This window comes from Chaetodon trifascialis, chromosome 2 (assembly GCF_039877785.1).
Source record: "Chaetodon trifascialis isolate fChaTrf1 chromosome 2, fChaTrf1.hap1, whole genome shotgun sequence".
In the NCBI taxonomy this organism is placed as follows: domain Eukaryota; kingdom Metazoa; phylum Chordata; class Actinopteri; order Chaetodontiformes; family Chaetodontidae; genus Chaetodon; species Chaetodon trifascialis.
In genome coordinates, this window is record NC_092057.1 from 2,690,829 (window position 1) to 3,267,544 (window position 576,716).

The window sequence follows — 576,716 nt, forward strand, 5'->3', positions numbered from 1 at the left end:
ATCATTTCAGTCATTTTTCATGCAGAAACAATTCATGGTTCCAGCTACACAAATGTGAGTACTTACTGACTTTCCTTTTAGTAATTTTAACATGTTTTTAATATGTTTGGAGCATCGGTTGGACAAAACAAGCATTTCACTTTGGGCTCTGGTTAATTGTGAAATATTTCTCAGCATTTTCTGAATTTTTACAAACAATCAAACAGTGGATGTACTGCATCGGTATATGGAGGGAAAAAAGTAACTAGATAAATCCGTAATGAAAATACTCATAAATTGCAGTCTTACACAAAATAGTTAAAAATTAGCTCCACTTCAAACAACTAAAACAGTAAAATCCCGCTTTAATATTAAGGCGTAAGACGAACAATCTAATGAGATATAATAGTATAATGGGCAACTTTTCTGAATTGAGTGCTTTTACTTTTAACATTTAAATTCAGAATTTCTGTTAGTAATACAATATTTTCGCAGTGTGATATTAATACTTTTACCTTGACTTTTTATGTCAGTCACAGTTTACACACAGTGTGGAAAGAAGCACATGATCACCTGTGAAATCTAATGAAAGTCTGCGCGATCAGTCTGCAACAATTAGCAGAACCTCCTTCAGTAAAGCTTTTGTTGTCAGAAAAGTGTTGATTTAACTGTGAGCTGAAACACTGAGACAGTAGAGGGTGGTGTTGTTCAGAAATCAGAAAAGGTTTATTGCCAAGTAAAATTTTGCTTTGGCGAGGTTGGTGCATGACACATCTATTAAAAAGAAGCATTAAAAAAGTAAAAATATAACAATAAGTAAAAAATATAACAATAGTAAAAAATATAACAATAAGTAAGAAATGGACCGCAGCCTCCTGCCAGAGGGGAGTGTCTCAAAGAGTTTGTGTCCGGGGTGGGAGTGGTCAGCCACAATCTTACCTGCGCGCCTCAAGGTCCTGAAGAGACGGGAGATTGCAGCCGATCACCTTCTCTGACTGCAGACCTAATGACACGCTGCAGTCTGCCCTTGTCCTTGGCGGTGGCAGCAGCGTACCAGATGGTGATGGAGGAGCTGAGGGTGGACTCAATGATGGCTGTGTAGAAGTGCACCATCATTGTATTTGGCAGATTTAATTTCTTCGTGCTTGTGTCGGTGACATCATTCCGACGTGTGGGCGGAGCTTGAGTTCAGTTTTCTGAAGCTAGCGTAGCTCATTAGCTGTGTGGTATTAAAGTATATTGTAAATGTAAATGTGCTTTATTTATACAGCCCTTTATAACAACCTTTCGGTGAACCAAAGTGCTTTACAATAAAATGAGTAAAAACAATGAGAGACAATAAAACAATAAAACCAAACAGAATAAAATACAATAAATAACATACAATAAAACGGATAAATAAGGTGGTGCGAGGCCATTAAGAGCTTTAAAAACAAACATTAAAAGTTTGAAATCAATTCTGTATTGGACAGGAAACCAATGAAGGGAGTTAAGAACAGGAGTGATATGCTCTCGTCTGTTTGCGTTGGTTAAAAGATGGGCCTTAGCGTTTTGCACAAGTTGAAGGCGACTGAGAGAAGATTAGGAGACGCTGACATAAAGTGCATTGCAGTTGTCTAATCTTGAACTGATTAGTGCATGGATGGCTTTCTCTAGGTCGTGACGGCTTAAAAACATTTTAACTTTGGCCAGTAGACGTAGCTGGAAGAAACTAGTCCTGACAACATTGTCAATTTGTTTGTCAAACTTCAGATGACTGTCGAAAACCACTCCCAGATTTCTGACGGTTGGACTGAGTTTTGAAGACAAGGTGCCAAAGCCAGCTGTCACGGTATCCCCAAACACAATGCATTCTGTCTTATCATCATTTAAGTGAAGAAAGTTTTGGGCTAGCCAGTGCTTAATATCAGCAACACAAGCAAACAAAGAATTCTTTGCAATGTGACTGTTAGGCTTCATGGGCAGATAGATTTGTAGATCATCTGCATAACAATGAAAAGAAAGGTTGTGCCTTGCAATAATTGACCCAAGTGGTAACATGTATAGGGAAAAGAGAATAGGGCCAAGAATAGAGCCTTGTGGGACCCCACAGGAGAGAGAAGCACTGGAGGAGGACAAGTCACCAACCATAACAGAATAGGTTCTACTGGATAGATATGACATGAACCACTGCAGAGCAGTGCCGTGGATGCCAACATAATTGCTCAGGCGTGACAGGAGGACTGAGTGGTCCACCGTGTCGAAGGCTGCCGTAAGGTCAAGCAGTACTAGGACAACAGGGCATTTGGCATCCACGGACAGCGCAATATCGTTGTGCACTTTTAACAGTGCAGATTCAGTGCTGTGTTGAGACCTGAACCCAGATTGAAACTTTTCAAGCACAGCACTGTTTTCCAGAAAGTACTGTAATTGTTTAAAAACAACCTTTTCTAGAACCTTAGAAAGGAAGGGCAGATGAGAAACAGGTCTAAAGTTTGATAAAACTGAGGGGTCAAGATTGGGCTTTTTAAGAAGGAGCCTGACCACAGCATGTTTAAAATTACCTGGGAAGGTTCCTAACCTAAGGCATGTGTTCATAAGAACGAGAAGACTTGGCCCCACAGTATTAAATACAGATTTTAGCACTTTGGGAGGGACAATATCCAATGGGCAATTTGTAGGTTTTAAGGATTTCACTACGTCACCTAAAGAAGGAAGAGAAACCAACTCAAACTGGTCGAGTACAGCAGAGTGAGTTGGGGCAACAAGCAAATCCTTATTACACTCATGTTAAAACTTACTAGTGTCTTGTCTGACAGAGTCCACTTTGTCAACAAAATAACGCAGAAACATCTCACAAGTGGCAGTTGAGACATCAGTCACAGCAGAAATGGATGGGTCAACAACAGCATTAGTATTGAATAAAACCCTGGGACAATGATTGCTGCTAGAAATAATATTAGAGAGGTACTGAGATTTTGCTTCCTGTACAGCCCTCTGATAGTCAGTAAGGGAATTCCTTAACATTTCCAGTGACACATGCAGTTTGTCCTTCTTCCATCTACGTTCAGCCTGCCTGCAGTGTTGCCTAATAGTGCAGGTGGTGTCGTTCAACCAGGGATCCGTTCTTAGCTTGGCAGATTTTTCCCTGAAAGGGGCAATGGAGTCCCGAATCCCAGTGCAAGTGGAGTGGAAGAAGGAAAGAAAATTATCAGGACAGAGAGTGGAAGCCAAGCCATTCAAGGCAAATAACTGTGAGTCCTTGAAAGCAGCAGTAAACTCATCAGCCGTGGAGGAAGTGATGATGCGTCGCTGACAAGATGGAACAAGAGGTTTGCTAACTGATTGGGGGGCTGACAGTTCAAAAATAACTGGGAAATGATCTGAGATTGCAGTCTCAGCAATGTCTTTGATGGAAACTGAAAGCCCAAGCGAAATAACAAGGTCCAAGGTGTGCCCAAGATGGTGCGTTGGTTTATCCACTGATTGTGTCAGGTTAAAAGTTTCCAACAGGCATTTGAAGTCAGTGGCGAGTTGGTCAGATGGACAGCAAACATGAACATTAAAATCACCGCAAATCAGGAGCTTATCACATTTTGGGAGAATATCTGCCAAAAACTCAGAAAACTCATGAATGAAGTCCTTGTTATATTTCGGAGGGCGATAAACAACAGCGCACAACACAGGACTTGTGAACTCCACCACAAACAGCTGCAGTTCAAAAGAGGAGTATGCATCTGAGGGAAGAAGCCGGCATTTAAAACTGTCATTGAACACAGCAGCAAGCCCACCCCCTCGACCAGAGAGTCGCGATGAGTTGAAGACAGAACAGCTGGGTCGGAGGAGCTCAGAGAAGGCGCTGTTTTCGTGTGGCTTCAACCAGGTTTCAGTCAAAAGAAGAAAATCCAAAGAAGGCGAAGTAAAAAAAGTCATTTAGAATGAAAGTCTTATTTACAACAGACCTAGTGTTGATTAGCGCCATGCGAACCAGACACTTATCGGTCTGTTGGGAGGCCCGGCTAACTGGGCGGAGATTCTCCGATATGCAGCCCCGTCTTCGGATCCTCACGAGCCGGCGACAGGGGAGTGGGTACCCGGCCTCTGGCACAGCCGGCAGCAGCCATCGGTAAGAGTAATCCGTGGAGCCTCGGATGTCATAGACGGAGCAACCCCTGGAGAGATCAATCGACGGACGACGAGGGCTGTACATAGAGGATGAAGCCAGGTGAGCTCTCAACCAGCATATTACTCCACCTCTCTTTCCTCGTCTTTTGCGGCGGCTTTTGCGTAACGACGCGGCAGGTAGACACCATAGGTAAGAGGGTAAAGACGCCAGTACAGGTGGCGGTGGCTGTCCATTAAAGTCCTGGATCGGTAGTTTTTCCACAGAATCGCGGATTTTCAAAAGGCTCAGGTGATCATACGCCAGCAGTGATGACACTTCATGATAGCAAAGCGATAGAAACGGGACAATATACAGCAGAGGTAACAGAGGCAGACAGCCGACCACACTCAACGGCGCCATCATGCTTAAGCGGGCTGTTCATGCTCCAGACATTGACAGACATTTTTTCATTTGTCCACCGGACCTCTAAATGTTGACTTGGGGAAGAAATGTCCATCAAATTTTTAGAACTTCGTTGTAAGAATCAAAATCATGCTGCTATTGTACAGCCATGTCATGTTATAACAGAGATCAGATCACTTATAAAGATGACAGTGTGCATGAGGAAGATCCAAACTATCCTTTATTGTTAACACAGGCTTTATAAATGATCTGTTTGTCACTCAGCTCAGGATGAATATTGATAGCTGCGTGCACAGGAACAATTAAGAGAAGTAACCCATACAGATGTAAACACAACCGTACTATTACCATGATAACAATGATGAAAAATGGACATGGTGTCTATACATAATAGATCTACAGCATAGTGATTATTACTGATTATCCTTTGTCTTTTTAAAAAAAAAATATTTATTTGATTATTATTATTATTATTTTGCCAGCTCAGACCGTGGCACCAGCTTGAGTTTGATTGGTTGTTTAGGGTAGACCATGCCAGGGGACTGCAGCTCTAAGGGGACCTGGATAGAAATTACATGTGAAGAGAAAATAAGAGTGAACAAAGTCAACATGTTTTTTCAAATCTGCAAACAAATGGCAATATCACAGAAGGTAGAAAACTCACTCATTGAGCTGATGGCTTATCGAGTGTGCTATTTTAGCACACGTGGTATTAATTTTATTCTTGTTCAGTGTCTTGGATAGTGGCTTTTGTTCTGAACAGACAGATTCTTATAATACAGATGACTGGCTACAGTTGGCATTTTAAAATCCACACTATAACCATCAACAGGATTACACATCAACCAAAAACAGGCAGTTTAAAGATGAACATCTGTGCTCTCACCTGAGTCTCCTTACACACAGAGAAGCTGTACCTCCGCAGGACCTCCACCAGTACGAGTTTCATGGACACCAGAGCAAATCGCATCCCTATGCAGTTCCTGGGCCCTGCCCCGAAAGGCATGTACGTGTTCATATCAATGGTCCCCTTGTTTTCCTTGCTGAACCTGAGGGCAAATGTATTAATAAGAGAAATCAGGAAATAGGTCCTTTCTGTGGCTGTTCTGTAAAAACACAAACATATAAATCCTTTCCATACCTCTCAGGTTTGAACTTGTCTGGCTCAGGCCACAGATTAGGGTCTCGGTGCAGGGGCCACGTGGGTACCATGACAATCATACCTTTTGGAATCACAATGCCATTTATCTCCACAGTTGCCTTGGCCACACGCTCCAGACGTGAAGCGATGGGGTACATACGGAGAGACTCGTTGATGACGCTGTCTAAATACTCCATCTGCATCAGAGCGTCATACTCAACTGGAGCCTACACAAACACAGAGACACACATACACACACGCTGTGTGTTCTTACTCATGCCACTCAGGTTACCTGCTGGATGTGTCAGTCAGCATGTTAATCACGACAACAGCTTTAATCATTTTGACAACCTCGAGCTATCTCAAATATTTTCCTCTCCCCACTCCCAGCGTACCTTGTTGGGGAAGGTGGAGTCGATCTCCTCCTGCAGCTGTTTCATGACATGAGGGTTTGTTGCCAGATTGTGAGCCAAGAAAGAGAGAGTGTTGCTGGTGGTCTCATAACCAGCAAAGATGAAAAGCATTGATTGAGAAAGGATCTCGTGATCGCTTAAACCTGGGGAGATAGCAAGGAGATGTGATTTTAGAAAAGCTGTAAGTTGTGCTTTGATGTGTGTGTAGATAGTGTATTTGTATGCGTGTCACCTTTATCCTGTCCCACTCCACTGGAGTGACCGTTTTTCTGGGAGTCCATCATCAGCTGAAGGAAGTCCACTCGACTCTAACAGAAGACATGTATGAGAACAGCTTTGATTATAATTCTGAATCTCCTGATAAACATGTATCTATATGCATACACACATTGATAGACAGCCATACCCTTTGCTTGCTGGTCTCTCGTTCAGACTTGATCTTCTGCACTGCAGCGTAAAAGAACTTCATGACCGATGCAGGGAAAAGGGATAACTCAAACTTCTCAAAAAGAGGACCCATAAAGGGAAAGACAGCTGGAATTAAGCAGAAAGCAACACATTTATTAAGGAAATAGAAAAGAGAGTCACTATATCGACTGTAAACATTCAAACTCAGTTAGCTAGCACAGATATTTTTGGTTTACCAGCCAGGTGAAAGACACAATTACAAACAGCTGGATTTTACAGAAATGAAATGATATTTGTACCAGCAATGATGAGGAGAGGGTTGAGAAGACTAAACTTCAGCATCTTCTTGATGTTAGTAACGAAGGGGTCTGAGGGGTTGTTGAGTGAGTCAATGTCTACACCGAAGGCTGAGCTGGCTACAACATCCATACTGTAGGATCCAAAGAGTCTAAAGAGCACACAAACACATCAGTGATGTCCTTTCATGCTTATAACGAGTTGACTTCATGCATTTTCTAGAATAGCTTCAAATGAATGGAGTACAAAGTGTTCTCACTCCTTCAGCTCTAAGGGCTCATCCTTGTCTGCCTTCTTCTTCATGTTGGCGATCAGGCTAACAGAGCGCTGCTTCATTATGGCCAACATCTGAGGCACAGACAGAGACAGGTAAGAGTTACACACAGGCTTACTAAAATACTGCAAAACAGAATACAGAGTACAATTCCTGCTGTTTCTGTTTGTGCTTCCTCTAGATCAATGATTCCAAACCCAACAATGAGTTCAAAGGTAAGTCTGAGGGTCACAAGTTAATACAAGTGATCAAGAAAGAGCCAAACAGGTTGGGAACCACTGCTCCAGAGAGAAATATTCTGTTCTACATGCGATAAAGGGCAGAGAAGGGACAGAGGAGGAGGGGGTGCTACCTCTTTCAGTTTTCCTGAGGTGAAGGAGGGAGAAAGGGTACTGCGGATCCTCTTCCACTCTTCATTCTCAGCGTTGAACAGGGCGTCATACAATGGCCCATTCAGATGGTTGTTCTGGAACAGAGTTAGCAAACGTGAGGAGAGTTCAGCTGAGACATAGCAACCATAATCAGTGACTGAATGTCTTACGATGTTGAGAGTACATACTCTGCGGTTAGTGAAGAAAGAGTAACACTCCTTTATCAGTATAGTTTTTATCATGGCAGGATCTGTGATACACAGCACAGGCTGACGCCCATCAAAGATGCTGAATGTGAAAAGAATAGAATGGAATATGAGAGTAAAAATAATAAAAGCCCAGGTGAGATGTTTGTGTAGTCACATGCAAATCTACCATTGTAAAACAAGTATAAATGACACCATAGAGCTACTTTATATTGACAGACAAGCAGCTCCAAGGACAACGATCGGAGGTACATATGCATGCATAAACACACACACACACACACACACACACACACACACACACACACACACACACACACACACACACACACACACACACACACACACACACACTGTACGACACACAAACTTACCCCCATGTTTTCCCATATTTCTTGTAGCAGTCATTGTCAAAGTTAATGAAGCCCTACAAGAAAAACAACATAGAGAGCATGAATTGAACACCCCTTTTCAGTCCACTTTAACATGGTGGGGATATTTGTGACAAGCACAATTGCTTCTGAAAAAATACATTTACCAACCAACCTTTCTATATGCCAGCATAGTGCCGAAAAAGGGGATTGGTTTGGGACCAGGGATGCCCATTTTCTTAAATGTTCCATATGGCCACCATGCGTACCTGTGCAACAAGAAAGAAAGAGAAAAATACAGAGGTAGAAGAAAGGGGATTATTATACACACAGGCAAACACACACACAACACAGTACAAATACCTGTGATGCATATTCTTAAACACTCACACATAGAACAGTGTGATGAAAGCAATCAGGAGGGTCCATGTCTCAGCAGAGAAATAGAGGAGGTAGTCCATCTCTGCAAGACTTCTCTCTTCCGTCAAGCACAGAACAAGTTCCACAAAAGCCTCAAATCACGACCAAAGGCTTTTATCTCCTGCTACAGAGGCCAGCTGCTGAGGTGTGTGAGAGTTCAACCAATGGCAGTGAGGCGATGTCAAGCAAATCATTGACCAAGCAGCATTTCTGATTATCAAGCTTTATAACCTCTTTGATCTGTGACGTTGCACTTGTCTTTTTTTCCCTTTACTGTGTCCTTACACAGAAAAAGAAAATTTCCAAAAGTTCCAAAGTTCTTATGTAATGCATGCTGCCTAGACATGCATTCAGAGATCAGTACACTACCTTCCTTTCTTCTCTCTAGAAACATGGATTCTACTGATCATATTTATTTGCATATTTGTCATGTAAGAGATTGACTTTATTTAAAGAATTTGTACTTCAGGGAATGCATGAATGAATACACCAAAGTTTAGCCTTTTCCTTTCCAGTTAACAGTAAACAGTGTTTGACTGACACTATGTAAGGAGGAGTTTTAATGTTCTGCACAGGTACGGCACCTCCACTTATGGATATTTGAGAAGTTGGGGATCCTTGGTCCTAAGCCCTGCATGTACTTTGGCACGGTTGGCAGACAACACAATGTAGGTAAATCTGTAATTGTATGTCTTATTTTCATATCTTTTGGTATTTGAATTTAAAAATATCAAGGACCAAAAATTGTGTGGAAGAATGAGGGTGGATCAGTAATATGATAGCAATCACTTCAGGGTGTCGGGTCGGGACACTATTTGGTGTTCAGGTGACAGTGAAAAAGAAGACACAGAATCCAGTTATTTCTTTAAGAGTGTTACTAAGTCCCAAACTAATTATACAGAGTTACACTGAAGGAGTCCAACGTCACGTTTCTTTCTCACAGAGGTGCGACTTCTTTCACGTTCAATCATCCATCACTCAACTGGTAAAAGCCGACTTCGAAGACCTGCACCTGTGCTTCACAATCGCTGACTTTACAAAATCATGGCAGCGTGTAGAAATGGGCATTATGGCAGGCTGTACAATCTCACCCCTGGCCTTCACAATGGCCATGGAGATCATCATCAGGGCCTCAAGATGGGTGGTGGGGGGTGAGCGAACTAAGAATGGGATCCGCCTTCCACCTATCCGAGTACTCTGACCACTACTGCAGCATGCACCAGACGGCTACTTGGAAAACTGCAGGAGAACATCAAGTGGGCCTGGATGAAAATCAATCTGAACAAGTCACGAAGCATCTCATTAGTCAAGGAAAGCAAATAAGGCAGGACATCACCAACAGTCTGGACAACATCAATAAGACCCTACTGCCAGGGAAGCTCAAGCTCTGGTGCCTGCAATTTGGACTTCTCCCTCGGCTGATGTGGCCACTCACTATCTATGAGGTCCCAATAACAACTGTGGAGAAGATGGAGCGAACCATGACTTCATGCGTGAAGAAATGGCTCGGGGTCCCATGCAATCTAACTAACATCTGCCTCTATGGCAAAGGGGTCCTTGAACTGCCCATCACGAGCCACACCAAAGAGTACAAGTGCTCTAAGGTGAGACTCAAGATGACTTTGAAGGACTCTAGTGACCGGACCATCAGCAAAGCTGCACCACCCCTGTTAACTGGATGAAAAAGGACATCATCTGATGCGGTGCAGCAAGTTACGTCAGCCCTGAGGCACAATGACATCATGGGGCATGTCCACCCGGGAAGAGGAGGCTTTGGTCTTGCAGTAAGTAAACTAACTTGGTGTAAGGCCTCAACATCAGAGAGGAGGAAAATGGTGGTAGAGGAGGTGCACCGTCAGAAGGAGGCTGAAAGAAGCGCAAAGGCTGTCTCTCTTGCCAAGCAGCGACAATGGAAAGCTCAGCTGGAGGGAGCTCTGGGAAATGGAGGCAAGCAACATCAGCTTCATCATAAGAGCTACTTATGATGTGCTCCCATCTCCAAAAAAAACCTCCACCAGTGGTATGGAGAAGACCCAACCTGTGCCCTCTGCCTTCCTGGACTTCTTCAGCTCCAAAATCAACACCATTCACCAACAACTGGCCTCATCTTGCACCTCCTCAAATGATCCACCCTGGATGATCACCACTGGCCAACCTTACATCAGCTCCCTCTCCGACTTCACCCCAGTATGAGAACACACTATCTCTGAACTTATACATAAAGCCAAAATCACCACCTGTCAGCTTGATCTTCTTCCCAACTCCCTCGTCAAAGTCTGCCATCCATTTCTCCCATGGTTGCCAACATAATTAACTCCTCCCTCACCACTGGTACTGTACCCCCCACTCTCAAACTGGCTGCTATCACACCCATCCTGAAAAAACCTGGTGCTGACCCTGCTGACCTTTATCTTTACTGGCCCATCTCCAACCTCCCCTTCATCTCCAAAATACTTGAAAGGGTGGTTGCCGCACAGTCCCACCTCGAATCAAACAACCTCCATGAACCCTGCCAATCTGGTTTCTGTCCAAAACACAGCACTGAAACAGCCCTGGTCAAAATCACCAACGACCTCCTTCGTACAGCTGACTCTGGACTACTTACCATTCGCATCCTCCTTGACCTCAGCGTAGCATTCAACACCATCTCCCACCTACTGCTCCTGGACCACGTGGCTGGCATTGGGATCACTGGTAGTGCACTCTCCTGGTTCACATCATACCTCACTGACCACCAACAATTCCTGCAATTAAGGAATCACAAGTCTGGGTGTTCGAGTGTTTCACTGGGTGTCCCCCAGGGGTCAGTCTTGAGTCCACTTCTTTTTATCATTTACCCCCTCCCTCTGGGCACGCTCCTCCGTCACCATGGGATCCATTTTCACTGCTAGGCCAATGACACACAGGTCTACGTCTCTTCCAAACCCACCGCTGCCATCCCTCCCTTGTCCCTCATCACCTGCCTTGAAGACATCCGGAGCTGGATTAACAGGAACTTCCTGAAGCTAAATGGCAATAAAACTGTGGCCCTGCTCATCGGCTCCAAATCCACCCTCACTAAATTACAACACACCCCAGCTCCATCCATCACTGTTGATGGATTCACGGTACCCTTCTCCCCCCAAGTCAAGAGCCTTGGTGTTATTCCCGACAGCACCCTCTCATTTGCACCCCATATTCAGAACATCACCCGGACTGCATTCTTCTACCTCCACAACATCTCCAGACTCTGCCCATTACTGTCCCAGTCCAGCACCAAAATCCTGGTTCACTCATTTGTCACATCCCGCATTGACTACTGCAATGCCCTCCTCACTGGACTCCCCACCAAACTCATCAACAGACTACAAATTATTCAGAACTCAGCTGCCTGGATCATCACCCGCACCAAATCATCTGACCACATCACCCCTGTTCTCATACAACTTCACTGGCTCCCTGTACAATACCACATCCACTACAAAAACTTTGTCCTCACCTATAAAGCTCTCCACAACCTAGCCCCCACTTACCTCTGTGACCTCCTTCATGAATACACCCCCTCCTGCACCCTCCACTCAACCTCTACTCAACTGCTAGCCATCCCCACGTCAAGTCTCAGTACCATGGGTGTTTGAGCCTTCAGCTGCTCAGCATCCAGACTCTGGAACTCCCTAGCCCCACACATAAGACAGTCAGACTCCATCACATCTTTCAAAGCCCAACTCGAAACTCGCCTGTTCAAACTGGCATGTCCCTCTTTTTATGTTGCTGTTTTGTTTTAATGATGTTTGTTCTCACATCCTGACCAGTTGTAAGACCAGCCTTACACAAGGCTGTTACACCTGGAGGCACAACCAGATCCTCAAGAGTATGGCAGCAGCTCTTGAGAGCAAGAGGAGTACCACCAACTCCTTGCCCCTGAGAGCAACCAATTCCATCATGGCACCAGCATTCATCCGAGAAGGACAGAAAAAGCCCAACCATCCCCCTACAAAACCAGAAGCTGGACAGCTAGTCATGGCCCGGGATTGGAAGATGCAAGTTGATATTGGCCAGGAACAAATCTTTCTGCCTGAGATTGCAGCCACCACCCTTAGGCCAGACTTGGTACTCTGGTCCCATTCGCTGAAGTCTGTTTACATCATAGAGCTCACAGTCCCATGGGAGAGTTCAACCGAAGAGGCCTATGAGCGCAAGAAACTGCGCTACACAGAACTGCCAGCAGACACTCAGCAACGAGGATGGAATGCAAAAGTCTACTGTATCTGGTTGAAGTGGGATGCAGAGGTTTTGTGGTTTCTTCCACCATCAGGCTGCTGAAACACCTTGGCATCCATGGACAGGCTCTGTGACAGACAATCAGATCAGTCTCTGAAGCGGCCGAAAGAAGTAGCCAGTAGATATGGATCAAGTGGAAGGACTCTTGCTTGGCTCAAAGAACAGCAACATAACCTGCACAATAATCCAACCACCCCCACCCCACATCCCACTTGAGAACCCAGGTCAGAACCCTTCAGAAGGAGGGCGAACAAGGTATGCGGTTTGACTCAGGGTAGACGACACCCTTGCCTTGCATGGATTCATGAGTTGCGCCATTTGAAGAACCAGGCAATTTTCATGATTGGGCTTGGGACACAAGCTCAGGCTTGATCACCCTGTAGCTGGCCGCCTTTGATGAGGGTGTCCAGTGTTGAAAGGTTGAAACACCCCCTGATTCAAAGGTACACTATTGATGATGTGTCCCGAAATTTACATCCTTCCCATGTCTGAGAAACAGCTCCCACGCCACTCTCAATATCAAGGCAAACCTCATGTGACTACCATCCATTGGCACAATGTACAGGTTTCCATCACGTCCTGTGTTTTATGATTCTGTTTGAGGTTACTCACGGTGTAGGAAATCTGAGTTACATGCGCTGACTGAGTCCTGGCCTTTTTCAAGATGTTGGTAAGGATACAATGTATTTTGTAATTAGTGATGAAAATATACCATCTGTTCAAAGGTTTACTACCTCAATGACAAAGAGGCTGCTAAAAAGTACTGGAGAGTCTGGGGGTGAGTCCAAAAAGCTTTTTGAAAAAGTATAAATACACTGTAAGAACTATATTATTTTATGTTTTGTGAAACATTGGCAGTTTTTGACCTCTGAATTTCTCATGTTTGCTCGCATTAGCACAAGTGTTGAAAGTGAAATGTAAATGCATGTTTATGTAAATGTACAGCACGTATGAACTGAAGAAGCCCATGCTGGCTGTGATGGACCCTGACATGTTGAAAACCATCCTGGTGAAGGAATGCTTCACCTACTTTACCAACTGACGGGTGAGAACACACACGATTATCACTGACTGGGACAAACAACAGGAGAGTGTAGAAGTTGTTTATCAGTTGAAGCAGACTAATGCTGTCTTCAAATGGAACTTGTATGAACGTGTTTTTGAGACATTAAGTCAAGTAGGGCTACTGAAAGGTCATTGCTTTCAATGTGAAAAAAAAGGAGACTGGCAGTAAAAATAAATGTCATCGTTTTCCATTTTCACAACTGGACAACAAGAAATCAACAGACACCAATTATAGCAAGAATAAAAAGAAGACATAGAAAAGAGACAAATGGACAATAAAAAGACAAAGTAAAATCTACTCTGTGTGTGTGTGTGTGTGTGTGTGTGTGTGTGTGTGTGTGTGTGTGTGTGTAGAGAGAGAGAGTATAAAAAATATTTAGTTTTGATTTGTGCTATTGCACAGGAAAAATACACAACACAGTAAACATGACCACATATCAAGCCAAAATAAAAGGTTATGGCCACACTAGGGGTCCTGTGAGGCTGTAATGCTCAGATAACACATAGATTATTCATTGGAGGTTTTGGTCGTTTGATGGAATTTGTTGAGAAAAAAACCCAGGAGAGATAAAAAGCAATGTCGTTGACACACCACATGATCTTTACCTGCAAACATCAGGCAGCACATGTTTGTGTACTGTTCAATGTCAGTAAAAGTGCAACAAGCTTTTTGTCCATGATATTACTAACAGCTGTTCCTCCTATACTACACTATGTCCCTTTAGAACTTCCATCTGAATGGGAAGCCATTATTGAGGATGACGAATGGAAACATATTCATAACATCCTCACTCTTTCCTTCACCTCTGGCCATTTAAAGGAGGTGAATTGTAAATTTTAGTACTTTTTTCAACTCCTGTTGATTAGATTGAAGATATAGATGCGTTTATCTTTATATACAGGATTTTTACACAATGTGGAAAGAAGCACATGATTACCTGTATCCTTTGTCATGATTTATTTATTTATTTATTTATTTATTTATTTATTTATTTATTTATTTTGCCAGTTCAGACCGTGGCACCAGCTTGAGTTTGATTGGTTGTTTAGGGTAGATCAGGCCAGGGGAGTCCAGCTCTAAGGGGACCTGGATAGAAATTACATGTGAAGAGAAAATAAGAGTGAACAAAGTCAACAGTGCATAAAACTCAGACATGTTTTTTCAAATCTGCAAAAAAATGGCAATATCACAGAGGGTAGAAAACTCACTCAAAGAGCTGATGGCTTATCGAGTGTGCTATTTTAGCACACATGGTATTAATTTTATTCTTGTTCAGTGTCTTGATAGTGGCTTTTGTTCTTTGAACAGACAGATTCTTATAATACAGATGACTGGCTACAGTTGGCATTTTAAAATCCACACTATAACCATCAACAGGATTACACATAAACCAAAAACAGGTAGTTTAAAGATGAACATCTGTGCTCTCACCTGAGTCTCCTTACACACAGAGAAGCTGTACCTCCGCAGGACCTCCACCAGTACGAGTTTCATGGACACCAGAGCAAATCGCATCCCTATGCAGTTCCTGGGCCCTGCCCCGAAAGGCATGTACGTGTTCAGATCAATGGTCCCCTTGTTTTCCTTGCTGAACCTGAGGGCAAATGTATTAATAAGAGAAATCAGGAAATAGGTCCTTTCTGTGGCTGTTCTGTAAAAATACAAACACATAAATCCTTTCCATACCTCTCAGGTTTGAACTTGTCTGGCTCAGGCCACAGATTCGGGTCTCGGTACAGGGGCCACGTGGGTACCATGACAATCATACCTTTTGGAATCACAATGCCATTTATCTCCACAGTTGCCTTGGCCACACGCTCCAGACGTGGAGCGATGGGGTACATTCGGAGAGACTCGTTGATGACGCTGTCTAAATACTCCATCTGCATCAGAGCGTCATACTCAACTGGAGCCTACACAAACACAGAGACACACATACACACACGCTGTGTGTTCTTACTCATGCCACTCAGGTTACCTGCTGGATGTGTCAATCAGCATGTTAATCACAACAACAGCTTTAATCATTTTGACATCCTCGAGCTATCTCAAATATTTTCTTCTCCCCACTCCCAGCGTACCTTGTTGGGGAAGGTGGAGTCGATCTCCTCCTGCAGCTGTTTCATGACATGAGGGTTTGTTGCCAGATTGTGAGCCAAGAAAGAGAGAGTGCTGCTGGTGGTCTCATAGCCAGCAAAGATGAAAATCATTGATTGAGAAAGGATCTCGTGATTGCTTAAACCTGGGGAGATAGCAAGGAGATGTGATTTTAGAAAAGCTGTAAGTTGTGCTTTGATGTGTGTGTAGATGACACCTGTTTACCTCACACACCCCCTTCCAGACCTCTTCCTCTCCACCTTCTGTGGCAGCTCCTAGTCTTGCCTCACTCAACACCGCCCCCCATGGACCCACTATCCCCCACCGCGACCATATCCCCACTGTTCACTACCCCATCCGAGTAAAATTCAGTTCACGCCATTCCCATCCACATAGGCCCACCTTTGCTGGTCCGCAACCCAGGGTGGCTTTACGGAGCTGCTTGGTGCCGCGGACCTGTGGAGGCGGCGAGGTGCGACTATGAGACTTTTATCAAAAATGATCTGATTTTAGATAATAAGCTTGATATTTTATTGCTCACAGAAACATGGCTTGGTTCTGAGGCAGGAGTTTCCCTCACTGAGGCCTGTCCACCTGATTTTAACTTTTTATTTTCTACCGGGGGGGATAGGGGAGGTGGGACTGCATCTTTTATTCTGAAATCTCTTAACTCTCACAAATTTTTTTTTAAGTTACACATCCTTTGAACACCATGCATTTGTTTTTAGCAGTCCCCCTATCCTCTGTATAACGGTCTATAGGCCACCCCGCTATTCCAAAGCTTTTATCAGTGAGTTCTCAGATTTACTCTCAATCGTGCACTCAACTTATAACAGGATTTTAATAACTGGTGATTTTGATTTACACATTGATAACGGATCAGACGCAACGTACAGAGAATTCTTAAACATTTTAAACTGCATGGATTTTAACCAGCACGTCACACAGCCAACTCACAACAGAGGACACACCCTGGACCTGGTCATAAGCGACGGCCTGTCCACTGGTGTGTCCTCTGTTGTTGACCTGGCTGTGTCTGACCACTATTGTGTGTCTTTTAACATCACCAGCTTTAGCCATCAGGAGGCCCCAGTGAGAACAGTGAGGAAACGCTGTCTTACTTCTGAAGTGGCTGCTAATTTTATTGAGATTTTACAGAGCACTCCTGCCGAGGTTTAAGCTGCACCTTGTGATTTTATTGTTGATGATTTTAATAACAAGTTAAAGACATCACTAGATGCAGTGGCTACACTTTTAACTAAAACAATAAGAACAAAGAAAACACAACCATGGAGAGATGACAACATCAAAAAACTGAAAAGGAAATGCAGGAGTGCAGAAAGAAGGTGGAGAAAAACCAAATTAACAGTTCACTATGAAATATACCGGGATCAACTCAAAACCTACAATAACTCAATCAAATTGGAAAGAAGGGCTCATTTCTCAAAACTCATCGCAGACAATAAAAACAATCCAAGGTTTCTTTTCTCCACCTTCGATCTTTTAACCAGAACTGATATTAATAAATCCTCCATGATACCAACTGCGACCCTCTGTGAGGAGTTTGCAGACCACTTTAGAAGTAAGATTGATAACATCAGATCCAGTCTTTTATCCTATCAGAATGCTGTTCGTAATACACCTGGATCACTGCTTTTACCCGAGGAAACACTGGAGAACTTTAACTTGGTTGATGCAAGGGCCCTTGGTCGAGTTTTCTCCCAAGTAAACCCAACAAGCCTCTTAGACCCAATTCCCACATCACTTTTAAAGACATTTTATGAATTCTTTGAGGAACAGATTTTAAACATAGTCAATTGCTCTCATCAGACGGGTGTCTTCCCCACTGCCTATAAAACGGCAGTGGTGAAGCCCCTTCTGAAGAAGAGCAATCTAGACTACAACATTTTGAACAACTACAGACCTGTATCCAACTTACCATTTTTAAGTAAAATTTTAGAAAAAGCTGTTTTTAACCAAATGAATTATTTTTTAATGAGAAACAATATTTTTGAGAAATTTCAATCTGGTTTTAGGATGAACCACAGTACTGAGACAGCACTTTTGAAGATTTTAAATGACACCAGGTGCAATTTAGATAACCAAAAACTGACAGTATTGGTCTTACTGGATCTTAGCGCTGCCTTTGATACAGTAGACCATCACATTTTATTAAACAGACTGAAGCACCTGGTTGGCCTCTCTGGTACTGTCTGGTACTGGATCGATCTTTCTTTTTTAAGTATGGATACATGTTCCTCCAGAACACATGAAATTAAATCTGGGGTCCCCCAAGGGTCAATTTTAGGCCCACTTCTTTTTAATCTTTACATGCTTCCCTTGGGGGATGTCATCAGGAGACACGGCATCAGTTTCCACAGTTACGCTGATGATACGCAGCTGTACATTGCCGTATCTCCTGATGACACAAGGCCACTTGATGCCCTTCTTAACTGCATTTTAGATATAAAGTCATGGATAGCAGATAATTCCTCCAGCTCAACCAGGATAAAACAGAGGTTTTAGTCATTGGTCCTGAAGGCCAGACAGAGAAACTTTTACCAAAACGACAAGATTTTAAACCCTCACAATGGATAAAGACTGGGTATTATTTTTGACTCTGAGCTCACTTTTATTCCCCACATAAAGAATATTACGAAGATAGGTTTTTACCATCTTAAGAATATAGCCAGAGTCCGCCCGTTTCTCTCTCAGGCCAGTACGGAGGTGCTAATGCATGCTTTTATCTCAAGTGGCTTAGATTATTGTAATGCCCTGCTCTCTGGTCTTCCTAAAAAGAACATCAATAGGCTACAATTATTACAGAACTCAGCCGCTCGCGTGCTGACGAGGACCAGAGGGCGGGAGCATATTACACCAGTTTTAGAATCACTGCATTGGCTCCCCGTCCACTTCAGGATCGATTTTAAGACTCCTTTATTGGTTTTTAAATGTCTTAACGGTCTTGGGCCATCTTATTTATCTGACCTGCTTTTATCATATCAGCCCTCGCAGACCCTGAGGTCCTCTGGTACTGGCCTTTTAACCATTCCATGAAGTAAGACAAAAACCCACGGTGAGGCTGCATTCAGCCATTCAGCCATCCACCCTTATCGGTGGAACAGCCTGCCAGAGATCCTCAGGGCCGCAGAGACCGTTGATATTTTTAAGCGGAGGCTCAAGACATACCTTTTTAGTCTGGCGTTTAATTGATTTTATTTGTTCATTTCTCTATTTATTTGTTTTTAATTGATTTCCATCCATTTAGGGTTAGCCCTAACCCTTAACCCTTTGGTGCCTGCTGCTCGAGGAAAAAGGGGCCTTTCTGTGTGGAGTTTGCATGTTCTCCCCCGTGTTCACCCGGGGTTTCCTCCGTAATAACCCCTACTAAAAACATGCAAGAAGATCACCACCCGACCAATGGTGCTTCCACTCTTCATTCTCAGCGTTGAACAGGGCGTCATACATTGGCCCATTCAGATGGTTGTTCTGGAACAGAGTTAGCAAACGTGAGGAGAGTTCAGCTGAGACATAGCAACCATAATCAGTGACTGAATGTCTTAAGATGTTGAGAGGACATACTCTGTGGTTAGTGAAGAAAGAGTAACACTCCTTTATCAGAATAGTTTTTATCATGGCAGGATCTGTGATACACAGCACAGGCTGACACCCATCAAAGATGCTGAATGTGAAAAGAATAAAATGGATTATGAGAGTAAGAATAATAAAAGCCCAGGTGAGATGTTTTTGTACTCACATGCAAATCTACCATTGTAAAACAAGTATAAATGACACTATAGAGCTACTTTATATTGACAGACAAGCAGCTCCAAGGACAACAATCAGATGTACATATGCATGCATAAACACACACACACACACACACACACACACACACACGCACACACACAGTACGACACACGAACTTACCCCCATGTTTTCCCATATTTCTTGTAGCAGTCATTGTCAAAGTTACAAGAAAAACAATGTAGAGATCATGAATTGAACACCCCTTTTCAGTCCACTTTAACATGGTGGGGTTATTTGTAACAAGCACAATTACATGTAAAGGTGGTGTAAATCTATGGTGTATTGCTTCTGAAAAAATATATTTACCAACCAACCTTTCTATATGCCAGCATAGTGCCGAAAAAGGGGATTGGTTTGGGACCAGGGATGCCCATTTTCTTAAATGTTCCAGTGCAATGTTCTTCGTTGCCTCTGACACCAAAACAATGTCAGGTCTGAGGGTGGTCTCAACGACATGCTGGGGGAACTTAAGTTGGCTGCCCAAATCCACTGAGAGCTGCCAGTCCTGTGCAGTGTGGAGCATCCCTGGTGTTGCCCTGGAAGTTGTTTTTGGCTCCTCCCCAGCTCTGATGAAGTTGATGGTTTTCTTCATGGGCTTAAACCTCTGACAGCTAGCAATGGCACTCACGATGCTCTCTGCAATGGTCTTGAGCACCTGATCGTGCTGCCATCTGTATTGGCCTTCCCCGAGAGCTTTTGGGCAGCAACTCATTTTGTGCTCCAGGGTGCCCTCTCCCTGGCACAGGGGGCATGCTGGTGTTTCGACCAAACCCCAGCAGTGCTGGTTGGATGGGCTGGGAAGGACATCATAGATTGCCTGGACCAAGAACTTAATGAGGTGTGGCTCTGCCCGCCAAAGGTCAGTCCACGAGATCTTCCTCTCCACACCTTGTTCCCATTTGGTCCAGGTGCCTTGCTGCCTCATTCCCACTGCTCTGCTGGATCTCTCCTCTTCCACGGCTGCTTTCACCTCGTTCTGGACGAATTTCCTTCACTCCTTCCCTGAGCCTTGGCAAAACGAGGGGGTGTGGCGGTTCCAAGCCCAGCCCTGCCTCTGGCCACTGTTCCCACCAGGACTCCATTGCGTAGTCATGATTCTGCCTCTTCCACTGCAGCCTCTGCTCTCCATTTCCTGCCTGTCCTAACTGCTACTCCTGTCCCGGAGACTTTTGGGTTCGCCGACTCACAGAACTGCAGCACCTCCCTTGCAAGCAAGACCTTGAACTCCTCCTCAATGGATTTCAATGGGAGTGTCAGTTTGCAGGTGTTTCCATGAAGGGCGATGTTGCTCAAGCTCCTTGGCAGCCCTAACCATCTCCTTCAGTAGCGGTCTTTCCAGATCTGAGATGGTGATGATAGGGAACTCATAGAGAAGCATTGGCTACAGTATCCTTGGCAGAATCCCGTGCTGATAAACCCACGCCTTGAATTTTCCTGGGAGGCCGGTCTTGTCGACCCTCCTCAGCCATCCCTCAAGCCCCTCACAGGTGTTCTTGATGGAAGCTGTATCCCTGAGGTTGCTGTTGAAGAACTTCCCCAAGCTCTTTATTGGCTTTTCTGAGATGGTTGGGATTGGTGTTCCTGCAATTGGTGCATGGGTGACAGAAACTTGTCTTTTTTACCTTTATTGTGTCCTTACACAGGGAGGAGGGGTCCAAAGTTCTTACGGCACCTCCACTTATGGGATATTTGAGAAGTTGGGGATCCCTAGTCCCAGGCAAAACAATGTATGTAAATCTGTAATTTTATGTTTTCACATTTTTTGGCATTTGAATTCAAAAATATCAACTGTAGGACCAAAAATTGTGTGGAAGAATATGGGTGGATTGGGAATGTGATAGCAATCACTTCAGGGTGTCGGGTCAGGACACTATTTGGTGTTCAGGTGAGAGTTCAGTGAGAGGGGACACAGTCCAAAAAGCTTTTTGAAAATGTATAAATACTCTGTAAGAACTATATTATTTTATGTTTTGTGAGAAATTGGCAGTTTTTGACCCCCCCAGTTGAAAATCATCCTGGTGAAGGAATGCTTCACCTACTTTACCAGTGTTGATTTAACTGTGTGCTGAAACACTGAGACAGTAGAGGGTGCTGTTGTTGTGTGGTATTAAAGTATATTGACAGACATTTTTTGTTTTTTGTCCACCGCACCTCTAAATGCTTGACTTGGGGAAGAAATGTTCATCATGTTTTCAGAACTTCTTTGTAAGAATCGAAATCATGCTGCTATTGTACAGCCATGTCATGTTATAACAGAGATCAGATCACTTATAAGGATGACAGTGTGCATGAGGAAGATCCAAACTATCCTTTATTGTTAACACAGGCTTTACAAATGATCTGTTTGTCACTCAGTTCAGGATGAATATTGATAGCTGCGTGCACAGGAACAATTAAGAGAAGTAACCCATACAGATGTAAACACAACCGTACTATTACCATGATAACAATGATGAAAAATGGACATGGTGTCTATACATAATAGATCTACAGCATAGTGATTATTACTGATTATCCATTGTCTTTTTTTAAATTTATTTTATTTTGCCAGATCAGACCGTGGCACCAGCTTGAGTTTAATTGGTTGTTTAGGGATGATCAGGCCAGGGGAGTCCAGCTCTAAGGGGACCTGGATAGAAATTACATGTGAAGAAAAAATAAGAGTGAACAAAGTCAACAGTCCATAAAACTCAGACATGTTTTTTCAAATCTGCAAACAAATGGCAATATCACAAAGGGTAGAAAACTCACTCATTGAGCTGATGGCTTATTGAGTGTGCTATTTTAGCACACATGGTATTAATTTTATTCTTGTTCAGTGTCTTGGATAGTGGCTTTTGTTCTTTGAACAGACAGATTCTTATAATACAGATGACTGGCTACAGTTGGCATTTTAAAATCCACACTATAACCATCAACAGGATTACACATAAACCAAAAACAGGCAGTTTAAAGATGAACATCTGTGCTCTCACCTGAGTCTCCTTACACACAGAGAAGCTGTACCTCCGCAGGATCTCCACCAGTACGAGTTTCATGGACACCAGAGCAAATCGCATCCCTATGCAGTTCCTGGGCCCTGCCCCGAAAGGCATGTACGTGTTCAGATCAATGGTCCCCTTGTTTTCCTTGCTGAACCTGAGGGCAAATGTATTAATAAGAGAAATCAGGAAATAGGTCCTTTCTGTGGCTGTTCTGTAAAAACACAAACATATAAATCCTTTCCATACCTCTCAGGTTTGAACTTGTCTGGCTCAGGCCACAGATTAGGGTCTCGGTGCAGGGGCCATGTGGGTACCATGACAATCATACCTTTTGGAATCACAATGCCATTTATCTCCACGGTTGCCTTGGCCACACGCTCCAGACGTGAAGCGATGGGGTACATTCGGAGAGACTCGTTGATGACGCTGTCTAAATACTCCATCTGCATCAGAGCGTCATACTCAACTGGAGCCTACACAAACACAGAGACACACATACACACACGCTGTGTGTTCTTACTCATGCCACTCAGGTTACCTGCTGGATGTGTCAATCAGCATGTTAATCACGACAACAGCTTTAATCATTTTGACATCCTCGAGCTATCTCAAATATTTTCCTCTCCCCACTCCCAGCGTACCTTGTTGGGGAAGGTGGAGTCGATCTCCTCCTGCAGCTGTTTCATGACATGAGGGTTTGTTGCCAGATTGTGAGCCAAGAAAGAGAGAGTGCTGCTGGTGGTCTCATAGCCAGCAAAGATGAAAAACATTGATTGAGAAAGGATCTCGTGATCGCTTAAACCTGGGGAGATAGCAAGGAGATGTGATTTTCAATTCATCCATCTTCTCCTGTTTCATCCGGGGCCGGATCGCGGGGGCAGCAGTCTGAGCAGGGACGCCCAAACTTCCCTCTCCCCGGACACTTCCTCTAGCTCTTCCGGGGGGATCCCGAGGCATTCCCAGGCCAGCTGAGTGACATAGTCACTCCAACGTGTCCTAGGTCTTCTGCGGGCCCTCCTCCCGGTGGGGCATGCCTGGAACACCTCCCTAGGGAGGCGTCCAGGGGGCATCTGATAAAGATGCCCGAGCCAGCTCAGCTGACTCCTCTCAATGTGGAGGAGCAGCAACTCTACCCCGAGCTCCTCCTGGGTGACAGAGCTCCTCAACCTATCTCTAAGGGAGTACCCTGCCACCCTGCGAAGGAAACTCATTTCAGCCACTTGTATCCGGGACCTCATTCTTTTGGTCATGACGCAAAGTTCATTGACCATAGGTGAGGGTAGGAACGTAGATTGACCGGTAAATCAAGAGCTTCTCCTATCGGCTCAGCTCCTTCTTCATCATGACAAACTGATACAGCGACCGCATTACTGTTGCCGCTGCACCGATCCGCCTGTCAATCTCACGTTCCATCCTTCCCTCACTCGTGAAGAGGATCCCAAGATACTTAAACTCCTCCACTTGAGGCAGGAAGTCTCCCCCAACCTGGAGGGAGCAAGCCACCTTTTTCTGGTCGAGACCCATGGCCTCAGACTTGGAGGTGCTGACTCTCATCCCAGCTGCTTCACACTCGGCTGCGAACCGCCCCAGCGCATGCTGAAGGTCCTGGCTCGAGGTAGCCAACAAGACAACATCATCCGCAAAAAGCAGAAACGAAATATGCTGGCTCCCAAACCGAACCCCTCCGGCCCCTGGCTGCGCCTAGAAATTCTGTCCATAAAAATAATGAACCGGTGACAAAGGGCAGCCCTGCTGGAGTCCAACATGCACCGGGAACAGGTCCGACTTACTGCCAGCAATGCGGACCAAGCTTCTGCTCTGGTTGTACAGGGACTGTACAGCCCTCAATAGGGGGCCTCCAACCCCATAGTCCCGGAGCACCTCCCACAGAATGACGCGAGGGACACGGTCGAATGCCTTCTCCAAATCCACAAAACACATGTGGACTGGTTGGGCAAACTCCCATGAACCCTCAGCACCCTATGGAGGGTATAGAGCTGGAGATGTGATTTTAGAAAAAGTTGTGCTTTGATATGTGTGTGTAGTGTATTTGTATGCGTGTCACCTTTATCCTGTCCCACTCCACTGGAGTGACCGTTTTTCTGGGAGTCTATCATCAGCTGAAGGAAGTCCACTCGACTCTAACAGAAGACATGTATGAGAACAGCTTTGATTATAATTCTGAATCTCCTGATAAACATGTATCTATATGCATACACACATTGACAGACAGCCATACCCTTTGCTTGCTGGTCTCTCGTTCAGACTTGATCTTCTGCACTGCAGCGTAAAAGAACTTCATGACCGACGTAGGGAGAAGGGATAACTCAAACTTCTCAAAAATAGGACCCATAAAAGGAAAGACAGCTGGAATTAAGCAGAAAGCAACACATTTATTAGGAAATAGGAAAGAGAGTCACTATATCGTCTGTAAACATTCAAACTCAGTTAGCTAGCACATATATTTTGGGTTTACCCGCCAGGTGAAAGACACAATTACAAACAGCTGGATTTTACAGAAATGAAATGATATTTGTACCAACAATGATGAGGAGAGGGTTGAGAAGACTAAACTTCAGCATCTTCTTGATGTTAGTAACGAAGGGGTCTGAGGGGTTGTTGAGTGAGTCAATGTCTACACCGAAGGCTGAGCTGGCTACAACATCCATACTGTACGATCCAAAGAGTCTAAAGAGCACACAAACACATCAGTGATGTCCTTTCATGCTTATAACGAGTTGACTTTAAGCATTTTCTGGAATAGCTTCAAATGAATGGAGTACAAAGTGTTCTCACTCCTTCAGCTCTAAGGGCTCATCCTTGTCTGCCTTCTTCTTCATGTTGGCGATCAGGCTAACAGAGCACTGCTTCATTATGGCCAACATCTGAGGCACAGACAGAGACAGGTAAGAGTTACACACAGGCTTACTAAAATACTGCAAAACAGAATACAGAGTACAATTCCTGCTGTTTCTGTTTGTGCTTCCTCTAGATCAATGATTCCAAACCCAAAAGGGAGTTCAAAGATAAGTCTGAGGGTCACAAGTTAATACAAGTGATCAAGAAAGAGCCAAACAGGTTGGGAACCACTGCTCCAGAGAGAAATATTCTGTTCTACATGCGATAAAGGGCAGAGAAGGGACAGAGGAGGAGGAGGGGGTGCTACCTCTTTCAGTTTTCCTGAGGTGAAGGAGGGAGAAAGGGTACTGCGGATCCTCTTCCACTCTTCATTCTCAATGCTGAACACGGAATCGTACATTGGCCCATTCAGATGGGTGTTCTGGAACAGAGTTAGCAAACGTGAGGAGAGTTCAGCTGAGACATAGCAACCATAATCAGTGACTGAATGTCTTACGATGTTGAGAGTACATACTCTGCGGTTAGTGAAGAAAGAGTAACACTCCTTTATCAGAATAGTTTTTATCATGGCAGGATCTGTGATACACAGCACAGGCTGACGCCCATCAAAGATGCTGAATGTGAAAAGAATAGAATGGAATATGAGAGTAAAAATAACAAAAGCCCAGGTGAGATGTTTGTGTAGTCACATGCAAATCTACCATTGTAAAACAAGTATAAATGACACTATAGAGCTACTTTACATTGACAGACAAGCAGCTCCAAGGACAACGATCGGAGGTACATATGCATGCATAAACACACACACACACACACACACACACACACACACACACACACACACACGTTGTGTTTTTATCACTTGTGGGGACATTACATAGACTGACATTCATTTCCTGGAGCCTTACCCTAACCGTAACCCTAACCACTATCTGCCTATTCCTAACCCTGTACTGAACCTAACCTTACCTAACCCGTAAACCTATCCTCTGTCTTCACCCTAAAATTTAATGAATTACATTAAGGGGACCTGCATTTTGTCCCCATAAGGCAGGTGAGTCCCTACGATGTGACTGTGTAAACAGATCTTTGTCCTCACAATGTGATAAATACCTGGTCACACACAAACACACGCACACACGCACACACACACACGCACGCACGCACGCACGCACGCACGCACACACACACACACACACACACACACACAGTACAACACGCAAACTTACCCCCATGTTTTCCCATATTTCTTGTAGCAGTCATTGTCAAAGTTAATGAAGCCCTACAAGAAAAACAATATAGAGATCATGAACTGAACACCCCTTTTCAGTCCACTTTAACATGGTGGGGATATTTGTGACAAGCACAATTACATGTAAAGGTGGTGTAAATCTATGGTGTATTGCTTCTGAAAAAATATATTTACCAACCAACCTTTCTATATGCCAGCATAGTGCCGAAAAAGGGGATTGGTTTGGGACCAGGGATGCCCATTTTCTTAAATGTTCCATATGGCCACCATGCGTACCTGTGCAACAAGAAAAGAAAGAGAAAAATACAGAGGTAGAAGAAAGGGGATTATTATACACACAGGCAAACACACACACAACACAGTACAAATACCTGTGATGCATATTCTTAAACACTCACACATAGAACAGTGTGATGAAAGCAATCAGGAGGGTCCATGTCTCAGCGGAGAAATAGAGGAGGTAGTCCATCTCTGCAAGACTTCTCTCTTCCGTCAAGCACAGAACAAGTTCCACAAAAGCCTCAAATCACGACCAAAGGCTTTTATCTCCTGCTACAGAGGCCAGCTGCTGAGGTGTGTGAGCATTCAACCAATGGCAGTGAGGCGATGTCAAGCAAATCATTGACCAAGCAGCATTTGTGATTATCAAGCTTTATTAGCTCTTTGATCTGTGATGCTGCATTTGTGGCCTAAATTATTATACTGCTTATGGTAAAAAAGGACACATGCAAAAGTAATGGAAACAGCTTTACCTGGTTAAAGGTGGCACACGGTGGAACAGTGATAACACTGTCACCTCACGGCTAGAAAGTCCTGGGTTCGATTCCCACCTGGGGCACTGTGGGTGGTGGGGGGCGTGTCCTCCACCATGCCCTCGGGGGCGTGTCCTCCACCATGCCCTCGGTGCCTGCTTGAGGAAAGGGTGTTCCTTTCTGTGTGGAATTTGCATGTTCTCCCCTTGTTCCCCTGGGACATCCTCAAAACAACAAACAACAACAAAACATAAAAACCCACCCACCCCATGCAAGAAGATCACCACCTGACCAATGGTGACAAAAAGGAACTGGGTCCCCGGGCGCTGTTGTCGGCTGGCAGCCCACCGCTCCTGGTCTGCCGCGGAGGAAGGATGGGATGGATGGGTGAGGAACAATTTCACAAAGCATGGCATTGTACATGTTGTGTTGTGATTAATAAAGTATGTATTCTGTCTTCTTCTTAAGAAATATTTCCTCACATATACTATTTATTTATTTTTAGAATATTATTCTGTTAGTGTCTCCTATTTGTAGTTCAAATCATACAGGAATGTCTATAGAGACACGCACTCAGGTGTGTACTTAGACATATGTATTTGCAATCTGTGCTCACTCAAAGACATTTCCAGATATATGCGTGGATGCATGGGTGACAGAAACTTGTCTTTTTCCCCTTTATTGTGTCCTTAAACAGGGAGGGGTCCAAAGTTCTTATGTAATGCATGCTTCCTTGTTTGCATTCAGAGATCAGTCCACAGTACAGCAAGCTTCCATTGAGCAAGAGAAACATGGGCTACCTTCCTTTTTTCTCTTTGGAAACATGGATTCTACTGATCATATTTATCTGCATATTTGTCATGTAAGAGATTGACTTTATTCTTTATTTAATGTATTTGTACTTCAGGGAATGCATGAACGAATACACCAAAGTTTAGCCTTTTCCTTTCCAGTTAATAGTAAACAGTGTTTGACTGACATTATTTAAAGAGGTGTTTTAATGTTCTGCACAGGTACGGCACCTCCACTTTTGGGATATTTGAGAAGTTGGGGATCCCTGGTCCTAAGCCCTTCATGTACTTTGGCACAGTTGGCAGGCAAAACAGTGTATGTAAATATGTAATTCTATGTCTTATTTTCATATTTTTTTGGCATATGAATTTAAAAATATCAACTGTAGGACCAAAAATTGTGTGGACGAATGAGGGTGGATCGGTAATGTGATAGCAATCACTTCAGGGTGTCGGGTCGGGACACTTCTTGGTGTTCAGGTGAGAGTGAAAAAGAAGACACAGAATCCAGGTATTTCTTTAAGAGTGTTACTAAGTCCCAAACTAATCATACAGAGTCACACTGAAGGAGTCCGACAAATGTTGTGTAGATGTGTGTGCTCATTATTATTGTGGACGCACACATAAAGAGAAATCGTCGGACGTAATGTTCCCAGAGTGGTGAGATCTGCGTCACGTTTCCTTCTCACCGAGGTGCGTTCGCGGTTTCCCACGGTGTAGGAAATCTGAGTTACATACGCTGACTGAGCTCTGGCCTTTGTTGGTAAGGATACAATGTATTTTGTAATTAGTGATGAAAATGTATCGTCTGTTCAAAGGTTTACTACCTCGATGACAAAGAGACTGCTAAAAAGTACGGGAGAGTCTGGGGGTGAGTCCAAAAAGCTTTTTGAAAAAGTATAAATCCACTGAAAGAACTACATTATTTTATGTTTTGTGAAACATTGGCAGTTTTTGACCTCTGAACTTCTCATGTTTGCTCACATTAGCACGAGTGTTGACAGTGAAACGTAAATGTGTGTTTATGTAAATGTACAGCACGTATGAACTGAAGAAGCCCATGCTGGCTGTGATGGACCCTGACATGTTGAAAACCATCCTGGTGAAGGAATGCTTCACCTACTTTACCAACCGACGGGTGAGAACACACACGATTATCACTGACTGGGACAAACAACAGGAGAGTGTAGAAGTTGTTTATCAGTTGAAGCAGACTAATGCTGTCTTCAAATGGAACTTGTAAGAGCGTGTTTTTGAGACATCAAGTCAAGCAGGGCTACTGAAAGGTCATTGCTTTCAATGTGAAAAAAAGGGTCACCTTTTTCCATTTTCACAACTAGTGAATAAAAATACAAGAAATTGACAGACACCAATTATAGCAAGAATAAAAAGATGTCGAAAAAGGACAAATGGACAATAAAAAGACAAAATAAAATCAACTATATTTAAGGGCATAATACACAAAAAGAGTATAAAATAATATTTCCTTTTGCTTTGTACTATTGCACAGTAGAAAAATACACAACGCAGTCAATATGACCACATCTGAAGCCAAAATAAAAGGTTATGGCCACACTAGGGGTCCTGTGAGGCTGTAATGCTCAGATTACATATAGATTATTCATTTACATGTTACATCTCTTCTGTCTTTTCTATTCCTGTAAGGAGCACCTGTAACAAAACCTCTTACCCTCGGGAATCAACAAAGTGTTTCTGATTCTGATTCATTGGAGGTTTTGGTCGTTTGATGGAATTTGTTGAGAAAAAAACCCAGGAGAGATAAAAAGCAATGTTGTTGACACACCACACGATCTTTACCTGCAAACATCAGGCAGCACATGTTTGTGTACTGTTCAATGTCAGTAAAAGTGCAACAAGCTTTTTGTCCATGGTATTACTATTAACAGCTGTTCCTCTTATACTACACTATGTCCCTTTAGAACTTCCGTCTGAATGGGGAACTCTATGACTCAGTGTCCATTGTTGAGGATGACGAATGGAGGCGTATTCGTAACATCCTCACTCCTTCCTTCACCTCTGGCCGTTTAAAAGAGGTAAATTGTAAATTTCCATCGTTTCTTCAACTCCTGTTGGTTAGATTGAAGATATACATGTGTTCATCTTTATGTACCACCTCTGTTCATTTACCACTTTTTCCCTTGTCGAAGATGTTTAGCATCATGAAACATCACTCCCACAAACTGACAACCAGCCTGCAGTCCAAAGCCCACAATGGTGAAGTTTTCAATACCAGAGAGTGAGTAGCCTAGTACCATGCTGTAAATGGTTAGTCCGTGTTCCATGCATCATATATTCCTTTTTCTACACCCAAGGATCTGTGCTTTTAAATGACAGCATCACTCAAGATGGCCACACGAGAACTAAACATGTTCAACTGTAAGCGTGAGAGGTGTTGGTAGGTGGATTTTATTACCTTAGGATGAAGTCAGGCTAGTCGATTCCCTCTGTTTCCAGTCTTTGTGCTAAGCTAAAAGACTGCTGGCTGCCGCTTCCTATTAACTGCGGAGTGGTACCAACCGTGTCGGCAAGAAAGTATATTTTAGCATATGTATGCTATTTATATGCTTTTTATTAGAGACAGTCTAACAATTAGATGAGTAACAAAACTTCACTGGATTAGTTGCAGTCCTTCATTGCCCATAAAACGGACTGCATTGTAACGCCTCTGGGCGTACACGTACCATTAATGTATGTCTACTAAAAGTGTTTGATTCTGCCACTGACAGGCTGATTGTTATCAGTGTCTGACAGCATTACGGAAAGGATCCCTGCAGAGACACCTTTTTTTTGTAAATAGCCTTTTTGTAAAATCAGTTTTATTTAGACAGAAACAGCTGCTGTATCACTCTCTCCAAAACAAACCAAACTCCATTCACAGAAACTGTCATTGTATTATTGTAAAACACACTTCATTCCAACATGACAGAAACAAAGAAAGACTCACCAAACCTTCTTGGTTCATCACCAGAAATTTTTAACAGAGAGACTTAAATATGTTGGACGGCGACAGATTTTCCCCGTTAACTCCTCCTGTCTACCTTCAGTGCAGCTGCGACAGTCGTGATGCCTTTTCCACTATATTAATATCATAGTATAATACTAATCTTCACAATCAAATGTATGGATTATCTTTTATTACAATTCAAATTTAGAATATTTGTTGATAGCCCTACTTAGAGGTAAACTATTCTGAACAGATCCTGATCATCTAGTCGCCACTAGCAAGGCAAATATGCCCCCAAATCCTGTATTTATTTCAATATCATATACAGAATATTATTAAATTATACGCATGGCATAATCCATAAGGCCATAAGAACACCATCACAATACATATAGATTCTGAGACCTGCAAGGTTGAAATTACAATGTATTAGTGCTGTCAATCGATTAAAATATTTAATCGCAATTAATCTCATGAATGTCATAGTTAACTCACGATTAACCGCAAATTAATCGCACATTTTTATCTATTCTAAATGTCCCTTGAATTATCATTTTAATACTGTTATCAACATGGAAAAAGTGGAGAGGCTTGCTTTGTGCAAATGTTTTTTTATTGAAAACAACAATGTGTAGTGTTTTATTTCACACTAACTTCTCACTTTGAGCAGTCGTTCACATTTGAATGAATCAAATCTCACACAATTTAACACTGTCTATAAACAGATGACAAAAAAATAAATACTTGTTTACAAAAAAGCCCCTTCAACAGCCCTTTCTGAGGGATCCAAACAGGGAGATACAAGATAAAGTTAAAGTGCACATCATTGTAAACTAGGACTCAGCCTATAGTGCAGTTAAACCATGGCTGAAACTTTCCTTTCTTAAGTTTCCGTTGAACATAACAGCATCCACATGCCTCTGTGGAAAGCCATCCAATGTCGCCTGGTTTTGATGAGCAGGCGGCGGAGAATTCACATTCGCCGTGTGATTGGCCATCAAGTGGTGTTTCAGACTGGATGTGCTGCGGTGATAACTCAGTTCACACCGACAATACACACAGATAACTTTGGTCTTGTCAGTCGACCCATCTGGAAACTTTTTGAAACTAAACTTTCCATTCAGAATCTTGTTCGCATCCATTTCGGTGTTTCGCGCTTGACATCCACACAAACCAGTAGCCTACTCTTTCACAGCTAGCGAGCAGGCGAGACCAAACACGTGCGTGGGGCGTGCCTATTGTTTTGTTTCAGGTTTACAACCAGATCCTGTAGTTTTTCTAACGTTACTAGCAGTGACCACAGCCTATAGAAAACTACAAGATCACTAGGTCACAAAGAACGTTAATCTCACGATTAAAAAATGACGCCATTGAAATTGATTTGCGTTAACGCGTTAATAATGCGATATTTTTGACAGCACTACAATATATACAAAGATTAATCTGTATTTTAAATTTGAGCTTTATACATATTTGTAAATCTGCTTGAAAGCTGCTCCATGCTGGGTGCAATATTACCATTTTCTCTTCTTTGATTTAGAATGTATCTTGTAAACACGAATGTATGCACTCAGTAACGTCACCATTAAAGTATTTCTAAACTCAACTAGGGATCCTTTAGAGCAGGCATGTCAAACTCATTCCACAAAGGGCCGAGTGGCTGAAGGTTTTCTTTCCAACCAAGCAGCAGCACACCAGACTTGACTCATTTCATTAGCTGATCTCAGTCTTCAGACAGCCGATTGGTCAGACTGTGTGCTCTTGATTGGTTGGAGGAAAAACCTGCAGCCACACGGCCCTTTGTGGAATGAGTTTGACATGCCTGCTTTAGAGTGTCCCTGGGAAGGACTGTGGAGTGAACGTGATGAAATGTGCCGCTGGTTTCATCCACTGATCAGTGATTTGTGTGATGTGTGTGGATTCCAGTTTCTTTGGATGCTATAGTCTTGATGTGATGGCAAGCTGCGCGCTCAGTGTGGACATGAACTCAATCAGCAACCCCTCAAGTCCCCTCATGCGCCATGCCTCGAAGCTCTTCAGATTCTCCACATCTCTTTACGTGTTCCAAGGTACTTTTCCATGACACCTTTTTTTTCCTTATATGGATGTAAGCAGCTACTATGTTCTCAGACGAAAATTATAACCTCCTTTGCCTTCTCAGGGATGTTCCCCATAGTTCTTCCTCTCTTGGAGCTGCTGGGTGTCTCCTTGTTCCCTAGGGAGTCTGTTGGTTTCTTAAGATCGGTTGTGGAGAAGATCAAAGCACAACACGATGAGCGGTCACACAAGGTCTGGACAAAACACAACCAGGGCTGAACAATATCACAGCACGTCCAATCTTACATCACGATACAAAGGCGATTAAAAAAAAAGTTGAGACGCTGTGTACAAGGCGAATGAAAACAGAATGCAATCATTTCCAAACTAACTGTTTAGTATTCCTGACCCCATGTAGTAATATCCTTTATACCAAGGATTCTCAAACTTATAACTCAAAGGTCCACATCTGATTATTATTGAGGTACCGAACAAATGGCGATAACAAAATAATATTTAATCAATTAATTAACGTCACATCTCTTGTGACTGAGACAGCATTAAACTGTATTACTGAATTGTGTCCTAAAGAAAAGGAGACACATTCTGCGTCTGTGATTCAGGATCTGATGGCAAATTCTCTGGTGTAACGTTAATGTGTGAATTCAGCAGCAATAACACACAAGTCACAGTCACACAGTCCTCCGGCTCCGGCCTCTTAACCATACCAAAAGTAAGAACTAAAACACACGGGGAGGCAGCTTTTAATTATTATGGCCCCCGATTGTGGAACAGCCTGCCGGAGAACCTCGGGGCCACAGAGACCCTTGATGTTTTTAAAAAGAGGCTCAAGACCCACCTTTTTAATCAGGCTTTCAATTGATTTGTTTGATTTATCTCATTCCTTTAATCAGGCTTCTTATCATATTTAATCTTCATTTGTATCTTATCCTAGTTGCATGTTTTAAAGACATGTTTATTTACTATTTATTTCATTTACTCATTTTATTTCATTCAATGTTTATGTCTTAGGGCCCCTGGTTTTCAGCTGCAGCGTTTCCTCATGGGGGCCCCCCACACTGGGAGTTGCTCTTGGTCTACTGATGGGGGCGTTGCCGACGGGACGGCTCTGGCCTGGATAGCTGGAGGCCTCGCCACCTCGGTGTGGGGCCTCCCTGCCTGGGTCGGGGTGGTCTCGGGTGGCGCTCCCTAGTCATGGGCCGGGGGCCCTCTCAGTGTGGATGGGCCCCTAGGGTGGCTTATTCCTTGCCTTGTCCATATGGGTGCGTGGGTGTGTGTGTGTGTGTGTGTGTGTGTGCGTACGTGCATGTCTGTTAGTCTCTATATGTCTCTATATGTCTCTATGTATTTATGGGGGTGGGAAGGCTGGGTTTTCTTTTTTGCTGTTTTTAGCCTCTGTGAGGTATTTTGTGTTGCTTTTAAGTATGAAAAGGGCCACATGCAAGGACAAACAACCATTCACACTCACACTCACACCTACGGACAATTTTAGAGTCATCAATTAACCTAATGAGCATGTTTTTGGTCTGTGGGAGGAAGCCGGAGTACCCGGAGAGAACCCACGCATGCACGGGAAGAACATGCAAACTTCACACAGAAAGGCCCCGCCTGACCCGGGGATCGAACCGGCAACCTTCTTGCTGTGAGGCACGCGCACTACCTGCTGCACCACCGTGCAGCCCGAATATACACTCATTTTCTGTTTTCAGAATCCTGGAGATCTGCTTCAAAACATGATGGACTCTCGGGATACCAATGAAGCCAAGAAGAAAAAGCAGAATAAAGGTGATTGCACAGTGACATCACATTCATACAAAGGGCCAAATTCACACTCACATGCTTTCATGCCAAAGGTTTTGACGCCTCCCTCCATCTTCCTCCCTGTTCATGCATCACATCCGTCCTAACAGGTCTTACTGATCATGAAATTGTTACTCAAGCGACAATGATTCTGTTTGCTGGTCATGAGACAAGCACCATCACTCTCAGTTTCTTGGCCTACAATTTGGCAAGAAATCCTGAAATCATGACATGCCTGCAGGAGGAGATAGACGCCACTTTCCCTAATAAGGTAGCTCAGCATGTTCTGGTACAGTTTTGAAACTACAGTTGTCAAAATCTGACTTGTGTTGAATCAAACTGTGATTTGTAACAACTCTACAGGGTCCAGTCCAGTATGAAGCTCTGATGCAGATGGAGTACCTTGACAGTGTTGTCAATGAGTGTTTGAGGTAATGGGCATTTGTTTTGTGCTAGCAGATGTCTGAACGGACTGGTGATGTGTTCATGCTTTCATTGTATAAAGTTTAAGAAGAAAAACCCTTTTCAAACATTTTTTGTGATGTTAACGGTGAATCTGACAAAGTAATTTGCAGTAACAAACATTTTGTGTAGCTGATCCTCACCAGTTTCATCTAGGTTTGCCAACCGTCCCGTGAAAAACGGAATCGTCCTGTATCTAGAAACAAAATTACACGTCCCGTATTGAGCTGAAACGGGACGCACTTTGTCCCATATTACCGTGAGAGCCAAAAATAGTCCTTAAAATGTCAGTGGAATCATGAATAACAGGGCGCTTTTTGTGAAAATCTACGGTCATCTTATTGCCAGTCCTCTCCTGCTCTGTGACCAATGAGCAGACGGCACACTCACACGACTCCTTACTGCAGCAAGAGCTCTAAAGAAATACAAATGGAAAAAATAGGCTGTCTCCACATGATGAAGCATTGGCCTTTTGAGTTCATGAATTCAATCTTTTTTACTACAACTGTACAGTCATGGCCTCTGAGGCACAAAGTGTTTATGTTTACAACTTTTCCGCAGACTTTCTGTTTGCACTTTTCTTACTGCACTAAATGTACACTGTTACAGAAGTTACAGAACTTTCTATTGTTTTCTATTATTTTATTCTGTTTTCAGTTTTCTATTATTTTATTCTGTTTTCAGTTAAGCAGGACAGAGTTCTGTTAAAGAGAGTTATTTTATTTTGTCAAGTTAAGCAGGAGAGAATTGTTACAGAGATTTGTTATATTGCACTGAAAAATAAATTGTTGAATAATAATTTGTTTTCCATGTATTCGTATCACTCAAAAACATGCATCTAATTAAACTCAGGTTCGAGTCAAAAAGGTTAAAAATCGTTTCACACACACACAAAAAAGGCAAAAAAAAAATTCACCATGCCGGGAGGGGTGAAGGCAATCGGGTCGGCTGGCCCTGCCAATGAGGTGTCCCTTATTTATTTTTCAGGGAGTAGGCAACCCTAGTTTCATTAACCCCCCCATAGAAAACTGTAGGCAGCTGCTGAATCTCCAGTCACTGCCAACAAGCCAAGTGTAAGCTAACTGCTGAGCACAATTTTCTAACCAAGTACAGTAAGTAAACACGTGGTCTGTGGACTATGAAAACACCACAGTATGACAGAGCTGTATTTTGATGACTTTATGACTTTTAGCCTCTGTGTTAACAAATTCTTGAAAATTGCTTAATGCAGTGTTAATGGCAAAGGTGAAGCTAGACACCAAGAGTATTAGAATTAAAGTGCGATAACATCTTTCTTTACAGGTCTGGCCTGAGCAAAATGCTAACATTAGCAACAAACCTGGTAAAAATGAAAATGTTAACATGATAATGTTTAGCAGGTAATGTTCTTCATGGTTGCTGAAATCTGACCAAATCATAGTTTCTTCAGAAAAGTCAGAGGATCATCAAAGCTATTACATTTAATTCAGACGGGGACATGAATGTCTGTACCAAATTTCATGACATTTCATCAGGTATTTGGCAAAGATATTTTAGTTGATACTAAAACACTGCCATCTTGGAGCCATATTGCTAAGTGCTGCTGAAACAGAGAATAGTACATCTCTCCTCAATAGTTTTTTTTCTTTTTAGACTTTTTAAATTTTTAAACAGTATCTTACAGCAAGGGTTTAAAGCCCACAGAGCCAACAATACCAAAAACCACAAATTCTAGGGCAAACCACTGTGTTTCAAGAATACACAAGTTTGGGGTAGTTTGCATTGAATGTTAAGTCTGATTAAGACAGCCAGTATTTAAAATATTCTTGTTTTGTCAATAGGCTCACCCCTCCAGCTGCACGCCTGGAACGAGTAGCCAAAGAAACGGTCAAGATCAAAGGAATCACAATCCCAAAGGGCATGCTCGTTATGGTTCCAGTCTACGCTCTGCACCATGACCCTGAGCTATGGCCAGAGCCAGAGGAGTTCAAACCTGAAAGGTAGGGTGTGTGTGTCCTGTAAACCATCATTCCAGGATTAGGTTGTAATAATTCCCTAAAGCAACTTTTAAAGAGTTTCATAGTACAAATTCTGTGTTGGCCATCCAAACACCTAACTAACTAAATTCTATTCACTCTGTCTGTATGGTTGTTGTTCAAGGTTTAATAAGCAGAACAAGCAGAGCATCAATCCATACACTTACCTGCCGTTTGGGATCGGGCCGAGGAACTGTTTGGGGATGCGATTTGCTGTGGTCATGATCAAACTGGCCATGGTAGAAATTTTGCAGAACTACAGATTCACAGTCTGTGAGGAGACAGAGGTGATTATATTAAAATTGCATACTGCGGCCAACATGGTCAACGTTGCTTTTCTAAAATCTGCATTGAGAGAGTTTTCTTATTTAGTGAATTTCTGCATTTCCCAGATCCCTTTGAAGATGGACCCTGCAGGCCTTGTTGGACCCCTGAAACCAATCAAACTAAAGCTGGTGACACGTTGAGTCAAGTGCAACCAGGAAGTACTCTGAGAAATGGATCTGTCACGTTTGAACTATGCTGCAAATTAGTAATTAAAAATGGCAGTTTAAAATTACTACTTGAACCTTTTGGTCTGTATCATAAGATCATCACTATGACTGTTCAGATCAGATTACTGTCAATCATGTTTATTAGAGAACAAGACTGGAATTTATATGTGCATCATGTTCATGAATTATGGTGATTTGAATGCCAAATGGGCCATGCCTACAAGAATTTGGTTAACAGGAAAATGGTTTGGAATACAATAAAAATCGTATGAGAATCAAAACACTCATGAATACAACTTTGGGTAATGATCAGATGATCATCATATGTTATCTTTCAAATTTGGTGACAATTAGATGAAACTGAAAAAGCAAACAAATCACTCAAAATGGTGTAAAATTGCAGATATCCAGAAGACAAAAGAACACTGTTAAAATGAACAAGTATTTCTTCTGTAATATCTGGATCGTCCAGATGATTACAATTATAGCTGCATGTGGGCATAATAGTTGCACATTTGGGCAGACCTCTAGAGTTATGGTGCATCATGGAAGATAACACTTTGTGAAGTCCATTATTTGACAGTTTATTTGAAGTGCAATCACCGGCCCATTACAACTCCTGTTCACTTTCACACAGTTGTCCTGATTGGCATGTCCATACAATTTAGGAGGAGACAGGGGCATTTGTAGGACATCATAACAAGTACAATCAAACACACTGAACACAGGAAAAACAATGCAATCTGTGAATTTTCATAAGTTAGATGTATGGTATGCTTTGAGCCTGTACTTCGTTGTGTTGTATTGCACTGCATTACAATAAAAGCATTTACTCATATTTTCATATGTTTATTTATCTGTAGAGGAGCAAATCCACATTTCTACAGAACAATGAAAACCTTTTACAAACACTTTTTACTGCAACACTGTTGGATTCAACTGCAATGTACAGGCTTTTTTATTTTCCTGATATAAAAAGCTATGAGTCTTAATTTAAAGGTCTGGTGTGTCGAATGGCATCTGCAACTAGACAATTTCCCCCGGGGAAATTTTGAAAGGGCCACGGGGGCTACTGCCAGAGTGTATACATTATGATGAGATTCTTCAGAGATTTCAAACAATTAATACTAGTAACATTATGATTTTATATACAAGGAGCACACCTACAACAAACAACAATATCAGTTTGTGCTGACATTGAGGGCATGTGTATATTACCTGTAACCAGGTATTTATCACATTGTGGGGTCAAAAATCTGTTTACACAGTCACATTGTAGGGACTCACCTGCCTTATGGGGACAAAATGCAGGTCCCCCTTAATGTAAATCATTAAATTTTAGGGTGAAGACTGAGGATAGGGTTACGGGTTAGGTAAGGTTAGGTTAGGTACAGGGTTAGGAATAAGCAAATAGTGGTTAGGGTTAGGGTAAGGCTCCAGGAAATGAATGTAAGTCTATGTAATGTCCCCATAAGTGATAAAAACACAACGTGTGTGTGTGTGTGTGTGTGTGTGTGTGTGTGTGTGTGTGTGTGTGTGTGTGTGTGTCTGTAACTGATTAAGTTACCTGTGTGTTGGTGTTTGTGTGTGTCTCTCTGTGTGTATCTGTAATCACATGAAGCTATGTGTGTTTCTCAGAGGTTGCCACGGTAACTTGAGGTGTTTGCCATTGACCATAGGGCCCCCCCCAGGTAGACAGACAGAGGCAGACAGAAACGTGGAGAAAAAGAGCCATTTTCTGCCTCTGCACTGCCCTCACATTTGGGCTTATGCTGACAAAACCGTAGCTCCTATCACAAAAAAATACAGAACATCATCACTGTCAGGACTTCCTGAACGATTTGGGGTGATTTCGGTGTTTCTACAGAAAATATTTTGTAGACACTTGCGAGTTTAAAACAGGGGTCCGTTCTGCTTCTCTCAGAAAATCTTTGTATTGGAGTCAATGAGGAGCAGAGACAGACGTGGGCGCACTTAGAGGCTGCTAATTCAAATTCTGTAAGTCTCTCTGATTTTTTGAGCACATCATGAGAGACAGAACAAATTTGTCTACAAATTTGGAAAAAAAAACATGCATGTCGAGTGTAAATTGCGGCTGGGAGGAGTGTGGAAAGAGAAAAAATCTGGAGTTTTTTCAGCTCTCTCCCACTCTGACCAATGACATCACACACTCTGACACGAACATTCCATGCAATACACACCCATTACAATCTCAAAATTTCTCCAAAAATGATCATGGTCATTGAACAGTGATTGATCAAAAACTATATGACCTATCAAAATGTGGAATAATACACCAATACACAAGACTTGTGTCTACAGTTTAAAGTTTAAATGGAGTTTCTAGGTGAAAGTATGCCAAAGCAGTAGACAGTAGGAAAAGTCCAATGATTTGTTAGTTTTTTGACCTCCTCCAATTCATTCTTTATGAGAAATTTTTGGCAGTTTTTCGCGACAAGTAATAGTATGCTGATCCCGATCAAGACGCGCATTTTGATATATAATTTGACTGGGTCCTCTCAAAGCTGTAGGACAAGTAGTGAATCGAAATTTGGCACAGAAGAGGAAAATAATAAAAAGAAAAAACACACAGTGTAACAGTAGCATTTGGTGGGATTACAATTAGTCAATTGGCAGACCCTTTATATCCAAAGCAATGTACACAAATCACACAAATGGCACGGCATCAGGGGCATTTTTTGGAGGTTCAGTATCTTGCCCACAGATACTTCAGCATGTAGACTGCCGAGGCTAGGGATCGAACCACCGACCTCTTGATTGGTGGACGATCGCTCTACTTCATGAGCCACAGCCGCCCTAGTGGCAAAAAAAACAAGAAAGGCACTCTTCAAAGTCAGTGTTTGCTTTGTCAGTTCTGGGCTACTGTAGAAACATGACAGAGCAAATTGTGGACTTCCTGAGAGGACCTAAGGTAACAAAAACACTTATTTTCAGGTGACCATACACTAATGAAAAAATAACCATGAACCGCCCTCAATCCTAAACAGTAAACAGGACCTTTAAAAGGTGACACTGACTGAATTGCCTGAAAGTCTTGGAACTCTGATAACCACAGCTGAGACTTAAGAATAAAAACAAGGACCCTGCCTGAGGACCTGAGGCCACATGTTGTGTCACACATAACCAGAGAAAAGGGTTTATGACTTTGTAACTTGCTGATGTGGCAGAAAGGCACAAACATGTGATTCACCACTCATGTGTTGTTCACTGTTGGTTTGTTGGTTGGAGTTGCATAATGCCGTGTTCAGACAACACAATATCAAGGACAGACTTTAGCACCAGTACAGAAGTCGCTTGGGAGAAATTACTTTATACAATATTCCAATAATGTTTTACACTTTATTGCAATATAAACCGTAACAGCATGTCTCTGACACTAAAACCATTTCAATAAGAGGAAGAACATGTAAATGAAGTAAAGATAATTGTTTATTGTGACAGATGGCATGTAATAATTTGGTCTTATCAGTAAGTCTTTGGCATTCAGACCCTTGAGCAGCATCGCCCTGAGCAGCCGCGAGGTAAATCCGCCCATGGAGCCCAGACACTGGTGGTGGTGGTGCCTGATGACTAATGCTGACTAAGGCTGATGAGGATGATGAAATGATGAGGCTGAAGAATCTGCAAAGACTGGGCAGTGATAGGGAGGTGGATGGGTGCGCACAACAGCAGCATGATAGAAGTAAGGCAAAGAAAGAATCTATTTAAAAAGACAGCAGCCAGACGGCAGGGGAGCGGTGAAGGTGTGTCGCTCTGCGACTGGATAGATGTGACCAGCTGATGAGAACAGTTGATGTCTTAAGTAACAGCCCGAAACAATGGCAGCAAAGAAATCATTAATGAGCATGCATGAGAGGAGTGAATTCAGGATGGTATGAGAAATAAGCTACAGGTCTAGCATGCATCCTTTTTCATAAAATGATGAAATCCCAGGCTTGTAAGTGAAAAAAAGTAAGTTAAAAAAAAGAAAACAAAATACACGTATGCTACCCTTTGATACAGCAGGAGTGGGTCAACAGTAAACACACTCACTATATTTAGTCACACAGTCACAGAAGAGATGAGATCAATCAGTGCCAGAGTTGGTCTTTGCACAACCTGTTGGCAGTGCCACAGCTGCTTGCATTAATGGGCACAGTGTCAAAGTGGAGGTAGGGAAAAGGTACAGTATATTATGCACCATGGAAAAACATCTCCCAGCAGCTTTACAAACACCTGTAACTTTAGTCAGGAGTTATGAGATAAACTTCATCACATCTTCATCTAAAATATTTAAACTAAAAGCTGATACTCGTCCTGGCACTGCTTTTTTCAGTGTTCCCAAGATTTAGACACAGTTTAATTTGAAACAACTGTGCAACAGCTTTTACCTCACTAAACACCAAATTCTCCCACACCAACATCTACTGTGGCTCACTGACACTCTGTCCTTTACTGGCACTGTGCAACAACACAGACCAATACTGAACTCTGCCTTTGTAACAGATGCAGGTACCTTCTCACGTAATGCGGCACATGTTGGCAGTATCAGCAAAACAAACTGATAAATAAGATGTTTATTTTGCAAAGTAATCTATTGGCACAGCACAGTCTCGCTTTATCATGTCAACTCAGTTGACCCTCTCTTCTCACATGTTCATCCAGTCACAGCTTTGCAGTATTGTTTGATTATGACTGATAATAGTTGATTTTTGCCACAGTTTAATTTGATACAATCAACAGTATGTCCATTATCAGAACCATGACAGTTCATATGGTGATAAAGAAAAAAAAATATTGAGGCACAACTGATTTGTGAGAAAATAGCTTGACTATTTTGTTTCGATTAATTCCCCTTGAGTGATGTAGTATAATTTTTCCTATGCAGACGTGATGACTTGAGTAACAGATGTACAATTCTTTTCCTACGTGGACGTGATGATTTGAGAAACAGATGTATAAATCCTTTCCTATACAGACATGTAATAACTTGTGAAACAGATGTGTCAGCTATCCTGTTGTGATGTAAGCAGAGCATTGATGACCTGAGAAACGGCTGTGGCAACAATTGTGTAGTGCTGCTGTTGAGCATTGAGCAGAGATATGATGGTATTCATGTGCATGCTTCCTGGGACTTGCCTATGATTCGTATGCAAGGGTCTTGGCAACTGCTTCTTCTTTGTGTGGTGAACAGTATAAAAGACAGAACACAGACCACTGTAGGTCAGAATCCTTCGGGTTTGTACCTTGTGCATATCTGAACTATTCTCCCTTTATGCCGGCAATAAAGTATTTTGCTCTTCGGACTTCTGACTCCTGCAGATCTTTATTTGGACATCTTCAAGAAGATTTTTTTTCTGAAACAATTGGACAGCTGAGTTTGAGTGTTTTGGCCTTCTGTGGTTTGTGCATTTGGCCTTCACATTCCACGACAGTGACAGCAGAAAAAGTGTGTTCTTGCTACTGTGTAGTCTGAACACAGCATTATGCAACTACACAAACCAACGGTGAACTCTCCCTTTGTAGCAACTCCAGGTACCTTCTCACCTTATTTAATAAACAGGACAAATACATTTGCAATGTCAGCAGGTCACCATGTCCCTTATCAAACTCTCCTCCAGAAAAGGAAACCCCTGCAATTTTTAATAAGATGGCAATCCAGGCACTTCTGGTCTGTCTTTCCAGCCACAAGAAACCATCAAGGCCTCAGTTGCTTCCATTCCCGGCCATGTTGCCCCATCTTACTGTCCCATTTCTCTTCTGCCTCCTCAGTGTCAATTCGGTGTTTAGACACCTGAGTCTTTTGTTGATATTCTGAATTCCTACTAGGCAACATGGAGTTGAGGAAACTATAAAAAAAGAAGGGTTGTTACTCACAGTTTCATGCGTGAATGCATGTTGGTGTCCTGCTTGAAAGCTCTGGGCTCCGTTAACGTCGTGCTGAACGGGCAGACCAGGCCTCCATCACTCTCCTCTCACTTCCACAGGTTGTCACTGTGGGTGATGGAGGCACCAGTGTTGAGGTGTGCTGTTACAGGGAATGGCAGCCGCAGAGCAAGCTGCACCGCCATTTTTGGAAGAGCTTACTCACTCCCATCATGGGCTGATGTCTCCGGTATGAAGCGCACAAAAAAGACAAACACCCACATAAAGAGAAGGTCTTGACAGAAGCAAAGGAGCGATATAAAGCTGAAGTTAATTAATGGTAGGGTTAGCATTAGCTAATGTTATGCTGCCTGAATGCTAACAAAACATTGGCTACTCATGCATAATTAATCTACCGGTACCTAGCAAAATGAAACAAGGACAGCTTACGTTTGTCTCTGACTGTATTCCATGACAGGTCACGTTTTGAACCTTATTCAATGTGTAGTGCATTTTGTGTTAGTTCAGCAGCTTTTATTTGACGCGAAGAGTAAACAGTCAGCAACTCCTAGCATAAACTTAGCCCTGTAGCTAACATCAGCCACAGTTCTGCTCAGATCCTGAGCAGCTATGATCCTACTTTGCTTCTCACTGCGTAACGCGTATCATGTATTAGTCTGAATAACGACTAAAATGTCTTATTTTAACTACCCACTTAAAATACCTCCCCCATGAGGTCTGCACCAAGTGTCAGCTCATTTAAATCAGAGTTGAAAACATTATTATTTGCTACAGCTTTTACTTAAAGTAAATTTATTTGCTCAATGGTTTTAATCATTTTAAATGCTAAATTATTGTCTTTTACTGGTGTCTGTTTTTAATTTTCCTTTAATTGTATTTTATTTTTATTTTTTTGTTCTCTACTAATCAAAATGTTTAATTTTTATGCTTCTGTAAAGCACTTTGAATTGCCTAGTGTATGAATTGTACTATACAAATAAATTTGCCTTGCCTTGCCTTGCCATCTACCCAAACATGAAGTTCACCTGAGGTAAACTGAGTTGAATGGGTTGACGGTGTGGACGGTGCACAGGTGACGGTTGGTACCCTCCAAAAATTTCCGATTTGCTGTTGATGAGGTCACAGTAAACGTTTAACTAATGATTAATGTTTTTCAAGGTACATTTCATCTGATTTGTATGTCAATTTGATAATTCATTGGTGTGCAAGGATACAGGTTTTGTCAACAGTAGGCTATTTATTTTTTCTAAACTTCATATTTTAATAAGATACTTCACTCGCATTTTTTCTTCATTTGCCGTGGTGAGCATTTTAACTGGACTCGTCAGGAGCCCTTGAAGTATACCTACGATCATCTTTGGATATTATTTGAAGACCAGTGGCTAATAAACAAATGTGCATTTGGAAAAATCAGTCAGTAGCTATTCTTTGACGTGAGTTCTTTCATTTGGTCTTTCTTCATCAGAGGCCATAACATGTTCATAAGATGTTCATATGTTGGGTTTTAGTGAGATTCTCCATGCATCTCCAATGCAGGCCCATAGAACTGGCACAAAGCAGAGCATTAGGGCATTGGCATCATGGTGAACTGACCCTTCCTTCATTTGTGGTTTGCCTGTATCAAGTGAAACACTGCATCATAAAGACACTGCGTCATGAAAGCAATCAATGCCACTTTGGGCCACTGCATAACCTGTTGGCAGTGCCACACCTGCTTCCACAATAGAGCACAGTATCAGCTTTGAGGTACGGTAAAGGTATTTAATTATGTTCCTTGGGAAAACACCTCCCAGCAGCTTTACAAACACCTTGATATTTGCCCTGGCAATGCTTTTATTTGATGAGATTTGGACAGTTTAATTGAAGCACTTGGACAAAATAGCCTTTACCTTGCTAATTTCTCTTGGGCAACAGCAGTAATGGTGCAAACGTTTGTTGTCAATATTGTGTAGTTTGTACACAGCATTATGTAACTACACAGTGAACTCTCCCTGTGTAACAATTCCAGGTACTGTCTCACCTACTAGTACACACATCTGCCATATCAGCCATCCGTGACATGTCCCTTATCAAACTGGAAGAAATCCAGCACTCCAGATAAGGAAATCCCTGCAATTTGTTTAATTAGATGGCAATGTTTTATTGATGACTGCAATCCTTTGGAAACACTGCCCCCAGGCGACACTGCCCCTCTGTCCTCTCTCTGCTCATTTCTTTCGGTTTCTCCCCTTCCTTTCTTTTGTTTTGAGCTGTTTTATTCGTTTATTTTATCATAATTTTTTTTTTATTTGTCTGTTCACCCTGTGTGAATAAAAAGAGAAATAAAGAAGAGATGTTAGACGTAACATTGTCTGTAATATTATGTATTGCTCTCAATAAAGAAAAAAAGAGGCAAACAACAGGTACAGCTTGTCTTTGTGCTACATCCGGTTAATGTTTAAGAGGTGCACGATATGAGGGAGGGTGTGAGGAAAAGTCACTGTGAGCAGAAGTCAAAGATAAAAAGAGGCCCGAAAATCTCTTTCCCAGTTCTTATCTCTTTGCTCTTTTCTCCTTCTTTCTTCCTTCCCCTGTCCTTTCCCACCTCTATCGTCTTTCTCCTTGGATGGTGGTTTCACTGCGTCATGATCCCTTGCTTGGAAGTGAGTTACTTTGGCTCTTTTCATCTGTCCATACCCCAGGCCCTTCTGGTCTCTCTTCAGGACAGTTGACACCGGTTGTTTCGGCCCCTCACCCTCTGGCCCCAGCCCGGCCCCTGGTTTCCAACCGCACCGAACCATCATCTTGTAGCTGTTGCTGGACGGGGGGAGGCAGTAGTAAGGGGTGGGCGGAGGATGCTGCAAACTGAACTGATGTAGAGTGGAGGAGAGATGCGATGACAGGCTGCTGCTGTACTTGTTACAACACACATCGCACCACCGAGGCTGAGCAGCACTGAGGACAAATTGAAAATGAGACAATCTTGGTGAGAAGAGGAATTTTAAAGAAGCAGATTCACAATTTTCAAGTAAGGTCACACGTACAGTAACATAAAAAATGACTTCCTCATGTTATTCCTGATGGGAGGCTAAATCTACAGTCGCCACAGTTTATCTGAAGTCAATACAGTTTGAGATCAATCAAGCGTGGCTATTCCAAACATACTGTGTTTTCAGCCACAGGTGACAGCATCACAATTGGGGATGAAAGGGGCATCCTCGAAATGCTGTTGTTCACAAGCGAGGATGGAGCGAGGTTCACCACTTTGTGAACACATGATTGTACAAAGGATATTAGTACATGGACTAGGAGACGTTGTAAAACCGGGTTCGTTTGCAAATGATTGCATTACGTTTTTATTTGCCTTAGCATTAGGAAGCGATATCTCAATGGCCAGTATGAACAGGAGGATCGCTTACAGCAAGAAAAAACAGTTTCATTTTCAGTGGACTCATACGAGCATGTGATTATTGTTAACACGACAGATGTTGACATTAGGGCAAATGCGCTTGAGACTGCACCATTATGTGTCATACATTAGTAAATGTGTATATGGAGCTCCTCAAGTATATCAGTTACTTATCTATGCAAAAATGAATTTGTGTATATTTGCAGGAAATGAAATCATGAAATATCCCACTGAGTTGAGATAAATCATTTTAATATGCCTTTCATTTGATTTGATGTTGACTGTTAGGGTGCAAATATTTAGTCTGGCCAGATCCAATATGCTGTCAAGGTGGATATTAATTAACTTTAGTTTATCCCATGTGTATTTGCGTGCCAGCGACAGTTGGTTACAGTTGCGCAGCCTGTTGCTCGTTGCAGCCACTATGGCACAGCTCCATTACAGTTTCACTGACATTGTTACATCAAGCATTTTGTCAGACCTATGGAGTCAGGTGACCTCATGTTATTGTCATCATAGCGCCACCCACTGTCAGACTGAGCAGAGGTGTAATCAGAAAGAATAAGTAAAAAACACCTAGATGTTCATATAAGCCTTTAATTTTTCTCTTTCACCAGCGATTCATATAGACCTTTGGCCTAACTGTTGTTTGTGGTAACTCATCTTTTTTTGATTTGTAATGCCCATCACTGAATTTGTCCTGCTTTGTCCAATACTGTTTCAGTGTCACTGTTGCTCCAAAGGCCAACTCCTGTCTTTTCCTATGTTTACACGTAGCACGGTATTTTGGAGAACGGATATTTTAGCCCCTCCGTTTATAAAAATAACATCGTGCACACAACATTGTTTTCAAAAATGTTGTTTTGATGAACCCGGATAAACACGCCGTCGAGCGCATCATAACTATACCAAACCTATGGGCGTGAGTGTAAACATAGTTTACATGACGTTAAGTATTTTCAGTCACATGTCGTGACATTTCTAAAACGCCGTTTAACCCTGTTTAGACGGCAACACATAACCGCCGTTTTCAGGAATCTCCACTTCGGCCGGAGTTTTTAAAAATGATCGTTTTCCGTGAAAAAACTCTGTTTGCGTGTAAATGAGAGGCCAAACTGCATGAAAACGTGTGTTTTCCCTGAGTGTAAATGTAACCTTCAACTTGGCATCAGCATGTATGTCAGCTGACTGTTAACAAGAAATTGCAGCAATGCCAGTTGCATAGTTTTGATGTCAGAAAGCACTGACAAACACATTTTTGAACTGTAAAAGGTCCCACTCATGCATATCGAATCAAATTTTGACAGACAGTTTGTGAAATGTCATATTCCAATTGAAAATGGCACCTAGCGAATTCCAATTTTTTAGTTGTAAGAAGGATCCATATTTATGTTTCTGATATTTCAAATGAATAAGTTTGATTAAATTTCGTTTAAACTGTATGAATTTTAAGAGTGTGCTAACCTGCTTTCAGACTGTGTGTTTCTCTGTGTACTTCTCCCATAGCTCTCCAACTCCTCCAACACCTCACTGTGGCCAGCTGGGGGAAAAACAGATATGAATGAGTTCAACTGTGCACACAAACACAGAATTTAGTTACTAATAAGAGAGGCAGCTGATACCTTCCAGGGCCAGATCTTTGGCATCCCTGCCCTGTGTATCAACCACTCCAACCCAGGCTGCTCCATGTTGCAGCAGCAGCCTCACCGCCGCTCTTTGTCCAGACCAGCTTGCACACATTATTGCTGTCCAGAAGTAAGTGTCCTAGACGAGAGATCATCAATACTGAAACAAATACAAATAAAATATTCCCTGACATGAAAACACTCAGAGCTGTACGTGTTGTACCTGAAAGTTGATGTCGACCCCCTTTGAGAGCAGGTCTTTGAGGCTGGAAATGTCCCCCTCGTGGGCACAGCGAAGCAACCTCAGCCCCATGAGCTCCATGGACCTTTCTGAGTTACTTGTCTCGCTTCTTCGGTTGTCTTCACTTTCACCACTCATCCCTCTTTGCACCACAGAGTCGGCTTGCGCCGGCTGCATCCCTGCAGCCCTGACTCTCCTCCTCATTCGTCTGCTGGACTCTCTGTTCCTCTGTGTATTCTGCTGCCCTCTTGCCCTGCCCTCTTGACTTCTTGACACATCTTGTCCTTTCACATCTTCCACTAAATTTTCGTAGAACTGCCTGGCCTCCCTACCACTGAGCGCACTGCTGGATGTTGAGCTGGATTGTTGAGTTGTTTCAATGCTGAAAACATCCTGGCCGCTGGCTGGAGTAAAGCCTAAAGCAGCCATAAGGAGTGAGGCGTTGTGGTAGGTTGAAAAGGTTGGAAGTTTAACCGGTTACTGTTATGACAAAGTCTGAATAATAACTACACCTAACCCTAGCCCTCTGTTTGAAAAGAGCAGCAGTGCTCTTGCTATGGCAACTTACTAAAAACTAAACACTGTTTTTATTTGACTGTTAGCTTCACACTGAGTCTGGCATTAAAGTGAATTATTAAGCTAGCAAGCTAACGCTGCTTGCTTGTTTTGATATGTTGTAGGGAGAGTGTTATTCTGTTTGGTTAATTCTGAAACACCGTTTCCCACATTACACCAAATACAATTTAAAGGGTGTCAATTTAACTATCCGTATAAGACAACAGCTGACAACCAGCCCTTGTAGCATTAGAAAAGAAGTTAGCTAAGCTAAGAATGAGCTATCACAACAAAGCTATCGAGCTTTAGCCTCGCGTAGCGTCAGCATTAACGTTTAGACACACGAAAGCTTGTTAATTTAATATCACCAAAGGCAATAAATTTGGCAACATTACCCACGTCACCTCAAAAAATTGTCCAGATGACTACTTTCTTCATTAATTCGAAGCTGCTTGAAGCTAACTGCATCTCATTTCTTCCTGTTTGTAAAGTTTCGTACGCAACGTTAGCTGCAGGTGAGTGCTACCACCTGTCGGACTGGATGTTCCCTTAAAGTGTGTTACAAGACAATGCTCTGCATATAAAATATTACTCCAATAAAGACTATAAGTATTATCTGCTAAATATACTTATACTGCAGAACAGTGCCTGTTGGTGATGACTTATTAGATTTTATGTTTGTGGAATATTATTACTGATGCATAAACATGGAAGCAGAATTTTAACGTTCAATCAGGTCAACATGATTCTCGATTTCAGATAGCAACCATCAAATGTTATTTTGTTTCTTGGATACTGTTTATTTTGCATAAATATATTTGATAAAATTCGGAATTATTTATATTATTTGGACTGTTGTGGTGCTGTATGGTGTGTGTGTAAGAGCAGGATCATCTTTGTCCACATAGCACCCTCATGTGGACGGCATGATTTCAATTACTTTTACTGCCTAAGCTCCTGCTCATTTATCAATTCAATTACCTTTTCCTGTTCACACACAACACATTCTCACAAATAACCTTCTGTTTTTGTTTTTTCCCCCCCAAGCATATTAGTTTGGATTTTTTTTTCTTCATCTAGTTCTTCAACAACAAAAACTTTGGCTTATATTCACCAAATGACTAAAACAGATCTCGGGGCTGCAGCATATTTATCTGTATGCCAGGACTGAAGGAAGAACCTTTGCTATCTTTGTTCCATTGTTTTCTTGCTGTGAACATGTCTACAGGGAAAATATACAAGTTTGTTGTATTCAGTAGCGTGTAATTTAGGCAACCATTTAACCTTAAGACTGACGCCAGTGAAGCTTATTGATTGAATTTAATGAAATGGCCCCCTGAGGGACAACACACATTTATAAAAGACCATTTAGCATCAAGGCACTCAATCATAGACACAGCTTTGAGTATCTAACACTGATAAAATACTTAATAGATATGATTACGGGTTTACACCTGGTTGATGGTCACTTTCACTGAAGGTGAATAAAATGATGTGGTTTACATGTTTACCTTTAACACACGTGTTCATAAACCTCCTTACATGTGTTAGCTGTGAATAATAGTTTTATTTTTATGGCACTTTTCTAAACACAGTTACGAAATGCTTGGTTACAGAGATGCCAACAGAAAAATGTTTCAGAAACTGAAACAGAGCAAACATAATACGCTGACAAACATAGTGCGGAGAGGAGGACAACAAAAGCATGACATGATCTCTGAAATGTTTAGGGTCATTCGAGTGGCCATGGTTATATCCTGTTTTTGACCAACTTACAAGGCAAACTATGGAACATAAAAGCTCTGATGTCAAAGAACCATGTGCATGTTTTTACATGTCACTCGTGTAAAAGTACAATCCATACTCCAAAAATAATGATCGCATTAATGGTTTGCTTATACGTCATTTTTGCGAGAAGCAGTAGCACAAACCTAAACACTGAATCATCATCGGTTCAGAAACAGACAGAACGACAATTTCCAATCTGTAACACGTTATCATTTAGACAGTGACCAGAACAATAGAAATCCCAGAATAATCCAATAACATGGCCCTAATACTTATTTGGTACCAAATGAAATGTGTTTAGCACCAAGTATCGAAAACTGTCAACTACAGGAAGCTTGCACAGATTCTTCTTTACTTACTCTTTGATAATTTGTTAATCTTAGGTCTGTTTTATTTCTGCTCAATTCTTTTAAGACTGCCTGTGTTTAGACATTTAACATTTGAAAAGCATGGCTCGTTAAACAAGGCCCGCGCTGGTTAATAAGTGATGTCCAGCCCCAGCATTACATAGTCCTTGTAAAACTTGTAATGCCATAATATTTGCTGATACTGTGTCAGAGAGGTGGTGACTGAACTCTGGTTGACTTTGAAGAACTTACATTATGTTGTTTTGGATTTTAGTTCTTTCTACAAGTATCTTTATTCTTCAAATACAATCACATTACCTCCTGATTTACGACAATTTAGCGTTCGTGGCAACTGAAATCTGTTAGCTTTCAGCATATCTTGGTTTCTTTTACTTTCTCAAACAGTAAATCAACAGGAATCTGAATCGATTGTTAATGCTACCTAACCGTACAAACATGCAAAACCACCAGCACGATCATTCAAAAGCAACAACCAAAGCCTCACATGAGTTGAGTACAACGGTATCTAACTAGTGGTATTTACTGATGTGTCTGTTTCTGTCCCCGGTCTGTGTAAATGTCTGTCCACAGTGTGGGCAGGAGTACGGTCTCTCCCCTGTGTGCACCCTCATGTGAACGTTCAGTTTGTCTTTGCTAATGAAGCGTTTGTTGCAGCAGGTGCACGCATACGGTTTATCCCCCGTGTGATAGCGCTGGTGCATCTTCAGCTCCGTCATGCGGCCGTAAGTTCTGCCGCACTCGGGACACACGTAGCTGGGCCGCACCTCCATGTGCTGCCTGCCGTGCAGCCGCAGGCCGCTGGATGACCTGAAGCTCTTGCTGCACTGCGTACACTGGAAGGGTTTCTCTCCGGTGTGGATGTGGACGTGTAACTTGAGGCTGGCGGCTGAGGGGAAGCCGTTGCCGCAGATGGAGCAGAGGTGAGGTCTCTCCCCTGTGTGGATGCTCAGGTGCTTCTCCAGCTTGTTCTTGTTCAGGAAAGTCTTGCCGCAGACGGGGCAGTTCAACGGCTGCTCACCCTCGTGCGAGCTCATGTGTTCCGTCAGCTCAATCAGCGTGGAGAAAGCGTAATCACACCGAGTGCATGAGTACGGCCTCTCCCTCTTGAATTTCCTGTGTTTGAGGCAGTGCTGCTCGAGATCTTCCTTCTCCTCAAAGGTCTCAATGCAACAGGTGCACTGGTACGGCCTTTCTTCTGTGTGAGTCCGCAGGTGATACTTCAAAGCTGTTAACCGCAGAAAGACGCTGTCACAGTGTGGACATCTGGATTCCCGTCTGTTGTGGACCATTATGTGCCTTTTGTAGTGACACAGCTTGATGAAGCGTTTGCGGCACAATGAACAATAATACTGTTCATTCTGGTGGCCTTGCTCGTGCTTCTTCAGCGCATACTCGACCTTGAACTTCTTCCCACAGGTGTTGCAGGCGTAAGACTTGTCATGAACCCCCATGTGCGAGTCCAGTTCTTCTGGACTACTGAAGGTCTCGTTGCATTTAGGGCAAGTCCCATTGTTTTCTTTCACGTGAATCTCCAGGTGCTTGTTGAGGTCTTCTGGAAAGGCAAAATTCTTCTGACAATCAGGGCATGTGTAATGCTCGCCGTTCGATCCTTTGCGATGAGTCACAATGTGCCTTTTCAAATGATACATTCGACCAAATACTTTGCCGCAATCGTCGCAAATGAGGCTTCGAGGGCTAGACTGGACCTTTTTGTGTAATTTAAGGTGACTCACAAGTGCGGCCTTCTCCTTGAACTGTTTGTCACACGTGAGGCACGTCAGGCCTTCCACTGCATGAGTCTTCTTGTGTGCTTTCAGTTCCAGCCAGCTACCTGAACTCTTCCCACATTTGGGGCAGATGTACTGGCCTAAGTCGTGCTGGTTCCTCAGGTGTCGGGTCATGTGGTAGGACTGGCTGAAGGTCATAGCGCAGACTGGGCAGCTGAATGGTTTCTCCTTTGTGTGTGTCCTCATGTGCCTGGCGAGCTTGTTTGGCCCTCTGAAGCGCCGGTTGACACAAATAGGACAGAAATGGCCTTTCCTTTTTTTTTCCTGACTGCCTCCATCCTGAGATTTGGCTTCATCGCTGTCCTTATCTTCGGCCTTAACACTAACTTCAGACCCTTTATCCTGAGAATCACTATGACCAGAGTCAGCGCCATTGTCAGCAGCATTATTGTTGCAATCGTCACTCCTGTGATTATCCTTGTTACGTGTTTGGCTTATTTCTTGTTTTTTCACCTCATCACTTTGCTGGGGATTCTGTACCTCTGTCTGGGCAGGCCGGTCTTTGCCGTGTGAGAAGATATGACCAAAAAACGCACCACTGTTTGTGAATTTTTCATGACAGACGGGACATGACAGAACTTGTGACGTGTGCGCCCTCTTGTGACTCTGCAGCTCTGCAAAGCTCCCTAAACTTTCTCCACAGGTGGAGCAGACGTGCGGGCCTGCGCCGTGCTGGTTCCTCAGGTGTCGCGTTGTGTGATAGGACTGACTGAAAGTCACTGCACAGATGGGGCAGCGGAACGGTTTCTCCTTGGTGTGCGTCCTCATGTGTCTGGCGAGCTTGTTGGCATCTCTGAAGCGCCTGCCAGTACATATGGGACAGTACGGGCCTTTTAGTTTAGATGAAGAAATTACATACTCTTCACTTTCATCATCATCATCATCATCGACACCATCACTTCCTTTGTCGCAGCCTTCGTCTTCCATCCACTGTGCCCCATTATCAGCCAGATTGATCTCACCATCTTCATCATTATCACTGTAATACAGCTTGTCATTGACGTAATAGTAATTATCTTTGTATCTAGATGATCTTGTTGGAGTTTTAGTCGAGCGTGGTTTTGTGTTGTTTTTCGCCCTCCTCTCCCCACGCCGAGGCCGTCCTCTTTTGGCCTTTCTTTGAACAGGAGGGTCTGAATCATCTCCAATATCCACACTGACCTCATGAATACCAAACAGTTCAGATTCGTTTAAAGCAGATTCAACCTCTTTACTGATAACTAACGCCTTGTCCAAGGTCAGAGTTTCCCTTTCCAGCAGCAGCCTCTCTTTGAGTTGTGGCCAGTTTGTTTTCTCAATGAGCTGATCCAGAATAAGTTTGTCTTGTATGTCTCCATAGCTGCAAGGCCTCAGCAGTTCTTCTAACGCAGACACAAACTGCTCGACAGTCTCTCCGGGCATCTGAGCCCTCTGATGAAATTTAAGGCGGTACATCTGAGAGGTGCGATCAGAGCTGAAGAAAACCGTCAGCACTGAGATGGCTGCTGCATACGTGGTTTCACTCTGGAGCAGTGTTGTGTAGATACGCTGGCCCTCTGGACCAAGGCAGTTCTGTAAGAGCACACACTTGCTGGAGTCCACGAGCTCGTTTTCACCGAGCGCTTCAACGTAGTGTTCAAATGCTTTGAGCCACTTACGCCAAAACATGGTCGGTTCACCAGGGACAGGTAAGAAAGGTGGAGGTGGGGACAGGATTATCAGCAGTGGCTCTGGGAGGGGTTCAAAGGATAAGTCCTGTTTCGTCACTTCCTCCTCGACTTCGACAGTCACTTCACCCATTGTTTATTTTTGGTGGGTTTTTTCCGCCCTGAGGCTGATTTTATTTCCTCTTTGACTCAATAAGAGTCACTGAATTAAGAAGAAACCCTCTTTGGTCCGTGTTCAGGATCATGATGTTTCACCCCACTCAGGTCAGCCTAGGAGAAGTGTGAAAGAAACAAACACAAGTTAGTTTTCAGGCTCAGTTCCTTTGTATGTAATGCTTTTCTGTTGTACTACAATATACACTCATAGTATATTAGGTGCAACTAGCTAAAACAAATGCTAAATAACTAAATCCTACATTCCTGAAGGTTCGGTTGCACCGTGTCGTTGTCATGTGTTTGTTGCTCTGCGAGGAGTGAGATGAGAAATAGAAAGTGAGCGCTGCAGCGAGCGAAGAAATTGTTGATAAAACAGTGAAAGACAGCTTGCCAGTACGGAGTTTTTTGGATTTTATAAGTCGGACTGTAGTCAGACCGATGTGGTCTGTAACTTATGCAAGACTTTTGTCCCCACCAAGACCGGTAAATACCACAAACTTGTTTAACCACCTTAGCCGCGCTCACTCTTTGGAGCGCAGCCGTATTCGCCAACGTCCGCCAACCGCAGCACCACCGCACAAGCAGCTGACCGCCATGCAGAGGTATCTGCTTCAGTGCCTGATTGCAACACACTTGCAATAAAAATATAATTGAATAATTCATGTATGTTTAGAGTAAGAAGAGTGACTAAAGTTGTTCATGTGTCTAGGCTGGTTTTATAGTTCAGTCAGTGTTACTGTGCTGTTTATCTTGTTTGTTTGTTTGTTTGTATGTTACAGATGTCAAGTCCACCTCAGTTTCTGCTATGTTTACAAAACACTGTACATATCTGAAAACATTTTATTCAGGAGAAGGTGAATCAGCTTGTGAACTTTCTGCACTAAACCTGCAGAAAAAAAGTTCTCAGGTTTCTCTGTTTACATTTTTACACTTTTTTTTACATTTATTATTTGAGTGTTTTCCATGGTTGTGTTGACATTTCCTTTCCTTTCTGCCTTGATAGCTGAGGGGATTAAAATCAGAGGAAGGTTAAATTTAAAATAAAAATGTTTAAATTGAATGTATTTTTCTCCTTGTCCTTATTTTAAATAGGTCATAAAAAATATCAATAATTATCGATATCGACCGATATAAAACACTTATATCGCAATAGAGTTTTCAGCCATATCGCCCAGCCCTATGCTGCTGCAAAGCTACAAATGAGAAATGTGGTCACAATCTGAGGTATGGTGTTGAATAATGGTGAGAAGATTTTAACAGAACCTCATCGTGTCACAATGAAGTTGGCCTTTGACCTTTGGGATATGAATTGCCATCACTTCCATCATTATGAGACACTTATCTGAAATTTTGTGATGAGAAATTCTTGAGTTATGGCCCGTGTTTTATGACGTTACAGTGACGTTAATCTTTGACTTTTCAGTCCAAATGAATGTTTTGCCAAATGTGGACAACTTCCCTCCAGGCCTTCCTGAGATATCATGCTCATGAGGATTGGACCTGAAAACATAATGGCTCCATCAATGGCTGTCGCAGAAACAACTTTTGGAAGAAACCAGTATCATGTTGAAAAATGGACGAGGACAGACAAGTTGGCGAGGTTGAAAAGCATCCGAAGCCAAGTCTAGTGGAAGATGAATTGGGATGATATCTGGCATTTTGAGATAATCACCATCGGCCGATGCCTGCGCTTACAAGGCCGATTTAACAAAACAAAAAATGTCTGCAGACACTGCGGGGATGATGCGCATCTGTTATTTTTGCATATTTTTCTGCATTTAGTGTGAAATAGATGCTCATTGAGGCCAAAAACAAAGAGAAGCTGCTGGGCGTTACTGTGAGTACCAACATAGTTTATTTTCTTAGTTAGCCACCCTTCATCTCTTTAATAACGGTTTTCACTTCCTGAGTTTAACATCACGTGACTGCAATCAACCAACTGCTACGAGGGGCGGCACCTGCGGCAGCATCTTTGGCAGATAACGTTGTTCTTGAGGCCCTGTCAGGGGATCGGGGGCCCTAAAGGGGCCCCTAGACTGGTCTGGGATTGCAGATGTTTGTTGTTTCACAGCGGAAGTCCAGCTGCTGTCGGGGGGCTTGTGTTTCTAGCACGGATCCTGTCATCTGAGAGAAAATAGCATAGACTGAGTCGCTGTTTTGTCGATACTGTGACTACCAGAAGCTAATTGCACAGAAAGCGGCGCAGTCACGTTTAACCGTTTTCACCTCGTATTTCACTGCATGAACGAACCGGACTGACATCTGTCGCCACCGTCACACTGACGGCTGACGGGATCTGCGTGCGCGCGGACACAACACACCGCGACCGAGGAGAGACGGAGCTCTGAGAGGAGTATGGAGCAGTAATCAAGGAGGAGGAGACGCAAACTCACCAAACCAAACTGGGTCACAAGTCACGACGCAGACAGACGGACGGCGGCGTTAACGGCTGCTCCAGGTCCGAGCCGTGCGGGGTCAGATATCTGAAGAGACTCACTGCGGCGCGACGAGTCAGAGCCGTCAAAGTTAATCTTCCGTTCTCAAAAACGCTAAATAGCAAAGGATGGAGTGAAAAATACATCCGCCATGCTGCCAGTCCTTCTTTGTCCTTCTTCCGGGCATCACAACAGTCCCCCTGGGTTTGGTTCGCCGCCCCACAGCGCCCCCTGCTGGCGGGGAGACAGATGGCCCATGACAGCGGTCATCAAACGTTTCAAGTCCTAGAAGTAGTATCACAGTTTGAACGTACTAAATTTGAAGTGGAAGTACTGCATGCAATTCTACTCAAGTAAAAATACATCAGTATTAACATCAAAATATACTTAAAAGTTCAAAAGAACGAGTACCCCCTATGTGTAATTGCATATAAATCTTAACTACTTTTCATTAATATTGGGTACTTTATTAGTAATGTTTTCTAATAATTAATAATAATATTTTCATAGTAAAAAAAGCCCTGCAAAGTAATAAGCTGTCAAATAAATGCATAAGTGACATACAGCACTTCATCATTGTCCTCAAGTACAGTGCTTGAGTAAATGTACTGTTATATTCCACTATATTAGCCTACTTCACATTAGTTGTTGTTAACCGCCAAGTATTTAGATCTTTTACTTCAATAAAAGCTATAATACTATGATAAAATACTTGATTACAAGTAAGTTGTATCAGCAAAATGAAAGTTTCAAAACTAAATTACTGATGCGTTGAATTGTAGTATTATTTCCACATTGCTCCTGCTTGAGGTAGAGCTACTGTAATTTGAATCATATACAGTGCTGGGTAGTTTAATGGACTGTGATAAATGCATTGGATTTTATAGGCTCGTTATGGCAAACTAACGAGTCAAATGTTTCCCTCATCATCAGGGTCTGAGGAGGAGAAATCTTGTGTTCTCACTAACACTCGTGTATGGTGGTATCACAGGTTTTCTATAGGCAGAATGAAAATAAGGAAATGTGGTTTATATAATCAGATTGCATACCATTAATTACAGATTACAAAAATATTTACTAGGATTTGGGGGTGAAACGAAAAGGCCTGTGTATGAACATTTAATAACACATGAACACAGTGTCAGTTTCTTCGACTGTGAGCTGCTCAGACCACATTTACAGTCTTCACCAGCGAGAGCAGTGTGTCTTTGATCATCCAGTTCATATCCATAATGAATATTTTATAGGGTCAAATGACCCAAATGACATAGAAGAATCTAAATTCTAAATAATCTGATTTAAAATTTCATTTCGTTCATAATTTAACAGATTTTTACACTGTTTTCACTCGAGTACTCTGCTTTTTTTGTTCAACGCATTTCTCTTTTGAATTCATATGATGTATTTCTGTGCTTCGTGTGTTTCACTGCTGCACAGTCAACTGTCCTCTGAGGACAATTCAAGTGAATTGATTCTGGAAACACACACACATACTGCTGAATTGTTTAAGCAAAATGTTTGAATACTTTGAGAATCAGAAACAAAATTTCATTTACCTCCATTGTGTTCGAGTGGAGGTAGAAATCTCAGAGACAATATCTCAAAATCTGGACAAATAAAACCAAAACTACTCTGTTTCCAAAAAGCTGGGACGCTGTGCAGAACATAAATAAAATCGTTTGCAAACAAAGCAAAGCTTTCCACCACTGTCCCACTCTTCTGCTGCTCCTGTCCCAACCTGTTTGAAACATGTTGCTGCGTCAGATTCAGAATAAGCAGATATTTACAGAATCATCTCATCAATGAAGCTGAAGAGGTCAAACATTAAATATATTGTCTTTTTCGCTGTTTTCAGTTGAGTTTATGTCAGACAGGATTAGCACATGACAGTGGTGGATGCAGAACGTGATAGTGTAGTATAATTTTTTCTAACAGACGTGAAGAATTAAGTATAACACTGTAACTAATGGTAGACAATAGTAGCAGCTCCGTGGAGCTTGATATGATGGTAGAAATTGATCACTTGATTACTTGAGTAAAGAAGGAGCACATAAAAGGTCAAGACGACATGGTGCAAACATAAGCAGAGAGGCTGCTGTGCAGTGATGATGCTGTGCAACAATGACACCGTGCAGCTGAGATTAAGATAAGATAAGATATGGGCAGGGCACCTGTATCATGAATCTTTGGGGCTTTCCATGGCCTTGCAGGTGTCTCTGCAGCTGTTTTAGCCGGTCCTGACCAGTTTCAGACCAGGGTTGTTGTGACCTAATATAACCCTACGTGTCCTTACATAACCTTACTGTATTTAATCCATGTTTGAATATTTGTTATGATCATAAAAGAACTGAACGGTCTTATAATCACAACTATGATTCACTGTGCTTTAACGAATGATGGTTTGGGATGATTCAATATACTTTGCTATGTTTTTAATACACTCTCTCTGTGATATGTCCTTAATTTGATGTTATTTTTAAAAATGGAGCCCATGAAAAAGTCAAAACTAATGGTGTAAATTTAGAGGAATAGAGAGGAGAAGAGAGGAGACAGCAGCTGAAAAGTACCTAATGGTGTAAAAAAATAGAAGAGCCTAGAAAAAAGAAAAGCTGCCCCAGGGACGGGAATACCTTCAGCAGAACTGTATAAAAGACGGAGCACTGACCATTGTGAGCAGAGACGTCTTCAGATTTACACCCTGTGTGTTTCTGGATAGCTCACCCTTTGTTGTCATGGCAATAAAGTGTTTGCTTCTCGGACCCTGACTCCTGCAGATCCTTTTTGAGCACTTTTTCCTCAGACAGCTGAGTTTGACTGTTTCTGGCCTGTTGTGGATTGTACATTCGGCCTTCACCTTCCACGACAATAGATGGGCGGGCGTGGATTAAGTCTGGGCGGGCCTGATCACCACTTCGCCAAAATTGATAGGGTGTGTGTGCACACACACTGAAGCCACCACACATCAAGTATTTGACCAATCACGTGCGGCTTGAACAGAAAAAAGTCGAGAAAAAATGAAAACAAAACAAAACAAAAAAAAGCCCAAAGCGGCTCGCTCTCTGGCTCCAATCGTTCACTTCAAACCAACACACGACCGACACATCACTACTGTGTTACGGTAGAAAGTGTTCAGCACCTACCTAATAGGGGGTTTGGGGAATAATCCCCGATTATTATTATTATTATTATTATTAAACTGGGCTGTTAAACATGCAGTTTAAATGGAGTTTGAAGGAAGGAAGAGAAATCGTCTTGTCTGACACGAACGAAATGGATGGCTGGAGTGGAGGAAACATGTGAACGCAGTTTATGCACCTTTACTATTCATGAATATCTATATTTTAAACTCCAAAAAGAGTTCATGGCATGCACCTCCATGCCTTGAAAAATGAATTCAATCCTCGGTGCTCTTCTGTCGGCTGGGAGCCGATGGAGCGATTTGTGCTCCTCTTTACAGCCAATAACAGAACAACCTGGACATGATTCATAGCACAGTGCTTTCGATAACCTAACAGCGGATCTGTGGGAAGGTGGCGCTGGGTGGAGAGACACCGAGCGCCGAATTCAAACGGCCTGTGTGGGAGCTGGTGTGGGAGCTGGTGTGGGAGCTGCAGGCAGGGTGCTTACAGAGATCCGTATCTCACTCAAAAAAGCGCGGACGGTCTTGTTTCACACTTTGTATGTGTGTGGCAGCACCAGAGACCCAAAGAAGTGAGTTTTTCATAATATGGGACATAACTATGAAAATCATTTATTTATTTATTTTTTTTTGATTGGGCGGGCAAGCTGTCAATCTGGGCGGGCGTACGCCCCTGGCACATGATCACATCCTGTTTTTGTTTTTATTGCACAGCATCCAAACTTTTTTGGACTGGAGGGTGTGTCTGCGTGGCTGCATAACTTCATGAGAAAATATTTCTTGTGTTTTGGCTGAACCAACCATTTCATTAACAACATGTGACACCACCATCACATTCAGCTGAACTGTCTCTTTCATAATTGTTGAAGAATTCAGCTACCAGCTGCCATCAGTTTGGCATCGCAGGCCCTTCAACACTGAGCAGAACACTGAAGCACTGATAGATACAAGATATAATGACATAATGAATAGAAATCAGCTGATGAAGCTCTGATCCTACTACTCTTTTACGACTTGAATAAAATGTACAAACAATGCTCACAGGCCCGGTTAAGAAAGTTCAGTGAGACAGTTCAGTTCAGCGTCACTGAGGCAGTTTCAAAATGTTAAGGCGCATCTTTAATTCAGTTAATGTTGTGGGGGCTGATCCAAAGAGACATGTTCACTGTCCCAGCACTAAAACAGAACAAAAAGACACATGGTTAAACAATGACCATTTATTCACACACTGTATGGGACTCAAAACAAGCGTGACAGAGTGAGGGAGGCTGCTGGGAGGAGAATCTTTAAATTATACATGAGCAGAAACTTACAGATGATCTTTGTTTGCAATTAAAGAGAGGTACAAAGTACGTGTGTGTGTGTGTGTGCCCGCCTGGCTGCTGGAGATAAGGCCAGGGTCCAGACAGAGGGCCCGATGACTCAAAGTTCAATCACAAGACTGATTCTCTAAGATATCCTGTGATCTTGTTCCACACTCACTGAAAACGTATTTTTTAAGAATCTGCTTCTTTTCCCTCTCGCGGTCAGTGGAGCTGAAGACTTGCTCCAGCGCTGTTTCACTATTTGCTCTGAATAACACAAACATGGCCAAACTACATACAACTGCACACAAGTAAAAAGGGCTTCCCTGTACAAAATCCATCTTAAAAATACAAACGTACATACAATGGCACACTTTGCTTAGCAATGAACAACACAGACTGATGATCAGGCTTCTGAACTGCGCGTAGAGCCATTTACCTATACACACATGCTTGTGTGTCACACTCAAACACACACACTCAAACTTGTAGAAAATAAAATTTCAAACAGAACCGAGATGAAATGCGTGGGGTTCGGCTCAGTGCAAGCATTATGGCTTGGGAGGCTGCGGTAAGGAGCGCTGACAACAGGCAGTAGACAGTAAAAAACATGGTTTTCATTTAGTCCAACCCAACCCCCAAATATCACATATCACTTCCTGAAACCACACACTGCTCTCAGTTCAGAAGAACCCCACCCACGCTCGCTCTCCGTCCTTTATCAAGTTGAAAAACTGTGATTATTGTCATTTTTTTCTTCTCTGTGTGGTGGTATTTTAAAGCTGACAGCTCCATGTTTGTGTACACGAACCAGTCTGTCAACAAAAGCTGCTCCCTTCTGTGCCGTCTTTTAGTAATTCTCCTCAACCTTGACGGTCCTCTCTCCCAGTGGGAGATGCTGAAATGGCGCGTCAGCGAGTGCATGTGTGTGTATTTGTGCACTTATGTGTAATTACAGAAAACAGAGAAGCGTTGTGCAGAAATTCCAGCTTCCACCACTTCGAGGCTGCCTTCTCTCCTCCACATTTACACAGACTGACTCATGTAGTCATCCCTCTTAGCTCTCATTAGAGAGTCTCTGGAATAGGCATGAATATCTGGTGGTATACGCCGGTGTGTGTGCGTGTGTGTGTGTGTTTGTTTGTGTGTGTAAGCACAGTGACAGAGTAGGAGAGCAACATACACACTCGTCGACACAGTGAGGATCTTTGTGAACGAGGGGAGAAGGCGAGTGAGAAGTGGAGGTTTAGTTCTTTGGGGCATGAAGGGCTGTTTCATCACCAGTCCGTCCCACGTCTCCTCATCTCGCCCCCCCCTCTCCTCCGAAGCTGCCGGCTCTGTCTCCTCGAGTGCAAACACACACTGGCCCCCCTCCTTCATTGTGTGTACGTGTGTGTATCACTTTGTGCAGGTTTTGTCTCTAGAGTCAAACAAATGAGGAGAATCCCGTCACGGGGGTGCGCGACCCCGGCGGGTTGGTGTTGGGGTTGACGTGCGTGTGTGCAGGCTGTCCTGTGGGTGTGTACGCGCCGCCTGTGCTGTGCTGGGTGACCACGGTCTGGTAGTAGGGCTCCGTGTCTGCAGTGGCACACTCCTCGTAGGCAAAAGGAGTGCTAATCCCTTTCAGGCCTTTGGGCTGCCGTTTCCAGGAGTTGTAGTAGGTGGGATCGCTCATATAGTGGTTGACGAAGGAGTGCTTGGGCTGCTCGTCCTCATAGTCGCTGTCTGTTAACTGGATGAAAACACAGTTTATCAGAGAGAGACACAGACACATAATGGAGAGAGAGTATTAGCGTCAGCATGAAAGGTCGAAAGCATCTGTGCATCTGTGGCTGGCTGACCATTACCTGGCCATTAGTTTTTGTCACATTTGCCATCATCTGACAGCAGAGGCAGATGGGGAAAGGCTGAAATTGAACTGAAGATGCTGAAATCACACGGTATATTTCTTAAATGGCCACTTCAGTCTAGTGAATCCACAGTGGAGGCAGAAGGTTGGAGAGGGCTCAGTGATTTAGAGCATTTTCTCTTTATTTTTCACCCCCACCTTTTCTTTTTTTTTCTTCACCACAGGCTGACGACACAAAATTTTGTGCTGTTTTCGTGACACAAGTTTCTTTTTAATGTCAGGTTTCTTTCCTCTCAGGCCAATCGAGCCTTTGGATTGGAGAGAGAGGCAGAGAAACAGATGGATGGAGGGAGAGAGAGAGAGAGAGAGAGAGAGAGAGAGAGAGAGAGAGAGAGAGAGAGAGAGATACCTCTGACTCAGAGACTTCAGTGGGTTTCTCTGTGAGTGTGGTGCTCTCAGTGAGCACAGCTCCATTGTAGTTGTTACAGATGTCCTCGTCAGAGTAGTGAAGACCACCTGGACTGGGCCTGGGAGGAGACCTGGACACGCACACACATTAACAATATATTTAACATCTATAAGCACTGAATACTGTATGTCCTTACATAAAAATAGTAGTCAAATAAAAGCCAGGTCTCAAATAATGGCCTGGTCATAGTCGACACCAACGAATAAAAAGTCTCAACTAGAGGCCAGGGGGAAAAATAAGGGGGGTCATATTATTTGGATGCCAACTAAGCATAGTGTATATTTCCACCCTTTTAATTGAATAAGTTCAACAATCATGCTATTTTAAACACCTTGTAGTTCTGGATTACTCACATTAAGTATTATTGTCTGATTTCAGTCATTAGAGGAGAAAGTGTGTTAATGTCAACCAAACTGTATTTTGTAGTAACGTACAAGCACCACCGGGGGTTATATTTCAAGTGCCATGGGAATGTTGCATCCCAAACAGTTTTCCTGAACACATTCCTACAAATATTTCACTATAAAAGCCTTATAAAGAAATTTCTGTCCACTGAAATGTAGAGGGCTTTTAATCTGAAATGGATACAGGAAGTGTTGAGTTTGTATTAACACTGTAACGCTGTAACTTTAACAGGGTAAATGGGAGCGGCTCAAAATGAGGCTTTGAACGAACATAAGACCAATTAAAATTCTATCAAAAATAGAGGGAATGAGAAATAAAGGCCTGCCTTTAATAAAAGCCTGCTTCAAATAAGGCCTGGTACCTTCGGCAGTTGAGGTAAATAAAGGCCCCTGTCACTATTTGAGGAAATATGGTAACAAATCCAGCGAGAGAGAGAGTGTGTGTGTGTGTGTGTGTGTGTGTGTGTGTGTGTGTGTGTGCATACCTGGTCCCATTCTTCTTCAAGAAGGAGTTCTTGGTGTTGAGAGTTCTGCTGTTGAGCTCCAGAGCAGTAAAACCTCCGTTGTCCAGAGTTACCGACTCCTCCGCCGTGGACACATGTTTCCCTGGAGGAAAACGAGACAAATCAGATGAAATCAGTCCGGATAAATTCTAAAATTCAAAGCAGATCAGTCAAACGTATGGGGCAGCAGCTGAAAACTCTGCACTCTGAGTTTATGCTCAATCCCCTGCTTTATTCACTGTGTATTCAGCGACCTCTCGGGCCCGAGGAGAAGGAGCAAATTGAATTGGGATGCCCGATTTGGCATTCAGGGAGTAACCACACAACATCTTGTAATGTATCCATCAATAACCATAAAAATTGGACCAATAAAGAAAACAATGTCATCGTGCCAGTCCTGTCCATCCTTCCCTCTTGTTTTTGTGTGCGCTCATCCCGCCTGCAGCCTCCTCCTACGGCACCTCCCTCACTGTTTGATCGCTCCACTGCCCAGAGGTTGTGCCAAGGTTTCCCTGGCAACTCAGATTAACAGCTGTCCTGATGTAACCTGCGCTTGTCAGGGCTAACTTTGCATTACAGCTGTTGGCATGCATGCTTGCACACACATACACACACATATGCAAATGACTGTAACAGCACTGCTGCGCTGAGAACATCACAGGAAGCCTGAGAGGAGAAGAAACTCGCATAAAAACAGGAAGAAAAGCCTCGACGTTAAGAGCCAGAGCTTTGGAAGAGTAACTGGGCAACACATCAGACAAACTAACACTTTTTTGTTGTCACACTGAGGAGGGAGTTTGTCCTTCAATCCATGTTAGTGAGCATCCTTGAGTAAGACTCCAGGCTGCTCAGCTCCCTGACTGACCTTGTGGAGGTGGTGCGAGCTGAGATATGATGGAGCAGTCTAGGTCTGAGTATGAAAACTGGTTACCATATTTTTACTGTGGGTGGAGGACTGAATCTGATCTGAGTGGGGCTTTAGCTAAAATAGCAGAAATGGGAACCGTTTCATGCAAACTTTGAAGCTTTTATACAGCAGATACCTGACGTACAGTGAGATGCTGATAAACAGATAATATGTGTGTGTAAGTGTTAGAAGTCCTCTTACATGTTACAGCCTGTAAACAGTCACTCTCATTCCAGTTAAATGACATCTCACTGTGGATTAGACGCTCTAGTTTCACTTAAGTTATAGCTGCAAGTTGTGAATTTTTTAATTAGCTTGCATAACCTAAATTAATACCAAAAGCTTGTGTTAATTAAGAAACTTATTTTCAGCACTGACCTAAAGCAACATCCAAAAACCTACAGAAACTACAGCGAGGCTTCAGGGAGATCATTTCGGTTGAGATGCTTCAGGGAGCTGTTTGTCCCGAATCATCCTGTTGAAGGAACAAGGCTGACCTTGTTTTCCTCTCTCATACAGCCTCACAGGTGGTCCTGTAGGAACAAGACTGCTACAGGCAATTCTGCTCTACAAAGTGAACTGATGCATGTCTCAACTTTTTACAATCACAAAAAGTGCAGTACTTTATAAATCACATGCACCCTACATGTGCTGAGCCTGTTGACGGCGACCGGGCCGAACGTGAGAGTGACCGAGGAGAGAAAACTGCATCCAAAAACCACACTCAAAAAAAGACACACATTTCCACCCAGCTGGATCAATGTCAGCCTGGAGCATCACGTTAGAGTGACCATCGCATCGCAGACCTGTGCCGCAGGCCTTGTACTTGGTGCTGTGTCCGTGCAGCAGCAGCGTGAAGACCAGGACCAGAATGAGAATGAGCCCCACCAGGGCCATGACCAGCAGGAACCACCACTCCTCGTAGAAAGGACGGTCTGACAGCGCTGCAGGAAGAGACGGGGGGAGAGGGAGGGACACATGAGGGAGATGCAAACTTCTCTTTTCCTTTTGTTCAAATCGGAGCTTTGGTTTGTCCCACAGGACCAGAGAACACTCTTCAAAGTGTGAAAATCATATATTTGGAGGACCAATCTTCAACTGCGTTTTCTTACATAAAACTCAGCCTGCTGATGACTCAAACTGTCTGACGCAAACACTTAAGATGATTGGAAGTCTCTCTTTCAGATCAGTTTATAAGGTCAGACAAAGGAAGACGGATAAATGTCTGGATTTAATTCTTTTCAATTAATATTTAATCTATTGAGAAATATCTGAATTTGGCGTCAACAAAAATGCAGAGAGACTTTCAGGCTGTCTTCAGTTTGCAGATATGAGTGCAGCTGTAGTTGTGTGACTCTGCCTCTAGATGGCAGCAGACACACACCGATCACTGTAACTTCCCACAGCGTTTCCATCCGACTAGAAATGCAGTCAAACTCCAATCACGCAAGTTGGATCACCCTGGATTTGCTCATTAGCCTGACCTCCATCAGTGTGTGTGTGTGTGTGTGTATGTGTGTGTGTGTGTGTGTGTATGTGTGTATGTGTGTGTGTGTGTGTGTGTGTGTGTGTGTTTACCAGCGAGCGCAGCAGAGGGTGTGCTCGGCTGTCCGTAACCATAACGATTTACAGCGATGACTCTGAACTCGTAGCTGATCCCCGACCTCAGGCGCTCCAGCGGCACTGAGACAGACCTGCTGCTGGGAGGGAGGAGTCTGATGAAGGAATCCCACACTCCCTCATCTGCAGGGGGGGGGGGAGGAGAGAGAGAGAGAGAGAGAGAGAGGAGGAGGAGGAGGAGTTGTGTCTCAGTCTGATGGACGGGCAGGCGAAGATGGTGCTTCATGTGTGAATTATTCTCTTTCAATTGTCACAATGTGATGAAAGAAAATGAAAAATTGTCAAATTACATTTGAAATAATAATGATGTCAATGTGGTAAGGACGATGATTACTGTTATTACTATTAATAAAATGGCTAGCACCTTTATTATCAGTGGTGGATGAATACCAGAGACAGCTTCCCTCAGCCATTTGCTTTCGGTATTACACCTCTGTTGATCTTTATTAGAAAATTGCAGCTGACTTGATTTGCACAGCAGGTCTTAATGAATCTGATGAAAGCTGCACTCAGTGAGGTTTTGTGCAAGGCAGTATTAAAAGGGAAATTCCTCCGCGTTTTATGAAGATGTCCAATCAGTGCTGATGGAAAATGCAGTCAGTTTAAGCACTAATTTCCTCGGTGTGTGCGATATTGACAGAGAAAGCAAAGAAAACTGAGAAAGCTGCAACATCTGTCTGACACCGTCATTTGATGTGTACAGTGACGTAGTTGGGGCCGAGGATGAACTACAGCCTACTTCATCTTGGATTTGTAGTCTCCGCCTCTGGGCAGCTCGATGCTGCTCAAACAACAAAACGTTGGTCCCTTTGCTTGTAAAGCCAGCTATGTTTCCCACAGTGAAAATGGCCTCTTAAACCTTTCAGACGAGGATACGTTTTACAGTATTCAGGCTGACTCAGCTGTATTTATCCAAGCAGCAGTACAGCGAAAGAAATGCAGCTGAGAGAGGCCGAGGCTGTGAGGCCGGGGGGGACCGTCTAGAACCCGAGAGCAAAGCAAGGACTGGTGGTGCCTTTGCTGGAACTGCCCTCCGATGCCAGCAGAAACTAAATCATTTTGCTGCAATGAATATCAGCGTAGGCACTTTTTGTGGATGCTGTCACCGACACCAACCCTGACGGAGCCCGAGTGTGTGTTACTAAGCATAAAAGTTTTTCTCCTCACTTGGACAGAGGTGTGCTGGAGACCTTCTTCAGGATCGTGAAGATAAAGTGGGAAATACAAGACCAGCAGGGCCAAGGTGACCACTGAGTAAGTATTTCTGTCACCCGACACTATGTTTTGGCCAACAAAGTAATCAGGCTGGTGATACAAGGCAACACGGGTGTGACCCCTGGTCAGCTTTGTCCATCAATACAGCAGGTACTGAGGAATTCAAAGTGTCAACCAATTACATTTACCATCGACGCTGATTGGACATTTGCATAAAATGTGGTGAAAATTCCCTTTAACTTCCTTGATGGATGAAAAGAAGGAAAGGTGCAGATCAGGCAGGTGTCGCTCTTGTGTTTGAGCTTACCTGAAGGACGAGCCTCAATGACATATCCAGTGACAGGTGCTGCACCGATATCTCCCTCTGACCAGTGGATGGTGAGCGCAGAGGACGTCTTGGTGATGGACATTTCCATAGGCGTCCCAGGGGAGCCTGCAGTGTCAGAGAGAGGCACACACACACTTGTTTTTGTCACTGGGGAAGAGACTGTGTGGATGTGCGTTCATTTCCTGTTCTAACCTTCACCACAATGGCTGGTTAGTTTCTTAGTTTATTGACTTCAGTGCAACAAGCATGAAATAACTAAAGATGATCAAATGAAAACACTGAAGGACAGGATATCCTAGCTGAATCCCTATAAACAGACCATAATCACATATTTGTCCCCTAAACATGGTCCTTTGAAGTAGAGACGCTCACACAGCACACAGAGTTACGGCCACGCCTACCTTGCACAGGCTGAGCAGTGATGTTTGCTGCTATTGGCGGTCCATAGCTGACCGTGAGGGCCTGCAGACTGAACATATACGTCACTCCTTTGATCAGGTCCCGGACCTTCAGCCATCGCTGCCAGCTGCCTCTCACATCCACTGTCACCACTTTGCTCACTCCTGCCCTCACACAGACAGTCGAAAACGAACGTCAGCGTCCTCCTCAACGTGTATTTGTGTGTTTGTGCGTTAAGCACGTGTGTGCGTACCTTGCACAGGAGCGGTGGGCTGGTAGATGAGCCTGTAGCCCTCCACCTGTCCGTTAGGAGTGAGCGGAGCTCCCCAGGACACATTGACGCTTCCCTCCGTCACCTCTGAGAAGGACAGGTAGCTGGGCTGGCTGGGAGCTGTGGGACACACAGAGGAGGACAAATGAAGTAAGAGGAATGAAATAAAATAAAAAGACTTGAATATGATGCTTCACTCCCTACCAGACTGCAGGGTGCGGGCCCCGCGGGGGTCACTGGGTGGGCCGTCTCCCGCCGTGTTGAAGGCAGTCAGAGTGACCAGGTAAGGCGTGTAGCTGGTCAGGTTGGTGAGATGCACGCGGGTGTCGGGGACAAAGACCATCTTGACCTTCTCGCTCTGGTTCTGCTTGTCCCTCTCCCAGTAGTGGATCTGCAACAAAGGAGAAGACGTCACCGACGCTGCCTCAGTTTTACTCCAAACTACCAGCACTGCTCCTACATTCTCCTCTCCCTCACTCCATCTCTTCCAATTATATAATATGTTATTTACTTTCTGTCCTTTCCTCCCAATCAATTCTTATAATCCAGAGCGCTCAGGTGCCGTTTTACGAGGAGGACAAGTTGGTTAAGGAAGGATTCGTTTTGCCGTCGACAGTTTAACAGAAGGGTAAAGGAGATCTAATTCTTAAATCCCGTAACCACTAAGCTCAGAGTAAATACATCATTTCATCATATGCTGAGTGACATTAAAAGGCAGTTACAGGCAGAACGCTGTGCTGATGTCTCATCAGAGCTGTTTCAGTGTTGTAAGTAGCGTAAATGTCATTTGCTCATGTGAACGAATAAAGTAATCAGACAATAAAAAAGTAGCAGACTTTCATGCTGCCATGCTTATGTGGAACCAGTAATCACAGACATGACCATTAACTTTCATGACATCAGCCAGTAATGAAGACACACGGGACGCCCTGCTCAATACTTGCAAGCTTAAAGCGAATAAAGGTCAGCTGATTACTGCACTCAGTACCATGAGATCAATATCAGCTTTGTAGTTTGTGAACATCACGATTTAATGATGCCAAAAATGTCCTTTTTCAGAGAAACATATTCAAAGCTGTGATGAAGCAGGCTTAAAGTTCAGACTCTGTTAGTTTTCTTTGAGGGATAATGCTTCTGTGGCTTTCTGGCATCTCAGACAGACCAATTTATCATTCTTGCTAAAGTTTCACATGTGACTGTGGTGACTTGCGAAAAAGTATTGTAGAAATGTGGAATGCGTGACTTTATATCGTAGCCTAGGTCACACACTTTTAATGAGACAGGCTGTACGTAATGAGAGAAAAAAGAAAAAGCTATATACTTAATATGGCACTGCCAGTAATCAGCCTATATAAATGCATATCCAGTAACATGTGTTTGATGCATTCGAGCAGCTTGCCTCCTGCTCTGCACGGAGCTGGACAGGTGCACATTCACTGGGATATTCTTTAAACCTCCAGCTACTTACTTTAATTCTATGTTTTTGCAAATCACTGCATCTCATTTAATTTCATATTTTCATCTAGTAATGTGTCACAAACAGCTGAGACCTGCCTTGGCTTTCCCCACACATCAGCCACATCAGATAGCTCTAACAGAGGTTACGGAGGTGGTTGAGCCTCATGCATTAGAAATGAATCAGAAAAAGTATCCTGTAGACACAACAGCCTTTACAGTGAGAAAACAGGCACAGCGGTACTGACGCACTTATTCTCATGATGGCGAATTTATCTTCAGCTTAATTGTTTTAGCTTTAAGAGTAAATTCGCTGAAAAGCAAACATGGAGGAGAGCAGCGTGTGCTCTCGCTCTGAAGGCGTTCGTCCGCAGCATGAGGACGTTTTAACTGACAGGCATCCGGCTGGCTCCTCAGCTCATTCAAACTGTAATCAAATCATGAAACCGTCGCTTTTCTAAGCACAGATGGACTGAGCATCATGTCAGATTCCTGTGTGCCGACCAGGAATACAAAGTGAGAAACTGCCAGATATTGATTTAATATGGCTGATTTGATGTGTTTGGTATCCCTGTCATGAAAGCCAACAGCAACACGTGGTTTTCTTGCTATGACTTAATGCCGCCCTCCACGGCTTATCAGAATAAATGTGGGTTCAGTGAGTTTCAGTATTCAGATCTGTGGCGGCAAATGATGGAAAAAGCGAATTATCATTTTATTTGGCAATTCAAGCAAACAGCATTCAATGTTGTGTTTTTTGTTAAGTTTTATGTGGTATGTGCATTCAATGCAGCTGTTTTCTCCAACATGAACTGTCCCTGAGCAGTCTGGCTTTTAAAGTAAAACAACAGCCAAGAGCTGCTTTTTGTAAATGGGTTCATTTTGTTATTATTCCAAACAGGAAGCTCAACAAAGCTCCATAAGCTATATTTACACTTTCCAAACTTGGAAGTCGCAGCGTGAGTAGCACTTGAGGGCAGCATTATACCATCTCTGTCCTTCCACATGCTCTTAAAATAATGAGATATCATACATCCATACACTCAATCTAAAATAAAAATGTCTGACTCTCTGCTTAAAAGGGATAATTCCATTTAGCTGTTAATAAACTTGCTTTCGTAAAAAATCCAGGCCATTGTGTAATCCGTTCTACTGGATCTATTTTGGTATTTGGTGAGAGTGAGACCATCAGGATTAGTCCAAAAAACAATCTGAAGCTGTCATGAACATGATTATGATATGATTTGATAAGATCTAGAACCTTAAATGGATTTTCCAACAATCTCTTTTGTTTAAGATTTAGGATCTTGAGGCTTGATGAAAAACAGCAGCTGGATGTTTGATTGCAAAGGAGGCACCGGCTTATCAATTCCAGCTTTTTGTTGGTGTCTGCAGCTTCTCCTGTTAGAAACGACTGACCCAATTTGGTGCAAACAGCACGATGGATGTCGCTACTGTCCTTAAGTTGAAAACGATCTTATATAATGAATTCTTACAAGTCGAAACGACAAAGAAACTCTGGACTGCGTCACTCAAAATATGGTTTGTGCAAAATCGGCCCAGATTAAGATTTGCTAACCTTTTACATCAGGTGTGTGTGGGAAACTCCACTGGACAGCACTAGCATTGTTTGGTATCATCTGCTCCTCCTCGCCCATCACCTTCAGTGAGTTTAACAAGCCCTCTGGAGCATTCAGTGAACTTCCCAGTGCTGAAGACATACTTGCAGTGAAGCCTACCTCCGGTGCTACCTGGCGTCTGTGCTGCTCAGCTCAAAGAGTCGGGGTGTTAACAGGAGCCAGAACCTATAAATTCATTAAACATTCTTTCTTTGCTCTATTACCCTCGTCTTAATCTCATTAACCCCCTCAGCCTCACGCCCCCCCCCCCGCGTCTGTCCGTCTCTGGTAGTTTAAACGTATTCCCTCGATCCTCTGCTCTAATCAGGATTCTACAGGGATCACTTGCTCATCTCATTCCTTCACTCTGCAAATATTACACTCCCTTCTTTCTTCTCTATTCCCCCACTACTCCAGCAGAAATCAATGTGTCTAAAGCAGGACAGATAACCTTGTGTTTGAAGTGCTAAGAGCGAGGGGGTGGGACAGGGGAGTTGAGGGGGAAGACAGGCAGAGGAGTGATACCGAAACCATTAAGGGATATTCAGATTCTTCCTCTAACTTAATTCTCTCTCTTTCTCTCGTCTCTATAGGACACTTGAAGGTGCAGCAGAGCAAAACCCCTCCAAGACGAGAACGGAGGCGTTTTAAGTGCAGCCGTGTGCTTTTCCTCGCATGGACGCTCGCGGCCTGAGCACTCCAACGTCAGGGTTGTCTTCTGTCCTGCCAACGTGTCTGTCGCGAGTGTGTGTGTTCGCGTTGGTGTGTTTGTTTTCTGCGTGTCACCTTGTATCCCTGGATGAGTCCATTCTGAGTCTCGAGGGGGGGTGTGTCCCAGGTCACTTCCAGGATGGAGGGGGACATAGCTGACACTCTGATAGACTGAGGGGCCACCGACGGGGCTGCAGAGAGTGAGGCGTTTCGTTAGACTGCTGCTGGGTGTGTGTGTGTGTGTGTGTGTGTGTGTGTGTTCGAATGGGAAGTGGGGAAGATATGCTCTACCTTTCCAATTAGAACAGGCCTAAGGCAGTACCTTGTTACTCCACTATACCACACATATGCATGAAACTCAGCAGTGTGCACTTGAGGCTAGAGAAAAGGCCATATCACCCCATTTCATCATCCCACTTCAGCCTTTTTCTGCCTCCCCCTCCCGCTCCCCCTGCTTATCCTCACCTCTCACTCGTCTGCATGTGATATGTATGGCCTACACGCACACACGTGCAACACACAACCGTTGAATATGAATGCAATGTGGGTTTGATGGAGGGAGTGTGAGATGGTGAGAGAAAATGCAAATTTTACGTGTTGGTGGTGCAAATCTGTTCACCTGCGCTCTGCTTTGGTGTGTATGTCTGCTTTGTAGTAGTAGTAGTAGTAGTAGAGTGTGTGTGTGTGTGTGTGTGTGTGTGTGTGTGTGTGTGTGTGTGTGTGTGTGTGTGAGTGAGTGTATGCATGAGAGTTATATTTGCTCTCCCGTCTGTCTAATGGATCCATGGTTTGACTTTCCGGTGAAATTTAAACAGGGGTTGGGACATTACTGCAAAACTGATGACCTTGTGCAGCTTTTGACGACCTTCAGATGTGTCCACACACACACACACACACACACACACACACACACACACACACACACACACACACACACACACACACACACACACACACACACACACACACACACACCATGAGGGAACACCAGTGAGCCTCAGGAGACAAAGAAAGGAAAGAGTGACAGAGAGCAGACAGAACAATCCCAACTCAAGCTCCTCTTACTGGCTTCTTCCAGAGGTTTCACTCATATCACACAGTCTTCAAACACAGATGAGCGGCGACAGATGAAACCGTGATGGCTGCTGAGCTTGTGTGTGAGCAGATTCATCTCCATAACATCTGAGCAAACCCATCTGCTGATGAAAACCATGATAGGGTTGAACGCTCCAGAAGAAGCAAGTAAGTGGAACTTGAGATGGGACTGGTCAGTTAAACTACTATTTCCAAGGTCAAGGATGTGCTTTCATGCTCAAAGAGTGATATATTGAGAAGTAAGGATAGATTAAAAGAAGAAGAAGGATCTTTATAGCCCACAGTAACTCATGTCAGACAATGTAAAGGCTCAGCTCTATCTAAATGCCCCTTTATATACCCACAATGCAACAACGAGCTAAGTGTGTCACACAGGGGAGAGAAGACAAACATTCAACAATGAAACTGCTTTTCTGGCCTCATCCAACAAGAGAAAACGCTGGTGAAAGGAAGTGACCACACACTGACCAGCGGCTTCCTCGACGTTCCACCTACCTGCCTCTCCGACAGACACCTCGACGGGAGCGGAGGGTGGGCTCTCCCCGATAATATTGTAGCTTGTCATGACAATCTGGTAGCGTTTGAACTTCTTTAGTTCTACAAAGACATAAAAATACTTAGATTTGCATTTGTACAACATGCATGTAAATCACATAGCTGTCGTCGCCACTTGTTCTTTTTGTCCTACAAACTGGTCACTTATGATGTTTACTCAAACACAATGTTAAACATTAAGATCCAGGAGCTTCACTTCCCAGCGCTGTCTGAAATTACTCACGTGTCAACTCAAACTCCGTTAGCGAGGCACTGCTGACTGTCTTGAAGGTGCTCTTGGCTTGGGAAGAGAGACGGACAGAGCGTAAATCAATGCATGTTTCAAGTGTAATTATAATGCCATTCAAAAAAATGCCTTGAAGAGGAAATTGTTCAGTGTCAGACTCAGCAAATCGTAAAGAGAATCGTCGAGCAGATGCTCAGTCTGTACATGTATGAAGCACTTCAGGCTGTGCACTAAATAAGCATATTTTAATACAGGCGAGCTGCAGCGCACCATGGGCGGCCTCATAAGAAAACAGTGGTCCGCTGAGGGCTCTCTGCTCATCTCTCATCATGGCTGCACAGTTCATCCCTGGTTTCATGTAACGAGGATACACTTGAAAACATCTTTTTCTTCAAGGACCTCTGAATAACAATCTTTTCACACACTGTGCGCTGGCTTGAGAATGCTGGTTTTGCACTGCAGAATAACACGTTAAAAAGATCTTTAGTAAACACAAAGTGAAGCTGTAAACCTGTAAACATTGTTAATGCACTTTGTTTCTCCTCTCCACATCCAGAAAGCATTTTCTCTTGAAATGTTCACAGTAAAACATGAAAAAGTGAAAATAAGTCTGTGCAGGGAGCACATAACACTTCAGTAAGGTACTCAGGTGAGTACCAGGAGGTGATGTTTGGATCCCATACATACATATCTTCAAAGGACAATATCCGTGTTCCCAATCCACATGAATGACATGCAACTCTTAAAGCTAAATCCTCAGCACAGGAACACTGTGTTTATCAAGCAATGGATTCTTGAACTTCTCTGAGCCTGTAAAACTCTGTTTCTTCTGCTGGATGTCAATACAAACGACGCATCTTGCACCACATTTTGGTGATCTCATCGTTAGCTTCCAAGCCACAGGACACAGGACTTTTCTTTCGTTCGTGTTTGGCTGGACGTTTGTTTGTAGGTGGTGTACGTAATCATCTAAAGCATTTTCCTTATAAAATAAGTCAGCTGGAGACAAGTCAAGTCAACCGGAGAATGTGTCTTTAACCAACTCACAGAGCTAATGCTAATTCAGTTAGCTATCTGGCCACAGTTGATAAACTATCCAAGCGACAGTACCCCCTGTTTGCAATCAAGTTTAAAAAATTACCAAGCATTTCAAATGACAAGACTGACCCTTAAATCACTGTAAACTGCATATCTGCTGAGCAGCGTCACAGGCTAACAGGCACAGCAACAGTAAGTAAGGGGGGCAGAGCTTAGCGAACAGTTGACATTAGCATCGGTACTCACTCGTAATGAGGGCACTTGTGGTGTTGTTTTTGGTTGCCTGGACTTCTGCTTCAGTGACACTGGAGGCGTTTACTGGGAGCTCTCTGTAATACAGCCGGTATCCAGTCAGCATCCCGTTGACACTGTCATCACTGGGAGGCTGAAACACACACAGGCGCATATGAAGAGGTATTAGTACTCCGGCTCTCACAGAAAGAAGAAACTTCTGCGAACTCTGCACTGAGCTCATTTTCATTTTCGTGGCGTAGCGAGGTGACTGACGGGACACTGGCAGGCTGGCGGAGCAGTATTTTATCAGCAGAGTCCAGTTTAAAGGGCTGCTGGATTGGTCTGGCTGTAACCCGCACAGACCCAGTGATGCTTCAGTGGGTTTGGCACTCCTGTAAAGGATGATGAAATTGCTGGTGACTTTGTTTTTCATTGCCTCCTTGTGTTTTGACGTAGGGCTAGAAGGAATGAGAGAAGACGCTTCCAAACAGAAGAGGAAGAGTGACAAGCCGTGAAGTAGCCATGCTTTGTTTACCGTCTCTTCACATGTCACTGCTGCTGCAATCCCGCCTTGATTTTGTCCCTTCTCTCTTTTCCTCTGTTGTTGTACATTGCTGATGTTTGCTTCCCTTGCCCTCTAAAATCTCTCCTGCTGGTATATCCTCATTAAGATTTTGATCATTTCTCTCCCCCAGCCAGGACTGTCTGTCCCTCCGTCTGTCCGTCCCTCCCTCTCGCCATCCCTCCAATCTGTCGGTGTTGCCCTCTGACCCTTCCTGGTTCAATAAATAATGATAATTGCATCCACAGACACAAACACGTACAAATACTGAGCGCAGTGAGTCTGCGGGGGTCTCATTCTCCAAGCAGGTGATTAACCTGCACTCAAAGTTTTGCTGTGTAGCTGTGTGCGTACATAATGCATGCGTATCTTAGGGATCACTGTTGTGTTAGGAGCCTGAAATACCTTCCACTGCACCAGGACTGAGGTAGTGGTTGTTGGTTTCACTGCGAGGATCACTGGAGGCTCATCAGGCACTGGACAGGAAACAGAGAAAAGAGTGAGGACGAAAGAGACAGTTACAGTCCTTCTCTATCATCTTTCCAAATCCACACATCTTCCTCTGTCCATCAGCGTTCCCAGTCTCTCACCATCCTGCAGGGTTGTAACAGCCTCTGTCTCTTTGCTGAGGACGCTGTCTCCCACGTCGTTGGTGGCCAGCATCCGAAACTTGTACGATGTGAAGGGCTTCAGCCTGTAAGCGCAAACACGCATACACATGGACAGATGGGCGAGAAGTGCAATTAATATAACTTTCATTCACAGGCTATTTCTTCATTTTGATCTGTGAACCCCACATAGCTCTGTGTGTGAATGGGTGAATGTGTCATGTGTTGTAAACACTCTGAGTGGCTGCAGTCCACCTGTCCACCTTCTGTGTGCAAAGAAAATCTCATTGCCTACGGACAGTTTTCCTTTCATATTTGCATTCATTCATCATGAAAAATGATATTTCCATTTCATTTCCAATAGATGTTTGGACATAATTCAGCCCATGATTCATAACATTTTGATGTGGTTTCATTATGCATTCATTGCATTTGTATTCAGCCGGAAAACAGGTAAACCACTTCCTCACCAAACAGCACTGTGAGCGTCTGTAGCAGCCCACAAACAAAAGACATTTGTGAAGCGTTCTTTTTAATGTTTTGACTGTGCATCGTCTACATCAGCTTGTGGTCTTTCTCTCCTCTTACTCTACCACAAAAACACACAAAAGAGGCGCATGCAAACAATAAAATGACTCGCTCATTGAATTGTTTGCACACAAGTGGTCAAAAAGTGGTCAGAAACTCAGACGGCTGTCTGTAACACTTCGGGAATAACTTCCTCCCGAAACCACCTCCTCCCCCTCTCAGTGGCCTCTGCAGAGCAGACAAGGTCTCCAGTAATAATCATCTCACACCTTTCTTAATTGTCTCCACTGTCAAAGTATTTTTGCTGCCATACTACTGCAACATCTTATCTGCATTTCTCCTCTGAGCAAGGTGAGTGCATTACTAAGCACAGAATATCAATGTACATCAGTCATTTTGAAAACACTTTACTCTAGAGTCACTTAACAATCAGCCTGGTGAGCATGCACCCATTGTTAGGGAGCAGTCGAACAACTGTGTGCTATGGTGCCTTTCAGCATGCTAATAGCTTAAATGTACAAGCTGCTACACACTTAAGGAAATTGATTAAAATTTCAAAAGGACACGCGGTGGCAAAGCAGTCATTTCTCCTCATTTTTTATTGAGTTAAACTATTATTAAGTTAAGAGGAACAATTGAATAATTTGGAACAAGAAGTCATTCCACCCCACCTTCTATCACTTACAAGGTCCATCTCTAGAATGTATTTACCTCAAAGACTAGAGGAGACCAGTTAGATATTCAGCAGGCAACAGGAGACCTGCTCAAGTGTCTCCTGTATAATAATGAGATGGACCCAATGAGGGACAAGAAACCCTGTGGGGTTGTGGGTATCGTAGGAATAGAACATCAAAGACATTGAGCTCAAAGAGGGCCAGTACCAACAGCACTGGGAGGATGTTAAGGACAGTGTCTGAGAGTGTGTGTTTTCTGTGTGTGTGTGTGTGTTTATGTGTGCATCAGCCTGGGGACCTCGATGTTTTGGTTCCAAAGACGTCTCAGCGGAGAACAACAATTAAGGATAGATGACGAGTAAGTATGAGCGCGAGCATGTGGAGATGTACGCTAATTCCTCCATCCGGCGCTGTAATGAGAGCACTCAGTGATAGAACGAGCTGGAAAACTGCATCAAAACAACAACAGCAGCACCACCATCATGGCAGAGAGACTCTCCCCGAGGCAGGCTGAAACAGGCTGGCGCAGACACTCTTCAGCATCTCAAATAGCCTTGTGATAGAATTCGCGACCGAGTGCTCGTCAGCGGTCACGAAGCAGAAGACAACGCGGGGAGTGCACGCTATACACAAGCGAAGCCTCATCACAGATCTGCTTCTCAGGCCGTCAGGGAAGTGGCATCCATTCTGACCATTATCACCTGCTGCCGTGACGACAGTCTCACCAGGACGAAGAGGAGGAGGGACGCAGAGATGGATGGATAAAGAAGACATGCAATAGGAATGACACCCTCATCCAGGGATGAGCTGATGTGATACTCGAGGATGAACGAGGAAAAAAATGTCGGCCGTATGGTTTCTGACAGCGCTGGCTGTTGATGGATGGACTGAAGGAGGGAAGGAGGTGGTGAACACAAGAGGAATGACAGACGAAAAGGTAAGAACGCTGTGGGGAGAGGCAACAGACAAACGGCGCACACAAACTTGAAAGCACGAAGGCAGAGTGAGAAAAGAAGCGCTAAGAGAAGAAGGCAGAGCGGTTCCTGCTGTGCCTGTGTGATTAGGTGACTGAGATCCTCCACGCTTCTGCAGTGATTATGATTACGCTGCTCTCCCTGCTGCTGCTTTTCTGCTCTTTTTTTGTCCACAAACCTTTTCGGTACGTCATGTGCTAAATAAATAAAACTTTTCCGTTTCCTGTTCTAATTCTCTGTTGTTCGCTGTGACAATTCACAGCACAATACCCCCCCACCCCCCACCATCCACTCCTCTCCCCAAGGATGCATAAACATAACAAGAATTTTTTACCGACTGCTTTAACTAATTCAAGTCCAGCATGTCATGCTAACCAAAGCTGCCATGTTGGGACTAAGAGAATGCAAAAAACCCCCAAAAGCAATGCTGAATTTTCATTGCTGTTTTCTTCAAGGATACTTGAGACAGCCAACTGACTGCTAAGTAACCCCCCGCCTCGCCTTCAGCGCTGCTGCTAAACCTGTCAAGCTTCCCGTTCTTGCAGAGCACATATGAGGTTTACAATAACCACAGCGGCAGAAACAATGGGTCCTTGATGTCAGCTCAACGTTTTATCAGCTTGAACTAGCAAGCTATTTAAGCTAATGTTAGCTCAACAAGTTATTTGAACACCTTTTCTGCTGCCTACCTTTTGATATTTCAAGAATCTTGTAAAAGGGTCTTAAATATGTACCTGGCTTCATACATGATAGCATGCTAAAGCTAACAGGTCCAGGCAAAAAGGCTTGTATTGTAATGTAGATATGATAAATATGATGTCTAAAATCTAATGTTTGTAAATATGATGGAACAATGTGAAATCAGTTATTTCATTGAAACATAATTCTGAGCTGCTTAGCTAACATATTTGGGCAAGCAGCCAACATCACAACAGGCTTTTAGGATAAGGAACACCTGATCGGTCTGTTAAATATAATACATCATGGGTAACCTTGCTGGAAGGTTAACCTCCCAAAAATCCAACAAAGAGCAGGACAGAGATGCTAATGTTAGCCTACACGCTGATCCATGACAGGCTTCCACACAGTGGGGAAATACAACACAGTGGATGTAGTGAACGGAGCTTTTTATACTGTAACCTGCAACCCATAAAGTATGAAAGGCATGAAAGCCATGCTAACATCTGCATGTTATGCAAGAGCAAGCATGCCCATCATAGATTTTTGCTCTTGTGTTTTTGGTTTTTCTGGACACTTAAAAAAGCTTGACAGGGATGCCAAACGCAGCTATAGTTGCTAAGCTGTGAACAGAAAATCATCTGGGGGAGGGGTTTAGCTTGCAGTCAGTTGCCTTTCATGTGCGTGTGTATGAATGTACATATGTGCACGTGTGTACCTGTCAATGGTCCAGGTGGTCACGTTGTACAAGATGTCAGCCGTGTGTGTGATCCAGTCCCCACTGGGCAGCTCTTTGACCTGCAGAGTGAAGTACCTCAGCGGGGAGGAGCCGGAGCCACCCGTCACCCAGTGAAGGCGGAGACGGCGAGATTCCACCTCGTCCTGAGGGACAGACAACTTCCTGGGCGGCTGGGGACGCTCTGTGGATGTGGTGAGGTGGCCAGTGTTGATGAGGAGGGAGGGGGTGGAAGTGGGAGCAGGAGAGGGAAGAAAGAGCAACAAATGACTTGATTGGTAGAGTAATTTCAATTTGATGAAAAAACATTTTGCTTGATATTCTGATAGCTGAAACATTCATTCGTGTGCAAAATGACATCATTTAGTAGTTTAACGTTGTGTGATTGGGTAACCACACACCACCACATGCATCAACGTGTGCGTATTTCGATTCATCAGAGACGTTAAGAGATTAAGACACAGTGACAAATTACAGGACAGAGACACACTTATCTCCACAGCAAACACATTTTGCATTGGAGATAAGTACAAGCACACGCCTCCTGAATAACTTCAGCGCTCTTATTATCATACGTGTGTGTGTGTGTGTGTGTGTGTGCGTGCGTGTGCGTGCGTTGGGGGACTGACACCACAGTGAGGGGGCGAGCTCGAGACAGCATAGCTTCTCTTCACACACAGTGGGATGTGTCGTGGTGGAAACATATTTAGACACGTTCAGACTCCTGGAGGGTACACTGAGTTCAGTTTTAGTCGCACTTTGGAGGGAATCATTATGAAATACGCTTCCTTCTCGTACCTGTAATAATCTTTCCTCTTCAGGGGTGCAGTTATGCTTTCTCTGTCTGAAGTCATACACATGCATGTGTGTAAAAAGCCGATGGGAGGACCGGCTGCTCGTATAGCTGACATGTGAGAAGCCAGTTTACTGCAGAGAGCTGAGAGTAGCCCGGACACATAAATGCATATAAACAAGCCGAGTTCCCTGTATACAAACATCTGCATTCAATATGTTTCTTCACTCATTAATTCTGGCCTATCCTGTAGCGATGCATGCTGAAACGAATCCTCACCTGGACAAATGGAGACTATTAAAAACCGTATGCTGCAAACACCTTTTAAGACGGGACATGCAGCCTACACCTACATCACAAATGCACCAGCGTGACTGCTGCACTGCATATGTATGTTTAAATGAAACAAGACATTAAACCACTGCAGCATCAAAGGAACAATTTAACAATTTCTCAACAGACTCTGTGTGTGTGTGTGTGTGTGCGTGCGTGTGTGCGTGTGTGTGCACTTGTCTTCGCTATTCAATTAGAAGATGAGAGATGGCTCTGGGAGTCAGTATCATTGTACAACTGTGTTGGCAGTAGCTGTGTGATTAGTGGACGTGCATGCAAACATGCACGCACACACACACACAAACAAAAACAAGGTGTGTGGGGGGGCTTTACTGTTTAATTTCAGGGGCGTCACCTTATCGATTAAGTCCAGAAATAAAAGCATTATCGATTCTCTCTGAAGTCTAATTAATCTGCACTTATGTTCTCAAACACGTGCACAATAACGGCCGCATGCACGCAGCCTGACATCCACACATGCGCCTGCCTCCCTCCATTCATCCTTATCACAAGTAATTTAAGTCAAATCTGTTTGCCTCCCCTCTCCCATCACATCCTTCTTCTTCAGTCCCCTCAAGATTCGACTATTATCTCCCTCTTTCGTTTCCCTGATAGCATCTACGTCTCCTGTCTGTTCTCCTCTTGTTCTGCTCCGCGGTTAAGATCATGTTCTGATAATGAACTCATAATTGTCAGAACAAGCGCTGCCCTTTGAGCACTCACATGACTGTTTACTGCTACGCAAGGGAGAGGAGAGGAGTGCGTTGGACGTGTGGAAGAAAGAAGAAACGGGGTGAGAGGAGGGAAAAATACTGTTGTTGGGGGATGAATTCTGCTAAATATGCTCCTGTATGTTGTCCATTACCTTATCAGTTATCACCCTCTTGGAGAGCAAAACAAGCAGAGATAAATCTCTCTCGAGGGAGTTGTGGTTTTCTCTAATTCATTCATGCACACGCGCACTACCTCACACACATGCACAACCACACTCAAAAAGCCAATTTTCTTTTTCTAGGGATTAAGTTGGGCTCTTCAGCATCATCAGAAAGAGATCTCTATTAGGCTATTCTGTCTATCTCGCAGTGAGAATAGGCCATTATGTTGCTGAAGTGGAACAGAGAACCACTAAATTCTACTCCAAAGAAATCCTGATAATGATGCTGCTGATGTTATGATTTCTGATCCAATTAAAACGCACTACACAAGCTGATAGCTCCAAATAGAATATGTGACATCGTGATTCCAGGTTTTCATAGAAATCCACTTCACTGTTACAGTTGAATACGGGGACTTTTGTAGCATTTCAATGCTTTACTAGACATACACAGAGCCGGCTGACAGAAAACTGGAGAGAGAGATCAGGGCTGACATATATCACAGGCTGTGCGCCTCGTTCACACCAAAGTTATTCATGCGATAGCCTACTGAGACACCACTGTAAATTTATTTTTAAAGTGATATTTCACTCGGGTGGGAAGCTCTGCAGGTATCTTTATCAACGGGTTACATCACCCTGCTCACAGAATGTTATACAAACGCCAATCTTGGAGCCCATCGACTCTCATCTGGGGGAGATTTAGCCTCTGGGAGCAACAACCTTTATTTCAGGCCCCTCGATGAGCCAGCATATATATCGAGTAACAGATAACAGATATCTTGGCTGGCTTCCTTTTCTATATGCAGGTTATTGTGAGCAGTCCAAGTAGCAGCTTGACTTTCAACCTCAACATTTTGGCTAATCTCTATGAACAGACATTTGAATGAAGGTAAACTTAAGAAAGCTAATAAGAAGCTAAACCGGTTCAGAGATGCATTCTGCCGCTTTTGCTCGCCACACCAAAGCCTGCTCAAATGCGGTTGGTCGGTACTACTCGGACTACAAATGGACTATAAACAGGATCCTTGTCCTTTGTTTTGGGGGTTGTGGCTGATGGCGGTGACCGTGTAGTTGTGACAGGGCTCGTGTAAAGGCACAGTTCCTGAATCTGGGCTGTGTGCACGTCTCAGCGGATTGAGCGTTTTGATACTTCCACAGTATTTACAGAGCACCCAGACCTGCTTTATAATCCAAAAAGTTATGAAAATCTCACTTTCTACTAAATAACACCTGAAATGAGATGAATATCATTAAAAGTTAGAAGGGCATACTGGCAAAAGAAGACAAAAATATCAGGATGGCAAATCTACATATCTGTAATCAGTATTTTAAAATGAACACTGGATCAACCAGAGCATTTTAGCATCTTTCAGCTCACTGTTTGGGTTTAACGGCCTGCAACTTTACTGCTTTGGTTGACTGTCACCGCTCTAATCAGCATATCTAAACAGTCAGGTATTTCTCTCAAGAGTTGATGGAGACGGACGCAGTGCTGAAGGAGTGTAATTACTGGACTTTCATTCATCGGGTGGACACAAACACCACCTCTAATGAATGTTGCTCCATAACTGCTGGATGTGTAAACATGCTACTGTGCTCATCTGCCAACAGGTTTTCAATATCAACAGTTTAAGGTGATAATATATAAGTGCTGTGTTTACAGCTCATATCTGCTGCTCCCCAAGTGGCCATAAAAAAGTGTTGTTTGGAAGCAGCATCTGAGGGTGAAAACGTAATTATCTTCAGTTCTGAGTCCACGCTGGAAACAGTCGGGCTCCTCGGGCCACGCTCTGGCTCAGAGAACAAACACTGCGTTCAGGTCGTCACGTAACATCACTGACAGCCTGTAACTAACGCTCGTGTGGACTGACGTACTTTATATGGATGATGGATCTGCTGTCTGGAATGTTCTGGTCACAAAACTCCTTTTAAAAATCTGTAATGTGGCCTTGCTTTGGCTAAACATTGCATAACACTGTCTTCAACTCTTTGTTAGCAGTTAAGCCACAGACAGACCTGCTTTCGACTGCGGGTTCACGTGTGCGTCTCGTATCCTGTGTCTGTTTGGAGTGTTGCTTTTCCACGACCTCACAAATGAATGCTACGCGTCCTCAAGATGAGCAGTAGAGGCAGTGTAGGGGCAGCGTGGAGATGTGACAGGGTCAGAGGTCAGTAGGCTCATCAGCAGCAACAACAATGATGAAAAGCACTCAAGACTCATAGAGCAAGTCTGCAACGGCTAATGTGACACATCTGCAGTGATAAACGTGCTCATCAGAACAGCTGGCTGTCGCTTTTCCTGCCTAGAGCTCAGAATTAAGAGAACAGCATCCTCCTCGAATGTTGCCTGTCATCGTTGAATCTTTCATGAACTGTAACCAAAAACGGCACCTATACAACCTCGTCCACACATACACACACAGCAGCAGCCTGCCTCGAAGGCAGATCAGCCTCTGAGACACAAAAGTGGGATTTTAGTGACCATCCTGATCATGAGCAGTAAAGTCTTCCTTCTAATGACGTGTCACTGTGTGAACTGTAACCACGGCGGAGATACTAAACTTCATACTGAGGTACTAAGCTTCATTCTGAACGAGCTGAAGACACGACAGCAGTTGGCTGAAGCAGGACGAGAGAATGGAGCATAAGTCTCGACCACATAAAAAGTTTTTATAGTATATAGTATAGTTTTTTTGTTTCTAAATTGAAGGAAAAAAGCTGCCCTGCTCACAAGTCAAGTCACTGTAAAAATCTGCTCTCATTTCTGGCCGCTGACTGCGTGTTGGAGGACGTTCTTCTTCTGTTACAGGTTTTCAGAGACAAAACTGTCTTCGGAGAGTAACTGTCGCTGCTCAGCCTCCTACATCTCGCCATCGGCACGGGCTGTCATACTTAACGTTTGAGTGTGCTTCTGTTTTAAAATTCCTGCGATTTCACAGTTTATACCCCATGATGAGGCCAGTGACTGCTAAAATTAGATGAAACGTTAAGGAGAAATGAGCAACATTTAAGCTGCCCTAAAAGAGAAGATTACCATGACTGCAGAGCGCAGACAGAACTATTGATCAGCGGTAACGACTTTGTTGTAGAATGTAAGATTTATGGCTTCAGAGCTTGCTTTCTACTCTCTTCTCTGGCAAAAAAAAGACTTCTACTGCAACACGTTGCCACTCTCGTTCTCTTTCTCACCTACTAAATGTGCATTTCTCACCCGCCCACCACAGAGCATGGTGCTGGGAGAAAGCAGCCAGTGTCGAGACAGTCGAGTGAGAGAGGCTAATAATTCTTGTTGTTTCACTCAACAAGTCAATTAAGTTTGGCATGTTCTCCAGATCCTACCAACACACTGAATGCTACAAAGGTCTTTGGTCTAGTAATGTACAATTTTTCATGGTAATTTCACAAAGCTGGCCAGACGCCCCTTCTTGATGGACTACTGTCTCATGGACACGGACAGTTTCTGGAGTCTCATTATGTCCCTGCAGGAGGGTTAATACCTGGTGAATTCAGTATCTATATTTACTGCCAAGCAGCTCTTCATCAGTGATGTAATTCAGTTTCTAAATGTCATTTGGTCTTGTTCTGCATGTAAAATGTCACCCACATGGAAAAGGTCATACTTTTTATCTTGTGCTAATATTTGGTGCACAGAAACAATAGATCCTGCATGTCCCATGTTGATGTGCTGATAATCTGTCCGAACTCTGCGTCTGAAGCTCCTCTGCGAGGACTTCACATCAGCTACAACTCATTACACCTCTGAGTAGGGCTTCAAGTTTTCCATTTGAGAGTTAATATGAAACGAGCTACAGAATAGCTGGAGTTGTCTCCTTCAATAGACTTCCAATGGCAAACATTTTGAAAATCACAGGTACAACTATTAACGTTAATCGAGGCAGTCCTGCTTAAAATTGTCTCATTTACAGAGCTTCAAGCATTCTGTGGTTTATTCAGCACGTTTAATTCGCTTATGTATTACAATACTTGAATGTGAATTTGATTACAGTTTCTCAGTGCTTTGGTGCAAATGCCACATGAGACACATGACCCTTATATATTGGGAGTGCATAAAAAAAGCACATTTTACTCTTCATTAGTTCAAGCTAACACCCAATTACTTTTGTAGAATTATCCAGCGACGGAGAGAATTTATTTTTACAGGAATAAAATGAAAACATTTGTTACATTGTTTCATTAGTGTGGATTTCAATACCGGTTCAGGATTAAAACAGTTACAGTTTCGACCTCTTTCAATGTAACGAGAGAAAAGCCTGGGAATGTTTGGAGCCTCAGAGGCTCTTGAGATGGAAGCTTTCTTTAAAGTTTCGTCATCATCCCCAAACGCCCCCATCAGTGACCATCAACCACATACTGTTTACTTCTACAGGTCTTTTTCACAGTTTGACTGAGCGGGACAATCACCAGTGCAACAAACAACACTATTGATGACTCTGCTCCATTTAGACCTTCAGACATTTATACCTGCTGCTGTTATTGCCTGTCAAAATGTTATTGGCCTATTAAAAGTCTTAAAGCTCCAGAAAAATTGGTTTCAACTTTTAAGTATTTCTCTATAACATTAAATAGTCATGACTTAATAAGCAACAATAAACATTGAAGAAAACATCTCCAGGTTTTATTTAATAAAGCTGTGGGAGGCAGTTTATTTTAGAAGTCACTGGGGAAAACTCCTTAATAACCTTTCAGCATATTGTAATTCAAGCAGGCGAACCGACGAGACTTCTGCACCTCCTCTTTACTGTTTTCAGGCTTTAGGAAATCTAACCTGCGACGGGAAACTTTGGCCAATCACAGGTCATTTCAGAGAGAGGACATTCGTGCTGGCTGTTGTACGAATGCAGATGCACGTGCAGGTCCCTTCAGAGGGTGCAAACCGACTCTTGCATACCCAGATCTATCGCCACACCTCATCTGATTGTTGTGCCAGTGCTGGAGAAAGTGAACGTCTGATTCAATGGTGGAATATCCTGAAGAAATTCCTGCAACATCTGATAAATTTCCTCTACCTCTTTTCCCTACAACGTCGTATAGTACAAAACACTTCTGTCAACACGTTCCGGCTCCACATGGAGCTTCAGACTCATTATGTTCGATGCCGTGGCGCTCGTATCGACGAGCGGCAAAGAGGCATGATGATAAACAGAGGGAAAAAACTTTTGAGGGGGAACAGTGCTGTTAGACGGCGTCACAGCTTCCTCTGAAGCCTGGGGGACTCGGAGCTGTGGAGAGCTGGTGGGGCGTCTTTGCGAAGACGCGTCACGGCGAGAGGAACCTGATGTTGCCTCGCTCTGCGGAGAGCTCAGTGAATCTGCTCCATCAGGACTGCGTGGGTTTGATTCGATCAACGACCCCACACAGATGCCAGATTTTGGTTCAAATATTGGTACACTGTGTTTGGTGCATGGACGTATGTGACATCACCATTTTCCAATGTTCAACCATTTCAAACCAGTAAGATGTGTGTGTGTATGTATGTTTTCTAGGGCTTTAAATGTAATGAACGAAACATCTGAAAGAGGTATTTGACCTTTATCCCATGCTGGCCCTGTTTCTCTCTGCATTTTGTCTTCATGGCCAGAGATACATATGATAGCTAATCAAACAGCATGTAAAGCTGAAGTGTAGGTGCGTGTCCTTCACCTCTACGTTCAGTGGTAACAACCAGGGCTTCCTGCTCTTCGCCCCAGCCCACGGCAGTGCGAGCAGTCAGTCGGAACACGTAGGTCTGCTCAGGGGAGAGTCCTGTGACGGTGAACTGTCGAGCGTTGGAGCCCACCTCCACTGTGGTCCAGCGCTGAGGGTCCCTGCTGTCCAGGCGGTAGGAGATCTGGTAACCTTGAGAGGGACAGAAGGAAAGACAGACAGACGAGGAAGACGGTTGAAAGTCTGTGTGAAAGTCTTGTGTGTTTCTCTGAGTTTTTGTGGCCTACTTTAGATCACAGAGCCCACAGGAATCAAAGACGGCACAATACGAGACTGGAAAAGCCTGAAAACAATGCCGCGCACCACACACTCTCATTTCCGCACCAAGACATACAAACACTTCTCTGCAGTTCCTGAAACTGTCCTCGTCTTTTCTGCAGGGATCTGATTTATGAAGCTGCTTTGCCATAAGTACCTGTCTGTGTATTGAGCCCTGAGACTCTGCGTTTACGAAAAAAACATTTTAAAAAAAGCTGGAAAGAAAGTCATAATTCTGTCATCGAACACCGCGCACACACACACACACACACACACACACACACACACACACACACACACACACACACACACGCACACACGTCCCAGCTCACATACTGACATTCCCTGACACACACATTATATAAACATACACCCTCTCTTCCGTCCCCTTGGCTATGACCCACGGTGCACACGGCTCGTGTCTGTCCCTCTGTCTCATGTGCAGTAGGCCATGTAATAACACTAACACCCCTCAACACACACACACACACACACACACACACACACACGCACACACACACACACACACACACTTAAACCACTGATCCCCGACCATGCCTTCCACACGCCGCTGGACTCACAAAGGCTCGCAATATGAAGATTGCATGGTGCACCAAATCCACACAAGTGTGCGGAGGTGAGTGGTTCGCAGTCAAACCGAGGGCGGTAATCTGCTCAGAGGCACCTAATCTGGTTGCGCGGGTGATAATCTCATCAGATATTCTGATTGTATATTAATGTGAACACGGTGTGTGGAAGATTAATGGATAACAGCAAGATAACAAATCCTCTTGCATCCAAACAATTGGGTCAGAGCACGGCATTATCTTCTGCACTGAATATCATCAGGACGTCGCTGCCCTCAGCTGCAGGAGGCTAAATCTCCATTACAAAGTGACTGTGTCATGTTATTGAAAGCCCATCTCCGCTTTCCATGTGCGGTCATAGCTTCCTACTTGGCGTTCAAACTGCGCATGTGTACGCACGTCTTTGCCTTCGGCTGCTCGGCGCTCCCTGGCCTTGTCTGCTGCTAACAGAAAGAACACGCTCTTCCTGTGTCCGTTTCTCGTCTCGTCACGCCTCCAGGCTTAGCCTCATCATCATCACCATATCTAAGATCTATGGACGGTTTTCTTCTGTCCAAACTGTGACTGAATGCTGTGGCTTTTCTGTGCCTGCGTGGGTTTTCTCCCACCATCAAAGCATGCGTCTCAGGTCAGTCCTCTTCTAAGTGTCCTTGAACGAGATGCTGGCTCAGAGCAGGAGCTGGTCCCCGGGCGCCGCACACTGGCTGCCCACTGCTCCTCCTTATAATGAAGAGAACGAATTTCACTGTTTTTACTGAGAATGTCTGTATGTGACGAGAGAGGAATCTTCTTCTTCTTAAAGTGTTTTGTATTGCATTTCTGCTGTAAGGCCCAAAGAAGCGGTAGACGCTAAGATTATGAATGCATTAATCAAAGTAAGTGGGGATGACTCATTTATCCTGTGTTTACTGCTACTGTCTTTTAATTTTTGATATTTTCCTTCTCATATATAGAATGGTCCCTGATTAAAGTGCCACACTCATAAACCGTTGGAAGGGATTCCTGTGATCACACGTGGACACCACCATCACTGTTGCTGTTCCTTACAGTATGTACGACTAATGAAGCAGTTGCTGTGGTACTTTTTTTGCAGAGAGCATGAGTGGTACGCAGTTGTGTGCTAACAGGCAGTGATGCAATACGTGAGGCAACTGGCATCAAAGTGCAACTGCAATCAAACTGTCAATTAAACTTCAGAAAGAGACGAATGTCTGATGTTGCACGGCTGAGCAGCTCCTCCATTTTCTTCGAGCGCTGCATTGTGGAACAGCAGTGTTCATCAACAGCACACTTAAGAAATCACACATTTTTAGTACGATCTGCCTCAGAGAGTGTCACCGAGCTCAGATAATGAAAAATAATTCATGATTAGGAGTCGTACATTTTTAAAAGTACAGTTCAACCCAAGACAAGCCAAACAATCTCGATGAATAAACAGCACAACAGGTAAGTGTGGAAAAAGGAATTTCTGATTATGGGGTGAAAAAAAAGAGCATTTTTACTTCATAAGAAGTGAGAAGCACAAAGAACGACATGGTGCAGAATTGGGCCCCCTTCAGCTGCCCTGCTTTGGTGTATGGACACAACCCCCACTCGAGCCTTCACTGGGATGCAGCTTGTATTTGCCACCGGGATGTTCGTGTGGCTGTGTAACATTCAAAGACAGGTCACGTGATAACACAAATGCCTCACTTTGCCACATGAGACTGTGCAGCTTCTGTGGTCTTGTTTCTCCTCTGTCCACCTTCTGCGTCCGTCCCCGATGGGCTGAGAACCCAAGGAGAAACGAGGCAGTGCTAGAGAAACCGGGGGACTACAGTTATTTGTATCTGCATAAACACACACAGGTACACGCATACGGTCTCCACACACGCACACACACACACACACACACACACACACACACACGCGCGCGCGCGCCTCGTACTTAGCAAGGACACAGCAGGACTGTGTGTTTGTGCGATCCACAGAGAGAGATTTGCCCTCCCACTCATCCTTCTGTCACATAGTGGTGTCGCACTAAATGTCCTCCCCCTTACAATACAGTCACACATCACTCACACTGTCCTGCTCGACCCCCCCCTCCCGACTGAGAGGACAAGCTCCACTCCCTCCCCTCTGCGAAACGTACACACACACACAAATGCTTGTGCTTCTATCCTTGTGAGGACACTGGTTGACGTAATGGATGCTGTAGCCCAGGGCTTCTCAGCGCTGTCATTCAAAGGTCAGAGGTCTGGAACAATTGCCCCTAACAAAATATTATTTAACCAATGCATTTATAATCTCTTCTGATTGGACCAGCGAGAGACTGAGGCAGACAAGGCTTTGTCCAAGGGCCAGAGATCTTCTGAGCAGACACTGTGGAGGGTTCCTCTAACTTAAAGTTATATTTCTGAGTCTATATTAGTGTCAACAGACTCCTAAATACACTGAAAATCCATCATGATACTGAGCTAGTTAAGACCTCCACTAAGGAGGCAGCCAGCGCTCTGTACAAAACCCCCAGTTCAGCTACAGATGACTGAGCCCTTGTTGACGATCCGTACGGCGGGTGAGCTATAAATTACGGACCTTTTGGCTCGTTGTCGGGTTGGCAAGCTAAGGGACAGTCACTCTCAGGAGGAGGGGGCCTCTTCCACGGGTGTGTTACATCAGACGGACACATTTTCTGAATTCAGTTATATTCAGGTATATATGGGCTGGATTTGACCTATAGGCCACCAGTTGATGATACGGGCTGGCCTACCACCTTAACCATCACGACCTAATTCTAACCTTCAAACAGCCCTTTGCTGCTCTGTCAGACAGTGAGGACGGGCCAAAATGTCCTCACCTTCCAAATCTGTCCTCACTCCGTTGGTTAAACTTGTTCCAGTCCTCTATGTAGTATCAGTGCATACACACACACACACACACACACACACACACACACACACACACACACACACACACACACACACACACACACACACACACACACACACCTGTCCCTCCCCTCACCTCCATACATCTCCTCTCTGCTGTCGCCTGGTGTTCTCTCTGTTTCCGGCTCAGCAGCTCTCACATCCCTCTCGCCTCTCTTGTTCTTCATTAATCTGTTCTTTCTGATTCGCTCTGCATGCTGGACTTCGCACTTTCAGAAACAACTGATATGTGTTTATATGTGAGGCTATGTATGCATTTGGGAAGGTGTCTCGCTTCAGCAGCTATAATAGTCCCTTTCCCAGGTACAAGCTTGATCACTGACACACACGCAGTCACGCGCGCACACACACACACACACACACAGACGTACACAAGCACACAAACCTTGGCAGTGAAGTGGGGAGTGGTGAGGAGCGAGCTGACCCTTGTTTGAAAGCTAAAAACAGAATCAGCTCTTTTCCATTTTACGGCTTTTACTTCCTTCCTTCCCTGAAAGATCACAGCGGTGTGCGTGAGAGTGAGTGTGTGTGTGTGTGTGTGTGTGTGTGTGTGTGTGTGTGCACCAGTTTAAAACAGCTAACTCACTCTCTCTATTAGCCAATCTCTGTCCTTCAGCAACTGAAAGCACATCTATTGTTATCACAAGCGTAAAACACAGGATTACGATTTCAATGTTGCTCTCAAATATCTCATTTCTTGCACATGTGTGTGTTGATTTTTGTACCTAGCATGATGCCGTTAGGGTTTGTGGGTGGCTGCCAAACCACCCGAACTGATGACAGTCGAACTTCTGGAAACACCATCCTGACAGGGGGGCCTGGGACTGGAGAGAGAAGCACAGACGAGCGTTGGCAGCAGAATGAAACTGTAATAATATACACAAAGAGCAGCAGAAAGACGCTCAAAGAGACTCCTTCAGTAGTGTGATGGGAAAGAGCATTTCTGGTATGATGGTCCCAAGGTTCACAGATGTATGTGCATATGCCCCCCCCCCCCCCCCCCCCCCCCACGCTCACACACGCAGAGTGAGCATCTTATACATTTTTAAGAGGCACTTCTAAAGACACAAAATAGAAAATGTAATTTTATTTATTAAATGTCTTTTTTCCTGATAAAAATACACGTTCCACATGACTGAATACATGTCAAAATGTGTACGTGTGTGTGTGCGTGTGTGTGTGTGTGTGTGTGTGTACAGTATGTGTATGTGTCTGACTGACAGACAGGAGGGAGGTTCATTATACATTGCCGGGAATTGACTTTCCCGTTCTTGTTTCATCCTGAAATGAGAAAAACTTTTCAAACGTGACACTGTTTGATAGAGGATGAGTACGAGCGTGCACGTGTAAGTCTTGCTGTGTGTGCGCTTTTGAGCGTGCTTGTGTGTGTGCGTGCCCGTGTGCTTGTGTTTTATTATTCAGACAGACCGGAGCAGGTTGCCGCCATCCTGGAAAGTCTGCTGTGATTGCATCTGAACAGATCTGCACACGTTACACACTAACACACACACACACAATGTGTACTCCATGTCTGGGCTGTGGTGGGGGTCTGAGGGGTGCGCTGAGTGCAGTGGACTGAGGGAAAGAGGCTGCTGGCTGCGCTGACAGCAGACGTGTAAAGAGGTGAAAAACAGCGACTGAGGTGAGAAGAAGGCAAACTGCTGCACAGAAAGGTCAGAGCGGGATCCTACCATCTTCTTTGGTTCGGAGCAGTAGGGGGTTGCTGGGGGGGCCGTCACCCATCTGCGTGTACGCCAGCACCTGCAGCATGTACACCGTGTATTTCTGGAGAGCCCCGAGGAGCAGCGACACGCTCCCCTCTCCTGCTGCCACCTGAACACTGGGGGGACCTTCTGAGTCCTTCTCGCTGTACAGCACCTGGACACAGGTGAACAGAAGCAGGCATGCATGGCACACAGGTGATCACAATCAGACACACAGACAAGAAGTGAACATATACCACGAGTTAGATCCTGCAGGTTACACTCTGGTTACAGCAGCTTTGGCAGCTTTAAAGGATAGAAGGTTTGTAATGGCAATTTCAGTGTCATGGTCTCAGGTTTTGTTCAGGCACTTTAATTTATATTTACTCTTTTTTCCCTTTGCTTCAGCTGGCTCGGTGCGGAGAGGCGGGGCCGTCGGCTCGGGGGCGAGGCACACGAGACGCACCTGCAGCTCATCGGCAATTAGCCGGCTTCTTATGCTCCACTCACACTCATTCCTGTGCCAGACTATTCCTGAGTCCAGCCGTGTACTCTCGTGTCTCTCGTTCTCGAGCTTTTCTCTAGCCTATCGTATCGGTAGTGTGTAATTTGAAGGTATCTGTGCCATCCGCCAGTTTTTGCATAGGGCGTGTTTTTTTGTTACAAGCTTTCGTAAGTCTTGTCTCTCCCTTTTGGAGTTTTTCTGTTTGTTTGTATTCTTTGAGTTTTTCCCCTCGTGGTGATTTTTGGTTGTACTTTGTTTTCTAATAAATCCCTGATTTGTGACTCTGCGTTTTTGGGTTCTGGCCTTGATTTAACACACGTAACATTCAGTTCCTTGTACTTCATCTACTTGAGACACCCCACCTCCCATTTCCTCACCAGGATATCAGGTCCATCCATCCATCCATTTTCCATGCCGCTTATCCCTTTCGGGGTCGCGGGGGGGCCGGAGCCTATCTCGGCTGTCAATGGGCGAGAGGCGGGTACACCCTGGACCGGTCGCCAGCCGATCGCAGGATATCAGGTCCTTTTGTGTTTTAAATTCTGATGTCTAGACCTCTTAATGTCTACATACAAAGTCCTGCAGGATGCCTCCAGTGTGAGCCACCCCCTAGGTAGTCGGCTCCGATACCTACAGCAGACCAAAAGGTACGAATACACACCTTTGGGTAGGGGGGTGTTCCTAAGGTATAAATGTTTAGCTCTCCCCATGCTTGGGGTCTTTCTTCATTCGACCGCTCGTGTGATGATTGACCTTTTCTTTGCAAAGAACATAAAAACCTTGTCGGCTGGCAGAAGTCTCTATTTCATTCTTCACCAGCAGCACAGAATTTCCACAACAGGTCGGCGATGTACAAACGCTCAGCACTCGTAGACTCGTCTGCAGCACTTTCTAACGTGATGGTTCATCATGTTGTTTGCAGAACTTCTTTCTGCTGCCCCCAAGCGGTGCAAACATCAGTTATTGCGGGGTCACAAATACAAACTTTCATCTTTGAAAGAAGCAGAGTAATTTCCTGTAACAGCTGGACACTGTAGTGTTTAGTGAGTCTTACTCAAACATTCAGTGTGAGAAGTGTTTTCGGTGACGACTGCTGCTGAGAGCGGCATATGTGGAACTGACTCAAAAGATAGCGCCCATGTCCATCATCGTCAAGTCGAGTCGGTTTGTTTCATACAGCACAAAATCACAAATCACACATCGGTATCGTTACAGAGGACCACATCAGATACGGTGTGGCTCCATGGTGAGTCCTGACCACAGAGGAGGTCTGTGGCTCAGAGGCTTCACCTGTTGGCTTCATGGGATCTGTTGACAAGGAGAAAACTGAAACAGCTACCAAAACTGATCCTGAAATTAAAATTACACCATTTAAAAAAACTGCACTGCATTCGCGACGGGAACGTGTGTCAATACCTGCTTTTTCTTCCTCTCAGTTTTTTTATCATATTCATGAACTCCACGTCACACTTAAAGCCATTTTGAAGGAAAATGTCAGATTCTAAAAACAGAAATAGATTTAGCAGTGCGTGGAAGGAGGCAGAGGAGCCGTTCGACATCTACTTGGGGATGGAAGGTGTTGAAGAGCTGCTGCTGGCAGCCGCTTCTCATCTATTAACATGGTAGGCACACCGCTCAGTGTGATCCTCAGGAGGGCACAAAAAAACAGACAGATGGGGAGTGTGATGTGCTTTGGGCACGGCGGATGATATGACCTGAATTTTACATTTTTAAACACTGGATGCTACTGGTTTACATCACACCGTCACAGGCTGTTTTCTTCTCTACATGTATGTATTTATAACACAGCCATGTCTGCGAGATTGAGGATATTTATCCTCCCTTTAAAGCTTTGTTCTGCTATATTTTGTTTGGGTGGTGATTAAACTCAATGCCACTTTTATATTGGCAAACATAATTTGTACGTGCTTTCTCTTTGTTCAGTTTTCTTTTCTAAGGATGCTGCCAGGCGCTACTTATGTGCCTCTGAGAAAGCAACACAGCAAAAATAAAGACAACTGCTGTGTGCCTTCTCTTTATTTTAAAAGCACACGAGAAGTGGAGTACATGGTAATAAAGCCCTGGAGGATGTGCGTAGGAGCCCACAAAAAGCAGGTGGAACCACGTCGGCTGTAAAAGGAGGAATGTGGCTGCCAGTAAGCGGTGCACGCAGGAAGAAGAAGTGCACCTTGCACTTCGCCATCAATAGTATTTATTCAGTTTTCTAAGGAACCCGCACGCCAGAGCATGTCAGCTGCTTCCATTCGGAGGCAGCAGCAACACAGACTTCTCCAACTCAGTTTGGAGGAACAAGACAGGGACGAGCTGTAATTTGGTGGATGTGGACAGACTGTAGGCGATGCTGTTGAAGTGGGTTGCAAGTCTGGACTTAAATACTAATGCACAATCTCCAAAGCACAATCACGTAACGCATGCATGCTCAACAAATCACCTTCTCCTACAGGAGCTGCAGTTTATGCTTTAAATTTCGAATAAACAAAACACTTTTCAAAACCAACAGGCTTTATGGATTATTGTCCATTTTTCATTCATGAATAATCCAGCCATTGTTTCTACGACAACATGATATAAACTGTTGTATTATGAAAGGGTATTAAACATTAAAGCCTCTCTCATATGAATGCACACACACACACACACACACACGCCCAAACGTACTCATTGTCGTCGGGTGTTTTTAAAAGCAGTAATGTGGGAAGAACAAACTGGAGCACTTACACGCTATTACGTCATATTCGTCTTACATTAGATTTTTGTGTGCATATCTGTGTGTGTGAGGGTGCTGGAGGAGGGGATAACGGGCAAAGGGGGGCAAGTGAGAATGCCAGGGTTGATTGTGTGTGTGTGTGTGTGTGTGTGTGTGTGTGTTTGAGTGTTTTATACACCTTATATCCAAGTATGGCTCCATTCTTGTGTGCCAGAGGGAGGGGAGACCATGTGAGCAGGATCCTGGTGGAACTCAAAGCCTCAGCAGTCACGTTCACCGGAGATCCAGATGGAACTAGAGAACACACACACGCACGCACGCACGCACGCACGCACGCACGCACACGCACACGCACACACACACACACACACACACACACACACACACACACACACACACACACACACTCCGTCATTACCGACAGTGAACTATAATTCAACACTGACCAAGTACTGAACACACCTTCCAGTCCTTTTGAAGTGAAAACTGTACTGATGTCTTCAAAAAATGGATAATTTAACTGTATTGTTTTGAACATCTTACTGTGACATTCTGAAAATAATCACAGTCACTTCATTTTAGCATGAATTAAATGAAAATTTTGTGACAACAGCAGACTGAAATTACTCTCGTTATGTCAGGCTCTGCGTTCTGTCTTGGTCAGGCCAAACTCTGCTGTTTTCTTTTCTTAGGATTCACATTTCTGTGCTCTCAATCACAATCTTAAAACCAACAAAGCATTTTCTATTGAACCTAATTCAATGAGGAGCACATGAGTTTGTCAGGTTCACTCGTAATCACACAATAAATGAGTTTTTGGTGTAGCGTTTGTCCTGTTCCATTAAGAAACTCACACTCATTTATTCCTTTTAAAAAACCTGCAAGTTTGAACCATTCAAATATCTATTTTTGCACATTATGTCCATAACAGGGAAAACCAGCACAAGGACAGACATACGACTTGTCTAATATTTCAACATAACGCATTAAAACAGACTCGCAGCATTAATAAACTCTTCAGGTCGCAGTGAGACGCGGCTGAAATGCACAAATTTAAATGAGAGCGAATCTGATGAGACGAAAGAAGGAAAAACATGTCTGATCAAGCTCGTCAGCAAAATGTCTGTCCAAACCGATCATAAGGTGAGCTAATGTTGCCTTAGGGACCAGTGTGTGCTGCGGATGTAGCAGCAGTAACGTTACTATCACAGACCATAATATCTGGGCAGTTACAGCACTAATCGTACTTCTGCGCTCATTTTGGTGAAAGTCACATAAAAATAGTGTAACCTGTGATGCATTACTCTACTCTACTCTAGATCTAAGCTTCATGAGTGCCAAATTGTAGGAGGATGCTCCGTAATAGACCTTGACCTTCATCGCTCATCAGATTATCTCAGAAAGGGACAAACCACAACACAGAGCGTAAATTCAGTTAAGGCCGACTAACGGAGGCAGAAGTCGGACCTGTAGCTGACAGCAAAGCAGCCCGTTAGAGAGAACGAAATATTAGTTTTCCTTCAGCATCTGGGTTCTAAATTCTGACTGAATGTTAGTGTTAAAGGGAGCAAAATGTTTCCTGCTTCTTTGTCACACAGGCGTCAGACTGAATGCCGAGGCACGGCCGACATCCTTAAAGTTTCCACAAAGTTCTTTAACTGGGTTTTGTTGATTTAAAGGCATCGTGACAGACTGTCATTGTGTCTGCACACTACCCTTCTCTATTCAAAAACACAACAACAACGCTAACTGAGCTGGGTTATCCAGAGAAAGGAACTGCAGTTCAGAGAAAAGGTGAGACAAACAGCAAAACAACCATTCAATCAACAAAATCTCATTATTGTGTCTGTAAAAAATTATGCAAAAACAAAAGCCCTTCTCATTCAAGACAGCGAGAAGAGAAAACAAGCGTCACGCCTGCAGTCATTCAGCACTGATAAACAACACTGATGACCACACATCACACCAACTGTCACCTTCTCCTTCAGACAACTCGGATCAATAAATTCTGTGTAACAAATCCAACCTCAGCAAGACGTCATCAAAGGTCAAGTCCACGAGGCTCAGGTCGATCAAACGAAACCACTTTGTTTAGGTTAGAGAAGCTTAAAATGGGACAATATAACAAAATAACAAAGCGTATGTCGAACACACACACCTGCAGGTCCCCTCTCGACTAAAATGAGAGTAAATTCAGCAGAGCTTTTGAGACATGATTTAAAGTGATGGTGGACCTGTGGACCAAACTGTCCCCTCGCTGGTCTGCTGCTGGTGAACGCATAACGAAGCCGAGGTTCATTGTTAGATGGGAAGTGAACACACAGAGCTCAGCGCCGCTTCACTCCCTGAAACTATCTTCGATTTTATCTCAATCATTTCCCCCTCCCTCTCCCTCTCCGTCAATCTTCCCCTGACTGAAACAGAAGGAGAGCGCAGAGGGCAGAGAGGCGGCAGGATGAGAGGAGGTTCAGGGAGGTAATTGGAGCACTTGGTTCCTCCTCCATCTGCCTTCTTGTACCTGACAGCTCTGCTGGACGCTTGCAAACAGGCGTGAATGACTTCTGTGTACGTACCAGATTCTGCGGTGCGGGCGGCGACAGTGTTGCTCCACGGTCCAGGTCCTATGGAGTTGTAGGCCTGTATCTGCACCTGGTACTGAGTCCAGGGACTCAGACCCTCCACTGTGGCCTTACTGGTCCCCCCTGTTCCCTCCACATCCTCGACTCTGTCCTCCCCCCGGCCATCTGTCCTCCACACACGCAGCCGGTATCCCACCGTCTCTGGACTGCTGTTGTATTCAGACTCTGGAAGAGGCTGAGAGCAGGGAGGAAGGTCAGGGCTCCACGTTAAGGCTGTCCACCTGGAGGGTGGGTGTTATGCAGGCCAAACTCACTCGCCCACCAGACAAGTAAAAAGTCGCGTTATGTGCCGCTCATTACTCGTCTGTTTGGTCAAATGAACGCGTTCAGAGTCCCCATTTGAAATCATTTCATTTTGTCTCCCCTCAATACATCCATCCCAGATTGCCTTGATTGACCAATCAGGAGTTAGGAACCGTTCGCAGTTCAAACTAATTTGACCTCAGAGTAACAGTCGGGTGATGTTCCTCCTGGGAAAGCATCGCGAGGAACAACAGCGCCGTACGAATCAGAAAGAGAAGGAGAATTTGTCAACAGCTGCAGAGATTAATTTGACTGGGTGCGCTGTGACAAAGAGGAGTCTGCCGGGGGCGTCCCACCTGGTCTGACAAGAGCTAGCCAATGTTAGCAGCTGCGTAATTCACTTGATCGTATTAGCTAAGCACCTGGAGAATTGTGACCTGCTCTCACTGAATCAGATGTGAGTAAATACGGCCTCTTTATTTGGGTCTGACAGCTCGAAGACTCAAAAGCAGAAAGAATCTACGGTCTGAGCTAAACGCCTGTGGCAGAGAGAGAGAAACAGAAAGCAGAAGACAAAAACGTGCCGCTAATTCATCCTGGTGAGGCTGATGATGTCATGGCAGAACAGATAGGAGGGTACTCTTTGTGCTGCTGACTGTGCAGTGAAACACCAACAACCCCTGCGGTGCTCAGAAACGCAGCGGTGCGATCTCTTTGTGATCTTTGCGATCTCTCTCTGCTTTCATGCGAGTTTGCTGGCTGTGGCTGCAGTGGAGTTTATGGGGATCGGCGATGTTTCATTCTGCTGTTAAAGTGGCAGGTGGCTTCATTTCTGTAATAGCGCTTATTGCACCTGCTGCAGCGTCCGTCGCTGTTTTATTTACTGCTGCTCATTTCTGTGCAATTATCTGAGTTTTGTCCTGTTTTGGTTGAGACTTCACTGAGAAAGAAACGCGTCTGTTTATCTAATAGTGCTACTATGTAACATGTTATATATTATTATCATAAAAAAGTGCTACAGTAACATTTACATTGACCTACTTCTTATATTAATCTGAGTGCAGTTTCACACTGGGAAGTTTACTTGAGTGAATTATCTTACATGTGTGTTACAGCTCATATAGTGTGTTATAGAAACTCTAAATGAGCATGAAATTGATCTGCAGAAAAGTGAATTGACTTGTTTGAAGGACAAGTAAGTTAATGTGAGCTCTGGGTGTTTTCCAGTTATTATTCTTGTGTGCTTCTTGTAGTGAGTCTGCAGTTTACTGTCGCTGTGGCCATACTTACAGTAACAGCATCAATCCAAATGATTGTTTGTTAAGTTATACACGTTTTAACAAATCTAACCTTGTTTATCAAGGACTGAAGTCAGCTCAGGTCTGATTAGCAGGTGTTGGTGTGATTTTTTGTCCATACTGTGCACGTTGTTCCACAGCGGCTTAATAAATGAGTGCCAGGGTGCCCGTGCTGGAGTGTGCAAGTATCTTTGAATGTGTCAGCACTTGGCCTCCCGATGCTGTCACTGCACTGAAATTAATTAATTTTGACTCTGATTGATGGAAGAAGAACTGTCCATGCAGAGAAAGGCCTGAAAGCACGATTGAACGAGAAACCAATTTTGGTAAAACTGTGATTAATAAAATGATAAGTTGGTTAACACACAGAATATTGCTGGTCTATGAAACAGTTTGACACAGTTCCTCACAGCCAACATGCGGGGACACCCTCAGTGTATTTATGAGAAACATTTTAGGTCCTCAGAGGAGCCTGCAAAAACACAATCCACACAACATCAGAGACACATCGCACAGCACATTATCTATATAAAAAAACAGTACTTCTCTGGAACTTTAGTTATTCACAGCCAAACCAGCAACATTTGCTGTTTAATATTCAGAACTGAGTGGCTGTGGTTTGATCAGATTGGGTAGAAAGCTGCCAAAATGGCCGACCAACTGCCGTCACATGCTGATTTAAGCATTGTTAAACTTTCACTGGTTCACAGAAACATGTGACACCAACATTTACCGGCAAAACAAAAAAAATAATGTGAAATAATCAACAACATAGGCAGAAAACGGTGACATCATGTGGGACCGTATCAGTCACAGGAACGAGCTGATTGAGAAAAGAGGTTTTTCTGGGCCTTTAAACCCTGAAACAAATCTGATATATAACATCATTTTCACAGGATATAATGCAGAACATTTTCAGTGGCCTCCTGTGGTTACAGAATATGATATAAAGAGACACAGCACACAACAAACAACAAGACACACACACAGAACACACACTCAAGTGGAAAAGCATTTTGTAGCTCTGAGGAATACGCTTATTTATGTGACGGTGTCAACCTCTAAAGTACATCCTAAAAACCTTTTACTGTCTTCTCCCCTTTGACATCCCATCTCCTGATCTTTCTCTCTCGATCACTCTCTTCTCTCTGTTTTATTCATCCTCTTTTGCTTGCTTCCACTCTCATTTCCTGCCGCCCTCCCTCCTTTTCCTGTCTATACATCTTCTCTGTCAGCTCACCCTCTCTACTCTGCCGTGAAGCAAACTGCAGCCACGGCCGCCTATTATTCAGAGCCCTAAAACCATGTTAGTCAGAAGTTCAGTTTGCTTACAGTACATAATTCCACAGAAGGTTTTTACCAGCACTGAACAGTGGCTGCTCTGCACCACGCTGCAGATAAAGTAGTGTGACACCCAGCCATTTTAAATACCCCAGTGATTTAGCTCAGCTTAGCATTTAGGAGCCGTAATACAGAATGTCACATTAGCTTTATTACCCTTAATATGCAGCTTAGAATAATAACCTTAGCTAAAACCATTGTGATGGTTCCATTACATCAGAAAAACTAGCATAGCTCAGGCTGGGCGCTAACATGCAGGTAAAATCCCATTAGCATGCTGCACAGGTAGCCCATAGCGCCTCAGTGTCTGTGTCTGATTTGACAGGCTCTTTTTCTCATTCCAACTCTTAAATGGAAAATACTCTGTTCTCCGTTTATGTTATAATAGAAGAAGGGAGGGGGGAGTAAAAGAGAGAGGGAGGGATGAGGAGCAGGAACAAGAGCAAAAAAGAAAAGACAGTAAAGAGAAAATTACATTGCAGTGTGTGCTGCTAGCGGCCTGCACAGTCAATGGGAAATGTGACAGATTAGTGTTAGCGGTGATAACAAGGAGAGACACTGATTACAGGCTGTCAGCCACTTAACCTGTACAGGCTGCTGCTGGGGAGTGCACGCATGCAAAAATATACACTGTTAGAAAAATAAGAGAAAACACACAGATACAAGAGCAAATAAAGACATCAGTCAAATCAGCACCGTCTGAAAGACTGCAAGAAGGCAAAGCACGGCGAAAACGTGTGACAGAGTTAAGTGTGTGTCTGCTTCAGTACCTTCCATCTGAAGCACAGGCTGGTCTGTGTGGCGGACAGCAGGGTGAGGTTAGCGGGGTGTGTGTCAGGGGCGGCCTGTAGGGTCTGAATCAGCCTGGAGGGGGCGCTCATGGGACTCGAGCCGACAATGTTCACCTGCTGCATCCTGAACCTGGTGAGAACAGAGAGCACAGCTTACCGGGACGCTCCACTCATTCCACACAAGTTTCTCAGTTTCAGGAGTATTCCTGAGTATTACTGCGTGTATAATGTGTACAATGTGTACTGTGGGTCTGCAGGGTTTGAAAAATCACCCCAGTGATGTCATAGTGACATCATCAGGGTTAATCTGCACGGTCTTGGAGACAGCAGAGACGTGACCATTAACTGAAAAAAAAAAGATGATATTGAATTGCATTATGGGAAATGTAGGACGCAGTGTGTTTGGCTCTCGGCCCATACTCGGGACTTTAAGTCAGGCTAGCTAGAAGAAAAACTGCTTTGGCTGCTGTGTTCACTGCCAGTAAAGGCATTTGTGAAAAAATGGCATCCTTCAGCTGCAACTCTCCATCACGGGATGTCTGAAAAGGCCACTGACGCCGTGTGAAGAACATATAGTCGGAAAAAGAGACATATCTATGCAGACCTGTTGACGCACACAGCCACGGGGGAGCGTTTGGTACTTTTGTTACTTCTAAATGCAACCGTGCGTCATTGTGAGTGTGAGCGATAAAATGCGTGAGCGTGTCAGAGACTACATCTATGAGTCCTCGTCCCTGTATGGGGACACGGAGAGCAGGGTGTAAAGAGGGACTTAAAGCGGGGGATAAGAAACACAGACAAGTGCATCACTTCATCTAACGTCCCAACGGTGTCGCCTGTGACAGCATAATCCCCGAGTGTGCCACGTACACACACGCGCTCACACTCACACTCACACACTGCAATCCCATTACAGATAAAGGCGGAGATACAGAGAGCAAGAAGCGGAGACAGACAGACGGACAGATAAACACAGCAGATAGATGGAGAGATTGATAAAGAGAGAGAGGTGGAGGAAGAGGACGAAGAGTTGCTGCTGCTCGGAGTGACAATAGATCACATTTATAAAGTGTGGGTTCCCCACAGCCCTTGAGCAGGGATTACAGACACTGCTCTCTCCTGCTTCATTTCCTATTCTCCTTGTCTCTTATCCCTTTGTCTCGTCTCCTCTTTAATGCTCTCTGCTGCCCTTCCCGCCTTCTCATCACCTTTCTTCTCCCCTGCCCTCACCCCCCCGTGCCCCCCCCCTTCCCTCTAGCTAGTTGCAGGAGGGTAATAAGGATCTGCATGCAGCAGCTGTGAAGGTGCTGACAAACAGAAAAGTCTCAGATGGAACTGTCTCTCTGTGTGTCTGTGTGATTTATCTAACTTCACTCGAGTCTTGCTGTACTGCAGAAACTGGTGGAGAGTGAGATCAGCGTGAGTGAGTTGGTGTGTGTGTGCATGCGGTTGCACTGGGCTGTATGCTCGTGCAGGCTGCGTGCGCTGCTCACCTGTACTGGGTGAACGGAGTGAGGTCGGGGATGTCCAGTGTGTCTGCATCTGGCTGGTTGTCTTTCTGGTAGACCACTCTCCACGCCTCTTCCTTTCCATCCTCCTTCACGACCTGATGTGTTGCGTTACATGATTTCACAATTAGCAGTGACCATAAAAGTAAACATGCACACACTAAAACACAAACACACACACACCTGGCCTTCGACTATCCATCGGGATATGGCGGTCTTGCCGTCAGGGCCGGGACGGAACCGAAGTGCTGCAGTCCGCGGGCTGATGTTGGAGATGACTAAGTTAGATGGTGCACCAGGAAGTTCTGCAGATAGAGAACAGATAGAACAAGACTTTGCTCAAACCCACAAAGAACTACAAAGACTTTTCCAGTCATCCAGCTGACACTGGAAGGTCACAGTCAACACTGCAATTTATGTATTCGTACAAAACATTTATTGGAGAAAACCTGCAGGATTGTTGTGCTCATAATAATGTTATTTGTGAAAAGAAAAGTAGTCTGTGCACTGCAATGCAAATTCTTTGAAATAAAACCACCTCTGCCTACTGGTGCTGCAGTAACCAGGTGCAATAAGCACTTAATGAAAAAGCAGAGGAGGACTGCAGCATCGCAGCGTGGCCAGTTATTTCAAAGGGACGGATCAAAAGAAATGAACAGCAGACAAATAATGTTTTAGAAAGACTTCTGCACAAAGGGATAAAAATATGCATAATGCCAAAATTGGATAAAAAAAGTTGTCAGAACTGTAACGAGGCTTATCTATAATACAACTGCAATAACATTGATAACGGAAAAAGAAGGAAATCACATGACCAATGACAGCTTCAGTGAAAGGCTGAATGCAGGCGTGAGAGAAGAAACTTCCTCCAGCTTCTTTTGGGTCCATGTGTCCATGTTTGGCCATGAAAGGAGACTGGATTAGAAATGATCCACTCGGTCCATTTCAAGTTGCATCTGATTGTCTGACTGATCATTTATTATGCTTCTGATCACTTTGTCCAACGTTCAATACACCTAAAGCGTGACTTAACTGCAGAGTGGCAGCTTTCAAAAAGCTATTCTGTCAAGATAACTTCATAATTTGGCAGTAACTGCCTTTACCAGCTGGCAAATGGGACAGTGTCAATAACTGGAAGAAAGAACAAAAGGAAATCAGATAATTCAGCTTCCAGCACAAAGAAAAGTCTCCAAGTTTGTTCCTTTGCATTTGCTGCAAACGCTTTTGACTAAAAGTCTGAATAGATGCTTCTGTCACATTCATGCTGAGAGCTGCACTGAATTCGGTCAACAACAAGCAGGCGGAGGACTATTATTATTTCCTCCTGGTGGAGAGGTTTTTTTTAAAGATGTAATAAATCAAAGAAGAATAATAATCCGTTTTGTATGCACACTTCAAGCAGAACTAAATATTCCAATGAAAGGTTTACAACTCCACCTTTCAAATGCCACACACAATTTATAGCTGGCTGTGAATAGACTTCTTCACTGACAGCTGTTGAATTGAATTTGCATCGGTCAGGCAGGCAGTCCGTCTGACAGCTGCTCTGCACACTCAGATAAAGGGAGAATGTGGAGGATTTTCCTAAAGAACAATGTAAAGACTCAGAAGAAGTCTGTGGCGGCGTATCAGGCGCACCCTGTATTTGGGATGTTTCTGTACCTTTGAGGAGGGGGTGTGAAGCCACCAGCCAATAACAGGGTGCAGGGTGTGGGGGCGGGACTAGAAACCTGGAAAAATGTAGCCACCAGGTGCCGGCTCATAAGTGACCGTGAAGCTCATGAACAATGCGAAAGTTACTCTCTAGCTCAGTGTTTTGAGCCTTTTTGAACCACGGCACACATTTTACATTAGAGAAATCACACGGCACACCACCAAACAAAAATGTCACAAAGAGTAGATTTATTGAAATATAATGAACATCTAGTCTCAGTTTACTTCCTCAGTGTGAAACCTGAACGCGACGCTGATATTCTTGCAGGAATTGAAGAAAGACACACAGGAAGATTTCACCTGATTGGTGCTTTAAGCCTTACAGCACCAGTCAGGTGAAACTGAATAATCTTCCACGGCACACTCATGTGCCGCGACACAGTGGCTGAAAAACACTGCTCTAGAACTAGTGTTTGGTTTGTCCGTTCTGGGCTACTGTAGAAACATGGCGGTGAACATGGTGGACCCTGTGGAGGACAACCTGCTCCCTCACGGCTCATTTTCAGGTGATTATACACTAATGAAAACATGCTTATGGGACACTGTTTTCTGTCTCTGCCATATTCTGAAAATAGATCCCCTAAATCTTACACACTCGTCCTTTCAATCATGTTAAATCAAAGGAAACGTACAGCAGCTTGTTTCCATCACTGACTGACAGAATCAAAAAGCATCACAATCCACTCTGCTCTAAATCCTCGCACTCCATCACAAACAGGCCGAGCACTTCATACGCACTTTTCACCACTTCTCTTCACTCTGTTTGGTTAATACTTGCTATCCTTGGATGGTGTAAGCGCTCTGCTGTGATCTGTTGTAATCCATCTAATTCTGCTGCAGCATCACAGGCACCATATTTGCTGAACATGGCAGAATACAGATCTGTAAAACCGACGTGTTAAATCAAACGGCCTGTGTTGTAACACATCAGTACCCTGGGACACCTCAGACTGATTTTGTAGAATATTTGAGGGGATTTTTATTGTAAAGGACCATATAGCATGACCGGGTCCAGTTATTATAGGAGCAAGGCAATACTTTTTCGGGATACAGCACGGGTACATGCGTGCAACACAAACAAATGACAGCTATCAGCTACCATTGCTCTGTAAGTGCACGCAGCAAACTTGTAAGGGTTATAATGTGGAAATGTTGATATCAGCTGCCTTGCTCAGATGAATGACAAAATTCTCTCAACTCCATGAATACATGAATAAATAAACAAGACAAGAATCTATGCTCGGTGGATCTCTCTTTCTCTCTCTCTCTCTCTGCACATTCTTAAGCTCTTTTTCCTAATCTTCAGTCCTCCGTCTTTCCTTCAGTCTTTTGCTTTCATGAATTAATGAATAACCTCTGAATCTAAGAACTGTCTGTATCCATCTTGCTTTCACTTTCTCTGCTTTTATTCATAAATTAGTCATCAGAAAATGTTAGGACAAAAATTCTGCTGTGTGAGCCGGCTTTCCTTCCATTCTCCTCCACTTTCTCTCTGCCAATCTGCCCATTTCTTCCACACTTTGGTCTTCTGTTCTTTGGAGATTGCATTTTCGTGTGTTCTCTGTTCTACCCTCATTATGTTTCTCTATCTGCTCTCCCTTCTTCAGTCCCGTTCTTTGATTGTCTCTTGCCCTCTCTCATCACTGCATTCCCTCCACTTTGCCATTTGCAGTTAATCAGCATTAATAACGATTGCAACTTGGCCCGAGTCCAATCAAACTAACTCTGCAAGTGTGGGGTGCGCATTGTATACACACAAATAAACCACACACTACAGCGCTCACTAAGATGCTGTAAATGACTAACTCTTGTGTGTGACCGTGCATGTGAATGTGTGTGTTGGGTGTGTGGGTGATGATTCATGGACGCACAGTAACAGCCACTTATCAGCCTGAGGAAAGACAATGGCATCGTAAGAGCTCATCAGTCATATTTACTCTGCTCCACACACGCACACACACACACACACACACACACAAACTCGAGCCAAAATCTTTTTTTAACGTCCTGTGTGTGTGAGAGTGTGTATTCACGGTACCTGGTGGGACTCCAGTGGAGATGGAGGAGGACGTGACCACACCCCGTCCTGCCGCGGTGAGCGCTGCCACCTGTAGGGTGTAGAGCGTGGTGGAGGTGAGGCCGGTCAGCTGGTGCTGCAGGGTGGAGTTGGACAGTGAACGTTCCTCACGGCTCGAGTCTACGCCAGACACTTCCCACCACAGCACGTAGCCTGCGGGGTGCAGAGCACGCGCTGGGTTCATAAAGGTGCATGAAGACTTGAGCACACAAGTATGCACATAAACACACAAACATGCAAAAGCACACACACTTGAACATCATGAGAGGTACAGAGCCATAAAGGAGGAGGAGGGTGTGGGAGGGGTAACCACAGTCAAAATCTCTGTCTGTCCCTTTGCATCTCCACAGTCATGCATCACCCTCCACCACCTTCAAACGTGTGTGCGTGCGTCTGCGTGAGGCCACGAGTGTGTAAAACCCTGGAGAGAGTGAATGGTCCCTCATCCGTCTCCCCGCTTGCCAGGTGCTGCTTGAAAAGCAGGTTGAGGAGAAGGTGACCTTGATTGAATAACCGTTTTCCCACTCCTGTGAGTGTGAACGCCGACTGTAGAGCCACTGCAGCCTTGTGCCGTTCGAGCATGGCCTTGCTCCGTCGCTGCCTGACCGTTGTCGGGCATGGTGCGGCCATGTCAACACACACACACAGATGTGCAGACACACGCAATGTAGTGTGATCGCTAAATCCACAGCAGCTTGTCGTGTTCGCCGGCACTGCTGTCTAACAGAGCCACGCAGGAGCCGAGGCAAAATGAATTGGGAGGAAAAGCGCCTTGAGCTCTGTGATGCACCACACAAACAACACCCAGGGTGTTGGGAGGCGTGGGATGAGGGCATGTTGGAGATAATGTGAGAAGACAAGCTGCAGAGAGGAAGGATTAGCTGATGATGAATCAGTTGTACACACACAGTGTCAGAGACAGGGGGATGTCTGTGCAAGCCAGACAGAAAATAAAAGACTGAGTGGAGAATACTGAAGAAACTGTGGAAGTTTCAGAGCTCCTCCCTCACTGCTGCTTGCCTTACGGGGATACTTTTCACTTTTTTACTTATATTAGTCATCCAAACACCGTATTTGTCCACCTGAGGAGAATAACTGGAATAATTGGACGCTGGGCGTGTCTATTCATTGTGGGTTTTACTTTCTGGAAAGGTGGAGGTGGTGGAGGAGATCTTGACTGACTGTTTGGAGATTATACACTCTGATGTTTCAATGCTCTGACCGGTGATGATGCCGTTCTTGTCTTCAGGCTCGGCCCAGCAGACTCGGAGCGATGTGTCCAAGATTTCCGTGAAGCTCAGGTGTCGAACAGGTCCAGGTGCTGAGAAAAAAGCCCACATCCATCAGACGGCATCAAAAAACATTTTAACTTCTTCAACAGCAACCTCATCTCAGAAAATCCTCGATTTTCATACCTCCACATGAAGACACAGATCTGTCTACGCGGACTATTACCTGCTGCTGTTCAGCCTCACACACCGCCTCCTAATCACATCTGCATTGACCACCACACACACACACACACACACACACACACACACAGGTGCACGCATGCCTGTCGTCTCTCATTTCATGTATGGCTTTCTAACCCTTCTCCCTGCAGAGCGATTAAGCTATTCATCTGAGACATTCAATAACATCTCACACACAATCACATGCACACGCGCAGGCAGGCAGACACACACACACACTCACACACACAAAGCTATCATCAAGCAAGAATTACACCCACCGTTAACCCTGCAACACGCCCAGCACCCAATCAATACCTGTGTGTATGTGTGGGAGTGTGTGTGTGTCTGCGCGCGTGTGTACAAATGGCTTCTAATATCCCTTTCCCACTCGATAATTGCTGGTTGGTAATAATTGCTTGTCTGCCTGCCTATAGGCCATTGTGTTTATTTGACGCTGCGACTGTGTGCATGTGTACTTGCAGCTGGGAGTGGCAGCTATTATGTTCATCCATGGAACAGTAGGCTATAAATACCAGTGTGCCTGAAAACATATGAATCAATTGGCTTTAAAAAGACACAGCGGAGGAAACATGAAAGAGGGAAGCGGAGGGGAAACTAAAATTAAAAAGGAGAGACGAGATAGACGGAGCCTGTGTGGAAGCAGGAGGTGTTGGTATGTCGACACAGCTGTGTGTCAGTCTGACAGAAACAGCTGGACTGAACGCAGAGCAAGTCGATAAGCTTCCGTTGTCCTTCACAATAGAGACTGATAGAGTCTTGTTTGTGCGCTGGCTTTATTCGCGCTGAAGTGTGTGCGTGTACTCACTGTCCTCGTGCGTCTGCAGCAGGGTGGGCGGGCTGCGGGGGCCGTCGCCCGGCGTTGTGAAGCAGAGGGTGGAGCCGAAGTACCAGGTGAACTTCTTGAGCCCGCTGACTAATCCTGTGTGGCGCGCGCCGGGGTAGTCCGGGGTGATGGTTACCACAGTAACGTCCTCTGGAGACTGCTCAGGCCACACCAGCAGCTGCGTTAAGTGACAAAGACGGTTACCGGCGACATCTAGGTTCCCAGAAATATTTATCTATCCGGCACGTCGTCGCAGCACCTGAAATATCCATCATTGTTATTTGTTTGTTGTATATTTACATTATTTTTTTGTTTAGTCATTATTTCAGCTCAGCAGCATTAGCTTCAGGCTACCAAATCTAAATTGTATTATTCAGAGTGCATTTATGAGACAAGCCTCATCTGCAGCACAGTTTGGGCTGCGGTGAGTCTTTCTTGAATTAGGCTGACACCTCAGGGCTTTGCGTCATTAAAGTTTAAAACTGCCAAATGCTATTTAAAAATTTGTCAGAATGGCAAAACAATATTCATGTTTCATTCCCTGGAAAAGTCATTTGCATTCCAAACACATTAAAATTTAAGCAGTTATTTACGTATGAATGTACCACTTCACATAAATTCCTGCCAGCCGTCCATTATCAGTCACAACACCATCTGAGGACAGACACCAAGTCTGATTATCAGTCCGACTAAACGCCTAATGAAAGGTTCATCCGTCTCTATCGTGAGACTTCATATTCACAAGCACAGCAGTTTGGTTTGTGTTATTGCTTTCGCCACAAAAACAACAAACGGTGAAAACATACATATTCATCATGAGAGGTGGTACCCATATTTATAGTTCCAGGTAAATCAACTCAGAAAAGGTGAAAATGTAAACAGCATGTACCAAGTTTTCTTCAGAATGAAGCAGCGGTGGGTTAGTGTTTAGAAAAAAAAAAATCTGCATTTGATTACAGAATTCAAAATGTCTCCTTGATGAGACACGTACATACATCTGCTTTCTCTGGCCAGACGGGGTCCAAGGTAAAGCTTCTATTTGCATCTGCATTGATTTCAAAGACATTTTAAAAAGCTCCTCCTATGATGATACCTCTGTCTCAAAGCTTCAAAGGATTTCCTCTTTCTTCTGGTTTATTCTCTGCAAAGTTAACATTAACAGCAGCTGAAACGTTTGACTGATGCAGTTTAAATCCCTGTAATTACATGGTCAGCCTACATCTTTATAAGAAGGCCTAATGGTAGCCTACGCTCTACTATTGTTGCCACATGCACAGAGCGACCAGGAACCCAGCTGAGACTCTGTGAATGTCTCTTTCAATACGGCTTCACAGGTCTGAGCACGAGTTTCTCCACAGCGGTAATTTCAGCTGAGCTCACATCACTTTCAGGCCACTTTGTGCGTCTCCGCTGGTCCATGTTCTCCAGTGTTCTTTTACATAAAGGGTTTCTTTCAAGGATCCGTATGAAAAGGTGAAATATAAGACTGACGCACTCTGTCCATACTCTAAATTGAGAGCGTATCTGAGACTGTAGCTGTAAGATTTGAATATGCAATGATTAGCTTGTTAGCATTCGCAAAATGATGCTTAATAAGTGTCAAAAATCTCAGCTGATTCTCATTAGGACACTGCAGGCGACTCTTTAACTTCTCCAGGTGCACAACTGAGAGTATCCTAAGTGGCTGTTCTCCAGCAAAAGGTACCGCAGCGTCTGGTCCCGCACCACCAGGCACCACCAGGCACCACCAGGCACCACCAGGCACCACCAGGCACCACCAGGGGAAGCTTCATCGTGCTGGTCATCAGACTGCTGAGCTGCTGAAGCTCTCATGCTAATTACTATGTGACTTTACTCACACTGCATGGTACACTTTACCTTTCTGCTACTTTATTTATCTTATCTCTACTGTACGCCAGCCAACTACAAGATTACATTTTATATATATTTAATCTATGTATTTTATCTTTCTGTTCATACATTTTGTATGAGCGATGTTGGAAAGGAGCCTGGGAACAAGAGTTTTACTGCTTCACTATAATCAGCGTGCAGATGACAAATAATACAGAACCAGAACTAGAACAGTGGCGTCGCGAACGAGCAAATAAGGTGATTTCAGACACAGCCAAAGATATACAGGAGATGTAGTTTCTATTCATTTACTGTTCACTATTCAGTCAACATGCTTCATGCTAGCTAAGCGTGCTGGGTTTTGTGGGTGTAGCTGCACAGCACCCTGACATTCATAACTACATATTTCACTCTGAATACATCTGTGGTTACAAAAAAACAAACAAACCAAAAAAAACTGCACAGCATGGTTTATCTGTTCAGGACTGCAGCTGCACTGTACACACTGCTTCATATCGCTTCTCCACTCTGCAAAAGAAGCCCAATCAGAAACACAGGATCTGTGATGAGGGAAAAGTCGGTGATACCCGCAGACGGTTGAGTGGCTGCTTTCTCTCTGCCTAAAGGGTGCTGCACTGCGCCCAGTCTGTCATGGTAAAATAAAGTTTCCATTGTAATTTATTATCAGCACAGTGCAGTTTTGGTGCAGTGAAAGAGTGCTGATCTGGCACCCTCAAGCATCTGATGCTCGTCCACTTTTAAAGGGGCGCTGGGATGACTGGGTCCACTGTTGCTATAGTAACATGTGCATACTGAACCAGGTTGCAATGGAACCCAAAGTGAGCTGAAGTGCAGGACTGTCCCCAGGTAGACCTGGGACCAGAGAGGGGACATGACAGCGCTAAAGGCACAGTTTGAGTTTTCAGTCACCTCAGGTAGAATACTTCACAAAGGTTTCTTTATACTGAGAAAATAAGTGCTTTTCTTCTTCCTGCATTCGATTTATCTGCATCATAATCAATAAGTCTTCTATGCAACCTCTTTTGTTTAGAAGAGAAGTTTTGAAATTCAGGCAAAATGCAACTTTTTAATGAAAACTACTGTTCTGTTGGTAGTTTTTGTGAGTATATTCGATGGATACAGTACATACGTAGACGGACAGATAGACAGATAGATAGAGGACATTACCTGAAGTCACACTGTCTAAAATTCATACCACTCCAACTAGAAAGAAGTCCTGAAACAGTTTCAAGGTCGCGTAAACAGGAAACATGACACTCGCTTGCTCTGCTCGTCCCTCCAGCCGTCAGTTTGCAGCTATATTATTAAGGCTATTGTATACAGTCAGTGATCTGTGGGGGATGAGATGAGATGAGGCTGTGCTTCATATCCTCTTTTAATTAATATCATTATCTACTGTCCTCTAAGCAGCACAACACACCCAGAGACGCACGCCCACATGTGCAGAGCAGCACTGCGGGGCTCCGGTGATCTGAAGTGCTAAAACCTTGTATACAGACACAGCAAGAGAGTTACATCAAACAGATGGAGAGCCATATAGTATTAATCAAGCAACAAAGAAACCAACACTCACACTCTCTGAAACACACACACACACTCACACACATTTTCCATCACTTTGGGGACCTTACATAGACTTACATTCACTTCCTGGAGACGTACCCTAACCGTGACCATGACCACGACTTGCCTAAGCCAGGTCTTCACCCTAAAATCAAGTCATTTACATTATGGGGACTTGCGTTTCGTCCCCATAAGGAAAGCAAGCCCCCACAATGCGAGTGTGTAAACACACACAGAAACACACACGCGGACCCAGTGACGCACAGCAAGAATGTGATGTGTTTTCTTTGTCATGTAAATCAGCTCCTCCAGGGTTGGTTGCCAGAACGAAGTGAAGAATAAATCACATACCAGAACTAGTACATATGGATCACTCACTCTGTTCAATCTGTAGCTCTGCTCTCCATTATTCTGCTTCTTTATTATTACGTCTTATTTCTCTCCGCTCCCTCGCTCCTTATTTTCACAAAACCTCCTTCTCTGTCCCCATTTAATCCTCTCCTTTTCCTGCTCCTCCATCGGTCCTTTACATTTCTCTGTGGAGCCGAGCGTATGGGTGAACAAGAGCGAGCCGGCGCATCCTGACGTGACCTTTGAGGTGGAAGTCCTGTGAGAGATTCACAGGTTTTTCCACAACGTTTACGCACACACCCACACAGAGAGAAACAGCGATTTTTATTTAAATATTTAAATTGATTTATGAGACTTGTAGAAAAGTCTGGATGAATTGATTTTTTTTGAGATCTCAGTATTATTAAAACAGTGTCTATTCTCTTGTCTGCAGTATTTCATATTTAACCGCACTCTCAATTTAATGTGTGGACAGAAGATGCTTTTATAAAAATTGTATTTTTCTGTACATCAACTAACTTAAAATCGAAAGAATCTTATTTGTCATGCAAAGTACAGGTGTGATCCTGCACATATGGAAAAAAAAACCTTTATTAACGTAGACAAAAGTCTTTTATTTCATTGAACTTTTTACTTGGTGCTGTAGCATCCAGAGGCTTACCTTGTATCCCTGGTTGATGCCATTAATAAACTGCTGAGGCGGAGGGTTCCAGGTGAAGCGGATGGTAGTTGAGTTGATAGCTAAAACTTCCACTTCCTGAGGCGGTGCTGTGGGAACTAAGCACAAAGACACACACAACATTTAGCTGCAGCGGGCTCACTGAGAGGAAGAGGATGAGTGTTTTGATGAAAACATACACAGGAACAAACTTGCAGCCCTAAGCTGGAGGGATAAAGAGTTTTAGCACTGCGCCGTCGTGTGTTCAACAAGTAGTGCTTTTAAATATCTCCTGCAGCACCATAATTCAATACTTACTGTTGAGATTCAGTTCATTTTGTAATTGAAAATATCTGCTAAGCTTGCAAAAGTTAAATGCCAAACCTACATTGCTATTCCCTTTTGCAAAATGACCTAATTTCTCAATATAATTAATCTCTGCTATTGTATTCTGCTTTCACGTGTTCTGCATTTTACCATCTTTGGGCTGATTCAATGAGATTAGGGTGCTGGCCCTTCAGGGACTGGTTCTGAACAATGAGGACTCATAAAGAGCTAAAATGAAGAATAAAATCTATTAAAGGTCCCATATTATGCTCATTTCCACATACATACTTTTATTTTCAGTGTCTACTAGAACATGTTTACCTGCTTTAATGTTCTCATTCTGTCCACCGCCGCAGCACCTCTATTCACCCTCTACCTGCAATGCCACATTTTAGTGCCTGTCTCTTTAACGCCCCCTCCCAATAAGCCCAGTCTGCTCTGATTGGTCACCTTTCTCAGGCCAGAGCAGGTGCCGCACTGCTTCCACATCAGCTCTGCTGTGTCTTTGCTTTTACTGAGCCTTTCAGTCAGTGACCTCAGGAGCCCAGACAGACGGGTCAGAAAGTTCCATGACTCAGCTGATTTCTGTGGTCACATCACCCTCCCTTTACGGACCAAGACGCCTTGTCAGCCTTTATTACTCACATGGTGCAACTGCAGAGTACAGTATGATGCGTTAAAAAAAATGATTAAAAAACACACACCATGTATTGAACATAAAAATCTTGACACTTGACCTGTATTAATAACGCACAACAGACACTCCCACCAAGTTAGAGGAAGTCAACTCAAGATCAAAGCAGCAGAGCCTGAAATACATCTGTTTTTTTGTTCTCAGTATGGGTCAAACACCAGATACTACATTTCCCAAGATGCAACTGGACAGCATCTTTCATTAGAGAACTGATGCTTACTGAATGCTCACTTTCTTTTTTTTAACTCCACACCTCCACTTTGCACATTTCTGTTAAAGACTTTAAGACCTATGGTGGCACGGTGGAGCAGTGGCAACACTGTCGCCTCACAGCTAGAAGGTCCTGGGTTCGATTCCTGCTGTGGGTGTGTCCTCCACCACCTTCATCTCGAGGAAAGGGGCCTTTCTGTGTGGAGTTTGCATGTTCACCTGGAGTATCCTCCATAAAAAAGAAACCCTGACCCAGAAAAAGAAAAATGAAGATCAACACGAAGGAGGAGCTGGGTCCCCGGGCGCCGATCCCCTGGCAGCCCACCGCTCCTGGACTGCCGCGGAGGAAGGACTTTCCAGGATGGGAAGAAGAATTTCACTAAGCATGGCCTGTATGTGCATGTTGTGTGACAAATGAAGGATGTCTTTCTTTCTTTCTTTCTTAAAAATCCAAAATAACCCTGGTGACATCACCATGACATCATCTGGGTTATTTTTTCCAGACTTTGGAAATGCACATAAGACACTACACAGCTTGCACAGTCGTCCTCGTGATTGTAAACCAAACTTCAAGTGTCAAATCAAACACTTTCGTGCTAATTTATCTTCTAATTGTGGTGCACCACCATTACTGATATGTATGATGCTCAAAAACCATCCAAACACTCTTTTTTGTGTTTAAATTTAAATCTCAGCTCCAAAGCGAGAATTTGGAGTTAAACTACAGCAGAACAGTAATAATTTATACAGTGAAAACAGTAGCAGAATAGCAATAAGTCTGTTTGAAATGTGCGTAAACTCGGCCGAGGCATTCATCATCCACCAGAGAGTGAGACAGAGAAGACAGACTGCTACCAGAGATAAGACGTCTGACAGGAGAAGTCGTGGAATGTGCTCCAAACTACAGCAGTTTGCTATGAAATGTAGATTATTTGTTTAGTCCTAAAAAAAGAAAAGAAAACTGGGCTGAACATGTCGTATTTGGTTCACATGAGCTAAACACTCTTTTACTTCTCCATTCTAAAACTGGTCCACTGATTCTTCTGTGTATTTTTCCTTCATGTCAGTGTGGGAGTGTGTCTCTACCTTTGTGTGTTATATAGAATCTACATATGAGGATCCATTAAGGCCAAGAGGAGAAGAGTGTGGCTGTGAAATGTGTGCGCACATGTGTGTTTACAGATCCGTGTGTGTTTGTGGGCACATGTTACGGTGATTACACTGTAAGGGGTTTATGCTGATGTTAGAAATCCACAGTGATAATGCACTGTTGCATGATGGGAATGCCCTTTGCATCTTATATCTGAGCCAATGAGGCCAGGCGACACGCAGACGCGCAGCGAGAGGAGAGCGTGCAGAGTGGAAAGCGTGGAGACCGGAACAAAAAGTGGTGCAATTGGACGGGAAGAGATAGTGAGAGAAAGAGAGCCGAAGGATGAGAAGACAGGGAGGGAGACGGAAGATTAATTGATGTTAAAGATGCTCTCTCCCCCCCTGCCATGCTGACTGCACTCAGGGGGAGCAGCTTCTAACCCGCAGCTCACAGCTACAGATAAAACACTAAACTCCGTCCTCTGGGGGAATCTTAGTATGCGCGTTTGCCTGTATGCGAGGGAGCGGGAGAAGAGCAGTGTTATCAGAGTCAAACACTGAGTTCAAGCACAGCGTCTGAGAGATAGCGAGGGAGCCAAAGTGTCCAATCCACTGCAGCCACTCCCATTAAAGCACATTAGAATAATTAATGAGCCTAACTCCCTCTCCTGAGTCTATAAACCTGTCCTGAACTCTTGTAATAATGACTGTGAGTTTTATGCGCACGTGTGTGTGTGTGTGTGTGTGTGTGTGTGTGTGTGTGTGTGTGTGTGTAGCTCGGTCCGTCTTTAATAATGATAATATACTGTTGGAATAAAAGTCAGGAAGAGAAGAGCACGTGTTTAAAGAAGATTTACCGCCATGGCTACTTCCTCTTGTCTTCCTTTGCGTTCTTCCTTCTTTCGCCACCTCTGCATGGATTAGACGGATTTGAAAGTGTCTTCCTCTGTGCAGCCACGTTTATTACAATCAACGCTCTGTCACTTATCACATCATTTATTTATAGAGCCGCACAGACGCTCGTTCCTTCCTCCAGGTCATCCTGGGAGATGTAGTCCCTCCAGTGTGTCCTGGTTCACCCCGAGGACACACTGGAGGGACACGCTGGGTCTCCCGGGTGGTCCCGGAGGTGACGCCTCAGGGCAACTTTAACACGTCTGAGCTGCATCAGCTGGCTCCTCTCAAAGCCGAGAACCTCATCCTACCGCAGAGTGAAGCCGACCAGCCTGCCGAGGAACCTGCTCAGTCGTTTGATCACTCCCCCCAAAAAAAGTCAAAATACACCCTCTGTGTGCGGTCGTGTGAATGTCTGCAGAGATGCATGCGTCCATACAGCTGCATCAAAATGTATGTTTCTTCTTCTTGTGAAATCATTCATTTGAGGAGAATAATGTTCATGTCTTGGCCAGAGAAGACCGATGGTTTGAAAGAGGAGGGACAGAAGCCATCAATGTCAAACTGGAAAGACCATGACTGAACAGAGGGTCTGACCCCACTTATCAGCCACTTACAATGCAGCCCTCAGATCTCTCCCCAGGCAGCTTAACAGCGGTTCAAAGAGGACTCACATGAGCCTGAGTCACATGATGGGCAGGAGGGTCACCGACCCACCCATTCTCACCCCTCAACACCTATCGAGCCATCAACACCATGACTGATGTGACCCTAACGACTCGCGTGATGCTGGGCGGAGCTACGATCCTGCAGGAGGACAGATGCCTGGGACTCCTCGCCAGTCACTTTCTTTTTGGTAGCTAATTAGTGTTCATTAACAATAATGCTGCTAGTCTGTTTATGCAAGAATGCTTTCAGTTCAGTAACATGTTTGTGCGCATGGACTGATGACTGACACGTCTCTAAAGCTCTTTAGAGCGACGTTTGCTTCGCTCTCCCAGAATGGGAAATAAAACCTTGTCTCCGCTCACCTCCCTGCAAAGTGTACTCTGTAACAGGGCTGCTGTAGACGCCCAGGCCGGCTCCAGTGTACGCAGCCACCTGGATCTGGTACTGTGTCCAGATGATCAGATCTTTCAGCAGGCAGTAGTTGGTCTCTGGGCTGCTGATGTTTTTCTCCTGGTAGTCCCCCGGCAGCCCTGCCAGACGGTACCTAAACACACACACACACACACACACACACACACACACACACACACACACACACACACACAGAAACTCTAACTAAACTGATTCAAGATAAGTCAAAATACAGACAAAAGAATGCAGTTAAAACAGAGTGTGATAATTTATCCTTCTTGACATAATCTCAACTGAAAACAGCACAAAGAAAATATATTTAATATTTCCCCTCATCAATTTCTTTTTTTTGTTGTAAATATCTGTTTATTCTGAATCTGATGCTGTTTCAAACATTCCACAGGTAAACAGGCTGATTGGTAACAGGTGAGAGGATCATGATTGGGTATGAATCCTGGAAAGGCTCAGTCGTTCACGAGCGAGGATGGAGCGAGGTTCACCACTTTGTGAACACATGACTGGATGAAGGATGTTACTGCACGGGCTCAGGAACACTTTGTAAACTGCTGTCAGTGAACGCAGCTCGTTTGACTGCGTTCTGTTTCCATTTACGCTTCACACGACGTTGTGACCTTTGTGCAATCAGAGTTGTATGAGTGATATTACAGCTGCAGCTCAGGTGCTGGAGGAGGTCGACCATGAACAGGAAGTGTTGACGGCTGAATCCCTGCTTCTTCCTACCCACATTTAAAGCCTCCTTGAAATAAGAAGCCCAGCGTTGCTCCAGACATACATAAGCCTGAGCAAAAGACAGTAATGAACAAAAGTAATACAATCAGATGTGCTCACAGGAATATGTCCCCAGCCTGGCAGAACTCTGCACACAGCTTAATAATACAAAATCATACCCGTGTGCACACTGCATTCGCTTGAATATTTCACTCTCACACTGTATTAATTATGTTGACCGAGAGGCAGAGAAACTATACCAAAGGGTTTCCATTGCTTAAATCGAGTCAGAATCCCTTACGAATAAAAACCATCAGTGCCTGGTAGATGTCTCAGAATAGTGCACCTTCAAGGCCTTTGCTTTAGTACATGTAATATAAATGTCCACTTAAAAGGATATATGACCCGACGAGACAGGGAGGTGCAATACCACTTAGGTATTGTACATATCTGATGGAGCCGAATGGAGTAATAATCCACATTGTCAGCGTTTTAATATGGAGTCTATTCAGTATAACAGGATACTCCAACGTTTCACCGGCTGAGTCAGCCCTCGATCACACATGCATACTGTGTACACACACACACACACACACACACACACACACACACAAACACACTCATACACACAAACACAGGTGCACAAAGTGAGGGGGTGCCGGAGGCTGACAGGGGATCTCCGTAGTGGAGAGGAGATAACCCCTTTTTCCGCTCTCACCACCTGACACACTGACACTCATACTGGGGGAGGAGGAGGGGGAGGGACGGAGGAGAAGAAGTGGAGACGATGGGAGAGAGACGGGGAGGAACCGCTCGCCGATACTAGAAGAAAGGAGGAGGGCAGGCGGAGGCAGAAGCTCCGTCCTGTAAAGCTGAAATGATAGAGCGGCGATGAATGAGCGCGCCTTTCTATTTCCAACTGATTTCTGAAGTGGAGGCAGATAACGCGCTGAACGAGCGTAAAGACCTGATAACTTCTACTGCAATTATATGCAAATTTGTGCGATGACAGTTTGATTACACCCAGGATGTCACACTTAAGGCAGACATCAAACTGAAGGGGTGAGGACAGACCAAGGGCAGCAGGAGCCTCCGTAAAGAGCACTCGTGCCGGCGTGTGGACGAGTGTGTGCTTATGTTTCTGATAAGGGAGGGAGAAAAATCAGGGAATATTTCTTTTCAATATTCATTGTGACTGGTTTTCTCAATACTAGGGCCGAAAATGACAATTTTTTGCATGAGTGAGTAATCAGAGAGTTATTCTTGTTCTATTTTCAGCCAGAAAATGGTGAAAACAGCCATCATAATACTCCAGATTCCAAAGTGACCACGAGAAATTGGTTGTTTTGTCAATCTTACAGGCCAATTAATGCACATACGTATATATACAACAGTAAACAAAGAAAGTCCTCAAACTTGAGAAGCTGGTACCATGTTTTTCCTTGAGAAAGTATTTGGTTGACAATTTTTTTTCTGGCATCCAACTAATCAATCCAATGAGTAAATATTTCTAGAAACCAGAATAATTTAAATTTGGGAAGTCCTGAAGTCCTGAGCGGGGAGGATTTTTGCTCTCATGCACGAGATATTAGATCTATTACAAAACAATCTGTGTGCACAAGATTATGAATTATGTGTCATCAACATTAACAGCTACAGTATCTGAATTCACTCCATATATAAATATATATGAAGCCCATCAGCCAATCACGGCTTTTCAACTGTAATGTTATAAAGCCAAACATGCAGGTATGACTCTGTGCTCATACCTGAGTACATATCCCCGGAGGACTCCGTTGAGCTGGGGCTCTGGTGGAGGCTGCCACTGGACCATGATGGACTGGTTTGTCCGCCCGCTGGCTACGATATTTTTCGGAGGAGCGCTGGGCGCCTCCTCCCTCAGCATCAACCTAACACACAGACACGAGAAAGAAAGAGAATAAGAGAGACAAATTATTTGGATTTGTTTCATTAGGCATCCTGTAATGAGAATATCAGCACTGCTGAGGAAGCGCAGACGCAGCATTTGTCCTTTTCATCTGGTGTCCCACATCTCACCGGCGTGGACGGTCTGCACAGGAGCAGTGTGTGAGGGACGGAGGATGAAAAGGGACTTCACAGCAATTCTCTTCCACAAATATCTTCATATTTTCTGCTCTGGGGGTCAGACTGTCTACAAAGAAATGATCATGTTTGTCACTGGAGATGTTCAGGACAGAGCTGCGACTTATTATGGAGCATCATCTCGCAGCTTAAGCAGCTCTGATGAATTCTTATTGAATTCTGGGCTCATCTCTCTCTTCCCTCGTTCTCCTGGTGTATCCTGCAATCTCATTTAATACATTTGCTTTTCGTCTCTGGCTATATTGTTCATTTATTTCAAACAAACCGCTGCTGCTGCTGATGGAAACGTTTAACGCATCGCTTCCAGTGCGCCGGAGGATTTCTCCTGGGAATGATTGAGCGGACACCGGGTGTTTAAAACAACAAATGCAAAGGCGTCTGTGAACTCGGTTTAAGTTGAATTGCTATTGTGTTTTATTCAGTGGCAGCTGGGAACAACAAACAAACATTAAATGTCTGCTTGCTGCAGATTACTGTTCGTATGCTGTTTTATATCTCTGTCTTTAACGTGAGGTTTTCCTCCTTCTGTTCCATTTATACACCTTCAGTCTTTGTCTTTTAACCCAGTAGACCGGCTAAACAGGGTGATAGCAACAAACGGTTAAATCACTGTTAGTTGAGAATGAGCAGAGCTTGTCTTTTAATTTGCAGTGAGACACTGTGATCCTTCTGCCCTCTTCACCTCTCTTCTGTCTCTCCAAACCTTTTTTCCATCTTTCCTTTGACATTTTGATCCCTTTATCCATTTTTTCTCTCCCGGCTGCACACTTTCACCTTTCATCCATCATGTCCTCTGGCCTCAATTATTTCATCCTTCTATCTTTTACTCATCTTCTTCTCTCCTTTCTTCTGCTCTGTAACACCCCCCCACCGCCCACCCACCTCCCCCCCTCGCTGCCCCACCCATGATTAAAGCTCCCAGCCCTCTCATGGTTGGTAAAGCACACAGGCTGAGCTGGTCAGCTTCTGGCTTTACTGTAAGCAGCTCAGCTAACGTAATCAGAGCCATATGTGCTCACACACACACACACACACACACACACACACACACACACACACACACACACGAACACACTAAACAAATTTCTCCCAGCTTAAGACAGACTGCTACATCCGATGGTCTTTTCCCTTCCATGGATTATGTCTGGAGATTTACATCCCTACACCCCCCGCCTCGCTCCCCCTCTGTGCCCCATGCCTCCCTGAATGATTCCCTATGAGCTATTGAGCCATTAGCCACGCTATGGCTCTCTGTATATGTGTGTCCGAATCTGTATGTGCCCATAAATGTGTGTGCACATCTATAGGTGTGTGTTTGTGTGAAGGCAGGGGTGTGAAAGTTGTTAGCTAGAGACTTACGCAGGCGGATATAAGGCACAGGCCAGTGGTTTTACAGCTGTGCTTTACTTCCATTAGGTTAGGCACTGTCAGACAGCACCAGGTGCTGGACGCATACACATGTACACACATACTCACACATAGGCTAATGGGCCTTGTGTAAATGAGATGGGCATTAGTGTAGCCGTCTGGAAATGGGGTATATATAATCCTCGACTGTGCCACAGCTTTTGACTGAAATTGATGATGCACATTAATGCACATACACAAACTCACGGCACACAAACACCCACACAGCCGTACAGTACTGAACAGATGCGGTCATTCACTGTTTGACTGCAAATAAAACACACGCGCAAACGCACACGGACACACTCGTACTCCACAGCAGAGACTCCTGGTGAATTGCCTTAATTCCCTCCCAACTATATTACAAGTAAATATTTCACACAGTGGGTTCAACGTGAGGACATCAACTTTACACTAGAGATTAAACACACACACTCCAAGCCACCCACTCACGCGCCACCTCACAACCACCCAAACGGCTGCAACCGCTCACGCCCACAGCCGTGCACGCACTGCGACGAGCAGATCCAACACAGCCTGGAACTTTGTGTGAACACTGTGTGACACACTTTCTCTGTCCCTTGTTATTAAGGAAAAGAGGACATTTTCTGCAGGAGATGTACATTTTTCCAGTGTGTGAATGAAAAGGGGGGAGTTGGGGGGTGCACGCATTTTGTGAGTCCGTACGCTGTGGGAATTAGGAAAAGTTTCTATCTGTGTCATTCTCCACAGTTTAATGCCCACTGGCTTTCTCCCTAAGTCCACACACACACACACACACAGACTCCTCGATTTAATGGTGTTACCGGGATGTTAAGTCTGCCTCTATTCGAACAGGATGGTAAAATTTAGGTCCTGTGCAAGTCGGAAAGAAAGGGAAGTGAGCAGAGGGCAAGAGGAATCAAACGGAAGAGCGGGAAACCAGGTGTGACATGACTGAGTGGAACAGCTGAACAGATGAGCTTTGGCTCTTCCTGTATGGCGCTTTAAGTCTGGTCTGCTTTAAATGCTGCTGTTTGGTCTGCACGAACGGAGGAGGCTGACACACTGAAGAGAGTCCGTCAGGGAAACAGAGAGACTGTGAATATTCTCACTATGAATCCAGCTGAGGCACACGTTTGCTTTACTGTATGACACGAGACGCTCTGTCATTATCGCTGCAGTTTGGTGTGCAGAACATAGAAAATCATCACGTAGAAGAGTGTTAGAACCAACCAGCTGACAGCGATTTACACACACCGTATTTGTTTTTTAAGGAAGTTCATTAGTTGATCTGCTTGTCTAATTTAAGGCCGATTAGAGCTTTCACACACAGTGAGTCTGGATGTAAGTGCCAGTTACAGCTGATTACCCTCCATGTTGCTGAAAATAAACAGCCATATTCCTGCAGAAGCTGGACCTCTGCGTTGTCCTGGTGGTCTTTTCTAATTGGGGCTTAACATGGACGCGTTGCCTGGAAACCGTCAGCGGAGGGAGACTGTCGCCACAAACATTTTGTGACATCACACGACGGTGAGACGTTTAAAATATATTTTTAACATTGAAGATTTCTGCTGAAGTCAATTGAACATTAATCAACACATTTCTTTGATGACAAACATAATGCAACACACTTCATGTTTGTTTTTAGCCACGCTAGCATCATAGCTGGCCACCTCTTATGTCAAGACTGAAATATCAACTATCACATGGACAGAAAACTAACGGCAGTCCCATCAGCCTCTGCTGCTCCGTGTTCATCACTAACTGACAAACGTTCACCTGCTTAGCATCAGCATGGTCGCATTGTCACTTTTAGCATGTTAGCATGCTGACATTAGCATTTAGCTAAAAGCACAACTGTACCTCCGTGCGGCCTCACAGAGCCGACAGCTTGGCTGCAGAGTCAGCCGCTGTGCTTTCATGCAAATAAGAACAAAAGGCTTCAAGGATGAACATGTTAAACAAGGCTGAAGGTTGACTTTGATCAAGACGTGCACGCTGAGTGCATAAAACACCACCAACATCTTTAATAGCTGCTAAGTGATCCTTAACCAATTTGAGCACAATTCATAAGAAATCTAGGAGCACAGTAGGTGCTGGTCTATTCACTGGTGTACAGTAATTATATAAATACATCTTAAAAGTCTGCACTGATATTCAGAAAATCATATAATTCTACTTGAACTGAATAAACTGGTCTGAAATGTTCCACTGTGTAAAATCCCAGCTGATTATGGTAAAAATGTTAGTGGTTTAAAAACTGGATCTGTCGTGGGTTTAAGAAATCCTGCAGAATAATAATAAGCAGACATGTTCTGCCACGAGGGCGCAGAAACGAGACTGTTCTCTATTTAGTTCTGATTTATCTTTGCTCTGCTTGAATTCCACTGTAGGTTAATTAAAATAACACAAATGAATAGTGAAAGAAATCCAACTAACATTGCTATTATAGAATGCATTAAATCTGTTTTAAAAGTGACTTGCATTGAAACGAGTGAGGTTCAAGGTAGAGGTCTGAGGCCAGATCTTTCAAAACTGTGCCTCAGATAAATACATTTTCCAATTCATTCAGTACTAGATGGCTCATAATTGCACCGACCTTGTATGACAAGTTAAGTTATAAAAACATCATCTCTTTGTGTGTTGTAACCCCGTCATATTCATCTAAATAACTTCAATCAGCAGAAATGGAATCTCAAGAGACTCCACCATCATGAAAAGTGAAAGGAAGAGAAGTCGAAATACAAGCACAGTAGACATTGTCCCATTTGTCCCATTCTTGTGTTACTTTGACTAAAATCTGCCCTCTTCGGTCCCTCTGGTATGACGCACACATGTGGATGTACTGTAGCTTAAAGCTAAAATGCACAGTAAGATTTTATATCTTGGAAACTTGCTTGTTCTTTCTCTACAGATTAGATTAAACACAAGTATTTCATCAAAAGCATGTATTAATAAGTCAAGTCTGATTTATATTTGTGCGTCAAGTGTATCAATCTAAACACATCATCAGCATCTGCTCAGGTACACGCAGGGCTAAGCTGTGGCTCGTTCCCTCCTCCATGTAGCACGTGCACACAGCAAGACACGTGACGGCAAGAAACGACTGAGCCGTTATTGTATTTCCTGCTACGTTATCTGTGTGTGGATGGGGAAGAAAACACTGAGCAAGTTGAAGAAAGGCCTGTAATCGTCGCAATTTGCTGGACAAACAATGAGCTCTTCCTCATCCGGCACAGCCTCTCTCAGCGCAGGCCTTCTCTCTGAATCGCCCTGATGTTTCTGCTGCACTGTATAAAATAAAGACATCACTCTTCATGCTATGGGCACCATCAGCAGAGCTGCAGCTCAACACAAATACATCATTCAAGATTTACATGTTGGAAAACACAGGAGGACAAATCTCCCTATAAAGCTCTTAAAGCATTAATCTGTTACACTGTGCCTATTAGTGTGTGCGCGTGTGTGTGTGTGTGTGTGTGTGTGTGTGTGCGCGTGTGTGTGTGACAGAAACACACCCAGTGTTTAAGTCTGATGTGTTCTCCTTCTGACTGAACAGCTGGAATAAAAACTAAGAGCAAAGGCAAAGAAAATTGAGACAGACGCTTTTAAGTTCAGATGATCCCCAGAGTTCAAGGAATTCTGTCGTTCCTCTGTTAATGCTTCCGCTTTAAAGACGGTAATGGTGTGAGTGCAGGTCATGCATGAATAAGTCTGTGTGTGTGTGTGTGTGTGTGTGTGTGTTTGTGAGAGAGTGTGTGAGACACTCCAGATGGTATAGCTGGAGTCTTTCTGCATTTAGAGGTAATGTTTTTCAGCTCTGATCACATTCATTCATATAGTCTGTGTGGATGTCCGTCTCCCGGGACAGTTTTTCCTCCTGCCGCAGGTGCCCTGTACAATAACAGGAAGTAAGAAAAAAATACATAAATAAAGAGGGTAATGGTGAAAGAGAAAAAGAAAAAAATGTGCGGATTAATGCTGTTATGATAAAGATCCTAATCAGGACAAGAACAAAATGGGAGAGTGCAGAAGCAGCTGGAAGCTCAAACTTTAATAAGGGCTTTTAGTCATCAATATTACAAGCCTCGTCTTCTGCACTCTCAGTCCCGATCCCTCGCTCTGTCCACATTTCTGCATTTTGTCATCCTTCTCATTTGGAGCGCCGAGCTCTGCAGGACGCTCTCCTCTGCCTCGCTCTCCCTGTGTGTCGAGTGCAGCACGCGCCTTGGCATCTGCCTCATCCAGGCAAACATCCAGCAGATGAAAAGCAAAATGCGGATGGTTACGTATGAGACAGACACTGAGGAAGAGACGCATCCATCTGCTCTGATACACTGACCAGTGATGACTTGTCTGTCTGCCAGTCCTTAATTTAGTAAGGATCAATGCAATCTATTCTTCGGCGCCTCTAACAGCCAACTTTGGACTGTGGACGAGGTTGGATGCAAACAACACAGCGGTGCATGCAGAGGGAGAGGAGCAGCAAGGAGAGAGGAAGAGGAGCAGAAGACTGAGAGGGAACCTGACAGGAGGCGGTAATGTGAGGTGTGTGAATGCGATGGCAGCGCTCACAGCTGCTGCCGTTGTTGCTGAGAGTCTGCTTGGCAGGACCACAACTGGCGTCTGCCGATGGTCACCCGCTACAGCCAGACAAAACCATGTTTGCGTGTTTGTGTGTGTCCAACTTATAATGCACGGCCACATCTGTTGTGTTATTTTTGGGTGTCGGAGATTTGGTGTATGTGTGCATTCAGGGGGCCTGCCGCACCTCCTCCAACCTTCTTTCACTCTATCCAGTTCCATCAGCGCTAAGGCATCATAATTACCCCCATTAGCGTTTTCCCTTGGGATAAACATGCAAACACACGCGCGCGTACACAAACATAAAACATCTGCAGAGCAATCTATTCACTTCTCAGGTCAAATTCCACTCTCTATCGTCTCCACATGCAGACACGCAGAGTTCATTTCATCATCTTTTCTGTTCAGCTCACTATGTGCAATGGGAGGAGGCTGACAGGGAAGTACACACGCGTATGCAGGCTGTCGCATGGACATCTACAACATGGATGTGATGAATATAAATTGCTCATTGCGAAGGAAATAGATTCTAAACAAAAAGAGCCGCTCCCTTCGCCCTTGCCCTTGTTAGAATCCATCAATGTTTTATCCTCATTCTGAATATTGTCTCTACTCATGACGACATACACTCTACACACACACACACACACACACACACACGCGCACTTAGATACAGATATTAGTGTGTGTGGGTGTGCATACACTATTCCTTTTGACCGCAAAAAGGTTCCGGTTTATTCCTTCCCACTTTGAGTAAAGCAGTGTGACCAAGTCTATTACACAGAGATGGAGCGAGCTAAAAAAACTATATATATGTACACATCGCAGCACGTTCTACACAGAAAATGGTTTCGTGCTTTTAAAAAACATCAGTGAAACAGGAGTGAAGGCTTCGCATGAAGCATCGTGAAGTGCCTGCAGCGCTGAGCGTGTGTCGACGGCTGAGTGCGTCTTTGAATGTCCTTATCATAATCTTACCTCTGCGTTTCTGCGCTGTACTGACCCCTGCCCACTTGATTGACAGCACAAAGTCTGAACTGATAGGTCCTGGCAGGCGTGAGCCCGCCCACCGATACCTCAGTCACTGCAGGATCGACCTCTGATAGGTAGACCTTCCACGGTGAGTCTAGACAGAAGACACAAAGATTAGAGGCTGATAATATCTGGCTGAGGCAGGACAAACAGAGACAGGGGGACACTCAGGGCCCATAAATCAAAAGGAAAGAAGGGAGGAATAGATAAAAGAAGCAAGGAGGGAAGGTAGAAAGGAAGCTGGAGAGAGATATAAAGGAAACAAGTACCACAGGATGCAGCAAAGAAGAAAGTTCGGAGGGAAGAGAGGGATTAATAAAGAAGCACAGATGCTTCTGTGCACTGCTGCCAGCTTGCTGCCAGCTTATCTTTCAGTCTTTCTCCTGAAGACACAACAGACAGATGCACTATTATCACTGCACCAGCCGCATGCGCGTATGTGTAAAGTGGAAAGGATAGTGTGCATGTGTGCCATTTAAAGCGAGCCTGGCGAGTGTATTAGCGCCATTGTCTGACATGGAAATACACTGGATTTCATAATGGCCCATTCTCTGCACAATACAATCCAAAACATCTAATATAGAACAAGCGCACACACACACACACACACACACACACACACACACACACAGTCTGTATTCAGTCTTAACTGAAGTCGACCAGATGTTTTTTTACTGGGGCGGGTCTTTGTAGATGCTACCAAACAGCTGCTGAGAGGGTGACAAACCTGAAGTCCCGCTGTGTTTCGACAAGCTATCAGACGGATCATTACTTAAAATGTCAAACTACATTAACGTTGGACATTTGTCCATCAGTCCGGCTCTCGCGGTCATGTGCCGAGTGCTTGGCTCTACATGTGTCGCTCTCATATTCTTCCCCTTCGCTTACAGCAGGAGTAAGAGCTGCTCTATGGCCGTCTCCCTCCAATCTGTTCCTCCCGTCATTCTTTAGCTCAATCCCTCTCTCCTCTCTCTCTCTCTTCCTCTACTTCTCATTTGACAAAGAGCCAGCCTGCTGTTAAAACATCTGTGGCATAGAGAGGGTGAGAGAGAAAGAGTGCGAGAGAGGGTGAGGGAGGGAGGAAAATAAGAGTTTATTTATAGAGAACCTGGATGTACTTTTACTGAGCAACACCATTCTCCATATGTCTGCCTCTTGTAAATGAGTGTGTGTCAGCGCCTGGTAGACAGCGAGTGAACAGCTGTTTGCCGCTCAGGGACTGTAAAGTATGCCCAGACACACACACACACACACACACACACACACACACACACACACACGTACTGTTCTCAGAGAGCTCCAGCAGGTAGTACAGTAGTGGAGAGTTCCCATCAAAAGGGCGTAGCCAGGACAGGAGGACGGAGCGGGAGTCGGAGTCATTGAGACGGGCGGTCAGGGAGCGAGGAGAGTGCGGCAGCTCACTGAATACAAAAAAAGAAAAGAGAAAAGGCCAAAAACATCAGATCTAACACTGACATTTGATGGTCCGCTTCATCAAAACCACCCTTATGAGACGACTTCCATATCTATATGTTAAATATGTTGCTACAGCCAGCTTAAAGACCGGAAAACCAAAGCCACACACCAGCACCTGAAGGGGCTAATTGACTGTGTCTCTGTCATGAGTCAAGAGTTATCATGTAACCCTGTGAAAACCACAAGTTAATGTTTATTTTCACCCCTTCTTGCACTGTTTTTCTATGGATTAACCAAATAATACACATAACGTGATCATTGCTGAGCTTCAGAGGTCCAGTCTCTCTGCTACCGGCTGCTTGTGGTGGCTCCACATCAACATGAAACTACTGTCATGTCTGGACAGTAAACACAAACACATTCATCTGTTGGCATTGAACTATTTCCTGAAATGTCAAACTATTCCTATGGCTTCCACATCTAGACAAAAAAGTGAGTCTGAATATGCAAATGCACATTTCCACATTTGTGTTTCATTAACAAGTCTGTGACAAAGAGCTGCGACTTTTCATTACACAGATATTTGTTTCCTGCGTTTTGTTTTTCCATTAGAAATAATGTTGGCTCTGACACGCAGGTTGGTTCCTGGGTCTGGTCCAGGATCAGCTCCAGTGGGAGATATCTTCTAAATATGGCTGTGGTTTGCATATTTTTATTGTGATATTTCATTCTGTACACGATCTGGACCACAGCAAATATATTTCACCGCAACTATTAAAAAGAAACTCTCAAGACATTTAGCCATCCCCCGTGGATATTTGCGCATCCCTGCCATGATAATAACAAAGAAAGCAGCACAAATATATTCATGAAAGCAATAAAGAGTGTCCAGACATTTGATTATACCCACTTTAGTGCATCACAGAAAACACTTGGCTTAAAGGAGGAGAAGGAATGGAAAGCAGATTTCAGCCTTGCTCGATGTGAAGGCTGCAGGTGCGAGCAGAGATAACAGCAGCGAGGACAGAGAGCACATAAAACAACAAAATAAATCATTGCACTTCATATTCCCCATTAGCTAGCTGCTTATTAGCATTCACATTAGCACCACACTGGCTCTATTTAGTCATTACGAAGCACTTATTAATGTCTTATTCTGTGGGTTATTAAGGTCGGATTAATAAGAATGTAATTAATGTACAACAGCATACTACAAATAGGCAGTAATTAGGAGCTTATGGAGGGAAACACAGTAGTTGTAGAATATGGACATACAGAATAAGCCATTAATAAGTCATGTATTATGATTAATAAAGAACTAATGTGAATATGTGTACCTAAATATTAAGTGATAGCAAATAAATATATTTACATTGAAATTATGAGCAAAGGCTCGTTCCCTCGTGGATAAACTAGCTGCATTCCACGTTCTGCTCATTAGTGGTTTCTAAACAGTCAAGACTGCGAATATCCTGTCCAATAAGGCGTCCCCTGACAGGTCGTGGCCTCTTGTTAATTCATCAGCATATAGCAGAGTTAAAAAAATGCTCCAGTTTATGTTTTTGTGGCTCGTGTGTGCTGTTATGTTTTCATATTTAGGTAGATATCAAGTCAGAGAGTGTGGGGAAGACACAGAGAGAGGGGGGGGTGAGAGGACGAGAGACACATGAAGAATATGACGTAATGTCCAAGCGGGAGGGAGAGCACACTACCAAGACGAGGCAAGGGCAGTGGTGAATGAGACAGAGAGGGAGCGAGGGGAAATGAGAATGATGTTTTCTTTTCTGAGCTGACATGATCATATTAATTAATGGATGAGCTTAGAGAACGTTAGAGCAACTACCTTCACACGGCCCACGCAAAGCACACACACACACACGCACAGGCGCACACTCACCAACACATGGATGGGTCTTGCGGGAGTTGAACCAATAACCTGCTGGTAATTAGTCTGTCTCCTCAGCCGCCAGCGTCTGTTAGCCTCTGTGACCCGTTGATACCGAGCTAACGAGAATGTCATTCACACGCGGGGACGCACGCGCCCCCACACACACACACACGCTCGCACACACACGCTCGCACACACACGCTCGCACACACAGCTGAACAGAAATCCCTTCGTTCCCGACATGTTTTTCCACAGCCATAAACAAAGACCCACTTCCTCCCTCTGAGTTTGACATGTGTGACCTCTCGCCGCTGTATAATTCAGAAGGATGTGGACTCATGTTTGATCCCTCTCCTTCCCTGCAATTGCATTAATATACCATAAGTGCCTTTTATAAATGCATTATACAAGTGCTTATAATGACATAAAGCCCACTACCTGATGGTGTCCTCTCACCATCTGTAACGAGGCTGTGCGGGTCAGGAGAAACGAGTGAAATATAAATGCTCATACGATGCGTTCACCCAAACCACACTGTGCCAATGCATTTCACACTGGAAAACTAACTAATATGGCTGCAGGTTGACAGAGCAGGGGGTGTACTGCACATGCAGACATGCAGTCCAGGATACCTGATAGCAGATATGACCGCACACTACAATGACTACTGTCTAATAATAACTCACACTAACAAGCCACATTCTCACACCTTACAGTGTTTATGATGTTGACATGTATGTGGTTTAGAGGGTGTCTGACCCCTTACAAAACACGGCTATAATTGGAAACAGGCAATTATTTCATGAAGACAACCACTGAAACAATCTGATACTAATGCTTTCTGTATGCTTGCCAATGTATTAAATTATCTATTTGCTGCTCCTCTTGAATCTCACGATCTACTGACTCTGGTCGCTGTGTAATCCCTGTGCTCTTAGATTTAACTGCGGCATTTGATACAGTGGACCATGACATCCTGATTGCTCCTTTGGAGCGGTGGGTGGGCATCAGGGGCTCGGCGCTGGAATGGTTCAGGTCCTACCTGTCTCATCGGACATTCTGCGTCAGCCTGGGCGACTCTGTGTCCTCCACTGCTCCTCTCTCATGTGGGGTCCCACAGGGCTCAGTGCTGGGCCCTCTTTTATTTTCTTTATATCTTCTCCCACTTGGTTCCATTCTCAGGAAGCACAGCATTTTATTCCACTGTCATGCTGATGACAGCCAGATCTATGTCCCTCTTAAAAAGGCTGATTCATTCTCCCTTAAGCCACAATTAAACTGTTTAGATGATGTCAAGTCCTGGATGGCTAAACTTTTTAAATTTTAAGGAAAACAAGACTGAAGTGATGGTCTTTGGTGGCACCTCGGTGACCCCCTCCATTTCAGAATTCATTTCAAAATTCTTTTATTTGCTTTTAAATCTCTAAATGGTCTCGTCCCATCGTACCTCTCTGAGCTTCTGCACCCCTGCACACCCAGCCGATCTCTCAGGTCAGGAGACCGGCTGCTCCTGACGCCGAAGCTCAGAGGGGATCGAGCGTTTTCTGTTGCAAAACTGCGGAACGAACCGCCGCTGCACATTAGACAGGCCTCTTCACTGTCTAATTTTAAAACTCTTCTTTTTCTTTGGCTCGGGATTGGATTGGATTCTGTCCTTTTTTTCTGTCCTTTCCTTTTTTTCCTCGATCCAGAGGCATCCTCCCTGCCAGTCATATCTGCAATCTGAATCAGGCGGACTGCTTTCTATGGATTGGATGTTTGCTTGATTGCACTTGACAGCAGAACAAAAAGTCAAAGTCATTGTGTCTAATCACCCCTGTTCTGTATTTCGCATTATTCACATATAAATATCGTATAAATACTGTAAAGCAATATTTCACCGAGATAAAATGAGCATACCATGTACAGCAGAACAAACTCTGCAGTGTGCTTACCTTTCAATAAGAAACAGATGAATTCACTTTCTTAAACATCAAGCTGGCATGTTCAGAACAAGTTTGCATGATTCTCTGAACTTACATGACTTCGAGGCGCGCAGAGTGAGAATCGTTGCCAGCCTGTGACGTCACAGTGCAGGTGTAATCTCCAATGTCACCTGACCACGTCTGGCCAATCGTGAGGGAGCCCTGACGCACAGAAACACGGCCTCCACTGGTTGAAAGGACGGGCACTCCACCTCGATCCCACTTGAAGCTGCAACAGAGGAGGAATGCAGGTACTCTATAGTGTATGTATGTATAGACAGACAGAGAAGCAGAGTAAGTGGTGCATGCATGTACATAAACACACAGCTACCTTATATTGACTCTGGGGTCATGTGTAGCATTACAGTCCAGGATAGCAGTGGTTCCTTTGATAACTCGCTGGTCTGTTGGAGGCACAGAAATGACTGTGCGACCTGCAAAGTGTCCAGAGTGAAATCCAGAGAGAGAGAGAGAGAGAGAGAGAGAGAGAGGGAGAGAGAGAGAGAGAGAGAGAGAGAGAGAGAGAGAGCAGTGAAAGGGATGGGATGCATTTAGAGGCTGAAATGAAATTTGCTTCGTATTCTCTTATATTAACATGACACACAGTCTCCAGAGGAATGAGACATTAGTCTGCAGCTTAGCCCAGAACTGCTGGAGCTAAACAGCACACAAGCACGCTTCCTCTCCCACACACACACACACACACACACACACACACATAACACTGCTTAGTTTATCATATTATTAATGCTTTGTTCCATCCACATTTTAGCCAAATCACATGTTTTAGAGAGATAAAGAGTGCTGGTGAAGAATAAACGTGGATGCAGAATCGAGGCTATCTGTTATGTCCCTGACTCGGTCTCGGTATATTTAGAGTGTGATCAGGCCTCAAATAGATGAGTATGGCGTTCATATATCACAGTGCTCAACGGATGACCGTGGGTTAATCTAACTCAACAGCACTTAATCTGAAGCTACCAAGATATACATTAAAAAATCAGCCAATCAATACGTTTACCAGCTAATCAATCATCCTCTTGCCCGGGCCAATCAGATGATTATTTCACAACTGCATCAGCCCGCTGCATCGATAACCAATCACACTGCTGCTCATTAGCCTAAGCTAATGCCATTGGACAGCTACGGCCAAATTAGAGTTCCATGTCTGTTTTACTATGTCTGTTTAGCAAATGTCTATCGAGCCCTTTAAGTGTATATAGTGTGTGTGTGTTCGCGTCTTACTCCAGACGGTGAGGGTGGCGGTGGCGTTGATGCTTCCCTGCGAGTTTGAGGCGATGCAGGTGTATTCTCCTGAATCTTGGAAGCTGATTGGCCGAATCTCCAAACCGCCTGACTGCAACAGTGTGAACCTGGGGACCTGGACAGAGCCGCTGGCTAAGATCTGCGATCCTACAGACAGAAAAAGATCAGGTGTCCTCCAGGTGAGAGAGTCATTAACTCATTAAGCTCATTTCTAACTGCGAACACACCGTGTCAGTGTGTCTTTGTGAGCATGCTCACTGCGTACCTTTCCTCCAGGTGATGGCGGGTTTTGGAGCTCCGCTCGTCTGGCAGTCAAAGAGGGCTGTGTTCCCATCAGTCACTGTTTGGTCAGACGGAGGGAGGGTAAATGTGGGGGCCACACCTGAAACACGGGGAGACAACATGAGAGGAAAGAAGATAAACGGCCACTGAGGGGAGATTAGCAGAAAAAGCTAGAGTGAAGCGCAATGGTAGAGAGAAAAGGCAGAAGAATGGAAAAAAACAGCATGGAAGTGTTGATCTAAACACAAACGCTTCCTCCTCAATCGATGGAGGCTTTATCCATCACCTGGTGCTGCGTGTGCATGCATAAATGTGGGGAGTGGTGGTGTGGAGGCTCCAGGAAAACTTTTAATTATAACTCTCGCTAAACAGAACGCAACTCTACTGAGACAAACATACCCACATATATTACACGCAGACCTCTGCAGGCGACACACACTGTAAACCATCACGTGTTTGACTGACTGAGGGAGACGTGAGGACACGGATCAGCCCAAACACGATGCAAGGCACGTCATCTTCACATGAAAGGGTGCAAAATGTGTAGCATAAAGCAAACGTCTGTTCTGGTCATCAATTAGTCATTTAGGTTGTTTATCAAGCAAACACTGAACCGAGGATCTCCTGTTCTTCTTTGTCTTGTTCAATGGTAAACCAGATATTATATATACACACACACACACACACACACACACACACACACACACACATATACACACACACACACACACACACACACACACACACACACACACACACACACACACACACACACACATACATATATATATAAAATATTTTTTTTACTATTTTTGGACATTTTAGACGCTCTAATGGATTCACTGAGAAAAGAAGAGTAGTAATTAATGAAAATCATCATTAGTTGCAGGCTTAAAAAACAATTACAGGAGACATGAGGTGATACTGACAAAGAGATAAATAACGGCGATTAAGCAGGACAGCAGAGGAGGAAATTCAAATACATGAGAGAGAAAGTTAAAGGGCAGGTATGGGCATCGAGGTGAGGGGGATCAGCCTAAAAAAGCAGAGACTTGGGAGCAGAAGCATTGCTGCTGTGGGTGTGAATGTAAAGGTCTGTGTTTTAATGTGTGTTTGTGTGTGTGCCAGACAAACTCACTGGAGACAAGGAGCTGTGTGTGCGCCTGGCTTTCTCCGGCAGTGTTGCGAGCGATGCACTGGAATATTCCTCCGTCGCCCGGCTGCACCCTGCGCACCGTCAGCCCGGCTGCTGCGGTGACCTTGTAGCGAGGGTTGGCGAGTTTGGAAAGGGGCACGGAGTCCTTAAACCACTCCACCCTGGGCTGGGGCACGCCTACACGTGTGCATGAACAAGAGAAAATATTCAGTTTCCTTAATAAGACGCCGGCTGACCTCTCTGCAGAGCAGTGCTCCAGCTCCGCCTGAAACACACTCTGTCCACCAATCTCTCTTCTCTGTTATCCACTCTCTCTCTATAAATATGCATGCGGACATAATGACTGCTAATAATATATTGATTAGAGGGTGTGGGTGGTGGGGTAAGGGTGGCAGAAAGGGCCAAAAAACATTGTGAATAAAAGATGTAGGCTGGTACAGCACACCGAACATCTCCAGTATCAGCTCCCACCTGTCTGACGGACATGCCAGATATGACAGGCAGGGGGCTCGAGCAATTACTCTGTCTCAACCATCCACACCGGTGTGTGTGTGTGTGTGTGTGTGTGTGTGTGTGTGTGTGTGTGTGTGTGTGTGTGTGCGTGTGTGTGTTTGAGGGAGATGAATTCCACACTTTTCCTCAATCTGTTGGTGTCGAGCTTTCACAGACATGCGTGAAGTATTTTTCACCCCCTCCTCGTCTCGCTCACTCTGTCACTCTCCACTCTATCTGTCTTCTCCTCCTTTCCTCGTTCCTCCTCCCGGCCTCCATCCTTCTCTCCGTACCCTCAGGCCACTGCTATTTAATTACACTGCCACTGTATCAGATTACTGAGGAGGAACATAAACTCGCTCAGTGTGTGACGGAGAGAGAGAGGGGAGAGAGAGGGAAGGAGGAGTGTGTTGCAGATTTTAGAGCTGTGTCCACTCCTGCTCATATAAATGTTTCCATGTAATCCATTTAAAAACAAGAGTCAAGAACAAGTGCAATTTTCAGGCTTGAGAAGTACACTGTCGCCGCTCAAGAAGCCTCCGAACTGACGTCCGCACACACTGAACGACACTGAAAGCCGATGGAGTCACCTTGTCGCAGCCTGAGCAGCGGGCAATTTAAATAACACGACGCGGTGTCTATGAAAGGTACAAAGATCAGATCCCTCCACAGACTGACCAACACTTGCTGCACAGACACACATACAGCATGACGATATTCAGTTTTCGTGTAAGGATTCATCACAATCGGCCCCTTCTTGAAGAATTAGAGCCCCAGCGTGCTTCAAAGTGCTTGTCAGATGGTTTAAAACCTCGTCCCCCGACACCAGAATAGAGGGAGCCGCGTCCGATAATTCCCACGACTTTGTGAAAAACAATCAAACCTTCACACTCATTTCACACGCTGATTGGCGAAGGTGTGCAGAGACGAGGCAGTCGGCAGGATCTGAACCTCGTTCTCAAGCTCTCTGTTTTAATTCTTCACACAGCCGCTGTCAACGCCGTGAATGCCTCTGAGGACAGACTGTCAGGAAGTCTCCCCGTTATCCTCATTTCTGCAAACCGCTGCGTCTGTCCGACTGCAGGCTTTCTGAGTGAGGTCATCCCCTACGGGCACGAGCACTTCTGTCTTTAGATGTGATCAGACCACAGGATGTACACACCAGCTTCAGGCTCGGTTTAAGCTTTAAAGCTGGCTTGTTTTGAGCGTACTGACTTAACGTATACCTTAAAACGACACTCACATCCTCACAGCAAAACACTGAAAGAGCTGTCACTGTTGTGATCATCGGTCCTCTCAATGCTGTCAGTGAGGAGACTCACGAAGCTCGCAGTCCTCGTCATGTGCTAGAACGCATTTCAATAGACTGACTGAGTCAAATCAAGCAGGTGTCTTTAAAAACTGCCGTCCATCCTCAGCGCTCTCCTCTCCAAGGAAACAAAAATGGAGTCGATTTAGAAACAGGTTTCTTCACAGCCAGTAAGAACAGGAGAAATTATTACCACAACCAGTAACTTTGGGAATGTGAGCATAGCTCTAAGACATATTGGAAGATATCTAAACCAAGTATGTAAATACAACCGCAATTCCAAAAATGTTGGGACCCTGTCAAACAAAATAAAGCAGAGTGACAACTTGATAATCCATGTTGACATATATTCAACTGAAAACAGCACAAAGTCAGAATATCTAATGATTTCCCTCATCAGCTTCATAGATTTTTGTGAGTATGTGTTTACTTGGAATATGAGGCAGGAGCATGTTTCAGTAATGTGAGAAATACATGGGCACACATTACACACACACACACACACACACACACACACACACACACACACGCATAAGCGCCTAGCATACCTGTAGCCAGACAAGGGACGTCTACATTCCTGTCGAGCTCAGCGGAGATCTTCCTCTTAGGCTGAGCAGTCAGTGACGGCGGCTCTGCAGAGGAAAGCGTAAAACATGTCAATATGCAGCTCATTCCGTGTCAGTACACAGACAACGTGACGTCTCAAACGTAACAACGCTACAACGTCCCCGCTGTGTGCAACACGCCTGAAGTGCTCGTAAGTCCTCGAAAAGGCTCGAAACACTGATCAATCATTAAAGAGCTCTAAAAAAAAGAAGACTTGGGAGTTTGCCCTCTTCTCAAATTTATTCTTTAATAGAGAAGAAACTCAGGGTGAAAAAGTCAGAGAATAAAAATGGGTGCCCCTCATGGCCCTGAGTGTCTTTAGTGTCATTGAGGGGCAGGATTTCTGTCTGTCTGCTCTGTGAAACGACTTCCACACAGACGCAGAAAAACACATTCTCTGAGTTTCCCAAGGGAAACAATCCCCTTTTTAAACGACTCCATTTCCCTGCCAATAACCGCTCCCTCTAAACATCTTCACCAGCGTCGCTCTAAACGCTGACAGCAGCTCCCTGACAAAGCTCCCCTTCATTTGAAAGTTTGCGTATTACTGTAACGCTGCGTGTCATGAAAGAATTACCTCCTCCTGCACACGCTCCATTTCTTTCCAAAACATTTGTTAATATTTAGGCGGCGATATTGACACAGCGAGCCCGGAGAGGGGGAGAGGGAGACAGGCGGCTAATTCATTTTCAGTCTAGCATCTCTGGAAAAGTGGCAACCTGTTCACAGAAAAATGACTTTGAGGAAAATTAAATGTCCAGCGTATGAATATGTACAGACATAATTTGCAGCGAACGAGGAGAAAGCATTTTAATAGGAGTTTCACTTCTTGACGTTTTTCCAGGACCACATTTGTTTAATCAGAAAAAAGAGGAGTACGGTGTCACTTTAATGTTGTTGCACTTCTAAGAAATGAGGAGAAATCATTTCTCTCCATTCCCCCTTCTAACGTGCAAACTTGGTGGCAATAACAAAGAAGATAAACTGCAAAAGCTTGATCAAGCTGTGAGTGTGTGTGTGTGTGTGTGTGTGTGTGCATCGAGTCGACTCTGCTGCATTTATTTTACACTGACTTTGAAGTGCTTTAATACTTCGTGGTAACTTTTAAACCAACACGTCCTCTCTTTAATGTGCACGGGAGAGTTTAGAGTTGGGCGGTATCCAGGTTCTGATATGTGTTGTGCTGTTTTGTGGTCAAAAGTTAGGGTTGCTAATGTCTTCGTTTGAGATCAATCACGAAGGTCCTGGTTGTTCACATAAAGAGGAGGGGGTTTCTAGAGTGGAGGGAGCGCTCTTCATGCAATAACCTATCTCTGGGCTTACTTCCTTCTGGATCGTCATTGGTGTTCTATGGTGAATGTGGGCGGGTCGCGGAGCGATTGACCGGCGTAACCACGCAGTTAGTTTCAGCGCTCCGTCTCGTGAAGGAGCAGAGCGTAATGTGTTATTTTACAGTTTTATTTGCATTTCGTCCTTTTATGAGAGCTAAGAACAATAGCAAGCAGAAAAAAGGCTGAAAAAGCGTTTTCAACAGAGGAGTTTCTCTGTATATTGGACGAGATAACGGCTCTCTGCTCAGATGAGCGCCTGGACACACCTGTGTTAAAACACCTGTAAAACTGCTCAGGTTCATTTTTTTAGCATCACCTTTTCCTCAAGTAAAAATTCAACCAGATACACTGAACGGAGTGGACTTCATTTTTGTTATGACGATGCTACAGTTACGTTAGCCCCCCATAGACCTCTATGCGCAGCTTTTTTTTAATGACGGTAATGAAACTGATACCGCTGCTTTGCCTTATTACCGGATTACCGCCCGACCCTCGGAGAATTCGCTACGATTTTAGACAAGCAAGCGTGAGAGGTGTGCAGAGAGGGGAGAAAAGGAAAACGAGAGCTGAATAACAGCCATGTGGCGTTACACCGATAACACAGGTGCATTAATCGCCTTCAGTCGGGTGAGTGCGAGGACCTCGACGCACAACAGAACACATTTCGGAGTGTTTGGGTGGTTGGGTTTAGAGTTTTGAGCTTCTGTGGATTCCCTGCTGTCTGCCTGCAAAACAAAGATGGAGAACAACAACAGATATACTGTTGTCGGCAGCGGCAGCCCTCTGCACGGTATACAACATGGGCACGCCGTGTCATACATATTCCGATTAGTGGATCCAGGCAGAGAAGAAATGAAATTGAATAATGAATACTTTTGAGGCTGTCTCCTAGTTTCACACAGACACATGCACTATTCTGTTTAGGAATCCCTTTCATTGCATCAAGGTCTGTTGAGCCCATAGCAGAAAAAGAGGATCAGTATCAATGTATTCATCAGCCTCTGCTCCTCTGATACATGTGAATGCATGCAGGCTTTGTCCCTGCCTGGCAGGCCTTAACAGTCCTGTTGCCTAATGAAGGGAGATAACGCAGAGAGGGAGATACAGGGAGAAGAAAGACCGACAGAGAGCGGCAGGCAGAGGGTACAAAAGTCGGTGGTAGATAGGGTGGAGGGGCGGCACGGAAAGGGAACGACTGCGCTATAAATATTCAAGCAAGTCCTTTCTGACTAGTGAGTATTCTGTAGGCGTGGGTAGTTTGCTCTCTCGTGTTAGGTGCTCCCTCGCTGCGACACAGATCAAAAAAGACGCTTGTCGAAGTGGGGGGAGAAAAGTTTGGCTTCATCAATCACGCGCTCGCCGCCTGAGTGTACGCTGTTTTCTATTTACGCACACATATCGAGGACACGGGCGGATCGTGACGAGAGCGCCGCTGCTGGAGTGCTTTCAGTGTTCTCTCATTGATTGGAGACTCCAGGGAACAAAACTAATTCAGCTGCCGGGCAAACAGGCGTGTGCGTCTGTGGTGCCATTTTGTTGTACTGCGTGTGTGTGCACGCATGTCAGTGTGTGGGTGAATTTGTGTGTACGTAACAGCTGTTTGTGACTACCACGGACAGTTTATTGGTGAGCGTGGACAACCGATTCAGCTGGAGGGGTGCTGCGGTTGACAGTCGCTGCCCGGGGTGTTCGCAGCCGTGCTCCCAGAAGGAAAGCAGGAATAAATGAAGGAATAAGCAGAATGAAACGGCGCCCGGAGCAAGAAATGTACGAGGAGAGGCGACAGCGACGCTCAAACTAAAACCAACGGCACATGTTGAAGGCATTAAGCTTGATGGGTCAGGCCAACCCGGGATGATCGTGGATAATCATGTTAGGCGCTGTGTGTGTGTGTGTGTGTGTGTGTGTGTGTGTGTGTGTGTGTGTGTGTGTGTGTGAGAGTGACTGCATTTCTTTCTTACCCACTACACTGAGGTGTGCCCTTGCCTCCACATGTTTGGCAGTGCTGTTGCTAAGCGATGCTTCACAAACATATAAGCCCGTGTCAGTGGAGGCAGGGGCAGGAATAATGAGCTGACGCCCACCGGTCAGCCGACGCCCATCACGCTTCCACGACACCACGAGAGTGTCGATTGGTCTGAGAGAAGAGAAGAGAAGAGAAGAGAAGAGAAGAGAAGAGAAGAGAAGAGAAGAGAAGAGAAGAGAAGAGAAGAGAAGAGAAGAATGGATGAACAGCAGTAGGGTGGATTGGAGAAAAGGGAAAAGAGTGACAGAAGGCAATTACAACATGTTAAATCCATCAGTTTCTGTGTCAATGAGGCAGGAAATGAATGATGACAGTCTGTATATCAGAGCAGTCGCCTCCACTCAGCATGAAGGAGCTTCTGTCAGTTAGCCTGGATGGTGGAGAAAGCCAACGGGTTTTCATGTAAAGTGACATTTTGCTTCAGTTAAACTGCGTTAAAACACCATTTCTGCATGTGTAAATAGTGTGTGTGTGTGTGTGTGTGTGTGTGTGTGTGTGTGTGTGTAAGACAACATTACTGCAGCATTACATCCATGAAAGTTCGGCTCATTTTTTGGTGCATTTTCAATTCTTACAAGCAATCTGTAAAAATTCACGACTCTTTTAGTCGCAGCAGTTAATCCTGTAATCAGCAGCAGGAACTGCCCTCTACATGTGAACCCTCATCGATAAAATAACATAACAAACAAATTAAAACAATACTTAGGCTGCAAGTAAACCACGCAAAAATGATTTAGGTGTTGATTAGTGACAGATTTGTAAAAACAGCGCATTAGAGTCATTAAACAAACAGGAATCAGATGATGAATAAAGCTTAAAAATCATTGTTTCTGATTTATTATTATTGCATTCTTATTATTTCTAAGACGTTCTCTGGTTTTTATCCCAACACCAATCACTTTGTTGATGACGTTAAATGGCGCTAAACATCGTCTTGTTAAGCGATGAAGACAAGCCGGTAATTAAGCATCGCAACTCATATGTACTGTAAAAGCAGGACAAATGGCACGTTTGGACAATTCTCGAGTCTTTTCTGTCCTAAAATGTGCTGCTTTGGATGTAAATCAGGTCAGTTTGGTGAAAATGTTTGAAGACACTAAAAACCATTATGTGCAATTTGTCACATCGTACTGAAGTTGTTAAAGTGGGTAACTGGGCAACGACTCAACATGCAGGCCAACTGCAAACAGCATCATGTCAGATGTAAAACGTATTTAGCCTTTTCTTAGCATACAGCTGAGAGTAAGCTGTTTTCTCTCTCAACCTGAGGACCAGACAAAGCTGGATGGAAAAACACACTGAGTGCTGTTTGGTACTTCCACAACAAAAGAGCAGATTTTACAGCCTTCAGTACGTTTCTCACTGGAACTGCTTGTTTTCAATCAAACTCCTAATTACCTCAGCACTCTACCAGGACTGTATTAGAGCAGATAACTGATTAATGGATAATGAATGTGGATAGCAGATGCATTTACACTTCAGAGCTGCACTTGATCATACTCGTCTTTCTTCAAACTTCAATGGAATAGTTTCTTTCTTTCAATCGTTCCCTGAGTGCAGAATTATCTCTGGATTTAAAATCATTCAGTGGGTGCTTCTCTGATGTAAGAGATAGTCCTTGTGGAGTGATTCTTTCTGGCAAAGAAATGCAGGAGACTGAGCAGCTGTAGCGCTTTAGAGCAGGTTGTGAAGACCACAGTACTTTTTGTTCAATAGAAAAAAAATGCCATGTTCCCATCTTCTATTATGTGTAATGCAGTTTGTCCATTTGTTTTTTTACACTGTACCTTGAGCATTGCTCCGTGGTCAAGTGCTGGTTAAGTGCTACTGAGACACATTTAATAAGGCTCCCACAGAGCAGACCAGTCCGGTCCATGAATTAATGACACAATCTGACAAAAACCCTGTACAAATAATAATAACTCAATACACGATGAGCAAGCAGAGGCCAGAATATCACCTGCTGGCTCCTGAAGATTCAGGGTAGCAGAGCTTTTGTGTGGTCAGAGCAGCCTTAACCTCACTTTTCAATCAGCGTTGGACTCAGAGAGGAAAGTGAGTCTGAGAGCATTACAAAATGTTCCATACTCTTACTGTTGTGCTTGAGTTTATGCTAGAATATAGTCTCAAAATGTCCACTGGAAGAAAAGCCAGTTTTCCAGCAGGGCAGTTGGCTGAGCTGTAGTGCTCTCCCAGAAGGAGCTTTCTCCATCCTCTGGTGTCAGAAACAGTGACTTCAGTGTGTGCTGCACGAGTATATTTAGATGCACTGTTCTCATGCCGCCTGTGACTAATCCATAGAAATAAGGTTGAAAATTGGGGCTAAGTGCTCCTTCACTCTTAACAGAAGAGTCTATGCGAAACAGTTGCTCAGAGGAAATAAAAGGACACACAGCAGGCTACGTTCAAAGCAAACACTGCGCTCAGTCGCTTTTTTGCTTCAGCTGAGATTTTGGAAACTCTTGAAGCGAAGTAGAATTTGTCGTTGCTTTGAAAAACATCGTTAAGTCAGACTGGAGTGTGTGTGTGTGTGTGTGTGTGGGGGGGGGGGACCTCGGGAGTGAGGACATTTTTGGAAAGTGAGGACGTTTTGGCAGGTCCTCACTGTCAGACAGACACTGCTGAAGGTTAGCGCTTCGTTGAAACGGTCAGGTTAGAATTAGGTTAGAGCACAGACAATGCATTATGTCAATGAGTGTCCTCACAGGGATAGAAGTCCAAGCAGATCTGCGTGTGTGAGTGCATATAATACTTGGCATGGGCCAGTGTGTGATCTGTGGGTGTGTTTAGCTTCTGTGCTGATGTCAGATGGGGCTTTGATCCAACTTCTGTTTAATTTAACTTGGTACTGATGTGTGTGTGTCCCTGCGCGCGCGTGTGTGTGTGTGTGTGTGTGTGTGTGTGTGAGGACATGCATTACTCATGTTGTGGGGACATCAGTCACAGTCACATCGTGTGGATTCGCTGGTCCCCCCGTGTTTGAGGGTCGAGATTTGGGTTGAGGTTCAGGTAAAGCTTAGGTTTAGGCAAGCTGTGGTTATAGTTAGGGCTTCAGGAAATAAATTGTGTGTGTGTGTGTGTGTGTGTGTGTGTGTGTGTGTGTGTGTGTGTGTGTGCGTGTCTAATATGAGGGAGAGAGACTTGCTGAGCTGCGACTTTATGTGGTGTCCTCTAATTGCCCTGCAAGAAAACAATGCTGTATAGAAAGAAATGAATTGTTCGCACGTGTGTGTGTGTGTGTGTGTGTGTGTGTGTGTGTGTGTGTGTGTGTGTGTGTGTGTGTGTGAATGCACATAAAAGAAATTTACCTGGCATTAGCAATGCACTCCAGTATAGCCTCGCTGCCAGCCACCACTGTTGTGTCTTTGGGTCCAATCACAATCACCGGAGCCACAATTTCTAATTCAGGATCTGTGAAAAGGAGAGAAAACATGAGTCAGTTTGGACCATAAATCACACACTGCAGCATAATCTCAAACACAGACCACAACAGCCTCCCTCTCGCACTAACACACACTTTTACAAATGCACAATCACGCTCTCTTGTACTCCCCACGATGCTTTTCACTGTGCACATTTAGCCGTATTTTAACTCAAATCTCTTCAGAGATTAATTTCATCATCCACCTGAATTTGCAGCTCAGTGTTTCCCAACCTTTTTGAGCCACGGCACATATTTTACATTCGAGAAATCACAACACACACCACCAAACAATAATGTCTCAAAAAGTATATTTAGTGAAATATAATGAAAATCTGGCCTAAATTTACTCAATTGAGTTACTCAGTGTGAAAGCTGGGCCTGTTTAGTTGAACACAAAGCTGATATTCTTGCAGGAATTGAAGAAAGATAATAATTTGCAATAATTTGCCGGACCTGCATAGAAACAAATAAAAACAAATTATCAAAAACTCAATATTACCCTGAATGTAGTTGTAATCAGTGGCAGCCCTGTGCTTGTTTCTCTTCAACGAGAAGGCTTTGTTGTCACCACATGTTACGCAGAGCGGGCTCGGTGCGTGAGAATCACCTGAAGCGATAAACCCATATTTTAAGTAGGACTGCTGATGCTGTCTCTTAAATGCAGCTTTCTTTTTCTTGTATGCTCTTCTTCTTCTGTCTCATCATTTGGCCTTTTCCCCTTCGTTTTTCACTTATCTTTGCTTGTGGACTTACTTTTTTACTACCGCATCACGTAACCGAGACGAGCGGTTTGACATGTGTACAGAGGCACGAGTGGACGCACCTGATTTTCAAAATAAAACTTCTTTCAGACTCTGATGACCAATAAAATATTTTTTGTTCAGTCTCTCTGTGCGGCCCGGCACCAAATGGCCCACAGACTGGTATTGGTCCGTGTCCCGGTGTTTGGGGACCGCTGCTCTAACCCTTAGAGCACCAATCAGGTGAAACTGGATAATCTTTCACAGCACACCTGATGATTTCTCATGGCACACTTATGTGGTTAGGAAACACTGATCGAGCTGATGGACGATCAGAAACATTTCTGAAATGTTAGCAATGCTGGTCGGTTGTCTTGCAGTTTGAGCAGTTCCAGGATCCAATTTCCAAAACAGGCGCCGTCAAAAGGTCCATAAATAAGTGTGATGAAAACATCATTTACATATCACTGGAGAAGCATTTCACATGGTTACATGTAGACTTGACTGAGTCTGTGCTGTTATATGGCTGAAACTGACCTCGGCTGCGAAACAGATCGTCTGCATCTTCTCCTTCAGACCGCATTCTTCATCTTATATAAAACTTTATTTGTCAACAAAAAAACCTACTGAATCCGTGTTCAGCGTGAGGACCACGTGACCGGTCGATCGCACCACACAGTGTGAGAAGGGAAGCTACACACTGCGGCCGTGCAGACAGTCATTAAATCGTACCCAGCATGCAAGATCAGTAACATCTGCAGTGTCTCACCAGCAGAGCACACACACACATATGCTCAAAGAAAACATACATTGGAGAGATTGATAGCATACTGAATGAAAGGAGAATGGAAGAAGTGGAGGAGACTTATACAATATGAGATTAATGATGGAGGATAATAGTGAGAGACTGACAGTGCATCAGAGAGGATGATGGGATATGTGATGGAGGACAGATGTGTGTGTCTGACTGAAACCAAAGAGAGTTCGAGTGAAACAATAATTCTTTATGTTACTCCTAAACTGCTATCGTCTCTTATCCCAGGCATATTTTCAGTCTGACACACACACACACACGCACACACACACGCACACACACACAGAATAATTCTCTCTTACAAACAATATGACTCTCTGTCAAGCACACTGCTGTTCTGTCTGAAGCACAATAATGATGTATTGGAGAGCGTACGACGGTGTGTGTGAGTTAAAGTGATAGTGTTTAGAAGTGAGTACAGTGATGTGAGTTTGTGAAGAATGATTTATGGCCTCAGAGGTGTGTAGGAGAGTATGGCGGTGTGTGTGTGTGTGTGTGTGTGTGTGTGTGTGTGTGTGTGTGTGTGTGCGAGATCACGGTTGTGTGTGTGAGTGTGATTTATGGCGGGAATGGATACTTATAAGAAGAGGACGCACGGGGGTCGTTATCAGCTTGAAGCGTCTAACATCTCAGCAAAATAGTACCAAAAGAGCAGAAAAAATATTTAGCGCGTGAAGCCGACGTGCAGCACGACCGTTACGTGTGTTCTTGTGTACGAACACCGCTTTTCCCACGAATGCACCATATAACTGATGAATATGTAGATTTTCAATAAGGGAGGAGCAGGGAGTACAAATTAACAGCCTGGGTCTGATAAGGGCTGGTGAGGGGTGTGAGGAAGGGGGGGGTGTGGAGGGAAGGCAAGGGGAAGCAAGGAGCAGCTTTGATCTCCCCTTTTGAAGGGAGGAAGGAGGAAAAGGTGGTAATTAACTCCATGCTCTTGATTCCTCCTTCTCATTCTCTCTCTCTCTCTCTTTTCAGAGAGAAAGAGCTGAAGAGCTGGAAAGTCATATCCCACTGTCACAAGGAATAAGATATGCGGGTGCAGGAAGACAGGCAAATGATAGCACACACGCACACACACCTACACACACACACACACACACACACACACACACACACACACTCTACTGTCTTGACACCAACACTCACTGACGCTCCAACTCATGGCAGAGGTTGAGTCATTAATGAGGAGAGATAAGTGAAGTGACATAAGAGAGAGAGTGGAGGTCTCTATTACTCTCTCCCAATTTCTCTATAACACACACACACACACACACACACACACACACACACACACACACACACACATGCTGCATATACACACAGAACCGTTTCGTCTTTAATTTCATTGTGCAGTGAGCAACACCTTGTATAATGCACTCCAATTTGAAAGGCTTGCTGTCGAAGAGATAAAGGTGGGCAGGAGTGGGTGGGAGACAGAGAGGGACAGAGGGTGGAGAGGCAGTCGTGGATGGAGAGAGAGTAAGTGGAGAGTGTCCATTAGCTGTCCACTGTGGGTAGCACAGGTCAGGAAGGGACTAGTAGCCATCAGTGGAGCCTTAATGGCAACAGCGACCGCTGATAATGAGCAGAGGGGGGATGTGAACCCTACTTGTTAACTTGGGCCGTGTGTCTGAGGGAAGCAGACAGAGAAATGAGGGCAGCGGGAACACCTGTGTGACGAGGGAGAACACGGAGGAAAAGGCTCGGAGGAGAGAGATTATACAGAGCATCTATGTAGATGAGAAAAGTGAAGCGGGGCTGTGCAGATGGTCGTCTCCGTCCTGGACCGACAGACACGACGGTAGAAGTGGAAGGGAAAGCAAAATGCCATATGGTCGTGTGATCTGCGCTCTTCTTTTCCCTCTGCTGGCGTGTCTGACGTCCTCTTCCTCTGGGGAAATCCTTATCACTTCATCTCATCTGTATCGTTCCTCGTCGCACATCCCTATCATCCTCTTATCTCCTCCTTTTTGTTGGTTAAACAGGGATTATCAAATTAATCTTCCTCGACTTAAACAAAGAGAAATATTCAAACTGGCAGACAGTGTTATTACGATGTGTGTGTGTGTGTGTGTGTGTGTGTGTGTGAGCTGTGGCAGCTAAAAGGCTCCCTGTAAAGATTCTACAAAGAGAGTCCAGAAGTTTAATCTAACTCTATTGGATTCCTCATTTAGCAAATGAGAAACACCATGTGGCAGAGAGATGGAGAGTGGGAGTGATGGAGGGAAGGAGGGCAGAGCTGTGGTATAATGAAGCAATATCAGAACAACAACTCGGGGCAGAAAAGCTTCATTAAAGAAGGAGGGATGATGAAAAGAAGAACTGTTTAAGCAGGTGAGAAAATAAATAGATACGGAAAAAAAAGGCATCGTTTGAGTGCGTGCACGTGGATGTGGGTGTGATTTAGCAGCAGGCAGGCGGTGACGCACTGCAACGTTGCAGCGCTCTCGTCAGCGCAATCATTGCTGATTGACAGTTAAGTGCTACTGAGGTGACACAGCTGTGTGAGGGTGTGTGTGTGTGTGTGTGTGTGTGTGTGTGTGGTATTCAGAGGGAAGCGGAAAAATCCCAAATTAAATCAAGGATAGGAATGATAGAAAACAGGGCAAAGTAAAAGGATTGATGCGGCTTTAGGGCAGGAAAGAGATAGAGATGGATAAATAGAGGGCGAGAGACATAGATGGAGAGCCAGAGAGAGAGAGCGAGGGAGAGATGAAAGGCTATTCCATCCACAGATTAGAGCGTAATCCCTCCTCCAATGGATTCTCTCAGATTACAGCTTGTTCTCCTATTAAATCTGCCAGTCACTTCAACCTTCCTATTGTGTCAGTGAGTCAGCCCGTGTGTGTGTGTGTGTGTGTGTGTGTGTGTGTGTGTGTGTGTGTGTGTGTGTGAGTGTGTGTGTGTGTGTGTGTGTGTGTGTGAGTGATCTATCCATGACTGGAGATCTGTTCGTTTTAAGCCTTTCAGACAAATCTCTGCAGAGACCTCGAGAGCAGAGGGATTGGGTAAGGGCTGAAAACACACACATCTATCTGCATGCACACACGCACAAACACGCACACAAAAGCACACACAGGAGGAGGCTGGTGTTAGCTGACTGTGTATTAATAGAGCTGTCAGATAGGTGTCTGCAGGGTTCACAGCTAACTAACGCATATCACACTGAGACTGCATTCACAACAGAGAGAGAGGGAAGAGAGAGGGTGAATTCAGAGACAGAGCACAAAAAACGGATGGAGATGAGGAGGAGGGCCGCGGAAGATGAGAGGTTAAAGGAAATGAGTAGCGTTTATGAATATTTTAGGAGGTTTTTTTGGAGGGTATACAAAAGCAAATGGAGAGGAGAAGGTGATCATTGGCTGATCTCTCCGGAGACTCGTGCATGTGTGTGAGAGCGGGGTGAGTGTTTGTGCGTGTCACTGCGCTCATTAATGCTGCATGCTGACAGCTAAGTGTCATCGTCTGACTACGCTTGCCTTAGAATGCCAATATAACACCACAAGGCAAGACGTGCCACACACACACGCACACACACACTTAAAGCCACGCCACACAAGAGTCGAGGATCCAAGCCCCAAGGGGAGACAGACAAAGACAATGGGAAGCAGTAAGGACTGAGAAAGATGCCCGATTTTAAATATTCATCTCTTCCTTCAGCTGCCAACCCCTCTATCTATCTCTGTCATCACAGCGAGCGAGCGATGGAAGGAGGAGATGGAGAGTCAGGAAAGAAAGAGAGGAAGAGGAAGAAACAAGAAGCACGCAGCAGTAATGGAGAGGCAGAGCAGGAGTTAAGCTCTCGGGAGTGCTCAATGATTATTTGATTAATTTTGAGTATTCTATTAGTTGCGGTTTTTTGGCTGCTTGACAAAACCCACAATGACATAATGAGGTAACATTTCATCATCACTGTGCTGGAATAAGGGCGTGTGCGATGGCTTCAAGCCTGCAAACTTTTCTTGGCACAGAGAGAAAAACAGATAAAATACATTTTCCCCCATTAATTCTGAAAATCATCAACCCGTGACAGCGACACGTGACGTTTACGCGCAGTTAGTAAAGAAAATATTTCAATATTGCACAGCAGTAATTAGTGCAGCATGTACTCATAAAGGAGCTTTATGGCACGCGCACACACACACACACACTCACACACTCACACACTCCATGCTCTCTGTGACTCAGCAGATACCAAATGCCGCTCCTGTGTCATTTGGACTCAGGTGACGCTGTGGGAAGACGCGTCAGCGTGTCTGATGTGGCAGACAAAATGGCCAAATGAAGGGAAGCCTGCGAGTTAGTTCAGGCAGTCGGCTTGTGTTTGCTGCCGCGCTGACGAGACACACTCTTCTCACCGCAATATCCTACACACCCTTTTCATTACAGCAGTGAACCAACGCCGCCGGCGTTCTGCTCGCTCTTTTGCTGCTCACCTGAAAGCTGTGCTGGCACCGGAGCTGCTGCAGCAGCTGTTCATATAACATCTCCCACCTCCACCCCAGCATCCACCTGTAGGCTCTAAGTTCACGCTCTGTTGGTAAGTTACTGTTGTTGCTCCTCGCTTCCTGCTGAGCTTTGTGCTCCCTTGTGGGGAGTGACGAGGTTAGAGCCAAGACTCAAAACATCAGCCTGACTTCATAATCCATTCCAAACTGGATTAGACGACGCAGAGCCTCAGGTTTTGTCTGGTGCAGTCCTGGTCCAGTGTATAATTTACAGAGGAATCAGAATAATTCAAACTGGGACTAAAAGGGCATCACAGGCTCTTCCAGCTCTTGCCATACTGATGATGGCAGATAGCTAAAGACAGCTGAATCACAGCCAAAGCAACGCTCTGCATACTGAACCAAATGTTGTGTTTACTGTGGACCATCAGATTATTTTACGTTACTCCTCAATATATACAGGCCTACAGCAGGCTGACCTCGAGGGCAGGGGTGCTGAACTGTAGGTGAGGCAGAAACAGTGAAACGGCACTGGTGGAACGTCTTTTCCAGCACGTGTCCACCACCGCTGCCAATGTGACCTTCAGCAAAGCATTTAGCTGCGCAGCCCTTAGCTCCAACTCTGCGGTAGGAGCAAAGGTCACAGCAATATTTGCCTCAGTTTAGACAGAGAGCGAGAGAGAAGGAGCCAGAGAGAAAAGCAGGGAAGATAATGTAAATGTAAATGCATTCTTTACCTGTTGACCCACGGTTCTTCTTGCCAACTGTCCATCAGCCAAAGAGAATGAAATGAGAAGAAGAGGGACAAAAGGGGAGATAGGGAGTCGGGGAGAGGGGAGAACAGGAGAGATATAATTTAGATTTCAAGCGTTTCCTCTGGGTGCAGCAGAAAGACACATTTAGCAAAAACACATTAAGAGAGCAAAAGAAAATACAGGCTTTCACAAATCAGCAGCTCTAAGGCATCTCAGAGTTGAGGAGGCATGCAGGAAAAGGAGAATCGTTCCCTCAGAAGGAGGAAAAAACAAGTAGAGACAGAGAAATGGATGAGAGGGAGGAAGAGACAGAGAGGAGAGAATGGCATGTTATCATGGAGTCCAGAGGAAGACGAGCTGTTTGCAACACATCCATCAAATGCCAGCCACCAAATTTCGTCTCTCTCATTCACTCTTTTCTCCCCCCTCTGCCTTTCTGCCTGTATTTGTCATAAGTCTGGAGGTAGCACGACTGTAGGCTGCGAGGAAATGATGGCATTGACATTCTACGAGCAGAAAATCTACACTCACCATTCATCTATCAATACAATACCCCTTCATGCTCCTATTCAGCCCCTCAGTCACTCGCTCAGCACCTCAATCCTGCGTGTGTGTGCACGTTTGTTTTGATCAGAGAGCGTGTGTGTGTGTGTGTGTGTGTGTGTGTGTGTGTGTGTGTGTGTGTGGTGAAAACGTGCGTCAGGACCTTAATTTAGATTCTGACGTATCACATCAGCATCAGCACAAAGTTCATTCGGCCTGTGTGGTGAGCACACGCACGATGCATGAGAGCAAGTGATGAAGAGCGAGGAAAAACAAAGGCTAGCAGCTAGGCAGGCTAAAAAAAGGTGAGAGAAAGCCTTCAGAAACAAACAGTTTTCATCACTTCGGCTGAAAATAAAGATTAAATGTGCAGTGAAGGGCTCTTACTGAACCTCAGTGCTTCTGAAATGCGTTCACAGAGTCCTGGAAGCTGATCAGTGCTCAACGTAGGCACTGAATGTCAGGCCAGATTCAGTCTTTTTCACTTCATTTTCCATCATTTAAGACTTTATTTCATTCAGACAATGTTCTTCTGTAAGAATCAGACTAACATGGTGCACGGCTGCCTGCCTGAACACAAACAGCTGACGCACTATTGATAAAAAGTGTTGACACCTGTCAGTGTACAACCTCCGACTCATGAGAGCCGGACTCGACTGGAAAGTCTGAAAAGACTGAGTGATTGTGAAAAATGATTTGGGGGCAGTGGAGGACAAAATGCACAGATTTGCTGAGCAGCTCCTCATTTCTAGCCCGTCTTGTGGCCCCCAGCCCACTGGGGTTAAGGCGTGGGTTAGGTTATGGTGAGGTGCAGCAGAGGTAACTGGGTGGGGTCAGGGTGAGCGTCTCAGAAGAGGAGAGGCTGGGGTTATGCTTTGCTTCACATTCAGTTATGGGAAACACACATGAAAAAGGACACAGCAGCGGCGCTGACCATTGCTCCTCCTGGTTAAAATGACAAACAGCAGCAGGTCAGAACAGCTGCTGCCAATTAAAGTCAATTCTGTGAGTAACTCGACGAGAGGACAAAAGAAAACAGCGCTGTCGTCGGGTTTGTCTGCTGTCTGTGAGCCGCTGTCTGCTTTACAAATGTACAAGGCTGCACCTGTTACGTGTCAGATACATCTTTCATCAACATGTAGAGAAATCCAAGTATTGGACTGGATGTGGAACAGGCAGATATTCAAAACTAAAGGACTTGGATCAGGATGGGGGCCAAAAAAACTTTCAGAGAAATCTCTGATATATGCATATTTGTAGTGAATTTGAATAAAAAACAAAAACAAGGGAGAAAGCACTAAGTGGCCTGAGTGATGCTGATGCACAGGCAGTAATACTGCTCAAGACACGCTGCTGCATTCAGGTGCAGAAATTCAACAACCATCAGCACATATCGACCAAACACTTATATTACTCTACGTTTTTTTAAGGTATCTAAAAAAAAAGTCTCATTTTAATATTGGGAGCAAACCTCAGGGGTCTCATTGGTAACACTGTCAAAAAACAATGGCTGATGCCTCGTAAACACACCGAAACACGACCATTTAACTAGAGCAGTCAGTGCTGTGAAGCAGCAGTATTGGGAAGTCTATTATTTTGGAGAATCTAAAAGGGGGTCAGCACACACACACACACAGAAATGCCCACCGACACACATGAAGAAAGGCGCAGGCTTTGGTCTGGGGGGCATACAACTCTGCATGCGTATTCAAATGAAGTGTCATACTGAGTCATCCTCACTTTCAAACAGGAACAGAGAAACAATGGGGACACGAGGGAACAACAGAGAGCACGAGCTACAGAGTGTGTGTGTGTGTGTGTGTGTGTGTGTGTGTGTGTGTGTGTGTGTGTGTGCGTGCACGCTCGTAACACAACAAAGCAGCTGACATTCACAGAGCTGAATCCTCTGAACATATTTTCCAGTAACTTTGGCTTCGTCACTCTTATGCGAGCCTTCTGAAATACCTCGGATCATCTGCTGTTAATCGACGTGTGTGCTGGAGAAACGAGTGTTTCCCTCACGTTCAAACGGACGTTTAAGCTTAAAGCGGTCCAAAACGCTAATAATAACTTCAACTGGTGCCCTTCTGCTTCTCACACTGAAGGTGACCTTTGACCTTTCGGATATAAAATGCCATCGTCGTCATCATCTTTCATCCTATGAGAGATCTGTGTGAAATTTTGTCGTCATGAATTCTTGAGTTACGGGCATAAATGTTTCGTGTGGTCAGTAACCTTTGACCTCAATAAGTTCATCCATCCAGTCAAATCTGAAAGAAACTCTCCCTCAAGGCGTCCCCAGGACGGACGGACCTACGGACAGCCCAAAAACACAGAGCTCCCGGCGCGCTGTCGGCGGCGTGGAGGCGTGAAAACGGGCCACCGCTCAGCATTTTGATTGATGCTAATGTGACGTGTTTAAAATACAGTTTGAGGTGATGTGAAAATGTTGGTGCGTGCCTAAGTGTGTCTCAGCCCTGAGTATGATCTGTATTCATGAATTCACTATTGTGTATTCAGCTGCCTGAAGGACCTACAAACAAGCAGGTCACCATGTCCTCTGTGTGTGCTTGCCTCGGTGTGTGTGTGTGTGTGTGTGTGTGTGTGCGCGTGCGCACTGCTGGATGAATCCATGAGGGATTAAGTACAGTATTTGCGTGTTGTGTCCAATCCTGTGAGCTGCACCTGTCCTTTTGTGTGTGTGAAGGCTCTCGCTGTGTTACCTGCTGACCTGGGCAGGTGCTGACCTTTCAGTCCCCAGATGTGGGTCACCTATTTGCCGCAGCACCCCCAAACCCTACATGATTCAGCCCTCCTCCCCGCTCGCGACGTGCAAACAGCCCCGCCGGGCTATTTTTCCTTCCCTCCATCTACATACAACCTGACACCCCCTCGCCCTTAGTGACAGTCTATTCTCCTGCTCCGCCTCGCTGCGCTCTCCCATCCACCCACATCTGCATCCGCTGCCACATTTCCCCGAGCCAGAGGACACTTTTTTAGCAACGCGTTCGGGTCTTTTCTTTCTCTTCCTCGGCTAAAGCCTGAGTTCAACCTCAAAACCCTTACCATTCCAATTTACCCTGTCAATCTCACTCTCCCTTCACTCTCTTCCTGTCTGTAACACACACGCGCGCACACACACAAGCCGACACACACCTATTTGAAATTCATATCAATAGCTATAGAAATGTAACACTCCAATTTCCAATCCTGACACATTCACAGAGAGAAACACAGGGACCCATGGACCCTTATCTACACACACACACACACACACACACACACACACACACACACACACACACACACACAGTTGCGTCCAGTAAAATAATAAGCTGGCTGGAGTGTTGACCTCACACCTCGGGGCACTTCCTGACGGGCCCAGGTGGTAAAATTTGGTAGTCGGGAAGCTTCCTCTCGTTATACCCAGTAGTCTGTCTCTTTTGTAAATCTGACCAGAGTTGAGGGGCGCTATCATTTACACACAGCATATAAAGAGCCGTATACATATTAAATGTCGCTTTTCACACTTTCCTTCCCTCTGTGAGCCCAATCCCGTCTTTTGCTCAGATTCTGCTTCCCTGCAGAAATGTGGACTCTGGGAAGGTTACATCCTCCTGCTGCCTGTCTGTCTGTCTGTACCAAACACTAGCACCAGTTGACCTTTCCAATTTACCATGTCAATCACTCCCACACTTACACACACACACACACACAGCCAGCATGCACAGCCCAGTCTGCCATACACACATAGGTAGAAGTTGGTGTCAATCATCCTCGTATGGAATCCCAAATGTCACCTGGTTTAGACGTTCTCTTTGCTCACCGTCTGAGAGACAAAAAGCTAGCATGTCTCTCCCTCCTCTTCCTTTTTCTTCAGCACTTACAGAATTTGTCCTCTCCTCTCGTCTCATCCCATCTCTTCACACTTTAATATTTTATTTGCGCTCAAACAGATACCTACACACTTGAGATAAAAACCCACAAATCTGTTGTTAAACACCTCCTCTTGTCACCTGAAGAGTGGAACAAGGAGCACGGAAACGAGACGACAAATAAAAAAAATGTGGCATTGAAATTGATAAACATCCGGGCTTAAAGGGAGACAACAGAAGCACAAAGGAAATGCAAAAGAATCAAATAAATAACATGAGAGTGCCATGTAATGAAAATGAGAAATAGATGTAGATGTTCAGCTCAAACTGTGAGCCTAATGATGGCATGAAAAGAGTGAAGTCATTTCCAATTCAAAAGAGGAGTGCTGCTTCCGCAAGTTTGCGCCTCTCATAAGACACAGAGGGAAAAAATAAGAAGCCTCTGATCTCGCAGGAGGAACATTACAAGGCAAGAGCGGAGAAGTGAGGGATGAAAGACACGAGGAAGACGGGGGAAGGAAGCCAAAAGGTGGGGCTTTAAAAGGCTCGCCACCACAGGGTGAAGCACCAGAGGGTGAACGGACACGAGAGACAAAGAAGAGGAAGTGCATCGTTACTAAATCAGGTTGTCTGCCCCTTTTTTCTCTTCTTTACCCAGAATGCTGCAGGGTAATCCCTTATCTCACACTCCTTAATGCCACCCCTCCTTTATTTCTCCACACCTCAACTATCACTCCACAAACTGAGGCTCTCAGAGACCCTCAGCATAAGCAAATGAAGCTCATTTATAGGAGGACACTGAGTTTTGAGAGTCTCCGTTAGGTGCGCCCTGTGCAGCTGTAGTCACAGTCCATTCATTGACTGCACGCCGGCGTGTGAAGGGACGAGGCCTGGAGGAACGTGACAGATCAGCGGAGGGCGACATGTCCTGGCATTTCCTCGGGCACTTCCTTGAAGGCTGAGACACTCGCACACAAACTCACAGTCTTTGGAGCAGAGTGAAAATGTGAATACTGTACTCAGATTTATTGATCCCCTTTGGCAAACTGTCACAGTCTCCAGGGCTGTACGTTAGCATATTTTTAGCATCAATTCATTTATCTGCTATTTCTCACTTAAGGCCCCGTTACACTGTAATTTGAGTTGTCCCAGACCAAAAGTGACATACATTATCAAAATACATGCTCTGGTGACCAAAAATGTCAGAAATTCAAGGCAGAACTCCAAAAAGAAGCAGATGATCAGAAAAGCATCTTGAAATGATGCAGAATACTGTGAGGAGCTAGCCGAGTGCGACTGGTGGAAATATATTTACCTCACAAAATTCACATTTCATGTTGGCCACGATCTGATTCCCATTCGCCGAGGCCAAAGCAACATCTTCAAAACATGAGAGCGCGCTTCTCTGCGATCAACCAGCCATTCACTGCACCATCTGGCATGCCTAAAACTGATATACTGACAGTGACCAAGACTTCATTACAACCATCTTGCACGTTGTGGCATGAAATGAACCTGTAAGGTTGTTGTTATCACACTGTCTTTAGGTGAAACATTGAGACTGGGAACAGACATTCAGATTATTTAAACCTTCAAAGAGCACATACTTCACACGATTGACCGTTGATCAGTTAACCTCTGAGAATAGTTATGACCAGTTTGTCCATTGCACTGCACTGCAGTCGTCGGCCATCACTCAGGATCCTACTGACCTGTCCTCTCCTAGTTTGTCTCCTTGCCCTTTTTCCTAGTGTTTGTCGTCTGTCTGTTCTCCCCTGTCTGTACAGCTGGGCGTCTCCCTGCACCCAGTCAGCTCCGCCCCCTCCGGGGCTCACCTGAGAGGCATGTTCCTGATTAGTCACAGTACTTAAGGAGAGCGCCCTCTCCTACCTGTGCTGGATTATTCCTCCTCTGTCCATGGTGGTGTCTGGTTGTTCCCAGCGTGAGTACTGTGTTTCATTTCCTCCTCTCCTCCAGAGGTTAGCTAATGTTCTCTGTCCTTAATTGCCACTTATTCGTGTGCTCCTGTGTTGCAGTGCCTACCTGCCGCTTCAGCGTGCCTCGCCTCATGCCCGCCTCGTCAGAGCTCCGTGTTCATTCCCACTCCTTTTGAGTGCGCCTTTATTTATTTATTCTGCACTCCGTACGAGCGCGCTTTTGTTGTTCTTTATTGTTAATAAATTTTCGTTTACTTGATCTCTGTGTCCGGGCTGCATCTTTGGGTCCAAACAAATCCTTTAAGCAAAAGCTTAACACAAGTGTTCTGCCTCTGAGAGCAGCTGTGATTAAACGCACTGGAGAGAAGGATTAGCTAAAAGTCAAGCTAGCCAGGGCAAACAAGCTAGCTCTGCCCACTGACTGCTCTCACTGTCACTCCATCGATGCTGACAGGAAGCAGGGTTTCTGTTCTCTGCTAATTACTGTTTTCTACCAGGAAAATATACCAAATTCTGACATATTTAAGTTATACAGTCATAATGTGAAAAAGTCCCGGCTCCACACGCTGTTTTCCCCCGCTGCCTCTGTGATGTCCTCCCTTACTCCCTCTGCTCGCACCATTTGGCAAATTAAAGGTTTATTCAGACCAAACCAGACTGGGTGGTGATTGGTGGAAAGGTGAAAACGAACCACGGTTTGGGTGAGTCTTATTTTGTGTGTTTTACGATGATAAGTGTTGAGTGTTTTAGTCTCTGACGCTCGGAGGAAAAAAGGTCCTTTTAGTGGACGTTGGACGTACTTTGACTGCACAAACCCCCCGAGGGTTTACTTTGCAGCCTGTTTCACAGCTGCCGGCTGCAGCTCTCTCACCCAGTATTGGACCAGTTTAAAAACTGTTGTTCCCATTAGCCACTTAGATACAAAAACACAGGGTCCATAAACACAGTTTGCCTGAGACACTGAAATCTTCCAGGACATTATGGACGGCGAGATGCAGTCCAGTGTGCAGTTAATGGCTGTTGGCTATTGAAGGAAAAATGATGTGAAACTGACATCCTTCCTTCACACATTTCTTCAGCCTCTGCAGCCAGAAATGAGCACATGAGCACGGAGGCCAACACGCCTGACTATGATTTCAGCCCCATCATGGGGCCACCGACTAACGTGAACATGGCTTCTTGAGTTTGGGGAAAGAAATTCGAACTGAGATGACACTGAAACAGATTCATCAGCCTGGTTCGAGCAGTCATCGTGATGAAATCATTTTTAAAATCAGACCAACAGCGGCAAAGCCATTAGCCTGCAAAATGCCTGAAAATGAAATGTCAGATCATTTCCCGGATCTCAAGGTGACGCCTTCAAAGTGCTTATTTTTTGTCAGAGCAAGAGTCCAAAAACCCCAAAGAAGTCAATTTACAAGGACGTTAACCACAAAAAACAGCAAATCCTCAAACCTGACGAGCTAATATTCTCACACGATCTGAAACAAAAAACAGAGCAGAGCAAATCATTTGGTGTTCATCACTCAAAGCCTCCTGCAGGACCTCACCTGCAAAGGTGTTTATCTCAATGCCCGGTTCATCTCACTCAGCTCTGTTTATTGTGAAAGTACACAAACTGCCTGAGCCACATGTAATCAGATCAGTTGTTGCTCGTTGCAACACAGACGCACGTCTCGCTCTTACAGTCGCTTCCACACCAACTGACGATACAGACGCGTGTGTTTGTGCCTGTGTCTTTACGTCTGTGCATATGGAAAATGATCACTCATGTGGGCAAAGAGCAGTTAGGGTCTGGGTCTGATTAATGGCTTAATTGATTAAGTGGTTCAGAGATTGATCGGTCGAGCCTGGCTAGAACAGATTCATTAGAGCAGTGATAGATCAGTGAGATCTGGCTGCAGCTGTTCCGCCTGCCTCTGGACAGCACGGCCTGGTAATGGACATCATCTGTCTGTCTGCGGATGACAATATGTCCACATGCGCACGCACCGCTGTGTATGAGTGCGTGTGCGCAATATAGACGACACACATCTCGCTTCTTCAATCGCTCCAAACAACCCGACAGGGGAGGAGGGAGTGGCAGGGAGGTAAGGAGGGACGAGGAGGAAGGAGGAGAAGGGCGGAAACTATTTTTGGATTAAAGGCCCTGTTGATCTATTCCTGTTTTCAGCATCCCCTCTCAATCTTCAACTTTTACACTCTGCCTCTTTCTTCCTTCCGATCCATCTCTATCGTCCTCAAAGCTTTCCCAATTCCGCACTTGCTCGCTGCTCGGCTCTTTTTTCTTTGACTTTCTCTGGTACGCGATCCTTCTCTGTCCTCATCTCCTCTGCGCTCGGCCTCATCCCCCTTCTCATTTTTTATCTCCTCTCCCCTCAGTAATTCTTTGTCAGTACTTTGCCCTGAAACCCTGGTAAAACTTTGGCTATCGAACGCGCTGATAGCAAAGGGGACCAGAGGACGAGCGCACACTTACGTCGGCCGTGCGTGAGGGTTTGTAAACAGGCGTGAAAAGCGGCTGTATTTTAGCGAGGCAGTGAGACAGACAGCGAAGGAAAAAGCACCACCCACGCAGTATTTCAGACCATGGTGTCAATTCAGCAGCTAATGAACGAATGGGATGTGTGCTTGCACATGACTGTCAATTCAAGTGTTTGCATATATGAATGTGTGTGTTTATTGGTGCGACAATGTGGAGCATTACTGCCTCTATAAATCTCAATATATGCACATGACTTGAATAACAGTTGACAAAATATCTCTGAGCACACTCTGCTGATGAAGACCACGAGACAAAAGCAAGTAAAGGAGGACTCATACTGACAGTATACTGGACATTTTTGCGTGGAAAGTCTGTATTTTGCATCTCCCCTTGTATTGATTTTGTGCTGATAACGATGATGTGTGATGTCTCCTCATAGTGCACTGATGTCTTAGAGCTTCCTGCTGGATAAAAGTACATCAGCACTGGAGAGAAGGACTGTCTTTATTTAGCTTTGCTGCATCCACACAGGCTGTAGAGCTGGACAATAAATCAATATAATGTCAATGCTGTGCTAGAAGATTCAATATCCTCTCAAATCTGGTAATTAGAAGATTAATCATATCTTAAAAATGATCTTTTCCAGCTCTTCTAGAATGCTTTACAGCCAGTTTCATGAGCTCATTTGTTTGAAGTTTGAACAAAGGAGAACTAACAAGTAATCACATGTAGCCTGAACGTATTCATGTTGCACATTCATTCGTTCATTAGTGGAGCCTCCATTACTTCCCTGAGAGCCAAACGAACAGGTGACTTCAGATTTGTTGTTACTGTCACGTAATGTTGCTGCGGACAGCACACAGCATCATCTTCATCCACAACTGTTTCCAAAGCGCTTCCACAGATTGTTTCTCATGGGTTCGATATGACGAGCCGGCCTCCTCCTGCATGAACTGAGAGGCAACGACTGGCTTGTTTACTGCGGGCCAGAGGGCACGAGTACCAACAGCAACAGATCAGAGTGGAATTTATGAGTGCTGAGAAGAAGAAGGAGGCACAGCCTGTTGCACTCAACACACATTTACAGTCTTTGGAATAAAAAGCGACGGTCCTGTGAGGAAGCTGTTTTGAAACACCGAGAAATTTCAGTGTCAAATGTTTGAGTTTAGTTATTAGAGTAAATTGACTCTATAACGTGTTTTATATTCAAAGCGCTTTACAGTTCGATTCTCACTCACACTGACACAACAACTGCCTCACAGTCGGGGCTGAGGGTCAAGGACACCTGGTCATGTGGACGGGAGGAGCCAACCCTGTGATTAGTGGACAAAGCGTTACCTCACAGTCCATAAAACAGACAATTTTATACCATGACAGAACAGCGTCTCCACACTGCTCACCCCCCCACACACATAAACACAACATATGCTAAATCAAGCAATCTCCCATCTCTCTTTGCCCCCTTCCCTCTGTCACTGAACACATTTCCACCTCCTCAGCACTTCATCATCTCTGTGGTTTATCCATCCTTTATCTTTCCTCTCTTCCTTGAACCCAATCTTTCCTGTGCCGCCCTGACCCATCAGTCACCGGCTCTGTTTCCCCTTACTCTCTTTTTCTCTTCCACTTCTTCTACTTCAGATTAACATTTGCTGACTGGCCTGCTGCTCCAATAACCTGTTACATCCAAAAGAAAGCACTGACACACAGGGACAATCAATGCGTTAGCATGCACAATAATATTTCATTTATATTCAGGATACTTCTGAAAACTGTGTATGAAAAGCCTGAAGATAGCCAGTATGTGCTGATACAAGCTGGCATGTGAACAGCGTCTCCCATCGGGTTGCTCAGTTTGGAGTCGTGGAGTTTCACACAGTGATGAGCAACAAAATAAAGCAGCACTACTGAACACAGTGGGAAAACTGCAAAGCGTCTCCATGTACGCTGCGTCCGACATGAGGCCTCAGCTGGAATGAAGCTCCAATTCAGAATATTAATCTTCATGCGCACTCACTGACTGACACACTCACAGTCTTTGCTTGCAGGGTGTGAGAGGCGGCGACAGGGGATAGCCGTGTGACTGACAGGATCATTAAAACCACGAGCACCACGCCACTTATCTGCGCACTTGACACCTCATTCAGCATCCGCTCTTTGTGTTTCATGTGTGCTCGTGCATTTCATCTCTTTAAGGCAGCTTAGATGCTATCCAACAAAGTATTTGGGATACAGTCATGTTTCCACCTACATCCTCCACAGTAACAATGCACTCCTCCATCCAAATCCCCCCCTCCGCTTGTTCAACTAGATGTTGCTGCACTCAATTGAACAAAGGCACCAATGTAGGAAGCTGTTCCGTCTGCAATGTTCTCTTATTTCTGCAAGACACACTTGATGCACACACAAACAAACACCCCCAATACAGTTTGAACCAGAGCACACGATTTCAACAATGGCCTGATGTTTGTCAGAACAGCCTCCCCGAGCCGGTGCTGTTAGCAGGCATCTCGTTTTGAGATTTTAGACGCAGTATCAACCTTCATTTGTCAAATAGCCAAACCACCAACTGCACTGTTACCTAGCGAACCAGTGTCTTAAAAACGTTTGTGTCCTTTTGGTGTTCGAGAGCAGAACGATGGTCTGTTGGTTAATAACTGGGAAGCACCGATTCACTCTGTCGAGACCCGACTCTGATACCTGAATTTGGACATCTGCCAGGACAGAGTACTGGTCCGATACCAGATTTTAATGAATAAACTGTGTGCCTCCCTGCGTGGAGGACGCCGGGATCATTCTTTTATGCCTAAGGCAACATAAACTTTGCTTTCCTAACATTATAAAACAAAATGTAGCAAACAAAGAAAAGATCACAAGACAGAAATTTACTGAATCACAGTTAAGTCACAAACGATGTCTGATCCAGCTGTTTGCTGTGACATCAGACATGTCAGTATTGGACATGCTCAGCAGTCCTGCGTGAGCTGATAACACATCGTAATCCAGCCCGGTACGTTGGAGTGGCTCTACAGCAGTCGAATAACCAGCAAACAGTTGGAATCCCTCACTTATTTAAGCAAGAGCACATCAATATTCAGCGTTAGCTCATCAGCAACAGTGTCGACTTGGAGCTGTCATGACATCTGATATCTTCAGCTTTAACTGTCAGACATGACGTGCCGGATTACTGTAAGTGAACACCTACGTAGCATTCACCTCTAAACATGAAGCCGCTTTGGAGTGCAACGATGAGCCTCACATGAACGCCGCTATTATCACCAAATGTAAAATCTAAATTGGTCAGATATGATGAGTCCTTTTGAGGCTAACTTAGAGGTAAACCCTGGTAAAATATGATTTTATGATAAAGATTGTCTTTTGTTAGACTAATGAACATCAGTTTTCATGTCGCTTTCATGCGACTCTCAGTGACTGCACGGTTTTCACAGCAGTGGTTTGATGGAGCAGTGACGCCTGGAAAGTCCTCCTGGGCTCATTTCATCCCCTTTGTTGCGATCCTGGCTCACACAGGTGAAGATGTGGACCTCACAGTGATCTGAAGACAACTGGTGCCTCGCGGTAAACAATGCTGGCAACATAAAACCCTCAGAGCGTCTTTCTGCTGCTGTCCTCTGTCCTCTTCACCTCCACAGCTTCAGCTTGTTCATCGATTCTTAGAAACTTGTTACAACCAGCGTCTGTGACTTTTTGTCCATTTCCTCTCCCACTGGACACCTCCGCCTGCCTTTTTGTTTCCTCCTTTTTATCTTATTTGTGAATGGAAGAGAATTTGAGGACGGTTTGAGTGGGCGTACGTCTGTTAGACCCTCAGTCAAAGCCGTGTGCATGGCCGTCCGTCTTAATCTGTTTCATGCTGCTGTACAACACGCTTGCAATTACAGCTGCAACTAGGTGGGACAAGCAGAGCGCGTGCACACAGCCGGCTTGTCATACTGACACAGTCCATGAGTCAGTTTCCTGTCCGTCCTTCCATCACTCCTGTCTGTACACAGGGGTTTTCATTATAGAACCACAGAGGAGCCTCATTACACTGAGAGAGGCAGAGAGACGGGACCGAGAGAGAGACAGAAATGAAAGAGACAGAGGAAACAGACAGACACAGAGGGGAGACGGGGATCAACAGAGACAAGTCTGATCCCTTTGCAGCTGAAATATTGAATATAATAATTCCAGACACAACCAGTTGTAGCAGGAATTAATCAAAGCAGCGATTCATTAGCCAAGCCGCTTTATCAAAACCACTGAGTATTAGTGCCTATTTGTATGATCGGCTGTGTGTGTGTGTGTGTGTGTGTGTGTGTGTGTGTGTGTGTTCCACATCTGTAGACTTCAAATAACCAGACTCTCAGTACAAAAGGGATCATTGTGGTCCTAATGTGCCCTCGCACAAGGTTAGATCTGTCAAATTAACCTTGCAGGCACAAGGTAATAGATATAAGCATGTCAGAAAAATAGTGCCAAGCTGACAAAACACGGATACTCATTCTTCAAGGTTTACATGCAATTAAATGGATCAGTGGTTTTGTTACGTGACCTTCAGAATGGTTATCTGCATAACTAGCCGTTGGACAGCTTGAACACCGGCTTCCTACGCAATGTCTACTTCAAAAGGATCGGCGTGGGCTGGATCATAGTTTCTTCACAGCATATAAATAATTATGTAACTAATTCAGAATTTCTTGGCATGTGCATCCTTTAGCCCACTTAACTATACACCAGGGGTTTTCAAATTCATTGCTCAAAGGTCTGCATCTGATTTCTATTCAAGGTCAGAGGTCCGGATCGATTTGTGATGACAAAATAATATTTAATCTCTGAATTAACATCACGTCTCTCGTGATTGGGCCGGCATCAGACCAAGGAAGACGAGGCTTAGACAAGTAGTCCATATTTATTTCTGTCTCAGACATATTCTTACAACTGCGCTGACATTGTGTACGAGAGAAGAGGAGACACGTTCTGCATCTGTGGTTTAGCAGCTGATCTCTGCAGCAACAATGACAACAACAAGGAAATCAGCCACATTAAAACCGCCTTCATCTGGACAGCAGAGGGGTCGCTGTGAACGGCCTCCTGCTATCAACGTCACTAAATTTATTGCTGTCCGCAGCAATTTATTGAAATTTATTCAACGGGAAACTTATTTCACAACAGGAAAGGTTACACTTCATGACGTGCTGTAGCCTGTTCATGACACGAGGTGGCGGGGTCCGCCGCTGCGTGGTCCAGGGGCAGCAGACACTGTGATTGTTTAATATTTCCACTTTATTCCAACAATGTATTCTTATTTTTATGAGTGCAGTCAGTTTGAACAGACTCCTAAAAACATGGAAAATCCATAATGATAAGTAGATACTTAAGTAGAAAATGCTCTCAGATCAGTGTCGAGGAGGCAGCCGTGCTGAATACAAAACCCACAGTTCAACTACAAACTAATGAGTCCTTATCTCAACAGAAACTCCTCTTCTGGATCCTGGGAAGCCAACAAAAACACTGCGTTTGGCGCTAAGTACGACCAATGACAATAAACAAGCTTAGTGACTCTGGAGTCACCTTTTGTTTCCGGCCAGCGGCGGCTCTCAGCTGAAGGGAGCGGCCGGCCCGGGAGCCCAGCGGTCTGATGGTGGGTTCACAAGTCGAGAGGACTGAGTGGGACGATAATCCGATTCTGTAGAGCGGGTGAACTATGAATTACAGGCTTTTTGGCTCCTTGCCAGGGGCTGGCAAGTTAATCAACAGTCACTGTCAGGACCAACTGGGTCTCTCCCACTGATGAGTCACGTCAGATGAGCCCATTTTCTGAATTCATTAATATATGCAGGAGGGATGCGGCTGCGAGCCTCCAGTCAGCGCTGGCTGAGTCGTGGGCTGGTCCGGACTCTGAGAAGCCCTGCAACATCCTGAACACTCTCCATGTGTCATCACCAGCATTTGAGACCATAGCTGTGATACAGACCTGGTAACACATGCAAACAGAGTACTGTGCGAGGTTATATGAAGCACCACATGTTTCCATGAGCGCATCGCACACTGAGGACAAATAATCCATTTTACTCCAGCTAACACAAAGGTTGGTTTCTTTATGGCACCAGAGCAGCAAAAGTGAATCTTGCTTTGCGCATGTAGCCATGTGATATTTGAGAGCAATCACAGATGGTCACAAAATGAGATCTGGTGTGCAAAAATGTGGAGTTATTCTAAGTAAGCTTGAACACACGGCAGCACATCTGAGCCCCATGTGGTGTTTTCCTTTGTCTCCAAACTATTTTCAAAAGAACCTGTTCAAATTGGTTTCTGCAGTTTGACTGTGTCTGTTGTGTTGTGTCTGGACGCCATAAGCAAAAGGCATGTGCAAATAACAGGATCAAAGCCAGTTTCAGTGTTTCACTGCTCAGTGCTTCACTGAAAGTCTTCCTCACAGTCAGAGTGTAGACATGACACCTGGAGTAATGATCAGAGAGCAACATCGATCAACTCAAACACATAATGGCTCAGAATCCATCTGACGATTGTTTTTAATCTTAGCTTTGTACAAAAAATGTGAATCACAGTTGTTGAATATTCTGATTCTTGTTTTATTCTGTTCGACGAAAAGCAGCAAATCCTGTGAATCTTTGTTTTCAGGCACTCATACAGTAATTATCAAAAAACTTGCAGATTATTTTTCTGCTGATCATCGATTCACTGACATAAAAAAGCGAACTTAATGCAGGCCTCAGTTTTCACTTTTGCTCTGGGGAATAAAATGCACACACGCTCTCTCCAGCGTTTCAACAGTCAGCTTCAAGGTTGCATCTCTCACAACGAGTGCCAATGATTTCATCACCAACAGGTGCACCGAGTGGCTTTATTGTACTTCTGGGACCACAGCTCTCTCTTCTTTTTGTGTTGAGTGCAGCGCTTTTTTGCTTTTTTAGCACTAAACATGGGAAAATGGTTGAAAATGTCATTGCTATAAATAATATTAACTTTTAACACCATCTTTCACAAAATCAATTTAACATGTGCTACTCTGATCTGAGACCAGCAGCTGCTGCTGCTGCTGCCAATTATGGTTTAGCACCAAGCATAGAAAAAGGAACCGTATGCAGGATGGCCCTTGTTAGCTAATAGGAGAAAAGTCTAACAACATCTGACCGTAGCCGTGAAATCTTTGAGCCATTCTTATCTCGCTGTTAAATAAAGAATATTGGCAGCTGCTTCTGAACACGGCCGCAGATTCTGCTGGTAATTAATTAAGAGCAGCCATTTGAGAGGGAGAAAAAGATTCAGTGTCACTGTTCAGTGCATACACCTGTGCTTGCATCAGGGGGTGGTGAGTTGTTACACAGCATCCAATTTGGCATTTGTTTAGTTTTTCGGGGTCACCGGCCAGAAAACTCCACGGGAGAGTCGCCACTGCACATGCCTGTCGGTATTCTCCTCTCACTGGTTTGACTACAATCTCCTGAGACATATTCCCTAACCAACACAAGGAGCTGCAGACCGTCTATCCACAAAGAGCGGAGGCAGACTGTGGCGCACATCATTACGCTGCCATGTTGGTTCGGAAGGTTTCTATGGTGTTCCTTGAAGCTCATCAAGGCATGAGGCGGCAAAATCAAAAACACCTCGAGCACACGATGAGAGCTGCACACAGGAAGAGAGGGGATCCTCTTATCCAGCGTTTAAGCTCCTAAATGAGGGCTGGCAGGTGTTGGGGTCTGCACCAGCGCAACGCACTGACATGTGAACACACACAAACCCCACAAAAACACACCGTCACTCTCTCCGGGGACACTGAAATACCTCCAATTAGATGTGCCACAGAACAACTGGGATGGGACCTGGAGCAAAAAAACACACACGCACACACGCAGACACACACGCATGTTTAGAAACGAGCCGCGCACGTGCACAGAAGGATCCACGGCAGGCTCTCATTTAAGAGTCAGTGATGTGGAGAGGAAACATCTGGAAGGGAGGGAAGACGATTAGAAAGAGAAACAAATGACAGAGAGACGCACACACGCGTCGGAACAACGACGCCGACGTCAGCGCCGTGCACGCACACACGCTCCTGCAGGCAGGTTTCAGCGCCGAGCCATGTATTCATGAAAGCTTTTCAAAGAAACTGACGTCCCATATGCTGTTCAAACACTCCAAGCAAACTCATCTTTCAGAGCTACTTTTCCCAGCCAATACTGTGTGTGTGTGTGTGTGTGTGTGTGTGTGTGTGTGTGTGTGTGTGTGTGTGTGTGTGTGTGCACGCCTGGGTTATCCGGAGGTCAGCTGAGTCAGACGCTACACGAGTCTATTCTTCAGCTGCTGACAAAGGCCACTCTGTCACTTCTCATGGCCGCGGGGCGACGGAGGCGGGGGGAAGGAGGCTAAACCGGACAAATGGAGTGACGTTAAATGGCAGACACCAGGGGAGTCTCCTCCAGGAGGCGTAATCAAACTCAGACAGACTCTCCCCCAATCACTGAGGCAAGGTAATCAAACCCAGACTCCCACACCCTCCCCGGCACACACGTGCGGTGATTAAGGTTATGAAAGGATATAAGGTCATTTACGATGCGGTTATGCACTGGGAGCCGATCCATCCCTTCGTTCTCTTCGGTGTTGCTCGTGCGTCACTGCCTTTTCTGATTGTCTCTGCCTTGCGATTGCTCTTATCTATATTTGTGCTCTGTTCGGCTACCTCACCGTATACAGTGCTTGTAAAAGCGCCGCTGATTGCCTCCGCTCTTCATTCAGCAGAATCACATTTATAACTCAATTCATTACTGTGCACACTGTGAAGCTTCAGAGGCGAGCTGGAAATTTTCAAACAACTTCTTCCAACTCTGCTGCGTTCAAGAGAACTTCTTTCAAGGAACTTTGTTGCTAGGAGTTTGCATTGACTGTAATTACGGAGGTACAATATGTGGAGCATTTTAAAGGGGAACTCCATTTATTCATCAAGATCAGTTCAGCAAGTCTTCTCTGATCCTAATCTAGAGGGAGCTTTGTCAGGTCTGATATATAACCTGCACGCTGTCATCAAGGTCAGCTTGAGTGTAGGCGACAAATTCATAAGAGGAAGTCTGTGTTACGAGCCGGTTTTGTGGAATCTGAGAGCATTCACGAGGCAGCGAGGGTCTAACCAAATGATGCTTAAACTCGGGGCATCTCCTCCACCGGATCAGTCTTTTCATTCTAAGTCCACCATCTCTCAGCGAAACGCTGAACAGCTGGAGTGCTCTATTCAAAAGGAAGCACTTCTATGTGTGCACACAATATTCCAAGCTTTTTTTTTTTTTTGCAGTTCAGCAATCATTAACGAGCGTGACATTACTGTCTTCTCTACAGAGAAGATAAAGGCAGCTGATCAACTATTGAGCCCAGAGCTGAGATAGCATTTAAAGCGCTACAGTAATTATATCAGCATGTGTGCCTCTGCCACAGTCCCTACCCTCCTTCTGTTCTTTGCTCCTGTCTACACCCTCTCCTCTCTCCCGTTGTTACATATATATATGAGATGTGTGCGTATAGGATCAAGCCTGTTCATGTCGGGTCGTGGAGATCTCAAACCGTTTTGTCTCGTTTCTTTACTCTGCAAAGCGCTGCTCTTTGATGATGTCCACATACGCTGAGCGTTTCTGGGCGTGGATCTTTGGCATGTGTGTGTTTGCATGCCTCTGTGCTTTCGTGTGTGTGTGTGTGTGTGTGTGTGTGTGTGTGTGTCTCCCTCCAGTGAGTGCTCTCTTTGGGGATATTTTGCTGCTCTAATGGTCTGATGTACAAATCTACAAAGACCTCCACCGCTGTGAACTGAAGAGAAGCACACAGACGTGCACACAGTCTTCTGGGCAATGGGGAGCCTGACTGCTGTTTTGATTGACAGGCGGAGGTGTGTGTGTGTGTGTGTGTATTGAAGAGAAACAGGGAAAAGAGATGATAGTAGGTATGGATGGAGCTTAATTAGACGGCGTAGAGATCCTCATCTAATGCCATTAACAGAATTATGAACAGAACCCTGAGGCCAGTAGAGCTCTCTAACGCAGACACACACACATACACACTCTCACTGAATCAAACACATGTATGCTGTAGCTAATTGACCCGACTTGCACCTTGAATGTGACCCTTCCTTCCTGGGGTGGCTGTGTTTGGGAGATTTGCTTTGCTGGCTTGGTATTTCGGCACTTTGAACAGCACATGTTCTGCTTTGAATATTTAAAATTCTGTCAATCTGTCATGTTCATTCTGCGGCGATAACTGCCTCAAAACGTCTTCTTTAACACCATATGTTGTCGACTGTGATGAAAAATTCTGCTTATTTAAGGGGCGGGCTGCGCTTCCTGTGATTGCAGTGGGTGACCTCTCACCAAGCTGCCGCGCTGCTATCAGCTGTGGCTGTTCCAGCACGACCACGGATGACAGTTAGTGCTTCTTGTTTCCAGGAGTCTGGGCCACACTTACAGAACAGTGGTCAGGGACATGCAGATAATGGATCTGTCAGGCAGGCAGGTCCAGCAGCTGGTTGTGCAGCACTTTTCTTCCAGGTTTCATTGCTTAGCTAAAAGTTTTTGGCTGTCAATCCCGACGCGGCGCGAATGTGCCGGTAACTGTTATTCCTGCACTTGTGTGTGTGCGTGCGGTCGTGTGCAGGAGACACACAGGAGCTGTCTCCAGCAGCCGTCCTGACGTTAACAGGTTGTTGGTCATATCCTCAGTCTTCACCCGTGACTCACTTCATTAGTGAGTCTCTTTCTCTGCAAATCCTCTCTCTCCTCCTCTCGGCTGAGCGTAACGCTCGATCAAAGTAAGAAAGGGGAGAATGGAAAATAGGTATCTCATTTATTCTGGTGAATTTCTGAAAAGAAAGACAACATTTTTAGAAATAAAAAATTTGACTGACAGCTATGAACTTCTGTCTTCAGATCCTGTGCAGACAGCTTAATGGGATGTAAAAGAGAGAGAGAGAGAGAGAGAGAGAGAGAGAGAGGGAGAGAGAGGGGGGGAGAGAGAGAGAGAGAGAGAGAGAGAGAGAGAGAGAGAGAGAGAGAGGGGGAGAGAGAGAGAGAGAGAGAGAGAGAGGACAGGAAATGTAAAAAAAAAAAAGAGGAACGGATGAACACAAATTTGCATGAGTTCATTCAAACATATTCTGTCAGCTAATCTGCTGAACTGCCCATCACTTCAACACACACATTTGATCTCATTTGCACAGAATTGATTCTTTTTTTCAGACTTCCTGCTCGCACACCTGGCTGATCTCTACAATAAACAGGCCCTGTCTGTGTGCACACAGTATTATGGATGCTGCCTAACTGTTAGCATAACAGAGACTGCTCTGATTCATAAAACCAATTTTCAATCCAAATTCATAATCTACACATGTAATATGATGAAACGCATTCAAACAGCTTCTCCATTTCCCAAACCCACCAACCGACCAAAGGTGTGATACACAGGATTGACTTGGAAAGCAAAGCATGAAGAAACACCTGATGTTTCCACGTCTCATGGACTGTTCGCTTTGGCCTTTCCCATTTTTCTCTCTTTACCGTTCTGATTCTTTCATTTGTCCTTCAGATTTTATTGAAATCCTCTTTCCTCTGCGATCTCAGTAACAAACAACTGAATCAAACATGCTGCTTTATAGGAAAAGATATTTACCCAAGACATGTTTATAGTGGAGAGCACACACTGATAAACACACGCGCATGCAGACGTTTACGGCCGAAGACTGATCAGTGAAGCCTAACTACGCCCGTCTGATTCCTAAAAAAGGCCCGTGGGAGCACTCCGCTCTGACAGCTGTAACAAGGTACTGTGCGGATATTTATGTGATTGCGTGTGTGTCAGTGTGTGTGCACTTGTGACAAAGGATGCCAAAGGATACAACCCTGTAAAGAGAATCTAATTAAAACTCTATACAGCCACAAGGGACAGAGCGCTCCCTCCCTCCCCCCTCCCCCCCTCCTTCCCTCCCCCCCTCCCTCATTTAACCATATGAACACTTCAGCTGAAGGACTGTGAAGACAGTCCTCTGGCCTCCGAGGAGAAGCTACAGAGGAAGTGATTCAGCTGTAAAGACCGTGACAGAGGCGGGAAGACGGAGAGAGGCGTAAATTAAGCAAACTTTGCAGCTCCTGAGAGCGCAGCCTGCTCCTTCATTCCACCACGAACACTCACCAAACAGAAACAATGACAGCCTGCTGCACAGCGGCCATGCAGAGGTAATCCAATGCAAACTGAGTCTGAACACAACATTCGGCTTTCTAATCAAAACGGAACTTGCATGACTTGACTCTTTCCTTTAATGGATGTATATCAATGAAAAACCAAAATTTTAACGTCTTTAAAATACCAAGAGTCCGTAAACACCAATAGATAAACACTGTTTTAGAGTCAGAATCAGGCAAAGAAAACTAAGGTTTGGCTCTGGATCAGGTTCGGGATCAAAGACTTAACAGTAACGACTCGTTTATTGAACGTTTTGTCTCTTCTCGCCCTTTATTAACCACAGTGAGCAAAACATTCACGGAAGAAGGCCTCTCACTTTTAAACAGAGGATTTGCAGGTTTACGTAACAAATATCAAGCCACAGACGTCAGTCACTCATATTTTTGCTGTTAATTACTTTCCAAATGGCCAAAACCAAACTTGGCTCTCTGGCCTGGTGTGTGAAGTTCATTGTGGGGTAAAAAAGACTAATGACACCACTTCCTGTCGCTCTCTGATCAGATTGGACGGTGTTATTTCGCAGATCAACGGGACGTCTGACAGGTGAGTCGTCTGCTGAAGCGAGCTCGCTGTGCTTTGATATCAATAACTTCAGCTTCTCGGTGTAATAGTCAGAGTCAGAACCTCCACTATTTGGTTTAAGTAGCTTAACAAAAAATAATGAGAGCAAAATAAAGCTGGCTACATCTGCTTTTCTAATGCGTCGGGTACGTATTTAATCAACATTTCATATCCTCTGCTGCTCGTCTCATTTTCAGGTTTTATCTACGGTTTGTCAACAGTAATTAGGCTGCCACTCAAACTGCCTTCTGCCTTCTCAGCTGAACAAATAGCCCAGATTTCAATTGAATCTCTGGGTTTTAGTGATGTTTTCAGTAAACTGGATTCATTCAGCGCAGAGAGCCCAGTCGAGCTCCCCAGAAGCCGAAAAAAGGTGAAATAAAATCAAATAATGAGAAGAATTTATCAGGGAGTCGGAAAATCTTATAATCCGCAATCAATCACAGTTGATTATGGAATAAACTCTGCTTCTTGGTGAGATTTAAACATGCAGACTGGACTGATGCTGAGTGAGCGCCATGTAAACGAGCAGTCCTGTCCGCCGTCACGCCCTCACGTCCAATCAGGCGGCACGTTTCTTACCTGAGACGCTCAGGTAGACAGCAGGGCTCGTCACGTTCTCCCCTGTCATCTCGTTCACCGCCTCCACGTGGTAACGTCCTGCATCCGCTGCAGTGGTTGCCAAGACGACCAGCTGATTGTCCAAAGTGATTGCTCTGTGGGGCACAAACAAGACACACAACAAAGGATTAGAAGACACAGCGAGGACGACGAGCCGGAGCAACACAGTCCTCCGTCTGACGAGACCACAGCTCCAACTAAGACTCTGACAAGAGCGCAGTATTTGGTACATGGATCATTTAGCATTCAGAGGGGGGGGGGGGACACATTGAATACAATCATCAGCAAGGAAAGAGGATTCAGAGAGCTTAAATAAATCTCTCCTCCTGTCTCAGATTGATATGTGGCTCATTTTGCGTCTCTTTCATTCTTTTGCCCGTTCTCGTTGTTTGTGCCTTGTCTTCTGCTCTTCCTCCTTTCCACTGATCCATCCTCATTTCCCCACGTACCAGCAGCAATCAATACAGCACAAACATAGAGAATACACAAGCACACAGAGCCGCGAGCACGCAACATCTGACGGCGCTCTCACATGAGTACACAGGGATGAGAAACAATCACTTACAAACAGACTGTGTTGCTGTTGCTTTTCAGGGGAGAGGAATAGGAGGAGCTGATTTTGGAGGGAGACAGTGTGGGAGGGGATAGCGGGGGGGGAGGAAAAAATATATTGGTAGCACTCAGATTTTCATGTGTTTGAACTTGTGTGTCTGGGAACAGATGCCGCCAGGCAGGAAGCCCAGGTTGATGTTTTCAGTGATGCTGCTCGTGTTTTCACCATGTCAGTGATTGGAAATCTCCCAATATTCTAACCCGAGACGCCACACTGAGACACAGTCAATACGACCAAAGGGAGAATGAAGTATTAAAGTAAGGTGACAGCCGCTTGTTCTTACAGACTCCGTCTTTTCCCTGTGGCCCCACAGCACAGTCACGCTCACACTGTAGGCTGTGTTCAAATGAAGCCATGAAAGACCAACCAGTGACTTTAGGCTCCATAAATAAACATGTGCATCATCCTGATACTGCAGATTTAAACACATTCTTATTTGGAAAAGAAGCGCACGTTATTTGCAGCAATGGGTTAGAACCAGAACCAGACTGGAACGACGCCTCAGCCCTGTGCCATATTCAGGTACAGATCACTCCACATCCAGAGGTGTTGGATCTAGTGTTGTTTTGTGGGGATTGAGGAAGTGACGTCGCTGCGACTGGGCAGTGCGACCCGATGCAGCCCCTGAAGTGAGACACAGGAAACAGAAGTACTGCAAAATAATAAAGAACAAGGCGACTAAACGAGACGAATTAAAGTTGGAACATTTCGTCTCATCTTGTTTTAGTCAACGAAAATGAAGAGACATTTTAGCAGAGCTTTTATTTTGTGAAACACATTTACTGTAGTCTTGTTTTTATTCGTCAACGATATTGCATCATATATTTAATTATAGTCATCGTCACATGACCAGCATTTGCGTTGCGTCTCCTCCCGTTTTCGTCATAATTTTGGTTGACGAAAGCAACACTAGTTTTAAACTTTTCAACAACAAAGGCGGATTGTGCTCCTTTGAAAATGTCAGTGGTGACTTTGTATGTATATATCTTAAATAGTGGGCTCCGTTTGGAACATTTTGTGGGGCTTCAGCTACTGTTTCATGCTCATTGGTAGCCTAAATAAAGAATGTGAGCTGCTGCTGGTGTGTTCTGACTCTGACACTGTTCTGGTCTGGGTGGACTAACGTGGGCTTTGCCTTTGCCCACCCTGGTTGTTAAGTCGTACTGGTCTCATCACCTGCTGCATCTGCTCTATATTCACTGGAATCCACCTGTTGTTCTGATAACTAGCTCTCTCCCCCCACCCCACCCTCTGTGTGTGTGTGTGTGTGTGTTTGTCCACGTCCAGCCCGTCCTTTCTCTTGTCCTGGCTGAGTCCTTCTCCTGTTCCGTATTACCCCGTTCTGTGTCACGTTCACTCGCCTTCATGCTTGTTTGTGTTGCCTTCATGCTAATTTCCTGCCCTCATCCATACGGGGGAATGCAGGGCGTCATCCAAATGACAAAAAACATTGCCATGAAGAGTGGGATTTACAACACAACAGAATAACCGGCAGACCATAATATGAGACGATGAAGAGTCCGACAGCTGCTTCACGTTATTCAGGTGGATGTCTCACCCTCAGCGCTAGCTGCAGCGCTAACCCTAACCCTAACCTAAGCACATGGAGCTGTTTACGTTATATGTGACACAAATTAAGACAGGAACTACTGATTGAACTCCAGACTGATGGGGGAGAGAAGAGAGGAGAATGTGGCGCCGTCTGACACACACACACACCCACCCACCCACCTACCCACACACACACACACACACACACACACACACACAGAGTTCCTCAGGTCTAATTTTATTCAGTGTGATTTCCCAGGAGAACATCCACAAGAGCCACAGCCTCAACCCCAACACTGACACTCCATTTGTGTGTATATCTCTGCATGCATGTGTGTTGCCGTGTGTGTATGTGTGTGTGTCTCTGTGTGTGCATCCAACCGCATCTCACTGCCTGAAATAGAGGCTTAACCAAACCTCTCTCCTGTTCCCCTTTACTTATTCCACAGGATAGATGCTGCATCCTCATTGAGGTCTATAATGCAATTTATAGCTGTTAAGCTCATTAACTGTGCTGACCAGCCCATTTTATCACATCTGTTTTACCCTGCACATGCTGATTAATAGACAATGAAGGCATGCTTCCACTTGCCTACAGCGTCTGAGGGAGGAGAGAGCCTGCGAGGTTCGAGGTTATTAACACTCAAAGTCAAAGGATCTCTGTGGGCGGGCGGGTGCGAGAATGCAGTACGACCAATTAAGATAGCATATTAACATCTGAACATTCGTCAAGTTAAAAGTATTTGTTCATGTAGTAGTTTTCCTCATTTACATATCCAATTAACGTGGACTGTTTACATGTGAAATGAATAACTGGTGATGACAGAGGCTGATGGCTACAGCAGTACGCTTCACGCACTCACTCGGTCCAAACTGGGAGGTCTGGGGCTCGATCTCCCATAAAATCTTCACGTGGAACTTTCACAGAGGGAAAGAAATTAAATTTGCCAATAAGAACACAGGCAACGGAGATTAGAGGCCCTCGATTCATGTGAAACTCCCTTAAAAAATAATAAAATGTCCCTATTTGTTCTGAGTGGCTGGAGGGCGGTTACACAATCTCATCCTGCAGTCAGACACACACGCAGCCATACGAAGAGGCGTGCACAGGAGCTGCTTATGTGTGTCTTTTCGCTCTGACTGAATAGCATTATAGTTGAGATTTAATATGGCGTGAATTCAACATGCTACTTTCTGCTCTCTTTTAGTTCTACATTTAATTAAACTGGACAAAATTGTTCTGGCTTTTAATTAAAGAACAAACTCAATTGTAAAACCGAACATGACTCTGCATGCTTATGTGTGTGCATGTGTGTGTGTGTGTGTGTCTCACAGTTTATCCTCAGGCATAAGAGGGAAATTAAAATACAGTAATCAACTTCATCCTATTCTCTCCTCCTGCTGCATTCCTCCCCGTGTCCCTCGCCCCCTCAAATAATAAAAAACAGCCTCTCTGACTTTCTCTCATATCCCATTTTCCGTTCTCGCTAAGATTACAATCTGCACATTTCTTTCTTGGTTTCATCCAATTTTCTTTGCATTTTGCTTCCTCTAGCTGTCTTTCTATCACACTATCCTTTGCCCTCACGACTGTCCTGTCTCACCCCCCCCTCCTCCCCGCTGACTCTTTTGGACCAACGCACCGAGCCAGATTGGTCTTTCATTAAGTATCTGGCCCCAAGACTCATTTAATAAACACTCACGGGTGTCCGCACTGCAAGACTGACTGCTAAACACGCACACACACACACACACACACACACACACACACACACACACACACACACACACACACACACACATATATACACACATACAAATGTGCCAAGAGCTAATTAGCACACACGTGTCGCAGGCCAGTGGATGAGTGAGCGAGTCGGTGCATGAGTGAGTGTGTTCTTCTATATCTTAGTGTGCGTGTGAGTTAGCATGTGCGTGTTAGGTCTGACTGGGTCTCCTGCCAACAGGGCCCACCTCAGCCCAGTCTGCCCCCCGTCTCCATCTCCGATAGGCAACGAGCCACCTTCTTAAACCACGCTGGCCTGACGCACCGAGGCTCGGGGTGCAGGAGTGCGGCGGCAGGGCAGAGGGGGGGGATACTCCACTGTAAAGCGAGTCCAGGCAGCAGGCTGTTTGGCAGCTTCACCCCCAAAGCGAGCGCCTGCCAGCCATTCACACATGACGCTGCATACACACAAACAAACACACACACACACACACACACACACACACACACACACACACACACACACACACACACACACACACACACACCTTCTCTCACAGTTGGGAGCATTCGCTGTTCCTTTCAGCCGTTTAAAAGCAGATGTTTGCGTCGCTGTGTGAGTCAGTGGACACATGAATTGCTCCTCTGTTGGACAGTTAGCGTCTGCTGGACGCTTTATTACGTGTGTGTCTGGGATTTTGTTATTGCAAACTTTACACAGGGTTGAGGTATTCAAATTTTTTAAGCATTCCTGCTCTCAAAATTGCCTGTCAGCTTGAGTTGTGGTGTGGTGTCCTCCATCCTAAAGTAATTGGTAACTATAAAACTCAGCTGCAGAGGCTGCATTGTTGTGAACGCGGAGGGGAGGGCCGAGGCTTCGGTGCCATTTTCATCAATATACACTATGATAGCTTTGTCTTTATCCGCACAACTGCAAACAAAGGCCGACATAAATACGCTCCGTGAAGCCGCTGCATCAGCACTGTCATACGAGTCATCCTTAAAAAGTATTTTCTGGATTTCTTTCTTGTTTTTTTTTTTAATTGTATTGATTTACAGACCCTTAATGTGGAGGCAAATTCATTCTTGGCTTGTTTTCAACCCCACCATTCAGAAACAGACAATGCAGACTTTTTCTTGCAACCTCATTGGACTCAATGAGGATAAATGTGCAGGTCATTCATCAAGAATTGTGATAGAATTTCTGCGATAGCTGAATCTGGTTGCTTAAATTGGCCTGAGTGCAGTGACTCAGTGCAAACACAAAGCTGGTGGTGGAGAATTTGTCATGGATTTAAAAAGGACACACTCCCTTAGTGGATGATGTTAATGCCTCACAGACGCTCCCTGTTGTGATGCTTTGGGGTAAATTGGGCTCAAGCAGGAGCTGGAAGTCTTCGATGATATAAGGGTCTGCTCACTTCTGTTATAGTGAACGGACAGAGTGAGGAAGAAGAGGAAATAAACTTGGTGGTGAACAGAGAAGAAAGACAATGAAGAGAACTTAACTTTGCCAATTTCTGACAACTGTTTCATGTAGTTTTGGAAAATGTGATAGATCTGTTTTTGTAATGGGATTAAACAGTTTAACTGAGTCGAGGCTGAGAGCTGGACCGCTGCCAGCAGCTCTTGACATTCTGCTGCCAGTGCTGTGACAGTGACTGCTTTAGTGATTTTCATGCATAGTTTGAATTAAGCTATTGTTAACACAGCCTGGGGTTGAAGATTTGTTTTACAGTATATTTGCTGAACATTCTTTAATCCTCTTGCTCAGTCAAAAAGCGACGTCTGAAATATTATCTTTAAGCAGACATTTGTTTAAGTTTCTGATGGCCACAAATGTGAGGAGAATGCCTACGAGCTGAATTAAGATTTAAAGTTGGGTCAAATTATTATGTCATCCTCGCAGATTTAAGTGTGAGTTTGTTCTGTGTGCGACTCGAGGGAAAAGTTTTCAAAAGAAGCATGGAGGGCGACGCTGTGAGGCAATAATGCCAACAACTGACAACTCAACTGCCATCCGCCTGATGCCAGAGTAAAGCGAAGGCTAGTCCCACCACCAAGTTCACATCAGATGATTGACTCCTGATGTTATTTTGAAATTGATTGGCAGAACTTGATCGTTTCATGGTAGACAACTCCTAAGTCATCAATGTTTTCTGCTGCTGTCAAGGTCTGTTTACATCAGATAGTGTTTGTGCACACAGCAGTTAAACCGGCCTTCGCTTTCAAGTCTCCCAATTTGCGAAACAGAAAAAATGCTAATCATCTCTAATTTCAAGAACGCACCGGCTGTTGACGCGCCTCAAATGTACATCAGTCCAAGAAGTAAAAACTGCAACTTATCGCACTTACTGTAGATGGCGCTCAGCAGGGTGGTGCAGCAGCTATGGGACACTGCTAGCAGCAGGGCGGTTTGCTGGACTGTCGTTGGCATTCCTGCTGCACGAGCCATTGAGTGCGCTAAAGCACTTGTTCCGAACTCGTTCTAAATAAATCCCTCAAACACTTAGAACATAAAAAAGTCTGCAGCACTTTTATCTTGTAATCAACAAGAGGGAGAAAACAAAACATCCACAAAACAACTCCACATCTCTATAATAAGCCGGCTGGCGCTGAACCAAATGAGAGGAAATAATGGAAGCAGGCTGCTGATGCATTAAAAATGTGCATCAACTATTTAGAAGGTCTGGATTGTGTCTATCTCAATCTAAGTCAAGGCCAGAACATTTTGGACTCCATTAAAATGATAAGAGGGAAACTTTCATGTTAATAAAGAGCCGTCGGGCGCATCCAGAGCCGTACGATCAGGCCACACGCTGCATGGCCAAAGTTACGTGGAGAGCATCCGGACGCTTTCACTGCATCCATGTGCAATCACAATGAAGTCAATTCATGGATTTGTCAATTAACAGAAAACTAATGGGCAACTACATGATAATCAAATCATTTCAGTCTCTCTGCGTCCAGCTTCCCCGTAATGAGGATGTGCTGGTTGTTCTGGTTCAAGTGATGTAAACTGAAGCCTTCTGCACTGTGGCTGAAGCATCAGTTCACACTCACACATTGCATTTTTGTCAATAGTCGTGGGTTACTTTTCTATTTTCTGATATTGATAAACAATCTGTAGATTACTCAATAATGAAAATAACCATTAGGTGCAGCCATAGATTACTGAGCATCTCATCCCAAATCAATGGGCATTAATGAGCTGCTAAAAAAGCCTCCACCACCTTTCCAGGAGGCGTTTTTTGGAGGCGGGCTGCAGGGATTTGCTCCCGCTCAGCGACAGAGCAGGTGAGGCGCAGGACTGACTTCGATACCGACGGGTTTGCAGTTCCCACTTCATCTCAAAAGCGTTTGATGGGGTTAATGATTTCAGTGAGAGACTCATCCCACCAAAACTCAAGACTGAACGCTACAGGAAATCATTCCTGCCTGTGGCCATCAAACTGTACAACTCCTCCCTCTGAATGGCCCCTGGACTTCTTCTTATCACTCCTTATACCATGGTCTGGGTGAATACTCGATTTGGATTGGCTGCAGGGTGTCAGTTAAAAAGTGTTGTAGGACACCTATAAAAAAGTTCCGATCAAATAGCCTGATTGTTCTAAATTATTGCGCTGGCTCAAAGGCTAGTTGGTAACCGTGGCAACAGAAACTCAGAACATACGTTATTTCACAGTTTATTTACAACAACAGCAAGACAGCAGAAAACATAAACATCAAATCAATTATTAATATGTTAATGTTGTTTTCTACCGCTAAAATCGTACATTTTTCACAAGAAATGATACTTTGTATCACGTAACATGACGTTAAGCAATCTCACTTCCCTCCACTGATTAGGTCTAATATAACAGCTGCGGCTGACCGAGCTGCAGGTTCTGTGGCCAGAGCCGGTTACCTTGGCAACGCGTCACAACGGGAGATATTAAATAGTCCACTCAGTCGCTTCTTGTGAAAAACTTACGATTTTAACAGTAAAAAACAGCATTAACGTATTAATAATTGATTTAATATTTATTTCTTTCGTAAGTGACCATGGTACTGTATAAGCGGGATAATGCACTTCGAGGTGTCCATTATCAGAAATGAATGGACTTCACGGAAGCTTCTGATAATGGACACCTCGTCGGGAATTATCCCTTACATATCAGTGTATATATTTTGTTTTTTATATATAGATTTTTTTTCTTTTTCTCTTCTAATTTTATTCTTGTAAGGAGCACCTGCAACAAAAACAAATTCCCCTCGGGGATCAATAAAGGAATTCTGATTCTGATGAGCTATTTAGCACAGAAAACAAGCAGAGGCACTAGTTCACATAGCAGAAGCTTCGTATTTCAGGAGTGAGACTGTTAAAACCATCATCTGATAACCAAACTGAGCACGCAATGAGAAGCATACAACATGACTCATCGACTGCACTGTACGTTCCCTTCATCGCTCATCAGAGCTGCACGTTCCACATTTGGGAAAAAAGTCAAACCTGCATCCAGAAACTCTGTTAGCATGCAGAAGTGCACCGCGCTGCACTCAATGACTGTCTCAGTTAAGTGGGGACTGAGGGCCGCATGCACCTGTGGTTGCTTGAGTGAAGCCAAATGTTACCTGCTTTCAAAATAACCTTAAATGCATCTCGCTGGAGCCACTTTTCCACTCAAGTACATGTTTATCCAACACAAAAAACAAACAGGTTTGAGGGTATGTTTTGAAAAGTAACCCTTTTCTTGGGGGGAACCCTGCGAAGGACTACGTACTTTCGACCTTATAGCGTTCACCAACTCCTCTCCGTGTCAAAACTGTATTTCAATTTCTGTCCACAGCTCATTAATAACCCATAACCCAATCTAAGGTTATTATGTGTTAATGTCTTAGATCTGCATGGTGAATCCTGATGATTTTTCCACTCAGAGAAATACAGCCTGCATATGTGACTGCACATGAGACCAATAAAGAGAGGGAGAGAGAGAGAAAAAAGAGAGATGGTAGAGGTTACAGCAGTAATGAACACTAATGTGTTTGTGAGAGATTTTAACAGCCCCGTCACTGACTCAGAAAACATTTCCCTACCTTCTGCCCTACACACTCTGCAACTCTGCGACTTGTAATTAACGCAGTGCCTAAATCACAGGCTTGCTTCCTCAATCACCTTTACAGTTCCTTCAAACGGTCAAACGGACACAGAAAGGGAGACTTTTCTGCGGTCGCTCGCCGGCTTGGCCAGTTGCCATTGCCAATAAGTCCTCCATAAAACACGCACTCGCGTGACGTGCATGCCCGCACACACACAGGCAAGTGTCCCCGTGCGCACACACAGCCTCAGGCCTGCAGTCCGAGAGTAATTGGCGTGTGTGTGTGTGTGTATATGCGAGAGAGAGAGAGAGAGAGAGAAAGAGCGAGAGAGTAAGAGTTAGAGAGGGCAGCTAGACAGACTGTGTTTGTTTAATGTCCCCTGGCATGGCCTGAGGGACAGGCAGAGAGAAGTGGAAAGGCAAACGGTACAGGAAAGGAAAGGAAAGCAGAGCAGGCCAAGGGTGAGGTGGAGGCAGGAAGACAGGAGAGGAGAGAGGGATGAGGCGAGATGCTGAGCAAACAGAAGAGGGAGACTTTTCTCTCCACTCACTGTTTGTTCAGCTACAGGAGCTCCATGAGTCACTTCCTCTCTGGCTCTGCTTCACATCTGTCTGTCTGTCTGTCATCTGCTTTACGCCTGTCTGTCTGTCTGTCTGTCTGTCTGTCTGTCTGTCTGTCATCTGCTTTACGCCTGTCTGTCTGTCTGTCTGTCTGTCATCTGCTTTACGTCTGTCTGTCTGTCTGTCTGTCTGTCTTCTGTCTGTCTGTCTGTCTGTCTGTCTGTCTGTCTGTCTGTCTGTCATCTGCTTTACGCCTGTCTGTCTGTCTGTCTGTCATCTGCTTTACGTCTGTCTGTCTGTCTGTCTGTCTGTCTGTCTGTCTGTCTGTCTGTCTTCTTTTTGTCTGTCTGTCTGTCTGTCTGTCTGTCTGTCTGTCTGTCTGTCTGTCACCTGCTTTACGTCTGTCTGTCTGTCTGTCTGTCTGTCTGTCTGTCTGTCTGTCTGTCTGTCTGTCACCTGCTTTACGTCTGTCTGTCTGTCTGTCTGTCTGTCTGTCTGTCTTCTTTTTGTCTGTCTGTCTGTCTGTCTGTCTGTCTGTCTGTCTGTCTGTCTGTCTGTCTGTCTGTCTGTCTGTCTGTCTGTCTGTCATCTGCTTTACGTCTGTCTGTCTGTCTGTCTGTCTGTCTGTCTGTCTGTCTGTCTGTCTGTCTGTCTGTCTGTCTGCCTGCCTGCCTGTCTGTCTGTCTGTGTGTCTCTCTGTCGTCCGTGTTCACATACAGGCAGTCACTCAAGTGAATGCACACAACAACATTTGCTCTTCATGGTACAAACATCTTTCATAACAGGTCATACATTAAAGCTACAGTACGAGACCACGTTCGTCTAACAAGGAGGCTGGATGGATGCTAACAACTGCTTTTGTGTGTGTGTGTGTGTGTGTGTGTGTGTGTGTGTGTGTGTGTGTGTGTGTGTGTGTGTGTGTGTGTGTGTGTGTGTGTGTGTGTGCAGCTGAGTGACTGCTGTAGTCCCATTAGGTGGATGGATCTCCAGACGAATGGCTATTATCCTAATTAGCACTAATTACGTCTGCTTCCAATTAACCACACAACTGGCGGTGACTTCTCTCGCTGTCTTTCCATCTCACACTCTCTCTCTCTCTTTCTCTGAGCCAGAAAAACACACCTTACCCTCAAACACAGCGTCTCCCAGCTGCTCAGAGCAGCTGAACACAGAGCCGCTAATCCTCGCACTTGAAAATAAACCGTCATTTTCTAATTCTGTTTAAAATTACTGTTTGGACCTGAAATAAAGAGTGACCCTGTGATCTATGTTCTGCTTTTACAACTCTGAAACTCACCCTGTCAATCAGATAGGAGTGAGAGAATATCGTGTATTTCTGTTGAGGGTTACACTGTCAGGTAAACGCAGTGAGAAGAGTGAGCTATGTCACGCTGGCTTCAAGGTGACTGCATGAATGCAGGCTTTGCTTCATATATTGTGATGCTGTATGTTTTCTGGAAATTCAATTAAGAAATCAATTTCTAGACAAAATAGCCAGCTGGGAACGGCTGTTTCTTTGCTACTCTGCTGAATTAAATGCAGGAAAATAGAAATCAAGGTACTTAATCACAATAATGCTGTAAATCCTGCATTTTCATAAAGCACTCAGGTCACTAATTTGTAACACTGCCGATGGTTGCTTAATGCAACCACAGATATTACAGGGATGTGAGGCTCTGTATGAATGGAATAGCAGCAGCAATGCTGGAATCTGGAAATAGGTCAAATTCTGCTCACTGTTCATTTAACGCACAAAATGAAATAACTATTAGATTGTGTGTATGTGTGTGTGTGTGTTTGTGTGTGTGTGAATATGTACACACAGGGTCGCACTGCTAATTTATAAAAACACTGTCACACATCGCTATTTAAATGCAGACAAATTGCATTCCAGTAGTTTTAAAGGTCAGTAGTAAGAGTACGGTGTAAACAAGCGCAATGTCCCTGATTTATTATCAGCGCCGACACAGCCGCACACTCACAGCATCTCCTGTAAAACAAGGCTTTTTTACTGATACACTTGTCACCAGGGTGATGGGAAATCAATACAATACAAAAAAAATTATTCCACCTCCAGGCAAAAACATTTTAATCTACATTATTCTGTAACAAACACAACCACACGCGCGCATGCTCTCATAGATCTGATGTGCACAAAGCCTGCAGCTACAGTGTCAGTGAATGCATCGCACTGACCCCCTCCTGCTGCAAAGCCACGCAGTGTGGCAGAGACTGCAGGGTCGGTCTTTAAAAGTGGGCAAACATTCAGGAGAACAAACTCAGGGCACAAGATTCACCGAAATACAAGGCTGAGTAAACATCAGCCAGCGTGTGTGTGTTTGTGTGTGTGTGTGTGTGTGTGTGTGTGTGTGTGTGTGTGTGTGTGTTTTGGTGAGACTCAAACATAATTATAAACCAGCATGGACACGTGCCTAAATATGTGCATATATATACAACTGCACTAAATAAAAAATCTTCATCAAAACCAAAAAGACAAAACAAAAACAGACATGAGAGGGTCTTCTAGTGATTCTAGAGGTCCACGTATGAGCCACCGCAAAGCGAGGCTTCAAAACGTGCTCTTGTTTTTCTCGTAACGGGCAGAAATGTAAGCTCAATTTCATGCTAAGAGGGAACCAGAACTGCAGCGCGCCACCTGCTCGGCATAAACACAACCTCAGCTGCAGCTCCACCCTCTCCAGCGAGAGCAGGTTTGTTCAGAACCAGAAGATTTCCCAAGAGCTTCGAGTGCGAAATGGACAGCGATGTAAATATCATGGCGTGGCAACACAAAATTAGAGGCCAGCGTGAGTGTGAACGTTGTGTATGAATCTGTGAATCTGTGCGTGTGCTGAAGTATGGGTGTTGATGTATTTATTTGTGTGTGTGTGTGTGTGTGTGTGAATGCGTACGCTGTAATTATCTGGTGGGTCAACGTGATAATGGAAACCCGCAGCACGAGCGAGCAGGGGAAGAGAAAAGAGCGAGTTTTCCTCATAAAGGACGGATAGCTGTCCGTTTGAGTTGGAGTATTTAGGGTCACAGACTCAAACGCTTTGACTGCATTTATTTCTCGACACAAGTCATAAACACAAAACTCCCATGTGAGCGCAGCAGCAGAGAGGTCAGAGCGCAGGAGGTGTGAGCGTAATTTCCCGAGAGCTGGAAGAGCTCCAATTTCACCTTTATTTGTCTGAGAGAGAAAAGAAACTTGTGACCTTCTGCTCATCGATCCAGCTCTCTGGATCTGGAGGATGGCATCTTATGGCTCTGATATTAACCAGTTAATCAGCATCTTTTTTGTCGGTAGTCTGGAACCTTCCACCTGATGAAAGGGGGATAAACAGGTGGTGACTCAGGTATGCCGGGTCACTGCTGAGGCCGTACGCTCGACGCCGGCGTCTCCTGTAGAAGACATCCTTTATTGGTGGCAGGTGTGAGTGTGAGTGTGTGCACGGGGGAAGAGTGTGTGTGTGTGTGTGTGTCTGTGCTTTCTGGTCAGTGACGGATGTGTGTGTGGCAGGTAATTAAAAGTGTGATTAGTGGATAATTAAAAGAGGTCTCTGTCTTTAGAATATTTAACGACTTCAGACAGAGGACACGCTCACACGCACGCATGCATGCAGACACACAAGGTGGCAGGTGGGAGTGTGTTGGTTCAGACTTTAATGGGGGAATAATGATTCCTGAGATGATACAGGATACAGGCAGGGAGACACAAGGCGAGAGAAAAAGACGATAAAGATCGGTGGAGAGAGATAGAGAGAGAGAGAGAGAGAGAAGCAGGGAGACAAAAGACACCATACCTCTCAAAGACACACATGCATGGAATTAATCATCATCAGCATGAACTACACAGGCTGGACACACACACACACACACACACACACACAGAGAGTCACAGTCACAGTCACACACTCTCTCTCTGCTTTCTGTCTTTGAGTGATCAGTTAAGACAGAAGCAGCTGCTCTCTGGCAGACAGAAATAGATGAGCAGAGAATCGCTAAACCCAGAACCCGTAGGCTTACACACACACACACACACACACACACACACACACACACACACACACACACACACACACACACACACACACACACACACACACGAGAACACACAAACACTTGAGAATTAAAGCTCAGCTCTCAGATATTCAGATAACAGCACATGCCATGCGTATTAACAGGTGAACTATTGGTTTGCCTTCCTGCTAACCTTTGCGTTGAGGTAATTCCTAACATAGGCAATGCTAACATGTTAATGTTTAGCAGGTATAGTGTTTCCCATGGTCACCATGTTATGTATTTTATGATATTAGCATGTAAACATTTGCTAATTAGCAGTAATCACAAGGTGCAGCTGAGGCTCATGGGAATGTCACTGCAGGTATGTGATCATAAACTAATGTAGCGCTGTGTGACATGATCTCATTTCCCCATAGAGGTCATTTCATATCCAAATAATACACATATCACGTTTTACAATTCTCTGGTCCATGTCAGACTTTTCATACCCAGACCACGTTCACCAGCAGAAGCAGCCCATCGTTTAGGACTCCTTGTTTTGTCTCCTGTTTGGAAAGTTTGTTTGTGTTGTCTTTTCCTGCCTGCAGCCGTGCCATGTGGAAGAATGCAGAGCATCATCCAAGTGACGAGAAATATCGCTGCAAAGAGCGTGATTTGTGACACGGCGTGAAACAAGTGAGCATAACATGAAACGCTATCATCACATGATGCATATCGTCATATCGCACAGCCCTGAACCAAAGCAGTGATCGTGATGCTGAAAGCTAAGAGATCACCAAGGTTATTGTGATTCACCAACTCGAGGAAAAAGTCAGAGCATCCCCAAAATCAGCAGAATTCATCTTTTTGGGACCATGAATGTTTATACAGAATTTCATGGCCATCCATCAAACGGACATTGGCATCTTAATCACAAATGTCACCCTGCTGATGGTGCAGGATGGACGGGCAGGGAATCATCCAAGTCATTATGCCTCATCATCTGGGAAATCATCCATGTCGTGCCATCAAAACAGAATACGCCAATCCACAAAGTAGAAGCTGAGATATCTCACAGGTCAAGTAAAAATCAGAAAGCTTCACCCTGCTGAAACCATGAATGTCCGGTCAACGCTGCCATCCTGAAGCCATGCCACGAGCACGGCTGAAAGCCAGCGGGGAGAAATTCAACGTGACGTACGACAGCCTGCGCCTCCTCTTCACTGAGACGGAGCAGGTCGTCTCATGCAGGAGGCAAAAGAAATGACAGACAGGCAGAAAAGGGGGTTTGCTGTTGCTGCTGCTGTACCCTGATCGTGCCAGAGCGCGTCTACGAAACCGAGCGCCAACATCAGAGCGAGTCGTGATGGCTCCACGCTCTGAGTGCGACTTCTTCCCAAATCTGAAGCGACTGTGTGAAGCCACATCTACTGTAGATGACTGACATCCAAATGTGAGCTGTTGTAAATTCAGTCACACTGCTATGGTAATGTCTGCGCGTGTGTTTACTCCTTGTACTGGCATATGTTTTGGCTTGTCTCGATACCCAGATACAGATGGCGTTTTAATTCCGGGGCCGGGGGTCTCAGTAAATGTAAACGATGACCTAATAGGACTTGTTACACTACATAAAGTATTAAGTGCTGCAGCGACAACTGTGATGATTAGCTGAGGATAATTTAAACATGATAAAGGGAAATATTATCACGGCGGTTAATAGTGACATCTTTTGCAACTGCGATCTAATCGTGTATGTCGCACTCCTGCAGCTGAGGGAGCTTTTTGTTCCTGCCCCCTCCCCCTCCGTCTCCTGCTGCTCGCCTCCCTCCCTTGAGTGTGTGAGGCAGAGTAAGCCTCTGTCATTTGGGAGAGTCATTAAGTACAGCCTCAGAGCTAATGTCTTTTCCACTTTGAAAAAACTTTTCTTTTTACCTGAGCTGTTTGAGAACTGTGGCTGGAAGAAGGCAGCGAATTAGGAATGGAGCTTCGAGTGACGGACACAAGTCAGGACGCACGAGAAGAGTCTCAACTTCACCCGATGCATCCGCCAGACGCTGAGGCTGTACGGCGAATACGTCTGACTGCGAGCTCGGCTCTAAAAATAATGGTGTTATCAACGCTAAAATATCCGACCGATTCTGCGTCAAGATAGGACAGAAAGTGTGATTCATCAAAAACATAATGTTTTTACCTTGTGGCATACATGCGGGTCTACTTACAGCCTGCAGACTTGGAAAACACATCAACAGTTTTAAACAAAGCTACAACAAATTGCTTTTGGCAGAATAAGCAATGAATATTCATAGTCAGACAGCAGGCCCTAAAGTGCTGTCTTCATAATGCAATTCTATCCCACTCCACCTTGACAATGAATAATATTACCAGAAAATGCAATGCAATTAAAGCAACCCCTTGTTCCCTGTCTCCCTTTGCCACATGTGTCGCTCCCCCACTCCCCATGCAGTACAGTGATAACATTAAAAATTAAACAAGTCATCTGATTTCTTTACTGCAAAATTCATGTATAATAGTGTGGTAGAATAAGTCGCCTCCGGCCAAGCAGAAGAGATATATGAGTAAAGACACTGAAACTAAACTAGACATAAAGAAAAGGAGACAGAAATTGTAAAGAGGCAACGGACGAGCCGGAAATCAAAGGTTAGAAAAACCTTTCTGCGATTGTTTACACTGTTGATTACAAATGTACATAGATTAGCAGTCTCAACTGAATACATTACACAAATATGCACAGATCCGCTGTATGCAAACACACACACGCTGACTAACAACCATCTTACTGAGACAATCAGGGGTTTTCAGATTACTCCTTGGTCACTAAAAAAGACCAGCCTCCACACGCATCATGTTGGACTGGTGAAACTCTGCTGTGAGGTGGAGGGAAACTGCTCGTGACTCCAGCTGTATACATTGTCCAGACACACGCCAAGCCAGCAGCTAGCTCTGCAACATGGCTATCAACGAGTGACAACATTAGACAGACGTGCAGAAAAGAAAGCTGCAGTAAAAGGGGCTGGTTGATGGCTCGTTTCTTCAGATATCACAGTGAAGGCTTATCAGACATACAGCGTACCCACCACAGAGCGCGTCATTGGCTAATGGAGCCCCTTGTCACATGTTGTCACGTTGCTTTGCGGTAAAAGTCAAAGCAGATTGAATTCTTCTGTGTTTCTGTCAGGGCGCCCTGCGGTGGCACAGCCGCTGCATCGGGAGCGGTCCCACTCTGATGACGACTGGAGGCCGTGGGCTTCTTCTCCACGCAGCGTGGCTGTCTGTCTGAAGCTGACCTAACTCCTCTGTGACTTTAAACTCACAGAGCACAGCATTAGCTGAGGCAGAGCACTTACGTCGCGTTTGCATTAGCTGACTGACATCAGCTGCTTCATTCACGCTTCACAATCATCAGCTGTTTGGCTACCACTTGACTACTAAGGTTGAATTCATGCAAGTGTGCAGTGCAGCCGTTATAAGACGGCTGATACCTTAATGCCAATGCCAGCTCCACCACTCCACCCTCCCCCTTCTTTGCTCAGTTTTTGGTATTGTTGATGTGACTAAGAGTTAATATTCACGTAGGTATTCATTAAGTGGGATCGAGTCCTCGCTGCTGTTCATTATTTGAGAGCAGAAACTTTCCACATGCTGTAAATGTGTCACTGACTTGTGTGTAAGCTTCAGACTCTGCAGCACTCATGGACCAATTACTGCCACTGGTTAATCATTATTTTTCACAGCACCTGGCTTAACAATCGAAAAACTCATCAGCGTTGAAACAACACCAAGCCAAATCATTTTCCACAGCTTTGCTACAACGTTAAAAAATCTATTCATCATTTTCCTTTAAAGACCTACAGCAGGCTGAAGGTCAGGAGCGGAGAAAAACCAGGATTAGCATTTTCCCTTTGAACAATAACCCCTAAGACTACCTGACAAGACAGCAGGACAAGGTGAGCTCCAGAGACGCTGTGAACAAGAAGCAAACAAGACAGAGACAGAGACGCAGACGCATGTCCTTTGAAAGGAAGACAGAGGTAAGATATCGAAGTGGAAAAGGGAGAGTTTACAGGAGAGGATTTTCATTCTGTTATTTGCCGCCACATTAGACGACCAAAGGAGCAATTCAATTATGGAAAAGGATGGAAGGAGGGAAGGAGAAAAAGAGGAGAGCAAGAGGGCAAGGGGAGGAGAGGTAAATTGGAAAATATCAAGTTCAGGCAGGCGTCAGAAATGAATTCCTGTTGCTTTATGTGCTGTCTTTTATTTTCTTCTCTAAAATTAATCAATGTGGAAATCCACTGTGAAACGCTAAATGCTAATTTTCATATCACATCACAGTGGTGTATCTTTTAGCCAATGTCCTCTGCCGCCATTAGTGACAAAAAGGCAATTAGCTCGAGCGTCTTGGTCAGGTAGATTCTTTGGCTTATGTACAGCAGATTTCCGATTGTGCCATTTTAAAAACAATAAAGTGCAATGACTGCAATTATTCATGACAAGATGTATTTGAGCTGTCAATTAAAACATCAGGGCTGTTAGAGTTCTTAAAAGAGGAGAGCAGCATGGGTCCCAAAAGGAAAAACTCTTTTTATGAATCGAATATTTTCTGGCAAGTTGTCAGGAAGCTGCTAATACACGGCATTAATACACAAGCATCAACTACAGGCAAACACTAAACAGCAAATGAAGAGCGTTTTCTTGCCAAAGGAGTCAGATTGGTAAGTTTGGGCTGTTTATCCAGTAGAGTGCCTCACAAGAGCGACGCCGTCTGGTTTGCTATTGTAGGAAAGATGACAATAATTTAACCAGTGCAAGACGACACCTGTCAACACGCTCAGACCTCTCCACCAGTCTCCACCTCCCATTTCATTTGATTAGTTTAGACTTCTACGACCGCTCGCCTCGTCCACAGTGTTTGAAAAATGTAAGTACTGTTTCCCACGAGGTGGCCGCTCCGTATCCTCGTGGACAGTCCCACATGCTACGACTTTTCAGTGTTTTTACATAAACTCAGTTTGCCACACGTGCTGTAAATATCTGGAGAAATGCTGATTTGGCTTTGATCTGATTTGGAGGAACTTTCCTCACACACTAACGATGAACAGGCGTGCTACGGGGGACGGCATCGGTTCCCCCGAGGCCAAAGCCCTCTGCAGACTGCAGTCATCATGAAGCTTTTTGTTTCCAACCACAACTCAACTGTTTTCAGAGCACGACTAAGGTCGTCCCATAACGTCAACAACATGTTTATTATCGACGAAGAAGGTCCACTAATTTTAGGAGAGTAGTTATTTTAACCCCACCGCGACATTACCAAGTGGTTTTTGTGTGTAAACCAAATATTAACCTGAGCGTTGTCATATCATTAAACAGAGTTATTGTTCAACAGCGATTTGGAACGGCTTTGATTTTTGTCATTTCCTTTGGAGTGCGTTTACATGCACACTAATATCCCAGTTCTGACCAGGTTTCAGCAGCACGCAGGTTAAAAACCTTGACCCAAGTTACGTAGCAGTCAGTAAAATAAAAACTATGATAAGCAAGGTGAAATTATTGCTATGCTTTTTACTGTCTCCATCAATACTGGTTAGATGAGATGCTAAATCAGGCACATAACTGGTAAACGCAGACCAACCAGTTAGAAACTCGTTCCTCAACCGTTGAGGAAACTGTTGGTACAAAAACGACATGTTTGCTGGAACCCTGGATACTGTTCATGTCATGCAAACAGGTAAATAACCAAGTTTCTCAGGGCTCCATATAAACACTGAACAATGAAACCGTACTGGGTGAGTAAGTCAGTTTATGCAACTAAGACAGATAAAGACATGACTGCAGGACACAATACACGAGTAAGTAGAGAAAACTTTGGCACATGGTTCTTCTTAGTGCGGCCATATGTCTAAAAACCCTACATGTCTGGGATGTTTTTGTAATCCGGAAAGTAACTAAATCATATAATTGAGAGGAAAGTCACATACAGTATCTAAGCTTCTGGTGGCTCCAGAGATTAAGTTCCAGACACAATGGATTGAGATGAGCTTAAACTCTTTACTCCATATTCATTTCCTGTAACTTTTCTTTTTTTTTGTCCTCTTCTACCTCTCTCTTCCTCGCTTTGATCCTCCCCTTTGGCTGCCGTGAGAAACTGAGTCATTATGAAGCGCAGCAGCAGCTCTGGAGATGGAAGACCTTTCAAATGGCCGGTTGTATTTTCAACATGTGGTGGGATCTAAGCCTACACATCCTTTGAGTCTCCCTCCAAATGCTGCTCTTTTTCTCTTGATCTTGCAGTCTGTCTAATACACATGCATGCACACGTACACACACTTGCAGGCACAAACACACACAACATCTGCTTACATAGTTCAGACAGCGAGAAAGTTCCTTCTGTTCAGACCTCTGCTGTCTGTGTGTGTGTGTGTGTGCGTGTGTGTGTGTGTGTGTGTGAGAGAGAGAGAAAGCAGCAAAATAATGAATTGCTGCCTCTGTTAAAGTGGTGTTTGACAAATTAAAATGAATGAATGTCGAAACACACGCACACAGATACACACATGCACCTACACAGCATATGGCTGCTTAGGCAGGTCTATGAGGAGAAATATTTCCTGTAAGGCTCAGGCCTGACGTTGGCCACCTGTGACATCAGCGCTGTCCACCAATCACCTCCACTGCCACAGGAAACTGAAATATTCTGCCCCGCCACGCTTGTGCATAGATCACTGCTTTTATTTGATCAATCTGGGCTCCCTGCAGCCCTGTTGGAGGAAGAAAGGAGAGCTCTAATTCTCCTCTTGAAGGTGTCGGCGATGAGAATCATTTCACGTCCATCTGCCACAGGTCTCAGAGCTAATTAAAGGCAGCAGCTCGCTCTTCTTGACCTGAGTTGCGGGTCACAGCTAAAACAGATATTCGCTTCAGCCGCTGAGGTGGCAGCACTGTCCTGGAGTTGTTTTGACTGCTGATGGACAGCGGAGAAGAAAACAGACTCGATATGTCTGAAGTTCACAGCCCATGTGAAAATGGGAGGAGGGGGTGGGCGGCAAATCACAGTGATGGCAGACCGGGACGGGGACGGAGGGGGCAGGGAGTGAGGGCTCCATTCGATTAGAGCAGAGTGTGTGGGAAGTGACAGCTTGGAAGTTCTTTTCTGGCCGGCATTTTGAGGGCTGGGGATTGTGGGAATATTCATACACATACAGGATGTGTACGTGTGTGGAAATGAGGGGCTGGGGGGGGGGGCACAGACACACAGGCACAGTGAGACTGGATATGCAGAGTGGGGTTAGGGGCAGGCACGTGGACATAAACTGAGTGCGGTGGGAGAGGCGGTAAGACAGACAGCGAGATGGGGCTGGGGAGTCTGGGAGCGATGCATATCGGATCAATAAACTTCATAAACAACATCATCAGCTCGGTCACCACGAAGACAGCCGACCGCCAGGCACCATCTGGCCCGTCTCACCGGACCGCCGGATCAGCCAGCGTAACCTCACGCACAGACACAAGCGTGCGCACACACCGCTACACACGCAGGGCCGCGCAAATATCCAGCGCTCCCGCTCCGACACGCGTGAGCGCACACGGCGACGGTCGAGCCGGGCGGACGCACAGATTGGCCAGGAGAGACGGACTGTGCGTGTTTGTGTGCGTGCACCGCAGCAGTTAAGCAGTTTATTCAGGAACAGAAGGTTATGGTTCTGGACCCGTATATCCTGTAGCATGATAATTACAGTAAAACACAGAGAGCGAGGGAAGGAGAGCAAGAAGAGCGAGGGAAGCAGGCAATACAAAGAATAATTTAGTGGCAGAAAAGTAGGAGTGAGAGTCAGAGCGGGGGGGGAAGACATGTCTTGTAGAGACAAGAGGGGAGCTGTGAAAAAAGGTGCAAATTAGTCTTTTCTATGAGGGTTCAAAGGAGGTGTTATGCATGAATCTTCATCACAGTGCGTATGCAGGGTGCAAGCAAATCAGACTATTCCACCTCACAGTGCAGGGAGAAAAGTTTGGTCCAGATTACATTAATATTGAACATGATGTCGTGAGATTCAGTGTGAATCCAGCCCCAAAATACAAATAAAGAAATCATATGTGACCAGTCAGTGGGGACAAACGGTCTCTCAGACACTCCTGAGACACACTTAGTCTCTGTCAACCATGATTTGTGTGTCCTGCACAGACACTACAAAAATAATCAGGTAGTTAAATCAAGTAACGTGAAATGGCTCAAATGTTTATCACCGGCTGACTTAAAACATTAAAACTGCTGTATCGTTTGTGTTTAGCACTTCTCTGCTAAGGATTATGTCAGCAATCACTACTGAACTACTCATTAAGGTGTGGGCTCATCAGCCCCAAAGAGTCTAATTTAACTAAAAGATCATTAAAAACAAAAACACTACACCACAAAAATACAATCCTCTGAAGTACGATCACAAGGATGACTAAAAACTTCCTGGTTGATTTAAGCAGTGAGCATAATCAGTGTGAAGTGAAGAAACTAGTTTCATTGGAATCTGATGAAATGCTGATGTTTAAAATTAGATATAATTCACACTTAAGACAAATGAAGGTTTCATATTTGGCTAATTAATGAACTCAACTGCAAGTAGCTGGACAACCTGAGCGAACTCTTCTGATCTGATGTGCTGCTGTTTGTCAGAGGTGTGAAGAAAAGGACCACGTGAGACACTGCCTGCTGAGTCCACGTCTGTCTCTGCCTGCGTCCCTCATCCTTTGAGGATGGACAGATTGTACTGGACGCTCCATACAACTTAATCAAGATGGACGAATGATTTCTAGCAAATGATTGGAGGCAACCTGTCTCCTTCTTCCTGCATAAAATTGGTATATGGTCTAAATAAAAGGCCTGTGACGTGAAGTGTGAGGCAGCACCTCCGCTCTCTATTCCCAGAATGTCACTAAAATTGTATTTCATAAAAATGTGTTAATTTCTTGGGCCTTTAGTGGAGGCAGTCAGGTACCAGCAGAAACTGTATCTGCAGTAAAGCTGAATTTAATGAATTATCTTGATAATAAAATCCATGAGGCATGACTGTGCAGGATGTTTATCAGGTTTTTCTCGACTTAATCAAGATGAAGGCCAAAGAGAAATGGAGGCAATGTAGCACCGTTAGCAGCACACACCGGCTCCAGCGCGGGCCACGGGGCCATCTGAGCTGTGATCCAGAGGCCAAACCTCTCTGCTGAGCGCCCGGCTGAGTACACCTGCCAAACACTGACAGCCAATTGCTCAGTGTCAACTCGTATTGTGCTTCAAATGCTCTGCTAACCTACCGCTGCAACAGTTACATCAGCGCTCGCTCTTCAATATCTGCAGCCACCTCAGCTTCAACTCAGCGCACATTATCCTCACTTTACGCTTTCAATATTAATTCTAAATGTTTATAGATGAGAGTAAAAGATTAATAATACACATTGACTAATATGAATAATCATGAACCACAGGTCCATGTCAGCACTAAAACAAGCCTAAAGGTGCCAGTGTGCTCCAAGATAAGTGCCTGTCACACGGTCGAATGCCATCTGCCTTCCAGGAAAGACAGTCTGACGTGCACCAGTATCCCCATATTTCAATGATAATGACATCTCGCACCCCTATATGACGGCTGGCTTTTCAGCCCACCTCTGAGTGTGACCACGATGAACACTTTTGCCAGTTGGGCTTGTTAGTGCTCCACAAAAGGAAAAAGAGTGGTGGGCTGCTCTTCATGCACTGCTATCAGTGCTACCCTGATATGGATAAAGTGCTCATTTGTAGCATCAGGGCCCTTTATTTAAATATATCTTCAGTCAGATACTTATTTATTAAAGTTTTGTTTTTAATTGCAAGTGCAAAAAGTAGTGCTCTTTATGTTGACGGGTGACATTAAGGGGGGGTGAGGGCGCTGACAGGAAACGCTGTCCACGCCGGAAGTGTCCAGAGCAGCAAAACGACTGCAGTCCACCGTCATCAAAGCACACTGGGAGAAGCCACGTTAAGTGAGAAGGAAAGCTATTTTCAATGTTCATTGAAATTAAAAAGCAAAGTAACACTTGATGTGAACCCACGACAAAAATAATAATAATAAAAGTGCTTATGTAACCTCGCTCCGCAAAGCTTTCTCAGAAGCACTTGTGAGGTGGCAACTGTCATTAAAGGAGTGTAAAAGTTGCTGCCTGGCCATTTACTTCTACAGCAAGTCCACTGATGATTTCACTCGATAACACACCAGGGAGCAGTTGGTGTTCTTAATGGGGAGTTTGTTATCGCAGAGTGTGAGAGCAGCCTCATAAAAATCACTGAAGGTCTGCCTCTCAACGCCAGCTTTCACCGATGAGCAGATTCAAACAGGTATACATCCCAAAAAACTCTGAGACCACCTCAGCCTGTAGTGCGCTGTTCTGAAACAACTTTCACAACCAACCTGCACTTCCCTGCTTTGTCTAATAATTACATTATAAATACACCGTGAGAACATTTTTCAAAGTAATGGCGCTGACAGGATAGCTGTAGCAGCTACGCAAAAATATGCAAATTACAGGCATTTCAAAGGGAGCCACACAACCGCTTTAAATAAACGAGAGAAATACGGCTTACACAACGCACCCAGGGACCCTCATATCTCTGCTGCACAATTAAAATAAAAGAACATCTCCGTGCACCTAAAATTACTTAATAACCTTGTAGATTAGACAAGTGAAAAACATTGCATTCATTGAAAAATCCATTTTATCTTTTCTTGATTATGTCCTAGGTCTATTGTACAGATGTCTAATGAAAAGGGTCAGTTATCTAAATGGCTTATTATTCATAACAATTGGTGTACAAGGATTAAAAAGAACATTTGCGCTTCTACAGAAGGCTGATTAACATACCACTGTGGGATAAGAACTGTAAAATTAAAATTTTATCTAAAATGGTATTTTGATACAGGCACTGCGAACCAGTGTGGGTACATAGATCACTTAGTAAACGTGTAAGAGAGAGAGACGGAGGATCAGAGACACCTACATTCGGTTGTTGGGGATTATCTTGTGTCCGTCTTTGTACCAGGTGACGACGGGTCGCGGGAAAGAAGGAAGGGCAGGCTGGCTGATGATGGCCGCTCGGCCCTGAGTCGCCGTCTTTCTCTGCTCCTCAGCCGAGAAGTTTCCCAAAACTGAACGAGGCGAGAGGCACGAAGAGTTACGACAGCACAGCATCACATGACATTTAGCCACAGAGAACATCAGTTTTACAGCCTGGTCACACCACGAAGCGGCACAGCAAATTCATCCGTGTGGCACCACAAATATTACCGAATAATACACCGACAGTAAAGCCTGCTGGGACAGAAATATTATTTCATGTTTACCTGTTGGCTCGGTGTGTGCTCAGCATTTCAGTGTTGCACATATTACATTAAGATATTACAGCCCAACCCAAACTCAAAAAGCAGGATTTCTGATATAAGACCTTTTGTTCACCCCTTCTTTTCAGCACTCTTAAAATATTAAAAATAAATCTACTTTGCCTGCAAAAAGGGATGACTAACTGTAAGGCTGCTTGTTGGTGTGGACGAAGCTGCCGCTGGTTCCGTTTTCGTCAAAAGCAACAGCGTTATCCATTAAAAAGCCTCGTGTATTGGTGTTTTATGATGCTGTGAACGCTTGTGTACTCACAGGCCACCTGCACCTCTGTCCTCCTGCTGATGACGGCGCCCATCCGGTTCCTCACGATGCACTGATAGAGGCCAGCATCGGTCCTCCTCACAGATGGGACAGACAACCTGAAGGCGGACAGACGCAGAGACAGCATCCTGGTTAGGCTAACTCACACTTCTCTGTAATAAGACTGCTATTCAATACTCTTTGCACAGTTATCCTGACCGACAGGCAGCTCAGCACAACAGTTAATCTGACATCCATAATGTGCCAATGCGACAGAAACACGTTACACAATTCACAGGATTCAGCAGCAACACTGTGACTCATTATATAATGACCATACAAATCACGAACAGGAAGCATTATGTATCAGCATTGTCTCTGACATATTATTTATTTATCTGTTTGATTCCATTCAACAACGAGAAGGTCACTCCTTCACCGTGTGTGCCACAGAAATGCTGCTGTTACGTTCAACAGGCTTTATTAGTTTGCATAGAGAAAGGCAGCAGTTATTTATATTTCTTTATTTTTATGACATAAATGAGCAGAAAGGAACAAACTGGAGTCAACTTCAGTCATTCTGAGTTCAGAGTTTACTCATAGTTTTGGTGGTGGTTGAGTTCGAGTGATAAAAGGGTTCAGGAGTTTTTAAAGATGTGGTCACTGAATGCATTTTGTGTTTGGTCCACACTGTCTTGTGCTAACTGTGTGAAGCGCTGTGAAAACAGTGAGCTAGCATTTGGAAAGGACGCAGCGATGGGAGTGATATTTGGAGACCAGCGAGACAGAAGGGACAGAAGGTGGAGGTCTGTCCGTATGGACGCACTCATGTGATTCTCTTCAGATGACCTTCATCTGAGAATGGATTCCGCCTGAGGTCGTCAAAGTTCCCCAATAACAGGAGGTGAGGCGGAGTGGTGCATAGGTACAGTGTGTGTGTGTGTGTGTGTGTGTGTGTGTGTGTGTGTGTGTGTGTGTGTGTGTGTGTGTGTGTGTGTGTGTGTGTGTGTGTGTGTGCTGTGAGCAGGAATCTTTCTGACTGCGTGCATGTTGTTTTTTTCAGAGGTGGGTTGTTAATGGGGTTTTAATGGACTGTGCTTCACTAATGGGAAGCTTGGCATAGGATCTAGGTTGGTGCCACGCTGGACAAACACATGAATGCACACACACACACATGCGCAGATATATACACACATTTTACACACGAACCGGATAGACGCTGTAAAACTGGACACCGCTTTGGGGCTCATTATGAACACCGGGACAGCCAAGTATTTAACTCCCAGGCTGTCAGTGTATGCTGCCAACACACACAAACCCACACACACTGATACACACATGCGTAGATCAAAGACTCACACACACAATTCCATTTGAATTAGGAATGACACATTACACAGCAGCTCTCATCCTGAAACAGATTCTGATATTGGACGCTTCCTGACGCTGCGTCTCTCTCTGTCTGTGTTCCATTTCGCTTTAACAGGCCGTGCTGTGGGGCCGTCAATGCGCTTTTTTTTAATCCCAACCAGTTTTCCTTCATATTTCTCACTAAACACAAAGTACAATGCTGACAGCTCCCAATCAGGACAATCATTTCTCAGTAAATTTCTCTGACACAGTCTCAGCCCTGCTTGTGAAATTCCCAGTGATTCAAGACAAGAACAATTTCAATCAGGTTACACAGTGAGACAGCCTCAGAGCAAATTGACCAAACCCTCCCTGTAGCATCAATCTGAGCACTGAAGAGATGGAAAAGAAGTGTTTCTCCAGGGTGTGGTGTTGTGATGCGTGAGGTCAGTGTATAAGAGTGTGAGTATGGAGGAATACAACAAAACCTGCGAGTGCTTAATATACGATTCAATGAACAAGAGTTGGCTTGAAAAAGCAGAATTTCTGAATAATGAGACCGTCAGCCACAAATGTGATGAAGCTGTGAGGACGATACAGTAGCCTTGTCAACAGCGTTCCTAAAAACAATGCAAATGCAAATGCGCTTTTTTTTTTTTTTTTTGGGAAAGTCCAATTTGTCTAGTGATGGTTTTATTATAACTCACGATGTGTAAAAAGCATCAGGCTGCTGCAGCTGAAGTGATGCTGAAGAAGGAAATGTAAGTGAAGTTTCTATTAGCGTAAATCATTGTCACTTCCAGCGCTGAAGTCCTCGCTGTCCAGTACATTAAACAGCGAATACGAGATAAATAGAATGAATCAGACTGTATTCTGAAGAGATGGCATGGAGTCTGATCCTGTACACGCCAGGATTACTCTGAATATGTGGAAAAGGAAGGACTGCATTTAAATAGATGTCTTCACAATAAGTCTGACACGCCAACGCCAGCAGGCTGCCACGCAAGGCAGCACCTTAACTACCCAGACCAACGGCAGCTGACGCGCTCAGGAACACTCGGACGTGGACGGGGGGAGGTGGGGATCGGACCCCCGACCCTTCGATTAGTGGACGACCCCCTCAATCTGCCTGCATTAAACTAACAGTAAAAAAAACAAAAACAATTCCAGATGGTCCTACATTAGCGCACACACACACACACACACACACACACACACACACACACACACACACACACGCACACACACACTCTCAAGTCAAGCCAGCACAGCCCTGGCCTCACCAAGCTAAACTAGCCAGAACGCTGAGAGCGGTCCAGAGCTGCACAACGCCGCCTGGCTCGAACAATGACTGCCTACAAAATGCTGGCTCAACCTCTCCCTCCCTCAGTGCGTATGAGTTCCCAAGATTCCCTCTATTTCTGAATGATGTGAAAAACAATTTTGTTTCACAGCTGCAGTTTTGCCGAGAGGGATCGCTAAGCTCTTACCAACCAGCACACAGAGGGGCAGAGGAGGAGAGGGAGAGAGGAGAGAGAGAGGCTCAGACATATTGATTGGTTCTCCTCTTCTTTCCCCAGACCATATACATATTTATGGTGCTAATGTAATTATTAATCTCAATTTGGCTGCACTGTCCAACTGTTCTGACTTTCTCTAAACACACTACATCACTTACAGACAGCTGTTTTTCCACGCTACAGGCCTGACTCAACCAACAGAAGAAAAGATGGATAAAAGAAGACAAACAGGCCGACGTGCGCTCAGACAACAGAGAGGTTCATGGGAAAATGTCAGGCGCATAACCAGTCAGTGACGACTGACCTGTACTGCGGCGTCCAGTCGGTGATGTTGCTGTTGTTGAGAGTCCAGCGGTACTGCAGAGGCCAGCTGCCTCCAGCCAGGCAGGTCAGCACCAGTCTGTTTCCCTCCAACACCACCTGCTGCCGCGCTCCACCCCCTCGCAGGTAGGGAGCCACCTCTGACAGACAGACAGACAGACGGGCAGAGACAGAGGAAGGAAAACATGTTTTTATTAATTACTTAATCTTATTCATCTTTGGATAATAGTGCAGATCTGATGTGCATTCATCCACCGCAAGACATGATTCAAAGACTTTCACTCGTTCTTTGTCCTTTGCACAAAGACCGAGTGGAACAAAACACTGACACATCAATGTACCTTGATTTTATTGAAAACAGTTTCAAATTTCAGATTTACAAATCTGGCATGAAAGCAACAATAAGAAGAAATGTTGATGCATCTGCGACTGTACTTATTCCTTCCTGCTCCTGCAGCCAAAAACTCTGACCTTCTCACCTTTCTCACCTCTCATTTATCCCATCATTAGTGAAGAGTACCTGAGACAGGATGTGTGTGTGCGGAAGAGACAGAGAGGGAGGGGGGTGGATTCATCTAACAGGATTTATCAGCACTTCCTCTGGAGATCCCCCACGCCATTAGTGACGTCTATCAAAGCATTCCTCCGCCTGCGGAGCGAGGTGATAAAACCTGCACACACATACTGACATGTACAAGTTTCCTCTCTAAAAACCAGTCAAAGAAAAAACATCCACCTCTTTAAAACAAAGAACATAAATGTGTTTGTGCTATATATTTCAAAAGCTCAGTCTAAGATGCATTAAAAAGAGATTCTGACGTTAATATCAGCACAAATTATAGCTGCATGTCCCTGGTGCTGCGTTAGATGTTCAACAACAGCGTAAATTATGACATTACTTTTCAATTATACCTGGTAATTAAGGTGTACCCTTGGGGACAACACATGTTCATGTGCATATGACGCATGTCAAAACGGTTGTGCCTTTTGTTTCCTTTGTAAGCCCGTACAGGAGCGCCATGTGCATGGCGATATGCATCACTGTGTCGCCACGTCCTCCTTCCCAGCATGGATGCGCTTCAGTGGTCCAGAAAAGCAGCGGTTCTATCACATTTACTCCCTGGAAGGACACACCATTACTTGACTACTTCTTCTCAGAGCATCTACTGAGCCATCGATTGAATTATCCCAAATGCTGGTCTCTATTGTACTTTTGGCTTTCAGTGAAGACAAAGGTCAAACTCCAAATGTTGTTTGACTTCCTATTTTCCAGATGTGTGGAACTGACCACTGCAAAATGCACATTCATGCTCACCCAAGCTGTGGCATGTTAAGAACCTGGACCCACCCAGCTGACACACAACCCTTTACCTCATCTGTACACTCCAATATCCAGACAAGTTGTATTATCACTTGCAGTACATACAGTGTACCGCTCAGCCACTCAGAGTACCAATACTGCATCTTATGATAAGGCTGTTGAATGCACTTCACTGCCTTGTGAGGCAGCGTTACTGAATAGCTCGGCTGCAGCTGCTGTCTAAACAATGGCATCCAGTGTTTAACTCTTGGCTCAGGTGGTCCGACCTGCCTCAGCATAGAGGCATCGAGACTAAAGGGTCTGTCCACAGCAACTAGTGCTGAGGCTGGATCCACTAAACAAAAATCAGCATCTGGGTGTGGGGTGTGCTGTGGGAGTATGGTCGGGGGTGGTTGTGGGGGTTGTAGAAAATGAGATTTATTATACCCATCAACTACTTACACACACATACACACACAAAGTGGGTTAGAGGGGGCAGGCTTATCTGCTTGCTACAGTATGTATGGACAGGTCCATAACTCTGAGGCAGAGTTTTACACTCTCTCTTTCTCTCTCTCCTTTTCCTGTCAACTCAATCTTCTCTCCTCCCTGCCTTTCCAACTTTCTCAGTTCTGTCTTTCCTGCAGCCCTCTCACTTCATCTCTGTTTCCTTCCTTATTCCTTATTCTCAGTGGATGTCTCAGGGCCACCCCTCTCTCCCCTTCTTTCTCTACTCTCCAGTGTTTCACCCTCTCCCTCTCACATCTAGATTGATAGCTGCCTGCTCTGTGCAAAAAGAGGGAAGTGTTCCATCTAAGATAGATTTATATGAGAGTGTGTGTGTGTGTGTGTGTTTGGGTGTGTGCGGGGGTGACAGAAACGGTGTGTGAGTGTGCATGTGTGAGCATAAGGATTTATTTGGAATATTCCATTTCTACAGACGATGGCTGGCAATGCAGACTCCAATGTCAAACTGCTGACCAGCGCTATAACTCACCGCGGCCGGCCGGCCCCTGTGTGTGTGTGTGTGTGCGTGTGTGTGTGTGTGTGTGTGTGTGTGTGTGTGAGTGAGAGAGAGAGAGCAGCAGAGATGCAGCCTTAACAGCAAAAAGCATGACCCTCGTTTCGAAAGGCTGCTGCTCAGACATTCTGTGCAAACAGAAACATGCAGAGATGTGTCTTTGCACCTGCTTCCATCCTTTCCACTTAGCTACCACTTCCTTCGTACTTCACATTCTGTACAGCTGCATGTTGCATCCGCCCCCCCACTCCACTTGTCATTGCCCTGTGCTCCCCCCGTCTACTTTAAAGGGAGTCCATTAGGAGCAACAGATAGAAATATAGAACTGCAAATCTGAGAGGAACAAGGTCACATCATGCTTTGCTCACTGACGTCGTCTCTCTCTCTCTCTCTCTCTCTCTCTCTCTCTCTCTCTCTCTCTCTCTCTCTCTTACCCAGCGTCGGTCTCTCTGTCACTCAATGTCAACCCGTCACTCTCTCTCCCTCATAGCCTTCCCCTTTCCTAACCTGTCTTTCTTTCTCACAAGCCGTGTCATCCAAGCACCTGTCTGTCTATCAGGACCACCTCCCCTGTCTTTGTTCCTCCCTCCTTCGCTTGTTGCCCCTCGGTCCATCTATGTCAGAGTGTGCGGCAGCTCAAGGTTTCTGCTTTTCGTCTCGTCGGGAAAATGTTGCCTAACGGAGAGACCGGCCTCCAAATGCGACAGGAGAATCAAAAGGCAGACGCGCATGCGAGCACATGCAAACACACACGCTTTCCTCCTGACGCGACACCCGCCCGTCTCTGCTCTCGGGCCGGTGGAGCTGCTTAGGCAGATTCTGGGGAGGAATTCAATTTGCCGGGGAGATGAGCTCTGTGATAGAGTGGAGAGGGAGGAGAGGAGGATGAAAGGGCAGGAGCAGAAGAGGAGCAGGGTCGCTGCTCCAGGGCTGACGGTCCGTTACGATCCCGCCCTCTCCTCCCCCTTTCTCTGCACTTTTACAGTGAGCGTATGTGTGGTAGAAATTAGGCCCTGGATGACTTGTCCTTTACAAATGGGCCGGCAATGATCATTATTCTTACATGGTGCTGCATTAAACATCCCGAAAGTAATCCTGAATTTTACTGCAACAGCTGTGGTGAGATGTGAGATTTTCTCCGGCTCGACATAAGGTCAAGGTCCTGCCTGGCTGCTAGCAGCGCGGCCAAAGGTGTTCGTTTGTTGGTGTTGGAAGTCTGAAATTTGCCCACTTTAGCCGAGGTGGTCAGAGAACCCATAGGTGGTCCTGTCAGCATTCAGCAATGCAGAGGAAACCCTGCGGAGTAAATGCATTGCAGAGCACTGACATAAGAGTGAGAGTGCAGGCGTAAACCTAAAGTTGAGCTGATCTCATTGTAGCAGGGCCTGCTTAATTATGTGTGTGTGTGCGTGTGCACTGTGTGGGTGCATGTGTGTGTGTCAGGTCAAAATTAGGGTCACTCACTCCAGAAAAATCACTTTATCTTCATAGAGCTGAACCCCTACTGTGAGACAGGGCTGGCAGAGCTGGCTATAGTCTATGAATACTGATGCTCCGATAGCAAGTCTCTTCCTTCCTCTCTCTCTCTCTCTCTCTCTGTCTCACACACACTCACACACACACACACACACACACACACACACACACACACACACACACTCGCCGTTCACCACGCCTTTTTGACGCATGAGGTTGAAGGGGAGAAAATAACTAAATCAGACTCTTTTATTACAAGTAATTTTTCTATGAATAACTGGCTAAAAGTTGCATGTCTAAGCAGTTTTCTTCTTCATGGTTAAAGCGGTCTATTTGATTATGGGGTGCAAATGAGTTCTATTCCATTTTAATCTAATAAGTCTGCCAGCGCTTGTTTCAACAGGCATTTAAAAACACTTAATTGGACTGACAGTGTGTGAGGCTAGAGGAAGAATTATGAGTTGAGTTTTTTTGGTGCGTTGTTAGCGGTCGGAAAAAGAGGGTCGAAACAGGCTAATTAATGGAACAATATAAAGCAGAGGGGATGAGAAATGAGATTTTATTTCCCCCATGGAAGAGTGGAGACAAGGCAGGTGAAAACGTGTTACAAACGTATCTGAATTATGCACCTAAAACTGTTTAAAACTGCCACTGAAGGAGTTCGTGAAAACTCAACGTATAAATCTGAGATCTTACTGCAACTCACCCGACATACATCAACCATTATCTCCAATACACAGATGTATTTACTCCTGAGAACATGATCAACATCACCGAGTCACATCGTGAGGCAACCCCGATATTCAATGGGAACGCCAACTCTCACAGAAACAGACACCCATCAATAACAGTTTGTGTTGAAAATAAAATAAAATTCCTAACTTGGATGAAGAGCTCTGAGGAGCTGATGAACTGGATTATAATATAAACCTCTCTTATGACACACTGCACTGATTAATTTTTATTTTTTTCAAATCATTTCCCCTGCTAAGTGATGCTGACGGCCCTGATTTCAGCTGTAATAGACAAAAATGTTTAAAAAATAACTGTAATGAGGAAGACTGGCAGCGACGGGATCAGCAGGCGAACAGTTTGACTGTAACGGTTTGATTTTCTCTCCTGAACGTCACTCTGCTGTCTGCGGTGGTCCGATCAGACCCTGCTGACTGTTTGTGTTTCTCCTCGTCCTGTGTTATATGACGAAGGACAGAAGTTATTACCAGTTATTCCTTGAGTTTATTGGGTTTTCCCCTCCCCTTATGAGTGCATGGCGTACCTCTCCCTGCTACAAATGGGATGCGTCCGAAATCTCCTCCAATGAAGAGGATGATGAAGAATGAGCTGGCGCAACTGTTGCAGCTCTTGCAAACTTGCATCACTGTCAGTATGAAGTAATTAGATTTAGTATTTTGCATTTTCATGTGGTTTATTCATCACATCCCTGATATGTAGAGACTGAAGCAACGTAATGATCGAAGACAGTGACAGTTGGGCATAAAACACCTGCTGCCTTTGATGAGGACGCTTAGCTCTGACGCTAACCCTCTAAGCTGCAGCCGACCCACTGATCCCAACAGGCCACAGCTGAGCTGGCCTGGACAGAAAACAACAGAAAAGCCTGCATGTTTCCTGTGCATCATCCATTGTTAGACGGCAGGTGTGGCGGACAGGATGTGATGCAGAGTTTAACTCCCGGCTTTCCAAGTTGGCAGCTGCTTTAATTGACGACTGAATGCCAGACTACATACAAGAGGAAAGCATCTCTCAGTGAAGGCTGGATAACATCCCGCTAACCTCTCTTCCTGCTCAGACAGCCAATCACAGCTTCCTCCTTCAAGCTCCTTCCGTGCCTGCTCCAATCATGGTTTCCGCGAGCCTTGACTGACAGCTGTCTGTGAGGAAGTGACAGATGACTGACTGATCCTGACGTGCTGATTGGCAGATGTTAGACCGGGAGACATGTTGCCTACAAAGTCATATGCACACACACACTCAAAGGCACAAGAGTACATACAAGCTGAGGCAAACAGTCCATCCTTGAATAGCTCAAAGTCAACGTGTTTGACTTTGCTTGAGTGTGTTTGTTTGTACGTGTCGCAGACAGTAACAGTATAATGTACTGAGGGTTGTAGTAGATTCTTAAAGACCTTTGAACAACAAAAGCTTGTCAAGGAGAAAGGCATTCGGAAAGCTGGCTGAGCGCAAACGGCAGCTCTTTCAGGCTGGATTCACATTAACATTCTGCTGTGGTCGATGCAGGTACAGTAGCAGGTGAAAGGAAACAAATGTGCACCATTAATACTTAATTATATTGACTTTGGCCGTTTGCCAGTTTGGCCAGTGACTGGCCAGTGTGTAATTGTCTTTAGAGATTAGCATAAGCAAGATGTTAACCAAAACTGTTAATGAGCAGTTGTTTTAAAATGTCAATTTATTGCTTTCTCTGGCACTAAATAATGTCAGTGTAGCTGTGTGTGTGTGTGTGTGTGTTTGTATACGTGTGTGTGTACTGGATCCTGTTAAAAGGTCAGTTAATATGTTGAATGGGAATAATGCTGAAATTGAACAAGACTTTTTATGCGCTGTAACCTGCATTATGTCATTGCAAGTGTGTGTGTGTGTGTGTGCTCTCTCTCAACCTTGCATGTCTTAGGGAGTTATGTTGTGGATGCATGGGGTCATGGGAGTGCAGGTGGGGGTAGTAAAGGTAAAGGGGGCAGTAATAAACAGAAAGAAGGATTGCAACAGAGAAGTGGGAGATGAAAGGGTGATGTGGGGGTGGTGTAGGGAGATCCGGTGAGATGGGGGGGGGGGTAATCAGGTGGAAGAGACTGTGATCAGTGACATTTAAGAGGTAGGCCACACTGCAGGGCACATCTGTTAGGACACACACACTGAAACACACACACAGACAACTGTCAGCTCCTATCTCCTGATGAGCAGACAGGCAGACAGGAGGAGGGAGGGGTGAATGGGAGAGTGGGGAGGGAGTGAAATGAATACCTCCCGCTGAGGCAGCAGCGTCGTCTCTCTGAAGAAAGTTGTGTACACAGGCGGCTGTGAAAACACCTCCATACTTTTGAATGACACACACAAACACGCAGGCGATAATTATTCCTCTGTTTTACTCTGTGCATGTCTTTTTATCCCCCAGACCCCCCCCCTCTCTATTTTACATCCCCTAATTAAAACAGAAGTCTTTCCACAGCAGAAATCAAACTTTTTCAGCGTTGAGTCTGAAAATGGACAATAGAAAAGTAGAGGGAAGAGCGGCGCCACTTGTACCGCCATGTAACGGTGGGTGGGGGCATTAGCACCTTGTTCCTGAACCTGTCGTATACAATTGGTGCACCACCTTCACATCACAGCCGCTGGGCTGGCACCACCTTCACACACACACACACACACACACACACACACACACACACACACACACACACACACACACACACACACACACACAACTGCACTTGACCCAGATCCACACTGATGGAGAGAGGCTGCATTCAGATGTGATAATCTGACAACATGACTCCAGGCTCACACATACAGATGTGCCCATAATGCAGAAGACTGGGAGAGCAACGTGTGCTCATCCAAAGTATATATGGAGAGAGAGAAAGTGAACTACAGTGCTACTTCATCTCTGCCAGCCCATCTCCTCTCTGGCGCTCACACGTTCTCCCAGCCAGCGATCTTAATTGTCCCACTGTCTTATTATCAGGACCTCAGATCTGCAGGGGCTGTTTTTCTGTCCCCTCTCCTGTTTTGCTCAGTTTTTGCCTGAGCGTCCTGACCAAAGGGCAGGTGCTCTGCTCTGTGTGTACGTGTGGTGCATGTGCACGGAAACTCTCCACACACCTGTCTGCGCCAGCCATCATCCCCTCTGACAGCTGCCACTGTCCTGACCTTGGGCATTGTGGGCTACGTGGTTTTGAAGTGATTGACGAATCGTATCCTTTCATTCATTATTGAAGGCTGAGATCAAAACCGCGGCACCCGGGATATCGCCTTAACAGCCCGGCAGACCAGACAGAGGTAAAGAGGGGAGGGAGCAGGAGGAGGACGTGGGAGAGGGAGAAGGTCATCTGAGTAAAGAGGAGCAGGTGAGGAGTAAGGGTGAGGGAAGGGAAGCAGGAGGGGGAGCGTCCCAAACAGCAGCTTCATTTCATTTTTCTTTTTCTAGCATTACATCGTGACGCTCAGCCCTTTGCTCAAAAAGGCTTACGAGATCTAAAAATAATATTTAAGACAGACTAACAGGCGGAAAAGGTGCACATAGTTTTCTCCACTTAATGATCCTGCACGATCTGCAGCCATAGTTAAAATAAGGCTTTGTTCAGACTGCGGCCACATCAGACTTGTTTCTCTGATCAGATCTTTGAGACAGATTTCGGATTTCTGTCTCCACACATCAACCCATCTGCAGTAACTACTTATGCTGGAGACGTGACTCTCCAACGCAGAGGCATGAGAAAGGACCATCCACCATCTCGCCCTCCAACAGTCACGCAGAGCTCCTCCATCACAGCACACAGCTCTGCAAGTCATTCAAAGCAAGACGTGATGAGCGTCCCTGAGGTCACATATGAGCCGTCGGGTTCACGTCACTTGAGGAAAACACGGCATATTCAGAATCTGTCTCACCTTTGGGGCATTTTGAACAGCTACTCTAAATATTTTAGGCCGTCAGCTACTTGCAATGCATCCTGACTACAGGGCGGCCTCACACCTCCTCCTTTAGCAGATCATGTGACTGTGACGACACACATCATGTGACCTCAACGATTCTCCTGAGACGCCATGGTGTGAATAAAACTGCAGACTGTTAAATGTGAAAGAGCAGAGGAGTTTAAAATAGACAACCAGGATGAAGGAGATCGTTGTGCACAGACATGACTAATCATTACAACACATCATTACAGAGAGAGAACAGAGGATACTTTTACACCTGAAAAGGCGTTCGGGTTGACGTCACCCCGCGCAGGGAACGTATCTGAAGACTGTGGAGTCGACCCTGCGGGGAAACACTGACGTCAGCGTGGGTGATGAGTAATTTAAACTCTGCTCATTTGTACCGGCGCCCAGAGAAACGCAGGCAGAAACCAGGAGCACGTCTCCAGCGTGCATCCTCGCCGTACACTTTGAACCGTGTCCCGAAACTTCACCGTTTCATCTGCCTCTCCAGTCTTTTCTCACATGGGCCTTCATCAGTTCCCACCATCCTCGCCCTGTGCTCACCTCCATCCTCCTCTCATGTGTATCCTGTAGCAGTGATTCTGAGCTGGACTGAAGCGTGGCTCTCTATTCAAACGGAGTGCATGTTGTGTCCTCTGGCAACGCCTTGTACTTGTTACCTGTGTGGGCGCTTTAAGTTTCACTTCTCCGACCTGCTTCTCTGACTAACTCATTCACTGTCTTTGTCTCTCTGGCCTTTTCTTCACACATTGCAACTAATTTGTTATTGTCGGGTATGTAGGAAGTGTTTCAGGCTGTCTGTGTGTGTGTGTGTGTGTGTGTGTGTGTGTGTGTGTGTGTGTGTGTGTGTGTGTGTGCATTGTGCTTATGCATGAGTCCATATGCTCTGTGGATGCAAGCATGTGTGTGCAAATGTCGATGTTTACTTCCTCTACTTCCTCCTCTCCACGGTGGCAACATCTGCCACTAACGGCAACACACACCATGTCTCCCTCGTCTCCCTCGTCTCCCTCGTCTCCCTCATTCTCCCTCCTCAGACAAGGGCAGCTCAGTGACACGCCGTTTGAAGGGCAGACTGCGCCTCGGTGAGCGTTCCTCTTACAAACTCAAATTCAATAACACAGACAAATGTCCTTGCCAAGACACACCATGGCTTTCTTTTGAGGCTCTTTACTTACTTCCACATTTACACACATGCGCGAGAGCTTATGTGCAAACACAGACACACAGAAGGTCAGACACGACCCTGTTCCAGCGCAGATGTTTCCACTAATAGCTAACAAGTCAACTGATAATGACTAAGAAAGCACAGACAGAAGCGTTTGAGGCATACGTGCTCACTGTTTGCAGAATAATTCATTGTTTAGCTCTTCGATTTCTCAGAGCGTCGGTGAGCTGATGGAGAGGATATTTTTAGACTTCTCTGGGTGAACATTTAAGAGACGCTCGCAAGGGTGGTTTAAAGTGATGGTTGTTCAGAATATTTTTAATTATCTTGCTGTCACAAATACACTTTGAGACAAACTTGAGTTGCTTGTTTGCAGGTATACTTTTCTCATTCTCACCAAAATGTCATTAATAGCAGTAGTTGTCCCGATTTAACAAGCGAGGTGGTGGGCGAGCGAGTCATTACTTTCATGACTGAAGCTCCCCCAGCAGCAGGAATACCACATGCTTCCAGCTTCCTGCAGTTTTCCAGCAGATACCAGCAGAAGATTGCACTAACTCAGACTAAACCACACAGACCTGCAAAAGTAAATTCCAGTGGGAACCATGAACCTTTTCAGGGGCAGCCAAACAGATTCCTGGCCTGGGCTCCAGAGAAAAGCAAAAACAACATTTCCAAAGTATCCACGCACAGACGGACAAGAAAACAGTCATCAGCACATGATGCAAAGAGACAGGACAAGTCATTCAAACTCTGCTTAACCTGAGATCATGTCAGGGCAGATACGCAAACACGCTGTCAATCTGTGCGTGTGCATGTGAGTCAGTGAATCACTGCACTAAAATAAGACAGGCCGAACGAGCCGGCAGAATGACTTCTTTATTGTCTATTTCCACTCTTGATAAAGGGCTCATCAGCTTTATGACAATGGATAACAATTCCATACTTGTCGGAAATTACATGCAAAAGGCTGAGATTGCTGTTTCTTTCCAAAAGGGAAATTAAGTAAACTAATATGCTTCTTCTTGTATCTGAAGAGGTTCCAGTGTAAAATAATGCACATTATAAGTGTGTCAGGAAATTGTTAAGCAGCATGACCACGGGCCGAAGTTTCTCCCTCAAACTCAATAAGGTTACGACTCTGGAGGCCGTAGTAACGAGTTAGAGCCCTGCCAATACACCTACACATATTCAGGTGTCTCACGCGGGGAAGGGGTCACCTATGGTAATGCTCCTGTAGTTGGGAGCAATTCAAACACCCCCACTCCCGCCAGCCCCACGCACACACACACACACACACACACATTACAGGTGAGGGACAACAGAGGGTGAAAGAGAGAGATGTTTGAAAACTTCAAAGCTAGTCAGGATTCAGAAACTCGCAGTTCAGAGTTTCATCTCCTGCACTCTTCTTGCAATTTGTAAGTCAATGTGGGAAAATGTATGCGTGTAAGTGTGCACATATTTAGGTGTGCGTGTGTGTGTGTGTGTGTGTGTGTGTGTGTGTGTGTGTGTGTGTGTGTGTGTGTGTGTGTGTGTGTGTGTGTGTGTGTGTGCAGGTATCTTGCAGTCATGTGGACTTAAAATATTCTATCAATATACGATAGAAGAAGAGACACAGAGGAGACAGAGCGAGCAGTCATTGGTATTCCACGTCCTCTGGACCAGCTCAGTTGAACTGCAGATAAAAAGGACAAGCGATTGGAGGAGAGTGCATGCAGCACCTCACTCCTCTCTCACTCTCTTTCCCTCTCGCTTCCCTTCGATGCCTCTTCCTCTTCTCCTCGCCGTCCCCGTCCCACCCTGTGCCTCTCCTCTGTCCCGCTCCGTCCCTCTCATGCGGTCGTTTGGCGTTGCGGCCGATGATGAAGCGTTCCATCGAGCAGTCGGCACTTTTATTCATTCACTCCCTCATTTCAGTCCCTCCGTCTCTCTTGATTTCTTTCATTTTATTATTTATATCTGCTTTTATGATTACGATGACGAAGGGTGAGCGCGGAGAAATGGCGTACGTGCGCAGCACAGGTGTTAAAACACCAACAAGTGTAACATAGCTCTTGCTTGAAGATGTTAAACAGCGACATACATCCAGACATGGCTAATCTATCTTCTGTTTCAGCCGTACAAAACAAATTGGCGCGGGTCAAGACCTGCCTTTCCTCTCGTCTGCTGATGAGATAAACAAGTATTCAATCTCCCTCTCCCTCTCTCTCTCCCGGTGACATCACATGCCCATATTAAACGTGACACTCTCGTTAATCCACATTCAGTCAGCCACTGCATCTCCTGAACGCACCCCGCGCTGAAGCAGGTATACAAACCTGAGCCAGGAGAGCTCATGAATAGCTAATGGGAAAGACACAACAACGCTCTGATTCACACAAAATGGCCTTTACACCATCAGCTCCACTATTGGCTGACAGTGGGGAGAGACGGGGGGAGATTGATCGAACATAAAGGGTGAGAGAGTAAAGCGATATGTGTCTGGGAGAAAGAGTAATTGAGTGTGTGTCTGCGCCCGTGTGTGTGTATGTGTCTGTGCCCGTGCCCGTGTGTGTGTGTGTGTGTGTGTGTGTGTGTGTGTGTGTGTGTGTGTGTGTGTGTAAATGAAAGACAAGCAATGTGTAAGGGAAAGAGCAGAAGAGAAATGGAAGATATTATATGAAGTTATTGGAAAGCGAAAGAAAAAGTAATTTCACACGCAGCCCATCTGCCAGTCTGTCTGAAGGGCTTATCGGCACACATGATAAACAAACTTGATAAACGAACACATACAACATTATTTTCTTTCCTCCCACAGACACACGCTCACCGCATGTGTTCTGCGGTGAACGTTTTTGGTGAAGGCGGCTTGGCGGGGCCTCAGCTACTGTGGCTACAATAAAGAGGGAACCGGGAAATGTGAGCTGGGCCAAACCTGGATGGTGTTAATACGATCCAGCCCATCGTCACCTTCGCCTGCCTCTGCCAGCCTCAGTCATCGATGAGGTTCACCACATGAGACGTGATTGGATGAAGATATTACTACATGGGCTCAGGAACACTTCACAAAACTGATGTCAGCAAGCACAGTTTGTTTGCAAATGGCTGCATTCTGTTTTTATTTACGTTTCAGACAGCGTCCCGGCTTTGTTGGAATCAGCGCTGTGGCCAAAAACTCTGATCTATAAAGAAAACAACAACAAACTCCAAGCTGTGCGACTGAGAGCGACGCTCATTTAGTTCAACAGAGACGCTGACAAATCATAAACAGAAAGTACAATTTTTTAAAGGGGCTGCAGCATCGTAAGGGTTATGAGAGTGAGATGGGAACGAACTGGATGTTTATTCAAGACAGAGAGCAAAGCAAACAGGCACAACGACAGCACAAACACTGCACCAACTGCTATCCTTACTGGGGGCCTTTGCATACAAACTCTAAATATCACTTTGATAAAGTCTAGGTCTAATTAATCAGGCTAATCAGCAGGGGACCTGGCAGCTAGTGCTCCCCCCTCTGCAGTCTCTCTGCCTGGCTCGGGCTCTGCAGCAGATTCCTCTATATGTGAGCACTGACTACTGGCTCAGGAGGTTTTCCTGTGTATTAAAAGTGCTCTACCACACCTAAAGCAAAACATGTGAGCATGGTAAATGTTAAGAAAAATGCTTTTCCCCATTAATCATGAGTTAACTACTTTAAACGTCCCGTGACTGATTATGCAGAGATTGTAAGTGAGGGTCCAGCTTTTGAGGAGAACTCATACGAGAGGGAAAGAAAGACTGGCCTGGTAAAAAAAACTATTTGCTACTTGAGCAAAATCATATCAGGTAAGAAAATACCACTTCAGCACTAATCCAGTCTCTTGTAGTTTCTTCGTATATATTTTTTGCCTGTTTTACTGATAGAGGCAGCTGAGCAGAGGGGGGTGACAGCAAAGGGCCTGAGCTGCAGTCTGTGGTAAGGATTCAGCCTCAGTACACGCTCGACCAGGTACGCTTCAAGTTCCTTAATATAACAATTATGATCACCAAGAAAGTCTAAACAAGGTGAATCCTGGAAATGCATGAAGGCTGATTCCTTCACCAGTACAGCTCTGTGTGCTGATGAATGTGTCAGATTAAGACATTTTACTGATGTAAAACCAACAAGCATTGTCTCAATGTTCACAGCTTGTTTTTAGAGATTGTCTTATAGTATACAAGCAGAAAATGCATTGTAACGTCGTAGCTGATCATGGTGCAATGAAATAATCTATGCAGCACAGCCAGCTGTCACATCTGCGTTAGCTGATGTGAAATGCATGCTGCTGCATTACAACCTTAACCTGTTAGAAATCAGGAGGTCTGAAAGTTCTCTTAAACTGATGCCGGGTGATGGATCATCAAACACAGAGCATCAGCTCAAAAGGCTGTCTGACTTCCTCCGGTAGATAAGCTGGTCATAACGTCTTATGAATACTGACAATTAAACGTGCGTGACCCTGTGCTGTTTCAAGCTCCTGTGGTTTTCATAATGACTGTAACTTTGGGTTGTGATGGACAGTGGAGTTTCACTTCTGATTTGCTGGAGGGTGTAAAAGTGAAGGAGCAGATAAGTCAAAAAGTAATAAAAGACCTCTGATGTTAAGAAAAAGGAACAAATCCTGATATAACCCTGGATTGTGTCCTCTCTTTTTTACCTGGTGAAAGCATATCTAACGTTTCGAACTGCTCGTGGCGGCAGCTTTCTGTCAGAGAGGCCGAACATGGTCTGAGAGAGCAGATCATCACACGTGATGCCATCTGAGATGTGACACAATGAGGTGAGAAGCAGACATCCACGGAGAGTCTCTCTACCTCTGCACTGCTGAAACTTTTAGCGAGACCTTCACCTCTCCTGGGATCTTTTCAGCAGGCGGTGGCACATACAGCACGAATGTCACAATCACTCTTGCGCTGTGTGGGTGCTAAAGGCATAGCTCTGGTGACAGCGACAACATTTTCAGTTTGCACAAAAAGCAGATGAATCCAGCGCCTCCTAAAATGATTCACAAAAATGTCAGCCAACGATTCCTTCACACACAGAGGGCTGCGAGAGGAGAGACAGAGGTTATGGCTGTTTCTTCAATAGGCTGGAAAAAGTCTAACTTATCATTTGTCAAGTACGATTAGTGGAACAGGTAGGTAGCCAGTTAATGCCCAATAAGCATCTCAAACACTAGAGTCCATCCACACCTGGTATTAACATGCAGTCTGCTACTGGATGGCTTATCTGGATGAGGAAAAGGGCACGATGATGCAAGGTGTAAACGCACACAGAGTGCAATGTCATCAGATTACTAGTGGCCCACATCTGAGGATGGTCTGGCTCATACTGTGAACAGCTAGTTAGTTAATGGTCATTTATAATTTTATGCAAATGTAGTTAAGAATGTGTTTCAGTCAGAGATAAATATGGACTCACTGTCGGTTTCATGCTGGTCCAGTCACAAGAGATGTGACGTTAATTAATTGATTAAATATTATTTTGTTATCTGCAACTGTTCAAGGCCTCTGACCTTGAATAAAAATCAGATGTGGACCTTTGAGCTTGAGAACCCCCCAGACTCACTCCAGTGTGAATATATTGTAAAAGTACCAAATACGCAATAGGAACAACTCTGGCCATCGCTCAGCTGTAGGTAGCAGTCCTGTGGCCGCCGCAGCACGAGAAGGCCGGCGCCGCTCTGACCTGCAGACAGCAGCTCCCTGAGCAGCAATATCCCATGGCCGCCCCTCGGGACGGCACAGCAGAGACAGGTAATAAGCTGCAATCTTACTGTGAATGCTGGAGTGCAGGCAAGACAGAGATAGATGGTACAGTAGAAATACATCTCACAAACACACTTAACCACTCACAAACACACACACATACCTGCACTCACACAAACGCACGCACACACGAGCACACCTGGCTGTAAAAGCTGCACTGTGAGGATGTATTGCTGAGTGCAGCCTAATTGGAACATTCATTATTGTTACACTGAATTACAGCATTGTCCCTGATTCTATTGATCCCTAAAATGTGTGTGTGAGTGTGTTTATGCCCCTATATATGTGTGTGTGTGTGTGTGCGTGTCCTGGCACATCTTCGTGGCCAAACCTCAATCACTTAACAGATACTTCTCAGCTCTTTGATCTGACTCTTGACTTTGACCTTTTAGACTGCTTTCAATCAGGTCCTCACAGTCCTGACTGCCTGACAGACGCAGGCACTTATCACAGTCTCTGTCTCTCACTCACACACACACAAACACACACACACACACACAAACACACACACACGCAGTGACAGGCCCTGTCTCCAGTTGACAGGGTTTTATATCAGCAAAGACATCAAGCCGCCCACACCCACCCCCCCTCCCCCCTGACCCTACGACCATGCCATGATGAGAGATGGGACAATCTGCTCTGTGACAGCTCCACTCATACAATGACACACACACACACACACACACACACACACACACACACACACACACACACACACACATCCCAAAGGCAGCATACTCATTGTCTGAGCACACACTGATAGAGGGTGAGGCTGCATTTAATGTATGCCTGCATGCTGTGCACATGTGTGAGTATCGAAGGAAAACATTCATGTGTGTGCGTGTGTGTGTGTGTGCGTGCGCGCGCGTGTGTGTGCAGGCGTGTGTTTTTGGCAGCCTCTTAAGTGAAGGCTTTGTAAAACTCTTGTTCATCATAACTGTGATGTTCTGGCCCGAGGGCTTAGCGGCATAAAGCAATTTCCCTCTCGTTACACCAGGCGTATATTAACCTCCAGAAAGCGTCAAACACACAAGCACTAACTCAGACACAACACACACACACACACACACACACACACACACACACACACACACACACACACACACACACACACACACACACACACACACACACACACACACACACTCACCGTTCTCTTGCCATTTATCTGTGGTGTCAAGTGTAGTAGGGACTATTCTCTTGAGCAGGTTATTTATAATGCAGCTGTGTACTTCCTTATCAGCTTGCTAGTCGACTGAGTAAGTTCTGTGTCTCGCTGAAGGCTTAGTGAAGGCTGTTTCGAAGCAGTTAGTGGATGCAAAGTCAGACAGGGACAGAGACAGTTCTAGACAGTGTTAACCCACCTGTCCTGCCACTGGCTCTACAACTGCCGTGTCCACCTTTCTGGGGTAGGAACTACATCCTACTGAATTACATTATAGCTGAAACCAACACGTGTGTAACGTACGGCACTGATTCAACACTCACTGATCTGTCGTCCTGGGTTTCTCGTTCTTGAGACTGACGGTTCATTTTTGACTGTGGAAAAAGTAGTCATAGACACTGACCACTAAGCTTGACTTTTGGCCAGAAGACCCATTTTGTGACTCACTGTGAGTCTTGTAGCGACTCAAAGTGGCCTAATGCAGCTTAGCTTGAGATTGGTTCAACTCAGTTCACCGCAGCTGTATTAGCAGTTCAGCTCTGCGAACTCATTCCAGCCACAGCTTTACAAAAACTAGCTCTCACTTACACACTCCCCCCCCCCCCCCTTTTATATATCAGTCCCCATACTCGTTGCATTTATCCATCCCCAAGGAACTATGAAGGAGTGATTATGTACTCCCAGCTAAAGTAGACAGTTTAGCTTTCCACAATGGCCGCTTCCTCTTCCTCTCGCTGTGTCTTTCTCACACTCCCTCTCGCGTCACATTTATTGGTCTTTTATGCTTGTTTTCCTCTTTCTATTGTCTGTATTTATCCCCATCCTCCCCCAACCCTCAAACCCTTTGCCATTTTCTCTTTCACCAGCTTCCTCCTGTCCATCATCTGGCCTTTCGTTTACTGTAGGTGACTATAAAAGCCACGTCCACCATATCTAATGAGCAGCGGATTACAAACAAGCATGATGGATTGGAGGAGTCAGGATGAGGAATGCAACATGAAGAGGGAAAGGGTAGGAGGACTGGAGGGGACGCAGAATCAGTAAGAAGCAATTATGGAGCAACTCTTAAGTTGGATTTATACTTAATGTTTCCTAGAAAGGATAATGTGAAGTTAATGCACAGTTTTGTATGTTTTACAGGACATGAGGAAAATGTAGGCATTGTGAGAATGCTTGTCTTTCACGCCTTGTCAAATTAGTCAGTTTGCCTGACTGCTTCAGGGCGCCGTGCAGCAGTAGGTGGTAGTGATTGTGAGTGGTTGTAATCTTCACGTTTTTTCTGGTACTTCACATTGCATTTCAACACTTTTCATCATGGTAAATTACTGTGTTTTTTGCAGGTTGCGCTTGCTAACAGGAAGAGGAATGTCGCTGTGGCTTTGTGCACGGCTTCCCGCTGCTGCATCTACAACAAATAAATGCAGTGGCTCATTTTAGACATTAGGTTGTAGTGAGTGCATAAAAGTGTGGACTCAGCAGCAGCAGAGCCAGTGGCAGGACAGCCTCACCCCAGCCATCAGCCTCACGTTCCCTCAGCGCACACACAGCTTCTGGTACCGCTGCCGGCAGCACTGATCACGGGTCACAGATCACATTCAGAGATTTGGTTTGATGGAAACGTGAACTTAAGTCTTGTTTTCGAACATTTGCTCCAAATTAATCAGTACAACGATTTCATGAAGGAGAAGCCACAGTATGTTAGCGTGAGTCGTCGTAGCGTGTCTTTTCTTGTGGAGTGCAGTCGTGTGTTACAAAGTTTGGGGAAATACTGGAAAAAATGGAGGGACAGATGCACCAACAGTCAACGCAGGGCTGTGCAGTGCGACAATTTCCGTCACATTTGCTACTAAAAGTCATTCTGTGCAAAGAGAAACATGCATCCACGAGCACAAGTGCGACGGTGTTGCACTGGTATCATGAACAGAAAAAAACAGTGGGGAAAACTAGGCTATATTACTGTCTCTTGTCCTATTGGTCAGTTGTTGGAACAATGCTTCATGGGAGTTGTAGTTCTAAGTGTGTACTGTCCTTCTCAATCCGAATACAAAAGAACTACATTTCCGCCCTCGCTGATCTGTGGCGGGAAACCAATAGCAACAACTAAGAATAACAAGAAGACTCAAACAAAATGAAGAGGTGTTTTTCTGTAGCTTCTACCTCAGTAGGTCACGACAACCAGGATAAAAAACCCCGTTTGGAGGAAAATAATACTACTACAGCTTTTACTGAGTCTAATGCTAAATCTTCGTCACTCGTCGCTTCTTCATCGGACCGGCCTGTCTCCTCAGATACAAACATGAATCGATTCAACCCTCAGTGGTTAAAAGTTTTCACCTGGCTTGTATACGAGCAGACCAAAAAGCAATGTTTCGCAAGTATTGTATGGCGGCAGGTGAACGGACAGCCAGCACAGACAGCTCGCTGACGCGCATTGCAAATATAACACTGCTGATTTTTCATGTTTAAAAATGTTTAAATTCATCCTGTTGTGTTCAGGTGGAAGAAAAATGAAGGTTAAAGAGTTTAATTGTCCAACATTGTTAGAATTTCTTATCAGTATCAAATTAATTTAGCCAATAAACACGTTCACTAACTGTCCAACTGTGTGTGCTGCTAAATTTTTCTTTGTGCTACTAAAATTCTTAACGTGCTAGCACCAGTGCTACCACCTAAAAAAGTAAGCGTACAGCCCTGACATGCTGTAGTGCTTGTGGACCCAGAACACACCCTCACACCACAACTCCAGACCCAACAAGCTGGCAGTCATTTCTTCTAATCCTTGTCTGTTCCTGCTCTCTGATGGCTAGCAGCATCAGTGGTTTGTCTTATGAATATGAATACATATTTTCAATCTCCTCAGTGTGAAAATTAGCACCTAACGAGAACTATCTTAGCTAATTTATGTGATGTCCTGTCAAATTTGTCTATTTTCAGGTTGAAGCTAAGTAAAACTATATTACAAGAACTCCAGATGTTACTGTAGTGCGTGTGTGTGTGTGTGTGTATGTATCCTTTTTTTCAAAAATCTATTTTCTACGCAATTCTTGTAGGATTTTGCAACCTGCAAATTGCTCTTTAAGATAAAACCTACAGTCAGAGTACGTAAACAGCGCTTTATAAGGAAGCATTGCTTGGAAAAAGTGAGAAAAGTGTGGTGAGCAGCAAGGAGAGAAGAAAACATATAGAGCGCCAGATGCAAAGGACAACTTGACCACAGCCGGACAGCCACTCAGCAGGTTTCCACAATAATGCAACCACATCCCGTAAATAAGGCACTGTGGGAGGAAAACAGTTTTAATTAGAGGCCATCTCCATGTGCATGCGTGTGCGTACATCTCCCATGCTACATTAAAGAATGTGTGTGATTATGCAGACGATGCTCCACCTCTATCATCAGCATAGATCTGAGCAGTCTGCACGAAGAAAATGAAAGAGAGATGAAGCAGAGGAGAAAGATGAAGACAAAGACGACCACAGACATGCATGTCGGATGAAAAAATGAGTGATTATGTTTGTTTGTATGGTTGCCATTTCAGTAATTCATGTTTGCGAGCCGGGCTGAAACGATGACCATTTTGATAATAGAGCAATCATCTAAGCCATTTATCAAGTGAAAAAACTATTTTCTGCTGGCTTAAGCCTCTCAAGTGCAATGATTTACTGCTCTTCTCTGCGTTTTATATTCAGTGAAACAGCTTTGTCTTTGGCCTTTGGACCGACGGTTGGAATATTACCTTTGAGTACGGGAAATTATGACAGACACTTTTCAGTATTTTTAAGACTGAACTATTAATTGATACAGCGTCGGCCATGCTAGCAGCTCTGTGAGGCAAAGCGGTGATTTGAGGTAAACGCTAACGTCAATATGATGATATGCTGATGCTTCACAGGTTACAATTCATCCTGACGGGTACAGAATTTCACAGGACTCATGTGGTGGCACTTAAGGACAAGTGCTGGCGTCCCCAAAGAATTTATCCTCCGAGGACCACGAATGTCAAAATGTCATGGCAATCCATCCAGTGAGATGTTGAGATATTTTTCACACTGCAAGCACGGCTAATAGCTGCAGCCCAGAGTTGGGAGAGATACAAAGGAAAAGAAAAAGTACGATGAAATAACATATTATCTGTTTGAAGTTATGGGAGTGTGACTGCTTTAATCAGTCAAAAAACACATTATTGTTGTTGATCATTTGCTCAGGCAGGAGACAAGTTGAGATAAATTGAGCAAGGAAAAAAAGACAGACAAGGAGAAAGAGACAAAGAACGCATTATGTTTACTGTGTGAATAAGGCAGGATGTTAGCTCAGGCTACCAGTTCTTCTACCTTTGGCTCTCTGCCTCTTACAAGCAGGAAACAGGAAATGGCCTCATAATTGTCTCCCTTAGCTCACATAACACCTGGTGTGACCTCCTCCTCCTGTCCCAAACACTGACTCCCCACCATGTTCATTCAGCTGGCCGACCATGTGATGCCAGCGACAAGGCACACCTCAAAGATCAACAGCAGCACTCTGCGTGGTCAAACACTGGAGGTTTTGATTCAGGGAACACTGTGACCTTTTCCTCCTCTACCTCCCCATCCACTCCTCCTTTCTCTCGTCCGCTGATCCATTCATCACACAGACAGGCAATGTGTTTTAACTTGTGCTCTGTGTCACTAGAGCAGCCTATTTGAGTGGAGGGGGGAGGAAGATAAAGGAAGGCAGAGGAGAAGGTGAGAAAGAGGAAAAAGAGACAGAAAGCGAAGGCAGGTGAGGTGAGCAGTCAGACGGCGTAGGCGCAGCAGAGATAAACCTCCGTGGACAAATGTTAGCTAACACAATAACACGTCGGGAGCGCTATCCTTCTTTCTTATCCTTTCGTACGTCTGGTGTCAACGTGACACAACTGCCTGTTTCATTACTCTGAATGTGTCCTTAATTCCTTCTATAACAAGATGTTAAACGTCCTGATACTGTGCGCTTGCTTTTATCATGCTATCAAGGCAGACTTTTGAGAAAATTATCTTCTCAGCTCAGCCAGAAGATGAAGTCTGAAATAAATGATGAAAACACTGATGGCAGTTTCTTTACTGTGCTGATAAAATGGATCCGGCAGAAGATCACATAAATCAGTGATCTCTTTCCTTTATTGGTGATGCTGATCTTGGATTCTATGACTGTGCGGCTCTAGCCTACCCACAAACTGCTCCTCAGGGACAAATCAAGTTTAAAGTTGAAGGTGAAAGGTCAAGTTGTTCTTCTGTACAACTGAATGTGGGAGATTGCAAACTGGGTTTATGCTTTTGTGTGTCTGTTACCTGTTGAGCAAACTCTCATTCAAGAAAAAGTCTATTTCCACCAAGTCCTACGTGACTCATTCAGCCCCACACCAACACCTTACTCTGCCACTATGTGTGTGTGTGTGTGTGTGTGAGAGGATTACAATCTGCTGTGATATCTGACAGCACCTCTCTAATTCCCACACAAGACCAAGTGGAGGGTAGAAGGGAATTACTACTGTTACATACCCCCCACGCTGATTACCTATCGACTGGTTTAAACACCTTGGCAACGCCACACTGTTGCCGTGTGTGTATCCCTGAGTGTGTGTGTGTTGTGTACGTATGGGCACGTCTGCATGAGACAGTTACCTGTGACAATCTAATTCTCCCTGTCTTACTATCCTTATCTCTCCGTTAGACATAAACAAAGAAATGCACAAACACACACACACACACACACAGGCGCGCACACACGCACACACACACGCACAGATATTTACCTTGTGGTTTTATTAGGACTGATTGGCCAGGCAGCACCACAGCCGCAGCGATCAATACAGTGACGAGAGGATGACATCACTGCGTGAGATGAACCCAGGTTAAACACTTATCGGCCCAATCAGCTGCTCAGCTGACACTGATGACCTCATCGCTAATAGCCAATGCAGCTGTGTATTAGTCCCAGCCCAAAAACTGAGAAACTAGATACACAACAAAAAATAACTGGCGAATCACTTTTTATCGAATTATTTTTACCGTTCTAAAACAGATGATCGCTTCAAATTTGCTTCAATTCAGCTGCTCTCTCCACATGAATGTCTGACTGTCAGCTCGCAAAATATGAATATGCCAGAGGTACACTATGGGTACGAAAGAGATGATAGGTTTTATCTGAGGATAAAATGGATTTCAGATTCAATTTGTGAGGTGAGTCACAATAACAATGACAAAAACAAGTATTGTGAAGGTACATGCAGTATTTTATGGGTTCGGTTATTCGAGCATTGCACATCTCTTCAGTGTGCAATGCTTATGCACCATAAAGTGCACTTAGAAAGTCACACAGTGCAGTGGAAAACCAGTGTCTGCTTTCTGTTAACAATCCCACTGACCCACAGTCTATACATGTGAAAATCACACAGGGGGTTGACTCAACACCCGGCAGTGATGACACTAAATGACGACTATTGTACTCGAAATCTGACTTTACTGCTCACTATAGAGTGAATTAAAGAGAGTCTATCACAGAGCGAATTAGGGAGTGATTTCAGAACACGACTATCGTGTTCCAGAAAGTTGACCTAACAAGTGAACATTACGTTCCACTGAGGTTTCTTTCAGAGAACTACGAGATAAACGCCCATGAAAATATGAACCAGAGTGTAAATAAGACAGAGACATTTGGGAATTTCTATAATTCACAACTAGCTGATAATAACAGGGAGCCACCATGAAACTGTATCCCTTAATGTTAAACCTTGACTCTCACACTGCGACAAGCATGAAGAGCCTGAAGGCAGCGTTTTCAGTCAATACCACTGTATTTACACATTCTCGAGGTGAATACAATCTTCTGTTTTTAATTAGGGTTTTAACTCAAGGCTGCAACCAAGATGTCAATTGCTAATTTTGTTGGGAGACTATGGTTTTAAATAGGCAGTTCACCCTGTGTAAAACTAACTGCAGATGAGGGACAAACACTGGCACCAATTTCTTCAAGGTAATTAGAAAATGTGGGCTCAGATATCAGGAATATAGTAGGAGGGTGGTAAATATAAACAATATGTGTGGGCGGGTGTGTAAATGAAAAATGTTGCTAATGCAGCAGAGAACTGGCAGCACAGCCACCAAGATGAACGTTTTTCACTGATAGATTGTGATAAATGTTCAATAACAATTACTTGGAGAAGATGTTTTAAAGGTATACTATGAAGGATTTTCCAAAAAGTCCTTCTCAATCATCACTTATGACCCACTAGAAGTGCCTTGTGGTACCTGTAGAGACCCTGCCCTCTGCCTGTGCTTCTTATTTTCCTCTTCTTTTGCAGTGGTGGGGATGTTCCTGGGCTGCCACCTTTGGGCAGTGGGTGTGTGGCCCCCAGCCGACACTGTACTCTATGTCGTCTGTGTCTGAAGCTCTGCTCAAATCTCCAGTCTGGACACAAAAACAATTAGCTAATGTTGCTGTTGACTTGTCGACTGCTGTCCGTAACCCAGCTGATTATCAGGCATTGTAATTACGTTAATATCACGACATGTAATTACTGTTTATTACTGTACCTATTAGCAAGCTAATGGTGACACTGAGCCAAGGAGGAGGGGCCTAGTTTGAATTCTGTGAGATTTTTATTGGTTTTCACTACAAACGAGTTCTACACTTTGTCATCATACATATCAAAAACATACAGATAGAAATGAGGAAGATAAAATAAGAAATAATCAAAGCAGAATAGAGCCATCTATCAATTCCCACCAGATAAACCTCGCAGTTGATCACCCCCTCCCTCAAAAATTACACACAAACGCTCTCCGTCACACTGTCCTGCACACATTAATGATAATAATACAATGTGATGCATAAAGCAAAATTGAAATAGCAGTATTAACTATATCTAAGCAATATGACAGAAAGGGAAAACACTTTTAAGTTTAGTCTGAACGTGAGTGGCTATTCTAGGGAATACTGGTCCCTCAGCGCTAACCAAAGTCCCCAGGTAAGTAAACAAGGCCAGGAGACGACATTTCAGTAAAGAACCTCTCATTAGTGTTCAGACATGCACTGACTGTCTCATAAGCGTTGCAGTGGGCGGCTTATCCTTGGTCCAGTTAATCAAAATACACTTTCTGGCCAGAAATAGTATTTAGTCACATAGTTTGAACTGTAAGTGGGGTCGAGTCACCTCCTTTGAGGGAAGGCCAAGAATAAAAAGGCCTGAGTCTTTCCTGACCCATAACTGAAAGATGCCACTCAGTTACTCAGTTTACACTGACAACAGTATTGATGACAGTTCCCAATCTCTCTTATTAGACAGAGAAGAGGCCAAGAGCCAAGGTCTCTGTCCCATTTCTGTGCAATGCTTGTTACATGACCTGGGCTGAGAGAGTACAGCAATGCATAGAAAGTGGAAATAAACTGGGTGACATCCTTTCAGCCAATAAGGAACCTCTCTTCGTCATTGTGAATGAATTGGTCTGGAGGAGTTTTACTCTTAGATCTAAGAAAATTGCAGATGTGGAGACGCTGAACTGTGACTGTAGTTACTGAAAAGTCATTAGTGCACTATCATGGTACAAGCCCCAATCATTGGGAGGGAGGCCTGGAGGACATCTCTGGCTCCTTAGACGAGGGGTCAAAAATAAGGTGTAACTCTCTCTACCCAAATGTTTGCAGACTTCCTACCACACTCTGATTGTGTTGGATACAAATGGATTATTCTTTATTGCTAGGTAACGTCTTTTCTGTCACTCAACCACACAACCAAGCTCTTTGATTCAAGATGAGCGTTCCCACACAAAGCCAGCGAGGTGAATTATGTACTGTAGTGTTTTTGTTTTCTGCCTAGGTGCCCCCACCCACCCACCCACCACCACCACCACCACCACCACCCACTTCTCCAATATATCAAATAAGTATTACAACCATGTCAAAAAGGTGTTCAATACAGCAAATGCTCTGTAATTTGTCTGACTTGAAAACTGCATCATCGTCTAATATTTGTGAGAGAACCGGTTTTGTATAAATCCAGCTTGGTCTGGGTTTATGAGAAATGGCAGCAGCTTCTCCAGTCTGGAGAGCAGTTTACTCTCCACTTTGATAAGGCTAATGGGGCTATATGAGTCACAGATATGTGACTTATCTCTCTTCAGGAAGAGTGTGGTGTTTGTGAGGTTAAGCACTGGGGAAGGTGTCCCTCCTGAAGAAGTCAAAAAACATGTCATTGAGTGGTCTGACTACAAAGTGGCTCAACAAACCTCCTGGTCCTGGTCCTGGTGCCCTCCCACCCTTAACAGAGGCTATGTCCACGGTCCTCCTCCTCCTCAGACACTGGCACATTTAACTTTCCCTTCGTTCCTTGGACTGGGATGGGGGAGGCACCCTACTGAGAAAAACCCCCTCCCATCCCTTCCCATCCCATCCCATCCCATCCCATCCCATCCCATCCCATCCCATCCCATCCCATTCCATCCCATCCCATTCTGCTCCCATCAGAGGAGTCACATTCAGGTGAGTCCAGCTTCTGATGAAACTGCCTCATGATCCTCTTCATGTCCTGACCTGGTTGTCATCCAGCAAGGACAGTACAATATTTGCCTCCGTTCTGCCTCTCGCCAACCTCGCCCAGAGTTGGCCAGGTTTGTTTTCTGACTCACAGAGCCTGTGCTTTCCAAAGAAGGTGGCTGACTCTGCCTTCCTTGTTAACAACTGTCTTAGGCTGAGTGGGCTGCCTGCAGTTTTTTAGATAGGGTTATAGAAGCTCTACTTAGAAATTGTACCTACAGCTGTTGTATTGTGTTCTCTCGCTTGAGTTACTCTTGAAGAGCTGTGGTGTATGATATAATACTTCCCCTAAGACAAGCTTTAGCAGTTTTCCATGGCAGGAGTCTCATTAGCAGCCATAAAAACACTCTTCAATATCATCGTCAATGAACGGAGGACTACGGAGCAGAGAGGGGTTCCTCTTTCAGCGGTAAGACGAAGGTGACTGTTCAAATCTACATGAGTGCTCAGAGAGTGAGCAGTTTTTGAAAATGTCTGGTGCGGGTTTAGGAGAAGAAAGTGTAGTCTCTCCCCCTCGGACTGTTTACTCTCCAGGTGTCAAACAGGTAAAAGTCATGGCGAAACTCTTTCAGCCTGAGACTCTTCCAAGAGGCTGGGCCAGACTTAAGTGGGAACTGGAGCAGCTGGATCAGGCACAGAATTTAAGTCACCTCCCGACACAACACATGGGATGGACACTGGTCAGACATCAGATCAAAGCTAAGCCCCGTAAAGATATCCTGAGACGAATATGAACATAGTGGTCATCACTGTCCCTGATGGTACTCTAAGGTAAATGGGAACACCTGGCCCATCCAGCTCCTTCTCAATTTCAAATGCTCAAAGTCATTTGAGTTGGATTCAGAAAATGACATTACTTGTATTTCCTCCGTTTTTTTGCCTTTCAAATCCCTTAACTTAAAGGGAGATTATTCAGAGATCACTCATAACGGTGAAAAATCTACCAGGGAAAGATTTGCGGCACAGCAGTACGCAGATGGATAAATAGATTACACTGTGAGGTACAATATATAAGACTTCAAAGGTATGATGGCATGAATATAAACAACTGACAGAATGTCACGAACAGCAAACATCCATCCCCAAACGATGGACTCCTGCACAACCGCACAGAGCAGAGTGGATAGCCAGCTCTCCAAAAAATGTGTCTGACCTCTGCAGTTTCTTTGATGTCATCAATTAAGATATTGTCTCATGGCTACATACCTCTTTATCAATGCTACTCTCTCTTCAGCCTGGACTCCAAGGCCGTTACATTGTCCTCTGCTGCTGATACAAGCTTCTCAGCGTCCATGGTGCGCTTTGTGTTACTGCTCAGTGTGGTTGACAGTTCTTCTGCAGGTGCTGTCAAGACTTTTGTTACTTGAAACATTTTATTATTATTTGTGGGTCTGGGTAATTTACTTAAGGGTTTTGTACTTCTTGGTTTTATTTTGAAAAGCTATTTGTCAGTCTGTGCGACTTCCGGTTTTGTTTTGATCACGGTGGTAGTGTGTATCCAAGTCGTAGACCGAAGCGCACAGCCCATCGGTAAGTAGCAGCAGCTAACTGGATGAGAGCCTGCTAGCGATGTGTGGTTTATACATGTGTTCTGTTTATGTTTACCGTGCTGTAAGCTGTCACTCTCTAATAAGAGTGTTATTTAGCGTTCGCGGTTAGCGAACTGTTAGCGCCGCTAACTCGCACTAGCACTTCCGCTAGCCCGCGTTAGCGACTTCCGCTAACCCGCGTTAGCAATGTCCACTAGCTTTTGTTAGTATTTACGGCTAACCTCGTTAGTATTTTCGGTTATTAATGTTGGCCAAGACACGATAGGATTTAATCACTTGGCTCTGCTGTGTTTAATGTAGTTCAACATTACGTTTATTGTTGAAAAGGACTTTTGATTGCTTGCACGTTTAAAGGAATCTATATTTTGTTCATTGGGAAAATGAAAGCAGCTATTTAGTAGTTACAGCCTCGTTGGTATTATTATATGTAACTTTTTATATTTGATTTGATTGTTTCAGGTTTATGACCTGTGGTCTCTGTGGTCATCTTAATGTAAAATAAAAGAAGACAAAGGACAAACACGAGTTATAGCATTTATGTGCTTCCTGTCAAGCCTTTTCAGAGGGCTAAATCTGAAATGTCCAAACAGGTGCCTCATGCTGAACCTAGCTGACACATTCTGTCACTCGTTGCTCTTCAAGAGGCTTGTTAAGATTCAGATTCTCTTTATTGATCCGGAGAGGGAAATTGTTTGTTTGTTGTCACAGGTTTAGCAGCTTCAGGATTAGACATGTCACCAGGACATTGTTAATCAAACGTTTGGACGGTCATGACTTTTAAAAATTAAGTAAATCAAATACAGCAGTACAGCTACTACCGGGAGCTCAGCAACAGTCAACTGCTCAGGGTGACAACATCACATGTAGGGATCCACTTTTTTCACCTCCAATACCGATACCAATATCTAAGGTTTAGCAATCAGCCGATACCGATCAAGAAAGACAGCGCTGAATTACCTAACAAATGGTATGTTTCATTGTATGGAAAAGACTGGGATCATTCTTTTGTGCATCAGACTTGACTTAAACATTTCTTTCCTGTTTTTTATTAAAAAAAAAAACAGATATAAATGTACTGAGTTATTTATTTAATAACTATGCACCAGTACAACAATCTTAAACCAATAGCTTCTCTAGCTTGGTCAAACAACATGTAAAAAAAATTAAACAGGTGTAACTGGATCCGTCTCGGCAAGTCCTTTGTTGACAACCAGCTGCATTGTATGTTCAACGCAGCCTAAACTACGCACTCTCATGCTGTCCATCGCCTTTCGCATGTTGCTGGCGTTGTCCCTCAGAATCACGTGGACTTTACTCAACGTACGTCAAACATTTCCTTGCTGTCATCCAGCCACCACGCAGTTAAACTTAATGATGAAGTCAGCGTGCTCCCTGGCGTGAAATCTCTGTAGGTGCTTGATTAAGTTGGTCGTGTTATAACGACGTTTTACCTGCAAGTAGCCGTCGAGTTTGTAGGCTGAGGTACTTTGAAAAAGTTTCAGATCCTTTCACTCGCCCTATTTTGAAAACAATGTGGTCCACATCATGTGCGCTTCAGCACTGCGTGTTGCTTGTGCATGACGCCCCTCACAGCGCCTATAGCATAGCATTAGACTGAATATATAAGAGGGTCAATTGTCACCAATACCCAATCTAGAATTTTCTTCAATATCGGGACTGATACCGATACCAGTATCGGATCGGTGCATCCCTAATCACGTGACCCCTAAATGTTCCTGTATCATATACCTTCAATCACTTCCTTAGAAATGAGTTTAGAACAATGAGCTTTCTCTGCTTACAATGACACAACCATAACAAATTACATACAGTATACACCATAGACATTGGCTGGTTAAAAATGTGACAAGACAAGAAAGAGCCCAATTACACTCAATCCTCATTGAACGCAGGGACATCAATCTGACAATTTAACCCCAATCAAAGTTTCATGTCTGTGCAGGTACGAGACTGCCACAGAGAAAACACAAAGGGAGAAACAAAGAAAGAAGAAGCAGAGAGGACTGGCAGACCAATAACATTACTGAAATTGGAGGAATGAAGAAATTATACTTAAGGAGCTGAACATTGGGGAAAAAAAGAAAAAAGGAGACAGAGACAGAGAAGGGAACAGGACAGCATGAGAGTTGAACAGGGAGAATGATGTGCATTAGCAAGCAGTGAATTAACAGGGAGCAAAAGCCCTTCCATTTCTCTGATTGTATTACCCATTATGAGCGTTCCCCTAACACAAAAACACCCAATTTATTGCAGCATTAGCATTTAGTACTAAATGGACTGATAAACTGCAAAAAAGAAAGGAAAACAAGGGAGGGAGGGTCAAGCAAACACCACTCCAGAGAGTGAAGAGCGTGGGTGATATGGCCAGAGATGGAAGGAGAGCGAACGAGAGGAGAGAATGAGCACGTTGTCGAGGTGGAGGGCAGACAAACACGGTGCTTTTAAAAGGTTAGAAAAAATCAACCTTTCATTCAGAAGTCATCTCTCACGCACACACAGCTGTGTCCAAGCAGAGACACAAACGCACGCGCCCCCTCGATTCAATCAAAGCAGCTGCCATTACGATGGCAATGCGCAATGAATCATGGGATTGATGATGCGCCCTTGCAAGGGGACAAGTAATTTCTACTGCCCGGGAGATGAAGGGAGGAAAGAATGGATATAGAGAGCGAGGGAAAGACAGAAAAGAGGTAGAAGAGAGGAAGAAGGGAGTTAGCAGAATGAGCAGTATCATCTGAGAGCGTGCAGTCAACCCTCCTCCTCCTCCTCCTGCCCCTGCCCTCATCGACCCGCTAACAAGAGCACAGAACCCTCCGATGGTGGAAAAGACCAGTAATAGGAAGGAGTGGTGGATGAGGCTTATCACAGACGAGAGCTCCATACATCATTCACACTCTTTCTCCAACAGGCTGTGTATTTGTTGCTGTGTGTTTGGGAGGAGTGCAACGTGCAGCTCTGAACAAAAAGACAAACTTTCCCTGTCTTCGTCTGGCCGCCTTGTCCTCTTTCTGCAGTGAGAGAAATGAAAATTCAACGCCGCACCGTTGAATCCTCTTATATATTCAGACCAGTATCTCCCTATTTCACACAAGCAAAGGGGTGTGCACGCATGCATGCACAAAGCTGCTCACGTAGATGCACACGTCCACGCACGCACATACACTCAGGTAAAGTATTAAACCCTCTTTGCTTCAATCCCAGAGAGCAGACCTGTAACGTCTTCTGTGGATTAGTGTGAGAGATGGAGGGAGAAGAAAGGTGAGAATAACAAGAGAGGAAAGAAGAGAAGAGGAAGGGTGATACAAGAGAGGGTGGAAAGAGGAGGAGGGGTGAAAGGAGGATCGAGGGGAGGCAAATCAGAGATGAACAGAAAAAAAGGAAAAACTAAGAAGTTCGATTGAAAACAGGCTGCAGAGAGAGTGCACCAGCTGGGACATGGTGCGTGTCTTGGACTGCAACAAACAATTATTTTCATTGCAGATTAATCCATTAATTATTTATTCCATTAACTGATTTTATCTATAAAATGTCAAAAGCATGATAAATATTCATTCAAGTTCCCAGAACCAAAAGTGAAGTCTTTGAACTGCTAAATTTGTCTGACCAGCACCCAAAAGTATTCAGTAAGTTATGTTAAAGGTGTGAGAGCTGGCTACCTGTTGAAGGAGGCTTCAAACAAACATGGAGCAGAATATAACCAGAGCGACCACTAACTGCTGCTCACTATACCCTCTGTTGTAACTACCTTCAGCTGTTGCTACTAGCTGCCATGCATTAGCTCCTTAGCTCATTTAGCCTTCAGCTAGTGGCCCTTTTAGCTGACTGGACTGTACCCCGACCAGGAGCTCCGGGGGATTGTTGGTGTTCACGCTCAGCAGACTCCCAGTGTACACTGCTGGAATAGGCCCAAAAACAGCCTCCAAGACTGACGGAAGCCAGTGCGACAACAGGGAAAAGAGTGCAGAGGTTATCGGCGGCTCCGGCCAGGACTCTGACTCAGAAGTGAAGTGGGAGAGGAGCGAGTGGTCATCACCATGGTGGAAAAGCAGCCTCTACAGCTGGGATGTTTCCAGATCTAACTTGGAGTTGGTGAGTTGGTGAGACAAGACAGTTTTTTGTAGTTTTATTTGAATTGTTTGAATTATGATGAGTTAACATGACCATCTTAGTTTGGTAAGGAGAGTAGGTGTAAGAATATTTCAGGATGAAAGAGGTCAAGCTGAGAGAGAGAATCATCTTTACAAAGAAGGCAGCAAGATGTCTCATCTGACAGCCCCTGACAAAGAAATTATGAGTGAGCATGCATTAGAGGGGTGACTCCAGGAAGGCAAACTGCAGGCCTAAGCATCCAACAGAACAGTCTTCCTGACTGACCTTTTGCTCGAGCTTCATTTGTGAGCTAATATTCTTTATTTATTAGAACTTGAACTGGTGAAATGCAGCAAACTCATCACTCACATACATCTCCAGGCTAAAGCTGCAGTGGGATATACTATTGGACCATCGCCTCTTGAATTACAGAGTGGTATTACGAGATAGGATGGGCCGCGGCTAGCTGGTTAGCATGCTAACTTCACCAGATACATGTGCAACACGATACGTGGACGTTTTGACATAACATCAGAACTGTTACTTCTTCACATTCTGTGGATAATTGGATTTTATTTTCTGAATGTTATCAAGTAAAATTCTTACCATCTCCTCCACATCGCACCTTACACGATTAATGCTTACGTGATTAATAAAAATCAACTAACTGATCAGTTTCTCAATAATAATTTCAGCATTATTTGTGTCTGACCACATACCAAATATCTCCTTCTACGGATGTTCAAAAGAAAAAAAGTGTTCATAATATTCCAGAGAGGTGATGTATCATGCCAACACCTTTCCATCCACACACCCACACACAACAACACACAGTGAATAATGTGGGTAACAGATGATAAGAGCTGTCTCTCCCCGTTCACTGTCCAGTAATGCACCCTTCATAAAACCCACACACACTCTCGTCTGCCAAAGTGGTGCGCGATGCACTTCAAACTGCACATCAGCACATCCAGTCACACACAGACATATACAGGTGTCGGCTGTGTCGATGAACGAACGCGCGCTGTGTGGTCAGAATAAAGATTACGTCAGCATAAATACTGCTCTCACTGATGGCTGCTATAATTTCCTGCAAACATTTGGCGCACTCACCAGCAAGCAGCAAAAGTCAATACTAATTGCCATTAACATAATGACTGCAAATGAACATTTGGGTCTTTGGGCTTTATGATGCCAGTAAAGCAAAATGCTTAAGAAGCCGTCCCATGATCTCTTATAAATTTTCCATGAAAATATATCCAATTAGCGAGCGAACAGCACTGCAAATGCTCTGAGAATCATTCAAAAACTCTTCTGGCCCCAATTTTGTGCAGATGCCGATGAAGCCCAGTGACCTTACGCCAGTAAAGTGACAATTCTGTTGGCACTCTGGGCTCGAGTGCTCCAGTTCACATTTTGTCATGCAATGTCAGAGTGAGCCATGACACTATAATCAGTACAAATTGGGTGCCATGGAGCAGTTTCAGCGGCAGAAATTACACTTGTGCCTCTGCCTACAGAGTTCATTTCAGTGCTGGCATTTAGAGCTATTTTCATGGCTGTTTTTTCATGAGCATGCATGTGCATAGACCTTCTAAAATCACACAAGTCATTGGTACATTATGTAGGGCTGGACTGTGTTTTACTATACTACACTATTATAAAAAGTAATGGTTTACAATTATGAAGTCTTAGTGGGTAATTCAGTCGTAAATGAATTTTGTTTATTACTCAGGTTCAATCTGAAATGATTTAAAAAAGGACAGAGTGACTTTATCTGTGGAGTATTGTCCTTGGTCATGCATGCACTGTATACCAGGCTGAGTGTAGCTCGTAAGGTTTATTCCACAAACCTGAAACTGAACAAAGGTAATGACAAGGTGACGCGTTTCCTGCTACAGGCAGACACAGATCACTGCAGTTTACAGTAAACATGGTCCCCATGCAATAAGCACAGCTCATTAAATGCTTCAGGTAATAGAAATTGAAGAGAAATTGAGGAGAAAATGCAAAAAAGCTGCTGAACTTGTGCCAGAGTCTCTCAAAGTAATTTTAAAGTAGGATTATGTCCTCACTGTTCTATGCCTCCGTCAACCAGTCAATTTGCAGTTTACATCCACGCCTGTCCGGACTTGTAAAATATATGAAGAGACGTCTACGAAGGAATATAATAAAGGGTATGTAGTGTATTTTTTGGCAAAATGGAAGTTATCACTAAACTGACATGTATGATTCCACTGCACAGAGGACTGATCGAGAGCTTCATCACATGGTGCAACGACAGCGACCTGAGGTGTGTCAGCAGAACTAATGAGCTTGTGGTGGACTATGATGCTTCAAATATGGATGCTGCCGCAAAGAAGGAGCGAATTGTAAAATGTGATAGCTTCACTTACACATCTTCAACCCGACAGCACTTAAGATCTATACAATCAGCACAGTTTCACCATGGACAGCCAAGATTACTGTCACCACTGCAGCATCTGACCAAATGTGAAATATGGTCACAATCTGCCCTTCAGCTTCTGAGTCATGCTGTTTAATTATGGCCAGAAAAGTCTTTTTGCAGATCGTTATGATATCACAGTGAAGTTGACCTTTGACCTTTTAAACCAAATGTCATCACTTCTTCATTTCATCCTATGAGACATTTGTGTGAAATTTTGTCATCGTTAGCGTGTTAATTCTTGAGTTACGGCCCAGAACGGCAAAAACGTTGCACAGTCACTGAGCGGAGGCATGAAAGTCAACACACGGGTAAACTGCACAGTGTTTGTAGATGCTGCTTTATCCTTATCTGTCATCCCCAACACCTGCAGAATATACTACACCAGCGTTCACTTCATTACCAGACAGTCCACCACAGTCTAGGTAATGAATTTCTAGTCATTTGTAATCATTTTTCCAGCCACAGTTACATAATAAAGTAAATAATTTTACAGTAAATAAAGATCTCTAACGCTGTGTGTTGTGTCACTGCACACACACACTGAAACATTCCTGGCTGACACCAAAGCATTATGAGGACAACATTTTAACCACTAGTTCAAACAAACTGTCATCTTCATCCACTGAAAACAGATCCCTGCCCTGTCACGGCCCGTCACTGCTGCTGATTGGACTGAAATAACCACTTTTGCTTCATTTCTTTGATGGCTCAAATGCATGTTCTAGTGTATTTTGTTTTTTGACCATTTGTGTCACAGTTTTACAGTATTACACAATTATTATTATCATTATCAGTTAAAATGACCCTTTATTCATCACAAGCTGAGCTTATGTCCTGACAGACATGAAACTTTAAATAAATTTTAAATATTCTGTTTTAATAATGCTAATATGGCAAAATAAGTAAATATTCATGGCATGATGACCATTACTTTTCATACCACCATACACCCTGTAACCCCATTGTGAACTGCATCAAACTCAGTCTGCCGTCCCTTTTTGATGAGACTTTTGTTGCCGTGTCATCTCCATTCCATCTGTCCAACCAATGTGTCTATGATTAAATTGTTGACTCGAGCACAACATTGTTTACAAGAGCAAAATGCTCAACGTGCACCAGATGCATTCAATTTTAAGATGTACAAACCTTTCTTCCAGGGGAGTCCACACACCATGGTCTCATAAATGCAGTGGGAAAGACTGTATATGAAGGCCTTTCATGTTCTTTAAAAACACCTTTGTCTATTTACTGTGTGTCTTCAGATGTGGGAGTCTTGACTGAGCCTCTAAGTGCTTCTGTGCACCAAATTGGCCTTCCACAGGACTTTCCCAGTTTATGCAATGCAACTGCTAATCTAATCACGAAGGTGACAGGGATATGAATAATACCCTCATGGAAACATAATGGCTGCAGTAGTTCGCATAGATCCATTCTCAAGATCTCTCCTCACATAAAACCACTGAGCTATGTCAAGAACACCCGCTGCTATCAATCCTCATATCCTCATCAAAGAAACACACTGATTGTGCTGTAGGAAGTGCATCAGTAGCATCTCCGTCTTCTAAACAGTTCTGTTTTCAGCATTAAGAGTGGAAGACGAGAGGCTGACTGAACATGACCACGGCTAGTCCCCCCCTCCGCATAATATACTCTTGTTCAACCACATTCAAGAAATGCAGCTTCAGTGCTGGCACTGCTGGTAACTAAATTGCTGCTCATTTGCACCCACACCGTTACAATCTTTTTTCAAAAATTAGACCTTAAGTGTCCTGCAGATATGGACGTGTGTATTGGGAAAAAAAGATAAACAAAACCACAATGAATGCTGTTTCTGGTGGTCTGCCAAGTTATTTTCATGAGGCAAACACAGTGTGAAAAGACTATGCATTTAAGTACATAACCTCTGAGAACACTTCGAGTGTCAGGATTGCTATTTCTTGGCAATTTGGTTTCACACAATTCTCCCAGGACAACAAAGATGATCATGACATGATGAGAGGAAAGCTGTGAAAGAGGACAGAAATCTGCGTTTCCGTCGACTGGACATAAACTGGAAAGAGCCTGCATTGCTGATTGCTGCATTAACTCCAACTTCTACTTTGTGCAACAGGGCTGCAGAATTATGGCTGAAGTCATAATCAAAATTACCATGCTGATGTTGTGATCGCAATTATAAATCATGATTATGACTCTTTGGTGAACTGGGGGATGTGGGTAGTTCAGAAAATCGGGATGCAGAAAGAGAGACAGACTGGAAAGTATTTGATCACAGGGCAGCAAGGACACATGTTACTTAATGGTCTTAACTACTCAGCAGTGTGAGCGCACCGCCATAACTGCTTTAATTTACAACTGGTGCTCAGAACTAAGTTGGATGTTTCCTAATTGATGATGCGTCAGGATTTTATGGTGACTAATTTAAAGAAAAACCATGATATACAGTTTATAGGCAGCGTATAAACTCAGGCACAAAACTTGTGTACACAAGTCCTTGAAATTCAGGGTGTCTCCTTAGTTTAGCAGTGAACTGCACTCTAAGAAAAATTCAACTCACCTAGGGGAGCAGATGTGTCCAAACAGCACCAGCACAAAGCAGCGGAGCAAGGGAGGAAAGCAGGGCAGGAGAGGGGGGAGAAGAGACAGAATTAGCCTTATTGCAGTCATACATTCTGTGCACAGTTTTAACATGTTTTCCTCAGGAGGGGCTGTGGAAAGAACTGGAAGAGCAGGAAAGAGAGACGGCTCGAAATATATGACACAAGAAACAGAAATACAAGCAAAGTAAACAAACACTCTGAATTTGTGGGCTACAGTGCAGGGTTGTATATAAATGCAGCACTGTGACTGAGTCTGTCCTCCACCCAGCCACACACATAAACAAAGAAAAAAGCTGTAAAATGTTGGTAGCAAATTGTTTTTTATAGGCAGAAAAAGGCTGAGGGTTGAATTCATAGCTCATCAGGAGGAGGAGAGGAGAGGAGAGGAGAGGAGAGGAGAGGAGAGGAGAGGAGAGGAGAGGAGAGGAAAAGGGAGGAGAGGAGAGGAGAGGAGAGGAGAGGAGAGGAGAGGAGAGGAGAGGAGGGGAGGGGAGGGGAGAGGAGAGGAGAGGAGAGGAGAGGAGAGGAGAGGAGAGGAGAGGAGAGGAGAGGAAAAGGGAGGAGAGGAGAGGAGAGGAGAGGAGAGGAGAGGAGAGGAGAGGAGAGGAGAGGAGAGGAGAGGAGAGGAAAAGGGAGGAGAGGAGAGGAGAGGAGAGGAGAGGAGAGGAGAGGAGAGGAGAGGAGAGGAGAGGAGAGGAAAAGGGAGGAGAGGAGAGGAGAGGAGAGGAGAGGAGAGGAGAGGAGAGGAGAGGAGAGGAGAGGAGAGGAGAGGAGGAGATGAATTCACACTAAATCTCTAACATTTTGACAAAGCTCCTCCTGTTGTGCTGCAGCAGGAGTGTGTGTCAGTGTGTTTTGAGTTTCTCAGTCAGTCCGAAGAGGAGAGATCAAAGTCCGGCTTCCTCACTTATCAGCGCTGCCTATCACACACTATCCTCCAGCTACAAACACACTCCGCCGCCTCTCTTTCACTGGCTTTTTTTATATACACAAGAAAGAAATGAGACATGAACTGGAATACAGACAGTAGGTAGAGACAGAAATAAGGAGGGAAAATTGTGTGTGTGTGTGTGTGTGTGTGTGTGTGTGTGTGTGTGTGTGTGTGTGTGTGTGTGTGTGTGTGTGTGTGTGTGTGTGTGTGTGTGTGCTTGAGCTGAAAGTGTATGGGCTGTGAGCCACAGCATCTGGGGTTGCCATTTGAGACCACGTCTACTGGGTGTAGAGCCTGAGCTTGGCAATCTGCCAACACATGCCTCACACACTAACTGAGCTGGAAAATAACACACGCACACTCAGGCGCACACACACACACACACAGGGTGGCATACACACACACAGACACACTGAGTAACATACAAAATGGCAAAGACCTTTAAATCAACTGAAAAAAAGCACAATTGGACAAAAGTCAAACACACATCCGTAAAAATATATGCCTGCACACACACCTTGCACAAAGCTAAAGATATTCCTGCTCAGCCTCCCACGAAGCCACAGGAAAAAGGTGCCAATCACTGGGCACAGGTCCTCCCACCGATTCAAAGAAATCAGGACCATTATCCTGCCCTCGCACTGCATTTACATGTGCAGCTTTATGTGTGCATGCAGGTGCTCATTCATGCATGGCTGAGATCAATGAGAGAACATGAGTCAGTCTGTGCTATGCAGAGCCTACCTCCACCCATCATGGAGGCCAGCGGCATTTCAACCCTCCTATCTAGCTGCCCTGTCAAGCAAGAAAACAAGAGAAAGCGAAGGGTCAAATGCATCACTGTGGAGTATGAGTCTGTGCTGCGGCCCAGCACACTCTGGCCTCTCATTTACCTTCTGTTTACCTCATGTTCCTCCGTTTTGTCAAGCTGCTGTTTGCTGTAAAGTTCTCCAGTTGAAATGGATGAAAAAAGTGGATGATTTGGGGAGATTTAACACAGATTGTCTGGAAAAGAAATGATTCTATCAGCTCTAACGTTACCTCATAAGTTACTGCAACTTTCAGCTTCTTTTGCAGTTCAGAATTTTGTTTTGTTTTCTGTTTGTTCACCTTTGTAGCACACTGATTAAAGTTTGATAGGATATAGTAATCACCATTGGAAAAAAAAACATTCCTCTATCTGTCTCAAAGATTTGTTATTTTGCAGGGAATATAAATGACAGAAACGTTTTTGTGTGACTGTTGGTTCGCTCGCTCTTATCAGTAACAGAGCAATCAGTCAGAGTATATAAGAGATTTTCATTATACACACAACTCCTCATGAGATGGGAAAAATATGGCAAGCAGAAACATGCTCGTTGCTGCGAAGAATGCAGCTGCTAGCTAAGTTTAAAAAGAGAGCATGTAGACATCATGTAGCTTCACAGGTCTCATTTGAGTGGCAGGAGACGTTAACATTAGCATGAACAGCTGACGTTGTTTCTAAAGTTAGCTGCTGAACCCTTCACTGCCGCCACTTTGTGGAAGGTTTAAACGAATCAAACCTTGGATGCCGCCCAGTCCTAAATCCTTCTTCCTCCCCTTTGTTCTTTGTTTACACATAGAGGACTTTGCTCTCAGTCTTCCTCACTTCCTGTCCGACACTGTTATCCCCTCTGCAGATCCATCAGGGCTGACACATTCAGTTTTGCTGCATCTCTCTGTGTGATCGAGGAAAGCACACCTGATCAGACAAGGCCGGCCCTCTTTCTCACCAGCTGAATTTTTCATGCTTTTCAGTCTGTTTTTTTTTTTTTTTAAGGATCCAGACATATACAAGTTACACATCCTAACTTAGAAACACGCGCACGCAGAAACAAAAGCCCATTTTTAAATTTCCCTGATGCACTGCCTCCTCACCTATCCTAACCTCCTGCCTCCACCTATTTTCCTCTCTCAGTTTTTAAATGACTGTCTGTCTCACCCCTCTGCACCTCCTCTCTCCTCCTGCAGTCTAAGCACACCAAAGTGATGTGTTGAAAGCAAAAACCCTACCGTTGTTGTCGTCTCAGAGCTGTTTGGAACGGGGAGGTTGTCACGAGGTCTCCACCACAATGCTCTTTGTAGTTGTCAGAGAGATTTAAATACTGTCTTTAGAGCTGTCACACAAAGACACACACACAGGCGCACACAATCACTATAATTGACGTGCAGCTCTGGAGTCCTTCAATTCACATCTGTATACCGCGTGTCTGTATGTGTGTGTGTGTGTGTGTGTGAGGGTGTGTGAGGGTGCATTAATATCCTATTCTTCTGAGGATAAGTCAGGACAACGGTGCTAAAATAGCTCATTTTGTGCCTGTGCAGCCTTTAAGATGTGTTATAATGAGACATGACGAGCTGTGGCAGCTCATTCTCTATGCTCCTCCATACCACGTGGACAGGGTCACACTGTCCCTGGCTCACACAACCATGTGCACGCGCACACACACACACACACACACGCTCACAAACACGTACGCATTTTAGTGGCCAATGTTAAGGTTATCATCGAGTGAAAGCACTGTATTCCAAGTCAGTGAGAGAGGAGACGTATTTGCCCTGGATTGCTGTCTGTACCATCACTAATCTCTCATGCTGAATGAAAGCCCGCAAGCAACACACATGGGGCACACACACACACACACACACACTCACACACAGACACACACCTGTCAGGGACCACAATGGTAACCCCCATAGGGAAACCCCATAATACCATGCACCAGGTCAGCTGGCCAGAATTGTAGAAAGAAACAGATGGAGTGGGAAGGAGAGATGATGGAGGGAGGGGGCTGCTCAGAGCAGAGGAAGGGTTAGGGAGCAACAGGTATGGGAGGGGGGGAGTCAGGGAGAGCAGCTGGAGTTAAAGGAAGTGAAAGAAGGACAGAGATAGATTCTTAAGAGGAGGGACAATGAGAAAATGAAGGGTTGAGAGACAGGTGGAGGTGCAGTAGGGACAGCGGAGAAAGCGAGGAGGTGACAGAAAACGAGTGAAGGGGTAAGAGGAGGGCAAGAGGTGAGGAAGGGGAGAGGTCTGGGAGAGTGGTACGAGAAGATGAGGTCGTAGCCTCTGAGGCGGCTAATGAAGACGGTGATGTCAGCGCAGCGATGGGGGAGGCAGTGAGGGTAGCAGAATGGTCCATCTGCTGCTCAGCCCACTGGGATATCACAATCACCTCCCAGGCTCCCACTTCTCACTTATAAAACCATTAACAAGGGCAGGGAGATAGGGGGAGACAGAGAAGGTGAGAGAGAGAGAGAGAGAGAGAGAGAGAGAGAGAGAGGACCTTATGTGTTGCTGCCTTTAAGCCAGCCGAATGAAATGCACACGCTCTAAAAATCAAAATTCTCAAAAAAGACAAAAAAAGCAGTTATATGATACATTAATACCTCTGAATCATCCCAAATCCTCCAAACACCATGTCCCATAACTACATTCAAACAGGGGGATAAAACCACCTTCTTGTTTAGCTTTTTGACGACGAAGACAAAGTGGAAACACGCTGGGCTGTCATCGCTCTCTGCTCGCTGTCCTGTTCCTTTTTTGTGTACAGAGCATTATCTGCTGCAATACTTGTTAGAATACAGAATGTACAGTAAGCACAGCGGTACACTTGAACTTTGAGCCTATACTGATCATTAAATTTGGTTGAATAGACTGTACGAGATGAACTGTGGATTTACCATAAATGTGAGCGAGCACAGTAACATTTAAGCAGTATATGTCTTCTTTTCCTCTGACATAACAATGAAAGCAGCTGGATTGTTGTGGGTGTGTTACAGACTCAAGTTTTAAAGCTTGTCAGACACAAAGTTTACTATAGTCTACTTACTTGAGGCAGGACTGTACAACTCTGTGAAGTTATTACAGCAACAATTATTTTCTCCTCTGTCTCTTTGCTTGACTTTTATGCTGCAAGGTGTTCTACCCTGTTTGGACAAATGCATGTTTTTAATTGGCCAGCGGAGCACGTTGGCAGATGACACTGCACTGTGCTGCGGCAAAACTTGATCCTTCAGGGTAAACTTCTTGCTGGTCTATCTGGAGTCTTTAGCTGCAGCAGAGCCTTCAGTTGTGCTTAGTACTGAGGTCTCATTGAAATGAATAAGGAGTTTGAGTTTCTGATGTTTTTGCTGTGTTGTTTCTTCTTCCTGTTCCTTTTTGATCTTGTAAGATAGTGTCATTTGGAGACATTATAGAAGAAGTTTACTGTTTGAATCACTGAAATGCTGGAGGCGTATCAATGCACAGGCTACTTCTGGACCGGCACAAGACGTGCAGCATGCAGCTCATGTTGAGCTCCAGATGACGAGCATGGAAGCAAAGCGTTTTCATTTTGTTGAGAGAGAGCAGCACTTAGATTTCACCCTCTACACTCTCTCTTCTTCTACTCCGTTTTTCAGGAGGCAAAGAACACAATCGTGCATTAAAGCAAGGAGTGGGGTCGAGAAGACAGACAGGAGACTTGAACAGTCACTCCATTTGGTCGTAGCGAGTCCAGGCCGACTGCAGCTGCCCTCCTCTGAACAGGAGCAAATTAAAAGCTTTTCAGGGTCACTGTTCAGACCTCTGGCCGCTTAGTGTTCAATACTCAAAACATACTTTTGATTCCTAATACTGTATACTGTAGACATTTCTCAAAGATCTAAGAGCAGGAAACGCCTGGTCTACAAAACTCATATCTACTCTGTTTAATGACCACTGACATGAAAACGTAGCTCGACATATATAATTCACTGAGTATCACATCTTTGCATACGGGTCCTTGGAAGGTTAAGGTGCTCTCATACTGTCATTCACCCCCTCCATACGTGTGAAGCCAACATCTAAGCTTTGCAAGACAAAAGGGCAAGACAAAAAAACACATCACACAACATTTCGTCCAGAAAAACCTGCTCTGAGCTCTCTGTCCTCAGAGAGTTCCTCTAAGGAGAGAATATAAATCAGGAGTGTGACCACTGGTGAGACACATGTTTTCAGAGGAACTGAGAGCTTTGATAAAAGCTTTGCAGTAATACTGTCCACCGCCTCAATAGTGTGTTTAAGTGGTGCTGCTTTTATCTTCTGTTTACATTGATGGATTCTGAAAGGCTTAACTGATTGCTTTAAGTGTAGGAACCCCATAATAATTATGGCACAAACATTCATGTTGCTGCACGGTGGCGCAGCAGGTAGTGCGGGTGCCTCACAGCAAGAAGGTTGCCGGTTCGATCCCCGGGTCAGGCGGGGCCTTTCTGTGTGAAGTTTGCATGTTCTTCCCGTGCATGCGTGGGTTCTCTCCGGGTACTCCGGCTTCCTCCCACAGACCAAAAACATGCTCATTAGGTTAATTGGTGACTCTAAATTGTCCGTAGGTGTGAGTGTGAGTGTGAATGTTTGTCTGTCTTTGCATGTGGCCCTGCAATCGGCTGGGGACCGGTTCAGGGTGTACCCCGCCTCTCGCCCATTGTAGCTGGGATAGGCTCCAGCCCCCCGCAACCCCGAAAGGGATAGGCGGTATAGATAATGGATGGATGGACATTCATGTTGAATTTTAAAGTTGTTGTTTTTATTTTTTCAATGTTCAATGAGTAGTTTAGAGGGGTTTGTCCTCTCAGTCCTGTCCTCTGCTGATGTCACAGGAGTTCTTTGAATGGAACAAATTAGAAATAAAACAACTGGTATTGGACGTTTAAAGAGATGACAAAACAGAGCTCACATTCAGGATGTCCAAATCCAGAGAACAGCTCCATCTTATGATAGATGCCTGATGTGCATAGTAAAGAAATGAATTAATACACAGCTGAGAAAATGTATTCTGTAACGGATTGTTTTCATGGCCCCTGTGCCTTTATTGGACAGCCACAGTTATCACAGATATACTGTATTAGTTAGAGGGGTTGCAGTACAGAAAAACTGAAGATATGTGTGGTAATCTAGAAACGGTATCACCATACAATCGTTCACTTCATTCGTCAGTTGGACATGATTCTTTAATAACCAAATTCAAGGGGTCAAATCAATATCATATTTAGGTCAAAAAACAAAGATTGTGTAACAGCAATCAGATTTTTTAAAGTTGCTCTCAGGGCTTTGATTTAACCCCTGAAAACATATTGCATCATGCTTTACGGGGCTGACATGTAACTCCTTTGCCTTCATGTAGTATGCATGATGTAAGCAGTCCCCGCCTCTATCCCCACCCACCCCTCCACCACTCACCTGCAGCTTTAACTCTGCTCATAAACCACCCAAACCTCATCAGCACGCTGTATCTGATAAACTGTTTGGAGCAGTGTTTGCCCTAATTTTCTCCGTCAACGCCCCCAAGCCATATAAAATGTCCTGAATGAATCCGGCAGGCTAACATGGGCGAACATTATCTAACACACTACAGTCAACTGGCAAAACACAAGAACGATGAACTCAGCTGATCAAACAGCTCATACTCGCTGCGTCCTCAGGATAAATTCTTAGCACAGCATTGGGCCTCAATGTACATTTTGTGGAAAAGGCTACTGCAGGCTACAGCTGGGCTTTCAGATCTGCAGATAATTAGGTAACATGTGAAGGCTCACCATTTCTCCTTCTGCAACCTTGAAAGCAAAAGCAGAACACGAAAATAGCGTAATTTAGCTTGGAAAGTATCAGTACGTAACTACACCTGGCTTCTCCTCTGATGGGCCTCGTTTCTCCATAGCAACACGCTATAGGCTGATTTTTTCGGCTTTAATAATCCAGCACAATGTGTACACAGAATAAGAGTTGCCCTTAAAATTCTGAAGAAGAGAAATTCAATAAACTTACACCCTGTCTTCTTTCTCAAGCATTTCATCATACATTTTCAGCTTACTCATGCACAAGCAAGACATCTGTAGAGCAATGAACCCAAGAGGTGCGCCTCCAGTGTTACATGTTTGTTGACTGGAGGCAGCAAGAAGATGGCAAATACACATTTATCCCAGCGAGTAGCACAGAATGCTTTTTTTGGACAGCAGCGACAGAAAAATAGTTGCTACTACTGTACATACACTGGTTACTTCATATGTTTACCATAAAACGTGTGCTCATACTTGCAGGTATATATTTCCTACGCTCTGTGGAAGCTACAGCTACAGCTGAAACCCTCAACACTGACCGGCTACAGCAGCCTCAAAGGCTCAAAACTCAAACTCAACACCACAAGGTTGAGATGTTGTGTGCCAGAAGAGGACGACACCTTTAGTGTGTGTGTGTGTGAGTGTGTATGTACAGTATATATCTCATGTGAAGGATTTTAATTTAAAGGCTCACATTTGTGCTGTGTGCAGTTTTCAGGGGCTCTATGCATTTAGGTATAACATCATATTCTATTTATTTCAGCTAAATAACAGGAACAGCTAAATGTGGCTGTTTACTACAAAAAGTGTTCTGTAACCACAGGATGCTACAGAAATAAAATTCAGAAAGCTCCACTGACATGATGTGCATTGTTTTTGGAAATATGACTCATGATACAGAGTCTATAAATGTGTATTATTCACCTTTTTCCCATGGTCTAGAGTTAAATAGTACCACAATACTTGTAGAATCACAATGCTTAAGAATCACGATACATATCAAATCGGCACTCGAATCGTGACAGAAGTTTATCATCCGAGCTCTATCAGCACATGCTGTCATGCTCTAAGAAACCTGTCGTTTAAGAGACTGCACGGTACTCTGTGCGAGCGGTGGAGTCCTTTTACAGACAATCATGTCAAAATGAAAACAGTAGAAAAGCTGCAGATGGGCCAAGTGAAAGCACAGCATTATTTACTCAAAGTGAGGAGCCAGTGGCACTTGGACGTGAACAATGCAAGGTATTTCCCAACAGATTATTATGCACACATAGATCAAGGGGATATCATCTTGTGTAAACAGGCAAAAACCACACAAACCTTTCATATCCTACTGTGGCCTCACAACTCACACCTTCCACAAACATGCTCCCCCAATGGCAGAGTTCATCTCGCATCACAACCTCTTTCTCTTTCTGTGTCTGCAAACACACACATCCCAGATCCTCCTTCCCAGCAATAGAAGCTGAAATATAATGAAGACAGTTGTCTTTAAAAGGCTGTTTATCAGCTGAGTAAACGAGCTGGTGCTGGACACAAACATACACGAACACACATCTCTTCATGCTCACTACATCTCTCAGTTTTTCCCCATCTTTGCTCTCTCTCTCTCTCTCTCTCTCTCTCTCTCTCTCTCTCTCTCTCTCTCTCTCTCTCTCTCTCTCTCTCTAATGAGGCATAAAGTGAAAAACTCTCTGTACCCATCACACAAGTAAACACATATTTTCAACTTTTTGCACTCTAGCACAGCATGGAAAAATCTTGCAGCTGCACACCATCTTGTCGTCATCTTGTGCTTTTTCTTTTTCTTTTCTCCTTCTTTTGTCTCACAGTCTGCATCTGTCTGCAACAGCTCAGCGAGATGGAAGGAGTGTCAGTCTCATTAGACAGAGTCAGCATCATGGTATCTTTTTCATGCCACATTTTCTCATGCCATGCACACACACACACTCACACACACACACAGACAAGCAGAAAGTCACACATACAGCATATCAAATTGCCAAAAACCACAATTTTCCTGGAGCCCAAAAAAGCATGAGGTCGTCAAGCACAGAGCAGAATTTCCCTAAAGGAATGTTACCAGCCTGTCTGCTGTGTGTGTGTGTCTGTGTGTGTGTGTGTGTGCGTGTGCGTGCGTGCGTGCGTGCGTGCGTGCGTGCGTGCGTGCGTGCGTGCGTGCGTGCGTGCGTGCGTGTGTGTAAGGGTTACAGCTCCAGCATAGTGTAGAGAGTGACAAAACACCAGTGAGCAAACACACTGACACACACACACCAGTGCCTGAGAAAAAGACCAGTCTAGGTAGTGCTCTGGACAACATGAAAAGCATTTGACATTATTTCAGCCATGAGCTCTGCCAGTATACACACACACACACACACACACACACACACACACACACACACAAAGCAGTCACAGAAAGAGCTCTGGCGCTGTGCAAAAATGCTGCTATTGAAACGCAGGAGAGACGTAAAAAGAAATATATGAGACAGCGCGTGATGGGCGGAGGACGTGGGGGTGGGGAGGGCGGTGGATGGAGGCATGAAGGTATGAAATAAGGGAGCGAAGTGGAGAAAGTGCTTTGCTGTCACTGAAGCAAAGGTAAATACCCTGCACACCACTCATGCTGTACTGCTCAGAGAGAAACAACACACAGAACAAATACCCCTGTGTATGAGTGTGTATGTGCATGCAGGATACAGCAGTGTGTCTGTGCATTGCTAGAACGCAGCACTTATCTCAGTGGATTATGCTGACTTGCAGCTATTAAGAACTTAAACACATTCAAACCAGCAGGGAGACATTTCTACAACTCAATATACCGTCTATCACCCTATTCTTCATTCCTCTGCATGTGTGCGAGAATATATGTGTGTGCAAAGATATCAAATGAGAGCGAGGGAGCAAAAAAGGAGTAGATAGTGGAATATAATGGACGACAGATGTAGAGGATGTGGGCAACGATAAGGAAGGGTGGCGGGGACAAAGAAAATGATGGGGATGGATGATAGGGAGAAATGAGTCGACCACAAAGGGTGAGTCTGTCACAGGGGTGCTGTTGACGACAGCCCTCTATCAGAGGAGACGTAATGAGATTTGATGTAATTTGATGTGATGGGGAAGCATACTAGAAATGTTACCCGGCATTGAAACAGACAGGATCTGGCTCAGCATTACACTGATCACAACCGCACGTCAACACCCCCGACACGGACACATGGCGTGCACGCGTCTATTTGTCAGCGTGTATTTGTGTGCGCATGATTTGATGGTCTCCCCCGAAAGGAATTATCAAAGGTACTTCAAATACCAGAAGATTCATCTCCCCTTTACAACAAGAAGGAACAGCGCTGGTGGAGCTGGCCTTGGAGAGTGTCAAGCCTCCAGCAATGTTTACCCTACTCACAAAGATCCAGTGTCCTCGTTGGTACAGCCTTCAGCAACACACATACATTTCATCCAGCTACAGATTTATGATCCCACACACACACACACGCACGCTCACACACACACTCGCACACACACACACACACACACACACACACACACACACACACACACACACGTCATCGCTCATGCTGCATTGTAGAACTGCGTCAAGATGAAATGTGTGCAGGCATAATTAATTCATATATGCATGTGCATTGAATATAAGTCTGTGTATGTTTTTCTGTATACTGTTGTGGGAGCTATGTATGTATGTGTATATGAGATATTGCGCACGAGTGCAGGAAGTTAAAGACAGTTTAAGACAGAGAGAAAGGGCCAACCATGCACTTCATGGAAAGGTCTCATATGCATATGCATACAAGTGTAAAGGTAGTGAAAGCAGTCCAGGGTGTGATAGATGACAGAGGCAACACCATCAGTTGTGCAGGCGACCAGGAGATGAAGCCTGTAGACTTAGATCTGCAACAACCACCAGTTAGAGCGCCTCACACACACACACACACACACACACACACACACACACACACACACACACAGCACGTATGCACACACGCCTCTAAAGAGCACATTTAGGAGACTGAAAACAGAAGTTAAAGAATGTCTCCTACTTGTCAGAGGCTACTTCACGGCTACTTGATGTAATAATAGGTTAGAGAAAGTAAAGTGTGAGATGGCGGTTCTGAAGGAGAGAAGTGCCAGTGAAAGTATAGGGAGGGGCTTGTTGGTGCATTAGTCTTTTCTCAGGTAAAAGCACTCCGGAGAGCTGGGAGCCTGATGGAGTGAGTTTGTGTGCAGGTGAATTTGTCTGTGTGCCTTTGCAGTTGTGTGGCTGTGTGTTGCCCCTGCCAAAGCTACGAAACACTGAGGTTAGACGTCATTACTAAGAGATGGAGCAGGAAGTGCTAAAATGACCACTCCGTCCTCCTGCTCCTCCTCAGTCTCTGCCCATCTAAAGGGACAGCTGTTGAATCATTAAGGCTAAAGAGAGGGATAGCCACAATGTGCTAAAATGACCATTGTCCGCTGACTGCCTTCTCCCCTTTCACTTTTAATCTACATTTTCTGTGAGTTTCTATAAAAACCCATATGCATCCTCTCTGTGACAGGTGTGAACCACCTTTCTCAAGCATCTATTTTGGTTTGACAGAAGCACTTAAGCTCTCAGTTCAGCAGAGCAGGAAAACAAGCAGAAAAATAGATGAATAGATTTACAGGGTAAAGAAACAGTCAAAGGATAAAAGGAATCAGTTCAGTCAGTTCAGTTAAATTTGTGAAAATGAGCACATCTTTCTTTTCTTAGAAACGCAAGCGAGCTTCGAACTGCTGGCTGTGATATCATCAAAAGGCAACGCCCGGAGATGCTTCATTGAGAGCAAATAAAGGGGCAGACATTTTGGATGATGGGAAAGCACTGAGGGTGATCCTCCGCAGACGTGGGCACGTTCACTGGTTAACAACTCCTGAGAAGCAGAAATAAACATTCAAAAAAGTCACAAAGTCCCTCCATGATCTGTTTCATTTACTGGAGAAAGGAAAGGAAAGGAAAGGAAAGGAAAGGTAAGGTTTGTGCCTCTTAACGACAGCGATGCTTTGAACATTTTACTGCTTCTGTAGACCTCAGCTTCAGCACTGAAGTAATTTCATTCACAGATATCAGTGTACTGCTGTCCACACGTAGGCGGGGCTTGGGAGACCTGCCCAATCACAGCATATTAATGGCCACTGAGGTACCGTACATTGTAGGGCTGTCAACAAGTATTCGATTTGAATGAACTATAAAAAATCCAAAGGGTTTACCAGGAAACACCGTTTAAGTCGAACATATTCAAATCTCTCTGCTCATAACATCTGGTGAAAATCATTCGTGAGATGATGTTCTGGCTCTTTGATGTCCGCCCTCTGTCTCACTCCTTTCCTAGTTCAGTAAATTAAGCATTTACTTCAACCAAACCACAGTTGGTGACGAAACAGTGAAGGACGAACCAAGGTTTTGGTTTTGGTTTGTTTCTCACTGGTGTCTGGTGGGTTTGGCAGGAGCGACATATTGGCTGTTTTTGGTTAAACAAAAACGGATCTTACACTAAAAAAAAGTCTATCTCTGAAGGGATATTCCCATAATATCATAAAACACTTATTATAATAATTTGAGTATGTCTGTGGCGAAATCAAACACTTTCAGTGGACATACACTGACGATGCACCAACGGCCACACAGATTACACTGCAGCCGTTCTGTGGCGGCCAACTTTGACAGGCTTAGTGTATTATAATGCATTTTAACAAAGGTCAGAGGGTCACTTCACCTTGCTTATGTATATGAAACTGAACTCTTGCTAATTCAAACAAACAGAAATATGGCATCGTCTGTTGAGAAATGACAAATTCTGAACATAAAAACCTGCATTAATGTCACATTTGTGTGTCAAATTTATACACTACCAGAAAATTCATGAATTTGACAGGTTTTACGCATTCTTCAAAAGAGACGAACTGAATTTAATGACATATTTTAGCAGCAGGAGAGATGTGAGCATTTCCTGAAAAGATGACGCTTCCCTGAGGCCACGTGTGTGCTTATGTGCGTCTGTGCCTTCCATACTGCCAGGTGCTGTTCGCCATCCATAGGATTGTGGTAATTGGGCTGGTTTTGTTGTGTGCTTTCAGCATTTTATCAGACTGGGCTGCTGACATCTTAAAGTATATCTCGGAGCGATTCCTCAGCTCCTGTAACAGCAGCTTTGTGAAATTCTCCCAGTTCTTGACACGTTCTTTTTTTCCTCACAAGTGGGAGAATTATCACTGCTTCAGGGCTGCTTTGTTTTAGAATGAAACTTTTCATAAAGAAGCTTAAAAAGTGCACCTAACTCAGACTACGACCACGTGACCAAGTTAAGAAATGCACAAGAAAATTTCTGACTTGGTGTGAACACAAATAAATGAGGCTGCGTGACCGTATGCCAGCGTGATCTGCAGACAGCTGTGAAATTAAAGAGATGGTTGATTGTTCAAAGGTCAAAACGGAACTGTGCCGCCCAAACAGCGTCGCTAATGACGAGTATATTGTCATTCAGTACCAAATGAAATACTTACAAAGAAGGGGTGGGCAGTGCACCAGTTTCTTCATGGCCAACGGTGTCATGTTTGGCCACGACATTGATTTCTCAGTGCCATGATCACAGTTCCACTCCAGTAACATCAAAGATGTGGACAGTGACATTATAAACAACACACACCAGTTTGTCTGTTGTTGGCTGCAAGGACCAACACCAAAGTCTTCATCTACTGCCCCCATCCAAAGAAGCGAGTGAACTCTTAGGCTACAATGTCCACTAATCAGTTTTCATATTACTTTTCTGTAGCGTCACAAAGTCAGACCAAACGTTATCTCCACGCTTCGTGTTGCACAGTAAAGCTCAGCTGGTTTGGTTGGTACAGGAAAGCTCCCTCTGCCACGTGCCGCCTCAGTATGTGTGGCTGTTGCTGCCGTATATAAATGTACTTCATAGACTTAAATAATATACTGTGGGCATTCTGCCAAACACATGCTGTTGAGATGCCTGATCCTACCCTTTGTCTAACTCTGACAACCAATCACATTACAGTGAATACATAGCCTACATCACGGGGCAGGTTACTCCTTCAAAAACACATTTTCATTCCTTTTTTAAATATGTTTTTCTTTCCCCAGATGCGTTGAATTACGTTGTTAATAGAGTCATATTGCCCACCCCTATTAAGAAGTCAGTCTCATTCACATCAGTGAGCCTATAAGCATGCAATATGCTTGTATCAAGATATATCATTAATAACGCTGCTCATTGGCTCAGGAACTGGTATCAAACATCTTTGAACAGGAGCCACCATCCAGAAATCAACCAGCTAATGTTAAAGTCACTTTTTATTTGACCCTGCTCTCTCCTGAATCTCTTCTGTTTGATTCAAAGGCCTGATCTCTGTTTCTGATCAAAGCTAATCGCTAACTCGGCAGCGTGTTGGCAGAAGACGGCGTGCTGAAACACTGTAATAATATGACACCATTATCGTCATCATTAGCGACATCCAGCTCCTCCGTACGAGCAGCGAAGGTATCCTCCTTCTTTTCAGCAGGTGTGAGGCAGGCTACAGGGTGCGTTACAGCGCAGGTTTGTCGACAGTAAGCCAGCAGCAGTCAGCACGGCTGTGTGATGTGGAGACACTGTGGGAGCACTGACTGTCGGATGGGCTTGGAAGACTCACAGCTAAGTGGATGACATCCAGCTGCTTTATGTACCACTGCTGCTGTTCGCACTTTATTTGTCATTCTGAGAAAACAAAACCAGTTATTCATTTGTTCAAGAAACAAATGTTCCCTGTTTTAAATTCCCATGAAATTCAGAAAATTGTCTCCAACTTATTTTGCATTCAAGTAATCATATTTGATAACACATCCAACAGATATATGGTATAGACCCCCCTGAGAGTAATTTTGACCTGAAAGACACCAAAATGTACTGTAAAATCATAAGAAATCCTGTTTTAAGATTTGGGATTTCCCTTTGACGAATGAGAGAATTTGAGATAAGATACAGGCAGAGGAAGGAGAAAGAGCAAGTGAGAGGAACAGAGGAAGTAATCCAGTCCCTCCCTCAGATATGGTAATTCATGCTAATCTCCATTCACACACTTAATCTCTTAATTGCTTTAATTGACATGAAAGAAGGTTGAAGCCTGACTGATATGGCAAATGTCAAGAGCCTGCCTTGCATCCTGCCTGCAGCAGACATGCATATATATGATCGTATACATACAATACACCCAAGACAGAACACACAAGGTTTGGAAAATATCTAAAAAAAAACAAGTCAACATGTGTACATTAACATATGCACATGTAAAGGTGATTACGCTGTCAGGTCTATGATGAACAAAAGACATAAATACTGTACACTCACTGATGTGCTACAGAATTCAAATAAACACGCACAAAAACAAGCAGCGACATGCAGCCCCACAGCAAGCAAATCCCTCCATTGTTCCACGGTCTTTAATTAGAAAAATAAAGAACAAAACAGTCGCAAACAGTCATACATCCACACTGTTAACAAAAAAAGCTTTTCCTTTTCACTTCCTCCCAATCCGTAACTTCTTATCCTTTGCTTTTTGGGTCAGGTTGTGTGTGTGTGTGTGTGTGTGTGTGTGTGTGTGTGTGTGTGTGTGTGTGTGTGTGTGTGTGTGTGTGCGTGTGTGTGTGTGTGTGTATAAAAAGAGTGCAAGAGTGAGAGGAGAAAGCAGTAAACAAATGCAGATTGAGGGTTTTTCCATATAATTTGTTGAGACAAAGACTGTTATTGTATTCCACTATCATTTTGACTTAAGGCCTAGATCTCTTAGTTGAAACACTTTAACGTTTAACACACACACACACACACACACACACACACACACACACACACACAACAAAAGCCAAAACATATTTCTCAAGGTTTCAGCTCTGAAAAATAGGATTGGATGCAGTGAGATAAAAACATTAGCATATACTTAAAACACAATACATACACAGGCTACAAAAAGATACATACACAGTGTGTGTGCGCTCTGAACTACCCAGCGAGCGACATCAGTCGTGAGAGAAAGCACAAACACACACACACACAAACGCACACTGAACAACCTTTCACAAAAGGAAGACGACAAACAAGGCTACCCATGACCCCGTTAACTCCTTTGTTTTCTGCTTCTTCATAGTTCCACAATCACATCGTACTCCCTGAAGAGACGGGAGTCCTCCCACATCTAGGAACACAGAGAGACCGAGATAAAGCAGCAGCTTAAAACTGCGCCGCGACGGGGAAACCGTAGAAGTGTGTGAATTTGTTGTTCCGACCGTACTGATGTGAAACGACAGAGGACTATCAGAGAGACGGAGAAGGTAGGAGGTAGAGGTGCCCACACCGAGCTTGAGGTCAGCGCCACAGCTCTGCCACCTGACCAACCATTTAACCTCACATAAATTACCTGCTCCGTGTGTGTGTGTGTGTGTGTGTGTGTGTGTGTGTGTGTGTGTGTGTGTGTGTGTGTGTGTGTGACAGTGATCTATCTCTCCTGTGATGAATCCATCCTTTGCACGTGACCTACAGATTAAATCACCTCTACAAGGAAACTGATTACCCTTTCACAGTGAAGATGGCTGCAAATACACCAAAACAGACGCACATGCAGAACACACACACACACACACACACACACACACACACACACACACACACGCACGCATGCACAAACACACGCAGACACACGTCATCTGTGGTATCAAGTAAGGTCAGGTATTGGTCATTGACCTCTGATCTCAACCATCAGTTACACAGACAAGGTGATGATTTACCCTTGTGTGTGTGTGTGTGTGTGCGTGTGTGTGTGTGTGTGTGTGTGTGTGTGTGTGTGTGTGTGTGTGTGTGTGTGTGTGTGTGTGTGTGTGCTGACGCCAGGTCTGTGTCAGAGTAGCCCCCTCCTTTCCCTCTCATAAATTACCTGTCAACTGCAGAACAGATCGAAGTGGAGAGAAGGAAGGTGGCAGAGAGAGAAAGAAGCTTTTATACCTCTTTTTAAACAGTCGGAAAGGCTCAACTGTGACAACAGCTTCTGAGCGTGGGCTTAATTAAAAACACAAGCTGCATTATGAATGATTAATTAGCACACCACAGGTAAACATCAAATAATGTGCCTGTCATTCGGACACACCCAGTTTCACAGTAAAACAAGCACACAGCTCGACTAATAAACGCACAACCAGACGACAAAAAGACACAACAGCCATTGTTTTTTCAGTCACTTCAGAAGGATAAACTGAGCAGTAGAGGAGAAATGAGCGCCGCAGCAGCCGTTGATTTCGCCAAACATTATATGAGTCACTGAAATGAATAGCAGAATAGTGGTTGTTCGAGAGACAAAGGTGGGAATCGTACGGCCAGCGTCCCAGGAGCGTGGTCATTCTGCAGAAAAGCACCAGAGAGCAGGAGAAGAGTGCATGAGAGGGAAAGAGGATTAGTGTGTCTGACAGTCATAAGAGGAGAGTCCCAGTGTAACACCCTCAGTAACACCACATGTCATCACCAACACACTGCAGGACAGCACAGCAGCACACAAACACACACAGACGCTCAGGTTTAAGACAGCCACATAAAGGACTATATCTGCTCTCTGATATGAAGTAGGTACAAGGCAATAAGGCTTAACACCGTTGTTGATAAGTATCAATTTACAATCTGGCAACAAAGTTGAGCAGGCAAAGGCACTCAGCTGTTTAACGTACAAGGTACTGTGGGTAATTGTAAGGCCGTGATATGTGAGTTACGTTCAGAGGCAATGGAGTTGGTAAAACAGTCTGCAGCAGCACGAGGAGTTAGAAACTAGAGGTAATAAACACCAAGGAATTCATCTCTCAGCAACAATGCCACGATCACCCATCTGACGTTAACAGCACTGGACTGTCCAGTAAACTGGCCCCCAGTGTTACCTGTGGAAGGCCCATAATGCTAGTAAGAACTATGTGCTGGAACAGTATGATTTATGGAGCTGTTATTACTGCCCAGTTGAGCTGCTAATGTTTCCTAATGAGGCGTAGCCCTCAACTCAGCACAAAGGACTAAGTAATATAGAAGATTGGAGACAGCGAATGTTGTATCACTGGAGACACAGAGAGGAGTGACGACCGACATCCAGCGGCTGGGGCACAGGACACAGGATGGTTATCAAAATAAACATACATGAAACGGCTAATGAATAAGATGAAATACCAGTCTAACTAACCTTTAACACTAAGCATAAAGTGCAGGCATGCCGGTGCGTTTGTGTTCCTTTGAGCAACCAAATTCACCATGATTTTAATTGACAGCATCTCCTATGACCCCATGAGCTCCATGAGTCAGAGGATGTTAACATTTAATCAGTTTTGTTTTCACTGCGCTGTTAATCATAAATAATGATTCATGTCTGGGTTGAACCTGTCTGAACGAAGTGGGATTTTCAGGAAATATGTAAATGCTGGTGGATGTGGAAAACAATTACACCAGTGTAGGTTTATGCGCCAAACAGCAGTAGCACACTAGCGATGCTGCCAACCCTGACAAGCAAAACAGCTGCTAATGACTAACTCCCATACAACACCTTAACAACCAACTGTAAAAACTAAGTCATCGAGCTGATAATAATGATGCAGTAGTCAGGATGGCTGACTGATGGACAGATACAAGGTAGACACAAGTGGAGAGAGAAGGAGAAGCAGGAGGACTGAAGCATTAGTAGGAGAAACAGGGAGACTAGAATCACTCAGGCATCAAATGGTCTGTCTGAATTAATCCTGACCATCACGCTTTCCCTGTCACACACATACACACACGCATACACACCTCCCTGTCTCTACCCTGCAGCAACAGATGCTGGCAGACAGAGAGGCTTCCTCCATCTCTTCGTCTTTGAACCTCTCTCTCTGCTTCTATTTTTCTGTCTTCTCTATCTTTGTTGCTCCTCTTGTCTGCGAGATAAAATGCCAGTCACCCTTCGCTCTACTTGTAAACAACAAATGAGGGCGCAATAGAGTAAGAAGAGACCAATGGGCAACAGGGTTACACGAGGGAGACGGGAGAGGGGGAGAGAGAGAGAGAGAGAGAGAGAGAGAGAGAGAGAGAGAGAGAAAGGCAGCCGCTATTTGATAGTGTCAGCTGTATAGAGGAGATACAGACAGGCCATTCATCTCAATGGATCAGATAGCAGTCCCCCTGGAGTGCACACACACACACAGAAACAGAAACACAGAGGCAGACTCAATGAAGCACACACACAAACTCTCTTACACACAAACCAGTCCAGGTTTTAAGCTATAAAAAGCACCCTGGGGCTGCAAGCCCTGGACTTAGTCTACTAAAGAGTTGCCTGAGAGAGATTGAAAAATGGCAGAAGCGAAGTTCACAGTTCTCTGTGTGAGTAGAGCGTGAGTGTATGTGTATTCTTTTCCATCCTCCAAGCAAGCCTTGTGCCAGGGTGAGCCAGAGAGAAGGACAGACAGAGAGACAGAGACACAGAGAGACAGACAGAGAGAAAACAGGAGACAGCAGAATCACAGTTTTCAATTTCACATCACAGGGCAGTCGGGGTGGGCACGTAACTGACCGAGCTCTTTCAAACTCTCTAACATTTAGACGTTATCTCTGAACCTCGACACACAAAGAACAACTGTCAGCCATCACAGCTGGTCTTTCTTGGTGAGTTCAGAATGACGATGAAGGATGCTGAGGCAGACTAAAATCAGACCTGTCCACGCGACCTTCAGCAAATATCTAATAAGGCCTGCCTCCCTCTCATGCTGCCACAGATCCACGGTGTTTCCAGCACTCATATTTTTTCAGTTGTACTTCCCTTTGCACATAGTCCACTACAGGAGGTGACAGCTGAACACAAAGGTAACTACAGCCCGATAATTATCTGAAAGTCGAATAGCGAGAGAATAGAAATTATCGCATTACGTTCTCAATTTGACATTGACAAAAGCTACATTTTTCATATTTTTCTGGATCCCACTTCCTCCCTTCAGGGAGAACATTAAAGACACCACTGCTTATCAGTGAACGAGTGAATAAATGAATGAAACATGCAGACATAGAGGCAAATGTATGGAGACAAAGGCAGACAGTTGGATGAGCAGAAAATAATCACTTTGTTAACTTCAGAATCTCTGCAGAGAGACACAGAGAGGAAATGTGGGGTGAGAGGCGGCGATGACACACGACAAAGGTCAACCCGTGGACTGTGCCGTTGTAAGTGGTGTGTCCTTTAATCATCTGGCTAGCAGGATACCTATGAAAAAATCACTTCGTAGGCTACAAACTCATTTGCAGTCTCTCCTGCTGACTGAGAGATGAATTCATGCTTGTTCGGGCTACAACCAGCAATTCATTTTTCAATTCAAGGTCCAGCGTGCTGGGTTTACTTGCATCTAGCGGTGAACTGAATACCAACCTTGTCTCATTCTGCGCGATGGCGGCCACTAAAAACTAGGGTCAGAGTTTGGCTCCCATAGAAATATGGTGGTACAACAAGGCGGACTCCATCAAAGAGGACCCGATCTCTCTGCAGATACAAAGAGCTCATTCCAAGGTAACAACGATTCTTATTTTCACATTATACTACGGAACGAAAACATATGCTGTTACATACAACTTCTGCCATACTAAGCCAATAAATCCAGCTAAATCTTGCATACTGGACCTTAAATAGTTTAGTGTCAGTAAAGAGTAAAAACAGCTCATCACAAATATCCTGAGCCCGATGAGACATTCAAATTCCTTGTTTTGTCCAACTAACAGTCCTAAAACAATATTTTAAAAAAAGCTTCACATCAGAGAAGCTGAAACAAACACATTTGCCATAGTTGCTTGCTTAAACAATCTCCAAGGCAACTGTCTCTTCCAAGATAAGTGAAGGTAACTGAGCATGTTTACCTGAGCTAATATGCATAACATAATTTCATTTAAATCCCTAATATGGCTGTATGCAATATTGCTTATGTTTACTGACTTCAGGATAGGATTTGTCGTCAGCAGACATGAGTCTGACATCATCCCCCAAAAAACGTGGCGGACTGAATATGGCAGAATGATATTCTGGTTTCATCAGTCATACATAAGTCTACACCATCAGTCTGTTTTTCACTCATGGGCCAAAAACCCCAACCACTGAAATGAGCAGGAAGAGAGACATCACAGATAGAAAGTGGGATACTGATTGCCCACATTAAGCAAGCGATTGTGCAATTTTCTGTGTTCAAACAGAAACTTGCTCACACAACTGTACCAGAGTGGAGTGATGAAAAAAGGGTAAGCTGAACTGAAAAGGAGGACAGCAAAAATATAACATGCAGGCTACAGGATGGTGTTTGCGGTTTGATGAAAAGGGTAAAGGCTGAGAGCAGATGTCCACATGCTGTCTAGACAGTGCTTTCTACAGCACTTTCTACACACTCAAAACACACACACTTCAATGTGTCCGTTCTGCAATGAAAAGATATTGATGGTTGAACTCACGCACACAGAAATCTTTACATCTGATATGAAGCCAGAAGGTCTATCTGATTTAAGGTGGCATGTAGTGGCAGAGCCAAACCTGCCTCCTCTGGAGAAGACTCTCCCTGGAGTGTAGAGGTGTGAGGTTAACACACAACACGTGAAGTCTGGTGGTTACAAATCATTAAGCATGTCCAAGTGATAGAATATTTAAGTATTTCCAGGACTTCTGTCCACAGTGCATGGGTTTGTGTTTCTGTTTTGAGCTAGCTAGATGAGCAACCAGGCTTAGCTGCCCTCATTCCTTCATCCGCCCAAATCTCTTCTTCTTCTCTCTCCCCATCTCAACTCATCTTTTAGTCTCATCTTCCAACCTGACTTATTTACCCTAAATCCTTGCCCGAGCTTCTTAAATAAAAGCCTCAGCTGCCACCACACCACAGCTGCTCTTTTTGTGTTTCCACGTTTCTTTACGTTTCACTTCCCTCTCTCTGTGCCTCTACAACAGGGGTTCGAGAGTTTGCCGACTGAAAACAAAAAATGAAGCGTAGTGAAAACAAAAGCCCAACTAATATCACACATAGCCTGCTCATACCGTGTGTGTGTTTGGCTTTGTGCATAAGAGAGCACATGTGCAGACAAATAAACACAAAAAAGTACAAAGAAGAAAGATGATCAGAAAAAATCCAATCTGACTAGCCAACACTGCTATAGCTTTTCTGTTTTTATCCACCCATGGTATTTTTGGGTTGTGTATATGTGTGTGTGTGTGTGTGTGTGTGTGTGTGTGTGTGTGTGTGTGTGTGTGTGTGTGTGTGTGTGTGTGTGTGTAGAGCCTCAGTGATCAGGTCTAAAGCTGTGTGTAGGAGATAAAGGAAGTCATTAGTGAATTCTGCCTCTTAAGACCCCCTAATACCTTGGATGGGACCCTGGCCAGAGGTTAGGCTGCATGTGGGCGTGTACGTGTGTGTGTGTGTGTGTGTGTGTGTGTGTGTGTGTGTGTGTGTGTGTGTGTGTGTGTGTGTGTGTGTGTGTGTGTGTGTGTGTGTGTGTGTGTGCACATGGCATTGTAATCCCGTTCCATTGCCAGGAAGAACACCAAAAACTGTACACATCAGTAGTTGCTGTAACTCAAACTAACTTGAGGAACTTTTGAGTCAACGCTGCAACAAGCCCTGTCTAAAATAAATTGAAATGAATGCCCCGTATCACTAGATCATTGGAAAACCAATTGTTCTGATATAATATTTCACCTTCCTGCAGTAATATCATAAAAGCTATGTTAGAGGGTTTGAGATTCACATTCAGCCCAGTTCAGAGCAATAGTAAGAAGAATGATGGAAACAGTAAAAGGATCGGGGATGGGGCGGTTATGGGCTTGTAATGTATCAGGGGACTTTTTGATCAGCATTTAGTAGGCTTAACAGAGCTCTAGATCAATATAACTGCTAATAGATGCATTGATCTGCATCTGCTACTGCCTGGCCCACGTTCTGACTGGCATAAATACATTCTCGCAGACACACAGCTCCACATACTTCCAAAAACGCCCCCACAAGCCCTCAATATGGACACATACACTAACAAAACACACAACGAGCTTTAACAATATTCACTGGTAACTATGGCAATGGGAATGTGAAAATGATCACTTACATGGGGTAATACAGTTAAACTCCATGACTTGAAAACACACATGGACACACATACACACCATTATCTATACTGCCAATTAGTCGTCCAATAAAACCGTCCACAACCCGAGAGCAAACCATAAAGTACGGAGTTATAGCTAATGAACTCTACAACTCAGATATGCAGACTAATGCACACTTGCACAAAACCGCACACGTAGATATAACAAACACACAAAGACAAGTGAGCTAGAAATATGCTTAGGATGTGCAGCTTGAGATGTAAATAGACATATCCACTAAACAGCCATAGATAAATACACACAGAGACACACACACACACACACACAAAAAAAAAAAATCTAATGCAGCAGAAATGTTCAGGACTCCTTAGTAAAGAACAAACAAATGCTGGCCAGTTTGAATAAACAAATTAAAATGATTGCAGGTTGAACAGGGAATAAATACAACTCTTAACTAATTACTCCCTCTCTGTCTGGCTTCAGCTAGACCGTCACTAACAAAAACACAAACGCATGCACACAGACGGATAGACTTTTATTCATTTAAACAACAAAGACAGTGTCCCTCAAAGGCATGAGAATTAGGTAAAACTAAACCAATTGATACAAGGAGATGTACAATTTCCAATATTACAGACCTCACTTACATCTGGTGTTAAAATGCGATATGTCTCTGGACACACATCCACGTGTAAACGTGCTGGCATCAGCACACAACATACAGATATTTGATCTTAAAAATTTAAAGACTGAGCAACTAAGAAGACTGAAAGAGATGCCTCTAATTACTGATCATACGTCTATTCCATGCCATGAAAGCACAGAAGGTTCATTATTCAATAGAACTGCATGAAAAATGAAAGGAAGACAAGTGGGAAGTGAATAACATACAGTCAGGAATAACTGTGTGTGTGTGGCAGTGTGCGCTGCACTCATCTGTGCAGCTAATGTGCTGTTAACAAGGCAAGTCATTTATCTAGTCACAGAGTAGCCGACACTCAGGTACAGCAATGCGGGACAAAGAGAAAACAATATATTTTATACAATGAAAACAATAACTTAATGTATTACATTTGCAAAAGTTACAAGAGGTGACTCCACATTTGTCAGACAGCATCACAAAACTGTATTTTTAAAATTACTCAAGGGCAGGTTTTGCTCTGGAGGACAGAGATCCAACCTCAATGAGGATAACGAGGATGCATTTAAAAAAAATGTTGTAAACGCAAAAGATCCGACTGGTTATTGTCTGTATAATGTATCCAGATACAGATCCATTTTAATAGCAGGTGTAAATGGGGTGACAGAGACGATGAGAGAGAGAGAGAGAGAGAGAGAGAGAGAGAGAGAGAGAGACTTTGTACTTTGCCTTTTCCAGGAAAGCTTTATATACACCTCACTTCCTTCTGAAGCTGATTTTTTTTTTCTAGGAATTAAAAGCAGACTGAATACAATTCAATTCAATTCGGCCCCTGAAGGAAACAACACACACACACAGACATGCATGCACACCTCACACACAGTCAAGAAATAGATCCCAATCAAATATCTCCCCACTGATTTATGCAGGGAAAAAGCAATTTATTAAGCTGCCTCTTAGGAGCTGGACTCAAACTAAACTCCTACACCAGCCTACTTAGACAGACAAGGCATACACACACACAGGTGCGCGCACACACAAGCACACACACACAGAATACGAGAGAGTCCCTTATTTCTTACCAATAAGCTCACTTCATATTCACACTTTCATACAAATGCAGATCCCAATAATGCTTAAAAAGCTCTCAGAAGAGCATCAGCAGTAATCTGGTGAAAATAGCAACTAATGGAACTTGCAGACACTTATAATTTGATGTGATTCAAACTGACAGTAACAACCAATCCCTGTCCTTACACACACACACCAGCTGGTCCAAGGGTGGGTCTGCTGCTATACCTATCAGGACAAGCAGCCACCTCGTCGTGACCAAAACCTCTCTTCTGACCCCATGTTTAATTTTTCAACCATGCAACAGTCCCAAAACTCCTCCCACAGGCTTCAGGATGAGAGAGGAGAACTCAAACAAGCAGAGTTGGAAATTAGCCTGGTTCTAATGAAGGCAAGGTGTGCACCTCCGCTATGCACCAGAATGTTAATGCCAGGGATTAAATTGAGAGCTGGAGAAAGTGTGTGTGTGAATGTAGGTGTAGGTGTAAATGTGAGAGATGGATTGCAATGAAAGCAGTCAAGCGGAGACAAAAACCCAAATCTGGCCTGATCCTCCTATATTAGCCCGAAATACTGAAGCATTGCACACACAGATGCACACAGAAATAACTGGAATAACAGACACATTTTATAAACACTCCTGTTGACAGGGTGCACTAATATCATGTTGGATTCATTAGTTCAGTCATGCAACCCGCACAAAGTCCTGTAGCAATTAACATCTGACACACACACAACACACCAAAAAATGCGTACGTGCACACATGCATACATACATTTTTACATCAATACACACACACACACACACACACACACACACACACACACACACACACACACTAACACACACAGAGCAGCTCCTAATTTCATTCCACTAATACAGTCTCAGTATTTACAACCTGCTTGAGAAAACATGTTCTTGCTTAATTAGATTAAACAAGAGTGTGTGTGTGTGTGTGTGTGTGTGTGTGTGTGTGTGTGTGTGTGTGTGTGTGTGTGTGTGTGTGCGCTCCTTTACATGCATGAAACAACAGGTGAGGCAGGGATACAGCGTTAGACAGCATAAGGAGAGAGGGGGACAGACGGAGACAGACGGAGAGAGGGAGAGGAGGAAAGAGGGAGAGACTAGACCTTCATTCTCTATTCAGGGAGGTGGTGTAGATCGTTAGCTAAATAAATTAGAGCCTTGCGGCTGTGGATATCACACTGCCATATGTCAGAGAGAGAGGAGGAGGAGGAAGAGAGGGAAAAGAGTGGTGGAGAGGAAGAGAAAAAAAATCTGTTTGCTGCAGTAAGTGTGAATAAATACATACGAATGGCAACAGAAACAGATGTGGCCTCAGCTAAGAGAAAATGTTGGGATGGTGTAAAAAGAGGGAAAAGGGTGATGAGGGAAGAGGACAGGAGCTAATCCAGTAGAGTTGAACTGAGACCAGAGTTAAGCACATATAAGCTTGTACTCTGCCCTGGGCCTTTACAGCACACATAAACACAAACACACACTCCCACACACACATACAGATAGGGAGTAAGAGGGAGATTAATAAATCAGTATGAAGTATTGGGATTAGCATAAGGAGAGAAAGTGGTGTCTGGGGCATTGGACAACCTTGTCATTGATTTGGCTAAACAGCCTACAAACCAAGCAATCAGAACTACCGGACCCCTCAACCTGAAACACCCAACCAGCCTTTGGCCAACTGCTGTCACACACTTCACACAGACTTCATCTGTAATGGTGGATATTTCATTCATTTCAGCAGTGATCCTGCCTCCCTTGTTGGAAGCATATATAGGTGTTTAACTTTTGGTGAATTTATTATTGTGCTTGAGCATTTGCCCTCCAAGCCAGTAGGTGGCAATGAAAGTATTACAGTGGTGCCCCCTACAATAACCAAGGTAGCTGTGCACTTTGTTTTTAGGGCAGGACTCTATCGTCAGTCAGTCTTTAAGTCCACGGCACTGAAGGTCCATCGCAATGTACGAGAGATCTTCACATAAGGAACAAACCTAAGCAATGGTTAGCTTAGCTGCTAAACTCTTAAAAGATAATGTTGCATATTGAAAAAACAGTGATACAAAACTATAGCCAGATCTTTGAGGCTGATACCAACAATGATTTTAAGTATCAGAAAATTATATAATGGCCAATCTGAATTACAAACATCAAATCACACATAACTTTGGCATTTCTCTACTCACATTTTTTACTACTAATGAGCTAGCCAAGACACCAGCACCAATATATCTGTAACAAGCGATTTATCTGTCTAGTTTTATACTTAATTGCAGACCCAGAGAGATTCTCTCTCTCTAGATAGCTACATTCTCCCATCATTTACCTACTTCAAGCTTTCCAGTTCCTGCAAAACATCAGTGGAAAGCATTGACAGTCACGCCAACGCAACTCCGTCTAAAGCTGCCTGAAATCTTTACATCGCAATAGTGTCATAAAATCTGCCATGTTGATGGTGTAGTTACCTGCAGCAGCAGCAGTCAGTGTGAGAAATGGTAGCAACTAGTGCTACTCCCAAAGCACACTGGCCCTGAACTCCTTTCCATTGAAGGCAATATTTATGGCCATAAACTGTTTTATTAACCATGAAATGCACTCATATAACACTGCTGGAAATACCCAATTTAGATGGATGACACTGACCCAGAATGGAACGCAAGTAAACAGCACTCAGTTGGCCAAATCTTCGTGAAAATCCTGTGCTGACTGGCCAAAAAGTTACCCAGTGTAGCTATTGTTGATTTGGCAGCAGACACTTTTTTTTGGAGCTTTTCTGATTCAGTGCTTGACATAAAACTTGAGGAAATGCGATAGCTCGATTTGAAAATGTAGTTACTCAAAACGAATACGTTCTGATTCATAAAGAAGAAAATTCTTAGATGAATTAACATTAAATTTTACCAAACTGATTCTGAATTGTGGTGACAACAGGGATACCTGCACATTCCCACCGAAACATTTCTGTGTTTTCACTTACTGGACACTTACTGGCTAATTAATTAGCACGCACCTAAAATCATCCACAGCGGCTCTTTGTTGAGGTTGCTGCAGCTCTACCCTCTGCCTTTCTTACCGTAACTTGCCTCATTTTCATTCTGTGTCTGTATTAAATACAAGGGCACCACAATCAGGCAGACACGCATGCACAGGCGCTCGCAGACACACACACGACAGCACAGCATCTAGAGGGGATTAAACAGCTTAAACATTGATTAGACACACCTGAACCCAAGAGGGAAGGAGGGATCGACAGCAGGAAGGCGGAGGAAGTGGGAAGCAGGGGGTGGTGTGCGAGGTGGGAGGGTGTGGGTGTCTAAAAGCATGTTGGGAGAAGAGAGAACACAAGAATGGGTGGAGAGAACAGGCGCCAAGGGTGGGAGTGGGGGGAGAAAATATCACACGGACAGAACCAGGGTGTAAATGTCTCAGAACATGTCCTCCACCATGGGGTGAGTGGCAGAGGGAGATAGATGGAGGGAAAGGAGTGAAAATGCTTTCTGCACACACTGACAGAGACGTTTTAACACTCCTGTTTGTGGCCAGGGTGTGAGGACACGCACTCACATAGACAGTCCCCTCTCCCCTACCATGCACACACACACACACACACACACACACACACACACACACACTCAACAGGCATACACAAGCAAAAGCTCAGAATAGACCTTTTCTACAACAATCAAAATTCTATCCACAACCATGCATACATGAAAAGAGCAGAATAATGCCCGGAGTCAATGATGCATATCCGTGTCTATTTATAAGTCCTGCAGCCTACACTGGATTGCAACACAAAGAAGCATTCCCCCTGTGCTTTTAGCTCTCTTGACTCTTCTATCACCCTCTCGCTCATCCATGAAAAGACGGAAAGTTTTTCTTTAAACGACAGACGCTTTCTTCTTCTTTTTCTTTCCATAATACATGTTATGGAAGTACAACTTCCCATATGGGCAGAGGGAGGTTGTTGGGAAAGTCAAAGACAGCGACAGAAACTGCAGAGTTTCAATTTGTGTGTATGAGTAACTGGCAACACTTTAATTTGCAGGTTCATTTCATGCTTCTTTCTAGCAAATTTGGAGTAAAAATCCCCAGAAATGATTGCCTTCCTATTAGGGAATTACTGGCCTGGAAAGGAATATTATTCCTTTTCTACCCAGACTAACACCAGAAAGTTTTATGTGAGTTTCTTTGCTTGTTTTCTGCTTACTTTCTCCTTTTCCTCACATTTTCCTACGGGACTTGTTTGAAAAGAGGAGCGATGAAATTATCCACAGTTTCCCTTCTCTTGTAAACACTTGATGTATCACAGTTTATGCAGACGCAAACACACACACACAAGTACACGTCAACACACATAGCAGTATAATGTTAAGGTTAGATAGCCAGACATACATGGGCCTAAATGAATGAATTCATGAGTTATTTGTTTATCTATGTATGCTCCAACTGTGAGCAGCTGGTAAACACTGCTACGTCTTTGAGAAGACTTACTTAAGAGACAAGCATAAACATTTATTCACTTGAAGCATAGTCACATACAAAAACACATAGATACTACCATGACCCAATTTGTTTATGCGTATCAATGGTTGGTCGTCCGCAAGGCATCCGTTCGCTCCTTCGTGCTTTTACCTCTTTATCACAGAGGGAAATGATGGCTAATGTACTTATAATCTGATTATATGATTGCATAACTACTAACAGTCTCGCTCTCTCTCTCTCGCTGCCTTTCTCTAGGATGATCAGTGATTTATGTCTTTAAAAGGAAGTATAAAACCAAAAGCAACGGGTGAAACGAACTGTGAGATTAAACTAACCCTCCTCCACGACTTTCTCTTGCTCCCTCCTGAGCTTTCTCTCCCCTCCTCTCTAAATTATCTGAAAGCTGTAATTAAAAAGTGCACTTTGGTTCTTGTATGGTGCTAACAAGCAGGCCAAAACACACACATGGATACACACACACGCACACTAAATTAGAGATAGTTGAAGCTCGACTAATCATCTGACTTCATGCCATAGTGAGTATAAAAAACAAACCTCAACATTGTACTGTAAGTCAAAAAAAGGACTGTAATTTACTGAAGTGTATGTGTCTCAATATTCTCAATGTTTACAAAATCCTGTCACTGTGTAAGAGCCAATGAACCCACACATGCACAACTGAAAGACAACAAAGATTCAAGATGTGAACTTCACAATGGTGTTGCTAAAGCACTGAAAACGTGTCGTGGTACCTCATTTCAGACACAGCTCTGAGCTGATTCTGGAGTCATGAAGTCAGGTTTACGGTCATTTCCATGCATAAAACTCACACTTCAACAGAAATCCTTATGAAAGCTCTTTATTCACCACCAGATAATAATGCCCTTGATCGGTTAAGATTATCAAGCGACTAATTACCCAGCAGCATAATCAGAAAACCAGGTCTTGGAGTTAGGAATGTGCCTGACATCGAGGAAAACGTTCATCCCTGTGAGATAACAAGCTAACCAAACGCAGCTTCATCCTCCTTGGCTGCAACCAAATTACTTATCGGCAGTCGGAAAACCACGCCGTGCTGATCCATCCAAATAAACAAGCCAGGTTCAAACAACAGCAAGAGCTCCAAAGACAAAGACACTGAGGCGTATATGCCTGTCATATTGCATGTCTTGTTACTCTCAACTGTTAGCCACAGTCTGGAACACCTGCATGGATGTGCCAGTATAATCCCATCATTACCACTGAGGGAAAAGTCCTGCGTCAGTCTCAGGGGTATTCATTGTAAAGCAGAAAGTACATTCTACTTGTCTCTTCTCCAGCTCCCCAGGAGACACATAAAAAGCTGCATTTTGTCAGCACCATCATTCAGCCCCATTCATATTTGTTATCGAATGCTTCAAGGCCATACCGTGCAGTCTCCTTTGAAAGTTTTACAATGGCTTTGCTACACTGGCTTGATAGATACCAGACAATCCAAATCCCAGGTCCAATTATAAGCATCAAGAACAACCAGTGTGTTCTTATGATGTATTCATCATTTTGGTGGAGAACAGACACATAAAACTGCATTGCTCACAACTCAAATTATTTCCTTTTGCACTGCTCAGTCTTCAGCTCTCTAAAACTGACTGCTGCCTTCACAAACACATTTTATCACCTCCAGCTTGCTTTGCTCAACAAGACAGACATGCTGAAGTTGAAATGTCCAATCTATAATTTTAGAAAATAAGGAGCTCTTAGCAAATACTCCCCACTGATCCTGCAGGCCTACTTTGTGTTTTTGTCTTGCAGATGAGTGGGCAAAGTGGAGGGTTGATAAGAGTGGCAACGGCACTCTCATGAAAGAGTCCTCTCTGTCTTACCATTGTCTCTTCCCAATCCATTTGGAGATGGCGCAGCTCTTTTCTCATTTTTGACATACCGTGGCTTCTCCTGTACTCGTCAATAAGGGTGGGTGGGTAAGGTAAGGAAGCTGCATCAAAAAACAATTAAGGTCCAGTGTGTAGATTTACTGACCTATAGTAGTGAGGCTGCCAATCGCAACCAACTGAATACTCCTCACCTCACCCTCCCCTTCCAAGCATGTACAACCTATGGTTGGTGTAGGGCTGGGCGATAAAACGATAACGATATGTCTCAGACACATAATCAATATCAATAAAAAATGCTTTTGATAAAACATTCGATAATTTTTTTTTCTTTATCGGAAGAAACCAGAAGTTGCGAAGCGAGGTTGGTTGCATGAACAAAGGCACTCGCTCTCAGGTAACCGAGCAACGTAGGGAGTAATCGCTAGTCAGTGAGAGAGACATGCTAACAAGCCAATCATGTAGCAGTAACACCATCTTGTTGTCTCGTGTTTGATGCTTCACGAGGAGTGAGATGAGAAATAGAAAGTGAGCGCTGCAGCGAGCGAAGAAATTGTCGATAAAACAGGGAAAGTCAGCTTGCCAGTATGGAGTTTTTTGCAACCGCAGCACCACCGCACAAGCAGCAGACCGCCATGCAGAGGTATCTGCTTCAGTGCCTGATGACAAATCATCTAAAAGGCACGAAGACATAACGGAGGCAGCGGCATATCATAGAGCTAAAGACACGCTTCTTTTACACTTTTATTTACATTTATTATTTGAGTGTTTTCCATAGTTGTGTTGACATTTCCTTTCCTCTCTGCCTTGATAGCTGAGGGGATTATAATCAGAGGAAGGTTAAATTTAAAATAAAAGTGTTTAAATTTAACATATTTTTCTCCTGGTCCTTATTTTAAATAGGTCATAAAAAATATCAATAATTATTGATATCGACCAATATAAAACACTTATATCGTGATACAGTTTTCAGCCATGTCGCCCAGCCCTAAGTTGGTGGCAGCTAAAACACGCAAAAGGCACTCTCTGGAGTCAGTGTTTGGTCTGTTTTGGGCAACTGTAGAAACATGGCGGTACAACACTGGGGGCCTCTGTAGAGGAGGACCCGCTCCCTCTGTAGATAAGAAACAAGTTCCACATAAGAGTGTAATCCCAAGGTATTGGGGTTACACAACGATTAATATTTTCAGGTGATTACACATTGATGAAAACACAATTCTGACTATTATATTCTATTTCTGTCAATAGATTCCCCCAAATCCTACACACTGGACCTTTAAGTTTAAATTAACTTCTGTGCCACCTGGATCAGAGTATTTAACGGTCAAATATTATAAAGACAGACAAAACAATCCACACCATGTCAACTGAAATTATGTTAAATATATCCATACTTGAAGTATTACTAAGGAAAGAGGGACTTAATTCTCCAGTCTCGCAGCTTAGACATTCAAATTACCATATAATATTATGTATGATGTGTGTCTGTGTGCTTGGATGAAGAGTCGTTAAAATATATTGGTTGTAGGCCACCAGCAGAATTAAAGAGCCAGAGTGTGAAAAGTTGGGCTTTGCTTCTGTGTGTGTGTGTGTGTGTGTGTGTGTGTGTGTGTGTGTGTGTGTGTGTGTGTGTGTGTGTGTGTGTGGGTGTGCGTGTGTGTGTGTTTTGTCTGCAGAGGATGAAATACATTTATGGATGCAGCATATTCTGCACAAATGTGTTGCACATCAAGAAAAGGTAAACCCACCCACATGTAAAAACACTGACACACAGGAGAGCATTATAGCTTCAAGACATTTATACCTCAGAGACACAAACACCTCACACACACACAGACACACACACCCACACGCACACAAATCACATGTGAATGAACCTGAGAACAAGTTTCGCATCAAAGCACTGGCAATAAGCGTATTGACTACGGAAATAACAGACAAACGTTCTAACACAGGCTTCAGTACTTCAGTAATTGCGCTCATAAAGTGGCATTATGGCAACATGGTGTGACCAGTAAGGTGCCATCCTTCTATCTTAGTGGAACCTGAGATTGCAACCCAGTATGACAGGCCCGCAGGCTTTGATTGGCTGATTGAAGTAGACTAATGAATGACTGTGTGAAGAAGCCGGAGACTTATTCTGGACTGATTAATGTGTTTTCCTCAATGCCAATTAAACACTGATTACACAAATTAACAACTCTGGGCCACCGTAATCACTAAGTGCTCACACAGGGACTGGCGTTGATGGAATAGGCTACAAACATACGCACACACATAAACACACACACACAAAAACACACATACACAGCTGTAAGGCACCACACCCCATTTGTCCTTCTATCCTTGCCCAAAGCCCTGTCAAATGCTGCCAGGCCTGGCAGTTGTTATAGCTAATGCTTTTAGCTGCATGTCGTCCAAGATAGAGTTACCGACCACACTCACCAAACACCCTCTCCTCTGACTCACTCGCTCTCTCAAACACACATGCAAGCACACATACACACGGACACACACGAGGAAAAACGTGTCACCCAGAGCCATGCAAGACAACACATATACTGGGCCTCAGACAGACAGCTGGTGCCAAAGGGTGCAGTTAGTGAATCCCCCCTCTGGGATGGGTTACAACCCCCTTCCCCTTGTATGGAGCCAGAGGGAAAGACGGACAACGAGATGTGAGATTAAAGGGAAGGAAATATGGACAGGAGAGGGGAAGGAGGGAGGAAAGTGAGCCAGCGAGGACTGGGAGAAATGGAAATGGAAAGTTTTCGCAGACTGAATGTAATGTGACACCATGTGATGGGGGGGGGGGTGACAGCATGGAAAGACACAGTCAGTCCACGAGAGGAGAGAGAGCATAAGAAAGAAGGAAGGAGAAATGAAAGAGGATTTGCACAAGTGAAATTTGAAATTTGGAAAGCACTGGAACTGTAAACTGCATACGCTCAGATGAACAGAGCCTTTGCCTCTCTCTCGTAATGCTTCTCACCACATTTCTGAGAGTGAACGTAGTCGTGTGTTCTGTCTGTTCTGACAGAAAAATTAAAAATTAACACTGCTGCGATTCTGCTAACATGAGAAAAACCACTGACTACATAAACTGGTGTCTTGATGGTCAGTCGGCAGACAAACCTTTATGTATGTTGTGTTCAGTTAACTTGTCTGTGTCTGTGTGTGTGTGTGTGTGCGTGTGTGTGTGTGTGTGCGTATGTGTGTGTGCGTGTTACCTTGTGTATGTGCAACATAATGCAGTTTCCTGTTTCAGCAGAATTGTACAGCAGAAAATTGAAACTGAAGAATAAAAGTGTTTTTCTCCATCCGAGCGGATCCATATGCAGTCCTTTCAGACCCTTACGTGTGCACACTGTGCTCAATGAGTGTGTGTGTGTGAGTGTGTGTTTGTCGTTTTGTGTCCCCATCTACATAAGTTTGATAGCTGCTGCACTCTGCTTTTGCTCACAGTTGGCTTATTCATAAATTATTGTAATTTTGCCGATACATCTGCTCAATATGTTCTTCATTGTGTTGGAGAGTCATTGCTGTGGGGAAATATGAGGATAGGACCAAATAAATTGACGTTGCATTGCATACAGTATTGTTCCCTCCCAAACACACAGATAAACAAAACACACTTCTCCCATCCTCCGTCTCACTCGCTCTATTCATTCATGACAATAAAGGTGAGCTTGTGTGAGTGAGAATGTGTGTTTGGGTGAAAAGAAAAAAAGGGCCAGCTGTGTCATTATACAAGCCTAATACATCCATCATACAAGCTAATGTGATTTATGCTTGCAATGGCCAGGAAGACCATGAGGTGAGAATAGAGAGGGGGAAGGAAAGCAACAGAGATAGAGAGGGAGAGAGAGAATCGAGATGGGGAGGCGCTGAAGATTGAGAAATACTTTCAGCGGTGATTGTGTTGAGCGTGGTGAAAGCAGGTGGTTTAAAAGCCCATTCGCGCACAAGTACACAGTCCTGCTGCAATTATCCACACACCTGATGCACACATATGCTCAGATACACAAGGTGCACACAAACAGCCTATGTGCACACACCTTGATGAGCAAGTGACATCCTAATAAGCTACTATGTCAGATAAAGTGACTCTGAAAGCACATAATGAAGCAGATTTTGACAACTATACTGAACAGTAAATTCCAATTCCAAACACACACACACACGCCACACAAAGGCCATTCAAGGTGTGTTTGCCAGGCATGAGGAGCTGTTTAGAAATGATGGTTGCAGTAATTAGCATAATGTTTGCCTAGAGCCGTGGACTGACATTTAGAACAGTGGATTATTGGAGCAAAACCCGCACACTGCCTTTCAGAGAACACTATCGTATTATTAAAAACAACTATTACAAATTACTGTTATGATATCAATGTTACACTGGCCGCATGAGAATTTGTGGTTTCACCGTGCAAGTCAGGCCTTGTTTTGTCCATGTGTGACATATTCACCATAGGTATGTACAAATTGGCTCTCAAAAGCAGAGCAGGTGGGTGGTTGTCCGTGAATGCAGGACAGAGATCAGAGCTGGGCGCTGTGCTGTCGTGGCTGTAAACAGTGCTCACGGATTCACTTAAAAAAATCATGCCAGGAGCCTGGAGTACCGGCAGTTTCATTGACAACTCAAGGGCTGAGGGCAAAATACAGCCAACTTTGAACACATCAATCAGGTTTTCTCAAGGAAAATATTAATTACTTTAGCCAGTAATCTCTCTTTTCTGTTATTTCTTGAGCAATGAATCAATGTTTTACTGTGTGGCCAATCAGGTGTGTGGAGGGGCACAGTGTTACTTAAATGTCACCTTGTCTTAAATATAGTCCAAAATCCAATAAAGGGAAAGTGTCTCACTGTGGGTAATCCTGCTCATGTTGTCTTTATGAAAAATCAAACTGTAGACTCTAAGTGAATAGAATTCAGCAGAGACAGCACGCTATCATGATTCATTACTAAACTTTAAACCTGATTAAATGTACACCTTCATCTGTTGGAGGGCCTAAGGGAAGGTGAACAGAGCTGCTTAACACACTTCATCAGTTCATATATCAGACGCCTCTCATCAACTCCATTCACTCCTATGATAAAACAACAACAGTGACATACTGGCCTCTAATTTCCTGGAACTGAGCACAAACTTCCTCGAGTCACAGAGTATTTCTTACAAAGACGTTGAACCAGGATGAGTATATTATTAGTAGGAGGACTGCAGTATCAGCAGGTGGAGTTGATGTGAGCCTCAATAAGAGCCAATCACATCCTCTAAACCTCTTTATAAGGAACAGACGGTTTAATGGGCCAAAAGGAGTGTTGAGGCCAGCTTCTGTCACAAAGCAGACAATCCCAAATATTCCTGTATAGCAGTCCAAATATTGACATACAGAAACTCAAATATGCTTACAAGGGTAGGCACCACTCATTTAAGTTGAATTTGCATTTCAAAATCTCAGTTCATGTGAATAATAAATAAAAATTACGTCAGTGCACTTTGGCAACAACCACAATAACTTGACAGACATTAAAAGTCTGTTGTCTATAATTTCATGAGATGATTTAAAGGGATGCATTGAGATTCACTTACACACTGACAATATAAAGATATCTCAGCAAATACAAAAGAAAAGAAAAAATAAAATAGCTGGAGCAGCAAATAGCTTTTCAGTAGCTTTGCTCTTTTATTGACCAAGTAGTGCGGTAGCTTTCACACAAGCTACATTTTCCTGAGCATTTCTGAAGCTCAAACAAAACAGCTGCAATGGATCAGCCAGTGATGCCGCCGCCACACACGGATGTGTTCCTGTAGCCAACAGAAGCGCCTCCATGACAGTGACATCACATCAGTACCAAACCTTGGGCTCACGCCTACAACGCCTCTGCTGCAGGGGAATGCAGACACACAAGCTTGAGTTTACTTGATGGAGATATGGCCGAGGGTGATCCATGCAAGCTCAGGGATATGCTCATATTCTGCCTATAGCTGCAATATATACATTTAGCTCATTATTTGTGTTGACATGTTGCTGTAGCTTAGCTTGCTACATTTCTCTGGGGGTAGCTTTGGTGTAGTGAGGCTTCATCTAATGTAGAGTAACTGGTAGTTAAGCTCACTACACTTTCCAATTAGCTTGCCCAACACTGATGTCTGCTGCTGCTCCCGAGGCAAACTAACGATGGTCATTATATACACTTTGGGGTTTCTGTAATCCTCATGGAAACACTGGATTTCATCATTTAGAAAATCCTTCTGTCACATCAATTAGCTCATTTACAGTCCTTTATTCATAAAGCAATCAATTTGATCAATTTAAAGTCGTTTCCATAAGAGAAGATAGTCAAATGTAAAATTCATTAAGGATCGTTATGTGAAAGTAGCAGAAGATGCATAGTGTAAAAAATGTCATTTTACTTACCACCGTCACATTAAAGTCTATTCTTGCAATATCAAACCACAGAATCAATGTACTGATTTTTTCAAGAGACAAAATCTACATGTTATAATTTTTTTCTGTCTAATTGAAAACTTCATGCTTTTCTAATAAATACATTCTCTAATTTATAACAATGTTCAAGTTTTTTCTGTCACTGGTTTGTGTTGCAGACGCAGAATAAACACACCAGCATGTCAGGGACATGTCATGCGCAGTGGAGTGATGTGGTGAAAGCGAGTGGCATTGTTGACCGTCATGAGTCAAACACAACCACCGTGCTAAACGTGCTGGTTGGAGTACAGCTCGAGATGATGAGGGTGTAAAAGAGTGTCTGTGTCTTTGTGTCGTGTGTCCTCATACGTGAACTTCTGTCTGCAAACTCTGCAGCAGCTCAGCTCAGGGTACTATTGCAGGGTTTGCATCAACAGGCAAACAGGATAATTAATTTCTCCCTTTCGCTTGAATGCTTTCATTTTATTTTCATTTGCTTGCCTTTCTCTCTTTCTACTCCCACATTCGTCAGATAGTGAATCCTGTGAGGGATGACTTCAATCCGCACACACGCACATTCATTTTACTACAGGAAAACAAAACGTCTGTGAGGATGCTGTGTGTTTGTGTGCAGTGTGTGCACTTAATGAGATGAATGCCTGTGCACCGCCCCTTCCCAATTACAAAGAGTGGAGGAGAGAAATAAGTGGTGGAAAAGCAAAGAAAGGATGCAACACAGGCAGGGATAGGAGAAGAGAGTGATGTGCAATGATTAGAGAAAAAAATCAAAGAAGTAAGAGGAAAAGTGGAAGAATGGAAAAAATAAATAAATAAATCCATCCAGTCCATTAGCCAACAAACTATTTTCTCTCTTCTCTGTCTTTCTCTTTGAGGAACTCACTTCATCTTTCTTTATGTCTGCTCATGTCTATGTCATCTTCTCTCATTCATCCGTCCACTCCAATGACCCCATAACTGACGATCTCTTTCCATCTACTTTCTCTTTGAATTACTTATTTTCTCTCTTTGATTACTTTTCTTCATACCAGTATATATTCTCATCCATCTGTGCCCATTAATTTCCTCATCGATCAATCAACACCACCTTTCCTCTCTCTCTTTAATGGAAGAGTTCATCCTGATCATCTACTCAACCACATGTCAGTCAGAACATCGATCTCAGCACACAGGAAAAACACATGCATATTGGGGTGGTAAACTTCTCAAATCGTGCCATTTAATCATCATCGCAAACACTGAGACATTGCATTAAACTAAAATTGATGGATAATTTACATTTTTCTTTAAAAAAGTAACATTTCAAATGAATCTTTCAAATTAGTAAAAATCCACTTGAGTTGCAGAAAAGTGAGCCCACTGATGTAAAAGTGAGGAAAAGCTCTCCAGTTTCGAGTAGCACCTCTTACTGTAAAATACACAGGCCTGAGTGAACATGATGAAGCAAAATACGCTGAACATGAGACCATAAATATCAAAACAAATTGCAAGTATATATTGAGTCTTTCCCACCTTTCCCTGAAGCGTCGCTGGACACCTGTTAAATCTCTGCACAGCAGATCAGCAAGCGGTGCCAGGCGGCAACACCAGGTCTCACTCACAATGAACAGCAGCTGTTACACTGAGCAGAACGCATAAGCACAGTGATATCTGTGCACTGCCAACAATGGCACAGACAGTCAAACAGACTGCGGCTGTGAGGGGATAAATCCAGCAGGTAGAAGTAGACGGCATAATCACCAGACTCAACATTCAGTAATGAACCAAAACTGACTGAAAGCACGTCAAGATTTCCTCACTGGGCTGGTTGTGGCTCAGGAGGTAGAACGGGTTGTCCGTTAATCTCTGGGTTAGTGGTTCGATGCCTGGCTATCCCTGTCCACTTGTCTTTGGGCAAGACACCAAACCCGACACTGCTCCCAAAGAACAGGCCACCTCGGCCCCCGATGGCCATCGATGTATGAATGAGTGATGAGTGATCCATTATGGTACAAAGGCCTGAAGTCCATTTAACATTTACCATTGACTGATGGTTTGTTCAAATATGATTACTGATTATAAGTCAGGTCATATAGCTGACGGTGTGCACAACTTCAGTCCTCTGCCAGCACTAAAGCCATATTTCATTTTAGCAGCAGAAAGCCTCTCATATCTGCATGGACCTCCAGCAAATGAACGCAGTGGGTTACTACATTTACAGCTACAACCGCAGCACCACCAGGCAAAAACTGACCGGATCTGACTGGGGTGGTGATCAAATAAGACTGAAAGGAGTCAATTCTCAATCAATGTGCCCCTATATAAATAAGCTATATGCCGTTTTACACTACAGTCTGTGTGTGTGTGTGTGTGTGTGTGTGTGTGTGTGTGTGTGTGTGTGTGTGTGTGTGTGTGTGTGTGTGTGTGTGTGTGTGTGTGTGTGTGTGTGTGTGTGTGACAGGGAGACATTATCACATAGTGTATTTACAGAAAATGGAAAGAAAAGTGATTTGGCGCTGTTTAAGTGGCTACTTCTAGAAGCCATCATTTCAGTGAATTTTTCTTTTTTCCTTTATACGTTGATCACTTAACCATTCAAAACACTCATTATGTTCCTCAAGCCATTTTAGATAACAAGCACTGTAAAAGGCAGAGCCAGAAAGTGTCCATCAGTCTGGAAACTCAGGAGAGTTAGTATATCGTATTACTGATGAGACAGACACGAACGTGGCAGACAGCAGGTCCTTAGCCGTGTGCTGCACACTCATGCACATATACATGCATTACAAACACAAGCCACCAATTTTTGATTCTGGCCATAAACTCCTGCCATATGCACTCACTCTGTCTCTGTCTCTGTCTGTCTGTGACACACACACACACACACACACACACACACACACCCTTGTATAACACAAGCCAAGCCTCCATACTGCTGGCTGGCTCCTCATAGAGGTATGCCCACCTCTAGCTCGGATCAAAGGACTAAACTAAAAACCTCTGGCCAGACACTCAAACACTCTCTCTCTCTCTGTCTCTCACACACACACACACACACACACACACACACACACACACACACACACACACACACACACGGTACAGTCCTTCCTGCCTATTCCTGGATGAGATCAAAAAGGGTCTCTTTTGCTCTAAGCCTATAGCATAAACCAAACATAAGCAGTTAAGTGTGCAAAAACACACACGTGCGTGCTCACACACCCACAAACACACACAAAAACAGACCCTCTCAAACACCTGTGGCAGATCAAACGCATCAAGCTGAGAACACACCTGCAGCAGGGTAAAGCCCTTGTACTGTTCAAGTAAATCATGCTGCTGCAATACGCACACAATGATGTGTGCTCCCGCCTGACCTCGGTAATATTCCGTGACTGGCGATTCACTATGCAAAGATCCCATTCAAATAGCTTGATGGCCTCGCCACAATGAGAACATAGACAAACAAATAAAGAGCCTCAGCCAGGTGCGTTTGGCACAGGGAGCGTGCGGGGGGGGGCACATTTCATGTTCCTCCACTGAATAATCTTCATATCACGCCACACTCTGCAGTAAAAATGACTACAGCCACACTGAAGGTGAGCAGAAACAGGAAGCAGAGACACAATGAGGGACAGCTTGGGGTATGATCCACTTAAAGGTTGTCAGTCTGAATCCAAATACTGACTGAAACAGTCTAAATGAAATGAAAGGGAGTCACTTTCTTCACCCCGCTGTGAGACTGCTCCTGAGCCTTCTACTAATCTAGTGCTGCCACTAAATGACTGGCAGTACAAGACCAGGGTTTTAAAGGCATCTCCCAGGTGTTAGCAGAGAGAGTGTGTGAGTGCATCTCTCTGATGTATCTCCAGCCACCGACCTGCAATTTTGTTTCCATCAGTTGTTGCTGTAAATAGGAATCTGTTCCTAGATTGGCTTGTGTATGTCACAGAAACCTGACATTTGTGACTGCCAGTGTCGAAAATGCTGCTACCTCTTGGGACTCCATAAATCCTAATTTTAAAACATCTTAATCTGAATCAGTACTCCTGTGCTGGACTGTGATGTGTAGGTAAAATGTTACAACATATTCACAGAAACTGTCAAAATATCTGTGCATGTGAAATGCATGCAAATAAATAAATTAATAAGAAATTATTTTTTCTTAGGGGTGTAACAATATTAAAAACTCATGGTAATAATATCGATAATACCTCGATATCACGATAGGAAATGTGTTGCATGAATTAATGTTTGAACCATGTACAAATTTAAAGCAAACACCATGCAGCAGTCCTTTTATAAAACTATTTAAAGTTAATTTAAAGTTTAAAGTCTGTCCTTGGGGTGACCACATCCAGGATCAATTATGTACTGGCCAGTTTAGCAGTCTCTGTTTGGTGGTCAGCACAGCTGCTGCAGCTTAACTGTGATGTGAAACACTGCTACACGCCTCACTCGACCACGCGGCCTATGTTCAAACCCACGTGTGAAGCAAGATTTAACATGAGTGTAAAACACTACGTGCAGGTCCATTTAAATCTGCTACGTCCAAATTTTGTGCGTTGTCTGTAACGACAGCAACATCGTGATGATTGCTGTTATTCTTCATCTCAAGCTCCTTCTCCATCACAGCAGATTTCAAAACCTCTATGTAGCTATCTTAAGTCCAGTGTGTGATTGGAAAAGAGGCCGCGTCTGTCGGATAAAACCCTTCATTTCCCATTGGCTGGTCATAACATGAGCTGTGACTGTAATACAGCTGTGAGTAGCTCGTGAAGTCCACTCATCTGTGGTTATTGAGATGCACTCTGCTTCTTTGAGGCTCTGTGTCACTTAAGCTTTTGTCTCTTGGCACAGAGCTGGTATCACTGTGCAACTTAAGTGCGGCCTTGATGTAATTGTATATTTAGGCTCCAGCGTGTTTACATGAACATGAAATCCATCGCTGTCAACCACTCATAGTATCCCAGTATGTTGTGATTTGAGCTTTTCTGGGTGGCGATGTGCCAAATGGCTGCTCATGTTGTTATGTCATGTCGTCCATCTATTTGAAAGTTGTTTTGCATTTGTTTCCTTTTCACCATTGTCAGTTCCTGAAACGGGAAAGCTGAAATACTGCCACAGATCAGCCCTAAAGGTCAATGAGGCATCCTCAGTCTCTTTTTCATTATCGCCACGTTCATGCATCATTTTCTCGTTGGGTTTACTTTTAGCAGTGCTTGGCTTGCACGCAAAGGACGACAGACTGTTCCTGGCTACTAGGATTGCAAACAAAAACAATACAATATTCAACAAGTCGACAGTAAATAAAGATGTGTCATCACAGTAGATAGCAGTCACAGCCCCAAGACGGCATCGAGCCATATTTTTATCACAATATCGCGAGATACAATAAATCCTTACATCCCTATTATATCTTCATACAAACAGCAGGGCAGGAATTAAACCATGACCAAATGGCCAGTGCCATGCATGCCCCAGGGTGTAGCCATAACACCCTTCTACCATATGGCCAATTTGGGATGAACTGGCTTGAACTGGCTATTGTGCCTTTAAAGAAAGCAGTACGGTGTGAGTATCAATAAGTTTACAAGCATAATCCTGCACAGTGTTCGCTAACTACAAAAGGAAACAGTTATGTTTCGGATTTGACCAGGCACAGTGTGCACGACTATCATGACTGCAATATCACCGGCTGTCACTGGCTGCAGAAATGCTAATTACATAACAAAATCCTTTTCTTATTTGTACCCTCCAGTGTGTGGAATCTGAATTACAATATGTGCTCCCAATAAATGAATAATGTACAAGACTTACTGACGATAAGTGTATATATTCAGTTTCATTTAAGGATTTGGTGTTGATTCCTGATGTTGAAGACGTTTCTTGAAAACTGTTCACAGTATCAGATCCACCCAGCAGCTCATCAGCAGCAAAACCACTACATGATCACAACAGCTTGGCGTTGCTTGTTCTTAACCGGATTTTCCTGTTTCAGGCGGTTGTGGCAAGCAGTTTATGCAAAAAAGAAAAGACACTGTGAAAGCCTTTCCCTGAAGTCTTTTGAAAATGATTTTTGTTCAAAAGCAGCACACTTTCATATGAGGCTATAGCACAAGCACAGTTAGAGGGTGAGGGATCGGAGGAGCAAGAGTTCGACTGCAGAACGAGGACAGCACTAAATTAAAGATTTTCTTAACATAAAAACTCAAAGATGTACAATACCTGTACACAAACACATTTACTAAGTAATTATCTGAAAGTGTGCGAGAGGTATTTCTGTTACAATCTGCTCGTTCTATCTTACTATACTAAGCAGTCCTTGAAAGCATGACCTTGGGGAGGAAGGAAAGAATGGCTTGGAGGTTGTTTTTTTTTGGGGGGGGGGGGGGGGGTTGAGAAACACAGTGATAAATGTGTCACAGGATCATATTTAATATAACCAAGGAATATATTGTAAAGTACACAACCTGCAGTATTTAGGGCAAAGTAAGTTTCACAAATAAACATCTATGTGACTATTGCTTTAGAGATTAATCCTCATGCAGTTGACTGTGGTCCTTTTCAGAGCTGTATACAACTTTGCACTACTTACTGCTATCACTGAGTTCAAAGTTCTTAATACCATTAAGCCCAATGAAATGTACTGCATATGATGTAACTGTCACAGTGGCTCTTGGTTTCATTTATTAGTTCTTGTCTCATCTTCCTCTGGCTGCAGATTATTTGAAAACACTGAAAATACTCAGGAACAGACATTACTATTCATCACAAAAACAGAGAACGAAGCAGTGATACGAGATAAAAAATATTTTCATGAACAAGTATCTGTTATGTCACTGAGTGAGGGGTTGGTTTTTTTTTGACATTTTTAAATATACATACCCGACACCCCCTTCATATCTGACAAGGTGTTTTGTGATTGTGGTTTATTTTTTGTCTTGTGCTTTACATTTCCTTCTTTTTCTTGTCTTTTTATCAGATGCTGGAAGAAGAAAATACCTTTAAGTGTCAGCCATAATGAAATTCCACACGAGATTACAGGCAGCCAATTCAGAAAATGAAGAAAGGATTACTGGTCAAGGTTGTGGACGCCTCTCTTTCCATAGAATTTGCACATTATATTAATGTAGGGATTAACTTTTGAATATACACATGCATATTTGTGTATGCATGATACATATTAGGTACGACAGCCATGCTATAAATGCCATCTTTGTTAAGTTGATAATGTTCAGTGTTTGTTGGTTGAGCTAATATTACAGTCCACAGTTTGCAAAGGTGTATGACAGTATATAGTATATAAAGTAATATGTCCTATATTTCTTTAATGCAACATTATTCAGTTGCCAGCCGTATGTTTTAGAGCCTGGACTTGTTTTACCTATTTTAATATAGGTGTAAAGCAGTGGTTCTCAAACTGGGGGATGGGTCCCCCAGTATATATAAGGAGTATAACTAAGTTGAATGAAAATGATTCATGTAGGGAAAATAAACAAGCTAGAGTTTACTGATGCTGTCAGGAATTTCACTAAAATTCAACTAGGATCCTTTTTTATTAGCCACTTCCCCGTCATTGTTAATGACTGATAAACACTGTGAGGTTGGGGATGTGAACTTTTTTTCAGCTGAAGGGGCCTTGACATAAAAAGTCTGAGGACCACTGGTGTAAAGTAACCCAATTGTGCAGAGCAGTTGTATTACTTAGAAAAAAAAACAATCTGTTTGACTCAGTATCAGGGGAAATATTTGTGATAAAGCATGACAAGGTGACCTGACAACATACAGACAAGCTGCACTGACATTATAGCCATTTCCCAAAGGAAAAGAGAGAGGCTGAATTTAATTCATAATACACTTTTTGAAGTTTGTTTATCTTAAACTAATGAATCTGTTAATTTCACCAGTGAGTTAACTGGGAATGTGTTTTGAAGCTTAAACCTGTAACTACTGAGCTTTCTGGCCACTTGGGGGCAGTGGAAACAAGTTATGAACACAGCATTGATACATCATCACATTTTAAGTTGATAAGGCAAACTTGTTGCTCGAAACAGCAGCTTACTTACACATGACCCAGCAGTCAGAAAGCAACACTGTCATTCATTTAGAGTTGTGTTTCTAGCAACCTGGGGAACAGCTCTGTTTTCTACCAACCCCAGAGGGAAATGTCTGGCCCTTTAGCTGCGAAATGCTTCACTTTGTTCACCAGCTAGTCACTAATGTGTCTGTCTACTGTTTGATGCTGAGCAGGTTGGTTCAGTGAGCTCTTAGAGCTTTTCCACTGAAAACAGCTGCCTACTGCTGCAGAAAACACCACTACGAAACTGGTGGCAAACTTAAGTTGCAGGTGGAAAGCGAAACAATAAGCTGAAACACTATGAAGCTCTGCAAAGCCAAGGGGCTGCAGAGTCGAAGGAAAGTTCATCACTACATCTGATTCCTTTTACACTGTCACATTGTTTTCAGATACATACATTGTGATGACAAAAATATTGATTATAGCCACTTTAAGTATTACTGTTGTTACCAATTTACTAGCAATTTAACGTAGCATTTGCTCATTTAGATCAGTGGATTATGTTTGAAAAATTTGCCAGAATATTGAAATATTCAATAATTTCTTTAGTAATTCCCTTGAAGGTGTAAATGTAGCAGATCACTAATTACCTGCAGTATGTGGGAGCACACGGTCACTCGTTGACAGTGAAAATAACTTTTTTTTTCAACTCCCTGTGGCCATTATGCTTTCACAATAGCTAGAGGTCTTATTATTAAATTTGGGTCTGACCAGCAATAATTTGTACAGCAACAGCTAGAAAGTCTTGTTTTGCCTCTTCAGGACTGAGTAAGATCCTTATTTAGCTAATTCAAACAACAAATGGAAGTCACCATTTGTTTGATTCAACAAATCAAGGTGTGTGTAAGTATTTTACTTGAAACCAAATGTCAGATATTCCACATGACAAAATAAAAGATTATTTTCAGGTAGGTTCAGAACAGGACAGGGATATTTCTTTCTTACAATGAATGTATTGATTTGCTTCTTCTTTATACTTCACTGAATCTGTTCAGTGCCGCCTGTTCCTCCATTTGCACTCTGTTTTTGGTCAGATGGGTGAATGTTGCGTACACAAGTGTGTGACTGCTCAGGCATAATACAAGGGCTTAGTAGACTTCAGACTTTTTGGGGGAACTGATATAACAAAAGCATCGCTGGTAGATTATGTTATTGTGCACTGTGAGAAAATAAAGCTAATACAAAATTAAGAACAATTGTAATTGTAACAACTGTATAGAGTTACCTGTATCTTTAAACAATGAAGAATAAATAGAGCTGTAACTATTATTTTTTTCATTATTGCCAATTCATATCTGCCAGTCATTTTCTTGGTTAAGTGCTTAAATGTTCAGTCCATGTCAGAAAAAACAGCCATACAATGTACATGTATATTACAGAGAGAAGAGCTTCATATTTAAGAAGCTAGAATGAGAGAATGTTTGGGCTTTTGTTTGAGAAATGACTCAAACAATTATCAAAATAGTTGCTGATTAACTTTTTGTTAAAAGTGTTTCAGATCTAAATACAAATAACACCATGAATATTAGGCATGCATGTCTAAGAGGATTGTACACAAGACTGAACCTAATAATAGGTGGCTACCAAATTCTGTCTCACACACTATTTTAATAAGCCACTATGAGCCAAGATCATGAATTGAAACTTTTCCAACCCTTTAGTCAACAAACAAAAGTTGTGAGGGTGTGTGTGTGTGTGTGTGTGTGTGTGTGTGTGTGTGTGTGTGTGTGTGTGTGTGTGTGTGTGCACATTCACCTATCTTTCTATTTGTCTGCCAGTTTCAATATCTGTCAGTCTTTCTGCTTTGTGGTGTCTTGCAGTTCAATCAATCAATAGAGTTCATGTTTTGCAAGCGTTTTGCTTTATTTGGATGTCTCGCTGCAGAACCATCTTGAAAAGTACAAGATAAGCTTTTGTACTATACCCCACCCTCGCTGCTCACGCACGTACACACAGCGGATCAATAGCAACCTCGTCCCCCTATCTTACATAATAAATACCAAGGCCTAAACAGCAAAGCAGCCTCCATTCCACCTGTGTGGCCTGCAGCAATGGCTTCTTTAGTCCCTTATGGGCAGACAACGAGGGAACAAAGACAGAGAAACCAAAAAGAAGAGGAGCAATACTGATAGAACAAACACAAAAAACTGAAGAGCAAAAAGAAGCAAGACAGAGGGGGAGGCAGAGAGAGCCCAGAATGTATCCCACTTGGCTCATATTTCAAAGCTCTGAAGGATGTTTTTGAGGAAAACCCTATAAAATGCATCTTTTCACAAAGATAGCAAACCATTCTGACTGGACAGGAGCACACACATGCATACACACTTCATACACACACAAAGCTTTTGGCAAATGTACCTATGCTTTAATATGATACTTAACATGCCTTGAACTGACCACAGCCATAATAACACTGCTGGAGAGGGAAACATGACTCAGCTGACCTCTTAATGATCTCACCGACACAACGTACAAGCTCACGGAGGAAGTCGTATGAGCTCCTGCAATGTGTTGGTGAGCATAAGACGATAGGATAGATGCACCTGCTGGTTTCTTCTTTGTACACACACACACACACACACACACACACACACACACACACACACACACACACACACACAGATGATTACTTTCCATTAGGAGACTCTGGCTGCTTCTCTATATCTGCCACTTCTACTATGAGAAGAAAACACTTAGGACTGATGGAGGGTTAGCATCAATCTGACACACACACACACACACACACACACACACACACACACACACACACACAGTATGTAGTCTGCAGTCCTGTCAGACTAAAATCTCTGACACGTATCAGGTGTGCACACGTAGACAGGTAGACACACACAAAGTCTGTCCCTCTCAAACACACACAGCCGCCGTAAACTGTCAGGCAGCTGTGGAAATGTGGTGATTTGTTCCTCCTGACAGACAGGAAATAAGGGAGTCGACCAAGGACCTCACTTCCTCTTAGACCTGACTAACCTGACGTCTATCGCACACTCCAACACACACATACATACACAGTGTCTTCTCCTCCATTCTCTAATACATATGCACACGCACACAATCCATCAGACACCCGAGTCTGTGCTGAGGCCTCCAAAATTCCAACTACTTGAATGTGTTATTAAATTTGATGTCTGTGGGCAAAGAAAGAACATATAAACAGTAACTTTACAGTTTAAAATAGCTCAAAATCCAAAAGGTTGCATGATGAAGTAACAGAGAGAGCTATAACTTCTCTGGTCACCACCAGAGACTTCTCTAGCACAAACTGCCTCTTAAAATATTATTATTCTAAGCTGCAACTACCAGTGGAAGATAATAAAAGCTTAAAACTGACGTAAGATTCGTAAGAGTGTCAGAGAAAGGTGGAAAATCCATGGTGAGGTTGTGCAGTGTGGACGATGATAATTAGTTAGATGAGGCTCCTAATTTACCCTCTCCTCATTACAACATGGTTAAGCAAATTTCCACATCCGCTTTAACTGTTTGACACTGATGAGAGAGAAGGACTTTGTGTGTATGCATGTGTGTGGGTGTGTGCACATTTGTAAAACTGCATGCTAGTCTATTTGATTTGGGTTTTGACATCACACTCAGAACTCTCCCAGCCCACAGCCCACCATCCGAATGTCCTATCTGTGACCTCAATTCACTTCAGCATGCCCAGTGGTCCAATCAGGATCAAGCTCTGGCTCAGTTGAGCCAATGACATGTGTCATATCAAACCTAATCACACTGATGGACCCACTAAGTGGGTCAGTGTGATGATGCAAGTCTTTGATTGGCCTAGTTGAGGCAGAAGAAAACTTGCAAATTTATGGTAAGAAGCTAAACTTTAGCAGGAGCTCTAAAATTTGTGACCTACTATTTATTTTTTAGACTAGAAACAAGTGCGACGGTTTAGCAGCTGGGATGCTTGAGCCACATTTTAATGCAATTACCTTGGGCAAGGTTAGCAATAATGACGACCAGCAGTATTTTTTTCATTGCACTTTGGCTACTTGTGGACCATTATCATTATCCACAATAGCAACTGGGAAAAAATCAATCTCCAAATATTATAAACCTAATGGTGCATATAGCTGTTGTTGTGTGAACCCCTTCTGACTTTGAACATTTTCATGTTTTACATTACATAGTCCTCTCTGATTTGAAAATCATGTTGAAGATCTCCAAAATGCACGGCTGCAAAAAGGCTGTTTTCAGCAGTCTCGACGCTGTCTGTTAGCAATATAGAATATGATTTACATTTTGAAACACACTGAACGTGACCCATCCTTGACTTCAGTCAGAATATAAAGTCTAGGATCCAGGCTCTGTCTGTATCCATGCTGGAAATGCGAATCAGTCAAACAGCTGTGGAGCAGAACCCACTCAGTGACAGGCAGGCAGTTGGGGGCTGAGGGATAACTTATGAATAAAGAAGGGAGGGTGGAGAGGTGAGCAGATGAGAGGTGGAGGAAAGCGTTGGGGGGGTGGAGGGGGGGACAGTAAAATGCTGCCGTCACTTAAACTCTAAAATGAAAGATCGATGAGCTTATTTAAATGTGCTCCCACAGACGAGAGTTGGCTCATATAAAGCCTCACATTTATGGGGAGGGGTGTGGGCATCGATTGACTGAGAGAAAGAGAGCGACGGAGGGAGAGGGACAGAGGGGGAGGAGGGAGGAGGGAGGAGGGAGGAGGGAGGAGGGAGGGAGAGGTTGGGAGAGATCAGGAGGATCAACCTTGGCTCATGAATTTCATCCTTTTCCTCCTAAAATAAAACGTCCTGATAAATGCTGGGGATAGAGGGATCGCAACCTGGAAAATCTACAGCCTTCGATTGACCGTCTGGCACAGCTTATCAAATCAATAGCCCCACTCCCCGCCACCACCCCCATCCCATATCTGTTTCACTGATTTCCAATTCACCCCCTATCCCCGACACACATACATGCAAACACAAGTGCCAGCCACCCTGAGGTACAGACATTTTGCAGCAGCATACCCCGCCCCCTCGAGCCAAGACAGCTGGAAGGGGTTGGTGGGTGTGAGGGTGGGGAATGGGGTGTATGCTAACTTGGGCGCTTGAGACCTTGACATTACAGGGAGAACGGAAGGAGCTGACTCTGCAGCCAGCACCATCCCTCCGTCTCCCACCTCCTCCTCAACACCCTGGAGGGAGGGAGGAAGAGGGAGAGTGTGACAACTGGGGGGGGTGGGGGGTGGGGGGGGGGAGCGAGTGGAGAGCAACTTTTGACACACACAGAGGTGTTGTCATACCATCATCATCGATTGAACTGCAGGCTCAGCTTCCTGAGTGACAAGCACGGTGCGCCGCATTCCCTCTACCCCTCCACTCCATCTTTTATTTTCGCCCCCTTTCCCTGCCACTCCCCTCTCCCCGCTCTGCTCCTTCTCTCACCACCTCCTTCTCCTCTTCACCACACTGCCTCCCTCCTCCTGACTCTTTCTCCCTCCTCACTCCTCCTCTACCTGTGCTCTCTTTCACACTCACGCAGGCACTTTCCTGCACTTGAACAGCCTGCATGTTCTGCGCATTCACAAATAGCTCACCCCCCACCTCTAACACACACACACACACACACACACACGCACAGGCATTCCTAAGACCCCCTCCTCCACATAACCCCAAGTCTCAGCCTTACATCCAGCCCACCGCACCATCTGTGACCCAGAGAGAACTGTGAGCCGACACCAGCCTGACCTTTAGTGTGCTTTTGTTTTGCCACTCTGACATGATCTTGTGAGGTACATGCACACATCCATAGACACACACACACACACACACACACAGAGGAACACACAAATATCCAGTTTCTCTCCATTATCATCTCTGTAACTACGAAAGGGGGAAAAAAAAGCCCATAAATGCATGTAACATGGCAACACACAATTTTCCCAGCAGTTCTGGTCATGAATCGATATCTCATCATATCTGTCTTCTTTCCGGTTGCTGTATTCAACAATTACTCCACACAGCAGCCTTCTGCAACCACAAGTCACACACAAATCTGGACCCATGCGACCACAACAGGGTCAACACTGGACTGATAGGATGCAACTTAAATTAATACACTACAGGCGGTTGCATGTGTCTATGTGTGCGTGCATTTGTGCCAAATCAAGAGCTGTAGTTAAGCAGGTCATTGACTAAGAGGGGGATTATTGATGCTTGGAAACTGTAACATCCCCCTGAAACACATCCTCAATACCTTAATCCTACAATCTATGCATCATCATAACAATAACAATAATTTACACATCCCCCTTATCTGTCTCTCTCACGCAGAGAGACAGTGTGACTTCATTTACAAAAAAAACATTACTACTGGCCTAATGAAAAACACCCCCCCCCCATTCCCCTCCCACAGGAACACAGACACATCCCAACTAATAAGCAAATGCCACACTTGGTCTAATAAATCACACCCTTGTTTCCAGTTTAGGAGTCGTTGTCTCACTTTTCCCTCGTTCACCATTGTTTTAGTGACAAATGAGTCAATATTAAGTATTTTCACATGATGCACTTACCCACACACAGCCTTTAAACACCTGATGTAGGCTATGAATTGATCTAACGTTACATGCTGTACTTATAACATATAGAAAAATAAAACAATATTGTTCAGTCCATCCTGACATTTGAACCCAGTGCTCCCGGGAGTAAAGCTCTTACCTTGGCCGTGCAACATGTGGCAGCTGCTGCTGAGAAGGAGCAGAAGAAAAAGCGGCAGACACCGGCTCCCACTCCGGGTCGCCCCCGTCCCCTTCATCTTCAGCTGGCTCCCTGCTGATGCAGATCCCTCCACGCGCTCCGGGGACCCCTCAGAGCAGCAAATTCCCGGTTTCATCATGCGGGAGAGAGAGGACCGACGGTGCCCGTGTCCGCTTGTGCTTTACTGCTGCAACTCTGCTCTGCGCACGAATGGGAAGAAGTCCGAGCAGAGAGGAGCGGGAATCGGCGATGGCACCTCCGCGCTTTCCCGCTGAGGCGAAGATCCGAGCTCCGGGAGTTCGCCGCTGTCCCCGTCGACAGGGTCCCCCGCTCTGACTTCCCGACTCCGATGTCCAAAACTCGGCAGGAGAACGAGGAGGGGGGTCGGCTCACCACCAGAGACTTTCCCTCACTAGTCTGGCTTCACGGCGTAACAGCAAGGTTGTCTCTGTCTGCTGTGACGGACTCCGCGTGTCTCTGCGTCCTGCGATACCTCATTTTCATTTGGATTGATCCGAGCAAGGAATTAATACATTTGAGTGTGTTTTAGACTGATCGGCTTATTCTCCGCTATCGACCTCAAATCCGCGCTTGTTTTGATGTCTTCATCGGGGATTTGTCCCGCGGATCATTTAGTTGTTTAGGCAGTGGTCGTATTAATGAAGAGGCAGTAAAAGGCGTAAATTATCAATCCATGCTTTGCCGTTGTGTGTGTGTATGTGTGTGTGTGTGTGCGCGCGCGCGCTCTAAAAATCAATTCAGTAATTGATTCCGTGAACACTCCTGCTTTCTGACTTCAAACAAACCGGACGGACCGCTTCGAGTGCGGTGATGGAGAAGCTGCAGTCCGTTATCTGAAGTTAAACAGCCTAATTAACTGTTAACCCGAGTGGTCGCGGGTCGAAATTCTCCCCCGCTCACCCAGAGCAGGACTCTCTCCTCGGATACCAGATAGGCTAACCTGCCGTAATGCGCCGCGTCTCGGATTACACGGAAAAAGGACACAACAGGTTAGCAAAAACCTAAAGCCGTTACAAGTTTCGCGGCTACACTTGCGAGTTTTTCTGCCGTCTTTTCCGTTAGTTAGCTAGCAGCAGGCAAAAAGTAACGGTCGCTTTGAACTGAGGAACGGCCGTTACAGAGACGGTAACGTTATGTTACTCTCACCGCTGCTACTGCGACACTGGAGCCTTTCGCTTTTTAACCGGTCCTCAACGGTCCTCCGAAACAGTCGGGAAAGAGGCGGTTAGTTCACAAAAACGTCTCATCGTCGTCCGTTCATACTCACGGGAGATTCGGCCCCCGGTTAGCGGCGTTTTTTGCCGTTTTGCTCCGTCTTGGCACCTTGTTGTGGCTTGGGGGAGCCGACTGAGGCGATGCGTCTCCCTCAACTGAACACCTGCCACCCTCCTCGACACGGAGTTGGGGGAGAGAGAGGGCTCTTGTTCAGCCTGATTCAAGCAGCTACTGAGTTTTTAGTCCTTTGAGAAAGCGAAAAGTCGACGGTTACGAGTCTGAATGCAGCCGACTTTTCCCACTAATACCCGCTTTTCTTGCCCACACTCTCCGTTAATCTCTCCCTCGATATCCCAAACTCACAAACTAAACTTCTATTCACTATCATCCGTTGTCGCTGATTGGTGGAGCCGAGTGCTCCCGCTGTTCCTATTGGGCAGTCCGAACCGGGGGGCGGGAAGCAATGCCAGCACTGAGAGTGTGGTGGACGGCGCCCCCAAACCCCCCACACAGAGAAACGTGTGTGGAAGAAGTTACTCAAGAAAGAAGATAGCCAGTCGACCATTTAAAGTATTTAGGGACTCACATTATTGGGCTTTTCTATTATATATTGCTTAATAGATAATTTGTGTGTGAAACAATTCAGGGAGGCAGAAGAAGGCACAGTGAGGAGACTATAGCCTGGGGATTTTTTCACCTTGCTTACTTCAAATAAATTTGATTATATTATTTAACTGAGGAAGAACTGTGGAGCACCACTCCTGGTCCAGCTACACACACACAAGCACTTTCTTCATGGCAAAATAACTGCTTGGAGCTATATCTTAGCACTAGTGATAACCTAGTTTCTTCCATGGTGAGGGTCATTAAATGGCACATTAATATTAAAGCCTACAACACAGTGACCTTATCTTTTATTGCCTCAATAAATCCTCAGAGGCAGACTTTCCATCCCCTGAGTGGCCAAATAGTCTCCCCATCTAGCTGTCCCCAACAAATTCTCCTCAAGCACCTTCACCTCGGCTCATCCATTTACGTATCTTTCCATCCAGGCTCTTTTGGCATTTGGCTTCCGACTGTCTGTTTCCAGCGAAGTGACTGTGATGCTGCTTGGAGTTTCCATGACAAGCTTCTGCTGCTCAGACAGCAGTGCCAAACCTCAGCAGTTGCTCTGGATTCCACATTAAAACACCAAAATACCCATCGTCCGCTTCAAAATGGCTGTAAGAATTATATCATAATTTATAGTGAAGGTTGACAAATTACTGGGTAAAGCCTCAACAAAAGAGTGGATAAACACAAGGAATGCAGATGCTTCATTTGAATTATAAGCTATGGTTGCCAGGACCCAAGTTTATCCAACTTCTAAAAGTGAAACTTTGGATTTCAGTGAAAGATGAAAGTGAAAATCTTTCACTCCTGTTCACAAACTGAAGAAGATCCTATGATGCAGAACATGTCCTGCACTGCATGTACAAAATATCACTGGGCATGACAAATAATGCATTTTTTGAAGCAATATGGGTAATTTAAATGTTATTTTGTGCTACCATTCGCATTTGATTTGAACATTGCAGTTAGTTTCCTATTTGTATATGTTCATTTCTGGGGAAATTATTAGGGATTTCACATAGATGGAAAAAAAAAACAATAAAACTAACAAACACACTGCTCCAAAAGATACCATTTACACTTTGCTATAAGAGAAGCTGCTTGATAACAGTGTCTTCTTACTCCTACTCTCATGACTGATCGTTCACGGCCATCTTCTCGACCCTGCTGACCATCTATGAGAGTTTGAGCTGACATTGTTCTTCACCACCATCATCCAAACTGTAAATGAACGAATAGCTTTAGGAAGAATGGTGCTCGTCATCCATCCAGTAAAGTTCCAGAGACAGCTTGAGGCGACCTAACCTGCTGTAGTGCCACCAGCAAGGGCTTTAATTGCTTTCTGTATGTCAGCCATCTTGCTGCCGGGGTCTTCACTATAATTTGCTTGACTGCACACCACAAAAAGTGCAACAACTCGCCTGTCAAACGTTGTATTTTCTCTGAGATTCTTTTACTCACCTGCAAGGTGCTTAAAATTCAACAGCCACACACCTGGCTGACCTGTCCCCCCCCCCCCCCCTGCCCACCCAGTGGTCTTTGCACCTTTGGACCTTGGCCTCCTTACCCCTGCCCTGTCACCCACCTCCTCCCATCTCCACACCAGGCAGGCAGCAACGTGTTTGGAAACGGTGTGAAGAAACTCTGGACATCTGCCAGTTGCTATGATACCATTACCAGTTTTACAACCTTAGTTTGCTGAGACACAACTATGCTTTTTGTCATTTTTGACTGTGTGTTTTTTGTTTTTTGTTTTTTGTTTTTTGTTTTTGGACCAGCTTTTTGTCCCACTTTGGCTGCTGCTCTTGCCCTTAACAAGGTATTTTGAAATGGAATACATTATCATGCTCTAAATACAATGATTACCCTTGTCACCTCTAACCTCCATTTTTGCTTTCATCAAAATGTTTCCGACTTGTTTCAGATTCCTGGTGCTACTCCTCTTCCTAACAGTTCAAATTTTTAATACAGCTGTTTCTCCTACTTTCCTCCAGTGTCTGTCCTGTTCCAGTGGAGGCAGGTCATGGATATTGCAGTAATGTTATGTGAATGAATGTAAGCAGCATTTTAACACACTTAGCTGCAGGGGAAAATATTCTGCAGAACTGGCCTGCATCATAAATTGAAGGAAGGCTGGAAATTCATAAAGGAAAATGTTCAAGGTAATAAGTATCTGTATTTCACCCCCTGGTGTAATGGGCTAGATTTCATTTGATAAAAACCCTGTAAAAAGAAATGCTGTGGATGGAAAGTTCTAAAATTTTGTTCAGTTATTCATAGGAGATACGTATCCCCAAACTGCCCAGTAACTATTTATAAAAAGGAACAACTCAACCAAAGCTAAAAACTGCAGAACCAAGGCTTAGTGATGTACTGCCTGTGTTAACTCTCACGATAATGAATGAGAAGCTGAAATTTTAGGGCGATCGCTTCGCCCGCCCAGTATCATAGATGGCATTAAGACTCATATTTTCTCTCAGACTGAAGATGTGTTTTCACTGAAGATTCACTGTGTTCATTGTTTTTAATCCAGAAATATACTTACTTAATTAATTCATTGATTTGATGTTTTACAGACAAATGTCACATGCTACAATACCTATCACTTGGCCATTATACAAATACACAACTAAACAGGAAAACTTACGCAGAACAATACAAAATACAAGCAACGTTCCCTTTAAAACAAGTCTACTATGTGCAAAATGTTTTAACTTTACATATTTCTTATGAACATGATAGTGGTGAGATCTTATTGAGTCCTTTTCTGCAATTTTAACTTGGCTGATAACTCATCTCATCTCATGAGATACTATTAAAAGCTCTGGAAAAACTGAGTGAGTGAACCTCGGATTTAAAATACAGTATTACAGATCTGTACGTGCTCTCAAGGTCAAATCTGAACCTCTGCGCTCCAACAAAATCCTTGATGTCCATACCCTTCGTCCTTAACAAGAACTCACAAGGGCATACACAGGTGATGGTGAAATAAATCCCAATAAATGTCAGTTTTAATAACACAAAATGTTTGGAAATGAAACCCACAGAAGCTTGGAACCATTTCTTCAAGCATGAATTTTTCCATAAGATTACTGAGTTCTTTTTGTAACATGTCCAGTACTTATTAGTCATTCAAGTCTATATAGTTCCCCTTTCGTCTCTCTACAGAAATGTGCCCACACACACACACACACACACACACGCAGTGGGTTATCTGGTTCCAATACATAAACTGAGAGCTCACCGGTTCTCAATCTGAAGCCAATTTAGCTTCCAATTACCTGTGTATCCAGTACAATTACCACTGCATTTTCTGCCCTCAATCCATCTATTGCTCGCTATCACCAAAGCATCCTGTTATGGCTTCGTACCCAGAGAAGGACACATATAATTACAAGCACACATCTCACACACACACACACACACACACACACACACACACACGCACACACACACATGCACACACATTTGTGCATACAATATGGATATCTAACCTGACATGTGCATGGACACCTATCTGAACTCATCTAGCTACATCTGCTCAGCAAATCTCTCTATCTCTATACTCTCACCCACCCGCCCACTGGTCCCACACACACACACACACACACACACACACACACACACACACACGCTCACAGTGGAGCGATTGAGATGACCTCCGCAGAGGGCCCTATGATCGGGCTGAACGATGACACCAATCTCTGTTATTCTCTCACAGGCAAACATTGGGACTGTCCCCTGTCTCTTTAACACCTGTTTGATTAGGCTAATGCCTTCTGTCCTGGCAATCAACACGGTCGTGCACGCACACACACACACCCAGACAGGCGCGCACACACATACAAGCGCATGCAGAGCTAATGAGCGGCTTCCTGCAGCTTGAGCTGTCATCGTGGTGGAGGGAGATAATGTCAATATTAACTGACCTGTCATAGCAGTGGAGTGCTGGGAGGATGCACACAATGGAAAAGTGGTTGCAGACAGAGAGAGCGAGCGAGAGAGATTTTAAAGCTGAGCAGTGGGACGCTGACTAACAGCATCAATTGTTTATTCTTGTTGCTTTAAGAACTCCTGTTCACATCAGCATGATGGCTGTTTTTTTTAAACCTGTTCTTTCACCATCATGTAATTGCTGCAGGCTGCTGGATGTGAATCAAGATTCAACACAGCATGGTACATGCTACACCTATTCAGAGCAGACTGCATAGATTCCATCAATATCACATACATCCTCTATTGTTCATAGGGACATAAAGGGACAATGTGATGGCCTTTGAGTTGAGGCTTTGGTTGTTGCCATAATGTGATGCTGTAGCTGTGCTGAATCTAAAGATGGTCATGCTGTGAAATGAGCTCTGTGTGAGTGTGTGTGTGTGTGTGTGTGTGTGTGTGTGTGTGTGTGTGTGTGTGTGTGTGTTTATATGTCTACTTATGCCTGTGTGTTTGTATGTATTTGTGAGTTATTTAGTCTCTTTCTTTCTTTTGCTTCCTTTCTTGTTCGTGAGAAAAATAATTACAGAAAGGACACAATATTCTAAGCCAATAAACTGAAGGATAGAAGTCAGCTTTGCTAATTGAAAACACTTACGGTGGCTTCGCTGAATGGTCTGCGAATCTCTCTTTTATGTGTGTGTGTGCATGCAACTGTGAGGTTTATTGTTTGGTTTCGTTACAGCCTCGAGTGATGCTGCATTCTTGCATTACAGGAAGATGGAAACTTGATCCCCTAAACCAGTGGCTCCACCTGTTATCCAAGCTATCTCCTGGGGCTAAAAGAGAGGTTGAGGGCGCACCGAGAAGAAAGCGCAGGAATGAGGGTGAGCTGAGGGTAGCAGGAAGCCTTTCATGTGAAAAAACCGAGCGAGTGAGGAAATGAAGAGGGAATTGTGAGGAGTTAGGTCACACCTGTAGCGGACTCAAAGAGACTGGGAGGGATATGGGGATAAGTGTAACACCGGTGGGAGAAAGGCAGGATCGCCGTGGAGAGGGATCACTTTTTAGTGAGCCGAGCAGATAGAAAGGAGTGTGAAATCACAGTCTGGGCTTTCAAGGCTCTTTTATGGAAGGAGAATGAAGAAAAGTAAGTGAGACAGCAGAGAGAGTGATGCTATTGAAGCAAGAAAAGGGAAAATATAACCAATGATTTCAGGGTCGTTGTACGGAATGGGCAGAGAGGGTGCAGAGAGAAATACAAAAAGATCGGTTCAAGCTGTGCGCTTGTGGAGGAGTCTGTGGGCCTATGATTTTTTTGTTTGTTTCACTTTCTTTGTGTATGTGTATGCTTGATCTCTCAGCTCCTGCCATGTGTCATCCCTGCAGCAACAAAGCGGCCAGTTAAACTGGAGCTCCGCCTCGTCTCACGCTGGTCGGCTCCTCATGCGTCCGGCTCGACTGCAGGGCCTCGCAACTGGTCTCAGAGAGCTGCAGTGCGGACTTGTGGGATGGCACTCTGAAGCTCTTCCCCGTGCACCTGTAATCACATACACTTGTCCGGCATCACACTGTGGAGGAGGAGCAGAGTTGACACAGTCATGAACCACACATGAAAGCAAAGCAAACATGAGAGGAACACAACACAAACGAGCTCAAACTGCTCAAATGTAACTGGAGATGCTGCATAAACATAAACAAGCATTTCATTAGTATTTGTGTGCATGCCTGTGCTTGCATGCATAGACCTGTGAGAGCATGTGTTCCCGCACTTGCACGAGGGGACGCCCAAAGGCACCCACTCCCGGCCCTTCCAGTCTGCAGGGCGTGGACGGTGTTGCACAGCTCTCACAGAAAAGTGATACCGTCCCCTCAGGGAGACACACCATGAGCTTTAATTTTCCTCTTTTCCATCCCGCCTCTGTCTACCTCGCTGCCCTTTACTCGTCCTCCTCAAAACTCAGTCCTATTCTTACATTCATTCATTTCATTTCCATCTTTCTTCCATGTATAAAATTTCTCCTCCCTGTGGGGATGACTAACAGAGAAGCTCATTTTTTCGCCTCATATGCTCTCTCTTCCTTTTGTTGCTCCGTCCCTCTGCCTCAGATACATCTGGCTCGTGTGAGGATTCAGTCGTGTACATTATGATATTCTCTGTAAACAGTGTGTGTACTATGCCATGTAGCTAACGTCACAGGAGCTGCCATGTAATGAGCCGGCAACAGGAGATTTACCTTCAGTTTTTTATCTGTTGTGTCTGATACCAGGAGGCAGCAGAGAGAGCTTTTTCCTCTCCTGTTTCTGCCATTCATCTGTACTACCTTTGTTTATTGCTGTGTGCTCGTAGGTGAGAGTACTGATATTAATATTTGCACACCAGATATTACTGCCATTATTTGGTGTGGTAACTCTGATAACAATGACTGAAGTAAGACAAAATATATCCTCGTGTCTGGAATTAATTCTTCCTGTGGCTCAATACTGGTGAGGATAACTCAGGGAAACTTTTCTAAGGTCAGATCAGCACAGTTAGGTTGTCTTTGTTTCACACACATAAAACGGATTTTAAATTCAGAACAGAGACAGGTTCCTCAGTGTACTGACCTTTAACAGCTGATCCAGGCCCATCAGTTTCACAGCAATTAATTTGCTTAGTGTTAATTACTGGGCAAGGCCTGCCCTCATTAGACTGGATCATTATATTGCGTCATTTTTGTTTGGCTTCGGTCAATACGTTGCTGCACAAACTGCAGCTCCGAAACACGTTTTGCAACTGATCAATATGAATATCTGAATGCTAACAGAAGCTGATGGTGTTATTGCCAAGAGTGATACAGCTAGAAAATACCAACCAAAACCTATTATTGCAAACTTTATCACCAGAATACGATTTTACAAAGTGGGCACAATCGAAAGAGTAATTTCTGTTAGCACATATAGCCTGAGACAGAAAATAGTCAATAAACACAGAAGGGTGAAAAAGTGGCAAACATAATGAAGCTGTGAAAGAAAACATTTTCCTGATGATAAAAGTATCCCAGCAAAACCATTGTAATGGATTTTAATACTGTGTCAGCTAACGTCTGGAGCCAAACAGCGTTGGAGGTATAGACAATGTGTATTTGTTACGCACTTAAAAAAACAGACATTTTGGGAAATAGGCTTCATTCTCTGACAGAGTTAAAGGAGAAGATTAATACTGAGGGTAAGAATGGAGCTAATGTCAGCAGCTGGTTAGTTTAGCTTAGCACAGAGTGGAAGCAGAAGGAAACAGCTAGCCCAATTCTATATGGTCAGCACCTCTAAAGCTCACTAATTAACCTGCTATGTCTTGTTTGTTTACTCCATACAAAAACGGGGGGGGGGGGGGGGGGGGTTATATGTCGGACTCTTACTTGGCTTTGAGCAGTTGCCAGGAAACCAGCAGTAGAGACTCCAGAAAGTTTGTGGTCCCAAGAAATCGTCCAGCATAAACACAAACAAACAAGATGTAACATGTTAATTAGTGAGTTTTAGAGGTGCTGTTAGGTGTGTTTCATAACCTCTGGACTGAGCCAGGCTGGCCGTTTCCACTTTTCCAGGGTTTGAGCTGAGTTCATCTCACACAGTACTTGTATGTGTGTGTTTGTGCGAGTGCAGAGAGAGAAATGTATGCATTTTTTCACTGTCATGCGTGAAGGCATGACTTCGGCTTTGCGCCGCACACACCAGCTGACACACACGTACTTACACTGAACATGCATGCACCTGGCTGAGCTGGTCAGCGGTGCATGTACAACCCTGACACGCTTTGTACATGCACATCTGTCACATACGCATATCACAGTACCTTGTCACCCCTCCCCCCTCCTACGACACACACACACATACACACACACACACACACACACACACACACACACACACACACACACACACACACACACACTCTCTCCTCCTCTTTCCCTCATGCTCACATGCTGCCTTCATGCAGTTGCCAGAAAAAATCTACCAGGAGTCGAGCACATGTCAAAGACCCAACAAAGTGAACAATACAGATCAACAAGGGGAGAAACAGTTTCCTGTTATATCCAAGCTGCTGATTTGTGACATATGCAATGTATTTTATTATTTATTCATTCAGTTTTTGAAACATGATCCACACAAACTTTATTATTTTGTATTCTTGACCGAAAGTCTTTGAATGCACAGCAAGTTATTTTTAAGGCCTATCTCTCTTCGCTGCACCCTGAGACAAGAGCTGGAGCGACCTTGATGGCAGCAACAACAAAAGGAATGAGACAAGAGGCGAGTGACACGTGCTTCCTATTATGAAGATGTGCACATGTACGAGGCAAAGCTTTGTGAGACTGTAAGTAAAAGGGTGAAAGTTACAAGGTGAGATTCTTTCAATCGCTTAACTCCTCTGCCGCTTGTCTTCCAGTGGACCACAGAGCCACACTGCCCCCCTCAGGACAGCCAATCCTCTATCCATCTCAGAAGAATTGTAGGTCTGAAATGTCCCCTCATACAAAAGTGTCTGGGGCACCGAGGTATCTAAGGTGCCCCAGACACTTTTGTATGAGGGCTTGGTGCTTCATGTAGCAGCACGAGTTTGACTCCAAACGGTGGCCCTTTGTTGCATGTTGCTTCAGCTCTGTCTCTCCTTTCAACTCTGCATCTGCACTGTTCAATCAAGGCAAAAAAGCCAATAGAAATTGAGTTTTAAAAAAGAGCCTGGAGTTATAAAATTCTGGGCGCAGAGAGAGAGAAAAAACATGTGTGTGCCAACTTGTAATAATCAGAATTTTGAGACAAAACTGTAAGCAGCATCACAATGTAGAGAATGTCAACAAGTGTGTGTGTGTGTGTGTGTGTGTGTGTGTGTGTGTGTGTGTGTGTGTGTGTGTGTGTGTGTGTGTAGGGTTACCATCGCACAGCCAGGTCACATGAACCAATCAGAGCCCCTTACTCAGTGAATGACCTGACTGGAAGATCACCATGTGTGGGATGGCTGGCTGACAGCTGAAGTGGAATTCACACACTACCTCACACTTTATTACTCACACATACAAACACACACACACACATTTGTGCACACACATATGCAGAAATACACACATCCAAATTAGCTGCCAACCGCAGCTGAACACCTGCCCTCTCACCCAGGAGGAGATTTGATTGGTTTTGGTTTTCACTAGCATTTAGGTTTAACGTGCAGCTGGAGAGTGGCGTGTGTGCAAGCCTCCCTGTGTGTGTGTGTGTGTGTGTGTGTGTGTGTGTGTGTGTGTGTGTGTGTGTGTGTGTGTGTGTGTGTGTGTGTGTGTGTGTGTGCGTGAGCGGTCTCAGCTGCACTGGTTGAGAATCAATTCAATTGAAAACACTTTATCTCACTATACATCATTCTCTCCCTTTTACCCATCGCATGCTTGCTTTCGCATTCAGCGTCTCTCTCTCAGGTTACAGGCTAATCTTCAAATGTCGAGGAACAAAGACGCAGGTGGTTTTCGTTCTGGCTGTCCAATCAGGGACTCATTTTCACCTAAGATGTACTTAAATTGTTAGTAGAAGAGGAAACAAAGAGGGATGTGGAACTAAAGGACCAGCAGTTACTTAAGCCTCGATGTGTTCGCTCCTCTCAATAGAATCCATGCAATCAATGCTGTTCCATCACACTTCTTGACATGTCACAGTAGGAAAATCACAGGTATAAATAATACAGTTAATAGTCACATTCTATTGAGCTGCTTCAGTTTCTGTTTTAAATACACAAAGTCAAAGAGTCTGCAGTGACAAAGGCCTATTACTCTCTCTCAACATGTCTTCTTGTGCATGCCTCTGTGTGTCCTCATTGTGATTTTATGGGTGTAACTGAAGGCAAAAACAAGGGTATGCATGAAAGCAGAGGAGATAAAGATCTCAAAAATTGGCAATCAAGTATACATGCTGACTTGATGATTGGAGCTGTGCAGAAAATGCACAGCTGTGTTGACACTGATTGCGCTCACGACATCCATCCATCCAACAAACAAGACAAATCACCTGTGGGCTTACCTTCATGAGAACACTGCCCACTCCAGGACAACGTGACCATAACTTTCCATCTCTATGTAAAACTGAAATAGGAATCGCCTCCAATACTGACCTTATCAAGTAAACCCGGTATCGTCTGTGATGTGAACGATGCACATCAAACACGGTTGCTTTGTCAATGTCATTATAAAATTCAATTTCAGTCAGTCACAATGGGCCACCGACTCAGTTTTTAATACCACAGCAATCCCCGGGCTCGTGTTATCTCAAATGAGAACAATTCCAATGAGCTGTGCTGTGAGGTTTGAGTTTGGGAACAAGAGAGCACTGTTATTGGATCAGAACGAGGTACGGACACATTCACAGTCACTACTGGAAGTTTGATCCATCAATTCAGTTTCAATTCAATTAGCGAGCTAAAGCCAGAACTGCTTAGAACTGGCGTCTGTAAAAGCCATCAAATATGATTTACATCATTTTCAAACTCAGCAAATTAAGTGTTCCTTTGTGTCCAGCGGCAGCCCCGTCGCCAGAATAAAACGTTGACATTTTGCATTTCTGTAAACCTCAGTTTAAATTGCTCTACAATACTTATCAAAATGACCGTTCATATGAACAGCAGCAGACCACCGTTTCAGCCGAGTTTCTCATGACTAAACCAGTTTTTAATGAGGCGCTGGAATATTTTCACAGCCTTGTTTGTGGCGACAAACCTGGGTTCTTTCAGCCAAAACGTGATCTTTTCCAAACAATAACTGAGTAGTTTTTGTGCCCAAACCTAAGAAGATACAGGTTTACATAAACATAAAACTGTAAATTTGAAACACAAAGAAAGATAAAGTTGAACGTGAAGTAAAGTTAAGTTTCAACATATGTGCGGTTTGTAAAATCGTACAATGCCAACATTTATTCTGACACTCAGGTTGCCTGTGGAGGGGGGATCTGCCATCCTTGAAGCATTTCATTATAAAAATGATCTCCCAAAATAATCTCATATTGATTTGGAGTGACAGGGCTCAACTGTGCCAGTACTATGCCCCCCCCCTCCATTTATTTCATTTACTTATTCAGACTTTTCTTTTAATTTGTCAGTCAGTAGATCACAATGCAGTGTTGTTCTTTACTATTCTGTTCATCATGGCAGAAATTTAAAGGTCATTTAAGCAACAAAGAATATTTTAAGCATTTAGTCTTTCAGCCTCTTCCCAATCGTTACATTACTCACTCATTTCGAATTTATTATCACTGATCATTAGGCCTGCTTCAGGCCAACTGGATTCTGTTTCACTCTTTCGCCTCTGCCTTTGTACCCACCTGTCTGCCTCGCATCTCGTTGTGATGCAGAAACTGCCGAGGGGAAGTGATGGAGGTTGTGTTTGGATGATTAATGGAACGGGGCTCAGGATTTAGAGCCACTGACAATAAAGGCAGGGAGAGGACATGTGATTTAACCTGAGTTTATGCAACACTGTGAGGCTGCAGGGTGCAGCTGTGAGCATGGAAATACTCTGCATTTGATCTGATAGGATAAAGTAAAATAACACTTTATTAACACTTGCTTACTCACTGCAGATGCTTCCAACATATAATATGTCTCAACATATTAAATGGAAACAAATGAAATATTGTCCGTGAACATTTTAAAGGTCTGTTCACTCTCAACATTATGCATTTAAAACATTTCCTCCCATATTTTTATCGGGATGAACCAAAGCAATGAACCAAGGCTGCCCTTAAGTCCTGCAAAACATTTCCTCTCTCAGAAGAAGCGCGCAATAATGCTGAAATGGCTGGCATGCAATGAAAAGCTTGAGCCCTCTGGTCAGGGCACGTAAAGGTATAACAGCGTTTTGTCGTGTAACAACTGATAATGGCTTAGAGCCTTTGAAACACCTTTCAAATACATATAACCTTGAAGTGAAAGATTTCTCAGGATATCTCCTGGTCAGAGACAGCAGAGGATAGTGAACCTAACTTGGTCAATATATTCATTGATCCATATAAGATTAAAGATAACAGACATGTAATATTATAATTTATAATATGCAGTAGATTATAAAACTTTAAAAACTACTTGACTGTCAATCAGAAATGGGAGAAAGAATAATGTCTGGAGATCTGAAGATGGTTAGAATGACACATGGAAAAGGCTGTGACGCCCAGCTGAAGGTCCACAGGATGTGATATTTTGTGACTCCAAAATTTGAATTTATCTAAGAGGTTATCAGGGAAAAGATGGAGGCTGGAGGCAGTGTGGTAAAAAGACAGAGTGGATGACCATTTTCAGATTTTCAAGGCTCATCCTTTCATTTTTTCCATCGTGACGAGAGACTGCTTAAGAAATAATGAAAATCTTTGGAATACAAATTGATTGCTCTTTTGTCACATTTTATCAGGGCTAAAATCCCAGAGAAAGACATGACTCGGGATGAATGTGTCTTTAAAACACTCACATGGAAACGCCCGCAGCCAAACGCTCCATCACAAGATGACTGCAACTGAACTGAAATCAGCTGTGCTGTATGGAGAAACTGACCTTTACCATAAGACAGCGATATGATCAATAGGCAAAAGATGGACTCCATACATGTGTCTATAGGATGGAAAGCATCACATATGCCATTGAAAGATTCTCTACAAAGACAATGTTGGCCATGAAATTAAAGTTTGCTCATTATGATGATGAAGATGTGTCATTACGTTTCTTTATGTATCTGTTGTATATAATCACATTTTTAACAGGTTGCCACAAAATAAATGCCATGATTAAAGGAAAACATAGCTCTGCTGCTCAAAATGATATTTTGTTTTATGACTTTATTCTTTGTTTTTTAATTTGACAGTGTTGCATCCTCTGGCTTATAAAAAATGCTTAAATGTAACAATCTGAAAATCAGTGTTTGTGAGGGCAATTCGAAACCTAACTTACTCCGTCCGTAAAGGTCCAGTGTGGAGGATTTAGAGGGATTTATTAGCAGAAATTCAATATAATATTCATAGTTATATTTTCATTAGTGTGTAATGACAAGAAAATAAGATTGTGTTGTCGTTGCCTTTGAATGTCTTCACCCTAAAATGTAATGTTTATGTTATGGGGACTTGTGAAGACGGGTCCTCGCAATGAGACAAACAGGTTTATGTCCCCGCAACATGAGTAATAGACGTCCACACACACACACACACACACACACAATGTGTCTCTATCTTTGTTTTCTGTTTTTTTTTTCATTTAGCTATTAAGGATATCTTCTGTTTGAAGTAATGAAAAGCTTTTTGTGTTTCACTGTGTGTGTGTGTGTGTGTGTGTGTGTGTTCAGTCTGAGTATGTGTGAAATGAACTTCTTGCCTCCAGGCAGAGGTAGCCTGCTAACAGAGATTAGTTTACATCATCCCGTTTTCAATCTTCTCTCTGTTTCTGTGGTATTGTACTCTCTGTTGTAACATGCACACAGGCACACACACACACACACACACACACACACACACACACGGATAAATACACACTTGGAGTGCAGAGAGTGAGAGAGAGGCGAGACAGATAGAGTTGGATTTAGTCTACATCTTTCCATTCATACTTTTGTGTCATCTTATGCTCTTGTTAGAGCGTAAAAAGATGAAATCCCCCAGTTAAGGATTTTGGGCCTCTGGAGGAGAAAATCTGCCGGAGGAGCAAATCACAAGTGAACGGATAGAGTGAGAGATAGATGGATGAGAGAGAGGAGAGGAGAGGAGAGGAGAGGAGGGGTTGTGAGGGAGACAGAGATTTCAAGGCGACCAAGAGAAACCTTGCAAGCTTTTCTTAATTATACATTAAATGTGTGTGTGTAGATATATATAAATATTTCATCAGTGGATATTATTTAGAGATGGTTTATTTCAGATGCTTATGTTAGTCTGTGTGCGTGTGCATGCGTGGGCACAGCAGATCACAACACACATTTAACCTCACTGTCAGTGTGTGTGCTGTGTACGTGCACGTGTGTGTATGTCACCTTAGCAACCTGCTTTTCACCTTCACTGGAGGCGCCATGTTATACCTTGTATATGGATTACTGCTGAAACATTAACAAGTTCTGCTAATACAAAAACAGATGGAGCACATGGAGTTCCCATTTGGTTTGTAAAGTAGCTGTCAAGAGCCATTGATCACTGATTAGCTGATTCATCACTGAATACCGATCCACTGCCGTGTAGCGTTTTGCAGCACTGCAGAAGCGCGTTCCCAAAGTCCAAACATTTCCACACATCAACATGGAACAAATTAGAAAAATGAACACGTGCATTTCTATGACATTTTGCAGGGAGTCAGCTATTGAACTAGAACAAAAAGCACTGGTCCAACTTAGTTTGACCCATTATTCTGACCCTCTCTGGCAAAGCTGCAGTACTCACGACCTCTCTTCACTGGTTGCATACTGATCTGTGTCTGAGCACTCTAACCAAATAATGGTGTTCCTTTTACTGATTGTTTCATTAGTTTGTACTCTTCTGAAGAGGCCAAACTCCTCAGGGTGCCACAAGAGGAAAGCAAAGATTTGAGAAAAATAAGGCAAAAAGACATTATTTAGTCAAGCAGAAATATTTTTCCTCTCTTTTCCCATCTTGTTAATCAACTTGACCCCTTGGATTTATCTTGTGACCCCTTGAGGGGTCCTGACCTCCAGTTCGGGAAGCACTGCTCTGAGCCAACAGCTTGTACAGCATGTACATGCAACACCTCGAGACACAAAACATGGACGAGAATCAGTAACTCATTCTAAAGAAAAAAACTAACATTTAAATTCTGACCCGAGGACGGACGGATGGACGGCTAGATGAAACTTCAAGGGTTCACCAACATTCCCAAAAACCATGAATGTTCACAGCAAAGTGTTTAGTAAGGCACTCCACAGTCAGTGGATCATCAACAGGAGACATCCTCTGAGCAACATGAATGTCTGTACACAATTTAATGGCAATCCATTCAATAGTTGTAGAGTCTGGATAAAAAGTGCTGGACTGACTGATCAACAGTCCAACATCGTATGAAGCCTCGATACCTGCCAGACCTGTGCAAACCATTTAAGAATAGATGATTTTGGAGGCGCCAGCAGACATCTGAGCTCTTATCCAGCAGCTGTCTAAATGAACCAGACCACATACAGTAATGTACCACACAGAGCTGCACAGCTTGTTTGAACAGGAAATGGGCCTAATATACCAAAACACTTAGATAATCATGTATCCCTACGCTCAGATGTTAAAACATATTAGGGAAGCAGCTGTGTGCTGCTCTTATTGGAGATAGGAAAGTTAATCAGGAGTGCACTTGAAAAGCCAAGCAGTTAGTTCTCATCCTTGAAGTGTTTCTGATAAACCGGTTTGAACACACTGCCAATAACGCAATAAAACAAAGCTGCAAATCAATCTAACCTTTCAGTTGCTTGTACAAGTTTGTGGCAAAGCGTGCACTGGGCTCATTGCTGGCAGCCGATGTGGGAAAAAAATGCCAGCGACTGTGGTTCCCACCAACCATCGTCACACTGGTTTCTGGTCACATGCGGCAGAAATGAACCCGTTACAGCACAGAGCTGAAAAATGAGGCAACAACTTTAAAAAGCTTTCTTGATTAGTGCATACAAAGATGGGAGTTATGCTTCATGTGAAGTCAGAAGTTTAGAAAGCTCCAAAAATGAGGACTAACTCCTTATTTTGACAAATCTGACACATCTGGTTATCTTTCCTACTGTACCTGCAGTAACAAGCACTGACCACTTTCTTCAGCTTTTCTATGGGATTTTTCCAGGACTGTGTCCCCTGCAGTGGATGAGACAGTCCCAAACAGGGCTAAGGTACACGCAGCTAAGATCAATGCAGTCTAATACAACAACAGCACTGCACTAAATCCTGTATAATGTTCTTTTTTGGGGGGACTGTGTTCATTCAACTTCATGGTCATTTTGGAAAGTGAAATTTGTGGTGCTGTTGAGCTGTTAAGCATCATACTGAGAGGTCCTCCTCACAGAGCCTCATTGATATGAATGGAGAGTTAGTTTGAGTTTAAGTTGTTCATATGTGTTAAAAATCTGACTGACAAACATATTAATTTAGCTAGCTGCTGTTTGGGTGATGTGTCACAAACAAATAGAGCATCTGAACAGATGATCATTTGTCTGGGCCAAAGAGACAGTTTGACGTGCAGCTGGGAGACAAGCGGAGGAAAACAAATTGCAGGAAACCTGAGAAATATGGACGGGGGATGTGTATGTTATCGATCTCTGGTGATACACATGCTGCTCTGTAAAATTATAACTTCAACCTGTCACAAACTTTTCTGCAGTGGAGGAGGTTAAAATATCGCAGTCCAAAACTGCTAAATGACGTGAATGTCATGAATTCAATTTTCCTTCTAAATGTGAGATGTGAAGACACAACGCACTCTGCAGATGCTTTTTAATGATCTGAAAGAGGAGATAATCAATTGAGTCCACTTCACCACTAATGCTCATTCACCTTCATCATCCCCGGACTATCAGCACCTCAAACCCGCTCCACTAAAAAGCCTGAACTCACCTGTGGACTCGCCCCGATGCCTGTCTTTGAACCAAAGTGGACTGAGCATGTGCGTGCACCACTAGGCCACTCAGCATGTGACAAAGCCCCGTGTACACTGAACTTCCACTTTCACAGCAGCAGGGTGGTAATGGACCAGAGGTGACTGTATTCCATCTCTCCCTGCTGATCAAAGGCTCTTTCACCTCTCTCTCTCTTTTAAATCCCTAATTCAGCTCCTCCTGCATGTCTGTTTCCTGTCCTTCTCTGTCTCGCTTCCATCTCTTTCACATAAAGCAGTTGCATACATATTTATTATCTTGCTGCAGAACCGCAGTGGAGCTGACATTTACTCATAATTGCACCTTGGATGAAAAGTTAGATATATTTCATTCTTCATTCTCACAGTATTGCATGTGTCACAAAGTTGTCATCTTTGTGTTTATAGTGGCTCATCTGAAAACATCAGCTGAAAATACTCTTGCATTGGAAGTGAATAGTTAATATAATATTATTAAATCCAGAATGTGTCTACAATGAAAACTGTGCTATGAGGTGTGGACTCGGGTCACATGACTTGGACTTGAGTCGACAAAACCAAAACAGATTTGCAACTTGGACCTGAACATCAGCGTGACCTCACTTGGAGACTGAAAACCGTGCCACTGATCAATTCATCTCCTGAATCCGCGTTAACACTGTTCCTTCCCAGCAAGTCGAAACCTGTTTCCCAAGATCCCCTTTGTTTCAACAGCGCCCAATCAAATTGCAGAGGACAGCCATGAAGCGCTAACGTTTCACGACTGAGCTCCAGCTGGAAAAAATGATGCCAAAGATAATGTGTTTGCATATGAAAACCTCGTGGCAGTCAACACAAAACGAACTGCAGTATGCAAAACACACAGCGCAGCGTACAGAGACAAGAACTTCATCTGAAGTTGGACAAAGAGCGGTAAGTCAGGGAGTGGCATTTGGTGAAGACCGCAATATGACTTCTGTACGACTCAGAAGTGGAGGATTTGCCTGTTTTTGACTGGGACTTGAGTGCAAAGACTTGCAAAACAATGACTTGATCCCACCTCTGCAACAACTAAAGCCGCGTTCCCATCCTGACCTTTGTCTCACCTCACAATTCCCTTTTGAGAATGAATGAAAGCGAAAATATGAGTAAGGACACCAGGATTTTGTCACTCAGCCTGTGGTGCTGTATTGTCGGCACACTTGTTGGCGCTCACATAGATCCACATGAACGGCGTCACGGTGCCAGCGCTCAGTTTCTTGGAAACACTCTTGCTGAGCTGTCAACACAACAGTTTGTCAAACCCTCTGTCCACCAACATCCAGCATGGTGGAAAGGCACATCCTGAAGCTCTGTCCATATGCACAGGAGTAACAAGTCGTCCAAATTATGCAACAAAATATGTCGTCTGTCCACGTCCCCTAACCGACACATTTTTATCTGATGCCTCTTTCAGCAGAATGACTTTGTGTGTCTACGCCTTCTAAAACTGTTTCAAATCCCTGCTGACAAGCAAATCAGTGTTAGTTTTGGTTGGTTTTAGGCACAAAAATGAGATGGTTCCTCTTGGGAGGGGGGGTCTTTTATGAGTCAGAGATACTCATCTGTCATGCAGCGCTGAGTCTTTCGCAGACTGAGAAACACATCCAAAAATGCACAAACACTGATAAAGCACATCTCTCTTTACTGCCACTGTCCATATAAACAGAGCTTGAAGGATAAGGCTGAGAATAGTTAATATTTTTCTTATCATCAACAAATCTGATGAAAGGACTAACACCAACAGTCCTCTGAGGCGCCTCTCGATGCTCTCTGACAACCCGATCCTGTCTGAGGCGCTCTTTAAAACCCGCCGATCAATACATACTTTCAACAAACAGCTGGGTACTGTGGTTTTTGCATGTTACTCAAACAGGAGCAAACAGAGCACCAGTGGGGGATTATTTAGCCGTGGATTTGGTGCCCGAGTAAGTGTTGACGACAGCTGGAGTGTGTGTGAGTCTCAAAATAAACTGAAGAACTCTTGTTCATCCTAATGAAGGGACATATCGTCCATGTCACGGTGTGACTCATCGACGTGTTCGTAACGGCTTTTGGACAATCGAAAGCTCTATGGCATACTATGCAGATACTATACCACCCCCTCTTACACCTCATGGCCCCCCTCCAACCCCCACCATCCTCCCATTGACACTGACACCCCCTCTTCCTTGGGGCCCTCACTCAGGACAACAAAGATGAGCATTACTCTCAATGATATATAAGAAACACAACTACAGAGTCCTCAAATTATAAAAGATTAGCATGGATAGAGGGAGACAGCTTGTTACCAAGCACAAACAGTATCTATCAATAGCAGATTTGAACTGATTCAATATAACTGGCTTATGAGAACCTATATAACTGGAACAGAGAAAGGTACCTTGTACCATTGTATCTGCAAATGTGACCGTATACAAGAATTTTGGAGAGGGACAATGAACACAATCTCCAATTTTATAGACAAAGAAGTCCTGATGCGCCCTGAGATCTGTATTCTGGGGCTTATTCCAGAAACGATGGCCCTGAGAACTCATGAAAGTAAGATGTTGAACCTCTGTCTTATACATACGAAGTGTCTTATTGCGAGACATTGGAAAAGTGTCCATTGTCCATCATTGAGTCTATGGTTGGCTGAACTCTCCTCCTGCGAGCTGCTGAAAGGCGTACATACACAAATAAAAGAAAGAGTCATATCTTCTATAAAACATGGGATTCATTCCTCAGATTTTTGGAATCAAGACCTGATATCCCATCAAATTAAGCTGTAGCTTTTAGAAAGTGAGACCATACCCAACTCCCCCCCCCCCCCCCTTTTCTTTTCTTTCCAATGTATTGGATGTAATGTGTTAAAAGTTAAAAATCAGCATACTGCACGTATCACCGTATATTTTATACATCAGTATCAGCAACAGTTTAACCGACATGGTTATATCTGCCATTTTGTCAGATCTGAGACCATCCATGCTCACCAGTGCCAGCTGACCCCCTGGCATTTCCAATGATGCCTTAACTAGCAGTTATCCCAATATAAAAATAAATAAATACAAAATTGTTCTTTTTCAGTGGTCTGCCGTTACTTCCAGTAAAAACAAACTCCATCTCTTGAGCCTTTATTGGAAGTGTATTTATTTAGTTAGTAAGAGTAACCGTGGTTTAAGGCCTGTGCAGTATGAAGTATCATTCACTGATAACGAGTTATGCAAAACAACATTTGCTCATACCGCTCAATGATGGCACCGGGATAAATTTTCTTTCACAATTCTAATTCTGACAATAGCTCAGGGTAAGTCTTCCATAACTGCTGCCAGGCCACTTTCATCAGGGCGCAAGCTGTCTTTTCATTAGACGGAGCAGAGCTGGAGGGTGCAAAGTAGGATTTTGTAATGTATGAGTCTCCTTTTTGCAAGAGCCAAAGACCGTATTACTACAAGGCCAACGGAGGAGTGTGGCGCCCTTCCCAAGATCGGAGTAAACACTCCAAATCTGAGGCAATAGCCCTCTTTCTCACACACACACACACACACACACACACACACACACACACACACACACACAGTTAAACACACAGTGTGAAGCAGGTCATCGCTATCAAAACACGGATTATGTTTCAGAGGTATTGTTTCCATTTCATTGGCTGAATCTTCTGTCTGATCTTCACTGTAAGATGGCTGATGAAATCCCAAAAGAAGCCGCCAGCATGAAAAGTACACAATGTGTGCGTGCATGTGTGAGTGTGTGTGCGTGCGTGCGTTACGCTCGTTGTGAGGACATAAATCTGTTTACACAGTCACATTGTGGAGACTCGAATTTCTTTTGGTGCCAAAATGAAAGTCCACACCACGTAAATCAGAAAATGTTAGCGTGATGACTTGGGTTAAGGTTAGGGTAAGTCTCCGGGAAATGAATGTTAGTCAATGTGATGTCCTCTGAAGTGATGGAAACATGAGTGTGTGTGTGTGTGTGTGTGTGTGTGTGTCTGTGTGTGCGTGTGTGCATGTGTGTGAGGGAGACAGAGACGGTCATATGTGTGTGGAAGAGGATGTAGAATTTCATTTCATAGCTGAAGGACAATGATCGCACCAGACTAATAATTAAAATTTTAAATTGTCACCCTGATCACACACACGCAGACACACACACACACACACACACACACACACACACACACACACACACACAGGCACAAACACACATGTCCGCGCCCACCATTTATATTCCGCTTCTCTCTTAAACAAAACTGCTCTTCATTAAAGAACTCCTAACCTCTCTAAGAAGAGATAAAGGGTAATTACGTAGCTATCGTCAATTCAAACGGGTCTCTTTTTCTCTGAGCGCAGGGACCATAGATAAGGCTGCTTAATTAACTTAAGTGCTTCTGTTCCATCACCTCTCATGCAGGGACCCTCTAACTGCTGAAGAAGTGCAGAAAAGGCTCCATTATACTGACATATTAAATCATTTCTATTGTCACATCTGGTCAATTTCACAGTTAAAGGTTGAAGTTCATCTCACTCACTGAAGACTTTTCTCTGCTGTACGGCGGAGACCGAGGCCAAGGAGTATCTGAAAATTATGTTTAGAGTTTAAGTGCAGTTGGTGAGGGAAAAGGAAATGCTTGAAAGTCAATGAGCCTCCGTCAGATTTCTGGATGCCAGTGACCACATCAGTGTTACATATTCATTATTGATCACCCAAGAGAAGATCTGTGTGTGCATCCACAGGTAGGACGGGTCAGCTTTGAGGCAGTGACCTCTGGTAGACTGTGTGTCTTGTTGTGTGACTGTGCTCAAGGCCATTTCTGCCCACGGGCTAGTTCAGCTTGATGTGCCATCCGGATGCTGTCTGGAACATTCAGCAGGTAGAAAAGATTCTAATATCCGCGGCGGTGGCCTGCCTGCTAAAAACCTTCTCATGCTCTGCCTCTGCAACAGGGCTCAGCTTCTTGCCTCAGCCTTGCTTGAAGCAGTCCAAAAGCTACCGTCACAGATCCAGATGCTCCATTTCAGATGTTTTTCACATTTAAGCAACAAATAGAGCAACATTCCCTCTGCAGCGGGTGATCATCGCCATCATCCATTAACCGCAGTGAATATCTATCAAATTACTATTAATTTCTAAGTAAAAAATATTGAATATTGTGTTTTGTTTGCAACTAACACAAAATGATTCTAATCATTTATAAGTCTAAAACATTCATTTTCATACCAAGCTGATACTATTCGTACTGCAGCTTGATGCAGCGCTGCTGTATGCTGCTGCTGTGTATTGTCAAGTTTTTATTATTATAATTATTATCATATTTTTCAGTGTCATTACTTGATGTAATTTCCATCAGTACATGCCTTCATCGTCATTTTAAGTTATTTTTCCCACACTGCAAATCAGATTCTCCTTGTGGATAGTAAATTTAAGAGGTATAGTTTAATTTTATACTTTGTCACTGCTTAAATGTTCCTTTCCAGGAAATGTGTGTCAATCAATCAATATCACCCTCAAGTCTGTTCATTAAGCGTCGACGTGCAACCCTGACATAGTTTGCTAAGCTAAGCATAAAGGCAGGAAGCAGAGGGAAACAGCTATCCTAGCTTGGTCCAAAGCAAAAAAAAAACAAAAAAAAAACATGCCTGCAAGCACCTCGAAAGCTCACTAATTAACTCATTACATCTTATTCATTTAATCTATTCACAAGATGAAAAGACAAACCATTTTAGGGGATTTATTAGAGGTCTAGGTAGAATTCTGTGTACAGATTAAACAAATGAGATGCAACGTGTTAACTGGTGACTTTAGAGGAGCTGCTAGGTGTAGTTCTTCACTCTGGAGAGGACCAGGCTCGGTGTCTTTATGCTAAGCTAGGCTAACGAGAACCTGGCTCCAGCTTCACACTTCACACACAGACATGAGATTGATATCGATCTTCTCATCTGACCTCAGAAAGACGTGACTAAGCACAAAATGTTGAGCTGCTGCTTTAAACAAGCATTAGAAAACATTATTCCAGGAGGATGTGGTTATATGAGGCGCTGTAGGTACGGCCAATCAGCTGATGCAGTGGTGACGAAGAGGAAGTTTGCATTTGGGTTCTGGTAACAAAACAAGAGGAAAGAAAGCAGAAGTGACAGCTGTATTTGCATTTGATAACACTCCTGGCCTAATCAAATTTCTTTCTGGTGTCAAGCTGCTCTGCTTTTCTTTGGTCAATCTAATTTGAGTGCTTTCTAAGAAACCTCTCTCGTGTTAACCCCCCCTTTGTATTATCTAAGCCTGTATCTTTTTCCTGTCGACACTCTTAAGAAACAAGTAGGATGATAGATGGCCTCACTCTGTTTTATTAATTCTGACTCAACCTGTCTTTCTCCACCTCCCTCGTGTCATCCCTTTCTCTTAGCATCTCAATTCCTCATGCACCTTTTGTCCTTCCATTATTCATCATGCATATCACCAGTACCACTCGAGGCTATTTCGACTGTCTTTCTTATTTCCTCCTCCCTCCTTCACTTGTTACTTTCCAGTTCAGATTAATTAATTGAAGAAGCTCTCGTCCCTCCTTTGCCATTCTTCCAACCATTACGTTGCTTCCCTGCCCTCCCACTTAAATTCTCTCACTCCTTTAATCCCCCTTTCATCTTTTCTTCAACACGCCACGTACCTCCCTCCGCCCTTACGCCTTTCTACCACTGTTTTCCACCCCCTTACTTCCCTCTCATCCTTAATCTTCCCTCAGCCTTTCCCCTGTCTCTACATCCGACCCTCTATCTCTTTCCTACCAGCATTCTTCTTCTCATCCACCCACACTCAACCTTCCATTAGTCAGTGTGTGTGTGTGTGTGTGTGTGTGTGTGTGTGTGTGTGTGTGTGTCTGTGTGTGTGTTCATCTTTGTTTGCACATGTGCCATTGTGTGTGCATGTGTGTTTTCTCTCCAGGGCGAGATGTTCATTATGGCGGAGGTTAGAATGATGACGATGGTAATAAAGATAAAAAGTCTTCGGAAAGATACTGATCAAACCTCTCCCAGTGGCAGTATGCGTGCATGTGTGTTGTTAATAGTGTGCTTACGTGCGTGTGTGTGTGTGTGTGTGTGTGTGTGTGTGTGTGTGTGTGTGTGTGTGTTCTGTACCACGTTGCCTTAGGCAAATATTCCCCCGAAAGGACAGAATTTATGGCGGCCTCCTTTTAAAGTCCCTCAAAATTTACAGAACAGAGGAGTTTGCGATTTTTGTTTAGTGAGTGCTGCTGTTAATTGGAGTTGCTCCAGGCTCTCCTCGGGCTATTGGGAAGTGTGCATGAATGTGTAACTGTGTGCTCGCCTCTATGTGTGTGTATGTCACGCTAGTTGATGCTGAGACACGAGACATAAGGTTTAAGCTTCCGCAGAGAGGACAAAGAGGGAAATTAGCAGAGCCTTTGCCACCAATGCTCACACACAAAGTGACAGAAGCGTTAGGAAGCTTTCAGCGATGGAAATTAAATTAGGTTGCAGGAATCAAACACATAATGGCAAAAAAACAGAACAACATTAGCAGCACAGAGCAATAGCAGCAGACAGAGTGCAGGGAGGGGGGCGAGATTGCAGATGAGATGCAGTCATACCAGGTAATTAATTATTTGCATGCGCTGTTGTTTGCCGGTGAAGGACGACATATTTTATTCGTCCGCAGTTTTGCGTCAACAGTTATGCTATTAAGAACTTCAAAGTCCCCTGTGTAACACTCTTTATTGGCAGCAGGTCTCACATCCCTTTTACTGCCTCGGGGATGAAAACAAAATGTGTGGGTGATGAGAAAGGGATGTCAACTGAGTGTCCACTTACTGTAACACAGCCAAACAGGGTTGATGAAATGCTGATGCCACAGGTCACCGAGCGGATGAAGTATCTGAGGATGAATGTTCGTGCTCGCTGTGTGTTTACATGGAGATGAGATCATTTTCCATATCATCATCATTCTTACACACACGCTGTCTGGAGCCCTCACGAGCTTCTTCATTGGTACATTGTTCATCATTTAGCCCATTTTAAGTTTTGCTTCCCTTTTGTTTGTTTAGTACCCAGTAAAATCACTGTACAACACTGCAGGAACTTTTCATTATCTGCCTCCAAGGTCTGACACACACAAAAAAAATGATATCATGTACTCATTGCCTTTTCAGTTCCAGTTTGCTGCATTCATTAATTGGTATCAATGTATCATCAACGTTTCCTTTATATTAAGATTTTATTTTATTTTGGGATTTATCACTTTGCAATACTGCGTCTCATGGAGAGAAAAACTGTGTGTCGGTTATGCTCATCTGAGAGAAGTACACATTGACAGAGGAAATGAAGACAGGTGAGACCAGATCTCTACAGCTATACCTTCCCTATAAAGTGCACAAACTTTCTTTCTAGTATCTGCTCACACTGCATGCACAGGCAGTACTGCAGTAATGCCTGAAACTACAACACTAAAGACAAACGGAGAGAAATGGATTAGTCAACCTTAGAGAGCAACATGTTGCAGACAAACTGTCACGAGCTCGTCGTGGTAATGTGTAGTGATAAAACGTGAAGAATAACACAGTATGAATAAACATATGGATTAGCCAAATGGTTGCTACAGACACACACACAACGGACAGTTTTACTATTAATTGATGATACTGCTAAGTTCAAATGTGTAAATTGTAGTGGACAGATATGGATTAGACTGGTTAGACTATAACTTAAAAACACCCATTTATCCATTTCAGTAGTTATTTCAGTAGTGTAGTAGTGTTTCGTTGTCAGACTTTTGCTTTTCTAAACTTCCCAAAATGCATTTTGACACCTATGAGAGTCTCCACTCAGCAGTTCATATTCCACCTCCCTGTGCCATTTTCAGCCTTCTGTCCAAAATAAAACTGACTTTTGCCCATTTTAAAGATCAGAATGAGAATTTTTGAGGGAACCGGGGCCAGTCCACAACTGACTGCCGCTCGTTCAGATGTTGTGCAGATAAATTTGTGAGTCAGAATTTCTTGCAAGCACCTGTACGGGTCACATTTACAGCAAATGTGTCAAAACTCATGAAAATTTGATGCAACAGGGCCCGGACTCTGGGCAAATGAGACATTTCTTTTCACCAGGGTGCAGGTCGTAGTTGTACTTAAAATTGTTGCAGAGTACAAAGTTTCCCTGTCAAATCAAAAGCAGAGAGCGCGACAATTGAATAGGCATAATTCATAATAGCATAATAGCCCTTCTGATTGTATGATTGGCAATCACATAAACAAGCCTTGCTCCCCCCCTGCAGGTGTACTGTAAGTCGACTAATCAAAACAGATGTAATCAGCGTAAAGTGAGGCTGCGTGAGGAACTACAACTGCTGAAATCAGTTGCTGAGCCACAGTATCGTGTGATTAGACAGGTCTATTGATTACACATGCAGGAACAGAGCACAATAGCAAAGAGCCACACTGAGAGCAAGTTTTCTGGTTGAGAATCAAAGAGAATTACCAGTTTTACTCTAAATGCGTTTCTCTGTCTGCATGTATGTTGCGTCAAGCTGTCGTCCGGCTCCACAGTGGATTTCTTCCCGTGCGAACGGGAAAATTATTATGATTGCCATTTGTGAGAAAATAGCGAGCCTTGAAAGAAACTCTTGCTTTTTGATTCTGAAGGACTAAGATCAAAGCCTGATGTTAATGCGGATGTTTTTAGATTATTGAAATATTTCTCCTGTCGCTGCATCACAGATATCTTTGTCTGCAAAAATGTACAGCATTTCTTCATTTATCCATTATTTCAATCACGATAACAACAAACCAGAAAAATAAAATGAGCCCAGAAATGCGAGGTATCCACTTACTGCTCTTCAAAGTTGGGTTTTTCACTTAAAAGCAGCAGATGAAGAGGAAAAGCAGCCAAAAATGAAAACAGAAAAATCTAGACACACTCTGCTGAAGATATTCTTATTGTATTTTCTTGTGTGCAATAAGAAAACAGAAAATTACAGAAACATCAGTTTCTTTATCTGTGGCATGTGATAATTCTCTGTGGGTTCACCGTAGCAACACCATTCATATTACACACACTCATTTGATCCATTAATAACGTAATAATATTGACTAGTGCAGCTTTAACTAAATATTAAGTGCAGTAAGTGTCAGGCCAAGCGTAAACCTGTTTAAGACCGTGTGCCAGTAACTGCTATGCTAGTAAGCCCTCAAGTGTGTATCTTCATGCATCTTGTGTTTTATGTGACTGTGTTCAAACATCTGTGCAGACACACAGACACACACATACAGACCATTTATCATCCTCCCCATCAGCACTATCCATTATTAGGAGATTTATATGTTTTCATGTGTCCAAGCGATGTCAGTTTTCTAATGAGGGATATTATAAAAACAACATGCTGTGAAATCAATAAGATAAATATCTGCAGACACAGAGTCTGTCTGCACCGGTGACAAACAGATAAATCACACTTGTAACAGATTACAGTGAATTAACCTTGGTTATGTTTCATCACTGAGGTCCACTGTGTGTCTCTGGAACCACGAATAGAAACCAGAAGTAAAACCAAGGCTTGATTTATTTCTTCTTTTAAAACAGCTATTCCAAAAAAACATGGGACACTGTGTAAAACATAAATAAAACAGCACAAAGACAACTCCTCTTCAGCTTCAATGATTTTTGTAAATTTCTGCTTATTCTGAATTAGATGCAGCAACACGCTTGAGACACGTTGGGACAGGAGCATCTAAAGACTGGGAAAGATGTGGAACTCTCCAAAAACACCTGTTTGGATCGTTCCACAGGTAAACAGGTCCACTGGTAACAGGTGATGAACACACAGCAACATCAAGCATGTCTGAAAGTGAAGGATAACTCTGCTCCACGGTGGAGGATTTCCAAAAAGGGCAGTAACTGCAGACGCGTGGAAGTGGTTTGGTTGCAAAATATCCGATGTACAACAACACAAACTCATTTCACCGGCTCAAGCAGAAGCACCAGGTAGAGTACGAGGAAAGCCAAACACACCGGGAGGAGTGCTCAGCACAGCATCTCTGGGATGTTGTACTCCATCTTTTCTCATAACGTCAAAAACATCATTATCAAAGAAATGCACTGATATAATTTTAGGTCCGTGTCGCCGACCGCTATTTCTTACTGTGTCTGCTGTTGTTACCCTAACCCAGCACAGACAGACTCTGCAGATATCTTTATAAACATAGTGTGCTATTAAAGCGACATCTAAATACCCACAGCACCTCTGCCGCAGGCTGTGGGGATGATCCAAGTGTTCATATTGTGAAAAAAACAGTCTATTTAGTCTCCTTTTCATATTAAAGGCTCCCTCAAATTCAGACGGCGCAGTATAAATCTCACAAGCCACTGACACTTTACTCGCCCATACGACTTGCTCTCTGAGGCAAATAGCGTATTTCTTTCCACTACAGGTTGAAAAATGTCATGTACCAGTTCACTGGAAAGCAATTTAGAGCTGTAGCGGCAAGCCTGACCTGAAACCTTCCATATCCTCACAAATAAAAGCATGCGAGGCTCACTGGGGTTCTGTTTGAACTGTACAGCCAGTATTCCTGTTTTACTGCTGCTATTATAATCCACTATCAACTGATTTTGGAGTGATATATCTACGAGGAGAGCCCATAAAATCTTTAATACTGCTTTCTGATCACTGTTTCAATCACTGTGTGATACTGGCCCATGCACACACACTCACACTCACACACACGCACAGTCACGTTTCCATCACTTCTGGGGACACATTCATTTCCTGGAGGCTCTCACGAACCATAACCACTACTTGCCTAACCCTAACCTTTACCCTACTGCTAACTTAAACCCAACCCTTGCCCTAACGTTAACCTAATCCTAACTCTAAGCCTAACCTTAAACCAAAGCCCCACACTGAAACTGAATGACTTATGTTATGGGGACTTACGTTTTGTCCCCATACAGAAGCAGGAACAATGTGACTATGTAAACAGATTTATGTCCCCACAACAGGAGTAATGCCCGTAAACACACACACACACACACACACACACACACACACACACACACACACACACACACACTTAGCCCAGCCCAGAGAAGATTACTTTTCCTTTACTGTGGAAATCAATGAGAGCACTCCATCGCTCAATTTAATGCCCGAACCTTCCCAACAAACTCAGATGCTCACACACACACACACACACACACACACACACACACACACACACACACACACACACACACACACACACACACACACACACACACACCTGTAGATGATAGTGCAGGGCAGGTTGGGTTGCTTGTGACTCTGCAAGAAAGTGGATTGGAAATATTGTATTGCCCCCCTCTGGTAACAGCATACACTCGAGGAAACTTCTTTCACTCTCTCTCACACCGTCTTTTCTTTCCTTTTTTTACCTATTTAAAACAATCTCTCTCCACCTCCACATTTCCCTCACTACCTCTCCTGACTCTCCATCTCACCTTTCAGTGATTCCACGCCACCACTTTCATTTTCTGGCCTTTTCCCACAGAGTGTATACTGTTGCAGGTCATGTGGTATTCTGAAGTCACTGAGGGTCACTGTCGAGTCTCGAGTGTGTGTATGCGTGTGTTTGTGTGTGTGCATGTGTGTGTGTGTGTCAGAAGCACTGAGCCAGAGTAATGGGTTTGTTCAGCCGTCCGTTGCAGTTGTTTTGCCGTTGAATGATCCAGCAAACTGGTCAGAATCACCAATTACACACAGTCTCTCTCTCTCTCTCTCTCTCTCTCTCTCTCACACACACACACACACACACACACACACACACAAACATGTATTTATTCATACATATAAGCCAAACGTGAATGCACACTTTACACTTAATGTGGTAACTTCATGCATTTTGTGCAGATCAGACAACGAACTGATATTGAAGAACACAGGAGGAATATCAAAGAACAATGCAGCTGATTCACATTCTGTCCAGATGTTGAGAAAGTTTCAAGGCTTCCATCTTCAAGCTGCACACAGAATCCTTACCACTTTAGGAAGTGGGGTGTACAGCAGCCACTCAGGGTCACATCTCTGCCATATTGTCAGGCCAAAATAAACTCTGACCTTTCGACAGGCAGAGTGGCTTCAGCCATTTGAAAGGTAGAAGCGACTACACCCCAGATGGGCTTGAACAATCAGTCCCAGATCGCCCATCCGTCATCTACAGCTTATATATTCCACCATGCGTTGGTTGATTAGGTTAATATACAACTAATTAAATGAGGAATTGTGGTTAGTTAACGAATCTGGCAAGTCGCAAAAAGAGTGATTCACCAACATTGTACAACCATGATTCCAAAGAGCTGGACTCTGGTTTTACAAAGTGTTCCTGAGCTCACGTGGTAATCTCCTTTATCCAATCATGTGCTCACAAAGTGGTGAACCTCGCTCCATCCTCGCTTTTGAACAATGCTATCTGTTACCAATGAACCTGTTTACCTGTGGAATGATCTAAACAGGTGTTTTTCTTTGTTGACTTTGTTCAGCGGTGTGATAACTGACATGCTCATTCCAGAGGAAAGTCCTACACTCTCATTCAGACAGTCACAGCCATTAAAGGTCAGATCATTGAAAATCTCTGCTGCCACCCACTCAACCCTGACAAACTGCCTCACTGAAATAAAATCCTGGCTTCAAGCCAATTTCCTCAAACTCAACTCTGACAAATCAGAAATCATCAACATTGGACCAAAATCACTCTCCAGATCCACCCACACCATCACCTAAATATCGACGGCTCCTCAGCATCCACCTCCCCTCACATCCGAAATCTTGTTATCATCTTTGACCAAACTCTCTCCTTCGACCAGCACGTTAAACATCACCCGCCTCCGGCCATCCCTCTCTTCCACAGCTGCAGAAACCCTGATCCACACCTTCATCACCTCCCGTCTGGACCACCGCAACAGTCTCCTCTATGGTCCACCTTAAAAATGCTCAATAAGCTGCAATACATCCAGAACTCGGCCGCCCGCTTGCTCACCCACTCTTGGACCCATGACTGCATCACCCCCGTCCTCTACAAGCTCCACTGGCTCCCCGTCCTCCAGAGAATCCATTTTAAAATCCTTCTCATGACCTACAAAGCCCTTAATAACCTGGCCCCACCCAGCCTGACCGAGCTCCTCCACCGATACACTCCCACCTGCACACCCCACTCTGACCCTGACCTCCTGCCTCCTTAAGACTCACCTGTTCAACACTGCTTTCTGTCTTTGACAGCCTCTTCTCCTCATGCTCTATTTGTTCTTATTTCCCTTTAAATTTATTATTTGTATTTATTTTTGCTCTCTTTGTGAAGCATCTTTGTGTCTTCAGTGTCCTGAAAAGCACTATGTAAGTATTATTATTATTATTATTATTATTATTATTATTATTATTATTATTATTATTATTATTCAGCGCTACAAACCTCTGGGTACTATGATTGTTTATAGGGTAAAATTCTATGACAACACAGTGGCAATCTCTAAAAGAAGCCCAGCAATGACTGCACTTCCCGAGGAAGCGAAATTGGTCTGGGGTGTGTGGAAACCTCATGACATCCCTGTAATTCCATGGTAGAGTCAGTCATCAACTTCTCTATTAATACCAGCTTTGGCAATCTGTTGACGGGTAACAAGAACAGACTGCACCAGATAGCTAAAGTGGCCTTTACGGTCGTTAATGTCACACTGCCTTCTGCCGTCCTCCAAAACGAGAGCTATTTCAGAAGCCCGAGCGTCGTCCTCGTGTCGTCTCCGTCGTCTGTACAGAGACGCCTCGGCTGATCATCAGTTCTCCATGTTACACTGCTGAGTGATGACCGTAATCTTGTATCAAGCACAGACGATTAGGTGCGGTGATGAATGGCACTGTCGCTGATGAACATTGTTTTACATGAGTTTGTGTGGGGTTTTTTTGGGGGGGGGGGCATTTGTATTATGTGGTATGGATTTAGTTGTATTTTACGTTCCATGTTCTGTGTTTCACCTGGCTGTGAGAAAAATGTTCCCTTGTGTAAAAGTAAGTTGATTTAAGCTGAGCACTTGTTCTGCTTTTACCCTAGTGCGTCTTAGTAGACAATAGTTTGACTATTTAGCCATTTAGTAGCCACCCCATCAGCTCGAGACACGTGAACCAGCTCAGTGCATCTAAAGCATTCACAGATCTCCAGTGGGAAAAGACAGAGAGGTGCCCAGCAGGACGCCTTCTCTATAACCTGTGTCATCTCATTGACTCGCTGCTGATAAGTGTCTCCATTCACTGTGCACAACAGCTCATTTGACCCAGAATGCCGCTCTGCAGTTACAGCACTGCTGCAGTAATGATCCCCAGCCATTGGAGAGTAGCCTCGCAAGTACAATGCAAAGTAGTCTATAATCAGATTGTCAGAGGTGCTAAATAACATTTGACTTTCTGTTTGCGGCAGTAAGTTCAGAGAGAAACTACAAAGCCGTTGTTTAACGCCGTTTGTATTTGTCATGTCAAAGTGATGGGTAGGATGTTGTGCCTTTATGTTCTGCAGAGATTAGCAGTCCACCAGATTTATGTTCTCCTCCGCAGGTGGTATGTTATTAATTCCCAGTGCAGGGAAGGTTACATGGCGTTTTATTCAAAAGCGATTATGTGTCTGAATATCCTCCATGTCTGTTCTTGATGAATATTTGCCACCAGAGTATGAGAACATGACTAAACGTGGAGTGTTTTCCTTTGCGAACGCATGCTTTTCTTTCTTTCGTCCTTTCTTTCTGTGTGTGTGCGTGTGTGTGTGTGTACTCGTGTGCGTGAGGTGGTGTGAGTCAGTGTGCGAGTCTGTCTGAAGAGGTGTTGTCTTTGACTTGTTTGTTTCTGATGTAGATGAGTAGGTGTTACATTAAAGACATTCCCCGCTTCACTCACTCTGTCTCTGAGCTCCACTCAAACATGTCACTACATATTACATCTCCAGCATCTGTGTGTGTGTGTGTGTGTGTGCGTGTGTGTGCGTGTGTGTGTGGAAAAACAGAGTGAGCAGAAGCCTTTTTGCAGCCAAGCTGTTATCTAGAGGAAAAATATGAGAGAGCAAGACACATGCGCACAAAGAGAAAGACATCCACGTCTGACAAATTTCTGTCTGATCACGTTCACGTTAATCTGACAGACATAAAGTTGCGAAGATGTTTCCCTCAAAACAACAACGAGGTACAGTGTGTAAAATCCACAAAGAAGAGGCAGCCAAAGCGAAGCCTATTTCACATTTTGAGCCTTCGTGAGTGACTCGTAGCACCTTCCTCTCACTGTGAGACACAGGTGGTCTTCTTCAGTGCTTCACCCAGCAGGATTTTTTACTTGCCCTCAAGTGGCCAATCCAGTAAGTGCGCAGGCAAAGATGTAGGTCACGAGAGTACACCGGAAGACTTTTAACACCTTATCTGAATCATCACACTTTCATTTGACTGGCTTTGGCAGGTTGCCGTCTGCAGTCAGATTCTGGCTGTTTAACTCTTAAAATTACAGGATTACCTTCAAATTTGCACCGATCTCATTCCCAAAAACAACATGTTTTAAAATCATCTCGACTGCCTTCAGAGCAGGTTTGAGGTTCAGCTGGAGGGCCAGGATCAGAATATAAAAGCCCCAAACACTCTGAAGATAACGTGTGTTGACTGTCCAAGGTGACCTGTCGTATTTTCTGCAGACCGCTGCAGACCTTCTGCGGCGCTGAAAACCCGTCATCACGGTCCAAACGGGGTTATAACTGGGCTTTAAATCGTGTGATGTGGTCCAAGCTTCAAACAGAAAAACATGTTCTTGAACAAATCTTAGTGACACATTTCCCCTTCTCTGGCGGGACTCGCAGGGCACAGCTGAGCGGCGGTGACAGATAAACACTGACAGACCTCGCATGTAGCAGAAATAAACATAAATACAAAATAGATGCTTATATTTGGTTTTCCAATCATGTACTCTGAGGAAAACGGCTACCTTTTGTGTGTTTGTTAGCAGGATATAAAAAAAACTTGTAAACAGATTTCAGTGGCATTTGGTGGAAAGTTAGGCCAAGAAACAGCTGATTAGTTTTTGGTGCGTCTCCAGATCCACAAAATGTCCAGTTACAAAGCACTTTAAGCGCTGGCACATAACTCCTGAACTCAGAGGTGTCGAAGCAAAGTTGCACTTTTTCCTGCTTTAAAAGCAAATTTATCAGCTTAATTTGTGACTAAACAGACTTTTTGCCATTTTGAATTTTTTGGAAACCACTTTTCTCACTAATGCTTCCACAAATTTTGTCCAGAAATCATTTCATCGACATTTGGCGCAGCACACGTTTCAAAGACGCCCCGAAGAAAGTTACTCATTCGATATTTTCAAAAGCCACGTTCCTGTTTATCTGTGAGCGAGTCTGTATTTTTCCAGTGAAATAATCTGCCATAACCAAATTCACATCACCGATATCAACAGCAAGATCTGCTGACATCTGGATGTGACACCACAGCAGCACAAGATTCAAATGTCCATGCAGTGTGACAATGACTCTGAATCACCTGAAACTGTAAATTCACTCCAATGCCAAATGAACTATTGTAATTGTACTTGTAATTTTAATAAAAGCCCAAAGATTCCTGAACAGATGAGGCTTTCTCACACGCTCATAGCCTTGATCTAATCTACATCTGCTATCCTAAATTGTCACTATGTGTGTTCGTTGGTGCAGCTCCGGATTTGTCTCCAGTGAAGGAAGTTCTGCGTCTTCGTGCCACACATAAGCTGTAATGTGGATGTTGGGGGGGATCCCGGCTGTACAAAGCTCAGGACTTAAACTCTGGGGTTTACATCCTGCTTCCTATGTGTGCTTAGGTTTAAGCAACATAAGCAGCCCAGCTGTTAAGTTAAAGAGAGATTGTGGTTGGATGCTTCAGGTCCCTGTAAACTTTGTCAACATTTAACCAGGATCCCAGTGAAGTGCTCTGAGCATGAACATGAAAAAACCTTAACTGTGCTTTAGCTGCTACGAGCACATATTGTATTTATGTTCATTAAAGCTGTTTCTGAATCAGGCTGATAAAAAATGTAGTAGCAGCATTATTTCCCTAAACATTTTTACTGTTGTGTGTCAGTATCAGATAGCAGTTAGCGAACAGGGCTGGATCGTTCTTTTTGGTCGAACACCAGGGAAACATCAAACCACAGCTGCTCTGTTACTCCACCCTCCAAAGAGAAGTACCCATCCTCAAAATTCATCTCAGAACTGCTGGGCACTTTGCCAAATATCCTCCCTGATGCAGACTGTGCGGTCATCCTCCCTGCACTCAGCCGCTCTTCTGTATTATGTTATCGACCGCTGTCTTCAGTGTTCTTGATTGAACTGCAACTGCACCCCCCATCATTCATCCGGTCAACTTTTCTGCTCGGCGTTCCACGTTGACACAGCAGACATGATCTGAGACTGATACCATTCATCCCGATACCGGTCCACTGGTGTGTAGAGAGGTGGTGGTCGGTCCGGCGTCTGCCTGTCCGGGGACAGTGGAAGTCTTTGGTGATGGATGGCAGCTGTAAATTCAGCAGAGGAAACATTTACATGCAAATAATAGCATCTGTCTGCTGGCTACTCACGCATGAGATGCACAAACAAGCCAACCCGTGCACGCTCGCAAACACAGAGGAGAAAACAGAGCGGGAGAAATATGAAAACACACACACACGCACACAGCAGAGGTAATGAGATGATGTATGAGAGCTCTTAAGCCCCTATCCAGAGCCTCCTCCACTTCACTCTCCACTGGTCTTTCTGCCCAAATGTGTGTCTGTGTGTGTGTTTCTCTGTTTTCCTGTCCGTCTCTCTTCTCTCAGTGCTGTTAAGATATGATTGGAGCACTCAAAGCTGCTGCGTTTGGTCGTACCAGATCAAACAAGGCAAGAAGGAAGGAAGGAAGCTGCTTGTGACAGTTCTGAGCTTTGTTTGAAATCAGAGGATTACGCCTGAAAGAAATCTGACTTTGTTTTCCATGTTTTAATCTAGCTTCTTTTTCCACACCAGGATGTTGAATCTATTGAGAAAAATGATTTTAGGATTTAGGAGACAGTTGGAAACATTGCTTGTATGCTTCAAGATGTAAAGTTTACAGCTGCTGTGGGGAGTGAAGATGCTGTACAGGTTACACGAGTGGTTCTCAAGTCACTAACCAAATATAGGAGTCGTGAGATGCTTAACGGGACCGGGAAGAACATTTTGTGCTTCTCTAAATTTGACCCCTTTAACAGTCATTCAGAAGAGACAATCTGAAAGTTTTAAAGGTGAAAATCACTCTTCAGGCAAAGTGTTCACCACTCAGACACATTCAACACGTGATGAGACGTTACAAGTAGACCCTGCTTCATTTCACGGGGTCAAAAAGAAGCTGGGGATCAGTTTAGCCAGTCGTCTCGGGTTGGACTTTGCAGTTTAAGAGTGCTGCTGAAGCATGAAGCTGGTGCTTTCACTAACTTTTTAACATGATGAAATTGCATTACTTGAACAGGCAATCTGAACTGCCTCCCAATACGATGCCTCAACCAAACTGTGAAAACCACGGGAATGTTTGTCTTTCTGGTCTGGATGAGGTTTGCATACTGCAGGATGTGATCTTTAGATGAGCTGTTACCCTGATAATCAGACCTTCATTATTCAGCCTGACACTGTGCTCTGGTTAGAACTGAAGCTAATTGCCCTCATCAATCAGCAGTGACTGACATTTGTCCCACGGACATCGTTTTCGGTCACTGCAGCAGTGGATGCGAAGAACAATTAACGTGTTGTTTAACCTTGATAACACATATCTGTGATGAAATATTCGAAGCCCAAGGTTCATTGAGGTTTGTCCTATCAATCAAAGACATAAGAGTTGTAATTATTATTCTGGATTCTTGTTAAGGAGCAACAGGATGAGATCCAAATTATTAATTCCAGCTTCAGCCAGCCAATCAGGGTCTTGGGTCATAAATAATGATGTGCTAAGCTAATGAACCCCAAACAGAACGTTTCAGTCGAGGCCGGCGTGGAGCTCTAAAACCCAAATGACTTTTGGCAAAACTGAATCAACTTCTGGTGAGTAAAATGTTAATGTGACCAAACCACTTCATCACAAAAACAGGAAAACATCAGCTTTTAAAATAATGGTGTCCTGCAAAATTAAAGTTCAGTCATTATGGTCTCAGCCCCAGGTTATCACAAAACACACACTGTTGCACTTAATGGGCCCAACTTTTACACAGCAGTAGCAGAGGGGGAGGAGAAAGCCGACGGAGAGAGCCAATGAGGACAGGCATACATACTTCCTGTGAGTCGGATACTTCCAGGATATTGCTTATGATATACTTGTGGGAGGATGCTGAGATGGGACTGTTGGGCGAGCTCGATGTTTGCGCCGTGATCCTCTGAACCTAAGAAAAAAACTTTGACATTTGCTAAATAATGACTGCATTTTCCTTCTGGGGTGAGCGGGTTCTTGAGGTTAACAGACAGCTGTGTTTGTTTTGTGTGGAGGGAAAATATTCAGATAAGCAAGCAGAAACAAATTAAGTGAATGGTTTTATGGAAATTGTTATGATGGCATGACCTTGTCGCTGAGTGTACACCAACCCATGCATTTGCACATACCTGCAATCTCCGCCGGTGTCACACAGACACGTCAACACGCACGCTAATGGATGCAAAACACACTCAGAATACAAAACATTAATGTTCTTACAATTCCTGCACATGCAGCTACACACAAACTTGCAGTGACAGAACACCACGCACTCTCTTTGGTTTCTGTATTAAACCTCCTCCTCGCCACCTCCACTCTGAACAGCCTGCAGGGGAAGTCAGGAGAATGGCTGAGCCCCCGCTCACGTCTGACGAATAGACTTCTCTGAGCATCGGCTCTACCTTCGACCTCTGCTGAAGAGCTCACACAGGGTCTCTTGTCTTTGTCTAGGTGTTTAAATCGTGCGTGTACGTGCACGTCTCCTTTTTCCTCTTCGCGAAGCAATCTTGCACATCGACAGCCAGCAGCCTTCTGTCCAATTAGATCTCTCCCTGTGAACTGTGCATCATTCCAGCTGATGTTTTTCTCCTTTTCTCTCTGCTTTGCATATAAATAGCTAAACATGGTTTCATGATGTCTGTCAAAGCGCAGTACTCGAACGCTGGAAACAGACACTGACGACGGAGCGGCAGAGCATATAAAGACTACAACAAGACAGGGAGCAAACACACACATGCCATTGTATGCGTGTGATGCCGCAGAGTGTGTTCCTTACACGCCTCTAACAAATCTCTCAGTGGCACATGAACAACCTGTGATCAACAGTCCACTGCGTGTGTGTCAATACAGCAATCAAGTGCAACAATTCACCATTTCGCTGATTTGTTTGGGATGATAAAGGTCTCCTTTACAGAAATCTAACAATCCTTTCAACAAAAGCAGCAACAATAGGAGCCTAATAATGTTTGAGAAGGCGGTCTTTACTGTGATTACAAGTGAGAGGGTGACATGATCAGTGTTTACATCAGCGAAATACCAGCTTGTTGGAGAAAAGGTCACCATCTGTGTTTTGGTACAGTGTCTGCCTTCCAGTGTAGAGTGCATACATAAAGAGAAGTGTTAAGCTTGTGTTGTCTGAGGCTTTTTTAGGCTGACTGCAGTGATGGATGCTCCCCCGTTCAACCACAAGAGCAACGGACCTTTAAAAACACATAGCACCGCTTAATTTTCCGCCTACATTTACAGTAGAAAATCAATTTATAATGACATTATCACCTCGATCACCTGTCAAAAATGAAGGACGTTAAACATCATCCTTACTACATCACAGGTGCATTTACACAGAGATGATCAAGCTGATTGAGCTCTGTGATAGTTTGTGTTGTCATGTTCTAGACTGTGTTTCTATTATTTTGCTCTGAAAATGTGAACAAAACACTAGAAAGACTTTATGGCTATGTGCATTCTATAGAAAGAGTATGGAGTAAGAGTAAGATAAGAGTAATTATTACTAAAATATGGTGTGCAGGGAAACAGGGAGGCAGCCAGCAGCAAATTATTTCTCTCACTGCACTGATTTAACAATCAAGATATAATGTGTTTATTAGTGAGCAGTTGATTGTGTTAGCTGTAGACAGAGCTGCCTCCGTCAAACTGCTCCACAAAGGCAGTATTTATTGAAAGGCCCTGAAATACATCGCCGGGTGTTTCTATTTTTCTGGTCCCTCTTGAGTACGTGTCGTGCACCTTGAGCTTCATTTTCAAGGCTGAATTTAACTTTCATCATTTCATTACACAGTCTAACTTCTTTGTTGGTCTTTTTCTGGTGTTTAAACCTGCCGTTAATGCTCGTCTGGCGCAATTCACCCATTCATCGCAAACAAGCCGCTGCCTTAATCTCATATTTAATAAGCAATGATAGTCAGTTCTTAACAGTTTAAAGCTGCTTTCACAAATCAAATTGCAGACCATTTCATAACAAAACATAAGTGGAGAACGCTCACACACACACACACACACACACACGATTAAGAGTAAAAGCAGAGCAGTTTACTCCAAGAAGACAACATTTTAAGTGCTTCTCCAGCGACAAAAAGACAACACACAGACACACGCACAAACTTACAGCTTCAATAATTAAGTGGCTGATCACAGAAAATTGAAAGAATAATCTCTCTGCTATTTACTGTTGACATAGTTGTGAACATGAAAGCCAGGGCTGACACACACACAGGGTGAGAGAGAATGGTGTTTTCTTGTTTTTCTGCGCTCACCCTCTCATTTTCTTGCTGTTTTATTCTCACTCATCAAGAATTCTGTCAGAAGTCGTCTTTGAAGGCTCTGGCTCAGTACCACGCTCTCTTGTCCTGGTTTTGTTGATATTTTTCTTTCTAAATGTTAATTTGATGCTTATGTGTCTGAATGTGCATCTGAATGTGTGCGTGTGTGCGTGTGTGTTTGCGGTCTGTGGAGTCCTCGGGGTGGTGTTTGCAAATGAAGCCTGAAGCTGCCTGACAACAGTCGTCCTGATGTTCCAGCACTAATTAACTGATTAAAACATAAACCGAGAAAAAACAGAAGCGTGCAGAGTGGACGTATCGACAGGCAGCCGGCTGAACGGATGCACAGTAAACTGCAGAGCAGACTGACGTGGGCCTGCCTCCCTCTCAGCTCCATATCATCACACCAGCCCACTCGACTCTCTCCTGAGTCAGAACAAAGGGAGTTGTGCTTACAGAATCTGATGGAGGACAGACAGCAGGACGGTGCTGTCACGCTGCTGGGTGGAAAAATGACAGTTCACCACTGGAAATGTTAAATGGCTAAACTACCTGTTACTGGGCACTGCGGTTGAAGACACAGAGAAATAACAAATCTCATCTCATCTTGTGTCCCGTGTTACTCTTACCACATGATAAATACAAAGAAAAAAGTATAACAACCTCTAACATGTTTCTAATCAAATGTGGCCAACCGCCATCTTCAACTGGCAGCTAGTGGAGCCGAGAGCGGACCTTAAATCCTCCTGGCCTAATCAGCCTGATGCGCAACAGGTGTGCAGATGATTAGGTGGAGCCAGGTGAGTGTAGGAGACCACACCCAGCCTCAGACAGACGGGAAAGACGGACAGACGGACAAATAACACCAAGGGAGAAAGGAAAACACTGGGGACAGACAGGTACTTTGGGTTTCTCTTGGATAGGACTCATTATAGTGGACTGGTAAGGGGGCCAGAGTATGTGACTTTTTAAAGAAGGGATACGTTTAATTTACTTTAAATCTATATCAGCTATAAGAGACATCACTGAGTCCTTTACTGACTTCATGACTTATGTTTTTAAGCATTCACTGTTACCCTTTAAATCCCATCTTTGGCCACAGTAGGCGCTGTTCAGTAAGTTGCATGGTTTCTCTTTGCAGCAGGGCTTCTCAAAGTCCGGATCTCGGTCCACATCTAGACCAAACAGCTAGCCAGTCCAGAGCCAGCCCATAGCTCAGTGACTGTTAACTGGCAGGCCTCCATCCTACAGAATATTAATGAATTCAGAAAATGTTACTCACCAGTGGAAGATGCTCAGTCCATCCTGACAGCGATCGTCGATTAACTTGCCAACTCCTGGCAACAAACCACAAAGTCTGTCATTCGTAGTTCACAGCGTAACTCATCCGCTCGACAGAATCGGATTATTGTCAAATTCCATCCTCTCTGCTCCGCGGGCTCGCCATCAAACTGCTCCGACCAGTTGTCAGAGAAACACTGAATTTGTCTATTAGACACGAGAGGCGTCACTTGGGTTTAGATTTGTTGGCCAATTGTTGCACTGAGTCTGAAACTGAGTATTTTTGTTTGCCTCCTGAAGAGTTTCTGCTGAGATGACTCATTCATTGGTAGCTGAGCTGTGGGTTAGTGACGCTGAATATTCAGCGTAGCTGGAGACCATTCACAGCGATCCTGTCCCCATTTCTGACACAGTGAGAATTTGTCAAGGATACAGAACATGTCTCCTTTTCTATTGCACACAGTTTCTACAACTGGTGTAAATGTAGTTGTAAGAATAAGAGATAAATAGATAAATATGGACAAACTGTCTGAGCCTTGTCTGCCTCGGTCTCACGCTGGCCCGATCTCAAGAGATGTGACCTTAATTAATTGATTAAATGTTATTTTGTTATCGCCAGTTGCTCCAGACGTCGGACCTTGAATGAAAATCAGACGCAGACCTTTGAGCAGTTTGAGAGCGCCTGAAAATATAAAGTTGACCTCATTGAAAAAGACAGACACAAAATAAATGGCAATGACTAAGTCGTCCTCGTTGTGATGCGAGGACACGCCGACTCCACCAGTCACGACCAACAGCAATGATGTAAACTGCGTTTAGGATCACCTCCTGAGCAAATTAAGTTCCAGGAGCTCATCCCCAAAGTGAGAGCAATGGAAACAAAAGCGGAACTTTAATTAAATTCCTGCAGAAAAAGAAGTTTTGTTTCAGACACACACACACACACACACACACACACACACACACACACACACACACACACACACACACACACACACACACACACACGCTCAGGAAGTGAATACAAAGGCACACAGGTGGATAACAGAGGCAGGTGCAGTTTGTATGGTAAAGTAACTTTTACAGTCCGACAGACATGAGAGGAATTTTCAACCCAGTTGTGTCTTTTAGAATTTTCTAACTTCCAGTTTTCCTCAACTCCCCTCAGCAAACTATTGAGCCGCAGGAGTCCTTCTTTTGATTTAATATCTGAGTTCTTTCATTTGTTTGTGTGACTCTGATGATAAAAACTGAAAGAATACCACTCTTTCCCCACATTCAAGTCTTTTGCCTGTTAAAACCTGTCAGTAATCTGCACCTCAGGGCTTTAAATTGTACTCCTAGAGCTTAAAACATGTGGAGGTGGTTGTGCAGTGTTCATCATCCATTCATGTAGCGTACAAAGGAAATATAGCAAAATGAGCAGGCAGGGTCAGCTTCAGGGTGATAATAAGAATGGATTTATCAGAAACCCAGCAATATGTACTGTATAAAGGAAGTAGTTAGGTAAGCTGCTGGATTGAATACAGTCCTATATCAGCTGTATCGACACGTTATTCCTGCTGTCACACTGCGGCAGACTTTGTGAATCATGACTTGAATGAAGTGAGGGACACCACACATCCCGGCCTCATTGCTAAATTCAGCTTAAAAGGTGATGATACGTCACTTCCCCCAGGTGGCCAAGAAAACAAACAAACAAACAAACAAAAAACACAGTTATTGCAGGTTGAAGCACATTTGATGTGATATTTACTTAGATTAAATCTATAGGTCACCTACAGTAGATGGTGGTCTGCATGCCCCCAGTTTGAAGAAGCAGCAGGAGCACTGGTGTAAAAAACTAAACAATGTACTACTGTGGACACGGTGAGCAGCAAAAAGTATTTTAGCACCCTAAAAGAAGGCCCACCTCAAAAAATCAATATCGGTCTAAGTGTACGCTTTATTAGAAGCATATGACAGAATATGTTCAGTGCTTTACTCTCCATTTTCAGCTGTGGAGCTTTCTCATTCCTACAGGTCAACAGAGCAAACCCTTTAATGCAGCGATCAGAATACAGGAATCTCAGCCGAGTCTGACATGATTTTGTTGTGGCTGATGAATTATCAGCGGCATGGCTGATGATGAATGACCATCAGGTGTTGTGGTATAATCTTTCTTCCTTCAGGCTGATTCCACTTTACAAACTTCCAGTAGTTAGATCTCCACCACCACCAAACTAAGAAACCCACAATGTTAAAAAAGTTACTAACAAAATCAAAGCTTGCAGGAAGAGGTTGCCTTATCAATTAGACCTTCCTTTCTCAAATAAAATAAAAGCCACTCTTGGCGGTGGGACTTGAGCAGCATTGTATGATGGTTTCCAGTGTTCATGTTCATTCAAATGAGTGCAAAGCACACGTTGATGAGCACGTCCCTTTGAGACACACCATCAGTCTTTCACACCTCACATCAAGAACAGACTGCATGTGAGACAGCTGGTGTTATTCTCACTGTGCACGGTTTCAAATTGTAAAGATTTTGCATTTTAATAGGTACAATTGGAATTGTGGGTGGTAATGACTGGCCTGCATGCACGTCTGGAGAGGTCAGATTATCTGAGACGATAATCATTTAAGACCGGCCTGAAATTGGGTCGCTTTTGTGATTATCAGGAGGCAAATTGTGTTTGAGATCAACCTGATGATTGTCAGACAATAAGAAGCCCTTTGTTTGGATTTCCAAGAGAAGAAGCTTCAGTCACTTGATGCAGAACACATCAACTTAAAGTTAAGGGTCAGAAGTGTCTGCTGCATCGTGTAATAGCTAATAACTGTTATTAGAAATGTCCATTGTTATCTTATGCTTATGTGGACTGTCTTATGATATACTCTGTGCAGTGTGATACTTTGTTTTCTCTGCTTCTCATATGGAAATGTTCTACCATCGGCTCCCAAAAGGTGTGAAATATTATCAGAGGCTGTTTGAGACTCGTCGTTTGGCTCTTTCTTAGCAGACAGAGGCAGAGGAAACGGCTCCCACAGGACGAAGGATGCGGTTATGAATGAACAAAGAGCAACTGTGAATTCATTAAAGAATATTTGTCAGTCTCCGGGGCGACGGGATGCTCTTTGATCATATGTGATCACTAAAGTTTTATTGGATCTCGCAGTCCAACGAGCTCCGAGGTCCGTTTACAAATGACAAGCAACAAGCTCGAGAAACATTTTGGGTGTTCAGTTAAAAAACACGATTCTGTCTCTCAGCGCTCATTGGCCCGGTGTCTTAGGTGTGTTCATGTATGGATGTGACTTTGTGGGTCTGTGCCCACAGTCTGGTTGGCGACAGACATCAATAACAGACATGTGGGTCAGGAACGCGCGTGTTTTGGTTGTTGCGGGTTACTTGGACAGCTGCATTGTGTGTGTTCAATCATGCAGGAAAGCTGAAGCCTTTGCAGAGTAGACAGGGGAAGGAGGTCATATATGTGTTTATATGTACCCCGCAGTTACACACACACACACACACACACACACAGAGTGAACGCCTCAACAATGCACACAAAGAACGTTCTTAAAAGTGTTATTAAAGTGGAGCATTATTCTGTCAGAAATGAGAAGTTTGCGGGAGAAAAGAGAAAACTGATTTGTTCGGCTTTCCCAAAAATGAAAATGTCAGAGCTGTTCATGAAAACAAACACCATCACATCGCATCCATACAAATATACTGGCACATTTACATACAGTATTTAGGGAGTAAAACACACATGCGTATGCACACAGACGGGCTTCCAGTCAGCCCATTAATTCGTCATTGTTCTCTCTGTGCTAATGCTCGTGTGAGAACGACTTTCATGACTGACTGTGGAGGCTACATTAAAATTTGCATAAATTCTATTATTTATGCAAAATGTCGTACAGAATAACACACCACAACTCCTTAAAAACACAAAACAGCATGCAAGCTGCACGAATGTGGAACTTAATATCAAAAATAGATGTTTCATCAAAAAGTCACTGAAACAAAAAGGGATGCACATTTAACATTTTATCATTATTTCAACTGACAAAAACAGCAATAAAATGCAAAAAAATCTCAACAGCTTAAGATCTTAAGGTTTAATGTTTGACTTTATAATTGGTTGCTGCAGCCTGCGGCTTCCTATCCAGATGTTATACAACATTTTGTGTGCAGCTGCCTCACAAATGTCTAATACAGAAACTTTACATTCAAAATAAACTTGTTGCTGACAATTTATGAGAATTCAAGTTTCTCCTCCGCAGGCGAGGAAGAGCTAAGTCCATAACAATATTTAGCATGTGTGGTAAACATTGAAGGTGGTCTATGGATTAAGAAAAGTTAGGTTTACATTCAGTGTTACTCATCAAAAACACAAAACGACTTCTTAAGGTCTAACTAATGTGCACTTCCTTCCTCAGAAAGCATCTGCAAAGACAACTTTTTAAAAGTATTTTAAATCCAGGATTGTTTACATCCAGATTTACCTGCTTGCAGTCTTCTTCTTTCCTGCCTTTGCTAACTCATTGGTGCACATCTTGGTGTCCTGCTGTCACCTATTGATCGATGGAATAGTGTGAAACACTGGCAGCAGTTGAGCTTGTGCACCTGTGACTCATTTGGTTGAATTTCAGGAACAATAGCATCTTGGTTAATGTTAGGGAAAGATGGTAGTTACTGACTGGGAGGACACAACATGCAGGCTGAGCTCTCTAACTATGTACAAACCATCCAAACTGTAATCCTCTCTAAATCAGGCCTGATTCGTGCTGTCTGATCCCAGCATAAGTTACCACGTGTCATGTGTTTTTCTGCCTTTTCTTGTTCCATTGATGCAGTTTGATTTTAAATTTTCATTCATGTATACCTTCACCATGCGATGACCCCCGCCCGAGGAATACTCACTACTTAGTGGAAGCTGATGAGGATCTGAATAAAGAGCAAAAAGAGAGATTTATGTGTGAACTGCAAAAAGATCCACACACTCATTCACTCAAATATCAGACAACCTCACACACACACACACACACTCAGCATCTGACGGCAGAGTTGTAATCCAGGATTAGTCCGATTAAGATCTATACCTTTGCCTATGTGTGTTAAACGATTAAATTCAGACCTATTTACAGAGAAGAGAAGATCAAATCAGCAGGCTCGTCCTGGAGTGACAGCTGCAAGAGATAGACTGCGGAGACGAGCAAATTATTTGTTCACACGTTAAAGTCTCTTGTTCTGTGATGCAAAAAAAAGGTGTTTGCTCTTCTGATGAGAGGGAGGAGGAAGAGGAGGAGGAGGAGGAGGAGGAGGAGGAGACAAACGTAATGGAAATGAAGAAAACGATGGCAGAGAAGAGGAAGGAGCGCTCTGTGTGGCGACTGATAGAACCTGGATGAATGACAAAGAGCTGCAATTAATAAGCTCAAAGCATAATCAGGAGCAGGCATGCACACATACTTGGACATGGAGGCTTTGCTGGCTCTGTCATTCACACACACGCACGCACACACGCACACACACAATGAGGTGGAGTCTATCACTCCACGCAGAAGAGGACCAGAGGCTGCCGTGGCGTGATGGAGGAGCTGAGAACAAACATAAAATGAGGGAGCGCCTAATGAAGATTTTAAATGAGGAAATTCCTGTGAAAATATGATAACCCTCCCTCCTCACCCTCTGTGTCCCTCTCCTCTTCCTCCCTGCTCTCATGCCAGTACGTCTTCATCCCCTCCTCTCTCTGTGTGTCCTGCACACCATAAACATTGCGTTATTTTAATTAGGATTTGTTCACTCCAGCACTTTAATTTTCTCTTCCTTATTTTCCCTAGAAATCTCGCTTTTATTAGTTATCAAACCATTCCAGGCCAAACTCATAATTACAGTCAGTCCCAGAGGAAATGTGTGCATGTGGTGGAGTTTATCTAAACTTGTGAGGACTTCAGTGGACAGTGCACAATCTTTGCTGATCCTAATGGAGAAAACAGCGGATTTTAGAGAAAAAGACATCAGGCCTGAGGCTCATTTTAGAGGGTAAAATTTAAGATTGTGGCAATGAATGAATGTGAGTCAATGGCATGTTCTCAAAAGTATACTGAAACCAGCGTGTGTGTGTGTGTGTGTGTGTGTGTGTGTGTGTGTGTGTGTGTGTGTGTGTGTGTGTGCTTGCAGCAGTGTGTAAGAGGAGGTTTTCCCATCCTTATAAATTCATTGTTTGGCTAAATCTTAGACCGAAGGGTTATGTTATTTACCTGTGGTAATTGGTTTTCCCAAACGGCAGTTTTCCTCATTACACACACACACAAAACACACACAGATATACACGTTGATGCACACACACATGAACACAGTAATTAAGGGTTAGACAACGAAGATGCCATTTCAGATAGCGGAGGCACAAAGTCAACACACTTACCAAGCACACGCATTCAGAAACACAGCCACACAGACAAGGATGTGCCTGTGTGTGTGTGTGTGTGTGTGTGTGTGTGTGTGTGTGTGTGTGTGTGTGTGTGTGGAGCAGTGTTTCAGTGACATTGCGATGATCTCGGGGTAGAAAAGCGTAGTGAGAGAACTAATCAAACACCAGCTCACCCACAGTGTCACAAATACATCCATTATGCAAAAATCCTGATCTCTTTGCTTTGTGCTCAACGTGATCTCAACTGAATGTTAATTGATGGAAAGACTGAAGAAAATGTTTGCGTGCGTGCGTGCGTGCGTGTGTGTGTGTGTGTGTGTGTGTGTGAGGTGCCAGCTGTTCCTTCACTCCCTCTCTGCAGAAGTGACAATATTCATTTGCCCCTCTCACCTTTCGTCTCTCACTCATGTGTCTTTCCACCTGTTCATCATCAGCCCGTGCAGCAGTGACCTGAAGGTCAGCACAATCAGAGCCATAAAAGATTTACTGCCCGTCGTGAAGCCATGGAAATGTGTATTTGATGGCGCCCACACACACAGACAGACAGACAGACAGCCAGTGTAAAAAGATTCATGAAACTTAACGGGGGGTGAGCCGTTCAGCCAACAATCAGAGAATAATACAAAATTTAAGGGCATTTTAAAAAAACTAATGAACTCCAGCAGAAAGCTCTTAGTTTTAGACATTCAGCCTTGTGTCCTCTGTCCAGCTCCTTTTCTCTGGATGTCAGCAGAGGCAGCAGAAAGTTCCTCCAAAGAATTTATATCATCCATTTAGGATACATACTGTACGTATTACAGTATTTGAGGTTGTTTGCTGATTTTATTTAAAAAAACAAGCAAACAAAAGGTCATAGTTGATGTCTCACTGAGGTCTCAGAGCTGCTCTGCAACCGCAATCCAAATCCTCAGTTTTCTCATCATATCTGTCTTAAACATTTTCATGTCTTGAGGTGATAATGTACGGAGTCCCTAAAGTGCCAGAAAAAAAACTATATCGCAGCATATCAAGCGCGCGATATACTGAAACGAGCACACGAGATACTAAAACGTGCGCACGAATTGAGACACTCGCTCGCGCTCAATTTAGTATCTTGTGCGCATGATATCCTTTTTTTGCTTTTGTTTTTTTACTTTGTGGCACTTTTGGGGCTCCGTAAAAATGAGATAAGAAATAGACGTTTGGTTTGGCGGCAGAACTGCATAAAACACCTTCATGGAGATGCAGCTACTGATGTTTCGTCATGGAAGGAAAAGCAAAACTGGGACAGCTGAACAGAACAATGTCATTGATAATATTATAGCAACACCTGTACTTTTCCTGCCAGGACAAGTCAAAATATCTGTTGTGAAAAGGGCTTCTTTCAAAACTCGCCGTCACTTTGATGGGACTAGAGGTTTGACACTAAATGATGCAATAACCCGACAGATTGTATCAATATGAATTTAATTTTGTGTTAGCAAAAAAACCCTTTAATCTTGACGTTATTCACACCGCCATTCAACTGAGCAAACGTGACTTGACAGGCCTGCTGTGTGTAAACTCAATAATGTGAATCCAAGACTGAAAAGTGAAACTGAAGCTCTGTTTTTACTCCTGAACGCCTTTAAAATGCCATCATGTAAGGCTGAAAAGATTCTGGCTGCTGCTCCGTTGAGTCATCAAAACTATGCATTTTGACAAATTTTCTGCTCGTTCAGTGTGAAAAAGTATAAAAGTGGTCTAGAAATTTTCATTGCAGGTGCAAGTTGCACCACCTTAGCAGGTGCCACAACACTAACAAGACACTAAGCAATGAACAGATAGCTGGTATTTGGAGATGGTCTTTGCAGTCCTCTTTGTCTTTGTTTATGCGCCCACATGCATTGTTTCCTTATTTTCAGCTTGCTATAAAGTACGTCAGGCTTATCACTTTATCAATTTAACAAAGTGTGAAGCTGCCAGGAACCCCAAACACAACAAAAATGACACTGGCGTCTATAAAAATGTTGAGTCATTAGTGATAATCACTCAGAATATTCTATAAAATACTCATACACACAAACAGAGAAGGAAAAGACAACAAATAAAATTATAATATAGTCTATTTGCATCTAAAGTGATTTCATTCCAGAATAAGAAAACAGAAAAGAGGAAAATTACCCCAAAATCCAATCTGTTTCTTCAAAACACCATCATGTAAGAGGCCAATCATTACGGCCCATTTAATGCTGAAGACCCTGCACACCGACACAGGTGTTTCCAAATCATTTCTCTGATTGTGCCGCCGATCGGGTTGAAGTTTGGTGGAGCTATGCTGGGGAATACCTGATGTCAAAAAACTCTACTCTCTGCCTCTTTATTCTGGTGTCTGATGTCTGAGATGCTGCGTGGCGCCTTAAACGTTCCCACAGTGGAACAAAAGAGTGGGCAGTCCATCAGAGTCAGGATCAGCTTTGTACGTGTTCACATACGAGGAATATGACCCCGGTTTGTTGTTGCTCTCGCTGTTACACACAGTTCTGACATACAGCTAAAAATAAAGATGAGAACAAAGCTGAATATTGATAGTTCTGCATTTATATTTACCTAATATATACAAGAGTGGGTGAAGCAGACTGTATATATATATTTATATTGTTATATTTTTTACTCATTGTTATATTTTTTACTTATTGTTATATTTTTACTTTTTTAATAGCTTCTTTTTAATAGATGTGTCATGCACCAACCTCACCAAAGCAAATTCCTCATATGTGTAAAATCGTACCTGGCAGTGAAGCTTTTCTGATTCTGATCCTGATTCTGAAACGTCAAAATGAACAAAGGGACGTGCATCCCGTTCTGCTCATAACGTACAATGTGACACATTTATAGTTGCGAAAATCACAGTCGTAGAACTCTACGTCCGTCAACATTGACACGAATTGACGATCAAAATGTCGATTTACTGCCCCCTATTGTACTGACTGTGAATTACATGAAGAGTAGTGATTGCGTGAATGAGGAAGTGATTTACGACAGCTCGTATTCTATAGTACAAGTTGACCCATCTTAACAAGGTGAAGCGCTAATGAGATATTTAGGGCGATGTCAGTCAAGCAGAGTCCTAATCAGTGAAAGTAAGTGACTCTTGTGTGGATGGAGCATTTAAATGTGATTCATGTGAGTATGTTGATCTTCGGAGAATCTTCACGCTGCACAGAGACGCTGATTTTGCTTGATTTCATTTCTTTGATTGTGAAGTACTTTGTGACTGCTGCCTGTGAAAGGCGCCGCGTGAATGAGCGTTGCTTGCTTGCAGAGAGACATGATACAGCTGAGACTGCTTCACACTAAGAGTAAAATTCCCTTCAGATATTCCTTGAAAATACCGTAATGTGAGCTTGAAATGTGGATGATGGAGAATCAATAGTGATGGAAATAACACAGTTTAGTCTACTTGATTTTCACTTGACAGATTTATAATTAATTCTGTGCTTCACAACGTCCTGCATTCCCACGGTAAGAAACATACCTTTGAGAGCGATTTGATCGTAAATGCTTCTGCACACCCACGCAGGTGTTCTCGCTTTTTCTGGCTGATTAGGCCTTTGCACAGGATGGCGTTTGGTGGAGCTAAGCTTGGTGTTGTTTAACGTCACCAAAGTCCTACCAGACATTTTTCACAGCATGTTTTGACCTCTCATAGCAGGAAGAGGACAGGTGGAAGTAATATCTGTGATTACTCCGCTCGTTCTCTTTGACTGTTCTGCTCCGCCAGGCTTTGTGAACGCAGCCCGAGGTTGGTTTACTACCACTACCAAGTGAGCGTACCAATCGGCTCACTTTTGTTTCACCTTTAAACCCCATCACCCTCACTTAACCACAAAAACACGGCCGTAAAACAATGCACTTCAGCCACATGTTAACATTTCAACTAAAGTTAATCCAAATGATAAAATAAAATAAGTATTTTTAAAGGCAAATTCTAAGTTGAAAAATGTCTAGTGTACCAATTCAACCTACAGCAGAATCTTGCTGCGCAAACAGAAGGTGGGCAGCTTTAAAAGTGAGTCAATCCTCACTGACGCTATATTAAAACTTCATAGCTGTACAGGTTATATAGCTCACTCACTGAAACTCTGCATGACTGCGGGCATGGCTGCCTTGAGTGACAGTTAGGTTTCAGTAGCCAGGCCTCATTTGGCTCAGCTCAGCTCCATCCACACTCCACCCCATTTTTGGATTAGCTGGGAGTTTAGTGGAGTCATGTGCTGCGAAGATGGCGACAGCCGGAGCCACTGACACTGACCCTACGTTTACACGTAGCAGGGTATTTTGGAAAATGGATATTTTGGCCCCTCTGTTTTCAAAAATAACATCGTGCACACAACATTGTTTTCAAAAATGTTGACGTTTACATGAACCAGGGTAAATACGCCGTCGAGCGCCATCATAACTATGCCAAGCCTATGGGCGCGAGTGTTAACAAGGTCGCTCGTATGATGTTAAGTATTTTCAGTCACATGTTGTGACGTTTCGGAACCTAAAACGCTGTTTAACCCTGTTTACACGCCAACAAATCTCCACTTTGGCCAGAACTTTTAAAAATGATTGTTTTCTGTGAAAAAGAAACTCCATTTGCGGGTAAACAAGAGGCCAAACCACATGAAAACATGTGTGTTCTCCCTGAGTGTAAACGCAGCCCCAGCTTCACAATGACTCTTCAGGAACCTGTGGGTGACTTCATGGAAACTGCATCCATGGTTTATACAGTCTATGACCCCTGACCCTAACCAAGCAACAAACACAAGCCAGTCAGAGGGACACTGGGTCATTTCGGACATTTTTTAGTCTGTTGGGAACAATGGGCTGTGGCCTTTCTAACAGTATCTGAAACCTTTTTTCAGTTGTGGGGTTTGCATCTAGCAATTTATATTTGGATTTTTATTTTTCACTCTAAGATGTCCTAATCATTTAGCTTACAAGAAAAGGTCCTTGAAGTTACGAATATTACTGCGTGGGATGATCTGAAATACCACGCTGCATAAATGTTACATTTCTGTACAGATCTGCACAGCGTGGATGTGAAGCGAGCCAGGGTTTGAACTTCTCCTTCATGTCTTCACACAGGTTTCTCCTGTCACTTAGCGTCTGTACAACTGAGACCAACACCATGAATGTCTCTGAGAGAGAGGGGGACTGTCCAAAAAATGTCATTATCGCCATCTGTATCTGATTGGTCACATCGATGCTACAAAACTAACTACAGAGAGGTCAATGAGGGAGTGAGATTCTACCGGAAAGAGTGTATTCACCCTATTTTTCACCAAACCTTCGAGTGTGGCCGCGCAGAATAGCTGTAATTACTTTTCTCTTCAAACATGGGCAACACGTTGCGGTTTATGTGGATTATAATTAGGCCTTAACAATGATAAAGGTGGACATTGTCTCATCATAACAGGTGCAACCAAGCTAACAAGAGAGTGATGGAGATTTCCAATAAGCGCAGCATGTATGCACAAAGTCCTGAAAAGGAGTCTAATATGTCAAATGGAGTGGAAACACCTGTGTGAGTGCACCACGGGTGTATAGGCGATTTAAATCTAGCTCTATTAGAGTCTTTGCTTTCACTGTTTTTGTCCTCTGTCTCTCAAAGGGTTTTTCTCTGCTTTATTAAGCAGCTTTTCCGAGTTCCAGCCTGTTAATCAATCCACTCCACCTGGCATTTTCTTTTATTGACTCCCTAATGGTGGAGGAGCTATCTTCTCTCACCATCCAGATCTGCAAAGTGACTCTCCATTTTCACAAAGAATAAGTTCCTATGAGGCAACAGACATTCCTCATCTCCCAAACCAAATCACATTTTCTTTGTTCTCCTTTTCATTTACTTTCTTTGACAAGTCCTTTGTGTTTGGTTTCCGAACACCTTACCCATCACACGGCGCTTAGAAAACTGCATGGTAACAGTGCAAGGCTCTGACCTTGCAGTCCTTTTTTTTTTCTTGCTTATTATTTCAGTCATACAGGATCTGGAGCTCACTCTACTGTTCCATCCAAGCTAATTCACTCTGAATAAGAGTGCCAGCTAAATGCCTCAAGAGCAGAATGGAAAATGCTGGCCTGCAGACAGGGAAAAGCTGGTGGGTGGCGAGGTGTTGAAATACAGCGTTCACATGTATTAATGCAAGAAGCCAGCCAGAGCCTCGGCTCCACTGCAAGCAAATGAATGGACCCGCACCTAGAACACCATTCTAGGTATAGCTTGGATGTTTGGATCATTAGTTATGGTATGAACAAATACATCATTATCAGTGCAGAGATCAACAAAAGGCATGAATGAGTGGCATCCTGCAGGCACTGCTTTAAGTAAAACCACATATGAATCAAAGCATATCTGCAGCTGATGATTATTTTCGTTCTAGCTAACAAAGAATCACAGCGTCACAGAGCCCAAGGTGACATCTTCCCATTGCTTGATTTGTCCAATAAACAGCCCAAAACCTGAAGATATTCAGTGTACTGTGAAAAAAAAGGAAGCAGATTCAATTTGAGAAGCTGCATGTTTGGTATTTTTCCTTGATAAACAACTTAAATATTGAAAAGATTGTCAAATGTGATTCATTATCTGTCGAGTGACTAACCAATTAATAGTGGAATAATTTCAGCACTAAATCAAAGCTCTCCTCCTCAGACGTGATTTTCGAAGTTTTCTCAGATGCAATTAAAGGATAAGTCAATATTTCTTATTTTTGCAGTTTTGCCATCTGTTTGGGGACTTAAAGCAGCCGTAATCTCTCCTCTTATAATAACAATGTCGATGTGAAAGCGGCTGCTTGTTGTGATGAACCTGAATCTGCAGCGCTCCTCGGCTTTATGGAGCTTTATAGCCGGTTTCCGATCATTGTCGTCAGGCCTGCAGCTTTACAGTTTTGGTTCACCCTCACCGCTCTCGTAGCAGCAGGCAGCTGTTTCTGCAGAAAAGCTCCAAGAAACCAAAGTATACGATGCAGCAGACACAGTTACAGCTGGTGAATATCGCGGTGCATTTAATCAATAAAGAACCAGATCTTTCCCTCAGGTGGCAACCCTGCAAACCACAGATATGTTAAAACTCTTCAGTCAAACGTTGTGACTGTGGTCAAGGTCTGGTTAGGTTTAGGCCACAGACGGTGTGACGTCACCCATTGGTATTCTTAAGCCATTGTGAAGCTCAGTGGCTCAGGCTGTCGCCATCTTGGCAGTGTCTGACGCCTCCAGACTCCTGGCTAATCCAAAAATGGGCAAAGAGGTGGAGCGTGGGTGGACCTGAGGGACGCCAAAAGAAGCCTGGTTGCTGAAACCTAGCGGCTAGCTGTCGCTCAAAGCAGCCATTCCTATAAATATTCCCATAAATGTGTAAATAAATATGTAACGTTAAGCTTTAATCTAATTTTTAAAAGTGTATAAAAATTCACCAGCCTGTACAGTCGTCATGAACGGGGAAGTTGACATGTTTTTGTCTGCTTTAAAGTTGGGCATTTTAACATGGCAGCCTGTGGGGACTGACCCACTTTTGGTGGCAGCCTCAAGTGGCCATTCAGGGAACTGCAGTTTTTAGCACTATTGTATTAGCTTCATGAGCCCCAGAGGCCCCAGGCACGCTAGCAAAACACTCACATGATTAGGGTTTGGAAAGATCCTGTGTGTGGCCACAAACACAACTGGAAAATGCTTCTGGTGTTGTATCTGAAACTGTTCAGCAGCTCCCAGTAAAGACTGGGACAGACAGTCTGGGAAATAATGTTTTTTGAGGGGTTTGTTTAAAATCTGTCTGGTCATCTGATTGCTTGTTTCTTGCCCTGCTGAACCTCTTGTTTGTGATGTATCCATGCTGCAGCAGATCACTGTAATTAAACCTACAGTGAGGAACAAACACTGACGTATCACCACATTTTAAATGGTAACTGTTATGCAAACAGTTATCTATTCAGAGATCCAGCAAATACGGAGCAACGTTAGTGTTCAGTTGAAGTTATGTTGCTGACCACCCAGCTAATGAAAGGCCAGTATTTACTCTGCTTTTGGCTGTGGATTTGGTCTCCATGGACTACATTATGTCTATTGTTTCAGTAAAAATGTTGATTATAGCCACTTTAACTTAGTGTGTACAGTATCATTATAGCTGATGGGTGACTATGGAAATCAGACCCAGGTGGTCTGAGGTGCATCCAGGCCTGTGCTGAACTTTGCATGAGCTTTATGAGCCATGTGACATGAATTATCCATTACAGGTGTGCAGAATTAGCAGACCTGCAGTCATTATTTTTAGTGTTTAATTTTTAATGCTGCGGTTATGTATGGCTATTCTCTTTTTCCCTTGCAGTTTAAGGTCAGACCGTTTCTTTTTAATATCAGTCACAGTTTTGTCTTCCTGCTGCAGCTCTGCAGCGGCGACACACTGCCAAGCTGCACGTTGGGCTTTGTTTGTCAACCCACGATTTAGCCCACTGAATAACACGTGTTGCTGAGCTTCAGTCTCCTCTGTCAACATCTTCCAGAAAGTTTGCTTTTCTATATTGGGCCATGATTATTTGTGACTAAACCCTCAATTGTGCTGGTTTTATATAAGGTTTTTGCAAGGCAGGTGCTGCCAGTTTAAGGTGATTTGATATTTATAGATCACAGGTGTGTAAGTTACAAATGGGACTCTTAGAACCTGCTTAAGCAAGGCTTGTTAGGCTCAGCGTCCTTTATGAATCAAGCATAAGCACACCGTGGCAAATGATCTTAAGACTAAGCATAAATCTAAGAACATTTTTATAAATGAGGCCCCAAAATCTTGCTTTCGCGCTGCAGGAGCCGTCAGATTCAAACACAAAGAAAAGTTGCAAATGCTCCATACTGACTGCCACTCAGCCCACTGGGTCTCATCTTCCTGACATGGAGCACTGAGAGCAGCTCTGCCATTAGAGACGGAAGAAGAGAAGCATGTTGCGCTGACTGGAGTGTGGGCCTGTCAATCACCGCTAACAGCTGCATTTGGCATTTCAGTCAGGTACAAAAAGTGTGTTTGGTGCCAAAGTATCTCAAGTCAGACAGGCATTCAGACAGTGTGCATGAATAACAAAAAATTCATCAGAGTAAAGTGGGAATAACAGGAGGAGGATGAGGGGGGTAAACATAGTTCAGGATGGAGCCACAGTCGTGTTGTTATGACTTCAGAAAAAGATCATACTTACGTCTTCAAGGTTCCCCTCCACCATCTGTTCTCCGGCTGCAGTGACTCCTGGCTTCTTCTCCCACACACACACACACACACACACACACACACACACACACACACACACACACACACCACTCAACATGCTCTTCCAAATTCATTAGCATATAAATAACTCATACAAACACAAAAACACACACCAAGGCAGTGGTGCCATTACACAGATGCCTTTTCCAGTAGTGTTAAGAGGTGAATGTAGAATATTAGTGGGTATAAGCAGACTGCGGTGGTGTCCATTAGTGCGTGTGTGTGAGTGTGTGTTAGGTGTTGTTCTAAACCTGATGAAAAGGCTTTTAGGCTAATTACATGAGAAGAGTGTGTTGCTACCTGGATGAATTTTAATCTTGTCTCTCCCTTCCTCATACAGGCGAATATTATGTGCAGACACACACTGCACAGGTTCAGTACGCTGCCGCTGCAGCTGGACACTTAAGTCATGGAAGCATTTTAACAGAACAACTTGTTCTTATGTGCTTATGTGTGTGTGCCGTCACGTCCTCACAACACTGAAGTCCCTGATTGAGTCAGTAAAGAACACAATGTCTGAGCGGGATTCGGTTCATTGCTAATACCGCAGCTTGCTGACCGTGCATTTCATTCACCACCTCTCGCTTCCTTTTCTGTTTTCAATGACGGTTAAAAAGACATTTCTTTCAGGAGAGGGACCTTTTTTTTCCTTCTTAAAATCTGGTCTAACAGCGCCCTCTGTCCAGAGAAAGGTGCAACTGCAACATTTTTGATCTGACATTTAAAAACAGTTTTTACTGTTGAGCTCTAATTTCAAACTTACAAAATCAAATCAGGTCAGTTTTATTTATTGAGCCTAAAGTTATGAACTTGCCTTAAAGGGCTTTTCTGTCTGTATAACATAGAGTCTTCATCTGGATGAGCAAAAACTCACAAAACATGCGCACAAACAAAACCTTTAGCAGGAAAAAGGAACAAGAAGAAGAGCCACAGTGGAGGGATTCCTCTTCAGGAATCAAATAAAACAGTACAGGCTCAGAGGCAGAGGGGTCGTCCACTGATCACAGGGTTGGCAGGTTGAATCCCACCTCCTCTTGTCCACATGTAGAAGAGTCTTTGGACTCGAGACTGAAACCCAAATTGCTTCTGATGGGTAGGCGGCTGTGTGCGTGAATGGTGTATAAATTTAGCCATTCACTATTTCTAACTTGGAATATTAAGTGTAAAAGTGTTTTGAATGAAGACTGTGGACCAGAGAAGTTGAACATCTTCCAGCTGCTGCCAAGAAAAACCGGGACGTCACTCATAAAACCTCATTTCAACCACGAACATCTGCAGTAAAATGCAGCCAAAACACTAAGCACTTTATTTTGAGTGACACGCCTGTTAAATCGAGAAAATCCTTTTGATGATGCAATTTTGCATTTCTGTGTAGAGTTAAGTGGCCTCATTTAGACACACTTAATATGGGGAAATGAGTTCGCAAATTAATTTCACATTCAGTTTACTCATTTTGTGCTTCAGGTTTGTTTGAACTGTGCATTCAACAAACTCTTGCATTCCAACTTCTCCTCATGCATCCAGTCAAAGCTCAAATGCATGGCCCCTTTTTTTGTTATCCTAATATTTCAGTTGTATTAAAGATATTTTTCTCCCCGTGCCCTCAGAGAGCGCTCTGCATTCGAGGTTTCAAGGCAAAGTACAACCTGAAGAAGTTTATCTTGATAAAATCCGACTAAAATCAGTTGACTTAAGACTGAAAGGAGCTGTGAAGTCAGACACGTAACAGATCTTTTGAAGACCCGGAGCTGCTCCAGTGGGACGTGGTGTTCAACCACAAGCGCATTCAAATCCTCAATCCTCTCGTCGTGTCTGTCTCAATCATTTTTATGTCTCAAGGTGATATTGAGACTGGAAATGAGGGCTTGGTTTGGAATTACAGCAGCAGTTTAAGGCTGCAGACAGAAGCACAAAGGCCTTTTCATACTGTGTTTATCACAAAGTGGTGCTTTAATGGACCGTTTTTCACTGACATTTTGACATGTCAGAGGGGAAGCACAGGTGTAAATAACATGATTCGTACTGAATTCAGTCGCAGCAGCTGCTTCATTGTCAGGGTGCTGGTATTGTGTGTGCTGCTTCAGTGTCTTCGCTGACTGGGACGTTTGAATGGAGCAGAACCATCATTAATGTCATTAGTGATTTGTTTCTTCCTACTATGACAATTCAGACTGTCAGCTGTGAACACAATAACAGCTGTATTCTTGGTCAGGCTCACATCAGTCTGCACTCGTAAGTTTTGGCCGTTGGGGCTTAATTCAGAGTTATTGGCTGTTTTTCATTAAGTCTAATGGAAGGAGCCATCAAGGTTATACAGGATGTGAACTGATATGAGGGCATCATTTCCTATTTGTTTTATGAAAACGTTCATTTTCTGAAGAACAAAATGTTTTACGCCTGCAGTTTATCCGTCCCCCGAAGTGAAATCTGATAACAGAGACAGCTTTTACAGAAAAGTGTCCTCCAATTTGATTCTGTCATCTTTAATTACAACAGGCGTGATAAGAAAATGCCTAAGACCTATTAAACTACCATTAGTTTGGGGAATTTAAAACATTTTTAGACTTTGTCATCAATTTACTGCATTAATCATACATTTGTTTTGTTTTTTTCATTCAGTTGTGATGAATTAAGGAAAAACAGTGGAATATCCAAAATATTCAGTGCAATATTACACCAAAAACCCATCTGGAGTTATTTTTAATGGCCGAATAATTGATATTCAGGGAATGTGTTCTCTGCTTTGATGACATCTGCTTCCTGGCTTTATCAACTACTGACATCTTTTTTTTTTGATGTAATCTTTTTCTTTACATCTCTGCAAAAGAATAAAGGATCGCATGCGAACAGACAAAAGTCAGATGACGCTTTGCACAAGAAAAAGAGTCTTATGGTGCTGGTGACTAAATAATGTTTAGGCGAGGCCATGCCAGTTCAGTCGTACCCAAATGGATTCTGTCTGATGGACCTCACTCCTCCTCACAACTGCCCACCTCCATTTCTGCTGCTTCATCCAGCTGGCTGCTTCTGCCGGGTCCACTTCCCTTGGCTCACAGTCCCCGTAAACAGCAGACATTTGGTGGGCAGAAAGGAGTCTGCTGGAGTGCTCGAGGTCTGCGGACCCAACTGGCGCGTGAGTGAGGCAGATTATTCTTGTCATGAAACTGGCCCTGGAACAGCCTGGATCGCGTGGCTGATTAGTTTCTCTGGCAGGGAGGCTGTCAAGCAGAGGGTCTCCTGTTTCCTTTGCTGAGTGAGAAGCTCAAGTTCTCCGGAGAGTTGGACGGGTTTGTAGAGGCATGGATGATTTGGCCTGTTTGGCTGTTTGACGGAGGAGATGAGAGTAAGTGTGGAGACATTGTGATGATGGAAAGAGACACTGGTTGAGGAATCAGCTTGGAGGAAAAGTTTTACTGAGCTCACACGTACTCAAACACACTCACACCTGAAAACTGCCAAGTTCAGCCTGAATAAACAGATATTTACAAAAATCAATGAAGTCGATGAGGGCAAACCATAAATAAATTGTCTTTTTACGGTTTTCAATTGAGTATATGTCAAAAAGGATTAGCAAGTTGTTCCAGTCTGTTTTTTCATGTTTCATACAGCAGGGTTGTAAATTACAGACTTTATAGAGAGGCTTGAAGCACGTTACATTCGGTCTGCACTATGTTAATCTGTATAAATGAACATGTGGGGGAATAGCTGCATGCAGTTTTTGGTTGAACGCTTTGAGATCGTTGCATTTTTAATGTGCATTAATATTTGTGCTGCTGATTGAAGGAAAAGACGCTCTCAGGTTGGTGAGTTGGAGCATTTCAACATGAAATTGGATTTTCGTTGTTGTTTAACCCACACCAACACAATCCAAGTGAATGTTGAAACAGTGCATTTGTGCAGTAATTAAGATAACAGTCTTCGCTCAAATCACTTGACTCTGCTGTCAGACCTCCTCTCCAAAGCCCCCAGGTCCTCCACCTCAACTCAAAGGATCCAGGAGATACCGAGCCAAGCAAAAGCACGTCACCTTCATCCATCCAATCAGGAAAGGATTAGATAAACTCCACGTCACTTTGCTGTTGAACCCTGCTCAGGCGCGCGCAGACAGCGGGGTGTCGGCCCTCTCTGCTGCGCCCTCTGGCGTCCCCCGGCGGTGATCTCCGGTAGAGCACCGGCGCCCTCCTCCTCAGCTCGGCCGTCCCACCGCCGCCCGGAGGAGCCGCTCTCACTCCGCTGCCCAAGTTCACAGACCCGCCGGCTGAGTGGAGAGTTTGGATAGGCTGTCCCGGTGCGTGCGTGTGTGTCTGCTTTACTGTTGTTACGCGTTGGATGGACAGACCGACTTCTGCTTAACTTCAGATCTTATTCTGCGGCCTGGACGGTCTCATTTAAACTTTTTTTTATTAACTCTGTGAACATCTGCCGGCTTTGTTTCCTCTCTATCCAGACTGATTTATGTTCATGGCGCGGTCTAACCAAGATGGACACGGGCTGTCTGCCGGCTGGAGACTAGATAACGGCTTCACCCATTACATCTAAATGTAGACTTTACTTAAAAATCCGCTGAACGTTTTCTTAATCAGCTGGATGTAACCGGACTGGGCCATTTCCACCCCAGAGGTCGCATCCTATAATGAACATTTTCCCTCTGAAGTTTCGCTGAACTTTTCCCACGACATGTCGGGAGTGGTCCGCACCCTGAGCCGCTGCCTCCTCCCGGCCGAGGCCAGCCGGGACCCGGGCAGCAGTAAGGAGAGGAGCCGGGAGAGGGACGCGGCGCAGGAGCGGGAGGCGCGGCGCAGGAGCCGGGAGATAGACGCGATGCTCGCCCGGGAGAGGAGAGCCGTCCGCCGGCTGGTGAAGATCCTGCTGCTCGGGGCCGGGGAGAGCGGAAAGTCGACATTCCTCAAACAGATGCGCATCATTAACGGGCAAGAGTTTGATAAAAAAGCGCTTCTGGATTTCCGGGACACCATCTATGAGAATATACTGAAGGTAAGAACAAGCTCGATGGGAAATAAAGAGCTCGAGGCCTAAAGAGGAAACTTTACAGCCCTGAGTCCAAAGTTTCGAACAGCCAGGTTTATATTCCCTGCTGTCAACTCCTGTTCTTACCTTTGTGTTTTTATTGCAAATTTACCTTTTGTTAGCTGAGAACTCATAAAAGCTTTCAAACCATGTTAAATGATTAAAGCATGTGCGGGACACTGACATTTAGAGACTTATCGACCACATCTGAAAGATTAACCGATTAATCAATGAATCTTTGGAGCTAGATTCACTAGAGCTGAAACAATTCGTCAGTTAATCAACTGGAAAGCTAATCAGTAACAAATGCCACAATCAATCATTTCTTTAAGTTATTTTGCAAGAAAATATTGCCAATTATCACGAGCCGCAGCTTCCCTGATGTGAAAATTTGGTGCTTTTATGACGGGAACTGAATATTTGGAGTTCTGGACTGTTTCTTCACAAGGAAGCAGATGTCCAGTTATTCTGCACTATTTCTCACATTTTATGAACCAAACGACTGTTAATTAATCGACATAGTAATCAGCAGATTAAGCAGTGGTAGAAATAATCATTATTTGCAGACCTAATATTGACGTTTTCATCCCACCGCAGAGGAACTGAAACAAACAGAGAGGTTTTGTTGACATAGTGCATATTTTTATCCTGAAGTGTGTGTGTGTGTGTGTGTGTGTGTGTGTGTGTGTGTGTGTGTGTGTGTGTGTGTGTGTGCGTGCTGTCCCTTTGTTTGCTGTCATGGCTGGGCCTCCTTCACCAGCTAACAATACCAGTCTATTCCTGAGGGATGAGCACATCCGCCCTGAGTGCCACACAGCACAGACAAGGATGATAAGAGCCTGCACTTCTGCACAGACAAGGCAGCAGTTCACAATGCCCCCCCCCCCCCCCCCCCAACAGCAGCATACAGCGGCGGAGCTGTCTCAGGCCACAGCATGAGAACAGGACACCCCCGCCCGTACATGCATTTCACCACCTCCTATCCCCCTGAAGAACACAATGCATGATGTGTACAAGGACACAGGAGAGGCAAAATTTCAAGAAATCACATGACTGATGTGCAGGATTTGAGCCTGCCCACAGTCAGAGTACATGCATCTGAACCAACATAGAAACATGATCCGCAATCCCGTCATCCACCAGCCTGAGAGCTCTCTATAGTGTGAAACACCATAGGACACCATATTGCTGTCAGGGCTGCAATTAATCCAATAAACAATACAAAATATCAGAAAATAGAGAAAGATGCACAAAGTGATGTCGCCTGATTAATTGTTTTCTTCCAGCCAGCAGTCCAACGCCCACAAGCATTCAGTCTGCATTCAATAAAAAACAGCATCAAACTGCAGTAAGTCGATAACTTCCATTAATGATTGGTTATTTATTTCCTTGACTAATTGTTTCTGTGAAATATCTGAAAATACTGCAAAGGATCGGTCATCATTTCCCAGAGTGCAAGTTAATATCTTAGTTGATTGTCTGAAAAATAGTGAAAAACCCCAAAATGTTCAGTTTATTGTAAAAAAAGAACTGAAAAAACAGCTAATCTTCACTTTTAACAAGCTGACACCAGCGACCTGATAAATGATGAAGATGAGTAGGTTGTGGGAATAGTTGCTGACTCATTTTATTGTTAGCTGACTAATCGCTCAACGCCTTAATACTCCGTTTTACCCTTTTGTTTCCCCATAAGCTGTTAAAAGCATCTTTTCTCAATTAATCGATTAATCTTTAGGTGACGTCATCAGATTACTAATCATTCATCCAACCGACGGCACCAAACCCGAAGATGTGCACTGTCAAAGAAAAGCAGCGAATCCTCAAGACGTTTTTGTGCTTTTGTGCTTGAAAAATCACCAAAAACACAATCAGTTATCAGCCTTCAGCCTCATCCTTTACATTCTGCACACCGACACTCCAGCTGCACCGCCCCATCGAATCTGAACATCCAGATGTTTTTTGCACCATTTTATGGACATTTCCCCAAAATTCAGAGATATTTTGTTATTTGTGGACACACTGGATCTCCAGTAGAGACAATATTTGGCTGCACGGCAGAGATGTTGACATAGCTTCAGCACTAATGACTGAAAAGTGAAATTATTTTAAATATATCTTGAAATAAAAACAGTGTATTGGCCTCGAGGAGAAGATATGGGAATCAGTCGTAAACGACACATCCTGCTCCGCATAGACATTCAATTATAACGGAAGCACAAATGGCTAAGAGACACTGAATTCACCATTTGTGCAGAATTAGCGGAAACATTAACCAAATGTTAAAATGTGTGCCATGATTCTGTGAGGAAAGCCGGGATCCGTTGGCGTATTAAGCGGGATATGACCTGAACAGAAGCGTCTGTGGTTTGGGGCGTTGGTGGAGGATCAGCCTCACCTGCCGGGCGCAGAGGATTCCCTCCATCCCCCCTTTCATGGGAACCTCGTGATGGAGAAGGAGAACAAAGCTTGAAGGAAGGAGGGATAAACGGAACACACAGGTGTGCAGTATAATCAGGCTTATAAGAATGAATCGCAGAGGTGGAGTTCAGGTGTGGTCCCCCTGCTTGAATGTCCGTAATTACACCTCCAGCAGTGAGGGATAAATCTCTGCAATAATCCCCACCAGAGTGGATTTATTCGTGTGCCTCGAATGAAAGTGAAACGAAATGTGAAACCGATCTAAAGGCCTCATGCATCAAATGCAGGTTAACCTCGCTCACCTGCGCTCGTGACGCTTTTGAGCTCTGCTTATCTCCACTTCTCCGACCGCCGTCGTTTGTCAGCCATCACTGTTTAACCAAGTGCTCTCCCCAGTGCACATCAATCGAGGGGGAAAACCCAAGCGCACAGTTTGAACAGCTTGTTTGTCTAATGCAGACTTTTCTTATCTCCCAGCTTCCTTTAATTATCCCTTTAAGTAGCTTTGAGGTTGGAAAAATCATCTTATTCCGCAGAGCACGGCTCGTTCTTTATTAGCTCGGTCCAGCTCCTCGTTTAAGCTGCCGAAGCCTCAAAACAAAGCGCTCTCGGCGTCTTCAGAAAGATTTTAAAATAAAGCTCAACACCGCGTGCACTGGTTGAAGTTTGTTGTCGTTTGTTAGCATACAGAGGAAGGCCACCGCTGACCTACCTATGCTGCATTTTAGCAGTTTTTGATCTGTACTGTACTCTAACTGCACAGCGGGGATGTTTTCTGCCTCCCCATGTGTTGAGTGTTAGAGGAGGACAGCAGTGACTTTATACTACTTTATAATTACAAATGAAACAGCTTTTTTCAGTCCCAGCTGGCGGCTAACTGCTTTTATTCTGAAGCCATTGACCATGTCATGACTGTGACGAGTCTTCAGTTCAGACCTCAGATTTTCATGTTTTTCTAGCCCCATGCGGTCAAATACTACTGAGGGCCACTGACACATAAGACAAACACCAAGAGCCGACCTGTCTCCCCTTTGAAGAGCGTTTCCCTCCCTTTCAAGTGCTGTTTCCCATAGCCTTGCCCTCCATGGTCGGCCTTAAAGAGCCAGTACAGAACACGATCATCTGCAAACAGACAGTTTTCCAAACTGTTCCTGTAGTCCATGTGTTCATCTCCTTCATCCAGTCATGTGTTCACAAAGTGGTGAACTCGCTCCATCCTCGCTCGTGAACAACTGAGCCTTTCCAGGATGTTCCTTTCACACCCGATCATGATCCTCTCACCTGTTACCAATCAGCCTGTTTACCTGTGGAATGATCCAAGCAGGTGTTTTTGGAGCGTTCCACATCTCTCAGTCTTTAGCTGCTCCTGACCCAACGTGTTTGAAACATGTTGCTGCATTAAATTCAGAATAAGCAGATATTTGCAAAAATCAACGAAGTTTATGAGGTGAAACATTGAATATATTGTATTTGTACTGGTTTCAATTGAGTGTATGTGAAAGAGGATTTTTATCTCTATAACTTTTTTAGAATCAGTAGGATTAAGGTGAACTGTATTTCGCTTCATTACATGAAGGTCACCTGAGTGCTGCACCTGAATAAAGGTTAAGGCATCGACATAATGCTTCTGTGAAGCAGCTTATCCAGAATGCAAGATAAGAAAATGCACAGTTGATACTTTTTTTCATCGATCGAGTAGCTCAAGTGATATATTCAAAGCAAACACGACACGGCTTTATCATATTTCCCAGCTGATGAGGATCACAACAATAAAAAAGTGACCAGCTCACATCAGATTCAGGGACTCTGATGTTGTTCTCCAGATTTGGGCAAAAAAAGAGCTTCATTTCTTGGCAGCTAGTTTGAGGAGCCTCTGAAACAGGTCAGACCCGGTCAGCTTGGCTGTGGTTTGGTGTATTCAGCGTAGACATGTAGACACACTTACTGACTTATTACAGACCAACAAGGAGGACAAACGGGCTGGCTGACCAGCGGGAAAACAGACGGGATACAGGAAGAGAGGCAGACAAGACCACAGAGGAGGATTATGCAACAAATACACAGATTAGCAAGCTGATAATGTACAGGTTGGCTCAGATGCACACGTAGATGATAATCCTGAGTGTGACTCAAAGCTCACTCACTGTGACTCTCTCTGAAACTTCACAGCTGGCACGCCGGTGTTCGATCCGCATGTGTGTCAGATCATGGATACGAGTGTGTCTTTGTGTTAAACACTGCTTTGTTTTTGCCAGTCTTACTCATTCCTACGGCAAAAAACACAAACATCAGTTCTGGCAAAAAAATGTCGTAAATGAGGGATCAGACTTAAAAACACTCCGAACCACTTAGTCACAAAGCAGCATCTCAGTCAGACTACGCACACACACAAGGCCACACACACACACACACACACACACACACACACACACACACACACACACAGTCGCTGCATTAGTGAGAAACTGTCAGGTCTTATTTTCATTTTATTGTAATTGCCTTGTGCATCTATTTTAAGAGGGGAATCTCTCTTTGTGTTCCCTCGCCAGAGATTTCTTCCAGATTCTTTCCTTGCTCAGGGGTTTCTAGAGGATTTTCCTGCTCTTTGTAGAGACAAAGTTGAGCCGGGTTGGCAGCTGTTCATGTTGTGGGCCCGTAAGCCCGCTGAATACGATATTAAGCTGTGCAAATAAACCTGACCAGGCTTGACTGTTGCGCAAACGTTAGCTGGTCGTGATGACTCACCGCACACGTGTACTCATAACCCTTAACCTGCTGTGACCCTCGAAACGCTTCGAAGTTCGCGGATATTGTTTGCTGTGGAGCTCTCCGTCATTCCGATCAATAAATCAAACAAACCGGCTTTAACAATACAGCAGCGGCATTAGAGTAAACCATTAAGACGGGTCATGACATGTGGAAGTGGAGCAATGAAAAGGATTTTAAAAAGTTTAATGAAAACAGAAGAGGAGACAGTGTGTGTGCGTGCGTGTGTGTGTGTGTGTGCGTGCGTGCGTGCGTGTGTGCGTGTGTGTGTGTGTGTGTGTTGGTTAGTTTGATCAGTCAGCAGGAGACCTCCCACACAGAAGATCAGTCCACATGGTTCTCTTCAGAAAACCACCAGCAGCCACACATGTACATGTTTAAGTGTGTGTGTGTGTGTGTGTGTGTGTGTGTGTGTGTGTGTGTGTGTGTGACTATATATTGCTCACTCACATTGTGGGGACTCACCATACTTGTGGGGACAAACTGCAGGTCCCCAAAATGTAAATCATAACATTTGGATAAGGTTAGGTGAAGGTTCAGGTTAGAGTAAGACTCCAGGAAATGAATGTACGTTTATGTACTGTCCCCAGAAGTAATGAAAACCTTTGAGTGTGTGTGTGTGTGTGTGTGTGTGTGTGTGTGTGTGTGTGTGTGTGTGTGTGTGTGGACCTGTATTACTCATGCAGTGGGGACATCTGTTTACACAGTCACATTGTGGAGACTCGCCTTCCTCATGGGGACAAAACTCAAAGCCCCATTACGTCGATCCTTAAATTTTAGCGCGAAGAATTGGGTTAAAGATCTAGCGTTTAGGATCAATGGCATCTAGTGGTGAGGTTGCAGATTGCAGCCACCCTCCTCACCCTCTTCTATGGTGCTCCCTGTCCTCTCTGGGCCACTGTAGAAACACGGAAGTGCAATATGGTGGGCTCTGTGGAAGAGGACCTGCTCCCTCTGTAGATAAAAAGAGCTCATTTTAAGGCCACAAAAACACAACAGATCTTATTTTCAGGTGATTACAGACGAATGAAAGTCGTGGCTGTAGTTATGGTTTGGGTAAGCCTCCGGGAAATGACTGTAAGTCTGTGTAATGTCCTTAAAGTGATGGAAATGCAGCGTTGATGTTTTCCCCAGGGTGACAGCACGTGCTGTCTGAGGTTTCTTTTACTCCGTGTGGTCAGGAAATATTTGTACACATAGTGCAGACATTAGAAAGAGCCTCTGTTACAGCACCTCCCTGCACTGACTGTGTGATTCTGCAGGGCATGCGTGTGCTGGTGGACGCCCGGGACAAGCTGGGCATCAGCTGGCAGAGCTGCGAGAACGAGAAGCAGGGCATGCTGGTGATGTCGTGGGAGGGACGCGTGGGCGGCTCGGGGGTCGAGCCGAGCGAGTTTCAGCTGTACGTGATGGCGCTGAGCGCGCTGTGGGCGGACACCGGCATACAGGAGGCCTACGCACGGCGCTCTGAGTTCCAGCTGGTGAGTAGATTAACACACAGTTTCCCCCTTTATTTCCCCTTAAGTAGCTTCAAGGCTGTTAAAATAATCTTTCTTCATTTCATTGATATATAAAGATATTCTGTATCTGTTTGGTCCAAGTCTTTATTGATGTCATATGATGAAAATGATGAATGTAGTGCAAATGATGTGTTATGTTGTTTTGATGTCTTATGCATCAGTTTTACACATTTCTCCAAATTCAGATCGACATGTTTGCTATCTTTGGAGATCGTAGCGTCTGCAGTAGATTTTAGAATAAAGCTCTGAGGGTTTGAACAATGTTTGTACTGATGGCTGCTGTTAAGGATGATGTGGATGGATGGACGACTGTCCCCCGTAACAGTTTAAAGATGTAGTTCCATCAACAATGGTATTTCTTTTACAGTTTAACAAGAAAGACTTTAACAACATCAAACCATCCTTAAAACGTCTTAAACTACTAATGCAGCAGTCTCGTGGGTTAGGGACAGTCATGTATTTATGGTGAAATATTTCAAAATAAAGCTCTTATGGCTGCATTAAAAACCAGAACAGATGTCAGCACAGGTTAAAACTGAACTTTGACCAAATATTTAGGTGCTTTGTTTAATAGAGCAGCATCAATGTTTTTGCGTCTGTTCCTGAAATAGTCGCACATCACCTCAGTGATGCGAGCAGTCGAGAGCAGCACATATCTGCATACTGTATAACTGATCTTCCACAGCCAGGAGTCACAAAGCTAATAATAACTGACAAGCTCACGACTTCAGAGGAATTAACAGGATAATGCCACAGATGTTTTTACCCTTCAGCTAAAGAAAGCCGTGAAGGAGAGCGAAGCCTGTGGAAGAATTTTATTGTGTTTCTGAGCAACTTAAGTTTTCTTTTTTGGAGACTTTCCAAAGACGTAATTATTTTTCTCTTGACTGGAAATGGAGCCGCTGAAGTGGAGCCCAGTGGACTTTCATCTGCCACGCTACACTGCACTGTTTTCATTGCGTAACTTCACAAAGATAGATCAATAGATAGAAAATAAGGCAGTATTTTATTGAAAAATTCACAAAGTGTCTTTAAAGCAGGATTTGATAAAATGGTGCCTTTACTCATCCAAATATCAGAGTGAGGTTCGGTAAATTGATTGAGTTTTGATGACTTGAAGGCCTCGAAATCACCATTAAAAAGGTATCATGAGGTGACTTTGTTAGCTGCGCGCTCTTGTTTTCTTATCAGTGAGTCGAGGGGATGGAGGAAGTGAACGGTAACAGGATGAATCCAGAGCTTCATGAACCGCTCCTTGAGCATGACTTGAGTTACAATTCATTACCTCCTCTGCAGAGGTGATTTTCAATTTATTTTTGCAGGACAAAATTTAGGGGCATTTGATATTTGACAGGACAAATTTGATTATGTATGGATGGGAGCTTCTCTCTGCCTACAGTAAATCTTAGCGATAAAGCTGCTCTAATCAATATTTTTATATGAGGAATGATCAAATGACCGTCTGAGCACTAGCTGCCCATGCCAAACAGCAGACAGACAGCGTTAGCAAACTAGCTGGTGGACATAGTGGACAGTTAGCAGCGAGAGTCAGATATTTGTCTCAGGAGTTGGTGGAAACCAAAACAGAGCAAAAAGAAGAGTGAATAATTGATTTACATTCATCTGCTGGCCAGAAATGAGTGACAGTGATGCTGCTTCTGCTCAACGTATACAACACATTCCCCATATCAACTTCACGGTGAGAATATGTTTAGCTTACAGCTTTTTATAATTCCTCCAATGAATGCAAGGTTAAAAACATATTGAAACGCTTATTTATTCCATATAGAGGTGTGAACAGCCCTGTATGGAGTCCTCTCTAGGTTCGATTCCAGCCCGGACCCTTTGCTGCATCCCTGCTCTCCCCCCCATTTCCTGCCTCTCCACAGCTGTCACTTTCCAATAAATACAAAAACCCCGGAAAAAAGCGTCCACGTCTAGAAAGAGTAACATCGGATACCTGGCAGCTCTTGTGCTGATGTTTTTTTTTCCAGATGTCTGAGTTCATCTCTGTCTCTGCTGCCTGAGGAGAACCAAACAAACTGAGACGCGTTCAAAGCACCACTTATTGTAGTTTAAAGGACAGAGCAGCTGGAGAACCACTTGGTATCACAAGTAACTCTTAAAGTGTCTACAAATATGCTGTGAAGGGCCAGACAGACTGTTAATGACACTTAATAGTTCAACAGACTGTCATGAATGATCACTAGGCGTATTGTCAACACGGTGGATGTCTCACAGCATCGGCGTCGGCAGCTGGTCCTGTTGTCTGGCCAGTTTGCGTTGGCTGGAGCAGCTTGTTTATTTGGACTTTACTGGACGTGATGCCACAGCTCTACTTTCTGTGACCTTTTACCTTGTTAAACATTTATCAGTGACGAAACAATCTGCAGTCAGACAGAAGCCACTTCCGTCCCCCTCTCACTTAACATGCTGTAGGTGTGTGTGAGACAGTGCCCAGCTTAGAGTCACACTGCCTTGTCTTATCTGGAGGTGTTGTATGATAAAGCTTGTATGGCACAGCTGTGCAGGCTTGTAGACTTCATTGTGGCTTAAAGGATAAAACCGGTGTTTTTCTTAATGTCAACAAATTCCATGAAAAGACTGAAACCAACAATGAACTGAGCAAGTACTGTCTTTGTGTCCTGATATAGCTTAATCCTCATAAACCTCCACTGTTGTCAGAAAACTATTAAAAACACATATGAGCCACGCACTATTTCGAGTCGATCACACATACGCATCCTGTTTCTGTAAAAACTCAGTAGTGTGTGTATTAATGTTTAGACAAAGTGATTTAGGCTGTTTAGTACTTTGTTATGCAGTTAGCTAGCACTATAGCCGCAATTGTTCAGCTCATGTTTAGTTTTACAGGCTGTGATTTTCCCATTTGGCCACCAGGCTCCAAAAACCCACCGTAGACCACCTGCTCAGCACCAAACACCAATCAGCTGAACAGAGGGAGCATTTAGCTGCTGAAGCGCTAGGAGGTCAGGAGGTGGAGGAAACCAAAACAGAGCTAAAAGAGAGCAGTTACGCAGTTAGCGAGCGTAACAGCTAACCCTCGGCTGTATCATTAGAACTGGATACAACACTGGAGGCGGGGCTCCATTCATTGCTGTGAACTCTGCTCAGTGGCGCATGAAGCCATAAAAGCCACATCATGCTATGAAAAGATTACCTGGATAAATGTGCACTGGCCCCAGAGCCTTCCACCAGCCCAGCTGGCTGACTTTTGAACCAAATGGATCAATTTCAAATCAACAATGAGTCATTTTGCAGGGTTTTAATCACTCAAAACAAACACCTTCACCCACTTCTTTCACAATAGAAGTCTAAGGGAAAAGGTCTTGTGTGTCACGTGACGTCAAACTGGCTTCAAAGCCTAGCGCGCTTACTGGGGCTTCAGCTAATCCGTTTGCTACTTGGGATTATTTGTTTGGATTTATGTAAAATTTTACTGAATTTGGAAAACATCATGCGGCTCGCGCTGTTTGCCCTGATATACATTGTTTTTCCAGAGTCGTGTTTCCTGAATCTCCACACCAGAGGTGGTGAGAACAAAGCTAGCGTGAGTCAGAATTGCCACAATTATGAGACTAATGTTAAAAACTACAGGATTTCCTTTGTGGCTCTGAGGCTGAAAATAGTTCCCAAAAATGCACGATTTGCTCCTGTTAGGCTGCCGTATGCTGAAAACTCCAGCGCCCAGCTGTCGAAGGAAATCACTTCACCTTTGCATAAAAATGAAAGTATATATTTGTAACCCTTTTTGAAGATTTAAGGCTTCAGTAGGAACAAATGGCTTTGTTGGTTGAGTGTCACAGACGGGAACTGAAAAGTTTTGAGATGTAGACGAACACAGCGGTTCTCAAACTGGGGGGCCTCTGCAGGGGGGTGAGGATGACTGGGGGGAAATGAGTGAAACTAAGTTGAATGAATATGATTTGTGTGGATGAAAATTCAGCTTGGATCTCTTTTTATTAGCTGCCTCTCTTCATCGGTGATGATTGATAAAAATTGTAGGGTGCGGGCGTGAACTGTTTTTGGCTTCTGAAGGAGGAAAAAGTTTGAGAAGCGCTGGGCTAACACATTGTTGGTTTTGTTGACAGTAAAAAAAATAGAGAATAACGCCAGCTTCGTCCTCTCAAAGTAAGAAAAACCAAAATGTCTACTGTGGAGTAAATGTGCTGAGTTAGACGCTCTCCGCCTCCCCCTTCGCTCCGCTCTCCGAGAGGTTTTCCGGGGATACCGCAGTCAGCTTTTCCCAGGCACAGCTGGAGCCGGGCCACAGGCTGAAAGGGAGGGAGGAAGGAGAGAGAGAGTCCGGTGGGAGGAAGAAAGAAGAGGAGTGGAAAGTAAAGAAGAGCAGGGGATGAGAGAGAGAGAGAGAGAGAGAGAGAGAGAGAGAGAGAGAGAGAGAGAGAGAGGAAAAAACAGTGAAGAAGAGGAGAGATAGTGAGGGAAAAACAAACCAAAAGCGAGCACATGCAAGGATTTTGTTTACTCGCAGGGCTCTCTGTGTTCCCACCACACCCAGATAACAGGCAGTTTGATATAGGATGCAAACACCAAAACCTCTTGTGCTTGACAAAAACAAGGCTGTATATCATGCTGTGACCGTAAACCGTTGCTGTTGTGTGCAGCAGCACAGACGTCCTGAATGAAGGAGGTCTGAGTTAACTGTATGGGGAACTTTGAAGCCACACACACATGTGAAGAGGCTATAAATGCTGACACACATGTACAGGCGCACACACACACACACACACACACACTTCAGCCTGGAAGTCTGTGCAGCCGCAACACTTCGCGGGTTCATGTATGAACAGTTTGTAACTTTATCTAAAGCCATTTACAGAGCGGGAAAATCTTTTTCTATGAATCCCCGTGTCAGCGCGATGGCCCGAAAAACAGCCAAAAAGTAAGATCATATCTACTGATGAACTCTCTCTCTTTCGGTGTGAGAATTAAAGGATAATTCTGGTTTATCACCACTCATTTTTAGTTTTGACAACACATGACCTGGGAACATCTGCGCAAGAAACACAGGCTTTTCCCAGATTATCTCGACCTGTTTATTTGGAGGAGAAACAGAAAGTGAGCACGCCCAAAATGCTGCTAATGATCTCACAGAAGCCGTGTGCATGCATAAGTACAGTGAGCTGAACCAGGAAGTCGGAGCTCGAACCGATGGATGTTTGCAGCGGACAGTTTGGGTCATAACTGCGCCGTTTGTCTTCGTTTTCTCTTCCAAATAAGTCCGACTAACCTGGAGGTTTGTTTGAAACTTGTCTTGTGTGTAGTGCTGATGTAGTGTGTTTGGATTTTAACATATTTTATGAGGTTTTAACGCAGTATAGGATTCAAACATTGGCTGCAGAAACATGATAATTTGCTGCTTTTATATATTTGAATGAGTGTTGGTTTGGCAAAACAAGCAAATTCAACACGTCACCTCAGACAGTTTTTGCATTTTCTGACATTTTATCAAATAGGTGACTAATAATCAAAGTATAATCAACAGATTAATTGATAATGAAAAGTTGTGAGTTACTGCCCGAGATGTTTATTCACTGTATTCACAAGGTGAGCTAATACCGCAGTTTGTAGTGAAAGGACTGCAGTTGTCAAACAAAGTGGCACACATATACCTGTGGCCACACACACACACACACACACACATAGACAGGCGCGCGCACACACACGCACGAATGTGAGCTTATTCAGGTCTCTGCTGTAATAAAGCCCCTAATCTGCCCATACACGCCATGAATGGAGACATTCCTCCAGCCTTACTCAACCGCACACACTCGCACACAAATCCAGACACACACACAAGCACACACACACACACACACACACACACACACACACACACAGCGCTGTATTTTACAGTTTTACAAGGTATAGATCTGCATTACAAGGGGCTCAGCCTCATCCTTTGCATAATAAAATGAATTCACTTTGATTTACTTTGAAGCCTGCAGTGCATCATTGATCAGGCTGTCTCATTTCTGCTGATGGCAGTTTGCGTCTGTGCAAGTGATCTTTTGTGTGTGTGTGTGTGTGTGTGCGCGTGTGTGTGGGTGTCTGTCTGTCTGTCTGTCTGTGTTTGCGTATCCCTTCATCTGTGGGAATTCCCCTCTCCCTGCTTTTCCCTCCGACCAGCCCCTCCTGCTCGTGTCCAGCTGAACCAATCAGAGTCCCTGGCTTTGTGTTTCCTATTGCTGTGACACTGCAGGTCAGCGGCGGGGTCACAGGGTCACATCTCACCCGCACAGGGGTCACGTTTCCTGGTTATTACGGGCCATGTTGGGGCAGACGGAGATTTATTTAACAGCGGCGTGAAGAGTTTTCATTAATTACATTTGATCAGCGTGACAGAAAAAGTTGTCTTCAGCTTGTTTTTAAAGGGGAATAACGAGATACTGCAGTTAGGCCCAGATGTGTGTTTGCGTGTGTGTGTGTGTGATGGCTGTGCTAAAATGACTTTGTATCTGGGTTCTGTCTGACTCGCTAATCCCTCCCTCCCCCATGTCTCCCCACTGTTTTCACACACACAGCTGTTTCCTGTTCAGTGTGTGTGTGTTTAAGAGAGAGAGAGGGAGGAAGAGAGAGATTCACTTTTAAACTCCTGTCAGGAATCATAAACGCAAAGAAGAACGGTGAAGCTAAGTGTCAACAGCTAGCAGCTTGGAACTTGTGCTTTTTACGGTCTGTGTGCAGCGAGTGTTGTCGTACAGGCTGAAAGTTCCCGCTCATTTACTGCAAATCCCATATACTTACTGTAACACCCCAGCACACCATTTTACAAATCCTGCTGCTGTCCCAGGCACCCACTGCTTTCCATTCATTTCTGAACAGTATGAAAATCAATAAGCAGCCTCTTAAAACTTCCTTGAGCGTTGTAATCCATTACAGCGAGGATCAGCCCGCGCTCAGATCACATTACTGCTCAGTGACGGCGCAGCACTGACGAAAATGAATGCAGACTTGATGTTCGCTGTGATGGATTACACAACTCAAGTTCCAAGAGGCAGCTAATTGATTTTCATAAGGTATGGAAATGAAAAGAAGTCACCTGCTGCCTGAGATGGCAGGAGAAATAGATCCAAGCTGTGCGGCGCATTTTCAGAAATAATCAGCAAAAACTAAAGTGTGTGTTCCAGCAAACCTGGCGTGACACCCAGTCTAATTGCCGGGCTGATCGGTTCTGATTTGGGCGTCAGAAGGCATCAGAGCAAACCAGACCAGCTCTGTTCCTGCATGAGGCTGCAGGATGCTTGAGGGTCAGCTGGACAGGAAGGCCTGGTGTTGTTTTGTTGTGTCTGGTTTGTCAGTGGAGGTTTTTCTCTTTGGCTCTCCACTGAGCTTCGTCCTGGAAAAGGTGGAGGAGTTGCTTCTCTTGCGTGGCGGTTGTCGCTTGGTGATGGCTGTCCTCCAGAGAGGCTGACCTGTAATAGTAATGCCAGGAGAAACGAGGTCCTGGTCCTGCGTTCCCTCTGCCTCCCTTCGTCTGGGGCCTCCTTCAGGGCCGGGAACGATGCCATGAGGTCAGCTGTGACGTTGGCGATGATGCACCAGCTGGTCTGAGAGGCCGAGGACCTTGAATCTATCTCACATTCACCCTCCACGGACCCTCAGCGAGCGACTCCTGCAGCAGACTTTGATTCTGGATGTAGTCTGTGACTTTCAAGGCGAGGCTGGAGGAATCCAGTGTTTCTGTGAGCCTGCTGACTTACGTTTCAGGTCCTGTAACATGTGGAGTGTCTCGTCTTTACGTTTTCCCCAGTCTTAAAGCTGCACGTGCAGTTTTTTTGGCTACTTAGCAGGTGTAGCAGAACAAGCCGCAAACAAAACACAGATTGATTATCACCTTGTGAAGTTGTCACAGCAAATGTGTTAGCAAACAGTTACACATCCATCAGGCACGGAGCATTCGTTTGTTTTCCTGCTCTCTCAGTGAATTCACATCGAATATTCATTCCCCTTTCACCTCTGTTTTGGTCTCCACCAGCTCCTGAGGGACATATCTGGTTCTTTAGCTACCAGATGCTCCGCTAAGCTCACCAGCTAGTTGCTAACTTTGCCTGCCTGCTATTTAGTGGCGGACAGGTTTGCAGCTTTTGCAGCTTTAGAGTCATGTCGGTTTCTGTGTGACAATGCGAATCCACCAGGTGTGATTATGAGACAACACACTGATAAAAAGATGCATCACAACGATCCAGGTATGGTCCGAGCATATCACTAGACTGCCTTCAGGTCAGAGCACTGTGCTGGTGGCCAAACCTGACTGTAAACGTAGCTCCTCAGATAGCAAAGTATGTTAGAAACAATAAAATGGGACTGATCTGATTATTGTGGGTCACATGGTTTCTGTCCTTTGTTTGCTGATTGGGGAGAAGCCATTGATCAATATGTTATTAAATCAACAACTGCAGCTTCCATGAAATGTGAATCTAATAAGGAAGAAATATGAGAAATTGAATTGTTGATGAAGTGCTTTGATTTGATTATTTGGGTCCTTTAAGTTTGGTTGATGCCTGATAAGATGACTCAGGTTTGCGTTTGTAATGGATTTTTTTTCCCTTTTCTCTGCAGAGTGAGTCAGTCAAATACTTCCTGGATAACTTGGATCGCATTGGTCAACTGGTGAGTCACAGTGACAAGTTAAATCTTGAGGGCATTTTGTATTTCTTCACCTCTTTCAGCTTGTGAGAAAATGTTTATCCCCCCCTTTTTCAGAACTACATCCCAAGCAAGCAGGACATTTTGTTTGCGAGGAAGGCGACTAAAGGCATCGTCGAGCATGACTTTGTCATCAAGAAGATTCCTTTCAAGATGGTGGATGTCGGAGGGCAGAGGTCCCAGAGGCAGAAGTGGTTTCAGTGTTTCGACGGGATCACATCGATACTCTTCATGGTTTCCTCCTCAGAGTACGATCAGGTACGAGTCAAACACAGACGTTTCTGATCGCTGAGGTTAGTCAGACAGTCTGATCAGTATTCTCTTGACTTTGAGAGTTACGAAATGGACAAAAACATCAGAGAGACGCCGCGTTCGAGATTTCACAAAGCTCTCTTTGTGGTCGGCTGTGGGAACTTGATTGTTCCCTCAGTCGTGGCTGCAGTTCAAATCAACAGTCATATGATGACGACCGAATCCTTAATTGATGCACAGATAAAACGTGAAAAAACAATGAATAATGAAGTGTGTGTGTGTGTGTGTGTGTGTGTGTGTGTGTGTGTGTGTGTGTGTGTGTGTGTGTGTGTGTGTGTGTGTGTGATTCCAGGTCTTGATGGAGGATCGACGGACAAACCGTTTGGTGGAGAGTATGAATATCTTCGAGACAATCGTCAACAATAAGCTCTTCCTCAACGTGTCCATCATCCTCTTCCTCAACAAAACAGACCTGCTGGTGGAAAAGATTCGCACGGTGGACATCCGCAAGAACTTTCCCGAGTTCAGAGGAGACCCACGCAGGCTAGAGGACGTGCAGGTACAGACACACACACACACACACACACACACACACACACACACACACACACACACACACACCAAAACCAAAGGTTTTAATGTTTTCAGCATTATCAGGCGCTCATTTTCGCTTTTCCAGCTAATTTCTGTTGCAGCCTGTCATGTGTAGCTCCTTATGAAGTGAACAGAGGATGTTTGGATTGACAGGCTCAACAGCTGGGTCCCCATAGGCCAGTGGTTCTCACGTCTTTTCTGGCATGTCCCCCTTCAGAAGTCAATAAAGTTCACGCGATGATCAGGGCAGCAAAAGGCTGATTTGAAGTTGCAGAGGCTCTATGCATCACCGCCCCGGTTTAATGTTAAACCTTTCTAATCATTAATGTTTTCTATACTAGGCTGAACTTTGTTATCTCCATATTCTGTCCTGTTATTTGCCCCCCGTGGCTATCTGAGCGCACACCTGTGTTAAATTAGGTCATTGCCTTGATCGTCCTGTATCGAAGGGACTTGCTGTTAACACAAATAATAAATGTAATAAATTGTGAAGCTTTATAGGTGTGAATCCCTTTGATGGTGTGTCACCTGTTTGTACCTTTCATGGAGCCAGAACCTGTCGCTCTTAATATGAGTGTACACCCGGAAGGTCACTGCATTCTTACTGAATTTACATGTAGTCCTGACTTGTAAAAAACTGTGTGTATTTGTATATTTGGGAGTGTGTTTGTGAAAGGTTGACGGTGCAGTAAGGGGTGAAAAGACTCTGCAGTTCGGCTTTTCCTTTAAGTGCAAATGTGCTCAGATGTGGAAACTTACCTGCATATTATTATCTATTTGGGTGCAAATGCTCTGAATGTGAGGACGTAACACTACTTTTAATAATCTTTTCCTTTGATCCTGCCGACCCACACTGATTCTTTCTCTGCCTGAAGTCTTTGTCATGCACATGCATACATGTAAAAAGCAGATTAGGAGCCTGGTTAGCCGCATGCACGGCCAACAGATCGACTTTCTCCAGGTTTTCTCTAATCCCCTCCCTGATTTCTGAAACAGGTCGTCTCATGTGCATAATGTTTAACAAATCAGATATTTAGTGTCTCTGCTCTGCTCCTTCCAGGCGTTCCTGGTGCAGTCGTTCAGCCGTAAGAGGAGAAACCGGGGGAAGCCGCTCTTCCACCACTTCACCACCGCGATAGACACCGAAAATATTCGTTTTGTCTTTCACGCCGTCAAGGACACCATCCTGCAGGAAAACCTCAAAGATATCATGCTGCAGTGACCTTCATGCTGCAGACGACAGCTTCCCTGACTGTAAACTGTGAAACCAGCCATGAATCCAGGCCTGGAGGACGCTCCGGCTCTCGAGCGCATATTAACACTGACCTGTGGAACAGCCAGTTGACCCACAGTGTGGATTTAACTGAACTCTGAACCTGTGGAGCCATGAAGTGACTCTGGACCCTTTGGCCTCCGTCGGCCCCTGTGGAAACCCCTTGGGAGGGTCACAGAGGACAAGGTCCTGCATTTAACCTGTATAAATGTGTGTATGCTGGAAAAACAGCCACTTCTTGTAGCTCTCAAGTGTTTTAGAAATTAGAGAAAAGCACCGACTACATGACCTGAGCACTGAAAGTGTTTTTTTTTTTTTTGATGTATGTATGACTAATGACAACCCTGTCACTAAACCACGTCAGACTGCTGCCAGTTGAAATGTAGCCGGAACAAGATGTTCGAGCAAGAAGCAGGAGGGAAAGAGGGAATAAAACAAGGAAGACAGAAAGTTTAGAGCGAGCAGAAGAATGCCTTGTCCTAATGTACACGTGACGGAGGGAGGGGGGCGGGGGCTGGGCCCATACTGGTCATATGCTGTGTTATGTGATAAGGTTGCACAAGTGTTCCTGTCAATGAACTCCGGCAGAGGAAAGAGATGAAGCTCTCTCGTGCTCCCTCCTCTCTCCTCCGCTGTCTCTCGATCTTTACCTCTTCTCCGCTGCTTGTGTTTATTCTCTCGCTCCGGCCGTCGTACGAGAGACGAACAGCTGCAGATAACAAGTCTTATCCCTCTTAATCTGTCCTCTCCGGCACAATACGCAGATTGTTCGCCTCCTCCCTCTCCGGCAGTAACAGTAGGCGGTCAAATTAGAGACTCTCAGCTCCTGGTCCCACATGAATTTTGGTTCATCTCTATCCCAGTGACTTCTTCTGTTTCCCACCAACATCCCAGCAGATGGACCACAACAGCGTAGACTTAACTTGAGGCGTATTCTAAGTATCCCCTTCACAAGAAGGCTTTGGTGTATGGTTACACTACTCATTCCCGTTTCTTTGGCCCGTAAACGTGAAGGGAAAAGCCGAGAATGACAGGGTTGAACTGTAAATGACCTTATTCCCATGATACCGGTGGCCATTTTGGACTTCTGTAGCAGTCAGGGTGGGAAGTCTCCAAGGAAGGCTGGCACAAAACATCAGACCGTAGAAAGTGACCAAAACAAGAATTAGAGAGGTTTGCTACCGTGTGCAGAGGCTGTGTTTTCTATATCCGGTCACACTAACACCAAAGAAAGAAGCTCTAGTGCTGCAACAATGTTGATTTATTGATTAATCGACTGACAGAAAGTTAATTAGCAACAATTTTGACTGACTTTATTGTCATTTATCAAACAAATGCGCTGGTTCCAGATTCTCAGATGGGACAGTCGTCTGAGTTAAATCATTGAGAATTGAATAGTTTTGAATTTTGGATGTTTTGTTGGGCAAAGTAAGTCATTTGAGCATGTCACCTTTGGTTGTAGCACATTCTGCTTGGTGTTTTGTGGCATTTTAAAGCTGCACAAGTGAATATTTGTATGTTAACAATAGAAAACGTATTCATTGTGAAAGGTTCAGCGTGATGAACCTGCAGTGAAATGTCATCACGTGACCCTGCAGAGCTCTTTCCAGCTCATTGTTTTAGTTTAAGAACTCAGTTCATTCAAGCAGCAGGCAGCTGTTTTGAGCAAAAACAAGAACATAAACCCAGTGTAGCTACAAAAAGCAGAAAGTGGTGAACGAAGCGGAGCGCCCAGCCGCTGAAGAGCCAAATATTTACCTCAGGAGTTGAGTGAGACCAAACCAGAGCTAAAAGGGGAGTGAACACGAGCGACTGTTGTCTAATGCCCTCATGATATCAACTTTACAAGGCTATAATCCACTCCACTGTCCACTTTATTAGGTACACATTACAAATTCAGCCAATTATGTGGCAGGAACTCAATGCATAAAAGCATGTCTGGGATGATTGTTTACACAGAACTGTGTGAGACCACCCAGTATTAGAGAGATGTACCTAATAAAGTGGCCACTGAGTGTGTGTCCATGTTGTGTTTGCAGCTTGTTTCGATGACTTAAAGACCAGATGATTAATCAATGAATCAAAGAGAAACCGACAGATTAACAGCTAGTTGCAGCTGTACGATTAACGAAGGTGGTTAAACTGCGTCTGAGACGTCCTGTCGTGATTTTTAAGGGACGCCTGCCAGCCAATCAGAAACATGTAGTTTCAAAATTTGTTAAAATTTCAACCCATGTCCTTGCTTCCGTTCTTCAGACCCATTTCTTTCGAATATCTCTTCAAAAGCAGAATCTGTGATTTGACTCCTAACATTTGCATGAGGTGCATTGTGGTACGCAGCAGCAGGACACAGCTGGGCTGCTCCTCCCTCCCTGACTGTTCAGTCCAAATGGCCTCGATGGGAATGAGGCGACTCGTGAGCACTTCCGCACGCCTTATTAAGATACTGTACTAAACACTTTGTGCATGTTCATACGTCTTGTACATACGTAGAATACTCTAAGTATTTGCCTGACACTGTGTGTAATGTGGTAACCTTACAATACAAACAGCACTCTGCCTAACAGCGTCACTGTAACTGTAACGTTGCTGTAACATTTGTCGTTAACTAACCTACCTTCTCCACTCACACAAGTTTTTTTTTTTGTACGTTTCGTCATTGCACTGGATGTGTCTGAGAGAAAACAGCCAGAAAAGAAAAGGTCTGCGGGGGGAAAAAAGGCAACGAAACAAACAAACGGACGGCAGACTTTTAAAGGCGAGCAGGATGGAGGCAGAGGATGAAAAAGAGGGAGGTCTTCTGCTTTTGTTTTTTGTTTCCCAGTGCCTTGGCTCTGTGCTCTGTGGTGAAATACACTGCCGTTTGCTGACATGCTGTTTCTTTATTTTCTCAGCGTGTGCGTCTGTGTGCGTGTTTGTGTATGTGGCAAAGCGAGAGGTCAAGAACCTCGGTGCTGGAAAGTGAAAAGTGGTAGAAAGATCAGCAGGCAGGGGGAAGTGGAGTGAGATGGCAGGGGATTTTAAAAATGAAGGAGAGATGTGGGGGGAAAAATAAATTCAAACATGTTTTTCTCATGTCCAGGGGCAGTTTTATGAACACTAAAAGCCATCTTGCGAAGCCAGAAAGCAGAGCGTCGAGGCTCCTGATATCATGATGTACAGCCTGGAGGGTAACCATGGGCTGTTATTGCACATAATGTAATATGAGGCTCATCAGCTAGAGCTATCAGACCGCTGGGCACAGGAGTAAAGCTGAAGTCAGGCGATATCTCCGTTACCCAGCAGAGTCTGACCTTTGCTTTGGCTTTTAATCAGAGGAGCTCTGATACATAACAGACTGAGAGTCTCGAGAGAGAGGGAGGGAGCCCAGAAACAACTAGACCAGAGTTTCAGCGTTGTTTTAGAAATCGCTGGTTAACACAGATTTATTTACACAGGAAGCGAGCAGAATGTAATTTAAGGTACACACACACACACACACACACAGCACCGACACATGTGACAGCCTACGGGATCAGTGCAACCAAAAAAATCAGAAATGACCCTGCGAGTGGGTAGGCACAGACTGGGGGGAGGGACGGACAAAGGGAGGAAGAGGGACTACAAGAAGAAGTAAGGATGGAGGGAGGGAGAGGGGGGAGGAGGTCATGTTTCCTCTGTTGAGCCCACTTCCTGTCCTGATCCCAAAATGGAGCGACTGAAAAGAACGACATCCCTCTGCCTGTTTCGATCCCCCCCCACCCCCACCACCACCCCACCCTCCCTCTTCTACACACACACATCAGAGAAACCCAAACCAGCCTCCCGCAGTATCCTACAAAGGAGATGAGAGGAAAAAGCAGGGAGCAGAAAAATATATCCCCAGTGGTCTCTGAAACACAAGGAAGCCTTCGTTCATGGAGGCAGAGAGGCGCAGGACATTTTGTCCTCAAGTTGCACGGCACCATGTGTGCGTTAAACTAACTTAACTATGGTCATTACCAAAACAGTGCAGCATAGTTTGATTCAGCATGCTCGCCTAAAACATTGAAAGTGTTTTGTTCCTGATGTTTTCTCGTGTTGAAGTTCTACCACAAAGGCAGAGCTGGTGCAGATTTCACTGCATTACAGCCAGTGAACAAAAAGCTCACGAGATGGTGATGCAGGAAGGACCTAAAACCAGGGCAGGCAGACCAAGCAAGCAAACAAATCAGGAGGCAAGAATCAATAGTTCAAAACAACACAGAGACAAACCAGCGCTGAGGAGGACGCACACTAGATAGACCAGAGAGGGGACAATAGCGAGGGACAGGTGAAACCAATCGAGGTGGAGCTGACAGTCGAACAGGAAACACGTGAAGGCAGCGAGTGCAGTGACAGACAAGACGAGGTGAGGATTTCAAAATAAAACAGGAAACAATGAATGAATGATATGAAATAAAGAAAACATGACCTATGGAGCAGGGCGGGGTATGACACTATAAACCAATCAGAACACATGAGCAGTCACCTAGCAACTGCTTTGCATATCCTGATTAACACAGCACCAGCAGTGGGGCCAGTGGTGGCTTCAGGGGCCCCAGCCGTGAACGTTTTCTCCACAACACTATTAGCTTTGTGTCGTTTCTGACCGGAAAGCAAAAGTTCTGTTAACGGGGAAACTTTGCCATCTATAGGTCAGCGCTAGCTAGCTAACTAGCTCACTGAAGGCCTTCATGAGGAGGAAAAGAGGAAAAGAGTAAAGGAGAGAAAAGCGAATGAGGTGTGAAAACATGTGGAGAAAGCAGGTGAGGAGGAGGAGAGGGAGGGACGAGAGATGAAAACGTGTTGAGAAGAAAGGAGTGAAGAAGAAAGGGGAGCAGATGTAAGAGAATAAAAAAGATGCATTTCACTCTGACTGAGAGTGTGAGAGGAGGAGGAGGAGGAGGAGGAGGAGGAGGAGGAGGAGGAGCGAGAACAGAGCAGATCAAATAAAGAACCTTAAGATAATGATATATGCCCCTGATGGTTGGCCTGCTATGCTTCTTCCCTAAAGACGTCTCATATCGTTTGAGTAAACGTTCTTCTGTCGGCCTAATATTCAAGCCAGAGTGAAGAAAGACCACATTTGCTTGGTGTTGTTGGGGAACCTTGATTTGCACATTTGCCAGCTAAACATTCATTCTGTGAGCTCTACTCCAGCATAGTTTAACAAAAGTGGGTTTCAGGATTAGAAGCGCTGTTTACGCCAAATTCCTACCTTAGCACGATAAGATAAGATAAGATAAGATAAGATAAGATAAGATAAGATAAGATAAGATAAGATAAGATAAGACAAAATTAATCCCATGCTGGGGAAATGAAATTGTTACAGTGGGCAAAGAATAAAAGAAAGACATAGAAAGATCAAAAAGACTATACAAACAGATACATGATAAAAAATAAAAATCAACTACACACACACACACACACACACACACACACACACATATGTGTGTGTGTGTGTGTGTATATATATATATATATATATACAGCACAGTTAAAAAAAATTAATATTGTACAAGATGTAATGAATATGAGCGTATGTCAGCATAACAAACAGCCGGTTTGTGATGATACAGTAGAACGTGACTGAAAAATAGAAACATCAGCATAATCTTTGTTTATTTTTAGGTGGCAAGAGTGAAAGGAAGCGCGTGATTAAAAGGGTTAAAAGTTAAATTTCAGTTAAATAATGTCAGCACGAGAGCCTCAGTAAACTCTTGTTTAACAGATTATAGATTGCTGATGTTATATTAGAGAACTACTAAATGTTAGAGACATGACAGAAATAAGAAACTCCTCTAAAGTCTGTTGACTGGTCTAGTGTATACAGATCTGCACGCCATCACACATCTGTATAGCTGTGTGTGCGTGTGTGTGAGTGTGTGTGTGAGTGAATTTGGTCTCATGACTCTGGTTAAGCTGATGTTTCCCTAAGGCTGTTTTGATTGGACCTACAGCTGAACTCTGATATTTAATAATGAGCCAAGCACTCCCTCTGTTTCTGCATCTCCCCCCCTCTCTCTCACACACACACACACACACACACACACACACACACACACACACACACACACACACACACACACACACACCACACGCACAGTGAGCTCACCAAACGATTGAATCATACGGTGGAAGATAAACAACTAGAGGTTCATTAGCTGATGATTTGGCCATGATGCATCGCTGGACCCCAGGCTGTCCCGTCATTAAACCACTCCCGCTTTAGTTCACGCTGACAGTGGATTTAACTCGGCGATGCCTGGCCTCTTATCTGCTCTGCAGGACGTGCTTTCTCTTTTGGTGCAAAGCCTTGAGGGCAGATTGTCTGTCACACTGGGGAGATGAGCACAACAGCTAAACATTGGCACAGGGACAGATGATGATAAACAAAACCACACATGCATACAAACATAATGGTAAAACTTTATGCCTCTTACAATAAGCAACTTCAGCACATTAAAAGATATATTAATCGGTTACAGCTTCTGTTTGTCCATTTCCCCCTCCGTACTCTCATTCTTTACAAGAAAGGCAGCTTGGAAGAGCAAGAGAGACATGTAAAAGGTATATGTCTCCCTCTGCTGGTGGAAAAGGTGTAATTCTTTTATTTGCTGCATTGTCTGGAAATTCAAGCTCTCATCTTTTACCCTGTAGCTTAGTCTTTAGGTGCAGGGCTTTTTAATTTTGCCACATTTCATCCATTTGTGCACACACAGATATTCTCATAAGACATCCTGCCGCAGATTTACAGTTAGCAGCTGTAACATCAAATAGAGGAAGTAGAACAGGCACGAGGAGAGCACAAAATATAAAGAAAATTGAGTCAAATAACCAATCTACTGCAGATTTCTGTAGTTTTGTATGAATTCAAACACTGACTTTTGTCTTCCTTGAGATAAAATTTCCTCCTCAACAGGATGGTACTCATGCAGTCTGTACACTTTTGCCAGATTTTATGTGAGTCAGTCATAGAGCGTGGCTCAGCATGACTCCACTCACGCTCACATTCATACCTAAATTTAATGCTTTTCCTCTCGGTTCCCGTCAGCGAACGCGTGATCTGTCATCATGAGTAAGTCAGGCTCTTTTATGATAAAACTTCACGGCCTGATCCTGGTGAATGCAAACATAATACCTGCTGTTATAGCCTTTGACATCTGGCTGACTGCTCCTAAATTTCCAGACTGCACTGTCAGAGGGAAAGCGCACTCAGAGAAAGTCCAGAGGATTGTCTGTTTTTAAATACAGCGTCTTAAACCTGCAGACCTGTATTAAAGCCGATGTTTCGTGGTGCGGAAAAAGAGATCAGATTTCAAATGTCAAGCCTCACGTAGCGTAATTAATGCCTCAGAATGCATCATTACCAATGCATCATTTACTCAGCAAATGACATGCAAACACCATTGTTGTTCTTTCAGTAGTCTATCAACACTAACAGCGTGAGCTTTTCCTCTCCACTTGGTTTAAGAAATGAAAATAAGCAGCTGCGATTACTTCACTGCTTGAAGAGGCGAGAGAATACTGTACATACTTTGCCACACATATCCACAATTAAGACTTTCACTCCTATCTAATTAATTTCCCTTATGGCTCCTATTGATCACTGGAAAATATGAGCTGAGCTCTGAATATGAATTCGACTGCAGCCTGCAGCCGCTCTGCTGTGACAAAGACATCTGAAGCTTCTCTTGTGAGGTCTTTCATGTGCCTCTCTGGCTGATATCAGCTGAAGCAAACTGAGGACGGAGACGGTCTCTTGTTAGACCACCATCTGTTGATGTCATTGTGGCTGTAAGTGGTCTAATGGGGTTGAATTGCCTCAAGCTGGGGCGGGTAGTTTATTTTTAGCATCACTGCGCAAAATATTCAATAACCTTTCAGCTTGTTGTAGCTCAAGCGGCCAGAGAGAAAACTGGACTTTTCACCTCCTCTTGGCTCTTTTCAAGCCTTGGAAAATCTGGGCTGTGACAGCAGACTTCAGCCAATCACAGGTCATTTCAGAGAGCGCTGCTATTGGCTGTTCTACAAGCCAGGCAGGCACATCCCTTCAGGTGATTCAGAGGTGGAAAATGCTGCAACTTGTGATAAATTCTCAATGCCTACTTTGCTAAAAACAGCGTATGGTACAAAACAAGTTTGTCAACACATCCCAGCTCCACATGAGGCTTCGGGCTCATTATGTTCGATGCCATGGCCCTCGTTTCGACGGGTGGCAAAGAGGCGTGATGATAAACAGTTGGGAATAGCTTCTGAGGGGAGACAGTGGTGTGTGTGCTGCAGTAGCCTCTCATCCTGCTGTCAGATGCTTCCTCTGAAGCCCGGGGCGCTCTGCCCTGGAGCGGCGAAGCACTGGAGGGGCGTCTTTGAGAAGATGAGGCGCAGCGGCAGGAACCGGCGTCCTGGCGAGGCCTGTGAGACACGAGGTTTCGCAGGGCAAACGACTTCTTCTGCTGCTGCTGCTGCTCAAACTTGTGGGTTTGGCGGAGTGACACAAGGCAGCAGCAGAGAGAGGCGGGAAGTTTTGCTTGTGTGTGCACAGGTGGCGTCACCTGCAGCTTTGATGAGCGGGTCCAGGTAAAGAGACACCTTTGCTGCTGGTCAGTGCTCATGGTGGACAAGAAAGTTTAGAGATTGTATCTAATGAGAGAAAAGGTACAACTGAACAATGCAGAGGTGAATTTGAGAAAACAGTGTTTGTCATCCAACATGTCTCAGTTCATCTCCACTTTAAATGTTGCATTTTGATTTTAAAAAAGTGTTTTTGATGGTTTTTATGGTCATTTTAATTCATAAATATTTAATTTAAACAGCATTTTTGGGATGTTGTCATTCATTTTGTTTTGTGTTTTCTTCAGCAGCAGCTTTCCTCCAAAAGCATTTTTACATTAAGATTCAAGGCCACTGAAAATTAGGTTTGAGCTCTTAAGTATTTCTCTATAATATCAAATATTCATGACTGAATAAGCAACAATCACAGAAGTTTGGAGGGAAAACACCATTAGTTGTTATTATTAATATGCAATATGCACTGAAACAGCTCAGCTTTGATCAGATTTAAACAACAACCAAAGCAAACAGCCCCACAACTGTCATCATGTTTGATTTGAATTTAGCTAAATCCACATTTGATGGAGGGAAGTACACGGCATCGTGTTTTTCCAGCTGAGCCCAGACTCCTTCCAACCGGCCCGGAGAGCTCCATCCAAAACACAAATGCAGAAATCTCTCGTGAAATAGTCAAAACTGGTTAAAAAGTGTGTGTTCATGTTCTGAAGGGCCCGTCGCTCACAGGAATAATTAAGATAATGTGTTTTCAGGGACTTTAAGACACATAAAGGTGAATCTTACCTTCCCAGCTGTCTCACACTCTGGTCTAATAATGAAGTCAACAAATCAATTAACGTTTTCAGTTAACATCAACCCTTTTGTGTCTCTTCTGTGTGCTTACAAACAGACAACAACACTTGATTTACTTCATTCTTTGGCACGACCAAAGCATCGATTTAATTCACTCGTTCAAAAAAAGTACAAAAGTTGGATTCTTCATCATTCATTCTGCTGCAGACCTACGAACAAGCCTTCGGTCAGCAGTGACAGGGAGAGATTCAAACAGCTCTGAGAGCGTTTGGTGGCGTTTAGTGACGCTGGACATTCAGGAGTGGGGAAGTAATGACAACAGTAAACAAAAAATGACTTTAACTTTGAAAAAGTCAGTGTTGCCATTGCATTGTTGCCTTCATACGCTGCTGCTGAATCAGATTCAGCATATGCACAACGCCCATGTTAACAGTGCCAGGGATATGTGACTGTTCCTGCACGCTCCATGTACTGACTTCAGTCAGGAACAAGGCTCAGTACATTCTTCTGCCAGTGTAGCTACATTCAGCAATGCAGTAATGAACACATACACACACACACACATCAAATACTGTACATAAAAACAAATAGCAGTAAATAGTGTGCAGTCTTTGGCACTTTTCACGCTGAGAGAAGCACAGCGGCGACGGACGGGGAGAAGTAAACTCTTTCACTGACGGCTTTTTTCTGTTGTCCGTCCTCTGCGTTGACTACAGTGCTGTGACAAAGTTTGAGCATCTCACATACTGTTTGTGGGCTATTTCATCTGGACTCCAGAGCTATTACTGTGTGAAACTCAACTCCCTAAAATCCAACATGGGTCCATTTACATTTTTAATAAGTTGCTATTTTAACTGCAGTTTTGGTAAAGTCTAACCCTGTAGTGACACCTGTGTGCGACCTGAACACACTGCACACTGATTTTCATTTATTTCAAATGAACATCTTCATAAAATAAGTAACATTCTCCTCATTTAAAGGTGATATTATATATCATTACATGGGTTTCAGAAAACCTTTTTAAAAGTGACAGGGCGTCACGATGGAGACGTACGTTGCATGTCTTAACCCTCTCCTTCCCTTTGTTTCCTGTCCGTCTCTATGCTATTAACAATCCAGTAAAGACAAAACTGCTCACAAAATGATCTAAATGACCTTCAAAGAGGTTATGTGTGTTGTTCGTCTGTTGTAAACATATTTCAGTGAGATCTGGAGGAATTGGCCGAGGAGAAGTGATCTGTTTTAGGGCATTTTTGGCCATCATGGATCATTTTTGCTTCACTCCATTAAAGCTGCAGTAGGTGAGATCGAGAAGAGAGCAGACATCAACAAGTTCCACGTCACTCCCCCTCCCACTTCGCTGCACTCATGCCCCGCCTCCAAGCCCATCCTCCCTGCGGCGTCTGCGCGGCCACCGTGGCAACCAGCAACGTTAGCCTTAGCATCGGAAACAAGCTAACTCTGCCCAGCCGCTACATCACAGTTGCTAACATAGCGTACGCGCTGCGGAGTGTTACTGTAACAATCACCATATTAGCTTCATGGTTATTTGTTGTCTTAGCCGTACATGCTGCTGTTGGCGGCGGCGGTATGGGCAGTTTCTGCTTCGTGATTGGCTGTTGCTCCGCCATAGCTTTCACTAGCCTCCTGACGCCGCTCACAGAGCTGTTTGACTGAGCGGAGGGAGGGGGCGGTTCACAGCGTGTGTGAGCAGTGATTGACAGATGTCAGACACTCCCTCAGACGTTCCTCTGGCTCTGATTGGTTGTTTTGTGTCGGGCACAGTGGATTCTTGCAAATCACAGTAGGAGCAGTAGGTGGGACCAATGGAGGCGTTTTTTTTACAGATCACATGTTTCATGTACTGCTGCCTGGGCATAGGGACAGTTTTAAGGCAAATATGACAAAAATTACTTTTATACAAGTTACATACTGCAGCTTTAAATTATTACACTTGAGAAAAAATGTTTCAGTTGCTAAAACGGCTAAAAATAGGATTGCAATGTAGAAAAGGATGAAGGAATCTCAACTCGTCAGCCAACCCAGAGTTCAAACTGGTGCCTCAACAGGCAGAAAGACTGAGGCGGGATCTGGAGATCTGGACTCTTACAGCCTTTGCTGCTGCACCTTATCAAAAAGCTCTTTTTACAACCGTGCTCTTCATTCAAGAACTGTGATGTGTTTGTTTCCCCAAAACAAAATCAGGTGGCACTCTGGGAAAACAAAGAAGCACCTGCACCTGGAACATTCATGAAATTCACCCGAAGCCTTTTTCCAGGATTTGTTTGGAGGAAACATTGCTATTGCACTCTTCATGGAGTATATTGTGACAGAGTTACACATTAAGATACACTTTAAAACCATTTTCTCTTGTTAATATAAAAAATGTATTAGAGATGCACCAATTCAGTTTCAGTTTCAAACTGATTCCGTAACAAGAATCTGGATGTCTGCCTAAACAGATACCGATATCGATAACAGAGCCTGAATGGTGTTAGTATTGTTATTGTTGTTGTCGTTGTTGGTATTGTGTGTAAGGTTACATCAGACTGAAGCCGTGTGTGTCAGTTGGTGTTGACTGGGTTCAGGTTCACATCCAGCCAAAGCTTTCCAGAAAGCTTATTTAGCCTTCATGTTGCCAAATTCCTGCACCAGTTTTTTAAATTTCAGTTTTGTTTTGAGAACCTTGGTTTTTATATTGCCGTCCTGAGACCAGCTCTGTCTCTGAGCCTGACAGCTGTTTGCTTCTCTTTGAGGTTCAGGAGCCTTGGAGTTGTGTGATAGCAACCTCTGACCATTGTGGGACTGTAGGATTGTAATGTTTAAGTTCCTGTTTGAATATTACTGTGAATTCAGTAAAATTCAAATAAGGGTCTGAGCAGTGGGTATGAAATGAATTTAAGTCATTTTATCCTTCATTGATCCCTGTAGGGACATTCATTCTCTGCCTTTAGCCCATGCTAAGTATTAGCCACAGTGAGCAGCCACTGAGAAGAACCAGCACAGGATGTGTTGCTAATGTCACTGGTGCAGAAATCCAAGATGCTTTCCCTTCTGGTGGGAATGCACACATATTGTTGAAACGATGGCAGAACATTGTCCAGTTTGCAATTGTTATAATCTCCCAAGATAAACACCAGAATACTCTGCAAAGTAAAGTTAGCATCCTTGGTCACCAGCTTCGCTGCCGCCTTGGTGTCAGCGCCGGGGGGGTATAAACACAGCTGACAACTACAGAAGGAAATTCCCAGATCGTAGGATGCAGAGACACGGTCAGCATGCCCAGAACAGGCATGCACACCTTGCATTGCATTATTAACCACTGCAGTGAAGGCCCTCATTTCCCACCATGCCAAGTGTTTGTCATGTGTTGGTTCAGAATATCGTGGTTTATGATGCTAATTATCAGTTTTGTGCTGTTTTACAGTTCGAACCGTTAGTGTTTGTTACATTTCTTGACACCATCTGTTTTGCCAAAATAAAGATGGTGCCGTGCTGTTGACGCATGACGTCGTACACCCCATAGATTTAACCCTAGAACTGAATAGATCGGTCCCGTTGTCGCTGATACCCAACCCAACTACTGGAGTCAGTCTGATATCAGTATTGGATCGGTGCATCCCTAAACTATATGCAGCCTTTGTGGACGTACGCGCTCAGAGTGCTTTAGAATAAAATTTTCAAACAATTTCTTGATAAACAGCTGCAGAAATATAAAATGAATCTATAAAACAACTCAAGGAATATAAAAACTTTTTCACAGCACTGTACCTTCCCCCCAAAAACAGTATGGGCTTTACAAAAGCAATAACGGGGCTGTATGCATGTGTACAGGGCAGAGAGTGCAGAGTCATGCGAATGCTACTTGGCATTTGGGGACAGATAGTAGGGCTGAAACAGTCTCTCATGGCTACAGATGTGCAGAGCAGCGTGTGTGTGCATCAGTAACCGTGGAAACCGTGAGGTGAAGTAGCTGACGAAGCCTTCGGGCAGCTCGCCGAGAGTCTCCTGCACCTCCGGGGGCAGCTCGTGGTAGTGATGCTTCTGTAACATGCAATGTTAACATCAAAAACGTCCCGACGTGTCAGGATGTGTGTAAAAAATGCTGCGAGTGTAGAAGCGAAGCATGCACGCTGACCTTATTCCTCATGGCTCTCAGCAGATCTCTGACTGAGTTTCCTTTATATGTCCTGAACCGCCTCAAGTCTGGAATGTACACAAGAGGACATGGATTACAGACCACTGAACGCTTTGGCATCGTCAACAGTGCCACTGTGTGTGCGTACCTGTCTGTAGCGGCACAGAGATATGCATCCTCCAGTTGGTTCGAACCACTGCTCTCCCTGCAGTCTCCAGCTTGACCACAATCGGGCTGTCGGCTGGTTCCTTCTCTATGCGGTCGCTCACGTCCTGCGTACACGCGCAAACAAATAAAAAGAGAATGAAATGAGACGTGCAGTTTCACTACAGAGACACCTGCTGCTTTGTGTATCCGGCGACCTCAGAGCTTTAACACACCTGGAAGAAGAGCAGCTGCTTCTCGGGGCTCCAGAAGAACGGATGTTTGAGCACGCAGGCGGTGGAGGGACGGGACTCGGCCTCAGCGCTGATCATCTGCTCAATCAGATCCTGTGCGATCACGTCATCTGAAACAGTGTTCAGGTTTTAGGTGTTTCACTCATTGTTACTGTGCAAAATACAGTTCGAAACACTTTTCTTTTAATGACATTATCAAATACTTATTATTGACTTTCAGTTACATTTAGCAATTAAGGCAATGTCTGAAAATTGCATCCCTTCATCTAGACAGTAGTGTGCACAAGGAAGTTGGATTGTTGGTGTGTGATTTGATTTGACTTGATTTAATGTAGGAAAGGGAGGTAAACTTACGAGCAAAGTCTTTCTATTTGAGAATCATATGCAGAAGTATTGAGGGGGTTAAATCTTCCAAAGTTATGCAGGAACTGATTGAATTAGCTGTTTTGCTCTCCGGAGCAGTCACATTAAGATTACTGTAGCAGTCAGGCATGAACCAAACCAGGAGAGGCACAAACACAAAGATCGCTCTCACCGTGTGTGTTTTCCATAAAATGCGAGAGTGAGTATTCTCCTGACAGGATGTTGACCTGTCGTCTCAGCGCGTCACCGAAAGGGTGCCGCCCCCTGCTGACCACGAAGTAAAACACACAGCCTGCTGAGAACACGTCCACCGCTGCCGTCTGTGGAGAGAGGAGGAACGCCGGATCAGTCAAAGGGCTATATTTTGGGGTTCAGATATGGATTTTTTGGTCGATTTTTAAATCCAAAATAAAATACAGAGGTTTGAAACAAGTATAGGCCATTTGGTCCTTCGCTTGGACTTGCTCAGACCCTGTTGCTGCATTGTTTTAGCTAAAAGAAGTTGACTGACAGTTCTGCTGTATGTAAGACGTGTGTGCGTCTTACCGGTTTGTTGTCAGGAGTATCCCTCAGGACTTCAGGGGCTATCCACCCTTCGGTTCCTGGTATTCCTGAGCGCAGAGAGAAGCTGCTCCGACCGTCTGGGATCCTCTTACAGAGCCCAAAGTCGGAGATGAGAGCTCGGACCTGACCCAGCACGCTGGGACCAGAGAGGAGGATGTTCCTAGGCTTCAGGTCACGGTGGACTAAAGAGAGAGATGATGAAGAGTGAAGAAGACTTTTGTTCACGAAGATGGAGGGATGTGAGGTTTAAGGTAAACAGTACTCAGATGTTTTTTTTTCTGACCTATATTGAGCGAGTGCAGGTGTGAAAGGCCACACATGGTTTGCTCCAGCACACTTATAGGATTCAGCCCGGGAAAGCAAGTCGGATCCTCCACATACTGCAGGCAAATATGTTGGTTTTGTTATTGAGGGCTGTCGTTTTGAATGGGATGCTAATGACAAACTGCTCAGTAATGACACTGAAAAGTCACCTGACACCTGCAGTACCGACCTGTTGCAGGGTCGCAGCACACAGCTCGATGGCGATGTACGTGAAGAGGCGATCTCTCTCTGTGCAGAAATATCGGATGACGTTCGGGTGTGTGTCAGACGCTCGGAGGAGCTGCACCTCGCGTTCTGCGACTTCAAAACACTCCGGAAGAACTCGCTTCACCGCTACATGGCGTCCATCAAATTTACCCCTGCAGTCACACAAACAGAGCAAGTGAGTGAACTGAGAGTGCAACACACCAACCAAGCGTACCTAAGAAATTCAGTGGTTTGTTAGTTAAGAACATTTGCTGTTCTTAATGTAAATCACAGGTTTGGGCTCATTAACTCAAAGCTGTGTACACTTTATGTTGGTGTCGATCACTTTGATTTCCTACTTGTAGCCATTGGCTGTATTTCACTGTATTTCAGGCCATGTCACAGTTGTCACAACTTCTGCAGAAATTGCTGACGCTAACTGTGATGCCGGCTTTAAAGGCTGAATAATACCAATAATGTGTGAAGGACATGGAATACTTTAAAGCTGACACTAATCTGGATCGCTGAGTTTATTTTGTATAAAGAAGCAGCTGAAGAAGTGAGAAAAGTGGGAAAAGGAGAAATTACTATGAATGGGATTTCAAAGTTAAATCAAACATGATCGGGTCTGAATGGAGTTTCCAGCTGAAAGCATGAATGCGTAGGTATCCTTGAAGAGATGTGAGAATGTCTACGACCTGCATGTGTGCGTGCCAACCTGCACTAATTAGCAAATCTATCTCAGTTGCGCTTCCCCAGCTGTAATCAAAGGGTGCCATGGTGACGGTAACTGCTGTCTGACTCCTGGTTCACAGAGTTCAACTCGCAGAGATTATAGCTGAGGCACAACTCTCAACTCTTATAGCCCAACCATAAGAGAGAGGAGACCCTCCTGAAGGGTTCTTGTGAGATTTGTGTATGTAGTGTCAAAAATGTGTGAATTACAGCAGGTTAGAAATGTACCAGTTCCTGCTTCCTTCCTGAAACACACTGTTTGATGCCATAGTTACATGTGTGAAACCAGCAAAAATGTTCTGACTTACTGACATAAGAATAATGTTTAAAGAGTTATATTCGTGGGAGCAAGTTTAAAAGAGATTTTTAATCAGATCCTACAGCTCTGTGAGGGGCTGAAAACTGCATGGAATTAAAAAAAAAAATTAATGTGAATTAATGCAAATTTGAATTAATGCCATGTCTTAAGTGTGTTCATTTCAAACATTCTGTCCATTCATTTGAATGGCAAACATTTCCTGGAAAACCTGGAATATTTTGGAAAGTATGAACAGAACAGTAAGATTTTAAAGTCTACTCTTTGACTCACAGGAAGCCAATGTAGTGATCTGAGGACTGGTGTGATGTGGTCCATTTTTTTGGTGTTTGTAAGGACTCGCGCAGCAGCATTTTGGATCAGCTGTAGTTGCCTAATTGATTTTTTGTTTAGGCCAGTAAAGACTCCATTGCAATAGTCCAACCTACTGAAAATGAATGCATGAACCGGTTTTTCCATGTCTTCTTTGGACAGACATCCCTTAATTCTGGTTATATTTTTCAGGTGGTAGTAGGCTGATTTGGTAATCAGCTTTAAATGGTTGTTAAAATTCAGGTCCGAATCAATAATTACACCAAGATTTCTGGCTTTATCTGTTGTTGTCAGTGACATGGAGTTAAGTTGAGCACTGATCTTTGACCTTTCATTTTTGGGGCCAAATACAATCACTTCTGTCTTATCTGCATTGAGCTGAAGAAAATTCTGGCACATCCACTCATTGATTTGATGAATACACTCATTCAGTGAAAGTAAGGGACTGTAGTCATGTGATGACACAGAAATATAAAGTTGTGTATCATCTGCGTAAGTACGATAAGAAATACTATGATGCTCCATAGTCTGAGCTAGGGGCAACATGCAGATATTGAAAAGAAATGGTCTGAGAATGGACCCTTGTGGCACCCCACACATCATCTTTTTCATTCAGACACATGCTCACCCACTGACACAAAGTGGTTTCTATCCTGTAAATAGGATTTGAACCAGTGTAGTATAGTGCCAGTAAGTCCCACCCATTTTTCCAGTCTGTCAAGAAGATGCATGCACTATGCACTTCATATTCTGCAAAGATTATGTAACATACTCTTTGCAGAAGCTGCTTCAAGCAGAAACTGCTTAGCAGACGGTGTGTTCACTGATGTGCCAACGCCCATGATTTGACATTTAGCTGTCAGCCATCAGCAGCCTTTCAAATACAACAGACAGCCAAAGTGGCAACAAGCACAATTGTTTTGCACTTAATGACCTGAAACATGTGAATCCCCTAATATGGTGCTTTGATTAAGACCAGCATCATTAACTGATGAAACAGTAACACGTTAAAATGCAGACACTGTACCTGAAGACAAACGTTCCCGCTGTGCCGTGTCCGAGCACCTCAGATGGAGTGAAGGAGATTTTACCCACCTGCACCTCCTCACTGTTTCCTTCTGAGACAGCTGGAGGAAAGAATGAAGCAGCAAGAAATGAATTTCATCTTCACAGCAAGGGACAGGAGGAGATAATACATCTGAACACACACAGTGCGGAGTGTTTACCTGCTGTGGGTTTGAGCCCAGCGGTGCCATTTACGTCGACATCTGAGGTGCTGCTGCTGTGAGAGTGAGGGCTGGGTGGAGGCTCAGGAGAAGCTGGGTGAGAGTCTGGATGTAGAAAAGTGAAGATATACAGTATGCACGTCTCTTGCAAGTCATTTTTTTCTGTATCTTATTTAAACAAGGAATGAATAATATATTTAAGATCTCTGGGCTTTGAGAAAAATGATTCTTTAACACAATTTTATGCATTTTACTGGTGTGATCTTCCAGCTCTCAAGTGCACCGCAAAGAAAAACACTTAATAATTGAACCGGACCTTGAGGCCGCTGAATGCAGGGAATGCAGCTTAATAGAGTTGTTTTATAAGTTACTTACCACTGGAGATGTTTGTGTCAGAAGAAAGGGACGTGTCTGAGGAAACCAAGGTCACTGCCTGCACGTTGGTCTGCACGCTCGTCTGCATGTTCGTCTGCATGTTCGTCTGCATGTTCGTCTGCATGCTGGTCTGCATGTTCGTCTGCATGTTCGTCTGCATGCTGGTCTGCATGCGCTGGAGACGAGACTCAAAAGCCTCCTCCAGCTGCCTCTGAGCTTTCAGCTGCTGGGCTGCACGCTGGAGAAACACACACAGATACAGTTCACGCAAACTGCTGTTAGACGACGGACGTTCAGATCAGTACTGAGAAGACTGAAGAGGAGGAATAAATGAAGCTGTTCTTCAAGGAAGATTAAAAAACATCAGGAAATACCATCCAGCCCAAATGCTGTGAAGGAAAACGCTTTAAACGCTGCTAAAAAAAAACTGCCCACAATCACTATTTTGTTAGTGCTATAGTATTACGCTCCATCAGATAACATGATCGATGCATGAATTCAGAAATGTGTCCATGCTGACACGACAGCATTATTTCATCACTCTGAAAATCACATTGAATTGCACTTCTGGTTTTGCTCTACAAATAAATTTGAACTTAAAAAATGCAAATGTATGCAGGCAGATGCTCCAAATTCTAATTAGATCTTTGAGTGTGTGAGGAAAAGCTTTGGCGTAAACACGATGTGTCGATCATGTGTTGTTTTTAAGCCACCACGGCGGCAGGACACAACGGCAGCGCTGGTGAATTTTGCATTTCAGAGCTTAATTTCTTTTCTTGTTGATAATAAATCAAACGTGTAACCCAAGACATTTTACAATTACAATTCTGGCAAGAACAGCAACAGAAGAAGTAGCAGCTCTAACTTCTTCCTCAACTCGACAAACTCTGGAAGGTGCCCTGCGGAGTTTCCTCCTATCCTTCAGGTCTAACAAATGAAAGCTGAATGCATTTCCATCCTCATAAACATCTTTTTTTAATGCAGTCTTCTGCTTTCCCATCTTTGCTGGTGCACTGCAGCATATCTTTTTACTGGTGGTCAAAAGCTCCAGAGGAGACCTTTAACTGTGTTTATATTGTCATTACTGCTTGATGGGGGAACACAAAGTATTTCTACATGTTGCTTAGGGGTTAATGAATATTGTGGTACATGTCAGAGCCTGCTAACTGAAGTAAAAGAGGCAGGCTGAGGAAGACTAGGTGCTCCACGAACTGAACATTTCTGCCACAAAGAACCTGTGGGTGTGATGACAATCATGGATCAAACCTATATATCTGTTTGAGGGTATCCTACAGTGGATATTTCCCTGCAGAGGCATGCAGTTTGCCACCATTTGTTCACATATTTGTGAATAAAATCCCGATCAGCTGCGTCTTTTGCAGCGGATAGAGATTAGACACACTCACAACGGGGTATGTGAGAGCGAAGGCCAGCCATCCTCCCAGCAGCAGCGTCAGAACAGCCAGAGTGAGACGGTCCTGAGTCATATAGACAGGAAGCACAGCGGCTGCTCGCTGGGTCTGTCCTGACGTCCTCCCATCATCCCCCTCTCTGTTAGCATTAGTGTCGCTATGGCCACCAGCAACCGTCTGGAACTGAAGGACATAATAACGGAGATAAGGAACAATGGGAATATGATGAGGGTTCACTCAGTTTGTTGTCATTGTTCTCTGTAAAGCAGTTTGCAATGAAAATGACTGCGACACATTTATTACACCAACATCTCTGAAACAGCTTAAAGTAGGTTACAATGGACAGTAACAGCCTTACAGAGAGGGACCATTTTCTGCTATCATTTCTGTGATTCACTGGCTTTCAGGTGTACACGGCAGCAGCCACAGACGTAGTTTGGAGCTGTGACTCACATAGCGCTCGTGGTAGTATGAGGCAGGGGAGGCAGAGGAGGCCGAGGGCCGAGGGGGGATGACTGCGTCACCAGAACGCTGCAGGCTGCCTGGGAAGTCCCTCAGCATGGTGGTGTGAGCTACCGGAGGGAGCTCGTGATGACCTAAACCACACAAACACACAGGTGTGATGCATGTAGGGCTGCATGAGTGCTAATGTGTATTTCCTTGCCTGTTCACTAACACCTGGGATTAAAATGGGATGTACCTCTGCATACGTTATCCAGATTATAAGCAAGCTGATCTTTGCATTTACAACTTAGAAGTACAGTAAACTAACCTAACCCTAACCCTGAGATAGCTTCAAGTAATCTAATCTTAAAAACACTTTTTGAGTCGTAAATTTGCCAAATATTACACATCAAGTTATCGCTTTGTGTGCAAAATACTGTCAGTTTGTGCGGGTGTGTTGCAGTGCAAGCATGTGGTCGATTCTGCGACAAGACAAATAATGTCCTGTTAGCAGCAGGTCGGCTGCACAGATGAGTGCAGTGCACACCCTCGCACACACAATTACTTCTTACAGCACATCTTTATTGCTTTATTGCCGGCAGAACAGGATTTTAGTACCTCCTTCCCTTTCATGACACAGAGCAGAGGTATGATCAGTAATTACAGGCCGGTCTCTATCGGCTCCCTCTCTAAATATGAACAGCAAACTCTATTTTATGTTTACTCAAAGCAAATATCCGTATGTTGTGCACTGATGCGTACAGATGCTGTACAGATAGCGTTTACGCTGACCTGAGATCCAAACACTACGTGAGCCGGATGACCTCCAGATGTGGTCACGCAGAGCCGATCACATTCCGATTTTTGTGAGCTTTCCTCTGAAGCCAGACTCGTTGCTTTCGAAAGCCAGGCTAAGGTAAAAGGTTTTCAGATTTGGACACTTGAGAAAAGTCTGTGCTGTCAAAGTAATAATTCAGTTTTTGGTGGGGAATTTAACTTTTCCACAGCAGAAGATAAAATGTTAGATTTTTTTATGTCTCTGAATGCACTTTTAGGAGCATAAAGTGCAGTTTTCCAAGCTTCAATTATTGTGATATTTCTGTGTTTCAGCTCAATATTAAATACTGTAGACAAAATGCATGTCGCAGTTCATTTTAAAGTTAACAGGAAGACAGACCCTTGATAATTACTCTGTTATTTGAAAACACTATTTATAGAATCCATATATTCATATACAGCAAATAGCACAACATAAATTACAGTTGGTTAGAACAGCGATCCATCTTTCAGGAAGTTTTTTGTTGCTTTTGGATGACACGCAGTGATGAAGGTGTGGTGTGTGTGCGTGTAAGCTGTGAGTGTGTGTGTTCACCTATTAGCAGCCAGTGGTTCTTCCGGCTGTTTGTGCTCCCTGGCGGGTAGCGCACATCGGTGGAAGGTGTGATCTCACACGCCCCTCGCTCCCTGACCGTCACCTCAGCCGTCACTGGACCCTCAATTCGAGCCAGGGTCAGTCCACGAGGCTGCCACGGCAACAAGAAGCACAAACCAGCCACATGACGGCTTTCTTATCACATCTCATCTCGATCTGATATACTGTAATAACTATCAGAGAGCAGAGCGGAGAATCGCCACAGATGACTGACCGTGATATGATAAAAATAGATTACGTATTTAAACTCACCACTAATGAGACTCCATGGTGGACGAGGGAGGTGGAGGCATAGAGGTGGGAGTCCAGTTTTCCCACATAGAGAGTGTGTCTTAAAGAAAAAAAAAAAAAAAAGTCAGGTTACTCCTTCAATCAATCAAGTTATTTGACTGTTCACTGATTAATATGATTAAGCTAATTGATGGAATTAATCAATTGATCTCTAAGCACATAAAATAATTAATTCGATTTGGGGATTTCCACCGTAAAGCAATTACTGAAAAAGTTATATAACTCAAATTGTTTACAGGGACATGAAATGCAGCTTTAATTATACTACTGCCACAAAAAAAACCTGCTTCTGATTGGCTGGCAGGGATCCATTGAAACACACCACCAGACACCTCAAGCACACACCTCCATAACAACTGCAGTAAATCAATATACCAGGTTCTGAATATTAGACTGCAGTACTGGTGCCATGCTGCGTTATCACCTAAGCACGAGATAAACAGACTACAGGCAAAGTTTTTTAAAAAATGGGTGACGTTTATCTTTCCAGCTTATCTTTTTGCCTGTAACAGGTGCCAGTGCTGGAGGGAGGTTTGGCTGAACCATCATCATTCCGGTAAAAGGGGAAAAACACTCTGGATGTTTGCTTTTCTTAAATCATTCTCAATCGTCTCGGCTGGCACTGAGCCCAGGATGCAGCGCCGGTGCACCTGCAGAGCAGCGTCAGGTGGAGCTTGCTTTGGTGGAATATTTGTACATGGGGAGGCGAGCCCTAGCATGAAAGAAAGTGTACATAACACAGCGAAGAGCGGGCCTGCCGTGATCCAAATCTGTCAAAACCTGCCATTTTCAGGGTGTAGGTAAGTAGCTCAGAGGTTGCGACGGGGACTTTGAAAGCAGTAACAAAAAGACAGCAGAAGGGACGGAGAAAGCCGAATGATGCAGTCAGCCAATGGAGGCTCGTAGCCTTCTTCCTGTCAGTCAATCCAGTGATGTGATTTACTCAATAACTCGAGCTTTGTGCAGTCTGAGGGCCGTCTGGTTACCCATGTTTCTGTGTGCTCTTACAAAAGTTGCGTTTGTGCGCTGGCTTGCTCCTTCACAAACTGATAGCTCCACTTCAAGGTAGAGTGTGCGTCTGCCTGGTTGTTGGCAGAGGAGAAGGTGAGGAAGCGGAGCGTTTCCATGGCGAGGGACAGGTGGGGGGCGTGTCTTAGCGAGTCTCCAGAGTACAGGTAGACCCCTATGACAGGTGAGCCATAGTTCTGACTCCACAGAACATCACCTGGAAGACAAAAAACGCTGAGTCTCACTAGGAAGCAGAGGTGGAAATAAAGAAACTCCCCTCAGGCAGGTAAGGTCTTAAAATAACCACACTGTAAAGACCACACACCTCTCCCTACCTGACTCTCTGTCAACTGTCACAACAAGACCATCGCCACTCGACACCAGATGGGCCATCTCTGAAAGCACAACAGGTAGGACAAGTCAGTTTTTCCTGACTCTGAGCGAAGAGGCTCTACTGCTGTCTGTCTTTTCATTCCATACAGCGCTAACTGTCCTCAAACGAGTCAAACGTTCAGATTCAGGTTACACATCACAAAGCAGGTTCGGCAAGGCTGTCATCAGTTCACATTTACGTTCAGGTAATAATTGACCTGCCATGGCAGTCTGTCAGTACGTGTCTGCAGGGACGTGCTTGTGAGCAACATACTGTAATCTTGTTTTTCATCGTAAGGTGGAGCAGAGTAATCGTTGTACGTAGCGTTCCACCTCAGCTCTTGTGTCTTAGTATCGAACATGGTCACCACATACTCTGGAAAACAAAACGGGTGCACAGTTCATAAAAGATAAGGCGCAATGCATGAAAATACCACAGCACCGTGTGTGCGTGTGTGTGTGTGCGTGTGTGTGTGTGTGTGTGTGTGTGTGTGTGTGTGTGTGTGTGAGCACCTATGCAACAAACCTGTGCGTCCAATGTAGAGAAGGGGAGTGTTAGGGCAGATGGATTCTGAGGCGGAGGTGGTTAAACTGGTTTGTTTCTCACCTGTCTCAGGGTCAACCACAAACCACACATCCTGCTTTTTACCTTCATGTGAACATACGCGCGTGCACGCACACACACAGACAAACACACACACACACACACAAATTTTAGCCAACAGCATTGAAGTATCTCAGATATTTACAGCATTTGTCTCATTCATTCATCACCAACAAATATCTCCACATGTTGAATGGGTTGGTCCCATATTTCTCTGCATATGTCACAGTCTAACACACACACACACACACACACACACACACACACACACACACACACACACACACACACACACACACACACAGTGTCTCACCTGTATAGAGTATACCATCGGAGCTCCTGCAGGGAGCTGACTGAACCAGCTCTGGGATGGTGAACGGCAGTTTCTGCAGACGCATCCAAACAATGGAGTCATAAAGTGAAAACTCTCACACACACACACACACACACACACACACACACACACACACACACACACACACACACACACACACACACACACACATCTTATTCAGTTAGTTTTGCCATATTTACCATTAGGCCTTCCTTGTGCTTCCCACCCAGGACGTACAAACTGCCATCGTTGGGGTCTGGCAGAAAACCCGGCCTACAAAATAAACATTCACACATGTTTTGTACGAGGTGTGTGTGAGGCTGAGTGTCACAAATGTGCCAACTTTGTCTTTGTATGCATGTGTATGTGTTTCACTCACTCTGTGAGGTAGACAGGTACTTGAATAATGGGGTCTGAAAGAAATCAAAGAAGCGTTTCATGAGAAATATCTGAAAACGCGAATAAAAAATAGGAAAAAGTTTTGACGTCCACGTGTAGGAACCTTCTCTGAGGGTCCACTTGATGTCTCCTGACTGTTTGGAGACAGCGTGCAGACTTCCATCCAGCGTCGAGACGAACAAGAGGGATTCTGGGAGGGTGACCGATCTGACCCCCCCAACCTGAAGGGTTGCCAGACAGAGAGAGAGAGCGACTTCAGATTAGCTGCGTTCATGTCGGATATCGTTCAGCATAGCTGGACTACAGAATGTATGTGTGTGCGTGAGTGTGTGTGTGAGTGTGTGCGTGAGTGTGTGCGTGAGTGGGTGTGTCAGGTCTTCCACGGGACCTGATAATTACACAGCCTTCCTCGTTTACCAGGATATCCTTATCCCCACCCCCCCAAACGCTGTACCACACACTGTGTTCACCGCTCCCATGTTTACCCACAAAGGGGCAGAACAGCAGTCTGTGGCACACCATGGCAAACACTGAGTCAACACACACACACACACACACACACACACACACACACACACACACACACACACACAGTATTAACTTTCTACACTCAATTTGGACTAAACGTCCTATCATATCATGGCAACTTTACTCGAGCCTGAAATAGACACGGGGGGGCAGCGGGATGCCAGTTGCATAAATAGCGACACAAACAGTATAAACAGCAGGTGGAGAGCCAGCCACACGGTTTAACGAGGCAAAACTTACCTGAATCAGTTTACCTTCCCAGGACAGCAGCAGAAGAGACAGCAGCAGGCGTCCCAGAGGCCCCATGACCCCCGAAACACTGTCTTTCATGGCTCGGAACAAACGGGGGACTAAAGCTATTGAACTAACAACAGAGGTCGAACTCTCTCCCCATTTCCAGGGCGGGCGTCCATCGGTCAGAAAGTTAGCAGCGGCCGTTAGACATCGCGACAGCCGCGCGGAGAGCTGACAAACACGGTGAACTCTAAGCTAGCAGTGCCGCTTTAAATCCATAATAACAGAAACGCAGCCGTTCTTGTCCCAGGTCCATATTTCCGTGTTGGTGACGTCAGGAGCGAACTGTCAAGCAGGTGGGCGGGCGAGGGTTCTCCGCTCCCCGCGCTGAGTGACAGGGAGGTGAGCCAATGGGCGGTGAGATGTGGAACAGAAGGGGCGGTGCTGTGGAAAAGGCTGGAACACGTGGAAACAGACAGCAGGGCAGTTGTGAGCGCAACAAGAGCGTCTTTTTGTGCAATAGAAACTAGTGGAGGGCGTCATTGTTGTTTCCTCTGTGCACATACACAGTCCCTACACATGTACACACCCACATCAATGGTGGAAAGTACTTCAGTTACTGTATATGCAGCTTTATACTGAGGGATAAGATTTACATGATTTCCTAAAATACAGCAGATTGATATTAATTTACAATACATTAACTTAATATGTAGTATACCCTGGTTTAACAGATATGGAAACAGTACTACGTGTGTCTTTGTTATGTAGTATTTACATATCTTACATACTTTTACTTTGATACTTGAGTACATTTTAATGATGATACTTATGTACTTTTACTTAAAGGGGTCCTCAATAAAGTATTATACTTTCAGATGGGGGACTTTAAGGCCCCAATATGGGTAAAGCTCAAAAAATGCTGGAGCCTTTTATAAGAGACAATGAATGGGATTTTTGTTTAAAAGACAAAAGATAGAAGACATTATACAGCTGTTTTCACAAGCTGAGTGGTACTTATCGGACCATTAAACTGACCTTAATCTGTAAAATCTGCAAAGTATCCCTTTAAATACAAATCTGAATAGATAGAAATATTAGTAGGGTTTTACTTGCAATGGACTTGCGGTATTATTCCTTTTACTTAAGCAGATCTGAAGGCTTCTTGCTTTTCTTCACAGTAAAATCAGAAAAAGGAAGTCAGACATTTACAGAAAAACTTTATTTCCCTTCAGCAAATTTCCCTTCAGAAATGTCAGCCAACAGTTAGCACCAGTCCTTTCGCTGTGACCTCCTGTACCAAAATACTACTCACAAAATATATTCAAAGTGCCTTGAAAACAGACTGGGATAACGCAGCTTGTAAGTGAGTGTGCTTCAGATATGAAATGATGAAAATTAAATAATGCTGGCAGGTACTTCTGTCATTTGAGGTATGCACAAAACAAATGAAACAAGGCATATGCTGGCTGTGCGTAGGTAGGTGAGGTGTGGGCTCCACACACAGTGCAGCGCCCAGGCCTTTGGCTTGGTGTGGTCTACAGGTGGAGCACGCTGTCAGGTTTGGGATAGCCGAACAGCTCAAAGTCTGGTTCATACAGCTTGTATAGTTCTCTCCTCATTGTTATGGGAATCTGTGCAAACCAGTCTTTTTCCCAGCTGGTTGCAGTGCGGTTTCGGGCCCCTGAAGGGAAGTGTACTAGATGATCCACCTCCATAAGCTTCAGCAGATGCTCTGCGTCTGTTTCCAGGGTTTCTAATCGTCCAATGAAGTCATACTTCACCTGGCATGGATGGCACAGGCGGTACACCTGAAACGCACAAAGAGCAGGCGTACAATTTAAAAACTGCATCAGTTTGTGAGTATGTTTGTGGCTGTGCATGTAATCAGCCTGTGTCTCGTGGCTGCTTCTACTGCATGTGAGTACACTGTGTGTACGTACTGCATGTCACAATGGAAGAAAATCAATAATACACGAGAGAAAAAACATAAAAAAAGTTTTTAAAAATTCTGCGCTGAGACATACAGTATCATGCCAAGACAATTAAGAGGTCCACATACTAAAATTTGTATTCTGAACAATGCCAGCATGTTGGCTCAAATGGTTCAGTTTTTGGAGAGAGGACTGGTGGATGCCGTTGTCCCACAAACTGATAAAAAATTGTCTGCTCACAACCAGAAAATAATGAAGGAGCTGCTGCAATGGCTGACAACAGCCGACGAAACAGCTAGGAATGCTTTTATGTCATAAAACGGTTATATTTTTTTATTTTATGCCTTGTTGTAAAATATTCAGATGAGAACTGACAGCCATGTTCCAAAGGTGCAGTTTTCTTTTAATCTTTTCATTAATTTCTTGTGCATTTAAATAGTACACTGTCAGCATCAGTACGCTGCAATAACTGTAGCACACACCAAGTAAGAATAAGTACAATCTTGCAATGGCAAGAAGTCCACGTTATACTGGTGCTGTCTGTTAAAAACAGATGTGGAAGTGGCATGTGACCAACAGCAGGCTGTAGTATGCATATAAAGATATCCAATCATCTCAGAGCGTCCAATCGTGGGACATCTGGCCTTGCACTGCTTGTGTGAACGTGGCTGTATGAAACGAATACCTGCCGCCAGTGTTCGTTGAAGATGCTCTCCCTCTCTGTCTCTGGATCCAGCAGGTATGTGATAAACTGCTGAAAGGTCGGTTTGACTCCTGCTGCAAACGCCTCGGACGCCGTCTCTGGCAAAGTGCCAGACACATTACCATAACGACGCACCATGACCGAACCAAACTGCCTGTAGAAGTCCTCGTTGGGCCTGAGAGCACACACAAACACACACACTTTAATAATTGGAGAATGAAAGGACTGCTGTTCAATCAAACGTGAAGCGCATTCCTCAACCTCGCCTTCGACTCAGGGAACACACACACACACACACACACACACACACACACACACACACACACACACACACACACGCTCTGTGTCTACCCCTCCCCTAACAGACACACACCTTCCAAACTTGTTCCTGAAGGCTGAGATGAGACGCACAAAAGGGTCTCGTACAAACAGAAATTTGGTGTAGTGCTGGAGCTTGAGTGCCATCAGGTGGCGGGACAGAGAACCATAATGGCGCCAAAACCTGGGAAAAGACACATGGACACAAACAGCACACAGCACGCCCTCTTAAGTCATGATTTCAAGGCTTGCCAAAATCCAAACTCTGTAGCTGTCCAGTCTCATGCAACACTGGACAAATTTGGCAAAGTCACCAAATGACCGTAAAGTCAGGATAGATCCGTCCTCAAGGGGCAAAAGATGCACAACGATGTGGACAGAAAGACATAAATTCAGATGCAGGCAGCTCCCGAGGGGAAGAGAAAGGTCCGTCTGTGCTGCAGCGCCGAGCTCCGCCTGCGTTTCCACTCTCCTCTTCCAAGCGTCAGCTCAGTAAATAACTCCTTTAGCTCACCAAACACAGTTTCAGCAGAACTGGATATCTAAGTATTAACATAGATCTGCTTGAAAAAGGAAAACTTTTCATTCATTAAAGTCCTTTTCAGGACTGGGGACAGACACAGTACACTGCTACAGCATAGTGATGTGCTAGTCTACAGAGTCAAGTATTAAACAAAGAAATAATGAGTGTGTAAATAGATTTTGTGGGATATCAAACTGCCTCACTTTCATTTCACACTTGCAAAGTTGTCACATTCTGGCTTCACGATGATTTATTGGTTTATTTGCCTCAGTCATCACTGTGGGATTGATGCATGTGGTTTCTTTGTTTTCCTTGGTTAGACACGTTTTTCAGTCTCTGTTTTCATTGTTGAAATTTATAGTGGCTGTTTGTTTGTGTGTGGCTATGTGTTTTCTTTTTTTATTTAATTTGTAGACTACTTTTAAATTCACAGTTTCGTCCTGCAGTACGCTCTGACGTGTTGTCGTGGGGACATATTCCGTGTGTGCCGTAGCCTAACAATGATGGCGGTTGGACCACTGAGCAGACATTCGGGTGAAGCTGCCTATGAAGACCTTAAATCTACACTGAATGTAGATTAAAGGCTGAACGATGGTGTCCTCTGTCAGGGGGCTCAGTGGATTTTTTGATGCTGACTGCAGGGCCGAATGATGAGACAAAACATCGTTTAACATTAAAACTTCCATAGATACACTCACCGAACTCTGGGAACATTTCACTGTGTATTGATAACTGACAATGTGAGTCTTCTGCTCCATAAAAGGGCATAAAAGTAAGTAAAATCTAAAGAGATTTAGTATTTCTCTGACCAGAATTAGGTCCGTGCAGTGTGGAGAAGATTTCAAAGATCATTTATTGAGGGATTCAAAATGTAAAAAAGAAAATATTTGAGTTTTTTTTTAGGGGGCCTGAACAATTTCTGCAGGGGTGAGGTGGCACTGAAGGATCTGGATTTATGACGGGACTTCTCACTATACACCTTTCATAAAACATGACTTTAATGGAAAACATTAAAGTATTTTGTAGATTTGGCTCTGTGAGTATGTTAATCATCCATGCTGCATGGACACAAATCTGTTAAGTCACATTATGTGGACATGTCTTCCTTACAGGGACAAAACACAAGTCCCCATAATGTAAACAATTCAGTTGAAGATGAATGAAGATTTGGATTAAGGTTAGGATTCTGCTTTGGGTTGGGCAAGCAGTGCTTATGGGTAAAGAAAGTCTCCAGGAAACCAGTGTCAGTCTATGTAATGTCCCCACAAGTGATGGAGGCACGACTGTATATGTGTGCATGTGCGTATATGTGTGTCATACTTGGCAAAAGTGAGGTGGAGGGACGAGTTGTGTACGAGGTCGGGAGGTACAGCCTCTGGGTCAGTGTAAGGTTTTCCTGAGGAGGGCGAGATCAGAGACTGAGACAGAACCACCATCACTCTCTTCCAGTTGGTGCACGCTACCTGAACGGAGAACAGCGACGGGGGGAGAGAAACAGGAAAGACAAGAGCGGCTGTGAGCATGTGTGTGTGCGTGGACGTGAATGTGAGTTTGGACAAGCTGCAAAGTGCCAGAAGGAAAAAGAGGAACTGAGTTTTTAAGATGTTTTTGTCCTCTTACTTTCTCGCTGTTTATCTAACTCACCACCCACGTGCATACCACCACCCACAAGCTGACACAAACACAAACACACACACACACAAACACACACACACGCACACAGGGCAGCCGTACCTTGGGAACATAGCAGTAGATAATCCGGTGTGTGTCATCCACTATCAGGTGATCCAGCTCTCTGTTGGGGATCTGCTCAAACGCCCGAGTCCTTCCGGGGAATTCCACTGCATCCCTTCCTGAACACGCATCCATGATCCTCCTCTTCCTCGCCTCCTGTTCTCTGTCATCCTCGGCGGTACGACTCCTCTCCTTCTCCACGTCCTCCCTTGTTTCCACCTTCCTCTGTTCTTGTTTGTCCCTCTCCTCCTCCTCTGCATCTTCGTCAACTGCTCCTACCGTCTCCGCAGGGACCAGTGATATACTGGAAGCAGTGGTTGGGACGATGAAGGGAGAACTGGTCTGGGCTCTGCTGGTGGATGTAGAGTGTGAACGGCCGGTCGTCGCCTGAGGGTTAGAATCAGAGTGAGGTGGCTTGTGTTTGGGCTCCTGATAGGGGTAGAGGTTGAAGCCCCCGATGTCGTCCCAGTAGACGATGATCAACAGGATCATAAACAAAGACCCCAGGATGAAGGCCGCTCGTAGACCACGCCATATTCCCATGGTGATACCAGATCCAGGGCCGTGATTGGTGCAGAAAAGAGGAAGAGGTTATCTCAGCTCCATGGTGGCCATCGATCACGGAAGGAGACGCTTCCTGCTCGCCAGCTGCAACTGAAAGAAACAGGAAGTGTTCCTCTTTTACAGCGTCAATGAAGTGAAGTGATTAAGCAACTACAAACTGATTCTTAAGTACAAGAAATGAATATTATGGCTTGAAAAAAAAAGTATGTGCATTTATTATTTACACAGTAACAAATGTAGTGTATCATATTAAAACTTTTAATTATATCAGCTTTATATTATACTGTTAAAGAAGCACTTTCTAATAAAATAATCCCTCAAAAGGATTTATAACCATTAGCTAAGATCATCATTAATGGTTACTAAGTAATTTACTAATTATTTCTAAATCAGTTCTAAGCCATTAACAGGATTAACTGTTGGGTTTCCGGGTTGTGAAAAATCCCTGATGTTTACTCTCTGCATTATTATGCAGCTACTGTATTAACGTCGTTAAAACATTCATAATTAAATAAATAAATAAAATGATGATGACACGAGGTGAGGTTATATAAGCTGCCTAGTTACCGCGGCAACAGAAAGCAGTGACTCTAATTGTCATCAATGGTTAGACAAAAAAAAAAAAGATGGAATAAACAAAAGTGGACTGAAATGAAAAACACTGACATTGAATCCTGTATCTTCATCAGACGGCCTCAAACGTGCTGAAAGGTGAAAGTTGTAAAATGAGGCTTCTTATCATTTCCTTTAATTTGTAACAGGCGGCGCAGGACGATAACAACAGTCAGAATGAGACAGCAGACACAAACAGGCGTAAAAAACAATGTAAGCGACCGATATTTAACGTCTGGGAGTCGAACAGCGCGCATGCATGGTTTATGTGACAGCTGCTCTTTTCACTCAACGCTGAAATGCAAAATTAATTGGTGAGGGGGAGTTTTTCTAAATGTCAACACAGCGAATAAAAACATAAATATAAAATAAATACAGCATAAAGTGACATGCTGAGACGTGTGAGCTCGGATTCTGCAGGCTCCGAGCGAGCGTGCTGTGTGTCGACGAATCCATGCAGGCTGAGCGATAATAAAAAATATAAAGCTCATATTTATTCAGATTTAGACTGTTTTAGTTCAGACCTTTGGCTACATTTTCCCAGTAAGTAAAACTAACCACATTATATTTATGACTGCTGTATTTAATTACAGTTTTAAGGTACTGTGCTGTAAATATTATGTTATAATTCAGAGGGAAATATTATAGCCTACTTTCGAATATTCACTCCGCTGCATTGTATTTGATGGCTAAACTCACTAAACTCAGCGACTTTGGGGAAGAAGTTAGATAAGATGAATCATTATATGATGAATCATTATCCATCCATTATCTATACCGCCTATCCCTTTCGGGGTTGCGGGGGGCTGGAGCCTATCCCAGCTACAATGGGCGAGAGGCGGGGTACACCCTGAACTGGTCGCCAGCCGATTGCAGGGCCACATTCAAGGACAAACAACCATTCACACTCACACTCACACCTACGGACAATTTAGAGTCATCAATTAACCTAATGAGCATGTTTTTGGTCTGTGGGAGGAAGCCGGAGTACCCGGAGAGAACCCACGCATGCACGGGAAGAACATGCAAACTTCACACAGAAAGGCCCCGCCTGACCCGGGGATCGAACCGGCAACCTTCTTGCTGTGAGGCACGCGCACTACCTGCTGCACCACCGTGCAGCCCATGAATCATTATAATATTAAAAATTAAAACAGCCCAAAACTCATTTTATCACAGCAATGACTCAAGTAGCCTAGAAGTAAGCATTAAAGTGGCAAATATCATCACACTTTTTCTTTTTTACTCAAACTACATTTTGATCATATGCAGGACTTGTACTTCTACTGGTGTACCTTTCTACTACTGTTACTTTTACTAAAGCAAACGATGTCAGTATTTCTTCCTAAATAAATGACGTTAAATTCAACTTGTGACAGGCATCAGCAACAATCTTTAACATTTTTAATGATCATTAATGAACAGAATAATTGTAGTATGCGCTATAAATGCTTTGGTCCAGTGTGAACGTGCCCAGGGGCCGTGGGAACCTCAGGCTCCGCCCGGGGCCCTCGACTGTCACACAGGGATGTGAACAAGGGGCCGTGGGGGTGGAAGCAGCTTCAGCCCTGAGCCTGCTGGAGGGTTTACACCCCTTATTGTCTGTCCCATAAAACATCTGCTGCCGGGGAAAACTGTGGAAAAAATGACGATCCTAATAAAAGCAGAGGGGGAAAATCCAGACTGAAGGAAAGCAAAGAGAAAGAAAACCCTCCGGCTCGAAAATGATTGTTTTTTCTGCGGTGTTTCTTTCCACTGCCTCTAAATCTGAACTCCGCGTTGACCGGAGGAGCCTATTTTAAGAGATCAACATCCACAAACTCTCTCGTGTCGTGGCACGCGCTGTACCCACACACACGTGCGCACAGACACGCGCAAAAAGGAAAAACACGTAAAAACGGAGGTGAACCTCAAACGTGTCTGTGCAGCTCAGAGGCAACTTCGCACTGAGAGTTGCACCACTTGTTTTCCACTTGTTTTTGAGGAAATGGTGTTCATGAAGGGAGGGACACACCGTTTGATTTCAGCTAATATTCCTCCCCCCATCGCCCCCTCCCAGTCCTCGGTCGGAAAACAGCCTTAATTTATACAGTACACAGGTTACAATGTGCCCTTTCACCGGACACTGACCCTCTCTCATGCACTCCTCAGCCTGCAGCAGCCGACGACAGAAAGCATGAACTTCTTTTTCTCCACAGCCTCCTCTGCTCTTTCTCCACACGGACCTCCTCATCACGCTCCCTTTGAGGTGCACGGAAGCCCGGTTTGTTCCCTTCATGCCCTTCACGCCGGGAGCATCGCGGCTGTGATTAAAGCCGGTGGGAACGTGCGTCCGTGCGTCTGAGAAAAGGACCATAAATGAGCCGAACGTGATGTTTTCTCTTACCCGGCAGATGAGCTCCATGGTGCCGGTCAGCCAGGCCTTTGTCGCCCGCACGGTGTCCCCTCTCTGTCTGTCCGTCTGCCCAGTGATGGGACAGGGTGGGCGCGACGGGACTGTAGCGGTCTGCGCCCTCCACACGGTGAAGAGGAATCTCGCGAGAGTTTGGTAACCGCTGCCCCTGTTCCACAAACGCTGCGTGTTTGTTTTTTTTTTACATACTGGCTGTATTTAGGCTATGAAACCGTAAACCCGCCTCCACCTAAGCCTCTGGTTTCCCAAAGTAAGGTCCTGGGACCTCCAGGCGGCCCCCTGAGGGTGCTGCAGCTGGATTAGCAATACTAACCTCACTGTAATGGGCCTAAACAGAAGGGCAGGACACTATGGAAGCCCAAAACCGCCAAGAAAAGGGAGGAAAAGGTGAAAGGTCATGCGTAGTAACAGTACCTCAGTAAAATTTTATGAGAAACTATATCAAGATCATGAGATAATAAATCAGGATTACGATACTTATAAAGCCCTGAGATACATGAAACTCAATCATTCCTTCATGACTTTGTGGACTCGACATTCTCCAATTAAAAACTTTAACTAAAACACTTATTTTATAGATTCTGACTGAGTGAGTTTACATTTGGTGACGTTTGGCCCAACAGAAACATGAATAATAGAGAGCTTCAGCATGACTCCCCCACTGATTTTACCACTGGTCAAGTTCAGCTAATTAAAAAATGTAAAGTCCAAGAAAGCCTCAATAAACAATTTAGAGACTCTTTTTATAGGTTTCTGGTCAAAACTTTTGGAGGGTGGTTTTGGGTGACTCATGACTGTAGTATTTTGAAAATCCTGGCTGCTGCCCCAAAAAGCAGAACAGTACGTAAAAGCTGGCCTTTCTTCTTACCAAACTGCCCAAAAAAGTCCAGAAAATAAACACAATATGTATTATTGTAGCTGCTGCCATAGAATGAAGCGTCAGAGAGCTGGCTGATTGAAGTTCTTGAGGTGCAGAAATATTAAAAACACTTTTCAACATAGTACAACGCAACACAACACCACCATAAAATACGGCCTAAATAAAGTGGAGTCAAAGCACCAAAAAACAAAGTAGTAGTCAAAAAAGCAGAAGCAGAATAATCAGAGTCAGGAGATATTTATTGTTCTGAACTGAATTCTACTGCACGGGCGTTTCTAGATTTCTGGTAACTAAATATATGCTGTCTTGATTTCTGAACTCATTCTGTCAGTCATAAAAGTCTAAACCTGGCATCAGCCACGTTTGAACGAGGACTGTCTCTTAATGAGTATTTATAACATCTGTGAGCTGATGGGAAAATGACGGGGCGGCTGCTGGTTCCACATCACAGGGCTCAGGCGGCTCCCCAGAAGTCTGCTGAAAGAGCACGATGATCCTGTTACCAAAAAAAGTCTGAATTCGAGGGAGGCATTGTGGACCCCCCTCAGTCAGAGCCAGGTGGATCAATATTTGGATAAATCACAGAAACACTGATTTATTCTCTACATGCAAACCACAGGTCTGTTGTAGATTTCAGATGAAATAAAATGTTGAATTTCAGTCATGGTGCAGATGTAGTGATGAAAGTTCTGCTCACCTTGTTCAACATAAAAGTGGACATCTGTTCAAGACAAACACAGGACACTGGTCATTCATCTCACCAGTTCCCAAACTGGTAGATAACATCTTCCATAAATAAGACATTAGTCTGTCCACTTTGTCAGCCAACATTTGTACAAGAGAGCGTGGACATACATTAGATCAGGTTAATGAGACAGAAGACCTCTGCAGCCTATAGAGTCAACATTCAAAGCGAGGGTAGAACAACACTGTCTGACCTCAGTGTCCATTAGGGAGGAAGCACAAACACTGATGAACCTAAATGCTGCTGACACATCAAGAGCCGACTGTTCCCTGCATCACCAGCTCGTCTAACAGTGACGCAAATGCTGATTATGAAATGCACAAATGTCTTCAAAATGGTTTATTTCCCACAAAAGAAATTACACTGCATGCTTCCCACAAGCAGACTAAATTGGTTTGATAAACTTCAGCACCCACCGTAATGACAGGCCAGCTTTCCAGAACAGAGGACCCCATCATCTCGGACGAACAAAACCTTTTAAGACCACAAAATACACAGTGGATACGAAGCTGTGAGCTTGACTTACAAATATTTGGAAAGGAAATTAAAATCATATGAGCAGAAAGAAACGTCCTCTAGCACATTTTCCAGTTTATGGTTGTGGTTAAACATAATGAATAAAAAATACAGTGACCTCTAGTGGCAGCCAGTGTGCCAGCAGCTGGATTTCAGACTGAAACCCAGCTGTTAAACTGAGAACACAACAATCTGTTAATGATGTGATTTGTTCCAAACAACAAAGTTTTATACTCAGATACTTAAAGTAAACTGCAGATAACGACAGAACAAAAGTCTGAGTGAAGGATGAGGCTGGTTAATATTCATTACGCCCCATTAGCAGATTACTTGTGACAGATCAATTAAATATTGACGTCAAACAGCTTGTCAGCTGTTATTTGGCTTTTGTGCAATGGAGTGCTTTTGATTATGCTATCAGGACATAAATGTGAACAATTTTCTGCTTATGTTGATGACAAGTGTGGTCAACAGATCCACAGAGCCTTCTCGATCTCCTTCCTATGTGGCAAAGTTATTGAACATTTAACGGATCCTGGATGCGTTCTGAAACTGAATATTGGATTGCATCAATTAGTTTTACTGGCAAAATGGACAAATGTCTCCTGGAGCTGTGGGTGACATCTCAAAACTGCTTGTTTTGTCTGAACAGCCGTTTGGAAATACTCCCTTTGAAGTGTTAAAATCCTCGCATTTGAGAGGCTGGAACCAGAGAAAGTTTCACATTTTTGATTGATAAATGATGCATTGATTATCAAAATGTTTGCTCATTAATGCCATAAAGCTTTCAGCACCGCCTGCATAAAGGTGATAGTCAGTCCAGCTGGATTTTCAGTGGCAGGTTGGATTCCCTCTGCAAGAAAGCAGCAAACACAAAGACACAGACAGCCGGATTTGTGTTTGAATGTTTATTTAAAGTTATTCCCACTGCGCACCCCCTCCCTGTGTGAAAGCCCAGTCTGAAAGGAGGAGGATACAGGCCACTGTAGTGCCACATCAGCACATTTATTAACAAGGCTACTTGTTTAGTCACAACACCTCCACCCCCTACTGGTATGGCACTCTGTGCTGCCATGTGGTAACACACCCGCACGGTGAGGCGAGTTCACAAACAACCCCGGGAAGAAAGAAGGTCCAATAAGAGACGGGGCTGAGATTACAGACCGAGGATCTCCGATTAATGAATAGAAAAAAGGAGTATTACTAAATGTCAAGTTCCACAGAGAAAAAAACGGGGCGGATGATGCTGAGAGACGAAGAGAAAATATTCGAGACAATTATTCTCTTTTGTCCCTCGATGTGGCTGCTGATCCGCAAGGCGTGCTTTGATGATGTCACTGAAGTTGAATGTCTAGGCTCGTGATCGTGAACCTGGAGATTGGCAGCGTGGTCGTCCTCCTTCTCCAGCCAATGACGCAGCTCCTCTCTCCTCCTTCCACACAAAAAACGGATGGACTGAGGGAGAGAGCAACAGCAAGTTCAACACGAGGACCAGCGCGAATACTCTGGTTTTCTGTTATTTACACCAGCACGGAAAGAGGGAATGAAACACAGCAGCGGTTGTCAAAGTTTAAAGCAGATGCAGGAATTATTTCCCCCACGTCGTCCAATGAGCACAGAGAACAAGAACCTCTTCTCTTCATGACGTTCAGCAGCTGCACACTGAGCTTTTTTGGTGCTCTGAGCAGCACATCCTAGAACACACTCACCTCCATCTGTGCTGCTAACAGACATGCATGCTAACGTGCATCACTAAAGCAGAATTCTGTGGACGTATCGAAGTGTCTGCATGTCTGTGTGCATGTGTTACCTGCGTAGGGGACTACAGATCTCCAAGGGGAATGATTTCTTCGTTGATAAAAAACTCAATGGTCTCCTCCTCCCAGTCGTCCACGTTGCTGTCCAGCTCGTCACTGTCCACTCCTGGAAGACAGAGACGAATGTCAGCGATTCTTCTTCAGTAAACACAAAGAGGGAGGTGAGCAAAGGTTCAGGGTCATGCAAAGGGAGAGAGCGTCCCACCTCCTCTGAGCTCCAGGCGGATGCTCTTCTGCTCCTGATAGGTCTGCTGCGCCGCCTCCCTGTAGCGACGGTAGTCCTCCATCATGGACCTGCGCTTGTCCACCAGCTCCTACTCGCAAGCACAGTCAACATTCAGCTTCAGAGCAGAGGACACTGTAAACATGCAACATGCTTTTACTAATAAAACATCGTGAAAACTATGATGACGCTGCAAACCTTAGAGGCCTTGGACTGGCTCAGACGATCCTTCTGCTCGAAGATCTTGGAGTATTTCTTAAGATCCTTCTTGATCATCTGAGAGAGCAGAACAGAAAAGAATATTTACTGCATAGGAAGGTTCAGCAGGCTGGATACTTCATTTAATATGTGTTGCACCAGTTCACAGGATGTTGTGCTTGGGAGCCTCAGATCAGCGTTAGAATCAGGAGCAGCAGTGCGGCTCTCATACGAGGTGTCAGAAAAGTTTTTTAGTTTGTCCTCAGTGGCTCCACGCACGCGCGCGCGCACACACACACACACACACACACACACACACACACACACACACACACACACACACACACACACACACACACACACACACACACACACACACACACAGTATACCATATAGCTAAAATCGTACCTTGATCTGCTCTATGCTGAGCAGGGTGGGGGGTCTGGGTCTCCAGAGCAGCTGACAGAATCGGTCCTTGTTGTTCTTCTGAAGGAGACGGCCCTGGAACGTCCACAGCCAGTACGCATTGTCCACCTGGACACACGTGAAAGGTGGAGGAAAAGGATGCGAGAGCACGGTCAGCGTGAGTTAGCCCTTCATAAGCCCCGCCCCTTTTCACTCTGTGCTCCAATAACAGCTGAGCGAGCTCGGCACCCTGCAGGGCCTCGGTCAGCTTCCCCTTTCCTGGAGTGCCACGTACTGAGCCTGTCTATGTTCAGAAGACGTTTAAAAGACGTGGCAGGGCTCAATGCTCTGACGTCTTCCATTCCCAAAACTCAACAACAAATTTTACCTGATGGAAAGACCAAGTTAGGCTGTGCAGTAGACAAACTATCACCATGAACACAAAAATCTGTTCAAATGGACATCACATTACACCGGTGTGTCATCACAGACACAACACACTACACAGTCATATCTTAAGCTAGCTAATGTGAGCTAAGCACTAGCTAACCAGCTCGCTAATGTACAGCTAAATCAAGAGCCTCCTTGTTTCTATGGTGAAGTTAAAGAGATTTGCTAAAGGACAGTGTTATATATTTGGAAATACGCAACATCTGGCACCCCAACAGAAAGAGTTACCTCAGTAAACGGTGATGAGGAAATGACTCAAATCCAGCTGAGAAACTAGCAAATACACACTGTGGCTAAACAGAACCGACATCGCCATGTTTTGTTTGGTCAAGCTTGTCCGACATAGCGACAATAACTAAAGAGGGCAGGTCAATTGGTCTGACAAGAAAGGAAAAAGACCAACATATCCTTCGCCACAGGGCAGGCTTTACCTTGTGGCTCCACCAGGAGACGGAGGTGACGACGTAGCGGCCGGTCGGGTCCCACTCCACGTCAGAGGCCATGTAGTGCTCTGCTATGTTCATCATGGTGCAGTCTGACGTGTCCACAAAGGCGAGAGCTCCATTCATGCTGCGCACACACACGGGAAAAGAGAAGATCACACACACATACGCTACATCTTTCATCAGAGCTGACACACACAACAGCAAATGTGCAACCCTGAAAGCCTCAGATCAGAGTTAGAATCAGGAGCGTTGCTCTCATACGAGGTGTCAGAAAAGTTATTTAGTTTGTCATCAGCGGCTTCTCGAGTCTGTCACACACACACACACACACACGCACCCACGCGCGCGCACACACACACACACACACACACACACACACACACACACACACACACACACACACACACACACACACACACACACACACACACACACACACACACACACACACACACACACACACACACACACACACAGAGCTGACCTCCTGAGTCCAGCCAGCACCAGAAACTGTCCCTGCGGGCTCCAGAAGATGCTGTTGGCCTGCTGCTTGTCAAACATCTCTGTGGAAAAAGGGCAAAGTGTCACACTCAGTGGGTTTTTGGGGGCCGTCCTGGACTGCGCGACATGCGTGTCGATCTACTCACTTATGAGCTCGATCTTGCCGTTGTTTTTGACGTGATAGAAGGAGACGCTGATTCGGGGAGCTTCTCCGTGGAGAACGGCAAACTTGCTGCCGTTGGGCTCCCACGCGAACGCTATGATGCCTTCTGTGGAGGCGGAAACGCAAACAGCGGATCAGGATTTTTATTCCTCCGTGTGGGAAACAATCGCCGTTACTTTGTGCGTTTATTACGTTCTTACCTTTCATCTCCACCACATCAACAGGAACCTGCTTCTCTCTCATGCGGAAGATTTCAAAGTTGGTGACCACGCCCTGGAAGAGATTGAAAAGCTAAATTCAGCGTCTGATTTGTTTTCCAGAGACGTCTCACCTGTTTCCCCTCTTTCCCGCCACGCGCGTACCTGCGTCCCTTTCGGAGTCCTGTCCACTTTGACGCACAGGTAATCTCCGTTCCTCTGCCAGTGCAGTTTGCAGTCGACAACATTGAAGAGATTGCGGACGCGGATCTCCTGCCGGGAAGGCATCTGCATCAGAGTCACTCTGGCTGGGATGTCTTTGTCCTCAGGCACCCAGAATGCTATGATGTTGTCCCCAGGAGACCACGAGAAGTCCCTGTAGACACACAGATTCTTGTCACTATCTCTATACAGAAATAAGGCATCAAGTTACATGAAACAAATCATAGAAGCATCATCAAGGACTCTTACTTGATCCCACTAATCTTGAGGCTCTTCTTGTCGAGCAGGCCCATTGACTGAAAGGTGCAGAAACATGGCTTTAATGTCACTCGCACACTTTACATAAATACAACTATATTCAATTTTTCAATTCAATTTATTATTTGTCTTAAATTGAATGTCTTTATGGAAGTCCACTCACTGGAGTCTCATAGATGCTCAATGTGTCTGTGGTCATCCTGGCAAAGAACTTCCCATCGTGGCTCCACCTGATAACCAAATGTGTTGCATTATAACGTATTCAATCACTGCAGGAGCAACAAACGCAAAAACAACACTGAGAAATTCGATTTTGACAGCGAGAGAGACCAAAAAAAGACAAACGAGGACAGCGCACTGACTTGAATATGGGCCAGTGTGCAGAGCTCTCGCAGTGGAAACCTCTCTTCTTCTGTCCGGTCAGAATGTCCCAGATGATGATGGCCTGAGGGTCCTCCTTGGTGTCCATCAGGGGACTGAAAGTCACCACGTACCTGGAAGGCATCACAACCACACATGGAAGCTTTACGCGGCTCAGAAACGGCACAATTCATCCAACAGCGCTCATCATCCATCATCAGTGATTAGTTTCGATGCAGAGACTTGAGTAAATGAGGTGTGTCAGATTAAATTTCTGCAGCTGTTCACATTTCAGAGTGTCAGATACACATTTAATCAACCTTTAATCAACCAAAGGCATCTGATCTGACTGAGAATAAGTAGACACCCAGAATTAATGAACTCTGATCGAGACTCCTCTAGTTTGTCATTTTTGTTTTGAATAATATCCCGTTAATTTTCTGTCTAAATAAAGAACTTTGCACACTGATGCAGCTGCAGGCTGATAAACACGATCTGTACACGTCTCCTCTGCATTAAAGAGCGATAAGTAAAATCACACTCGTGAATGAAGCCTAGTTATCTGCATTTTGAAGGAAAGAAATACGATGGCTAATATTGTCAAAAATGGCTTTTTTTTTTTTAAATAAATGGTGCATCGTTTGTGCCAACAGAAGATAAGTGACGGGGAGGGTTTGTATGCATTTCAGAGCTGCAAAGATTAATTGATTAGTTGTCAATAATATTTATCGCTACTTTGACAATAGATGAATCTTTTGGAGTTATTTTTTTAAGAAAAAGAAAAGTCAAAACGATCCCATTCCAGCTTCTTAAATGAGAAAATTTTCTGGTTTCTTCACTCCGCTTTGACAGTGAATCAAATATCTTTAGGTTGTGGACAAAACAAGACATTTGAGGACGTCCTCTTGGTCTTTGGGAAACGAAAATGATCGTTCACGGTCAGTAACATTTGACAAGCCAAATAACTAATTGATTTATCGTCAGTGAAAATAATACTTGGTTGCAGCCCTGGTGCATTTCTGCTTTGATGACACACACAAATAATTTGCATGATCAGTTAAGACTTCTATCCAAACAGCTGCCTCTAAATGTCGAGCAGTGAATCATCTTCATTTCAAACAGAACATCAATTCACGTATTCAATAATACTTGATGCTAATGATTATATATGTACACACGTGGTAAAGGCACTTCATCAGCTACTAAAGTGACCATCAGCACTGCTGAACAGCACACTGGTTACCTCTCACACGGTGAGAAGTCGATGAGGGACACGCCCTGATGGCTGAACCTCTGAATCTGCTTGAACTTCTCGCCGCCCCACAATGCAATGCCACGCTGGTGGAAGGTGGCCAGGTAGGTGCCTTTCGGAGACCAGCGCACATACGTCTCTGTCCAGCGCTGAAACAAGACACACGACGGTTATTAGTCTGCAGGCCGACCCCTGCTGTTGAATGCTATTCAAAACGACGGCGTTTCAGCGTGTCGTCAGCTACTTACGGCTCTCTCCTCAGCTATGACAGGGTCCTTAGCATCATTATTGAAAATGGCAGTCCTCTCGCCGGCTTCGTAGATCACGCTGTACTGGTCCCGACAGTCCGAGTCCTCAATCCAATGGCGCATGTTTCCCTTAACAGACAGACATGCAGAGTTAATGGAGCTTACAGCGTTTTGGCCGATCATCTGTTGACGCTGAGGGGACAATTTTACTACTTATGATTAGGAGTGAAAAGTGCCATTTGTTTAAAATAAACTCACAAAATCTTTGAAAGGCTGCTTCTCTGGAGTTTCCCACTCATCACTGATGTTCATGTACCTGAGAGGAAACAAGCAAACAGACTTGATCTCTTTTCTCTCATGTATCTGCCATCAGTCAGTGGCTTTCCTTTCAGACGCTGCACACTTACTTGTCAAAGTCAGTGAAGAGGTTGACCCTGAATGTATGCTGTTTGTCGAGTTTGTATCCATCTGCGTTCTTTACTGCCTCGAGGGCCTGGGTGGGAGCAGCATACTCCAAGAAGATGTACCTGCATGAGAAATGCAGCTTTTTTAACACTGAGTTCACCATTAAAAGCAGTACACCGCCAAGGCAGAGTAGAGGGACACACACCCTTTGGTCAAGCCGTCAGCGTCTGGGTAGAACTCCGTGGTGATTTTGCCAAATTTGGAGAAAATCTTGTGTATGACGTTCTTGAGTTTCTCCAGCCGCTCTGGGCCCACCTGAGGGACGTTGTCCACCACCACCACCGAGTCTATGCCGTCAGCCTCCTGGGGCTTCTCCCTCAGGATGTCACCCAGGAGCTCTGAAGAGAAGAAGAAGCGGGATGGGAAGATCAGGGAGGGAAACAGTAACATTAATCCCTTACCTGATCTGTCTGGGTTACATTTTCATGCCCCAGTGACTCAGTTCAAACTGCAGTGAGCCCACTGGCTTCATTCACGATGGTGTTGTGATAATCAGCATAATGTTTTTTTAAGGCTTCATTGGACAGTGACAGAGTAACGGATGGACAGGAAACATGGGGACACAAAACAGAGGGGACATGCACCAAAAGTCCTCCACTGGAATCCAATCAGGGATGTCACAGGTCTGTGATATGAGCGTAACCAGGACGTTACTACAATCTGTCATCAGTTTATTAAACCAGTGCAATCTAAGGATTTAGAGAGGTGTTGATCCAACTTGATGTTATATCAGAGACTGTTAGCGGTGCCGCTGAATTGTATTATGTGATTTCTGGTTTGTTTAGTCTATCCTTATTGATATAAATGTGCACAAAATATTTAAAGCTACTCTCAGTGATGCAGTGGAGTTTAACAGCATCACATACTGCAGCCACCAAAATGACCACAGGTGAACCAGCTTCTCTTCAACACAACGTGAACAACATCTGAACATTACAGGCTTTAGAGAGGGAGACCTTAACGCAGGGCTGTTGAAACAGACTTCATTAATGCCAGCAAGGTGACCCAATGCACCTGCAGCAGAGCACTGCTGTAAAATAGTTACCAAACAGGCGAATAAAGGGCGTTTCTATTGACAAATGATGTGTCATTTGTGCCAAACTCCCCTCAGCCCCTGGTTAGGATTAACGCTAACGTTACACTGATTGTGAAAGCTAGCTTTTATTAGCAGCTGTTTAGTGCAAACCACAGACTGCGGGAACACAGTTAGGGTCTTGGTCTTAAATATTCATTCAGATAGCAACAAGAAAATGTCTGACATGAGTTAGCTTCGACCCGTTAGGTTTCAATTTCCTAAATGACAGCGAGAAGGCCACAGTGAGTGCTTATCTGGGGGCTGGGTGAGGCTTTCATGGGTGTGAAATGGAAACGCGATAACATCGGTTAACATTAGTTGATGTTGAGGTTTCTTTTAAGAAAATTTATGTTTATCTTTTATTTCTGGTCATCACACCTTTGCATTTAGACACTGATGTCCGGGAGGCAAAGTAACAAGCTAGCTAGCTTCGTAGCATCCCTAGTACCACCACCGTTAAGCCTGCTAGTAACGTAAAGCTGTTAGCTAACTGTTAGCAACAGGCCAGAAAGCCGGCGTTTTTCCTGCTGCCGCTCACCCTCATCATCGACGTCATCCACGAAGTCCTCTGGATCGCTGAAAGAGGGCTCCTCCTCTTCATACTCAGGGTCGTCCACCATATCAACTGTTTCTTGCATTTATCGGGTCTACGCGACGGATTTATCGCTACAACAGAGCAAAATCCCAAAAACGAAGAGGCTGACGGTCCTCGGCCGGTGCGGCACCATGTGCGAATCCGTGAAAATGGACGATGTGACGGAAACGCAACACCGGAACTTGTTCGGAGACAATGGTGCGCTGCGGGGATAAGGTAAAGCTGTAAAACGCAGGGATGGACAGCGCATGGCGCACGCACGTGCAGTTTAACCCATCCACATGTTTAAAGATCAGTAAATAGTGCAGGCGTCCTTGTTATGACTCTCAAAATTTACACTGAAAACTGAAAGAGAGGGAAGCCAAGCACCGGTCTATCATAAACTGTTTCCCGCGAGATGGATGTTTAGTAAAACTACACGGAAAAACTACATTTTCTTCATTTAGCTAGCTGTGCCCGTTCACTTAACGCTACTTAGCGTTAACTTAGTTTAAAGCTAGCTAGCTATGTGTGTTTCAGTGTAACTGTTCGGCGGTGAAGTCATTAGTGACCCGTTTGCTATGATGTGTCCTAAGGGCTCATTACCACACACTGACGTTAGTACCATGGACAGAGAGTGTGTGTCGCTGCTGCCCAGGGTGTGTGAGGTGCTGGCGGACTCGGGGATGTCTCTGCCGGATGACACCAGCCTGGAGAAACTGCTGGACTGGTTCACGGGGCTCACTGCGGCTGGTTAGTGCTGAGCTTGGTGGGATGAGTTAGTTTAATTATCTGTCATTCAGCTTCCAGGTGGGAGGATTTCGATCCTTCTCTGTGGGTTACCGTAGCTGCATGTGAGGTGAGACAGATAAGTTACATCAGTGTTTGATCATCTCGGGCCCCACTGCCCTGCATGTTTTAGATGTTTCCTGCTCCAACACACCTGATTCAAATGAGCGGCTCGTTATCAGGCCACTGCAGAGCTTGATGACGACCACCAGCGATCATTTGAATCAGGTGTGTTGGAGGAGGGAACCCTCTAAAACATGCAGGGCAGAGGGGCCCGAGGACCGGAACTGAGAAACACTGAGTTACATCCATACTTTAAGTCCAGGTGACTGGGTGCATGCAGGACGGAGCAAAGTGACCCAGAGGAGCCCCAAAGGCTCAAACTTGCCACTTTCGTTACTCCACCAAAGCACCAGTGAACTGAAATAAAGCTGCATCTAACAACTTTGATGTGAAGATCAGATCAAAATAATCTACAGAATATTTTAGTGATTCATCGATAACAATTTTCTCTTTAAAATGTCAGAAAATGATGAAAACTAGCAGTAAAGCAGGAAATTTCCATCATCATTTTTGCTTGAAATGTGACTGAAATGATTTGCTCTTTAAATAATTTCTGAATAGTTATCTGTAAATTGATGAATTGATTAATAGGCTCGTTGTTCCAGCTCTAAACTGAGGCCCTCAGACCTGCGTTATGTAGGGGAGGGGCCGTGTGTCTTTTGATAAGCCTATCATTTCTCTTGATTCGGTGCTTACATGGTGCATATTCCTCTTTAAACCTCTGTAAATGAAGCTGTCGTGTAGTCTTGAAAAGACAAAAAGAGCAAGAGGAACAGCTGGATCTTCCTTTCGGGTTGTTGCAGCTGCTGATCAATAGATGGATGCCCGTTGTGTGCCTCTGTCTCATGTCCGCCGTCTGTCCTGTCCTGATGAAGGGGGATCTCTGCTGGAGGCCTGCCCGTGTCTGCTTGACTTTATATCGGCCGTGGCTTCAGACACAGCTTCAGACCCCGGTGTCCTCGCCTTCACCCTCAAACTGACCGGCTTAATGGCTGCGAATGAGGACGGCTTCAGAACGCTTCAGGTACAGTTAATGACACTTTGTGCTTTCGTGAAACTGTTACCAGCAGTTTCTGACTGCGGTGATGTCCCCCGCCCCTGCAGGAACGCTCTGTTCTGGACCTGGTCTTCAGCCTTCAGCACTGGCAAGAAGCAGGACTCTGGGAGGATCCCTCTTTACGGATTGGGTGGATCCAGGGCTTAAAGAACTCGCTGCAGCACCCAGAGGCTCTCAGTTTCTTCGTACAATCAGGTGACACTTCACATAGGACATGAGACCGTCTAAAGACAACTTGATAAGAGAGAGGATGGTGATATTTGGAAATAAAGACTAAGAATTTCACCACTTTGTAACTAAAATCTGTTTTCCTGTCTGCACAGATTTCATTGAACCGCTCCTAAAACTCCAGACAGACTCAAGTCTGTTTGTCGCCTCAGCAGCCAATCAGATGCTCGCCCACGCCCTGCTCTTCTTTCAGCCAGTCTCGTCTGCAGGATGTAACGGCGTAGAGAAGAAAGAAGAAGACAAGAGTGCAGACTTAGGACACCCGGCCGTCACCTTGGACACCATCACAGGGTACACTGCTGCTGTCAGGGCGGTGTCAGAGTACCTCAAGGAGTCGCTGGATCCCAAAGAAAACACACGTCCTCATCAGAGGCTGCAGATCCTCAAACTGCTGGCCCTGCTCCTGGCCCAGGCCGGCCCGCCTCTCAGGGACAGGCTGCTGCAGACGGTCGGGGACTCTCTGGACGGTCTGGTGACAGCAGGCTGCAGTCAGCTCACACTGCCTCTGATGGACGTCGTCCTGGCTGCATACAGGTAGACCTCTCACATGAGCACAAGCACAGCGTAACGTGGGAATATCCGCTTCACAGACAGCAGTCCAAAAAAAGGAAACGCAGCAATAAACACAGTTACAGTAAATAAAAAGCAATCACTTGCAAATGAACTCTGTTTGCTGATGAGGACGCATCAGTTCCCCCACCTGCACACTAACAGAGCGCCTGCTGCATGACCGTAATAGAAACAGAAAGAGGAAAAACTGTGCTGTGATGATAACAGAGAGCTGGAATGATTAGTGGACGAATCAATTAGTTGAACATACGACACTGTAATTTATAACAAGTGTCCACGTTTGTCTTCTGCAGCTCCGGCACTGATGAACACATCCCAGACCGCCGCGTCGCCCGTCTGCTATCGTCCATGTTGACCACCAGCGAGCCCTCTGAGCTCATCTGTGCTGCAGCTGCTTTTCTTCGCAGAGGTCGTCGGTAAGCAGCCGTTCCCTGCTCGCCTTCACAAGCACAGGCTCAGCGTGTGAAGGTTTCCTGAATTTACTTACTAACTCGTACAGGTGCTGCTGTCTTCTGTTCCTGTGTGTCTCTGCAGTGACGCTGTCCACACAGCCCGGGCTGTGACAGCGCTGCTGCTGCCCCTCCATATTATAACTGGTCAGACTCTGCTGGGCACAAACGCCACTGGTAAAACACAGAATTACACAGTTAAAAAGGAAACAGCCTGTTGTTTAGCATCTTCATAACTGAATATATTTTTTGCTCCCGCAGCAGACGAGCGTCGGGGTGCGATGGTGGAGCAGCTGAAGAGTAAAACCTCATGCATCGCCATGATCTGTGTGTGTCTGACGAACACGCCGCAGATGGCGCTCATGGTGAGGCCGCGAGCACAGCAGAAAGCAGAGGAGAGGAAATGATCTGCTGGTTTTGTGTCAAGCAAACATCGCTCTCTCTTTTCCTCTCAGCCGCCTGACGTCCTCCCCTGTCCTCCACATTTAATCGTCACGGCGGTTCTGTCACTGTTAAGGATCTGCAGTGGCGTCTCCTCGTCCGCTGGCTGCAGAGAGGCGTGCAGGAATATAATCAGCAGTGGCAAAGTTCAGAAGTGTGCTCTGGAGGCTCTGACAGCTCTCAGCTGCAGCTCAGGTAAATCGATTTGAGTGTGTGGGATGATCCAAATAGTACTCTGTATTAGGTACACATATTCAACCTCTTTATTAGTCATTATAAAGCACTTAATGTCTTATTCTCAGAGTTAAAGGTCATCCGAGTGTCAAAGTTAATGCAAATTAGTAGTGTAGTTCGTTTTTCAGGATGAAAAAGTTAGCAAATCTTTCCTGTTTCAGGAGCGCAGGAGAAGATCTGCGATGTGTTCGCTGTTCTCATTCAGTATCTGGACAATCCTGATTCTGACCCCACCGTAAGTCGTGTCTGTCCCTGTCTATGCATGCACGATACAACGTCTTTCATTTTATTTACGCTGGCCTTATGCTCCAGGGGAGAAGTGACTCACCGTCACTCGCTGATTGTTTCAGCCTACATGTATATGTACATATATAAGAGGAACAAGTTGTAATAATGATATCCACACTCGACTAATACACATTATTTCTATATGATTTTAATTAAAGGTCCCCTTACTCGCTTTTTCTCGCTGATCTGTAAATCGTTGTTTTCTGTCATTTGAAATGACTTTCTTAGGTACTCCACAAGTCCTACCAGGCCTTAGTGAAGTGGACGAGCGTGTGCGCAGACCTCTCCCTCATAACAGACCAGCTCAGACAAGGTAAAGTTCACCAGCTGCCTCTTCGTCAAAGCTCCTAAATATTCTCCTGTGTGATGAATCCACACACACAACACACTCTGTTGTGTCTACGTGATGTGTGTTAGATCTCGTTGATGTGGTGAAGAAGCGTGTGTGTGACATGCGTTGGGAGGTGAGAGACTCAACGGTGGAGTTTCTGGGACACCTGGCAGACGTGCCCGTCTTCCCGAAATCAGCCGCGGAGGTGTGCGACGCCTCGGAGGCCTCGCCGGACGGCTGCTGTACCACTCCTCTCCTGAGGGAGGCGCTTCGTGACTCGGAGAGTTATGTGAGGGCCAGCGCCATCTCTGCGCTGGCGAGGACTCTGGCAGGCAGCTGGCAGCAGGGGGCAGCACTCAGTCAGGACGAGGTTGGCAGAAATTGTTCTTACATTGAAAATATACACAGGTGGATGGAGGCGACGTCATCTGCTGGCTGTTTTTAATGAACCTCTGTGTCCTTCCAGGCTGAAATCGTGAGCCGGCTGCTTGACATCCTCTCCCAGGACACGGAGGGATTCTCCAGGAGGGCTGTCGTACGATACTTCATCGCCTGGTTCTCTTCGCGCTCCTCACGCTCGCCTCCATCCTCCTCCACCTCTCTCCTGATGCAGTGCGTGCGCGCTGTCCTCTCACAAGGCAGCGCGGATCTGGACTGGGAGGTCAAAGTTCACGCGCTGGAGCTGGCTGAGCTGCTGCTGGACGAGGCCTTTTCAGGCCAGCGGGGTTACAGGAAGGGCTCAGACACGCATCAAGCCCCACCGCACCCCTATGGTGTAGTTTGTGACCAGGCGCACACACTTCACACCCACGCCGGCGGACACACAGAGGGGGTGGAGTCAGATTTGGCCCGAGCGTTGAACGAGCTGGTTGAGCAGGGAGTCATCTCAGCCTTGCTGTGCGGTCTGGTTGACTGCGATAGACCTGTGGGTCTGAAGGCCTGCCGCCTGCTGATATCACTCAGAGAGACGGTCTGTCCGCTGTCGCTGAGGACAACAGACGCCAGGGTGACCTGTGAACTGCCTGACCTGGGCTGGGGGCTGGAGATCAGAAAGATTCTGGGCATGAAGAAGAGCGACGGAGTGGGCGAGGCTGAAGACCGCGGCGCGCCAAAGGAGGCGGGCGACGGCGTGACTGTCGGCGTGTGCGAGGTGTTGACGTCTCTGGGTTTAGACGAGAGGCTGGACGTCCTGACTCAGAGCAGTGACCACGTCCACAACTCTCCCCTCTCTCTGCTGCAGGACATACTGACGGCCAGCGCCGCTCACGCTCGGCCCGACACACAGCCAGGGCAAGAGGTCATAGTGGACTGCTACTGACGCACGCACACGCACACACGCACACGCACACAAGGGGACATCACACCTGGAGACTTACCCAAACCTTAACCCAAGTTTTCATCCTGAAATTCCATGATTTACATTACAGGGACTTTTGTCCCCATAAGAAAGACAAATCTCCTCAGTGTGAGCAATACACATCCACAGACACACACACAAACGCACACACACTCTGCCTTATATTTGTTATCAGTGAGCAACACTCTCTGAACTCAGGGTACATTTGCCTTCATGTTCTTGAGATGTTTTGCTGATTTTACTCCTTATTAAATATTACAGTTTCATTAAATACCAAACAGGAAGTCTTTGATCTTTTTCTACGTTTTCCTAAACCTTTTGAAGATACAGCCATACTGTGCACCTGTCTTTCCTTTGCTACAGCATTTACTTAAAGTAAAAATATCTGCTCAACGATTTTAATCATTCTAAATGCTAAATTATTGTCTTTTATTGCTTCTGTTTTTAATTTTCCTTTTTTATTTTTCTATTCTCTTCTAATTTCTTTCTTTCTTTTTTTCTTTCTTTCTTTGAAATGTATGATTTTAATGTATTTTTATGCTTCTGTAAAGCACTTTCCGGGGCCAGGTCACCGGGGGAGCAGTCTGAGCAGAGACGCCCAAACTTCCCTCTCCCCGGACACTTCTCCTAGCTCTTCCGGGCTAGCGGGAGAAAATGGATGGATGGATGGATGGATGGATGGATGGATGGATGGATGGATGGATGGATGGATGGATGGATGGATGGATGTAAAGCACTTTGAATTGCCTGCTATATGAATTGTGCTATACAAATAAATTTGCCTTGCCCTTGCCTTCCAGCAGGGGTCAGTCACAGCTCGCCATTACAGTCGCACAGGCCTAAAACAGACCTTGACCAGACTTTATTTCATCAGTTCTGCCTCTTCTGTGGATCCTTCCCAGTGAAAGTGACGCATTAGCAGTGCAGCAGTAGTAGTAGCTCAGTTTCAACAGTTATGAATGTTTTAATATGTAAAATATGTCGGGTTCAGGTCGGGGAGCAGAGCTCGCTGTCATATCACCGTGTCCTACAAATCAGTGATGTCTGTCAGGCATTGATTGAATTCATTGTTGTAAATAAACATCCAGGTTAGTCTTTGTGGAAAATGTAATGTCTTTGTTCCAATAGCCTCAAACGGATGAGTAAGCAGCCACCTCCCCTCCTGCTCCCTCTGAATCTGTGCTGTTGAGCTGACATCATATTTTGAATAATTCACCTCTACCACATTTTTCCATTTCGTTGCCCTTAAGACGCAATTTCATGACGCTTACGAAGAGCCTCATTTTTTCTGCAAGTGCAGTTTCATCTGAACTGCTGTAGTTGGTGAAATGGTGACATCTTTTCACTTAGCAGTGTACAGTCTGTCAGGCACTGCTGCAGGAAGTATTCCTACATGCTGGACTGAAGAAGAAGTACCAATACCATACTACAAAAATACTCCATTACAAGTAGAAGTAGTGCATTCAAATGTTATTCAGGTAAAAAATACAGTGTTATCAGCAAAATGTACTTATACTCGCAAAGTAAAAGTACTCTGATCTGACATTATTAGATTAATAGTGAGAATGTATAAACAGTGTTTTACTGTAGTACCCGAATGAAGTACAGTTACTTTATATACAGTCAGCTGATTTAGCTCACTGGTTTTCAAACCTGGGGTCGGGGCCCAAAAGGGTCACAACCTGGCTTTTTTAATTTTTTTTAACCTGTTTGAGCCTGAAACAGTGATTTAAGTAAAGGGAAATTGTCATCTATGAACTGTTTTTATATAAAGGATGGGAGCCAGTGGTTCTAACAATTTTATAAATGTGTTTTTTTATGTAAAATCTTAATTTGAAAAGTAACCAGTAATTTAAGAAATAGCGTGAAAAGGAAATACTCAAGTACAAGCACCTCAAAATTGTACTGAAGTGGAATACTCCACCACTGCTGTTGACAGTTTTTCAGCTGTTACTTTAAATTATTTAAACCTTTTCCAGGATGAATCAGCTGGTTGTAATAATCCAAAGTAGACGCTCATAAACACTCCAGGTCATCACACTCGGTTCGGGTTTATTTTCACTCCTTCTCTGTCTCCTCTCGTTCTTCCCTCTGTCGCTGATTTCCCTCGAGGAAATGAGTCATTAAAGCCTCAGAGTTTGAAGTGCGTAGACTTCAGAGCGGGCGTTCGCCACCTCCACGTGTTCACACACTCTCCGAATCAGTCACATGGAAGAACAGAAGGACACGCGCGCAGAGAAAACTCTCCTCATTAACTAATGACCAGGATGTCAGCACACACACACACATGCACACACACACTCATTATCTCATCCTGTGATGGAGTGTCATCACACTGCCGCGCTCTGATCACACAGCTGTATTCTCTCTCTTCATTCATGAAGTGAAGCTGCTCTCGTAGGCGAGCATGGAGGCGGTGGCTCTTTTCTCTTTCACAGCATCAGAAGCAGACGAGATCAGTTTCCACAAAGGGGACATCATCAAGGTAAGAGTGCAGATGTTGCTTTTGAGGATTTAAAGTTAACAAAGAGAGAGCGTGACTGCACAGTAAGAGTCACTGTGCATGTGTGTTATAGGTGACAGAGATGGAGGATGATGCTTGCTGGTTCACAGCGGAGATCCGCGGGAAGCGAGGCTACGTGCCAGAGAACTACATTTCCCTGCTCCCTTATCCGTAAAAACATATTTTATACTTAGGAAAACATCAATTTAGGATAGAAAACAGAATATTATAGATGTGGATTGTTTCATCTACCATCACTGACATCAGTGGTTCCCAAACTTTATCACTGCCTACCTGTGACCCCTCATCACAGGCCATGACCTCAGTTTTCCACCAAAAAGCAATTCTTCCAACTAAGACTGCTTGGCTTGAAGAGATTTTTGAGGTGAAAGTATTCAGTATTTCACCACAAGATAAGAAGCAAAAATTAGACAAAAGTAAGTAATTGAAAAAGTTGTGGCTCCTCAGAGTTTTTCTGACCTGTTTCTGGGGTCTGGAGCCGCAGACTGGGAACCACTGATCTACAACTGAGCTGAGTTATTCTATAATTCTCAAAATGTATTAGCTTAACAGAAGAGTATAATTTACATGTGTGCGTGTGTGTGTGTGTGTGTGTGTGTGTGTGTGTGTGTGTGTGTGTGTGTGTGTGTGTGTGTGTGTGTGTGTGTGTGTGTGTGTGTGTGTGTGTAGGTGGTTTGCAGGACGAGTATCAAGACTTGAGGCTGAGAAGCATCTGCGCTGGCAGGACACTGGAGTGTTCCTGGTGAGGGAGAGCGAATCAGCTCCTGGAGAGTTTTCTGTCTCTGTTAGGTCAGTAAACGCACACACACACACACACACACACACACACACACACACACACACACACACACACACACACACACACACACACACACACACACACACACACACACACACACACACACACACAGGGGACGAGTCTGACAGGTCGGTCCTCTGCTGTCTGTTCCCACACTGTGATGTTAAAAAGTGTTTGTGTGCTGGTGTGCAGCGGTTATATTTGCATGTGTTGAATGTGCTGCACTGCTGTCATTTCCAGTTCCACCAGCCTCCCTCAGCTGTGTCTTAATGACCACAGAGGAAAGCTGCTGCTCCTGGATCTGACCTGAAAAAGCAAAAGCACAGCTTGCTGATAGAATATACTGTCCGATCAGCAGCGCTGCGCGACAAACAGGCAGCAGCATCTCGTTGTGATTTTATGTTCTGCAGCTGGATGTTTGTTTTCCGTCACATTGAACACATTACCGGGTTACAGCATCCACGTGTCTTTGAGTGTGTGTCAGGGTCAGTGGAGGGGGAGACTATTTCAATATGGTCTACGACAACGCACTGCACTAAAAATATAACAGCCACACAGGCTGTTAAGACTCTGTGTGTGTGTGTGTGTGTGTGTGTGTGTGTGTGTGTGTGTGTGTGTGTGTGTGTGTGTGTGTGAGGAGGTGTAATTTGGGTCAGCAAAGTGACGTGGGACACATTTCATCACTCAGGATAAATTGAATGTGTTCAATAATCGGGGCATTACATAAGACCACTCAGTCTTTAATTATCCACAGGTGCATTATGCAATTGACACAAGCCCTACACATGCATGCACATACATACAGTGAACATTTAATGATTCAAGGCGCAGCATCTGTCTGCCTGCGAGGGCTGAGAGTCAAGTGCTTTGTTTATGTTCATGCACACATGAACGCAAAGTGTAATCCTCCTGAGGATCAACAGAGGGTGATGATGTTCAAGAAGAGTTCATTAAACCTGTTTCATAGCCAAAGGAGATTCTTTCAGACGCAACACGTCTACAGTTCGTCTGGATGACATCACGGCAAACACAACAATGTGTTTTATGAGATATTAGACTTCCTCTGAACTGTTGGCTCATTATCTACGCCTGCCTTTTTTCGTCATCATGAGGATCACATGAATGACTCCAAACATGTGGTGAGTTAAAACAGGAAGAGGCACAACATTCATTTTAAACAGTCTGTGTTCACACTATAAGAATCACTTAATGAGCACAACAGTCCCATAACTCTGCACAAAGGCAGCGCAGCGGCTCCAGGAACACCTCAGAAAACCAAATATAACCACTCTGTGTTTAAAGAGACATTTTTCTGAATCTTTGCTACGTTTGACTGGTCTTAGTTTGCCAAAATCACAGTTTGATTGATGTCTCTGTGAAAGTGTTGTGTCATTTCCTGTGAGTGTAAAACTGTAAAGTATGTTGACTTCTTGTGGACTAACTGCAAAGATAGTAGAGAATAAACATCACCATTAAAGTGCAGTATATTCTGTATATCTTTAGCTCAGACAAACATTATAATTCTCACACCTTTGTGCAGTTTAGAGTCTCTAACTAACCTAATGACATGTCTTTGGACTGCAGGAGGAAAGTGGCGCAGAAACTGTTCAGAATGGGATCAAACTCCTGTTGTTGGAAGGAAGCCACTGTGCTGGCCCAAACATATTAACTAGGACACTAAAAAATCCCCCCCCTCTCATTTCTTAGGCTGACGCATCCCATCACTCAGGCCTTTGTCAGCGTGCCTCAAGAGTGGCATCGCCCTCCTTTCAGAGTGACTCTTTAGGTGTGTAAGGGAAGGACACGCTTAGTAACCAATTACACATCGGACACGAGCACATGGTGACAATCAATCTTTAAATTACTGAACAAACAAGGTGATAAAAATACGATTACTCCCAACGAAACATCACAGCAGAAAACAGAACAACACAGGAGAAAAGGTGATGTACAAACTGAAGCTGCAGCTCATTCTCCCTGATAAAGAGGAAAGTATGCAACAGTTCGGTGTATTCATCCAGAAATGTCTGTTTTGAGGTTGCATCTGACAATTATTCCCATTATCGATTAAACAAAAGCAACTATTTTGATAATTGTTTCATAATTTGAGTCAGTTTTCAAGCATTAATGTCAAACTTTCACCTCCAGTTTCAACTTCTTTATGTCAGGATTTTCTACTTAAATCATTGTAAACTTTTTTGGGTTTCAGTGTCTTTTCACAGTTAAAAGCCCAAATGAATAATTGGTCAATTGCAGATAATAAACAGCAGTTTAATTAAAAGTGACAATAATCAGCCCTAACCATTACATAAAATATGTATGTGATGTTTCTTAAAGACCAAAGCGACGTCTTCAAATCCAAAACCTAAAGATGTTCAGTTTACTCTGATATAAAACAGAGAAAAGCAACAAATTTGCTATTTATAAAATAATTAATGATCAAAATACTTCCTTATTTCCTGACAGCTAATTGATCATGTCTTTCATCAGTGCTTTCATCACTCAATGACTTGCACAATGTCAGTGTGAGACAAAACTACTTCCGAATCACTTAACTGCCGCGAGCTTTTCAGAACAGCTCAGACCAGACTGATGTGTTTATTCACGCGTGTGTGCTTTGACGTGAGATTTACGGCCTCGGAGAATACCTCCTGCGAGGATTTTGGAGATACACCCACACATGGATGATTGTGGTCACCCTTCCCACACTGACAGAGGTATGCGCAGAGCATCTGCAGGAATTCCTCCACAAAGAAAGCAGGGGAGGAGGAATCACATGCAGAGGCTTAAAGGAACGTGCATACTTGCCTTTATCTACTTCTCACTTCTCACTTCGCAGCTATGGTGACAGGGTGGAGCATTTCCGAGTGCTGGAGGGGGGCGGTCAGTACTGCATCTGGGACGAGTCGTTCAGCTCCCTCAACCGGTTGGTGGACTTCTACAGGACTCACAGCATCGCTGTGGAGAAAGTGGTCTGCCTCAGAGACCCCCCCTCGTCCCCTCGCCTGCTGTCTCAGCCTGGACTCAACCCTTATCCCAACCCTTATAAAAGCAGCTCTCAGGAGTCCCTCCCCTCAGCCCGCCTCCACTCCCACCACCCAGAAAGAGAGTCCTCCCCGCGTCTGCCGGAACCAGCTGTGGGGGTATGACGAATCCTGAAGCGGCGTTATTCTTCACAAACAGCTTCTCGTAAATGCACACCTGGTTGTCTGATGTCACGGCTGTGCTCTGTCTTTGTGCAGAAACCTCGTCTGGCTCACGCCCTCTGCGACTACACCCCACCTCAGACCGCCCACCTGCACTTCCTGCGTGGTGACATCATCGACCTGCTGGACTGCTCGAGCCCGCTGACCTGGAGAGGGCGCTGTCGAGGCCGAGTGGGGGTCTTTCCCGCAGAATACGTGCAGCCGCTGTACCACTGACAGCATATCAAGCTGAACACCGGCTCCATCAGCGACCGCGTTTACATGCACGCTAATCTCCCGCCGTTATTCCAAATATGACAATATTCCGAATCTGACATGGTTCACGTAAACAGCATATCCAGGCTGGATTCTCTGAATTAGGCCTTATTCCAAATAATATTCCATTTTTCCAATCAAGATGTGGGATATGCTGACACTAATCGGCCTTTAGGAACAATCTTTGGACGCGTATTCAGAACATGCATCTCAGTTTGACAGCCGGCCTCTCGCCTGTTCACAGTCAGCTGTCATTTTCATCTGGAAGGAGAAACACACCTGCCTTTAAACACCATAACTTACTTGGATAAGGACAGGTTTGTGGCTATGTGAATGGGCTGCATGTAAACAGGAATATTAGTGGAATAGTCGTTTTCATCGGCCGTGTAAACAGCTGAGTAGGAATATTGTCTTTTTCAGAATAACGGCAAAAAACTGAGTATTTTGTGGATGTAAACGGAGCCACTGACTCTCAGGCTGACCTCACACATCCAGTGATTGAACTAGTGGTAAAACAATAGTACAATAATCAATTAATTGACAGCAATTTGAAAAAATGTATTTTCTCAATCAGCTTCAGGGCCCTGTGTGAAAACGGTTTCAGTTTTGGGTGTTCCTGTTTCTCTCTGAGCTGCTGAAGTGGGCGGGGATGGATTTGGACAATAAGAACGTGTGAAACCAAATCTGACGACAGCTGTTGGTTGTTACTCTCAATCAAATCTGATCAAAAAACACTGTTTTTAAACCTGAGACCAAAACTGATTCTTGCTCATTTAGCTCATTTAAATACATAAAAATGTTCTAAAGAAATGCAACAATTTTATGTCAATGTCTGTTTACAGATGTTTAGTAGTATTAATGCATACGGGAAAAAAACTGTTTAAAGTTGTCTGGCTCCAAAGGGAGCTGTTCAAGATCAGAAAAATTGCCTCAAGTGATGTCACTTGAGTCAGTGCTGGTTGGGGCTGAAGACTACAAGTTTGAAAATTTAACAAGCTGGGGGTGTTGAGTGAAACAGTCATCTTTCCACACCTCTGTGGCCCACTCCTCATTTCTGCTTGAGGCTAAGTGCTCACAGCTGCATTGCCATAACACAGGACAACCGTGGGCGGTCCAGCTGCATTGTGGGTAACGTAGGTGGCTTGTTTTGAGAAGGGGGAAGAATGCATGGAATGAAAGAAGACGGTATGTTTGACTCTGCTGCATTTATTTTATTTTCATGTTGCAGGAGTCCAATGCTAAATCTGTGCAGTACTGAAAGTTTTCAAGGCCTTAAATCATTCATTCAGTTCAAATAAGCAAAAAAAGCCAAATATTTGGGTTCCATATCTGCTCCAGCTGCACAAATTTGAGGATTTGTTGTTGCTTTTTCTATCATTATTCATACCTTTGGATGTTGGACTGTTGGTCAAACACAACAGGCATTCAAACACATCACCTTCATTCTGTGGGGTTCATATCTTTCTCACTTATCACAGGTGGAAATGATCGTTCAGCCCTGTAGTGCACCTCTCAAACCCGTCCTCTGACTCCTGATGTCCTTTCACCAACAGCTTGTCGTGAACATGTTCAATTTAACTTTACGTTCTCTTTATTTATCATGTTGTCGACGCTCCAGCCTCCTCTTTAGTGAATGTAAGTAAACTGTACAGAATCCTAAATAAAGAGTGAAATCACTCTCAGCTGTGTTCATTTGTGGACAAAGACTTTTAGATTCGATGCACATCTTTAACTTTATTTGAGATATCACAAGAAAAAGACATTTGATGGACAAGTTGTCAAGACATTTCATCTTTTGACTGACATGAGGTTCTTTACAGTCACCAATCTGCACTTCTCAATACTCACACCAATAAAAAAAAGGATTAAATGCACAGCAACACACACCTTACACATTATAGAATGAGAGTTTCTCAGCCTTGGGGTTGGTGCCCCTTTTGAAGCCTGTTGTTAAGCAGAAAGGAGTCACAGACTGATGAGCAGATGAAGTCGATAAAGTCTGATTCTCATTCATAAACAAGCTAAGGAGCAAGAAAGAGCACTAGAACAGGAACAGAAGAGTCACAAAACCTCGAAGGACACGAGGCCATAAACATAATATATAATTACATTAAGAAAACTGCAGACTGGAATTATTCAAGTCACATGCAACCTAAACCACACACATGTACTCTCACTATATAATCTTAATATATATTTTGCAAGCTATAAAACCACGATGAGTGATGGCCTTTTATTTGGAAGTCGTATTTTATGGAGCTCTAACTGCACACTCGTGCAGCTTCTTTGTAATTTGTACAATACCTTTCTAAAATGTTAGGTTCCAGCAGCGTATAGTAGTAACAAGACAAACATCTTAACGTCTGTAGAAACACTGAATGTCTTTTTTGTGACCTTCTGCACCCTCTGTGTACCCTATGATCACCTATCATTATGTGTAATTTGATACAAATGTGGATCCAGATGCAGATTAAAACAATTGTCAACATTGTCTTTTATGGAAATAATGCATTTAGAGGTTTAGTGGAGGTATGTGCTCTCACAGCACCTAAAGCTACATCTGCACAGTTCAGTTGAACGGTACCTTCCCTTGATTTTGAAGGATTGGTGTAAAACCAGTATAAAAATCTGCGTTTGTTTCCCACCTTCTTGGATCTGGAGAAATCAGCAGCTGTCTGGCAGGCCGGGGTTCAAGTTCATGTTGGAGAGGCTGGCAGGAGTTCAGCAGGAGGGTGAGGCAGGATGTTAAATCCGATCCTCCACTCAGGCGAAGTACGCGTAGAGAAAAATGTTGATGCTGACCAGCAGGAGCGCGTTCACACAGCAGAACCTGGACCAGAACACGCTCTCTCTAACGCTGAGGACTCTGGGAGCTGGAGTCGCTTCTGACCGCCGCGCTGCTGAGATACACAATCCTGCTCCCTGACCACATGTCACCCGCCGCGCTGGCTCAGAGCCTGCTGCACCCCACCCACACACACACACACACACACACACACACACACACACACACACACACACACACACACACACACACATGCGCACACACACACATGCACACACACACACACAGAGCAGACACAGGAAGTTACTCAAACAGTAACAGCGTGTTTGTGACTGTTCATCACATGATGGCTGGTTTTATTTTCCAAGTGTGGTGAATAATCAGACTCTTACCCTGGGAGCTACGGTGGCTGACACTGGACACTTTCTGAAGAGGAATTTCTCTTTGAGGCTCTTCAGTCAGAGTCCACCAGGTCAGGTTACACACCTGGGAAAGCAGAACGTGAAACAGGTCAATTTATCACAATTACATTTTGGCATAAATATGACCTCTACTGTGCGTAGAGAAGCTGGATGGGTGTGTATACTGACGCAAAGGTTCAGCATTTTTGGAAATATGCTTTTTCATTGTCTTACAGAGAATTAAATGAGAAGATTGATAGCACTCCATCTTAGCTTAGCTTAGCTTAGCTTAGCTTAGCTTAGCACAAAGACTGTAACAAAATCCACCTACGCCCACCTCCAAAGGCAGACATAATGTATAAATGAGATGCTACTTGTTCATTATTGAGCTCTAGAAGTCAAAGTCGGTGGCTTTTTGTTACAGTTGGACAGAGCCAGGCGAGCTGTTAACTCTGTATTCAGTATTTATTGTGAGATTATTGTGATAAGCTGACCAGCTGCCTGCAGCTTCATATCTAACAGACAGACATGAGAGCGGTATCAATCTCAACTTCCTGCGACAAAGCAAACAAGCACATTCTCCCAAAATGTTGAACTATTAAATTAATGATACACTCTTTCTACTCCTCTCCAGGGTGGAGGCTGATGGTTTCACAAATTAAGTCTTTGTAAGACAGTCAGGTCAGTCTGAAGCCTGAACTTTGTAATATTATTCAGTTTTATCTCCATGTGTGATTCAGTTTTGTTCTTGATGTTTATTCTGGGAATTTAATCTTTATTATTATCTGATAACATAAAGTCATCACAGTTAGCACAGATCATATTATTTGCAACAAAATTCATCTAAATCACGGCTATGATACAGCAGATTTTCTGCATTTTTAATGGATATAAAGTCCTTACAAACTGTGTCTACAAGACAGCTAATCACAACAAATGTGCCGGTTTTCTACTCTCCTTTTTCTTTTTCTCAAATGTGCTCTGACATGCTGCTGTTTGCTTTTTGAGTTCATACACAGGCCAGGTGTAACAAGTGGGTCATCAGCAGCGATGAGCTCACCTGTGACTGCACTGAAAGGTTTAGCTCCACGGTTTACTGTTGATCTTTTGGATTTAGATAGTAGGCATGACCTCTTTGGCTGTCTTTACATGCGGAGGCCAACCTGCAGATACTGTAATGCCTGCTCTGTTGTGTACTGTATCTGTGTGTGCACACCTGTTCGTGGGTGGGCGGCGGTGTGAGCAGTGACACTACAGTGACCACGACTGCAGTGAGCCCACAGAGCAGTATGGCGAAATGCAGGTAGTGGACGCCACGCAGCACCGCAGGGGCCGAGTCCACAACACCACATCTGGGAGGCGGGAAGGCAAACTCCAGCACCATCCTACACACACCCACCACCAAACCCACCATCAGGCCCCAGAAGGCGCCCTGAACACACACAAACACAAACAGGTTACCTTACACGCCTCCCTGAGCTGATCTGCGATCAGCGATCTGCCAGCGTAATCGCAGCTGGGCGTGTTCACCGCGTAACACTCTCACTTTCCCACCACGATAATCTGTCAGCGTCGCGTCTTTCCTCACTTGAGCACACACGCGTGCAGCGTCACAAATAACTCTCTGTCTCCGACCGGCCTTCAGAAAAGAATGTGATCTGTGCAGTTCGACGTACCGCAGCATGTAAAGCAAACATCTGAACCTCTGCTTTGCTTCTTACTATACTTATTATTCTGCCTCTTTCTGGTGTGAAAGTGCCACATGAGATACAACATCTACTTTAAGAGTTACTATCATGGTTGTTTTTCTGATTTCAGTTTAGATAAATCTGAAAACATCAAAGCGTGCGCATGCTTTACTGGAGCTAAATCCTTAAATGTGATGTGATAAATATAATGACACTAATTACAGGCTTGATGAGCGTTCTTATGGGTTACGGTTGCATGTCTGCTTCAAAGACTACAGACACGCGTCATGCTTCCATGTAAATAGGCCTGTATTGTTTGCTCTCTATAGCATCAGTCTATAGTCACTGTGTGACACATTGTGCGCGGTGACTTCTGCTCTTTGACCCTGTGAGTCAACACGAATAAGACTCTTACTGCGATGCTTATATATGAACAAATAAAAAGCTCAGACCTTTTCTGTAACAGTGCTGTGATCCCCTGTGCTAAATTTGTGGATGTTTTTAGCCACTGGGTTGCCTTTAAGCTTTGTTTTCCACATTTCAGTTTTAATGTGTACTTATGCTAAATGTTAAAGAAGGCTAAAGAGGCTGCAGCCGCACCAGCAGCTCTGTGAAGATGTACTTTGAGGTAAATGCTGATGTCATGCTAACATGCACACAGTGAAAATGCTACCATGCTGATGTTCAGCTGGTATAATGTTCATCAGGTTCGTCTTCTTAGCTTTTGTGTTAGCATGCTAAAATTTGACAATTAGCGCTAAACAAGCAGTGCAGTTGAGGCTCTACTTTACAGGCATTCAGCAAAGTGACCTGATGATGGCGCTAGACCTAAAAGTTAAGGGATCACCAAGTCATTACAGCTCATCCAAAAAGGGAGCATGAACATCTGTGCAACATTTAATGATAATTCATGCAATACTTGTTGAGACATTTCACAAAGAACTTGAAAAGTCAACCTGTTGGTGGCGCTGCAGGAGAAATCAGGGGATCATTGAAGTCAGTGGGATTCGTCCTCTGGGGACAATGAAAGTCAGGACAAACTTTTTTGGCAATCCATCAGGTAGATGTTGAGGTATTTCAGTCTGGAACAAAGCATGGACTGACAAACCGACATGCGGCTAAAAAATGATTTTACATAACAGAGATGACTTTTAACCTCCAAGTCACCAAATCAGTGTTTGCTGGACTGCTGCCAACCCTTGTTTTAACCCCGGCTGAGTTCACTGAAGCCGCATTACAGTAAACTGAAACAGACTCTTCATTCAGAGTTAGAAAATGACAATATTTACATTATGGGTAAAAAGAAAAGCCTTTTCATTCTGACACACTCGAGAAAATGCTCTTTATTTTAGCGGTTACACAGCATGTCAGCGGAGAGCAGACACACCCAGAATCTGCTCTATTAAACTGGGATCCAGTCCTGACAACCCAGTGGACTGGTCTTTACTTGCAGTGGAAAGATGTCTCAGCACATGTGTTAGGAGCTCTGGGCTGATCACCACAGCAGTGCTTTCTCTTTCACCTCTCTCTGTTAATCTTTATCTTCTAATAACGCTTATTGTTGTTATCGGCCAGAAACGATCACTTTGACTTCTTACAGTGAACGAGCAGAACGTTCGTGCTGGTTCTTACTGAGGAAATAATGAACAATGCACTTCGTAAACTGAGCGAGTAACACACACACACTCACGAGCGCACGCACACGTGGACTCCACACCAAGCAGTGAGGGATGTTGGCAGCTGGATCCCATGTGAGTCTAATAAAACAGTACAGTGCAGGAGGAGGGACAAACAGTGCAAACCTCAGAAGTCCAGCATGTCCTGATGAGCACTTTAGTGTCCGGACTGGAATTAAATCTGATTTAAGTTTGGATGTGTTTGCGCTGAAGCATGTTTGCTGCGTGTAGTAACAAGTAATATCTTGTGTCTTTGAAGTTGTCCCAAACGTGTTCTTAGAAAGAGACTTAATTCTGTTTATTTGTATTATAAAATACGGGCAAACTTGTACGTTTCTGACTGTAATTAGTGCTGCGACGACAGAAACTGACAACTGATTGTCACATTCTGTCGATATTATTTAAGTCATTTATGAAGCAGAAATGCCAAATATTTGGAAATGTGAGGTTTTTCTTATATATATATATCTTTTATATCAGTTTGAATTGAATATATTTGGTTTTTAGACTGTTGATCAAACAAAATAACACAATTTTTTCATTATATTATAGCCAAATGTAAACAGATTGATTAAAAAATGAAAATATTGTTTAGTTGGAGCTCTAGCTGTATCATATGGACCTTTGGTGGACTTGACATGTGTTACCTGCTCGTTGGTCCTCTTCCAGAAGACGGCCAGAGTGAAGACAGCAGTGACGGGCGGAGCGAGGTAGCTCGTCACTGACTGGATGTAGACATACAGCTGGCCACTATTGGCCGACTGTAGGATGGGGATCCACACCACGCTCACCACCACCAAGATCACAGTCACGATCCTGGAACAGCATGTACAGAACATCTCTTTCACTTTCTCTGCACACAAACTTCCCCTTTCTTTACTGATCCTGGTATTAAAAGTCTACCCTCCACGATCATGATCACAGCGGGCTCCCTCCAGGGTTTAAAGCCTGCGAGGGGCATACCTGCCGACCAGTAGCAGCTCTCTCTCTGAGGCCTGAGCACGATGTTTCTTCCAGATGTCCATGGTGAAGAGTGTGGAGCTGCTGTTAAAGATGGAGGTCAGCGATGACATCAGAGCAGCCATCATCACCGCTATCATAAGTCCACGCAAGCCTGTAACACACATACAGATGGACAGATGGATGCAGGTCACACAAAAAGCATATACACATTCAGAAATAACATTTCGAAAGATGTCTGAAATGAGAGTTTTCTCACCACTTGGCATCAGTTCAATGACCAGTTTGGGAAAGGCGATGTTGGAGCATCCCACCTCGGCTCCGCACACTCGCACACACTCTTCTGGATCCACACATCCTACAGAGTCTGAAACACGAGGCGGTCGCAGGTCATTGGTCAGGTGTGCAGGACGTAACTACTCAATGTGCAGAATTCACCTTCCTTTGCTGTAATTTCCACTAGCAGGAGTGAAATGCCGCTTACTGTTAGCGCGAAAGTAGCTCATTCACAAGGGAAACGTGGTTCGTTACGTATTTTAAAGAAAAGTATTGTTAGACTGTATATTGTCATCCAACGCTATTACTGTATTCTCAGTCAAGAATGGTTCCTCTTGATAAGATCAAAACAACAAATGACAAAATGCTCTCCTTATAATGTAGAAAATTACAATATCTCCAAGAAATGTAACCTGTCCACTGAAAATTACACAAAATCCTGCTGAAGTTATGCATTATTAGTATCATTAACCTTCATTAGGAACTTCTTGCCAGTGAGCAAATACAGTACATGCATGTACAAAGAGCCGTGCATGTGTGTGCACGACTTCTATAAAACACCATTCTGCTCTTTAACATAATAATAATACGCATTCTTCATCATGGGACATCAGACTTACGAAGCTCAGCTCTGATCTCCACTTTGGGCTTTCAAAAGATCTACTTTAATCTCTTTAAATGTAATGTGTGTGGGGGTTTTTTTTTAGATAGTTTAACAATCTGTTGGGTGATATTAAAGTGGTCTTGCAACAAGGGTCACCTGTCTGTTTGGTGCACCTCTATCTGGGTAACCCGAGCTCGTTTTAAACTTAAAACAGATCAAAGGTCACTCAGACATTCATTAGTTTTATCTCACAATGTTTTATCACTAAAAAAACAGCAGACCGTTAAATGACACACCAAAACCAGTGATGACATGATTAGCTGCAGGTCTGGTTTCTGCATTGCCTAAATAGGACATTTTTGAGTCAGTACTAACTAATCTTAAACTCTCAAAGCTGAACTATAAGCTCTAAAGGGAGAGTGGAGTCAAATTACAGCAGATAAAACGCAATAAAGTCCCATACTGCCAGCTGACCCTTTCATACAGGGTTAGTTTTTACACTAAACAGCAAGATTTCTGTCCCTCTGTCCAAGCAGGAGGGTGGAGTTTCAAGCCTGTCTTTCCTAACCGACTACCGGACACTCCGCCTTTCTGCCCCCGGCGACAGAGCTTCCGTTGCCGGATTCCAGGGTCGGGCACTCACCGGCGGCTCCGCACCGCGCGCTGGACCTCGATGGACTTTCCGTCTGGAGGAAGTTTTTAAAGGAAAGCAAGGAAACGGTAAACCGACGTGGACTCGATTCCGGTGAAAGCTGAGAGCCGTGCGCGTCAGCTCGGTGATTTTTACGACTTTTTGTGCTTCGGGGAACTCAACAGTTGCCATTTTTCTGAGCAGCTGTGAACCGTAACGGTCAGACTTCCAGCGCGAAAAGAAAAGTGAGTCGTCAGCGCAACTTTCAGACTGACTCACCGACAGTTTCAACACATTTAAAGGAGGATTAATGACTTCTTTCGCTGTTTCACGTACGTGTTCCGCTTTAGCGTGACTCACTGGCAGACACACGCATCCACCGGGCCAGCTGCCTGTCTACATGTCTGCCGGGCCCCGCGGCTGGAGCGGCTGAACCGGGGCCACCGCTGGCAGGTGAAAGGCGTGGCGTTGGGCGGGATGCTTTGTTCGAACATCACCTGAGTGAGTGCGTGCGTGTTGGTAACCTGAGATCTGGGCTGAGCTGAGCTGGAGTCTGTGTTGAGGGACTGTAAGAGCGGTTTATTTCCCTCACATGAAAACACTGCTGTTTACCACCTCACGGGCCTCGGGAACGCGGACACAACATGGACCGTAATGACGGATCGATCCGTTTGGAGGTTTGACCCTTCGGACCGACGACTGGAAACTGGGTCAGAGTGGTTTCAGCACTTAACTATTTATTGACCGGTGGATATTGAGGTCATGGCGTTGTCTCAGATCCAGTGTCTGGACGATCACCACGTCAACTGGCGCGTGAGCGAGAGCAAACCGGAGTTTTTCTACAGCGAGGACCAACGGCTGGCGCTCGAGACTCTCATCTCCAAGGGCCGCGATGCGTTCACGGACTACATCCACAAAAGTGGCGTCCGGCAGTTCCTCTCGGAACCGGAGCAGGAGCGGATTACACACAAAGCGGAGGCCTACCGGCCCGGGCACGATCATCACCAGAAGCCGGAGACGCCAGGGCCGGGGAACATCACCCCGGGGTCCGAGGTGGAAGGGGGAGATGGTGATGTGTCGCTCCAGTACTGGCCTGACCGGTCTGAGGCCTCAGTAGCGGAGCTGGATCTCGGCTGGCCCGAGGCCATTTCATACCGAGGGGTCACGCGCGTGACCGTGTACACGCAACCTCCAGCCGAGGGTCAAACGCACATCAAGGAAGTGGTGCGCAAGAGCATTGCGTCAGCCCAGAAGGTAGGCAGTGAGGAAGATGATGATGATGGTGATGATGATGATCGTGTTCTAATGCAGTGGGGATCTCCACATCAGACACGGAAAATAACATTAACATCTCACAAGACTGACAAGAAACACTGTTCATGTTAATGTAGGCTAACACACAGCAGGCAGCGTTCAGGAGCTTTCTCTCCGTGTGTAACACACACAAAGAGGCGTTTATTCATCTCTTGTGACTTCTTTTAAGATTACACTTGTGTTACTGAATAGGATTTCATTATATCTTTGGCTGCTCCTCCATGTGGACAGATCGCACTTTAATGTGAAACAATCCAATGCAAAATCACCACAAGACAGAGGCTCCAAATGCACCACAGCACAGCAGAGTCAACACACGAACAACCACACAAGCATCTCAGCAGACAGTGAAGTTAGGCTGTGTTTGCTGCAGTGCTATTGAATGCACCACAGGACATTTTCTGGTTGCTCAGAGGACAAAGCAGTTCGCTGCCTCAACACCACAAACTACAAAGCGGAGCTTGTCCAACACAGGAAAGAAAAGCACTGTGTAAGAATCGACACAATGCGCCTATTGAACTTTGAGCTGAAATGACTGGATGATTAATCAATCAGGAAATTAATCATCAACTGTTATGATAATTGTCTCATTTTTCCAATCAAAAACACCAAACGTTCTCTGGTCCCTGCCTCTCCAGTGTCACGCTGGGCAGTTTTTCTCCATCATACTGTAAATTGAATTTTAATTTTAAGTACTTTTGCATTTAATCTGCATCTAATTCATATCTATTTACAGTTAAAGTTTTGACCTTTCGTCTTCTCTTGCAAACCTCAGCACCCCCTCCCCTCTTGTCTGACATGTGGTGCACTCACACATTCACACAACAAAGTTTTAACAACACAAGTCTGATCTTGACACGCTGATGGAAAAAATGCCCTGACGTCAGTGAAAACTTTACATGCCAGCACTCTATACGCAAGCTTTACCTCCACACATGAGCGCTGGCACATGCACGTTCAGTAGTGGAGTTTTGCCCCAGAGCAACAGAGACTCCAGTTAAATGGAGTTTTTCACTGCTTGGACGGCAGCACGTCCAGGCTGCTGTTCAGCTGAACTCTGCTAACAGCAAACTGTCTGCTATGTACGCTATTATGTGTTGCAGCTTGTCTTCTTTGACCCTCTGGTTTTTTAACTTTATCTGGGACTGACAGTCCAGTCGATTTGAAATCTGTGGTGAGATGTTTTGTCCACGAGGATCCCTAACTGCCTTTTCCCGAGCAATGTTCTTGCTTCAGTTGTCAGTCTTTAGTTCTGTAGTTTTGGGATTTAAACTGGGTGAAAGTGAATCGACAGTGCAGTGTGAAGAGCGCCATGCTGTCACCAGTATTGCTGAATTGTTGAACCCACAGAACACACACTGTCCAGCCACTTCACACTCTCTCTCCACTCTGCAGAGCATCCTTTGTTTGTAGAAGCCTCTTTGTGGAGCACCTATGTTCAGAGCAGTTGTGTTGTTTGTTTTTACATGCGGTTCTCATAAGTGCCCAGCTTCCTTTAAAAGTTTACTGGCTATAATACTGTTGATAAGAGCAGCTTAAATCAAACTCGCCCTCACAGACCAGGAAACACTAACGCCATGTGTGATTTCCTGTGTGTGTGTGTGTGTGTGTGTGTGTGTGTGTGTGTGTGTGTGTGTGTGTGTGTGTGTGTGTGTGTGTGTGTGTGTGTGTAGGTGATAGCCGTGGTGATGGATGTGTTTACAGATGTGGATATCTTTCGAGACCTGCTGGACGCTTCCTACAAACGCAGAGTTCCTGTATACATAATGATTGACACGGCTGCAGTCCCCTGCTTTCTTTCCATGTGCGGCAGAGCTGATATGCACCGTGGACACCTAAAGGTATGTATATGCGCACACACACACACACACACACACACACACACACACACACACACACACACACACACACACACACCCAGATAGTGTTTTGATAAGCTGGGGGATGAGCTAGCTGGAGAGATGGCTGCTCTTGATAAGTGTAGGAAAGTTTATTTTATAAAGCTCCAGTTTCAAATATTTTTTGTTCATTAAAGAAACAGTTTTCAATAACAAGTATTTTACTATACAAGGGAAATATCTGAAAGTAGGGCAGATGATTGATGTGGGTCTGACAGGTTTTTGCCTGCAGGACTTGGCTTGGTGCATGCACCGTCTAGTTTTTGGCCACAGGCAGACTTAAGTTATTCGTTATCCTTTGCCTGTCGGAGTCGAACTGGTCCCAGCAGTAACAGAAAATACTTAATGTTTCATGGTGGCTTTTCTGAATGTTTTGGACCGGCAGCCAGGAAGACACTAAGCGCATTCCCGTCTGTGCTGCAGGCAATTAGATGAACCACGCACTCTCTCTCTTCACTTCATGTAACATACCTCTCTTTCACTTCTCCTTCCTCCTTCCTCGCAGCTTTAATCATCAGCCCTCCCCCGTCTTTCGGCTGCTTTCTTGTCTGCCATCACTGCTGTTGTTATGAGCATTTATGACGCCTGCGCTTAGTGTCTCCTGTGAGATTTCACACAGAACATTTACTTACGAGGTAACGCTCGGCCTGGAACCACACCCTTATCACAGGGCCAAAGACAAACACAGCAGGGTGTGTCATACAAGCATGCACATACAGCCCATGTTCTAACCTGTAGAGTCAGTCAGCATGAACTTATAGTTAATAAACTGTTCTCAAACAACAAAAAAACTCATTCTTTTTTCGCCTGTATTTCCCTTTTGTTCAATAAAATCCTTCCTGCCATTGACACGACACCCTCATGGTCCTCTCAGCATTCACCCTGTGTGTGTGTGTTTGTGTGTGTGTAGAATCTGCGTGTGCGCTGCTGTGGAGGCGTGGAGTTCTTCACGCGGTCGGCGCAGAAAGTGCGTGGATCCCTGAGCCAGAAGTTCCTCCTCGTCGATGGAGACAGAGCCATCTCTGGTTCATACAGGTGAGCAGTGGCCAGCGTGCTGTGAGCGTGCACGAACGCAGCGTGTTCCTCTTTATTTGTGCGCTCAAAGCTGCTCTTAAAACTGTTTAACATGCATTAAATAACTATGCGGCATGTGAAACAGGTTGCACCAGGAGATGAACCCACAGAAACTTTTCCCAAACTCTGCAGTTCTCCTTTGCTCTCCGGAGCCTTTTGGTGTTTTTCAGGTCATTGTTTCGGTTATCTGACCTGCATCTTTTCTGGTTTGGTTCAGTCTCACCATCCTCACCCAGTTTCACCCAGTTTCACCCAGTTTCCAGCTGCAGCAGGCAACTGTTTTGAGCTAAAAAGCTATAAAAGCCACAGTACGCTGCCTGCTCAGCGGCAAACAGCAGGCACAGTTAGCAGCAACAGCCAGAAACAGAACTACAAATGAAAGCTAACGTCGCTTCATGTCTTCTGCATGTGTGAATAGGCAACAGTTCGCTCGTTCATCATTCATCATAACAACTTAATCACTGCTCCCAAGTGGCCAAAAATATCTAAACCCCCCCCGAAACATTGTGGCTAACGGCTCTGTGAACCAGCAGCATGCAAACCTTCATCTGCAAATGCTAATTTCTGAAAATTAGGCAAATCCCCACCATTATACACCTTTATCTCAACACACGTGGACGTTTAGTTCACCATTATTGTCATCTGCCTATTTACCAGTATAAATGTTATGTGTGCAACATGTGATGCATGACTTTGGGGTGCACAAGTCTTGGTGTAATGATTAAAGGGTAAATTGGGTTTTCTTTGAAGGAGTTCTGAGTTTAGATGGGACAAACATGATCTGAGACAGATTTAGGCATACAAAAAAAGTTTGTTTATAGGGGAGTCGCTGCTGTGAATTTATGTTTCCATGTCTGTGTTATTGCAGCTTCACCTGGTCCTCCTCTCGTTTGGACCGTAACCTCATCACTGTGATCACAGGACAGGCGGTGGAGACCTTCGACCTGCAGTTTCGGGAGCTTTACCTCTTGTCCAGAGGTGTGTCTCTCAACAAGGTTCCCATGGTAGATGAACCAATCCCTGACCCGATCCCTCAGGCAGCTCCTGCTCCGGTGTCAGCGGCTGTTGCGAGGAAGCTCATCAATCCCAAATATGCACTCGTTGCCACAGGAACTCACACAAGTCCCTCTTCTTCTGACCAAAATTCCAGCAACAAAAACTCCCAGAATCCCGGTGGCCTTAAAATTATGAAAGGACGCCTCAAACATGTTACCGAAGAGCCACCCATACATCCGGGATTAGCCGATCTGGAGAAAGCATACCTGATCCCGTACCTGCCCACCTGGCCAGAGCCGGACCCACCAAGCGATGTTATTGGCTTTATCAATATCAGGGATGATAAGCGAGCCAATCAGGTTCACTTACAGAGGTCAGAGAGGTTCGAGGTCAGCCAGGCTATACGCTTCAGCTCACCCCTGATTCTCCCACCAACTGAAGAACCTGTTTCACGTCGGGATGCAAACACAGCAGGAAGAGCAGAAAAGCCTTCTGGGAGCACAGGTAAAGACGCCTCTACTCCTGTAAGTCCCACCAATAAACAGCTGAAACAGCAAACACACAGAGCTCCGAACACTGATCAAACAGATGCAACCGATTCCAGAGGGCACCCTCAAAAGCCCAACACACCTTTAACGCAAGGGACGCACAAAGGAAATGCACACACCCCTACATCACCAGCCAATGTTACTGCTGATTCACAGCCAACAGACAATGCCAAACAAACTCCAGAGACTCCAGAAACCGCAACACCTCCTGTTCCTAAACGCCGCACGCTGCAGTTAGTCATAGAGCCCAACGTCTCAGGGCAGCCTGGCCAACCACAGGTCAGTCTGATCAAAATGGACCAATTGGAAAGCCTAGATGGCTTCAGAGAAAAGAGAACTGAGGAGGAGCTGACGCCAGGTCACATGGCATCGAAGGACGACGGCAGGGACTCTGGTAGCAACGGTGACGACAGCCAAGACAGCACCAAGGTCATATGTGACCGAGCAGCCAATGATAATCCGTCGAGCGCTTCCACAGTATCAGAAGAGGAGTTTTTTGATTGTTCCCAGCCAGAGCCGAGAGATCTGCTGACCAACGGAGTGACGACAGGGTCAGGTCGTGGGCATCGCCAAGGAGACGGGATCAACGTGATGGCCCGCCTCTCTCAGAGCATGCTGGATCTACGGGAGCCCAGCCAGTCAGAGGACAGCGCTGCCCTCATCCGCCAATCACAGCAGCTCCGCAGACATGGACACGCCTCACCGCACAGGCACATAGGACAGGTGAGCACTCAGGAGAAGTTGTGACAATATTTCTGATCCTTTGGTGTTGAAACAATTATTTGATCAATCGCTTAGGTAACTGACAGACAATTGATGGGCAGAAATGAATATTTGAAGTCAATTATTAAGCAAAAATAACGTATTTGCTCGTTCCATGTTGTCAGATGTGAGGCTTTGCTGCTTTTTTTGTTTTATAACCATGTAAATCTCTGGATTTTAGACTGTTGGTCCAGTTTCTGGGCAATTGTGATGCATTTTGAATTGTTTTCTCACATTTTACAGACTAAACTGTTAAGAACTTAGTTTAATAGAAATAATCAACAGATTCATTGAGAATGAAAAGAATTGTTAATTGTAGAGGTGAATTGAGAGAGTTATTTTTTGCTTTTGACCGAATATCATTTGGTTTTGGACAGTTGGTCAGACAGAATAAGCTCTATGGAGACATTGCTGTGAGCTTACGGAAAATGTGTTGGGTGTTGTTCGCTATTCTCTCACGTTTTATAGACTAAATGATTAATCGTTTAATTGAAAAAGTAATGAGGAGATTATTCGTTAATGGAAGCAGTTGACAGCCCGAGTAGATGATGACACTATGATTGTCATAATCTTTTAAATCTTTTTTTACTGTTTCATGAGTAATAACTGAAAGAAACGAGTGCAGAGATTCTTGGGAATAACGTTTGCCATGACTAAGTGAGGAAAGACACAGATTCTCTCTCACACACAAATTTATTCAGATCCCATTAAAAATGGGTGTGTTTGACCAGTAGTGTCAAAACAAGCCACTGCCTGCTTCCAGTAAACAGGTCATGTCTTCTTCCAAATCGAAAGGTGTGTGTATGCATGTGCGATTAGCCGCCTGCATGTGTGTTCGTGTACCTGGATAAAGAGCCCGGCTGATCATGCCAGGGAGGATGATGAAGATGAAGGGCAGCATCTTCAGATAGGCAGCCAGGATTGATGCTCCTTTCACGTGGCTCATGTTCTTAGCAGACAGGGACCGTTGTACAATCACCTACATATTCACAAACACAAGTACTAACAATAATAGCACCAACTTTATTTGTATGTGGCACTTTTCAAAAGACACAAAACCAAGAAATGTATAGTATAACAAAGCATAAACAGGAAATGTATGCAATTCTAAAAAGAATGTGTATATAGTCAAGAGCTTGTCCCTTATGTGCCTTCAAAATTATTAAAATCGACTCTAGAAGACACAGGCAGCCCGTGTAAAATGAGTGTTCAGTCTTCTGTGGGATCTTACGGATCGTCCTGCTGCAACATTCTGAACCAGTTGACCAGTTTCTTACAGTTTTTAACTTGAGCTAAAACAGGCTTGTAGGGTGCTCAGTCTCATGGCACCATGTGAATCAAAGGAGAAGTAGATGTAGGAATCGTCAGCATCAAAGTGGAAACTGACAAGATGCTTTTGAAATATTTGAACAGAGAAGAGTAAAGGACCGAGGATTGATCCCTGAGGTGCTCCGTGTGTGTAATAGCCACATAACCGTCAACATGTCACTCTTCTGGTCTCCATGATGTCCTACTCATCTCTGTCCGTCTCCTCTCTCTGTTTAGTTGTTCCAGACCTCGAGATCTCCGGGTCGTGAATCGCGACAGAGAGGAGCTAAAGTAGTCCTTGCCAAACCAGGAAGTTTTCACCGCCCCACCCGAGCGTCTGGCCCCGTGATTGGAGGACACCGTTACTGGCAGGGTCAGACGCTGCAGCCTGACTCTTCTCAGCTGCGTGTAGAGACGCGCTCAGGACGGTCACCACGGCGCCACAGCCCAGGTTACAGGAAGGGGGATGGCACCTCACCACAGCCGCCAGCCAACCCATCAGGGCTGCTAGCTGGAGTATCTTTCTCAAAACTGAGCAATTTAAGACACTTACGGGCACGAGGTGGAGGGTCACAGAAGAAAGGATCTCAAAATAACAAGGCTGACAGGTAGAACTGTGCAGGTACTCGAGGATGACTGTTGACACGGTCTTCCAGCTAAGAAATGGTGGACTCAGTGTGGACTCTTCTCTGTCTCCAGTATGCGTGTCATGCCCCGTTTTCAAACCCTGAGTCTGAACATATAGGGACTGTTTAATTGGGATTTTTGACAGTGTCAACAGGAGTTGGCAGTTTGACTTGATGATATATTTAAGAGGTATTGTCTGTAAACGAATCACATCACCGTTCAGTCCAGTGGTTAAAGGTCAGAGGCTTTTGACTGGATGGTGTCAGTAGTGTCCGTTGGGAAATAAACTCTGATCGATATATCAGCTGATGTTTGTATGTATACAAATATGTGCTTAAAGACACACTTTTTTGACATGGAGACAATTGTTTCATCAGTGAGCTGTGATGAGATTTCTACCAGCTCAGTCATCTGGCACTTCAGTATTGCTTTTCTTTTTTAGAATTTTGCACTGTGCAAAATGACAGATCATGGCAGATCAGCCGATTATGTCCCCCCACTGATTTAAGAGTCGGGTTTCATGTTGATGCCAATGTGATTGGCTGCTGATGGTGCGAGGGTAAGGCTGCTGTGTTGATTGTTTTCGCGTATTTGGCAGATGTGTTGGATGACCTGTGCAGATGTAGAGCACTGGTTTATATGCAATTTTGAAAACTGACGTGGGACCGAAAGGTAATGTTGTAAATAAAAAGCAGATTGTTGGAAATAATCCACAGCAGTTTGATGACTGCGTACGTGTACTGTGAGGTATTTTTAAGTATGGATACTTTTGCCTCGTAGACTGCAGAAAAATATAATTGTAGCTTTTAGGTTTCTCAAAGTATTTTTGAAGCCTGGAGTTTGGGTTTGGCTCAAAATCATCATCAGGGCAACGGGATGTTTTTTTTTTCTTTTGCTTGGATTTGTGGATGCAGCCACACTAGCAGAAATGGGTCTGTTAGGGTACGTAGTATGAACAAAACCCACTAAAACTGTTCAGTGAGATTGAACGTTGATTCTTCAGATAGATGTCAAAACGATCTCACCACATGGTCCGTCTAGTAGATCTGGAGTATTTTTCTTTGGTTGAGAAAACAGACAGATTATTACCAAAACTGTGTGCTGGAATATTTTGTAGTAACTTTCTTGTTCAGCTTTGACCAACCCCACGTACTGTTCCTTGAGCAAACACGGTTTACCAATATTTTGAGTGTGCTCTCTTTCTATTGAACCTATCAGGTATAAACAGGCGGTGATATTGATTCGTGACTTTCAGCATTAAGTTGGTTGGTCAGAAACTGCCATAACTAATAAAAAAGACTCAGCTGTTCTAAGTGGTTCCTTTTGAATGTTTTTAATGGGAAAATCATTTTTAAATATACCTCTACAACACATGTGAGTAGATGTCAGTACCTGCATGTCATAAATAAAAAAAAACTGTGTTAAGTATTTGATTCATTTTGAGAGAAAGATTCAGAGTTTTCCTCTTCACTTCAGTGAAGCAAATGATTTTTTTGGACAACCTCGAGCGGCCATTAGAGGAACTGTATTATAAGTCGAATCTGAAGCGCATGCATTTGTTTGTATGTGTGTAAACGTACCTGGTCAGAGCACCAGTACCAGGTGGCCAGTATGGTGAGCCCCAGAGTCATGCCAGGCCAGGGCAGGTCTCCAGTGACGGCGTCTCTGAACAGGTGCATGGCGTCCTGGCGTGGCAGGTGGCAGGTACTGTTGGGAATGATCTTACTGGGCACCGCCATGCTGTACACACGCTCCAGGTTGCCGTAGCCGCCGATCTTGTTGAAGGCTGTGGACCGGGATCACACAACTCCAGCTATACAACCCTTAAAATAACTGCAGTTGTTGTGTTTGTTTATTCGGGATGATAAGTGTACAAACCAGTGATTGTTAAGATGATCGCTCCGATTATCATGACAAATGTCTGCAGAGTGTCCGTGTAGATGACAGCAGCAAGACCACCTGAAAGGAAGGGAGTGTGCGTGATGGGACTCTTTAATATCAGCTAAACTAGTTATACTGGATCTAATTATGCATGTGTTGTTCGTGTACCTGCAATGGTGTAGAGAGCAGTGACCACCAGCATGAGAACAGTGGACAGGTAGAGGTTCCACCCCAGACACACCTGAACAAACAAGGCTCCAGAGTACAGGTCAGTCTGGTGACGGAAACACAAGACATCAGTCAACGATGCCAGCAAAGATTCAATCACAGAGCAGATAATGGTGCAAAACGGCGCCGTACTGATATCTTTGTGAAGATGGACAACAGCAGCGAGAGGACAGCCAGGTAGGTTCTGATCCTCTCTCCTCCGAAACGACGGCCCAGGTACTCCGGCATTGTCACGATCTGAACACACATATTTCAGTTACTCTCAAAACACACCGCAGCTACACAGAAGATGCAAACTTAAGAAGCTCCGCATGGTCTTAGGAGCACAGTATGACCTGCAATCAGCAGCTGGTGAGTGTGGACAAGCCTGGTGAGTGTGGACAAGCCCGGTGAGTGTGGACAAGCCTGGTGTGCTCACACTTTACTGTTTTTCATGTGATTCTGTACCAACAAATAGATTATTTTTTGTTGTTTGCTATTTAAAGACAGTTGTGTGTACGTGTGGTTTAGTGTAACACCCTGCTGGGGAATTTTCAAGGCGTCTCATGTCTCTTGGCACCAAAATGTACCTGCTGAACCAGCCTTGACAAGCAGACAGTGTGTGTGTGTGTGTGTGTGCGTGCGTGCGTGCGTGCGTGCGTGCGTGCGTGCGTGCGTGCGTGTGTGTATGCAAACTAACCCCTGAGGAGATGTAGACTGGCACAAATACCCAGGCCAGAGCCAGCAGCACATAAGTGGCCTGTGAGAAAGAAGGAAAGGAGACAGAAAGAGGACAGAGAGGTTTCACAGGATTGTCCACCAGAGTGGCCTCAGGTGGAAAAATGTCACCTCCTAAAACAGCTGAATGGCATAAAAAGCCTCTCTGCTGCTGCCCCCTGCAGCTGGCTGCCTGCAACAGCTGTTGAAGGACAGTAAAGCAAGTCATTGTGTCTCTTTGGTCTAGACAGCCCTGTTCAAAGAGCTAATTAGATTAAATTGTTATTACAAAGCTACTGTCAGTTTTCTTTCCAGATCCAATAAGGAAATTAGCTGGAGCTGTGAGCTGTTTTTCTTACACAAATACTGCATTACACGACGAGGTGTTCAGTTACTGTGAACGGATTAGAGCAGCGCCTCGTAACGTTTTGTTGAATGGATGGATGTGTCGACTCACGTTCCATTCAAAGCCGGTGACGGCGATGCCTCCAGCGGCTCCAGTCCCAGCCAGACCAATAAACAATCCTGAGCCTTCTGAGCTGGCAAAGAGAGACGCTCCAATCTGAGAAGGAGCAAAAGCACCAAAACAACAATGTAGAAATACTCTGGAACGAGTAGAAGTCCTGCATTCATAATCTTACTTAAGTATTAGCAATAAACGGTACTTAAAGTATTGTAGTAGTAGTAGAAGCAAATATATTACACGGCTTTTAAAGCTGGTGAATCCACGCAAAAGCAACATTTTACTACCAAAGTGTCGGTAGTTTAACTGATTCATGAAGAGTTAAGATGTTCAGTGGTTTCCTGTCTAGGGGTCGGACCCGTCCAAAGGATCATAAATCTGAGGTGTCATGAGTAATGAGGAAGAAAAGAAGAATTAATAAGAAGATAATATTTGTTGTACTTCTCCCTTTTACCTCTTTGGGCCTCAGCACTTACATTTAGATTAAACCATCCTGGAAGTTGAGAGGGGAAATGTCTCTTAGGTGGAAGTGCTAACAACCCATACGACGCTGCTTTTTTTGTCACAAGTTGGTCACAAACAGTGTGTTGTGTTTATCACATTATCACATTTTTCATGATCATGAGGCACACACACACACTCACCGGCCACCAGGCCATGTCCCGTCCAGCCAGGAAGTATCCGCTCAGAGTGTTCCTGCTCACCCTGCATGATGACTGACAGAGAAAACCGTCAAACATGTGTATTATATACACACACAGGGAGAACACACACACATGCACCTCTGACTCTCACCCAGATGCCCACAGCGAGGTTGAGAAGAAAGTAGGTTGCTATGACGATGATGTCCGAGAAGCTGAAGGACTGAGGCAGGTCGTAGAAGTTGATGGTGGAGTTGGTCATCCTCGGCGTCCGTAACAGTGCACACACACAGTTGAAAACACAGCCTAAACACGCAGGTTTGCCTCCTGTTCTGCTCTTTCCTTACAGCCACACACACTCTCACACACCTGTTGATTCTAACGCTTACACCTGTGCAGTCACACACTCTCATCGACCCCCTCTCATAACCTGACACCCTGCAAACACCCCAAACACCAAGAGGAACACATTACACTCCGTCTCATAAAGAACCAGTCTCGCTAACATGAACACACACGCACACACACACAGTCAGACACACACTCCGGCCCGTGGTAAAAGTCCCTCCTGGGCTCGGCTACAAGCTGAGCTCGCTGTTGTGGCGAGCTTGGCGCAGAGCGTGTGTGAAGAGGGCAGTCCTTTGGTCGAATTGATGATTAAACACATCACCTTAATGTGGCACCTGCAGCGCCGACACACATGCTGTGCTAGGGGATAATGGAGTGCACGGTATGGGTGAGCAGCGGAGTACAGCAGATGCTCATGTGGACCAGAGTCCGTGCTGATGCGCACACACACACACACACACACTCTCATACACACAGATGGTCAATCATTGGCGATGACAAGTTTATAATCATTAGCGTCTAAACCCACAAACATCTGCTGGTACGCGCTAAGTAGGGTCAGTGAAAGTGTGAGAGAGAAGCAGACTGAGCACTTTCTTAGCTGTTTATAGTTTCATTCAGTAACTTTTAGGAAGGAATCAGTGAGTCTACAAGAAGCTTTTCACTCCAGGAAGAGCCAGCATTGACAGCCATGACACCAAATCTTACAAAATGAGAGTGGGCACAAGTTTTTTTGAGGGAATTTCTTCCAATAATTAAATGTTTGACCATAGATGCATTTGTAGTTTTGCATCATAGACTGATGAGGGACACAAATAATGTTTTTGAATGCAATCCTGCTTTACAATGCTCGATATCACACGTATTAATTTGTATGTCTGGATGACTGTTACAGTTACCGGTTTAAAAACTGAGACTGATCTGCTCACTTTTACAGCACGTGATGGATGTCTGATCACTTCTTTTCATCTTTTAGATGTTGCAACAGCCCTGCTGAGAAATGATGCGTGAGATGTGGTTTCAGTGGAAATGCTTGTAAGCACAAGCCTGAGGATTTCTCTTTAGATGGAGGTGTTTGTATTGAAGATTTAAGGTAAAGTTCAGCCTAAAATAGAACCCTCTGTCTTTAAAGTCACTTATAAATCACCATACATACTCGGTATACAGAACATTACTGTTGTCTTTTCAAAGTAGTTTTATTATATTCCACATTTACTGTTGGTTGATTAGATTGATTAATGTGTGATAATACAAGAGATACAGATAAAACTGGAAGCATCCTCAGACACCATCCTGATGAAAGCTCATTGGTTAATTCTGATGCACCTGTGCTGAAACACACCTCGCAGTGTGTGTGCACCTCCAAATCAGAACTTTTTCTTTAATCTCAACACATCTGGACATTTTTCACTGAGCGACCACACGAGAGGACGAGAAGACCGAGAGGAAGAGACAAATAGGGCTGAGTGAGTTTTCCTCTCGTGCTCCCTGATGTGAAATTAACTCAGTGTCACACACAAACTGCTGGCCGGTGTTTGTCTGCTATAAGGAGCAGATGGTGGCGACGTCACACACATCATCATTAATCTCACACACACACAGAACAAAATGTCAAATGTTAAGATGGACGAAGGCTTTGTGTGCAACAGAAAGACAGAGAAAAGTAGGTAAATACATGAATGGGTGTTATTAATACATCTTCGTGTCACAGGTGTTGTCTTTGTATAGACAGACAAAGACAAGTTTACTGTATACAGTCATGCATTTGTGTCTGAAGGCACACCTTAACATGCTCCACTTGTCATGTGTATGTAAGGGTCGAGCATGTATTTGTATATTCATTACATTGAGTTTTAATTATGAACTTTAGCCAGTGAACAGCTCTTGATGGTTTTTATATTTGGTTACAAGCACAGACCTTCATTCAGATAACATTATTTGGAATTTAAAAAAAAAAAAAAAAAATTAAAAAAAAAAAACGCCCTGTGAGTCTGTCATTAATTGTCAGTAGTCCTACTTCAAAAGCAATTTCAAAGTACTTCACACAAAGGAAACACGTACAGTACACTTAATTATGATAATTAAGAGCCAAGCCCAGCAGTGGCACACGAACAATTTACAACATTAAAACTTTGTTTTTAAGAAGTCTACGTGTAAGGCGTCAGATAAAAATAACTATAAAATCAAGTTCAGCCGGACATAACATGTGAGACTGTGATAAAGGTGATTATTCACTAAAATACACTATAATTATCGTTACGTACCTTCATATTAAGACATAAACTTGGTCTTTCGTTTGGCGCCACCCTCAGGCCAACCGCTTTATTTTTCGTCGCAGTGCATGATGGGAGCCGGGAAAGTTTTCATAACCAATCAGAGGACGGAGACTCGCCTTACCCGGAAGTAATACATCACAACAAAAAATTGCCGGGAAATCTGCTCGGCCGAAGTGTCTGCTGAAACGGCGAAGAGGATATTTATGGAAACATCGTTTAGAGAGTGTCTGTCTTCAGAATAAACAAATTATCGTGTCTCTGGTTGTATCGTGTCCCTGTCCAAGCCGAAATGGACGAATATGACGAACTGTTCGAAATCCAGGATGACTTCGAGGACCAGTACGCCGACGAGCTGGAAGTGTTGGCTCAGATGGAGGGTGAGGACAAGCTAGCTAGCAAACTTTTGTCTGACCACTGATGTAATATTTATTCCTAAATACAGGGCTTTTGTTACCCTTGAGTGCAAACTTTCCTGTTAATCTCGTTAACATACTGTTGACCCGTGAAGCGGACTTCTTCATAAACATGATCTTTATAGTACAAACACACAGACCTCTGGCTCTGCTTTGGGCTGTTGTTGCTCCGGCCTTAAATTCATGTCTAGTTTCTAATGAAACCTTAAGTCAGCTCACATTCTTGGACGAATCTAACTTAGCACTCACTTGGTTGTTTTAATTTCTCCTCCATATAGCTTTAACGTTGGAAAACTTAAGTTAATTCACATTCATATGTATTATAATGTTATCAGTTACTTTCTGTAAATTGCCAGCTAACAGCTTCAGTTTTAATTGTGCATATCTCAGAGGACTCTGCCAGGCCAGGCAGACGTAGTCAAAAAGAGGGTCCAGGAGACGACATTTCTGATGTAGAGCACCTGCTGGATGATCATCCCACCAGTGAGTTCAAGACTTCACAGGTGTTTTGTCCTGTTTCTTTGCTGGTGTGTGTTCATACCTGAACTCTGACTTTGTCCCTGCAGCCCCGAAGGCGAAGCGGCAGAAGCAGGACGCAGGAGTGTCCAAGCGGCTTTTCAGCTCAGTGCAGACTCAAGAGAGCAAAGCCCCGTCACAGAGTTACGACATCACACCGCCGTCCTCTCCGGAGCAGTATGAAGCCCCTCACACCGTCAGGTAGGATGCGTGGGGAGACACAACACCTGCTGATAGAGACATCCATCAGTAAACATCACACAAGGAGTTTCCCAAAAGAGTCACTTAAAGGCAGCACATCTCAAGGAAGAAGCACGGCAGAGGATTTCAAGAGACTCAGAAGCTCTTGTTTGGATGAGGAAGAGCTGCAGCTGATGACACATCACGACCTGTGTAGACGAATGAACCACCTTTTTGTTCTTTATCTTTAACGCTTGTCTTTGGTTTTCAGCCACTGCTTGTTTCAGTGGATCATTTTAGTTTTGATTGTTGTTCAAACAACAAGCAGGAATTTAAAGACATAACATCGTCCTGTTGCATCATGTGACGTTTATCATTAGTCACATTTTCTTTATTGCGTAATGTACGTGTCATTAAAATAGATTGATAAATTACAAATTGCAGCCTCTGGTTCTCAGTACGACAGGCCTCTGAACACGCTCGTGTGTTTTAGGTCGACTCCAGCTGTGTTGGATATCAGCGGCTTTGCTGCTTTCCCAGAGACGCCCAGACGACCTCCCACAGCATCGCTGCATGTGCTGAGGCGGCCTCCTTTAGAGGGAGAGTACATCAGTGTGACAGACTCATCGGGGACTCGGATCTACCTCAGACAGAAAGAAGACGCAGGGACGAAGGTGAAACCTCTGAGCAGTGATTCGTCTGTGATGTTGAATGTTTTTCGTCCTAAACCCTGACTCATACCTCTTGTGTCCAGCTCCTGTATACGTTATATTTCTGTATCTTTTTGCCTTTATACCTGTGTGTTTCTCCAGGTGGTGGACTCCAGAATGGCACCAAACTCCCAGGGTGCTCTGGGGCTGCTTGCACTGCCAATAGGCGTGCTGAGAGAACAAGAGGCAGAGAGGGTGAGTGACTAAGGCTGCTGTTGTTTGTGTGTAATCTGAAGTCACATGTGCTCAATCAATGCTGTCAGTTTCCCTCATCCAAATATTTGATCACGAGTAGCCGAATACAGAGAATAATACAACCACTGCAACCAAAGAACAGAGTGTATCTGCACCAAAAAAACAAAACAATACGTGCACTTACCTCATCTTGTAATAAACAAATGTTTTCTATTCTAACATAATAGAAGCCTTTAAGTCTGAATTATATTTGACACATTCATTTATTTGAAAAACGTCAGCACTGAAATAAAATATAACAGTGACCTCTTTGGTGTTTACATACAGTAATTCACTTTATTTGTGAATGTAGGTTGTGCTGTATCCCAGACATCCTGTATTTTAATGTATTTAGTAAAGTCTGCAGTACAGAACAAGAGGAATGTGTTTTACAAAATTTCTTCTCTTCCTTTGAAACCCTGCAGCGTCACCGTCAGGTTGTGGAAGAATCTCAGCGTCTCACAGAGCTGCTGACCAGGTAAGTCACCACGCCGAACACCTGATTACATGCAGTACGTGGTTTCTAATTTTCTTCTTGAATTTGTGTCACATCCCAGCAGTGTGAATGATGTGTTTGTCGAGCCTGAAAGCACTGAAGATAAAGAGAATGATGATCCTGAAGACACAGAGGGACAAACCTCTCGACTCTGGGTGGACAGATTCTCTCCCCGACACTACACAGAGCTTCTCAGTGACGATGTAAGGAATATTCAGTGTCTGTGTAGCTTCACCTCCATGTCTACAAACATACTCTCCAGTATCCTGCACTGATGCCAGCTGTGTGCGATCGTTTCATTGTAGTTTACCAACCGCTGTCTGCTCAAGTGGTTGAAGCTTTGGGACACTGTCGTGTTCGGCAGAGAGAGGAAGTCCCGCCCTGCTCGGTCTGACAGGCAGGCTCCCATCCAGAACTCGTTTAAACCCAATCAAACCAATCAGAATCTGAATCGCTTCAAGAGCAAGATTGAGATCACAGAGGAGCTGCTGGAAGCTGAACTGGACCAGTACAAACGACCCAAAATGAAGGTAAGCACACCTGCGTTTACACGTCAGTGCACTTTCAGTTTAATGACCTTTAGCTGTCGTACAACATCTAATTTATTCTGTTTTTTCTCCAGGTGGCATTGTTGTCTGGTCCTCCAGGTTTGGGGAAAACCACTCTGGCTCATGTCATAGCAAAGCATGCTGGGTACAATGTGGTGGAAATCAATGCCAGGTTTGATAAACCTTATTAAAACTGACCGAATAATACGAGTAAATAAAGAATTAGGTTTACAATAATCCTCCTTCTGGGACCTCAGCAGCACTGTCCATGTTTTTCCAGTGACGATCGCAGCGCAGAAGTGTTCCAGAAACGCATCGACACAGCAACTCAGATGAAGTCAGTTTTAGGAGCCAACGAGAGGCCGAACTGCCTCATTATAGATGAGATCGATGGAGCGCCTGCGGTACGTTCAGGACTCTTAAAGGCTCCACGTTCACTAGAGCTTCCAACAATCGCCAACTCTGGTTTGGTCAACATAACAATTTTTTCTTCATCTGTGGCGTTTGACAGGCTGCGATCAACATCCTGTTAGCGGCTCTGAACAGGAAAGACGGGCACGGCGGGGAGGCTGGTGCAGAGACCGCGAAGAAGAAAAAGAAGAAGGAGTCCATCCTGCTTCGACCAATCATCTGCATCTGTAACGACCTGTAAGAGAGACAGGAGCATCAAAGAGGAAGTTGTAGATTTTCCTTTGCAGCCGTTGTCAGATTACCTCTCTGTCCTCTTAGCTATGTTCCAGCTCTCAGACCCCTCAGGCAGCAGGCGTTCCTCTTGACGTTCCCGCAGACTCAGCCTTCCCGCCTCGTACAGAGGCTGTCAGAGGTCAGCTGTAGTTCACAGAACACACAAACATTTGCAAACACCCCAACAATCCAGGTTCACACTGAGGTTTGTGTGCAGATCTCGCTCCGGCAGGGGCTGAAGGCAGACACTGGCACTCTGATGTCGCTGTGCGAGAAGACTGACAACGACATCAGGTCCTGCATCAACACGCTGCAGGTGAGTGGCGTCCTGTGAAGGACGGGCTGTCGGTTACATGAGCAGGGCAGTGGTATGCAGCTTGTGTTCTTGTCTGTGCAGTTCCTCCACGGTCGCGGCCACAAGCAGGTGGACGTCAAGACCATCCAGAGTGTCTCCGTGGGGCAGAAGGACCAGAACAAAGGCTTGTTCCATCTGTGGCAGGAGATCTTCCAGTTACAGCGCACGAAGCGGTACAGAGCGTCGTTCCAGTGACTTTCCTCAGGGTTCGTCCAAAGCCTCCAGAGTTTGAACAATGAGTTTGGTCTTTCAGGAAACGGATCGGTGAGGGGTTTGAGGAGGCGCCAGGTTCAGGAAGTGGAGCTCAGAGGTTTCAGCACATTCTACACTTGGCTTCATCCAGTGGCGAGTATGAAAAGGTTTCTCAGGTAATGAACCCATGCTTTTCTTTTGTACGTTTGTGAAGCGCTACATGATGACGTCTTAGGTCTGATGTCAGGCTGGACATCTGTCTCTTCTCCTCAGGGACTGTATGATAATTACCTGTCCATGCGTGTGAGGGACCCCAACCTGCACAGCGTGTGCGACGCTCTGGATTGGCTGTCGTTCTCAGACCGGCTGAACCAAGTGATGCTGCACGGTCAGAACTTCTCCCTGATGAGATACCTCCCCTTCCTGCCCATCACTTTCCACTTCCTGTTTGCCCACACACACGTGCCCCGCATCAGCTATCCCCACAGCCAGCACGAGGTACTGATACTGTAAGCTTTATTAAATAGAAATCAAAGATAATAGCAGTAGAGATCTCATCACCGAGTCGCTATGGTGTCCTCTTCAGGCGTCCTCCCAGCTCCTCAGCAGCAGGAACGCTTTGTCCACCATGTTGGCTGACATCCCAGCGTGCATCAGGACGAGGATCAGCCCGCTCAGCCTGACCCTTGATATGCTCACACTGCTCCTCGACATCATCTGTCCCAAACTACGACCTGTACGTGAGCGAATGTCCAGTGCACGTCTGTCTGTCTGTGTGTCTGCGCGTATGCGTAACCAGCCCTGCGTCTGTTTATCATATATGAGCATGAAGTTATCTGATTTTACTGTGAGGTTAAATGTTAAAGATGACATAATAAGACATGTTTAAATAGACGCTAATGAAACAATACCATATTTATTTAGTAACATCAGTGTAAAGGTTTGAATTCGGGCCACATGTGCATCAGGTGTCTTTCAGCCTCGTGTGCTGCAGAGGAGGTGACACGTGTTTCAGTTTGATAGACTTGAGCTGAAGCTGGTCTCACAATCACTGTATGTGTGTTCTCAAGGTCAATGATGAGCCCGGGTCGGCCTTGAAAAGACAAAATGGGGGGCGAGGAGGAGGAGGGGGGTGTTCAGCGCATTACATATCACTGAAACTTTGATCAACTGTTTCTGGTCTCAAATCCTGTTTGTTTCTTCCAGGTGAATCCGCAGCTGTTCAGCAGCAGAGAGAAGGAGCAGATGCGAGAGCTGATCGACACCATGCTGGCGTACAACCTCTCATACAGGCAGGACCGCACGCCCGAGGGACAGTACACATACGTACTGGAGCCGTGAGTGCACACACACACACACACACACGCACACACACACACTGTATGTTACATGTGGACCCACGCAGAGCAGATGTGTGTTTCTGTGGTGCTGAAGGTCAGAGCTCTTGTCCACTCTGTGGTTCTCTGCATGGAGGCTTAGAGAGTAATCCCCTTAACACCTGGTGTGTGTGCATATGTGTGTGTGTGTGTGCGTGTGTGTGTGAGTGTGTGAAAGAGGTGGTATTGGTGTGAGTAGCAAGCTGCAAAGCCTCACTGTTGGGTTACAGGTGAACAGATAAGTGATGAGTAAATGAGGTTGGAGTCATCAGAGCAGTCGAACGAGGAGGGAAGTTGAGAGGAAGCAGCTGAGACTCTGGCGCTAGTATAATGGGATAACGAGCCGTGCACCTCCGCCATGCCAGCCGAGCAGTCAGACGACGAGGGAGGCTCCTTCCTGCAGGCTCGCTGTGACCAGGTGCTGTTCACCAGCGACTGGTGCCTGCCTCTGGTGTTGGCTCTGCTGCTGCTTCTGCTGATCTACACCTTCCTGTACCTGCCCGCTCTGGCGCACCACAACGCCAGTCTCTGACCCCTGATGGAGAAAGACTGGGAGCGTTACATTGTGGATGTAAACAGTTAGCGGCGCAGACGGCGGGTACGCCCAGTCCCAGCAGGATTGTTTGATTGGACTGCTCTTTTTGTGGACGCTGTTGTTGATTGGTCAGACTGTGGCAGAGTTAATAATGTCGCCTGGCTTTCAGAGGCTGTGAGTAGGCAGAGACATGCAGAGAAAAAGAGCAGGAAAGATGGAGGAGAATTCACTTCACTTGTTAAAAATCGGTCTGTTTTTGGAGCCAAAAGACATTTAAAACCCATAACTGCAATGTTGGACTTTCATCTCTGCTCTGTTGTGTAATATTTTCCGTGTGCTGCAGCTCCTCCTAGTGATGTTTAGACCATCCTGACATCTGAGATTAAATGTGAATATGGTTAAAAATGATTCATTGACAGCTAAATGTAAGTAACTCAAGGTTAAACTGTTTGAGACCAGAAAAGACTGATTCAGATATCATAGATGATGTGTTTGACTGTGCTTTCAGCTCTAAACAGATGCTGCAAATTTGTTAGCCAGAGGTTAAACTACTTAATATTATCTGCACGGTGTATAATCCATCATGTTAAAGGGGAAGTCAACAGTTTCCAGTTTTTCTGATGAAATCAACACTGATAGTTTATATTGATAACCTGCAGTAAATAGCTCCCAGTCACATCAGCTGGTATTATCTTATTCAATACCTGATGGGCCTAAATACAGCATAAATGAGAGTTCACTGGCAATACTGTGTGTGTGTGTTTGTGTGTGTGTGTGTGTGTGTGTGTGTGTGTGTGTGTGTGTGTGTGTGTTGGAGAGAGATGGAGATCAGCGGTAAGAGGATTAAGGTTTTAGAGATTGACAGATTCAGGGTTTTATTCTGGAAAACATGAACCATGGCACCAAAAGTGGAATTATTAGAGCTTTTTGTTATTTTGTTTGTCATCTAACAGAGTTCACCTCTGTGCGAGCTCACTGCTGTTACGAGGCAGTTTTAAGCTGTGTGTGCGTCTCTTGTTGTTTGCGCAGCGCTGTTTACTTGTGTGTGTTTGCAGGCGTGTTGAGGAGGTGGTGAGGTATCCGGGCCTGCCCCCGCGCCGCCAGCTGACGTATCAGGCCAAACAAACCATCAGCAGAGAGATGGAGCAAGAGAAGATGAGGAGAGCCGAGCAACTGGTGCTGCAGCGAAACCCTGCAGTGGTGAGCCTTAAACACACGGCATGCTCTGCCTGACAGATTGAGGGGATGGTTCACACACTGCAGTGTGTGTGTGTGTGTGTGTGTGTGTGTGTGTTAATAATCTAATGTGTTTATAATCTGCCGTGTCTGTGTGGTGCAGAAAAAGGAAGAAAAAAAGAGCGGCGGTCCTAAACCGACCAGGAACCATGAGCAGAGGCTGGAGAACATTGTCAAACAGACCACAGTGGACACCAGGGTGAGACGCTCTGACATGCACACTCGTTTTTATCACTTAGGAGGGAAAAAAAGATCAAATCAAATCCTGATAGTTGGTGCTGAAGAAGGCCTGAGCGCTGAAACATTATTCTAATAAAAGAGAAATGATCAGCAGCTCACGACAGCTCTTTTCTATATATATTTATCACTCAGGAGGACATTGATTCTCTAACTTCAACCACGAGCAGTACAAGTCCAATCCCAACATAAGCAAAGACGAAAATACAAGCCAAATCTCTTTTAAGCTTTTATCCGCACATGGGGGAAGTGACTCTCCAATACGTGACTGGACGGGTCAGCAGCACCTGCAGGTGTTGGTTATTTGAGCTCCTCGTTAAGTGGGGAAGTAGCACGCTCCCTCCAGCAGGGCTGTCAGTGTTAGTTGATGCCTGCAGGTGGAGCTGGAGAGGGGCAGCCAGCATCTGTTTGCTCTGGTGTTTGAGTGATCAGTGATGGAGAGAGTGAGCCTCTAGAGGGCAGAAATGAGGACGGTGAGAAGCCACTGGGTCGCCGTCCCCAGTGGTGAAACTGGGAAATGAGGCTAATGAGTTTGTGTGTGTGTGTGTGTGTGAGACTGTTCATTGTTATTGACCTCGTTGTTGAGGACAGCATTTCAGAAACTTTCTGACTAACTTCTGAAGTCTTCCCCTTTTCTCTCGCTTGCTGTTTTTGTTTCGCAGCCGGAGGTGGACTTCTTCGGTCGAGCCGTCGCCCCCAAACCTCAGCGACCGCAGCTGTCCTCAGACTCAGGTACTGTGTGGCATTACTGCCACTCCATTTATCCAAACCCTGTGGGAACACAGGCCGTTCAGGGAACAACGCCTCAAGGCACATCAGGTCCACACACACCGGAGGTGATTACTGATGTGTGTTACGTAACGCTTCTAATTTGGAGCTCCTGTGGCAGACTGCAGGCAGCAGAGCTGGACTGTCAGCAGCGCTGCCACCTGCACTTCCCCTTCACAATGTTTGCAATATCATATTTCTGTCAGCACCATAAAAGCGTGGACACGCCTGATCTGCAGCCTCCTTCTTTAATCTGGACACCAGCCAGCAGAACACACAACCCTCACATTATAATCTCTATGAATTACACAGTTAAAGCTGCTAAATTACTTGGTTTGCTACCTTTTAAAGTCCTTTAATCACTTCAGCTCCAGAAGCCTAAATAAAGTGGGGAGTCGTCGCTGCAGCTTGGCCTTTCAGTAGCTTTGTGTCAGTGCAAACAAACATCTGCTGTTCAGACGCAACGCAGCTCCACACCCAAAATAGCACATTTGCATAAACAATAGAGGTCTTAGCCGGAGCTCGCTCGCTCTCTGCAGCATGGCCACCTGGAGGAAACATTTTCAAAACAGTGCTTCTGCTTTGCGTACAGCTCTGGAAAACATACCGCTGTTCTTTTAATATCCAGTAAGAGACGTGTTTCATTAAGCCAAGCAAACGGCGTGCCGGCATGAGCATGCGAGCCCTGCAGGGATGAGAGGGCCATTATTGGTCAGACTCTGTATCGATTCCCTTATTGATTCCTGATCAGTTCTGTGTGGAAAGAGTAAGCCTCCACATGTTAAGACGCTGTGCAGAGTTGATAAAAGGCACACATGTGACTGTTTAGTTTGAAACCGGTTCATCTAAAATGAACAGAAGGAGAGAATATTTGTGCAGCGTTCTTTTTCATTAAGTTCTCTTGGTCAAAGAGAAAATCTGCTAAACCTCTCTGAGCCGCACTAATAGCGAGCGTCGCTGTCAGGACGCAGCGGCGCTCCTGTGTAGATCAGATGTCAAATACTCGGCATCCCTGGAATTTAAGTTCCTCATGCCTCGAAAAATGTTTCATCGTGTTCTCGCTGTTTCCGCCCTGACTTTAAATTCTAATTCTACAGACATCACAGCGAGCGCTGCTGTTTTCTTTCGTGTAGTGAACTTTGGACCGTTTCTTCCTCTCTGCCACCGTCTTGCTGCAGGTTTCCAGCTGCATAGACGCGCGAGTTTGATGTCTTTGTTTTGCGATGGGTCAGAAAAACATGCCAGCATGTCGATCAGACAACTGGAACCGGTTCTGGATTCCCATCCCGAGAGCCCTGCACAAATGCAGCAGCAATTTTCAAGCAGCAGTCTTTTGTGACTCGTGACACTGTGAGACCGTGGCAGTGATGATGAGTGCACATCATTTTCTATTAGCGCACTGATTGGACTGAAGTCCCTGATGTGCTCGGGGACAAGTGGACACACACTCGCTCTGGATGTACCACAGCTCAGCACTGCGGGATACATATGCGCTTCATATGAACTGCACATGAGGTGAATTTGTGTTCTGAGCTGGGCTCTAGCCAGTGGTTATTTTTATTATTGAGTGTTAATTTAACTGTTTGGTCTCGAAAATGTCCGACAGTCCGACAGGCTAAGCCTCCGTTTGCTCATTTTGCCTGAACGGTGAAAAAACGCAGAGGTTATCCAGGTTGTCTTAATCTCCAGTGTGGGGATTTGCAGCTCTGTCGTATGAAGTCATTTATTTCATCACTTTAAATTATTAAACTGGACCTGAATCAATTAGTTGATCAAATGAATCAGTGAAAAGTTCAGTTTGTGCTTGAAGCTGAAATGCCTCTCTGCTTCCAGATGAGAAAATGTGACTGCTTGTTTTCTTACTCGTCTGTGATGACAGACTGAATATCTTTGTGGTTCATATAAAACGAGCAGTTTGACGACACTGAGCTTTGAAAAATTCAGACATCGGTTCACTGAGAAAACAGCTGACACTATTTAACAAAAGCTCAATTTGTTTTCAGTCAGTTTGATTGTTAAAGTTGTCATGAAGTCGCTTGAGAGGACCACTGAGTCCTCTCTGGATTAGCCCTTAAAAAAACACCCAGAATGCTCTGTTCCTCCGCCTGCAGGTGAGAAGTGCGAGGTTCTTTCTATGGGAACGGCGGTGGGCAACAGCGACGTGTGGTTCCGCTTCAACGAGGGCATGTCCAACGCCGTCAGACGAAACGTCTACATCAGAGAGCTACTGTAACCCCCGACGCGCACACACACACACACACACGCACACACACACACACACACACACACACACACACATCTCTGTCCTGTAAACATCTGAATAAATCCAAACATCCCGCTGTTAAATCAAAACAGTCTTTATTTTGATTGACAGTGTAAAGAGCCAATAAAAACTTGTGTTGTTGAACATTTCTCAGCAGTCCGACCAGACCTCTAGAAAGCTACTCAGTGCTGTACACTCACACACACACCGTCGTCTTGACATAAATTAAAAGCATTCAGGAGTCTCCCAATAAATAAACATAATAGCATTAGTGTGTGTGCGTGCATGCGTGTGTGTGTGTGTGTGTGTGTGTGTGTGAGTGAGCTAGCGCAGTGTGTCTGGGAGTGCATGATTCTTTTGTTTATATGCATCCGTGATTGTGTGCGCGTGTGTGTAGGTGTGTAGGTGTGTGCGTGTGTGACCATCAGAGGATCACACACTTGCCCTTCTCCACCCAGGGGTTGGCTCTCATCAGCTCCGGGTTCAGAAACGGATCTTCACAAACGCACCCCTCGATCCACTTCACCAGCCTACAAACAGCGGCGTGAGAAACGACACACACCGTCAGCACAACTCTCACACTGCGTGCTCTAAGGGAGCTGGTGTGTGTGTGTGTGTGTGCGTGCATGCATGTGTGTGTGTGGGCAGTACACACTCACTCGGTGACGGTGATGGAGGATTTCTCTCTGTTAATCGCCAGCTGATACTGAAGGCTTTCCACTTCTCTCCTCATCTGTGGAACGTCTAGCTCCTCCATGATGCTGTAGCTGCTCACACACACATGCACACACACACACACACACACACACAGGAGAAACACGACAGATTGAAGCTCGAGTAGATTAGGAGTTCAGACACACAGATGTCACACTGAAACTTTCTTCGTCATTCTGCTTTCACTTTGGCAGATCTGAGTCAGTTTGAGGAGGAATAAACTGCAGTTTTGTGTGTACTGTGTACTCAGGGTGTCAGTTCAGCCAAAGAGTGTTTCTACCCAGAGTCCTTCTTAGAGTCCTTTCAAAGTAAAAGAGGAACATCAGCGTGAAGAAGAAATTTATTTGTTACTTTGCGAAGCAGAAATATTTCTCTCCTCTCGTCTTGTGACCCCTTGGTAGGAACCACTGCTGTGTTTGATCAATTTATGACCATATCTGATTAAAAACCTTATAAAGACCAGATGGTCAGCACTTTGGAGAGCTTCGCTGAACCACAGGAAGTGGTTAATGGGACATGTTCATACTGAAGTCATGACTGTCAAAATGCCACATTGACCTTTTAATTGAGAGCATGTGAAACTTTCAATGAGTAGTTAGAAAACAAAGCAATATTATTGCCTGCTTGAGTAAATTATGAGTGCTTCTAGTACTTATTTAGAGCCTTTAACAACAGTAAAAGTAATAAATACCTCAAAGTAGAAGTACTCTAATATCAAACATTGTCTGATTGACACTGTCTGAACATTGTCTAATTCAAGAGGATCAGTTCAGAGCTGGTTTGGGTCTTTTCATGGGATCTGTTGACCAAAGATAAATAAGGACTAACCTTTGGAGTCATGTCTAAAGCAGAAGTACTGAGCAGTTAAGCAGGAAGATGTCCTTAAGTCTGAAAAGTCAAAGCACTCACAGTGTTAATTATTGATGCGTTAACATAGAGCAGGATCCAAAGGGTGGAGGTGGTCCGTCGGTGCCTACGTCAAACCGCTCTTTGAGGCTTTTTGTCTGTTTCATCCTCAGCGATTAACCCCATGTCAAGATATGATAGTGTGTTTCATATGTACTTATACACACGCAGTACATAGTGTTTATTACACCAGGCCAAATGAGAGCAGTGTCATACGACAGTCCTGCCATACGTCCTCCCTGCATGACGGCTGTGATGTCCAGTTTGTGCTGAAAAGCTGGAGGATGTGGTTTCTGTGTTGAACTGTATGACATTTAGCCCGGCGTCGGGATGGACAAAATAACAGAAACACCTGTCAGTACAGTTGGACAGCACCACAAACCACCGCCTCCTACGACCGTGAATAAAACCTGAACATCATCGCCTTCGTGAGTGAAAGCGATGAGCTGCACCGACTGGAGAAAGGTCTGAACTTTGTTTTGTGCTTCAGTTTGTGAACTGTCCTGTTGCACCAAATCAAAGCGCTCAGTTTGGAGGAGTGCACTCTGCCTTTCCACCTCTGGCTGAAACCCTTCCAGCTCCACTGAAGTGCACCGGCTGCTGGCTTTTATTTCTACTTATTGTAAATTGTGCCCCACCCTGCCACAGGCCACATAAGAGCAGGAAGACAGAGAGAGAGAGGGCCCAGATGAGAGTTCAGACCGACCATGGATCAGTTAAGTCCTCCCTATTGGAAACTGGCTCTCCCTCCTCCTCCTCCCTCCCTCCCTCCCTCCCTCCCTCTCCCCCCCTCCCTCCTCCTCTTCATCTTTCTAATGGATCCAAGTAAGTCGGCTGCCCGGTTTCCTCCACCAGCATCCATCCTGCTGGAGCCAGCTGTTCCACGGAAAGGCCTTCATCATTTAATTATAATATGTTTCAGTGACATCAGCCTCCATCAAACGGCAATCACGCATATTTCAGGCGGCCGGTCGCTGATTTACAGCAAATTCAGTCGCTTTTGGCATAAACATCAGTGTGTGGGCGCATAAAGGCAGCAGAGGTGGTCACTGTGCACCTAAAACATCACTCCACACGCAGATGTATCGTGATCCTATGTGGATGGAAACGCATAAAACCCCCGCACACAAACAAACGCGCTTACCGTCAGGCCTGCCGGAGAGGACCGCGGGTCGATTTGGTGCGCAGCCGGCTGATGGAGGATGCAGACGGGGCTTTGAAGGCGACAATAACAGCTGAGAGTCGGAGGAGTTTCCCCGGTAGAGGAGTCCGGCTTCAGCGCAGGCAGGAGGAAGAAGAAGAGGAGGAGGAGGCTGTGTGTCGGCAGACCGCGGCGCAGGGCACTCCCCTGCGCTCCTCTCCGCTAGCGACTGGATGCGGGATGCGCAGGGCGGAGAAAAGGAGCCCCGCCGCCTGGTTTGACAGTCAAACGAGGGCTGGAGCAGAGGACCGAGCTGTATGGAAATGCGCACACGCACTGAGGCTGAGCGGAGGCAGGAAACACGCAAATGAGGACGCGCTCCAAAGGGAAAGCGAGCAGGGGTTCATTTTCCACACAGATGACCGGAGATGTGCTGGAGTCTCCAGAGGAAGCCAGGGAAATGAGAAATGTGAGCTCAAAGACCAAAGCTCTTTAAATCAGAACAACCTGAAATGGGACAAAACTTTTACCTTGTGTCCCTCATTGAGTCCATTAGCGTAACATCCGCTTTGATTCTGAGCTGTTAAAGAGTCTGATGGTGTGAAATCTGATTCTTCCCTTCTGCCTCATGAATATCTTCACTTTAAACCAAACTTCTGGTTTTTGGTGTGATTCTGCAGATCCCCACTGCTTTTAAAGCCAATTCAAAGGCAAATTCTGCAATCCAGATGTCAACAAGAGTCAAAAGATTGGGACCTGCCATTGACCAGTGTGTTACAATATGGACTCATGAGACATTTGTCCCATGGAGCTATGAAGTGTTTTATATGAGCAATGTTCAAAACAGCTGGAAAACACGGTGGGAGAAATCTACATTTGGTGTGCTCATCTAACAGGAGGTGAGTCTAAAGTCCAAGTCTCTGGAAAAGTTTATATAAGAAAACTTATAATCAAATTCACTTCAAACAGGTCTGTGGCCAGCTGGACCTTAAAGTTCCCCTCTTACTGCCTTCATCAGTCACATTATGGTTGCATGTACTGCAATATTATTGACCCAAAATACACAAATTACTGCATAAAACATGACCAAGGTTTGCCCAACAGAGAGATTTAACTCAGTTCCTGTTTATTCAACACACACAGGTTAACAGCTCCATTGCACATTTAAAAACTGTCGTTTCTTCATTCAGGTTCGTCCTTTTGGCTCGATGGCAGCAGTTTTCTGGCCTGTGACGATCTCTGAATAAAGGCATTGGCGCACCTGAAAGAAACAAATGCAGATCAGACGACAGAAATCTGTGCGACAAACAGAAATATGATCCTCTGTAGCCTCGGATAAAAAGTTCGAATCAGGAGCCAACAGCTCTCATACGAGGTGTCAGAAAATATTTATTCATCATCACTGGCTGCACCACACGGAGGCAACACACTCACAAACTTACCTTTAAAATAAACTGGATCACCAGTCGTCAGCAGGACGGTGAAGAGTGGCTCTCCTGATCCACTGAGTCATGAATCGACCTACAAAAAGAGAGCAGCTTGGTTTTAATTCACAAAGACACTTCATGTGTACGTACGTCTGCGGTAGGAGCCTCAGAGAAAAGCTAGAATCAGGAGCTGAGCTCAGCTCTCATAGTAGGTGTCAGAAAAGTGTATTTTAGTTCGTCATCATCGGCTGAAAGTTATTCACATGCAAACACGCTGCACCGACTCACCAGCTCTCACACCCAGCGAGGTCCTGGCCAAGAAGAACTTCAGAGTTTTGACGATGGATCTTTTTCCAGCCGACCCTGAAGTTTTCTCAATCCTACCTGTGAAAGAACGTGGACAGTTTGGAAAAAAAGCTTGGGGAAAGTGACAGCGTTGAGGTGGAGACCGCACCAGTACGCGAGCCTCAGAATAAAGGTAGAATCAGGAGCTGCAGTTCAGCTCTCATAGTAGGTGTCAGAAAAGTTTATTTTAGTATGTCATCACAGGCTGAAACGGATTCACAAGCCGAAACGTGAACTCACCAGCTCTCACACCCGGCGAGGCTTTCACCTTCGATCTCAGTGCTCATCCTGAGACTGAATTCAGGCGTCTTCAGTCCTCTAAAACACAGCACCATCGATCTCAGCTCCCACATTCTCACTAACACCAAGGCACTGACTCCAGCACGCCTCCATGAGAGTCACTGGAAAGAGAAACAGCAAGGTTCATGAACGCATTCCAGCTGTGACATTATTTTAGCTGTTTCAATGTTCATTTCCTCCACAATTTAGATATAAAATACATGTTTCGAGTGCAATTAGATGGACTTTCATCGGTTACTGATATAATGAGTAAACCTCAATGCCCAAACCATTAAGGACAAGGTCTAAACAGAACTTTCAGCTATTCATTTTCAGCTAACACAATGTGGGGGTCAGAGAAATTAATGCGGTCATTATTCAACACCATGTGCAAGAGAAACGAAATATAGGCTGAAAATGTGCAGACTTGTATGTGGATCCATGTAAGATCTTTTGGTCTGGTAGCTCTGGCCCTCGCAGAGCAGCCACGTGCTGCTGCTCAGACGAACGTGGTCAGTTAGCATGAAATACCACATTAGCTTTATAATACTCACTTGTTTGACTTCTCTCTCGGGACCGGTTAGCCTTCTTTCAGCTAAACTGTTCCACGCGGGTCATCTTTGTTGTCATGGGGTAGCGTAAAGTTGGAAAAAACACTCGTGCAAGCAAAGAGCGATCTCCTCTCCAGCCATGCTGCCTGAGAAGAAGTAATGCACTAGAGGAGGGTAATATCACCGGCTTCCGTCCAGCGGTAAGCTAAAGTCCCTCCCCGTTCGAGGCTACTTGGTTAGCTAGCTAGGTAGCAGGCTAGTTAGCTAACGTCAGCCACAGAGTAGACTTGGTTCAACGGACTTTCTGAAAAGCGGAGAAATTATGGGATTTTTGTGGACATACTAATATCTTACTGGGACCCCACTAATTTACTGAGGAACAGTATCTGGGAGACTAGTGTTTTAAACAAAGATGAACCAACAATTATTTTGTTAGCTTTAAACGACAGCATCTCCCATGAGCCCGAGACGCTTACACTGTGGCAAAGCTTCATGGGAGTCGTAGTTCATTTTATGATAGCTAAAAGTGGGAGACGTCTTTCAAACAATTCAATGACAGTTAAACGTGGGAGACGTCTTTCAAACAAGTACAGTCATAGGCACCAGATTTGCTTATGAAATAAACATTTTTCATCACTTTTAGAAACCCTTTAAGAAGTTGAACACTATCAATCGCTATTCGTAATTTCTTAACCCGGAACCCAATTGTCTCGTGAACTGTGTATTCAGTCAAGTCATCCGTACATTGAATTTTGTATTTCAAAAGCTCCAAATACAGTGTATATACTGAAACCAACACTCCTAATCCAACACAGAGCAAACAAAGTGTGTGCTTGGTGATATGGTGGGTTTGGTATTTTTGCTAATATCTGTGGAGGTAAAATAACACACAATAACCCTTCACCAACCAAACCCCATACAATTTTCGGACAATTTAAAGAACAATGTGCTTATATTAATCGTCCAGTAATATTTTCTGTAAATGTCATCTCTGTACATTATAGCCTAAATGTGGTTTCAAAACCTTCTCTTCACTGCCAGACATGTAATTCTTAGTCCAAAAGCTACCAGAGTCAGCCATGAAAATTCAAAAACAAAATCCAACTAAATGTAGTATTTATTAAATTTGAATTCATCATGTCACTGAACCTCCCAAAATCTGAAACACGGCAGATGCCATGATACTGCTGTCTGAAATGACAGCTACGGGCCTGAGAGCAACGATCCAACATTGAAGCAACAGTTTGGAGGAAGGCCCTTTCTTGTTTCAACTGGTCCAGGTCCAACACATCGTGGATACCCTTCCCAGAAGAGTGAGTACGAGATCTAAAAGAACCACACTTGAAGAGTCATGCTAGGTTTAATTTATACATTTATTCTGATCACAGCTGTACAAGAATGCATCGTCACAGCAGAAACACAACCTAAACCCAACCATGGCACAACAGCCGTCACAACACATCCAGAACCATAAATGTACAGGCTCAATCAGCTCACCTCAATTCAATGTCTATAATTATCATTATTATTATTATTATTATTCACATAGAACCATCTGTCTCTCAAATATATCTTTGTTTTCAAAGAGCATAAAAATACAAGTGGACTCTTCATTGGGATGAATACTGGTGGTTGATCCACTGTCTGGCCTACATGGGGAACCACTGAAAACCGGGGAGCTGTGGAGGAGCAGAGCCAATCTATTACAGCTTAGATGGGGTCTTATATGGGCTCGTACAAGGCGTCTCAATGGTTACAGGAGGACTGCAGACAGGGCGACTGATTGTAGGGATCATATAGGACTCACAACTCAACCTAGAAGCTAATTTTGACATCATACACACACAAGGAGTGAGGGTTTGTAAGGAATCAGGAAAAAAAACATTAAAGTTTGGAGTGGAAATCATGAAAAAAGAGACAAAAAATATATTGAATATATGAAAGAACACTACCAAGGCACAGAGAGATGCAGAGTTAACAAACAGACACAGATGGAGATAAAACAGGGGGAGACAAGACGGGCAGATTAGAGGCAGTTTCACTAACCAACACTAGAGGGAGCTCTAACAGCTCAAATACCCAGGTACTGTATATTATAAACTCTATGTATGTATACTGGATGTACTATATAAAGCATTGAAATATAGGAGTATCTTTTAAAAACACTGTTCACTGCAGCAGGACAAAGGGATACACCGCATGAGTGTGCTTGTATATATGTGTCTTTGCATGTAAATGTGTGTATGTGTGTATAATGTGTAGATTCATTTCCAAGCAAACCTCCATAGATGGAGCTAAACACCAACAAAGCAGAACACCACCAATGTAATGTGTGTGTGTGTCTGTGTGTGTGTATTTGTGTCTCAAAATTCATGGACACACATCTATATCGTCGTTCTGATCATTAGAGTAACTACTGTACGAGTGGGAGGACATTGACGTGAGCATCAGCAGGGACTACACACACTCGTAACGACAACAACGGCAACAGTAACAACAACAGCAACAACAACAACATGAAGAGAGACAACACACAGGTCAGGAAGTCCGGCTAACCACAATCCTCCACTCATACAGAAGAGAAACAGAGGCTACGATTCATCTGGAAAAATGCATCCTTTTGACATCGCAGGAGTGAGACAGACTCAGAAAGCGGCCTGTCTTTCCATGTGCTTTGAAAAATTCTCTCCGGTATCTCATCTGTATGCGTCTTGTCTATCTATCTAGCTATCTATCTGCCTGTCTGTCTGTCTGTCAGTCAGTCAGTTTATGTGCTTATTTTTGCAAGCAATATGCTTATCTGCCTGTCTCCCTGTCTGACTGAGTTAGGATCTCTGCCAGAGTCTGCAGAGATAAAAGGATGAGGAAAATGATTGTGCTTCTCGATGCACGCAGCCGTCTGAGGCTGGGCGGTCGGTGACTCGCTGGGCTGCAGAGGTCAGAGGTTGTGTGGGAGCGGCCTCCTCGCATCGGGAGGCGTACTAGAGCTACCGCACCAGACGAAGAGGACTCCCTCCTCAGTGTACTGTACAAGGCTACATGAGAAGCGCTCACGCAGGAGGGACGCGCGCCCAAACACGCACGCACGCACACACACACACACACACACACACACTCTCAGAGCGCCAGCATCGAGCCTTGGGAGAGTTTTCTTGGTACACCTACGCATGATGTGGGAGAGGGGAAAGGGCTTGTTGGAAAGGAGACGTTGGCAGGAGATCAGTCCAGCATTGCATCCAGTTGGTCTGCCAAGTCGTCAAACATGCTGCCGATGTCGTCCAAGATGGAGACTGTTGTCTTTTTGCTGGAAAGAGAGCTGGGAGAGGGACAGCAGAGAAGGAGGAGTTTAGCTGGTGGTGAGGCAGACGCAGACGAGAGATGTGAAGTGGAGAGTGTGAACTGAGTATTTTTCCTCATTCTTAATTAGCATCTTAGTAGCTTAGCAATGCTTCTTAAGTTAACAACTCAACAAAACCTGATTTTCTTCTCATGCCAGCTCCTGAGGAAAATATCTGCCTCCTTGGTTGCTGATTGGTGAACAGTGGAACTGAGTTTTTAGTGCTTTGTTGCTGAAAACAGCTGCCACGGTGACGATGAACCAAAATAGAAAAGTGAGAATGAGCTGAAACTCGCTGTAAAGCTGAATGAAGCTGCAGGTTCAGGTTATGTAGTAAAAATTCTCTCTATAAAATTTTTTTTTTAATAAAAACACTGATTATAGCAGCTTTAAAGTTATGATCTGTTTTCATCAAACCCCATTATTGATGCAAATGGGCTGTTTTTTCTGCAAAAGCTATTAAATGTTTTTACATTCAGTTATTATCTCTACAGATATTTCTAGTGGTGCAGTCCACCATCTCTACGCTGGATTCAGATTGCCTAAATAAGCACCAGGGATTCACAACATGCAGTTTAATGTGATTTCTAACAGCCCAGCTGCTCATTGTTCACCCTCCTTACATCGTGTCAGAGCTGTATTAAGTCACTGCTAATGCTAAAGTCCCGCTGCTGCACAGGAAATGCAGTGTATTTGTTTTGTTGTGCTGTAAACAGACACACCGGTTGCTATTCTGTTGTATTCCTGAGAGAGTAGCTGCTCAGGGGTTCGCTGTGGTATCGCACTAGCTGTTGCTACAGTAACCAAGGCTCTCACCCAATCAACCAGGCCTGAAACCTTAAGCACGTCAACTTCACGTCATGGTAATCGGTTATAAATACTCCAACCTGGTTTCCATCTGTCTGTTTTGACGTTAGGCTCAGCCTTAGCAGCCCTCGCTGTGGGAAAGATGCCATCTTGGCATCGGAGCTGCGGAGCGTTTACTACAGTTTATTGTCGCAAATGGGGACAAAACACTGGACCCCCGCGTCGCTGATCCAGAATCAGGAGATGAATGAAAGTGATTCAGAACGCTGAATGATTTATCAGGTTTCTACGAAGTGTAAACTGCGGCTGGCTTCAGTTGTAACTGACTTCCCTCCTTGAAGGAAGAGTTTGACATTTTTTTTGCTTATTTGCTTTCTATCTGAGGGTGAGATGAGAAAGTTGTTGCCAGTTGGAGAGCACAGGTGTTGGCTGTAATTCATTAAAATATAGTAAAAGTTTGGGACTCCTCTGAAAGCACAAAGTCCTGTGCGATGTGTTTAGTTGTGTGCTTTACAGGTGTTGGTACTTTTTAACTCTGGAGATAACCAGGCTAGCTGTTTCCCCCCACTTCCAGTCACTATGCTAAGCTAGGCTAGCAACATCCTGACTCCAGCTGTGCGCTTAATGTTCAGACATGAGTGGTGTCGATTTCCTCATGTCCCTCTTGGAAGGAAAGTAAATACTATTTCTTTAAGATTTAATGCACACAGGAGAGTCTCGTGTCCATCCAAGGAGGATTTTTACTGTCACTCTGCAGCTCTGCGTTGTGTGAGGAAAAGCTAATTTATGCTCATCGGCTTGGATGCCAAAACGTAGTCCAGAGAGTCTGTTGTTGGATATAAACGGTGCATTCTGCGGTCTGACGATTCATTTCATAAATACTCACTCGTTTTGTGCGTCCTCCTCTTTGATTTTATGCTCTACAGCCTGCACAGCTGCAGCCAAGGAGGCACTGGTCTCCTCCAAACGATGCTGCACCTCCACTTCCTCCGCTCGATCCTCCACCCCTCTCAGACTCTCTTCCTTCCTCTCCTCCTCCTCCTCGTCCTGCTCTTTGTGCCTCTTGTGTTCCCTCTCTTTCCTCCTCTCCTCTTCCTCTCTCCTCCTTTCCTCTTCCTCCTCCGCCTCCCGTCCTCCCAGCAGGTCGATGGAGAGGCCGGCGATGGAGGAGCGGGGTGGTTTGACAGGGTGTGGCGAGGGTGTGGAGGGACTCTGGGCCGGAGAGGGGGAGGTAAGAGGGAGTCCCGGAGAGAGGGAGGGAGCAGAAGGGGTGTCGGGAGCCGGCAGAGGGGCGGAGGCAGAGAGCGGAGAGGAGGGTTTGGGGGCCGGGGTGGGGCTGGCTGCAGCAGGGCTGGTGGCAGCAGAACTCGGGCTCATGGTAGCGGAAACTACTATTGCTTTGCCTGGTTTAGGTGCTGTTGGAGGCCCACGGGGTTTCGGGGACACAGGAGGAGGGACGCGCTTCGGCTCTGGTCAGACAGAGTCAGAGGGAGTCATGTCAGTTTACTTACATACAACTGGTCAAAGAGACACCGACACATGCAGAAGAGCAGTGCGCTGAGGCTGGATGCAAGCACTTATTTGCCTGATGAAGATCATCTTTGGGCAAAACATCGCCAATAAACCAAATCTGTAACAGCTCTTTAATGCCCATATAGGATTTTACAACCCTTCATCCATTTTCATATACTGTGAGTAAACATCCATTCTTACCGAGGCAACAAGAATATTTTGTGAATAGAATAGAAGAATGTAGAATAAGCCATATAATAATCTTTATTTAATGTGTCTTCAGTTGTGTGTGTGTGTGTGTGTGTGTGTGTGTGTGTGTGTGTGTGTGTGTGTGTGTGTGTGTGTGTGTGTGTGTGTGTCTCACCGGGGCTCTGTGCCGCCTCAGTGTTATCGGGGCCCGGTATGGGGACCCTGCGCGTCGGGGTTGGGGGGTCAGCCTGTGCCTTTCTCAGGGTGACTGTGGATGGTTTGGGTGAGACCGGCGGTTTCAGAGACTTCCTCGCCTCCATCCACTCACAGCTCTCTCTGGCGGTCTCCGTCCTGTCAGAGACCTCGGACACCGGCCTCCGCCTGAGGACCACGCCGCCGTTCTGCTGTGGCTCGCCTCCGTTTTTCCAGCTACTATCCGTTTGACTACTGGGAGAGTCTAACTGGTTATTGCTTTGAAGGACGCCTTGCGTGTGCTCAGACGTGCGCGGCCTCCTGCGTATGGTGTCAGTGCCGGTCGACATGGTAACGACAGTGGTCGTCATGGACGCGGGTGCTTCGGAGTCTGCTGCCAGGGGACGCGGCTTCCTTCGGAGTGTCGCCGTGCCGTCTGAGATCTCCGTTGCTGAGGAGACCACGATGGAGCGGGGCCGGGGCTCTGGACGTTGCTGGGCTGGTTGCCGAGGTAACAGGTCGAGCTGATCACCGGGGAGACCTTCTGGTCCACTGATGGTCCTGCGCCGACTTAAGACGTCATCATCCTCAGTGCCAAGACCCCCGGCCCCCGCCTGGCGACGGAGTGTAGGCGGACTCACCTGGAGATCATGGTTGTTACACATGCGTGCTGCTCATTTAAAAATGTGATTCTCAGCCAAAACAAAGACACACCCACCTGCAGGTAGTTGGTGCTTCCTCCCAGATTCCTCGGCAGGGTTTTGGCTCCACTCACGATGGATGTTTCCAGCATAGCGGCGAGGCTGCGAACGCTCCCAGAAGCCCCCTCTGATCTCTCCAGGCCTGCTGAGCCCTGAGATCTTAAAGCTGATCCCAGGCTGCCGCAGTCGCTGGCTCGCCGCTCTCGATAGGTTGGCAAACCTAGCAGCCCCTCCGCCTGTCCCTCTCCCTCCCCGTCACCCCCGGTAATGGAAGAACAGGACCGTTTGGGTGGTGTCGGGGGCCGACCTTTCCGACGGGGACGGAGGGTGACGGACGATTGGCTGCGGTTAACAGTGACATCATTAGGGGCAGTATGTGCGGAGCTGCTGCGGCACACGGTGGCGTATCTAGAGTCCAACTCTGAGCCTATTAGACTGTGAGTTCTTCGTCGCTCTTCCTCCTCACTGGGCAGGCGGAGCAGCGGTACTGACGAATCTGCCGCCACCTTGGTGGAGGGGCGCGGCCGAGCCCTGGGGGAGGCCTGCTGGGTGCGGGCATGTGGGGGGGTTTGCGGCGGGGTTTGTGTTGGAGTGTGGGGAGGGGTGTGTGAATGTGTGAGACCTGGGCGAGGTTTGGCCAGTGGGCTGGGGGCGCCGTCCCTCTGCTTCCTCACCTCCCTCCGGGGCTCCGAGCTGGTGCTGCCGCCTGGGCTGGGTGGAGGTGTGGAGGGGCTCTGAGGGGGCTCAGACCTACTTTCTCCTCTCTGGAGCTCCTTCAGTCTCCTCACTCCTAACATCAACTTCTTCTGGTGGCCTGAGGGGAGTCGGGGTGTGGAGGAAAACTTATTGTCAGGTCGAAAGACATCGAAAATATACTTAGAAACCAATGCTAGAAGAGAGTATCTGTTGTAATGGATGCATACATGCAACTGCAACTCTTTGATGGTGACCCCATCCTGCACAAGTAGGCATGATCATTACAGCTAACCCAGAGAATCCTGATCTTAGGGCTGCGACCTGTACCAGGCCTCAAAGCAGTTGCTACGAGGCTGTGAGGACACTATAATTCAGGAAGAAGCTGAATAAAAATTGTATTTGTTCATTATCTATAACCGGCTCTATATCTCTGCTTGCTTTGTTATCATGTAGATTTATTTCTCATCTTAATAATGTAGCCACGTCTTACCGAGCTTAGTGATGCCAATCTCTTGCAGATCCTCAAGGCTGATGTCAGAGATGAAGTCAATGTTTTCGTAGCCGTTCTGCACCAGAACCTGGTAGTACTGACTAAGACCCAGGTGAGACAGCCAGTCCGCCAGATTGGCCTGAAACACACACACACAGACACGCAAACTTGGGCACGATGTTAAAAAGCTTGTGCACAGATTACGGGATGCAGAGTCCTGCATTCTGCTGCATGTGCGTTTGCTTTGGTGCGTGCAGCCACCAAAACTCAACATCTTCCTTTTTTCTACTCGGTACAGAACACGTGAGAGCCTTACAGGCTTGTGGTCTGGCAGCCAGTCTGTGGAAGGCAGCTTGCTGATCTCTGACGTTAACTTCTTTCGATGTCCAGGCTTCATGACCCCAATGGCCGTCAGGTCCTTCAACACAAAGCACAGTTAGTCACATGAGGAATTCAGCACAGCTCAGGTAGGTGTGTGTTTTTTCTTTGAAATGTAAACAATTTTATGCACACGTTTGACATTTGTACGCGAGCTGCGCGTGACGTGCCTTCAGGAATATTTTGCTTTGGATAATCTCTGATGAGTGTCCCCTGCCCTTAGGGGGTTTACGTCATACCACTGTGTCCGCTTCAATACACACACAAACACACACACACACACAGTGGCACCGAAAACACACTCAAGGACAAACACAGAGTAGCGTTTACAGCACAGACTGGAGCACACGGCCATGTGTGAACACAGGTATGTAAATGAAGCAGACAGCGTATGAGAAGTGACTGGCTGAGGCTCAGGACTCACACCGGGGGGTCAGGTGACAGAGACAGGAGGGTCATGATGACATCATCCAGGTCAGTGGGGAGCTGATTTGAGAGCTGTGCTGGGGCGGAGCCTTGACAGACAAGGGGCGGGGCGTGAGGGGGTCAGGGGTCATGACCTTACCTCAGGGGTCATGCGGCTAATGGTGTCTAGATCATATCCCGCGGTGAGGAAGTGGGTGGTGTAGAACTGCAGCTGAAACTCACCCAGCCACGCCACTACTGCCTGCTTCTAGAACACAGAACACAGAACACTACTGCCTGCTTCTAGAAGAGTCCACAGGCTTCTTCTAGAGCACAGAACACAGGCCTGTTCTAGAACACAGCATAGCAGCCTGCTCTAGAACACGGGAGAGAAGATTGTTCTAGAAAGCAGCATAGAACCTTCCACTGTGATCCCAAAGTGTAACCCTGCTCTGCATCAAAGTCTACACAGCGTCTACCAGCGAGGAATGGAAACCTGCTCTGGAACACATGATGGAGAGCTTGTCAGGTCGCCTTTAGCTTATAGAGCGATAACCGTGCAGTATTTGCATAACGCCAGCACAAAGTCAAAGAATAAAACTGCATTAATTCATGCTCAAACACTGTTTCTGACACGCTGCTGCTAAAATACGCAGTGAGTAAGTTTTCAGGGGTGATACATGGATTTGGCTGAAAACACATCACTCCCAACAATGCTGCTTGTAATTCATAAGGTTTCATATAAATAAGACACACACCAGAGAACAAAGTAAGAACTGAGTGAATATAAAGCATCCCCACTTACCCCTAGCGGTAATTAGCCATGCGGATTTATTTGAATAAGTTCTGAGATCCCTGCCGCTGACTTCTGCAGATACAGTGGAGGTAAATGGAAGTTCACTCATGCCGTTCATGACATTTGAAATGTGCTTTTTCCAGAAATGGGAAAATGTGTTCGGCTGATTTCACAGACCATGCCGTCAACAGTTTTCTTTAAGTTAACTATTTTCTACTGAAAGCAAAAATAGAGAAAAGCTGTTCTGAGCGAGGGCTGTGAGTTATAAACTGAGCGTAAACGCTTCTGTCTCTGTGTGGAGTTTGTCAGTTTTTTAGCCACAATTAAATTTCGTTTCACATGTATTGAGTATGTAGTGAAGGTAGGAGTCTCAGCGGTGGAGATCCTGAAAGTCAAACTGAGCCTACCAGTGTGGCTACCAGCTGCCACCACTCTGACCACTCACGGCCTATATGTCGATCTGATCAAATAAAAGAGAAACGCATGTGGAGCCGGAGAATCAACACGTCTTTCCTGCTCTCTAGACACCACTACATACCACAGAGGGTAAGTGGGAAACACTTTGGGTTGACTCATGTTTTTAAACCAATGGCATCCATGCTGTGTGTGTACTGTGAATGAATTTACTGTCAAAGAATCTTGAATGAGATCAACCAATGAGGACGCACTAAGACACACTGCTGTCACCTGCCAACCAGTAATCACTCGACTCTAGAACACACACAGAGTTCCGCCCTCGGCCTCACAGAACGCACAGCGCTGCTGCAGGTTCTAGAGCAGAGCGGCAGCATGTGGGTGCCTGGTGGGGTGAGGACGTGTGTGTGTGTTGGGAGGGTGGGGAACAGACGGCAAGACAGCGACTGACTCCTCCACGTGTCTGTCGCTCTGCCCGTTTCCATGGGGACACACTTGCATGCCCATCCGCAGGGTGTCGTCTGTTCAGGTGCAGCACGGTCACCTGGCAGGTACCTGGAGGTGCCCACCGAAACAAACCCTTACAGATGTCTTTCCCTCAAACCAGAGCGCTGGTTGAGAAGAAACTGGAGCAAGAGAAAGAGGAGACCCCAGAGTGACCCAATCTGCCATCCAAGAACTCACTTTCCCATCATCCTCCTCTGCCTTCCGCTCAAACGACCGCTGTTCATGAACCGTGCAGCTGGCGGAGCCTTGACGTGGAAGACGAAAGGGAAAGAACAAAGGTGGAAAAAGAGTTAAATTTGTTACTTTTAGCAGCAAAGGATCCATTTTAAATTAATAACAACATTTTTTTACACAAGCTCGAACCCGTCCAGAATGCATTTCCATCAGCAAACCGTTCAAGGGTCAAAGAAGAACCCGTTAAATTTTGAGAAGGATCATCGAATCAGTTTTCGCTTCTGTTAACAGTTCAAGATGAGGCACAATAAATGTTCGACAGTGACCAAACACACGATGACTCCATACATACAGAGCGCTCAGGGACAGTGGACAACTGGTGTGATTGGACCGTCGCCACAACTGTTACAGGCACTATTTTCTCAAGATAATGTGTTGCTATGGAAACATAATTTCTGTTTTTCGCAAATGTGTGAAATATTAGTACATAATAATTAGTGCACAGCTGAGATGTTGAGCCGCATCAACCACACTTTGACATAATTCTAACAGTTCTGAAAATACATCCAGACGTGCGGAGCAGCTGCTCGCAGATGTGCATATCGTACAGGAGTGGACCGCTGGCCTCGGTGGAGGTCTGTGCTCTCCGAGCGCCCTCCTCCTTATAAAATGCTTGTCCAGACAGTTTCTTAATTTCTTAGAACAGTTTATTTGTAAGTAATGATTACAAAGGAACATGTAATTATTTACTTATTGTAAATTCATCTCATTAATTTAAAGTCAATAGACGTTTGGCGCTTTAAGTCGATTATTAGTTATTTGTGCTTAATTACTTTAGAAATGAGCAGCTTCTTATGAACTGTCTGTTTTAGTGAATTATTAGGAAGACGGGAACTTGGTTCTTAATTGTTTGTTTCATGAAACAGTGCAAAGCCGGGAAATGGTGTTATCTTGCGATCAAGCCTTTGAGGGTGAGAAGCTGGAATAACGTAATGGAGTCAGGCTTATATTGCCTGTGTGCTCCTTCATATTAATCTTGGTAATAGCCTCCATGCTTGGCTGGCTTTGTGGTGTTGTTTTAGCACTACACTTCCCACACATCACTTCAACCAGGAGAAGGACAGCAGATTAAAATATGCTAATTTCTATGCTTTCACAAAGTGAGATGAGTAATCAACTATGACTGCAAGCACATTGCCCAAATTTGAGAAGGATGCCTGAGGCATCGTATAAATGTCTATAGAATACACCGTGTGTGTATAAAAACACATTAAACATGTTTTACAGGCACATTGTGAATGTGCTGCTTTCCATAGCCCCGAGCAAATGCTCGACCGATGACGAACGTGCAGCTGCAGCCACGTAAACTTGTAAACGCATGTCAGGAATGAAGTGTGCGAGTAAAAAGTAGGCCCTGAGCCAACATAATTATTAATTATAATCATTCACTGACGGCAGTGGTAAATACACAGTTTTATTCTGCTCATTACAAGCAGCTAAATAGTAAAATGCACAAATTCCTCTGAGCCAAACAGGATTTACCCCAAGAAAGAGCAACCTGTCCCTGGCTGCTCAGAACAGCGTTTTAGAGCAGCTTTTAGAAATAAAGCATAACTTAAATTGCTATTATACGAGGACGCTGCCTGTGTCTGATATGAACAGACAGGTGGTCTTTAGAGGGCCAGGTAGACTGAAAGTGAAATGAAGAAATATGATTCATAAATGCAGTAATTCAAACAAGCCCGGAGGCACTTGTTGTGCCGGTGAACATCGTCTTTTTTAACTGTGATCTCTTTGCTGCAGACAGAATCGTCAGATCAGTGGTATAAATGTCTGTATCAGCGAGTCAGGACAAGCTTTCTTGCATCAATGACAAATGACACAAATTATCACTTCAAATAAAATGGGAGATGTTGCTTTCATGCTGCAGTGTGTGCTTACTCGCTGACTGCTCCACAGACTGTGACTGCTCCAAGAGATGCTCCTTGGCTTTCACCGACTGGGACAGCACAGTGGCCAGGAGCTAAAAGACGAAAACACAGATAAATGCGCTCATACGCACACACGTGCAGACACATGCACGCACACACACATGCTCAGAAAGTGAAACATTTACTCAAGCATAATCATTCAAATCCCGGAGGTGTCTTGTGACTCAGCTCAGTGGACTAAGCGCACACATTACAGACGCAGACTCTGGCTTCCTCCTGCATTTCCTGCAGTTTACCAATGCAGCAGAAATAAACACTCCTTAAACTAGATGATGTCCCTCCAGCATAATATGGGGACACCATCCAGTTTGGCTCATTGCTGATTGAGAATTTTTAAGGCGCAACCTAAAAATAGTGCAGAAAGCATACAAGAAAAAAAAAAATCAACATTCTGCAAAGACAATGAAATGCACTGAAGACACTTGAGCTGTCTTTGAAATGTGACTCCATGGTGCACTTAAGTAAAAATCAAGTTCAACTCATACAAACACTCAATACAACAGCATAATGTTACAAAAATTTCAACTAAATTCAGTGTATCTGACGCTGAGCCAATCACATTTGAGCTTGTGGTACAGGATGCCTCACTGTTGTGACTTCCCACTTTTCACACACATATTTTCATCATTTTCTCATGATGCGCTGTGCGTATGAACATGATGTGATGTTCATACACCTGCGCTGAGGTTAACACCTTATCCGAACAGATGCTGACACTAACAAAACTGATCCAAGACAAATTTAGAGAAGCTGAGATGCAAAAAGATAATCAGGGACAGAAACAGAAGAGTTTAGCTGGTAAATGTTATCCAGACAGACGCCAGCAGCCCACCATCATGATGCACCTGGCCTACTGTTGGTAAAACGCGATGCCGATCTCTCCAACGGAAGAGCAAACTGTGCAGGAAACAGACCTGTGGTTAACTCGGTGAGTAGACTGGTGTTTGTTTCTTGAAACGTTTTGCTGTTTCCCAGAAACCACGTGCTTGTTGTTTTGTGAAGATCCAGCAGCAAAGTGCACATGCACGTAAAATAAATGAAATGAAAGGACTCTCTTACTTTGACCCCTTCGGCTTGTGCGTGCAGGCCTGGAGCGTTAAGGCCGTGTGTGTTGACTCCTGGTGTGGACGCCGGGTGCGGGCTGGGGGCAGGGGTGGTCAGGACGTGTGTGTTTCCAGAGCTCTGCAAGCTGCTTGATGACCGAACGCTGCCGATGCTGCCCACACTGCCGCTGCGCTCGCCACCTCCACGCACAAACGCACACACACATTGCAGGATTATATAGAAAACATCCCTCAAATGCATAGTTTCACTTTGTTGCAGGAAAACACCTGTGAGTTTACCTGCCAGCGGTTTGCGCAGCACCCAGATATCCTCGCTGGTGCTGCTCTGCTGACCCAGAGTCGGAGAGCCTTGAGGACTTGGCTCTGCAGTCCGTGAACCTGTCTCACACACACACACACACACACACACACACACAGACACACAAGTCCTTATAACCAAAAATGCAGTGACTAATCAGTAGCTACACACACCCATATGTTAATGTGTCGAATGTAGTTTATTATAGTATAAGCAGTAAGTGTGTGTGACTGTATTTATATTGCACGTACTGTATATTATGTATAATATATCTACTATACAGTATATAGAGTATATAAACAAGTTTAAGTTTTCAATGAACACTCACAAAGATACACTCCTCACTCACCTACACTTTCATAAACACATAATTACTCATTATGGTTGCGCCCCTCTAAGAGCTAACATTTTCTTACCCCCCCAGACAGATTCATCATTGTGTGCTTGTCAGCGCAATATTAACAAATATCACACTGTTCAAGACACAATGATTTTATTCTAAATAACACATCCAATGATTCAAGTAAAATATCTATAAAAAGGCGAACGATGCCTCTCAGTTTTCTATAATGTGTTCAGTATGTGAAGCGATATAAAAATGGTGCCTTTAATTAGAATATTTCAGTTAAAGGGTCAGTTCAATCAAATGACAAAAAAAGCTATTTGAGCACAATTGAAGTGAATGGATTAAATTAGGCTGAATAGATTGTCGTTAAATGTGCTAATCCATAGGTTTATCGGTGTATGGTGTGCACTTTTTTTTACCCTTTGAAACAGTTCCTAATGAAATAAACTGTCAGCAGAAATTCATTTTTGTCATCAGGGTGAACTGATCCTTTGATATATATAATTTACACACATTTACATACACACACACATATATGATATATATGTAGCTGCAGAGAAGTGCTGGAACAAGCAGATAGCTCATATATTCTATATGTGGTCTCGTCACAGCGAGGAAAGGATTGTTATCTGTGATTTAAAGTGATACTACAGTATGTACCTGTCTGACTCTGCTGCTCCTGAGAAGTGGAGAGAGGAGGAGGAGGAGGAGGAGGAGGAGTGGACAGAGGAGGAGTAGACAGAGAAGGAGGAGAGATGGGAAGAGGAACGTACCCAAAGGAGGAGAACCGAGGGAGGGACTGTGTGTTGGGGTGAGGGGGAGGAGGGGAAGGCAGATGCAGGGGGAGGACTTTGGAGGGGGGGTATGAGTGTCCGTTGACCGAGGCAATGGGACAGGGGTTGGGCCTGCGGAGCAGGAGGGTGTGGCACTGCTGGGAGGGGGAGTAACCTGGACACGAGCCAGGAGGAGGGAGGTGCAAAACAACAACAACAACACAACAACAACAACAACAACTCATCAGTCAACTTGAAACAAAAGAAATCTAATAAGATCTGAAAATATATCAAATAATAACTGATTAAAATCAAAATACGAGAAAAGAATACATCCATATATCCACAGGGAATATATCGTCATAAATTAAAATATAATACTTCACTATATCAATACAGCAAACAAACAATATGAACGAAGCATCACAGTCTAGAGCAGGTTACAGGTTTATAAATTAGGGAGGGCGACAGAGGGAACACATAGAGGAGGGAGGGAGGGAGGGAGGGGGGTTGACAGCCAATAGGGGGCAGTATTTGATCAATGGAAATGATTGACAGGTTGGGAAAAACGGATGGGCGGCCTAAAGAGGCCGATGATGCTGCACTTAGCTGCAACTAATGATCACCTATAGCTACAGAACAGCTGCTGAATGTGATAGCACACACATCCTCCCACACACACACACACACACACACACACACACACACACACACACAGCTGTGATGTGGGTGGTCACCTGCCCTCTTGATGACTTCCACCATGTTGGAGGGGAAGTAGCCCACACGGTCATTTCCTGTGCGGTTGTCATGAATACAGCCTTTCCATCGGCCATCGGAGTGCTGCTCCAAAACCTGTTAACACACACACACACACACACACACACACACACACACACACACACACACACACACACACACACACACAAAGATGAGATTAGAACCTGTTTCAAAACAGTACCTGCTGAACGTGAATCCATCATTAAGTGTGTATGCAAAGTCCTCCCTAAGTTCGTAATGGAAGCAGGTTAGCTAGTTTTACAAAATTAGGTAAAACTTTACACAAAACTGACTCATAATCTCAGAAGAACGTGGAAATAAATTGCTTCAGTCAAAATTCAAAATTCAGTCAAAAGTAATGTGCTATGTGCTATGTACAGTAAACAGGAAGTCGCTGTAGCATCTGTAACATAACTGCCCAAAATTACATTTTTATGGGTAGAAAAAAAAACAGTCCTTCGCTAACATCATGATACTCAATGTATTATCCATCCATCCATCCATCCATCCATCCATCCATCCATCCATCCATCCATCCATCCATCCATCCATCCATCCATTTTCTATGCCGCTTATCCCTTTCGGGGTCACGGGGGAGCTGGAGCCTATCCCAGCTGTCAGGGGGCGGGAGGCAGGGTACACCCTGGACCGGTCGCCAGCCGATCACAGGGCAACATATATAGACAAACAACCATTCACGCTCACACTCACGCCTAGGGGCAATTTAATGAGCATGCCCCTAGTTGAGCATGGGAGGAAGGAAGCCGGAGAACCCACACATGCACGGGAAGAACATGCAAACTTCACACAGAAAGGCCCGAACCGGCGACCTTCTTGCTGTGAGGCACACGCACTACCTGCTGCGCCACCGTGCAGCCCCTCAACGTACTGTAATTTGTTTTATATTTGTGAAGTAATTTATAATTTTATTATTATTAAAGAGCACTTTACTAAGTATTATGTCAAATATATCAACCATATTCTATATGTTAGCAAGCTAACATTAGTTTTGTCATGTTACTTCAGCTAGCTACGTAGCAGTTACACCTTACAGGTTGTTATTCGTAGTAAAATTAGTATTTAGTTACTGGTTGTTATTTGTGGTAAAACTCATATTTAGTTACAACTAATCTCTATGTAAGAAGCAGTTTGTGTGGCACAACTGGAATTTTGAACTTGTGAGTAGAGTTGGGGAAATGGCTCCGGGTATTTAACTGAAAGTTATGCTACAGCTATCACTAGTGTTAAAACAGCGTCTGTGTATCTGCATACATCTATAAAGACTATAATTAATTACATTGCATATTTTCCTCACTGACAGATGGATTTCAGGAGACAGTCGTGCAGCACTCTGAGAACAGGCCGTGTGTCGAATTTTGGGACGGTTATTAGATCAATGTACCGTGATGATGTCTCCAGCTTTAATGTTGAGGCTGGTAAGGTCGTAGTTGTTGCAGTAATCCTTCAGGGCGCGCACCTGCATCGCAGCCGAAGCATCTACAAGACAAGAGTTTAGTATCAGTGAGCTGCAGAGCTGAGTGGAGAAGACGAGGAAGAGGAAGGCAGTGGGGGTCGGCTGCATGCGCTGTTTGCTTCTCTGATGCTGTGTCCTGTATTTTCACATCCATTAGCAATTAACAAAAGTTACCATTAACCATTTTTAATAGCCTTATTAAAAAGCACGTGTATCAGTATTTGTGGCTCCAGCCCTCGTATTACGTGTGAGCGGCAGTGTGTGTTTGCATTCATGCGCTCACCTCTCAGCAGTTGTTTGATCTCCCGGCTGGCCTGTGTGGTGGTGAACTGGTTAACGATGTCCAGGGCAGTTTGACTCAGAGTGTTTCTCACTCCTGCGCTGATGCCGCTCTGGATGGAAGTGGAGAAGAAAAAACGGTTCAATCTGCAATGTGAAATTGTGCCACGCTGAGTTCATAGAAGGGCTACAGCATGCTGTGCGTTCAGTGTCAGTCTGGCTGTGTGTGCATGCCTGCTGCTAACATTTGCAGTGTGTGCTGCCCCAGCAATAAACTCATATGAAGATGACAAAAGGATTAAAAAACAAAACGGAGCTGGTTTGAACATTGCATGACAGGTAGGTACGATGCTAGCCGGTCTGCTACAGTTTTATGTAACGAGCTAACATATCCCACAGGCTTCATCACACAGCTCGGCGGGATGGATGCCAAGTGCTGAGGTGTAAACTTGTTCAACTGAGGAGAGGGAGGCAGCTTTAACAACAGTTGCTTTTGTAAACACATTGAACGGACAGACAGGGAGAGAGAGAGAGAGAGAGAGAGAGAGAGAGAGAGAGACAGGCAGACAGACTTACATCCAGCAGCAGGCGTACTACCTCCGTCTTCCCACAGAGGGCCGCCTGATGTAGCGCTGTGCCAGACTCGGACTGTCTGTTGATATCTATGCCAGCCTGAATGAGCAACCTGGAGCACAGAATCATATTGACCTTTATTTGAATGTCACCTTTCATAGCATCATGTCATCGAAGTGCTTATATCGAATAATACAACAGAAGTGAAAACAAAAGAGAATTGTAGAAAACCGGTCATCATAAATGCAAGTCTGTTGAGTTTTAAAAGACTTTAACTGGACTAAAAGACACATTTTGGATCATAATCATTTTAAGATTAGATTAGATGAGTAAACCAGGTGGACAGACGGAGGGACCGACTAGCAGGTAGACAGAGGTGGTATGAAGACAGACACACTGGGAGAGGCAGACCGAAAGGACAAGTTTTTCAGACCGTATGACATCGATGTGTCCGTTCTTGGCAGCCAGATGCAGAGGTGACACTCCGTTAGGGTCAGAAGGTTTCGGTTCCAGCATGGCTGCACACATGTTGCTGCTGAGCAGGAGCTGGACCACCTAAAAAACAGACAGACACACGGCGTAAATGATGCATTCATGTATAACATGGAGTCATTTCTACCAACAGTCTGCAGTGAAACACGCAGACACTCTTGTATGTACGCTGCTCCCACTGTGTGGAATCCTCTGCAAAATTTGATTTTAATTAGCATTTAACGCCATGCCTGCATTTAGCATTTAGCCCCATCACCTTGCAGTGTGGGGCTATGATGGAAACAAGTGGCACCAAAGGAGAAGCTACATGTAGCTACGTATCAGTGTTTTGCAAGCTGTTAGCTGTTTTTCAGTTCTGAACATCTGAGAGCCAAACTGTAGCCTGCAGTAGCCTTTTTTTCCAGAGCACTGTTTTGCCAAAAAGCTTATACTGAAGCCCGGTGCTGTCCATTTATCCCGGGGACACAGCGAGTACCAGCCAACACGCTGGTCAGTTTATTTTTCTCATGTTTTGTCGGTTGACTGTGTCCAAACAAATATGCAGCATGCTAGATAATGTTAGCCGAGGTTAGCCTGCCAAGTTAGATGAGCGTTGGTGTCAGATGCTGACAGGACATTTCGTTTGGCCTGGGGGTGTTGACGCAGAAAGTTACGGCAAACATTGCTCAAAACGGTTTGTCACGTCGCTCAGCTGCTGATGAGGTTTGAGTGTTTGATGAAGCTGCAGGTGGAGGGGTGGGTGGAGACAGATGTGTGCATGCTCCATGAAGGCATAGGTGTACAGTTACATCTAAGCCACTGTAAGGTATAAAGGGATTTTTTTGCATGGAAAAAACCTCTAAAACCTCTTTAAAATCTGACCTCGCTGTGATTTCGAATCGCTGCTGCAGACACTGTGCGCTCTCTCATCTGGCTGTGCATGTTTTTTCACCTTAGGGTCTACATATGTTAGCATCATTAACGGTTGGTTGATCTTATTTTTATGGTTTCGGACAGGATATTTCTGTATTTGCAGCACGTTTCTATATCTGGTTGTGTTTTCTCCCTTTGCAGAGATCTTTTTCTAAATGCTCTTTGCATGTGTTTTCTTAGTTTGCAGTGTGTTAAGGTCTCAGGGAGGCTCTCCGGGCCCATAAAGGTTAAATAAAAATGAGGGTGTATCTGTTATGGACTCGCTGTGAGATGGTGTGTTTGTTTGGCTTTCACTCAAATCGACTCACTCCGACACGTCCGAATTCACAGGCGAGGTCCAACGGCGTTTTCCCAGCTGAGTCTGAGATGCACGGGTTGGACTGGTGTTGTAGCAACATCTCTGACTGTAACACACACACACACACACACACACACACACACACACACACACACACACACACACACACACACACACACAAATCTTACTGCTGCGTCTGAATTTCAATGCTTGTAACAACAACTCATCATGCATGCATCATTGGGCACACATAACAGATAAACACACCTCACAAAAACACACACGGCCACTAAACACACACAAACATCTACAGTACACACAAACACGGTTACCCCATCATAGTGTCCATGCTGAGCTGATAGGTGGAGAGGGATCTGTCCTTCATCTGACTGTCCGTTGACTGATGAGCCTGCCTTCAGCAGCATTTTCATTGGCTCAGTCTTCCCCTGCCATGCAGCGTAATGCAGAGGACGCATCCCTACACACACACACACACACAAAAACACACAGCCAAAGACAACAGCACAATAAAACACAGACGTACGAGACCTCACAAGCACATGCACACAGACATGTACAAAAAATGAGAATATAAAGACTCATGAATGCATGCAAGTGCACACACTGCAGTGTTATTTTCATAGACAGAGCGGTTTGCCAGCAGGCAGAAATACTTACGATTTTCTTAACAGAATATTTTACAGAAGAAACACTGAAATCAGTTATTAAACGCACTAAATTACTCCGCTGTGACATTACACAACAAATTAAACCCAAAATACAGAGCTGAACCAACTGGTTGACTGACAGAATTCAATAATCCACCAGTTCCTGTTTCCCACGTATGAAATTTGTTTGTGTTTTTAGTCCTCTGTGATTGTAAACTAAATGTCTTTGGGTTTGGGGCTGACAGCATGGGCCCCGAGAACTGACAAGTGGATTAATTAATAATGATGACAGTCATTAGTTGCAGCCCTACTTTTTCAAACATTTCTGTACGTCTGTCTCAGTGTGGCGACAGATTTGGGCACAGACTCTCTGCATCCCTCCCGGAAATGCGAGCTCATATTGTGGTTGACATGCTCGTGACCCTTTGTGACCGTGGAAGTATTGTTTGTGCAAGTATCGTTCTTGGGGGACGTTGCTGACAAACTGCTCTCAGACAAAGGTCAAGACAAGAAATCCTTCATACATTAAGTGGCTGAACAGAACCAAAGACAGCTTTGCAGGAAACTGGACATTGCGGCCAACTCTTGGAGCCACGCAGGAAATGCAAGATGATGCAAAGTTCACCTGAGCACAGCACAAAAATCCACCATTGAATCTCTACCAGTGCTTCTAACCAGAAGACACTAAACACCACTTTGCAGCAGTAGCTGCAAGGAGCAGTGAGTATGTTTCACATGGCAGCAGCCCAAGACCCCCAGTCTCGATACCAGCGATGAGCCACATCATCAAGCTGAATAAAGATGCCCTCCAGGTCTGCTTGGCATGAGGGAGTCCTGACTCAGAGGAGAGGTGCTGGCAGGATAAAGAGGCACAGCCGCTGTAGTAGTAACAGAAGCTAAAACCGGCGTATATGAAGAGATCTGATGGGACGTGACTTTCAGGCAGCCTCGAACAGCTTCTAGAAAGTGTTTTGGTGATTTGCAAAGAGTAGAGAGGACGTCTGCCAGACGGTAAAGGGACAGAGAGACGCTGAACTGGACTTGTTTGAGGATGGCAGGAGAACTCAGTGAGTAATATGAGCCCATTTCCTTCCCAGTTGTCCCAGTGGGTGTTTCATCCTGAAATTCTGAAGGCTCAGTTGTTGAGATGTGATTAATATGTCCCGTGTGAATTCTAGGAATAGGGTGTGGAGTCACAGAACAGTGGACCTACTTTTCAATTTTGCACCAATAATCCCAATAAAAGTCTCACAGAATGTTGGTCGTCATAACACAATGGGATTTCTGATTTTGGAAATCCCCTCGGCTGCGTTGCCAGGAGTGTTCGGGCAGAGTTGCTGAAAACACAGTTTTCCTTTTCTTTTGGACAGGATTTCAAGCTCGGGCTCCCAGGCCTGCAGGATGTCCAGGCCGGCGACCTTACGATGGCATCTTACACAAGAACATTTTGAAGATGGGTGTGACCGAGTCGGGATGATCAGATCAGAGCTTTCAGGTCAGAGGAGACGTGTCCTCTTCATCCGGATGAACAATTAATCTTAAACTGGAGTTTTTTGACCATTTGCGGCAGCAGAGACAAGCTGGGAACATATTGACATATTTATGTTGATATGGTTACGTTGACAGACGCAGAACAACATCGTCACTCGCTTGGAGTCGTGTTTCTGGCCACCTGATGAAAGTCAGTCCAATGCTCACAAGTCCTATGGGAAATATCTTCCTCTTTAGCTGCTAAATGCTCCACCAGCTAGCATGTTCACTAGCTAGTTGCTAACTGTCTGACTGTCGTTTGGTGGCCAGCAGGTCATGTGCCGTGGATTAATCAGATGCTGGCTTTGTAGGCACCGGGGGAATGATTTAAGGTTTCCTGCCACCTCCGTGGAGGGATCTCAGTCAGGCGCCACCTGGTAACCTGCCGGTTGCATAACTCTATTTCGGGACACACTGGGCATGACTGACTTGAGTGAGGGGATAGTAGGCCAACATCCTGGAGGGATTATATCTCCCATCTGCCCTGAGATTTCTTCTTCTTCCTTCTGGAATCCTCCAGTATGAGATGGAGATATGTGCTGCTCTGCTTCCACTTGGCTCTGAGTCCTGCAGCCTGGAGCATTCCTCCTCTATTGTCTCTTGTTTGCTGTGCACACAAATCTGTCACGTCTCATAAACACTGTATACTACTTTTATGGCTTTTCCGACAAACTCTCTTTTTATTACATAAGATTTTGTTACGGTCACTCAGGGAAATGTGCATTTGTTTTCCTGTCTTCTGTGGTCGCTCTGTTTTCTGCCCAGCTTTGTGTGTTTTGTGCCTGTTTCGTGGTAACACAGTGAGTTGCACTCTGTCAACATCTGTGCGTATTTTTACCTTTATGGTCTTTTATATCCACTGCTGCCTGGGCCTCCAACAGCAGAGCGATCAGCTCCTTGTTACCGCTCAGAGCAGCATGGTGCAGCGGCGACAACCTTCACACAGACACAGATTATGTATAAAAATACACATATTCGTAGATGTAGTGTAAAGCCAGAGCATAACTTTGCTGAAATAATCTTCAGCGTAGAGCAGCTCCACCCCTCAGCTCTGTGTGAGAGACAGGAGGGGGCAAATGACCTACTTCCATTAATAAGCAATCTCTCACCCCCGAGCCGAGCGCACACACAGCGCCTCTGTGTGTGTGTGTGTCTAATGGATCCCTGGTGAATATAAGGGCCGGGCCCTGGAGTCAAATCAACGAATCATCAGTCATTACACAAGGAGCTGAGTCCAATTATCTGATTCCAATCAACATAATAAAAAGATCTTTGTTATCTGATGGAGCCAAATGGAACACAATCGCAAACCAAGCATGTGCACACATAAAACGCTTAACCAATCGTGAGTCTAAATATAGCCAAAATCCATAGTCGCGCATTCAGAGTTGATAAGGGGACATTTCTGAGGAAATTAAGAGCTGGCTTTCCTTTAAGGTAACTGCTTTAGATTAGAGCACTTCAGCCGGCTACATGTTTCAAAGACGGTTAACACGATACGGCTGGTTTTATATCGATGTCAGATTCTTTCGTTTTTTGCGTTCCCCTGTCAGATGCATGATCAAAACTTTTTCTACCGATTACTGGAGGTCAGCTAAACAACATTTTCACTCTTTAGGTTGATATGATGAACTTGTTTGTAAACCTGTTGCTTATTTACACATCCGGCAGGTACAGAGCAACAATACAGTTTGTATAATATCATTTATTCTGAGTCATGTTTCATGCTAGGTCCAGTATCGACTCCCTTCTTTTTAGCTCTGTTTTTGATCTCCACCAACTCCTGAGGGGAATATCTGGCTGTGCAGCTGTTAAATGCTCCACTAAGTTCACCAGCAAGCCACTAATGTGTCAGTGTGCCATTTGGTGCTGAGCAGGAGTTTTTACAGTGAAAACAGCTGCTGCTGTGGCCTAAACTACAACAGTGATCCCAAAAAAGTGAGCAGAATGTGATCACGTGTTTCTGTTTTTTGACATATACTCAACTGGAAAGAGGACAAAGACAATATATTTAATGATACAGCTCATCAACTTGATTTATTATTGTATATATGTGATCATTCTGAACAGGCTTTGACAGGGGCAACAAAAGACTGGGAAAGTTGTTTGTTCTGCCTTCCAACAACTGCCCTAAACACTAAGGTATTTCTATTTTGTAAAGTTGAAAAATGAATTTGAGCAAGATTCAGTGATTGTTGTTGTTGTTACAGAGCAATGTAATTAGTAAGGCTGTTGTTGTTGATGTCAAGAACACAGAAAGAAAGTAAGGAAACTACGAAGGACAGAGGAAAAAAGAGCCAGGGACAAACAGAAGATGAGGGAAATAAAAGAAATAATTATGGCCATGTGGAACAATGGCAGGGAGAAGGTGAATTAGCTGCAGTCCCTCACCCATCTGCATCCTGGATGTTGACGTTCACCCGCTTCGCTGCTCCGAGGAGCTCTGAGAAAAAAAAAACAAGAAGGGGAATAACAAACTCATTACAAAAAACAGCCCACATTTCTGTCTGTTCAGAGATTAAAGTCTTCTCGCTTTGTGCATCTCGTGTTTCAGGAGGTACAGCTGACAGCTACACTTTTAGACCTGTGAGTGCTTTAAACGAGTCTTCACTCCAACAACAACAACGGAGGTCAAGGAAAAGCAACAAGGTAAGAAGCCAGACTGGGAAACTCATCAGGAGCCTAGAAAAGCTCAAGACGGACTTTTCAACTGTGGAAAATTACATGCATTCACATGCAAAATTACAGCTCGCGTGCGCTGACTTTCCATCTTAATGCTGCCGTGTTCGTGAGTGAATTTCAGACCCATGTAATCAAAGGCATTGCTCTCATGCTCGGGCACATGTGCTTTGTTTATTCATGCGTTTCAGTAGCGTAAGGTTTATTTTGCCCTGCAGCAGTTAAAATATTCAACCTTTAGAGAAATGTGCTTATTTGCTTTCTTCCTGACTCTTAGAGGGAAGATTGACACGACTCTCGTCTGCACAGTAAGTATGATAGTAGTTCGTCTGGGTGTGTGTATGTGTCTGTGCATGTGATTATGGATAGTTGGGAAAGATGAAGACTGCAGGAAGAAGCACACACACACACACACACACACACACACACACACACACACACACACAAGCTGCTTGTTTGTCTCTCTGCCTTCACTTTTTTTTTTTGGTCAAACCCTCATAATCCACAGGCCGTAATCTGTAGCTGCTCTGTAATCTGGGGAAAAGCTTCTCCCTCTCTCTGCAGCTCTATCTGCACTTCATCCCTTCATCCTGCTCTCACACTCTAATTTTCCCTGTAATTTGCTAAAGAGCGCGTGCTGATTGGTAGCTCTGCTGTTTCTGTTTACACTCGGCGGCTGACATCATTCTCCTGCATGTGTGTGTTTGTGCGTGTCTGCGCACGTGTGGATCCCCCCCACACCGATCCATCTTGGATTAAAAATAAGAACCCCCCCCCCCCAAAGCAGTGCAGATATCTGTGTCACCATCAGACTATCAGAGAGCCACATGACCCCCGACCACAAACTTCTGACAAGGCCGTGACATCAGCACACCCACAGTGATTCTCCTGTCTGCCTTTTTCTCAGTAGATTAACCTTCTTTTGAGAGACAAAGTCTGGATTGTGGCATTATTTAATAATGCTTCCCCCCTGACCCAAAACCATGATGCATATTTAATCAAATACTCATGCAGCTGACTAAGACGGGGTATCACTCCGCCCTCGAATAATTCATCCTGTTTTTGCTTCGGGAGCCCCAGCGATCGCCCTCAAAACAGATTTCTATCTTCAGACTTCATTCATGAGCCTCTGCCTAATTGTATCAGTTGCCTAAACGTGTTATCTCTGGCACAGAGCCTGTCCATGATTTTCCTCTCATGTGTCCTTGGACCAAGGTTCATATTTTTTATGATAATTTTAGGCATAACGCTGCAACCGAGCCCTGGTTACCATGGTAACCCCCGGATGTGCCATTCTCGCAGACTGTCAATCACTTGGCTGGGATCGCTGTGATGTTATTCTGTAGCATCTCCCTCAATTTGTTGCTATTTTGGAGTTTATTTGAGCCAAAATCGCGTCGTTCACGTTTAATTTGAAAGCCTTCAGTCTTAACTGAGGGTGCCGACGAGCTGCAGCGTAACGCTGCACGTTCCCCAGACCTCAGGAGAGGGGAAGCGGAGGGTTCCTCAAGGGTTCTCATTACAGACGCGTTCCAAAATCCAGTTTGCATCACCTCTGACTTCGCCTGTCATCATGCATTTAGAGTTTCAGTGTGGCCTAAAACAAATGCCATCGCTGACGTGACTCTTCGCACATATGTCACAGTCACAGGGTCACAGGCCAGGAGTCCACCAATTATGTCACATTTTCACCAAAGGTACCAAATGTTGAGCATTGATTGCTGTTAAAAATGTTAATGTACTTTTTTTAGGTGCTGGTTTACTTAAAATGATGATGTCATGGCTCTTATTTAATTTGTCTGAAGAACAAGAAGTTTTCTTACTGAGTCGTCACAGTTAAAATGGAAATTGTTAACCTTTATTTTCTCCTTTGTTTGTAAACTTTTTGAAATGGACTTGTTGGCCTCTGGAGATTTAATTTGTTGCTCATGGCTTTAACTCAGTGAAGTCAAAAACTGGCAAGAGTGTCACAATAAGAGCCAGAGATTATTCTGTGCAGTACAACAGAAAACCTAGTTAGGCCCTGGCATCTTATAGTCATTGAACTGTTTCTTTTTTATATATATTTTCTTTTTATTTGGAAAAGCAAATATTTACATTTCAATCCTTCCCTGGACCCCTAAAGTATCTTTTCCTTCGGTTTGTCTGCCCCATTCCCCTTGATATTTGGACGGGGGTAATTCCAGAAAGTCCGAGTGTCTTTCCCATGCTGCTCTTCCAAGATATTTTTGAGTCATTCAAGTGTTGTATCCAGTGAACAAAACCAGGGGAGCTCACTTCCTGTGGCCTCTCAGTTTCACACACAGTGAAAACAAATGAAAAACAAAAATCTTACGTAAAATTCTTATTCAAGTGGTACACAAAGTATTTTAAATGAAAAAATGGATTGGTCCAAAGTACAAATAGACTCAAGTGAAATCAAATCTTACAGGTTTTGTGTACAGAGAACTTTTCTCTTTGTACTCTTAGAAAAAATGACAGTTTTTCCATAATGTAAATTTCACGTACTCTATCCATCCACTCGTCGATGGTGGGTGGTTCTACCTCAAGCCATTTTCTTGTGATAGCTGCCAATTGTGCAAAAAGGCATTTTTTTATCATTCTTATTCCAAATGTCAAAGTCGATGTCTCCCAAATACATGGATTCATAGCTGAAGGTAATATTCCTCCCCATTACATTTGTTATATGTTTATGGATTTCTTCCCAAAATTCTCTGATAACTCCCAGAAAATATGGACGCGATCGTTCCACTAGTGCCACAGAGACTCCAACAAAAGTCATTAAACTGTTTCTTTAAGACCAAAAACAAAATATACAGCCCACCCTCTGCTTCTTGTTAGTTTAACCCTTCACCCACTTCTCTGCCCATGCGGCTCCCTTTGGAGGAGAGAAACGATTAACGTTAAAAAAACTTTATCTACACTTCGCCCCTCAGTGTGCTTTCTATGTGTGAAGCTGGAGGAGTGTTTTGAGGAGGTGACCAGCAGTTCATGAGCAGCACCTGTTCCCGCTGCAGTGTGCTACAGCAGCATGTCTTGACTTGGTGATTCTGCTGGTTTACTGCTGCTCTGTCGCAGTGCTCCTGAGCTTAAATACAGTTGTTTACTTGATGCAGTGAGATTACCAGACCTTTGGACCTCAGTCCACTACAAACCGCTGCTGACTGCCAACAACAAGTCTGTGTTGTTGCACTTCCTTGATTGTCAATACGGGCTGATACATTGGGTAAATTACTTTGGCCCACTTCAGTTTCTTGCTCCAACATAAAGGAGATACAGTTGTGATAAGGACGCTCTCATATCCCTGTCATCTATCTCTAAAGAGCTTTACTGCAGCTGAGCCAAAGATAAGGAAACCATTGCCAAATGGAAAGACGCCTGACTTTGTCTAAGCAGCCGTTGGCTTTTAATGCCATCTATTCATCTAAGTGTACCCGTGACTCGGCATCTCTGACTGATGGAAACTTTAAAAAATCGGCTTTTGAGCCAAAACACTGGCAGAAGTCTTGAGTGCCTCCAGTGATTGCAGTAAGATGATGAAGACTTTTTCTGGTCATCTTCTACATTTTTCTTATTATCAGCAAATCGCATGAAAAGACCCAAATGAACAATGAATCGATTCTTCTAACAAGTATCGTCTGAGGAGCCAAAACCCAACATTTTTTTGTGCCAGGGTTATTCTTGCCAGGCTGGGGGCGTCTTTGAGGCGACCAGAGACGCCAGGAAGTTCTGGCTCCTGACCAAGAAATAGCTGGGGCCACCATAAAGAGCAAACTGTTAAATGGATTAAACATTTGAAATACTTTTTAATTGTTGATCTTGAGAGGCGTTATTCGGTGCATGGACAAAGCCAGGCTTTATGCTAAGCTAAGCTAACCGTCTGCTAGCTCCAGCTACTCATTTATGACACACACTACAAAGGGGCATCGATCTGCTCATCTCGCTCTGCGCCGGAAAAGCAAATAAGAATATTTCCCAAAATGCTGCTTTAGCTTAGCTGGAGAAGAAGCTCTTCGGTCCCACGGTGATAAAGAGGGACCGTGAAGCGGCGGCGGTCTCACATGGTCTGGCCACCGCTTCAATTCCCTTCATCAAACTGTGACATTATGACAGAGCGAACAGCCACTTCATCAACTCCCTGTCAGCAGCATCATTAGCATACTGTTAATAATACAGCGCAGTCAGCCACATGACTCACACCTGATGTGTCAAGTGTGTTTCTGTGCACGCTTGCCTTTAATTGTGTGCGTGTGTGTGTGTGTGTGTGCGTGTGTGTGTGTGTGTGGCAGTGATTCTCCAACAGAGAAACCTGGCTTCCTGTTCAATTATTCAAACATAAACCTTGATCCCCACAGCCAGACACACACTGATGCACACACACACACACACACACACCCTCCATAACTCAGCCTTTAACCTCTCTCCATCACTTCCTGCCTATTTACCTCCCTGCATTCACATCTCCATGTTTCCCTCCTTCTGTCCTGCACTCTTGCACTTTTTCTCTCCCATTCTAACCCTCCTCCTCACCCTCATCCCCCTCACCCTCTACCCACCTCCCCCTTTCTCTTTGTCAGTGTGCAGTGGACTGAGCACTCAGAGCTGATCCGTTCTGGCATTTGAGGAGAAGCATTTTTCTTTTCCATGGCACTGCTGGAATGTTCAGAGACAAACACACATGAGAGGAGAGAGGGATGGGGAGGAGAGGAGGAGAGGAGAGAGGGATGGGGAGGAGAGGAGAGAGGGAGGGGGAGGAGAGGAGGAGAGGAGAGCGGGATGGGGAGGAGAGGAGAGAGGGAGGGGGAGGAGAGGAGAGCGGGATGGGGAGGAGAGGAAGAGAGGAGAGAGGGATGGGGAGGAGAGGAGGAGAGGAGGAGAGGAGAGAGGGATGGGGAGGAGAGGAGGAGAGGAGAGAGGGATGGGGAGGAGAGGAGGAGAGGAAAAAAGCAGAGGGGAGGAAATGAATGCAGAGGAAACAAGGCGAGATGAAAGGAATTGAGAGGAGAGGAAAGGAATCAAGTGGAGAGGAGACCCCATCACATATGGACGCTTGGTCAGGGCACTGGATACCCTTTTACCGTCATTTTTATTGTTTACGGCTCTGGGGTCAAGTTAGCAATAATGAACAGACATTGTCTGGTTAGACTTTCAAAATAAAGTTTGCTGAGAACAATAAAGACAATTAACTTTGTGCAACAGTCACACTTCGGTTAACTTTAGGTTAAGGAAAAGATCAAAGTTTGGCCTAAAGTACATTAGCTACTTCACTTACAACAGAAATCAGCCTTTACTTTCGGTTTCATGCGGGCTACGAACCCTGGTGTCCTGAGCTTGACCCCTCCAACCACCCTACCTCCTCCAAATACAGACTTTTCTTGCTTTTTAGACTACGTCATTTAGCACGTTGGGAGTGAGAAAGACTGCCTACAGAAGGACCACCCTGCACTGTGAAAAATGATGCTAAAGGGGTCCTGACCAATGTGATGAGCTGGGAGTGAGAATGCGTTGAAATAGGAGGTGAAGAGATGTTAGGAGACAAGAGAAGACGAGAGAGAAGGAAATGAGTAGAGAGGACAGGAGAGGAGGCAGGAAAGGAAATAGGAGGAGAGGAGAGGAGAGGAGGGGACACACTGGCAGAGGAGAGAAAGGAGAGGAAGGTATGGCATTAGAGAAAATACAAGCGTGGAGGAAACGGGAGGAGAGAGGAAGAAAGTAGGCGAGGAGAGGAGAGAAAACAGAAGGGGAGGCAAGAGGAGGAGAGAAATTCAGAGCAGAGAAATCGAGAGGGGCCCAGTGATGAAATGGTAGAGGAGGAGAGCAGTTCCAAGGCTGTAATTGAAATCTAATTATCACCTCAAGTCCCAGCTGACTCCATGTCAGGCACCCGCACACACGCACGTTCGAGCGCCACATACGTGCACGCATGCAAATGTCTGCACGTGTCCACGTACGATCATCACATTATTACCACTAACATCTGGCGTCTTCACACACCAATAATCCCCCTGTCCCGAAAGCAGTGTAGGACCTTCGTGTACTTTCACCTCTCGCTCTCCCTCATGCGCACACACACACACACACTAATACACACATCCTCCCCCCACACACACATCTTTTGTGCATCCATGCAGACACATACACAGAGAAATGATCAATGGTGGGAAATGGGTGACGAGCCTTTTTTAATTTCTAATCACATTCTGATGACTCCTCTCACACATGTGCAACGTCATCACTATCACACACCCAGCGTCATAGCACAAACACGCACATAAATACACACATGCATGCAGGAAAGCACACACACACAGTACATCATTTAAATGGCATCACATCAGATTTGGCCTGCACTGTCCTGACCTGGTAATGACGGGTAGTGTGTGTGTGTGTGTGTGTGTGTGTGTGTGTGTGTGTGTGTGTGTGTGTGTGTGTGTGTGTGTGTGTGTGAGTGAGTGAGTGAATGCGTGTGACAGGAGGATGGAGGGATACTGACTGGCTTTCCCTGGCCGAGGTCTCTGTAGAAGCCGCTGAGCTGTCAGTAAGTCCTCGGTCTTCACGGCCTGGAGCAGCTCCTGGTCCTTCCCCATGTCCCCTCCGTCCCGCCTCGGTCCGCCCGGTCCCGCTCTCTTCCTCTGAGCGCCCCTCTCTCCTCCGTTAATCCGCTGCTACATCCTGCCGCCGCTCCGGGCCTCCCGCTGGAGCTGAGGCGCGGAGGGATGGATGCTGCCGGGAGTGGGATGCTCGGATTCGGCCAGGAGTCCAGCGCACGTCCCGCTCTGCCTCCCCTCCACGCGGTGCTTCCGACCCACACCGACCACCCACCGACCGACCGACCGACCGGACCTCGCTCTCTGTCGGGATGCTCTCCGGCCGCGCAGGAACACTCGCGACAGATTCCACAGATTCTACCCGCGTGACGATTTCACCGGGTCTACGTGCGTGCCGTGCGTGAAAACGGTGGAGCTCGAGCGCCCTCCTATATGCTGGGTCAAATCCGCACGGCTGGAATCTCTCGAGCCCTCAATCCGCAGGATACCATGCGCGGGTCGTTGATGTTTAACGTGTGACCGCTGTCGCCGCCGCGGTGCTGGACCAGCTCGCGCCAGCTCCAGCGCGCACACATGCACACTCACACGCACGTACGCACGCACGCATGCACATTCACACGCGCACACTCACAGTCACATATGACATTACATAAACACGAACTACTCGAGCGCGCGCTACTCCAGTTGTTGTAATCCCAGTCCGCGTGTTTGCGCGCGTGCGGGCGGACAAGTCAAGAGAGGTCGTTTGACATAATAATGTACTCCGTCGCGTGCAGGAGGTGCACTCAGCGCGCGGGACAGTGGGAGGCAGAGACCGGGATCGCGCGGTCCTGTGAGAGCTGCTGAGAGTGAAACAGATCTGAATCTGAAATAAAGGTTTACGTTACGCGGCCTTTCTTTAAAATAGAGCTGCTGCTTTCACTCATATGTTGTACTTCATTCTACCCTTATTTTGTCTATCAAAATTATTTCATCTTTCATTTTTGCTCTTTTTAAATCTAGTCTGTTTATACTTTTCTTAATGCTCCTCATTAGTCTTACCTAAAGCTCTTTTAATAGGTTGTTTGCGCATGACCTCAGGTCATGCTTTTGTTGTGGCGGGAACTGCAGATGGAGGGCCAGAAGTGGTTTTCTCCATGGGAAACACTATAACACACACACACACACACACACACACACACACACACACACACACACACACACACACACACACACACACACTCAAAACGCCCATGTTTTGCGTCGTTTATGGTTCTTAACGTCTCCTGACTGCAAACAACCTGTTGTTTTGTTATTGAGAGGTGTGACAGATAAACTGGCCTCGCCTCTATATGTGTCACAGCAGTGATGGTTTCACGTCAACATGTTTAAGGTTAATGAGACGGAGATAATTTCAGGGCAGGAAAAGTGTGTGCATGTGTGTGTCCCTGGTGCAGGGCTAATTTAGACTAAAGGGGCCACTGCCAGTCAGATTTAGGACAGGAAGTGGAACACATGACAGAAGACTGGTAGTTGATTTAAACAATCAAAACTGTGTGTGTGTGTGTGTGTGTGTGTGTGTGTGTGTGTGTGTGTGTGTGTGTGTGTGTGTGTGTGTGCTTTAGTTGTGCAGATGTATGAAATGACACAAAGCCTGATCTGAGTCTGATTGGTCAAATAGTTGTCCAGTTGAGTCAGCTTCATACAGGTCGTATTAACCCGCTATAGAGGGACCCTGGGGCCAGAAATTAGCTGTGGGCCCCAATTCAACCCCTAACACCAATTTAGTTTGGTTACAGTTTAATTACTATTGATCTGAGAATATGCACTGCATCCACTGAAATACATAGTTAGCTGTGTCCCGGTGCTAAGCTGCATACCGACTCTAAGCCTGGATAAATAAAAAATAAATAAAACAATAAAAACTCTAAGTCTGGAGTCTTTATTGTGTCCACACTGGATGAGTAACAGAGAGAAAACTAAAAGTTTGCATCTACAGCACGAACAGAGGCTTAATTTTTAAGTGTTCTGTTAATATGCACCGCTGTCCCACAATGCAATGCAACAGAACAGTATCCTATAAAGATAAGTATATTGTGCTTTATAGTGTTAGTATATAGTATGAAACTGGGGCTTTGTGGTGCTTATTACAACAAGACGAAGGATGCTTTCAAACCTGATCCAATGTGCATGTTTTTGACATATGTACGTCTTTTTGAATTCACCAGATGACATCCTTCTCTTCTCTTTCTCATCCTCTACAAAAATAGGAAAGGAGCCTTTTTCCCATTTTTCTAATGTTGTTTGACCGTATTTCAATTAAAACTTGGTCCCCTTCACTGTCCACATGTGCATTTTTCCTTTTTCTGGTTGTGACAATAGTCTTCTGTAACGTCACGTAACGTCCAAACCATCGAAAAGACATTTTCACACTACAAATGAACCGTGGTTTAGTTTGATCTGGACTGAGACCACCTCTGAGACCATGGTGTGGGGGAGAAAAGCCTGAAAGCCGACGAGCAGACGAGTGTGTGTGAAAGGACCTGAAGAGTCAACAGCCACGTGGACAGCTCTGTGAGGTTTTACTTGAGCTAAATGCTAATGTCAGCATGCTAACATGGCAATAATGTGCTTAGCCGACATGATGCTTACCATGGTCAGCATCTTATTTTAGCATGTTAGCATGCTAACATTTGCTAATTAGCACTAAACACAAAGCACAGTTGAGGCTGATGGGAATGTCATTAGTTTTTTTTATAAATTTGATCATCAATAAAAGTGTTGGATAAATGTAAGATTTGACCTGAAGATGGCGCTAGAGTTAACGTCAAAGGATCAACGAACTTACGACAGTCCATCTGTGGAGGGCACGAATGTCTGGACATATTTCGTGTCAATCCAGCCAATAGTTCTTTAGACATTTCAGTCACGTTGGACCAACGCTCACATATTGGCGTCCCGCTAACGTGGCTAAAAATAACACGACAATTGATCTTTCTGCCTCAGAGTATTTGTCACAAACGGGGGCTTTTGGCATCACTGAGAGGCTGGGGTCCATGGGCCGCGGCCTGCTCTGCCTGCTCAGTGGATCAGCCTTTGGTTCACACACATTACATTCTGTAAAGATTTTAATTTATGCAACATCAACATACAACATTTGCAAAGCATCACACAGTTGTTTGCTGTTTCACAGGACTGGAGTCAATAACTACACATGCAAAATAATTTCAAGTGTCGATGAATAGTTAAAACTGCATTAATCAATATTTCTACATCACAGCTCAATCACATGGCTGCATGTAAAGTGAAAGGGGTCACTCTCATTGGTGAAACCCACAGAGAAATATCACCAACTGGCCAAGTCTCAGCTGCTCTCATCAACCCCCCTCAGCAGGCAGCAGAAGGCAAAACCACCAACCGAGACTCTCGAGCTGGTGAAGAAAGTTCAACATCCAGTAAAGGCACAGATGTTTTTCAGGAGTACGTGGACACCTAAACTTCAGAGGCGGAGAGGGCGGTTGTGTCACTTTCTCGCGATAATTACTTTCCAAAAACAAAAGGTCACTTTCTTGTGATTCCTTCATTAAAATCAGGCTTCCTCGTTTCATCGATAACTTATCTCAAGAAAACAACCTGCTGCTTTCGCATGAAAATTAGGCATTTGTCCCATTATTGAGAGAAACAGCCTATTGTTGTCTCAAGATAACGAGATAATGAGCCCATTATTACCAGAAAACAACTCTTTTGTTCCGAGATGACAAGATAATTAACCCAAGCACAACTGCAACCATGGCGGCTCGTGGCTTCCGTTCAACAAAGAGGGGAGAATATCAGACTTTCACTCATAATATGGCCGGAAACAACTGACTATTTGCTAATATTTTAGCCATAACATTATAAACTGGTGGTATGTCAGCTTCTTTGGATATATTTCTGCCCTCTAGTGGACAAATATAGATTAATGCAGCTTTAAAGAGCAGCAAATAAGACATTTTTATGGACGTGACAAACTGATATGTATCATGGTGACAGTGGTGCAGCAGTTACACAGGATTTGTTGAAAACATGTCTTGTATACAGTATGTAGATAACAAATGTTGATTTCACTCTACGTGTACCATTTTGATAATGTGTGCAAATAACTTTTGAATAATACGCAAAACAAATACTCAAGCTGTATTGCAATTCAGATAATTATAAAACTCAAGATGCATTAGCACTATCTGTATTTATGCTAAAAAAAATGTGTGTTACACAAATACCAAGCATTACTTACAATAACATAAAGAACATGTCGGCTCTGTCCACACACGTGTCTATATACAACAAGGGTACGTATGAACATAGTCTTTAATTTGAATGCTGAGTCCAGGTAAGGTGCTTATATTTTCTGCTCCATATGTGCTTACAAGAGCCCTCCTGCACATCTGCTTCAGGCGCTCCGGACGCTGCTTGCGATAGGGTACTGTCAGCTTACAGGAGGAGCTGGTGTAATACGTGAGCAGAGCGAAGAGTGAAGGGAAAGTCCTGTGGCTGCCATACAGACTGAAGAGCAGGTTGTTCAGCTGGACACGCACGCTGGTCGGGCCGTCGTCGCTTTGGTAACTCAGAGTGAAGAAGACGTCCGGCTGGCCGCTGTCTCTGCACCGACACAGCAGCATGCAGTCACTTAGATTTTTCTATAATGCTTATGTGCAACTTTACATGCAGTGCAGGAAAACAGTACTGCAACTTATACATCATATTTTACATCAGTTTTAATAGCCTGCACTGGGTGAACTTTCCCATTTAGGTGGAAATACCCTTTTACAAAGGACACCCGGGCGAGAGAAGAGCACAAACAGAACAGATGAAAACACTCCAGCTGTCAAAGTGGCAGATTACCTGATGAGGAAGGTGCCCTGTGACGCGTGTGCGAGTATTTCGTGTGCCTCCTCCATGGTCATTGAGCCCCAGTAGTATCCACTGTGCTGGAGATGCAGGTAAGTGCGTTTCACTAGTTTGTACTCTGCTGCGCTGCTGAATGGACGGAGGTGTGTGGGAAAGCTCTCAGCATCAGCTCCAGTCACATGCTGAAGCAGATAAGGTAGAAAAACAGTCAGCATGTGCAGCTGTCGCACCTGATATGTGAAAAAACCGTCGGACAATCAAATCAGGCTGTTCTATGGAGACGGCAGGCAGACACAACACAGCTGCCCTGAGCCTCTTCGCCCTGAGTACTGCCTGTCAGGCAGCACACACAGTGGCAGTGGCAGTGGCAACACTGTCGCCGCACAGATAGAATGTCCCGGGTTCGATTCCCGTCTGGGGCACTGTGGGCGCTGGGGGCGTATCCTCCACCATGCCTTCGTTGCCTGCTGCTTATCTAGAGGAAAAAGGCCTTCCTGTGTGGAGTGTGCATGTTCTCCCCGTGTTCACCTGAGGTATCCTCCTCAAAATACCCCCACTAAAAACATGCAAGAAGATCACCACCTGACCAATGGTGACAAAGGAACTGGGTCCCCGGGCGCCGCTGTCAGCTGGCAGCCCACCGCTCCTGGTCTGCCGAGGAGCAAGGACTTACCAGGATGGTCAAATGCGGAGGAATAATTTCACAAAGACGCATGTTGTGTGCATGTGGTGTGTACATTGTTGTGTTGTGATAAATAAAGTATGTCTCTTCTCTTTTGTCAGTCTCTTTGTAATAAAGACAAAAAGTGCAACTGGGAACTCCCTGAATGAATTCAACTGGCAGCTGCAGGCGACCGCAGGGGCTTAACTTACTTTCATTTCCACAGGCACTTTTCCAACATTAGCTTGTTGTTTTAGGATCAACCACACTGCTTTATTCCTCTGGCTGTGAAGTCTATGAAACAACTTATAATGTTTGATTTGAGAGATTGTGTCCTGTCTGAATACTAATCACAGAAACAGCACTAATGCTCTGCGGTGCCGAACACTTTGCACCAGAAGCTTGCAGGCCCTGTGTTCAGACACTGAGAAATGGGACTGAAAAGTTTCCATGTCAACGTTCAAAGTCTGGAGATAAACTCTGATATTTTACTTTTTTGAGCCAAGTTTCCAACCGATGATGCAGTGATAACCGCAGAGAGGTTGAGTGGGAGATTTTGTATTACATGTTTGCTTTTAGTTGTTGTGTTATTACTGTTATTATCATACAACTTTGGTGGGAACAAAAATCTGCACATTTACCTGCATAATAAACAAATGATACAATAAATGATTATTGTTGTTGTTGTTGTTGTTGTTGTTGTTGTTGTCATCGTCACAGTGTTTGGCTGGAACAAAAACCTACTCAGCCCAAAAGTCAAGTAGAAAGTTTGTTATTTGTCACTAATAAAATGACTCATCTCACGACCATAATCATTAAAAAGTGGTTTCAAACATTAGAAGATAAGGTTGCATGTTTTTTCCAAGATAAACATCCACCACAAAGTACAAGTAACTAAATACATTTACTCAACTACTGCGCTTAAGTGCAATTTTGAAGTACTTGTACTTTCTGTGTTATGCTACTTTCTTCTGCTCTGCTACAGTTCATTTCACTCCACCACATTTATCTGACAGCTTTGCAAATTCAGATTATTAAAACAAAATATGACTGACAAATAACTGATCATGTATTATTTAAGAATAAGATGAACAACAGTATATAAAGGAGTTACCAGCTGCAACATTAAAGTCATGCTTACACATAAATGCATCAATACTTCAATAGTCAAGCTTGGCTGGTCATTCAATCCTGAACTGGCCCTCTTCCTCCTGGACAGGTATGTAATATGCCTATTTTATTTATCAAATACATTTTTACACCAATATATGAATTTATTTTAGGCCCTAAAACAAATTAAAAAACGAACGCTTTGGCTAAAGTTAGCTGAACGTAGCTAACATTCGCAGCATCTGTCGGGCAAAGCTTTCTCTGATTATGAGCGTGATGACCAGCGTGCACCAGGAAACCGACTGTAATACGCAAAGCGTGCACAACATCTGTCCGACACGAGCCGATGGCGCTCGTGGGAAACGCGGCCTCTCCAGGAAACACCAGCGCTTTTGTTCACACAGGCCACCAAAATCATCACAACATTAAAGCTTCCTGCGGCTACTTTAAAAAGCAACATTCAAAGCAAAAAAGTCCACAATCTTCAAAGTGAAAAAGTGCTTTGAAAGTGCTTCAAAGTGAGCAAACTTTGCACTGACCTGGCTCCACGTGTCGGGTTCCTCCTGTAACCTGAGTTTGCTCCAGAGCAGTAAATCTAGCTCCCCGTCTGTCGGCTCTTGGCTCTCTGGGTTCACTCCCTCTGGGCTCTGGACTCGTCCTGGCCCCGCGGGTTCCTCAGGGGGCTGACTCTGGCTCTGTGTCTCAGCTGTGCAGTTCTGTTTCTGGCTCTGTACTACTGTTCTGTCAAGATTGTCTCTGACCATCCTACAAAGGAGAATCCTCCTCTCGATCGCCTGTTGCACCAGTTCCTCCACTTTTCACTGGCAGATCCTCCATCACTGGCTCCTTTCTGGTCTGTCATCTGCTGCTCGGTCCTCTCTGAGACTCCATTTTACTTCAACAACAGGTCGAGATTTGAATCGAGACTTATCAGCATTACCACAAAGTGCTGGGGGGGGAGCAGAGGCTGGATGTGCTCTGTCATCTGTCCTTGAGGGACTGTCACTGGAAAATCTGATGAAGCTGAAACACAGAAAGGAGAATGCAGACAGATTCTCTTATTGTAAAATGATGTTTTTGGCCACTTGGGGGCAGCAGAAACAAGTTGTGAACACAACACAGACATATCACCAACTTTCTGGGTAATAAGACGAACTTGCTAGCAAACCATTACTTATCTAGACATCCAGCAGTTAGAGAGCAACGCTGTCGCTCATTCGCAGTCGTGAAAATGAGTCCAATGCTCTCTGTTTCTGAACATGAGCTGAACATGTCACTATCAGAGCAGTGAGGGTGGACCAAAACGGCCAAGTGATGGACTGATAAGCAACGAGCTGAAAGTCACTGTGAGGCTGTGGAAAGCTGAGCAGAGCTGCAGATTCGTCTCTTTGTTTTCACATTTCATTCATTGTTGTTATGAAATATTTATTACAGCTGCTTTAACTCGACTGCAACACATGGAATCCAGTGTGTGTGTGTGTGTGTGAGTGTGTGTGTGTGTGTGAGTGTGTGTGAGTGTGTGTGTGTGTGTGCGCCATCCTATAAACCACAAGTTTATGTTTCAATGGGAGTGGCAGGTGCTGCAAAGCTGACGACTAATGAACACTTTCACTTTCTCAATCAGGCGAGAGCAGCAGAAAAAAGCTGGATTTCCTCTGCACCGTTCGTCATGTTCAGTTGTTTAAGATCATTCCAGCGAGTTCGAGCGCACACTGAGTTTATCCATGAAGCTGCTTTTCAGGGTGAAGTCCTTCAAAATACACGCAACAGACAGAAAATACAAATGTATGAATGCAAAAACTCAGCAACAATTATATTTCTACTTTATAAGGACATTCGTGTACTTTGATTAATTATTGTTTTAGTTTGTGCCTATTTTCTGTATTTAAATAAAGTTTAATATATGACTTTGTTGTAGTGCTTTACTTGCTGAAATAATTATCAGCCTGATTACTAGAACAATATTTTTCAGTTTTAGTCTGTTTTATTTTTATTTTCTGCTTTATGTCTTCTCTCAAACAGTGAAGAATGCATAAATATCACAGTATCTAATAATGATCATTTATTTTGTTTTGTTTTGTTTAAAAAAAAGTCCAACTTTACCAAACATTTAATCTCCAAATCTCGGCCCAAATCACACAAACCCGTTTGAGTTCCTAATTGTGAGCAGACGTGCTGTGTCGAGCTGCAATCAGTTTGTATGAAGTTGTTTATTATAAGAAAACCGTTTTTGAACTGATGAAACGAAAGAGTGGCTGTGAGGTTAACTTTCAGTTTGCAGGGTTGGACAACCATGTTGAGTAACAGTGTCGTACTCGTTTTGCAGGGGCTGAGTGTACGTACACACCGAAATTAGTGCTGCAAGTCAGCACTTCAGCTTCTTAATAATTGTTTCACATGAGATCCAAAGTGCTGGAGCTCAGAAGAATGACAGAAAATGTGAGCATTTCCAGATATTGATGGATTACACTGCAAGAGCTCAGAAAAAAACAAAAAAAAAAACATGGGAAAACATGGAGAAATGCAACAAAAGGGTTTAAAAACTGAACAAACATTAATTAATTTAACAAATTAATTAGCATTAATGCGCATTTGACTGCTGAAGAATTTTAAGGAGGTGATACGTTCATGACACTGGGACTGCTGTGTCTCATCTAAACATATTTACTGGTGTAACTGGGACGGGTTGCATTAACGTTGCTCACCCAAAGAGAACCAAAACGCGTCCAGTTCGACTGAAGTCACACAGTGAGTGCGCCCGCTTCAGATCAGTGGGTTTCTGGGTAATAAGTTTATACCTGTTGCGTTCAAATGCTCACGAAAAAGCTCCTGTAATAAGCGGTGAAGTGCGTGAATTAGACCCAAAGAGTACTTACGGCTGCCGGAGCCCTGCGGAGCTGCTGTCAGGTTCGCTCCAGCCGGAGGTCGCGACTCCTCTCCGCCACAAACGGCGTCTTTTCGGTTAAAGTTTGAACGGCTGGAGGCGGAGCCGCCGACCTCAGAGCGCTCCTGTCAATCAGCGGCTCAACTTCTCCCTCCACACGCACGCCAACCACACGAAGAAAAAAAAAAAAAGTTCAAATGTTCAGGTGTTCGCGCGTGCTTTCGCTTTCACTTTGGCCCGCTTGATTCCTTTAAATCACGTGACTGCCTGCAGTGTGCATTTCAGTGCGCGCGTGCGCGCGGTTCAGCCGTTTACTCGCGCCAGTTAGATGGTTTTGATAGTTAAAAAATAAAAAAAAAACACGATAATTAATTAGACGATTAAACACAAAACCTTTCGATTCGCAGGAATAACACGGTGTTACTCTTTTCACTGTTCAACACAGCTGCAAAATGATGAAAATCAAATGCTGGGAACATCAAACATTATGCACTATAAATAACTTGAATCTTATCATAATCTAGATGAGGGCCTGTTCTCTGCTTGCACACAAACACTGAATATAAACTACAAACTGTCACAAGAAGTCGAGCCGTTTTTTTAGTGCACATGTGCACGAGCTGAACAAACACACAGCTGTCAGCAGACAAATTAACCAGCAGACGATGACTTAAACATTTCTTACCACGTTATTTTACTTGCTGTGACGCTCTCAAACCCCGAGGCCGAACACTGTCCATCAAAACCTCCAGAAAACTAAAAGCAGTGTTGGGTGCACCGTTTATTCTCCTCCTACTCAGCAGCAACTCTTACAACATGTTGCTGCATTTTAAGGATCTGCTGAACTCTTAAATGCACAGTTGCATGTGGGTACTGAAAAAGCATCTAAAAATTACTAAAAAAAAATTAAATTGTGGTTTGGTTGTAGTTCCTTCTGCAGCAGATGGACGGACGCCTTATGAGGAAACAATTTCACTGCGCACACATTCATACACAAACACACACACTGATGCCATGGTAACCAGTGCGACTTCTTACCAGCACTGACCAATGATCAGACCAAGCTTTTACATAGCATTTATTGACATTTAAGTGCCTTACAGCTTTAAACTTTCTCATACGTCAACACACTCGATCCTCCGTTTCTTCAGATCATGTCAATAATGCTGAGTGAATATAAATAATGACAGTCTGAGGTGGATGTCTCAGGCCGTGGGGCTGGACGTCTGGTCCTCTTTTTTGTTTCGTCTGTGCATGAAGAAGGCAGCTGCTGTTACAGCAAGGACCCCATACGTAGCCAGGACATACTGCAAGAGAGTGGACAGGGACATACTGCGAATGAAGTGGATTTGAGGTGAAAAAGAAAAATATAAATAGCAATATTTCACTGTGCCTGCGTGTGTGTTATGTACATTTCGGCGGCCGATCTGGGTATAGCTATTAAAGTATTTCCTCCAACCAGTCAGTTCTGAAGAAGCTGGGGCCTCAATGCCAAACAGCTGCTTCTGAAACACAAAAAACCACACACACGCACACGCGCACACGCACACACACAGAAAGAGAAAGTGCTGCAATCAGAACACTTGATATTTTTGCATATTCTGGCTCCATGTTAAGTCACATCAAAATGTAGGAGAAGCAGTTTTAAAGACAAAGTAATGACGTTTAGAAACGACGCATCATGGCAAGTGAACTCATCGTGCATTCAAAGACATGAAAGAAGTCATGCAGAGAAAAAAAAACACATGAAGATGAAATGAAAAACATGAACCATAAAACCAAAAGCGACATCGAAGAACCCCGAGCGGCGGCGGCGGCGGCGGCGGCTCATGAGCTACAGCGGATTGCTCTCAAAGTGTCCCTGAGCGAGACGCTGAAGGCCAAGAGGCTCCTGGTGGGCAGGTCGGCGTCCGGCATGGTGGCTCCGCCGCCACTGGAAGCGCGTCTATGTGAATCCATTTATCACATCAAACAGCGCCAGAGCTTTGCCAAGTCAAAACCAATGTGAAACATTCGCCGACGGGAACACGTATTCAATCCAACGTTATGAAACATCAGTGCTTTGGCTCTAGAGACGAGGGCCTCTTCCCGACTTTCACACATCCATAAACCAAACTTCTTAACTCTGTGACAAGAAATTGAGCAATTTCTTCACAAATGTCAGTGACATTCGTGCCAAAACGCATTCTTTGGCATGTCGAAACAGGCCGTTGGTTGGCTGGTATGGCATGGCAGAGCAGGAATGACTAACTGGTTTATGGTCACATTCAAAACATCATTCAAATCAGATTAAACCAAATCATCCATCAGCCGGAACCACAGCTGATTGTCCGGGCTTGCTGGCATCACGCAGCCTTCTTGCCCAGTGAGCTGGACTGTGCGATAAAAGCCTGAAGCTGTCAGTCCCTTCAGTCCCTTTGGTCCAAGACCTTGAAGTTTTCTTTTGATGCACACGCCGACACGAAATCCAAATCCAAACCCTCCGACATCAGCTGCCACAGACACACGAGAGCCAGGCTTTTTTCACAACAGCTGACAGGAAAATGTTTTTTTACGATGCTGAGCACACGATCTTCATCAAAGTAACGACGTTAAACATTATGATTGAGTTTAAAGTTCATGCCTTTTTCAAGCAGGCTTTTTGGTCCGACACGAGGTGGCTGTTCAAGAATTAGCCTGCAAAATAAGATTATTCTCATTCTTGCAGGGAGTTCAATGAGCCACTCTCATGGAGACCTTTAGCTTAGCTTGGCATACAGAATGGAAACAGGGGGGGAAACAATTAGCTTTCTGTCCCACTAAAAAAGCAAAAATCTGCCAAACAGCACCAATAAAGCAATAAAGAGTTAACATGGTATATCTTGCTGGCTAAAAGCATAAAAAAAATGCATGTTGTGGTCTCACAGGAAGTTATGTATTTGACTATGTCTTGGCCACACACAGCTGTTTCCCCCTGCTTCTAGTCTGCATGCTAAGCTAAGCTAACCTCCCCCAGGCTGTAGCTTTCTGTTTGAAGGAATAGTTTGACATTTGGGGAATGCACGTCTTGCAGAGTGTGACATTAGAAGACTGATACCGCTCCCACGTCTGAACGTCTGAAGCGAAAGCCAGGAGACAGTTAGCTAAACCTGGCACAAAGACTAGAAAGAGGAGAAACGAGCCTGGCTGTGTGCAAAAGCAACACATCTGCCTACCAGCACATCTGAAGGTCACTAATGAACATGTTACATCTTGTTAGTTAAATAAATACAAATAAAAATCAAAGGATAAAAACAACAAAGTTCTGGTTTACAGGTTTGCCGCTTTCTCCGTGGTTCCAGTCCTCGTGCTAAGCTAGGCTAACTCCCTCCTAGCACTTGCTTGATTCTCAAACAGACAGGAGAGTGGGGTCAATCTTTTCAACTAATACTCATGAAGAGGGGTCACGTTATTACTATATAGGATCTCTGTGTGTGCTACTTGACAGGAAATATGTCCTTTGAAAAGGTAGCCGGACACTTGTTATCATCTGCATCTCTTTAAATTTAAATGCTGGAAATCCTGGAATTCAATTGCAGGAAACGACGTCCCCATCATGAACATCACACTCACAGTATGTGCGGGGAAACGTAGAGCATATGGATTCATGCGGAAAGGGAAATCATTTCCATTATGAACGTTACACTTGCATAAGTGTGCCAGGGGCGACAGCAGAGTGCTGACGAGGCTGCTCTGCTCAGTGATGCTGATTTCCTGTGCAGAGGGGTATTAGCATCAGCAGAGTAAAGGGGAAATGCTTTTTCCCAGACCTAATACAATGCAGTCAATGTGAAACCGCTCAGCTGACCTTAAGTGTGATGGTCAGAGGATGACTGTTTGAGTCATGCAGAAGCTGCAGCTGCACTCTTGTTGATTTTATTAAGATTTTACCAATAATGGTTCCATTGTTAATATATGTACCCACTGAACAGACACACCTCTCACAGCCGAGCTGCTCACCGAGCTACATCACGAGGACACAGGTAGTGGCTCTATTAAAGGGCCATAAATGTGCCAAAAACCAAGAAACAGGGAATAAACATTTCACAGAAGAGACGCTGCTGTACAATGTGTTGAATTTGATAATCTTATAATAAGTAATCCTTTGATTAAAGTAACTTAATAGACAGTATTTTTCAGATTTACAAAAGAAAAGGCTTCAGGAGACAGACGAAGCTCTAGCAACTAACCGGTGAAGCATTCAGGAGCTGAATGACCAGAGAGGCCCAAAACAGAGCGAAAAGACAGTTGATATCGGTCTTAAATTCATCAGGAGGACAAACACGACTCTAAATAAATGATGATGTCGCTCCATCACTGCTGGATGCGTCAATAAACAAATGCAACCTATCAAACTTAAAATGTGACATGTCAGTGTTGTGAGCCTGGCTTGTTTCTGCTGCCCCCAAGTGGCCAAAAGAGATATTGCAGATTTATTTATTTATTTATTTATTTATTTATTTATTTATTTATTTATTTATTTAACCAAGTTAGAAATTTGTGTGCAGTTCATGACTTCATCAACAGACTTCAGGGTTTGCTGCACCCAATAGTTGATGTTTTATTATTTTACTATTGATGATTTTTTTTTTTCCAGTTATTTCAATATTATCTGTAAAACTCTGACAAATTTCCAACAATGCACAAATCTGTTCATCCAATGTTATCTTGTTCTTTAAATACTTGTCATTAGTAACTTTTCTGTGCACATTTATCTCCACAGGTAATTAATAAGTGTGCAAATGACTCATATTTTGCCAAAGTATTGTACATAGTGTATAACCTGTAGATTTTCAGGGTCCTTTTTACTGTGTTGCGTTTGTGTAATTACACACCTCAAGAGATCAGTAAGGCCTCGTTTTGTCTTATTTTATATGATGAAGACAAAACCAAAAGAAATAATATTTTTCGTAAAGGGTGTTTCAGCTGATGTTCAAACCCATCAGAGGGACAAAAAGACAGAGACTGGACATGCAAGTCAAGTCAAATCCTGTCCTTACCTTCACCTCCGTTACGAGATGACCGAAACTGGTGAGGGGGATCCGCGTTTTGACGGGAGAGATCGGCATTACTGGAGACAGTTTGAATGAAAATGTTGTGTTACATCGTTTCTCCTGTCGCACACACTCACTTCACAGTCTCACACTTTGTTTAAATGAACATTTAGAAGGTGGAGGCTGATACTTACTGCACCGCTCTGTTGTTTGGAGGCACTACAGGACGCTTACACAATATTTTCCAGTGCTTCCGGGGGCTGTGACGTGCCGCACACTCTGTCCAATCACGTGTTTCTAGGCAAAGCGCTGACCAATAGGATGTGGGCTGGTGGGCGGAATTTGTTAGTGGTTACGCAATCAGTAGTTCGACTGAGTATGTATGTCCTTTCTCTATTCAACCACAAGAGGGCGAAAGATTAACATTTAACGTTTGATAAGGTACGTCCACCTGCACACGTTGAGACAAATAACAGCAAAACAACTTTTCACACAACCACTGACGCTTTGCTTTAAGGGTCCTCTGGTTTCCTGCTGATTTCTTTGAAATGTCTCTAAACAGAAGCTGGTATACAACTATTATCTGAAAGGGGCTGAAAAGTAATCTGAGCAGAAAAATAAGTGACCTATAATTTACGCTGACACTGGCAATTTTTTGGTTCTGTGTGCCAAAGTAGGCTTTGAATGAATATCAGAGGTTATCTGAAACTAGCAGTAGTGAATATAGCTAATATTTACTCACATAGCGTGCTTAAGTACGTACAATTTTGAGGTACTGTTTTATGCTACTTTGCACTCATACTCTGCTACAGTTCAGAGGGAAACATTATTCTTTTTTTAAACTGCATTTCTTTAACATGTATAAGTTTTAATTTTAGACTAAGATTTTACATGAAGAACATCTCATCACGTGTAAATGCTTAACCTTCCCATCAGTATATGAAATTGTTAGAATTAGCTGCACCACCAACTGCGCTAAAGTGCTGCTTACATTTTCACAATAAAATCCAATAATAAAAAACTGATGAGTGACACTTCCCAACACTATTAGCTGCTCATCTTCTGAACATGAACCTTTTAATGAAATGTCCACTGCTTGTCTTTTACTTGACTGTCTCCATGTTTATTAACAACATCAGCTACTGGTTACTTTGCAGATTCTGATTATCAATATAAAAAATAATCGTCTAATAAATTATAATCTATATTAATGAATTAAGTCACTCAGAAGTATATAAAGTAGTTAAAATTAGTTAATGCATCAATGATTATAATCCAGTGATATAATCTATAACGGGCCAGTCTACATAACGAGTACTTCTTCTTTTGGCATTCTAAATATATTTTAATGCAAATACTTTTGTACTTTTATCTCAATAAGATTTTGAATGCAGGACTTTTACATGTAACAGTGTTTCTACTCTGTGCTATTACTACTTTTACTTTAGGAAAAAGATCTGGATACCTTTTGCACTGCTGGTTAGGAGTCTATCAGCAGCCATAAGAGAAGCTGAAGGGAAACAGGTGGATTATTTCTGCCTTTAATCAGACATCAGAAAGGTGTCATCAACAAACAGTCGAGCAAAGCTCTGCAGCCTTCACTTCAGCCCAAACTGTCAGACTCAACAAACCTTTCAGTGTTAACAGGCGGTCCGATAAGCCTGAGAGGAGTTACAGGTAGTTCAGAGGACTCTCATGGATCTGGTTTATTGATCTTATCTAATCTAATCCAATGTGCTGCAGGTAATGGGTCTGATCGTATCAGCGCCTGACAGAGACCAGTCGCCGGCCAACAAATCACTGTGGACGTAATGAGGAAGTTTATTCGTGAAACATGATGTCAAACCACTTGTTTGAGGGCCATCCTGTTGTTCTTTGCTGAGAGCTTCTCTGTTTTAGGGCCATTTAGGAGGACTCATAGCAGTAAAATATGATCCTTTGTGGATACTCTGTGTGCGATTCAGCTTTGTTACATGATGTGCAGGCAGCAGAAACCTTCCAGCAGCACTGAGCTTTAGGACGACTTGTTGTCTGAACAGGATGTTTGTGTGTGAGGGTCAATAAATAAATCAAAAAGGAATCGCCGCTTCGAAGGTCCAGAAAGCACACCCACCTCCCACTGAATCTGGTTATTTGTGCACAGGAATCGAAACGGGCGAAGCTCCAAGCACTTCACAAATTCTTTTCTTCGTCTTCCCACTTCTGCCGCCACAGTCCACGCTCAGCACTGAACTGCACCGTCACCTCTGCGTTGGCAGCAGTGGAGAGGAAGCGTGCATTCACAGAAAAAAGGAGGCGTGTGACTGAAATCCCCAACAGCATCTTGGACAGGTCTGCAGAGGGTTTCACTTCAGCACTGTACTTCCTGTAAATGCAGCTCTTGAGTTCCTACAGGCTGTTCATTGGTCGTCTGCTCTGATGGCTACTTGTTGATGATCCCACCACACACTCACTGTAATGAATTTGGAGAGTCAGTTTCCTTAATAAGTCCCAATGTCTGAAATTTGCCTCAAAGGGGTCTTACAAACAGCATGACTCCCTCCATTATTACAGCCTGTTTTCTAGGTGGATGACATGTTGCACCACCTTTTTCCATCTCAGATGCCCTTTTTGCATTAAACCGTCCGGGTGTGTATTCATAAAGAGTCGCTCTCTGTAATGTCTAAATAAATTCTTAGAGCCATGATGTGTGATAAGAAACAGTTAAGACCAGATCCTGTTAAAGATAAAGTTATTCACAGAGCATCTGAGCCCTGAAGAGAGGCCCCTGTTCAGAGCACAGAGGAGGACTTTAAACAGGCTGAAGAGTTTCTTAAGTTTTCAAACGCTGAATGACAGTGAGTTATTAGAGAATGAGACGGTGCAGGGATCATGTTTGCAGTCGATCTCATTGGAGAAGCGTCCACGTCTCCCACCCGACGCAATAACACTAGAACACCAGCAATCACAGGAAGTGATCAAAGCTGAGCCATTTTTCCCTGTTTATGTCCCTATCAAATATATTGTGCCAAAATTACAAGCATGGAAAATAAACGTATAAGCAAATGAATATAATGACTGTCAGCATGTGAGCAGGTCACTGTGTGGGCAGGCCTGTGTTTTCAAACATTCTGCCAGCTAATTTTAAAGTACGGCTTATCATTTATTCAACAGAGACGTTCATTGCTTTAAATACTATTCATAATTACAGAATGTCTTCATAGAGACAGGCCAGTCCATTTCACTGTCCATTCTCTGCTCTCTATCACTAAGAGTGCAATTTTAGTTTGATTCATTTATTCAATCAACCAATCACCTTTAATGGGGGGTCAACCACATTTCGTCTCGAAGATAAAAGCGAGGACTCCTTCCTGGAGCTGTTAGTGAAAACGGCACCTGGTTTCCAACCAGCCATAAACGCTGATTGTTTGAGAGGCTAAACAAGGTTAGAAGTTTTCTGAGGGCCATTTCTAGTCCACTATCCTTACTGTTTTACATGCTGCATTTATCTATTATTGCACTGAAGCCTCTCTCCCGATTAACGAAGAGTATTTAAGACCACCTGAACCTTAATTCTCTCAATGAACATTGATAAGTGTAATATTAAGTTCCTCAGAATAATGCTAAACTGCACTTTTTGTTAGACTTGTTAGACTGTTTACTTATTTTTGTTGCAAAAAAGTAAAATATCCAAATGTTGTTCTTAAATATCTGAAAAATTATGAGGAAAATGTCCTCCAAAATATGAATAAAGCGCCTCATAAAATATAAGTTTTTTAACCAATCAGATTAGCAGCTTTCAGAGTCACAGCGTTGATTAAAAGGCGTAAAAACCTTCCAGCTCAAACTTCTGGCATACGTATGATTTCTGACACTATCGTCATTGAAATACCAAAATTTGTCATTTCATTAAATAAATCTAAAGTGTATCACTGCTGGCATGTTTGCAGCTGGTGGCAGGCGACAGATGAACGCCTCTTTCAGCCCCGTTCTCACATCAAACCTGCAACATAACAGGTTAAAACCTGCTCGAGAGGCAGCGGTTTCTGTCATTCACACGTCCCAACCACACAATCACACCCAGCCTCCTTCACATCACACGGCTGCTCCAGAGACACTGGAGAGACATTTAGTCCTCCTCAGTCTAAATGTAGCCAGCCTGGACACCCCAACACCTGAGCTCAAAGCAGACCGGCACATGTTTTAATACACAGAACAACTACAAAACTGAGAGTGCTGAACCGAGCAGGCTGCGTGTTAATGTTTCATGCCTGGTTTGTGAGAGGAACGTGTCTTTTCACACTGTCTTTCTTCGGGTTGGCTGCTGTCATTAATTACTTTTCTGTCCTGGTTTTATTTAATTAAGCACAAATTAGTTCAGGATCATGCAACAAGTAAGCACACATCATGGCAGCTGATAGTTATTCCTCAAGTTTACACACATTAGAGGATAAGTTCACGATTTTCAGAATCAGAAATCTTTTATTTATCCCCGAGGGGAAACTGTTTTTGTTGCAGTGCTCCTTACAAGAATAGCATTAGAATAAAATTAGAAAAGAAAGAAAAGAGAGAGAACTATATATATAAAAAGCAAATATACAAACAAAATATTTATATTGAGAATATATATATAAAACAAAATATACCACAAAATGTAGAACAGAATATAAAACAATATATATACTGAGAAAAAATAAACAGTATATACAAACGGATGTGCAAAGTTGAATTTGGTTTCAAGTCTGTCTTAAAAGAAAGTGCCCATATGATCATTGCAACAGGATTTTCAAAGTCAAAGTCCTCCCTGATGCACTTCCAATGTGCTTTGACTCGTGCCAATCAAATGGATATCTTCATTATTGACAGTCTTTGTGGCACAGACTTCCTGCTTTGTGTTCCTTGGACAGTCTCCTTGCTGAGCCGCAGTAACGCCGTCAGAGTATGGTACACTGAGAGGGTTTGTCTGATTGATCTGTCTAACAGACTGCTGACACCTCATGTTAACTTTAGATAAGCTTTGGAAAGTATTCTCACACTGAGCAATGAGTGCAGGTTTCGTCCTCCATCACTAACACTGAAACTGATTCAGGAGCAGTTCTCTTCAGGGCCACTGTGGAAAGGATTATAGCAAGTAAAACCTGTTGCAATGAGCGCCTTTGTTCAAAGACAGACTTCATCGATTGTGAGCCTATACTTTAAGCATGCCTCTTGGATCCAGGCCAGATTTTCTCGAACAACAATGATTCCCAGCGTCTTTGTCTTCTGCAGCTGTAAGTTTGAGCAGTTTAAATGAAGAATTGTTTCATTCTGATAATAGTTTAAAGCCTGAATAACTACGCAGTATTTCACAAGACACAGCAAAGACTTGTTAATCATTTCAAGACCCCTCTGATTTTTCTTGTTGTCGCTCCAGAGGCCCTGACCCCCAGGGACAAGACAGGCCGACAACATGACGCAGGAGCTGCCTGAGCTGATGTCGTACAAATTCCTCAACAGACCTACAACAAACAAAGTTTGGGCCTCTGGGCTTCTGAGTCAGTTGCCAAACTTTGCCTGGTTGGTAGTCCAGTCTTGTGTGTGTGCATGGCCAGATTAACCTGCTCTGTATGGGCCCCTCCTGCCCACCCACCTGCCTACCTCTATGAAATGTGTTTGCACCCCGCAGCCTCTATTTCACATTCAAGAAATAGTTTGACATTTGGTGAAATATGCATAATCTCTTTTGTGCTGAGCGATAGTGGGACTACAGTCAGATATCTTAGCTTAACTTAGCTTAGCTTAGCATAAACACTGGAAACAAGCGGAAATAGCTACTGTAGCCTGCTTCTGTCCAAAGGCAACAAAATCTGCCAACCAGCACCTCTAAAGCTCACTTGTCGATAAACTATATCTTGTTTTTGAAGCACAAGGAACTGACACGAACAGTTTTAATGTTTCTATAGTTTTCTGTATTTGCTGTCTGTTTCCAAGAAAAAAGCAATTTACCTGTGAAATTACCTTAACTGTACCGAAAACATTGTCTTTCAGAAACTCTCTGCAGAAATGTCCATATAAATAAAAAAGGGGCAGAATTACAGTCAAAATACCCTCAAAATAGGGGAATATACAGTAAGAAATGGCCTTAGCATACAGTATGAGCTGCACATGGTGACACACTGACACAGATCCTGAAGTTAACAAACATAACAGACACAGTTCCTCCTCAGTGATGAAGACATTCTGGCTCATACAAATATACGTTGTTTATTCAGTCACACAAAAAGAAAAGCAGATTTCTATCACTGAGAAATTAACTGGGCAACCAGTATTTCACAGTAGCCAGTTATTTGTTCATCTTTCTCACCATCAGCAACACCAGAGTCCTTTTCCAAGTAAAAGAAGTGAGTAAAAATACACCTGCTGTACCTTCTGCTGCCCCTGAGGTGTGAGTACATACGCCGCTCTCAGAGCTAAAACCACTTCCCCTGCAGTCCACAGAGAGGGTGAACAGGACTGCAGCAACACACACTGTTTACAGAGTTATCTATTTTATTTGACCTGTGTTTGCCTGCGTCTGTTTAATCCATGAAAAATCTGACTGTGGAAAAGACAAGCTGTGGCTTTACTGGAGGCTACATGTGATCACCACAGCGTTTTATGCTGAAAAGCTAAATAAGCTTTACACAGACTCCAGGAATGAATTCATAAGGACCTTTTAATCAATTACACAAATCAAACCAATTGAACCTGCGGCTCTGGGGGCCCCTGATTCTGAGGCCCCCGGGCCATGAGCCGCTGTACCAGGTCAGCGAGCCAGTTTGGTGTAAGTGTGCGCGTGTGTGTCCTATCATCTACTGAAAATATGCAGTAATTGTGTTTAACTTGTGTTGCTGTTGACGGATTGCTTCATAGGTATGACACAACTGCACGCGCGCACGCACCTTTAGTTTAGAGAGAGAGAGAGAGAGAGAGAGAGAGAGAGAGAGAGAGAGAGAGAGAGATGTAAGCAGCAACACATTGGTGAGAACGGGGAAGCAGGCGCGCGGCCCGGGGACCCGCCGGAAGAAGCAGCAGCAGCAGCAGCAGCTTCGGCGCGAGCTGGACGCAGACCGACAGAGCACCGGCAGCACGAGCGACACCGAGGCGGTCAGCGGGGCGAAGAAGAGGAGGAGGAGGTGGAGGAGGAGGCACATGCGCCGCGACTCGTTCCCCCCCGCTGCCTCCGTCGTCTCTCCCTCTCTCTCTTCGCTCTCCTCCTCACCCCTCGTTCCTCTCTCTCGGACCGCCGCCGCTTCCTCGTTAAGATGGCTGACCCCAGCAGCGACGGAGAGGTACCGGAGAGCGCGCGCGGCTTCGCCCGTCAGGGAGCCCTCCGCCAGAAGAACGTGCATGAGGTGAAGAACCACAAGTTCATCGCGCGCTTCTTCAAGCAGCCCACCTTCTGCAGCCACTGCACGGACTTCATCTGGTGAGTGTATGCGCGCGCGCGCGCGTGTGTGTGAGAGAGTGCGTGTATGAGAGGGGGGGAAAGGACACAGGTGATTCACTTGCTGCTGCTGCGGCTCTAATCGGCCTCCTTCCACACTGACAGCGTTGAGACACCGCAGTGTTTCATTCATTGTCATTGTCAAAAACACCGCGATGCGCCATTCCCCCAGTTTTCCACAATGCGACAGCACCGCCAGGCCTGTCGGCGGATGCGTCGTCGGCAGCCGCAGAGCCGCCGCTGCTGCTCGGCGTTTACCGCATCGACCCGACCCCCCATCTCTGAAACTGGAGGTCTGGTGGAGGAATGCAGCTGGAGACACAGGGCCCCACTGTTGCTGCTGCAGCTGTGCGTGTTCATCTGTGTGTGTGTGTGTGTGTGTGTGTGTGTGACGGTGTGCGTGTGTGATTGGATATCTGCATGTGTGTGCATGCGTCATTGTCTGGTGAATTCCCCAAATTTCACATCCGTGTCTTCTGTCCACAGGGGCTTTGGGAAGCAGGGATTCCAGTGCCAAGGTAAGAGCAGTGGCTCATTCACAAATCCCTGTGCTGCATATGGCTGTGGGTGTGTGGACGGATGTTCACTGTCTGAGGGGGTGCTGCTGTGTGTTTGTGTGTGTTTGTTGTATTCAGGGCCGCTGGTCTGCACACTGTTAAGAGTGACCTGTTGGCTCTTTCGTTGACGGCGTGTTGGTGTTGGCAGGCAGGTGTCAAACTCGAAGCAGGTGCTTGCCAACAGTGATAAATGAGAGTGAGAATACTCTGAAGAGGCGCAGGCAGAGGAGACGGCGTGAGATGTAAGAGTAGAAGAGTCGGCGGAGCGGTGAAAGCTGAGATGTCTGGTTTTGGCCGGGGAGAAATGGGAGGAAGACAGAGCAGGAAGTTAGGTTTCTGGAGCCTCTCTTTCTCCCCCAACATCGAGCCTGACGCGTGACTGGAGCTCTAAAATGGTGGGTTTGTGTATGGGTGGGTGGTGGTGTGTGTCTGTGGGTGGGTGTCTAGACACGGACCCCTGCACATGATGGTTTCATAAACAGGCCCTTTGCAGCGACACAGTGACACCCCTCCATCACATGGGTGCTACAGTACTGCAGCAAATATAGTCCTTCTTCAGCTTGTGGTATCACTTCTTCCTCTACACTCATCCATCTCAGACACCCACCTCGGCTCGTCGCGTCACGTGACCAGCCGTTTCCACTTTAGGATCTTGCTCAAGACTTTCATTGATTTGGAGGAGTTGTGCAAAGTTGGCTGTGTAATTCTCTGAAGCAGTGACAAGTTGAAGCCCCCTCATCTACCGAGGCTGCAGGCCCGTCAGAGGCGCTGCTGCTGGTACAGGAAATGCACTGAGGGTAGAGATGATTAACGCTTTACATGCTTCAGTGGCAGCTCGCAGCCTCCTGCGCTGTAGGGAGTCTGTGTGAGGTGAATTACCCTGAGCTGATAACACATATGCATGCACGCTTAAGAAAGCGCGGGCCAATCAGGGCCTTGCACAGGTAGAGCTGCTCTCAGATCAGCAGCTGAAGATGGAGAGAGGAGTCCATCCATTAACGAATCAAACAAACTACCCGGTAATGGTTTGGTGATTTGCAGGTCAAAAGGGCAGGCAGCTGGGTTAGCGCTGGACGTTGATGCTTTGACAGAAACATTAAAACAAACTGTTACCAAAGGTCCGCTTTGCTTGCTTTTCGAGGGTTTTCAGCTACATCTGATGGGCTGGCTCGGCTGTAAGGGAGCTGAATTGGGAAAACAATTAGGCTAAACTTGGTAGCGCTACAACAGTTAAGTGTTGATCATGTTCCAGGTGTGGACAGTTGCGGACCTGCACACACATGCATGATAGAAAAGACGATGGAGAAAAGAGCCTCTTTGTTTTTATTAGGTGAACAACGTAAAAAAAGTGCATTAAAACAACTGTGTGTAGTACATACGTACAGTGCACAAAGCCAGCATCCAGTTTGCTTCACACCCACACGGTCAGCTTGCAGGTCGTGCCGCTCGTGGACGTCCCCACGGGGGCCTTTAGTCGATCAGTCGATTGAAAACGAATCGACTGCTAGTTTGATAATCAACGAATCCTCTTTTTTCTTCTTCTCACTTCGTGGTCTAGAATCCTCTGATGAGTGTTTTTCATTCTTCATTGATGATCGATTGACCTAAATTTGTGTGAATTTGGCTGAAAAGTGACATCACATCTTGACGAGTAAATCTCAAAGTAGCTTTATTTTCACCCAGAAGCCTTTTGACCAGCAGATCGCCAAATCGGTGTTTACTGAGTCACAGCAGTCAGAAAACATTGACGAGCAGCTTGTCTGTAATTTGAACTTCATGGGTCTCCCTGAACAGTTGTTCATTTTATGTGGACAGACCAGTTGGACGTCTGTCAATGGGGACGATTATGTGATGATTATGTGGTGATTTCCAGGCCAAAAGAAGTCTCGACGTCTGCGCTAAAACTGGTTGAACAGTGAGTTTGTTTTTTGGTGAGAAAATAGAATGATGTGATGATTAATAAACAAGAAATGATGAGGATTTTGTGAACAGACCCAAATGTTTCTGGTGATGTTCAGTGTTTACATCGAAGCTGTAAATACGAATTATGCAATTTCAGTCAGGATCAAACAGATCTTGTGATTTGTGATGTGCAGGGTGAAGGATATGGAGGCGTGTTGTTAAGAGTCCCATTCAATTTAAAACATATGTGCCTGCATGCAGAATAAAAGTTGACCCAACAGAGAGTTTTAGGGACAAAAACATGTTTATCTGAAGTTCTCCTAGAAGTTCCAAGTCTACTGGTTAAAACTGGGGTGAATTTGGCTGTAAAGTGAGTTTTTAGTAATGAAGGTTTAATGAGAAGGTAAATGAGGCCCTTTTTGTTTGCTGTTGTTTACTGGAAACTGTGCAGTACAGTGTATCATTCAGTAAGATGACGACAGGAAGTAGTTCTTTTTCAACGTGGATGATGAAGACTTAGTCGGCTGCAGACATCTGAAACATTGAAGTAGGAGAAATCCTGGGAAATGAGTTTAAATTCAAACCACCTGCCTCGGGTTGTGGAGGTCTCCCACATGCTGCCACAACAGCTCTGACCCGTCGAGACCTGGACGCAGGACCTCTGTCCTGCGGTGTCTGGCACCAGGGCGTTGGCGGCGAATCCTTTGAATCCCGTGGGCTGCGAGGTGGAGCCTCCATGGATTGGACTTGTTCCGGCACGCTGAGCAGATGCTCCGTCGGTTTGAGATCTGGGCACTTTGTAGGCCAGACCGCCGTCCTCAGCTCTTTATCATGCTCCTGAGTTTCTGCAGCGGGGCCGGGGAAAGCCGCCACCATCAGGGGGGTGTGTTTGGTCTGTAGTGGTGTTTGGGTGGGTGGTGCACGTGGCATCCATGTGGATGTCAGGACCCAAAGTATCCTGACAGATGCGTTGTCTCTAGCTGATCAGTGTTATTTGCTTCATCTGTCTGTGGCTTTAATGTTGTGGATGTAGTTATGATCTCCGTTAAATTACAGCTGAAACGACTGGTTGATTAATCGATCAGTCGAGAGACACAAAACTAATGAGAATGGATTAATAGTTTAGTCATTTTCAAGAAAAATGTGAGGATTTCAGAACATTTGTTGTTTCCTGTCGCTGTAAACTGACAAAACAAGACATTTGAAGATGTCACCTTCCACTCTGGGACATTTTATATGTTAAAGCACTAATAATCAATATTATTAACATTTAAATGCTGTTGAAACGGAGTTTAACAGATCCCACTGGTTTGATGGGTAGAAAACAATGAAAAACAGCTTTTAGAATTCTATTTTTACTTTTACTTTTACTTTTTATTTGCTTGCTGAAACAAACTCACCGTAGGATTCATTAGCAGCTGATTTGTAAGTTCATTCTTGGAAACAGGAAGCAGCAGTTGTGATACAGCTGAAAGCTCCAGAACTTCTGCTGATGGACGCTGAAATGAGACTGTTGCAGGAGGCATTGATTGGGTGACTTGCAGGTTACAAGATGTGATTTGAGCAGCATTTAAATGACTGTTTAACTGTGAAGTACATGTTGAAATACGCTCATCGAGAGCTGCTTAAGCAACCATTTCCTTTCTTTGACGTAACGTGAGAGAAAAGTGGGATATTAGTGATCGGGAAGCTGGATTGTGTGAACGGTGGTGTCTTGAAGTTAACTGGAGGAACAAAAAGGGTGTAGATGCGTGAGTTGAGTATGAATGGGAGGCGCTGACACACGAGAGTCGTCAGCGTTTCTTCTTGCTCTGTAGGAATGTCAGACATCTGGTGCAGACTTGTTCTGACGAGCAGGGCAGATTATTTTCTGTGTTTGTGTGACAAAGGTGTCTTCTGTGCATTGTGGGTGTGTTTGAATACCTGTTCTGCAGGCGAAGGTTTCTCTCCTTTCCTGCCTTCAGAGTTTCTTATTGGCGTTGGTTTGTATGTGATCACACCTTTTTGTGTGTGTGTGTGTGCTCTGATAGCAAAAAGAGGAAGTTACCCTCATCTAATTTCCTGCTAAGGAAGTCTCCAGATGTGTGATCAGAGGTTAGACCGAGGTCAATTTTCTTCTTTTTCAGTTATCTTATCAGATGAGTTGATGGAAAGTTTTTGTTCACGTTGAAAACAAACTGCTTCTAAAAACAGCAAATCAAATCATTGTCCTCCGAAGGAAAGGGATGCTGAAAAGAAGAAACCAGCGTTGGTATTATTGGGTTTCACAGCACACAGTTTAACTTGTCAAAGTAGGAAAGCAAAGGAGTTACTAATGATGTTAATGATGGCTGTGACAGTTAGCCAGAATGTACATTACAGGGACCCTGAAAGCTGTCATTACAGTTAGCATGTACACCTGTGCCTCTTCCTCTGTGACGTGTCAAAGTGTCTGAATGAAAAAGGTCTCTTGCCTCAGTGTTTTCTTTGCATCAGGGCAGAAATCACAAAGGTAAGAAGAGTACAGAGCGTCAAACGCTGCCAACCCTGAAGCCTGAATAGAATCTATATCATGGTATGAATCCCGTCATGGTGATGGTATGACCCGTCTTTGACATTGTAGGATATGGAGTTTCGTGACTGGGTCTCCAGCCACGTTGGCGGCGGAGTCTCTTGTGGCAGCGTTGGTGACGTAGTGACCTCTGCATTGAGTCTGACGCCTCTGTTCCTCAGTGGAAGTGGAACAGTGACTCCACATTTATGTGTAGACATGCAAAAAGTCCTGTTAGCAAGGTTAGCACCAGCACTCCTTTAGCACTGTCCGCCATTGCTCAAAATCTCCTCGTGAACACAAAGGAGAAAACGGCGCACACTCACTCATCACAAGCCGGAAACCCTGATTTGTCCTTGTCAGCAGTGCAAACAGGAAAGAGTTTTCCAAAAGCTCTATTTTCAGTGACGTAAAACTGTGTTTGTGTGGACAAAAGGTTGTAATGAAAAAGCTATGTTTTGACAAATGTGTGTGTACTATGGATAAGAGTCCACAGCCATGCTAGCATCTCGTTGAGTAGAACGACGTCTGAATGAGCAGGTAGAACAATCAGCAAAATGTTCAGTTCAGTGAAAAATCGCTCCTCTTCATAACGTACGAGTCACATCCAACATCTGTTCTCTCAAAATTTTATCTAAAAGAGCCCATTAAGAACTTTCCTCCATCTCCATCTGCATTTAACGTGAACGCAAACAACCGATGCTAACATGTTGGCGTTAAGCAGGTAAAATGTTCACCGCCTTAGCTTAGCGTGTTAGAATGCTAACATTTGCTAATTAGCAATACACACACAGTCCAGCCGAGGCTGATGGGAATGTCATGAATTCAAATGACCTGACGATGGTGCTAGAGGAAGAGTCGGCATCAACGAAGACCGCAAGACGTGTCCTCTGGAGACCATGAATGTCTGCTTCAAATGTCACCATAAACCCGTCCAGGAGCTGCTGAGATATTTCAGTTTGGATCTAAATCCACGCACTGTTCATGTGCTCGGCAATAAAAGAACAATTCATAGGACGCTCAAGCTTTTTTTTAAAAAAGTGGTCACTAACATGAATAACTTTGAGGGAACTGAAAGCTGTTTTCTCGTACAGCATCTCATGAGGCGGCTGCAGGCGTGTCATTTCTGACCAACGTGCGCTCTTAAAACTCCACCAAAGGTTGAATAGAGCGAAGCATTTCTCTGTCTTGCTGTGACTACAGATCTTTTCACTTCACGCTCCACTGGCCTCCACTTGGAACAAACATAATCTGCTTTTCGCCGGCCTTACTGCTTGTAGCTGCTTGTTTCGCCACCGCTGTGGTGGAAGAAGTATTCGGATCTTTAATTTAGCAGCAATACAGCAGCGTGCAAATAAAAGTCCTGCGTTCAAAATCTTACTTCAGTAAAAACACCAGAGTATTTGCATTAAAGTGCAGAATGCCCCATTTCTGAACAACACATATTATATTATTGGATTATAAAGATTGATGCATTAATAGGTTTATTAATATACTTATTATGGGAGTAAAAAGTATAAAGCAGTAGAAACGTAGAAGTACCTCAAAATACTTCAGTAAACTGCCTGAACTCAAAGTGTCACTGTTATTGATCAGATCAAGGCTGTGCTTGACTTTTACTCCTGATCATCCAGTGATCAGTGGTTGAAGAAGTACCTTTGTATTGATTGGACGACAGGCCTGCCAGTCTCAGATATTGATTATAAGATACGCTGGCGACACAGTGGTTGAGTACGCCTGTCAACAGCGCAGCGCCTGCTGGTCAGCGAGCTCTTCACTGTGAAGCCGACGGACGTCAGGACGGCTGACTGGATGTTAATGTGAGCGGGGAACCAGGCAGGATGTTGTGGGAGGAGAGCGAAGATGAAACGAACAAATCACAGCAAACGACAACAGATTGATGATGAATGAATGAGGCAAAACAGCTTCAGCTTTACCTGAAATCATCAAAACTGTCGGTCTTGTTAATACCTAATTGAGTTATTGACAGATTCGCCAGTTTCCTTCCGCTGATCGATCAGTACCGGTGATTTACTTGCCAATAACTGTCAATGCAAACTCAGCTGACCCAGGTCAAGTCATGGCCACTGTGCACGTTCATATGGCAGAGACCGAATATGCTTAAATATGCATTACGACTCACACAGCTGGTGTTAAATATCATCATATTTCTTGTGATGTGTAAAGATTCTTATATTTAATCACTGTCGGCCGTTCTCACAAAGTTTTTTTTTTGCAAGAAAAATTGGATATATGCGACCGATGACGTCACCTTAGTGACGGTATACATGTAAACAAATGGCTTCAGTTCAAAGTTCACTCCCCACATTTGTAGATCATACAGTCGTACACGACTCGTCATCCAGGATCTCGTGTGAACTTGACGCTTCTTTCCTCCTTTTGTGGCCTTTTCAGCCCATATTGCCTTCATGTAAACAGCACAAGCTGCTGGTTGGCGTCCATGTTTGTTCGATACAAGAATAGGTGAGCTTTGGCGTTCTTGCAGGACTTCTTCTACTTCTACATGCATTCAGTATGTTTTCTAATATATTTATGTTTGAGCCTGACGGTTTATGCTCCTTCCTGACTGTCAAAGACTGAAGCGTCTGTGCGAGTTGGTGGAAATGTGCGCTTTGTCCTGTCTTTGTAGGTTTCAGCTAGTCTTCAGGTTTAAGGTTCAGGCTTTGGATGCTGATTGATGTGGTGCCTTTTTTCTTTAGCGACACCAAAGCACAACAAAAACACAGTTACCAGCATGAAACAGTTTGCTGTAGCTCAGCGTGTGAGTGGTTGGACTCCCCTGACTGCTTAGTCATCAATTAAACACCAACACCCGTCCAGTCCAGTCAGATGCTTGGAAGCTAAAGGAGCATTTCCAAACTAGCATTCGTAAACTGTCAGTCACACCATATTCACACCTGCCACACCTGCCCTGTGAGTCCCGATGGCTGCCTGCTGTCTTGTAAGGAATTTAATCATCGTATCTATGAGACGGACGGACGGACTGAAAAAAGACACTGATCTGAGCTCTCAGGTTTTGTTTGTTGATGAGGTATTATGATCACAAGAGGAAGAGGGTTACAAGGAAGTCAATGAAGCAGCACCAAGACTCCAGCTTTGGTCAATCGTTGCCTGCCTAGCAGCTGACATCACACTGGTATCAAACACAAACTCGATTGAAGATGAAGTAGTGTGTGCAGTACTGCAGTGTATGGGATAACCTGTATTTTTTGTATTTGCATAATAATGACAGCCTCGAAGGTGGTGCAGGCATTTCATTATTTCCACTCAACTGGCTGCGAGGAACTGTTTTGCGAGTCATTAACAACTTAAAAGGTGACGATATGTCAAAGTTATGTTCACAGCTTGTTTCTGCTGCCCCCAAGTGGCCAAAATATCAGGTTACTATTACAGGATTAAATAACTTTAAATGTGCTTCTTGATCAGTTTCACGTTTTTTAAGGTTTGTTCAAATGTAGAATCACATACAAACTGTTCATAGCTCCTTTAAAACTAGCTGAATTTCAGTGTTAACTGGATTTTTTTTAGGTTTTGCCAGCAGTTTGTTGACACGTCTTCAGTTACTGTTGGAAATTCCCAAAATTCAGAATTATGACTGCTGAGCCGCCGGGCGGTTCAGAGAGCTGTGCATCGGCAGGGACTAATCTCTGTGGTTCTGGCTTGTTGAGGCCTGAATGATGCTTACGAGTGTCTCCGTCTGTGGTCTGGTGATCGTCCAAGATGGAGGGAACTTCCTGACGCTCCCGTTGATGTCAAACTGTCGGCCCGCTGTCGTCCTGGCGCTCCATGGCGGGGTTCTTTTTCGGGTCGGCCCTGATTTGCCGTTATCGCTGTCAGTCGGATGAAAACGGGGCGGTGTGTGTAGACTCGACTGTAGGGCTCAGCCTGGTTGCTAGGCAACAGAGCGAAAACCTCCTCGGCAGGTCACTAGGCCCGTCTTTCAGCGGTGTGTGCGTGAGTGTGTGTGGCGTGCGGGCGTGTGTGTGTGTGTGTGTGTGTGTGCGCGACAGCAGATTTCTGAACAAAAAGCTCGAACGTGTGAGCGCGTCCTTCGCTGCGTTTTCTGTTGCGCCTGCTCTGTTTCTGACACACTGCAAACACACAAATGAATTCTCCACCCCCTCACACTGCCTCAAACCCAGCTGTGCCCCATCCCTTCCTGCCCACACACACACACACACACACGCACACACACACACACACACACACACACACACACACACACACACACACACAGAGTCTATCTCTGTCTCTCTATTGACTTAATTTCTTCGTCTTTCTCTCTTTGTGTTTCCCTTTGTTTTCAGCCCCTGTCCTCCGTCCTCCGTCCTCTGTCCTCTGTCCTCCATCCTCCGTCCTCCGTCCTCCATCCTCCGTCCTCTGTCCTCTGTTCACGTCCGCTGTGTGGAGCCCAGACGGACAGTTCAGCCATGTCGCACCTGGCTTACTGTCCTCACGTCTCATGACTGCGGCGTCTGTGGTGTCTCTCTGCATCCGAAATTTACTGTGCCGCACATGTAGGTCGTCCAGGTGTCCGCTGATGTGACCCACCTCCTCTCCTGCACAAATGAACACACGCACAAACAAACGTTAGCGCCGCGTTGCTTAACTGCTAGAAACCTGTGGAAAGTGCAGCCAGGTGCCACGGTGCCTCATGAAAATGTAACGAGAATGTGAATAATTAAGATCAAACCAGAGCGCAGTCTCACCCTGTGTGTGTGTGTGTGTGTGTGTGTGTGTATGTGTGTGTGTGTGTGTGTGTGTGTGTGTGTGCGCGTGCATGCGTGTGTGTGTGTGGTCTGTTTTTCATTTGAAGTGGCTGTTACCAAGCTAACCTGCTAACCTGCAGCCTGGTGAAGCCGTACTGTCTTCAGTCAGTTTGTGGTTGATACTTTGCGGAGTTGAAGCAGTTAAAATCGGCACTGGGCTGGATTTTAATTAAAAATATTATACCTGTGATGTGAGTCTGAACCACGAAGAGAAGACTGATCTGCCATATTTGTCCAAAAGGAGCTCTTGGTGGTGGTCGTGCCTTCGTCTGCAGGACGCGGCTGATCAGAGTTGAGTCATGGATTCCACTTTATTTCCATCTGACCCAGAGTCAGACAAACTCATGGATGTGTTCCTCGTGACTGTGCGCAGTTTAACGGTTTACTGACTAATCTGATCTCAGTTCAGCGTTGTCTAATAGCAGCAAACGCACCTTCTCCACCTCTCCTGGAGGTTTGTACTGCTTTACCAAGCCTGCAGCCAGTCAGCATTTTCATCATTGATTACTCTGCAGACATTTGTTCTTACTGAATCACTTGCTCTCCAAAATGTCAGAGCATAACGAGAAATCACAACACTCAGTGAGCTTGTTTTGTCCAACCAACTGTCCCAAATCCAAAGAGATTATGTTCGCTATCATAGGAGAAAACCAGCAAAGTATTCACATTTGAGCAGCTAAAATCAATGAATGTTTGACTTTTTCGTCAAGATGATGCCTTCATGTCGCTTGTTTTATCCAACCAATGGTCCTAAAACCCCAACATATTTCATTTACAAACATATTAAACAGAGAAAAGCACCAAAGTCGGGTGTCTTTGATCGATAAATGACTTTCCTTTCATCAGTTATTTCATTTTCATTTCCAAAGTGGTTGCTAATTGATGTATTTTCTGGTTAATCAACTAATTGTTTCAGCTCTGCTTCTTACACAAACACGTATGGATCGGCAGCATTTGCGTGCAGTGCGGGACTGTTTCTGCTGTGTCTGCACATGTAAACAAGAGCTGAACTGTTTCAGTCTTCTTCATTTATTAGTGAAATTATCTGTTGTGGACAATTCAAAGTGTTTCTACTTTTCATTATAGATTTTTTTGTGTCTTTTCAAATGTTATTACTACCTTACTACCTATTACTACCAAATGTCAATATCTACCACTACTACCTTGTGTCTATACTTTGCACCTATAGCCTCCAACCTTTTATGTTACACTCCAGCGTAAAGCTGAAATTGATTATTGGTGAATCCATAGAAAATGGCAACAATTTTTATCAGTTAATCATTTGAGTCCTTTTTAAGTGAAAAACATCAAACATTCTCTGATTTTAGCTTCTTCAGTGTGGAGATTTTGCTGGTTTTCTTTCCTCTGAATCTGAATCTCTGTGGGTTTTGGACAAAAAGAGACATTTGAGTCCATCAGCTGGATTTTGGAAAATTGTGATGTGCTTTTTCCACCATCGCTTGACATTTTGTAGCCCCTCCAGACCGAATTAGACGAGCTCGTCCGTCTCTCCTGCTCAGCTCCGTCTACATTTTGGTAGCTGGCAGCATTTTGGATCTGCAGTTTCCCAGCAGCCAAAAGTCAGTTCATTAGGACAGATGTCATTTAAGAAGAGGCACATATGAAATTCATGTTTTCATGGAGAAATATATACAGAATATATATCACATGTGAAACACTGAGCTTTGTGACCACATGTGAAACACCTGAAAACAACTTTTATCTGATGAGAGCGTTTGCATTTTTAGCTTCTTTTTTTTTTTTTTTTTTTTTTTTTTTTTAGCTTTTTTCACACGTTTTTCACTGAGAGAAGATTTGGTTTGTGAAAGGATTAAACTGAAGGACTGAAGCAGTTTTATCTGCATGTAAATGTCGTGGAATTCAGCCAGAGCAGCGTCCATCTTCAGCGAGCGAGCATCCGTACAGATGGACGGGGGCTCAGGATAAGATATCTGGTCGGCGCTGTCGCCTCGCAGCTCGACGGTCCTGGCTTTTTCCCAGCTTTTCACTCTTTAACTTGCATGTTCTCCCTGTGCTCGCGTGGGTCCCCTCTGGGGTGTCCGTTTTCCACGCCATCAGCACATGTATCTGAGGCCAGTTTGGCTTCGAGCTGTGGTCGGTCCCCGGGCTCGGCGCGGTGGCTGCCCGCTGCTCCTCAGGGACGTGTTAAACCCAGAGAACAGACTGTATACTGCACTGACTGTGATTACATGTGACAGTAACGGATCTTATCATGAGGCCCAGTGTGTGCAGGGCTTTTATTTCAGCCACCACACCGACTGATTTTCACCTTCAAGCAGATCACCAGGTAGACAGCCTGCTGCCGTTCGGAGCCGCCTCTGCGGGAAGGTTCCTGTGGCAGCTTTAATGTCTATGTGATTAATGTGATTATGAGATATCCCACCATGCGGCGGATAAATATAATCATCTAAACTGAAGCAATCAAACTAAATATAGACGTCGGCAGCAAGGAAGGAGCGAATGGGAACTTCCGAAATCTGAGTCGCCTATTGAGCAATGACTAATGCCACATAATTGACATATTGATTCATCTATTTGTTGCTGCTGCGTCGTCTTATTTGGTTTTGCGTGGAAGCCTGAGTTAATAATTGTTTTCCCCCCTCTCCCCCCACAGTGTGCTGTTTTGTGGTCCATAAGCGCTGTCATGAATTTGTTACCTTTTCCTGTCCGGGGGCCGACAAGGGGCCCGCCTCCGATGTAAGTAGAGAAAATGTACGCATGCACGCACGCACGCACACACACACACACACACACACATGCACACACATCTAGAACAGATCTGCTCAGCTTGCTTCATGTAAGCCTTTGCTGTTTATTTGATTCATTAGACTTTGAGGAAGCAGATCGCTGCGTTCAAGTGAAATGTTTATGTGCATGGTTAGTGAATGTTTAGCAGGGTCAGCACTGGCTGGTGGTGTTTGTGTACTTCCACATAGTTCCTGTATTGGAACAAACACACACACACACACACACACACACACAGATGTAGCCTCTTGTCCTCTCTCCTGCTGAGCTGTCAGCCCTAAATCACCCGAGGCATGTCAGTTAAGAGACAATGTGCTGCCTGGCTGCCTCAGGTTAATGAGCCGATATCTCTCTCTCACACACACACACACACACACACACACACACACACAGACACACACACACACACACACAGACACACACGCACAATATGTGAGTCAGCATGGATTTTGAAGTCATATGACTGATGTTTATGAATCTCTAACTCCTGTCTTTCTTTGTTTTTGTTGCATCATCAAAGCTGCTTCCTATTTTTGAACATCATCCAAACTCTCTCAATCAGTCCTCTCTCTCTCTCTCTCTCTCTCTCTCTCTCTCTCTCAATCATTCTTCTCTCTTTCTCTCTCTTTCCCTCAATCAGTCTTCTCTCTCTCTCTCTCTCTCTCTCTCTCTCTCTCTTTCTCTCTCTCTCAATCAGTCTTCTCTCTCTCTCTCTCAATCATTCTTCTATCTTTCTCTCTCTTTCCCTCAATCAGTCCTCTCTCTCTCTCTCTCTCTCTCTCTCTCTCTCTCTCAATCATTCTTCTCTCTTTCTCAATCATTCTTCTCTCTTTCTCTCTCTTTCCCTCAATCAGTCTTCTCTCTCTCTCTCTCTCTCAATCAGTCTTCTCTCTGTCTCTCTCTCTTTCTCTCTCTCTCTGTCTCTCTCTCTCTCTCTCAATCATTCTTCTCTCTTTCTCAATCATTCTTCTCTCTTTCTCTCTCTTTCCCTCACTCAGTCTTCTCTCTCTCTCTCAATCAGTCTTCTCTCTCTTTCTCTCTCTCTCTCTCACGATGCAGGTGCTAATTAAAGGATCAGTTCACTCAAATAGGAGAAAATGATATGATCCCCTTCGCCTCTGTTATATTGGGGCAGCCAGAAGTACAGCAATGTAGACATTTTAGGCCCCTTTGTAAATCGTAATGATGCACAACACAATATTTTCAACAGTAGTGATGTTTCAGTTCCTGTTTCAACATCACAGACCCTCTGTGCACGATCCAGGTCCATAAAGAAATGGCTGTCCCAGTTTGTTGTGACTGGCGTGCACAGAGCCGCAGTCTCAACCCCATACGACAGCTTTCAGGTGAAGCCAGGCCTTCTCACCCAGCGTCAGCACCGCTTACGGGTGAAAGGAAGCAAATCCCTGCAGCCAGGCTCCAGGATGTCGTGAGAAGCCTCCCCAGACGAATGGATGCTCAGTGGTTTTATTACGGGTATAGCACCGTGATAAGTCACATAGTTCAGGAGAGTGAAATTTTCAACAGCCACATGTGGCTGAAATGGTGTCCACATACTTTTGGCTATATAGCGTATCTCACAGCAAAAAACCCCCAAACTATCTGCAATGTTAGATAATACTAGAGGGAGGAAAGTGCAAACATGTCTTTTTCTAACTTGGGTGAACTGACCCTTTAAAGAACGGGAATAATGGGACGTGACAGCACGTGAACTTGTAACGGAGCTGTGCTGGAAACCACCTGGATTACTGAAATGTTGAACTAAGCGTCTTCTCTCTCCTCGCTGTGCTTCTGCCTCTGCAGGATCCTCGTAGTAAACACAAGTTTAAGGTCCACACTTACTCCAGCCCGACGTTCTGCGACCACTGCGGCTCCCTCCTCTATGGGCTCATTCACCAGGGCATGAAGTGCGACCGTACGTACGCCGACGTCTGTCTGAGTGTGTGATCATGTGGCAAACGTGGAAGCTCGTGCTTTGGGAGCCATGAGTAGAACAACGTACCTGCTTTATGGATCATATGCAGCCCGCCCATTTTTAGTCTTTTTATCGGTGACTTTAGCAAACTCAAGTCAAAATTTCAGTCCTTTATAAAGCAGATGCACTCGATATTATAACAATATGAGTTTCAGCTCCTTTTTTTTATCTGTCCGACCTCCGTTTTACTGTTTCAGTTCGTTCTCGCTGCTCTCTTAGCTGTAGTTGCTTTCATCAACAAAAATTATGACTAAATATCATCGTCAACGAACCTTTATCACGTGACGAAAACGAGATGAGACGCAACGCAAATGCTGGTCATGTGATGATAACTATAACGAAATATATAATGCAATATCGTTGACGAATAAAAACGAGACTAAATGCGTTGTTATTATTATTTTGCAGTATTTCTGTTTCCCGTGTCTCACTTCGGGGCTGCATCAGGCATTAGTTCCCACTCGCGGCGTTTTTTAGAAGATGCAGCTGCTGTAGGTTAGCGTTAACGACAGACAGCTGACACAGAGAACCGGCCATCGGTGCCGTGCTTGGTAAAATAAATATGTTGTAAACTCAAATCAGAGCGTCTTCGTGTCTGGAATGGATGTGTTCTTGAGTCTATAAGATAACAATAATATAATAATAAGACAACCTTGTTTGAACTGTGAAATGGGTTTGACTACAAGAAAATTTTGGTTTCACCTATACTACGAGGTATTTATACTATATTGATTGGGTTAAATAGAATTGCATTACTAAAAAGTGACTAAAATGCAATTTTCATTGACTAAAACTCGACTAAAATGTCATCAGTTTTCGTCGACTAAAACTAGACGAAAATAGTCGAGGATAATTCTGACTAAAATGAGACTAAATGCTCAGACTTTTAGTCGACTGAAACTTGACTAGACTAAAAAGAGTACGAACGTGACTAAAAGTAATAAAGACTAAAATGACGGCTTGACACAAAGACTAGACTAGGACTAAAATTAAAACAGGCCGTCAAAAACAACACTACTCTTAGCGTCATTTGCGGCAGAATCTAAAAACCAACCATGCATTACCTGCTCGGCACCTAACAGCAGGCAAAGTTAGCAACTAGCTGCTGAATGCAATGAAGCATTTAGCAGCCAAAGAGCCAGATCTATCAGCGAGGAGTTGATGGAGACCAAAAACAGAGAGAATATTAGCCGAAGTGGCCGAAAAGAAGTTAATGCAGGTTTAACTGTATAACTTTCAAACTCTTCACTCGTTCACATATTGACAAACTTTATAGATTTAGAGCTTAAATATTCTCTTTAGTGATTTGCCTTTGGATAACGTGTGAAGGATGTCTAGTCAAGAGACAGTGAAACAAATTTAGCCCTTTTTTGGCCTCTTTTAAGCTGTTGATCCAAACATCAGTATGCAATATGTGGAAGTGACGTTACCCAACACGTTTTCATTGTGAGAGCTTTCATTCTTTCACTCTCACTTTGCCAAGCATCAAGGACGCCGGTCAGAAAACAGACAAACGGCTGCCACACGTACCGCTTTCGTAATCCACGTACTGCTGCTGATATGTGGACCGCAGCTCAGCTAAAACCTTTAAATGAATTAAGATAATAATTTAGAATAATGGGCCTGCTCGTGAGTCATAAGTGAACATATATTATCAGCTTAACGCCCGACACTGAGAGATATTATCAGCTTCGCTCAGCGATGACTGAATAGTTTTTACATTCATGCTGTTGTGTCACATTTCTGATCTTTATCTTATTGCTGGCAACAAAGACACAAACAGGAAGTGGGCTACATGTCTGCTATGCTTTCTCCAGCCCTGACGAGCTTTACTGCGGCAGCAGACAGTTCCTCATTGTATCTGTGTGTGAGATAGACTTTGACTTTGCAGCTGTTTGTACATGTTTATATTTAGTCACTAGAAAAGGAAAAGAAAATGAGGGGATGGCTTCGTTCCTCCTGAAAAAAGCTTATTTAACACAATTCACAAAGGTGTTGTTGGATTGTGTATTAATCCTCATAAGCAAACAGCACATGACAAAAAGCTGTGTGTTCAGTTTTCACACTAAATAGTGGAAATGCAGACATGTTCAACTTAATCTTAAGTAACGCTTTCTATTAAGGTACATATATTCATCAACTTGTTGCTTGTTAGCATGCATTTTAGCAGCATATTGGCTCTTCATGAGTCATTATAAAGCGCTTTTTAACAGCTTCCTTACTTACTATCAGCAAGGAGTAATTAATGAGTTGTTAAGGGAAATTTGTTTATTAACTTTCAAACAGGAGCCGCAGCTCAGCGTGCTTCACAGGAAAGAAATCACATGCACCAAATGAGTGTTTTACATAGAGGAGACAGAATGGACGTAAAACAGATAAAAAAAATGAATGTAAAATAAGATGAAAGTAAAAATAGAGATAAAACCACACAATAAAATATTACAATCAAAAAAATAGAGAAGAATTAGGATAAAAAAATCTGAAGAAATCAATTAGGACGAAGCTCTAAATGAGCTCTTCGTCGCTCTCTGCTTTCTGTGGTTCTCAGACACGACAGAATCTTTTTGCTTCTCTGCAGATACTGATTCACCACAGGTCTCGATTATGCCGTGGCAGGCGTTTCGCAGCCGCCTCAGAACGACTTCTCATGGATGTAATCGCGCTGCAGGTTTTATCTGCCTGCAGGGCACAACCCAGCGCTGCCCCGCAGACCACCGTACTCACAAGGCTTTATTCACCCTGAGTGGAACAAGGCTGAAAATATAAATAAGCATCAAATCACAGCATAAAATAAGAAAATATCGGTGAAATAGATTACATAGAATGCATAAAATCAAGTAAAATACAACATTTTAAAAGAAGTGCAGCAGTGCATAAGCGAGAGGCAAAGCACAAAAGTTTCAGACTTGTATCAGGAGCCAATAGATAGTCAAAGGCTGAAGTGAAGACAGAAGTTTTTAGCTTTGCTTCCCTGATATCTGTAGGTTTGTTCCAGAGCTTTGGGGCGTAATGGACAAAGGCTGCATCCCCAGTTTTCTCTGGACTGTTGCTGGAAACCTCCAGTAGACCAGCAGCAGATGATCACAGCGCTCTTGAAGGCAAATAATAAACAAGGAAGTTGGCGATGTAAATGAACGGCCAAGTAGTTGTAATGACTTTATAATGACTGATAAAGAGTCAGTATGCCACTAACAAGAAACCAGTAAATGCTGGTGAATGGTGAATATGTGTCCCTTGACATAAAGTGTTCTTCAGCAGTGAGCTGAGATGTGAAGCCTCTCAGGTCCAGTCCCTCGCTCCTAACTTTCCATCGACCGGCTTTGTCTTGGAGGGACCTGAAACAGGGCGACAACTTGTTCTGCCGCATCAAACACTTGTTTGTTTCTGGGTCATCCCTCTCGAGAGTGAAGTAAGGTTTTAATGGAAAATGCAGCTGAGTGCAGCCGGAGAGCAGTGTAAGGATACAGAAACGAATGTCACGTTCAGGTGCGCTGACAAGAGGCTGTCATGGAACAGAAAACACAGCAAATGATTGCTCACTCACTGTCCACCTCTGCACCACCTGTGGAGTGGAGGAAGATGTGGAGCATCAGAGCAGTCTGACATCTAGTGGACAAACTCAGAAATTACATGAAGAGTGCCTTCTTTAGTGCTCATAAAGAAACGCACTGTTATCTGGTTGCCTGTGTCGCTCTACTCAGTGCAGATTGATCTGAGATTTAATTGTTCACTTACCTTTGCTGTCCAAATTGTGTGTTACTTAACATTTAAGTGTCAAACTTTACCACACGACATGTCCTCGAGTCTTCACGGAATCCACGCTGGTGTCCATCACAGCAGGTCCTTGAGTTTGAGTTTCAAAACGGATCCTGAAACCAAAAGCGGGATGCGGTTGTGTTTTTTGGGAACCTTGAAGACGAGTCTGAGATGAGACAAAAATGCACGAGGAAACACGCAAAGATCTGCTGGTGTTTCGTTTTTGACCCTTTAATCTGTCTCTCGCGAGCCCCCAAATCACAGAATGGAGGGTGTCATATGTTGCGCATATTTGTGATTTAAATGAAATGAACTTGTGTGTGTTTGTGTGTGTGTGTGTGTGTGTGTGTGCGTGTGTGCATGTGTGCTTTCAGACTGTATGATGAACATCCACAAGCGGTGTGTCGCCAACGTCCCCAGTCTGTGCGGGACAGATCACACCGAGAGGAGAGGACGCATCCACATCTCTGCCCAGATCGCTGAGGACACGCTCACCGTCACCAGTGAGTGCACTGTCCTCCTGTCAGCCTCACACACACACACACACACACACACACGCTGAGTGCCTCTGAAACCTCTCTATCAGCCCAAGACTAAAACTGGAAAGTCCATTAGTCGATCAATGATCCAACGATTGACCCACATCGCCGCTGGGACATGCGTCCACGTGCCAGCTCTCTCTCCCTCAGACAGCTGTGGATTGATTATGGAACAGAAACTAAACTGTTGTTAAGTGTTGTCAAATGTAGCCGGAGTTATTTAGGGCAGGCCAGAACGGGACTGACACTTACGGGTCCACGTCCCGCTGTCCTCTGGAAAGGACAAACTCCAGACTTCGACACCAAACAGTCTAAAAGTGTGTATTATCTTGGGATGCTTTCTTCTCCTCCTGACAGTTTTTTTTAAATCACGTCCTCTTGCAGTCAAAGAGGCTAAAAACCTGGTGCCCATGGACCCCAACGGCCTGTCAGACCCCTACGTCAAGCTCAAGCTGATCCCAGATCCCAAGAGTGAGAGCAAGCAGAAGACCAAGACCATCAAATGTTGCCTCAACCCCACCTGGAATGAGACCTTCACCTTGTGAGACCCCTCCCTATTCTTGCGCCACGTCTCGGATGAGCTCTGAGGCTTCGCACGCTTGTTTGGTTCGGCATTGTTGGGTGTTTGGTTTCCAGTTTTGGCCCCATTTTCAGTCACAAAAGCAGAACGCTGACTGGCGCTCATGCGACTGACCCTGTCCCCATTCTTTTCCCTGTTTTTGCTTCTAGCTAATCTGGGTTGCTGCGCCTGCTAGGAAAGGCACAGGCATGGAAAAGTGTCATTTGCTGAGATGTTTACTGGTTTAAATGGAGACATGAGGGGACGTAGATTTGAAATGAAATTGAGATCTAGCATTTGATTTTAACTGATTTGATGAACATCCTTCATCTGGTCTTTCGTCTGACTGTCCTCTGCTTTATTCTCTAATTTCTTAGCTGCCTAAAAGAAAGTGACAAGGACCGCCGTCTGTCAGTGGAGGTCTGGGACTGGGATTTGACTAGCAGGAACGACTTCATGGGATCCCTGTCCTTTGGGATCTCAGAGCTACAGAAACAAGGGGTGGACGGATGGTAAGATGCCACGACGAGGAGAGGAGATGGTGGATAAGTGGGAAACTTACACAGGTGTAGACAGAAATGACAAAGGCTGTGAATATTTAAGGGATTTGTTCACAGTCTGGTTATAATCCTGGATTTGATGTGACATTGCTGTGTTTTTATACTGGGTTTTAGGTTTAAGCTGCTGTCTCAGGAGGAAGGAGAATACTTTAATGTCCCTGTCCAGCCGGAAGGAGAGGAAGGTAACGAGGAGCTGCGACAAAAATTTGAGGTGAGAAATGCAAAATGATAACAAGTTTATGCCGTTTTTTTTTTTAGGTTTATTGATTCTGATGTTGTTCCTTCTCCCTCCAGAGGGCGAGGGTGGGTCCAGGGAAGCCCACAGACTCTTCTTCCTCCTCCACGGTGTGCAAGTATGACAGCAACGGCAATCAGGACCGGGTCAAGCTCTCGGACTTCAACTTCATCATGGTTTTGGGCAAGGGCAGCTTCGGCAAGGTGATGCACATTCATGGACACGTGTTCATGTGTTCGCTTTGGGAAATGAGAGGCGGGCTGGAAGACAGAGTTAACACGGCCAAGCTCGTTTCTTTCCTTTTTCTGACTCCCTTCAGGTGATGCTGGCTGAGAGGAAGGGCACAGACGAGTTGTACGCCATCAAAATCCTGAAGAAGGACGTGGTGATCCAGGACGATGATGTGGAGTGCACCATGGTGGAGAAGAGGGTCCTCGCTCTGTCTGGGAAACCGCCTTTCCTCACTCAGCTGCACTCCTGTTTCCAAACCATGGTACCGCACAACATGCTGCATTAACACACATGGCGGCACACAGCTTCTCCTCTCCCTCCTTACCTCTCCCTCTTTGTCTTCTAGGACCGACTGTATTTCGTCATGGAGTATATAAATGGAGGAGACCTTATGTACCAGATCCAGCAGGTCGGCAAGTTCAAGGAGCCTCACGCTGTGTGAGTACTCAGAGACTCAGAGCAGCTGAACACTGGGGCGTTTTATGCAGCGATGACAACATTTTCACACCTGCAAAACTCTGCTGTCGCTCAGAGTTTGTTGTAATTTAACTTCTTTTTGCTCTGCTCCTCTGTGCTTTGTCAGTGGCGGTGATGTCTGATTATTTTGGGCCGATCTGAGTGCAAAAAAAAATCATGAAAGATGTCCTAATTCAGTACGAGATGAAGCCTTATCAAAGAACAAGGGATTGATTGGTTGAAATTCTTTATTGGTCATTAATACATAAGTGGCCCCTCCAGCCAGAGATGCCCAGATACAGAAAACGCCAAAGGATAAATCCCAAGAAAATGGACAATGATGCTAATAATATATTCCAGTGTGCAGTTAAAGTGCTTTAATGCCTGGAACATCCTCCTAACAAAAAATCAATAATCCTCCAATCACAATATACAGCATACAACAAACAATGAAATGAATCCGTACATTCATAACAGTAAACAATGCAGATAAACTGCTGTACACTTAATAACTGCTGCTCCATGCTGCTCATTTCGGAGGGCAAACGACTTGGAGCTAACTGTGGTTAATCATCAGGATCGAGATGATACACAATGTTTTATTAGTCATGCTGGTGATAACAGTGCTGATATTTTCTTAAGTATTCAGGGTACTAAAATTAAAATTCACATTCACATTAACATAACCTCAGATGTGCTTCAAACTTATGAAAACAGAAAAACGTGACGCAGTTTTCATAAAAGTGCCACAAAATGTTTGCTTTTATTCACAAAGTCATCCATCTTTAACGCACGCCGTGCTGTGTATCCTGGTCCAGATCCGGTTAGAAGCTGATTTTTTAATTTTATTTGTCTGTATTTCAGGTTCTATGCTGCAGAGATTGCCATTGGACTCTTCTTCCTTCACTCCAAAGGCATCGTGTATCGGTGAGTCAGTTAGTGAATCAGCTCGAGTCTGAGTGTGCACTTAACAACCATTACAGAACGCATGTGTAAGCAAAACGTGTGTGTGTGTGTGTTTTCAGGGATCTAAAGCTGGACAACGTGATGCTGGACTCTGAAGGCCATATAAAGATAGCCGACTTTGGCATGTGCAAAGAAAACATGTTCGATGGAATTACTACAAAGACTTTTTGTGGAACACCAGATTACATTGCTCCAGAGGTGTGTTCTATGTGCTGATTGGTGCTTTTTTTTTTTACGCATTTTGTAACTCATGTATGAGACTCATGACCCGTTGTCTCCTGTAGATCATAGCTTATCAGCCTTATGGCAAGTCTGTGGACTGGTGGGCCTTCGGAGTCCTGCTCTATGAAATGCTTGCTGGACAGGTTCGTACGCATTACTTCTTACGTTTTCAACACCCGATTGTGACAAGAACTGATAATGGTGAACGATGTTTGTGCCCATCCAGCCGCCTTTTGACGGGGAGGATGAAGATGAGCTGTTCCAGTCGATCATGGAGCATCATGTCTCTTACCCTAAATCCATGTCCAAAGAAGCTGTTGCTATCTGCAAGGGGGTGAGGTCACATGATCAAATGCACGTACAGACAGACTCAGTCGTAGTTTGACCCCTAAACCTTCTCTTTATTCACTCTGAACACCAGAGATTACGCCCACATCAAGGGCTCTTAGTTTGGAGTGAAAGTGTGTCAGAGTAACTCAAACGCTCAGGCTACACCTGAGCTGACTAATCAGTCTCCGCTACCCCAAACCAAAAGTGCCACACGATGGAGGAAACACTATCAATTTGAGCTCCATCTTGCTGCTTTGTAGCTTTGTAGCTACGCTTTCAAAACTCAGCCTTTTCCTAGTGGGTTTGTAAGTAAACCCTCACCTTATGCATCTGTCTGTGATTTTAGCTCATGACCAAGCACCCAGGTAAGCGTCTGGGCTGTGGTCCAGAGGGGGAGCGAGACATCAAGGAGCACGCCTTCTTCCGCTATATAGACTGGGAAAAACTGGAGAATAAAGAGGTCCAGCCGCCTTTCAAACCTAAAGCTGTGAGTATATTACACACACACACACACACACACACACACACACACACACACACACACACACACACACACACACACACACACTGTTCAGCTGTTGAACGTCACCTGAACTTCACTGCTCACCTTAGAATTTAGTCGCGCTCAGAAAGGGAATAACGTACTTAGTGAAACTTTCCAGGTAAGTTATAGAAAAGAGTAGATCGCTCATCCCCCGAACCCAACCATCACCTGCCATTGTTCACTACTCTGACAAATGCACAGCTGAGATTTGTGAGTGTAGTCACCAATGATGAAGCTGAGATGTCACTGGCTCACATGCGGACCAATGGAAATCCACAGTTTCGGCTGTGAGTGATTTGATTGGTTGATGCCATGTTTTAGTTGTATTTCTCTTTTTTCTCTTTGTCGTTTGTTGTTGTCCTTTTTTTCTCCACATCCCTCATCAAACTCACTCCATCCTCCCCCCATCTCTTTCTCTCTTCGTGTCTCTCTCCTCTCCACGGCAGTGTGGGCGTGATGCGGAGAACTTTGATCGCTTTTTCACGCGCCACCCCCCAGAGCTGACCCCCCCAGATCAGGAGCTTATAGCCAACCTGGACCAGGAAGAATTCCAAGGCTTCTCATTTGTTAACCCTGAGTACCCTCACACAATTCACTGACCATGCCACATATCACTGGGCTGCACTAGTAATCCCCCACACCTCAGAAACATGCATTAATAAAAAAAAAAAAAAAATCACCATGATGTCATATCCAGGCGACATTCGGCAGCAAGGTGAAATAAAGGAATAGTTCAAGATTTTGGGAAATACGCTTATATTCTTTGGGTTGGACTTAGATGAGAAGATTGATATCCGTCTCATGTTTGTGCATAAAGTACAAAGCTGGAGTCCGAAGGCAATTAGCCTAGCTTAGCATAAAGACTAGAAGCAAAGGGAAAGTGCTAGCCTGGCTCTCTCCATGAAAGGTATGCCTACTTGCAACACTCAGCATGTTGTATGTAGTTTGTTTAATGAGTACACAAGCAGGGCTATAAAAAGGACCATAAAAAACTAATAAACAACCACAATAACCTGCAAGGTAAGAGTCACATGACAGACCGAGACAGTAAACTAGTTATTGCTAGCATTGCTAGCTTGTCGTCTAGTAGCATAAGAAGCCTATTGATAATGAAGGACATAAAACTGCCCGTAAAAAGTAACACTCTCCACAGCAAAGGGAAAATTCTGTAAAGCCTGTTAATCAGCCAGTTTATTTTGTCTGTTTCACAAAGCAGCAGCCTACCTTATCACTGTGATTTGAATGTAGTCAAGAAAAAAGAAGAATTCCCATCATCCTCAGCTGTATTTTGTTGTCAGAATTAAAAAACATTAGCATGCTAACATGCTAAACTAAGTTGGTGAACATGGTCAACATTATACCTGCTAAACATCAGCATGGTAACATTGTCATTTTGAGCATATTAGCATGCTGACTTTAGCATTTAGCTTAGAGCACCACTGTGCCTATGTACAGCCTCACAGAGCCGCTAGCATGACTGTAGATTCTTAGTCTTGTTGTCAGATTTCTGTCTATTTCTTTAATGTGAGGGTCTGTTGCCTCTCAAAAGACTACCACCACCTCAGAGCTCACACAGCTATAGCAGTCAGCCAACAGTAAGCATGCTAACAGATTAGCACACCAGCAGTAGTCTAGTTTGGCTACCCCCATCAGTCACATGAACCTCGCCTTGTGGGACATTGTGATTGCTTGACATGTTGTTTTTACATTTCTCTTTATTAAACAAATAAGATATAAAGTCTTAATTAGTCAACTTAAATTCTGCTGTATTGTTTGAGGAGAGCCACGCTAGCTGTTTCCCCTGGCTTCCAGTCTTTATGTTAAGCTAAGCTAATCGCCTCCTGGCTCCAGCTCTGCACCTGATGTACAGACAAAAGAGTGAAATCAATCCTCTCAACTAACTCTCAGCAAGAAATTGAATAAGCGTAATCTCTCAAAGTGACGATTTCTTTCAATAACGCTCAGATGGAAATGCAGACGTGCTCAAATGCTAACAATCAGGAGAAATAACCAGATATTCATGTGTCAAGTTGCCTGTAGGAGACCAGTCCTGTTTCCAGCGGTGACACTGTTTTCAGTTTACTTTGGTTTAGCATGTCATGTTGCGCTGCTGCTCTCATATCAGCTCTACTGGCTGTATTTCTATCTTTAGTGCAGAAATTTTGCTCCTGAATGCTGCCCGGCTGCTCACACCAGTAGGTTCATGTTGGTGTCCGACCTCAGGGCTGGCCTGAACCTACTCTGTCTCTCTGTGTCACCCTCCCTGTAATTGCATATTGACTATGACGACCTATCAGTAATATTGATAAGTGTACTATGATCACATATTGGTAATCATACAGTGTAAGTGAAAGATTACCAATTGCTTTGCTATGATTGTTTGAATACTAATCAGTTTCCTGATGTTTACTTTACTTTTGTCTATAGGACCAAATACTTCTACACTTTCTGTTCAGTCAGTGTTGTGGTGAGCTTATCTGAAAATTTTTGCTGATCTCATTTTTAGCCAGTCGGAGGATAGAAGTCTTTATACGTACATGCAGTCTGCAAGAGTCTCCGTCAGCTTAGTGGTTTTTGACTGAGAGCTCATTACTTCTCTCTTGATTTCATTACTGAAAACATTCACCACATTGCACTGTGTTTCTAACCACAGAGGGCATATCTTCTTAGCTCGTAAACAACAATTATGGAGGTTTTTACGTAGGACGGAGCCCCCGTCAAGTCTTGTGAAGCTGGTAGTTTTGTTAGCTTACAGAAACAGGATGTCCAAAAGTGCCAAAATAGGGTTCAGACTCATGAGGATGTGGAAAGATATTGTCCTCAATAACTGTGATGAAGGGCAGCCATCTTGTGCCATTTTGCAGTACATGTATAATTATTAGAATATGCATTATATCTTATCTGTTCTCCAACAATACAATACCCTTGGAAAGTCATTTTCTTGTATAAAATGAATTGTCTGAGAAGACGTGTTTCATTGTGGGGCAGGTTGTATTATCCTTTTGTAACTGTGTAAAGATGCAGATTAGTAACAATGTGTCAAATCTTGTTCTTTGAGCTAGTATCAAAAAGGGAGGCGGCACCATGGTGACAGTGCAGATGTGTGTCTGTTAAAGATGTTCGCCGATAAAAACGATGATTCTGCTAGGGGTTAAAAAGCGAGTGCTTATTGTGATGATGGTAATGGTGACAGATCAATGGCGACATAATGAGAGATATGACAGAAAATATATATATTGAGTTCTATATCAGAGAGATATTTGGATAGATTGTTGTTGTGTAGATTGGATGAGAGAGATGCTTCTGTGGATTGTGTAATTGTCCTGTATGACTGGAAACTGATAATATACTCACTGGTGCCTACCAGACTCCCTCTGCTGTGTCTGCCTTGTTACTGCTGCTACACCCAAAATGGTACCACTTTAAAGAAAAAGCTCAACATGTTGGGACATAAGTTTGTTTGGTTTGAGTTCGATGAGAAGATTAATTACGGGTGAAAGAGTTAGCCCAGCTCTGTCCAGAGGTATTAAAGAAAATCCAGCTCCTGGAAAGCACACTAATTAGCGCGGTATGTTTTATTTGTTTAATTTGTTCAAAACACTGAAGCAACAAAAAATTTGAGTTTGATGTATTTGCTGGACTATTTCTTAGCTAGACTAGCTGCTTCTCTCTGCTGTCAGTCTTGATGCTAAGATAAGCTAACCGTCTCCTGGCTGTAGCCTCATATTTAATAAGCAGACATGAGAGTGCAAGAAAGCCAATACATGTATTTTCTAAAATGTATAAGCGGTATATAAGCACTTAATAAGAAGCTTAAAACACACTACAATGCAGCTGTAAGCAGATATCAGGACGTTTTTAAGTGTTTGTAAATGAGTTAGCAGCAGATAAAAGTCTCCTGTGAAGCATCCATAACTGGTGTGTCAGCCATTGACTGTCTTTTCTATAACCAACTGGTGTCCACTGCAGCACTCTATTGGAAATTAAAACCTTTTGCTAAGTTAAAGTTAAGTTAAATAATGATTCTTTTGTGCAAAACGGTCCCTGAACGTGACATGAAATCCATGCATTACCTTGAAATCATTCTGTTTCAATTGGTAACACTTTATATTTAGCATTAAGCATTTTATATTAGCATGCATATTCGTAGCTTATTGGCTCTATTTGTCGTAAAACACTTATTCTGCATGACCATATTCTACAATTATGAGGTCATTCACTAAGAGTTTTCCGTAATTACTGCTGATTGATAGTAAGTCAGGAAGTTGTTGTATGTGAATTATGATCTTGGAAAACATTGATATATATTTGTTATATATGATTACTGTATTTTATATTGTGGTATTAATGATTATATGTCATTTATGGATGCTTCACAGGACTTAAACATATTGTTAAATACATTAATTTAAGCACTTTTACACCAAAGCTCCTATATCTGCTTACAGAAAACTATGTTATGGTGCATCATCGACCATTTATTAATTACGCACTGCATACACAAAGCTGCAAAAGGGGGTTAAAATAAAATGTCATCAACAAAACAAACACACTGCAGAGATCAAATTTTCAGTGTCACGCCTGCCTCGTACACAAACGTGAGCTGAGTTAGTGGAGAATTCGTGGACCAGAGGTAGAGGGGGCAAAGTTTGCAGCCCCTCCTCATTTCAGCTGGAAGCCCTGTGATGAGACAAAAGGAGGAGGTAGGAAACTAAACGCTTTGTGTGTGTGTGTGCGATACATGTGTCTTGCCTGGGGCTCACTGCTTCACTTCCCTGTGTGAAATCCTTTCCGGTTGTGGTTTGGTCTCCAGCTGGTCTGTTTTTATCGATCCCTCTGTACTGGAACATTTCCTCTCTCTGGCTTTGGAAGTTTGTCTTGGATCTTCCTGCATCTGTGCTGTTGAAATGTTTCGGTGGGTCGTTTTCATCCTTTGACTGTGTTTCTTGGGTTTGTCGGCAGGATGTGTTTGTTTCTTGTCGACTTGCCCCCCCAGTCCTGTATGGAATCAGTGGTGTGTTTTGCTGAGTCTATATTGCTTGTGATGTGACCATTTACAGATGATCAGAGGTGTGGACTAGACCGTGCTTAGACTTGACAAAATCAAAAGACACTGCAACTCAATTTAGAATGAACACTGATGACTCATGACTGACTAGAAAGCTGGACGCAAGAATTTTGGTTTAAAACATTCAAATATGTACAAAAATTATCACCAGATAACACTTTTGTTTGTCAAAGACATATATTGTGCTGCAGAGACATCTGACAGATCTCTGTCTACACGGCTAGCTGTGGCCCAGTTTGTCTCGTAATACTGCTTTTTACCTCAAGAGGCAATAGTGCGACCGTAACGCCCCTCATAGTTCCAGCTGGGCGACGTATGAGTGGTGAGTTTGCTACTTTTCACAAGCTCTCTCAACTTTTCTAGTCTGATAAAAAGCAAAATAAACTCAAACATATATAACTGTTCATCGTCTGAATAAAAGTTTACTGAACAAAGACAAGCCGAACTGCCAAGTTAACTAATCATATAACACTCTTCATTCAGACTTGACAGAAACAAAACAAGATTCACCAAAACCGTCACCAGACACCAATGCTGGTTTGGTCGAAATAAACCTTTAATTGACAAAGTTAGATGGGAAATCCCTGCTGCTAATGCCGGACCTGTTTTGGACTCAAAGCTTAACATTGAGACTTGTTGGTCTTGACTTCATAGACTTCCTTGTGACCTATAAAACAACTTTGTCCCACCTCTGCAGATTATTAAAATGTGTCTTTCCATGTGCTGAAACAATGAACCTCCCTAGCGTCTTTCTCAACCCTTCATCTTTGTGCTTCTATTGTTGTCAAGCTTCTTCTTTCCAAACTTCCCGTTTAACGCTGTACAAACTCACTCGAACTGTATTTTTCTAACTCGTTCTCTCTCCTCCTGTTCTCTCTGTGGCAGAAATCTCGCCGTGACGTTGGAAACTTCGACAAAGAGTTCACCAAGATGGTGGTAGAGCTGACGCCCACAGACAAGCTCTTCATCATGAATCTGGACCAGAACGAGTTTCAAGGCTTCTCCTACACCAACCCCGAGTTCATCATACAAGTCTGAGTAGTTCCTGTTGGATAGACGCAGCCTGGACAAGACTTTAGTCCACCCCTTACAGCCCAGTTACGTTTATCGAAGTCTCATCCATCTCATTGCACCAGTGGATTCAAACCACTGAAGCTAAAGCCACAGCATCTCATTCAGACTAAACCCACACCAGCATCTAAACTGGACAACAAGCATTAACCGCCACCCTTGTTACATACTCACACCTACAAACACACAAGCAGCAGAATACAAAGTACAAACTGCAAATGGCTTTAGCTGCTGGTTGATTGACAGCAGTGCTGAGTTTGACCAGTCACCACAGACCAGTAACAGGCCAGTTTCCAGTAAACTCCAGGCGTGTGCAGTATTCACAGTACCTTGTGGTAAAGCTGGTCAATGCAAAGGCCGGCGATCAAGAGTTGTAGTGAATGTCTAACTGTATGTGTGCGCTCTATCGATCGGCACCAGTGTGTTTGTTTACTGGATTTCCTTCTCTTCGACCTATAAAAGTTGCGTCATGAACATTCCATGATCAATATGTCATGTATGTGCTCGCACACACACACACACAAACTTGTACTTCTATCTTTGTGAGGACCGTCATTGACATATGCATTCCCCAGCCCCTTACCCAAATTTAACCTAACCCTTAAAACAAAGTCTTAACCTTCAACAAGCCCTTTGAAGTTCGGTTCAAAAGTGACGGACCAGCCAAAAATGTCCTCACTCGCACTCGTGGTCCTCACTATGTAGCAAGTACAAGTACACACACACACATTTGTGCAGACTGCAGTTTGAAGGGAAGGAATGTTTTGAATGATTAAGTCCTGATTTCTAACCTCATGTCTAAGTTAGTCCTGAACTTAGTCTTAAGCACGTCTCGTCTTCCAAATTGATGCAAAAAAAAAGAAAAAAGAAAAAAAAGAGAAATCCCCAAAATGCCTGTTTGGCAGTGATATTTAAAAATGTCTCTGTCTTTTTTCCTCTTGCTTAGTCTCTCTCTTTTCTCTATGGCACTGTGTATGCAGTGGGTTAGTGCTGTGTAGGCCTATACAGTCTTTGTGGTGCAGCTCCTCTATGCATGCCATATTTGTTGGTACAGTAGTTCCTTAAGGTTTGCTTGTGACACCACGGAGGAGAAAAACCCCCCGTGTGTCGAACTTATCGATGCAAGTGAGTTCTGAAATACCCATGCTCAAATCAAGTTTTCGTTTCCACTCCGAATGCTGTGTCTCTAATTGTGTCAAAATGTGCGTGGCTAAAGAGTTTGCTTCACAAAACACGGAGCAAAGACTGCTTTGCCGTCCTTCACGAGAAAATATGAGATTCTGTGAAATGAACATATAAAGTAGATGTAATAATTCTGTATGACTTGTGTTTCGGTGTATGTGTAAATAGGAATGAGCTAGAAGTGGTTTTCATGTTATCCTGCACTGTTCCTCACAGCGCCATCTCTGTCTCTCTCTGCACTTTATCCCCGCCGGCCCTCTCAGCTGTCGCTTTTTACTTTGTTTTCCCATTTTTAGCTCTCCCCTTCTCCTCTTCCTCCTCCTCTTCCCCTTCTCCTCTTCCTCAAATCTTCATTTGATCTCTGTTCTTTCTTGCTTCCTTCTCCAGCCCTCCCCTGTCTGCAGCTAAGACTCACGGTACATTTGAAGGGGAAGGAACTGGGAAATGAGATCAGTGAGGGGAGAGGGAGAGGGGAGAATAAAGTGTTTACTATGCAAAATGCAGGAGGAGGAGAAGACGAGGATGAGGAGAAGAGGGCAACTTTTTTAAAGCAACCTGAAGACATTGTGTAACAGGACAGTATACGTGTGTTGCATGCGCCGTCTTTACCTGCGCGTGAGAGACACTTACAGTATGATACCTTCATTAAAGTGAATTATCATAATACCATTTCAGTAACTCTGGCTCTTGTGTTTCACTGGGTTGTACATTACACATCGGAGGTATTATAGTTTTGTATTTTTCATTAGTTTTATCTTTAATTTTTGTTTTCAGTTTTGGATAGTTTCCAGGGTGGGTTTGCTCCTTTCAGATTAGTTTTAATTGTTTAAAAATGTTCAGTTAATTTGAGTTTTTATTAGCTTCAGTGTTGGTTTTAGGTTTTTTATAATACTATGGGAGAGTTACAATACAAACACAGCATTTTGTGAAGACACCAGTGCATTTTTTTATTTGTCCATTGACTGTTTACTCAAATGTTTCCGCTCTACTTGTGAGATTTATTGTTCTCTTTCATGGGTCTCAATCTGTGGTTGAGTTTTTAGATCTCTGTTTTATATTAAAGTATCAAGAAAAGTCAAGTTTAAACACGAATGAATGAAAAGGGGTCAAAACAACGACAACATCTAGTGTAGCTCAGATATTTGGGACATAACTGCTGGCTTTGAACAGTGAAAACGTGACAATGGAAGTAGAAAGAATCTAATTTAATGTATTGGAAAGATAGAAATATGTTAATATTTCAGAAATATAATTCTGCATTTGGTTTTTTTAAATAATAGGATTTTCTTTTTAATGACTTCGGCTTCTTCACTCATGCCACTCACTTTATATTCAAAGACTTAAATATTGATATTCTCATTTATTCTCTTATTTGTTGGTCTGAAGGTGCATGTATGCTCCTGGGACAGCTTCCCTCCCATCTGCTGCTGGACAGAATCCTGATGAGTATATTAATATGAAGGACATGAAGTGAATTAAAAGCTATGATATCAGCAAAAAGTAATGTCCTCAGAAATCAGTATTTCTGGATGTACTTTCTTTAAAGTGTTCAAAAAAAATCCAATATGTTATCAACCTCATTCACATGTGTGGATGAGCAAAAATATTAGAAACCCCTGACAAGGTGATGCCACATGGAAAATAAGATTTTACATTGAGAACAAGATAAACTCCTCAGATATTTGTTTATTTTCCTCCTGATGTTCTTCAGCTTGTCTAAAATTGTGAAAATGTGTACATTTTGGATGCAAGACAACATAACTGAGTACTTAACGAGTACTTTTACTTTGGATACACTATACCAGGCTATACTTGTTGACTTGTAGTAAAAATAAATTGCAGGACTTAACCTACAGTACAGTGTTTTTTATGTGATTTTGCACATTTTGCACCGGTTAGACTAATGGGTGTTTCAGTTTGATTAATTCACCTTAAGACCACTAAACTTTGTCCTTTTTCTGTCCAGCTGCCAAAATCCAGATGGGAGAAGCTCTGAGTTGATCAAAATGTTAAAATGTGATTCACAAGTGATTTAATGATTTTTCTTTTGCCCAGGATTTTGCCTATAAGGCATTCCAGCTTCACTTGACTGCCCTCTTGGTGGGGGTCGTCATTGTACTGCAGACACCAGTCAGGGCTGGAAAAACTCATTTTCTGGCAAATAACAAAATAAAAACTCAGTTTAGCTATTTTCATTTGCAGATAATTCTCAGAAAAAAATTCTGCAGTGATAAACTTTTCATTGTGAAGAAGAAATAAAACATTAAACATACCTCCATGCACACATAGAATTTAAAGGCTCTCTGCAGACACTGGGAATGGTAACTTGACTTTTTTGGCACATTTTAAAATAACATAGTAGTAATATTTATCAGAAAGTACAAGATCTCTATCTATTTGAAATTCTACAGTAGGTGATTATTGGCTTGGTGCATTATATTTTCTAACATTGTTATAGACATCGTGATAGATAGTTTACTCAGAATTAAACTCCTGAAAACAAACCTCCACCCTCGAGTTCACTGCTGTGCTGCTGTGGTTCATGGTGCTGAACAGCACTGACGACTGATCCAGGTTACAGGTTTTCCTCAGTTTATATGCCCAGTGACAGGAACACACACACACACACACACACACACACACACACACACACACACACACACACACACACACACACACACACTGGAAGGCGGGATCATCCTGCAGTCAGCACCATACAGAGTTGAGCTTCAACAAACTGGAAAGGCTCCATAATAGCGCTGCTGTCGCTTTTTCCTCCCAACAACTTTTTTCTTTTATCGAAGATTTAATTTAGTTTTGTTTTTGTTTTGTTTTTTTCCCACGGGCGCGCCTCTGTTTGTTCTTTGTTTCTGTTTCTTCAGTTGTATTACTGAGTATCCTCTTCTGCTCCCTCGACATGGAAACATCCCAACTCAGAGAACCAGATCTGAAGCACAGAGGAGAATGACCCGTCCCGAACCCTGCAAACTCCGCAGCGCAGGTGGCAGAAGATGTGCGCAAAAAGTGAGTTTCCTTCAGCCGGCTGGATCCACACAGAGATAAAACACCGGGAGAAAGTTTGTAAGAGTCTCTAAACCCCGCTGCTCTCCGTCCACTGGAGGAGGAGGAAGAGGCTGGGCCGACATGAGGCTGTGTAACCGGGGTGTGATGATGCTGCTGACCACCGCGGGCGCTTTCTGCGCCTTCAGCCTCATGACCATCGCCGTGGGCACGGACTACTGGCTGTACTCCCGCGGGATGTGCCGCTCCAAGAACCTGAACGACAACGAGACCGTCCGCAAGAACGAGGAGGTCCTGACCCACTCGGGCCTGTGGAGGACCTGCTGCACCGAGGGTAGGACATGAACTGCTGGACTGTCGGTACTGTCGCTGCTGACTTACAGAGTTCACCAGTACGCTGGTTCCGCAGCTCGCAGAAGTGTAGAGATCAGGACAAAACTCTAAAATATGGAAGAGTTATTATTAGAAACATCAAAGATGAAACTACATCAAAGTGCAAAATCAATGGGCTTTAGCAGGCTGCCTGATGATAAGCAGCAAATAGCCCATCAGTTCCTATATAGACCCATTACTTCCACATGAGAGACAGTGTCCACCATGTCTCTATATTGAGTGATAAATGCTACATAGACAGAAACTTAATGCTTACACTGTGACATTAACAGCTTCTCATTGTTGTTTTGCATCATGGGAGAACATTTTCTGTTTCTTTCATCACAGCCACCTTCAGGATGTTGCAGAATTGACTGTAGGATAAACAAAAGTTTTGATAAATGTTATTTGTAGCACTTAGAAGTGGAGGAAGTATTCATATCCTTTACTTAAGTAAAGATAGCAATGCCACAATGTAGAAATACTCCATTACAAGTCCTGCGTTGAAAGTATTACTATGGGGAAAATATACTTAAAGTTTAAAAAATAAAAGTACTGCATGTAGAACCATTTTAAACCATTTTATATACTGTTGAGTTAATTAATCAATAACAATTTCTCATATTTTTTAGGCTTTGTAATATGTTTTTCTTAATGTGATTTTTTTAAACAAACAAAAGCCCAGACGAGAAAAGAGATGAAACCAAGTTCATGAGAAACTTGTACTGACTGTAAAAGCAGGCGAGTCACATGTGTTTGTTAAGTCGCTGTCATAGCTGGAGTTACAAAGGGCTACATGTCAAATACATTATGATAAAATAACATGATTTCAGGAGACGTTCAAACAGAGAATTACAACAAAACAGAGACAAAACAATATGAACAACAGTGCAATTCTCTACATGTGGGTTTTTAAAAGATTTCCAAAATCAGTGACATCTGATCTGACGCTGAAGGAGAGTTTTCTTACAATATTTGAGCTAAAACAGACCTTAATTAGCTTTTCTTAGCATTTCAAGCCAAAAGCGATCATTTGTTAATACATTCTGGACTCAGATGGATTTGTGTTTTGATTTAGATTCATGGCAAAATGCATGAAGAAGCATGGTGGGGAGGGAGATGAGTTTTAAGTCATTTGATGGACGGAAATGACTTTTTCAATTATTCATTGCTCTTTAATAGCACCCCCCCCCCCCCCCCACCTGATATCCTCTGTTTGCTTTGCTGATTTTCTGAATGAAATGAAAATGTTCACCGCTCTTATTTCTCCCTCATACACTTGAATTTCATCCCTCTCAGCACCTCCCTCTGCTGCCGCCCCACTATCTCTAAGCTCCATAATGGTTTAATGAAGAGGCAACAAAGCATGCAGAGGACATCAATGCTTCAACAAAGCTGTGTGTGTGTGTGAGAGTGTGTGACAGACAGACAGGAGCTGGAAGCTGTCTGTATGCCCAATAAATAAATATTGGGTTTAATAAGAAGAAACTTTTTTTTTATCAGCACAAAACAACAACAACAACGACGATGAATAGCGACATGACAGGCATAGCAAAGAGACAGAATACAGATACATGAGGACAGACAGAGGACAGCAGGTTGCTGCACGGTTGCGTGCACTTATTAAAGAAACAGCACCACAGGCAGCCATTTGTAATAAGACACAGTGTCTTCCACAGGCGAGGTCCTGTAGAGCTTGCTTGTTTTTATGAGCTACAACAAACTGTCCTCCAAAGTAACAGCTTTAAATAAAGACTGATGGCGCAAAGCTGGTGGACAAATATGCTGCATAATGAAAATGTTCAGAAAACATAGTTCCTGGTTGGAGGAAGGAGAAAGGAGGAAAACACCTTAAATCCTCATCCCCGCCTGCACCCTGGCAGTAATTTGAATAAATGCGTCCCCCCTCGTGTGCCTCCCTCTCTGACTTGTTCGCCGGGGCCGAGCTGCAGCGCGCTGAATGAGTTTTGTTTTGGTAACCATGGCAACCTGAGTCACATCATCAATACCGGTCAATCGGTGCAGCGCATAGGGACACATTTATCAATATATCCCCATGTGCACATGTTGAGAGGCGCTGCTGGGCCAAAGGTTACTGATAGCAGGGAGCATGCGTTCGGCTGTTTGCATCTTCACACCATCAAAGTCTGTTTCTACAGGTGACGGAGGCGATGGCCTCTGTGAGCGTTTGTGTTTTATGGTTTGGATTCTTGCCAGCATATACCAGGAGATATTTCCCGTGCCAGTTTACTTCAGAATAACACTCTTCGCATTTGCATAGCTCCGTGAGAAACAGGCTTTGCAGTCAGCACAGCCATCATATGAGGAGCCGTCAAATGCAGAAGAGTGAGAAGAGCTAATATGCTGAATAGATGCACAAATACAGGCACTCAGTGGCATGACGAACACAGCGAATGGCAGCTCCTCTGGATTGCAGAGGGTTTCACGTTTGGCTTCAGCATTATTAGACTTTCTCAGTTCCTTACATTTGACGGCTCCCCCCCGCCAGTTTCCTGTGAAGGCTATTATCACTTTTGTGGAGATATAAAGATGATGTAAGATAAGATAGGAAAAGATAAGATAAGGTAGGCCTTTATTAATCCCACAGCAGGGAAATATGCAGAGTTAAAGCAGCAAAGGGGATAGTTTCACAGCAAGAAGCATCGATACGATAGAAAAGTAAACAAAATAGGAAGTAAAACAGGGCAATTATTGAATTTAACATCATTGCACACAGGGAATATTGATATTTAACTCAGTTTAATGAGTGAATTTGTCAGTTTTAATGTGTGTGGTCTGATGAGAGGAAATAAATACGTTTGTTAAAGGATTTTTTTCACATCTTTGCTTTTTTGTGAAATACTGGATACTTTGACGTCTTCAGAGGCGTCAGAGTTGAGACAGACAAACATTATTTCCCTCTGGGCTTTAGTCTGATATCTTGATAGATTTTCCAAAATCAGTTCTATTAAGCTTGGAGCTGAATTGTATTAAAGCAGGCAGTAAAATCAATGCAGTGGAGCCCATTAGATAGTAAGCAACACATTTAGCATTATGCAAGTCACTGTTGGAGAGAGTATGCAAAGTGTACTGGGTCAAAGACACTGTGACTTCTATGAATGCTACAGGATGTATGTCATGTAATGAAATGACACAGATCAAATGGATGTCCCCTGATGCGTTTCTTTGTCTCTCTCATTTGTCTGCAGGGACGTTTCGAGGCGTTTGCAAAGACATTGATCACTTTGCTGAAGATGCAGACTATGAGCAGGATGCTGCAGAGTATTTGCTGCGTGGGTAACAAATGTGCACACATAACTGTGAGATCTAACAATGAATGAGGTCTCAGGGGTTCAAATGTTATCTGAATGTGGCCCCATTCCATTCTGCTGTCCTCAGGAGCAGTACGAGCCTCCAGCCTCTTCCCCATCCTCAGCGTGGGATTGTTGTTTCTCGGAGGTGTGTGTGTAGCTGCCAGCGAGTTCTACAAGTCACGCTACAATGTCATCCTCAGTGCGGGTATACTCTTTGTCTCTGCAGGTCAGAAACACACACAAGTTTGATGTGCATGCACCCGAACTCCAGTACATATCATCCATCTGACCCTCTGCGTGCCTCTTACCTCTTCCAGGTCTCAGTAACATCATTGGCATCATTGTGTACATATCAGCCAACTCAGGTGACCCCAGCCAGAGCGATAACAAGAAGAGCTACTCCTATGGCTGGTCTTTTTATTTTGGAGCTCTGTCCTTCGTGCTGGCTGAGATGGTGGGCGTCCTGGCAGTGCACGTGTTCATCGAAAAACACAGACAGCTGCGCACTAAAGGCCGGCCTTCCCTCATCAAGCCGCCCATCTCCCGCAGCTCATCCTACTACCGCAACCGTTATTACCAGAACCGCTGCCGCCGGTACAGTTACAGGAGCAACCACAGCGCAGGGGACTCCACCTCACACTCCTTTCGAGCGTCCTTGGTGCGAGACAGAGAGCCGTCCATCTCCGCTGAATCCAAAGTCATGGCAGGTTTGCCAACGCCAGTGACGGTGGGCTCGGAGTTCATGCTCTACACCTTAGCCTCGCCTCTCAAGGACGGCAAGCTCGACATGGCTGTGGATGACTTGACTGCTGCAGCTGCTCACAACAACACAGACATGCTGCCTGGGAACTGTGCTGCCAGCAGAAGGACCACACCTGTCTGAGAGGAGAGGACCAGGAGGAGGGAGATGTACAGCGACTAAGCACAAGAGGAACTTCTGTGATAGTAAGAGGAAAACCTCTCACTTTCATGATGAAGAAAGAGGACGGACTCATCTCTCAATGAATATGTCAAAAAAATGTGAAAAGAACACAATCACAGTTTCCTGGAGGCCAATGTGATGTTTTCAAACTGCTCGTTTTGTCTTACCAGCAGGCCAAATCCTACAGATATTCAATTTACAGTCATATGAATTAAGCAAAACCTTCGATTTGGGAAGCTGGAATCAGCTAATCTGTTAAAGTTTAACCGTTTCATGTCAAGACTGAAGCGATCTGAATCTCTGACAAGCTCTCAGAAAAAGAAATTAACACGATTTTGAGCTCTAATATTTTGTGCTCTGTATATGTCATTCTGTTATGCTATTACAGTAGCTATATCTGCAGTGTAGTGTGTGTGTGTGTGTGTGTGAGTGAGTGTGCATAGTAATAGGTGTGTGTGAGACAGACAGTCATGCAGAGAGAGTTTGTGAAAATACGAAACTATCACAAGACAGAAATATGCACATACATCTGGCAACGACACAACTGACCATTTCCTGCTCCTGTCCTGCTTTTTGTGGGCCGAAGCTCAAAATCGAAACCCCATTAAATGCATTAGGGCTCTGTCTGACTGTCTCTCACTGTGCCTGAGTGTGTGTTGCGTCAGCATGTGAGCATAAGTGTAACAAAAGGTTCTGCCCTCACAGTTATGTCACCGAGTCTTTGTTTACATCAAATAAAGCTTAGAAATGAACACAAAGAGCGCTTTGGGGAGAAATAAGTGCGGTTCAAGGTGTGCTGTTGTTGCTTTTGTTCTGCACTGGGTACATCTCGAACGCCCGTGTGTGCCAGAGAAAGTGAGAGAGAACATTCAAATATCCGTCCTTGCATAAGTGGGAACAGAAGCAAATGTGCAGGTCAATTACCAACAACAACAACAACAACAACAAACAGTTTATCAAAAATAATTGACCCCCATGTACTGAAAAATCCTGTGGCCATCGTGTGTGAGCGTGAATGAGTGTTCTGTGTTAGAGATGATGATAATGCAGAATAAACAGCCTCAGAGGTGGACAACAGCAGGCGGACTGACAGAGCACATGTGACACGACATTCAAGGCAGCTGTGATGAATACGCTCAACAGGAGGAAGGCTTAGTGAGTGGAAATGGGTGTCTCTGTTATATGACTTCAAATTCTTTCATTTTGGTTGTTTGTGTTATTGCAGCGATTCAAAACCTTGGCAGTAATGGGATTTGAGCTCATGAAGTCCCTGAAGAGACTTGCACAAAGACAACTCGTATCTCATAATTGGGATTATCTGCCAGTATGTCTTGTCAGGACAAAACCCTGGCAGCGGTGGGATTCGAACCCACGCCCCCGAAGAGACTGGAGCCTTAATCCAGCGCCTTGGACCGCTCGGCCACGCTACCTCATAAATGCATAACGTGACCCTAAAAAATACGTCTGGCTGCCGTCATGGAGGCATAAATAATGATGAAAAGTTATGATGAAATGATCACACGAGAAATTAAGTGACAACACCATTACATGTTCTATATGTCCTCCTGGGTTTGATGCATGTTCTTATACACTTACATGATTATCTGTTGTTTCAGAGTCTATTGTTTACAGGAGAAATGCTGCATCTCCTCATATATTTGTGATTTCAAATGCCTGAAGTTTACCTATTTGCATTATTGCAGAAGTGATGTTAAAACCCTGGCAGCGGTGGGATTCGAACCCACGCCCCCGAAGAGACTGGAGCCTTAATCCAGCGCCTTAGACCGCTCGGCCACGCTACCTCTGAAAAACAAAGCATGACAACATCTTCCAGTCTCTTGTACCCGCCATGACCATTTGTCTTGGTAAAGCCAGCAAAACCAGTGAGCTTGTGGTGGACCAGAGTACTTCAAATCTGGATGTCACAAACATAGATGCTTCACACACAGTTTCAGCCTGGCAAAACACAGGAGATCTACACAATCCCCACAGTTTGTAGGTGGGCGTCCAAGATGAAATACCAATTCGGTATTCAACCAAACATCATGTCTCTTCATACAGATGACAGTCAGTCTATGTCCAGGGTATAAACCACTTCAAAGTTTGACGCACATTCTTGTACAGTTACACATGAATCTCCTGTTTCACAGTCAATTGCTTACAGGAGGAACACTTTCTGAGATGCTTCCTCTCATACATTTGTGATTCAGGGTGCTGAAGTTTACTCACCCCCATTGTTTCAGAGGAATTCATGACAAAACCCTGGCAGCGGTGGGATTCGAACCCACGCCCCCGAAGAGACTGGAGCCTTAATCCAGCGCCTTGGACCGCTCGGCCACACTACCTTGGAAACCTTTTTTGTGATAACATTTTCTGGTCTCTTTTTGTCCCTGTCTACCTTGAACCCTTGTCAAATCTGACTTCAGATCTGGATGTCACTGCAAAGAAGCTACAGGTTCAAGAACACAGATGCTTCACACACATCTTCAGCCCGGCGCAGCTCACCACAGCTCAAATGTGGGCATCCAAGATGAAATGCCAATTCAGTATTCAACCAAATGTTATCAGTGCTCACAAGCGTTTTAAAAAGTCAGACTTGATGTGCAGGGTATATACCACAGTACTATGCCGACATTCATCCATGAATTGTTTACAGGGGAAACACTTTCTAAGATGCTGATTATTACACAGTTGTGATGTCAGGTGTCTGTAATTTACTCGTTAGCATGACTTCAGAGATGTTCAGGACAAAATCCTGGCAGCGGTGGGATTCGAACCCACGCCCCCGAAGAGACTGGAGCCTTAATCCAGCGCCTTAGACCGCTCGGCCACGCTACCGTCTGTGTTTTCCAACCTGAAGATTGTTGATTCGAATAATGAACAGAAACATTGCAACAGGCATGTAGGCATGGAGGTCGTGTGAGAAATATTATTCGCCTTTTCACACGGATAACAACCCTGACACAAGTCACCGTGACACCGTGAAACCACCAAAGAACACAAGTAAACGAAGATAGTTCACATCTACCTTGCTCAAAACCCTTGCTCCGCAGCAAAAAGGCTAGCATATTAAAATGTGCTGCTACAACAAGACACTTAGGATGAAAGTTGGCTAAGATAATCGTTGTAACAGCATTAATTGATTTGAGAAATAAATGATAATTTTATGAAATGGTGGTGGACACTTGGCATGTGGTAAATCAGCACTTGCTGTTATCGAGGCCAATTTCTGTGAACAAAAAGAAAAAAAATTAAGAAACGTCTTGTCAAGCCATCTTGACTTCATATGTACTCTTTGGAATGAACCTGGGTACATCCGGTTCCGTACGGCGCCATTTTGATGAAACAGCGAGGAGTAAAGCAGCTTGGATAACCGAAATGGATTTTAAGGATTTAAATTGAAGATTAATCTGGATACATAACTATCAGCTGTTCATTCTGGAAAATAACCGTGTACCGAAGAGGAATCTTTGCGTGTTGAACGCGTAACTGTTGGATTTTGTTAAATTATTCGACATCTTACATGGGCTACATTACTAGCATAGCACCGCTAACCACTAGCTAACGCTAGCTGTTAGCTTTTGTTAGGCAAGTGTTTTCATATTGTGTTGAGTGGCGAGGTAACGTTAGCTAATCCAATCTTGGTGTAGCATGTTAGCCTTGGCATTAGCTAACTAGCTAAGTTAACATTTGTACGCTAGATTATGATATAAGAATTCAGAGGTTTGTGGACTCGTTGCGGAAGCGAACACGCAGTTTTGTGGACTTTTTGGGGAGCTCGGTAGTTTTTGTCTTGACTTGAAAAATAAGAACTGTTCCAAAAGTCAAAATATTATCCACAAGGACTGATGCTCGGAAAACCCCAGGCCCGCTGCTAGCTACTCTCGCGGCTTGCAGTGTGGCGTACCGGGTTTTCCATCAAGGACAATTCACGACGGACTTCGCCTCATTTACACCCATGTGACAGATTAACAGTGTGTTGCATGGACTCTCTTGGATTTGGTGGCATCCTGTTGTGTTTTATCGGACTTTAAAGAACTGACGAGGCCGACTGCGCCGCTTAATGGCGCTCTGGCCTCAAACCTCAACTATTTTTCTTTGGCAGTAACAAGGACTCTATCGCCATCTGCGAGCCGAATTCTTCTTTATTTTAGTCATTTCTTTGTCCACAGTGTTTCAGCGAATACAAAGAAAGTTTACCTATTAAAGTTACCAGATTTAGCCTCCTGTGTGCAGTGTTGACGCTGATTTGTTTTGCTATCATACCAGGCCTGTGTTTTTCCCCACACTTGTGCTTGATTGACTTAAGTGCTTAGACCTGTAAAAATGTCGTGTGTTCACTATAAGTTTTCTTCCAAACTGGACTACAATACAGTCACTTTCGATGGGCTGCATATCACACTCAGCGAGTTGAAAAGGCAGATTATGGGCCGAGAGCGCCTCAAGGCCACAGACTGCGACCTGCAGATCACCAATGCGCAGACGCGAGAAGGTACGTGCTCAGCTGACGCATTACAAAGTGTTTGACTAACCTGTCACCCATAATGTTTGAGAATAGCAGCAGATGATGGGCGGACAGTTTAGTTCTGGTTGTTTTTGTTGAAGAATATGTCAGGGAAGGGGGTCAAGCCGGGTGATCGTTTTAGATATTTAAGTGTGATTAAGTTCACATCCCATTTCAGGGACGAAAATAAGGTCTAGTTCCATTATAGCCAAATTCCATTTAATCTGATGGTTGTCTTCTCGATAATTATGTGGTCTACAATAAATCATAACAGTCCAAAAGCCCAGGATGGCGTCTTCAGATTGTTTTGTTTGGCAAATACAAAGCATTTCCTGAGACAGGTTTCTTATAAATGACTTTATATTTCAGATTGAATATTACCAATTACCAAGCAGTCTGACTTTATGTGTATCTACCCAATCTAACAGGTGATTTACAAAAACATGGAAATATCAAAGATGTAGAATTTATATTTTCCCAGCTTAACTTGAAATTTTGAAATGATACAAGCTATAGTAAATGTACCCATAACCCTTTATTTAACAAAAGACTCATACTTCTAATGTGGTGAAAACTGTTGCTTTGGCAGTTTGTGTTGAGACACTCTCACTGTACACATTTACACATGCTTTGTCCACATGTACTGTTTTTTTGATCCAACTTTGACAAATCTGATGTGTTCTTGCGGTCAGGTTTTGGTAATATTGTGTAGGTGTCATCGTGTTCTGTGTTTTCTAATCCTTTGTCTCATGTTTTGCAGAATACACGGATGATGAAGCCCATATCCCAAAACATTCGTCTGTGATCGTCCGCCGCACTCCGATTGGAGGAGTAAAACCTGCTGGCAGGACGTTCATTGTGTATGTATGCTTAAAATATAAAATTGCCAGGCTACTTGAATCGCGATTGAACAGTAGGGTTGGTTAATGGTTTCTGTTTTCATATCGACCAATCATGGTTGCGTTTCTTAAAACATTTGTCCATATGAAAGCTAAAAAAACACAGTTGAGGAGCTGTCAAGAGCACGCCAAACCAACAGCTGGAGATATAACCCTAATCCCAAAGCCATGCTGGCCGATGAGAAACCTGAAAAAATAAAATTTATTTTCAGTTGGGTACTAGAGGTCTGACCCCTACATTACAAAGTCTACCATGGCAAAGGCACGACCCACCTTTTACCATGGTAGGATTTGTAATTTCGTGACCGTGTCTCATCCAAAACCAGCAATATTGGCGGCAGGGTCTGTTTCGTAGGAATGTTCCTCAGTAAAAAAACAAAAACATCTTATATTTGGTAATATTATGGGTTTTACCCAGATGCCAAAGGTGAGCTTCAGGATATTCACACAGTCCATCTGCAATCAGTGTAAAAGTGAAGGACGTGCAGACCACTAATTTATTTGCACACAAACAGCTCTCTTTTAAAACTCTGTTTGTGCTCGGTGCAAAAAATATCACAGCATCATGTCAGCATCACAGCCTGAATCACACCCGCAATGCCAACTGCTCTTATGTAGCAGGGAGAAAAGTTTTGCTGAGCAGGCATATGGAGAACAGAGATGCAGGGAGTCAGGTCATGGAAAGAGATGGCAAGCTGGTTTGTAATTAAAGCATTTAAAACGCAGCCGTCACTTGTGCTGATTAACTGGTCTGCTGCTTCACTAGAATCTCAATGCACAGTAGGTGCAAATTCTTGACATTATTTTGATAAAATCTTGGTTCTCATAGTAAATAGCGAATAAAAAAGCTATTTTAATCAATACGATCGCCAATCGACACAAACTTGTTGAGCAAAACACTTGCTAATAGTTCAAAACCATGAACGGGTTTACACTGGATTTCCTGTGGTTACAGTATAACGCAGGTCTCTCTTAACCCAGTCACAGTTTAAATCTTGATCCTGGACTGGATCACAGTTTAGCTGATGTGTTGTGTCAGCAGCTGATGTTTTCTTGCTGTCCTGTGTTTGTCTCTGCAGAGATCGTTCTGACACAGCTGTGGTGGGATCTTCTAGACCCGTATGTAAAACAAACCCAAAATCAACACACTCTCCTCCTCCTCCTCCTCCTCCTCTTCCTCTCACCTCTCTCCCTCTCCCCCTCTTTCTGGCTTAAGTCACCTTTCTCGAACATTCTGTCAACAGCAGTTAAGTTGTGTGTACCTTCTGTTCACTGTGTGTTGGCTGCATTTGTGTTGAGATCTCAACCTCTATATGTGATCTGATGTCTTTCTGCGAGAATTTCCTCGAGTTACCACAGTTAAAATAGTTTGTTGTTTCTCTCTAAAAACCCTGGGTTTCTGTTTTGAACTTCAAAAATTAAAGTCTGAAATCGTGGCTGAGTGAGATGAGAAACAACAGACGAGCCACCATTGTTTTTGAATGCTCCGAACAGACGAATTGTTTAACTGTTGCCACTATAATTGATTGAGAAACCATTTAAACTGTTAATGACTGTATTTCATAATGAAATGGTTTTTGTAGCCTACTTTATGCCGGGAAATGTGTTTTTAAGGGGTTTGTAAAAGGAAAATATGGTATTTGTGTATTATAATTCATTGTCATTTTATTTTCTGTGAAAATATTTTATTTATTATGTGGTTTAAGATCCCAATGAGGTAAAGTGTGGCTGGGATTTATTGTAATTCACATTGATTACAATTACAAGACCAAAGTTGTGAGTGGACGAGACTTGCCAGTGATTTTTATTTTGAAAGCTTGCCCTGCTAAACTTCAGTATACTTAAATCTGTTGTTCAGTAACATTTGCCAATGTCAATTGTTCTGTCATGTACAATTTCACCATGAAGATGTTCTATTCTGCATTGAGTATGGACTGCACACAACCCTTAAACATTAAAAGCTCACAGGTTTCATTCTAGTGAGTTAAATACTTTGAATTAATTCAGATTCCCAAGTGTTTGTTTTGCAAAGACTCAGGTACTAGTTCAAAATGTTTTGTTAAAACTGTGGTTTGGGGGACCAGTAAGAAGCTAGTTTTGCTAAGTGAGATTTTGTGACTTGGCCACTGACGCATAATGTTGTGACATGCTCACAAAGTACAATGACACTTTATCAGTTAAGTAAGCATCTTGTCAATCTCCGGTGGCCTTCCACGGTTGCTGCAGTGAGAAGTATACTGGTGTAGTGTGTCCTGTAAGCTGTAAGCTGCAGAACCTGTCAATAAAGTTGTTGAGTGGTTCGGTGTCAGAACCGCTTGTACCAGATCCCTGTGTGTTCCCTCCACAGCTTTCTGCAATACCCTGCGTGTCCTCCAAGCCCTGTATATCATGCAGGACGACCCACCCTGCCCGTTTGTTTCTTTACTTAAAGAAAAGGAATTAGGCAGAGCGCCATTTTTGTTTGCTGTTGTCTCCGTGCAGGAGATTTAATTCTCATGGTTCATTGAACCCCGACCTGCATTGCAGAGACATCCCTCCACTTGTAGGGGCTGTTTAAGGGAGCGATTTGAAGGAACACTTGACAGCTCACGTTGCTTTCGTTTGCTCTTCGTGGGGCATTTTATTAATGAAACAGCTCTGCATTTGTGTCTTATCAGCCCTACAAATTTGACACTTCAGAGTATTTGCTTGTCATCGAGGCAGCTTGGCACATGCCTTGCTAGCTCATTAGCTTACAGAAAGCGGTCTTGAGCTGGTTGTGATTATGACAAGCCGATGCAGAAACTTAAATCGCTGTGGCCTGATGAAGATGAACTGCACGCTGAAATTAAATGTCAAGTATTCCTTTGAGAAATCGCTCTCTCTCCACTACAGCAGGAGAAGCTTTAGGGTCTCTACAGAGGGATGTGCCAGCAGTGTTCATTTTGAATGTGCTGATGAAGGCCAAATAAACCAGGAACCGCTTAAGCAAATGCTCTTGGACATTACCATTGTCAGAAGTTAGAATATCAGCAGGTCTTGTACATGGAGGAGTAGTTGGGAGTAAAACATTGCTTTACTTGTTAGATTTAATGCGGTTTAGTAGTGTTGCAGTTCTCAAGGACTTTCTTACAGTGATAGTCAAAAATGTCATTTCATTTCAGTCATTTACATTTTCAGCATAAGTTTGCAACAGTTCATCTTTAAGAAACTCTGTGTTTTGGATATGAGCTGTAGTGCCTTTATATCACCTGCAGCGTCTGTTGTTTTTACCGGCCTACTTTAAATGAAACCGCTCCCATTTCCAAATGACATGGAGACCATGTTCACGTGGGTCCTGCAGGATGTGACCGCTACAGTAGCTTGGAAAAAAGTGATTATGGGGCTCTGGATTTGATTGATTTGCTGCTTATCAGACCACAAATGAGATGAGACTTAGCTAGCTAGCATGCCTTTTCCTAAGTGTATGATCGGTGGCCGTCAGGTGTTGAGGAAACGTTAATTCTGAAGTTCTTTGAGTTAACATATCCAGACTCTGCTATGTGTAGCTTGGAAATGGGGCTGCAACAAACAATTGTTTTCATTATTGATCAATCTGCTCATTTTCTCAATTAATCATTTAGTCTTTAAACTGATCATCAAAATCTCCCGGAGCACAAATTGTTCAAATTGCTTCTTTTGTCTGACCACCACTCCAAGACTCCATTTACAGTCAAATGACCAAAAATAGCACTTGCAATTAATTTTCCTTTGATTGACAAAATTGATTAATTAAAAAAGTATCAGTGTGGAGTACAGGCTTAGCTCGCTTACATATTACTTCCTAACTGAAATGCAGTCGGTTCAAAGGCCTTCAGTAATGTTAGCTCATTGGCATGATTGCAGCTTGGAGGGATGTGATAAGAACGCAGCCTCTGAGGCTTTCGTCGTATACAAGTGATTTCATCTAAAGTAGATTGGAAAAAACTGGATGCTGCCTAGACAGGGTAGATGATACCTTTAGTCTGTACGAGGTTCTCGTAAAGTAGAGCTACTTAAAGGACATAAAACTGTTAGTCCTCACTTTAAAAAGTCACCTTGTTTGTAGATTACGTTGCTGTTTGGTTGATTCCTCGATTTATTCTCCAGACACAACCCCGTGTGAAGCTTTCACTATGTTAACTTCGAAGATTTTTCTTCAGGGCTTATGACACAATGCTATCAGCAGAGGGATGAACATCGTGCACTAGACTAGTAAACCATGTCTTGATCGAACGCTCGCTCGTGTACCTGCATGATTTCATGCACGCTGAGTACTCAGCAGAGGCTGAGGTGGGACTGGGCACGGATGTGGTGGGGGACTATCTGGGCTCTTATCATCCGCTGTTTGTCTGTTCCAGCTTATGTTAACACCTTTAATATCTGTACTCTGATTCTCCTGCAGACTGATTCTTCTCCTTCTTTGTCACTTGCCCAACTGGCCAAGGTACTGTGCCCGTACATGCTGGCTGTACTTCCAGAAAATATTTCTTCAGCTGAGTAGATTTGTCCTTGCTCTTGTGGGGTTGACATCCTCCTTTTCTCTTTTTGCCTCCTCTCTCCGTTTCGCGCTTCAGACGGCTAACCTGGTTGATGCAAATGCATCAGAGGAAGACAAGATTAAAGCCATGATGTCTCAGTCCAATCATGAATATGACCCGATACAGTTAGTATACACAGATTTCTCTCTTTTACTTGACTTAAACCAGATTTTTGCTTTAAGCTTATTATTAAACAACATTCACCAGCTGTACGTAGTCTTAAAAAATGAATTGCTCTTGTCTCTGTAGCTACTCCAAGAAGGCAGTTGGACCTCCACCTGCTCACTATACCTGCTATCGTTGTGGAAAGGCTGGTCACTACATCCGACAGTGCCCCATGCTGATGGTATTTATCATCTCTCATTTGATTTAAACAGTCTGGGAGGTTAATTTTTACTAGGTGTTACTTCTGAGAAATAAATAACGTTTGCTTTTTGGGTGATTGTTCTTTGTAGGTCCAGGATAAGAGCGTGGAGGGTCCCAAGCCAGTAAGAATTAGTAAGGGCATTCCTCAGAGCTTCATGGTGAAAGCAGAGCCAGGCACCAAGGGAGCCATGTTAACCAGCACTGGAGAATACGCTATACCTGCCATAGATGCGTACGTGTCAGCCAAGGGCACCAAACTCACACTGTGTTGTTACTGGTGTGGCACATTAATTAGTGTCATGTTTGTCCCTGTCATGTCCTGTTTCTGTGTCCACAAACGCACAGGCTTACAGCTTTTTTTTTTTTGATAATAACATCGTCCTCAAGGTCAAAAAACAAATCTGTGTTGATGCAGGGAGGCGTACGCGCAAGGAAAGAAGGAGCGGCCGCCGTTTGTGCCACACGACCAGTCGTCATCTGAGGACGATTCAGATCCGATCCCAGATGAGCTCTTGTGTCCCATCTGCAACGACCTGATGACGGACGCAGTCGTCATACCCTGCTGTGGAAACAGCTACTGCGATGATTGTGAGTTCTTCATGTGCACTAGTCATAAAAATCTCACAGGTTTTTAAAAATCTAATGGAAAAGTAGAAGTAAAAACTAGTCTTTGCACAAAATTGGCTCAGACAGCCTTACTGTCTGTGTTTTGGTCCCACCGCATATTTGTCAGAAATGTTCATTTTGCACAAATGTTGACAGTCGTTGAGGGACAAATCCACTGTGGAAATGGCAGAAAGGCCCATTTATCCGAGCGGCTTCTGCAGAGTGCTGCAGCCCCAGGACATGCTGCATTTTGAGTAGCTGATAAATTTCTCATTTCTGATGTTTGGAAATTGTCTTGCTGTTATGTTCCACAGTGTATTGGAATGATTTCATGCTCAATCTCTGGAAATGTTGAAAGCTATTTTGAGGAAGTAGGAAGTTGCTTGAATGTGTATGATCTCTTGGCAGGTTGAGGGGAAGCACTTTTCCTCAAAAATGTACACTAGAGATTCGATGAACGTGTCTAATGAAGGACTGTGTGTTTTCAGGTATCAGAACTGCTTTGTTGGACTCAGAGGAGCACATCTGCTTCACATGCAAACAGTCAGATGTGTCACCTGATAACCTCATTGCCAACAAGTTTCTTCGACAGGTAACCGACTCAAACGCACATTTTGAGCTCAGCTCTAAGACAAGCTGGTAGCATATATATTTGAAATGCTGTGCCATCTGTTTTTCTTCATG

The 576,716-nt window shown here is 44.3% G+C and overlaps 22 protein-coding genes, 1 long non-coding RNA gene and 9 other non-coding genes across 40 annotated transcripts in view; 9 read left to right on the forward strand and 23 right to left on the reverse strand.

The window, feature by feature from the left end:
• Positions 1 to 8,428, reverse strand: part of LOC139340337 (cytochrome P450 3A40-like) — a 9,195-nt gene extending 767 nt beyond the window's left edge. Inside the window, exons 1-13 of the mRNA XM_070976119.1 lie at positions 8,358 to 8,428; positions 8,143 to 8,236; positions 7,971 to 8,023; positions 7,579 to 7,678; positions 7,372 to 7,485; positions 7,005 to 7,093; positions 6,748 to 6,896; positions 6,442 to 6,574; positions 6,273 to 6,346; positions 6,023 to 6,183; positions 5,628 to 5,854; positions 5,373 to 5,535; positions 4,976 to 5,046 (exon numbers count right to left, since the gene is read on the reverse strand). Coding sequence (XP_070832220.1) covers positions 4,976 to 5,046; positions 5,373 to 5,535; positions 5,628 to 5,854; positions 6,023 to 6,183; positions 6,273 to 6,346; positions 6,442 to 6,574; positions 6,748 to 6,896; positions 7,005 to 7,093; positions 7,372 to 7,485; positions 7,579 to 7,678; positions 7,971 to 8,023; positions 8,143 to 8,236; positions 8,358 to 8,428 — 1,499 coding nt within the window. The remainder of the gene's footprint in view (positions 1 to 4,975; positions 5,047 to 5,372; positions 5,536 to 5,627; positions 5,855 to 6,022; positions 6,184 to 6,272; positions 6,347 to 6,441; positions 6,575 to 6,747; positions 6,897 to 7,004; positions 7,094 to 7,371; positions 7,486 to 7,578; positions 7,679 to 7,970; positions 8,024 to 8,142; positions 8,237 to 8,357) is intronic.
• Positions 8,429 to 14,677: 6,249 nt separating this feature from the next.
• Positions 14,678 to 27,184, reverse strand: LOC139338353 (cytochrome P450 3A40-like). The gene is made up of 14 exons (XM_070973273.1): positions 27,114 to 27,184; positions 26,898 to 26,991; positions 26,693 to 26,745; positions 25,978 to 26,077; positions 25,771 to 25,884; positions 25,401 to 25,489; positions 25,144 to 25,292; positions 24,839 to 24,971; positions 24,691 to 24,743; positions 20,591 to 20,617; positions 15,795 to 15,955; positions 15,400 to 15,626; positions 15,145 to 15,307; positions 14,678 to 14,799 (listed from the first exon to the last, which is right to left on the reverse strand). The coding sequence occupies exons 1-14, from the start codon at positions 27,182 to 27,184 to the stop codon at positions 14,710 to 14,712; spliced, it is 1,524 nt and encodes a 507-aa protein (XP_070829374.1). The 3' UTR covers positions 14,678 to 14,709.
• A 1,045-nt stretch (positions 27,185 to 28,229) lies between these two features.
• LOC139346216 (cytochrome P450 3A27-like) lies at positions 28,230 to 38,096 on the forward strand. The gene is made up of 14 exons (XM_070985181.1): positions 28,230 to 28,329; positions 28,481 to 28,574; positions 29,077 to 29,129; positions 29,297 to 29,396; positions 30,199 to 30,312; positions 30,427 to 30,515; positions 33,150 to 33,292; positions 33,385 to 33,512; positions 34,991 to 35,066; positions 35,192 to 35,352; positions 35,445 to 35,512; positions 37,364 to 37,522; positions 37,683 to 37,845; positions 37,951 to 38,096. Exons 1-14 carry the CDS (start codon positions 28,259 to 28,261, stop codon positions 38,023 to 38,025), a joined length of 1,494 nt encoding a protein of 497 aa, XP_070841282.1. The 5' UTR covers positions 28,230 to 28,258; the 3' UTR covers positions 38,026 to 38,096.
• A 7,585-nt stretch (positions 38,097 to 45,681) lies between these two features.
• On the reverse strand, positions 45,682 to 50,254 carry gpank1 (G patch domain and ankyrin repeats 1). Its single transcript, XM_070980635.1, has 4 exons — positions 49,175 to 50,254; positions 48,949 to 49,090; positions 48,791 to 48,866; positions 45,682 to 46,872 (listed from the first exon to the last, which is right to left on the reverse strand). The coding sequence occupies exons 1-4, from the start codon at positions 49,619 to 49,621 to the stop codon at positions 46,431 to 46,433; spliced, it is 1,107 nt and encodes a 368-aa protein (XP_070836736.1). The 5' UTR covers positions 49,622 to 50,254; the 3' UTR covers positions 45,682 to 46,430.
• A 1,040-nt stretch (positions 50,255 to 51,294) lies between these two features.
• On the reverse strand, positions 51,295 to 58,124 carry LOC139347894 (zinc finger protein 420-like). The gene is made up of 2 exons (XM_070987747.1): positions 57,886 to 58,124; positions 51,295 to 55,606 (listed from the first exon to the last, which is right to left on the reverse strand). Exon 2 carries the CDS (start codon positions 55,467 to 55,469, stop codon positions 52,413 to 52,415), a length of 3,057 nt encoding a protein of 1,018 aa, XP_070843848.1. The 5' UTR covers positions 55,470 to 55,606; positions 57,886 to 58,124; the 3' UTR covers positions 51,295 to 52,412.
• A 4,000-nt stretch (positions 58,125 to 62,124) lies between these two features.
• sdk1b (sidekick cell adhesion molecule 1b) lies at positions 62,125 to 296,967 on the reverse strand. 2 transcript variants are annotated; one of them, XM_070981407.1, is made up of 46 exons: positions 295,349 to 296,967; positions 205,528 to 205,684; positions 202,366 to 202,472; positions 201,716 to 201,863; positions 177,114 to 177,247; positions 154,876 to 154,902; positions 148,015 to 148,117; positions 144,642 to 144,817; positions 141,292 to 141,375; positions 138,925 to 139,119; positions 137,770 to 137,886; positions 137,484 to 137,651; positions 136,570 to 136,672; positions 136,294 to 136,467; positions 132,255 to 132,391; positions 130,917 to 131,064; positions 123,611 to 123,751; positions 121,064 to 121,245; positions 116,819 to 116,934; positions 112,354 to 112,549; positions 111,296 to 111,394; positions 110,035 to 110,226; positions 106,467 to 106,588; positions 106,269 to 106,381; positions 104,755 to 104,905; positions 101,037 to 101,277; positions 98,642 to 98,757; positions 95,219 to 95,405; positions 94,253 to 94,351; positions 89,693 to 89,887; positions 82,011 to 82,212; positions 78,421 to 78,524; positions 78,236 to 78,306; positions 77,281 to 77,419; positions 75,994 to 76,050; positions 75,711 to 75,812; positions 74,196 to 74,311; positions 70,540 to 70,726; positions 70,318 to 70,455; positions 70,067 to 70,228; positions 69,645 to 69,770; positions 68,081 to 68,245; positions 67,309 to 67,446; positions 65,578 to 65,698; positions 64,629 to 64,758; positions 62,125 to 64,102 (listed from the first exon to the last, which is right to left on the reverse strand). In XM_070981407.1, the coding sequence occupies exons 1-46, from the start codon at positions 295,524 to 295,526 to the stop codon at positions 63,797 to 63,799; spliced, it is 6,570 nt and encodes a 2,189-aa protein (XP_070837508.1). In that variant the 5' UTR covers positions 295,527 to 296,967; the 3' UTR covers positions 62,125 to 63,796. The 2 variants fall into 2 exon arrangements, with proteins under 2 accessions (XP_070837508.1, XP_070837515.1); XM_070981414.1 differs by lacking the exon at positions 295,349 to 296,967 and adding an exon at positions 244,070 to 244,089.
• Positions 296,968 to 357,743: 60,776 nt separating this feature from the next.
• On the forward strand, positions 357,744 to 378,908 carry gna12a (guanine nucleotide binding protein (G protein) alpha 12a). Its single transcript, XM_070980464.1, has 6 exons — positions 357,744 to 358,491; positions 364,971 to 365,189; positions 373,833 to 373,883; positions 373,977 to 374,177; positions 374,524 to 374,730; positions 375,826 to 378,908. Exons 1-6 carry the CDS (start codon positions 358,174 to 358,176, stop codon positions 375,985 to 375,987), a joined length of 1,158 nt encoding a protein of 385 aa, XP_070836565.1. The 5' UTR covers positions 357,744 to 358,173; the 3' UTR covers positions 375,988 to 378,908.
• Positions 378,909 to 385,516: 6,608 nt separating this feature from the next.
• Positions 385,517 to 401,720, reverse strand: ern2 (endoplasmic reticulum to nucleus signaling 2). Its single transcript, XM_070987287.1, has 24 exons — positions 401,403 to 401,720; positions 400,738 to 400,855; positions 400,615 to 400,648; positions 400,436 to 400,508; positions 400,215 to 400,287; positions 399,824 to 399,946; positions 399,572 to 399,673; positions 399,261 to 399,320; positions 398,926 to 399,142; positions 397,879 to 397,957; positions 397,567 to 397,717; positions 396,204 to 396,346; positions 395,745 to 395,933; positions 394,339 to 394,576; positions 393,964 to 394,068; positions 393,765 to 393,864; positions 391,358 to 391,547; positions 391,148 to 391,244; positions 390,847 to 391,046; positions 390,473 to 390,620; positions 389,920 to 390,047; positions 389,688 to 389,811; positions 389,540 to 389,607; positions 385,517 to 389,445 (listed from the first exon to the last, which is right to left on the reverse strand). Exons 1-24 carry the CDS (start codon positions 401,490 to 401,492, stop codon positions 389,263 to 389,265), a joined length of 3,033 nt encoding a protein of 1,010 aa, XP_070843388.1. The 5' UTR covers positions 401,493 to 401,720; the 3' UTR covers positions 385,517 to 389,262.
• Positions 401,721 to 402,599: 879 nt separating this feature from the next.
• LOC139350304 (carbohydrate sulfotransferase 12-like) lies at positions 402,600 to 410,387 on the reverse strand. 2 transcript variants are annotated; one of them, XM_070991550.1, is made up of 7 exons: positions 410,171 to 410,294; positions 407,839 to 407,876; positions 406,609 to 407,262; positions 406,195 to 406,337; positions 404,407 to 404,535; positions 404,016 to 404,208; positions 402,600 to 403,207 (listed from the first exon to the last, which is right to left on the reverse strand). In XM_070991550.1, exons 3-7 carry the CDS (start codon positions 407,149 to 407,151, stop codon positions 402,935 to 402,937), a joined length of 1,281 nt encoding a protein of 426 aa, XP_070847651.1. In that variant the 5' UTR covers positions 407,152 to 407,262; positions 407,839 to 407,876; positions 410,171 to 410,294; the 3' UTR covers positions 402,600 to 402,934. The 2 variants fall into 2 exon arrangements, with proteins under 2 accessions (XP_070847651.1, XP_070847660.1); XM_070991559.1 differs by lacking the exon at positions 407,839 to 407,876 and having other exon boundaries at positions 410,171 to 410,387.
• Positions 410,388 to 413,229: 2,842 nt separating this feature from the next.
• On the reverse strand, positions 413,230 to 421,377 carry LOC139344386 (eukaryotic translation initiation factor 3 subunit B). Its single transcript, XM_070982500.1, has 19 exons — positions 421,158 to 421,377; positions 419,690 to 419,882; positions 419,487 to 419,606; positions 419,338 to 419,395; positions 419,080 to 419,208; positions 418,823 to 418,980; positions 417,582 to 417,713; positions 417,383 to 417,449; positions 417,211 to 417,257; positions 416,905 to 417,115; positions 416,743 to 416,815; positions 416,526 to 416,648; positions 416,363 to 416,441; positions 415,864 to 416,002; positions 414,986 to 415,111; positions 414,577 to 414,654; positions 414,361 to 414,469; positions 414,149 to 414,261; positions 413,230 to 413,793 (listed from the first exon to the last, which is right to left on the reverse strand). The coding sequence occupies exons 1-18, from the start codon at positions 421,255 to 421,257 to the stop codon at positions 414,161 to 414,163; spliced, it is 2,043 nt and encodes a 680-aa protein (XP_070838601.1). The 5' UTR covers positions 421,258 to 421,377; the 3' UTR covers positions 413,230 to 413,793; positions 414,149 to 414,160.
• Positions 414,760 to 414,847, reverse strand: LOC139350443 (small nucleolar RNA SNORD60). The gene has a single exon (XR_011603517.1). It is a non-coding gene; the product is annotated as a small nucleolar RNA SNORD60 (small nucleolar RNA).
• Positions 416,097 to 416,178, reverse strand: LOC139350432 (small nucleolar RNA SNORD60). Its single transcript, XR_011603511.1, has one exon. It is a non-coding gene; the product is annotated as a small nucleolar RNA SNORD60 (small nucleolar RNA).
• Positions 421,378 to 421,561: 184 nt separating the features above from the next.
• Positions 421,562 to 427,275, forward strand: brat1 (BRCA1-associated ATM activator 1). The gene is made up of 12 exons (XM_070982332.1): positions 421,562 to 421,946; positions 422,921 to 423,069; positions 423,150 to 423,297; positions 423,426 to 423,864; positions 424,194 to 424,316; positions 424,435 to 424,526; positions 424,611 to 424,714; positions 424,805 to 424,985; positions 425,186 to 425,259; positions 425,541 to 425,625; positions 425,730 to 426,013; positions 426,110 to 427,275. Exons 1-12 carry the CDS (start codon positions 421,775 to 421,777, stop codon positions 426,959 to 426,961), a joined length of 2,703 nt encoding a protein of 900 aa, XP_070838433.1. The 5' UTR covers positions 421,562 to 421,774; the 3' UTR covers positions 426,962 to 427,275.
• A 1,918-nt stretch (positions 427,276 to 429,193) lies between these two features.
• LOC139344687 (GRB2-related adapter protein-like) lies at positions 429,194 to 435,466 on the forward strand. Its single transcript, XM_070983028.1, has 5 exons — positions 429,194 to 429,485; positions 429,577 to 429,674; positions 430,194 to 430,313; positions 433,163 to 433,466; positions 433,566 to 435,466. Exons 1-5 carry the CDS (start codon positions 429,408 to 429,410, stop codon positions 433,743 to 433,745), a joined length of 780 nt encoding a protein of 259 aa, XP_070839129.1. The 5' UTR covers positions 429,194 to 429,407; the 3' UTR covers positions 433,746 to 435,466.
• Positions 435,467 to 436,473: 1,007 nt separating this feature from the next.
• slc5a10 (solute carrier family 5 member 10) lies at positions 436,474 to 455,274 on the reverse strand. Its single transcript, XM_070983879.1, has 14 exons — positions 455,245 to 455,274; positions 454,595 to 454,699; positions 454,121 to 454,180; positions 453,574 to 453,678; positions 453,382 to 453,487; positions 453,211 to 453,291; positions 452,913 to 453,118; positions 450,241 to 450,376; positions 441,554 to 441,661; positions 441,298 to 441,448; positions 440,982 to 441,150; positions 438,187 to 438,402; positions 436,962 to 437,055; positions 436,474 to 436,741 (listed from the first exon to the last, which is right to left on the reverse strand). The coding sequence occupies exons 1-14, from the start codon at positions 455,257 to 455,259 to the stop codon at positions 436,548 to 436,550; spliced, it is 1,746 nt and encodes a 581-aa protein (XP_070839980.1). The 5' UTR covers positions 455,260 to 455,274; the 3' UTR covers positions 436,474 to 436,547.
• On the forward strand, positions 442,755 to 452,874 carry fam83gb (family with sequence similarity 83 member Gb). Its single transcript, XM_070983866.1, has 5 exons — positions 442,755 to 444,059; positions 445,793 to 445,960; positions 446,928 to 447,052; positions 447,960 to 449,358; positions 450,943 to 452,874. The coding sequence occupies exons 1-5, from the start codon at positions 443,568 to 443,570 to the stop codon at positions 451,315 to 451,317; spliced, it is 2,559 nt and encodes an 852-aa protein (XP_070839967.1). The 5' UTR covers positions 442,755 to 443,567; the 3' UTR covers positions 451,318 to 452,874.
• A 2,880-nt stretch (positions 455,275 to 458,154) lies between the features above and the next one.
• chtf18 (CTF18, chromosome transmission fidelity factor 18 homolog (S. cerevisiae)) lies at positions 458,155 to 468,578 on the forward strand. Its single transcript, XM_070985395.1, has 22 exons — positions 458,155 to 458,242; positions 458,669 to 458,761; positions 458,845 to 458,995; positions 459,468 to 459,648; positions 459,787 to 459,879; positions 460,344 to 460,396; positions 460,476 to 460,617; positions 460,720 to 460,944; positions 461,037 to 461,134; positions 461,243 to 461,366; positions 461,474 to 461,610; positions 461,692 to 461,785; positions 461,864 to 461,962; positions 462,044 to 462,174; positions 462,255 to 462,369; positions 462,467 to 462,691; positions 462,780 to 462,929; positions 463,400 to 463,530; positions 465,160 to 465,304; positions 465,444 to 465,539; positions 466,240 to 466,309; positions 468,457 to 468,578. The coding sequence occupies exons 1-22, from the start codon at positions 458,155 to 458,157 to the stop codon at positions 468,576 to 468,578; spliced, it is 2,763 nt and encodes a 920-aa protein (XP_070841496.1).
• Positions 468,579 to 468,688: 110 nt separating this feature from the next.
• On the reverse strand, positions 468,689 to 471,688 carry gng13a (guanine nucleotide binding protein (G protein), gamma 13a). The gene is made up of 3 exons (XM_070983506.1): positions 471,373 to 471,688; positions 469,268 to 469,375; positions 468,689 to 469,138 (listed from the first exon to the last, which is right to left on the reverse strand). Exons 2-3 carry the CDS (start codon positions 469,363 to 469,365, stop codon positions 469,033 to 469,035), a joined length of 204 nt encoding a protein of 67 aa, XP_070839607.1. The 5' UTR covers positions 469,366 to 469,375; positions 471,373 to 471,688; the 3' UTR covers positions 468,689 to 469,032.
• Positions 471,689 to 472,695: 1,007 nt separating this feature from the next.
• LOC139350435 (small nucleolar RNA SNORD60) lies at positions 472,696 to 472,777 on the reverse strand. Its single transcript, XR_011603512.1, has one exon. It is a non-coding gene; the product is annotated as a small nucleolar RNA SNORD60 (small nucleolar RNA).
• Positions 472,778 to 472,929: 152 nt separating this feature from the next.
• LOC139348532 (uncharacterized) lies at positions 472,930 to 474,103 on the reverse strand. The gene is made up of 3 exons (XR_011603408.1): positions 473,975 to 474,103; positions 473,378 to 473,542; positions 472,930 to 473,176 (listed from the first exon to the last, which is right to left on the reverse strand). It is a non-coding gene; the product is annotated as an uncharacterized lncRNA (long non-coding RNA).
• LOC139350436 (small nucleolar RNA SNORD60) lies at positions 472,958 to 473,046 on the reverse strand. The gene has a single exon (XR_011603513.1). It is a non-coding gene; the product is annotated as a small nucleolar RNA SNORD60 (small nucleolar RNA).
• Positions 473,259 to 473,348, reverse strand: LOC139350446 (small nucleolar RNA SNORD60). The gene has a single exon (XR_011603518.1). It is a non-coding gene; the product is annotated as a small nucleolar RNA SNORD60 (small nucleolar RNA).
• Positions 474,104 to 475,326: 1,223 nt separating the features above from the next.
• LOC139342693 (caskin-1) lies at positions 475,327 to 505,862 on the reverse strand. 3 transcript variants are annotated; one of them, XM_070979929.1, is made up of 22 exons: positions 505,217 to 505,445; positions 498,436 to 498,487; positions 496,883 to 496,980; positions 494,179 to 494,324; positions 493,857 to 493,952; positions 492,578 to 492,699; positions 492,148 to 492,256; positions 491,576 to 491,684; positions 491,221 to 491,315; positions 489,779 to 489,893; positions 488,929 to 489,216; positions 487,904 to 488,002; positions 487,620 to 487,804; positions 486,511 to 486,592; positions 484,573 to 484,640; positions 482,839 to 482,946; positions 482,212 to 482,313; positions 481,896 to 482,034; positions 480,727 to 481,523; positions 479,992 to 480,649; positions 479,002 to 479,584; positions 475,327 to 477,287 (listed from the first exon to the last, which is right to left on the reverse strand). In XM_070979929.1, exons 1-22 carry the CDS (start codon positions 505,308 to 505,310, stop codon positions 477,191 to 477,193), a joined length of 4,242 nt encoding a protein of 1,413 aa, XP_070836030.1. In that variant the 5' UTR covers positions 505,311 to 505,445; the 3' UTR covers positions 475,327 to 477,190. The 3 variants fall into 3 exon arrangements, with proteins under 3 accessions (XP_070836030.1, XP_070836047.1, XP_070836039.1); XM_070979946.1 differs by lacking the exon at positions 488,929 to 489,216 and having other exon boundaries at positions 505,217 to 505,862; XM_070979938.1 differs by lacking the exon at positions 482,839 to 482,946.
• A 2,500-nt stretch (positions 505,863 to 508,362) lies between these two features.
• On the reverse strand, positions 508,363 to 514,851 carry LOC139341453 (suppressor of cytokine signaling 1-like). Its single transcript, XM_070978001.1, has 4 exons — positions 514,788 to 514,851; positions 512,451 to 512,934; positions 510,135 to 510,322; positions 508,363 to 509,891 (listed from the first exon to the last, which is right to left on the reverse strand). Exons 2-4 carry the CDS (start codon positions 512,673 to 512,675, stop codon positions 509,567 to 509,569), a joined length of 738 nt encoding a protein of 245 aa, XP_070834102.1. The 5' UTR covers positions 512,676 to 512,934; positions 514,788 to 514,851; the 3' UTR covers positions 508,363 to 509,566.
• A 1,013-nt stretch (positions 514,852 to 515,864) lies between these two features.
• Positions 515,865 to 520,079, reverse strand: LOC139341483 (ATP synthase membrane subunit K, mitochondrial-like). Its single transcript, XM_070978038.1, has 4 exons — positions 520,002 to 520,079; positions 519,814 to 519,884; positions 516,208 to 516,300; positions 515,865 to 516,102 (listed from the first exon to the last, which is right to left on the reverse strand). Exons 2-4 carry the CDS (start codon positions 519,880 to 519,882, stop codon positions 516,001 to 516,003), a joined length of 264 nt encoding a protein of 87 aa, XP_070834139.1. The 5' UTR covers positions 519,883 to 519,884; positions 520,002 to 520,079; the 3' UTR covers positions 515,865 to 516,000.
• Positions 520,080 to 526,756: 6,677 nt separating this feature from the next.
• On the forward strand, positions 526,757 to 558,157 carry LOC139350190 (protein kinase C beta type-like). 4 transcript variants are annotated; one of them, XM_070991419.1, is made up of 17 exons: positions 526,757 to 527,233; positions 527,738 to 527,769; positions 539,666 to 539,748; positions 541,600 to 541,711; positions 545,902 to 546,030; positions 546,451 to 546,607; positions 547,003 to 547,137; positions 547,300 to 547,396; positions 547,480 to 547,623; positions 547,740 to 547,913; positions 547,998 to 548,089; positions 548,972 to 549,034; positions 549,133 to 549,271; positions 549,358 to 549,438; positions 549,522 to 549,629; positions 549,972 to 550,112; positions 556,123 to 558,157. In XM_070991419.1, exons 1-17 carry the CDS (start codon positions 527,070 to 527,072, stop codon positions 556,273 to 556,275), a joined length of 2,004 nt encoding a protein of 667 aa, XP_070847520.1. In that variant the 5' UTR covers positions 526,757 to 527,069; the 3' UTR covers positions 556,276 to 558,157. The 4 variants fall into 4 exon arrangements, with proteins under 4 accessions (XP_070847520.1, XP_070847528.1, XP_070847511.1 ...); XM_070991427.1 differs by lacking the exon at positions 556,123 to 558,157 and adding an exon at positions 550,616 to 553,537 and having other exon boundaries at positions 526,779 to 527,233; positions 539,666 to 539,763; XM_070991410.1 differs by lacking the exon at positions 556,123 to 558,157 and adding an exon at positions 550,616 to 553,537 and having other exon boundaries at positions 526,780 to 527,233.
• Positions 558,158 to 560,187: 2,030 nt separating this feature from the next.
• cacng3a (calcium channel, voltage-dependent, gamma subunit 3a) lies at positions 560,188 to 565,892 on the forward strand. Its single transcript, XM_070984124.1, has 4 exons — positions 560,188 to 560,845; positions 564,093 to 564,176; positions 564,283 to 564,423; positions 564,515 to 565,892. The coding sequence occupies exons 1-4, from the start codon at positions 560,635 to 560,637 to the stop codon at positions 565,078 to 565,080; spliced, it is 1,002 nt and encodes a 333-aa protein (XP_070840225.1). The 5' UTR covers positions 560,188 to 560,634; the 3' UTR covers positions 565,081 to 565,892.
• A 575-nt stretch (positions 565,893 to 566,467) lies between these two features.
• Positions 566,468 to 566,549, reverse strand: trnal-aag (transfer RNA leucine (anticodon AAG)). The gene has a single exon. It is a non-coding gene; the product is annotated as a tRNA-Leu (tRNA).
• Positions 566,550 to 566,839: 290 nt separating this feature from the next.
• On the reverse strand, positions 566,840 to 566,921 carry trnal-aag (transfer RNA leucine (anticodon AAG)). Its single transcript has one exon. It is a non-coding gene; the product is annotated as a tRNA-Leu (tRNA).
• Positions 566,922 to 567,382: 461 nt separating this feature from the next.
• trnal-aag (transfer RNA leucine (anticodon AAG)) lies at positions 567,383 to 567,464 on the reverse strand. The gene has a single exon. It is a non-coding gene; the product is annotated as a tRNA-Leu (tRNA).
• A 411-nt stretch (positions 567,465 to 567,875) lies between these two features.
• trnal-aag (transfer RNA leucine (anticodon AAG)) lies at positions 567,876 to 567,957 on the reverse strand. The gene has a single exon. It is a non-coding gene; the product is annotated as a tRNA-Leu (tRNA).
• Positions 567,958 to 569,314: 1,357 nt separating this feature from the next.
• LOC139338562 (E3 ubiquitin-protein ligase RBBP6-like) overlaps positions 569,315 to 576,716 on the forward strand; it is a 14,769-nt gene continuing 7,367 nt past the window's right edge. For both annotated transcript variants that reach the window (XM_070973710.1, XM_070973718.1), the window contains exons 1-9: positions 569,315 to 569,611; positions 570,384 to 570,483; positions 571,602 to 571,641; positions 574,925 to 574,966; positions 575,097 to 575,185; positions 575,310 to 575,406; positions 575,516 to 575,658; positions 575,842 to 576,014; positions 576,521 to 576,624. In XM_070973710.1, the coding sequence (XP_070829811.1) occupies positions 569,446 to 569,611; positions 570,384 to 570,483; positions 571,602 to 571,641; positions 574,925 to 574,966; positions 575,097 to 575,185; positions 575,310 to 575,406; positions 575,516 to 575,658; positions 575,842 to 576,014; positions 576,521 to 576,624 (954 nt within the window). In that variant the 5' untranslated portion in view covers positions 569,315 to 569,445. The remainder of the gene's footprint in view (positions 569,612 to 570,383; positions 570,484 to 571,601; positions 571,642 to 574,924; positions 574,967 to 575,096; positions 575,186 to 575,309; positions 575,407 to 575,515; positions 575,659 to 575,841; positions 576,015 to 576,520; positions 576,625 to 576,716) is intronic.

Excerpts from the sequence above, each read along its gene's own strand:
- sdk1b (XM_070981407.1), bottom strand. The coding sequence starts at position 295,526 with ATGATGAAACCGGGAATTTGCTGCTCTGAGGGGTCCCCGGAGCGCGTG. Across the intron at positions 136,673-137,483 it reads CGCCACCCTCACCGTCTGGA|GTCGCACAGTCATTTCTGTG; the intron begins GTAAGACGCGAA and ends GACACTTTGCAG. Across the intron at positions 82,213-89,692 it reads TGTTACCACTGAACGTAGAG|AGCGTCCCCAGCCGCCCAGG; the intron begins GTGAAGGACACG and ends CCACATCCACAG.
- LOC139341453 (XM_070978001.1), bottom strand. The coding sequence starts at position 512,675 with ATGGTCAGAGACAATCTTGACAGAACAGTAGTACAGAGCCAGAAACAG. Across the intron at positions 510,323-512,450 it reads AACCCGACACGTGGAGCCAG|CATGTGACTGGAGCTGATGC; the intron begins GTCAGTGCAAAG and ends TATCTGCTTCAG. Across the intron at positions 509,892-510,134 it reads CAGGGCACCTTCCTCATCAG|AGACAGCGGCCAGCCGGACG; the intron begins GTAATCTGCCAC and ends GTGTCGGTGCAG.
- ern2 (XM_070987287.1), bottom strand. The coding sequence starts at position 401,492 with ATGAAAGACAGTGTTTCGGGGGTCATGGGGCCTCTGGGACGCCTGCTG. Across the intron at positions 391,047-391,147 it reads CCTGCACTCGCTCAATATAG|TCCACCGTGACCTGAAGCCT; the intron begins GTCAGAAAAAAA and ends CTCTCTCTTTAG. Across the intron at positions 390,048-390,472 it reads TTTTATGGAAAACACACACG|ATGACGTGATCGCACAGGAT; the intron begins GTGAGAGCGATC and ends ACACTGTTTCAG.
- gng13a (XM_070983506.1), bottom strand. The coding sequence starts at position 469,365 with ATGGAGGAGCTAGACGTTCCACAGATGAGGAGAGAAGTGGAAAGCCTT. Across the intron at positions 469,139-469,267 it reads TCCTCCATCACCGTCACCGA|GCTGGTGAAGTGGATCGAGG; the intron begins GTGAGTGTGTAC and ends CGCTGTTTGTAG.
- chtf18 (XM_070985395.1), top strand. The coding sequence starts at position 458,155 with ATGGACGAATATGACGAACTGTTCGAAATCCAGGATGACTTCGAGGAC. Across the intron at positions 461,367-461,473 it reads AGATCGATGGAGCGCCTGCG|GCTGCGATCAACATCCTGTT; the intron begins GTACGTTCAGGA and ends GGCGTTTGACAG. Across the intron at positions 461,611-461,691 it reads ATCTGCATCTGTAACGACCT|CTATGTTCCAGCTCTCAGAC; the intron begins GTAAGAGAGACA and ends CTGTCCTCTTAG.
- LOC139347894 (XM_070987747.1), bottom strand. The coding sequence starts at position 55,469 with ATGGGTGAAGTGACTGTCGAAGTCGAGGAGGAAGTGACGAAACAGGAC.
- LOC139342693 (XM_070979929.1), bottom strand. The coding sequence starts at position 505,310 with ATGGGGAAGGACCAGGAGCTGCTCCAGGCCGTGAAGACCGAGGACTTA. Across the intron at positions 488,003-488,928 it reads GGAGCAGCAGAGTCAGACAG|GTTCACGGACTGCAGAGCCA; the intron begins GTACATACTGTA and ends TGTGTGAGACAG. Across the intron at positions 486,593-487,619 it reads CACAAGCCGAAGGGGTCAAA|CTCCTGGCCACTGTGCTGTC; the intron begins GTAAGAGAGTCC and ends TTCGTCTTTTAG.
- LOC139350304 (XM_070991559.1), bottom strand. The coding sequence starts at position 407,151 with ATGGGAATATGGCGTGGTCTACGAGCGGCCTTCATCCTGGGGTCTTTG. Across the intron at positions 406,338-406,608 it reads TCTACTGCTATGTTCCCAAG|GTAGCGTGCACCAACTGGAA; the intron begins GTACGGCTGCCC and ends TTCTCCGTTCAG. Across the intron at positions 403,208-404,015 it reads TCAACGAACACTGGCGGCAG|GTGTACCGCCTGTGCCATCC; the intron begins GTATTCGTTTCA and ends TGTGCGTTTCAG.
- brat1 (XM_070982332.1), top strand. The coding sequence starts at position 421,775 with ATGATGTGTCCTAAGGGCTCATTACCACACACTGACGTTAGTACCATG. Across the intron at positions 424,715-424,804 it reads CGCCGCAGATGGCGCTCATG|CCGCCTGACGTCCTCCCCTG; the intron begins GTGAGGCCGCGA and ends TTTTCCTCTCAG. Across the intron at positions 425,626-425,729 it reads AACAGACCAGCTCAGACAAG|ATCTCGTTGATGTGGTGAAG; the intron begins GTAAAGTTCACC and ends GATGTGTGTTAG.
- LOC139341483 (XM_070978038.1), bottom strand. The coding sequence starts at position 519,882 with ATGCCGATCTCTCCCGTCAAAACGCGGATCCCCCTCACCAGTTTCGGT. Across the intron at positions 516,301-519,813 it reads ATCTCGTAACGGAGGTGAAG|AAGCAGCTGTTTGGCATTGA; the intron begins GTAAGGACAGGA and ends TTTGTGTTTCAG. Across the intron at positions 516,103-516,207 it reads CCCAGATCGGCCGCCGAAAT|TATGTCCTGGCTACGTATGG; the intron begins GTACATAACACA and ends ACTCTCTTGCAG.
- gpank1 (XM_070980635.1), bottom strand. The coding sequence starts at position 49,621 with ATGGCTGCTTTAGGCTTTACTCCAGCCAGCGGCCAGGATGTTTTCAGC. Across the intron at positions 48,867-48,948 it reads CAAAGATCTGGCCCTGGAAG|CTGGCCACAGTGAGGTGTTG; the intron begins GTATCAGCTGCC and ends TTTTTCCCCCAG. Across the intron at positions 46,873-48,790 it reads AACACACAGTCTGAAAGCAG|TGCTGCTCAGCCTCGGTGGT; the intron begins GTTAGCACACTC and ends ATTTGTCCTCAG.
- gna12a (XM_070980464.1), top strand. The coding sequence starts at position 358,174 with ATGTCGGGAGTGGTCCGCACCCTGAGCCGCTGCCTCCTCCCGGCCGAG. Across the intron at positions 358,492-364,970 it reads TCTATGAGAATATACTGAAG|GGCATGCGTGTGCTGGTGGA; the intron begins GTAAGAACAAGC and ends GTGATTCTGCAG. Across the intron at positions 365,190-373,832 it reads GGCGCTCTGAGTTCCAGCTG|AGTGAGTCAGTCAAATACTT; the intron begins GTGAGTAGATTA and ends TTTTCTCTGCAG.
- LOC139344687 (XM_070983028.1), top strand. The coding sequence starts at position 429,408 with ATGGAGGCGGTGGCTCTTTTCTCTTTCACAGCATCAGAAGCAGACGAG. Across the intron at positions 429,675-430,193 it reads ATTTCCCTGCTCCCTTATCC|GTGGTTTGCAGGACGAGTAT; the intron begins GTAAAAACATAT and ends GTGTGTGTGTAG. Across the intron at positions 433,467-433,565 it reads TGCCGGAACCAGCTGTGGGG|AAACCTCGTCTGGCTCACGC; the intron begins GTATGACGAATC and ends GTCTTTGTGCAG.
- fam83gb (XM_070983866.1), top strand. The coding sequence starts at position 443,568 with ATGGCGTTGTCTCAGATCCAGTGTCTGGACGATCACCACGTCAACTGG. Across the intron at positions 444,060-445,792 it reads GCATTGCGTCAGCCCAGAAG|GTGATAGCCGTGGTGATGGA; the intron begins GTAGGCAGTGAG and ends GTGTGTGTGTAG. Across the intron at positions 447,053-447,959 it reads GCCATCTCTGGTTCATACAG|CTTCACCTGGTCCTCCTCTC; the intron begins GTGAGCAGTGGC and ends GTGTTATTGCAG.
- cacng3a (XM_070984124.1), top strand. The coding sequence starts at position 560,635 with ATGAGGCTGTGTAACCGGGGTGTGATGATGCTGCTGACCACCGCGGGC. Across the intron at positions 560,846-564,092 it reads GAGGACCTGCTGCACCGAGG|GGACGTTTCGAGGCGTTTGC; the intron begins GTAGGACATGAA and ends ATTTGTCTGCAG. Across the intron at positions 564,177-564,282 it reads TGCTGCAGAGTATTTGCTGC|GAGCAGTACGAGCCTCCAGC; the intron begins GTGGGTAACAAA and ends TGCTGTCCTCAG.
- LOC139350190 (XM_070991427.1), top strand. The coding sequence starts at position 527,070 with ATGGCTGACCCCAGCAGCGACGGAGAGGTACCGGAGAGCGCGCGCGGC. Across the intron at positions 546,608-547,002 it reads TGGAATGAGACCTTCACCTT|CTGCCTAAAAGAAAGTGACA; the intron begins GTGAGACCCCTC and ends CTAATTTCTTAG. Across the intron at positions 548,090-548,971 it reads TTCAAGGAGCCTCACGCTGT|GTTCTATGCTGCAGAGATTG; the intron begins GTGAGTACTCAG and ends TCTGTATTTCAG.
- LOC139346216 (XM_070985181.1), top strand. The coding sequence starts at position 28,259 with ATGGGCTACCTTCCTTTTTTCTCTTTGGAAACATGGATTCTACTGATC. Across the intron at positions 29,397-30,198 it reads CCTACTTTACCAACCGACGG|AACTTCCGTCTGAATGGGGA; the intron begins GTGAGAACACAC and ends ATGTCCCTTTAG. Across the intron at positions 33,293-33,384 it reads ATCTCTTTACGTGTTCCAAG|GGATGTTCCCCATAGTTCTT; the intron begins GTACTTTTCCAT and ends TTGCCTTCTCAG.
- LOC139338353 (XM_070973273.1), bottom strand. The coding sequence starts at position 27,184 with ATGGACTACCTCCTCTATTTCTCCGCTGAGACATGGACCCTCCTGATT. Across the intron at positions 25,490-25,770 it reads CCTCAGGAAAACTGAAAGAG|ATGTTGGCCATAATGAAGCA; the intron begins GTAGCACCCCCT and ends TCTGTGCCTCAG. Across the intron at positions 15,308-15,399 it reads GACAAGTTCAAACCTGAGAG|GTTCAGCAAGGAAAACAAGG; the intron begins GTATGGAAAGGA and ends ATTTGCCCTCAG.
- slc5a10 (XM_070983879.1), bottom strand. Across the intron at positions 453,679-454,120 it reads CAGTCTACATCTCCTCAGGG|ATCGTGACAATGCCGGAGTA; the intron begins GTTAGTTTGCAT and ends ATGTGTGTTCAG. Across the intron at positions 441,449-441,553 it reads CATTGAACTGATGCCAAGTG|GCTTGCGTGGACTTATGATA; the intron begins GTGAGAAAACTC and ends TGTGTGTTACAG.
- LOC139344386 (XM_070982500.1), bottom strand. The coding sequence starts at position 421,257 with ATGCAAGAAACAGTTGATATGGTGGACGACCCTGAGTATGAAGAGGAG. Across the intron at positions 419,396-419,486 it reads CTCTTCACTGACTTTGACAA|GTACATGAACATCAGTGATG; the intron begins GTAAGTGTGCAG and ends GTTTCCTCTCAG. Across the intron at positions 414,655-414,985 it reads TCAGCATAGAGCAGATCAAG|ATGATCAAGAAGGATCTTAA; the intron begins GTACGATTTTAG and ends CTGCTCTCTCAG.